Source organism: Hakea prostrata, chromosome 8 (genome assembly GCF_041222555.1).
Source record: "Hakea prostrata isolate BN-2017 chromosome 8, UWA_Hpros_2, whole genome shotgun sequence".
NCBI classification, from domain to species: Eukaryota; Viridiplantae; Streptophyta; class Magnoliopsida; order Proteales; family Proteaceae; genus Hakea; species Hakea prostrata.
Genome location: NC_142607.1, coordinates 8,324,601 through 8,901,316, shown reverse-complemented (window position 1 = coordinate 8,901,316; position 576,716 = coordinate 8,324,601). Strand labels below are relative to the sequence as shown.

The following is a 576,716-nucleotide window of genomic DNA, read 5'->3' as shown; positions in this document are numbered from 1 at the left end:
AATTGTATTCTTTTATTTTTCTTTAATAAAGCTGAGCTGTTACCTTAAAAAAGGGGAAACGGAAAGGGTATTTGTTCATTCTTGTTTCATAAGATTTGTTTTCTCAGCTTAACTCTATTTTCAATAATTAGTTTATACTAATCATCACCTATTAACTTAGGTCTATAGGTGATTAGATGAACTTTGAGCACATAGGGTTTCATAAGCTAGGATTATCTATATGATTACAAAATAGTACCCTTTACCTAGGGATATATTCATTATTCAAGCAAACTAGGAAAATTTCCAGATATCTGAAGTTATAATTTGAACTCAAGTTGTATTCCATCACTCCGGACAAAAATCTCTTGAACACCATGATATCTCTAGTCCTCTTTTTTCTTCTTCTCTTTTTTTTTTTTTTTTTTTTTTTTTTTTTTTTTTTTTTTTTGGGGGGGTGATTGCTGGAAATCTTACATATTTTTTCCAGACTTCCTATGCTGTGAAATCTCCGTTTCTGGGGATAATAAAAAATGAAAATAAAAAGAGAAAGGGTTATCGTGGGCCAAGTTGGGCTATCATGGGCTTGAATCTTAACAGTAAAATATCGATGATCCAAATAAAGGTTGTTGACGATATGTGATCGAATCTACCCAAACACACACAGCACACAAATTGGATCGACATCTAAGCCGGGGAAGCATAGATGCAAAAAAGTTTTAATCTTACGTGTTTACCATCCTATGAAATTTTGGACCGTCAAATCCGAATTTTGGTTGAGATCGAAATCTCAATTCAATAGTCTCCTTTATGTTGCCGGACAGTCCTACGCATTAATGTGATTAACATCTAAGTGGGGGAAGCATAGATGTAAAAAAAATTCAATCTTGTGCATTTACCATCCTGAAATTTTGGACTGTCATATCCGAGATTTTGGTCGAGATTTCAATCTAGACTGTTAATTGTTTAACAGTTGAGATCGAAACAACTGTCGATATCAAAATCTCAATTTGACGGTCTCCTTTATGTCGCTAAACAGTTAATGTGCAGGACTGAAGCCAGGTCTGCAAAGGTGATAATGCACTACTTGATCCGTTTACATTCCTAGGTGCATCATGCATGGGTTGACAAGTATGGGTACAAAAAAAGGATGGGATTATGGGCTTGTGGGCTTCAATATGGAAGTGGGCCTTAAGATTTCTTAGGTATTTGGTATTGGGATCACTGGATACTCTAGTTATGGACTGATTTACGTTCGGCCCACTCTGTCCATGTTGATCCAGGTCAAAGAGAGCAAGGGGTAGACGAATCCATATTAATTCTAATACTAATTCAAGAAAAAATCTAGGGTAAAAAAGGATGACACGTGGATTGGTTTACTTGCAATCGTCAGATGGAAGGGCTGATACAAAATCAGCCCATTTAGAAATGGCTGAAACGTAAATAGTCCATTTTCAAAAATGTGTGAGTCATCTTCATTCGTGGGTCATAATTAAACAAGTCTACACGTCGCCCATATGACAGTTAGATAGACAAGATCAATCAAGGACAATGAAAGATGGAAAGGATACGAATCTAGAGGGAATCAACTTGAATGCTACGCATTCACTACTGCTGATGGTCGAGATCAAATCTAGGCCTAGATTTCGATCTCGACTGTAAGCAGCACAGTATTGCGCATTAAATGTACAGCACTGAAGTTGAACCCAAATCCAGTGTGCCATCTACCTGGTTGCCTTCCACCAAACTAAAAGCTCAGCACCACAAATTCATCATGAACACGTATCGACTAGTTTGTGCCTTTTAAACCAATGAAGTACTGAATAACAAAAAAGTGCTGGAATTCACTCTTGATAAATATACATAGGATTAGGAAACATGTAAAAGCCCTAACATTGCCAAAATGCCTAACCTAGAATAATATGGATTAGGTATTTTCTTTGTTTGCACAAGTACCCCAAATGCCTTCCAAAAAGTGATTTGTCGATTTTGAATAAGTAGAAAATTTTTCACTGTACATTTTTTGTCCACGTAGGCATTTGTTGGGCCCATTACCAAACCAATTGGCTTGTCATAAAAGGAATGTGAGGGAAAAGCACCACAAGCTTCAAAAATATCTTCAAGACTATATAGAATGACTTCTTGTAATCTTGTATATCTTAACTAAACATGAACCAACCAAGAATGTCAACATCTAACCTTGAATAGGTTACCTCTTCATATATCTTAACTAACTTTTATCACTTCGTATCTTAACTAACCTGTGCTGTCTCCTTATCTTACTAAAGCCTAACGATTTTGAGAAAAAGGGAGAGGTGGGACAAAATGGTTGCATAGGGAAAACCATTGCCTAACATGAGCCTAACCCATTTATAATCAAATCCATATTGGCACCAATTAAGGTTTCTCTCATAACGCAATAGCCCATCTAGGATCAAATCCATCTTTGGCATCTGTTTTCATTTTCTTGAGTACGATTTTTATATATTCGAGGTTAGAGGATAATTCTATCTAGACCTCCATCACCATACATTAAGGGGAGCTCACTTTCTTAAGTTCATCCAGATTATTTTATGTCTGCCTAGACTACATCCTTAAGATAGCTTGCTATATATAATTTAGAGAGCAAATTGCATCGGCACCCAAAATGGAAGCCTGAAAGCACGACACAGTGACACCTCACTTTAAGTTTAAATACAGATACCTCAAAATTGAATTTTCATTGACACATTAGTCCAATTTGTCCTTGAAAATTGTTAAATCACTGTTTACAATTCCAAAAATATTCCTATAATTAACAAATACTTAATTGTTTTTAGTGACAAATTGGACTAATGTGTCCAATGAAAATCCAATTTTGGGGTGTATGTGTTTTCAAACATAAAAGTTGCATGTCAGTGCTTTAAAGCTCTATTTTAGGGTGCCAGTGCAATTCGCTCTAATTTAGATATAAGGAGGGTCTTCATCCCTTGGCCTCAAGAAGATTTGAATTCTTGAGGAATTAAATATTGATTAGTTATCAAACATTTCTCGAAAACCATCTAGTGGTAGTATCATAAATCTCCTCTAATTTTTTTTTTATTTATAATTATGATTATCAACTTAAATTGTTATTCAATCATTCTCCTCACATAGTCATATATATGTTCATTTATTCGGACAATATAACCAAGATATTTTCATATAAAAATCCAATCTTATAATGATATTTTTTTTTTGTCTCATATCTAATATTTTTCCCCCAATTTTCCTTGTAACACATGACTACATGAGATAATGACATTTAATTCATCATACATGAAATTTTGTTAATCAACTTATTTTTTATTTAAAATATATTATCTATTTTATATGTCATCTTTTTATATTCATACATTCTTTCTTCTGCGTAGACATATGGAGCATCGATATAATGATCTAATTAACAAATGTCATTACGTAACTAGTATATATATTCTTTGACCAATCAGATGCTCTACAACTAAAATATGAGCCAATCACAAAACCCAATATTCATGGGAATTTAAATAATAAATGGAATTTTGAACAATGGGACACTGTGATGTGTCATTGTGTCTAGACCAAAAAAGAAGGATAACCTTTTTTTCTTGATGAAATAATCTATTCCTTGGTTTTTCAAATATATATAAATATACTTTTACTTCCTTTTTTTTAAGCCAAAGTTGGAAAAGAAATTAAAAAAGCTTCTTCAGTTTTGAAAAGGTGTGAAGGTGAGGACACATGTCTTTGTCTTCACGTACTTATTAAATAAATACAATAAAAAGCTTCCACGCTAGACTTGCAGGAGAAAAACAGCAAAAAGAAAAAAAAAAAGAAAAGAGAACCATAAAGTAATGGGTGAGACGAAAAGATAGTGATGTGTTGGTGGGTTATTACTTGTTAAAACTTAAAAGCTACTTTTTCAACAATTTTTATTTTAAATTTATTATTTTTTAAGTAAGTAAAAGCAACAATTTTTGAGTAAAGAATTAAAGAAAGAAACAATCAAGAGTGGCAGAAACAAAAAAGAAAAAAAAGAAAGTCTTTTTAAGATCTTAGTTGACCACGTGTCACTCTCGACGGAGATCCTTTCACCACGTGTACGTAGAGCTTAGTTCAGCCACTTAGATTTGGATAATCTTCACGTTCAAACCACTCTCTCAGAGATGCGCTTTCGATATCCTGGAAGGGACACGTGGAGTTCGATAACGGTTTTAAGATGGACGGCAATGATTGTTGGACGTACCTTTACGCTTTTTCTTTCTTTCTGACACAGTGGGACCCACTTTGGAATATGGATTATGACGTGTTATCGTCTTTTGTTTTTTTTCCTGGCCAGGCTACAAGGTTTGTCCGTGCGGCCACAACACACCTTCCGCGTGTTATGGTGGGAAGACAAAATAGCCGACGTGGACATTTGATGATTGTTTAGAATTTTCTCCTTAAGATTTTTATTTTTTTGGCTTTGTTTGGGGGAGAGCTTTCCGATTCTCATGTTTATTTTTTTAAGAAAATGAAACAAGTTTAGTACAACTCCATAAGGATATGTTTGGATGATAAGAAAAAGAAAAGCAAAACATGACAAAAAGCATTTAATACCAATGCTGTTTTAGAATTTTTTCTTGATTCTTTGTGATTTAATCGATTTTCATGGTATGCAAGTACAAAGAATATCCGTAATATAACTTGCTTTTGTACTAGAAAGTTACGGTAAGATGTTTGGAATTTTTGTCCAATATTAACTATTAATTGATATATAATCTCATTACATATGTGGAACATCTTCATCATTTAATTTGAACTTTTTATACAAAAAGGTTATATGATGTCAAAAGCCCAGTGGTTTGTTGACTTAGATGCATTGTTATATTTAAATATTAAAAATATAAATTAAAATTTGGAGGGGAAGGTTCCTCATACCATCAATGTGGAATCTACTTATCTTGTAGGCAATTAAAATTTTTTTTTGGGTAAAGGAAGTAGGAACTTGTCAAGAAGTGTGGTCGATGCACACAGCACACTCCTATGTGTCTTTTGTCTTCCTAATTGGATTTTAATCGTAACAATTGGATAATAAAGTACCAGGTGTCACAATCCTATATAGGAAGTCACAAGGAATTGCAGGGGTAGGAGTTGTAGAGGATGTGAACCTGATTTTTATGTGCATTATAATATGCCGTTTTTTTTTTTTTTAACAAACGATTTTTATATATTGGTGATGGAAGTATTACATAATACCATCAAGAATAATCTAACTTATGACCTCCTCATTAAGTGGTGGTGGTCTTACCAATTGAGCGACCCTGTGATGGTATCATACACCATTTTCTCTCCTCCTTAAGCAAGAGTTTATAAGTGTTCTTGTTATCCACAAAAGAGGGGGACTTCATTTTCATATCAGCAAAAATTTTGAGATTGAGACCATCATCTCTAATATCAAACATCTAGTGCCCTATTTTGAGTATTGTAATTTTATTATTGTTTCTAGACAAATCAATTAAGTTGGTGATCACCTAACCTTGATAGCTCAATTAGCTGTAAGTATGACTACTTGGCTGACTTTGTCTCCTTGGCTTGTAGAGTTGTGTTCTTCTTTAGCATCAACTATGTCATTATAATATATTTCTTTTTTATTCAAAAAAAAAAATCTAAATTTTGAGAATACACTTAATGGGTAGTGAGGGACATTTTTAAATTTTTTTGGGAGGGGGTAAAGAAGAACTTTCACGTAATTTCCTGACTATTAGTTCTATTGGAAATGAAATAGATTTTATTTTGCCATGGCATTTATAATCTTCCCCACACTAGCGATAGGGGAACTTTTTTTTTGTTTGTTTTTGGTAGAAGCAGAAGGGTGGACCTGGCACAATGGAGAGACTGCCTAGAAAGTCCCTTTCCTAGACCCTGCACTGGCACTGGTACATCCTTTTTTTTTATCTTTTTTTTTAGAAGCAAATAGGAGAACTTCTCCTAACAAAATTCGTTAAATATTCTTACAATCATCTGCCTAATATTTACCAATAAAAGATGAAGATAAAATTTTGTTACTTTTGAAGTACAAAGGAATTTAATATCCTTAGTAGGTTTTATAAGTGGACCTAAGGCCATAATATTACAATGTTGACTAACGGTTTCGTATTTATGGCAATCTTGCATTGAATATTATGATATTTTGATTGTGAAAATGGATTGCAATGAAGTTAAAGCCATAGAAACAAAAAATTATTGTTTAATTCCAACTTACCTTATTTCGTGTTTCTTACTAATCCTTACAAAAAATAAATAAATAATTTGAAAGTAATTTAATATAATGTTATTCTTAAAAAAGAAAAAAGAAAAAGAAGAAGAAAAAGTAGTATGATATTTTTTCCCACTTATTGAAGCAAGTTCTGATCTTCGCCCAAAAAAAATGCAAATTTCTAATTCCTAAAATGCAACAGGATTAGGCTTAATAAGACTTGAAGATTGGAATAAAGCTACCTTAGCTCGCCATGTGTGGAACTTGGCCTCATCATCTAGTTCTTGTTGGGTCCATTTCTCTCTCAAATCAGCATGGGAACATGTTCGACAGCGGCGTCCGTCGGTTACATGGTATAAGATCATATGGGGTAACATATGCCAAAAACGTTTCTCCTTCATCAGTTGGGTTGCTGCTAAAGAAAGGTTACAAATTAAGGATAAACTCATGAAGTGGGGAGGTGTGATTGATAATACCTATGTTTTATGCACTCACGCTAACGAAGATCATAATCATCTTTGTTTTCAATGTGGATTTTCCAATGAGATTTGGTGTTCGATACTGAAGCTCAACGGATTTAGACACATTACCATTGGATCATGGAAGGAGGTGCTTGCATGGGTGGCAAATCACTTCACTGGTCAGACTCTAATGAATCGAATACGGTGCTTTAGCTTTGTGTGTACGGTGTACAGGATTTGACAGGAAAGAAACTTAAGAATATTTAACTTTCCTAATCGGCGAAGTCCTACAACGGTAATTAGTCAAATTGTTATGGACACACGACGCCGCTTTTCCTCAACATCAGACAAGGTGCCAAATAATGCGAGAACGAGGGAATTTTTTCAACGTTGGCAGATCCAAGCTCGATTCATTTTTGACACAGAGAAAATGTTCCGTTGGATACGGTCTCCAGATGGTTGGATTGCAGTTAATTGCGATGGTTCTCAAATTGGTAGCCGTGGAGGCTATTTGACACTTGGACATGACAATACTGACAAACCAATCTTTGCCATAACTGGTGGTATGCCTAGCCTTAACATCCTTCATGCTCAGCTTAAAGCAATTGTTATTGGCCTGCTGGAAGCTCGCAATTTGGGGCACAACAAATTCCAGATACGATCCGAAACAAAGTCAGCTATTAAGATGATACTGAAGATTTATCGGGTTTCATATTATGTAGTAGATCTTGTGCAACAAATTCTTGAGCTAGCTGGGGACTTTGTTACATGTTCTTTTGAATATATTGTGCGTGAAGTGAACTCTTGTGCGGACTTCCTGGTTGGATTCTTGCAATCCACCCAAGAATTCCACCTTCACCCTCTTTATCTCCCTGAAGCTCTTTCCTGTCTTATTAGGAATGATGCTAATGCGAAAAAAAATTCTATCGTCTGTAAAACATTGATTTTTTTAAATTTTAATATAAAGCTACCTTTCTTTAAAAAAAAAAAAAATGCAAATTTCCACGAGAGCAAAATAAATGGATAAATAAAGTATTTTTAGAACCTAAAAAGTGTTTCTACGAAAAAAGAAAATCTAAAAGTGTCAATAATAAAATTCATATATAATTTTTGAGAATTCCAAAATCAAAACAAAGAGTATCTATTTCTTGAAATATAAACAATAAAGAAAGGATAACTATATTGTGGGCCATACAGTATTTACTTCTGTGGGCTGAAGAAGAACCGGTGTTTGGTTCAGGTGATTAATCGGGACAGAAAAAGAGAGAGAGAGAGAGAGAGAGAGAGGGGGGGAAATGCTGACTAGGATGGAAAGGTGCTTCCGTTCTCCCACTTTCTTTGCAGTGAGAATCAAAAGGACGATTGCAAGACCACAAGAATTTGTGGCTGAAAATTTCCCTCTCGCTTACGTGGCCATCCACAGCTTTTGTTAAAACTGAGACACCGAAACCCAAGTAAGTTCCCAAGTAAGTAACCCAAGTCGACGACGACGACGACGACGACGACGGCACCCAAGTCTCTCGCATCCACACTTCCAAGTTCCAACATCAACACAGAATTCACTCCACTCCAGGGCGGCTCTCTTCGATTTTCTCGCTCTGGGTCTCTCTCTTTCTCTCTTTCTCTCTTTTGGCCTTTTGAATCTGAGTTCTTGTTCAAGTTTTCGTTTTTGATTTCCTCCTCGGTGAAATCAAAATCAAAAGAAATGTCCGAAGCTAGAGATCCGGCGATTAAGCTCTTTGGGAAAACCATCCCTCTCGCAACTAACGAAGAGACTTCTTCAGTCTCCGGCGATTCCGTTTCTGCTACTGTTGCTTCTCTTGTTACTTCTTCCATTTCTCATGAGGACAAGGATTCTGATCTTGATCGTCCTTCAACCACTTCTCCGAACAACAACAAATCCGGCAACGCGGGAGAAGACCCATTGCAACAACAGGAGCAGCAACAAGAGAAGGTATAGATTTGAACTTTTAACATCAATTTTACTTATGCTCTTGCGAATTTAGATTCAGTCCGTTTCTCCCAAGTTTCGGAAAGTAAACTTCTGTTATTTGTAAATTGTGTGGCTTTTGAGCTATTTTGGACTCTATTTAGGGTTTTGGGTACTGGGTTTGGACCTCAAGATTGTGTTTTTGTTTTTGCTTTTTCTTTGTCAAATACTGTGTCTCTTATGTCAGCTGTGGACGCTTTGTTTTTGTTGCCGAGTTTCTTTCTTTCCTAGGTTTGCTTATCTTTTTCACTCTTAAGGAAGAATTCTTTTCATGAAAAAACCCTATAATTTCATCTGATTGGGATTTCAGATATAGCTTTTTAGTTAAAGGAAAGCTCTTCAATTTAAGGCTCTCCAGTTGGACTGATGAGTTATGATACATAACTCATCAGTCCGGTAGCTGGAGAGATTCTTGGGACATATTTAAATCCTCTAGGGTTAATTCCCCTGAAAAACCCAGTTTAGCTGTCCCAAACATGAATTTCGGTTCTGCTTTTGGTACTGAACTCATCTTATTTAGTGTTAAAATGAAGTTGAAAGAGTCGTTTGTGCAATTTAATTCCCAATATCAACATCAAACCATAGGATCTCGAGATCAGATGATATGTGATAATACCTTCTTATTCTTCTAAAATTCGCAGCCATATACCACCACCAAGTTGGAATTCAGCTATCCTCAAATCAGATTTTATTTCTTTTTCTTTTTCAATGATTTCCTGATTTATTAGGCTTGTCTATTTATTTCTCTCTTATAATTTGCCATTTTTATACGCGGGGGAAAAGATGGAGGGTTTTATCTACTTCTAATTTGCTTATTCTGTTTGGAACACAAACTGAAAAATGCTTTCATAGTTAAAGTGTCCCTAGTATCCAGAAAGTGTGATGGTCCCTCTCTTCTTTGTTATCCCTACAGTACCCGAACAAAAGCCTTTTTATGCTGCTTCTTTGACAGAATTAAAATTTCTAGTAATCTAAATTCTTTCATCTATATCCATCTGCACCTATCAAACCAAAATTTAAGTGTAAAATTTAGTTGCATGGTAAATAGTGATTTACATAGAAATGGCAGATACCTTTATTCCTCGTTCTTACTCGAAATATGGTATGGACTATTAGGATTCAGTGGGAGACGAACCCAATGAGACAGAGGAAGAAGATGGTGCATCTCCTCCAAGCTCAGACCAATTGACAAATCCAGCAACATCTTCAGGGAATAATGAGAATTCTAATGCACTCAGAGTTGAAGAAGCTGCAACGCTGAAAGCTTCTGACAATGAAGATGAACAGAATGAGACAAATAACTCCCAGAAAGAGACGCTGAAGAAGCCAGACAAGATCCTTCCATGCCCCCGGTGTAATAGCATGGACACCAAGTTCTGTTACTATAACAATTACAATGTCAACCAGCCCAGGCATTTCTGCAAGAACTGCCAGAGATACTGGACAGCTGGTGGGACTATGAGAAATGTGCCTGTGGGTGCTGGTCGCCGGAAGAACAAGAACTCTGCTTCTCATTACAGGCAAATTACTGTATCTGAACCTCTCCAAACAACTCGATCAGATGCACTTGATGGAATCCACCACCCTTTGAAACCCAATGGCACTGTACTCACCTTTGGTTCAGATGCACCACTTTGTGAATCAATGGCGTCTGTGCTGAACCTTGCAGAAAAAACAATGCGGAATTGTACAAGGAATGGATTTCATAGTCCAGAAGAACGAAAAATTTCAGTTTCCTGCAATGGGGGAGAAAAGGGGGATGACCGGTCCAATGGATCTTCTGTCACAGCTTCCAACTCAACAGAGGAGGGTGCCAACGCCAGTTTGCAGGAGTCAGTGATGCAGAATTACCATGGTTTTCCTCCGCAGATTCCGTGCTTTCCGGGAGCTCCTTGGCCTTATCCATGGAACCTGCCTCAATGGAATCCTTCCATGCCCCCGGCTGCTTTCTGCCCTCCAAGCTTTCCAGTATCATTCTACCCCGCACCTACCTATTGGGGCTGTACTGTCCCTGGCAATTGGAACGTCCCTTGGCTCACTCCACCGTCTTCTTCCCCATCTCCTGGGGCGCCGGTCTTCGGTCCTGGCTCTCCAACATTGGGAAAGCATTCAAGAGATGGTAACATGCTTAAACCAAGTAATTCAGAGAAAGAGGATCCAGTCAAACAGAGCAATTCAGAGAGATGCCTTTGGATCCCAAAGACATTGAGGATTGATGATCCCGGGGAGGCTGCCAGGAGCTCCATATGGGCTACACTGGGAATTAAGAATGATAAGGCAGACTCAATCAGTGGAGGAGGACTCTTCAAGGACTTCCAGTCAAAGGGTGATGAAAAGAATCACATGATGGAAACCTCGCACGTACTGCAAGCCAATCCTGCGGCATTGTCGCGGTCGGTCAACTTTCAAGAGAACTCATAATTGGGTAGATGAAAATTCTGTTGTAGTAAGATGTTTCACTGACATGGTGAGGCAAGAGATGAACAACTCGCTCAGACAATCTCGCACCATTCCATGAGCCTTCTTGGTGCAACGGCTTCATTGCATGATTTGGCGGACCAATCCAATTGTGATGGACAATAGAAGTTCCATCCAGTTTTCAAGAGTAACGGTCCTGAAATAGCTAAACACCAAACAATTTTATCTTTCCTTTCTGTTATCTGTGAAAATATAAGCAGGGCCTTCTGTTTTCGTGTAGATGATTGTTCAGATGTTGTAACTTCTACATGTATATATCTATGTATGATGACCTAAGTGAGATAGGGCAGAACAGAGCAGTGAGTTTACATATCTAATGTAGTTCTTTATTTTGTATGAACAAAGCATAGTTTTCTATAGTATGCTAGTCTCTTTATCTCATAAAAATTGACAGTGAAGATTCAGCAATGTTTTCTGCATACCTTCTTCTCTCAGTGTTACTGATGGATTTCCAAAGTCAAGAAGAGATGAAGTAGCAATAAGCCTTGTCCTGCGGCTACTTGCTCTTAATAAATCACTCAGTAGATAGTAGCTAAATCCGACAGCCACAATCATATCAACTTGGTACCTAAAATCTCAAGGAGATAAGTAGATGCTGCAGATTTTATAAATCAACCATATTGATTGGAGAAGATTGAGTTTTTTTACTGTTGGAAATATCCAATCATGCATTTATACCAGTTTGGATGATGCCAAGGTAGTAGAAATAAAGATTGAGAAGGGAATATCCTAGGAGAACCAAAGAGTCTCTGTAGGACCTTCATCTGAAGATAAACTTGAATCCTATCACAAAATGCCAGGCATCATTCTTTTTCAAGAACTTAGAATCCAACCAATTACTATAAAAAAGAATAAAGCTGATAGTAAAGTCTTCCCTTATTTATATTTTTGTTGTCACCCTTTTTCTCATTAGTTGGGTTGGAATAAACAAACAAGAAACCTTTTATTCTCACTTTTTCTTTCTGGGTAGTAGAGTAAACCACAAAGTTACTGGATCTACATCATCTTCCCTTTTCTTTTCTGTTATTTTTCCCACTTAATGAAGTGGGTTGTGATGGAGTTTATCTATAACCCAAATGGAAAATATTCAAACCCAACTAGTTTTGTTTTATATTGATAAAGGTATGACACAGACAAAACCAATTGGACAGACCATCCACTTTCGTAACAAGCTCAGAAAAAGAACTCCTGGTGGTGCTGTGACTGTTATGGATAAATTGCTTGTGTGGTGAAATCTACTTTGATGTCTCATCTACTTTTTTTCTGGTGAAGGAAACAGGAAATTTCCTGGCAATATATCATGGACAATGTGAGGCCACAATTTATTGAAGGTGGATGATGAGTTGTTAGGAGAACCTAATGCATGAGATGCCATGAATTTTCGCTGTAGTTCTCTTTTATGAGAAAAAATATGCTTTAGGGTTAACTGTAATCTTAATATGCTTCTCCTACAAACTTGGAACTCCTGGTTCTAATTAGATGTTTGGTTCATACTTATTATGCTTCTCCTACAAACTTGGAAGTCCTGGTTTTAATTCAGATGTTTGGCCGCAGTCACCTTATCCTTGAAAGCTCCAAATTTCAATTCCCAATTCCCCAGTAAGATAAGGGATGATTACCATTGTTTCCTTGTACTTTGGTTTTATTAATAATCCATTCTCGGTCTTTACAACATTATGGTTACCCTCCTCCCTTTTAACAATGTTTAGTAACCGTTAAGTTTGGAAATGCAATGTTTCTTTTACCTTTCATTAAAATTAAGAAATCAAAAGACGATACTACCCTCGTATATAGAAACCAAAGTAACTACCGGGTTTACCCTTATTTTCAAACTACCTTTGTTTTGACCAGACAAAAAGGAAGAAGCTCCATTCATACCCCTCTCTCTCTCTCTCTCTGCCAATTGACGACCATGAATTAGGGCCATGAGCCCTACTCCTAGCTAAGCCTCAAATCCTCTCTCAACAGCGATTCCTATCCTTCAATGTGCCTTCTTCTTCTCCTTGTACTTCTTCTTAGCTGCCATGACAGCTCCTATATGTGACTCCAGCATGAGTAAATTTGATAATGATGAATTGCAACCACAAACACTATTACAATGACAGAGACCTCGAATCCTTAATGCAAAGGGTTTTTTTCCCTCCTTTCAACGTTCTTTCGATTTTTTTTCCTAACAACACTTCTGTTATTCGATTTTGTTAACTGATTCCAATGTTTAAGGGCCTGTTTAGTTACATGAATCCAGAGATTTCAAATCTCTGGATTCACAAATCTGAGATTTATACCCGTTTGGTTGTGAAAATCTCTGGATTCATGAAATCTAGAGATTCACCTTTTTACAGAAAAAACGTGAATCTATAGATTTATGGGGTGAAATCCAGAGATTTCATTGCTATTATAAAAACGCTAAATATTTGCATATTCACAAAAAACACAGAATAAATCTACGATTTCATTCCACATGTTCGATTAACCAAACAATTAATTTTATAAATTATGACTCCACAGATTTGAAATTTATAGATTTGAAATCTCTAGAGATTTCTTCTTCTTTGACGTCTTATTTTGCAAATTTTTCTATAAAACCTCCCCGTAAAAGAAAGTAATTAGTTAAAATCAAATTATGCAATTGTCTGTATTAGTATAAGAAAACGGATATATTTCTCCGATCTTTAGTTTCTATTTTAAATTTTATTCAATCACTTCTTTCTTTTATGGTAGTACTGCAACTTGACAAAATGATCAATAAATAAAGAGAAAACTCTAGGATTATTTTGGAGTTTTTGAAAAAAAATATAAAGATGCCACATTATAAGTAAATTAACAAAGCTCAATCGTAGGTGGCATTAGTAATTGTAGATAAAGTTATAGGTTAGACTAGCAATTTAAATACTATAGAAGATACAACAGTAAAAAAACCAAAATAAGCGAGCAATAGTAATTATCCAGTAAGGGCTTGTTTGGTTAAATGAGTCAAGAGATTTCAAAACTGTGGAGTCATATTCATAAAAGTTTAGGTTACCTTGAATCTGTGGAATGAAATTTATGGATTCATTCTGAAAAATTGTTTAGTCGACGTGATTTTTGTGAATGCGTAAATGTTTAACACATATTTAGTGTAAAAAGATGAATCTATAGATTTCATGAATCCAGGAATTTTCACAACCAAACAGGTATAAATCTCGTATTCAAGAATTCAGATATCTGAAATCTCTGAAATCATGTAACTAAACAGGCCCTAAGATAATCACCCAGAAATCTGGCACTGGGCTTTGAAATTTTTATGTTTTTTTTGGCAGATAAAGCACTTTAAAAGTTAAGCCAACCCAAAATTAAGTTCAAATCAATTCCATCTTAGTGGTTGTTAGATGAGTACCATTTGACTTTTTACCAAAATAAATCGAAAAAGAAACTTACCATTTGACTTCTATGCCTTGGTAGGTCTTATCTCGAATTGTTGAAAAAGATATATACAAGAAGACCTTAATAATAATAAATAAATAAATAAAACCTAAAACTATTATAAATCATTGTGAAATAAATGTGCAAAACAATAAAAGCAAAATGGAGAAGGGGAAGTAAGAAAATAAAAAAAAATTGAAAAATATCAACATATGGGCCCAACTTTTATCAATATAATCACAAGTCAATGCCTTTTGCATTAAATGTTATCCACATTTCACAACCGCCCAAAAAGTAAACAAAAATATTTAATATATTATTAAAAATAAAATAGAAGCTGACCCCTTACGTGGCCCAATGTCAAGCTGCCATTACAAGAAAGCATAAAATTACTATTTGATCATATGAAATAAAAAAAATAATAAAATCCCATAGATGTTGATGTCTCTGTAGAAATTTTTTAGTACCCAAGCTTTCAATGGCACTGCATCATAAAAAACACAAGTAGTGAACTATTTTTATTTATTTTGATGGTTTTTAATTTAGTGCCAAAAAAAAAAAATTTCCTTTTCATTGTATCTTATCTTTCTATTAAATTTAATGTCTAAAAAAGTTTTTCTTTTTATTATATCTTATATTTTATTGGACACATACATAATAGAGATGATCTCACACCGGTAACCGTGGATTGTACCATCAATACATATCTATATCGACTACGATTGATATTTATACATACATATTAATACCATCAAAAAATTAAATTTTTTCTTTTTCAACAAAAAAATTTTCGTACTACTTTGAACTGATATGGACACATACCGACATAAGGTGATATAAACACGAAAATCATGAATTAGACCTTGTCCATTATTTGAATTGTGCGTTTGTAGCCGTAGGTTGAGTTTTCTCTTATCCACAAAGAACTACTTTATCCTCTATTTTTTAAAAATTAGATGATAATTTAAATAGTGTCGTGGGTATTATTATTATTATTAATTATTATTTATTTATTTATTTTTTGGATGAGGTTCATCCGGCTAGCTTACGCGCACCACGATTACATCCTCAAGGGGAATTTTATATATATATAATTGATGCTGCCAAACGGGTGTGAACCCAAGACCTCCCCGTAGGTATTATTTTATCATTACACAATTGAGAGTAATTACAAGATCATAGTAGTTGAATGTTGAGAAGAATAATTATTTAATTCTCTTTTGCATGAATACATGAAAATGAGCCAAAATATTTAAGTAAGAGAATTTAGAAGTTTTGATTTATTAATATTTATTTTTCATGCATGCAGGTAATAATATTCATAAATAGAAGTCAAATCATGTACGGATCAAAGAGACAAAGGCTCTTTTTGGTATCAATTATCATTGTCAATTATGAGAAATTTTCATTATTTTAAATTGTTTGGCATCTATTCTGAATTTTATTTTTATTTAAAATAATGGAAAAACCTCCAAAATCCATAATGAACTTTTTGTCCATTATGGATTGTGATGAGAATTTCATTATCTTCATTTGTGTAAGTTTACTTAAAGTTCTATAAGTAAGATGAGGGTAAAATAGTCAATACACATTCTTTTATATCAACAATACTTTTTCTTTCTTTTCTCACTTGTTTACTATCATTTTTAACAATTTTTTATCTTGACACCAAACTTATTTTCCATTTCATAATTTATTTTTTATAAAATTCACCAAACCATTTTTCATTCTTGACCAATAATGAATTCTTGTACTTATTTATTTTAAATAGGCATAATAGAGAATGAGAATTGATACCAAAAAGAGCCAAAATCTATAGTAAGGGATTTCTTTTGGTTTAAAAATGATTATCTTTTTAGGTAGAGTTTTAAAAATGAGATATGATTTTTTTTTTCTTCTTCTCTTTATATAAAAATGATAATGAATATAATTTTAAATAAATAAATATTTGTGTTTGCATATTCAAATGAAAGACTAGGGGCTATGGTCAATGTTAATTCGTGATTTGGAATTAACTTAATTTGGAAAGAATCACGATTCAGGAGAAATCCCTCTGTACCTCTAATCATTTCTCTGGTTTAAGTTTATCGTTTTTGGGTTTGGGTCCTCAAGAACTCGATTGGGAAAGCCGAAAGCCATGGGTCGCTCTTGTTGTCTCACCATGATGCTCTATTGCTTTGCTGGCTCTTTTCTTCTGTCAATGTCATTTAAAACCCTATCGAGTTTGTTGTCTTCCGTTGCCTGCCATAGCAGCATCGACATTTAATTTTATCTACCAAACTGGTGGTGGACGCCACCTCCTTTTCTCAACAGCACCTCTGATCCCTAGTCCGAGAGCATGTGTCCCAAGCCTCCATCATAGATGCCCCATAATCTAAAGCTTACCTTCGCCCATTAACCGGCCTAATAAAGTCATGTTCATGCAAGTCTTTATTCCTTCTAAACCAAAGCAAAGACATTGTGCAAGCAAAAAGACGATCCCAACCATTAAATTGTTGGCAATCATGGCTTACTAGAAATGATTATTATTATCTTTTAAAAGTCGAAATTGGACTCCCATTGGAGTTGCAAATAACGCATGGCAGGCCCAGTTTGAATATTGGCAAGTAGCACAACCTGGGAGCCCACCGCAGAACATTCAAGCCCATCTTCCTACTCATGAAGCTTTAATTGAAGTCAGCATGAAGGCCCAAAGTAGACAAGTCTAACAAGGGGACGGATCAAGGTCACAATTCAGATGCTTCTGTGATAAGTGAGAATAAAGCTAATGGAGGCCTAGGGCTTGGTCATTAGAAACCACCATCAGAGGAAGATAACATCAGCCGTCTCAGAATTAAATGGCCCATTAATCCTCTACTAGACCGGCCCACATTGATGTTAAGCCCATAGTGACAGATAGATATGAGGCATTTTACCAATTTGCCTCGTACTTTTGGTCGAGGAATGTAAATTTGCTTTTGTTCCTAGACAAGTCAACCATGTTTTTGATGCCTTAGCTTGAAGGGCCAGTTAGTACTGAGTTCGATTATTTGGCCCACTTCCACTCCCTGGCTTTTGCTTCGTAATAAATTGTTAATTACACAAAAAAAATATATCAAAAAATAAAGGAGAGACTATATTACAATACAAATTATGTATAACTAAAATACTTGAATAAAAATAAGAGGTATTGACAATAACCATAATAATAATAATAAGAGTTTTTTACACAGCACCCATTATTATTAGGGTGAAACTAGTGACAACCCACTATTAAATTGTAGATAAAATTACCTAAATGCCTTTATTCTCATTTAACTCATTTAAAATTTAAAATACACTCAAATGTCCTATGGACAGTATAATTACTCAAGTACCCTTAGGTGGGTGAAGGTATTCTTTCTTCACCCATCTTCTTTTTCTTATCCCTTGCCAGAAACCATCCATCATCGTTAGAAATTACCAAACCCCCTCCCCCTGCCGGAGGCAACAACCTCCACCGCCAGCTTTCCCCTACCAGAATTCACCTGCCAAAAATGGGGCCAAAATGGCAACCCATAAAACTAAAACTAAAGTAGAGGAAGAATTAGGCTGGGGCACTTGAACTTTTTGAAAGAAACCTGGTAGCAACAGGAGAAGAGAATGGAAGAATTACAAGCAGGTGCCATTGATTTGTAAACCTGAAACCCTAAATCCAACACCATTGACCAGACAAAAGAGGATCTTGGTACTGGAGCTGGTGATGGCAAAATATTATTATGTCATATATGGGCTTAATCATCCAAAGGGTGGGAGAAGGTGCAAAAGTTAGTAACTTGTAACTAATTCACTAATTTTTTTATTTTTATTTTTGGGGTGAGGGTTTGGTTGTGGAAAGTGGGTTTCTATTTATTTAATGAGGGAAGACTTGGAGCAACTTTTACATCTTAGTCTATTATAAAGTAACACTAAATTTAAACAAGATAATGGATTATAGAAGTTAGTTAACATGATTGATTCAAGATGCATCCTTTGCAATATGTCAGTTGCCATATTTGCTTTCCTTAGTGATATTTATAGCAGTGAGTTAGTCGCCGAGCCTGCACCCGGTCTGAACAACTCGCATATCCCTTGACAATCGAGCGAGTACACGAGATTTCACCGGCAGTAAAAAAGGTAACTTGAGCAATTTAAATAGGAAACAATGACCGAGGGTAGGGACATGCTCTTCCTCAATTTTCTCTGACTTAACCATTAAACACGGCTTCTCGGAGATCTAGTCAGCCCGCTGCTAACCTTTCTTTTGCTGGATCAACTAGTTGCTCGGGACGTGAATCTAACTACTAGGTCAGGACGTGGGTCAAACGCAACACTCAGAATATAAACAAATTAAACGTATTTCCTTAAATGCTTCAAAAAGTTTCCAACAGCTTACTTTCCTCTCTGGTGTTGCCGCGCTATTTGTTACACATATGTCATGGGTCAAAATACATTACACGGCAAAATTTTATGATTACAAGACCAAGATTCTCTAGGTTCAAATTGTATAAAAACATGTCCACACTCAACAAAAGAAGACTTCACAAAGAAACTAAATCTCATATGACCAAGATTAAGTTTTCTAAATTTTAATTTTAGTCTAAATTGCTTATTGTAACCTTGACTTTAACTTCAAAACAACAAAATAATACCTTATTCTATATTGGTGTTTACTTTTACAAAATATAAACAAGGTAGTAAAATTAAGTCAGATTGGCCTAAGTTGAACATTTAACTATAATCCGCTGTTGATACCCTTAATACCCTTACCTATGTATCAAAATCATGACATTGCCCACCCTTTGTGACCGGCCTAAGTTGAACATTTAACTCCAATCCAGGGCTCTTTTTTTCCCAGTCATGATAATATATAAGGAAAAAATTATATGATTAATTACTTTTAAGTTTTCCTTTATAAAATTAACCATTTAATGTTTAATTAACAAAACTAGTCAAAACTGAGTTTGAGTTTACAAAATTAATCAAAATAGTAATTTTTCATTTACTTTGAACATTTTTACCCTTAAAACTTGTTGGGTTTAGGTGTCTTGTATTTTGTGGGTCCATGTAATTATGGTTTCGATTGTATTTGTAATTGAAACAGGGTTTGGGTCAATTACTGGTACTGAGTTAAACTTGTAATTATATTAGGATTAGGGTTTTAGATTTTCCTATAAATAATATTTATGGGATAACTTAGTAGACACATAAGTAAAGGATAATACTTTGTGGGTATGAGAGTGGTGTGAGGTTTTAACTCTTTTTCTCTCTGGATGTAGGGTTTTGTCGAATCACATTAAATTCCCCTTGTGTGCTTTACTTGTGTTATTCTCTGTTCGTGGCTGTGCATCCATTATCCCTAACAAATGGCATCAGAGTGAGGTTCGGTGGATTGTCGCAGGAGGTGTGTGAAGATCCAGAAAAGAGAAAATATGTGCAAAGGAAAAACTGTGTGATGTGCTTTTTCTGAGCTTTTATTTTTTTATTTTTTTTAGCTTTGGTTTTAATGTGATGATTACATTGGTTTGAAAAAGAAAAAAAATTGAAAAAGTGAAGTCGGAACGTGGAACGGTGGAAGACCGTGAGGAAGAAAGAAAAAAAAGGTTATGTGGTTAGAGAAAAGACAAAAAAAAAAAAAATATATATATATATAAGATATTGTTTGTTTTTTTTTATTACCAAATCGATATGGTATATATTGTTTCTACAGGATTTTGTGCGAATGTTTTTTGTATGAAGTTAAGTGTACCTAAGGTTTTTGGCGTTCTAGACTCAGTAACAACATCTGATTTGTGCCCTTCATATCCGTCAATAACCCAAAAGACCTGTTCGTTGATATCTGTACGAACTCAAAAAATCAATACCAACGGAGCGAAATCTTGTAATTACTGAGTTAAACTTGTAATTACATTAGGATTAGGGTTTTATGTTTTGCTATAAATAGTCTCTGTGGGATAACGTAGTAGACACGGAAACAAATGGTAATATTTTGTGGGTGTGAGAGTGGTGTGAGATTTTCTAAAATAGTGAAACTTCTTTTCTCTCTGGTGGATGTAGGCAAGGTTTTGACGAACCACGTTAAATTCTTCTTGTGTGCTTTGCTTGTGTTCTTCACTGTTTGTGGTTGTGCATTCATTATCCCTAACAAAACTAACCATACTGACATATTAAACAATCATCATCTTCTTCCTGCAACTCCAACATACCCCAACAATTTTGTTCTTTTTTTCTCTTTACCCCCTCATTGTTTTTATAGTTGCCTAATGTGACCATATGGATAGTTTTGGGGGTAAAAATCTACAGCGAAGATAAAAATTAACTATTTTAGCGAGTTTTGTAAATTCAAAGTTAGTTTTGGTTAGTTGAATAGCTACTTTTGCCAACGGTAGGTTAGTAAAGCAGTTAAAAGCCCAACTTCCCATGGGGAGGTCCTGGGTTCGTACCCATCCGGCGGCACCTATATTAGTAATATTCCCCCACCCTATATATAAACTATTCGGATTCAAAAAAAAAAGAAAAAAAAAAAAAGAGAGCTACTTTTGTAAAAGAATACCTAAAAATAATTAGTCATGTAATTTTTCCAATATATAATGCATAAAAGAGAATACCATTTTTGGATATTAAACGGACCTCCCAATAAGGTAATTTTAATGTGGCCGATTTACTCTCTTTTGAATTAGAGCTTTGAATTTTTGTTCATCTCTCATGGTAAAAATATATCGGGGCTTACAACTATAACTTCTTTTTTTTTTGGTAAACCAACATTCATTTCAAAGAACAGAAAAATGACAAGGTGTTAGAATTAGAAAGATCCAACAACCAATTAATGGAATTTGGCCAGTTAGTCCTCTCTGTTAAGGTAACTGCCTTCCCAACTAGAGAATGAGCAACAGTATTACATCCCCTCGGAACAAACTATAACTTGTTATATCTCCTATACAATCATTAACTCAAATATGTCTATAATTAACTAATTGGCGAGCTCTAGGATTGGTTGAAGACATACCTTATCGAAAAAGAATATTATCCAAACGCATTTCAAGTAAACATGTAGAGAATGGAATATCCAACAGTACTATGACACTCGTGATGATAGGACTTTCCTAGAAATCTACTAATTTATTGGCATCACAAAGGATCTGATAAATTTTTAAGATCAGACAATTTTGATTTCAAACCTAGCAATTGGAGCATCACATCAAGACAGGGGAGTAATTTCGAGAGACCTTCCTCTTGTGCTCAGGAAAGCACTAATTCAATTTCATAAAGACTTTGACTCGTCCAAGGAAACGACACGAGTCCCTCACGTTTGAGCATTTCCTCGAACACACATTGAGAACTCCTTTTTATTAATATATCTCTATCTTTACCAAGAAAATCAGCAACTGGGCTTGACTCTACCTTTTCCTGAATTCTTTTTCACGTTTTGATCTTTTCTGGTCCAAGTTTTCACCTTGATTCCACCATTAAACAAAGACAATCGCATCAGCTAGGCACCTTCCTTTAAAGTTTGAATCACTCTGCTTTGATGCTTTCAACACGCATCCATCCTAAGTATATAATTCCAGCCATCTCCATTCAAAACTCAATCAACAATCAACCTTTGTAATCCTCTTTTCTATGCTTTCTTCCTCCGATAATTTTGTCTCTGCAACTCATTATCTCCTTGAAAATGGAAAACAAAACGATTACAAACCCTCTCTGTCCTTTCTATTTTGTTGCACTTGTTCGGTTCCTCATCTTTTTCCAACTTCTCGATTGGGCAATCAGTATTCACAAGTGGCTTTGTGGTGAAAACACCAACGCTGAGTGTGAGAAGAAAAACCCAAATCCTGAACGTTTGAATTTGAACAAGCAAGAAGAGAAGCTAGATGATGGAAAGCTCCGCAGAGGAGAGGTGGAGATGGTGATGGAGAAGTTGGGCATCTCTTGTGACCCAGATGGTGAGAAGCTTCAGGAGAAACTGGGTTTGGAAGAGGTTATGCACCTGTTTGAGGAGAAGGGACCAACTTCGGAGGAGGTGAAGGAAGCTTTTGAGGTGTTTGATGAGAACAGAGATGGGTTCATAGATGCAGAGGAGTTACAGAGAGTTCTCGACGCCCTGGGCTTATTAGAAGGATCAGAATCGAGGGATTGCAAGAAGATGATTGGGGCATTCGACATCAATGGAGATGGAAGAATCGACTTCCCTGAATTTGTAAAATTCATTGAGATCAGTTTTTCTTGAATTGATTTTTTCATTTGTATAGTTTCAAAACTTTTAGGTCCGAAACAGATATTTGTTGGGTTCCTTCTTTCCTCCATTCCCATTATAGGCAATGAAGCTAATAAGAATGTGAACAAATCAATGAATTCTACATTTATTTATAGTATTGTCATGAAATTATACTTACAGGAACAGGCTTTCCCTTTTGCTCTTTCTTTTTCTTTTGCACCCAAGCCCTGACTAACCCACAATTTCATGGATCAGATGATACTGGGGCTGAATAAAAAACTCCAAAAGCAATGAAGAATAGCGAACATGGTTAAGGTACGAGAAGTTAAACTCAGAACTTTGGACTTTCTCAGGATCCATTGACTGCTCCTTAGTTTACCAAGAGGGCCTCCCTTGTATAGAAGTAGCACGACAAAATTTGATCTCCCTAAAGCCATGATCAGATGTTTGAAGTGTTGTATTGTGACCTGGTTTTTGTATCCCTAACATATTTCTGTGGACAACTCAAATGATCCAATTATAAAAATCTGTGATGGAAGCAGAGATTCCATCCCTAATCTTTGTTTATGCTGAGTATATATATATATATACACACGCTTACTAGGTCAATGAAATATTCTGGGATTTTTGCCTTACGATTTTGGCTAAGAATTTTTACAACATCAATCTAACGATTGTTTGAAAAATCTTTATTATGTTCTTCTTCTATGTAGTGGAAACTTATTCATTATCTTTATTATGTTCTTCTTCTATGTGGTGGAAACTTATTCATTTCCGCTCGTGGATGTAAAACACTTCATTAGTGTATGGACTATGTTAAATTTATGTATTTTTTTTTTTTTATTTCATTTTTAATTTGTGATTTCTTGGTATTTGTTCTAATATAAAGCAATCGGATTCCATTAGCTTTGAAGAACCCTCCGAACTACCTTTGATGATGGTGATCAACATCCCATGAGGCCTTTTGATGTTAAGCTTCAATGAAGGGGTGGATAGCAACCTTGCACAATATTCTGAAATCTGGAACCACTCTATCTCGCATTGCCCTCCGTCCTGTTTATCCGACCATCGGATGGGCAACACATGCACTTTTTTAGGGCCTGTTTGGTTACATGAATCCAGAGATTTCAAATCTCTGGATTCATTAATCTGAGAATTATACCTATTTGGTTGTAAAAATCTCTAGATTCATTAAATCTAAAGATTCACATTTTTACACTAAAAACGTGAATCTGTAGATTTATGGGTAAAGGGTGAAATCCAGAGATTTCAAAAAAACTATACATTTACACATTCACAAAAATCACATCGATCAAATAATTTATTAAGATGAATCTACAGATTTCATTCCACAACCAAACATTTAATTTTATAAATTATAATTCCATAAATTTGAAATCTCCAGACTCATGTAACCAAACAGGCCCTTAAGCAATCTCAAATGGAATGGCTGAAATGAAATTAGTCCATTTCACAAGGTGGGATTTCTCTCCATCCAACTGTTGCAATTAAACCAATTCACGTGTCACCCATTCAACGGTTGGACGGACAAGATTGAGGGCAATGCAAGCCAGATAGGATCTGGATCCATATTCCCAGCCTTTGTGGCCGAGTAGGGCAGTGATTTTGTGATTTTGTCACAGTGGCTGTTGGGCTTGGAGGAGCTCAATATGTGTTGCTCCATCGCTACTTGAACCGATTCCATATAGGTCCAGTTTTTAGTTCCATACACAATTAAAGCATGGACTTTGGAAAGAAGAGCGTGACAAATAGAAGATGAGACATCCAATTTGTTGATCATGAGAAGAAAGGAAAAAATCTACCCAAAAAAAAAAAGAGAGAAGATAGGAAAAAAGAAAACCAGACCAATTGAGCTCACATCTCTGAATAGAACATCTTTATAGTGCCTAACTCTCAAAGCCTGAAATTGCAAAGTACCTCAAGATAAACAAGTTGTACAGAGGATTTTAACCCCCTTTCAACATAACGGTGTGCTTGTACAGTGTTCTACTGGATATCTAACTTCATTATGTGCCATTTCATCCTTGAAGGAAGGGGTTTTATCACATGGGGAGATGACTTCATCAAGATTATTTATGATCATCTGTGCAATGTCCACTAAAACTGTAATAGCATTAGTTCCCTTTTTAACCACTCTGGGTAGTGACAACTCAGTTTCTCTTCATACTGTTCAGTTTGAAACCGGGATTGCTTTTAGCTCCAGAATTCAGAAATCCCAGAAATCACCAATACCGCTTTTTCAAGTGGCTCCAACCCCAAGAAAGTCTATGAAAGCTGGTGGGGGTGGTGCAATGCTGCCCTCAAATTGGCTGGTTGCATTGTTACCAATTCCAGAATCTGATGATGCTTCAGCAACTGAGGCTTGAGATGCTGATGTTGTGGAACCCGAGACAAAACAAGGGTTTTGGTGGCTTGACTGTTGCATTGCCATCATCTCTGAAGGGTTGGTATAGCAGAAACCATGGAAGCTGGATTCGTTACTTGGCATGTCCCATTGCCTGTTCTGGCCTATAGAGCCAGGCATGTTGCAGTTCATTGGACCTGCAGAACACCCAGACAGATGAAGATATCCTTGATGCATAAAAGAAACATGGAATTACCCGTGTCTCCAACAAGTGTTTCAGAGTTGAAGGCATGATAAATTTGATTCTTTTTATAGTAAAGATTTTAGGATTCCAGGCGAGATGCATTCTAGTGCTGTAAAAATGGTATTTCTGATACATGTTAATATAATCATGCTAGTTGAATTTGTGCCAACATTGAAGGAGAGGAGAGCAGGAATTTAGGAGGAAAAGAAGAAAAAAGTTGAGTGACATGAACAATGAGATCAGAACAGCACAGAAAGGCAAATGCACAGAAGCTAACAGACTAAAGTAAACATTGTTACTGCTAAAAATCATACCGGAGAAGAAATCAAAAGGGAGCTGCTCTGCAGAAAACCCACTTTGAAGGAGATTATTGCTGTTGGAGTAACCATCATGAAAGACATTCCTACCCGTTGGAACTGAATAATCTAAACCACTGGTCAGATTGGGTATACCATTTGAGATACCAACACCATCACCGATGAGAACAGAAAATGGGAGAGAAGCTGAGTTGGTGAAGGTTGAAGGATCAGTGCAGTAAAAGCTAGAGCTTTCCTCCAAGCTTCTATTAAAAGTTTGGCTCAACTTCCTCTTATATGCACTGGACTGCTCTCTGTATTTCCTTGCCATTATAACATGCCAATGGTTCTTCACTGCATTATCAGTCCTACCAGGAAACAGTTTAGCAATCATGGCCCATTTATTCCCATAGAATCTATGAGCAGCCATTAGCCTCTCCTCTTCTTCTTCACTGAAAGCTCTTCTGTTGATCCTTGGGTCCAACTGGTTGAACCATCTCAATCTGCAGCTCTTACCTGCAAAGTAAAAGCCCAAACCATAAAAACAAGCATGTGTGTTGGTTCATTTGGGTGAAGAACTTTAGTATTCTATTTTTATTTTTCCTCCCATTTCTTACCTGACCTTCCTTCCAACTTCTCTGCAATCAGGTTCCAGTTCTGAGGGCCATAAAGAGCAACAAGTTCCTTCAGTTTAGTGTCTTCTGCAGGTCTCCAGTGCCCTCTGGCACAAAGTTTTGACTGCCCAGTATCTACTTCTTTCCCATTTGCTGAATTCACATTTGGGTGCCCCTCATTTAAGTAGTTGTGGTTGTTGTAGCTGTCTTCCATGGCAGCATTATTATCTCCAAACCCCTCGTTGGAATCAGAGCCCTTAGAGTGGGAGAGAAAAACTGATATCTGCAAACAAGCTCATTGGAGGAGGAGATGGGAAATGGAGGAGTAATTGTTCAAGCCATTTGATGTGCTTGGGCCTTCTTCACAGGAGGGCAAGACACCTTTCTTTTTCTATGGGTATCAATCTGTTCTTTGCTTTACAATTCCACATCACTCACACGTGTGGTGTCACCATCTTTCACGCGTGTGGTGCTGGAAACTGTCTCTGTGTTGAAGCTGTCTCTCTCCTCCTTGACATAAAAAACACTACTGGACTCTCTGCTAGCTTGGGTCTGTACAGGCCAAAACGCATTTCATTTCTTTTCGAGGCAGGATATTAGTGTTCAGCACATTGACAGAACTACTCCTGCCAGTATAAGTAAATATAGTAACATAAGCTCTTTCCATCCACATCAATCCTCTTACTTGAGATGCTCTAACCTGGACACCAATTAACCACCTGGAGCTTGAAGGAGACCCAGCGACAAAGCCCTTGTTATTAAAGAGTGATATAATCATCATTAATTCTTCGTTATATATGATATCTGCTCACATGAGTATTTAATCCCAGGTCAGTTAGAGAACCCGACAAACCTTTCCCTCCTCTTATTTCTTTCTTTGTCCTTTATTTTGTCTCCAGATGGTGCCAATTTCTTGTTTTCAGTTCATTTTCTTCTTCGTACCAAAAAAAAAAAAAAAAAGTTCATTTTCTTCTGGGTGTCTAAGTTCCAAGTCCATATTTCTTGTTTTCTGGAAGCAGCAAGTCCTTCACCAAAATCCTGCCACCACAGTTCCACTAGTTCTTTTGTTCTCTATCCATTTTGTTCTTTTGCTTCATCCGCCTACAGCATGATCGTCTGTTGGCTGTTGCTGAACGGCCTTCACCAAAATCAACGCTGTAATGATCATCTGTGTCTGGCAGTCCACATTAAATTTCAATAATCAAATTTTTATATTTTCACTTTAGTAGGAGCTCTGTTCTTGAATCCTTACACGAAGAGCTCAAAAATCCAGACGTTCTGTGGGGTCTTAAAGCCTAAAGGAGATTGCTTAATTTCAGGTGAGGATGTTTACCCTGCAGCTACACTCATAACCAAGTCATCCATTAAAAGTTCTTCCAGTTTCTCAGCCAATGGGTTCAATCCATTGCCAACGCCTCATTAATGACATTACAGGCTTACAGCGCAATAGGAATGTACCATATTTACTGAAAAGGGTTGAGCAATACTTCTGGTCAACAACTTTGAAATTTGACTACTTATGGAAATGGCATAATCAAAATTTAGCCAGCAAAATTGATTGAAATGCAAGACAGGAAAGCCCAAAAACAGGGCTGGACCCATTTGAGTTATATCAACTTCTCCGGTGTCATTTGACCAAAAAAACTTATCTGGTGTCTGAACCTTCCTGTAGAACCAAGTAGACCGCTGGCATGCTGTAGCATGGCTATAGTACAGCAAGTCTACAATGGCATCCTTATCCTAACTGTACTAGCTATACCCACTAGAAGGTGCATGCACGCATGTATGTATGCTAAAAGCACATCTGAACTAGACATATTGACTGGAACGTTTGGGCTCTTAAGTGGGTGATTTGATGTGGTTACGAAAAAAAAAAAAAAAAAGTGGGTGATTTGATGTAGTGGGTAATTTCCTTTTTCCTTGAAAAATGTAAAATTGGGATAGTTAAGTTAATTCAGATTGATGCAACAAACCTTTCCATCGCTCTCTTGTTTTCACTTTAATCAAATTGTTCTTAGTCTGTACATGCTGAGTCTCTGAGACAGACATGCTGACGGGAAAGTCATGGTGGCGAAGCCATGGGGCTTTTGAGGGGATGATTTGATATGTGAGGGTCATATGCCTTCCCTTTAATAGGTAAAATTAGGCAAGCTTAAAACTATGTTTTCTTCTCACGTTAAAGTAAATAGTTTGATTTCCAATAATCACGAGAAGTTCAAGAATCGCCAACTTCTTGTCTTACACCTGATGGGTCCAAATCTCCAAGATATTTCGAATCTCTACGATTTCCCAGTTCAGTAGGGGGTCTTCAGAATTGTTTGGTGGTCATTCTACAAATGGGTTCTGTGCAGGTTCCTGAGAGTGGGTCATCGGCTATGTCACTGTCGAAGGAGTTCCCATGAGATGGATAACGAGAGCAAGATAAGAGAGGGTTATCATTGTTACATTGAATCTAAGGATCATGCCAAATAATATATAAAATGAGATAAATTAGTAAGTTATGAAGCTTGTATAATGGGGGAACGACAGTACCTGCTCTGCTTTTCCAGTCACCGAACTCCGTAAAAAAATAGCCCAGATGGTAACATGACAGAACATCATATTGGTACCATCAGAAAATCTTCAACTTCCACAAATCCAGAAATTTTAACTTCTCCAATCTAATGTTGTAATGAGTATTGCTTGCAAGGGCTCTCCATGGACTGAGTGATTGCTTTCAATTCATTTCAATCTTTCCTCTTTCTCCTAATGATGTTCTAGACTTCTAGTTTTGTATGTACCACAGAAGCTCTTTTTTGGCCCTAGATCAGTTGAATAGCATTTTGATTACTATATTAATCTTTGAATCAAAATTTGAATTGAAATTCTAACATCATTGGGTTACATGTGAAAAACAAGTCAAATTGACAGACATGTAGCTACATCATGCATGGGAGATTGTCACATGATGTGAAACTTAGATGTGTCACTGTTAGAAGAAGAGCTAATAGTTGGATCCCATTTGAAACTGTGGAAGGTTTCTTGTAGAAATGGGATAGCTTGCTACAGCATCCCAAGTTCATGTTCTTCTGAGTTCTGAGTCAGTTACATGAATGAAAAGCACATAATGTGATTAGGATCTCAAAGGCAACGAAGTTTTCTACAATCCACATACATGCATGTGAAATAATGGTAACCTTGTGAAGGTAATTAGGTAAGGTAAGAAAATTGATGAAACCAAGCAAGATGGTGATGTTGATGGTCCACCATTTTAAAACAGTAGGACCAGCTGTTCCATAAGATTCTTGAAGGACGAGTTCCCATGGAACCACACGAAAATGAAAGCATCATTGTGCTTTCTGACTTCTACTGTTGCTGCTAGTTACCCCACAGCCACAACCAAACAAGACAAACCCAATTCCTAGATGGAACTGTAGATAGGAAGGCAAGAGTCCAAGTACTTAACAGTGACCAACAATATTACCCAAAAAAAAAAAAGAAAAAAAAGAAAAGAAAAAAAAACAGTGACCAACAATTGCGGCAATGTAAGAGAAAATGAATGGGAAAAGCTCTTAATTCAGCTAAGCATAAACACAAACATGAAAAGATCATTTTTCTTGGTCTTTTCTTCTTTTCTTAAAGTTAGTTAACCCAGTTAGAACCTTAGAGGTACTGGGAAGTGGGAACAACCATGATCCCTTAACTAAATTGTGTTGTTCTTCAGGGGAACAACATACTGTAATTTTTAAAGGCACTGGGAACATTCATGAACAACAGGAAACACTGATCTACTAGACATCTGTCAAAATAAAAGTTTTTAGACAAGAAATAAGTCCATTAAAGTTTTCCTTGGGACAATGATTTGATGTTGTAAAGCGACCATTTACTTCCAATATCAAACGTTCCCAACAAAGGGATATCATTCCAAAGATCATAGTCAACCTCACATGTGCAACAATAATTGAAGAATTTGTACGATTAAATAATGAATTTAAACAGAACTGATCAATACAGTAACTATAATATAATATATACATCAATTTGATGTATTCAAATCAGACTATCACCACTATAATACCTACCTACATTTATATTAGTTCTTGAAAGTTGAAACCATCTAAATGCTCTGTTAAAAAAATAAAAAATAAAAGAAGATTCCAAATTTACTCGATGCTTTGGTTCATATTGCATTTTTCTTTAGCATCCACACGAAAACTTCACCAATTTTTGATTCTGTGACTCTACTGACACAGGGTCATGACCATCATCCAATTCTACCATCAAGAAAACCTGATCTCATAACAGGTTGGGACACTTTAAACCTTCAGTAACACACTTGTATGCATATGATGCATGGGGCACTCCCACTTAATAATGAATCAAACAGGCATCGACATGTGCTTTTGTCATATGATTTCAAAGCACAACTCTGGCACCAGCCTTTCCGACCATTCCCTCATTGTTGAAAGTTGAAACCGATATTGCCACCACCATTGCCAGCCACTGGACACCCAGATGCTGCCTCTGCCTGAGAAGACGTTGCCTTCTGTTATGCCCACCATCCTTACCTCTCCCCATCTCCTTCAACTTCAACGATTCTTGATTGTGACAGGTAGAAATGGTGAGTTCAGCATTCAGCTTCTTGAAGCCATTGCTCTCCCCAGCAAAAATGGAGTCAAAGGTTGCTGGGTCAGGTAATGCTACACATTATCTTTCGGGATGTTTCGGGTTTTTCAGTTGAGCAATTTCGGTTGAAGATTGAAGGGCAGGGCTAAGAGTCCATTTCTTCGAATCTCTTGGATCTCCAAATCGAGCTGTTGGCTTCTTCTCTCTTTATTAACCCTTTATTTTTTTTTTCTTTAAGTTTAATTTTAAATTTTTTTAAATAATTTCTGTTGGTTGGTTTTGAGAATTTCGGACATCTCCCGATTCTCTCGCTCGCTTTAACGACCGATTTTGCAGGTCGGCCGGTCGTGAGTTGTAAGTTATAAATCTCTATAGGTTATCGTTTATTAAATTCTTTTGGTTCCCCTTTCTTGTACTTTTTGCCTGTAAGTTTGCATTTTTTGCTGGCTTCAATGAGTTTGTTTCGTTCTTGCTGACTGGAGGATTTGTGCAGTTTTCACTGTTTATTTATTTATTATTTTTATTTTTTTAGATTATTGTTCTTTCTATTTTAATAAAAGCTTGAATCTGTAGTTGGCTTTTGTTGTTCTAATTTTGGATGCCTTTGATACTGGGCGCTTTCCCTATCTGGGTTTTGTAATTTGCAGTTTGGATTGTCTTGTGCGACCTTATTATTTTCCTAATTTTTTGGAGATTGAAATTTGGTGAACATTTTGTCGCTTTCCAATTGATTTTCTTTCTTTAGCAAAGAGGGTTTTGTTTCTATCTTTAGTCTGATCTTTTTAAGATTGGTTTGGGTTTAAATTGCTTCAAATTTGAATTGTCTTTTTGTTCATTGTCAGTATTGGTTTTGCTTCCTGATTTCGACGAATGTTACAAATGGAAATTTGAGCTGTTGGGATGGAAGCATCAGTGGCATTCTTCAGGGAATTGTGCTGATGCAAATGTAGAAATAGACTAGTGCTGAAAACATGAGGGGGAGGAAACTTTTACCAGGAAGAATTTTCATTTTTTGGATATTATAAGGTCAAAGATATATACTGGAAAGAGAGGAATAAAAAAAAAAATTCAGGAGCTTTGTGTTGAAATTTTAGAATGGGGAGGGTCAAGCTAAAGATAAAGAGATTGGAGAATACCAGTGGCAGGCAAGTGACTTACTCAAAAAGGAGGGCAGGCATCTTGAAGAAAGCTAAGGAATTATCGATATTGTGTGATATAGACATTGCTCTCCTCATGTTTTCACCAACTGGTAAAGCTACATTGTGCCTCGGAGAATGCAGGTACTACAATTTCCCCTCTTTGCTTGATGTATTACAAAAAATATGTTGTCTCTTTCTCTTGAGCTATTAATAGATCACTACAGTTATCCTTCTCCATTAATTACAAGAGGGATTGTAAATGATCACACTTAGTAGTGTTGAGAGCTTAGAGTTCCCTCCTTGGGAGCACTTGTGGTCTGCCTTTCTGGTTTTTAGAAATTTCATTCACTCAAAAGGAAATTATAACACTTAAGCAGTTTGCTTATTAAGTCCTTATCTCATTGTATTCACGTTTTACAGCTATACAGAGCTTCTAATAAATATGCATTAGTATTTAGAACCATCAAGCAGATTTTTATGGTAGTGCATTTACCACACATGGAGATTGTCTGGTGGAAATACAGGTGCAATTGTTGCATGCATTGTGATTTGGAATTGGTAGGATCCTATCTACTGGCTGTTTATGACAGAGTTGAGTGAGTGTCAGCTGGTGATGAAAGAACTGTGCAGTGTGCAAGTGACACTAGATCACCTGATGTATTGCCATTCGAAACATAAACAAAGTATTATAATGGAACTGTGTGTCTGGAGTGACTCAAAGCATGACTGAGACTAAAAATTCTGTTCTGATCTAGTTTGATGTGTACTGAATGTCAATTCCTCCTGTTAGAGTTAACAAGTCTGATCCTATGAGGTTTTATTTTCTGCCGAATGTAGTTTGGCAGTTTTTTACTAAAAAGAAGATATTCAATAATTTCCCTCGGTGCTATTCTTGAAATCATGTTCCTCCTCTTAGAAGGTTTCCTACTGTACAGGAATTTATCCGAGTGAATGAAAGTATAGTCTAATCCTATTTTGCATCAGTTGACTGTTTATATTTCTCCTATTTTCCTTGTAATGTTCTCTGTCTTATAAATTTTACAAAGAACATGATTTGTGTTGTTTACTTGCATTTGTTTCTTTGTGTATGTTGAAAAACACGATATTGGTAGAATGGCTTAATTGATCAATGATCTCAAGCCCTCTATTTATAGTCAAGTGGAAAGTACACTATTACATAGATACCCTTACTTGGGTAACAAGAAATAGAAATTTACATGAATACAAATTCTAATTGAACTCCTAGTAGAATCCAACACTCCCCCTCAAGTTGAGGCATAGATATTAGTCATTCCCAACTTGCCTACAATAGGAATGAAATCTCTTTCTTTTAAACCCTTAGTGAAAATATCTGCTACTTGGTTACCAGACCTCACAAAGGCATGCAGATAAACCCTTGTTCCAGCTTTCCTTTAACAAGAAACCTGTCAATTTCAATGTTTTTAGTTCAATCATGTTGCACTGGATTATTAGCAATACTAATAGTAGCCTTGTCACAATATAACATTATAGGGTTTGGAACTTGGACTCTAATATCTTGCAGCAAGCCTTTCAACCATAATAGCTCACAAACTCCACGAACCATAGTCTATATTCAGCTTCGGTATTAGATAAAGCTACCACATTCTGTTTCTTACTTCTCCAAGTAACTAGATTACCTCCAACAAAGGTACAATAACTTGAAATTGACTTATTATCGGTGGGTGACAAGAAGTATTCATTTTTCGGAGTTCCCTTCAAATATTGTATCAATGTATGCTTCATACTAAATTTAGATCCTATTCCCACGCATAAGCGATGTGGGTGGGACAAGTAAATAAATTTCCCCACCAGCCTTTGGTCTTCTTTTGTCCACCGATTCTCCCTCTTTTCTTTAAGTTTAGCTCCAACTTCTGGGGTATCCGCTTCAACATTCCCACTTTAGATTATCAGTGGGTGACAAAAGTATTCATTTTTCAGTAGTTCCCTTCAAATATTGTAATATTGTGGTAACAGCCTTCATATGAGCTAAATATGGATCATGCATGAATTGACTCACTATTCCCACGACATAAGCGATGTCTGGCTTGGTGTGGGACAAGTAAATAAATTTCCCCACCAGCCTTTGGTATCTTCTTTTGTCCACTGATTCTCCCTCTTTTTCTTTAAGTTTAGCTCCAACTTCAATAGGGGTATCAACTGCTTTACACCTCAACATTCCCACTTCTGATAATAAATCTAGGACATACTTTCTTTGGGATAAGAATATACCCTTCTTTGATCGAGCCACCTCAATCCCTAAGAAATATTGTAACTTCCCTAGATCTTTATCAAACTCTCTGCCAAGAAAATCCTTCAACTTTTGAATTTCTTCACCATCATTTCCTGTGATGACAATATCGTTTACATAGACAATGATGTTGTAATGTGAGGAATTGCTCCTCTAAAAGTTTATAGTTCACAAGACCTCAATAAGGTATTTATAGTTACAACCTAGTTAAGTTCTATACTAAGTAGGAGAATAAAATATAGAAATAAAACTCTAGACTTATGAGGAAACATAATCCTATTATAATTAGGAAACCTCAGTCCATGTTTTCAACACTCCTCAAGTTTGAGCATAGATATTTATCATGCCTAACTTGCTCATAATGTAATTAAATATCTTCGTGCTCAAGCTCTTTGTGAGCACATCAGCCCGTTGCTCGTTTGAAGTAACAAATGTGATATGGATCAGCCCAGCCTCAAGCTTCTCTTTGATGAAATAGCTGTCAATCTCCACATGCTTAGTCCTATCATGCTGTACTGGGTTATGAGCTATGCTGATTGCTGACTTACTATCTGAGTATAACTGTATATGAACTTCCAAATCTGTCCCAACCTCTTGAAGCAGCCCTTTAAGCCATAATACCTCACAAATGCCTTGAGCAATCGCCCTAAACTCGGCCTCGGCACTGGACCGCGCAACTACAGCCTGTTTCTTGCTTCTCCAAGTCACAAGGTTACCTCCCACATATACACAATACCCAGAGGTAGACCTCCTATCATCTGGACATCCTGCCCAATCTGCATTTGTATAGGCCTCAATCTTCAAATGTTTGTGAGCTGAAATTAAAATTCCTTTTCTTGGAGTAGTCTTCAAGTATCTCAAGATCCGATATACTGCATCCAAATGTGAGGAATATGGATCATGCATATATTGGCTAATAAGACTAACTGCAAATGTGATGTCAAGTTTAGTGTGAGATAGATATATCAACTTTCCCACTAATTTTTGATACCTTATCTTGTCAACTGGTTCTCCTTCCTTTGCCTTCAAGTGTAGGTTAGGCTCAATAGGAGTCTCAACAGGCTTACATCCTAGCATTCCAGTTTCCTTAAGAAGATCCAATGTATACTTCCTCTGGGATAGAGATACACCACTAGTATAATATGTCAAATCTAAATCTATGAAATATCTTAGTTTTCCCATATCTTTGATCTCAAATTCAGTTCTCAAAAAAGTCTTTAATGCTGAAATTTTATCATCACTACTGCCTGTGATCACAATATCATCCACATATACTAAAAGTATAGTAGTGTGGCAACCATCTCTTTTAATAAACAAAGTGTGGTCTGCATTTCTCTGCTTATAGCCATTAGATATCATTGCCTTATGGAACCTTCCAAACCACGCTCTTGGAGATTGCTTCAGCCTATATAAAGCCCTCTTTAACTTGCACACTTTCCTATAAGCCTCTGTAGTAGAATACCCGGGTGGTATATCCATATATACCTCTTCTTGGAGTTCTCCATGCAAAAATGCATTCTTCACATCTAATTGTTGTAAACTCCACCCTTTATTAATTGCACATGAAATAATAGTACGAACTGTGTTCATCTTGGCAACAGGGGCAAATGTCTCCTGGTAGTCAACGCCATAAGTCTGAGTGAAACTTTTGGCCACCAATATTGCCTTGTACCTTTCAACAGTCCCATCTACCTTGTACTTGATCACAAACACCCATTTGCACCCAACAATCTGCTTTCCTATGGGCAAAGTCACCAAGTCCCATGTTTTGTTTTTTCCAGAGCTTGCATTTCCTCATCCATAGCTTCTTTCTAGTTTGAGTGAGATAATGCCTCTTGCCAAGTGTTAGAAATAGAAGTAGAGGACAAAGAGGAAATAAAACTTTGAAATTCGGAGATAGAGACCGGGGGGGGGGGTCTTTGCTTTCTTAATACAATTAGTAAGTCTAAAGTAGGATTAAAAGAACGGTCAAAGGCAGACTCACCTGGAGGAACGGATTGTTTAGGGCCAGGAACCAAAGCTTTTGACTCGCTTGGTTCGGAAGGGGTCACTTATTGCTTTTTTTGATAGGTTTTCAAAGGTCTAGTCTCCCCCTGTATATCATCCACCAGCTGTTCTTGTCCGGTCATTCCATTTTCCAAAGGAGGATCATCTGTAGGAATCTCAGGAGAAATATCGAAAGGAGGAATCAACATTGGAACCTCTTCACTAAAATTCTCACCCTGAAGAGGTGTAGGGGAAAAAAAGGGAATTTGTTTCTGGAACACAACATCCATAGAGACGAAAAAACAATGAGAACTAGGATGATAACACTTATACCCCTTCTGTGTAGGAGGATAACCTAAGAAAATGCACTTTAACCCACGAGGATCTAACTTTCCATGAACATGGTGGTTTCGGACAAAGGCAACACATCCAAAAACCTTAGGTGAGACTATAAAGACTGCTGTTGTGAAAAATAACATAGTAAATTAATCATATAAAATAATATGCATGAAATCAACTTATCAACTGCTGTACCTAAAAGAACCTCAAGGGGACAACGTTGGTCTAAGACTCGGGAATGCATTCGGTTAATTAGATATGCCGCAGTAAGAATAGCTTCACCCCAAAACCGAGGAGGCACATGCATAGAAAACATGAGGGAACGTGCTACCTCAAGTAGATGTCTATTCTTGCGTTCGGCAACCTCATTTTGAGGTGGAGTGTTGACGCAACTAGTTTGGTGTATGATGCTATGGTTTGCTAAGTAGGAAGGGAATGAGCCACCCAAGTACTCAGTTCCGTTATCCGTACGAAGGATTTTGATTGTCGCCCCAAACTGAGTCCTAATCATATTATGAAAATTTTGAAAGCACGAGAAAACGTCATTTTTTTGGTGAAGTAAGTAAACCCATGTGGTCCTAGTACAATAGTCGATAAAGGTAACAAACCATCTATGACCAGATACAGACATGGTCCGAGAAGGACCCCACACATCAGATTGAATGGCTGAAAAAGGAATTTTACTACGATTATCTGAAATAGGGTAAACATGCCTGGTCTGTTTAGCCAAAACACATGCTTCACAATAAAAATCATTTAAATTGCACCTTTTAATCAGATCAGGAAATAATTTGGACAAAATAGGTAAAAGAACGTGGCCAAGACGATTATGTCACTGTAATAAGGTAAAAAGTGCAGGGGAGGTGGAACTAGAGACCGTAGAAAGAGCTGATGGGGACCCATCCATTAAGTAGAGGCCCCCTTTCTGTTTACCACTGCCAATCGTAAGCCCTGTTTCTAGGTCCTGAAACACACAATGAGAAGGAAAGAAAGTTATTTTGCAGTTCATATCACGAGTAAGGCTACTAATAGATAAAAGATTAGCCGAAAACTTAGGATCATGCATGACATTAAATAAGGTAAGAGAAGGCGAACAAATAATAGATCTTTTCCCAGAGATAGGGGAGAGAGACTCATCAGCCATTCGAACATCCTGAGCAATAGGGACAGATGAATAAGTATGAAACAAAGTAGATGAGCCTATCATATGGTCGGTTGCCCCAAAGTCGATTACCTAGGAGGGATAAGTCAAATTGACATTGTGACAACCAAAAATACCTATGGGGATTTGTGGATCAACAGAGGGATCAATGACAGAGGCTATACTAGTACTGGAAGTCTGAACTGGAGAAGATGAGTCAAGTCTGGACATCAATTGGCAAAGGTGTTGGAGCTCATCTAAGGAAAGATGTGTTGGAGTACTCAGGGTGTTAGAACTGGCTTAATTTATAGATGTTTGATTGCTGCCCTTGATTCCATTTCTACCTTCTCCACGGGAATTTGTTGGACGTCCATGCAACTTCTAACACTTGTCCTTTGTATGACGCTCTTTTCCACAATACTCGCACTTTACTAGAGGGCGAAAATTACTAGATAAAGGAGATATGGGATCAGCCATAATTGCAAGGAGAAATTAAAAAAGTTTCTGAACTTTTTCAAAATTTACGAAAAAGTCCCCTAATATTTTCAAAATTACTTCCATTAATTCACGTGAAAAGTATCTCCTCAGGTTACCTCCAATTGGTATATTGTTGAATAAAAGTACACCAGGAAATTTTCAGGAAAGACTGGAGGGACACAACCGGTCCGATTAAATACCAGACTCCTTAGACAAAATTTTCTTAGATATGCACTTAATCACCCAATATACAGTTCTAGGATACCCGAAAAGAAAACAAACACGTGACTAGCTACTTCAAATTTTTTTTTACAGCAGCTCTGTAGGATGAAAATAAAACCTTGCTTTAATACCATGTTATAATGTGAGGAATTGCTCCTCTAAAAGTTTATTATTCACAAGACCCTAATAGGGTATTTATTTAAGTCCTATACTAAGTAGGAAAAGGAAATATAGAAATAAAACTCTAGACTTATGAGGAAACATAATCTATTCTAATTAGGAAACTTGAATCCATGTTTTCAACAAATGAGAAGTGTGATGTTAGTACCTGACTTCTTGACAAATAGAGTATGATCAAACATTGCTTTGCTTATACCCAATAGAAGTCATTGCCTCTAGGAGGCGTCCAAACCAGCATCTAGGAGACTATTTTAACCCATAAATTGATCTCTTCAACCGACAAACTTTTCTTGTAGTATTGTCATCGGAGAAACCATGTGGGATTTCCATATAGACTTCTTCCACTAACTCCCCATATAAGAAGGCATTCTTTATGTCTAGTTGGTGCAAGTTCCAGTCTTTGTTCACAGCTACAGACAACAAACTTTGATAGTGTTTAGTTTTACAACAGGGGCAAAAGTCTCATGATAATTAATCTTATAGGTCTGGGTAAACCCCTTTGCAACTAGTCTAGCTTTCAACTTGTTGACTGATCCATCCATATTTTGTTTAACCACAGACACCCATTTGCAGCCCATTGGTTTTTTTTTGCTGGAGGAAGTGTAACCAGCTCTCAAGTGTCATTTTTCTTCATTGCCTGCATTTCCTCTACTATAGCTGTCTTCCATCTCTTATTAGCATGGGCTTCCTACCAACTTTTAGGAACATATATAGATGATAGAGAGGATAATAAAATCACGGTAAGAGTCAGACAAAAAGTTATAAGAGACATATTTAGCTATGGGATGCTGAGTGCAAGATCTGATTCCTTTTCTCACAACAATAGGAAAATCATAAGAAGATACCTTAAGGGGAACAGTAGAATCTGATTCTGGAGCACGAGACTGAGGTGGTAACGTGTCACTTTTCTCCTCCGACTTTAGCCGGTTGTAATTCTTCTTCTGATAAGTTTACATCTCCTTATTCTGGTTTTGAAAGACCTCAATAGTGTGCCTCACAGGAGTGGTCTCCCCCCTAGCTAGGTTATTCACATAGTTCAGAAAATGAAGGGAGAGGATTAGAGTCCTTAGGTTTACTGACCGAAGTCTCCCCCTGGTCAGGAAACTCTTATTGAACTCTTAAGTTGTGTTGGTGTGTGATAGGAAGATCTAAAGTTGGAAATAACACCTCTCCTCTAAGACTCTCCCCCTGGAGAGGTGTATAGTAAGGGCAAGACTCATTAAAAATTACATCCATGGATACAATGGTTTTCCTAAAAAGAGGATGATAACATTTGTACTCTTTTTGAGTAGTAGAATACCCCAAAAGTGTGCAGCGTAGGTTGCAGGGGAGCCAACTTATTCTGGTGGGCTGTGATTCTGACATAACACACACATCCAAAAATCTTTGGGGGAATAATAAAAGAAGAGGCTCCCTAGAGAATCTCATTAGGACATTTAAAATCAAGTATCCTACTGGGCATCCTATTAATAAGGTAAGAAGCAATGAGTATAGCATCACTCCAGTATTGGTTAGGTACATTAATAGCAATCATAATTGAACGAGCTATCTCTAAAAGATGCCGATTCTTCTTTTCGGCAACCCCATTTTGGGTAGTCGTATCAAAGCAACTGGTCTGGTGTATTATGTTAGAGTCAGAGAGATATCTCTGAAATTCACCATTAATATACTCTGTGCCATTGTCACTGCGAAGGATCTTCATAGTGGCATTGAACTGAGTTTGAAGCATATTATGAAAGTCACGAAAACATCGAAAAATCTCATTTTTTTAGTTTTAAAAGATAAATCCATGTAGAACGAGAGTGACAATCAATAAAAGTAACAAAGTACCTATGACCAGTAATAGGCACACATCGGCAGGGACCCCACACATCAGTATGAATGAGCATAAAAGGAATAGATTTTCTATTATGAAGAGAAGGTAAATAAGTGGAATGAGTCTGCTTTGCAAAAATGCAGGCTTCACAAAAAAATTATCCTCATTACAAGAAGAAACCAAATCAGGAAATATTTTCTTAAAAGTTCCTAGAGGCGGGTGACCTAGCCTACGGTGCCACTGATGAAGGTCTAATATTATCGAATGGACCGGATTAGAAGATGTAATCAAAGCAGAAGTAGATCCTCCAATCAGCTCGAGCAAATGAAGTCCATTGTCTAGTTTACCACGTCTAATCTCCTTCCCCGTGACTAGATCCTGGAAGACACAATAAGATGGGAAAAAATTCACTTTACAATTCAAGTCATGTGTAAGACTATTGATAGAGAGCAAGTTAGTAAAAAAAGAGGGAACATGTAAAACTTTAGACAAAGAAAGTGATGGAGAATGCTGAATGGTCCCTTTTTCAGCAATGGAAGAATAGGAGCCATCAGCAATTCGAACTTTATCCTTTCCAGAAAGTTGGAGAATATTGTAAGAAAAAAGAGGATAAACCTGTCATATGATCTGTAGCTCTTGTATCAATGATCCGAGGAGTAGAAACTAAGGAAACTTGAAAGCCTGTAAAAGTTTTACCTGAAGTAGCAAGGTAGGAGTTGGTATGGGTAGTAGAAGAAGTAGTGGTAGAGGCTGTACCGGCAGTAGAAGATTGCAGAATACGTCGCAGAGTAGCTAACTCCTCCTGTGAAAAACCAACGTCTACAGAGCGTGTGGTGGCAACTGTCTCAGAAATATTAGCCTTTGGTTTTTCCTTTCTTTGTGCTCTTTTTTTTGCTCAAAATCAGCAGGCTTCCCATGCAGTTTCCAACAATTGGCCTTGGTATGATATGGTTTGTGACAGTGCTCACACTTGACAATCTCCTTAGCCGGATCAGAGTTAGTGCGAACAGATTGTAAGGCTGATTTCTCCATAATAGGAGTATGAAGCATGGCTAAGCGATGACTTTCCTCACACTAAACAAGAGCATAAGACTGTTCTAGTGTAGGAAAGGGAGAACGACTTAATACTTGCACCCTGATCTGATCGTACTCCACATTCAAACCTGCCAAGAAGTCATATACCTGAATCTTATCAATGTGCTTCCTATAAGTAGTCACATCATCTAGGTTAGTGGGGATGATAATCCCCATAATGATCCAACTCTTGCCAAAGAGATCGTAATTTGGCATAATATTGGGCCACAGTCAGTTTCTTTTGGGTAGTCTCATGAAGCTTCTTTTAGAGCTCATAAACCTGTGCATCATTCCCTAACTGTCCATATGTTTCAGTAGTAACTTTCCAGATTTGGGTTGTAGTATCAAGTAATAGATATCCATGGGCAATATTTAGAATCATGGCATTCAAAAGAAATGACATAATAAGTGAGTCAGTCGAGATCCATTTATCCTGTAAAACACCTATGGTAGTAGGTTTGATAGTGTTGCCCGTAATGTGTCCAACAAGTCCTCTTCTAGCAACAGTCATGTAAGCTGATCGAGACTAGATCAAATTAATTGTTCCATCAAATCTCACTGAAAGAGGATGAAGAGTGGGGTAATGTTTGGAGCTAGTGGGAACAGGAGTTCCATCAATAGTTGTCATGTTGACAAAATTGTCTGCAGTTCTTTAGTCTTCACCCTTTCGAAGTAACAGAAACGTCGCAGAATGCAATAACCGAACAACCCAAACAAAACTAAGTAATGAGCCAATTTTTCTCTCTCCTCTTTTTTTTTTTTTTTTTCTTTAATGGGATTTCAGAAGCATCGTCCCAAATCGAGAATGGAAGAAAACCAGACCAAGCGATGGGCATAATGGGATTTCAAAAGCATCGTCCCAAATCGAGAATGGAAGAAGCAAATCGATTTCAGAAAGTTTACCTGGGTGATTGCGGTGGTTCGATGGAAGAAGCAAATCAATGTCGATGATGATGGCGTAGGCGTAGGCCATGGTTTGATGGAAGAAGCAAATCTGAGTCTCGCTGGAAGAAGCAAGCAGAGTTGATGGACTTTTTTCTTCCCTTTTTGTTTCTTTGGTCGATGGCGGAAGCAAGGTTGAAGTGAAAGCTCAGTTAGGTGCGATGGGATGTTGCAGATGAAGAAGAAGATGTTCGGTTGCAGCGGTGATGGTACAATTGCAGCGACGATAGCTTGTGGAGAGATATCTCGGCAATGGAGGTAGGTTTGGTCTTCTCAGCGGAGATTTTTTCCTCTCTCTTCCCTAATCGAACTTAGGATCTGATACCATGTTAAGAAAACACGATATTGGTAGAATGGCTTAATTGATCAATGATCTCAAGCCCTCTATTTATAACTAAGTGGAAAGTACACTATTACATAGATACCTTTACTTGGGTAACAAGAAATAAAAATTACATGAATACAAACTTTAATTGAACTCCTAGTAGAATCCAACAGTGTATATAGAAATCTGAAATGTTTTAAGTACATTTTTTACAGCTGCATCATCATACTCATGCTTCCCAATCAAAGATTCTTTTTATTTAAGCGTTTATTTTCCCCAAAAAAAGTAATTGCTCCTTTACCTGCAGAATAAATGCTTTTGGGTTTACTTAGGGTTTGGGAATCATTTGGTCAGAAAAGGGCTGATTCAGTTGAGATTCAAGTCATGTAGGTGAATTTTACTGGTGCCATGCGTTTCAAAATAAGTCTTAGTGGGTTGTGTTGTATCTAACAAGCCTTTTTTTCTTTTTGAATGAGTAATCAAAAAAATTAAACTGCAAGAACAAAGTACAAAGAGGGAAAAAGGGGGGGGGGGACTAGCCTTTCAAGAGGGAGGCCGGAGAGTGGAATCAAGAACCCAGGAGACAACAATGAGCTTGTTCCTTAGGGTATCAACAATCGGGTGGTGGGGAATAGACTAAAGCATAGTAGAAACATCAAAGCAGATGGCTTTCCAAATCGAGTCTAAGGATTAAGATTTAAAATCCATCTCCTTAGGTTGCGCTCCCACCACAGGTGGTGGATAGTGGCACTGAAGACCAGCTTAACTGCTCGATCACAAGTAGAAGAGCCCGAAAAGTTTCTCAAAATCTAAGGCCAATCTCGAGAAAAACTAAAAGAGGGTCTTAAATGGGACCAAATGGAGGCTAGGGCTTTTCCCCAAAAGAGACGGGAGAAGGGGGTAGGTGAAGAAGAGGTGCTCAAGGTCCTTTAAACCATTCCAGCAAAGGATGCAATTAGGGTTCACTGGGATGTGACGGCTAGTAAGAAAAGCCTGAGTAGGGAGGCCAAGGTTGAGGGCTCTCTAGAGGGCTAGGAAGTGGTATGGGACGTGCCCTTTAAACCAAACCAGGAGGGTCCAGGGGACCCGGGGGGAGGGGAGCAAGGCGAAGTAAGTTCCAGGCAGAGGAAATGGAGAAGGTTTTGGAGGGGGAAGGGGTCTAGACAGTAAGGTCACGAGGAATATCCAAGAGAGGGAGGGAAGACCAAACCTATGTGAGATAGGGGTGGGGGATGAGGGACCAAGAACAAAGAGAGGGGGGTTGACTTAGGGATGCAAGACTCATAAACAGTGTGAGGGCCCAAGAGGGTGAAAAGGATACCTATTGGATGCCACATGTCAAACCAGAAGGAAATGAGGCTCCAAAGGAGATTTGGGTGGAGATGGCAAAGAGGGCGAGAGGTCTAAAGAGGAGTTTCCTCCAAACCCAAGAGGGGGGGGGGGGGGGGGGGATCAAGACAATCTAGATGGAGTCAGATTTGAGATGATAGTAGTAGACCCAATTAACCCAAATAAGGTCATGCTTGGTAGCAATCTTCCAGATGAGTTTAAGGGGAGAGGCCATATTTACATCCTGGATATTTCGGATACCCAAACCACGCTCATGCTTGGGCCCATAGATAGCCGACCAACTAATGGGGTGAAGGAAGAGATTAGATTCTTGGCCCTTCTAGAGAAAGGCATAGAAGAGGGACTCGATATCACGGATGGTAGCTTTGGGAATGGAGAATATGCCACACCAATACAAGTAGGAGGATTGAGGACCAAACGGATAAGCACCACTCTGCCGGCAAAGGAGAGAAGTTCTCCTTTCCAAAGTTGAGGTTTTTTCCGGATGTGGTCAAGCATGGGAGTGCAATGGTTGTTAGTGAGCCTATCGGGGATAAGGGGAAGGTCTACCACAGGGAAGGAGCCGAGACTAAAGCCAATGAGAAGTTGAAAGGAGGAGCAGACCAGATCAGAGACCCCCCAAAGGAAGAGAGAAGATTTGTTAAGGTTGACGCGAAGGCTGAGAGAATAGAGGAAATAGAGGAGAAGTCTGCTTTGGAGAAGATCATGAGGTCATTTGCAAAGGTGAGGGGTGAGTTTGTGGGATTTGCATTTGGGGATGCGGGAGATGAGGAGCTAGTCAGTTTTAGATTGGAGAGTACGAGAAAGGACCTCAAGAGCCATGGAGAACAAGAAGGGGAGAGGGGGCAACATTGGTGAAGGCCAACACGGGGCAACCTTTTTAAACTATATTAAGCATTTTATTTATTTTTAAAAATTTTACATTGTGTGGTGACACTTAAATTTCAGGATGCTCACTTCTCATTAGTACCATAGATCTCCTAGGACAAAGATAAAATCACCTTACCTTGTAACCAGAGCTATTCTCACTTCAAAATTTCAAGATCCCTTCCATCCCGGCCTTTCTCTTATAAAATTTGATAAAAATATGTGTTCCGAAAGTCCGAATGACTACCTTTCTCTTTGTTTGCTACTTCAAGTTTTATACAGCCAGCCATGAGTTTTATTGTTTTTATTTATCTTATATTTGAAATATTACCTGATTACTCTGGATTCTCCACCTCATTTTCAGTACCATCGAAGACGTAATAGCAAGGTTTTCCCAACTAACTCCACAAGAAAGGGCGAAAAGGTTCACTTAATTTCATTTTGAGTTGGAGCTTAGTTGCTTTTTCTGGATGAATTCTGTATAAGCATAAGTAGTAATCAATAGCTTTTCCTTTCTACAGGAAGTTGGAAAGCCTCGAAGTATGCCTGTCCATCATATCGTTTATTTTTATTAAAGACAAGATTCTCATTGCTTCTTTTCTTCTCCCCCCCCCCCCCCCCTAGAACCATCAGAACTGTATGTTAAATTTCTTGTGCTTTCTTTGAGAATATAGGTACTAAAGAAAACATTCAAGAAGCTGGATCATGATGTAAATGTTATCGACTTTCTTGGTACCAGGTATGTTACAATTTGTCCACTGAATCTCTAGCTTCTTCTTGTGCCAGTAATTAGTTAAACAAAGCTGATATCCTTCTTGTGTTTGTTTTTTTTTATTGCAGCACCCAAATGGTTGAGGTGTGTATCATGAATGAAACACACGATACTTTTGATTGTTTCCAAATAAAGCCTATTCATTTCCATAATATTTTCTATTTTGTCAAAACTTTCTCCTGGACAGGATTTGACTAATCAATCAAGAGTATTGCAAGCTCGACTGTCAGAAATACACAAAAGATTGAGGTTCATATTTGAATTCAATTGTCTTTGAGTTGGTGCTTTTTTGTTTTGTTTTCTTGTACAGTGACATTAGATATGGAGCCTTCCATGAGCTTACTATGTAATTGGAGTTGCCCATTGTATTTTAGTCATTTTTCCTTCTATTTGAGCTTCCAACTGTATTCTAAGTTGATTCGGAAAGCTACCAGCCTACCAAGCATGTTTAGTTTTTGTTGTCCATTCTAGTTTGTAACCTTACTTAAATGGTTGACCTCCTAACTAGTGTTGCGTTGTGAGCAAAAAGTTCATTATGAGGAGTAAGAAAGTATTCTTTTCTTTTCTTTGCCAACTTAGAAGGTTTGACAAAAAAGCTTACCAGGCAGATATCATAATGGATTTAGGTAGAGATTGATCTGGGTAGTTGGGGCTTAGATGATCTTTTGATAATAGGACTGAATTTGAAGAGATATGATTAATCTCAACAAGAGATCTCTGTTAAGACCCTGGATTCTCAGTAGCTAATTCTCGATTAATACCTACAATTCTGTAGCTAACACATGAAAGAAACAATTCACATAGAGTAATAAGGAATAACAGAGGAATATGGAATTAAGACTTGGTTTGCCTCTGGAGTTTTGGAGCAAAGAATGTCTGTGTCTAGTTGGCTCAGTGCTGGGTACCCCTCTTTCGATCTGATGCCTGCACCTTGCATTTGGAGAGGCTCTCTTCCACCAGGATCTGCATCAACTTCTCTGTGGCTTCTCTGCTTCCTACCTCAAGTCTCCATTGAAGCTGAGGGAAGCCATGTGTTTGAGATGTCTCCTGCAACAACTCTGGCCTTGTCTATCCAACCTCAGTCACATGGATCCTGACCTGCTGACTTGTTTAAGGTCTGGCTGCCCCCACTGAAACCATGCCACCTGTCCCTAATCCCCTTTTTGCTGCTTTCCATCCTCCAATGGACCCAGCTGGTAATGATACCCTTTGATCCCCTAACATTTACTGCGGTGTACACTTCAGACTTTAGGGACTCATAAATCTCTTCGATAGCCTGAGCAAGGTCTTATTATTAATTTTAGATCATGATATTGATGTGAAAATTGTTGTAACTGCTTATGTGTTTATGTTTTTTGTGAATTTACACCTTTCTTGTTCAGCTGTAAATAATGGTGTTGACATATCTTTTAGTACAACATTATATTGAATAGTAGAAGCAAGATAACAGAAGTGTGGGGTGGTTGCAGGAAATGATATTGTGCTCAGTAACCATCATATATTAATGTCAAACTTATTTTTTCCCCAGTTATTGGACTGATCCTGATAAAACTGACGACCTAGAGAATCTTAGGACACTGGAAGAATCTCTCATGGAATCGGTTGACCGAGTTCGAGCACATAAGGTATGCCATATATTCTGTTAGATAGGTGCATTCTATCAGAATAGATGGTTTGTGGTATTTCTATGGGAAATGGAATTTTTTCTGTATGTACTTTGAAGACTTCAGGTATTACTTTAACTCTTGATTACTGACACTCATTTTCTTTCTCTGTATGGTTATGAATGACATCAATATTTACTAGTTCTATGGACATTGACATGCCTAATCTCTCTCCTGATCTATCTGTCCCAAAGACATGGTTGGGAACAAGGATTTGCCATTTGAGAAGACCACCTAAAAAGATATCCTGGATGTAGGAGTTGTAAAAGTTTTGTCATTTTGTATTTGATTACAGGAAAACTTCAGAAAGCAGCAACTTATGACATTAGAATGTGCTAGTCAGGTAATTGATCTTTTATCTTCTGATTGTCTTAACAGCACAGCCATGGGAAATTTCTTATGTTAAAAAGTTCTAATGTTTCAGTTTCAGAATGGGATATATTTACCAGTAGAAATGGGAAGCGAGCAGCAAGCTCAACCTATACCATGGCTTCATAATAATGAGAATCAACCTACAATGTTTCTTGAGGACCCAAACTTGATTCCTCAAAGGTAAGTAGGCTATTATGAAGCTTCTTAATTCAATTCTACAAAGTTTTTCATGTAGTCTTGAAAGAAGAATTTGTTGCAACTCAGTTCAAAACTTTCTAAACATTAAGTCACTGATGGGTGCCGAATCCACCAAAGATAATCCTTCTCTCCACTGAATTTGCAATAGCAGTGAATAAGGTCGAATCCGCAGAGATTGGTGAAGATTTATTCCTTGATAAAAAATTGAGGGGTTTTGAATCAAGAAACTATATAATGAATAAAACAAATAAACAAATGCAGTAGTTAATAAGAAAATCAAAATAATAAAAACTTTAAATCAAGATTTAATTTCAGTATTGATTCTCTCAATTAATCATTGACTTAAAAACAAAAACTTTAATTTCGGGTAGATTGGTTATGGTCATTGAGGATCAGTCCTGTAACAACCAATCTTTCCCTACTTTCTTGATAACCTTCGGATCCGTCTTTTGAGTTATTCCCTAATTAATAAACATAACCTTTGGATCTGTCCTTTAAGTTATGTCTATTAATTACATCAAATATGAAAAATCCAATCCCTAGTCAATAAACCCGGAAAAGCCTTGTTTATTTAAACTAGGACATACATTCTCATAGCAAACTCTCTAGGGCATTGATTACCCATTCGAGGATGCTATTTGTCACTTATATGAGAATAATAAATAATTATTCTAATTGACTAAGTATTTAATTAATCATCAAACAATACGCCTCTTGTCTAAGGATTAATCCAATAACATAATAAACATGGAAAATGTATAAATACCTGAGAAATAAAGAAAACTAATTACCTGGAGTCTCAGAATTGTTGAAAATCAAACTTCTATTAATCTTGATCGAAAGATAGAATTAGCTAGACATGGGAAAGAAGATTAAAAAAATGAAAATAGAAAACATCGTGCCCTTTCTTCCTCAGAACTGTGGCTTCCTCTTGTTGTAGCATGTGATGATCAATCTCCGAAAATACCTTCCTTCTTATAGAGGTTTCTTGCCAATTCTGCATCCTTTCCAATTTTTTCATCTCCATTGTTCTCTTTAGCAATGCAATTCTTCCCAATTCAGTTGTTTCCTTTCTTTCTCCTTGCCCATATGATTGTTTCCATTCTTCCTCCTTGCGTATTTGATTGTTTCCATTATCTTTCTTCCCAATGCAGTGGTTTCTAATTTAGTCGCTTTCCAATTCAGCTTCTTCCTTAGATGTCCGATCGCAAGAGAGAACGAAATCTTTGGTTGTTGAATTAAGACATTTTATGAAAATCCTTATGATTTGGAAAAAATCAAATCTCTAGTTTTGGACATAATCAAATCCTCCATCTTAACTTAGGTCTGGTTCTTTGATTTGATTTAAAAATGTGACAGTGTGGTTAAACCACTCTTTTTTTTCTAGACTTAATTTCCAAACGCTCTAATATGCCCATATAATATAAATCCAAATAAACAACCAATTAGCTTCATTAAAATACGGAGGATTTGATATAATATTAATGCAATTAAGCAACCTATCAGTCACCATCTAGTTATTTGGGAAGTAAGAGGTTCTCTTAAAAGGAGAGATCCTAGAAGCATAAGCAAATTACGATGTTTCAAATTGAGGTGGAACCTACTTCTCTGAATATAAGGGTTATGTACATGATTCAAGAACTCGCGCTCACTAGGGATCTCGCCTCTTCAAAAAACTAAGATCTCGACCGAGCTATGATCTTTTTGTTGGGCCAACTCGATGGCCCATCTTGGTGGGTCTTAGGGTCCAAGTTGGGCTCAAGCTTTGTAGTTAGCCTAATTTAGGCATTTTGAATACATTGGTGGCCTTAGATTTTTGAGAAAACAAACCCTAAGTATGAGTTTTAAATCGACCCTAAGTGTGATATCAAAATAATACAGGATTAGGGAATGTAAGGTTATATAACATGTAATATAGAACTTTTAAGACATAAATGAAAATCAAGTGTATCAACAATCTTGACTCTCGAGAATAGAGAACCTTTAAGGCATATACAACATGTAACATAGAACATTCAAGGCATATAAATTAAAACCAAGTGTATCAAATACATCAAATAACTTAAATGTCATCAAAATTCCATTTATATGAGTGTCACAATCTCGACTCTCGAGAATAGAATAATTAGATTATACAACTATTAGAAATTCTACATAAGTTAAAATGATAAGTTCATAAAACAAGCATAGAATGATTGATCTTCCTTTGATGTTATGGATGTGCTAAGAATACTTGCAAGTGAAAATCCAGTTGAAATCCGCTAAAAATCCTACAAAAATTGGAAGTTCCAACGAGATATGGCAAGATAGGCTAGATCTTGAGCGAGTTGTGGACATCTCGCCCTTAATCTCATCTCTCCATTTGAAAAAAGAGAGATATCTCGTGAGATAGCAAACTGTGGTTATGTAGAGAGCTTTAAATCTATAATACTGCACTTATAAACGTGATGTAGATTTCAGAAAATATAATACCCTAATCTAAAGTTTGAAGGGAAAATATTCAACATTTACAAAATAATTCTATTCATTAATCACATTAATCAATTATGTATATATCAACCCCTTGAAAGATGAACCATACACAATATTTCCCTATTATAGCAAACTTTTTTTTTGGGATGAATGAAAAAAATCCATTAACCAAAAGGGAGAAATAGGGGAAGGGAAAGAATACAAAGAGGAGATGGGGCCAAAGCCTTTACAAAGTTGTGGAGACACAAAGCAAAGTGACACAAAATACAAACCAAAGAGAACAAACAACTAAGTAATATAAGAAGATTTCCTATTCTTCTTTTACTTTTCCTTTTCCTTCCTGGAAGATCGGAAATCAACTACAAAATCATCATTGAAGCGATGCCGTCCGCTAGTGGAGCGAATACTACTCCTGTGGCTTCGAGGGGGAGGAGAAAGGGTCTCTGATTTAGATGGCCTCTACACTTGTCTTCGCAAGCAGCGGTTGAAGGAGCCTTACTGCTCATAAAGAGGGCCAAATGCTAAAAAACAGAGGACGGGAAGGCAATTCGGTGGTGGGAAGGGAGTGGGAGAAGGCATAAGCAAAGGGGGTAAGCCAAGGGGGAGTTTAGAAGATGAGATGGGTTGGGGGTATTGTCTTGAATTAAGAACCCCATTGTACAATGGTGTATGCATTCTTTATTTATAGTGAAGGTAAAGCGATTGCAACATATTCTCTAACATGAAAATACCAAAGACTACAAGGAAATACAATATATGTGTTGGTTGAGTTTTACTAAGAGTTCAACTCTATTAGGGTTTTTGTTCATGTAAGTTTCTATTTCTAGTTACCCAAGTAAGGGTATTCATGTAATAGTGTTATTTTCACTTTTTTATAAATAGGGGGTTTGAGATCACATTGATCAATAAACCATTCTACCAAAATCATTGTTTCTCAATATGGTATCAGAGCCGAAGTTCGACTAGGGAAGAACAAGGAACACAAACCCCATCGATTGTGAAAGAAAAAAGAAGGAAAGACTCATCGAGTCTCTCTTGATTCTGCATCACAAACTTGCTGTTGCTAGAGAGGAGAAAAAAAAGAAGAAGAGAAACTCATCAAGTCTCGATTCTGCATCGCAAAACTTGCCGCTGCTGGAGAGAAAAAAAAGGCAGAGAAACTCGTCGAGTCTCTCTCGATTTTGCATCGCAAACTTGCTGCTGCTACTCTACCATTGACAGCCCTGCTGTTACTACTCCACCATCCATCACAGACATGAGATTAACCTGCAGCCACCATCGCCTTGAACTACAACACCCATTGCAGCCTTGAAACCAAACCTCCAACCACCATCACCTTGACCCAATATGGTAGAAGATCTCGCTCTCGAGAGAGATCTCGCCACCTTGAAAAAGAGAGATCTCGACCATCTCGGTGAGATCTCGGTCGAGATATACAATTTTTTGGCGTCAACTCGGTGGCCCATCTCGGTGGGTTTTAGGGTCCCAATTGGGTTGAACCTTGGTATTTAGCTTATTTAAGGCCTTTGAACACGCTGGTGGCCTTGGATTTGTCAAAAACAACCCTATGTATGATTTCTAAGTCTACCCCTAGTGTGAAACCGAAATGTAGTAGGATTAGGGAATGCAATGTTTTACAACATGTAATATAGAACCTTTAAAGCATATAAATGAAACGCAAGAATATCAAATGTATCAACTAACTTAAATGTTATCAAAATTCCATCCATATGAGTATCACAATCTCAATTTTCAAGAATAAAATAATTATACAACCATTAGAAGTTCTATATAAGTCATTAAATCATAAATTCATAAGACAAGTAGAGAATGATTGATCTTCCTTGTTGTAGATGTGCTTAGAGTAGTTGCAAGTTAAAATTCAGCCAAAATCCACAAAAAAAGGCAAAAATTAAGAGTTCCAACGAGATCCAGGGCGAGATATGGCGAGATCTCGAGCGAGATATCCCAACTCGCAAATCTCGACCTCCATCTCGTCTTGCCAATGTGAAAAAACGAGATATCTCGCGAGATCTCGCGAGATCTCCCACCATGGACCCAAACACCTGGAACACCTGCAACTTCCATCAACTTGTTTACAAACCAATGAACAACCCATCGCACCTACAAATTGACTCTGTTTTTCCTTTTTTGAATCAGATTTATCCATTGACCCATCTTCCGCCATGCTTTCTCCTATTTTCTCTCCTATAGCCTTTGTTTTTTCTATCTTTGGGTTCACTTTTGAACCAGCGATATAAAATCTCTTTTGAACCAGTGAAAGAAAAAAATAATTAATGTTCTAGGGGGCTCTTTTGTGAATTGGCATATTTTTAGGGGTTTATTTGTGTTTACCCATATTATAGGGGTCTGTTTGTGATTTCCCATGTATCCAAGGGCTCTTTATGAATTCTCATTTTTCTATGGGCCTATTTGTGAATTTGCATATTTTTAGGGACTTATTTGTAAATTCACATTTTTTTTGGGTTTATTTGTAATTTCCCATTACCCTAGGGGCCTCTTTCGAGAAAAAAGGTGTTCCTTATATATACCTTTAGAATCCTACCATTCCCTAGATTTGTTTGGGTGGTTTGGCTATTGCATTCTACGATATTTCAGTCATTTTGAAAGGGTGAAGACTGAAGAACTATAGATAGTTTTTTAAACATGGCAACTACTAATGGTACTATTGCTCCCACTAGCTTTGAACATTACCCCTCATCCTCTTTCGGTACAATTTGATGGAACAAATTATTTGATCTGGTCTCACTTTGCTTACCTGACTATTGCTGGAAGAGGACTTGTTGGACATATTACGGGCACCACTATTAAACCTACCACCACAAGATTAATGGATCTCGAAGGACTCCTTTATTACGTCATTCCTTTTGAATTCCATGAATCCAAATGTTGCTCGTGGATACCTATTAGTTGATACTGTAGCCCAAATCTTGGAAGGTTACTACTGAAACATATGGACAGTTGGGGAATGATGCACAAGTTTATGAGCTACGGAAGAACCTTCTTGAGGCTACCCAAAAGGAACCGATTATGGCCCTGAGTTGCGATCTTATTGGCAGGAGTTGGATCATTATGGGGATTAGCACGCCACTAATCCAAATGATGTGGTTACTTATAGGAAGCATGTTGATAAGATTCGGGTATATGACTTATTGGCAGGTTTGAATGTGGAGTATGATCAAATTAAAGTGCAAGTATTAAGTCGTTCTCCCCTTTGTACACTAAAACAGTCTTATGTCCTTGTTCAGTGTGAGGAAAGTCGTCGATTAGCCATGCTTTATGCTCTTATTGTGGAGAAATCCGCCTTACTGTCAGTTAGCACTAAATCTGATTTGGCTGAGGAGATTGTCAAGTGTGAGCACCGTCACAAACCATATCATACCAAGGCAAATTGTTGGAAGCTCCATGGGAAACTTGCTGATTTTGAACAAAAAAGGGTATGAAGAAGGGGAAAACCGAAGGCTAATCTTTCTGAGACGGTTTCCACAACACCCTTTGCAGACATTGGTTTTTCATAGGAGTTAGCTACTCTGCAACGTATTTTGCAGTCTTCTAATGCTGGTACAACCTCTACTGCTGCTTCCTCCACTACCCATATCAATTCCTACCTTACTATTTCAAGTAAAACTTTTACAGGCTTCCATGTTTCTTCAGTTTATGCTCCTTGGATCATTGATGTAGGAGCCATTGATCATATGACAGTTCATCCTCCTTTTTCTTACATTATGCTCCAATTTTCGGAAAACATAAAGTTCGAATGGTTGATGGCTCCTATTCTTCCATTACTGGAAAAGGGATTATTCAGCATTCTCCATCACTTTCTTTGTTTAGAGTTTTACACGTTCCCTCTTTCTCTACTAACTTACTCTCAGTAGTCTAACACATGACATTGTAAAGTGATTTCTTTCCCATCTTACTATGTCTTCTAGGATCTGGTAATGGGAAAGGAGATTAGACGTGGCAAATTGGACAATGAACTTTATATGTTGGAGCCAATTGGAGGATCTACTTCTGCTCTGGCTGCATCTTCTAATTAGGTCCATTCGGTAATATCAGACCTTCATCAGTGGCACCGTAGGCTAGGTCTCCCCCCTCTAGGAACTCTTTAAGTATTTCTTGATTTAGTTTCTTCTTGTAAAAAGGATGAATTTTTTTGTGAAGCCTACATTTTTACGAAGCAGACTCGTTCTACTTATTTACCTTCTCTTCATAATAGAAAAATCTATTCATTTTGTACTAATTCATACTAACATGTGGGGCCCTTTCTACCGTGTGTCAATTACTGGCCATAGGTAGTTTGTTACTTTTATTGATTGTCACTCTCATTCTATATGGATTTATCTTTCAAAATAAAAAATGAGGTTTTTCGGTGTTTTTGTGATTTTCATAATATGATTATACTCAATTCAATATCACTGTGAAAACCCTTCGTGGTGACAATGGCACAAAGTATAATGATGATGAATTCCAGAGATATCTCTCTAATTCTGTCATAATACACTAGACCAATTGTGTTGATACTACTACCAAAAATGGGGTTGCCAAAAGAAAGAATCAACATTTTTTAGAGATAGTCCGTTCACTTATGATTATTATGAATGTCCCTGACCAATACTGGGATTGCTCTATACTCACCGCCTCCTACCTTATGAATAGGATGCCCAGTAGGATACTTAGTTTTAAATGTCCTAATGAGCTTCTCCCATGAGCCTCTTCTTTTGTTATTCCCTCTAAGGTTTTTGGACGTGTGTGTTATGGTAGAATCACAGCCCACCAAAGTAAGCTGGCTCCCCGTGGCCTACGTTGCATTTTTCTGGGGTATTCTGCAACTCAGAAAGGGTACAAATGTTATCATCCTCCTTCCCGAAAAACCATTGTCTCCATGGATGTAATTTTAATGAGTCTTGCCTTACTATACACCTCTCCAGGGGGAGTCCTAGAGGACAGGTGTTCTTTCAAACTCTATACCTTTCTATCACACAAGCACAACACAACCTAGGAGTTCAAGAAGTGTTTCCTGACCAAGGTGAGACTTCAACCAATATACCTGAGGACTCTAATTCTCCCCCTCCGTTTTCTGAACCATATAAAGACTCTGGTCAAGGGGAGGCACTCCTGAGGCACACTATTGAGGTCTTTCAAAACAAGATTGACTAGAATAAGGAGGTGCAAACTTATCAGATGAAGAATTAGAGCCGGCTAAAGCAGGTGGAGAAAGGTGACACATTACCACTTCAATCTCCTGCTCCAGAATCAGATTTTACTATTCTCCCTGAGGTATCTTATTCTAATCTTCCTGTTGCTGTTAGAAAAGGAGTCAGATCTTGTACTCAACATCCTATAACTAAATATGTTTCTTATGACTCATTGTCTGACTCTTACCGTGCTTTTATATGCTATCTGTCATCTCTATCAGATCCGAAAAGTTGGCAAGAAGCCTATGTTGATAAGAGATGGAAGGAAGCTATGGTAGAGGAAATGCAGACGACAAAATGATACTTGGGAATTGGTTACACTTCCTCCAGGAAAAAACCCTGGGCTGCAAATGAGTGTTTGTCGTTAAACAATACATGGATGGATTAGTCAACAAGTTGAAGGCTAGACTAGTTACAAAAGGGTTTACACAGACCTGTGGGATTGATTATCTGGAGACTTTTGCCCTTGTTACAAAACTAAACACTGTCAGAGTTCTGTTGTTTGTAGTTGTGAACAAGACTGGAACTTGCACCAACTAAACGTAAAGAATGACTTCTTACATGGAGAGTTAGAGGAAGAAGTCTATATAGAAAATCCACATGGTTTCACCGATGACAATATTGCTGGGGAAGTTTATCGGTTGAAGAGATCAATTTATGGGTTAAAACAGTCTCCTAGATGCTGGTTTGGAGGCCTCCTAAAGGCAATGACTTCTATTGGGTACAAGCAAAGCAATGCTAATCATACACTATTTGTTAAGAAGTCAGGCACTAATATCACACTTCTCATTGTTTATGTGGACAATATTGTCATCATATGGAATGATGGTAAAGAAATTCAAAAGTTGAAGGACTTTCTTGGCAAGGAGTTTGAGATTAAAGATCTAGGGAAGTTACAGTACTTCTTAGGGATTGAGGTGGCTCAATCAAAGAAGGTTATATTCCTATCCCAAAGAAAGTATGTCCTAGATTTATTATCAGAAGTGGGAATATTGGGGTGTAAAGCAGTTGATACCCCTATTGAAGCTGGAGCTAAACTTAGGGAAAAAGAGGGAGAATGATAAGACCCTCTGGAAGTTGGTCTTAGCTCCCCCAAATAAAAAATAAAAACAGCAACTACTCATATCCACGAATGCAAAACAGTAGGACAACAACAAGATAACATTCATTTCATTGCATAACCTTGATAATCAACATGAATAGATACAACTCTAACTATATTCACTGATATTCAGTTCTTGGAATAAGAAATTAAACAAACTAAATCTGTAACTGATAACATCACAGACCCATTACCCTGCCTGAGAAGTTTCCCTCTCCCTGCAAACTCTACTTGCTTCTCTCTATTGACCCCTTTTTTCATTATTCCCCCTCCCTCCTTACATACCCCCTAGCCTTCGTAACAAACTCTTACTCTCCTATCCAGTCTTCTTTTTCCACCTGGATTGTCTTTTCTACTCCTTTGCCCATAGCAAAATGGTGGTTGCTGTCCAATAAGGAGTTGCCATCTGTCCTCTCCCTTGCCCATGATGCAAGTGTTGTTGTGTTCTCCCCTGCACCTGCTGCTAATGATGCTGTCTTCCCTTGTTTATCCTTGCATTTGTACACTCGAGTAATGAGGGGCTTATCAACACTCCCTCCCTTCAGTTTCACCTTGTCCTCAAGGTGAAATTCAGGAAATTGGTTGTGCAGTTCACAAAAGTCTTCCTAGGAGTTCTCACAACTTGGCAAATGCTTCCATTGAATCAGCACCTCCAATGAACCCTGAGATGAGTAACGGATGTCTAGGAGTTCCTGAGGAATAAGTTGGAGTTCCCCATCTTCTGCTAAACATGATGGTAAGGGCTGAGTGATGATGTTGTGACCTACTACCTTCTTTAATTGCGATACATGATAGACTGGATGAACCTTGGAGTCAGGTGGGAGTGTAAGCTTGTAAGCAACCGGGCCAATTTGTGCTGCAATAGGATATGGACCGTAGTATTGGTGGCTAAGCTTCTCATTAGGGCATTTGGCTAGCTTCTTGAATCAGTATGGTTGAAGTTTGAGAAAAACTTCCTCTCCTACTTGGTAAGTGATCTCTCTTTGGTGTTGATTTGAAGAGGATCGCATACGGTCTTGAGCCTACCACAAGTTCTTCTTCAACTCATCTAGGATTTGATCCCATTCACATAAGAAGACATCAACTTCATCCACCCTGGAGTAGTTCCCTTCCCACTTAAGCAATGGTGGAGGCTCATGGCCATAGACAGTTTGGAAAGGTGTCATCTTTGTGGCTGAGTGGTAAGTGGTATTGTACCAATACTCAGCCCAAGGAAGCCACGTGGTCCAGTTTTTCGGCTGTCCCCCACAAAAACAGCAGAGGTATATCTCTAGGCCTCGATTCACCACTTCCGTTTGGCCATCTATCTAGGGGTGATAATCACTGCTGAACTTCAAGTGGGTTCCAACCAATTTAAACAGCTCCTTCCAAAAATTGCTTATGAATACCTTGTCCCTATCTGACACAATCGACCTTGGAAATCCATGGAGTCGTACTATCTCCTTGCTGAAGATTATAGCCACATCTCTTGCTGAATATGGGTGTGTGAGTGCAATAAAGTGTCAGTATTTTGAAAGTCTGTCCACCACCACCAATGAAATCTACCAATGAAATCTAAGCTGATATCCTCCCAAACTTGGTCTAGTATGGGAAGAGGCTGTAGGAGCCCTGCTGGCTTCATGGCTTGATGCTTGCTCCGTTGACATGTGTCACAACTTGCCACGAAGTCCTTTACAGCCCTCTTCATGCCAACTCAATATACAACAGCTGAAAGTCTATTGTAGGTGCGAAAATATCCGAAATGACCCCCAAAAGGAGTGGAGTGGAATTCAACCAGCAATTTAAAAACTAACTTGGAATTTCAGGAATGACCAATCGCCCTTTATAGAAGAGAGTTCCATTTTTCAGTTTGTAATCTGAAAATTCAGTAGAACCACTGACTAGCGATTGCATCACCTTTCTATAACGCTCAAAGGTCTGAAGCTTGGCCTCTAATTCTTCTTCTCCCTCCCATGTTGCTGCCGATAAGCTGGAAAGTCAGATTGTGCCTTCCATATGTCGGGATAAGGCATGTGCAGCCTTGTTTTCACATCCTGGCTTAGAGATGATTTCGAAATCAAACCCCAACAGCTTCATAATCCATTTTTATTGATCCTCAGCACCAATTTTTGGTCCAACAAATACTTTAAGCTCCTTTGGTCTGTGCGAACTTTGAAGTGTCTCCCCAAGAGGTAATGGCTTCATTTCTGAATCGCTAACACTACTGTCATTAAGTCTTTCTCATAAACTGATTTGGCTCGGGCTCGTTGAGACAAGGCCTTACTCCAATAGGCTATGGGATGTCCTTGCATGAGGACAGCTCCTAACCCTACTTCTAAAGCATCCGTTTCCACCACAAACTCCTTTGAAAAGTCAGGCATAGCAAGTACGGGTACTGATGTCATCACTGCTTTCAATGCTTCAAAGGCTTGTAGTGGCTGAATCATCCCATTGAAAAGCATCTGTTTTTTAGCAGCTTTGTGAGAGGTGTGGCAATCTTCCAATAATCTCAAACGAAACGGCGGTAGTACCCCGTGAGGCCAAGGAATCCTCTAAGTGCTCAGACATTCCTCGGAGGGGCCACTCGACCATTCAGCGGATCTGCTAATACACCCTCTGCAGAAATTATATACCCCAAGTAATCCAATGTGGTCACTGCAAACGAGCATTTCTTTCAGTTTACTACCATGTGATTTTGCGATAGGAGGTATAAGACACACTGCAAGTGATCCAAATGGTCTCCCATGGTACTGTTATAAACCAAAATATCGTAAAAAAATACTAGCACAAATTTACGTAGTTGTTCTCGAAATACCTCATTCATTAGTCCTTGAAAGGTTGTTGGTGCATTCAAGAGCCCAAAGGGCATTACAAGGAATTCGCAATGTCCATCGTGTGTTCGGAATGCAGTCTTCTCTTTGTCACCGTCAGCAACCCTGATTTGGTGGTAGCCTGATTTGAGGTCAAGCTTGCTGAACACCTTTGCGCCCCCCAACTCATCAAGCAACTCATCTATCGTTGGTATGGGAAATTTGTTGGGTACCGTTAGTTAAGTGCTCGGTAATCAACACAAAATCTCCAGCCTCCATCTTTTTTTTGCACCAACAACATCGGGCTTGAATATGGGCTCACACTCGAAGAATCAATCCAACAATTAGCATTTCGCTGACAAACCTCTCTACTTCATTCTTCTATGAATGAGGATATCGATAGGGCCTGAGATTTAATGGGTTACTGCCTTTGACCAATTGTATTAAATGGTCATACGGTCTCCTTGGCGGCAGTTCCCTAGGCTCTACAAATAAGGATGGGAACTCCTCAAGTAATCCACATACCTTGCTACTGAGGTTAACAACCTCCTGAGCATCTGCCGGCATAGGCTTCAACTAAACTCCATTTCCTTCCTGCTGTACCATCTTCCAAAATTGTTGCAGGGAAGTCTCTAACCTGAGTAATGCAGGGTCTCCTCTCAGTTTCACCTGCTTATCCTCCCACGTGAATTGTAGAGTTTGAAGTTTCCAATTGCTCTGAATGTCGCCCAAGGATGAAAGCCATTCCACCCCTAATATTACGTCAACACCGCAAGCTCGAACGGTAACAATTCCTGCACAAACTTCACATCGCCGATTACAATGGTGACATCGCGGCATACCCCCTGTCCCTGTGCATTTTTGCCGTCGCCCAACATCACATGGAAATGTCTCTTCCCCTCGACCTTCAATCCTATTCTCTGTACCATCTTCTGCGAGATAAAATTATGTGTTGTGCCGCAATCGATTAGTAACACAACAGGAACCCCTTCAATCATACCTCTCAGCTTCAACGTGCGAGGTGAGTCGAGTCCTGCCAAAGAACTATATGATAACTCGGCTCCCATCAACGAGTTGGGAGGTCCTTCGTTTTCATTCTGATTTATCATTGTCTCCTCTGTTTCTCCCCGTGACTCATTTTTGAGGAAAAGCATGAACCTCAGCTGCTTCATAGGGCATTGGTGACCGCGAGAATAATGGTCGTCGCATCAGAAACATAAACCCTTATCCATCTTGCTCTTCATCTCTTCCGGCATCAACCACTTCGGCCTACCGCTGCTATTGCGACTACTGCTGCCAGAGACAGTCGACATAGCTCCCTTCGAAGACGATGAATTGTTAGGGCTGGTTTGCCCTAAGTTGCACCGGTTGGCTACGGCTGAACCGGTATTTTCTTGATCCATTGTGATGGTCTAAGTGGCCGAGATCTAGTTGGGCTTGCACGATTCAAGGCTAACGTTCGTTTGGCTATGGACTGCCCCCATCCACTAATGGGCTGCACTAGTGGGTACTTCTTAGGCCCACGAAGGATGGTATTCTTGGCTTCAATCGATTGGGCCATATCCATTACTTGGGCCAGGTCTTTAGGTTGAAATAGGCGTATTTCAGCCCTAATTTCGTCTCCCAACCCCAATAGGAAGGATCCCTGCAGCCAACCTTCTTCCTTAGCACCGCCAGCAGCTACAAGGGCTTCGAATTGGTTACGGTACCACTCTGCTAGAGTTCCATGATTGCTCTTGCGGTGACTTTGCCTGCGTCGTGCTGAACCGTTTACACAACTCCTGTTTCAGTTCTACCCACGACAGAAAAGGGTTCTGCAGTTCTCGAAATTGCACCCAACCAAGTACCGGTCCTTCAAAGCATATCAAAGTTGCTTGTAGTTTCTCCTCCTCAGTAAGTCCTTGCAACCCAAAAGTACCTCTCTGCTCTGGCGGACCATCCGTTCAAGTCGTCACCATTGAAGATGGGTAACTCAAGATAAATCGGGAAGAAATCACGGTGCCCTACAGAGGTTGTAGTGCATTGATGTTCTCGTATAATAGTACTATGCGAGTCGTCACCTAAGGTTGCATGACTTGTTTCGCCCTTCCTCCCTGAGTTGATCTTCGATGATAAAGTCTCTGTTTCTACGGCCTTGCCTTTATTTAGGTATGCCTTGAGTTCATTTACGAATGTCGCTTGGCTTTGCTCTACCCTATCAACCTTATAATCGATCAACCCTAGTTGGGTTTGCAAGTCTCTCGCACTGGTTTCTAATACTTCCACTCTAGTCTCCATTCTGCTCCTTACCATTCCCTGGATCAACGTGCTCTGATACCAGATTGATAAGACCCTCTGGAAGTTGGTCTTAGCTCCCCCAAATCAAAAATAAGAACAACAACTACTCATATCCACGAATGCAAAACAGTAGGACATCAACAAGATAACATTCATTTAATTGCATAACTCTAATAATCAACATGAACAGATACAACTCTAAATTTATTCACCGATATTCAGTTCTTGGAATAAGAAATTAAACAAACTAAATCTGTAACTGATAACATCACAAACCCATTACATTGCCTGAGAAGTTTCCTTCTCCCCGCAAGCTCTGTTTGCTTCTCTCTATTCTCCCCTTTTTTCATATTCCCCCTCTCTCCTTACATACCCCCAGCCTTCGTAACAAACTCTTACTCTCCTATCCAGTCTTCTGCCACCTAGACTGTCTTTTTTGCTCCTCTGCCCATGGCAGAATGGTGGTTGTTGTCTAATAAGGAGTTGCCATATGTCCTCTCCCTTTCCCATGATGTGAGTGTTTTTGTGTTCTCCCCTGCACCTGCTGCTAATGATGTTGTCTTCCCCTGTTTATTCTTGCATTTGGACACCCGAGTTATGAGGGGCTTATCAGAGAACCAATGGAGAAAGGAAGATACCAAAGGCTGGTGGGGAAGCTTATTTACTTTTCCCACCCTAGGCCAAACATCGCTTATGCCGCGGGGATAGTGAGCCTTCATGCATGATCCATATTTAGCTCATATGAAGATTGTTACCAAAATACTGCAGTATTTTAAAGGAATTCTTGGAAAAGGAATACTTTTGTTACCCACTGATGATTTAAGAGTAGAAGCATACACCGATGCAGACTGGGTTGGATCTCCAAATAGGAAGTCAATTTCAGGTTATTGTACCTTTGTTGGAGGTAATCTAGTTACTTGGAGAAATAAGAAACAGAATGTTGTAGCTTTATCAGTACTGAAGCTGAATATAAAGTTATGGTTCGTGAAGTTTTTGAGCTACTATGGTTGAAAGGCTTACTAGAAGACATTGGAGTCTAAGTTCCAATGTCTATATTATGACAACAAGGCTGCTATTAGTATTGCCAATAATCCTGTGCAACATGATCGAACTAAGCACATTGAAATTGACAGGTTTTTAGTCAAAGGAAAGCTGAAACAAGGGCTCACTTACATGCCTTTTGTGAGGTCTGGAGACCAAGTGACAGATATTTTCATTAAGGGTTTGAAAGAAAGAGATTTCCTTCCTATTGTAGGCAAGTTGGGTATGACTAACATCTATGCCTCAACTTGAGGGGGAGTGTTGGTTTAGTTCTACTAGGAGTTCAACTCTATTGGGGTTTCCGTTCATGTAAGTTTCTATGTCTTGTTACCCAAGTAAAGGTATTCATGTAATAGTGTTCTTTCCACTTTATTATAAATAGAGGACTTGAGATCACACTGATCAATAAGCCATTCTACCAAAGTCCTTGTTTCTCAACAATATGATATGAATGAAAAGGAAAGACAATATCACAATAGAAGGCAAGTATTCAAATTGTTTCTTGCATCATAATTGGATGCTCTCGGTATAGAAAGGTAGATTGTTGCCCATGATAGAAGGTGCACAAAATGGAAATATGGATTGTCAAAATTGCAAACTGAGGTGGCTGTGATCTTTAGTTAATATGGAAATGCAAATCACCACGATTGCGAGCTAAGGTGATTGTGATTAGTTAATATGGAAATGTAGATCACCACGTTTGCAAGCTAAAGTGGCTAAGATCTTCAGTTGATATACCCACTCAAGTGGAAGATTTGGAACTTCGAATCTTCAACTTGTCTCGAATAAAGCCAAAACACTAAGTGAATAAACTTTTTGGGAAGATATCAGTGCAGAAATAAATTGGAACGTAATCTCCTTTTTGGCAACTTTATCTCGTACAAAATGAAAAAAAATATTTCTATATGCTTGGTCTATGCATGAAATACCAGGTTAACGAATAGATAAGTTACTCCAATGCTATTGCACCATAAAATGGGTGTTGAGAAGAGAGCGTAACCAGGTCAATTTTGAACAAGCATTTGGAATGACCTTGTATTTGGCCTAAGTGGATAAGTGAGCTACTGTGTTGCTTCTTTGAGGTCCAAGAAATGAGGTTTGGGCTGAGATAAAGACAATATATCCTCCAATAGAGTATTTTATCATCACTACTACTAGCCCAATAGCGTCACAGAATGCTTGCAATGTTATATCCATGGATTTTTAAATGAACAAACTATGACCATGAGTGCCTTTTAGATAATGCAATATCCGTTTGACTAAGGGCCAATGTTCATCAGTTGGAGCATGCATAAATTGACAGACCTTATTCACAAAATAAGCAACATCTGGCGAAGTGAGTGTAACATACTGGAGAGCTCCCACAATGGAGCAATACTAGGTCGGGTCAAGTAATGGCACACCCCCTACAGCGGATGATCGGGCAATGATAACAATAGAGGTGCTAACTGGTTTATAGTCAACCATTCATGTATGGTGAAGGAGATCCAATATGTATCGCTCTTGTGACAAAACCAATACTACAATTACATGAGTGGCTTCAATCCCAAGGAAAAAATCTTTAATAGGAATTCAAAGGCTAAGGAATTCAACAAGGTGACAACATGACTAGGTGTAATACTTGTGACCAAAATGTCATCCACGTACACAAGACCATAGGTGGTGATAGGACCACTCTTGTATATAAATAGAGATGGGTCTGTTTGTGAGGCAATAAACCCAGAAGCCTGTGGAAACACATGCTAGGTGCTTACTTCAGCCCATATAGTGACTTTTGTAATTTGCACACATAGTTAGGTTTGGTTTTGTCCTCAAAGCTTGGAGTTTGGGTAAGGTAAACCACTTCATTAAGATTTCCATAGACGAAAGCATTGGTGACATCTAATTGTTTGATGACCAACCATTAGAAACAACAAAAGAGAGGGGTGTGCAAATAGTTGTGGGTTTAACAGACTAAATGTCTCATCATAGTCCAAGCCAGCTGTTGATGAAACTCCTCGGCAACTAAACATGCCTTATATCTCTTTAATGTACCATCAACTTTGTGCCTTATTCTATAAATCCATTTACAACCCACTAAATTTATGTTAGGCTATGGGGGAACAAGAGACCGGGTGTTTTATGCAGTAGTGCATTGAATACTGTAGCCATGGCAGTGCCCCACTCAGGAACCTTATTGGCCTGTGAAAAAAGAAGTAGATTCAGTAGCAAATGATGTGTAAGACAAAGGGAACAATGTTGTGATAAATGTCAGTGAAAGAGCAAGTTTTCAAGGTGATTGAGGATCCAATAGAGGGGGGTGTCTTGTGGGGTTGGGAGATGGGACTGATGAGGTTGGGGAATAGCAAGGGGATGGAGAACTGAGAGTAGGTGAGTGTGCTAGAGATGGAGCGGTTTGGGGTGGTGCGTGTAGACATGGCATTGGGGAGATGCGAGTAGAGATACATATAGGAGCAGTTGCGTACGGAAGAGAAGGGGATGACTTGGATGGTGGTAGCCCTAGTATGGATGGATTACGGCAAGCGAACTGAGTTTCGTCAAATTGAACATGACACGCCATGTAGAGTCATTAAGTTGTCTAGTCCAAGTAACAATAACCCATTTGGGAGGGGCTATAACCAAAGAAAGCACAAGGGGTGGAGAGAAAATTCATTTTATGTGCATTGTAAGGCTGAAGAAAAGGGAAACAGAGACACCCAAACATCCTAAGAAAGGTATAATCTGGATTTTGGTGATTAATTAGTTCAAATGGAGAAACGTTTTGGGTCACTCTAGAAGGCAAATGGTTGATGAGAAAAACAATTGTCAAAGGCACAGTGCCAATACTGAAGGCGAACTTCCCCATGAACAAGTAGGGTGAGGCTAGTTTCAATGATATGTTGATGGTGACACTTAACAGTCCCTTGCTGCTCCTGGGTATAGGGACTTGAGAGGTGGTGTTGAATCCCAAAGGTGCAAAAATTTTGATACTCACCCCCTAATCTATTTGAATACATTTTATTTCTCTAGAGAATTGCCGCCCAACCATTGCTTGAAAACTTATGGAAGCGGCAAAGACATCTGATTTTTGGACTAAGGGGTAAAATCATATGAACTTAGTGCAGTCATCAACAAATATAATAAAAAAGCAGTGTCCATTGGTAGAAGGAATGTGTGAAGGACCTTACATCACTGAAAATTAAGCCCAAGGGATTAGTGCTAAGAGAGGGGGAAGGAGATGATTGAAGTCTATGTGCCTTGTCAAGTTGACATGCGATACATTAATGAGGAGTGTGAGATGAATTATAAGGCAACTTATTTGAATTTGAAACAAAACTAAGAACTTGGGAATGGGTGTGGCCTAAGAGATGATGCCAACCATCATAAAAACTGTGTTAGCAATGTGCATTGTAGGTGCAGCCGTGCAGGAGTGATGGGTAGTGTATAGAACCCATCCCTACTAGGACCACTCAGGAGGGTTGTTTTGGACTGTGGATCCTTGATAGCAAAATGGTCAGCATGAAATTCAAAGGAAACATTATTGTTCGTTGCAAATTTTTGAATGGAAAGCAAAGGCTTTGTTATAATGGAAACATGAAGAACATTTGATAAGAGAAAAGAGTGAGGGAGAAGAGGTAGAAGAATTACCAATATGGGAAATTAGGAGACCCTTACTATTTCCAACTTGCAACTAATTTGAGCCGGTGTATCATACGATGATAGGGTGTGAAGATCAGGTGTCACATGGTGAGATGCGCCAGCGTCTGGTTACCAGAAGTTAGGGTAAGGTGGGGTATGGGTTGGTAGTGGAGGCAGGTGAGGGTAAGATAGGATAAATAGGCAGTTGGTGATGAGTAGAGTGGTGGTTGTGGGGTAATGTCATTACGATAGAAACAGGAAGAGGCAATGTTATTAGTTCCCCCACAAATAGTATAAAAACTATCGTCCTTGATTGGAATAATGACCACCTCGACCATGAACCCCATGGCCATGCCCTCCACGAATAACTTGATGGGATGAATTCGTGGAGGAACTGATGGGTGTCAGCTGCACAATATTTGCAACTGGAGCTGATCCTGAAGTGGTCTCTTGAAGTGAAAGTTTGTGCAAAGATGAGGTGTTCAGGAATTCATGACTCAATGTGGCTATGTAGTTCATCATAAGAGATGGGTTCAGATCGTGCAAGGAGAGTGGGGATTAATGGCTTGTAATCAGATCTGAGTGCCCTAAATATGAGAATATTGAAATCTGTTGGCACCAAAGGTTTACCAGTTGATGCTAAATCATCAAATATTGTCTTCGCCCATTGAAGGAACAAAGTGATGGATTCATCTGCTTTTTTATTAAAATCTTGTAAGGCCATGTGTAGAGAAAAGACCGTGTATTAGTTACACAACCATATGCAAGTTTAAGCGCATTCACAACTCTTGACTCGTTGACTAAAAACAAGTGGTAAAGCATCCTTAGATGATGATGCAATTAACAGACTGAGTATTGATGAATCTTGGTGAAGCCAATCTTGAGCAGTAAGTGGGTTGGATGGGCATGATATACTACCATCCAACTACCCATATAAGTTTTGGCCATGCAAATATGAAACGATTTGACTTTTTTGAAAAACATAGTTCCTTGCTTTAAAGAAAGGAAATGATGGACTGCTGTAAGAGACGGGATTTGGGTGGAAATAGAAGATGAGGGGGACATTACCATGGTGGAAGTATGAAGAGGAAGTGTGGTGATGGGTCTAAAGGTGTTTGAATGGAAGACGTTTTGTCCTCAATTAGAGGTGCTCGGTGGAGCTGGGAAAAAAAGGAATAAAATTAGGGGTGTAAATGAATAACCGAAATCCGCTTCTGAATTCGCATCCGCATCCATTTAGTGATATCCGAATCCGTCCAATTATTAATAGGATGCGGATATGGTATACCCCTTTCTCACCGATTATTATCCGTCCGATAAAATTATCCGATTAAGTTACTTATTTAGATTTATTATTCTTATTTTTATAAAATTTACCTATGATATGTGACTAATTTCAGATTTTTTACTAAAATAGCTTCCAAAGTTGCTAAATTCTTAAATTTCAAACCTAGCCCTCACAAATAAAAAGGTAATGATGTAATCAGGTAGTTGAAAACTTGTATTCAATCTATATTCGTGCCCATTTAGAAGAAAATAATTATCCGATTATCCGATTATCATCCAAATCCGATAGAATCCTTCCGAGAACCAATAGGATATTATCCGAATCCGTCCAAATATAATAGGATGCGGATATAGATATACCACTATCCGATCCGAATCCAGTCCGTTTACATCCCTAAATAAAATTCTCAATGGAGATTTTGGCTCTGATACTATATAGACTTAAATTAAGAATCACATTGCACCTTGGTGTGTGCATTCTTTTTAGTGAAAGTAAAGAGATTACAACATATTTTGTGACATGGAAATATTAGAGACTACAAGGAAATCCAATATATGATATAAGTGATAATGAAGGACATTATCACAATAGAAGGCAAACATTCTAATTGATTCTTGCGCACAATAGAATGTTCTTGGTACGGAACGGTATATTGCTGCCCATGATAGAAGGTGCACAAAATGGAAATATAGATCGCCAAGGTTGCGAGCTGAGGTGGCTATTATCTTCAGTTAATATGGAAATGTGAATTGCCTCGATTGCAAGCTAAGGTGGTTGTGATCTTCAGTTAATATAAAAATGTCGATTGTCGCAATTGCAAGCTGAGTTGACTTAGGTTTTAGTTGATAGGGGGAGATAAAAGTGTGTTGGGCTGGGAGGTGGCAAGTGGGCCGAGAAGAAAAAGAAGGGTGGACTGGGTGTTGATGGACAGAAGCACTAAGGGGGTTGGATATGGGCCCAGGAGGGGGTGGTCCAAAGGCCTAGGAAGTAAAGGAGAGGGAGGGGGGGACCACAAGGGGAGACGAGAGTCCAAGGGCCAAGAAACAAAGGGGAGGGGAAATAGACTAGATGGAAATAGAGGGAGAGAAAAGGGAAGCATGCGCAAATCGTAGAGAGGAAACGAAAAAGGGACTAGAAGGGGGCGGTGAGGTGGGAAGGAGAGACTGCAACTAGGTCTAAGGCTGACACAAGTGGGAAGGCCAGGAGAAGAGAAGGCAAAAGGGTTGACGAGGAGAGAACATTGGGAGCAGCGATCACAACGTATGTAGTGGAAACAAGCTGGGACAAGTCACACGGGGCAATGACAAAGGGGGCAGCAGAAGCAAACAGTAGCTTTGGTAGGGGCCAACAAAGGGGGCATCTATTGCAAGTTGTGTAGGGTTAGGATCAACAGAGGAAGTTTTGCCAAGAGGAAGAAGGGCAAATTGGTTTTGATTTGCTAAAATCGGAAGACTCTCGTCAACGGCAGGCACAAGGGGCTCCAAGGATTCTACCGGAGGGGACCCTAATTTTTCTGGTAGTATTGATGTCATGAGCTGGAAGATGGATCTTCGGAGGGAGCGGAAGGGGCAACAGTAGGATGGGTCTTCACAAGTGGTGTGGCCAAAACAATTGCAGCTTGAGCACATAGGAGGTCTTCGGTCTAGCAAACTTTCTGTATAAAGCAGTACCTGTCTACTTCTCTAATGGAGATTGAAGAGGAAAGAGATGCATATGAGGTGACTGAAAAAACCTGTATTATGACTATATATTGATAGTATTATCCACTATTATCAATATTTGGTATAATAGGATCCGGCTCCTCTCCAGTACATCCCTAGAGCTTGGCACATGGCCAAGATGCTGATCAAACAGCAAGGATGGATGCTACATTTGAGCTGGAAATCCTTCTCTCCCATCACATCTGCGCCAACTGCAAATGTATGCTTCCATCCTTCACGTTTGATCAGCACCTTGGCCACATGTTGAGCTCTGGCAGTGCTGAACAGCTTCCAGCTTGGGGTGTGCTGGAAAGGAGCCGACTCCAGTATAACAACACCCAAAGTTAAGAGAAGGAATGGAAGCTAAACCTTTCATGTGTTTTTTTTTTTTTTTGGGTGGGACTAGTGATAGTGATTTTAGGGTTGTTTTTGAAAAGTTAATATCATTTGAAAGAAGGATGGACATTTCTTCTTTGTGAGTTTGCTTGGGTCTGTTAGATTAGATATAAATCTTCCATTGGTCGGTTTTGTTATTTTCCCTTGATGTTATGTCCTAACTACTATATTTGTACAAATATTGAGTTCATAAAAATTGTAGTTTTTTCATTGGAGGGGATCTGCTTTTAATCTTGGTTCATAATATGATGCCTATTCATATCTACTTTACACACTACATATTTTATTCTTCCTGTTGTGCACATACATTTTTATGTGTAGCATACATTAAATGTTGAAACTCATACTGAAGTTCAAGTTCTCGTAACTAGTAAGCATTCACTTTTTTTGCATTTTATAATCTCTCTACTTAATTACTCCATTTCCTGCCCCTCTTCCTGATCATTGATGTCTTTGCTGTGGTTTCTACCATCTAGAGATCTTGAGTGCTCAGCAGATATCTCCATCCCAAGCTATCCTGGTTACTTTTGTATGGGAAAACAAACAGAGGTTGACAATTCAGGGAAAGAAGATGGTGCCATGAATGAATTAAGCAGAGGTGCATGCTTGAGGCTACAACTAGGTGGGCAATACCCATACCCACCTTACAGTCTCAATCTGCCTGGTGACATGAAATTCAAGCCTGAGGCTGAGATGAATATACACGGAGACCGTGTGGATTATCAACCTAGTGGTGGTTTTGGACCAGGTAGACCTGATTATGAACCCAATCAGCAAAGTTGGCCCACATCTGGTTCTTTTCCTGACGGAATGTTCAATGGCCATTCTTATCCACAGGTAAACATCTTGGTAATTATCTCCATCTTCACATTAAGATTTCAAGCTCATTGGTTTGTGGAAGGGTTCCGTGTTCTTCTGAGCTTGACCAAACTATTTTGTCCATTCAATTGTTGGCGTATCCCTGGTACAGATGACACTTTGAATTGGCTCTCTCAGAAATCATACTGTTAGTATTAGCTTCCTCAATATTCAAGTTGTTTGCATTTAACTTTTAGGTATCCTGGCAACCAGATAAAACAACTTGAGTAGAAAATCTAGGGTGGGAAAGGATTGAATCACATCCTTGGGAGAAAGGAACATGAATTTGTGTCTTCAGTTTGCATGATTGACTTGAGATGTTCATGTCGAGATCTGGTGACGTAGAATAATGATTCATGTGATCTCAGTCATCTGATTGTTTGAAGCCCAAAAGTTTAAGCATAGCAATGGTGTGTATATCAATGGACAGGACAACTCAATTATGCCTTTCTTGACTGATTTCCATGCTGGATCAGCCCCTATAACCTTCCAATTTAAGACAGTGTTACTTCTTGCAGCAACCAATCTGAGTTTACCAGTGATGGCCATTTTGTGGATTTGAGTGAGTTTTGTTCCCAAAGACATGCTTCTCCACCAAAGCTTTTGGTCAGTGAAACCTGAAAAAGAATGATGGATGGAGCCGTTGATGTTGAAACTGTCTTCTTTATCAGATGCAATAAAAATATGGTGGTTTACTGCCACAATTATACATGTACATTTACCTGAGTCTAGCTACTGCACAGACGAAGGATGCTATTTTGGTCGTTTCAAGCTACCAAATCATAAATACTAGTATTCATTTGTATACCATTACTCATAAATCAATCAATTCTTGTCTTGTGATCCACTGGGGAATGTTCTTTGGGGCAGCGGGAGTCGAGAAGAAGAGGGGTCAATGGAGAAAAGAGGTTCATGTCTCCTTTATTCTCAGTTACCTGAGTTGTAAATTGAACTCATATTAATGAAAGTGATTCAGATGCATCTTTTCCATTCTTATTGTGTTTTGATACTTGAAGACTAGTAGCAGATACAGATTGAATTGAAGTAAGAATCCATTCCTATCTAGTTCTCCTGTATATTTATGGATTTATTTTCCTCTTTACATTGAAGCTTATCCCAATAAAAACAAATTTACTCACAAGTACAAAAGATGGAACAGTATAATGAAGAAAGGTAGATGAGGTCGTTGCAGCCCATCATATAAGGGCATAATGGTTTTTACAGTTGTATAGCCAGCCATTCTAATGGAATTAGAACCGTGTGATTGTCAAAGATAAAATGACCTATCAATGTGGCCTGTTTGGTTACATGAGTTTGGAGATTTCAAATATCTAGAAATTTCAAATCTATAGATTTCAAATCTATGGAGTTATAATTTATAAAATTAGATGTTTGGTTGTGGAATGAAATTTGTGAATTCATCCTAAAAAACTATTTGATCGACGTGATTTTTGTGAATGTGCAAATGTATAGCTTTATTGAAATCTATTGATTTCACCCCTTACCCATAAATCTACATATTCACGTTTTTAGTGTAAAAAGGTGAATCTCTAGATTTCATGAATCTATAGATTTTTACAACCAAATGGGTATAATTCTCAGATTCATGAATTCAGAGATTTGAAATCTCTGGATTCAGAGCAATAAACTTTCTTTTAATAGATTTTAGTGAAAATGGTGATTAACGGTGCTTTGTTTTATTTTAGTTAATTTACTAAAAAATAAGATCTAGCATTCTTGCCAGAGTAGATATATATTAAAAATCTGAGGATGTGAGTCTTGAAATTTTAGCCCTTCTTCCTTCCAAGACCAGAGTCCTGATCGTCTCCCAAAGGTTATTGACCACAAATTATAGGGACAAGATAAGGGTGACGGGTGTTTTTAAAAAAAAAATGTATTATTATTTTTTACTTTGGGCCCACATAGTTTGTAATTGTAAAGCCATTGGAAGAGCACTTAGGAGAGATGATCCACACTCCCAAGGCCATCTCTTAGATTTTAACCCTTTAAATGTTTTGTTTTTGGATTTTACTATTGTCCTCATATACTTTGATTTTATTACTAATCAAACTTCATTTTTTATGAAATTACTATTGTCCCTTCATTTCTAACGGTATCAAGTGACTGTTAACATTGAATATATAATGTCTATTTTATCTTTCATTAAAATTAAGAAGTAAAAAAGATGACACCACCCTCATTTATAGAAACCATATTGAATGCCAATTATATCCTTAAAAATCTTATATTTTAGAATCGATTTTAGATTTGAAAGTCGTCTCCATTTTAAATGTGATGAAGGCTTAGATCAAGAAAGTTTTTAAATAAATGACCTCTCGAGATCTTGCTTCTTCATCCCGAACTCCATAAAAAAATGTGCATGGTGGTGAAAACGAACCGTTCGCCCTATAAATTTAAGTTCAAATAGTAGGAGCGGTGATCTGGGAGAAAATAAATGAATCAATGTCTGTGTGTTGTAATTCTTGAAATTTACAGAAAAAACCAAAATGACAATGATCTTTGTTGTAGTGTAATACTTGTTAATGAGGGTCCTACTACTACTGTATTAAAAAATATAAATCACATGAATTTTTAAGTTAGGTTTATTTTCAATAGAAGCATTGTCTTGAAACTTTTTTTTTTCATTTTCTTTTGATAATCTAATTTGGGGATTGATGGGACTACATACTTATGGTTATTGAAACTATCGAGCTCAACTTAATTTTTCACAATCACAATTATAGAAGCTTTACAAACAAATTAGTATATAAGATGTTAATTGGTAGGAAATTTTGGAAAACACACAATGGTTAGCATATATTAGGTGATTTTCAATTTCCATCTTTGAATTAAATTTGGTACTATCCTGGTGCAAAGAACCCTGTAGGTGATTGCAATGGGAAAAAATCTCACTCACTGGCCTAAACGACGAGCTAACACTCGAACAGGAGAGCAAGGGATCACCCAACTAATGGATGAGCTCCGAGGAGGGAGGAGAGAGGAGGCAAGAACCCTGCTTTCAGAGAAGTGGTGGTCCGAATCTTCTCTAAACTATGAGAATAACTGAATAAGTCATGCCATAAGGGGGGCATTCTCCACAAGGGAAGGGGCCAATCCCAAAATGTATGGGTGATGGATCGGCCATAGGAGAACTCCGGGATATACACCAGGGCCACTAATGTCGAGCATACGACAATGCTGCCCGTTTTCATTTCGTGGAAGTCCTCCGCAGAGGAAAGGGCTAATTATATGATTGGGAAGTCGGCATGCAGGGGCGGACCTATAGAGGGGCCCCTGGATTTTTAAGAAAATGTAGACTAATTCTGCTATTTTTTTTCTAGTTTTATACATTAATTCCTTTAATTTTTCCAGTTTTTCTCTTCCCACTTTTGTTTAATGTCACTATTTGCCCCCTCTCTCTCTCTCTCTCCTCTCTCTCTCTCCCCCCCCCCCCATATTGAGAACAACTTTTAAAGATACCAACTCCTCAATCCCTATTTATTCTCTCCTCTCTCCTCTCTTCTCTCTTTTTCCTATTTATTCTCTTCACTTTCTTTCTTTCTATTTATTATCTTCCCTTTCTATAGACGTGGGTTAAGAAAATTTTAAAAAAAAAATCTACTCCACAATTAGGTATTCTATATAATTTTTGTTATAAATAATATTGATTATGGATATCCATCACCCCCCAATAGACAATACTTCCAATTGAAGATCTCAACCATCTCAACATACAATCTTGGTGATTCATATTCCCATCTTAATTGAAGATTACAGTGATCTCAACACACAATGTTGGCAGTTAATATTTCCATTCCATGCACCTTCTATCTTGGGCGGCAATTTATCTTTCCATATCAAGAATATCTTATTGTGTGCAAGAATCATATATTGTATTTCCATATCAGAGTAGATGCTCCTTCTACTATAAATATGTAATGCACTCAACTGAATGAATCACTTCTGATTGATCTTGTTCTATTTTTCTTCTTTGTCTCTGATATATTCTCTTTATTTTATAACAATTCTCAATTTATTTATCGTTTTTTCTTTTTTCTCTTTTTTATTATTCTTTTTATTGATTTTATTATCTATGTTTCTTTATTTCTTCAGCAATTTTTGTTATTTGATTTTGTATTGTAACTAAAATGTGTATAGTTAGTAAGGTAACTACCATTGTGCAAGATATAAGGTATATATAGCTTCAAAATTTCTGCATTTTAGTGCAAGGCACATTTCTAGAAAATCCAATGTAATTGCGGATATCCTATGAAGGAAGGCCTTCAACCTTCAAAGCCGGGTTGAATGGCCTATTTCCAGCCCGTGGTTGTTAGAGCTATGCTCGACCACTCTTCAGGTTTCTGAATAAAGTACAATTTACCAAAAAAAAAAAAACTACCATTGTTTTGCATCTGTTACCTAAAATAAAAATTTGTTTGTATCTCCTACTCATGCAGGTCAGATGGTAGTGAATGTGAGTCCATTACCGAGATGCACACTTCTCAAATCACAACTTCTCAAGTCGTGGTTTGTTCATGCCCAAGCCCACCCATCAAATCCTTTCCAATCCAAACTGAAGAGGGAAATGGGAATCTTACCCCAAAAAACAAGAGAGAGATGGGAATATTTCTACAGGAAATTCCATTCGCCTGTTCAACCAGTGAGAACAGAACTTACTATATTTATATCCAAAATGGCTTCATATCTCTTCAGAGATTCAATCTGTTCATGCTGCCACACGCCACAGAGAAGAGCAATGCTAGTTGTTGGATTCTTAAAACATTGCCCCTCGTATAATCTAACAGGGAGCTTCAAATGTGGATTATGTGTTAGGCTTCTGACCCATAAATCACTATTGAGTTCTCATAGGATTGCGAGAATACCGGTCATTGTGTTCTTTCATGTTTTCCATGCAGACTGCTTGGAACAGACAACTGTGAAGATACAAGCTTGATCCTCCTTGTCCTCTCTCTGCGAGGTCAGAGGAAATTGTGGTGGAGCACCTTTTTCTCGATTGAGGAATGGGTTCCAAGGCTCAGGCTTTTCTTTGAGGAAGGATCATCTAGGCCTAGGGATTTTGGGCAGACAAGAGCTTTTGTTGAGGGTGGTTTGTAGTCACCCTCCCGTAACACCACCTTTTGGTTGTTGAATCGAAGCCACCTCAAGATGCACCACCCCTCGAACAGTAGTTCAACTAAGTAGGTTTTTGTTGTCTGGATTCAAGTTCATGGAAACAAGGTTTAAAGTATTGGTTCAAGTATCATATCAGTCAGGTGATTTAAGAGACATAATCTTGTATCAAGTAGTGTATCACTTTGGTCAATGTTTTAGTGCGATCCAATAGAGAGATGTGTCAATATGTATCATATCGAAAGTGAATTATGAGCAATGTAAAACATTTTGGCTAAATTCACTTGAAATATGGTGAATTTCGCCCGTTTCGTTATATGGCAATATGAAATGTTGGTCGAAAAATGAACTTTACCAAAATTGCTGGAAAATTGCCAATTTTTTGGCTAACCAGCAAATGTTGGTAAAAATTGTCGAAACTTTGTCGAGATATCTTGACTTCCGTTCTTAGGTTGTAGATCATCGATGAGTATGTCGAGTTCTTAGATGGTGCTTCAATGTTTGGTTCTTGCATGGACGCTCACCTCGCTTGCTCTTTGGAGTTCTTCAAGCCTTTTAATGTGAGCTATGATCATAGGGCTCTGTTATGGAAGTTCGGTGACTTCCATCTTCAAGAAGAGATGAAAATTCATCAGAACTCAAAATTGCACTTCTACAATAGGTAGAGAGCTCTTAGACATAGAAGACATGATCCAACCAAGGATTAGACTTTGAAGAACAAGACGAGTGTTGTTCATGAGTCGTCTCGTCATCTTCTCTCTTCTGAAAAATAAAAAGCTCTTCTTGTCTTCCATCATCCAAATGAAGAAAATGAGTTTAAGTTTGGAATTTCTAGCCACACACTTGGTAAAACTGTAAAAAAAATGGTGAATAAATAACTTGAGGGTTAAAAAATGACTTGTCATGTTAAGTCTTTGCTGAAATAATGACTTGACCTATAAGAAATGACTCGACATGTTAAGCCTTCACCTTATTATCGATTTTATCAATTTTTTATACTTTTGGACAAAATTTTGCAGATATGTTGGCAAAATCTTGCACTAATTCCCTGGTTTCGACGACCAACGAAAGGCAAAATCTCGTCAAGACTTCGCACCTTGATTATGAGCTACTTTAAACCTCAAACGAAAAAGCAATGATCTTTGTGACTACATGTTACCATCCACTTCGTTTTGATTCACTCTTTTAGCGCTACACAATCTTTTGCCCTGCACTACCATCTCTACATGGCCACCACAAGTAGAACAAAGAATATAGGTTCGCTGGACGGAATGCAGGCAAAGGCCGGCGTGTTGGCCCAGGTGGGTCTTCCATCGAGCACCTTCTTGGTACTGCAATACCTGAGCAAATATCAAGCCTTGAAATTATTTGGCCACCGTGAGGACCAGGTGAATGGAGTTCAAGCCTCAAGGAGCTGTGGTGGTAATTTGTGAATGTTGTTGGGGTTGCAATTGATTAACTCACAAGTGTATTGGGTTCTCGTTGTCAATAAACTCACCTCTTTCTTATCAACCTAGCAAACCTAGCTAGACTATGATCATGTGTTCATGGCTTTCACAATACATGCTAATACACAAGACTATCAACTAGTACTAGTTAGAAGGAAAGAGATGGAATCTATTCACTCCTCACTTGTAATCTTGCACTTAAAGCAAGATTTGAGTTAATACTGAGCCTTTTATTCTATTGTTCATCCTCTAGCTGGGAAGGTAGGTACCTTGGCAAGAAGGATTAACTGGTCACTTTCCACTTCTTGGTTGTTAAATTTGTATAAATCTAATTCCGTGTTATTTTTCTGTCCTTATTCAGGCCTCATTAAGTTGGTTTAACTATTTGGTCAAAAGATTAGGTTAGACTTACTCTTAAAACAAATGCCAAGAAATCATGAATTGAAATATTAAAAAAATATAAGTAATATAAATTTAATGTGGTTCACACACTAATGTGATGTACTACGTCTATTGTAAGAAAAAGAAAAGAATAGAGCCTCTCAACCAATTGCCAGAAATGCATTATACGAATTTTCACCCAAATCCAAAGGCGAAAAATCTCAAAATCCTTCAATGACTTAATAGGTGAACATTCATACATATTTATGACTTTTAATCGAGTAAATAGGTCAATCCATCAAGTCTCTGGTGTATTATAGGGGTTGTGTCCCCTTGCCCCTGCTTTATTGGTCCAAACCCTCTGCTTTTGTCATAGATCTTCAAAATTGCATCATTCAAGTTGTCCATCATGATACGTTGGTGCAATATGAGTACGAAAATTCAGATCATCTACTGTAAAATTTGATTGAATTGTTGGATGTATTGTGCTGCTTATGTGTCAACATCCGACATTGAAGGTACAATGTGGACTGGACGTCGCATTAAGAGATAAATGAAAGTGTCGTGCATTAGCCTAACTACTAAAAGAACTGAGAAAATTTAGTTTTCGTGGTTTGATTTGATTGGACTTGCAGGTGATCTCACAGCCTTTTAAGTTTTAACTACCCATTTCGATCCAACCCATTGATGTCCCCATCAGAACCAAGATAATTAGACGACGGTTAACGGTAGATGTTAATGGAAAATGGTGTCATCTGCTCTAAATCAAGACTTGCATGGCAACTTTGCTTCAATTCCACATCGTCGTCCCTTGGCATCTTTGGATGTCTTTTTCTCTAATATCTTCACGAATTCTTCGGGGACAAGTAAAAGAAGAATCTTTGACATGAAGTTTGAAAGAGACCCTAGAAGATACAACCAACAAACACCATGTGCAAGCTCTGCAATTAGGTGTTGGTTGATTCTTATCTAACCCAGAAAACACACCTAAATGAGTCATAAGAGAAGGATTCTTACTGCAACACACAACTCATATTTCCCTAGAAACTAAAACTAGCCATTCGTTTCTGGGTTCACTCTCTGTCATTGGTATTAGCTCTGTTCCTGCAAAAGACAGGGCAAGGATCCTTCCTGGAAACCCAATTTGGCATCTATTTCAATTCACCTGCTACTCTCTGAAACTAACTGGGCTGTGTTGGACTGTGACAAGAGTAGGTCCCTCGAGACCCATCTCTTGTTTCTCATAGATTTGCCAGAATTCTGAATGAACTCCACTCTGCCACAACGATGGAGACATTACCATTAAAATTGATTCGGATATTTTTGAGATGTAAACTGATGTGGTTCTTTGGCTCCGATCCTTCAGTACTTCACATCATCATTGACAATGCTTGGTTAGCTACTTAGCCACATGGGTTTCATTTCAAACCGGAAAATTCATGCTTTAAAATAAAGATTTTGATACTTCGCCAAGTGTCCAAAGTCATTTCGAGCTTCCTTGTATCAAAATCAAGCTTTTTTTTTTTGTCAATGGATAGACTAATTTCATCATATCCCAATCTCTAAATAGAAAGACAATGCAGTCAAGAGATGTGCAAATCTTATCACCATCGTTGTATTAGACAATAGATGCCAATTCTGGAAGATCGTGGAGGTAGCCTTCCATGGCGGTCCTAATCACTAAAATCTTGTATTGTCTATGTGTTTTTTTCTTTGGTTCTTTAATGTTTTAGCTTCTTTTTCTCTAATTTGCAGAGATATACTTTGGTCGAGCTCTCTAGCTAGGACCTAGCTTCTAGACAGTCCAGCGAGGCCTTCTCAATCGTTGAATGGCAAAATTGGTCGAGCATTTGTTGTTTTCAAATGGTCGAGATTGAATCTCGACCGAAATTTCCCCAACCAACGATCGAGATGGCCTCGCTGGACCGTCCTAGTTTGTTTCTCTTGCTGAATTTTGGGTGCCCAAGCTTCTCTTTTCTCAAGCCCGGCCTCAAAAATGTGTATTGTCTACGTGTTCCACACTATGATAATGGTGGAACCTTCAATTTCTAAGCCTCTCCCCTGTAGCCATGTGATGAGCTGTGGTGGTGGGGTGCCCAGCCCCACTTTAACATGTTCTACTAACTTTTTTAGTATAAAATAAACATCTTCTAGTAGCATTTCAACATCAAAACCTACGGTGGCTTTGTGGATTTGATTTTTCATTAAACTATGAAGTAGATGATGATCTTTGGACTATGAAGGATCAAGGGCTGTTGGAAATTTGATTAAAAGTAAATTTCTTTTGGTACTAAGGTTTGTCTCAAATCAATTTAATCATATTTTGGGTAAATCTTCAGGAAAGTAACTTTATATATAATTTAAATACCAGATAGCTTCGTGTCTAACTCTGAGAGAATTCGAAAGAAAAAAACCATCCATAGATATTCGCGTCGATATTGAATATTTTTCTTCCCATATGGTTCATAAATACTACTTCAGATTTTACTCTTTTGTATCTTTAATTACACTTTTATTTGAAGTGGGATTCCATTTCAACGGCTACATTTAAGGGTAACAAGAGAATTCCAACTGCCTGATTTGCAGGAAAGTTTTTGCCTCCTTTTAAGACTAATGACACTCTTTCATTATTTGCTCCCCATGTGCATCTTTCATTATTTTTTGTCTCTAAGGTAGTTGTCTCTTTATGACTCATGGACCACTTTGTTATCTACAAGGAATACAAATCACAGAGAGAAGGTTAGGGTGGGTTTTGTGGACAAACACTTTAGCTCCCCCAATGGTGGGCTGAGAAAAAAAAACCCTAGAGCTAGGCATGCTAGTTGCCCTTGGATTGAAATCTTTCCCAGCCCTTTCAAGACCCTAAGGGCATCAGGTTCTACTCAATGGTATCAATGCATCTCTACTTCTAGGGCCTATTCTTTCATTGATTGTAAGAAGATTTTGTAGGTGGGTCTGTTCTTGATTGGTACATAAGGCCATCCCTCACTGTTCTTTTATTTGTTGGGTTGTCAAAGTCCCAGCAATTTGGCCATTCTTCTTCCAGTTCTGAATTCTTCTGATACCACATAATGAAACCTTGTAGCTGGACATAATCATTCTCACAAGTCATCACAATATGTGGAGGAGTAAGTTCTGCATTTGCAAGCAAAAATTGTACTTAATGTACTATCAACTATCTATGGGGTACATTACCTTGTTCACCATTCGATCATGCATGACGTATGGTTGTGAAAATGCCAACAAGAAGCAGCTTGATGACCTCCTGTGGGGAAAATGAAAGATCAGAAGAAATGTGGTAAGTGAACTTACACTTACTAATGTACTGCTCTCTTGAACTGTTGGTGGTGCTTTCAAGGTAAATTTTGTTGCAAGGTTGGGAATTAAAGCTATCCTTCCTTTTGAGGTGGACTTCATGGATTCTTGTCTGGATCTTTTCATGAATAAGTGATAGTTACAGTAATGAAAACAATTGATTGTGGTACAGCTCAATCCTTTCATTAAGAGGAAATTTCTCTTAATATAGATATTGTTTCTATCCCCTCTGCTAGTCCTTGTCAATCAACTCCCCAAATTAAGGCTTATCTTGACATCGATAAATTAACAGATCTTCCATTGACATTGAATGCATTTCATACCATCTTTCATTCTGATAAATGAAAAAGGAGATTGGAGGTCATTCTCAATTTTTTCTTGCTCTGTATGAAGCTCATCACTATTGGTTTGATCACAGTTTTTTTTACAGAATTCCAAAACAAAATGGGGTGTCAAAAGAAGAAATCACCTTAAGAGTTGAACTAGATTAATTGTAGTTTTTGGCAGTAAAGCAAGTGATATAATGGAAGCATCATTCTGGATTAAAGTTCTAAGTCCCCCCGTGGGAGTGTCAGTGTCTGCTTTTGGCAATTTGGAGTTACTTGACCTGTATGATTCTCAACTTTCCAAATTTAAAATTTGAAACAACACAATCCAGAATCTTACTGAACTTTACATGAACCATTTAAAATTTGAAACAGAAAATCATCATAGCATCTCAACTTTACAGCATTGTGGGCAGTGCTAATCTGCTTCTGCTCTCCATAAATCAAAGGGGTTCTTACACAACCCAAATCATATGAGCTTCATTAAACAATCATTCTCCAAAAAATAACCCTGAATTTCCTAAATTAAAACAGACATGTCACTAAATTGATTGGGTAGTTATGGTGCTTTTCAGTATTGTTGATTTGTTAGCATTAAAAGCTCTTTTAACTCCTTCTAAGTTTGTTAGGTTAACCACTTAAGGCATTTAAAATTCAGACCCACACAATCTATTGGAAAGATATAGGTTCTCTCTTTTTAAGGCAAAATTTCCATTAATCACGGGCTACTTTTATCTGTTCTATGATCTAACCTTCTGGCCACGACAGCAACCTTTCTTCTGAGGCAAATCAAAGATCTTATTCTCTGCTGACATAATTCAAAATCACAGCTAATTAGAAGTTGATTCTTTCGCTTCACAGCTAAGACCAATCATTCTTGTCCAACGTAGTTTTGAATATTTTCTCGTGTCTTTAATTTACATGAACTATCTGAAGAGGAGGACAAGAATTAGTCATAGTGATAGTGATTTCTTTTAGAAAAGAAAGGTATGCAAATATTTAATTAATCCTTTAACATAATGCATCATCAGTGTAATCTTTTTTTTCACAAGAATTTTATGGGGTTAGATATGTTTTTCTTTTCCCCTTTTTTTAACCCAAAGGGTTGATATGTTCATTAAAAGGAAGAAAAGATAACAGCAGCAGCAATATAACCCTGCAGCAGTAGTTGGAACTTGGACTTCATGGGAGTATCTAACACTGGTGAGATTGTTACTTGTTAGTCAACATTGGAAATCATTTCTTGTTTTTGACTTGTAGCTGAAGAGAATAAAAATCTCATGGCCCTTCCCCCAATAGCAAAAAAGTGAAATGAGACTCCAAGAGGTAATAATAGTAAGAAATGACCCCAGAATATATATCTTATCTTGCTATCATGTCATAAAAAGGAGATGGAAAAGTTTTCCAACTTCTGGAGGTCAAGTTGGTTAATGGCAGTTAAAAGAATTGATTCATGACATATACCCAAAGGATTGATTCCTTATAGAGAATAAAGTAACTGGGAATACTAACACCAGTTTTACACACTTTTTCGGTGACAGTTAAGGTGGTTGGTGCCTTTAAAGGCTACCTGTGTTTGCTGAAGTCAAATTCTCAGGTTGCAAGCAAGCCCAAACTACAGTTTATAAAACTTTAATCTTCAGAAGTTGGAGTATTTAGCATATAATTAGTTCAAAAGCAGAGCTTAAGCCAAGTGGGCAAGCTTTAATACCCACTAATCCTTTTGACAAAAACAAAGATAGATTCCTTCAAAACAAAAAAAAAACTTTCAACCCAATTTTTTTTTTTTACTTTATAATAAAAAACCCTTTTGTGGATAGAGATCAAACAGTTCTGACTCAGAAATTTTTGAAAATTTTAAACTCAAAAATGATTTTATGAGATTGTGGAAAATGGGACAGGTCCATTCATATACTTAACTGGTCCAGGATAATGTCCAATAGTAGCATGCCCCATTTGCTCCCCACAATTTTATCTTGAAGGCAAAAGCAAAGTGGGGACTTCAAAGCTGCTTTCACCCTTTCGGCTGTTGGTTCTTTTGAATTAAGATGTACTGTAACACTCTCCCCTGTAACTAAAACAAGAACTCTTAAACTTCTCTGGTTCAAAATTAAAGCCCAAATCTTACAAGTCTACAGCAGCCACTATGATGTCACTGTTCACTTTATTCTTGTCATCTCACTTTCAATCTATTACCATTTCAAATCTCTGTTACCATCCTATATCTTTTTTTCCTTTTTTCGAGTAGTGGGAAAATAGCCCAGAAACAATTAATCTTATTGCATTTCTGTTTTCTTCATAGACTTCTGGTTCTTTCAATTAATATAATTTGGAAGGATCTGAAATGGAAACCTTTCTTTCTTTTAATTGCTTTTCTGGGGGTGGCTGTGAAAGACCACAAGAGATTATAGAACTGATAGAAGTGACTGTGGATTAATCAAATGGAAGGGCAAATCTGAGAAAAAACAGAGGATGACAAATGGGTTTTGAATAGAGAAGAAGCAGCCAAAAATGCATGTGCTCTTGCTACGTGCGACTTGCTAAAATACCGGATTTCGCTTTCAAAGAGCTTTCAATGTCTAAATTCATGGCACATACGCTTTCTATTCCACTACTCCGTTACTGGTTCTTAGTATTCTTACTTTTCCACTTATTTGTACTTCGAATTTAGTCTTTGTTTTCTTTCTTCTTTTTTTTATCACAACAAGACCACCAAGCCCTTAAAAAATTGATTTTTCCTTTATTGAGAGTTGAGATGATGAGAATATCATCACTTTGCCTTTTTGCTCTTTCTACCATTTTTTTTAGTAGTCAAAGCAAGAGGCACTCTTCCACCTTTGCCATTACTTCTTTTCTATAATGGTTGGAGAGAGAATTTAGATGTTTCAAGTAGAGACTATTAAGTTATATTAGGAGCAAATAGGAAGGAAACCCTGAAGAGGGTAAAAGCTGATTAGCAACGAGCAAAAAAGTTTCCAGATTTTCTTGGGTTTTGGAAGTGATGAATTGGAGAAATTGCAGGGGAGGAAACACATATTCGGGGAAAATGGAAGATTTCATTTCTTAATTGTGATCTGCTAGTATGAATAATTGGGTTGACTAATACATTGATCAATGGATTCGTGTCCTGGACCTCAAAAGTCATTGCTGAACAAGTCGTTATTAAGAAAAAATATAATGACTTTCTTATATGGATCTTGGAATTCACTCTTCTTTTTGTCAATGGTGGTTGTTATTCCATCATGATTGAAGCATATTTAAAAGGAATATAATCTATTTAGGAAGAAAAAATAGTGCATTAAACTATAAGACAAAAATGCTGGTTAAAGAAGAAGAAAAGGTCAAATGAGCAAGCACAGAAGAAATCAGCAGAGTTTACCAAAAAAAAAAAAAAGAATCTGCAGAAAATCAGCAGGATTAATGGGAATCATAATTAGATTTTAAATCAGAACCAATAGATTATGATGGAACAATTTTATTATTTTCTCAAGTTGCCCTCAAAGTTTTGTTATTCCAAAACTCAAACCAGTCTCCATTGTGTGGCGACTTTCCTGTTATTTGTTTCTTGTGTTGTTTTACATTTTTAGAACAGAAGCAGCCAAAATCATGCATGTGTAATCCTGTTTGTTTCTTATGTTCCTCTTCCCCTATTTTTCAAAACGAAGAGGCATTTTGTCACTGTTTGAACCCACTTTCACACCCTCCAAAAAAAATGCTTCTTTTGAAAAGACAAAACGGCATTCTTCTCTTTCTTATATCAAAACATAACCTCCTATTTTGAAAGCCTAAAAATTCAAAAAATAAATTTCGTATTTCATTGGTTTTTTGGGTTACAAAAACGTTTTTTTGTTTTTGTTTTCATGTGTAACCATGCATGATTTCAACACTAGAAACAATGAAAAACAATAAAAATGTGTACAAAAAGGAAAAACTATTTTTCACCTAAAAACAGGAAATGAAACGGAATCGTGGCCATACAACTCTTTATGTATCTTTTGGAGGGTTCTTGCTGTCATCTCCAAATATAGCCCATGCGTAAAAATTGAATATATGACACCAATAGGATGCAAGATGATGAAGTGTCATACATGAACAGAAAAAGATAGAAATCAAAAGAGTTCTAGTCTACAATATACGCCAACAGTATGGCCAAACCGTCTAGTTTTGTTCAAATGCAGGCAAGGCTGGTCAGTCACAAGTTCATCAGCCCCACGTGGTGTTAAAGGATCTGAATTCTGCAACTAAACAAACAACATTAATTGAAAAGAGAAATCAGAAATGTTTGATTCAATTTCACATTTTATAGTCTCCAAGCTCACCTTTACAGTGGAAAGGAAAGTCATAAGGTGCTGCTCTGCTGTTATCTTGACAGTAGTAGATTGCAAGTTCAGTGCATCTATAAGAGATGGCTAGAGTAGAAAATTTTGAAGGATAAGAGACGGCAGCAAAGGAGAAAGGGTATTTGCGGCAAAAGGTAGTTGCTTTGTGTAGACAGTGTAGTTGCATGTCATGTGGGCATGACACATGAAAAAGAAGACAATTTTAGTCTCAGAGGCAGAGCAGAAGAATAAAACTAAACCATTCACATCTCCCAGTAGCCACTCCTTTTCCCTTGAATACGAACTAGAAACAGCCTTACCCCACCTGGGATTTTGTTGATTTCCTCTGATCAAACTATTGAAACGCTTCAAAACCACGCGGCTTTGGGGGATACTCAACCTCACTTGTCTTCTTTTCACTATTTCAAAAATAATCTACACTTAGCGGTTTATGGTCCCAACACCTCGAAAGTGTCAGTTGCAAATGTTGGTTGAAGGTCACACTCTCCCTTGAACATCTATCTATTTATACCCACTCTCCCCTTCCTTAATTTGCCTCACACACCCAACCCTCATCGAGTTCTTCTCTTGTCTTTCCTCACCTTCCTTGTTTGTGTAATATTCTCTCTTCTCTCTCTCTCTCTCTTATCTTTTCCTTATACTTCTCTTTTCACTTGTTTTGGGTTTCTTAAATTTGATTCTGAAACCTGCTGAAGAAAAAACTGCTCTTAATTTGCAGGAAAATGGCTTCTTTGGGGCTTCTCTTGGTGGGTCTCTTCTCACTACTGTCAACTGCTAATGGGTATGGAGGAGGTTGGACTAATGCTCATGCCACCTTCTATGGAGGGGGTGATGCTTCTGGGACAATGGGTATGTAGCATACTCATCATGCATGAGATAATCTATGAATCCGAGGAGCATATTAGATATTTGACATTGTTATCCCTTTTCTTTGGCTTGTTTTACATAGGTGGGGCTTGTGGCTATGGAAACCTCTACAGCCAGGGGTATGGAACTAACACTGCAGCTTTGAGCACTGCCCTCTTCAACAATGGCTTGAGCTGTGGAGCTTGTTTTGAGGTCAGATGTGTGAATGATGGAAAATGGTGTCTCCCTGGCTCCATTATGGTCACAGCCACTAACTTCTGCCCACCAAACAATGCCCTTCCAAACAATAATGGTGGTTGGTGCAACCCTCCCCTGCAACACTTTGATCTCTCTCAACCTGTCTTCCAACGCATTGCTCAATACAGAGCTGGAATTGTACCAGTGGCATACAGAAGGTATGCTCTTCTTCTTTTGGTCCCTCTGCTATCAGCAGCTTTTTATTGATTTTGCAAATCTCACTGCCATCATTACTTCTTGTAAAAAGAGGAACCAGGGAAGATATAGCCAGAACCCTGCAGTGCTCATCTGGGCTTCAACATAAATTTCATTACTTCCCCTCTTCTAACCTCTGTAACAGAGATTCACCTTCCCCCACCTTTTCTCATGAATTCCAGCTTTGTCATATGTCAATTTCTTTGTTACCTCATTCTTGGGTTGTGAATTTCAGTCGAGGTTCTGATGGTTGCTTTCTTTTTAAATCATCTATGTAGGGTGGCATGCAGAAAGAGGGGAGGTATCAGGTTCACAGTCAATGGCCACTCTTACTTCAACCTGGTTCTAATCACCAACGTTGGAGGTGCTGGTGATGTTCATGCTGTTTCCATCAAAGGATCAAGAACTGGGTGGCAAACAATGTCAAGGAACTGGGGTCAGAACTGGCAGAGCAACAGCTACCTTAATGGGCAGAGCCTTTCCTTCAAGGTCACCACCAGCGATGGAAGAACTGTAGTCTCTTACAATGTTGCCCCTGCTGGTTGGTCCTTTGGCCAGACCTTCAGTGGTAGACAATTCCGCTAGAGGGCCACCCAATCCCCCTTCCAAATCCCAAAATTTAGATTGGTGATAGCTATTAGATAGGGGTATATTTGTAATTCTACAGCATATAGTGATTGATGCTAGCTAGCTAGCCTTGGGTCAGTATGGGTTCAACATGAGAAGGGCTAATTTTAAATAGCCTTGATCATCTGAACCTGATTGATTATTGGGTTTCTATTTTTATATATTCATGGGGTTTTTGAGACCCATGTAACTGATGGTGTGAGAGACAGTGAGAGAGCATTCACAGAAGAGAAAGAGTGCTCTCTACTTACTGTGTCCAGAGCCACAGACATGGCTCAGTGGGCTGAGGTGAATTTTTATCACCCGCCGCTAAGTATTGCATAAGTTGTTCTCTTGTTTTTTCCCCCAGCTTTTGGGATTATCTTCGATCTTTCACAAAGAGAAAGATCACTGTAATGGTGTAAGCAGCTTTTGCTGAACATGTCATTTGGGTTTGTATTGGAGTTGTTATTCTGAAAAGATTGTAAATGTAAATCTCCATTTCTAAGTTTAATTAATGAAATTGGGATTATATCTCATGGTATCCATCAATTTAAAGCCCCTGTTGCTGTTCAAATCCGGTTTAATGTGTCTACCGCCATGAATTAATGGTTCCACCACACCCATCAAATTAGATATATTGACCATTTTCATCTTGTAAAAGGAATAAACTATGGAAAGAGAAAGTAGGAATCACAAGCGTTCCATTTGGGAAATGAAAATATTGGTGATTGATCATATGATAAGGAATCAGTTCTTCACACTAAGCAATGTGGCTATGTATGGAAATTAGGACATCAAAATGGTGTAAGTATCAATTACTTTGTACAATAGAGAATATCAAAATTTTGAATTTTTTTTTTTAAAGGTGAGAAAGAGCTCAAATTTTTTTTTTTTTTTTTTTTTTTTTTTTACAAATGCGCTTTTTATATATAAGGATAGGGATATTACATATGCCACCGGTAGGAGTTGAACCCATGACCTCTCCACTGAGAAGTCAGATTCCTAACCATCCTATTACTGCTCCATTGGCAAGTTCAAGGTTTTTTTCACACGTCAAGATCTGGTGATACGTATCAGTTTTTTACCACGTCATTTATCTTTTTTTATAGTGTGTTTCTGTAAATTTTTTTTTTTTTTTTTAGCCTCTTTGAATGGAGATTTGTTTGCTTATCAAAAATATAAATCAGTTTTGCATCTTGTTGGCATTGATATCCAACCAAGCCATATATGTTGCATGACACAAATTAGGAGAGAAAAAAATCTAAAAATTCTATCTACGGGCCAAGGGAAAGTCTCAGGTAGACAGTTTCTATGGGGCGTAGGCCTCCCAAAAGGTAACGGAGGCATGCAAAGGTTTCCTCAGGCGGGCCAGAGATTGGCCCTTGAGTGCAAAGGCGGCTCAGAATCGAATAGGGTTGAGGCGGGGGCAGATATCGATCTCACTAACCTTGATTGGAATCAACGCCCCTTGCCGGTGGTACTGGTTTCGTGGGACGACCAAGCAACTCAGCAACAAAAGAAAGCACAGCCCTTCTCCCCTAAACCCTCAACTCATTAGGGTGTGAGCGCGATCAACTATCTTTCCACTCGGAGACCCACTTTTGCATTAAATCCTGAGCCAGGGTGGAAGCACCACCAACTATATGAGTTGCCCGAGCACCAGAATCAGTAGTTTGCATGGTTGTCTGTCTTTCATACTCTCCGAAGGGCTCTTTCGCCACCAAGAAGTAGTTGGACACTCCTTGCTCTTTCTCCGGAAGCTAATCCACCCCAATATAACCTGTCTGGCCTTTCACAAATCTTGCCTTTCTACCTTCCCGTTCCTTTCAGCGACAATTTCCTTACTAAGAAGTATGGATTTAATCCCTCTACCAACTCTGCATTGACAATAACATATTATGTCACCTTTGTGGACGGTATATTAATTATATTAAAGCTTCCCTTAAAGGGATAGTCAAAGTGCACTCAAACTGGCCCAAACGAACCTCAAATTTCAAAAAATTTATACATAATATGTTCAGTACTAACATTATGTATGATACATATTTATGTTCGGTGAACTAAAATCATTTTCAAGATTAATCCCAAAGTTTACACAATGGAACTACTAAAAACAATAAAAGTCTAAGAATACAATAAAAGTATATCAATATATAGAATTTTACATGTGAAATTGAAAATAAATGTTATATTTTATTGGTTTCTTTGCATCAATTGAAAGAAATGCTTATTTCAAAAATTAATATAAGAGAAAGTCTTGTACTGTGTCTGGAAATATGATGTACTTAACGCTCAAAATATGAGTTAAATCATAAAAACAATGTGACCCACCGAAATTAACCTCCGTTGAACAGTTGGCTCCTCCTCCTATTGGAAAATTTTGCTTAATAACAATTCTCTTCACTTTGCCAGAGTCCCCTCAAGCTTCAGTCATGCACATTAAATGGAAAGAATTGTCCTGCAAAATTTTGACCGACAAATCCAAAAATTTCGATTAAAATTTGAAATCTCGACCATTAATATAATAACGGATATTAATGGGAGGAAAATAATAGTAGGTAGAACATGGATCAATGGCACCTAAGGATTGAGTACGAGGAGGGTTTAGATGGGAATAATATAGTCATTATACTATAATGAGGGTAATATGGTCATTTGAATCATCATTTAACAAAATCTTGAATGTAACGTTAGAAGTGTACGACTGAGAATGCTATCTGCGAATTAGATTTTTTTTTTTTTTTTTTTTTTGATAGATGCGATTTAGAATACTAAAGAATGTAACTCAGAATTTAAGCCTCCATTAAAAAGTGTAATCAATTAAAAAACTTGAGAATCTAACCAGATTTTTTTTTTTTTTTTTAATTGGTAGGATGAATGGATGATGCTTTAGATAATTAGATATCTATTTTATTATTTTACGTGGAAGTGTGGAAGCACCTCTCATGTCTCCAAAGAATACCACTATTTTGGAATTCTAAGCTGTAGGTGTCAATAAACAGTTGAAGACTCAATTCCATCATCAAGACGATATATGCCACGCAACAGTGATTAGGGTATACATACTGATCTGCCCAGACATGTTCTAAAGAGAAAGAAATGCTTTGATGCAATGACATGACATCCCCATTCCTTTTTGGGCTTTCAAAAAATAATGGTTCTCCCTTGGTTGGATGCTATGTAGTTGCAGAGCTAAACAAGTTCACTCATTCTTGCAACCGTAAGTTGTTAAGAGCTATTAAAAACCAGAACAAGGAAAGTGACAGTGGAGAAGAACAGAGAAACATTGAATTGGAAATTTATGACAAACCCAACAACAACACAAGAGAATCCTGTATCTATAATTTATATCTACTTTGACAAGTGACAAGTTTCAAGCTTAAAAGCTTGACACAGCTGCCACACCCACCTTTACTAAGTATTAAAGATGGAACCAGAGTAAATGACAGTAAAGGAAATATAGGTCTCACGGTTTTTTTTTTTCAGGTCAGTCATTTAATAGGGGGTTGGACGTGGTCGGTTGGACAATTTTACAAACACTTACACTGCAACATCAAAGATGGATCTCTTTCATTGTTTAGTTGCAGCTGTTCTAACTACCAACATGACTCATTGTGGCCCTCTCCAGTCTCCACCCAACAAGGAAATTCATTCTCCTCATGGTTTTCCTTTTTCACACAATGGTGTCGGCAGATCATGGTTAGAACTTAGAACTGGTGGATTGACAAAATTTTGATCTCGTTGGTCCAAAAACAGCTCACCTGAAGCGAAATTGATACACTGGACAATGAAATCTAAGTGGGCTTCCCTGTATGAAACGTCCACAAATCATTGTCAAGTCCAATCTTGAATCCTCCTCTGTGACAGACTCACATGGGTGATGCAATTGGGATTTGACGGCACGCAATGGCCAGCAAGCCATGTGATGCGCAGCGATGACCGCCTGACCCGCAGAGCATTGCAGGAAAAAAAACCACTCTGACTCGATTGGGTCCATGCCATGCCTTGCCATGCCATGCTCAATCTCAATACGGAACGGAACCTACAGCAACTTCACATACCTCTCCAGTTTAGACCTGAAAGCAGCATTGTGGGTAGAAGTGGATACATTAATTTCTGGTGTTCTCACCGACACCCAACACATGCTGAATGCCTTGGATGATCATCATGGTGCAGGTGGACCTGCATTTGTTCCAACTTCCAACCAATGAGAGGAACTATTCACAACACACGTCAATACTATCCAGGTTCCAAGAAACAAGGATTTAAATTTGTAGGGTTTTTTTGGTAAAAAAAAAATTCAAACTAGTAAAAATAGTAAATTCAAAAAAGTCTTGGATTCAAACCTTCGTCCTTCTGCTATTCTTTACGTATGTCCTCACACTTCAATTAACTCTATTTTTATTATCTAAAAAGAATTTAATTCTATTTATCATCATTTTTATGACTGAGGTCTATAAGTTGTCGATGCATACTCCTATTCTTAGTAATTGTAACTCTTTAATTTGAATCAGATAAGTCCTTAGTATTAGTGGCATTCAAAAGCCTTTATTGAATTTAACTATACTCATTGTTTTTTTTTTCTGTTTTGGGTTAGAGAGTAACCATACCACCTTCAACAATTTTGCATTAAAAAAATGACCATATAACCTTCAACAATTTTCTCATAGCCAATCATATACCAAAGTTACACCTGAACAAACACTCTTATACAATCACTATTTACTTTTATCTTCCATAATCTTTTTTAAACTATTTTACACTCTTTCCAAGAAAAACTTTTAAAGAGTAGTTAAACACAAATATGAATTTTTATTCACGACAACGGTTGTAGCCTGCAGCCAATGGTGAAGCTTTCGCCATGCGTCCATAACAAAAAGAGGGGAAAATGCATAACTATGAATGTAAATACAATTTTCTTTTTCAACATTCAAAAGTTTGTTATTTTAGAAATTTACAAAATGAAATCCCTAGAAATTTGTACCCTAGAACCTCTAATCAACAATATTCATCTCATATTCACCTATGATCTCAATGTTGTGAAGCGGTCACTAGTTGCGGCTGTTGGATGCACTTCCTTCCATAATCGACTTGAAGTTTACTTCATCTGCAGTTGTCCAAGCTTTTTCGTGGCTGAAACACTTTCTTGCTTCTTCTCACTAGTGTTTTCTAATTCTTCCTTGTGCTAAGCTAAATAGTTGCGTCTAGACTCTCCCCCTATATCTTTAGAGATGAGCTCCCAGTTTTGAGCAGAAGAAGATAGTGGATAGAGGATCAGAGAAAGACATCCTTGCTTTCGAATTGCCGGCTTAGGCATTGGAACGGAATTTGGAGCCTGGAGAGCTACTTTGGAGTAATCGACATTGATATGAACCACCTTGTTGTTCTTCAGGGAGGGCGTTAAAACAAGGGTTGGAGAGGGAATTAAAAACTGAAGGATTTTCGTTCATTTTTCTTCTTCTTTTCTATTCATCTTCTATTCCACAAAAGCCTTTTCTTCCACGACTATAAAGAGGGATTTATTTAAAAAGCCACCGAAACAAGGAGAAGCCCAATTTTTCCCTTTTAAGTTCACTTCGATCTTCAACATCATCCTTAAGAAGTTCAGATCATCATGGAGGAATATTTCCAGAATGGCATGTAAACGATTTCGGCCTATTAGCTTATTCAATATGACCTATAATATCATTTCAAAAGTATTGGTGAACATATTGAAGCAGATATTGTCCCATTTAATCTCCTTTCAACAAAATGGGTTCATCAAAAGTCGCCACATTGAGGACAACGTCCTAATTGCACATGAATTGATGCACAAAAGTCGTTCACATAAGAAAAGGAAAAAAGGAATAATGGCAATAACATTGGGTATGAATAAAGCTTATGATCAACTGGAATGGAACTTCATTGAAACCACCCTCAAGCATTATGGTTTCCCTACTCAATGGATTGGCTGGGTGATGCATTTCATCACTTCTACCCAACTTGTTGTACTTGTCAATGGGTCACCCGTATAGCCCTTTTTCACCATCTAGAGGCCTCCACCAAGGGGACCCACTCTATTCTTATCTATTTGTGCCCAGTGCCGAGGTTCTCACTCACACATTGAAGTCGCCATGCAAAAGAAAAAAGTCCGAGGAATTCAATTTTCATGTGGAGGTGAACATATCTCACATCTCGCGTTTGCAGATGACTTAATTTTGTTTGGGCAGATAACCAATGCTAAAGCAAGAAGATTCTACCGCATTATCGATGAGTATTGTTCATTTTCAGGACAACAACTAAATCTACAAAAAATTGAAGCACACTATAGCCCAAGTACATCATCCAGCATCAAACGCTCTCTCTCCACACATTTTCACATCACACCCACTATGGATCTAGACATTTACCTCGGGATTCCCCTTTTTCCTAGAAAGCTCAAAAGGAAACATTGTGAATCTCTTCTAAAGTGAGTCAATCACAGACTACAACACTGGCGCACCCGACTCCTCTCATTTGCAAGTAAAAAATTCATAATCCAATCAACTATGTAGACTATGCCATCTCATTTTATGTCTTGTTTCCAACTACCATCATCAATCACCACATCATTGGACAAGCTTACACGAGCTTTCTTCTGATCTAATGGGAACCTCAGTCATGTTCATACCATCTCTTGGGATGACATTTGTCGACCTACTAGAGATGGAGGGCTCAACCTTAGAAAAACAGCAACATTTAACCTCGCTCTTTTGGCTCGGAAGGCATGCGAACTACTCAATCTTCATTACTCTCTTTGGGTCTTCTAATGAAGCATAACTATTTCAAACATTGCACATTTCTTGAGGCTAAGGTGAACAACATAGACTCTTGGGGATGGAAGTCATTGATTCGGGCCCATGAGCTCCTTTAGTAGTTTCTTTCTTCAGATAGGTAATGGACATCAGGCTAGCCCTTGGCATCTTAATTGAGTACCGGACCAACCACTAGATCTTGGTTGCTTTCACGTAGTCTCGTCAGCCTTAAAGGTCTCAGCTTTTATCAATTCACAGTTAACTTCTTGGAACAAGAAAAAAGTGAACGCATGGTGGCTAGCCTAGATTGCAAAGAAAATTCTCAGCATACCTATTCCCATACACCCAATAGCAAATCGTCTCATCTGGAAACACACATCCGCATGTACATTCACTGTTACCTTTGCTTATAGATTGGCAACTAACTCCCCTGGGGTTCCTTCTGGTCTAACCACCTTTAATTGGCTCAAACTTTGGCATCCTCTTCCACCGAGACTCTTAGTATTTTTGTGGAAAGCTATACATGAGAAACTTCCCCTAACAACTTGTTAATTGAGCACGGCTGCAAGGTCCCTTCAGTGTGCATCGCCTATGGTCACCCTATCTCTTCGACACATCATATCTGTACTTTTTCCCTTTCACCCATTTGTTAAACAACCTATACCTTCATCTATGGGATTCTTCACAACCCTTCGCCCCACAACTCAAACTCCTGGTCTCCCAAGTCTCCTTACCCATACCCAACCACCCTCAACTCTTCCATACTCTAATAGTTCTTTGGGCCTTTTGGTGTTCCTACACTTCCACAATTCATTCCTCCCAACAACCTCAAATGTGTGAGGCCCAACAACATTTGCATCGAGCAATCATAGAGTTCTCACCTCCAGCTCGTATCACATCACATGCTAGGCCACCCACGCTTATTTGATGGGAACCCCCTATCACCCTAACATCAAACTCAATGTGGATGCCTCTTTCTCAAATCCACACCTCTCAGGAATTGGTGGAGTTGCTCGAGATCATAATGTTCAAGTGATTTTTGCATTCGGGCAAAGCATAGGATACCAAGAGTCCTTGGTGGCCAAAGCACAAGCCATCCGAAAAGGCCTTTCATTAGCCCTCGATCACCACATTTCTCACATTACAGTGGAAAGTGATAATCAGACTCTTGTGTTCTCTCTCACCCACCCGACAACTCACCCCAACTAGAAGATATCTCATCTTGTCACTAATATTCTCCAATTGGCTCATTCCCTCACTGAAATTTTCTCATGTGCATAGAAAAGCTAATTTTGCAGCAAACATACTTGCCTATAGGATTTTGCGTTTCTAACTCTCTTTGTTGTAAACTTTTGTTTTAGCTCAATAATATATTTATGCTTTTCAACCAAGGTTTAAAGTATCGTATCGGTCAGGTGATTTTAAAAGACTATCATTCTGTATCGAGTATTATATCGCTCTGACTAATGTATTTTAATGTAATTCCATGAAGAGACATATCGAGATATATCATATCGATTGGGTCAAACATAGATACATATCGACTAGTGTCGTATGATATCATGAGATACTTTAAACATTGCTTTCAACCCAAAAAATAAAGGCATTAAAACGAAGGTTCTAAAAGCAAAAAGACAATAAAAGGCCTCCCTTAGACCACCTTTGAGAGAGAGTGAGAGGCTGTGAAGGTTTTGCGTTGGATTACAAGGACAATAATCCCACTGGGAACAGGAAGTACTAGGGTAGAGTCGTCGGCAGACAGAAAGGAATCAGGGGTTCGTGATGCAATGACATCATAATGTAAATACAGCATTTTTTTTCCCATTGCTGACGAAGTTGACACGGCAGATGACAGTAGCATCAAAGGCTGACAAGAAGATTACATCAAAACCAAAGCCTTTTCGAGTCAAAAACAGGTACAAGTCATCACTTCGTTATCACATTCCACCTCAAAAAAGACATAAATCAAAATGAGAACAGCAGAAGTGATGCGGTGATTATTGACCATAATATGGTGACTGCCCTGGGAGTGGCGGACCAGCTGGGCGAGCATTTGGATGAGCACCATATTGAGACAATCTCTGCTGGAGCGGAGAGGACCCAGGAACAGTTCCCATAGGAAGACTTCCTGCAGGAGGATATGGAGGACCAGCAGTGGGTGAATATGTCTGAGCAGCACTGGGTGAGTATGTTTGGCCTGGAAATGAGCTAGGAACTGATACAAAAGATTGTCTCCCCGCTTGCATGTTAGGATCCCATGGTCCTACTTGTCCATCTGGAACTGGTGTCTGTGCACCCGCAGCATACTCATTTCCATGATACATGGCGGCAGCTGGATTCTGCCAACCAACTGTAGCAGTAGGTGCAACAGCCGCAGCTTGTTGCATTGGAAGCAATCCTGTATCAGGGATTGTATAATCCCTGCTTCTGTCATTGTGAGCCTACAAGAAACACAGATCAATCGATCAAATTTAAGAAAAAGCCTTTTCAATGCAAAATAAATATGTGAATAATTATATTTAAAAGGAAGTGTCCAGAAGCATACTTGCTGAATCAAATCTTTGGTTTTTTCCCCCTGATCAATACTTGTTTTCTTCTAAATTCGTTATAAATTATTTCCCCTTCCTTTTTCTTTTTTCTTTTTTTGGGTCATTTACTTAATTCAAAAACTTATTAATACCTTTACATTGAGATCAGTATGACGAGAGTATGACAGATGAAGCTTACAGTAGCCACCGTCATAGATGCTATGTCCTTCCAAAGCTTCTTTAGCAACAGCAGCCGTTGTGACATCTGTATATGAGAAAATAAAATTATCCGCACACAAGTGAGCCAGATAACCAACAGCTTAAATAAATAGCTTTTTTTTTTCTTTTTTAAAAAGCATACTTTCAGATCCCATCCCTCAACAAGTCAGAGATAAGTCAGCTGACTTTGAAGCCACAGAGATACAAAACAAAAAGAAAAGCTTTTAATAAGTAAACAAATTTCTTAACCTGATTAGTAGCAACTCGGCTTAATATCTCGCCAAGTTACCAAGACAACTTAGTTTTCACTAACTAAAACCAGCCAAGATACCACCAAGACCTCGAATCTTCAGGAGGAGGTAAAACCCACTCACCTAAGTAATTTAACACCCATCAAAAAAGCCATTGGTCTCATTGTCTTTTCCTTGTCCCAAAAATTTTACTTCACACCATGCACTACTGAAATTCAACCCATAGCATGCAAGACATTGCCTAAACTTTACAATGGAACAGTCTTATAATTTTAGAGCTAGTCTGGGAGAAGCTTCGATAAGTGATGAACTGCAAGAAAATCATTTGAGGTGACACAGCCACATGCCACATTTAATGAATGCCTGTAGTGATTTAATCCAAATTGAAAGAATGAGAAGAACTAGATACAAACCTAAAATAACCTTAAGAGAAGTGGTGAGAAAAGAATATGCATAGCTTACACTTTGTATCAAGTATGGTCTCAAACAAAGTGGATTAGAAGATAAGCCCATTTAGTTGGGATAAGACTTGTTGTTGTTGTATCAAGCTTCCCTCAAATTTCTTGTTTATTCCAAAACTCGAACTAATCTTCAATTATGTGTTCTTTTTTCAAGGCTTTTTGTGTCATCTCTACATATAGCCAATGTGTAAAAATTCAATATACAACACAAATAGGATGCAAGATGATGAAGTGTTATACAACTATACAAGAAGAGCAAGGGATAGAAATCAAAAGAGACCCAAAAATAAGGGTTATATGGATCTGATAGCTACATTGGGCTGGGAAAAACCTCCTCAAAAAACATGTTAATTTTGTTAGAAAATTAGGAAAGGAAGTGATAAAATCAAATTTAGCACTGTAGTTGCACCCCTTTTTTATGGCAGAAACTTATTTGGTTATGTAACTTGAGTCAAATCTAGATGATGAAGGAAATCTACAACTTGGTTACGGATTTTTATAAATTATAAGAAAAACACTATTACAAGGAACCAATGTGCTCTCTTGCAATCTCTCCTTAATCAAATAAAGAAAGTTTCTTTATGGAACTTCTTCTCTTCTACCCTCTTAAGCCTTTTAGATCTTTTAGGGAACCCAAGCAAGGTAAAAATGTGAGATCAAATGGCCTGCTTTTTCCTTTTTATTTATCTTAATTTCATAGATGAAGGATTTGAGATGGCATGCCTACAGTCGTGCCTCTACCATCTATACATATATAACTACTTAAATTGTCACATGAGTCACATGACAACTTAAAACCAAGACTGAACCAGAATTAAACCACTGGTTAATAACGACTACTACCATATGGCATCTGCTTCTTGCACTACTTGTGAATGTAGGCCTTCAGACCTGCATTACCTAAACATTGGCAAATACCATGTTTGTATGGCTCCCCAGGACCAAAGACAAAATGGTCTACCGAAGAAAGTAAAGGAACAAAAAGGATGAATACATAAAGAAAGGGATACGACTAGACAACTAGCAGCAAAACAGGGTTCCATGTGGAGCAAGGCAAGATCATGCAATGTCAATCTGGCTATATTTCTACAGAATCTAGAAAGAGAAAATGTCCTAAAAAGCATTCTTGCAATTTATGAAGGCTTACTGATTAGGACCCACTAAAAAATATGCTACAAATTTTATCTGTTGGCTATTATTTTCAGGATACATTTATGGTTTTTATAACAGCACATTATAGGTCGGAAATCATTTAAGGAACATATGGCATATAATTGTTCTGTAACATGGTATGCCCTACAGAGTCCCACCTTGTAACCTGAAGAGAAAATTCCCATGATTAAGCCAGTAGCTTTGAAATTCCATTCAGTGGATCCTAAGCCCAATTTCTGGATGCAACTTTAATTGGAAGATTCAACGAATATCCATCTGATGCAAATCTGAAGACCAACACCCTTAGGAAGAAGGCTGATCATGCATAACATGTTGCTGTTTCACTTTTGTTTCTTGCTTCATATTTTGAATTTTCTGTAATTCAATTGTCAGATGAACCACCATCCACTAATTTTATCCCCAAAAAGTGGCAGGGCCAGTGACGAACACCACAAGAAAGCAGGCAACTGATCCTTGTTGGCCATGCTCTGGCATCAAGTAATGCATGTTTTCTTTTTTTAGATGAATGAGTAATGCATGTTCTTACAACTTCCGATCTAGAAAACCATTAGCTTCTACTGAAAAGGATAGCATTTTGTCTCAGCTGGGAGCAAATACTGCTTCTATCCAAACCATAAGAACCATAGATAACAAAACAAGAAAAAAACATAGAAATCTAATTCAGTTCTGGTTAGAGACTCTACCAGGGTATTGAACTAGTGCTTGCATTCCACCATTCTTCTCAAATATAGCTATTTTCTGGACAGTACCAAATGCTGAAAATACCTGAAATACGTGAAAATACCTCACTATTAATCCCCCACTAATACGATGGATTCTGCAAGAACAGATCAGGAACGAAATTCACCGTGTGAAGAACATCAACAGTGACAGCATACTGCATATTCTCAATTGAAGCAAGAAGCACGTTACTTTCAGGTTCTTTTTTCTTCCCATCTGGACCCAACGTAGGCTGCAAGAATGCATTAGTTTGTACACACATATTTAACTGGATTCATACATAAAAATTAATAAGAAATGGAGGAAAACTCACTTGCATGGTTCCTTCAATTGCAGAAGGATTTACGGGGAGGTAAGGATTTGTGTAGTCCCTGAGTGGCAAAGCAAAAATAATTTAGAACCGTACAAAGACATGCATGCATCACACATAATGTCGAGAAAATATTTGGCAGAATAGTTAGTAACAACAACAGATCAGAAGACAGCAAAAATTACAATAAGGAAAAAGTTTCACATCCTGCCAGGCTAAGAATTACAGAACATTTAAACTTCAGTAAGAAATCAGTAAGGATAACCATTGCAATTCTTCATCCCAGTTTCAGATTGCCTAGATCCATGAAGAAATCCTTGATCATGCAACCAGTTTCTCTTTCTATCAGGTACCCATTTGATTTTGAAGGAAAAAGATAACCACACTCTCCTTGATTTAAATTTTCTTTTTTTTATTCACTTACCAAATTTCCCCTCCTTTTCCTTTTATTCAGCCTTATCCTTCAATTAATTTTAATTCAAAGTTTATCCCTACCAATAAATACTAATTCCCTTCACCCATCTAGCAAGTGGCACCCTAACCCATCTGTTGATTACCAGGTTGCCAACTCCCACTATGCTACTTCAGCATGTCACACAACAGCCACTTTTCAAGATTTGATTTATCTAGTGCATGCCAATCCCTGGGGTCGCCATTATACAAAGAATAACTCACCCTCCTCTTCTGGAATTTTTTATGAACTTCCAACCAAGGAATAAAAAAAATTCAAGCTATAAATAAAACTAAAAATAGCAACAATAAGACAGAAATGCAACGGATGCAAATGTAGAAATATTGGTCTAGAGATATATTTGCGATGAAAGTTGATGATCCAGTATATTTATCTTAGGTGGCATCCCAGTATCTACACCCTTGAAGCCTATGAAGTGTTCCTTCTTTTCCTCTCTGCATCTCATGCACACATACTTATTTGGGCACTGGGAACTGCTGTTTCATACACAAATTAACATGGAAATTTGAAAGAGAAAAAATTAATAGTTAGCTAATTAGAAAATTCTATGATTAATGAAATGCACATTTGAAAAGCAATGTGACGGGTTTGGTAGAAGATGGCAGCCGTTTTCACAGCTAAATGGAGAACATCTGCAAGGCTTCAATTTGTCCAGACAGAACACATCCATCAATCCTGAATTTTAAAAGGGATTATGACTTTGCTCAATAATCCAAGTAAATAATCAGTTAAAAAAAAAAGTTGGTGATTCTGAGGAACTTCACAGAGCAATGTGATTCTGGAAGCATAAACAAAGAGTAATCATAGGAAAATTTCTTTTTAAGACCTTTAAAATTTTGAATACAAAATAGTGACCCAAGCCTTCTGGATTATAAGATGCAAACAGTCCAAAACACTTGGGCAGCATCTAAACTCAAGACCACTTGATTCAATGCTTTCATAAGAAAATTATTAGAAATGAAGCTTTGCAAAAGTTCTACCACAGTGTTAGTACAAAGACATAGTCCTTGTATCACACTATGAGATGAAGAAAACTACTACGAAAGCATAATAGACACATCTGAATCATGTCCAGCAGGATTCACTAACCCCTAAATAACAAAGCAGACACATCAATTAGCAGCAGACCAATTTCCAAAATCAACAACTCTGCATCAAGATACAAAGAGGAGATTCAAGAAATGCATATTACAAGTAAAACATGATAATTCTATGGAAAGCCAAAATACCTGCTACGATGAGACTGAAACTTGATATTCAAATCAGTGTGAGCAGAAAACGAGATGCGCAAGTGACATGAACCAACATGCTCTGGAAGCAAGTACCTGAAAGTAAATTGACAGAAAATAGTGAGACAGGGCAGTGAACATTGTTGCTTCAATAACAAAATAGTTTTATCTAAAACTAGCTTGCCTTGGAATACTTCTTCCATCTAGTGCATTACGTGCAGCAGATGCAGTGTCAGCATCACTAAACTGGATTAATGCCTGGCAATAATACACTTTCATGTTGAGGAAAAATTTTATAGCCAAAAAACAAATGCATTTTTAAAAAGAGAAAAAGAAGAAGAAGAAGATTGCAACAAGGCATGACCTGAAATCCTGCGGCCTTTTCGAAGGTTGCAATTTTGTGCACAAACCCAAAAGCAGAAAAGACCTGAAACACAAGTTGATTAAGGCAACTGCTAACAGAAAATCAAAGTAAAAGACAACTCCAAACATTGCACACAGTGACAATATGTTACAATAAAATATCTAAACCAAGTGCAGAGGACACCTGTTGCTAATGCATTTCAATATCTTTATGGAGGAAGGGGAGGCATGACCATATATTGAACAGTCTCCAACAAAATAAATTAAATGAGAAGAAACATCACCGTAAATGACGCAATCAACAATCGACAAATAACTGCACATAATTTATTCATGTAACCATTTGTTAGCCCTTGATAGAATGTAAACTAAAAAACTTTCAACTAAACACAATCAGCCCCAAAACTAAAATAAGAATCAAGTTCTTAGTGGTGTTCCGACTATGAACACAAAGGGGCATTACAGACTTCCATCCATGTTGCACACTAGGAATTGAGCATAACACATCAAGAACAGTTAGAAGAAATACCATCAATATGATACTATGTGCACAATGCTTAGAACAGAACTGTCAAAAGAAAGAGATAAGCAAAACACACGTGATATTTCTCCCAATGCAGTACGCTGACAACGAGGTTTTCTCCGAGTTAACATGGACCTGCTGATCCATGCAGAGTATGTCAACTGAAAGTCAAAAATATTAAGTAATGTCTGAAACCACCACTGCCTTACAAAAAGTAACATAGGTAAGAAAGTTCCCTGATGTATTCCGTCTCTACTATTGGATCAACCAGACAAATGCGCGCTTGCCACAGTTAATGCAACCAGAACAAATCAAGAATGTGTGAAAACTTCAGTTAACAAGAACTTACCAAGTGAATAACATCTATACTGACATCTCCAGCCTCAACACCCTCAATTGTAACCAGCAACACATTCCCAGCAACATCTCCAGAGCTCTTGTTATTGACAATTTCTTGCCTATTGGAGTATTGAATATACACAGTCTTCCCGCGAACCTGAGCTGGTTCAGATGAACTAGCATAATATGAAACCATTGAGATTGCTTGATTCAAATCTGCCTGCAAAGGAGTAAAGTAGTTCTTGTCAGGGCACAGTCTCAATTTAGGAGGCACAGACACTTGAAGAATGCACAATGCGACCAGCACAAAATGTCAAAAGTTATTCAATAAATGAAGCAGGCTAGCAAAAATAGGAATTAACAGCAACAATCTGAGAAAACCCCACACAAATTCTACCACGCTGGCTTGAAGCAGAAGAATAATCACTGAGCAGGTACAAGTTATCAACAGTAGAAGAGGGTAACCTTCCTCATACAAGGTTCTTGGCCATTGGTACTTGGTGCTTTTGAAGGAAAATCTATCTGGAACTCATTAGTTGAGCCACTCACAGTAGTTACTACTTTCACTCAAAGGAACTCATGCTGTCATAGAGCACCTCCCCTCCCTACGGTAACACATGATGCTAAATTCGCAGTTTCAAACAGTTACATTAAAAATTACAATGAATATCTATAGGTATAATAAGTAATTATAGCATTTCTTGTTTGATTTCTGAAACCACTAGGGGGGAAAAGATGGAAATTTCTCAATGCCCAGGGACTCTTCTTTTTCTGCATTTCTTTCCCCATCCTCCTTTCCAAGTTCCTGAAAACCGATAAAAGCATTTACCCCACACCCCAACCAAAAAAAGAAAGATGGTTTCTGAGATTGAAGCAAGATGTCATGGTACCATGAAAATAATCCACATACAATAACATGTCTTCTATTGTCCATAGAATAATATAGCCAGATGACTCAAAAGACAGGAGTGTTAGTATGTGTCTAAATGATCCAGATACTTCAGTATATCCATTTGGTTGCATCAAGACATAGACAGTTGTATAAACAATACCCTTTTCACTTATAACTTAGTTCTCTTAACCACAATTTCGTATTGCAGCTTCATTTGGTTGCATCAAGACAACATTTGAAGGCATGCTTTGGGCCTCAGACAAGTGAATACAGACTACATAGAATCATGATAAATAAACAAAGGTAAGTTTGAAGGCCAGCAATGGGACATATTCAGCATTAGAAACTTCTTGTATTCCTCATGATCGACATAAGTCGGGTCAAAAAAAGTGAGCCCAGAGAGAGGCCTACCATATTCAAAGCTCTATGTGCGCTGTTTACATGTGCGCTGTTTAAAACTTAACAACAATCACAGTATTGAAGCAACAGGTTTCTGTCATGCAAAACACAAACCTAACACATTAAGCCCCATGTCAACCACCAGGCTTGGGTTGAAGCACAAGCCCCAACTTGGGCTGTCTTCATCTACATTCCTATGGACACTTAACTATGGGCAGCAAAAGACTTTTGAGTAAGAAGGTAAGGATTTTGAGAGGTTTGGAGCCTTTTCCTATTTGGTTCTTGATAAAGAAAGAAATAAAGGAGCAAAGGCACTGCTTGTTAATTAGACTATGATCCCAAATAGGCACTTACAGGTCCACCATAGCATTAGATAACTCAACTCAGGACACAAGTGGAAAACCCAAAAATGGTCTAAAATGTTCTGTAAGGGATGGTAAACAAAAACTGGATAAAAGTTATTGAGCTCAAATAGGAAGAATGGAATTAGAACACAAAAGTAGTAATAAAATATATAATTTAAAGAAACAAGGGGCTCCTTTAAATAATTACGGCTTTGATAGTAATAAGGGGAAGAGACCAGGGAAGTAGAACATGAACCACTTCAAACGAAGAAAACTAACTCGCCTTGGCATGAATCAACCAGGAAATTTAGGGAAAAGGTGAATATCAAGGAGACCTATTACCTATTAATTGCAGAAAAACAACAGCTAAAACTGAGATGAAAGAAAGTAGTCTGCACTCTGAAATTTCTCCAATGGGTAATGCTGAAACCAGATCTGAATCCTGCAAAAGCTAAACGAAAGCTACTATTTGAATCACCCAGGGAAACAGTTCCTTCAGTCCTAACCTGAAGAGAAATACACGATCTAACAAACAACTCAATCAATTAATGAGACTGTGCACTGCAGCCCAGAAAACGCAGTGACAGTATAAGGAACAGAAATAAAAGAAGAGAACTGGAGGAAGAGCACAATGGGGAGGAAGACGCAGCCACCATTCTACCTCATCAGTAGCAATAAACAGAACTCTAGATTCTTCTCATCAAATATGTCCCTAGTTACAAACATGCTGGTATTACTAGAAGGAAGGAGAGTAGTACCAAAAAATTATTAAAAAGAAACAACTTTTAAGCGTTCCAATTGAAGTCTAAGACATAAAAAGAACCTCTACTTCTAAAACCCAGTCTAATAATATACAGACTAAAACTCAAATTGCTACCCAAATAAAAGATAACATATATTTCTCAAACAAAAAAACACTAAATATTGAACCTGAAAACCCATGGACCAGTTTATCTTCACATGGATATCTAAGTTTTAGGTCTTTGATTCAGATCCAGCACTGAATTAACCTATTTGCCTTTGAGATCAACCTAGGGTTGATAGATATAGGTGCCATTTGCTTAATAGGTTTATGTGTCATGAACTATTCTATAGGCCCAAAGGCTTATTGCCTAGGCCAAGTATGAAAACAGTAATTATAGTTGATGTAAATTCTGCTTACGTTATAAGGGCAGAAAAGTCTTTTTCATGTTTTACTTCACCTTAAAGCAGCCTAAATTAGTCTAGGCTAGTTACTTTCTATTTTGAGTTAGTTTTTTAATTTTGAGCTAGAGTGAAGCTTGGAGTCCAAATCAAATTAGGACTCCAGAGTACTATGCATAAATAAACCCCTCTACTTGGAGGGGAAAGATCAGATTTGAAATTGAATAAAAACCTTCTCTTTGCACAACTCCTCGCGTGTTAGAAACTCCTGGTTCTGTCAACTGGGAATTGATGATTCAAGGGTAAGAAAGGTTCTAAGGGTGAAACCAAGTCTAGACGCCTGCAACTAATTGATGATCAAAGTTCAACCTTCATTCTCCACCCAAGTATTCCATCCTTAAGGCTCCATTCAGGTGTTACTGGCAGCCTACATCAATCACCTTCTCCTTTCACATTTTAATCTATTTATCCCGAATTTCCAAAGTTCCCAAACCCCAAAATTCAAGGTCAGATCTACGCCAATATAACTGTTAGACTTGTCCCCTACTTTGGGTATACCTAGTGACCTTGGATTCCAATTAGACCCCATTTTGACCACTCAATTTCAAGATATAGACATTTTCCAGAATTTTGTAGTCCCAAAAATCCCAAAATAAGAACGCCTATATCTCCCAATTTTTTCATCCAAACTGAACCAAATTTGGTGGATCATATCCCTATATCATTACCTACATCTCCTCCAAGTTTTACCCTATCCCCATAACTTTTCATCCTATATCTCAAGAAAATGCCCCATTCGACCATTCTAAATCTCTCCAGAATTAGCATCCCATCATCCTTGATACTAATTCATTCCAATTAACTCAAGGGAATTCAAACTCGCTAACCACATCCATCCTTACTAGCAAAATCATCCCATCGCAACCTATCGCAAAGACCCCCTACATCTCCCATAACCAAAATTTCAAGAAACCCTTTCTTGGTTCCATATGAGTGGTACTCTTAAAGAAACTTGGAAGAAGTTGCCCTCACTCAATTGGGGATGCATCACTCCGTCCAAGGCAGTGCACCTACATCAGAGTGTCAAGGAATTAGTTTCTCCTTCCCTAGTTATTTTTAAGTTTTTTGAATTTTCAATGATGATGTAGAGTCTTTTTTTTTTAAATCCTCTAAAACCATAAATGTCTTTTCTCCATCCAAAAGGGGAAAAGAAGCACTTGTTTACGTACTACAGTCCTGATGGGTCAATAAATATATGCTGCTTATCCATCACATAAAAAATTGCATTTAAGCACTGTCAGCTTCCAGTCATTCTGAAACAAACTAGCATCCCATGCTAGTTGAGGAAGATGAAAACCTACTCTTAGTTATACAGGCAAGGATGTAAGCTGGTAAGCATAGATTAAGATTGCGAGATCTCAGTAATAACTCCTTTTTGGGGGGATTCTAAATGAGGGATAGGACACAAGTAATAAATATTTTGGTATCTTGGTGAGAACTCCATAATTTATCATATGCTTTGACAGAATATGTTCTTCAGGTTTCAGTGGGCCCGATGGCCGTTTAGTTGAGAAGAGACTTTAGAGGATTACAACACCTTGCAATCCAAGCTCTTATTAAGGGAACTAAGGTTTTGCATAGAAAATTATTAGTTAAAGACTAGATTTCAATTTTTGGGTATTATGAATTAGTAGTTTCCATTTCCAGAAATCTTTAGTTTTTTTTAATTAAAACAGGACCATATTGCTTTGTAATTTGTTTTTAATTAGGAAAGAACTTAAGAGATTTGACCAAAATCATATAAATAATTGGGATTGGGTTGAAAACTGAAGAACTTATAGAGCTATGGCTTGAAGTTGTGGGAGGCAGTGGCTATGGGATGCAGCAAGAGTTAGAGGCTGCGGGTGACAAACCATGCTGGAGGGAGTCCCTATCCACCCTCCATGACTCCTTGTACTTCCATATATTTTTATCTTCTTCCCTCATAGTAAACAGAAAAGAGAAATGAAATCAATTCAAGCGTGCAATTTCGTTCTTCCTTATTTCTTGATCTCCTGCTGGTTTTTTTCGGGGCTCAAGGTCGAGATTATGTTACAAATAATCAATGATGACTCCAGTACTCCAAAACATAAAGAAAAGCTAGAAGGAAAAAAAAAATCTTCTTCCTCATTTTATTGACCCTGCTGCAACGATCTCCCACTGGTTACTCCCTGGTTCAAGTTCTAGTTTGCATTTCATATAGTGACTCCAACACATGCACCCACCATCGAACTTCCAAGACCAACAGAGTATCCAACTGCCCTTGGCAGAGCCAAGAAACAACCTTACAAATGTGAATGGTAATGAGGCAACCAGTTCTACCACATTAGCAGTAGTAAAAAAATAAATGTAAGAATTTCTCAGTAATGATCATGATCATAAGGTGGGACATATGGGAATATGAAATCAGTTACGGAAAATACCAATCCACGCAAAAATACATATGTTAGATAGCTAATCCTGCGGCCCTCAGCGCAAAGCAGTTTCCTGCACGAGATCAATCCTACGTAACAATCTTGGAGAATTTTAAACCCATAACTGGGATTCTGCAAGGCAATTGACTGTATACCTATTGACTGAAAATGGAGCACGCACTCAGACAAGAAAAGACACAATAATATAAACCTATGACTCGTCAGGAGCCATGGACTCGGACAAAGAAAAAAAAAGAATACAAACCTCGCTATTCTTGCTAAGCCACAATCAACACTGGATAGGATCGTCGCGAGGGGGGAAATCCCAAACAAGGAATCCAATTAATTGTTCATTTAAGTAAAACCCAACATAACAAAGTCGCTGGTAAATTGGCTGTAATCTTCTACGGTTCTAACCCTAAGTGCCCATGGATACCAGATATAATCCCAACAAAGATCAATTTGATTTCAAAGGTCATTGTAAAATTAATGCGATAAAGGTAAAGAAATTGCAGATCTGAGATGCTTACGAATTCAACAAACGCCTGGTTGCGATTGGCACCAACGTTGCATTTGGTATTGACGATCTTGCCGAAAGGCTTGCAGAGCTCGACGAGCTCTTCTTCGGTGCACTCCCATGGAAGATTACGGAGGTGTAGCACCTTCGACGGCGTCTGTGTATACCGAAACTGAGGCTGCCCCGAAGAAGAAGACATCTACGCCGAGGGTTAGGGCTGGTAATTCGAAGAAAACCGTATAGAAAGCAACCGAGAAAGATTAGAGTGAGAATCCTCAGCTGTTCTGAAGGCTTAGGGTTTGGGCAACCTTGTTCTTTATCCGGAGATTTTTATTCAACCACGGCCATAGAGGCTTTGTTAGGGACGAAACCATCGAACACACGCTCGCTGACGCTACACCTCCGCATTATCGCCTTATGTCCTTGCTGGTAAATTTCCTTGGGGTTTTTTTTTTTCCCCTCTTCTTTTTTTTTTTTTTGTTTTTTTTTTTTTTTTTTTTGTTTGTTTGTTTTTAACGTCTGACCTTCTTGCTTTCTATCTTCTTCTTTTTCTGTTCTTTTTTTTTTTTTTCCCTTCCAAACGATATTTACTTGAAATAGAAACCCATTTATCCAATACAATTCAAATCATAGAATAAAATTCCATCGAAACTTGCGAAATTTTTAGAAGTTTTTCATTTTGGAAAATGCTAAACGAAACTCATGAGGACCGAAAAAAAATCCTCAATTTCGATTGAAATTGTCGAAATTTAACTCGGTTCAACCTGGTTGGACCAACTGGTTCATGAGGAAGAAAAAAAAATTCCCAAATTTTGTGGAAACTTGAAAAAATTTCATGGGAATCTATGAAATTTCGTAGAAACTTGGGAAATTTCGTAGAAACTTGGGAAATTTCGTAAAAACCTGTGAAATTTCGTGGAAACTTAGGACTTTTTCCTGTAAATTTTTTAGCTTTCCCAAATTTTCAATTTTTTTGTTTATTTCATGTTTTCCCAAATATCACAACAAATACCCCCTCCATCAGGACTTTCGTATCCATATCCAAAGTACGTATTACCTCAGGTTGGTTATCTTAAGCATATTGATTACCAGACTCATAAAATTACAGTTGTCGATTAATGACAACCATAGGCATAAAATGTCATGGGATGTTTATGTTTGTTGGTTGGAGGAAAAGATGTTACAGGCATAGTACTACTCAGCTCACAAGATGAATCCACTCTTGGCACTCCTCTTAATACTAAGTTGTATTTTCCTTTTATTGTCAATTATTTTGAAGTTATAAATTATATATTGAATGTTATGTGCTTAAGTAGCTAAGTTTATAATGTACTTTTTGGACAACTCTATAGTGATGTTATGTACATTGAATGACATATCTACATTGAATTTTTTAGCAAAATACAATAAATGTATTCTTTATACTCTAATTAGCTTAAATATAGGATCCCACCCAAAAAATACTCTCTACAACATGTTGAAACTTGTACGGAAAAGTCCTCGGTTTCCTCCAATTTCCCAAGTTTCCACCTAAGTTTTCCATTTTCACCCGGTTGAAACTTGAGTTTCCTTCGAATTTTTTACCATGATTCAAACTATTAAATAGTAAAGACCACACTAAAAAAGAGAGAGGAGAGGAATCGCTCCAAAAATTTTGCTAAGTCTCTGCACCTTTAGAAGCCAAGCAGTCTGCTACAAAGTTACCTTCTCTTAGAGTATGCTTGAAATCAATCAAATCAAAGGAAGTTGCTAGGTTTCTGCTTGCAATAATGACCGATCTGATTCTCCATGCAAGATCTCTACTCTATTGCTGAATAAGTTTGATTACTTCCAGGTTGACCCCTCTATGATCAAGTTTGATAGACCAAGATCTCTTGCCCAACATAAGCTTTCCTAAGAGCATCTGTCTCTACTTCAATTGTTGATTTGTTGCCACATCCTTGATAAAAACAAAGAAGCAGTCTACCCTTGCAGTCCCTGATAACTCCACCAAAACCTTCTTGTATAGAGTAATCATGATTCCCTTTGGCTGATCCACCAATATTAATTTTTAGCCATCCTTCTAGAGGAGCTAACCACTTGACTTCTCTTTTGTCTTTAGTATTATCTTCCTCATTTTTCTTCACTTGATAGTCTTGAGAAAGTTGAAAAGCCTATTGAACGATGCCCCAAGGAGTGCTCAACTTTCTTGCATGAATTACATTATTACAATTCAACTAGATCAGCTATAGATAATTCAAATGCATCAAGATGTTTGTGATCAAACTCGGGTTTGACATCGAATTTTGCAAAAGAGTGAATGCTTGCTGTTGTATTCCTTCATTGTTGTTCTAGAGGCTTGAACTAAATAAGAGCCACACCTGTTTGCTGAAAGTACACTTAAGAAATATATGATCCAAGTCAGTCCTTTCTGCTTCACATATTTGACAATGCGTTGGAACATTACAGCCCATTCCTTAGAGCAACACAAGTGTGGAAATTCTTTGGTGGAGAAGCTTCCAAGTAAAGAAGATTACTTTTGGAGCCAAATGGAGATGCCAAAGTTTTAGCCAAATCATAGACGGGATTTGACTCGTGTGAATTAGTTGTCTTCTATGAGTTGAAGCAACAGTGAACTTGCCATTTAAGGTTGGTATCCAGATTAAGCTATCCTTGGTCTTGTGCATGGGCAATTGAATTGCTAATATCTCTTTAGCCAAGCTCTCATACCACCACTATCTAATTCTATCTTTATCCCAAGTTTTGTTATGATCATTAATGAAAAAGGCACTTGTTTTTGGAGCTTGATCCGAAACAAGGATTGCCTCTGAATCAGGATCAAACCCCGGAATCCAAGGGTCTTTCAAAGGATTAATGTCTTCCCTATCACCAACTAATTATCTTAATCCTCCTTTCATAAAATCTCTAGCTTGGATTAGAAATTTCCAACCCCAAGAGGCATTGGGTTTTGTTGTTGCATGAAGAAAACCAACTTCTTTGAAATATTTATGTTTCATGATTATTCCCCAAAGAGAGTTGTTAGGGTCAAGGAGCTCCTATGCCTTCCGAGACATAAGGGCTAAGTTCATTGTTTCCAACTTCTTAATATTAAGACCCCCTTCACACTTAGTCTTGCAAATTGATCCCACTTTATGGTGTGTACTAACTCACTTTCCCCGCTAAACCAAAAGAACTGTCTATTAGCTTTGCCCAACTCTTTGATGGTTGTTTTTGGCAATTTGAAGCATGACATGTAGTGACTAGGCATAGTTAAACTTGTAGCTTAAATGAGGATTGTTCTACCCGTTGCACTTAGGCAATTTGCTTTCCATCCTTGTAGTCTTCTATTTACTCTATGCACCAAAGTTTCACAATGCTTCCTCTTGAACTTACCACTGATCAAAGGTAAACCCAAATAAATGTCAATTTCTGATGAATGTGAGATATGGAAATGATTGGATAAAGGTCTTTTTAATGCACTAATAGTGCAAGGCTTGTAATGAGCTCTAGTCCTATCGATATTCAACTGCTGCCTAGAATATGAACAATATTCTTCAATGATGGTTTTAAAGACTTGAGCCTCCTTTTGTGTTGCTTGTCCATAAAGGATTAGATCATCAGCAAATGCCAAGTGTGTCAGTTTCTCTCATCCTTTACAAATCCTAATACCTTTCAATCTCTTGCTTTCAGCTGCAACTGCAAGATGTGAAGATAAAACTTCTGCACATAGCACAAAGAGGTATGAGGACAAGGAATCTCCTTGCGTCAGGCCTCTAGAAGTTTAAAGGGTTTCAAAGGATTCCCATTTAGAAGGATAGGGAATGTATGCGAAGTTCCACATAATAAGAGCCACTCAATCCATTTTTTCGAAAATCCATAACTGTGTAGAGTAGCTTCAAGGAAAATCCATTATATCCTATCATATGCTTTGCTCATGTCGAGCTTGATTGCCATTAAACCTGTCTTTGCTTAATGATAGACATCATTTCACGATCAATGAGAATGTTGTCTTAAATATGCCTCCCTCTTATGAACCCATTTTGATTGAAGGAGATAATTATGTGTAGGAGGGGCTTCAGTCTATTTACAAGAATCTTTGAAATGATTTTGTAACAGACATTACAAATTCCAACTGGTCTAAAGTTGCCTTCTGTAGTAGGGTGATCAATTTTTGGTGCAAGAGATAAATATGTATGATTTATAATAGTTGCAAAGCTACTAGTATAAAAAAAGGCTTTGACAAACTTGATGATATCTTCTTTGCAAATAATCCAAGTCTTATGATAGAAGACATATACTTGAATATCCATCGGGACCTGGAGCCTTGTATGCTCCTATATCAAGCACTGCTTTTTGAATTTCTGAATCAGTATTTGGAAATAGCAAACTATGAACATCATCCTCTTTCAATCTTCCTTCTATGTGCTTAAAGTAGTCAGAATTTTGCTGTAGATTTGTGCTTTTGTAGATAACTTTGAAATGTGAAAGAAACACCTAAGCTATCTGATATTGATCTGTCAATTGATTAGCATGAGACATGATACTTCTCACCTTATTGAAAACTCTCCTCTTTAGAGTGGAAAGATGAAAGTATGCAGTATTTTTGTCTCCTCCTTTAATCCAATTGCATCTGGATTTTTATGCCAAAGATGCTCTTGTTGGTTAAGATTGAGATGAAGCTTTGCAAGTAATTATCTTTCCCTTGTATACCAGTGATCAATTCTATTTTCCCATGGAATTGTCACGTGGAGATCTAAATTCCTTCTATGCTCCTCCTCTATTCTTTGTAAATTCCCCACCACCTATATGTTCCACTTTTTCAAAGTCACACTTAAAGAATTAAGTTTGGACACTAATGGGAAGGAAGGAGAACCTGTCACTAAGCAACCCTAGTTCAATTTGACTAACTCCAGAAAAGAAGGTTAAAGAGTCCATAATGACTCAAGTTTGAAATTCATTGTGTTTCTTCCCAAGAAGCTGAAGGTATTGAGAATAATGTTGTTATAGTCAGATGCAGTGAAAATAGAGGACAATGCATGTGTTTTGGGGAAAGTATTCATCCATCCCATGTTAACAAGAAATATGTCCAACTTTCCTTCAACTCTTCTTGGTAGTCTTTGCTTGTTGGACCACGTTGAAAGCAAACCTGAAGTGGCAACTTCCACTAGTTTAGCATGATGAATTTTTTTTTGGAATTGCTGTAAATTTCTCCATCTTAGTGGTAAGCCTCCTTTCTTATCATCAAAATTAAGATAGCTTTTCGAATCTCCTCCAACTACCCAGGGTAGGTCAACAAAAGTGGCTAAGTTTAAGAGGGTTATCCATTGTTGATCTCGTATGAAAGAGTATGGGCTCAAGTAGATAAAGGAGATATTGCATTTCACACCAAGATGACACACCAATACATGGAAACACCAACTGGACTGCCATATAACATATACCGAAACAGAAGAATCCCAACATAACAGAAGACCACCAGCATGACCTAATGGTGGAGACACACATAAACTAGAAAACCTAAGCTTAAACACACTAACTGGAAGCAAACAGACGGACTTTTTATTTTCGAAAGGAAAAGCAAACTTGGCCAATTCTTTTGAGTATGTAGTTTCGGCTCCTTCCTTGTAGAGGGTTGGCCCAATCCTCTACAATTTAAACTGATAATCTTCATGGCTGACTTGATGGCTGAAAGCGGTCAGCCATCTGAACCTTAGAGATGTCATCATCCACTTTGTATTTCTTCCAGTCTTGCACAACAATCTCATTGAGTTTACTGTCATCTATTTCTCTAATATGAAATTTTCTTTTGTAAGCAATCAACGAAGGATAAGGAATTGTATCCAACAAAATGCCTTTACCTTTTGAGTCAAAGCGAGGAGTCTCATCAATGTGGATTGAATTAAGTTGTTGTTGTTCTCCACAACTCACATTGCATTCATCATGATTCAAGATAAGAGAATCATTTAGACCGAAGGAGGACTTCTTGTTGTGCTCATTAAGGTTTTGAAACCCTGGGGGAGGAGATGAAAGTCTCATCTCAAAAGAGAAAGATCTGAAACTGGTATGCCAAGTGAGAGTTCTAAATTTTTTGCAGGGAAAAAATTAGAATTCTGCCCAGATTTTGTCTTTCCTAGCTCAGTTGGATGCTCTTGATGGATGTTTTCATTATGGGATTCTTTCCTGGGATTTCGATGGATAGGAATATATTTCTCTACAACTCTTTCTTCAAAATTATAAATCTCCAGATTGTAAGCTTTTGCAAGTGTAATGAAAGTGTAATATCTCCAGCTATCTCTTCCACGTATACGATGCATTTGTAGGCGGCACTGGGATTTCAACTGTATTATGTGGGTTAAAGCTTATTGGGACAGCAAAGAGGTCATCATACACCCGAATGATACCAGTGAGTTGGCCTTGACGCCTAGGGGGTAGCAAGTTTCGGCAGGAGAAAGGAGAGACTCGCAATTTCACATCTTCCTCCAACGTTTCTCATCAAACCATTAGATCTATAAGGACAGTTTGATCCTTTGTGTCCCAAACGAATGCAAGTATCACATATGTTACTTGGGAGGAACTCATAATCAAGGCACGATAACAGCTTTGTTGAAGGAAATTTCAAATCTTACTGAAGTAACAAAGTCTTAAGTAAAAGGAACAAGGATTCTTGCTACTGGGGAAAGAATGGAAGAGACTGAACCAGAAGGACATTCACTTTCTAAAACACTCCCAGCTTTAGCAAAGATAGCATGTAGAATATCTTTTTTGAAGAACACCCATGGAAGGTTGTTCAAGTGAACCCAGAAAATTCCAGTAGGAAACGGGGTAAGGTGAGGGGGAATAATATGGTTCCAGGGCTGCAATAGGACAAGATGATTCTTATATGTCTAGGGGTTGTGCACACAAAATTACATTCATATTTCTCTCATTCTCGAATTTGACAATAAACCTGTCTTTTGCTCCCTCAACTTGATGAAGTTTAGACTTCACCGACTTGTTTAGCCAGTTGCGAGTAAGGGATTGCTGCACCTCAAAATTGATTCACATCAATACTATCAAGGACCCATCCAATAATTGTGAACTTCAAGCTATCACAAACATCTTCAAGTCTTTTAGCATAAATAGCAACTTTCTCAATGGGCATAATAGGGATATCAAGCTTGACAGCAAACTTAGAAGCAAGGAATTCCTCATGGTTGTGAAGACTTTCAAGGGATAAATATTCAGCAAAAGGGAAGAGAAGTGGGTTTAAAGGAGCCATAATGTCATTATCCACAAAGATCAGAGCCACTAAACTATGAACACTCCACTGGGAGATTATTGAGGGATGAGGGACTAATCCTTGAAACCCCAGGGTATAAATAGAACAGAAAGAAGACCCCCATGCATGTAGAGAAACCCTAAGAATGAAGCACAGAGTCGTTGCCAAAGCAAACCAAAAGAGAGAGATGAAAACCTCCGCGTGGCTAGAAAAAGCTGTGTAAGAGCGCAAAAGATCAACAGACTTGGTAGCAGAGAAGATCGAAAGATTCTGCAACTGATAGTCATAAATACAAAGGAAATCAAATATACTCAGGGAATACAAAGTGTTCTCGAGCACCGAAGATCGCAGGGCAAAAAGAGAGAGAGAAAGATAATGAGTATTAGAACAACCAATGCCAAGGTTTAGGAAAAAGAAAGAGGAATGATTGGAGTACACATGGCATAAACGTCCCTGGTGAATAATGATAATTTCTTGTTCCATGCAGAGAAAACAAAAGGTCACCATATCTTTTGAATACGATTCAGGTCATGAAGAGTATTCGAACCTTCAGATATGAAGGATATATGCAGTTTCATCGATAAAAACGGAGAAAGCATCAAAACAAAATTCCACATAAAAAGGGAAGAGAAAGTAGTAGAAAGAAACCACTTCCTTTCAGAGAAATGATCAACATGAAAGGAACACCTCGAAGGAAACGAATATCATAACAAATAAAAAACAAGATGAAAATTAAAAATAACACTACGAGAAGATCAGGACGAGCACACATACATGAACACGTCTAACCCACTTAAAATGGCCAAAACTCTAGTTCACTCTCTTATATACGATAAATTACAAATCACTCACAACTTAATGGTTAGGATTTTGAATTTAAAAATATTTTTTTCAAGTGATTCCCTTAGAATTCAATTTAGAGATTGTAGAAGGCAAGGCTTTATCTTTCCTTTAATTGGGATGCATACCATTCTCCCTAGAAAATTATCACTTTTTATCTTGCGTTTGTCTTTATTTTATTGCATATCGAGATATCTCATAAAATAATTTCAAAGATCTCTCTCTTAATCCTTCATATATGGTCACGTGCATTTGCACGTGTGTATATATATATATATATATATATATATATATATATATATATTGGTTCCTTACTGTTAATAGTTAAAGGGCATTTCTATCATAATACAATGTATTGAACAACCTGATAAGTATTTTGATCCTTCCAAATTTGAATTTAAATATACTTAACGATGGCTAAACAACGTTAGTGTGGTTGAGACCCACACATAATATTTTGCACTAAGAGAACCTAACATTAGTTTATGGTCCACCAAGGGGACCCACACGTAAAAAACTCTTCAAAAACAATAAAAGAATTAGTGCCTAGTTAACTCTCAATATTAAATTACCAAGATACCCTCCCATGAGATTTAAATAAAGAAAAATACTAAGGCTCTTTTTGGTATCAATTATCATTCTCTATTATGCATATTTAAAAGAAATAAGTACGAAAATTCATTATTGGTCAAAAATGAAAAATGATTTGATGAATTTTGTCCAAAATAAATTATCAAATGAAAAATAAGTTTGGTGTCAAAATAAAAAAACAAATTGTTAAAAAATGATAGTGAGCAAGTGAGAAAAGAGGTCAAATATGGTTTTTATAAAAGAATATGTATTGACTATTTTACCCTCGTCGTAACTATAAAATTTTAAGTAAATCTACACATGAATGGAGATAATGAAATTCTCATTTTGTCTATTTTGGATTTTAGAGGTTTTTCTATTATTAAAATAAAAATGATAATCGATGCCAAACAATTTAAAATAATAAATTATTTTTCATAATTGAAAATGATAATTGATACCAAAAAGATCCTAAGTTACTCTTGTTTCTCATACCATACTCAACCCTTAGGTATGTGAAGTGGATGAAGGGATTCTTCCTTCACTCATCTTCTTCCTACACCTTTGTGAAACTTCCCCACAACTACCTATGTTGATAATTTTGCCACGCCTCCTCATCACAACTTGCTAGTGAGGATAAACCTCTGGTAATTTTAAGGGTTTAGGGTGAAGGCGACGATGGGTGGTTTTCAGTAAGATGTAGGAAGAAGATGAGTGAAAGGGGAATTGGTTCACCCACTTTAAGGGTTGGGTATAGTATGAAAAACGAAGGTACTTTTCTACCAAAACTAAAAAAGAAACAAAGGTACTTCACTAATTTCCTCCTTTTAAAATTGATGAGATGGTATTTTGACCATTTAACATTGGGAGTTAACTAGACCCTAATCCCAACCTTAAGTTGTAGGTGATTTGTAATTTATCCCACATAAGGGACTCAAGCAGAGTTTTGGCTTAGTTTCCACTTTAAAATGGTCAAACGTTTAAAAAAGAAGAAGAAGCAACTTAGCAATCCAAACACGCGACATCATTTTTAGGTTCCCATGGTATAAGTTAGTAAAAAAATGCTGCTCCTATCCAACTATTACACCAATAACTAAACATAGAGTAGCATTTGGTGGCAATGTCAACAAAGCATGATGTTAGATTATACAGGCAAATGGAAACCTCCTATATGGTGTCAACTTAACTCAACCAAATTTCTATCCAAAATAAAATTCTTAATCAAATTAATAAGAAGAAGATAGTCCGAACACACCACAATGGATAGACTTTCGGGCCCGACCAAGATTGACCGAGACAGGGTCAAACAAGAAGTACGCAAGAATGACGTGCGCAAAAAATAAACCAATTCCACATGAAAAAGGCAAGTATCCAAGTCACCGACAGACTCAAGAGACAAAAAAGGAAAGGAGTCAACATAAAGGGGAATCTCTTGCAGATCCCGAATCCTACAAAGTTAAGCATCCACATCAAGCAAACCACACAAAAAGCCCTTCAAACATATCCAATGATCCACATCCTAGGGTAAAAACTATATAAACCCTACATCCAAGTAGGGCAAAAGTAAAGCTACCAGACTCAACTCTATGAGATTTCTTGTTTTCCCTTTGCAACTTAGCAAAAGCTCTATAAAGGGTGCATATACTAACTTGATCATCGGAGGTGAGTTCCCAACACTGATGGTCGGCCCACATCCAACTTTCTTTTGTAGGCCTTTGCCGATCGAGCATATTTCAAACGCATCACTTTGTTGTTGTCTGTGGAACAATAAAAAAGCCAATGGTCGATCTATCCACTTCACGAGTAAGGCTAGGAGTTGAAACTAGATCAATGACTCAAAGGAATGCCAACATTTCAACACACGAGGAGGACTTACCACCACATCCTCCTCTTGATAATCAACAAATCCTAGGTGTCAAAGAAGAAGGCAAAGAAGTCAATGGCGGAGAAATTCTGGCCGGCTAGAGTAATAAGGAAGTGTTTGCTCCAACCTCACGATAGCAAGTCAGCTAGATTCGACAACAGGTTCTTGGACTAGAAGCCCTGGTAAGGAATTTGGTCCACCGAGTAAAGTCCCAAGAGGCCCAATTGTCATACACAGGAAGAGATGAGGATGATGATTTGAAAAGTGCGTCAACACCCATTTCCAAGGTGTCATCAATCTCCAAGACGCCCCTAATCACCTAAAAATTGAAAAGGTCAAGAAAGGCCAAAACCTCCAACAATCAAGGAACAACAATCTCGAGCGAAGGACCGAACATCCTATTGATCCGGTGGAAGATCAACAATTTGGATCAAGACAAACTGCCACATTTACAAGAAGAAGCAATAATGAAGGAATAAGAGATATTGAAAGCAATCGAACTGGAACTCGAACGTGTTTGCAATGAGGGGTTTGGATCCATAGCCTGAGTTAGCCATTGGTCAAAGAAAGCGTCTACATGCCTTCGGTGAGTAGCCCAAATCAACTGGGAGTTGGAAAACATCAATGCACAACTGGGCCAACTTGACCAAAAGGGAGTTGACGATATCTATTCGGTTCTTGAGAAGACCCCATTATCATGAGTGATTGCACGGTTCAAGATTCTGCATAGCTTTCAACTCCCAACCTTCTCTTTATTTGAAAGAAGCAAGGATTCGATAGCTCAGATAAGTTACTACAAGCATATCATGGCACTAGAAAACGCTGAAATCAAAAGATCTTGATCATCCCAGATGATAGTGTCAATCCCTCTTTTTTTTCAGATTTAGCTTCGTAAGCACTATCACACTTTTTTTTTTTCTTCTTTTATTTATTTATTTATTTTTAAAAGAACATCGTTGTCTTCTTTTTCTTTCTTTTGGTTGCACTCTTAGGGCTTCTTTTGAATTAATTTACTTTATTATTTTATTTATTATTTATTTTTTTATTTTTTTTTTAAGTACAAGGGTCAACCTTGGTATAATGGTTGGTGTAACACAATTGTAGCCTTGACCAAAGGTCAAGGCATCAAAACAACCCTTTTGTTAGGTGGTGCATGCCTTTTGCTTCTGGCACTAGGTTCACCCTTTTTCCTTTTGTAGATGGATCAGCGAGGGCAAAAGCTATCAAACCAACTAATGCTGATCATGCTCACTGCCTTAGGCAAAAGCTTTCAAACCAACTGATGCTGATTATGCTCATTGGCTTTGCTGTTGTTGCTTTCATTACTAGCCATACCTGGGTTGTCCCAGGTGATGCTGATCATCTATGCTGCTGGTGTTGTTGTAACTACATTGATAGCTGTTCCCAATTTTAAGTGGTTGGATCCTATTAAAGCCGACTGCCATCCTAAGTCACAGCATGCGACTTCAAAGAAGCCCACCAAACAACACCAAAAACCAGTCCTTTTGCATAGTATACTGACACTAATTAAATATTTAATTTTGTATTTTTCTTTTCCATGGAACCTCATTTTGCTGGTGCTTAACCGTGGAATGCTGGCCCTTCTTTCAGGGAGAGTCCCTAATTATCCCAAACAATCAACCAACTTGTCTCTTTCCCCAATCAGAAAATGCAGATCAAAATCAATGAGGTCCAGTGGAATGCATAACAAAATAATATATCAACATTTATTGCAGTATCTGTATGTCATTTACATGCTATCCCATATATGTGGGGGCTTAGAAGGGACACACTAGAGATAATGGCCATGTTGATATCAACACCTGAAAACCCAGCTGCCACAATATTCCTTCCTGTTTCCCTAGTGAGATGACATCCATCAGAAACTATTTGCTGCAAAGGATCAAGAATGGCCTGGAGAAATCTGAGAGCTGTTCTGTCTGCACAAAACAGCGGATTTAGTATTGTCAAAATGAACCAAAACATAACTTTTTATTTATTGATCCCTCATCAATAAATTATAGAATACCATAATACCTTCTGCAGCTACATGTTCCATGAAAATGTAAAGGCCACCTGGTTTCAGCACCCTCTTCACCTCTGATAGTAAATTGCAGATGGACGTTAATAAAGTGAAATTTTGAATTCTTTATATTCTTTTAACAGATTATGCATTTTAGAAGCTTTCAAGTCCAAATATTCTCAAGAAAATTAAGAAAGGAATGGCCTAGACTTGCTTATTAAAGCACTATACCAGTTCCAGAACAATATGGGTAGTGATGGGGCTTCTTATGATTCATTAGGCTAAGAGTGTTACACAATTACTTTTCTGGCTATTTTTCAGGTAAGGTTGACTTTCACATTCTACAAAACTCAATAGACAAAATTATTCTTCAATCAAGGTTCAGGTTAAACTAAAAATCCCACGGTTTCTTTCAAGACAAATAAAAAGTTAAACTTATAACTCTCTTTTCCTGGGGGAGAAGAAAAATCAGTTGCTTGGCAGTGATGGAGAAACATTAAGCATAGGCTTTTCAACTTCAGAAACTACTTGGTTCTTTATCAAATAAGTTTCTATTTGACTCAAAATAAGCAATTGCTGCATGCATGACTCCAGAATAAGATTTAGTTGGCAGACTGGAAAAAAAAATGTTACAATCTATTACTCATTACTAATTTGAATAAAACAATGAAAATGGCTCTAAGAAACAAATACCTTCAAGTGCCAAATTAACATCTACAACAGAGCATAATACAAGAGTGCCAATGACCACATCCACAGATGCATCTGTTAGCGGCAATGCCTCACCAACCTGCATAAGAGAATGCAGACCCAGATACCGGTAAATCGAAGTTCCAAATCAACGGATGTAGCTTTCTAGAGGGAAAAGAAAGATTGAGATAAACAATTCAAACACTGGAATTTATGAATCCAATAGGAAGGGGAAAGAAACAAGAAAAACAAAGATAAAATGCAGGCTGGATTCCTCCAAGAGGTATTGAATGTCAAGTCGTACATGTACAAGTATGAAGTATCATTGTCAGCTCCAAAGAAGGCAAAGCTATCTGAAAATGCATTGCCATCCCAGTAGATGTTATGTCAATACCATCACTATGCGTCATACTCAACTATTGTATAAAATAGAACATTTATATCCTCTCACAGCAACCAGGGTCTAATGAATCTCACTGTTCAATCGATAATGCAGCAAACAGCCACAAGAGTTTAAGACTTCAATTCAATCAAGTGGTCATATAAAGAGCCTTTAACCAATAAAAATTACGAATTTCTATTTTCGTTAGTTAAGAGGACGAGAGAATACTCATCCCTCACTCTTTCACGACCTTGAAAAGGGAAGTGCGTTCTTGCCAGTTTCTCGTTCTTTCTATTCCGTCCTTCTCTTGGTTGCATTGCGGTCCTTCTTGTCGGCCCCGCTGCCAATTATGCCAAGCGGCTTATGTGGGGGGGTGGTGTTCAAATCATTATTACAAGCACTTTTAGCTATCACTGAAGTTGGCAAATGAATGAATTTTCCCCCAAGTTGTTCTTTACTAGCTGGGAGACCTAGCCAAGCTCAAGGATTTACTTTCTACCCAATAACTACTGTTCATTAAATACTTTAGAAGTTATTCTAAATCTTTTGTTTGCAGCACTTTAGTGCTTATAACCCGTTAAGACAATTCAACCCAGAAAACAATGTCATCAGTGTTGTGGATGGTAACAAGTTGAGAGCCCATAATAAACTAAAAGTAGAATGCTTTCAAAACAACATGCTTTCACAGTTTCACTAATGTTTTTGCATCCTAGTTGTGGTTTTCCCCTTCTCAAGTTTGTTTTGAACAGAAAACCAACCGTATGATAACATAGATGAGATTAAAACCCATAAAAAGAAGAATTCCAAGTACAGTTTACAGGGAAGAAACTGCACCGTATGTATAAAATTGAAATTTGATGGCGGTAGACCTGCAGCTACTGCTGCCTCTCGAGCATATCTTTCCATCTTTTTGTTTGGATCTACACCATAAACATGGACATTACCATCCCTAGCATAATACTTGAGATTGGGACCAGTCCCAATGCCAAGCTCCAGCACCTTCTCACCCTTCCCTTTCAATTTAGAGAACAGTTCTGATTTATACCCTTCAACCTGTATCATAAATAATGGAGCTTACATAATCAGATGTGTGCAAAATGCTGAAACTTGAATTAGAATGACACTGGTGCATTCATATCACTTACATCTGCCTCATAAGCTTTCATGCCCTTTGCCAAAACCAGAGCATAGAATTCCTCATACCAATCTGGTCTTGGAGGATGAAACCTCTTGAGCATAGCCTGTGTATATGACTAACTGTCACTTTCTACCGGCCATTGATAAAGAAAAGGTAATTTCTCTGGCGATCATAAGAAAAGGCAAACAACATATATACTTGTTTTCTGAACCAATACAGGACTTGGAAATTGGAACCCACTTTACCGTTAATTCCAATCCTCCATCCGGAGAGATGAACATTAAGTTTGCAAATGGAAATTCAGAAATGCATCCACACGTTCGTATTCACATTCAGGATGAACAGAAGCATACCGCTTGGTCGGGCTGCAACTCAGATGCAATCGAAGGAAAGATTGGGAGCAAAGCTGCTCCCGAGGCTCCTATGAAACGTCTTCTCCGGCATAAACACAAACCCCTGGAGCAGGAAGAACCCAATTCAAGGTTCTCGTTGTTAAGGGCCGACTCACCAGCATTGATCTTGGTTGATTTTGCAATGATTTTGAATAATGAAATGGGTTTGATATGTATCGAACCTGCTATAGTCATTCTTTGGTAATTCGTGGTTGAAGTTGACTTGAATATGGATAGAGTGAGGGCTATGATCGGTGAAGGGTTTGGGTTCCAAACCCAGTATTATCTTGGAGGAGTTAAAACAACAAGGAATTCGTTCTGCGAAGACATCGTCATTGTTTCTCCACCCATGTCAACAAGTATACACTCAGATTGGCCGTGGTATAGATATTTTGTGGCTCAAAAAAGAAAAGAAAAGAAAATCTCTTTTTTTTTTTTACTCCTTTTCCTACCCAAAAAAAAAAAAAAAAACATTGTTTTTCTTTCTTTCTGAAAAAAATTTGGATACGTGAATGGGTCCGAGCCAGTAAAAAAATTGTGGGTAATTGATGGGATCCGAAACATTTTTGTTTTTCTACCACTTTCAGTCCGACTTGCATGTGTTAAGCATTGTCGTCACATTCATCTTGAGCCAAGATCAAACTCTCCATGAGATTTATAGTTGCATGAATTATAGTTTCCTTGTTCATAAACAAAATGGATTCGAAATTGTCTTTCATTCCAAATCATATCTTGTATTCATGCACTTCATATTTGCCTAGAATTCATTCCTAGAAGTATAGCCATCTCTACCCCCACAAGCTTTTTATCTATTCTCATTTGATCATGAAAGGGGAGCAAGTTAAATAGGGAATAAAAAAAAAACTTACATTAAATTTAGGGATTTTTCTTTCTTGGTCAACAATTTAGGGATAATTAGAGTTGATTTTAAGATTTTCACCACATCAAGGTAGGGGTGTCAACGGTGCGGTTTGGAGTGATTTCGGGCCGGACCTAACGGTTTCGGGCTGAAAAACCCCCAGCCCAAACCAGCCCATTTAAAAGATAACAGTTTTGGTGCGGTTTCGGTTTGGTGCGGTTTGGGTTCTGGTTGACTAACGGTTTGGCCTAATAGTTTGGATTTGATTTGGCTAATGGGTTGAATTAAATTAAAAATCAATATTGAAATTTATTTTTATTTTTTCCTCAACTCCAAATCCTAGTTTTTCACACACAAAACTACAAAAGATAGAGGATGAAGACTCCAAGTAGATCCAACGATAAGTGATGGCATTAGCTTGATCCAAACCACTTAAGAGTTTTTTTTTTTGTAAACAGTTAAGAGTTATCAATTAAGACTTTTAAATTTTAAAATAATAAAACTAAATGAAATTTGAAAATTAAAAAGTTAACGATTAAGATCAAGAATTAAGAATTAAGAGTTATCAATTAAGACTTTTAAATTTTAAAATAATAAAACTAAATGAAATTTGAAAATTAAAAAGTTAACGATTAAGATTAAGACTTAAGAGTCAAGAGTTATCAATTAAGACTTTTAAATTTTAAAATAATAAAACTAAATGAAATTTGAAAATTAAAAAGTTAAAACTTAAAACTTAAACCATTAAACGTGTTAACACTCAACTCTCAACTATTCAAACTCGAGTCTCAACGTCTCAAACACCGAAATTCATGGATCATTAATTACATTTAAACAATACAAAAAAAAAATTAATTACATTTAATATTTTATTTTTATTTATGTAAAAGACTAACGGGCTGACCCCCACACGGGCTGGGTCGGGCCAGCCCGAAACCATTCGGGCTGAGGACCCTCGGCCCATTAAGAATCGATTCGGGCCGTTCGGGCTATAACAGGCGAGTTCGGTCCGGTTTTAACGGTTTTGGTTGAAAATTGACACCCCTACATCAAGGTGACACTCTACCGCTAAGTTATACCCTTTTCCTGCCTCCATTGAAAAATATAACTAACCATAAGCCCAAGACAGATGCATTAAGCCTTGCGTAGAATCAGCCTAATGTTTGAAGGGGGCGGGAAATCAGTTTGATGAGAATCTCCACAATATCATTGAAATTTAAATATTGCTTCCAAGAGTTCCACTACTATTAGAAGTTCCACAACTTATCAAACACCACTTATTACATTCAAGGCTTCCAAGAGTTTCATTGTTATTAAAAGTTCTACAGCTGATCAAACACCGGTTACTATATTCAAGAAGAATTCTATAATTGATACTCACAAAGACTCTAGTCAACTCAAACAATAGTTTGACGCTAATTGTTACAAAACACTGGTCAATATTTTATGTAAACTCATATTGTAACTCTAGAGTCCTAGAACATTGAGAATGAGTCCTATAACACTGAGAATAAGAACTCGCTTTCCATATAAAGCTTTGTACTAAATTCTTGTAAATTAATGTGAATAATTATTGTGCTCTCACACGCACACACACTCTCTCTCTCTATTCTATTTAAAATTTTTGAGATTTAATTTGAATGCTCAAGCTCTTACGTTGCTCGAGTATTGTATTTATATATAATCAATTACATGAATAAGAAGTGGAGAGATATAGGGAAAACAAACTTAAACACAATTACAACTCTTAAGTAACAAAGTAGAATATAATTAGAACTCTAAACTCAAGAGTTTGCCTCTCATTACCAAGCCACAAAAAAAAAAAAAAAAAGAAAAAGAAAGAAAGAAAGAAGAAGAAGCATTTGTGTTAAACAAGCTTTTCAATTGAAATCTTAAATTTTACATTTTAAATATTAACTATTGGACAAGCCTCCATTTTTCTACTAGTTTTATAGAAACTCATTAGGCTATCTCGTTTTCCTCCATGTAGGTATTTGACCCCATTTATGTACCTAGAAAAATAAATAATATCTCTCTATACAGTCACACTCCGAAATTGAAAGAATTAATGGTAAAGGCGATGCGTGATGGCATTCTCTTAGGGTCTGTTTGGTTACATGAGTCTGAAATTTTCAAATTTCTAGAGATTTCAAATCTATAAATTTCAAATCTATGGAGTGATAATTTATAAAATTAAATGTTTGGTTGTGGAATAAATTTGTGGATTCATCCTAAAAAAGTCTGAAAATTTCAAATATCTAGAGATTTCAAATCTATAAATTTCAAATCTATGGAGTGATAATTTATAAAATTAAATGTTTGGTTGTGGAATAAATTTGTGGATTCATCCTAAAAAACTATTTGATTGACGTGATTTTTGTGAATGTGCAAATGTATAGATTTTTTGAAATATCTGGATTTCACCCTTTACCCCATAAATCTATAGATTCACGTTTTTAGTGTAAAAAGATGAATCTCTAGATTTCATGAATCTAGAGATTTTTACAACCAAATAGGTGTAATTCTCAGATTCATGAATCCAGAGATTTCAAATCTGGATTCATGTAACCAAACAGGCCCTTATGTAGTTTCGACTAGTAGGTTTTGTCTTTTTTATTAATTAATTAATTTATTTTAGAGGATTGCCCAATATGATATGATACTGAGTATGAGATAATATGTGTATTTCCAAATCACCCGATACGATAATTGATTCTAATATTTTAAACTTTTATGATGAACCCCACTCTAAATCTAACAAGAAAAATAGAAGAAAATCAAAGAAGGATGTTGCCCTTAACTAATTTATCTCAGTAAAATTTGTTGGTGTTGTTGCATAATCCTGTTCGTTCAAGTTAGACGAGTTCTCTTAAATAAGAATTTACAGGAATCCGCAACAAGTAATAAAAAAATAAAAGTAATAGCTCTACTCAACCTATCTACTCGTTTATCTTTTTTCTTTGAGTGTTTGAGTTCGTCTCAAACTCAAACCTTAATACCTTATGTAGCTAGATTCCCACTTGGATTCCTCTAATTGAGTTTACCTTGAATTCGACAATGTTAATCCAAGTTTCTCCTAAATTGGAAATCTTTATCGTGAAAATAAGGTTTATCGTATAAAAACGTGCTCTCTTAGTATCCGGTCCGACCACAATGTATTCGGTGTTTCCACCAGGTTGGGCCGTAGGGGTTCGGTTAACTTATAATTTCATTCAGTTAGTAAAAAATTCCAATAAAAAAATCAACCACAAGGGTAGTATTCGCTTCGGATTGTGGCCTAACCCGGTCGAGTCAGACTTATGATGGGTTAAGCGTATCGAAATTAATTATAGACCGGAATATTTGCAAACCGGTCCAGTAATTCGTTGGTAGAATAAACCGGTCCAGGGTTCACACTGGTCAAAACCCTAGAATATAAGGGGCTAGCATCTCATGCGCATCTAAGATTTTTCTCATTCTCGTTCGAAAGAGGCGGTTATTTATTCTCTATTTCTATCGCATCGGTAGTGAAGAACTATCCGTCTGCGGGCAGCGCTATCGTTTTCGAGGACTTGTGTTGGAGCATTCAAGCCTTCGAGGTACAATTTTTATTTCATATGGTGGAGTAATTTTGTTTTTCGTGATCAGCCCTTCTAATCAATACGATTCTTTTCCCGGCTAGTTTGCGGTTTTCTCTTAACAGAATCGAGATTCTTTTTGTTGAAAGGTCGTATAACTGTCAGATCCCTAGTATTCAAGACCTTGTTGTTTTATATCTGTTTGATTTTGTTGGCTTGAAATCGATTAGTCTGCTTGGTTATAATGGTAGATCGGATCTTTTTTCATGTTATGGAACTTCCGGCTTTGGTTTTGAAGACGACTTCTAATGCAATCTTTATGGATTTTACATTGTGGGTTTTGTTTTGAAGAACTAGTTGTATTATTATTGCGTTAAGCGTAGATGATCTTCTCTTTACGTGCATATCTGTACATCATATAATGTAATTTGTATGCGTACTTTTTTATTAAAATTTTGGATTTAAGCTCGTTGAATAATGATTTGCACGACTATGCTCTTGAGCTGTGCTTATCGTAGTGTTCATCAATTTTTACTGGGAAAAAAAGAAACAAAAGATAAATAGAAAAGACGTATTTGGATAGTTGATTGTTGTCAAGTCCTGAATCTGAGTAGTATGCCGAACATGACTTTTATTGTGCCATTCTGTTATTTGAGTTACAAGTCGCTATTAACCTGTGTTTGTGTTGCACTTTTTTTTGGCGTGATTTATAAAAAACTGTTTATCAAAGTAATGCTTAGATCTGGTGACTAGAGCATTAGGCATTAATACCAGTATGAGGCCTATATCCAAACTTGGTAGATACTTATGGTGCTGGTGGCACAGTCCAATGGATGTAATTGGCTTTTGGCCAAGGGAATTTTTTTTATTCATTATAATAATAGGAAATATCTTAAATCATGGATAATGTCAGTAGGTGGTATTAGTAATGGTCTTCTGAATTTGAGTTATAACAAAATATTTAATAGGTTGACCTAGCTTTTATTTTGAGTTTAATATACTTCATGGAGTGTTTAAGAGTGTTTGGAAGTCATTAGACGAATGAGTCAGGAATTATAGAATCCCTTTGTTTGTGAATTACTTCTGCAATAATTGGAGAAAGTCGCTGTTGAGCTTTGAGTAGTCCATATAGGATAGCATCACATACTTGAATTTTTTTTTCTATTCTTTTATCCAAGAATGGACTGATTTCATATCTTTTAGCTTCCCTTTCATTGGCCTTTCTTCTTATTTTTGGCATGGTACTTTACCCAGTAGGATTATGTATTACTTTTGAGTATCTGATGACTTTGCATAATCACAATGTGGTTTAATCTTTTTACCTTTCTAGGAGTACCTTGAAGCATTTTCTGTCATACTATTTGCGGTTACTGTTCCAAGTAAAGTAATTACTTTTTGACAGCTTTAAAAGGAAAACCATCAGGTATTAGTGAACTTTGTCAGAAAACTGATGTTTCTTTTATCAGAATATGATAGTTTTTAACACGATTTTTTACATATAGAACCCAATTTATGACCTTACAATTCTTCAGATGATTAGTATGCATTTTATAAATGTTCTATTCTAATTATCTTTGTACACCTTGTTGTTCTTCCTCAAGTACTCTGGATGTCCTATTGACTTTTCTTACATTTTAAGGTTCCATTTTTACTTTTTGGCTCCTTATCTGTTGCTTTTTACATGGCAGACATTTGGCTGGGAATAGATATTTAGCCTATTTTCCCTGAAATGGCTGGTCAGAGGAATAACTATGGGAAACGATCCCATTCAGACTATTCGGATAATGGAGGAACTAAGAGACGCAATCCTGGTGATGAGAGAGAGCAGTATGCTCCTGGACCAGATGATACTGTATACCGTTTTCTCTGCCCTGGAAGAAAGATAGGAAGTATCATAGGAAGGGGAGGTGAAATCGTGAAGCAATTGAGGGCGGATAGTCAATCTAAGATAAGGATTGGTGAAACCATGCAGGGGTGTGAGGAGCGTGTCATAACTATATTTAGTTCAAGCCGGGAAACCAACACATTTGAAGACACTGGAGATCTTGTTTGCCCATCACAGGATGCTCTCTTTAGAGTGCATGATAGGCTTGTTGCCGACGAGGCACCTACGGATGATGATGATGAAGGGTCTAAGCAAGTTACAGTTCGGCTGCTTGTACCTTCGGACCAGATTGGGTGTGTCATTGGTAAGGGTGGGCAGATAATCCAAAATATACGCAGCGAAACTGGTGCTCAGATTCGCATACTAAAGAATGAACATTTGCCTCCTTGTGCAATGAGTACTGATGAACTGCTCCAGGTAATGTGTTTTATATACTTTAGAGCTCCTATAATTTTTTAGATACGATTCTGTGCATTGTGTTGTTTAAAATAATGTGTTCTCTATATGTTTGCCTATTTATTTATTTTTGATATACATATGTATGAAGAGATCGGGGTAAGTTAAATATTACATTTTTGCTTCTACTGATACTGCTCACTAGCTAATGAATAGGGTCATTGACCATTGTACTACTGGTTGACATTTATATTTAGCTTTTTACCAGTTTTGTAATATTTGAGCGAGGTAGTACCCTTGGATTGTGTGGCTACGTTGCCACGTTGTGGACTGAGGAATGGTTTAACCTAAAATGTCTTATTGAAGATCATTTTACACTGGTGCATGTGGTCAATTAGTCCCGTGGTACTTGTGTGCTTAAGGCGATGAGAAAGTGAGAGTAACTAGCATTCATTTTATAACTGACTCAATCAATGCAATGAACTACAGCTATTTGATTATATCCCTGCTATGTTAATTCATATTGCTGTTGTAATTCAAGTCTGACATGACCTGTCAAATTTTATCTTGCTAGTTATATGACTCCCTTAAAATTATTGTGTCAGATATCCGGGGAAGCTGCTATTGTCAGGAAGGCTCTCTATAAATTATCGTCTCGCCTTCATGATAACCCCTCTCGATCCCAGCATTTGCTTGCGTCTGCCATGTCCAACCCGTATCAGTCAAGCGGCACATTTATGGGTTCAAATGCAGGTCCTATTGTTGGTTTAACTCCACTGGTGGGTCCTTATGGTGGATACAAGGCTGACACAGGAAGTGAATGGTCCCATGCTTTTTATCCTGCTCCAAGAGATGAAGCGTCAGCTAAGGAATTTACTCTTCGTTTGTTATGTCCAACTGGTAATATTGGAGGAGTTATTGGCAAGGGTGGCTCTATTATCAAGCAAATCAGGCAGGAATCTGGGGCATTTATCAAAGTTGATAGTTCAGCCTCTGAGGAAGATGATTGTATAATAACCATCTCATCAAAGGAGGTGAGCATCTTTATTGCTTTGTTTGTGGATTTTGCATGGGTAATAACCAAGAGTCAAATGCAGGGTTATAATAATGATTTACTTTCTGGTTTTCCAGTATTTTGAAGATCCGGTCTCTCCAGCAATTGATGCTGCAGTGCGCTTGCAGCCAAAATGCAGTGAAAAATCTGAGAAAGACGATTCCATTATCACTACCCGTCTACTTGTTCCTACCTCACGTATTGGTTGTCTGATTGGTAAAGGTGGGTCTATCATAACTGAGATGAGGAAACTTACAAAAGCAAACATCCGAATACTTTCAAAGGAAAATCTTCCAAAAGTTGCAGCTGAAGATGATGAGATGGTGCAGGTAGAGGAATAATAATTTTTGTCAATTTTTTGATCAAATATTTCTTTCTTTTGGGTTATTGTTGTCAGGCCATGTTTATCTTTTTATTATTTCTCATGCCTTTTTTTTGTTTTTTAATTTCTTTATTCAGATCACTGCTGACCTTGATGTTGCAAGGAACACTTTAATTCAAGTGGCAACACGGTTAAAGGCCAATTTTTTTGAGAAAGAAGGTGCATTATCTGCATTTCCACCAGCCCTTCCCTATGTCCCACTGTCAGCAGATATATCAGATGGTTCAAAATATGGCAGTAGGGATGCTAAATCACATGGGCATGGGTTGTCCTATTCTTCTTACGGGGGTTCGAGCGACATCCTTGGTAGTGATGCATATGGAGGCTATGGTGGATCACAGGTATTTTTTCTACCTTGATGCTTTTTGCATGGTATATGTTGCATTTCTTCTCTCCTCTTGTGTCGTCGGTCATCAGTGGGTATATCGCTGTATTGACATGATGTTGATTATTACGGATTATATTGGTGTTGCTGTTTGCTTTTGAAATAGCTGCTAATTATTGGAAAACCAAGTGATAAAAATATTAGATATCTTTCCTTTTCAGCTATTCATGCGTGTTATGTTTTTCTCTCTTTTGCAGAGTGGAGCTGGGGCTTATGGGGCTTACGGTGCTTACTCTTCAGGCCGTTCTGGTAGTGCTGGGTAAGAATTCTTTCTTTGATAGCTTTACTAAGGTCTTTTGCTTTAATCTGTACCTTTGGAGAAGTTAATTTTTGCATTTTTCATCTTTCTGCTATCATATTGGTAATATATTTCAGTGATACCCATTAAAAATGTCTAGCAAGTCAACATTTGTATCTGTTTTGTGGTTGAGATTGTTCATCTGCATGTATCCTGATTTTAAGCTTTTGTTACCAGGTTATCTGGTTCGAACCCTGTTTCCCATGGAAAACATCGTTATTAGGTGTCCCTGATGATTAGGGCCTGCAGGTAGATCATTGTCTCCCTTAATGTTTCTACCGTTTGGATTAACTGACAGGTTGCTTTCTTATATGCTGATGACAATACTTTACAGGATTTCTCTTTTAACCTAGCCAACCGTCCAATATTTAGATTTCTAATGCTCCTGTTTACCTTGTTGCCTTCCCATCCCATCAAAACAGCTTGAGATATATGAAGCCTGAAGCCAGCCTACTGCCTCTTTGATGAAGCCTCGAGCCTAAACCAGAAGACCAGATGAACAGGATTTGAGAAACTAATGGCCCACCTATGAAGCTTTGTTTAGGAGGACCAACATTATCCGGCGATGTTAGTCATTATTCAGTCCTTTTGCAGCCTTGACACCAAATTTTACTGAGCTATAATTGTGTGCTCTCCCAAGAGCCTTTGCAACCAGCAAGCCTAACAAGTTGTGTCAACTACTTTATTTAGTCTGTAAAACTATACTTTCTCCTTGGCAGTTCTGTTAGGGTATTGGCTTAAATTTTATAGTTGATCTCATCTGTTTCAGTCTTCTCTTCCTGTCAAGTAATGGACGATGAGTGCACTGCTTTGGTGTGGGTTTTAGGTGTTAGAGCCTTGGAACATGGAGTGGTAGGTCTGATTAATTTGTGATGCAACCGTCGTTTGTGTTTTATGAGATGCGGCAGCACCTTGTGATGAATTATTATATATTTCCCCTCTTTTTTTTTAACTTTACATTTTCTTTAATTTTTTTACTTTGAAGATGTATATTCCAGTTTATACATTGGTTAGTGCATTGGGGGCAGATGGATAGGGTATCACAGTTTAGCCTTGATGTCAAGGTATTGAAACACCATCTTAGCAAAAATTGCTGGGGTATGACTTAGTTGGAAAATTATCCCCCCTCAGCACCGGGTTTGCCTCTTCTTACATTTGTGTGGATGCTGGGATATCCAATATGTGATTGCCGGATGTTCCTCAATTTCCTCTAAATTTTATCATTATTTACTGTTACCTCCACAAAGAAAGGGATAAACAATCACTTGTGTGTGTTCGTGTGGTGGTAAAGTTATTGGATTGCCATTTCTCAGTATTTTGAGGATGTTTGTCATAAGTTAATGATGCAAGAAACAAGTTATAAAGCTATGAATTAGTTGTAAGGTGAGGTGTTAGCATCATCTGGGTGCATGTTCAGGTCATTGTACGGAGACGATGGTCTGACATCACAATGACATTATTTGTAGAGCTACGGGTCAAAGTGAACGTTGGTTCTATCTGTTATTTTCTCTGACTTCAGATCTGGGTGCACCTGGTAGGGTTGTCAAAAGGTTCGAAGCGTTTGATTGGGTAGGTTTGTTCTTTGCCATGCACTGTGTGTCAGTGTCAATCTATCTCCTTGATCAAATGTGATTCAAGACTTCGATGCAATTAATTTGACAGGTTTAGGGGTATTTCTTCTGCATACGGCAGGTAAGTGATCCTATGGCTAGGCTTATTTCATCAGGTATTATATTTGTTGTCTGTTACATAGGGTTAGCACAAGTTTCACTTTAATGTCAAAAGAAATTTTCAAATGTTTATGCTTGTGGTTGATCTGTTGGCCTTGTTTCGTTCAGTTTTAGCCTGTGCCTACTATGTATGTTCTGTTGTGTCCTTTCCCTCTCTTTTGCTCTCTTATCTAGGAAATTTTGTTCTCTTGAAACACCCCCACATCCACCGTGTAGCTTAATGCATGCCCTGGTTTATGGAACTCCGCCACTGAGAATTCTCCTCCTGTAATGTGTTCTCAGTTTTGTTATCCTGTAGGCCACCTTAGTTCCATTGATTTTCTTAACCTAGCTATGTTTATAGGGGTTGCCGTAGGCTTTTTTCGCATTGCTAGAGTTTTGGGGTAGACTTCCATTTGATAATATGACTGATGTACCAACGATTGGCAGATGTAAATTTTCATCCACTCGAACCTGTGACTGAAAGGTCACAGTAGAGCAGCCTTGTCTATTTAGTTTACTAAATTGTTTCACATAATAGAATGTAAATTTTGGTTTCACTAATTGTTTGGTTATTGCAATGGTTCTCTGAACTTTGGGAAGGATAGAGAAGAATGCCGATTTCTGTTTCTTATATCATCGAGGGTGATGTTTCTTATATCATAATAGGATGATGTGAATATTATTTTTTTTGGGGGGGGGGGGGTTGTGTTTGGGTGTAAAATTTGTTTCATATGTAGAAAAGACTCCTTCCTCTCCGTAGCATGAGTTTGTTAGGGAAGCATGCTAGTACAAGTGGAAGCACACAGCCTTATCGGTAGTGTTTCGCATTTCGGTGTCTATGCTGTGAATGTTTAGTTGGTGATCATGTTGGAAGATCAAGGCAGCGCCTGTGTGAATGATCTCATGTTTATCAATGCAACGTTGAATTCTGAAGATAATGCAGAGATACTTGGATCCTTGGGGGCGAGGATAGGCAGGCAAGAATCAAGGGCGGTTACTTGTTGCTTATGGGTTGAATTTTGATGGTATATGTTTGCCCTATATATGAATTTATATGCATGTACTCAATAATCTTGTAACAAAATTAATAAATATAGTTGGATGTTTATCGTGATTTGTCTGCTGGTTTGGGCCATAATTGTGATGCCTGTAACTGTCGATTGTTATCATTAACCTGAACTGCTTCAGGTGGAAATTGAAGTATGCGGGTGATTGTTTATTGGGTTAGAATATGGGTTTTCAATCTGCTTCCTTAATTAATTGTGTAAAATTGCTTGATCTGCCCATTGATGAAATCCTTGGTCACAAGAAAGGTAGTGGATATCCAGTCCTGGAAGTGAGATATTCCGAATGAAATCTCGTTCGATTTTGCCGATATACCTGGGCTGTGCTAATTCATATATCAGATATGAAAAGTCACATCAGATACATACATTACACTTTTGTTTTTTGGTAATCCTCACATACGTTTTTTTTTTTTTTTTTTTTAATACCTGCAAAGTAAAATTTAAAAAAATTAATAAAATTAATAAAGTAAGATGAAATCCTGCAATTCAACGTCTCAATCAATGCTCATGTTTAGTTTAATATGTTTTTATCCTTTTACTTTTACAGTCCGTGGTTCTCCATAGGCCACGTGTGATGTTCAAAGTAAAAACTAACACTAATCTGAACTTCAGAGTTCAGACTTCAGGTTCATCTATTCATCTTCTTCACGGAAGTTCTCCGTTCGGTCGTCCGTTCGGTCGTCAGTGAAATGATTGGAATTCCAACCGATTAAATCTCAGACGTTGGGCCTGAAGCATCGTACAAGTGGATATTGTTAGATCGAATATCAGCATTGCTGATTTTCATACGCTGCAATTCGTCTTCTGGTAATGTTGTGTGCCACCTAGGTTGCTGCATAAGCAAAATATGCAAGTTCGCAACTTAAGATGAGTAAATTCGAATTTTTGAGGTCCCCAGACTCTCCACTTGTCGTTATTCGCTGCCGCTCACATCTTCAGAATCGGTCGTCTTACCTGAAACCTCCGCACCCTTCGCTTATGGCAGCTTGCCCACAAAATTTTCTTTCTGAACCCAATCTTGCTTTTTTAATGCAGAACGGACGAATATTGCCAAATTTCGCCGAAATTCTGGCGATATAATGAAAATTCGATTTCGATGGTGGGTCTTGTTCGCGCACCACCAAGATGGGCGAATTCGCCGAATTGTTGTTCCATGCTTGTAGGTTTTGCAATGTCGCGGACGTATCTGCTGGCTTTTATTTTGACTGGTATATAGATGGTAAAGCCCATATGCGCAACTACGAAAGGATAGCTTCTTCAAACGTCTCATTTAGTTTTTAGAAGAGCACGGGTTTTCTGTTGCAAACATCAGACTGAACTTTCCTGGGAGGGTGGAAGTGGAACTAACAGAAATGGAAATAAACTGTCAGGAATCGTTGAAATTGAGAGGCTTTTTTCTAAGTGTGATATGGTATTAGCTCATTGAATGGGAAGGGGTACGGTTATGCTTGGCTTCTTGAAACATCTCACCTAGTCTCTAGAAGACCACCTATTGCATTTGTGGTTACTGAGGATGGTTAATTGTGGTAGTCACGCTTATCATGCCATAGGGGTTTTATTTTAATTTTTTGGGGTAGGTGGGGATCATCTCCTCTCATGGGTAGCATGGATATTTTTTGGGGGAGTGGGGATGTAGTGGGGATCATCTCCTCTCATGGGTAACATGTATATTTTTTAGGGGAGGGGGGATGGAGTGTGGATCATTTCTTTTGATGGGGGAGCACTTTTTGCTTTCTTGACGGTCTTGTAACCATAAATTATGTAGTGCTCACAAGTATAGAATAATAAATATAAAAATCCTCTAATCTAACTTTGTGGGGTCCCCTTGCAAGTCGTAGTCAACAGTCATCTAGGGAGCACAGAGTAGGGGGAGAGAATCCAGATTTGAGGGGGCGTTAAAAGGTGTTTGTCTAACTAATCAAACAATTTTTTTGTTTTTTTTGAAAGAAACTTAATCCTGATAGCAAATACAGAGTGCATAGACCTAAAGTTTAGTACACCAAAAACGTGATGAATGAAAACTATCTTATGGATTTTCATGTCTTTGATCCATGCAATTTGTTTGACGCATGTAAAACATGTGACTTGTGGACTTCCAAGGGTGTTCACCACAATCGGGCTCAGCTGACTATTTATCTAATCGTGCCTAGCTAGTTGGCATGATCTTTTTAGGTGCATTACAGTAGTAACAAACACTTTAATCTTCAATGCCTCTTTCTTAGGTTTTTTTTGGTATCAATTATCATCCTCAATGATGAGGGTTTTTCATTATTTTAAGTTGTTTAGCATTTATTATCAGTTTTATTTTTATTTAAAATAATTGTGGTAGTCATGCTTATCATGCCATTGGGGTTTTATTTTAATCTTTTTGGGGGTAGGTGGGGATCATATCCTCTGATGGGTATCATGGATATTTTTTTGGGGAGGGGGGATGGAGTGTGGATCATTTCTTTTGATGGGGTGCACTTTTTGCTTTCTTGACGGTCTTGTAACCGTAAATTATGTAATGTCACAAGTATAGAATAATAAAATATAAAAAATCTTGTCATCCTAACTTTGTGGGGTCCTTTGCAAGTTGTAGTCAACAGTCATCTAAGGAGCAAGGAGCACAAAGTAGGGAGAGAGAATCCGGAATTTGGGGGGGGGTGTTAAAAGGTGTTGGTCTAGCTAATCAAACAAATTTTTTTGTTTTTTTCGAAAGAAACTTAATTCCGATAGCAAATACAGAGTGCATAGGCTTGAAGTTTTGTACACAAAAAATGTGATGAATGAAAACTATCTTACGGATTTTATGTCTTTGATCCATGCAATTTCTTTGACGCATGTGAAACATGTGACTTGTGGACTTCCGAGGGTGTTCACCAAAATCGGGCTCTTATCTAATCGTGCCTAGCTAGTTGGCGTGATTTTTTAGGTGCATTACAGTAGTCACAAACGCTTTAATCTTCAATGCCTCTTTCTTAATCTTTGCATTACCAAAGAAAAAAAAAATTACACCAACACCTCAAAATGGAGGTCTTAACGTATTGGTACGCCATTTTATATCATAAAAGCACAAAAGTCCAGATTTCTTTGAATGGTTAGCAGTACAACCGTTGCACTCTTGTGTATAATGGAATGAAAACAGCAATCAAGTTGAGGAGTGATGAAAGTAATGAAATTGAATATGAGAAGTTCTAAAAACCAGCGTTTCAATCATGAATAGATACACTTTTACCAGAAGAATTAGGATTGTTTTGTTTTCTGTGTCCAGGATTAGGTCTCGATTGTGTTTCTTACAGTGATGATTCTTTGTTCTCCTCCGCACCCTGTAAATTTTCTTCAAATTCCATACACCTTTCTTTTTTGCCCATTTGCAGAAGATGAACCTTGGGATTTAGGCAATCAACCACTAGGTCCTGAATAAGTTAGCTTGTGAAGCAATAGAGAAAGAGCGGTGATGCAATGTATACCCTAGTCTAATCAGGCCATGGTGCACGATAATATTATATAAATAATATTAAGTGTCTATGATGGGACTTGAGTTTTGCAGTAGGGAGGTGACTGATCATACAGTCACAACTCTCTGAAGGTGACCTTACGTACATATGTAGCTCTCTGAAGGTGTCCATACGAGCCTATAAATAGAGGTGAAGCTCTAAACAAAGGACTTACTCTGATTTTGGTGAAAAAATAGAAATTCGTATTCTAAAGTTAGAAAATTTCTTGCGTTTTTGTTTTGTTCATTACTATGCTGTGTACTACTTTTGTATCTCCTTAGCAAATAGTATTTGTTGGAGTGCTAGCCTTCAGATCTAGGAGTTGTTGTATCTTAGAGGTGAGAACGTCAAGGTCAAATCCAGTCTGCACTGAAGGGGCGTTCAAATACCTTAAGGAAAAGTACTGTTCGTACACCTCAACTCACCGTGTTCGGGTTCGTGCTGGTTTTTCTTTTCACCTCTTCTACTACATTCAGGTAATTGATTCTGACATAAAGTACACTTTATATATTTGTTTCTTTTTTATTCTGTTATTGATCTGTCTATACTATGCCTTTGGTATTCTGGTTCTAACAAGTTACACAAAAAAAATAAAATAAAATAAAATAAAGTAAAAAATAAAAACTAAAAGAGCATTACCATTAAATGTGATAGTCGAGAAGTATCTATCGTGGAATTGACTCATATTGGCCATTGGGACTGTTTAGTGAACCGTTGGATTGGAATTTGTTCGATATTTTGACTGAAATTTCTATCTCAACCTTTGATTTTCAATGGTTGAGCTTGAGATTTTTATCGAAATCTCGATCCGATGACCAACGAAAGGTCCACGCTTGACATGGAGAAGGCAACTCGATGAGTGTGTCGGCGGATACGGATCGTCACAGGTTAACGTATCCTTGCGAGAATGAATTTTGTAGGCCCATTGGGTTGTAAATCACAAACATTAGCATAAATAAGTACTGGGCCGAAATGGGCCTTGGATCATAGGGCGTTATCATCACCGTCGTCGAACCGAAAACAAGAATGGTTGCTTTGCTTTGCTTTGCTTTGCTTTCTGGAAGGATCTCAATATAAGAAGTCGTATGCCATAATTCCAACTCAAACTCGAAAACCCTAATCTTGACCTAATACGAAAGCCTGCTGTTCGTCACTTGTTTATGCGGTTCTGCTCCAAAATTTGTTTCCTTTTCTCTGCAAGAGCTGTAAAATCACCGCGAACTGCAGGTCCAATTGTAGGATATTCTCTTGTTCTTTTCTTTTATAATTTAATCTGTGGTTTTATTTATTTTCCGCAGTTTATAAGATAGCTACGAACTCTGTTAGATGCGCATTTTGATTCTATAGATAGAGAAGTAGCAATGCTAGAACTGGCAATTGTTTGTTCGATGTCCCCCTTTTTTTTGGATGTTACTCTTAGTTTGATTCAGAGCCGATGATGGTTTAAAAGTAGTTTGAGGATTCAGTGAAAAATGAGATTAATCTGAGGCATTTAGTCCATTAAATTTCATATTTTTGGCTTATATTTCCTTCCTTCTCTCCGTTGAAAATAAAAATCTTGTTTTTATTTGATTTCTTTTTTTCCTCTACTTGCTTGATTTCGAATTGAGCAAGCTAAATCTGCTTTGAAAAATGAATAGTTTTACAATGTGGAAATCTTTTCAAAAGGAAGAAGATAGTGCAGCTGATGATAAAACAGACAGGGACATCAGCACTCTTTTGGAGGATGTTGACTTTTGTCTTGGGAATCTCTCTGATGCATGGTTTTTTTTTTCTTCCTATTTTTCTGTAGGCGAAATGCCCTGTTTATTGTCTTAGCATTTGCGTCAAGTTGTTTTTAGCCACTCTTTTCTTAGGCTGTCTTGAGTTCTTCGTGTTGCTGTTTTATGTTCTTTGCTTTTAGATGCATTTGAAATCTGTTATTTGGTTTTTGTTTTTGTTTTTGTAACTTCATTGTATCATACATATTCCTTGAGTGCCTATGATGGTTTTAAATATACTTTGAGTTAATGCTATGAAAATATTTTAATCTGAGGCACTTAATTTGATAGATCTTCCCTTCCAAGTAGATTTTTAATGTATTTTGTATGTTCTGAATGATAGGATAAACGGGGTTGTTAGGCTCCACTGAAATTGATGCCTTGTCATTGTGGCTATTGAGTCCAACTTCACCCATATTATTTTTAGTTGTTATTGCATTCCATTCAGCTGGACATGGATCTGTTTTTGAATTAGAATGTTCTGTCTAGAATGAATTTGTTTTCACCCATTGTAGTTTTTGCTGACTCCTTCAACATTTTTTTTTCTTGATTGTTTCTTATTTGACATTTTGAATAACCTGCTTCTGAATATTCTACTAAGCCAGTGATGCATTATATGCACGTATTATCAGAATAGAATTCTGATGATGATAACATTATTTTCTCTACTGCTGAGGGCCTTCTTGTACCATGGATCTCATAAACTGTATCTATCTTGGTTATTTAAAGTGTGTTTTCTTTGTTTGAGTTCAGAATTTGTATGTTTAGCTACTAATGCTAGATGTGTTTTGTGCTTCTAATTTCCTGCACTGATGGAGCTTTTTAGATTTGTGCGAGTGACTTATTTTTCTGACTTACGATATGATATGATATGATATGATATGATGTGTATGCCTGCATATGTATTTTGTGGTGGATGCACATCTATATCACAATCTGGGAGGTAATACCATGCCAATTTCATCAACCTCCATACTTTCTTGTGGTCAAGTTCTGTAATGAAGCCCTTTCTAGAGATTCTAGCGTATTGGATTATACCATTATGTTATGGAAATGTTCTTCTCTTTTGTCAAATCTACAGGGTTTTTTCTTGAATCCCAGGGAAAGTAAAACCTTTTGAAATGTGTTAGTATCTGTGATTCCAAAATTCCCTTATCTCTGCATTTTTAGTGGTTATTTATCTGGTTGAAATTGACATTGCTTCATAATTATAGTTTTAAACATTTCATAGTAATAGTTTTGCAGATGCTTAGACTCCATGAGAATTTTTTTAATATAGAAGTAACTTTAGTTTTGATGTATCATTACTGAGTTTGAATTACCCCATTGTATGTGTTGAATTTATAGCCTGATGATTGCTTTTCAAGAACGGAGATTTGAAGGGGTGTGCTCTTGTTGTAGTCTGGCTGGTATCATGCTGGGCTCCAAAGTATAAACCCGCATGTAAAAACTGTTCTGCGTTAATGATGAAGGCTAACTGGGTCTGATATTTTGGTTTTGTTGTGCATTATTGATAAATTCTTCTTTCTCGGTTAGCTTGAAATGAAAAAAAAGGAGAAAACTGCCCAGCCTTATTTTGAAACAGATTTATCTGGTAAAAATGTTTTTGAAAAAGGTGTACATTAAAAAATTTTATTTTTGAGTAGTGCTTATTTTTCCTATTCAACCAATACTTTACCAGTAACATGTTTGTAATTCCTAGAAGTTGGTTAAACTTATTTTGTTGCTATTATTTTGTTACATTACACTCAGATAAGATTTGCAGTTTTAGTTTTGCATTAGGGAATATCGTGGAAGCTTTCCCAAGCTCGAATGATCCCAGACACAGAGAAGTCTGTTACCCTGATGTAACAGAAATTTGAAACCATTTACAATCCAAGTTTTACTTCCACATTCCTGCTTCGTGCTTCAGTATATATTTAATCCTGACATATGCATGTAAATTTGTTTAAAACGGAGAACAAGTCAATCCAAGTTGAAAGGAATCAAAACCATGAAGGTGATGTCGGCCTAAGCTGTCAAGCTCTCTAAGAATTATTTTCATCTAGAATCCAACATTTAAGATCTCTTAGTTGGGTCAACCTGTCAATGCAACCTTTAAAAGCAAAAAAATTAAAGAAAAAGAAAATTTGAATTAAAAAAAATGGTTAAATGTGCCCCTAAATTAAGGAGACAAATAGGTTGAATCATCATCGAAAAGAAAAGATCTATTTTCGTTTTCAAAATTAAGATCTGAAAAGATCGACCAACGGAAGGAAAGTTTTACAAAATTAAACTAAGTCTAATCATTCTTAAAATCAGACCTAAATCTATTCAGATTGTTGTGACGATTAGATACAAGATTTTGCTGTTTATTCAGTCTTCAAAATGATTTCAAATTAACTTTTAATCCGAATTATTTGAATTCGATTTACATTGATGTTCTTTTGCGGAAGATTTGGATTAGCCTCGATCGGCCTCAAATTTGATTTCCTGAAACAGCCAGGGGTCTCATAACTAGGCTAACTAGAATTTTAATTGGGTTTGTTGTCTTCCTGCCACGATTTGCTTTACAGAAGCAATTCGCGGTGCTTCGAAATTAGGGCTACAATAGGTATGGGCTAAGGTCAATTTCCTTAAAATTCTAACCTAAATCTTCGTTATCCTAGCCAAATACCCTACTCAATAGCATTGTCCTCAGCACAAAATAATTGTTAAGTACTAGTTTGAATAACTTGTGGAAAAACAGTTTCTGTGTTTCTTGCTTTGATAAATTTTAAAATCAGTGAATTAATAGTTTGTTGTTTTGTTTCACAATTGAAATTTTTGAATGTTTTTTTGGTTGGAGGGATAAATTTGGGGCGAGGTTTGGGTTTAAGTGAAAAAGTTTTAGAATGGGTGTTTATAGAATTTGAAACTCAAAACATAAGAATGGTGCATGTCATTAATTTTATTACAATTTTTAAATTTATTTTCAAGATTTTTTTTTATTAAATGCCTATAGTTTTTGTTTCTACTTCTAGAAGCAATGTTTAAATTAAAGTATCCCACGATATGATACTCGATCCGTTACTATAAACCTTGTTAAAAAGCAAGTTTTATAAAAAATGTAAAAAAGTCTTTTAGATTCTAAAAACATTAGAACTATTTTTCGTGTTTCTTGAAACAGGAACATTTGGTGAGTTATCAACCGGGTCCTAAATCTATGGGGCTGTTTTTAATTTATCAAAAATATCCATAGTAGACCCAGGTTAAGTTGGATGGATTTGAATGCCAAACCTCAACATTAATCTAGATCGTGTTGGTTCATGATAGGTTTAAAATTTAAACATAGTTTAATTTTTTTTTGGTAAATAACACTTAATTCATGAACTCAAAAAAGTATAGACCCACAAAAGAAATGAAAAATACAACAGATAGATGCATGAAAACACAAGGTTCGGTCTGAACCAAGGAGCGAAAATTGACCAAACTGTCGCACATGCAATAGACTGTGTCATCCAGGCTAAGGGATGGGTCAAGTCCAAGAAACCCTTAGAACAAAAGCTGTAACAAATACAGCAACAGTTAAGCACCAATACCCACATAAAGGGGTAACACACCACAAATGCGGAGATTTACATGCCACAAGGGACACAAAGACACACAAGGGCAGAATCGTGGTTGTCGCGTAGGAAGCATCAACATTGCGGAGAAGGTCTTGCCTACCATCCATCATTGCCGTAGAGGTGTACCTGTATAGCCCGCCGCAGAAAAACTTGGACTCCAGATCTTTGGGTTGTTCTGCGATATGCATCTAATCTTGATGCAACCAGAAATTTTTTGAACAAAAAAAAAAAAAAAGAAGAAGAAGGAGAAGAGAGAAGTTGGAGCAAACAAACAGATCTAAGGGGGAAAAAAAACCCTAAGGACGGAGACGGGAAAGACGGAGATGGGAGACTGGAGAAAGAGACAGATACGGAAAGACAGATACGGAGAAAGAGACAGATGGAGACGGGAGACGGAGACGAGCAGAGGAGGCGGAGAGACTATAGAGGCGCGTCTCTCCGCCTCAAACGGCCTCAAGTGGGGTTGCGTTCAGTGTGGAGAGGAAGAGAGAGCTTAGCGTGAAGAGGAAAAGAGAGTTCTACTCCCCTGTATCTCGGTCCACAGATACAAACAGATGATTTCAGCTAACCTAATCCTACGAGTTGATGGCAAAGAAAGGCAAAACAACCTGTAGATGTACTAAAGTCTCATTAAGATCATGGTCCAAATGGGTAGTGGATTGTAGTTTCCTCACATTCTTCCACAGTTCCACCACACATTTAATAGGGTGATTGATAGTTTATCTTTGAGCATTAACAAGGTGGATTAGAGGTAAGTCTCCTTCATAAATATGGGGTGGAGGGGGTGTAAGAGGAGCACAGTCTTCTACCTTAAGAATGAAAGATTTCAACTCTTAGGTTTGAGGTTAACCAAGACTGCACAATCATGGTCAAACTTGCAATCTGACTTCTAGCCTTATCAGGTGCACAGTGCACTTAGTGAGAATCAACTTTTTTTTTTTTTTTTTTTTTTAATAAAAAAGATAAAATTTATTACCTATCAAGGGTAATTACATACTTTAGTAATTACATTCTAGTCCTTAAGTTCTACAAAAGATTTTCTACCCAAGATAAAAAAAAGTTCTACAAAGGGTTTATATTCTTAAAAGTTAAAACTACTACTGTCTATGTTCTTAGTGCAAGTAATTAATTCAGCCAAAAATAGGATATGAGCTATTGGCCATTATTTGTGTGTTTTTTTTTTTTTTAATCGGATATTTAATTAGAAGAAGTGCAAGAAAAAAAATCAAGACATTCTGATTACAAGCTTCAAGAATCCAAAGAGTGAAATTAGGCCATCGTAGTCCAACTTGCCACGGACTATGCTTTCCTAGCTAGGGTATCAGCTACAGATTAGCCCAGTTAGAAACATAACGAATCAACCAAGATGGTTTGAGAGCAAGAAACTAACAAATATCCTCCACCACTCAAAAGGCATCCAACTCAACTAGAAGGAAAAGATCTTCAAAGCAGTGGATAACGATAAAATAACCTTTGTGTTTTGGAGGTTGAATTAGATCAAACACGTCTTTGCATGTTGCACCACATATTAGTGAGTTTGACATTCAAAAGTCAGGTTTGATCTATTCTAGCACGAAACCCAGTAATTAAAGCCTCAATGATGATATCTCCTTTCTCTATTAATCCTCCTGTGCTAATGTGATGTAAGCAGAACAGTTCCACAATCTATTCCAATTTTTATCAGATCCATTTCCCTCTTAATGAAGGACACATGTTCATCAATAAAAGTTCATGTTGAATTAGTTTGGTGAGAATCAACTACCCCCACACCCAAATTAAAAAAAAGAAAAGAAAAGAAAAAAGGGTGGCTATCCGTGTAATCTGATCCACACCAAGGTTAAGGGAGTTTAAGAGGTGGGACTTTGTTTGGGTCTTGTGCATTTATTAATGCGTAGGACTGTCAAGCCAACCGCAAGATTGAAATTTCGAGCTCGATCATTAAAATTCAAGAGTCGAGACTCAATTTCACTGAGATTTCGGATTTGATAGTTCAAAATCTCGACTTGACGGTACTCAAGCAAAATTACTGGATTTGAGCCCCACTAGTCAGAGAAAGTATTTACACACCGTCGATGGTCGAGAAGTCTAGAACAGAGGTGGGTTCCAGGCGATTCACCTACTTTGTGGAATCTGAATTGTGAATCTGTGATACATTACTCCTATAAGCCTATAACCAATTACTTTTTCTTCACGGCATTCCTAGAGAGGGAGGGAAGGTAGAGTTGCCATTAATGTGGACTTCTTCGCTACTCTCTTTGTACTATACTCCTGCATATAACCACCGCCCAGATTGATCGCATAGCTGTATGACACAGTTGTTCCCCACACAGCAAACCGACGGTGGTTTTCTACATTGCAATTCCTCCATGATCTACTCCTTGTCACTTAATTCTTTTATTTTCTTCACTACTTTTTGAATTCTTAGTCAAAGTTTTCCTCCTGGGATACTTTGATTCTGGAGACAGGGAAGTCACATCTACCTTAAATTGTACAATTAAAGATTTGCTTTGTGCTTTTAGTTTTGCATTAGACAGGAACAAGTGCAATTAAAACATGTTGATCAACTGCTGCTGATGGGTTGCCTATGTCGAGGTGGTCTTATTGGTTGAAGCTGGGTGGATGGGTTGGTGGTTTATAGACATCATTGTGTACTGTGCAGGGAGGTAAAAGGACAGGAGCAGAGATTGGGTTTTCACTTTTCACTTTGGTTGTTGTCATAATTTAATATATGGAGGTGTCAACAAGCAATATAGCCTAAGACATGGATTTGCCGTTTGCCCACAATATGGAACTTTGAAAGGAAAATGGCCGAAAGCCTCAGAGACAGTGAAGCAAAATATGGAGGAATAGCGCAATTTCACTTAATTTTGACATTGTCAAGGAGACACGATGGACACTGAAGGGACTTTTGGGTCGAGCCTTATATCATGTGATCTTCATGTGTAATCTCCTGGGACCAGCTTTCCATGTCGGCATTTCTTCAAACAGTTGGTGGATCCTTTACAGATCCATGATTGGACAAGTGGTTTACTTTTTGAAAGAGATTAGCAACAATGCTAGTGTTTATACAGAGACTAATAATATATGCTCTTGAAATCTAGTTTGGCACATGAATAAACACCATAAAGAGAGGCCTCTCTGAGACATTTATGTCAAATGGGTACAGTTGCATTAGTATCCAAGAGCAAAGAGAAAGGACAAGTATAAACACTGAATAAGTATTTCCATTATTATCCAAGTTTCAGGAACTTGCCAAGTTCATAAGCTGCCCTGTTTAGAAGTTTGTTAGCTACCTTTAGTTTTGTTCTAGGATTCTTCCCATTTCTGGGTCTTAAGAGACATGTGGGAAGTTTCTACAGGGAGGAATTGAATGTAATTTTGAATCCATCATCATCCTCCATCCTCCATAAACAAGTAAACAACATCTCTAAAAGGCAATAACACAATAAATTAATTACCTTAGGAAATGTAAATGTTTCTTCGTAGCAAGTGGGCTATTGATGATTCAACTGTTTGAAAAATTCAAGAACCATTGACCCTTGAACATGGTGGAAAATTTGATTATCTTATTTAACAACAGAGGTAAATTGAAATTCACTAGCACCAAACATTAATCAAATACAGATTGAAGAGACTAACTCACGGTTTTTTGATCTTCACTTACCTGAGGAATCTCTGAGAAGGTTGAGCAGTCACTAGTCACTACACAGTACCCACTAGCCGAAAGAAGAGTGTCATAGCCCAAAAAGTAGCCAGAAAAAAGGGAGACTTGAGTTCAAAAGTTACCTGACTTACCAAGTTTAGTCTAAAGGCAACAAACTACCCAAATCCCAATACACACCCCTCAGCTTTCACTATCTCACTCGCTCCCCCAGAAACCCATTTAATATTTGCACAAGCTCTCTTGCACTATCCAGTGATCCAGTCTGTATTCTCCAGAAGTCCATTTAATATCCAGAACCCCACATCTATTTCACTCTCTCACTACTCAAACCTTTAATTCTGCTGTAGGGGTTGGTCACTTGGTTTGCCACAGAGAAGTTTGATATGTTCTGAACCGCTGTGGATTTCACATATGCTAACTTTAATATGAAAATAAAACAAGCAAGCTGTTGTTTATAATTAATTTCCAGTTTATCAGAAATGGGCCAGTCAATAAAGAGCTTGGGTTTTGTTTTCCAAGAAGAATAAAGCAATTTTTGTTCTCCAAGAAGAATAAAGCAATGGAGATAATCAAGGGGAGCTACCTGCTTATCCTGTAATTTAATTTTGCATAAAATTGAGGGATGGGTTGCAAGAAATCATCTGCGAAGGCAGCATATGTAGACAACTCTCATAATAACTGGCTTTTGTTTAAAATCTGTTAGGAATAAATAAAGATACACAAGTTACATCTGAGCTCTAGCCAATCTCAGAACAGAGGAAAACATTAACTTACTGCTACAACTTTTAAGGGCACCCATAACTACAAAAGAGGAGAAGGTCAAGAGTGTCATAAAATTTAGGGGACCCATACCCTCAAGAGACTTTTTTATCTTGTGATAGGAACATAACTTGGGACTTTTAACTAGCTCTTGGTCACAGTGCCCATGCAGTGTCAAATCCATGTCCAGAAAAGACTTCAAATCACTTCCATTTCTCTCTCTTAATGCCTATGGTTAAAAGTAGATCTTAAACAATTCCTCTCTACACAAATATAGCATTAATCATCCATAGGCTGCCCATGTCAGACAAGAAGGCATTCTTTGTTTCTTTATATAACCAGAGCTCTAACACGGTTTCGACTTCAGTGCTGCTGAGCTTTAACACCATGTCCCTTCAGCACCCATTCGTCCATGGCCTGTCAACTGGGTTTCCAGGCCAATAGTCTTCTTCTTCATCATCTGTTTCTAGTTACTACTTTCTACATCAGGGAGATGCTTGTTCCAATATACTATTGGAGCATATACTCTTTCTCATTTCGGAAAAACAACCCTTTTTCCCTGGATTTGAGTTCAGTGATTCATGGCTTGCATGGGATTGGGTGGGTTGTTTGGAATGTCTGCTTTGCTTCAGACATTGGTGAAGAAACCCAGTTGGGTTTAGTCAGTTCCTGCATGGAAATGATATGTAAGGATCAACCTTTCCTTTATTTTGTTCATCATAGGTCTTACATGTGTGAACGAGGTTTAGTAGTGCAGCCAAGGATGACTTGCCGGCAATCTTGCATTATACATTTTGTCATGATAAACTTTGTTTTGTAGCCTATAAGGAAGGCACTCGGCAAGTTGTCACTGGCTATATTTCTACCTCATTCTCTCATGCTGGATCTATGATGATGCTGCTACAGAGAACCTGATCAATAACAGTACTAATTGGTGGTTAAGGGTTGGTAAATATTTTCTTTGCTTCACCTCAGCTTCTCTCAACTTCATTCCATGGTATCTCTCTGTATTTGCCCATTTGCTTATTGCAGGAACGGGAAAGTTGTTGAGCCTTTGTTCATGTCTCAGTTGTAGTAAGTCCTCAGAAGATTCTTCTCCTCCCTATGATGATTTGATAGGAAGATGAAGTCACTGTAATTTTCCCTCCCCTCTCTCTAGGCATTTTATTTTATTTGGTTTCTCAAGTTCAGTTCTTTCTTGATGATACAGGCTTAACTAGATCTGAAACAGGAGAAAACACGAAGCAGCAGCATTATGTTGTGTTTCTGGCAAATTGAATATCTGGTGAAGAACTGTTCTAACTGTCTTTCTGCTAAAGTTAAATTTGTTTGCAACAAGTAGCCAACTACTTTTTTCCTACCAATTCTGTTTCAAGAGAAGAGGTCTGGTTGAATCCCAGAAAAGAACCGTCTGTGTATGATCTTACCCATTTATAGGGGAGAAATTATTCTTCCTTTCCCCTATGGAATCTTTTTGCTTACCTCATTGATCTCGCATTGTTAATCTTCGTCCCTATGTCCTTCCATTCCAGATTAAGATTCCATTTAACCATAAAGCATGGTGGATGAAGAGATTCTCTCTGTTTGCCCAAGGTAAGGAACTGATATCAAATTGGCCAGAGCTATGCGGACTCTTGTCTAATTTTTTTTTTTTTTGGTAGGAATCTCTTGTCTGATTCTAAATCTTTGATTAATAGATCAATTTAAGATAGATTGATGTCAACCGAATCAGATATGATTATTATGGGCTTGGTCTGCATATGTCTTCAAGCATAGGCCCAGTCTTAATCATACTGGGCTTCATTGTGTAAGAACAAAGATTCATTTTTCTTTCTTTCCCATTGGTTGGGTTTTTTTTTTTTTTTTTTAATTTTTTTTAATTTTTTAACTTAATTGCAGTCATTTCTTTCATTTGAATGTAAAACCAGATGTAAAAAGAGTTCTCCAAGTTTTAAATGTGTTCTATCTATAGTTGTGTATTAAAGTAGAAGAGTTTTACTTTGTATTATGTGTGAACTCTCTTAGGTGCAAGGTCTTGATATGTTATTATTAGCTGCAAAGTAGGAGTTCGGAACAATTTGACCAGGTAAACAAATTTTAAATTTGAAAAGTTATTATCGATTTTGAATTTGAAACTTTGAAAATCAAGAGATAAGATTTGTGTTGGAGACCTCACCTGTCTGTGCTTAGATTGCCCTAAGTTTGTCTCTGATGCAAATTTAAAATTCCAAAACTATGGATAAGAGATAAGATTTGTTATTGATTTTAAATTCAAAAAAACCAAATTTGATCATATAGGCTTTGGCATTACTTTATCTTGTCGAGAAGGAATATAAATTGGATGGTGAACAACAGCTTTCTCATGAGAATTACAAGCTGACCCTTAGTAGAGAAGAATTTACTGCAAGTAATTCTTGTTTACCTCAATGAGTTCTGTCGATATATTGAGAAAAAAAGATGAGCAATTAAGTATGTTGCTCAAAGCTTGTCGTACCATAAAATCTGTTGTTGAGATGGAGTTTGCACCTAATTCTTGTAGCAAAGAAAAGATCAACATCACCTAATCCAGAGCATACTTTTTTTGACTGTGAAGAGAATGTCTCATCTTGTTAAGGTCAAATATTCTTCTGGTAAGACAATCCATCTTAGATCTTCAAGAACCTCAATATTCAAGAAATATTGCAACTTGCCCAGATCATATATAGGGCTAATTCTTTGCTCAGTGAAGCTATAATCTGTTGTAAGAAAGTTAATTTGGGTGCTGTGATGTTCTTTTCTACAGTGCCTGTTCAAAGAACCTTCTTGCTTTCTTGATATAGAGTATTTTTCTTCCTTTTAACTTACCTAATTGAGCTAGTGCAATAATAGACATGTGGCTAGCTAGCCTGGAAGATTCCATTTTAGATTAAAGTTAAAACATTATTAGTGTCCAATTGATATAAAGCAGCATGCTTCATGTCTTGGGCTTAAACTTTTGTCTTCAACTTCAAGCATAAAATCCTTCAATTTTGTAAGTTTCAAGGTGAGCTTTAATAGAATAATATAAGGATGGATGAGACTAGTGAGGAAATTAACAAATTCGTTTGAGGTGTTCATTAATATTAAATGTACATCATTAAACAAAATAAACTCATACATCAAATGATATGAAATCCTCAGTCTTAACTGAGAAATTACCTAATAATAATGATAATAAATCAAAAGTAGAAAGCATAATCATGTTGCCTATCGATTCAAAGCCACATCAACAGATCCACAATCCCAATAACATCCACCAGATGAAGACCAAGACAGGGAAAACAAAAGAAGAAAAATATGAAGACAGCAAGTTTGAGGAAGAAATGCTCATGAAATACAATTCAAAACCTTGCATCGAGATAGATTAGAGGAAGATTTTCTGATATCATCAGCTCATTGTCCTACCAAAATAGTAATGAAGGTATAACAACCATTACCTGCCTAATTACTCAAAGAAAGAGAGAGAGAGAGAGAGAGACAAGAGAATAGATCTGCTGCTTTATCCTCTTTAATCAGATCGGATAAGCAACTACAATTGATCGGGTGGGACTTCATCCAAAAATCTAAAGCCCACTAATCGAAACCCAAGAAAATTTCTATACATTTCCAACAAAAACCCAGGAAGTGAAAGGGCAATTCAAAGTGGAGGATCTGCTTAAACTCCTTTAATCAAAGCTGATTCATAGTAGCTTCAGGCCACCATTAATGCTGCATCTTCTTCTTTAATCATTTGCCCCTTATTAACTAAAGTGCTCTTCTTTAGCACCAAACCATCCATAAGTTCCTTGTCTGAGGATCTCAAAGGCAAATCAATCGGAATCAGGCCATTTGAAGCTAACTTCAACAGCTCTGACTCATCTAGACCTTTAGCTGGGCCAAGACTATACTTATCAGTTCCGTGCTTTGCCAATGCATTCTTGAATTTCTTGATCTGAGAAGGCAAAGACAGAGAAAAGAGTTAGATCTTCAATTGCAGGATCTTTTAAAACCCCATCAACCAAAACAACTTTAATTAACAGGAGATGTTGTCTTACAGTTGCGTTGGTGCAGCTGAAGCTACAGAGACGACCCTCTGATCCTTTGTAAAATCGAAAGAAGGGGAGTACATGGACATTAAGACTGTAACTCATCGGTTTAAGCTCTTCATGATTGACTTTAAGAAACAGAGCATTTGGGTTCGACTCAGCAAGCTGGCAAAGCTGAAGCAAATGAAACAATAGAAATGAATCTCTTTAGCAATCAATTATAGTTTCAGAGAAAGATCAAAGCTTTATCATGGTTTTTCTATCGATGTCAGAGGAAGTTTGGGTTCAGTATAAGCAATTACCTTAGGATGTAAAGCTCTGCAAGCTCCACAACCAGGGGAGTAAAAATCGAGTATAACAAGCCTATCTCCAGCATTTGACAGTGTATCAACGAGTTCTTGGGCCGATTCAATCTCTAACATGTTGGGTTTGGGGGTTTTTTCCCACCATCTCATAGCTCGGCTCACGCATATTGATGCCTGTGCCTGAAATTAGAAAAAAAAAGGTCAAAGAATGAAATCATAAGCTTTGAAATTGGTTCCCGGAATCCCTAAACAAGATATTTCTGAGAACTAAATGGTGAGAGAAAAGTAGAGAAGAAGAAGAAGAAGAAATAGCACATACATTGACAGAGAACCTTGAAGAGCTTCTTAGACTATAATCTTCCACAACTCTGTAATCTGAAACTACCACTTGGGCTCCTTTAAAATCGCTCTTCAAAATGGGGAGATCTGCAGGTTTGGACTCTGGGAACTTCGAAGAGATCGTAATGGGACAAAATCCTACAACCCCATTCCCTTTTAATTCAAATTGATTTGACCCAGCAACGGAGAAACCATTCCTCACAGAATAAGCCATAGAAACTCAGAGAAAACCCACTTCTTCCTAACGATCGAAACAAGTAGCAAAGCTTCTATATTGAAAATCAAAGCCCAAAAAACAAAACCCACTTCTCTTGTTCGATCAAAAGACAAGATAGAAGATAATAAGGTGGGGAAAATGGTTGCTTTTTCAGCTTCTGGTGCAAAAGAAGTAGAGATCCTCAGAAGGACAAGAGGCAGAGATGAATGTGAACGCAGAAAAAAAAGGCAAAAAGGTAGGGTTTTTATTGTGATTCAAGGTTTCAACTTTATCCAAATTTTATCCAAATTGACAACCAAGTGGTGATAGTGATCTGATTGAACTTAGATTAAATACCTGTATCTGAGCTGGTCCACGAAACGGCTAAGCCGCGTCGCTGATTCTTCGCCAGATCAGATTTTTGGATTATCCAAAAGATTCGAACTGGATAATGAGAAATAAGAATCTAGATAAGTTTTGACACCTGACGGTTACTAACTAACAAATTGATGCCAATCCAAGGATGGAAAAAGAGGGATCATAGATAGCAATTAAAATCATGGATAAGAATTACTATTTATAATTATATATGACCGTTGGTGTTCTCCAATCAATCAGGAATCAAGATCGATATCAAGATCAGCAGCCCTGTCAACCCTGAGTGTGGATCATTTATCCTGACGGATAAGAGTTTGTGATTTTCGTATATTTCTTCACCAAACATTAAGAGGAGGATTCATTAGGAAGCACATCTCTGAATTTTCTTATCAAAGTTTAGAGGTGAGCTCTCTCCTAATATGTAGTAGAATCTTATAAAGATGTAAGGAAATGTGCTGTAGAGGATCCTAACTTACCAACCCTAATACCAAGAGAGTGTTTGCTTATTTATCCATAGCATCTAGATATTTCAAGAACTCCCCAAGATAATAGCAAAAGGTATATAGGTACTTCAAAATCATGCTAAACTGGCAGTTGCCATCTTTCTCGTTAGAATTGCTACATTGCAGATGAAAATAACAAATATACAGATAGATGTATTATTCTATATCTTATAATATAAGATGACAAACAAAAGGAGAAAGAATTCATGGAGGAACAAAGAATAAGAATCTAGGATGAATAGCAATGTAAATATGAATTTTTTTACAAAATATGACTCCAGCAACCCCGACAAGGAGCACAGAGTGCTCCCCCCAACGCTTCCAGACCAAAACAAAGCAGTGTGGCCAACGGTGAAAAACACTTTTTGAAAGAAAGAAAATTTTCACCTATGAGCCCCACTGTGTTTTTGTGGTTGGGAAGCCGTCGGATGTGCTCCCCTGACGAGGAGATGATCCTGATTCATGATGCAATGGGTAGATCTCCATTTAGGATGGCTCTTTACTCATTATGAGTGATACTGTTGTTTGTTGTGTGGTCTCTTCTTGATTGATAGCATTGTCGAAGGTAGAGAGCGGAAGTTATAATTATCTTGTTTTGCTGTACGCTATAATCTTTTCTTTTGCTTAATGTAAATGACCTTTACGAAGAAAAGGAAATTATGTAACAATGACTTTACATAATTTGCAAATGGAGAATACTATTGTGCAAATTCAATTGATGTTTTGAAGGTGATTGTCAATATGAAATAGTTTAAGGATGTATGTGCTTCTCCCTAATTATCTTAGGGTATTTTTAAAATTTTCAGTCCTGATAGCCATGAGCAAGATAGTGGCAGATTTTTCTACACGTATGCAAATATAAATTTTGAGTTTGGTAGAGTTAGATTTAGAGAAAAAGAATTGATTAAGAAAAAAGAACTCTTAATGTTGTGAATTTTTTTACTAGTTCCATTGAAAAAGTAAATAATAAAAATACCATATTCATGGAAACTGTGTAGTCAAGATTAAACAACATTACTAAAATTGGAAAAGAAAAACTATTATCTTTTTGACTGTTGACTGTTGAAAGCATGGCTATCATTTTAAATATTAGGGCTGCTCAAAATCGTTCATGAAAATATATATATATATATGTGCTCTTTTAACTCCCAGCACCCAGAAATTAAAACATGTTACAGCACCGTTCTATATAATCCAATTTGATTATTGATATGATCTCGATTCCCAACATGAAAATTAATTGTACATGACTCAGCTGTGACAAATAACAAATACATGTATATTAGACAATCATTTTTCTAATGCTTTTGATGTCTCTTGTGCACAAGAATCAAGTAATCTTATCTCTCAAACAGTAAATGTGTTGACCATCGAAGATAAGATAAAAACACAATATATAATTATTCTAAAGGCAACTAGCTGTTTAGTGTTTTGTGCTATCCTTCATGCATTAAATGGTCATGACTCCTACCAAAAAAAAAAAAAATTTTTTATTCTAACTGATGTTTAGCCGGATCCACTTGTATACATGCTGATTACATCCTCAATAAATAATGGAGTTTGCCTTAATAATGTAGCTTACCTTCTTATATACAATAATTATCTTAATTAGCACTTGCAATTCTTTTTATGAACATATATGTTAGACATATATTAGTGTATTGATTTAAAGAACATTTGGGTTCAAGGGTTTAAAAAATTTGATACTCTGAAAGATGTATTTTTATTATTCTTTTTGACACAATATTAATCAGGATCAATTAAGATTGATAGGGTTGATTAGAGTCAATTAGAGCCAACTCGACTCGGCCCAAGCGAATCAGAGTCAATATGAGCATGCTTGGGTTGGGTTAAACTCAATAGAGTAAGATCCCGATTGAGATTTTTTAACCCAAATCAACACTAAGAGGCTCTAAACTATGCCAAAGGGTTTTAAGCTTAGCCTTTGGTTTGGACAAATTTGAGTTAAAAGTATCCTTCTTCACTTCTATATATTAGTCTGGATCATTTACCAACATCGAGATGAAATTTTTTATTCCAAATAACTTGATTTTTTTATGCATGTTTAATCTCAAAGCAAGATTTATTTATTTATTGATGAAGTAGGTAAAATAAAATTTAACACATTGATCACCTTTTTTAACCAAACTTACTAAAAAAAGTGTTGATTATTTTTTTGTGGTTAGACATTTGTCAATGTTGTTGTAAAAATCCATTCGGCAATGCAAGCTTTCAACCTGCAAAAAACTTAATCGACTGAGTTGGTCGAGGAACGTCTTCACGGTCGAGTCAGTGGAAGCTCATAGCTTTAGAAGAAGAAAAAAAACTTACAAAACTCTCAATGTTAGAGAGAAAACCTAAGAGTACATACCTATTTAATGAAAAAAGTATGGGTATTTATAAAATCTTAGGAGAAATTACTTTAACGATGAAGTAACGGAGTTTGAATGGAACTTTATAATTGTTGCTAACTTCCTAGGGAGAGTAATTTTATCCACCAAGAGAGTATTACATGGAATTGGAGTCCGTTCAGGACTCTAAGAACAATTCGAACTACACGACTTGATTGGAATTCTTACCCCTATTTCTAAGGAGATTGGATACGTTTCAAATTGTACACATTGCTTAATACTTTTGTTTCGTGTATATATATATATTTTGTTACAAAACAGGATCAAAAGACCCAAAAAAAAACAAAACAAATCAAACTAGAGCACAACTCTTGAGACAATCCTCTCTAAGGATGTCTGCCATTTCTTGCGGGAAATCATTGAAAAAGACCAGATCATCTCTTCCAATTAGCCGCCTCTTAGACAACCAATCAACAGCCTTGTTATTTTGACGTCTCACATGACTAAATCTAACATGGCCTCGAGAAGCATATAGGCTTCGAATTTCAGCAACTAATCTTCCCATTGGTCATTGCTCGTTAACTTCTGGGTCCAATAACCTTATGGCCTTCAACGAGTTTGATTCTATTTGGAGTGGCCATGCGCCCATATCCAATGCTACCTTTACCCCTTCTTTGATTGTGCGCATTTCCGCCTCTACTACATGGCATAGAAGAATCTTGATAGTAAATCCTCCTCCGAACAGACCTTCTTGATCCCGAACACCCGAGCTAATTGAGCATAGCATTCCTTCACTTTCACAGCAGCATTCGTGTTGTACTTAAACCATCCTCTTCTAGGGCATGTCCACCCTAAAACTTCCAACTCTTTACTTGGATCAAGAACAGGCTTCGGCATGTTGTCCAAGCTTCCTTATTGGCTCGATAAAATTTGTCGATAATGAGCACACCATTCCCTGGTCTGAAAAAATCTACCTCATGGATATCTCAATTTCGCCATCTCCAAAGAAATTATAGGGTACACACAAATCGTTTAGGCCAATCGTTGCAATATTTGATAGCAAACCCACAGATATTGGCATAGATTCATTCCTACTTTTCGCACCTAAAAAATCATATTTGATATCATATATTTATTTGTGGTCCAACTAAGGTTTATCAATTCAGCTATTCTTTGGTCGACTTTGATAGATCGATTATAAATTGACTTTAACAGTGAAAAAAGAGTATCACAACGTCGGCTGAAAATTACAAAATTTTGTAATTGATGTCGGTTTTTTCTTTTTTGGCCAAATCTTCCACACATCGATTGAGGATTGTGTTCTGTATTGATTGGTGGTTGGTTTCTTTGTCAGCACTCTGTCATAGATGCTCTGAGGCTTTTGTCAGATTGTTCCAGATCCTTCATTTTCTTCCAAAATATACATAAATGGCCCATTGGTTTTGAATGTACCAATGGGTGCCAACGGAAATATGGCCCACTGTTTTGGTATTTTTGTTTTTTGTATCATGGTATAGGAATCTTTCTAATCAAAGCTAATTTGACTCCCATTTGGAATTTCATCATCTTTCCACACTTTGTTGGGAAAGATTTGACACAGACATACACTTTGATTTGTTTTACATAGAAATGTAGAATAGAAGTAACACAAAAATTAAAACTTGATCCTTTTTGTAACTTTCGGTAATGCTACACCATCCACTTGTTGGATAGTTTTACTTGGGGGTTGTGTATTTATATCGAAAATTGTTGTTAATACAAAATCTCAACCACTCATTTTGCAATTAAAATTTATCTAAAAAAAGATCACTCAAGAGAAACAAGCGGTTGAGATTTTGTCTCAATCACAAGTTTCAATTAGAAATGTAAATTGCTGTGCATTTATTGTGCACCGTTATAACAATTTTGAACACGTTTCACTCTTAAAAGCGCTCACGGCCATCGGAAGTATTTAATCATTTAATGTATGAGAAGCAAGAGCAGAAGAGACTAAAGCAAGAGCTAGAGAGAGAGAGAGATTTCGGACACTTGTTTTTAAACTTCAATCTATCAGATTTTTTGTTCGTACAAGTAGATAGTGGGCTTTTGGGCCAGGCCCACCTAAGCCTAGTCCAATCTTGCGGTTGCATACAATATTATAGTAGGCCCATGGGCTGTGTAAATCCTAAAGCCCAAAGGGAAAACGTGGGCAGGTTCAAAGGAAGGTCTAGCCTCTAGGAACCACCTTTACGCTTAACCGGAACTTGCTAATTTGTGGGTTTATAAAATTTTCAAATTTCAACACATTAAGTTTCTAAATAAAATTTTACTAAACTATGTATGAACGATGATTACTGACGTCCCCCTTCTGCTGTAGCTTAATTGTTACTTTAATGTCTTGTACTTTTTGAAATTACTAAATTAATCTTAGACATTAATTGTAATTATTATTGTCCCATGCCGTTAAGTTTTTGCTAGTTAACTAACGACATGGCATCTTTGTAATTTTCAAAAACTCCCAAATAATCTTGAGTTTTTTTTTTTATTTTTTATTATTTAAAGATAATTATTGATGCCTCCTTGTACTATTGCTTAATTAATAATCAAACCCTGGACGAACATGGCGGTTTGGTTAAGAGATCTAAGAGGAAAAGATAGTATGCGCATCGCTTGGCACTCAGTTCGTGAACCTTCTCCTTAGGTTCCGTGGTCTTCACTCGTTTGGTTCCCAACTTGCCAAATTAGATTTTCATTTCATACCTGGTTGGCGATAGCGAGATGTCTTCCCATTTTGCAACAATTCTCTTCTTTCAATGCAAATTTTCTGCTGAGATTCGGGCTGCAATATTAAGAATCAATGGTTTCCATAGAGAACCATTTGCAACTATTCAAGAAGAACTCGGGTGGCTTCAAACTCACTTTACAGGCGACTATCTGATTTCCTAGGTACGTCGTTTAGTCTGATTGCCACTATTTATCACAATATGGGAAGCTCGGAATCGTGTCATATTCAATAATGATGTGGTTGTGCCCACCTTACTTTGTGACTTATCATAGTCGATGCTCGTAATTGTTACTATTGAGAAACTCGTCAAGTAATGGATACCGCAGAGCATCGTCACTTCTTTGATTCTTGGGACATTAATATGGCTTACTTTCACTCGTGTGAGCTTTCGCTTGTGTTGGCAAGGCCTCAAGAAGGTTGGATTGCCCTCAACTGTCATGGCTTAGTTCGTATTAGTCATGGTGGTTATGGTGCGATTGCCCTCTATTCGGATGGGAAAGTACTTTTTGCAGTAGCAAGAGGCTGCCATGACACTAACATGCTTAGGAAGAAAATTCAAGCTATTATTTGTGGTTTGCAAATTGCAATCTATAAAGGTTCCATTATCGAGGCGAAGTGATCTTCACTAACCCCCCTTCTGGGGCCCTCGGTGTATGCTTGTGATTGCTAAAACCATGGGCTTCAAGAGGGATTTGCAAGCTTTGCCCACATCTAATTTGTGGTTTGCAAATGTCCAAGGGCGCGAGATATCTTTAAATGTAACTCATTTTATTATCTAATATAGGTGTGGCCATACTATTACCGCGGTCTCATTTTATTACTAAATAAACCCTATTCCAAAAAAAAAAAAAAAAAAAACCCTGTTCTTTACAAAATTACTATTGCCCCCCTCACTTCCGGTATTTAAAGATTGTTGAGGTTGTGTGTGAAATGTCCATTTTACCCTTCTTTAAAATTAAGAAGCCAAGACGAGTCCGCATTCACTTAGGAAAACCACATGAGACAACTTTGCCTTTAGATTCTAATCATTTTGGAATTTCAAAGAGTTGGATCGATCTGATGAATGATGTAAAAGGTAAATAAATAGTAACAAACTTTAAGGTTCTATATTTTGGAATTTTTTAGAATTACAATGATGTTACATCATCGGTTACTAATGAAATCTAATGGCTAGGGCATCAACAATTTGAGACAAAATTTAAGGTCAAGTTAATAATTTATAAAAGAACAAGAGATCAAGATAGTAATTAAACTATAATGGACCGTCAATAATTCTAGTGACGTGCAAAACCAACAACATTACACACCTAACCTTAACACCATTATAAGGAGGATGTATTAGGAAATTCATAAGGAGAAAAGTCTAGTTATAATTAATACTCCTTGAGGACAATAGTAATTATCCGACTTCCTGATCCACCATTATGGAGCACGGTTTTGTTTTTTTGGGGTGAGGCGATGGGTTTAGTACAGGAAAGATTTACTGATAAAAAATATATATATACATTATATGGTGTGTTAGGTTGGAGGAGCCACATAATTGGTTTTTTTTTTTTGGTTAGAAATTGTTTTTAAATGCAGTTGGATATATTTTAGTGAAGTTACCTTAGCTGCATCAAAGGATCTCAGAATATCTTTTATCTGGTGAGATACAAATACGAGGTTAAGCAATGGCGATATATAATTGACAAAGGTTCATCACAACTTAAAAGAAATCAGAATTCAAATCCAGATGTGCTGGTGAGACCGTGAGAGTGGAAATACCTGAACCATGTGGTCCTAAAAAATGGCGGAAACCTGAGTGGAGTAGGATTTCTATACAAAATTACTCACCTACTCAACTATCAGCTGTTCATAGGAATGAGAAGTCAACTATACCCAGATCAGAAACATTTGCAGTAGTCAATTATAGAAGCTTTAATGGAGTTGGGAATGGCTCAAGCCCTATAAAGCTATACTGTGTATTCTAATTGGGGGATATGCTCTTGTTGATTTCAAAATATTACAAGATAAAAGAGCAAGTAAGGGTTGGTGCAATATGGGTTCTCGAACCTAATCTGCACTTTTTGATTTCTCTCCATGGTGGTGGTGGATGGTTTGATCATGAAGGCCCAGGAGATCAAATGGCTATAAATACTTACCTTCACATCACCTCCTCTTCAAGCAGTTCTGATCAGCTCTAGCAGACACTTGAGAAACCCACCAAGCACTTCAAGACAAAGTTCCTAAGCAGCAACATGAAGACCGTGCAAGGAGAAGAACGCGGAGAAACTTCCACACGTTTCAACCCAGGAGTGAACAAAGGGGTTTCTATATTGGATTTCATTCTAAGGATAGTTGCAATTATAGGTACATTAGCAAGTGCAATTGCAATGGGTACTACTAATGAAACACTGCCTTTCTTCACACAGTTCATCCAATTCAGGGCTCAATACAGTGATCTCCCCACCTTCACGTAATAAGCTTCCAAGCAATTTCTTCTCAACTTGTAAATGGGGATTAGATCAATCTTTTGGTTAACTTTAGTAATACTGGGTTGCTTGTTCTTGATCTTACCAGATTTTTCGTGGTAGCAAATGCAACAGTGAGTGCCTACCTCATTCTTTCACTGGTGCTATCCATCTTCCACATTGTCAGGAGCGGATCAAGAGGCAGTCGACTTCTCTTGGTTTTCTTGGATTCGGTAATCAATTAAATCTGTTCTGATTTGTTTTTGTTACTTGGGTACGTATGCTCTTCTATCTTAATGGTATTAGTTCTTCTAAGTATGTTATCTACTAATATGTTATGAAGGCATCACTGGCTCTGCTTACGGCCGGAGCTTCTGCAGCAGCTGCTATTGTGTACTTAGCACACAAAGGCAATGTTAGAGCCAATTGGTTTGCGATTTGCCAGCAGTTCAACTCCTTCTGTGAACGGATCTCCGGTGCTCTGATCGGCTCTTTCGTCGGCATAGTTGTGTTTGTACTACTGATCACCTTATCAGCAGTTGCTCTTTCAAGGCATTAAGTACCTGAGAATCCACGATAAGCCATTGTTTTCCTGTGTTCAATGTGTGCTAGAGTGATATATATAGTGTTTCCATGTTTGTACTCGTATCTGCAAGTGTTAATTACAGTGTATGTCAAGTGCTTGTTATTCTCCTTTCATCCATGTTTGTAAATTGTAATCCACTTCACATATTAAAGGAAATACAGATCGAACATGCTTTTTTCTCCAATGTTTCCCTACATGGAACAAAATTGGGTACGTTCTGAAGAAAACTATAATCTTCCTAATACATTCTGATTTCACTTACATGGGAAGAAGAAAGAAAAAAATGAGAAAAGCCATCGAGCTTGTGTCACAATCTACGCGAATAAAGCCACAAGATCATCAATGGATTTCAATGTCTTCTCGTAGAATACATATGACTCGTATACTTTGGGCGTTCGAACATAATAATCAAGCTGGAACAGAAATATACATTAGAGATCAAAATAGATAGATTTAAAGAATTCCATTAAGAAAATCAACTGGCCTATTAGCTCAGTTGGTTAGAGCGTCGTGCTAATAACGCGAAGGTCACAGGTTCGAGACCTGTATAGGCCAAGTTAAATGTTTTTTATTCTTTTCCTCTCCGTCCGTTGGATGGGAATAAGAATCTGTAATAACGATACGATCATTCCCATCTAACGTGTCTAAATAAACCGATACGAACTAATAAATAAAATAAAAATTCCAGAAAAATACCTCGGCCATGTTATCGACGAGCTCGTTTGCAGTTGTGATGTATGATTTTTTGCGGTAATCAGGCAAAGTGGAGAGTGCGTTCTTGAGGTCTTTGGAGAGATAAGCAGATTTGAGTCGAATGTAGAAGATGACATACCTCCATGATTGTCTTTCCAGCATCTCCCTCAAGGTATGGAGACCCTCTCTGGTCTGCTGGATTCTGGCCACGGAGTCTTCCGGCGAGAGATCAGGTTCGAAAAACCTTTCCTTGAGGAAAGATCTGGTACCCCAGTTCTGGGCTACTGCAATTGGTGTCGATTGAACTACCTGTGCCGCTGTAGCAGCTAAGAAAGCCGACAGCATCTGTCGTCTAGGGTTACTTCCTCCGCCGGATGCGGTGGTGGTGGTGGTGGAGGATGCTCGGATTGCCGGAATTGATTGGTTCCGGTAACCCTTTTGGGTTGTGGGTATGTGGTGGTGATGGCATAGAGTGGCGGAATTGGGCTTAGCCAAGCTAGCCATGGCTTCAGAATTTCAGTCTTCTTGAGTTGTTGCAGTGGCAAGAGTGATACTTACAGCAAGTAGTGAGGTCTTAGGTGTAGCAACATGGACTCTAGCTAGCTTATTTCTCTGCCTGACGTTTCTTATCAACTTAGAACACAGAAAAAGGAAAATTATGAGTAAGTTTTTTTTTTTTTTTTTTTTTTTTTCTTTTGCTGTAAACAAATTAGAAGTAACTCAATGGATTTGCTCTGCGAAGGTTTTCTTTGATAGGCAAGTAACAAACGATGGATGGATAATGAAGGATTTTTGTTTGTTGTAGCTGCTGCAACCACTTAATGGCCTAATGTATGTAAAATAAAATCTAACGGTGCAAATAATCAAGGAGTAAGGCTTAGCTGGAAATATAAATTTTTATTTTTACATTATAAGGGTTTAAATATTTTACTAATTTACAAAATCAAACCCCTCCATTCACTCGACTCTTAAGTCTTTCTCTTTTTTCCTAAAACTTTAGCATTTATAGAGTTTCATTTTTTCAGAAACGGATGGAGGCGGTGAGGAAGGGGGCGAATAATCATGGAAAATCTTGAATTTTTCATAGGACGAACAATTGAGAAATCCTCCTTCAAAGTCGAAATCAAATGAAATTGAAATAAAAAACAAGTGCCCATAAAGAAGATGAAAATTCAAACCACAATAGTAATTTTTTTTTGCTAGACAACAAGGATATTCTCAACAATATATCAAATCAACTATTTAAGATTCAGCAACAAAGATTTCATTGGTGGTTTTCTAATGATCCCTGGTAACTGGTAAACATCCCAGAAGCATGAATAGCAGAGAAACGTGACAAACCAAAGAGTGGAGGATAGATGAAGAAAAAGAAGAATTCTTAGCTGAAATTGAAGAGATTGGTGGATTTCTATGGGTTGAAATTGAGGATCACTTTTCCTCCTTTTCAAGATGGTTATGGTGTAGAACAATCCACTCAAGTGGCCTCTTTCCCCGTTTTTCTTTGGGCCACCTCCAAGCAAAGCCAGCAACCCGCTAATCTACGACGTTTGTTTTGGGACAAGAAACTAATAGTTTTGGGCACTGGTCACCATGCCATCTCAACTTTCACCGTCGCCATCCTCTGTTGCAAGGAAAGGCCTAAATTGAGTGCACCTTTGTCTGGTGAACACAAAGGAGTTGTTTCTGTAAATTTCAAAAATCAGTTGAAATTTTGTAAAATAAAAAATTTATATTTACATTTACATCCCTGCACTTTCATTCACAGCTGTTGGATTAATATCCGCCGCAAATAAAAAATACGAATAACGATTAAAGTGTTTTTTTACACATCCACCCAAAAAAAAAAGCAAATTACACTGACACCCCAAAATGGAGGCTTTAAAGCACTGACACCCCATTTTATGTTTAAAAAACACAAACACCTCATTCATTAAACACACTAGTCCATTCTATAAGTAAAACCATTAACTCATAGTTTTTTTTTACTCTAAACTCCAATTTGTTCTCTCACCTCACTTGGCTCTCCTCTGCTTCACCGTCTCCACCTTCAAATTACAACAATTACCAGAATGGATATCACCTTCTTTAACAGAAGGTTTTGAATCATTTATGTTCCCAGGTTTTATAATTGCACGTCTACAACGTAACGGATTAGAGGTGAACAAGGGTTCCCTTACAACCTAAACAAATCAACAAAACCATTCAAAATATAAGGTTCGATCAGAAAAAACAGAGGAACGAATCAGAAAGGAAAAAACAAAGGGTTCTGTTTAAACTTTAACAGCAGCAGGGGATGATTACCTTTTTATTTGGTGGTCGATCATTGCTTGAACAAATTGGATGGCTTGGAGAAGCATTGTATTTCATCATCCCCGTTGTTGTATCTGAAGGATCAAAAACAACCTGGCAACGATTAAAGGGTTGTTGGATTTGGAAGATCAATTTTGCAATCAAAATTCGAGCTTGTTTCTTGGGTCACTATTGTGGTGTTGTGGATGCATCAAAATGATGTTGCCGGAGGAAAGTGGAGACGATGAAGCAGAGGAGAGCCGAGTGAGGAGAGAGAACAAATTGGGGTTTAGGGTTTTAGTGTTGGTAAGGGCATTTTTGAAATTTAAAAATAAAAATGTGGGTTAATAGTTTTACTAAAATAGAATGGATTAGTGTGTTTAATAAATGGGATGTTTGTGTTTTTTGCTTTAAAACCTTCATTTAGGGTGTCAGTGCAATTTACTCAAAAAAAATGATTAAGGTGGTTGATTCCAAAAATACCCCCGGATGATTAATCCTAAGGGTTTTAATTTTTTGATTGAACCGTTCAGAGCGAATCAAACTACTTGTTATGGTCCACATTGCATCAAATCGAGGATTGGTACGGGTTAAGCAGTTAAAAATCGAACGCTTTTAAGCTTCTTTAGATCAATTTGTTAGTGGTCCGTTAGAATGAATCATTATAATTAAATGCCCAAATCATTATAACCTAGTATAATCATGTTGGCTTATTAAATATATTAAAATAATATTTTTTTTAATGTTTTTACATTCATATATCATGTATTTTTTTTATAATTAAAATTAGTAAAAATATCATGCACAAATGCACGAGGTATTTATCAATTATCATGTATTGATCATGAAAGTTGAATGACCTATGCATAAGTGAATCTGTTAACAAAAATTAATGTTAGAATTTGGAATAAATTTATCTTTTAAATATGTAATTTTGATTAAATGTTTTTAATGCAGTTTTTTCTTCTTCAATTAATATTTCTTGGTGTTTGGAAAAACTCTTTATTTCTTTGGTTGATAATGGATTTTTTGAAAAATGAAAAAAGGGAGTCAAATAATTGAGAATTAAATTGATTCAAATAATTTCAAAACTTTTAATTGACCATTATAGACATCATGTATTACTAATACAAAGGTCTAATTGATTGAATATAAAAGATATTGGAAGGAAACAAAATGTAGCCGCGTCCCTTGAGTTCATACTTTTATAATAGTAATGATAGTGAGATGAGATAGTAAGATAGTAAGATGGTATGATTTGAGTTTATTTTATTCTTTAAAAATATTAAAGAAGTTAAATATATTGGTTTGTTTAGACTTTTAAGCTCAAAATTAAGATTCAAGACATAAATTATAGCAATTTGATAAAGTTTTTAAAACCCATTCAAACTTGAATCCAAATCATTAGTGGACTAAAGTCTAAAATTCTACACCACAACTAAACCGAAATTGAACCACTATTCATTTGAGCTTTTTAGCCTGGAAGAAACATCATCTGCTGTGCACACTAGTGCACATAGATACTAAATAATAGGCTGAAAAAGCAAAGAAATTACAAGCCTATTTTAGATTTTTAAATTTAAAATTATGCTTTAAATTTCGACCTACTGTTTGGTATCTATATGGACGGTTGTGCACAATTATTTTTTATTTTAGCCCAAAACTATTATATCCAAATCTGTTGTAAGTATGTTTAAAACTTATTTTATATAAATATTTGTTTTAATTGTCTTTTATCCATGGTTTTATTTAGTCCCACATCGGGTTGAGAGGATTAGATGGTTTATATATAGTAAGGGCCCGTGTTGGGTGATTACGTGGAGATGTCATTAGAGAAGGCACTCTCCAGTAGGGAGGTCAGCTGGACAAGTACCTTCTTGAAGGGAGTTGAGTTGAAAGGTACCTTCAACAAAGAGAGGTGACCTTATCATTTCATCAACAACTTTTGGAGCTCTATATAAAGCCATTTCCGAGTTCATTCTAAGTATTTCCTCCTCCTCTTTCTGTTTCCTCTCTCCTTGTTGTTCCGTCAGCTTATCTCACCGAGTAACCTTTCGGTGCCGGTTCGCTCACAAGACATTGTGACCCGTTTCCTCGGGTTGTCTAAATAGTGAACATTATCTAATACACCTGAAGTAACATTTTTGGGGTGCACCCTTAAAGGTTGGGTTGACTGATCTTGGGGTGAAGACATTGTAGAACCCACAAATCGGGGTGTCTAAATACCTTAAAGAAAGGTACGTTTCAGCTCATTTGACAGGTATTGTGTGAATAAGCGTTCAAGTATATTTGCAGCTTCCTCAACAAACTTTCAACAAAATCGAAAACTTAACACCTCAATTCTCTCTCTCTTTTTTTTTTTTTTATTTGAGGTTCCGCGCGCACCTCGATTACATTTTCAGGAGGGTTTTTCTCAACAAACTTCCTCCCTTCCCTGACCTCTCCATTGAGAATATGATTTTTTTTTTTTTTTGGTCGGTGCTTTTTAATATGGAACCCATGACCTCTCCATTGAGAAATACGAACCTTTTTTTTTGGTACCGGTGCTTTTTTACTACTGGAACCCATGACCTCTCCATTGAGAAATACGAACCCAAAGACCGACCTCTCCATTGAGAAATATGATTTTTTTGTTTTTTTTTGGTACTAGTGCTTTTTAATCTGAGTTTTAAACCGCTTTACAAAAAACCATTGACAAAATATAATTTGGCCTATACAGGTCTCGAACCTGTGACCTTCGCGTTATTAGCACGACGCTCTAACCAACTGAGCTAATAGGCCAGATTTGTTTTGTTTTTTCGATAGTCACATCAATTCATTTTCAATGGGTATCGCTGAAAAAGAATCGATAGTTTTTGTATTTTTTTTGGTACAAAGACGCTTTTTATATATAAAGATGGAGATATTACATATTTTTGGTATTGTTCGTCCATATATCTAGAAGATAGAAGGGGTTGCCTTGGTCCATGGCGAAGAAAACTATAAAGGAAAGGCGTTAGCGCACGCTAACAACTTGATGTAGCATGCGTATTATAGAAGTGCAGTAGTGCCATGAGCTATGCCGCGCCTCTGGTTTTTTCAGCGTTTCCGTATGCTTTTGCTGACTCCCTCCTTGAGTCATTTGATTTCTGAAATCCAAAACTTATCCTATTTGAGATTTGTTTTCAAATTACTCCTTATAAACCCGCCGAGTCTACAGAGATTTCTGATCAGTGTTTGGATTTTTGAAAATTTCAAGGTTCCTGAAATTTACTTCAATGGGGAAGGGTGGATTGTTCGATCTTGAGAAGCATTTTGCCTTCTATGGTGCCTATCACAGCAACCCAGTTAATGTGTTTATACATATGTTATTCGTTTGGCCTATAGTGTTTTCAACTCTTATTCTTCTGTACTTCACACCTCCCCTCTTCAATCTGCCTAGTCTAGGAGTCTCTCCATTTGGATACAACGTTGACTTGGTTCTGAATATTGGTTTCTTCCTTGGTTTGGTTTCTGCCTCGTTTTATATCGCTTTCGATAAGAAATCTGGGTTCTTGGCTGCCCTTCTTTGTTTCTTCTGTTGGGTCTCTAGCAGTTATGTTGCGGGTCGTCTTGGCTTTTCTCTGGCATGGAAGGTAAGGGGTTTTCCTTACCCTGAATTTTAAATTTTGAAACTAGGTATTGAAGCCTTGCATGCCTAGAAAAATAGCTGTTGTTTTGTTGTTTAATCCGTGAACTGAGTGTTTCTTGTAGTCTGTTATTGTTTACTGGGCAAATTGTTTATCTGTATTTAGAACATGTAGTTTATCGATTTCGATGTTTCTGAGATTGCTAACTATCAATTCCTTAACAACCTAGCCTGGATTGTTAGGCACTGACATTTAGTTATTAATAGCAGGTAATCCAGTGTTAGGTAGTTTAATTAGATACTTCTTTCGGAAACAATTTGATCATCTTTGTCCTCTGAATTGGAAGAAATTTGTGTTTTCCCTGGTTCATTAATTTGTTCTCTAACTTGACCCTTGATTGTATTCTGAAACTTGGATTATATCTTGGTCTGATGGCAATGTATCTAATTAATATTTTATAAGAAGATTACTCTAGTTATTGATGCAGAATTATAGATTGCTAAACAATAATAACAAAGCCCTTCCATATTTATTTCTGGACCTGAAAGGAAGTTCTTTTCTCACCTTCATCTTTCCGTTCATCATTGATCCCTACTTCTGTTTTCTAGTTTTTTTTTGGGGGGATGAATAAATAATTATATTAAACAACAACAAGAAATGCGGGGGGGGGCCAGCCATCAAGAGAGAGGCCGAAAAGAAGAATCAAGACCCTAGGCAACAACAATGAGCCCGTTCCTTGGAGTGTCCACAACCGAGGGATGGGGGTTAGACTGGAGTCTAGAGGAAACATCAAAACAGATGGCTTTTCAAATCAAGTCAATGGGGATTTGGCCATCTCCTGGTGCGCCCCCGGTGGTGTGGGGTTACTACCGCTGCCAACACGATCACAAATGGCCCATGTAGATGCTCGCCTTTGAAATCAAATCAAGTCAATGGAGTGAGATTTGAAAGTCCATCTCCTAAGGTTGTGCTCCCACCACAGGTGGTGGATGGTAGCACTAAAACCAGCTTGCCAATGCGATCACAAATGGGTGACCCATAGTAGATTCTCAGAATCCAATGCCAATCATGAGTGAAACCAAAAGAGCGTCTCAAATGGGGCCAAATGGAGGCTAAGACTTTTCCCCAAAAGAGGTGGGAAAAGGGGCAGGTGAAGAAGAGATGCTCAAGGTCCTCTGAACCATTTCAACAAAGGATACAATTAAGATTAATAGGGATACAATGGCTAGTAAGAAAACCTTGGGTAGGGAGGCCAAGATTGAGGGCCCTCTAGAGGGTTAGAGAATGGCGAGGGATGTGGCCTTTAAACCAAACCAGGGGGGTCCAGGAGGCAAGGGGAGAGAAGGGGGGGGGGGTGGAGAAGGTTTCAAGTTGAGGAAATGGTGAAGGTTTTAGATGGGGAGGGGGTCTAGACAGTAAGGTCATAAGGGGTGTTTGAGAGTGGAGGGAGGGAAGACCAAACCTGAGCGAGACAAGGGTGGGGGATGGGAGACCAAGAACCACTGACCAATGAACGAGGAGAGGGGGGTTGACCTAGGGATGCGTGACACAAACTATGTGAGGACCTAGGGGGTTGAAAAATATACCCATTGGATGCCAAGGGTTATGCCGGAAGGAAGTGGAGATGCCAAAAGAGATTTGGATGGAGATGGAGGAAAGGGCAAGAGGTCTGAGGGTGAGGAGCTTCCTCCAAACCCAAGAAGGGTTGGGGGGAGCTCGGGATGGTCTAGATGGAGTCAGATTTGAGGAGGTAGGAATAGACCCAATTGATCCAAATAGAATCGTGCTTTGAGGCTATCTTCCTGATTTGCTTGAGGAGGGAGGCCATGTTGACATCCTGGATTTGACGTATTCCTAGACCACCCTCGGATTTGGGCCGGCAGATAGCCGACCAACTAATGGGGTGGAGGAAGCGAGAAGATTCTTGGCCAACCTCTAGGTTTCTTCTTGCTAAGTGTCATATTCGTTTTCTTGATATGGGTTCTTTGATCAAGGAACCCAGGAAGAAGAAGTTGGTTCTGTCCTTATTGTGTCTTTCACTTTATTCTTAACAATTTGTTGAGTCAAAGTGTTCCTTTGTGCACATTTCATCATTTTTCTCACATTTCTGTATATTTGTTTGTTTTTTAAGGAAGGACTTTCTGACACATAATTGCTTCTGTTGGGCTGAAATAATACAATATTCCATGCATGTAAGTTCAGATGAACTCTTGACTTCTAACATGAAGCTTATGTTTTGAAAACTTTGGACTATCTATGACTTGGTGTTGGTATTCTGACTTCTGAGTTTTCAGATAGACAAACAGCCAAATTAGAATTTGAGAGTTGATGGAATGCTTACCTTATAGTCTCGTAGGGTTGGTTGTTTATAAATTGTGTTACAAGAATTTGAATAGAGTCCAGCTTTGATAGGATACATTGTAGATAGAGTTTAGGCTATGGTGTTTGAGGCTTATTGCATGCAACTGACAAATTTGAGTTTGAATGATGGTTATCCTTATCCTCTATAAGCCAAAAGCTTCTGTAACCAAGTCATATCATCCAAACCTCATTTGCTCTTACTATGTGTTATGTATTCTAAATCTTCCAATTGGATGTGCTGTAGAAACCATTTTTATCCTTTATATGAGGTTGAACAGCATAGGATTATGCTAGCTTGATTGGCTACTGTACATACATAGGAAGGTTGGTGGTTCTAGAGCTGGATTAAAGTTAGGGTTTATACCTTATCTTGCTTAACCTCCATGTTGGAAATGTTTGATCAATTAGTAATCCCTTTTCACTCCACATGGTTTTCTGTTTAAGACCTTCAAAAGCAGCCAGATTTTAATTGAAAGCAAAAGGTAGAAAGCTGAGTCCAATGATGGGTGATCCATGGAAAGTTAGAGCTTGAGGGAACATGGTACAAAGAGAAAACGGGAATCCTAATTCCCAAGAGAAGGAACATCAATACTTAACTTTTGGGAAAAAAAAATTAAGGGATGATATGTTGCTGATTCGGATCAGTAATGGCCATAAATATTAAAAGGACATTAGGAAAGCTACTTGTGTGTAGGCCTTATTATGATCGGGATAGCCAAGTTACAATAATGTTGTTTTTGAGTTAATGTCATAGTCTGTTAAACTGCCACATATACAAACAACATAGTACAAAATTTTATAGGTTACACTTGCAGGTTTTCTTATAAATTAATTAGAATCATGGTGTGAGATCTTGCGAGATATCTCGCTTTTTCAAAGAAGCTAGACGAGATGGAGATCGAGAGCATATCTCCCAATATCTTGCCTAGATCTCACCATATCTAGCTGGAACTCTCAATTTTTGCCCCTTTTTTTGTGTGGATTTCAGCTGGATTTTCATTTGCAATTACTCTTAGCACATCTACAACATCAAAGGAAGGTCAATCATTCCTTGCTTGTCTTATGAACTTATGATTTAATGACTTGTATAGAACTTCTAATGGTTGTATAATTTTATTATTATATTCTTGAAAATTGATAATGTGACACTCATATGGATGGAATTTTAATGACAATTAGGTTATTTGATGCATTTGATACACTTGTTTTTCATTTATATGCTTTAAATGTTCTATATTATATGTTATATAACCTAGCATTCACTTATCCTACAATATTTCAGTTTCACACTATGGGTAGACTAAGAAATCATACTTAGGGTTGTTTTCTGACAAATCTAAGGTCACCAATGTGTTCAAAAGGCCTCAAATATGCTAAATACCAAGTTTCAGCCCAATTGGGACCCTAAAGCCCACTGAGATGGGTCCACTGAGTTGATGCCAAAAAATTGCATATCTCGATCGAGGTGGTTGAGATCTCGGTTTTTCAAGGTGTTGAGATTTCCCTCGAGAGCGAGATCTTCTACCATGATTACAATAGATGAAGTGAGGATGATAAAATAGAAGGCAAAATGCAAGGATTTCTTATGGACCAATCAAATAGAATTTTAGTTTTGACAAGTAGGTGAGTAATAGTTCCAAGTTCGTGACTAGGTGTGAAGTAAGGAGGGTCCTTTGTAAAGTTTCAAGATTTATCAAGAGTATGTCTGACAAAATGTAGAGAAAAAAATTCACCAGGAGATAAGTAGATGTGGGAAAGAAAGAAGAATAGGAAGGAACTGTTATTCTAGTCATGTTCCTCCATTTGCATTTGGAAAGAAAAAGGAAAAAATGACAAGTAAGGCACACAGAGGTAACTAGGGGATCCAGTGATATATCTCATGAGTTATGCTGCTTATGGACACCAAGAGAAACCAGTTTCTTGCTTCCAAAAGCAAGAGGATGTTGGAACAATAATTGAGGTTGGTTGTTTGATCCCTATGGATGTAAAACAAGTTCAAGATGGATGGACTAGCATCTGAATTTAAATTTGGTAATATCAAATTAATAAAAATTACCACATTTGTTGTCTGTATCTAACATGAATATGTTTAGAAATTAACGTGTTAGTATTAATTTCTGAAGACATATTCTGAAGTTCTATCTGATTATTATTCAGATATCAATTAGTATCCAGATTCATACTGTTATATCCTATTATGTGGATGAAATTCAAAAAATAGATGTGGATGAGATCCATTTCAAATATTCATTTACATCCCTAAGATGAATATAGAGGAGTTTCCCAAAGAAAACTTGATTTAGAAAGTTTAATTCTTTTCAAGGTGGAGATGTTATTTGGGGATGTTTTTGGAGTATGTTGCTCATGCTTCTCAGTACCTGAAGCAGGTAGGCATGAGACTTGTGTTCACTCAATAATTGGTAATAGAAAGAATACTGAACTAAAAAATATGACCAACTGCATGAAACATCACTAAATGTGGATCCCTCTCTTCTCTTGATTGAAGTAAAAGTATGAATGAAATGTTATAATTCACTTGAAAAGAAGACAAGATTCCCAAGAATATATCATGACAATGGCTACTGTGATTTTACTCCTGGATTTGCCCATAAGCTTGACCTCCTCACAAAGACACAAGATTCTGTTTTTTTACCCCCCCAGCTGCACTTGTTATGCTCCCTTGGTCCAAACAAAAGTTTGAAGGTTTAGCCTGCATCGTTTAGTTTCTCTTTCATTTGTCCTGTAACAGGATTATATTGACTCTATATTATACTTCAGGTATCTGTGGCAGCTCAATTGATTTGTTGGACTGGACAGTTTATAGGGCATGGAGTCTTTGAGGTAACTGCCAAGTATTAACTACTTGTCTGGGAGATAATTCATCATTGCCCATCTGATCTATATAATTTATTCAACTATTTTGCAGAAACGAGCACCAGCTCTTTTGGACAACCTCTTTCAGGCTTTTCTAATGGCACCGTTCTTTGTTCTACTGGAGGTAATCTGTCTAGTCCTGAATTTTGCAAGGCTGCTTCTTTGATTTTGAGGTTGAGATATGTATACCAGTTTTTTTGGATTTTTACAGGCCCTTCAGATGTTCTGTGGTTATGAACCATATCCTGGTTTTCATGCAAATGTGCAAGCAAAGGTGGATTCTGAAATCAAAGAATGGAAAACAAAGAGTGAGAAGAAAAGTTCGTAGTTTGTAAATGGGATTCCTCGCAGTTAATACAAGCCATATCAGTTGTTGAAGGATCTTCATGGTCCATTCCATGGCAAACTATAGTTGTGTATGTAACAAGTGTACCTTAAGCAATATACAGACATAAAATTTGAGTGAATGGTTGCAACTGCCAGAAGTGGTTCCTAGTTAGTCTGGGGATAAATAAAAAAAATGGAAGAGAGGAGCATCAGCTTAAGTTGAATAAATGTGGGTTGTGAAATGCAGATTCTAACGAAGCTAGAACTTACTCCACAAGGGTATCCGAATGAAAAGCTCTTCTTTACATATGTAGGCTTCTTAATCTCATTGTCATCTCAGGAAACGAGTCTACAACAATATTTTGTTATGTTCTTTGATGTGCCAGTAAGTTTATTTACAATTCATGGTCTGCCTACTGGTGTGAATAGAAAACAGGAGTTGTTTTCAGAATGGAATTTACTTAACAAGCTCCTCTTCCTTCTTCTTTCCAGCTTCTTCCAACTCCCGGAGTCCTCCTACCTTCTGTTCAATCTCTTCAATCAACTCTTCACGCCACAACTCTGCTCTGTTAGACTCTTCAATATCTTCTTGCTGCATCACCACAAAGCATATCAAAATTAACCAACTTCGCAAGGCACAATATACTCATCAAGAACTGCTGTAACAGAGGGTCCTGTGGCAGAAGGAAGCATACCTTTTCATAAACCCAATGTCCTGTACCATCTCCTCCATCTTTCCTATAGTACTCTGAGTCATAGTAGGGATCCTACATCATCATGCTCCCAATTAAATGGGATGAATTAGAAAGTAAGTGAAATCTGCAGTCTGCAGGTACAGAGGAGACAGAAGAGAAATAAATCAAGGAATGGTACGCTTACTTTGGTGGATCCGAACACACAACAACCCCAAACAGTGAACATGATGTAAAATGCATCTACAAACACAGGATTGCAGAAATCAGAGGGGAAAAAAGAAGAAATTCAAAACTTAATTCTGCCAATAAAGATCGACCTAGAATGGAAGACAACAGGTGAGCACTTACAGACGTTCTTTATTTGTTCATCATTGAGATGCCAAACTGATTTGTGGGTTATTATGTCTCTTTGACCTTCAACATGGTCAACTAAAACCGCCATTAGAGGAAAGATATCTGGGAAAGCATTCACCTTGCACAAAGTGCCTCTCTTGCTCTTGCTGCCTTCAATCTAAAATCAGTTTCCAGTGATCATTAGAAGAAAATGGCTGCCCGCTAGTTCTAGAACATTAAAAGGAATTCAACTGAAGCATAAATGAAATGGTTTGACATGAATTCATGGGGTTACTAACCTGACCCCAGCCATTGCTAGACCAGGAGTTTGATTGCTGCTTGAGCTGCAAAATGAACATATTGATCCAACCTTGGCATTGAGAAATCTAATGGAGTCATCTAATATTGAAGTAATCGCACAGAAGGAAGGGCGAAACTCACACTTTTGGGAACTGGGTAGAGTCCAAGTTTGGTTGTATGGAAAGTAGAGTTGTGTGTAGGTGGCCGCGGCATCGTGACTCCTATCATGGCCTCTGCCATTTTCTCCGAGGATGATGGAAAAATTGTTCTGTTCTTAAATTTCAGATGGTTTACGTTCTGCAAATTAAATTGTTGGCTCTGGTTCTGTTGCTCCGCTGGGGTGTTCGACCCCTGTGCAGTGGATAAGGAAAACGTTGATCTCCACTGCTTCACTTTGCCGTGTGTGTCCTTTTGTGAAAACCATAAAAATGACCAATCATGTCCTTTATCTCCTTTGTGTGATAACAAAGGTTTGGTGATATGCACAAAAAAGAACATGCACATTTTTGGCAAGTAAATTACATTTGCTGATTCTACCAAAAAGAATTATAATTTTAAAGAGTCCGGACCCTGTACATGATCTAGTGTTTCTGATTTCTGCATTTATTTACATGGATGAACAACCAGAAACTCCTTTAACCAAGTCATACAATCCAAATTTCAGGTGTTCTGTGTATTATGTTCTCATTCTTCCAATTGGCTGCTGTGTGGAAACCACATATAACATTTTATCTCTCAATATGAGATTGAATTTTTTAGAACTACATAGGGCGGTTTTTTTTTTTTTTTGGGGGGGGGGGGGGTTCTGGAGTTGGATGGAACTCAGGGATCATAACTGATCTTGCTTGATCACCAGTCCGAAGTGCTTTTACTCTGATTCAACCTGAATATGGATTTCTGTTTAATGTCCTTCAAAAGCAGTCAGTGTTCAATCTTTCTTTCAAATGGAGTAAGAAACTGAGAGTCCAACGAGGGATATCCAAGGAAGATTATAGGAAGATGGTACCGAGTGCAAAATGGATGTCATTTATCTGAATTTCTATCTAATAATCATTCAATACCAGTAAGTATCCAAATTCACATTGGTATATTCCACTGTCTGGATAAATATCCAAAAATAATAGATTGAGCACTGAGATCAAATAACCATTTAACGTTCATTTACATCCCAAAGAAAAATGCTTCAAGAACTAATCTTTTCAGATTATAGACTTTTGAAGTCTCTTATAAGAGGGAGCTTCAGTATGGATTGTGCTTGAAATGGAATTAGCAATAATACAAAAATTATAAGTGTATTTAATTAATGGAAACAACCAGGAAGTTTGGTATCTACACCCATCTCAGCAGTACTAGTTGTTTTACATGATGCAGCTGATCCAATCTCTGACCAGTGAACTCAGTAAAGAGGCTGAACATCGATAGAACTGTTACCGGGTTTTGGCTTCTGAACTGCTCTATTTTTCATAGCTGTTCTAACATTGAAGGCATCGTTCCACTGACCAACACTTGCATACATATTTGCAAGAAGAACATAATCTCCACTGTGATCCGGCTCTATCTCCAAAAGATGCTTCCTCACCCTCTCCCCCAGTTGAATGTGACCGTGAACCTGACAAGCGCCCAGCAATGCCCTCCAGACAATAGCATTCCACCCCATTGGCATGCTTCTTATTAGTTGGTATGCTTCCATCACAAAACCTGCTCGCCCAAGAAGATCTATCATGCATCCATAATGCTTTATTGTTGGTTGAAGATGGTATTCCCTCTTCATGATGTCAAAATAATATTTCCCTTCATCTACCATCCCTCTGTGACTACAAGCACACAAGACACCTAAGAAAGTAATGTCATTTGGTGTCTCAAGCTTACCTTCCATCATTTTAGAGAACAGTTCCAATGCATCATCTGCATGTCCATGCATTGCAAGTCCCAGTATCATTGAGTTCCATGACACTATATTCCATTTATTCATCTTGTCGAATACTTGACGAGCATCGTCAATAGCACCGCACTTTGCATACATGTCGATCAGAGAATTGCATACTGAGATTATATCACTGAAGCTGCAAGTATCGATTTGAGAATGAATCCACCTTCCAAAATCTAATTCACCCAATTCAGCACAAGCTGAGAGGACAACAACCAAGGTTGCTTCGTCAGGTTCAATAAAACTTCGTTGCATTCTTAAGAATAACTCGAGAGCTTCCTTGTAATAGCCACAGTGGACGTAGCAATCAATGATAATGTTCCAAGCTACCAATTCTGTACTGGGTATTTCTTCGAACAGCTGCCAGGCAGTTTTGATATCCGCAAACAGACCATACATGTGGATGAGAGTGTTCCTGACAAATTCATGAGAGTCCAGGCCATGCTTCATTGAAGAACAGTGAATTTGCTTGCCCAGCTCAACCAGTTTCAACTGTCCACATATTTTGAGCAAAAAAGAGTAGGTGAAGTTGTCTGCTATCTCTCCATTGCGTAGCATTCTCTTGTAGAAAACGAAAGCGTTATCTGGTTTGCTGGTCTTTCCAAATCCCCGTATCATGGTGTTCCAGAGAAACCCATCTGGCTTTCGAATTTGTTGAAAGACTGAAACTGCGTAATCCATTGGAACATGTTCGGAATCTGCACAAAATGTAATGATCCTGGCCACCATAAACAAATTTTGTTCAAAGCCAGCTCGTATGACTTGTGCATGGATTTGATTGACATTCTTCAAAGTAGAACATTTCTTAAAGAGACAGTGGAGATTATACTCTCTTGAGTTGCTGCTCGCAATTAGGTCAGAAGCTATTAATGGCCGTGGTGTTAGGCTGGAGAAGCGACATGGATGGAGCTTTGACGGTGGCAACAGCGCAAGCAACGCTTGTCTTCTAAAAGTTGAACGAAGCGACCCATGAAAGCAGCAGTTTTTTCTCATATGATCGATGGATACTCAATTGTGAATTGTCAACAAAGGCTTCATCTGCTACTGCTAGAAATTCTTACACAATATTCAGAACTGATTTAGTATGATCCCTACTTAAACTAATGAGATTTTTGCACTTTATTCACTTGTTTCCACTCTCAACTCCACTCCATTTTTGACTACTTCTTGAAATCAATCTGAGGTTAGAATGTGAAATTGAACATGCCAATGGCCTTGATATTCTCAAGCACCCCAGGCCCCAGGGTGAAACACCCTACATGTAAAATATAGAATCTAAAGAAGCCAAAGCAGGACTTCCTTCAAGAGGATACGCATGGAAAGCTATTTTTAGCTCTCTAGCCTTCTTAATTCCGTTTTCATCTTAACAGGCAGGTCTACAACACAATTCTCTTATGCTTTAATCTCTAAGAATCAGTCTTTCCAGAATTATCAAGAAACACAATAAAATCTTTTTCTTTTTCTTTTCATTACTTCCATCATAAGAACACCAAGATTTTGATTTACATAAAGGTAATGTAGTGGGTAATCTACAGCCACACAAATCCCTATTCTGATTGCTGAATTCTTTTAACATTTTTCATCCCAGCCTAGTTGGTGTGGCTGCATTGTTTTCATCTCATCCTCGTGGAATCTCTTAGTATATGGTCATTCAACCTCAATTTGGGTTTGGATTCGAATAAGAAATTCATGAGCTCTTTGTCATCAGCCTCAATTGAGCTACAACCAGCTTCCTTTTTCACTCCACTGTCATCCATTAATTTCCTCACCTTCTCCACACCATCCCACTCGCCCATTGAGGCATATATGTTTGATAGCAACACATAGTCTCCGCTATGATCCCGTCTTAGTGAAAGTAGTCGCTCATTGGCCTGCTTCCCCAGTTCGACATTCCCATGGGTCTTACAGGCCCCAAGCAGAGTCCTCCAAATGATGGCATTGGGTTCAATCTCCATTGCCTCTACAAATCTGAAAGCTTCCTTCAAAAACCCAGCACGGCCTAGAAGGTCCACCATACAACCATAGTGCTTAATGTTGGGCTCAATTCCATACTCATTTCTCATAAGATTGAAATACTGACGGCCTTCTTCAACCATACCACCATGACTACAGGCAACAATCACAGCAACAAATGTGATCTCATTTGGTTTGATTTTGTGTCTCCGCATTTCAGTGAATAGTTCGATTGTTTCCTCGGTATGCCCATGAAAGGCTAAACCTCCAATCATCGAATTCCATGAAGACACATCCCTGTCCCTCATTCCTCTGAACACCTCCAATGCCTTCTCAATGCTCCCGCACTTGGCATACATGTCTATAAGTGCATTCCCAAGAACTATTCTGGAAGACTCCAAACCCATCTCTGAAAGCGAGGAATGAACCTTCCGGCCAACATCTAGAGCACCAGCATCCGCACAGGCAGATAAGAGACTCAACATGGTCACTTCATCTGGCCGTTCACCCGCACATCTCATCTCTTCAAACATCTCAAATGCCTTGTCACAAGAGCCACAAAGCACATAACCTGCAATCATCGCATTCCATGTCACCACATCTCTCTCCGGAACTTCATCAAACAACATCCTCGCGTTTTCCATGTCCCCGCATTTTACATAGCCAGTGATCATTACATTCCACGACACCAAATCTTTCACAGGCATTTCATCGAACAGCCGCCGGCCCATTCCTAAGTGGCCTCGTCTTGCATAACCGGCCGTCAAAGCAGACCAAGCAACCACGTCTCGTTTCTCCGATCCGTCAAATATAGCTCTAGCAACCGTCAAATCCCCACAGTTGGCGTGAAAGTTAATGAGACTGTTTCTGACAAAGGTATTCGCTTCAAACCCAAATTTTACAATCTTCCCATGAACCTCATGTCCCATCTTAACCCAAGAAAGCCTAGTGCAGGCCTTGAGAATAAACGGAAAGGTGAAGTTATCCGGTCGTACATGCTTTTCTTCCATCTGGGTATAGATGGAAATGGCATTGGAAGGATTAGAGCTTTGAGCTGAGCCCCTAAGCATTGTATTCCAGATGAACATATCTGGTTTTGTAATGTGTCTGAAAAGTTGGTTTGCATAATCCATAGCGTCTGATATACCTATTGCACAGGTAAAGATAAGCTCTCTTAGTGCAGAAGGATTGGAGTTGAAGCCGCTGACAACCATGAATCCATGGATTTGCTTGAGCGTCCGAATGTTGGAGCATCTTACCCATATGTTTAACTGTTGTTGAAGGTTGGAACCCTTTTCCTTTTTCTTCCTGATCATCACAACTATATTCAAAACTTCCCATGATCATCCCTTTCTTTCCAAGAACATTGAACACGGCCGAAAATCTTTTATCGAGAGAGAGCCTATGAAGTTTGAATATGCTGCCAGCCTGATACAGGTCCTTCCTTTCAAGGGCAAAGTTCGTAATTCAAGAATCGGTCAAGCCGACACGATTCGGATCGATCAAAATCGGTCTGGAATCTGGATCATAACCAAAAATGTCAAAATTAAGTTCAGCTAAAGCAGAATAAGTATCTTTTCATGGATTTCCTCTCTTTATCTTTTATTTATATGATTCTTTCTCAATCTTTAAGACATTGACTAATTTTTTTTTCTTATTTGGAAATTATGCTCCTGTGAGGTAAAGAAAGTTCTGATTGGGTGGATTCTCACTTTATTTTTGAGCAAATTAATTACACGCCACCCCATGGTTACATTTGGAGCAAAACTCTTGGCCACCCGTTATTGCTTCATAAATTGCATGACAACCCACATGTAAATTACAAATTACCCACGGTTAATCTTGTTATTAAAATAGATTATGAAACTATCCAAATGCCCTTACTTTGATAAGAAAATAGGGAACATTGAGCTAATTCATCACACCGATCATTAACGAATAACGAATAATATACGCAAAGATGAATTAGGGCTATAGCTTGAGCATGATGTTCTAGACAAGAATTCATTAGTTGTTCAAGAGTTTCGAAAGAGACAAACCGTGGAAACTTACCGATTAGAATAGGGAGATCAAAAAATCATGAAGCCATGCTCTCTATTTTCACTTCTTTCTACTCTTCTTTTACTCTAATGCGGTTGAAGTAGCAAGACGGTTCACGGTTGTGTTGCAAACAGATTTGGGACTGAAAGGGTAAATAATGAATGCAACGCGAGTCTTGCCTCTTACTATGTATGGGCATTTCGGTGCCAGCTTTCGTTGATTAGATTGATATGGATTTTCCGGTCAGGACAATGAGGGCAATGGTCACCAACAGGGGAGGGTTGGGGTGGTTTCTGGCAGTGGTGGTCCGGTGAGGTGTATTAGAATATAGGTGAAAGGAGAATCCCTTCATTCACCTAAGGATTGGTCGTGAGAGAATTATAATAGGGGTAGATTGGTCATTATACAATAATTACAAATTTTACATGCTTTAAATAAGAATAAGGGCATTTGGACAATTTCATAATCTATTTTAACAACAAAGTTAACTATGGATAATTTGTAATTTATATGTGAATGCCATGTAATTTATGAGGCAATAATGGGTGGTCAAGAGTTTTGTCCCAAATATAACAAGTATCGTGTAATTTTTTCTTTACTTTTTATTGTCTTTTTACATATCAGTGGAGTACCCCCAACCGCTTGGTTTTATTGAATTAAATGTGGATGACTTATTTTTTAGGATTCAAAACTCAAAAGGCCTTCCTGTTACTGTATGTTCTTCAGGTATTAATTACGTTTCCACAATTAGGTGTGAAACATTTGCTACAAGAGATGGATTAGTACTTCTAAGTGTTAAAGAATGGTTTTCCAAAGCTGCCTCTTGAATCTGATTGTTTTGAGCGTATTAATCATCTTCAAAAGGAACCTGATATAATGATGGAAATTGCAGCAATATGTCATGATATTTCAGAACTTCAAAAAATCGTTTTGACTTTTCTAATTTTGCATACATTTAAAAGTCTTTCAAATATAATAGCAGATTTCTTAGCCCAGTTAGCCAGCCTTGTCAGTAGAGCTTGTGACTTACTGATCAGTGTCCAATCCTTTTTGTAATTTTGCAGTTCGACTTCAATGCTTATGAACGGTCGAGATTGAAACCGTTCGCTGCAGATGTTGCGCATTATTATACAATACCCAAACAATTTTAGTAATTCTGAAGTTCAATTTGTACTAGCTCTGTGATTCAATTGATTGTCATTTTCAAAGAAAAAAAAGGACTGCTTCTTTTAAATTTCCGATTTTGCATATCCCAGAGTTCCTCTGGATCAGAACGAGAAATATATCAAAACTACACAACAGAACCATGGGGACAGAAAGAGAAAGAGTCAACTTTGTGTTTCATCAATGTTTATAAGAGTGCTAAGAGAACAGGATTAGTAGAAACGTACCATTTGAACCCTAAAGCAGATCTTAAGAGCTTTACTTATGCTCACATGTGCCCTTGTGGGTCTTTGTGTTGGACGTACCATTAATGTTTATAGGTGATAAACCCTGAGGAACAGCAACTGTACGACGGAAGTGTCACAATCTTCAGTGAAAAACAACTCAGAAGCCCACCCACCCAGCAAAGGGTGTTGAGTCTTTTCTTTGAATGATTCTAAGTCATCTGAATTATATATTATAGTATTGGGACATGCTTCTTCCTTCTACTGGTCACTTTCCAAAGCTTTCAGATTTCATGAGTAGAATTTATCAGCTACATGAAGATGACTCATGCTCATGTAGATTGATAAACCATGACAGACTAGTATCTGCTGTAGCTTTTCTGGCCATCAAAAAGCTTAGGACCACATCTCTTACAATGTTTTCAACTTAAGTTGCTTTATCTTTTTATCTGTAATCCATTCTCATCAACCATGATTTTGAGTTTAGATCTTAGCTTTTGGGGTTCCTAGATAGGCCCAAAAGTGTTGAGATGGAGAAGATGATGACCGATACGATATATAAATATTGGTTTCAGGAGTTTAAGATCATAGATGGAAGACTCAGGTTTGGTGTGCATTCTCATAATAGAATCTAAGTCTTTGAAAGCATTTTGAAACCATATATTCCTTTTATACTTTCTTTCTTCAGATTGTATAAAACATATTCCATAAATACATACCAAATATGGCCCAAGCCTGGGATGGCAAAATTGCTTCAGTTCAGCGTCATAAATGTGCTGAACTGTTCGGCGAGAATGAGTGGACCGTTGGATTGAGATGTTGATCAAAATTCAATCTTAACTGTTGATAAACAAATGGTCATGACTGAGATGCACGATCCTATCAGTAGTAAATCTCGCTGAACTGAAGTAAGATCGCTAGTGTCGTGTTTAAAATCATTATTGACCCAAAATCCATTCTAAGAATGTATATCAAGCACAATCTTTCTTAATGCATTCTTTTCAAGAAATGATCTGGCCTATAATAATATTTAGATTAGATTACATGTTGCACGCTTTAGTGAGACTAAACTCAAACTATTTGATTTTATTGACGTCCTTTTGAAAGGAACATGAAGGAAGAAGTAAAATTATTATTAGTATTACTATAATCATTATTCTTAATGGCTTCAGAATTATATTCCTACAACTGTACAAAATTACATATAAATTATGGGATTGACTTTTTTTTATTTTTTATAAATATGATTAAATTTGAAGAAATATAGTAGCTACTTTGGTCATCCATAACATGACATACACAAAAAATTAGTTGGGTAAAAGTTGACTTTTAAACATAAAAGAGAGAAAATTATGGGACTTGCTCCCTTCCCCACATTGAAATGGTTTTCAAATAAATCTTGATATCTACTTCTTTGTCATGAACAGGTGCTTGGCACAAAATACTTGAGCTTCTTGAATCTTAATCAATTAATGGCATATTCTCTATGGAAAAACTATAAAGACTTGTATATATATGTTGGAAGCCAGATAGATTGCCATTTTATATCAAAGATGATTTCATCTCTTAGTGCTTTTGACCTACCATGATACATATGTGTATGAATGCTTATTTTCGAGCTTGTCAGATAGTATTCAAGATTTCTAGTCGAATAGCTTCATTTTTTCTAAGAAAATAATTATAACTATCAATCAGAAAGGATCCGAATCAAAAGTCAACCTTATAGATCCAGCGTTGCCAAGTGAAAGGACGGGCGCTCAACTTCAATCTCTCATAAGATTTCACATCAATACGAAAATTTGGTACCTCAATGTCAGCCCTAAGAGAAATCGAGTTCAAAAGTTATAAGTTATCCTTGTGTGAAAGATAGATGCTTTTCAAGATTCAAAGAGCAGCTAGGTTTAGCTAATCCAGGCAATGTGGTGATTGTTTTGGACTTAAAAAGTCATTCTATTTCAACAATTTCATGCTCTCCATGAGAGAAGCAGATGAGAGAGTGAGAATGAGATTGCTATAATAAAAACCATATTCTCTCATAGAAAAATAATGTTATGGAATAATTTCTCACTTAGATCCAAACTACTGCACCTAACCAACTCTCTTCCCCATAAAAAGTTGAAGCTTTCCAGCTAACCAACCATTGACACTCTCTGGGTTTGATCATGAAGATTTCAAAGGCATCACACGTGTTTGTTTGACAATCCAGAAAGAAGAAAAAAAACCCAGTCAATCATATTCTCAGATTAAACAAATTTTGAAGATTAATTAGGTTCTGTTTGGCAGTTATCAAATGGATCAACTAGGATCTAACACCTCATTCAAGCTCTCTTACATTCTATCTCTTCACATCAGTTAGTTGTAACCCCCCAACTTAAGATATAAATTAATGGGAAAAAAAAATTATAAAATTCAGGGCTATATAGAGGTGATGACATATAAGGAATAAGAATAAGATTTAAAAGTAAGATTAGTATAATAAGCATACTTAACAGTAATTATAAATATTATCTTCTTTTGAGATATTATACCTTAAAGAACACAAGAGACAAAACCCAATTCTTCTTCTTCTGCTTGGAGTTAGCTATCATTTGAATCATACATAAGAACCCAATCTACCAAATCAAATTATGAATTGATGTAATAGCAATGACTTAAGATTGGTTATTCAGCCTTTTTACCAAAAAATATAATGAAATTGGTTATTCAGTGACTAAGTCATCAATATTGATAGTGACATTGAAAGGAACATGACTTTTAAGGCAAGATTGTAGAAACATGAAAATTTTACAAATTTTCATTATTATGAAAATATTATATTCATATTCTAGTTGAGCTCTTGCATTATGGGTCTTGTTCCTTTCCAACTCTTTGATCATTTTAATTTCTTCTAACCTCACATAAGTAGGAGTGTATCCTACCTTAGATTTTTCAAAAAGAGTGTCATGACAAGACGAGTAATACTAGTGCCAAATTAGATGGAAATACAAGAATAATGAAGAATACACAAGAATTGATGCAATTTGGCCAAAACTTGGCCTACATGATCTCCGGAGCTCAGCATACCGTAATAGAAAAGTCTAAACATTACAAAATATTTGTCCAAGCCTTGATTGAATATAGACATCTCAACCGAGATCTCAAATCAATAAAACACGATAAATACAAACCAAGAGGAAAAAAGAAAAAAGAACCCTAGAATTTCAAGTTCTAAACCTCAAATTCCGTCAAACTATGAATGAATTGAAAAATAAGATATATAATTTAGTCCAACCTGAAATAAATTAGTGCCGAATCAAATTAGAATGAATTAGAGAACCAATGGTTCCAGTAAAGAAGGACACTATAGATTAGCCCTAACGAATCGTAAAATGGATATTTTACACCTACCCTCTCTTTTTTTTGGTCGATTTTACCCCTACCCTCTATGAGACTAAAAGGATGAATTAGTGTGTACTAATCAAGTTAGGTAGGGAGGCTTGTGCATGAAATGATATATTAAATCAATTCTGAGAAAGCGTTTGGAAGATTTGCCTAAATCATAAACAAATCTCCACATGCTTAGCTCTCTCCACTCTTTAAAAAGACTTCTTCGCCGTGGACAAAAAACCTCACAGATCTCTCTCTCTCATTCCGTTTTTGTTTTTGTAAACGCGTTGCCAAACTCTACCTTAGTCTTTGGCTTTCCGACCAACAAAATATCTACACGTGGCCGTTTCATGCCGTCATTTATCTGTCGGTACAGCAGAGGCATGACTCCCGTTTAGCCAGCTCAGCCGTCATCTCGGGGAGGGGTTAGCTTTTGAACTGGGCCCACTCGATATGTAGACGTGGAATGTTTTTGTTAGCTTAAATCCAAAGCTTACGTGGCAGATGGAGACGTTGATGATTTGGAACGATCTTAGCCTTCCGATCGTTCTGAGTTGCCGACACGATTGAAATTCCTACAGACGCGACCGAGACGACACGTGTTGTCTCATAATTTGATTATTTCTACATGGGGAAAGATTTGCTTTTGGCGTTATGAGAGCTTAATCAGTTAAAAGAGAAAATGAGGGCCCCTTAATTATGGATCAGAGAATGTCAAATTACCAGTATCTCCCTGTATTTGTACAAAATGACAAACACCTCTGCCGTCAATTTTCTTCCTTTATCATTTTGTAGAATTATAATTACCCAATAGGGTTATCCTAGAATGACTTCGTGGCTTTAATTAATTCGACTATGGAATGATATGAACGGAGGAGGGTATCTTGGTCTTTTACCACATTGACATGAACAAGAGGTTGGGACTCATTGTCTAGATTGTTAGGTAGTGAGGGTTGCTCACTAAAAAAGATAGAAGAAATCCTTTCAAAGAGATTTGATTTGAGAGGCTTATTTGTGGTGCATTAATGCAATGAGTTATTGTTAAATATTATTAATTATTAATTAATTTATTATCTTAATATTCTTGTTTATTATATAGTTTTTATTATATTAAATAAATATAAAACCTTATAGTCTTATTAAAGAAAAAAAGGTGTATACATCATTAGACTATTGCAACATGGGTCTCTTTTGTGCCTCACTACGATATATAGTGTTGCAAGGTCTTATAGTGACATATTAAAAGAAATATATATAAAGAAGAAAATTTATAAGGAATTTGGTATGTTTATATTAAAGAGCAAAATTACCATTTTATCCCGTGGTGTCAATATATGTGTTTTCATTGACCACTATACACTTACAAGGTCCACGCTCTTTCACATTGAACACTCTATATATAATTAGGAAAACCAAATGGTCCTACATATTTTATGAGGAGAGAAATGAAAACAATAATAATGTATTTAATATTGAAAGAGCTTAATAGACTACAGCTTGAAGGGTAAGTACTACTCTGCCAAGGCAAGCTTAGCAACCAAGTTCACACAAAGAAAGGGCTGTGCATGTTTCTTTCTTTTCTTTGGCTGCTGTTGTTGCCCAGAATGAAATCTTTAACAGTCACCCACCAATGAAGAACGTGAGTTGGGTTTATCCTATTGATAGACAGTGTTACGATAGTAATTCAATCTAATACAAAAGTATTTGTCGATTCACAGAATTACTCATTGTGCTTGGTTGAAAAGCCAGAGACATGAAGCTACCGTGTGCAGAATCATGAATAAACGCTTTTAAGTCAAATCTAAGCTAAAAAATCGATGCATGTATCTGTCGCTTATTTTACCGACCCGCAGTAGGGGCCCTCCTGACCTAGAGTCTTGTGTCGTTGGCCATATTGGCTCAATAAATCAGATTTTCTCACTTTGGCTTTTTTGAACCCCCAAGGACCAGCCGGGTCTCTCGCAAGACTGATCTCAAAATCCTGACCTTTCATACTACTTAGTGCATGTGCATGCCTAAATTTTGCCTACCATAAAAATGAGAACTTGAAATCTCTAAATGTTTGGCCCATTTAGGTTAGACTTAGTAGTCATGACATGAGTTTGTTTCTCATGACTCTTAGTAGATTGCTATATGATGTATGCCACGAACCTAGGTGGTATAATATATGGTTCAAAATAGGAAATACTATAACATATCAGCATTGCCCATGCACAACTTGTAGGTACATGTCTTATCAATATTCCAGAGTTTAGATAACCTAACTCTCTCAGATAGTTACCATGGCCAAACACAAATCCTCTTCAAATCTGATCAACCAAAGGCTCTATATGTAACAGTTTGGTGAATATTTACTCTTATTTTTTCATTTTTTATTATTTTCTTATAATTATATCTAATGAAGTAAAAATATTTGCAAATACCATCTCTCACAGTAGTGAAGACATAAATGGAAAAATATTGCTACTTGGGCCTCTAGAGCATATTTTTGGTGTCTGAGGTTCATACGGGTCAGCTTGTGTGCACTTTGATTACATCCTCAGAGGGAGTTTTGTCGTCCGCAAGGGTCAAACCCATGACCTCCCCACTGAGAAGTATGGATCTTACCACTCTACCAACCCTGCATTGACAGGACTCTAGAGCATATACATGCACAATGGTTAATGGGATCCACACACATAATATTGTGGCCATCATCTTTTATGGGATTTCTATCGTTACATGAAATTGATGCAACACTAGAGCTTTTATGCCTACATGGGAGCCACATGGGCCGCATGACTAGTCGTTCTCTTTACTATGTAATCATATTTTTTGTCCAGCTCAAAAACCGTTTGCTATCATGTGTAATGATCATAGAAAGCTTGCAACATTTACATAAAGCTTTTACGTAGGTGGTGGTGATTTCACATCCCCCCCCTTTATGTTTAAGCTTAGTATTCACACTCTTGAAAATGCTCTTTCTCTAATTAACGTGAAGAGATCTTCCTGGAAATTTTTGGATCGGGTATTTTCTAGAGCTTTTTTGCCGGCATGGGAGGCACACGGGCCACATGAATGGTCATATTCTTTTTTATGTGAACATATTTTTTGTCCAGCTCGAAATTAACCTTGTGTTATCATGTATAATGATCACAGAACGCTTGCAACATTTCCGGCTTTCATGCAAGAGGGCGGTGATTTCAATCCTTATGTTTAAGCATAGCATTCGCACTCCTGAAATACTTTTTTCTCTATTCCATGTGTAGAAGATCTTCAACGGAATTTCTAGATCAGGTGTTTTCTAGAACTTTTCTCTTGACATGAGAGCCACATTGGCCACATGAAGTCACATTTTTTTTATGTGAACATATTTTTTGTCCGGCTCGAAATCCTTGCACTATTATGTAATGATCGCAAAAAGCTTGCAATATTTCCGACTTTCATGCAAGTGAAAGATGATTTCACCCCCCCCCCTTTAGTTTAAGTGTAGCATTCACACTCCTGAAAACACTCTTTCTCTAATTAATGTGGAGAATCTCTTCTACAAAATTTCTAGATCAGCTCATGTGGTTGAAATCTGACTTGATTCGTCTGAACATATTAATTTAATACCGAAAATTCCGAGTGTCGTTAACTTTTGACTCCGATAGAATTGCATGAGCCATGATATTCATTCGCAACCGCTAGCCAAAGCTCTACAAGCACATACATGCACATTGGTAAATGGAAGCACACACTAGTATCGTGACCATCGTCTTTTGCAGGATTTCTATTTTTATACGGGAAAAACGCAATACTTTCTAGAGCTTTTCTGCCTGCATGGGAGCCACATGGCCCACAAGAACAATCACATTCTTTTTAATGTGAACATATTATTTTTCCAGGTCGAAAACCCTGTGCTCTCACGTGTAATGATCACATAAAGCTTGCAACATTTTCGGCTTTCATCCAAATGGGCTATGATTTCACCCCTTGCGTTTAACCATAGCATTCACACTCCTGAAAATGCTCTTTCTCTAATTAATGTGGAGAATCTCTTCTAAGAAATTCCTAGATCAGCTCATGTGGTTGAAATCTGACTCGATTCGTTTGAACATATTAATTTAATACCGAAACTTCCGAGAGTCGTTAACTTTTGACTCCGGTAGAATTGCATGAGCCATGATATTCATTCGCAACCACTAGCCAACGCTCTACAAGCACATACATGCACATTGGTAAATGGAAGCACACACTATTATCGTGATCATCATCTTTTGCAGGATTTCTATCTTTACATGGAAAAACGAGGTACTTTCTAGATTTTTTTCCTGCCTGCATGAGAGCCACAAGAACAGTCGCATTCTTTTTAATGTGAACATATTTTTTGTTCAGCTCAGAAACCGTGCATTATCATGTGCAATGATCACAGAAAATCTGCAATATTTCCGGCTTTCATTCGGGCGGACGGTGATTTCACCCCCTTGTGTTTAAGCGTAGCATTCACACTCCTGAAAACACTCTTTCTCTAAGTAATGCATAGAAGATCTACGGAACTTTTGGATCGACTCGTTTGATTGAAATGTAACTCGATTCGTCTAAACATATTAATTTGATACCGGAACTTCTGGGATATTTTAGAAATTTTTATTTTTCACCTTTTTTTACTCTACATTTAACTCTCTCTTTTTTTCAATGTTTTAATTCACTTTCCTTTTCCCTTAATAAGCAGATTTCCTTCTATAAGGATCTTTTTGGATTGTTGAAGTATAACAATAATTTAGTAGGGGTAACACAGTCATTTCAAGGTATCCCAGGACAATTCTATGTATATACTCGGCAGTAGAGCAAGGGGGTCAGGCTGGCCACTCGACTGATTTAAAGAATTTAAAGTGAAATCTCAACTTTAACCTTTTTTGGCAAAAGGATGCCATTTTGGCTTTTGTAGTCTTCTTTGAATTCAGACCATTGCGGTTAAGATAAGAGGGTTTGTTGTGAAATGTCTTATGGGGGAGGAGAATATGATAAGCTCCATCTTTCACATACGATTATAATATAGATTACATCCGTAGATGACTTTGGTTGGATTGTTAACCACTAATCAAGCGACTTAAACGATTTATTAATCAGCTCTTTGGCTGATAATTGTGATTACGAAGGTGAAAAAATCAATTATTGTTAAGTATATTATAATAATAATGTATCTGGTTTCTGGTTTCACATTTAGAAAGAAAATGGGTTTTTTTCCCTGGTCAAATTGTAGAAGAAGAAAGAAAAACTATTACAGAGACGTTAAAAAAAGGAGCTGAAACTACCTACCAAAGTTGCCTTACAAACCACGTTTCTTTCTCTCCAAAAACAAGTATTTAGAGACTTCCTTCCCTCAGATCACTTTTTTCTTAAACACCCATCTCTGAGCGCTCTATCTTTCTCTCAGGTTAGCAATTTCTGAGTTCTCTGTTCCTTTCCTTTCCTTTCACATCTCTACCCATTTCCCTTCTCTTCTTCTGCTGATTCTATTTCAGTTTCAGATTATCTCTTTTTGGTATTTGAATGAATTCCTGTGGATCCTTTCTGGTCTGGTTTATAGTTTTCTTGTGGTTGAATTCTTGAAATTTTAGCTTATTGATCATAACCCAATTTGAATTGCATGCAGGTTTGTGCAGAGGAACAGAAATTTTTGTTTGAAGGAATGGAGAATATTGTTGGGCTCTGTAGGGGAGAAGATCAGATGGACTTGCCTCCTGGGTTTCGGTTTCATCCGACTGATGAAGAGCTTATAACTCACTATCTGTCCAAAAAGGTTGTCGATAGCAACTTCACTGCAAGAGCAATTGGAGATGTGGATTTGAATAAGTGTGAGCCCTGGGATTTGCCAAGTAAGTTTTTTTTTTTCTGGATTTGGATTCTATTTCTACTTCGTCCTTGTCATCTTCAGTTTGAATCGTGTTCTAACTTTTGAAAATTTGTGTTTTTGTGAATGAAGGGAAAGCGAAAATGGGAGAGAAGGAGTGGTACTTTTTCTGTGTTAGGGACAGAAAGTACCCAACTGGCTTGAGGACGAACAGAGCAACAGAAGCTGGTTACTGGAAAGCCACTGGTAAAGACAAGGAGATCTTCAGAAAGAAAATACTTGTTGGAATGAAGAAGACTCTGGTGTTCTACCGTGGTAGAGCTCCAAAGGGAGAAAAGACCAACTGGGTCATGCATGAGTACAGGTTGGAGGGGAAATATTCTCTCTGTAATCTCCCCAAAACAGCCAAGGTTAGAGTTTAATCGCCATCTCGTTCTGTTTATTTATGTGCTTTTCTTGCCTGTTTTCTTGTTTGAATCGTTTTTGATGAAATTTTCTACTTTTTCTTCATCTTTTCGTTCGTTTACAGAACGAGTGGGTGATTTGCAGGATTTTTCAGAAGAGTTCTGGTGGGAAGAAAACAGTTGTTTCAGGGCTGGTGAGACTGAGCTCCTTTGGGGATGAATTGAGTCCTTCTCTTTTGCCTCCATTAATGGATTCTTCTCCCTTCAATGGCAAAATCAAAACTACTCCAGCTGAGGCAACTCACGTGACCTGCTTCTCCAACCCAATGGAGGTCCAGAAAACCCCAGAAGAGATGGTTGATTGTTTCAATTCTTCTCTTTTCCCTGCTTCTGCAAATCCTTCTGATATGTCCCCTGCTTCATTTATTTTCTCAAAATATGCTCTTCCAAACCCATTTAACTCAACTCAAGGCCCTCCAAACCTTGGCAATCTGCAGTACCCAAATTCCGTTTACATGCAAGACCAGGCTATCTTGAGGGCTCTGCTTGTTAATCATGAAGCAAACATGAAACAAAACTGCAAATCAGAAAGGGAGATGGTCAGCATCTCGCAGGAAACAGGGCTGAGCACTGATATGAACACTGAAATCTCTTCTGTTGTCTCCAATCATGATATGGGTAAGAGGTCCTTTGAAGATCCAGAAGACCCATCAGCTTCAGGTGGCCCAGTGGACCTTGATTGCCTTTGGAATTATTGAAATTATAGAAGCAGAGGTGAGAAGAAAAGCTAAAATAGATACAATCAAGAAGAAGAAGAATTGTAGTCAGTATTAATTGTCTTTTGTCTAAAATTGATAGTGTGAATAGACTTCCAAATCTAAATTACATGTAGAAAGGAAGGAGAAATGAGTGTTCTGGGCATTGTATAATATGAAATCTAACTCATTTCTCCCCTTGTATTAACTCTCTTTCTTTACCATGTTTTCATTATTTCCTGTTTTTTCACTTGGGTTCTTGAAATCTTCATTAATGTTCTTGGTGAGGTTGTATCTGGGTTAGGAACTTTTGATTTTGGATCGAAGAGTCTCAGCAGCAGAGCTACAGCTATGGAATATAACATTAAATCAACTACAGTGTAAAGATTTGATTTATGAGTCATCTTTTGGATTCCCTTCCATTAATTTCTCCACCTTTGAAGCTCAGTTTTGTCACTCAGAATATATGTACTGATGATGCGTGCTTGTTATTTCCACAGCCCAGCCCTGTCCAAACGTGTGTTTCTGAGCGTCTGAGCATATGACACTGATAGGTTTTGCGTGTTGGCCACCCACTCCAAATTCATTGCTGACCCAAAATCTTTGACAACTATTCTTGACTGTAACATGAAATGATCTCTAATTAAAAACCAGTTTTTTCAATTAAAAAATTGCTCTCATCTATTATTTTTGCATGGTTCCTAACATCTACCTATAACTTTTATGATTCTTTTAGCTTTGAAACAATGACAAACCCTGTTAGATTCTAAATCAAAAGGTCTATGCTCTTTATTTGTTTTTCAAAAGAAATTTTGTGATTCTTTCAGCTTTGGAAAATTTGCAAAAAAAGCAGTCATTTTCCTTCATTAGTTCGGGGCATAAGGATTCCTTCATCACTAGTGATGTGACCATATGATAGGACTTACTCGTTAAGGGATTCTTCTTCCACCAAAGGTGTCGGGAAAAACTCTTATAAAAAAATTCGATTATAGCAATATCTTAGATTCTATTCGAAAAATATGAACATAAGCTAAACATTTGATGTGAAATTATAACCCTATATACTCCCATTATAATCAAATTCAAATCCAAATAAGGAACTTACTGGGAAGAAAGATCGGAGAGCTTAATCTCGAGTCGTCTTACAACATCCATTAAGATAAAATCCTACTCTAGGCTTTCCTTTTATAAGTTAGATAAAAGAGATGGCTCTTATTCGATGCTTGCATCTCCCACATTTCTACGGAGTATAATCTTTTGGAAATGAACTCTCAAATCTAGATTCCGAGATCAAATAATTGGAAGACCATTTGAATGGATGTCACCTCCAAATTCTCTATGTTGCCTTTCTAGTCTCTTGTGAATATCCTGAAGGAATAAGCATATTATTGTTACCCAAGATTTAGGTAGTTCTCTTCTGTATTCTCATAGGTTTGCTTAGACCGATCCCCCCCCCCCTCTCTCCCACACAAACACACAAAAAACCCGTCTCCCTCTCTTTATCAGGCAGAGCTTCCCTAGGGCCAATGGATCGTAACCCCCTCGATTTTTTCGAAAATTTTGAAATTTTCTTAAATAGACTCTTCTGATACTACCCACATGGGTAGGTTTTGATTTTTGATTTTTTTTTTCTTCTAATATATTCTAATGAGTTTATTCCTTTGGCTCCTTCTACTACAAATCTACAACCACATGATAAAAATTTGTAAATTAATTAATGGAAGCTTACACGGAAATGACATTTCCACTAAAAGAAGTGAAGGAATTTTAAATATTCTTTTTTTCTGGTTTCAAAGTTAATCTTCCCCTCTCTTATGTTTCTACTTCAAAGGTACGATGACCAAACCCAAAGAAAAAGTCTGAAACATAAACATGTGAAACATGGAAAGCCAGGTTTCTCTCCAGATTTCAGTCCTGAAGCCAGCGAAGAAGGAGATGAAGTCGCCTGATTTATGATATATAATCCACCGCCCATGAATTGAATTAAGATAGATATGATGTGGTAACTAACCTATTTGACCGACTCAATCACAAATCAATGCGTTTCCTACTTGCTCTTAAAGTGGGTATTTATTGTCTTTCAATTCTATAATACAACTCATAAGTAAATTAACCTCTAACATTCAATTCAACTTCTTCATGTCCTTATGTCATATTCATCTGGGTGTGGAAGTGGAAAAAAGGAAAATTCTCTGTTATTAAATGAAGGCCCCTTCAATCAACTGTTGAACCAGAATTTATACATCGAAAGAGGGTCAAGTGCTAGCTGGTACACACATAGAAAGAGGGCCAGAGGGTTTCTCGAAGAAGACTTCAAAAAATCAGGAATAAAAAGAAAGTCAAGTGCTAGGGGTATCAGAGGGAAAGGAGAGGGGGGTAAAGTCCCCTGGCCCTGGGGTAGCTCCTCTGATGTTCGCACGAAGAAATGCACTGTAAGAAAAATGGTTCTTAATTTACTAACGTAACATCGCATGGCTTGAGCCTCGTGTGTTGAATATATTTGCTTTTTGGAAAAATTAGTAGTTGCACCTTTTTTTTTTTTTTTCCATTAGAACCATTAGTTGGTTTGACAAAATGACAACTGTACAATTATTATATTATTCATAACTAATATTCATGATATAGAATGATGAATAAAGGGAAGGAAGAGGAATTCGTAAAGAAGAAAAGAAAAAGAAGAAAAAAAAATCTTTAGGTATCTATTTTACTAAGGCAACACTGTTACACTATAACATGACTCCGTAAGAAGGCAACAATTTTCCTCTGCCTCGTCTTGTCTATTTCTCATACGGTCCACCGGGACGGTCGGTGCGTAATTTAAGGGTATCTCGGAGGGCTTTGACGTCATTGTGCAAGAGAAGAAAAGTTAAAGTACCTGCGGAATCCGAAAACGATATTCGTGTGGTTAGTAGTACTAGTTACTACGATCAGATCAGACGATCAGGGCCTCAGGGGGAGTGTGCTCGACTGCTCGTTGGGTACCTTATACGTTATAACTGACTCACTGACTCACTGACTCACTGACTCACTGAGGGTGTTTGTGTACAAAGGAAGGTGGGGTCCACAAGTGCTCTTTCCGGCGCTAACCGACACGGGACTTCCGGTTCAGCTGAGCTGAGCTGAGCTGAGCTGAGCTGAGCTGAGGCCAACAATGCGACGCCAACTAGAACTCCACGTCATAGGTAAAATCTGTAATCATCAATTCTTTTCTTCCTTCCTTCCTTGTTGGCCTAACCTACCCCACCACCGCACGCGTAGGTGACGCCGCGTGTTCAGTTCTTGGGTCCCACACTCCCACGCTGCCAACTCATTCTTACGTCGACTTGTGCATCCACACCACCGCCTACGCTCCAACCTCAGACGCTCGCACCTCACTCTTGGGAGATCACGTCTCACTCCTGGTGTCTTTCTTTGAAAGATTTTTTGTTTTTTTCAATAAACGATTTTGTATATCTTAGGAATTGAACTATTACATATATGATATATCACTAAAGAACGTTGACTTTTCACTAAAAGGTGTTGGTCATTACTACTTGGCCAACTCTTTAATTAGTCTTATTGTTTGAAATAAGTTTTCTGATGAATTCTAACAAATACCTTGTATCCAACCAAAAGAGTTGATTCAATTGGCAAAAACTAACACCTCATGGTATGAAATAAAAAATAAATATATTTTGAGCTAAGAACAAAGTTCCGTGTATATAAAATAGGTATCGCTTTTTCAACATTAAAGTAATATTCCAAGTTGCAATAATTCTATATAAAACAGTGAGAAAAAAAATGATATCTAGGTCTCAATGTAAGATTTCACGAAATCACCTGTACATGGTCTTATTCTTACTAAAATGTACAGAATATTTTTTTCTTCAAAAAAAAAAAGAGGGGATAGTTAGTGTTGTCCGGCAATACTTTGATTTTATTACTAATCTAATCTCATTCTTTATGAAACTACTATTTTTCCCTCCCCTTACTCCCACTTCTAATGGTGTTAAGTGGATGTTAAGATTGAATATGCAATATCTATTTTGCCCTTCATTAAAATTAAGGAATAAAAAAGATTGCATTATCTTCACTTATAGAAACCATATTGAATGCCAATTATATCCTTGAAGTCTTATTTTTTGAATCAATTTTAAATTTCAAAGAGTACTTGTCGTCTCCATTTCAAATGTGATGAAGATCAAGAAAGTTTGTGAATGAATGACCTCTTGAGATTTTGCTTCTTTGTCCCTAACTCTATCAAAATTTGCATCGTATTGAAGACGAACTGTTTTACAATGTAAATTTAAATTCAAAGAGCAAGAGCAATGATCTGGGAGAAAAGAAATGAATCAGTGTGTATTGTAATTCTTGAAATTTACAAAAAAAAATAAAATAATAATGATCTTTGCTATATTGTGATACTTGTTAATGAGAGTTTTACTATGGTACTAAAAAATATAAACCACATGGATTTTCAGGTAAGGTTCATCTTTAATAAAAATATTGTCTTGATTTTTTTTCCCCTTTGAGAATTTAATTTGGAGATGGTGGGACCTCATGCTTATAGTTGTTGAAACTCTCAAGCTCGACTAAAATTTTTCACAACCACAATGATGAAAATTTTACAAACAAATTAGCATATAAGATGTTAATTGATAGAAAATTTGATAACATACACAATGGTTAGCATATATTAGGTAATTTTTAGATTTCAACTTTAAATTAAATTTGATCTTTCTCATCTTTAGTTTCTATTTTGAGTTTTCTTCAGCCACGTATTTCCTTCATTCAGTAGTTTCTTTTAGAAAAGAAAATGAATCTAAGGTTTAATTTTTTTTCATAGTTAATTAAATGTAGTATTATAACTTGACAAAATGATAAATAAATAAAGAGATAACTCTAGCATTATTTTATGAGCTTTTGAGAAAATATATAAATGTCACATCATCAGTAAACTAACGAAGTTTAATGGTAAGGAGAATTAATAGTTGTAGATAAGTTAAATGTTGGATTAATAGTTTTAAAAAATACATGAAATAAAGTAGTAATAAAATCAAAGTACGGGAGCAACAATAATTATTCTTAAAAAAGAAAACCCATTAAAATAAAATGTAAAAATATTCAAAACAAATAATGAAGCTCTGGGATTGCTAAGAGTTATTTGAGTATTTCCATAATACCAATATGAATTGTCAAAAAATATTAACTTTTGCCCAAATTGTACGATTTTTCTACCAATATATAGAAGATGCCCAACTTATGTCATTACATGTATTTTTATTGGCTCCTCCATATGCAATAAGAATATTTTTCAAAACATAGAGAAAATTTCTTAAAATTTATATACTATAATAAATAGAAGAATAAAAAATATTTTTCTAAGAAATGTAGTTTTATTTTATCTTGTATCCTATCATATCTCTCTCCATTTTTTTTTCCCTGTTTCAAACAATGCTATCTCCATCATGCCAACTAAATCCAACTAAAATTTGACCATCTTCCTCACCACCCAAATGAATAAAAAATCAATCATTATATATTTATTTTTTTTTAAAAAAAAGAAGAAGCCTATAGTCTTCTATTTTTTTTCTTTCTAATATTTAAAGGAATGAATATTTTCCCATAATCTGCCAAGAAACCCTAGACATTTGATTAATAGTCATCTCATATCTCTACTTTCTATTTCTTTACTGTCATGGTGTTAGTACTTCCATTGCAAATAACCATGCAAAAATGTTTAGAAAAACAACACTATTCAGCCAAAAAAAAAGATAGTTTACTTCAAACATCACATCATATACATACCATGTTGATCTCAGGTTTAGGTCAATACTAGAAATGGTGGGTAGATGTAGAATTGATTTATAATTTCAATTAATAAATCAATTAAGAAATATAAGCTCAACCTTAACCTGACTTAAATATAAACTCTTGAGTGTCACTAGTTTTCATAATCAATGTCACAATCCAATGTATCATCTTAATCTATGGGCACCTTATACATACATTATACTTAAATCCCAGTTTTGCTTTGGTCTTGATCTGTTAAGACAAGTAGCTAGAATCTTGTTTCAACTTGTTCTTTATAAGTTAAATATAAGAATTATAATCGAAACAAGGCGACATATATATTATATTTTGATCAAGGTAATTTGGAGTCCATTCCAAATGATAATTAAGTTAAATCTAATATTTGAAGCTTTACCCTACATTCTCTAATTTGCACTCTCTATAATTTGAAGATGATATGCCACCTTTACTAACTTTTATTTTATAAAAAGCACAACCAGTTTTTGGTTCATTGGATAATAACCTAAAAATCATTAATTAACAAAAAGTAAACATTAATGGAAACTTAACCTAATAGCTAGCAGCCTAACAAAAAAGGATGCTAAGTTGATTACCACATCTCCATTATTCAACCTAAGGAGTAATATTCCTTGTAGTTATACCTATTCTAATAATTAAGAATCTTGTTTTGTTAAACTCTAGAAATATTAAAGATAAAGTGGGTTAATCTTATCTTCGATTAGTTACCATATATGTATAACATTCTTTGTTTTTCAACAAGGTTTTGGAAAAGTTCTCCTCTTTCAAGCAACTTTGAATAAAAAACAATTTGAAATGTAGCATTATGGTTTGTAGCTAAGTGCCCTAGTTCTTGAATTACAAATCTCACCCAAATCTTGAGATTTATTCTTCAAAAACCTTATATATGGCATTACATAGAATATGAAATCATCAAAACACTCCTTATGTGGCAGGAGATTCATCTCTTATTTGCCATTTCCACATTACACCAACATTCTTTTTTGGGGGATAAAAATTTTGATAAGGTCATGAAGAAGGTCAGAGTCAAATACCTGATCTTCCTTCTTCTCAAACTAATAAAAGAAAAGAGAAGCAATAGTAACTTACTATATATAAGAAGGAAATGTGGTTGCACGGGCACCCTATAACTTGAATTTGGGGCCATATACACTAGTGGTCTTCTCTATAGACTAATTTAACCAAACATGGATAATCAGTTTATTGCAATTTCAGGTAGAAACCATTTTTATTTGGGAGTATCTCATTGCTTTCTTATCTCTTCTCCAACTTTTTGTTTTTCTCTTTCTGCTTTCTGGAAAGAATGAGAGAGGTGAACAGTTGAATTGTGCACACCAAACGCCTTTATTTGATACGAATAATTTAATTAGTTTCTATTACATCCTCATATCATATGCTTACAACTCTCTAATTCTTTCTAGTTTGGCTCTTAAATTAAATCTATAATTATGAGCTAACTCATCCTATTTAAAACATACTTCCATCACAAATTATGGCTTTAATTTTCAATGAAATATAAACAATTCAAGTTTCATGTCACTATAATGTATTAACTAGCCAACCACTTTTGTAATTACAACTTTACGAGTAATTTGGTTTCGTATATGAAATATGGTATAGTATTCGTAGAATAGTTGACCATCTATAGTATTTCAAAAGTGACGAATACATACAATCTAAGTATATACAACTCTATCATTTTCAAGTTTGAATCCTTTCTTTGAAGGGGTATTTTCAATGAGTGCTGAATGAGTTATGGAATTCAGTCGCATGGCATATCCTAATCCAATGGCTAAGATAAATCTAATGAATGGCTTCAGATTAGAATATTACACATGACTAAACCTTATAACTCATTAGGCCTTCATTGAAAGATTTTCTCCACCAAGAGAAGCCAGATACATCTTCTCCACTGATATAACCGTTGTGTGATTACAAAGTCAAATATAGGTAACTCATCTCATGAAACATGATACATCTTCGTTTCTAATTATTTGAAGTTAACAATGATGATGATGACTTCATACAGATCCATCTGAAGCATTAATTAAGTTGATAAGATCAATATTCAAATCATATGGGAAACCAAGATTTGTGGGGCTAGTGTTTTCATTCTTGCCAAAAATGAAACTTAGCTTTACAACCCAAGATTCAAGATGAATTCTCATACAATCTTTGGGTTTCCATTGCTGAAGTTTAGCTAAAGAAAACCACCAGACATCTCTGAACAGTTGCTGATGTTTGCTTTAGCGGCGAGATTTCTATGTCATTTTCGTTTCTCTGCAACAAAATAGAGGTCATCTAACGTGTGTAACAAGCAATACTAGTACCTTTTTAAATTCGAAGTTCCTTAAAACCAGCTTCCATCATGAAAGTTACGAGTTTGGCAGGAAACTACCACCATGATCATTCTATGATGATGTCATAGATGGGCTACATCAGCCAAGGTTTTTGCTTTTGGCCCATTTTGCCTCATGCCAAGAACGTCTTTGAAATACTTCTGTTAGGGATAGATCTTACCATCTTGGCATCTTGTCATCTTTGTTCAGAAATTAAAATCTCTCAAGCAAGTTTTGAGATCTTGGTAAACTAGTACTTAGTAATAAAATTTCTCAGGAGGTGAAAACTGACTTGTGAAATCCCATGTTTCTATTATCCAACTTCAGCTTCAAGTAAAGCCAGTTCTTAGCAAAGGAGAAGAAGGATGAATACGTCTTCTAAGCTAGGTTAGGTGATCTTTGTCAACCCTAAGGTTTCAATCAAAGGGGTTTGGATCACCTCCCTGTCAGGGGAAAGTATATGTTCTCATGATGGTTCTCCACCACATAATTGAAGTAGGTTTCACTTTTAAACACTAATAAAATAAATCAGAGGTGAAATTCCCATTGAGTCTGATGTGAGCTCCGTCTCTATTGTATAATAAAGAAGTGTCAAAAGACACATTCCTCTCTCCAAGTGGGAAGATGATCAAAACTCGATTCAGGGTTGAGAAATAACAAAAGCAGAATAGAAATTTTAAGCTTCCACAGGAAAAAAAAAAAAGTCAAAAGGAAACTCAATTATCAAAAGCTGCTAAAAAAAATAATGCTCAAATGAACTTAAATTTCACCAATAAAGATAGTTGAATACTCACAGGTAGTTAGCAGTTCCTTTCTCTTCTCCTTTGCAATTGAAAAGGCATTAACTGCAGCTGCCTAGGTAATAAATGAGAATCCATTAGAAGTTTATTTTCGAAAAACCTTTTAGGGTTTATAAGTCCTAGGACAGTGAATGTGTTTAATGTACTTAATCCTACTTTTCAACCTGATACTTTCAAGCCAGGTCTTGTCATTTGTGCAAGTAAATGTGTTTAATGGGCCGGTTAAGCCCCCTTGAGCCCAAGTTAGAGGTTCTCAATCTGCATCTACCAATTGGAGATCATTAGAAGATTTAACTGATCAGGTAGAGACAATATTGCTGAAGGAAAGAAAAAATCTCTAATTATTTTATGTGGCATGGATGTGTTGGCTTTGAGCTGTGATATATAAGAGTCCCAAGTCCTCACTCTTCTGCAAATATCATACACACACGAGTGTCAACATTAGGTAATTCTTTTTGTTGAAATAGTTATCAGGTTCAAGATGTGTTCTTCTTCCATTGGTCCCCAACACCATGCAAGTCTGTGTTATAATGCCATGGTCATCCTCTGAAATCTTTGTCAAAACTACCCTACCAACCTTCAGGACAACAGTTACTTTGACTTGGTTTTTATGTAGATAATTAATAATCTATGTGCCCTTTTCAAGTCTCTACGTCATGATGATGATTAAGTGATGGATGTGGGTTGTGAGGGTAGACTACTATATTCAAACTCTTCCTTTTAGTACCTATTGATGAACTGCAGTACTGAAACCATATATATATAAAACTTGTTTTCACAATTATCATCAACTTAACTGGTTCTTCTTTACAAATCTTTCAATGAAACAAACTGATCACCATCACCTATCTAACCAATTAAATGAGACTAAAAATCCAATCTTGACTCTTTGTCTCAGTACTGAAATTCAAAAACTGGGTTCACATGAATAGGTTGGTTGATGAAGAGAGTATTGTTTTGGTTTCCATGGATTAATCTTGTCGTGTTTCCATAATGGTATCCCATGTCATAAGGCTGATGAGCAAGTTTCTCAGATGCATTGCCATTGTTGTTTCCTGTAGTAGTTTGGAACTCTCCAGTTGAACCCAGTGGGTTATTCTCGCCGAATAGCTGAGTCAGTGAAAGATAATCCACATCCATCAAATGAGCAAGAGAGAAAGTCCTTGGTAGAACTACTGATGATGAGGCTTCTTCTCCATTCACACCTGATGAAATATTCATCTCATGTGGAGTTGAGTTCTCTGTCTCACTTGGCTGTTCTTGATCTTCTTTCTGCTCCTCAACTCTGCCCAGATGCCTCTTCTTATAGATCCTGCAGAGGACCCAATCATCCAACTGGGTACATCAACAAAGATTTACAAGTTAAATCACCAAAAACCAAACCAACCCGGTTCAACCAGTTGAGACTTTTGAACCAGCCCACCCAGTACTCAAAAGTCAAAAACACATTACAATGAATGAATGAATATGAAAGTTATAAGTGGAGCTTACCCTCATGGACCCAACCAGCTTCTTAGGCCGGCGGTTCGAGTCAGCCAACCTGTATTCATGCATGATCCAATCAGTCTTGATACCTTTTGGTGGACGACCTTTATAGAACACAAGAGCTTTCTTCACACCAACGTTCTGAGATCCACTGTGGATAATCTTATCAGTGCCAGTGGCCTTCCAATAACCAGAACCCGTCGCCCGATTCGGGCGAATTCCGTTCGGATACTTCCGATCTCTTGGGGTGAAGAAATACCATTCTTTCTCACCAAATTCTGCTTTCTCTACAACCCATAAATACATATTTAACCAAATCAATAAACCCAAACAGAATCTCATATTAATTAAGAATTAATCAATTAATGATAAACTCAGAACTAACCAGGCAACTCCCAAGGATCAAATTTATAAATATCGATTTCCGGGATAATCGATACAGGACATGGCTTTGACATGGCTTGATTTTTCAGGTAAAACATGATCAGTTCCTCATCTGTAGGATGGAACCTAAACCCAGGAGGAAGACGATCTGTGTTCTGACCTCTATCCATGGAAACCCACAGAGTCAGTTAACAGTTGCAGCAAAGGAGCTTGCTTGTGTATATACGTGACATGAAACAGTACAAAGAAGCAGCAAAAGAGAAAGGATGAGAAGGGCTAATTATCAATAAGAGCTGAAGATTGAAGAAAGAGTAGGGCTGAGAGAAGTGGAGGTGTTTGAAATGTTGGAAAGGAGAGAAGAAGCCATTTTATCTTTGCTGGTTTTTTGTCTTTTAGTTTACGATAGAGATTCAAACTTCAAAGGTCGATTGGAGCAAGTCATGAAGAGAGCTTCTGTATGGTGACCCACTTTGGCCAGCTGAAACGTGTGCTTACCTAATGGGAAGAGAAAGGATAAGCATCAGAAAAGGGAAACTGTACTAGGGTTTATGGTCCTTATCATGCCACCTCACTTCCTTGGATTCTTATTGGTGGAGATGGTGCAGATCAGCTTCTCTGAATTTATACCATTTTCTGGCATTATCTTATTAGGGCTCGTGGAGGTTTAGATTAAGACTACTAGGGCCTGACACGTGGCTCACAAAGAGTATTAAACTAATGACCTATCTTGCTGATGTTAGGTCATAAACAAATACCATATGGATATATTCCAAAGAATCTTTAAAGAAGCTGTCTTCATTCAGCTCCTTTGCTAGTTTTCTTAGTCATTCATTCACACCAATTATTGTTTCTCTAACTTTTCTTTTTCTTAGGTTTCCATCAACCATTCACACTCAATATTTACAAGATAGACCTTGGTGCAACGATAAGGTCAATCGAATACGTATTTACTTGCGTAATTAATACAATACAATATTTATTAAGACAATTCCGTTACGTTAAATATGTATATTCAAAATGTTTAAACCATCAGACGATATGACCGATGCTTCTATGAAGCCATTCAACATTCTAAAGTCTGTGGGATTATTCCAAACAACGTCAAACCTAGCTAAACTCACCTTAAAACATATAAAATAATGAAGATGAGAGATGGGTTTTTGTTAAAATACTTAGATACTAATGTCATGTAGTATTGAAGGCAAATTCATAATGACGAAAGGTTATTTTATGGGTTCAAGTTAAGAAATAGCCTCTCTATAAGTGAAAGTCAAATTCTATAGATTTACAATGACAAATATCTCGTGCACTAAACTCGCCTGTCTAAGTCTAGTCTTACGTAAGCAATAATATTAATTTAATTTAAGTAGAAGCAGAAATGGATGGTTCGAGGAAGATGATGACGATGATGATAATGATCTGGAATCTTTTTAAAATACTCAATATATATAGTTCACGTGGAGTAGTACAAGGGCCCAACCCTGCGTAATCTCCAACAATTTAATATGTATATATTAAGAGAACATTAGATTTGTTCCTAAATCCTTATCTAATGTGATTAGTGGGGGGTTATTGGGTTTGGATTTAGGGGCTAATCACAGTTGACACGTCAAAATCATTAAATTAATTGAGTTCATGATGCCTAATGAGATGAAATGATAATATGAGTGAGACGTACACCAAACACAGGAGCTTTAGAAATGGTCAATAGCCATTGGAGAACGTGATGCCAACCAATGTCTCTGACTTGACTTGGTTTCTGCTAGCTCTACTTCACATCTACCACCACTATGAAAAATTCCCAACCATAAGTCATGCATGCATAGATTCAGAAATCCAAATTTGAACCTCCTAACATTCTTCTTCAACACTGGAAAGAAAAAAATTATCAAGAATAAAGTTTACGCGGCGTATCATTCTACAAAAATTCTTTGGAATCTATTAACTTCATAGATGATTGTTGTGGTATGTGGTGGTCATTTTGATGAAGATGATTGTTGATGAGTAGTACTTACTACTTGGTTTTCCTTGAAAGGCATTGAAAGGCGTCGGTGGACTGGACATCTAGGTGTAGGGCACTGTTTCGGTACGAGTCGTGAGAGTGACACCAAAGTCAAGGCAAACTCTATATATCTATTGTAGTTGTTATGAGAAATAAAGACTCGAAACAGCATTAGTTGTTCTTCAAGTTTCATTATGTGCAAGCAAACTTGAACTACAAAGTACTTATGAAACAAGAAGTATCGTACGCCCAGAGAGACCTAGTTGTTCTACACATGTAAGTACCTTTCTACATAAACACATCTATATATGATTAGGTCTTAGCTGTTGGATTGCTCGGTCGTGCAATTTGACGGTCCAAATTGAATAATTGTATAGATGAAGTTCTATCATTGTAACGGTCTTTTCGGAATCTAATGATTCTACCTCCATCACCCTTGATTGATCGTTAACAGAAACTGATGTAGATTAGATCTTATTCGAAACCATCGTCGGTTTTTAATGTGGGACTTAATAAGAACACCAAGAAATTAGAAAATAAAAAACCTTTGTATGTTTTCTCTTTAAATACTGAGTTAGCTAAGTTTTGGCTATCAGGTTAGCATCTGATAATAGTGAGACATTTTCCACTCTATTGCGTTTAAATATTGCTGTGAAGCCCACCGTTGATACAACACAAACCATGAAACTTGCTTTTTGTCTTAATAAACAAAACACTACAGTCAAATTAGATTCAACACATTGCTGACTAATATTCCTCTCTAAGCTAGTTTTAGACATTCAAGCAAAGCATCAAATTCGACCTCAAGACTAGTATGGCGGACGCTGGGTTGGAGGACCTCTGGTCAGGTTGTAGATTTACATGGGTTAATAATTCTCTTGGTGATGCACGAATTGTTAAGAAATTGGACAGGTGCTCATTAACAGCTGATGGTTGGATTTTTTTTTTTTTTTTTTTCCCTTTAGCCCATGCCCAATTTCTCAGCCCTGGAGTTTTTGATCATAGTTCAATGGTGGTGCATCTTGGAAGTTAGGGTGGTTCTAAGGGCCATCAGTTTTTTTTTTTTTCTTAACCATTGGACAAAGCACCCAAATTTTATGCCTTTGGTTTGGAATGTTTGGAGCACGCCCATCATGGGCAATCCCATGTTCATTCTTACTTCTAAGTTGAAATTGTTGAAGGTTGAAAAAAAAAAAAGGGAGCAGACGTAGTTCCATAGCATGGATGCTAGAATTGCTTGCTTCAAGGTGAATTGGATCAGTTGCAGCTTTATTTGGATCAGGGGCAATTTAATGATCACCTCAAGATGAGGGAAATAAGTGTTTTTCATGAACTCCATTCTTTTTTTTTTTTTTTTGATCCAAGGTTCATCCGGGTCAGCTGGCGCACACCACGACTATATCCTCAGGGGATCAAAGAACTCCATTCTTTGATGCATGCTCGTGAATCAGAGCTGAACAAAGAGCCAAGATGCGGTGGATTGCTCATGATGATGCCAACACAGACTTTTTTCATAATCCTATAAAAGGTAGGTGGAATGGCAATCCAATAGGGGCGATTGATTAAAGATAAGAATGGTAATTGGATCACAAACAAGGAGGAGATTCAGTGTGAAGCTACCAATTACTTTGAGAATCTTTTTGCTGGATCCCCCAGATTTTGTGTGGTAATTTGGTTCTTCCCATAAATAGGGGGTTATCTTTGGTAGAAAGGGAATATATGGCTTGATCTTTTAGGTCGAGAAAATTAAAACTATAGTTTTTAATGTCAAGGATGATAGCTCACCGAGTGCTGAAGGTTTTGGTGCACATTTTTATAAGAAATGTTGGGATATTGTGGGGGCATGATCTTTGTGCTACCATTTTAAATTTTTTTCACAATCTTTACTTGCCCGATCAGATAAAGATGGCGAGGATCACATTGGTGCCTAAAGGGGAAGTGCAAAATTCTCTCAATGACTACCGACCTAATTCTGTTAGTTCCATGATTTACAGATTTATTGCCAAACTTATGTCAAACCGTTTGAAGGAAATGGTTGGTTCCTTGATTAATTACAATCAGATGACGTTTATTGAAGGAAGGTACATTACTAATAATATTCTTATTTGCCAGGAGCTAATGAAAGAGGTTACCATTTTGAGACAGGCATGGCCAAGTTTGTAGTGAAGATTGATCTCAGGAAAGCCTATGATTCGGTTCAATGGAGTTTTTTATACCTTGCTACTTCGCCTTAATTTTCATCACATTTTTATCAAGTGGGTGGTGGCTTGTGTTACTCATCCTTCCTTTGTGGTGGCCATTGATGGTGTGCACTCCCCAAGATTCTTTAGTACAAGGGGACTCCGTCAAGGATGCCCGATGTCGTTGATACTCTTTAATTTAGTGCTTCAGGTTTTTACTAATTCTCTTGCTGTAGTAGCAATTCAAGGTGGGGGGATTCTCGTATCACCCTCTGTGTAGAGAGCATGGGATCACATCGGTCTGCTTTACCGATGATCTTTTTATTTTTGGGAAGGCCTCAAGTAATAATGCCATTGTGATACATGACTTATTGAGGCAATTCATGGACCAACCCGGGCTTAGGGTGAATGTAGAAAAGTCTAATATTTTTTTTCTCCAACACTCCAGCCAAGGTGGAGAATGTATTCATTAACAATTTAGGGTTTTCTATTGGTGCTTTCCTCGTGAGATATCTTGGAGTTCCATTAACTTCCAAAAGGTCGGCGGCATCAAATTTTGCTAATTTGGTTACGAGGGAGGAAAGTAAGCTTTCATCTTAGAAAGCTAAATCTTTATCATTCGTTGGGAGGTTGACTCTTCTCAATTCTGTCATAAACGGAATTTTGGGCTATTGGCTAAGTGTGTTCAGGTTGCCTTGCCATATCATTACACACTTAGACAAAATTGTAAAAAATTTATTTTGGTGTGGAGTGGATGAAAGGGGTTCCTACAAGGTGGCTTGACATATTGTGGTGTGCAAGCCCAAGGAAGAAGGGGCTATAGAGCTTTTCTCATGAGGCACATATAGAGCTTGATAGCTGATTGGAAGTCTTGTTGGGTAGATTTTGTCAACAAGAGATGGCTCAAGAATCATTCAGTGACAGGTGGCAGTAAATTGTATTAGGTACCTAATACGTGATGGTTCATCTACTCTTTTATGGCACGATCCGTGGTTGCCAGGGGGCATACTTAAGTGTGATACAGTGTGATTACACCAGCAATGGGTAGAGACCCTTTTATGAGGGTTAGAGACATCTTAAGGGAAGGTGGTTGTTGGGAAAACCCATTGGGTGACGATTTGCTTCATTATAGGTGGGAGGAGATTTCTCAGGTTCGTTGTTTGCGTAATGGTGACCGTGTCGTTTGGATTGCTACCCTAAATGGTCAGCTTTCACTAAAGACGGCTATGCAAGCCATTCATGGTTCTAGCTCTAAAGTGGTGTGGGCTTGAGTGGTTTAGCCAACAAAGAGACAAACTCGTTTCTCAATGATTGCTTGGTTGGCAATTCGTAGAAGGTTGACAACGAAGGATGGCTTATTAGCGTGGGGAGTGCCTATTGATCTTGGATGTCTATTGTGTGGAGTTTGGTAATAAAAGTTTTGAGCATTTTTTTATTGTGACTTCTACAGAAGGGTGTGGTCAAACATTCTTTTGTTGAATGGTCATCCCAACCACTCAATTGGTTGTTGGAGTGATGAGATTAAATGGGTTACAACTCATTTTTCAAGAGGAAAAGGTATACAGACGGTCAAATGTTTAAGCTTTAATGCCACGGTGTATTATTTATGAAGGGAAAGGAATAATTGTCTTCATAACAGGGTGTGTATATATTGGAGCAATTGACTCATAGAATCATTAGACTAGTTCAACTTCGGTTTTTGGAGGATCCCTTAGTGGTGAAAGACTCGGCGGGTAATAGAGCTTTCTTTGATCGTTGGAACATTACTTGTTCCTTTGTGAATTACTCAGCTTCAGTCTATCATTGGCTGCGACCTCCTGAGGGTTGGTTGGCTATGAATAGTGATGGATCGGTGTCTAACAACAAGGGAGGGTATGGGGCAATTGGAAGGGATCACGTAGAGAATGTCATCTTTGCAATTGCAGATGGTTCATTGGGAGACAACATTCTTATATGTGAGCTGCAAGGGATGAGAGCAAGCTTGTTAGAGACCGTGAGGTGTGGCTTTAGCATGGTGGAGCTTTGATATGATTTTCTTAATGTTGTTCAAGTTGTGAATGGAGAGACCAACCTTCCCTGCTATCATGGGAATTGTAGAGGATATTTGGAGATTGAGAGATGAGTTGGCCCATCTTCGGGTGGTTCATCGGGTTTGTGAGACCAATCATTGTGTTGATTATTTAGCGAGCCTAATTTTGATTCCAGTGGAGATTCAGTTGGACACGAATGGTTTGCCTGACAAACTTCACAGAATGGTTTATGAAGAAATGGAAAAAAAAAGAAAAAAGAAATTGAAAACCATATGCACACCAAAAAGAAAAAAGAAATTGAAAACTCTCATGATCTAACTATTGTTAAAATTTGAATAAAATGTTATATAAAAATAAAATAATATAAAGAAGTAAAAAATAACTTTTAAGTTGTCTAAACAAACTAAAAGAAAATGCATAAAATTATAAAATAATTCAAACCCATGTTGAATACTTGTCCATGAAACAACAAGCACAATTTATAATCCACATTGTTTCCTGGACCACAAATACAGGGCCAAAATCATTAACAAAATCAAGGTTAGGATCAGGTATTAGGGTGAATAGTAAAAAATGTCAATCCAATTCAACTTAATTGCAGTCGTATTTGTATCCTCTCTAGCTATGTAGAAGTTCCCCTCACAAATTTAACTTTCCATCCATTTTCCTTTGATTTTAACAAATAAAAATATATATAAAAGATAGAGATAATTATTATTTTATTATAACTTAGATACTAATTGAATCCTGTCATTTATGAAATTACTATTACTTTTCTAACTTTTAACCATGTTAAGAGGCCGTTAAAATTTAATATAAAATGTCTGCTTTTACCTTTGTAAAAATAAAAAGTTAAAAGATGATATTACTTTCATTTAGAAAAATCATATGAAATAACTAACTTTTTGCATAGAACCTATTCTCTTAACTAACAAGTTTTTTGGGGTTAACTTTGTGAATTGGGTGGTAATTGGGGTGTGTTTGTAAATTTAAATTTTTTTTTTGAACTGGTTCGATTTAATTACCATGCTACTCTTATTATCTTTGATTGGGTTGATATTTTGGAGTTCAAAAAAAGCTGCAGTGTGCACGGCGCGAACAAAAATCCTTTCTGGTTGTGTAATCTTTATCGGTTCTAAAAGACTGAAAAAAGATATGATATTAAGGGACCTTATGTTAGATATTCTTAGAATGGTGATGATAGGACCAGCTTAATTGTGTGAGAGTTTAAGCCTAATATGAACCAAATTCAAGTATTCATACCTGAACCTCACTCAAACCCAGTTGGACTCAACACTTCAATTATGACAAGATTGGGCACTGGTTTGATGTTTAATACAGATGTTAACCCTAGAGGAGTTGGGCTGAGAATATGGATTGATTGTGGAGCTAACCAACTGATCTAATGATGCTAGGATATGTATGTATAGAGTAGGTTTTCTCAGTTAATGTTACTTGAAAAAAATAATGTTTCTTTTGATTAATGGTCTTAATAGTTGTCATTTTTTATCATCTTCTTCTCTATTCATTCTTTTGTTTAATAAGGATTCAATGGGTAAGTAATTCCTATTCTTAGCCATGGTTGATTGTCTAAAGATAAGATGGATATAAATGAAGGAAAAAGAAGAAAAAAAAGTATCTAGACTGAAAATGAAAAGAATAAAATTTCTATTGTGTTGGTTAACATTGGATGGAAATAAAATATTTTCCAAGATAAAGGAAAGATTTTAAAGAGGGAGAGAGTGAGCCAGAGATATAACGAGCCCCAAGGCAGCCCAGAAAGAAGGCCCAAGCCCACTACCAATTGTGCGGAGGAAAAACTCTTATAAGGGTATTTTGGTCAATATCCAATGCTAGTTTGAGCCCAATGTATATCTACTTTCTTTTTTTTTTTGTCATTTTTAGATAATTGTTATTTTATTTGTAAAGTTTTTTTTTTTTTTTTTTTATTGTCTAGTCCTTATTAACTCCCTTTTAAGGGATTGGTTGACTTTCCAATTTGAGTCTAAGTTTGTAAACTAGTAGCTTGAGTCCAATTGTCTTTCTTCCTTTGTAAACGGCTATAAATGAGAGTCATCCCTGCATGTAAAAAGATTAGATTGAATTATTAAACCGAAGAGCAATGAGCAATGAGCAATGAAGGAATTGGAGTTGTGGGTTCCAACAGGGATCCGCACGGCTAAGTGTGAATTGATTTCAGCCATTGTCATCTTCTTTAAGCTTTAAAAGCCTTCTACAGCAACGTAAGAGTGTGCCAATCCTCTTCAACAGCAAGTGAACCCCACCCCCCTTTCCCTGCCTTCATTCCCTCCCTAACCCATCAACAACCATCGCTACCCTTCACCTCTCTTGCGGCAGAAGCAAAATCCTCCCTAAACTCTACAGTAGCAACCTTCCTCCCCCTCTCTTGAACCTTGCATCAGCCAGTCCCCAACACTCCCCCCCCCCCCCCCCCCAAAAAAAAAAAAGTGTTGTGGCTGACCCGAAAAGAACCACCAAACCAGAATGGTTCAATTAACCCAACCTAACGGTTTGATGGTTCAGGTGAATGTTGCACGCCAGTTGGGACAAGAGGCTTCTCGGCTGACGAAAGGCGAGATTGGAGCGACTCGTTGACAAGTCCAAACGACCAGTGTCTTTTCAACAAGGCCAGCGGCCTTTGGGGGATCCTTGATATCTCCTCGTTTGCGGTACCTCATAGCATTAATTTCAGCAATAAATGTCTCGAGGGTCGTGCAGTGATAAAAGACAACTTGGATGCCCAATATTCGTTCTACGACTGCTACAAGGACAGCGACACCATTTTTTGTCTCCTCAACCAAAGAACAATGTCACATCCAACCGATACTTGAGTTGACTCCTTGATTACAAAAGGTGTTCACAGCAGCCTATACCATCATCCATTAGGGTTTGTCAAATACCTCAATGTATTCCATTCCATTTAAACACTTAATTTCTTCACCCCATCCTACTCAGGGCAATCACAATCCACCATTTCACTTAGACTTTGTTAAAACCCTAACCTTCCCTATCTAAGAGATAACTCTCCCATCCAAACCAACCCTCTCACGGATCTTTGTTATCCTAAAACTCTCCATTTTCTTCACCAAAACTATCCAATCAAGGATATAGATAAAAACCCTAACCTCACAGATAAACCAATTATTAGCTGGCTTCTAAGTAAAGAAGGGTCCTGTAGATTATTAATCCCAACCTGGGTTACATCAAATGTGCAATTTTTTTCAACATTAGAGATCACCAATTTGTCAAGAATTTTTTTTTTTTTTCAAGACCTTTTTTGTACATAAGATAGAAAAAGTTACAAACCTCAATGCAATTTCAAAGTTCTGAATGTGGAATTTTCTTCATCTATAGCCAATTAAATGGGCAGAAAATTTCACAGCCTGACCAAATGTGGATTCAAGTTTTCAATAAGATGGATTGTGTTGGGAACATTGAAGAAGAAACTGCACAACTGAGAAGAAGACGAAGAAAGTTGAAATCATTAACACAGATTGGTTGGTTATTTTTTATAGGAAAAAAATAATAAAGACGCCTGGGAGTAGAGTCTCCTAATAAATTGACTCAAATGACTGAAAAATACATCTCCCCATTTCATTAAAAATTATTAAAATTGGATCAAATGCAATTGATTGCTTGAAGGAACTCTGTGAATGGTACAATCGATCAAGGTACGAAATTCCACCAGAATTTCCACCGAAACCCCAAAACTTTGCTGAAAGTTTGCAAAATCTTGACCATTGACTGCAGCCTTCAGCCATTAATTACTTCCTTCCAAGTCGTATTTTTCAGAATTACATTCTTGCCATTGTATTATAGATAGTTTTAACTTAGTTGCAGTTCTGCCATCTCCTTCTAAGGTTTCCATTAATTACAAGTTTGCAATTACTCTCCTAAAGTTCAGTTTATTTACTGTTTTGCGATTCCTTCCTTTGCCTGTGAGCAATTCCACTGTTCTCCCTTAGCCACCACACCACCATGGTTGTCGATAATGAAGTCCTCTAACAATTAAGTTCCTGTAAGGCTGAAACAGAGGCAAATTTGACACTCTCACTACAACTCTCGCTTTCCTAAAGATTCTAAGCATTCTGACTGATAACCAATATACTGGATATTTGTTGGCTTTCTACCCTTGAAATGTCTTTTAGTATCACCTTTCATTGTACTCTTTGATTTGCAATGTATTTTGCTTCATGCTTCTTCTACTGTTAAAGATTTGGTGAAGATGGAAAATGTTGAAGATGTGGTGGGATCTCAAGTTTTCTAGCTTGATTCTTGATTGCAGACATTGCATTAATTGGCACAAAGAGAATTGGAATTACACCACAAGGGGAGCTGGTCCAAGCATTCCTTTTGTTTGCTACTGACCCTGAGATATACTGTGGGTGTAGGTTCAGAGGAAGGTAACTCATGATATCCTGAAAGATTAGAATAGAATCATACCACAATCACAAGAAGCATTTTCCTAATGATACCAAGATCTACAATGGTCTATATTATTCCTATAATAATTAAAGCATATATTATAAATATGATCTGCCTTCTTTACTCTCCTTGAATCTTCTGAAGCATTACACTAATCCTGCGTTTGAGAGTTTGTAGAAACAACCTCAAAATTACACTAATCCTTCGTTTGAGAGTTTGTGAAAACAACCTCAAACTCAAATATTAAGTGTGACGGCTACGAATCCAAGTGAATATGGACTCAAACAAAAGACCAGTGTTAGTTGAGCCCACAACCCAACAACTTGACCATGTCTGCTCTTCTCAGCAAACTGACACAGGGGAAGGAAATACAAGGACAGTAAGGAGCATAGTCTCGTTACTTGAGAGTTTATTCCAACCAGTTTCGATAGAAATAGTGTTCGATAGAAATAGTGGAGTGAATTCCTGGACATGGTCAAAGAGAGCTATCGATGTGCTATAGCAATGCCCTAATCGAAAGGGCAGGCAAGGTCCTAGTGACTCAACTTAGCAGAACTCTCCCAAAAAAAAGAAACCCATTTCTGGACTTTCTGGGTCAAGCAGAGGCAGACGATTGAAAGAAGGTTTATCAGTAACCACTAGTCAAGACACCACAAAACCTTCTGCTGTAATCTAGTTTTTGAGGTTATCACACTAAGCTTTAATTAAAAAAAGTTATCACGCTGGGGCCTAATTCTCTTAAATTTGCGACAGGAGAAAGCCCTATTCTACTTAGAGTAGTTATATAGAATTTAAATAGAGGACACCTGGGAAATTCTTTGATTGCCTTCAATGGTGAAATGATTCAGTCAACAAAGATGGGGTGTGCAAAGGTTGATGGTTTAAAAAAATTGATCTGAAATTGGCCAAATGTTAGGCACTGGACACATAAACTTGTTGCAAAACTAAAATAAGAAACGTGAAGCTCAAGCAGAGCCCCCAATGCTTGCAAGTTAGTACTTAGTAAGCCACAGACGCTAAAGCTCCAGGAGAGCTCTCAATGCTTGTTTCTTCACCACCTTCCCGTAAACGCATCTCCCCAACTTCAGTGCCCTTTCCATCTCAAACACACCAGCCCCACGTTTCCTCAGCCCCTCAACTGCCACCCTCAACACCCTCTCATCACCACCTACAGCCTTCGTGACACACTCTGCCACCACTTCCTCTGCCGGGATCCGCCTGCCCCACCTCCTGATTGACTTCTCCGATCCAAAAGCAGCCGGAAAGGCAGCCCAATACGAAGCTCTGAAGTATCCTTTCTCTTTCCCCTTCATCACCCATTTCCTTGTACCTTCCTCCAATTTGACCACGACAGTGCCCATGTCTAATCCTCTCTCAAACGCCAATTCTATCTCTTTGATCTCTCCCTTGCTACTAATAATCATTTCCTCAAATCTGCATCTCTTGCAATTACAATGAAATCCCCAAGTCTTGGATAACTCTTTGCGCTTGTTCAATGGCAAGAGCACATCAAAATAGGCAAATGTGATCTCATCCCCTGCTTTAATGTCTCTTGAAGCATTGATTACCAAATGATCCCCAATGTGCAAGCGTCTTGCATTCGGATCACAGGAATGGTTAATAAACGAGGCCAAGATCCATAAGCCAACACCATAGTAATCACAGTTCTTACCAAGAACTTTAGCCGAAATTGCGTCCTCAGTTAAACAGTTCACATCCAATACGTTTAAGAGCCTACCCATATCATCGATTTTCTCTTCAGAAAAGAAGAGCTCCTCTGTCTCAGGCTTGAAGAGACTTATATCAGGAATATTGAGGCACTCCTCATCTTCTCCACCCGATAAGGTAGAAATGAAACCACGAGTTTTCTTGCATCTCTTGGCAGCAGCAGAGACTCTATCTATGAAGTCCTTCCACAAGACCAGTCGAGCGCTCTCGTTTGAATCTGAATTTTCACCAGGTTCCGGCAATATTCCCCTGACCGTAGCGACAGCTTTGGTGATCAGTAACAAATTCCCAGCTTCGATGTCTTTTGTGGCGAATAATCCTCGACCACTCCTCTCTGATCTTTTAATCTGAACTGCGCCAATGTATTCTGCAAGTTCTGGAGATTTTCCTTGAAACCCACTTAAGACCCAATCTGATAGGTCCAAATTCCCAGTTCTAGACTGAAATTCAAGTCTCTTGCTTCGCTCCAAATACCCATGAAGGGTCTCGGAATTCTCATTGGCCGGAAGATGGAGAAGAGCCGTTTTGAAGCAATCTGAAGCTCTTGCATATAGATTTATGTTGAGCAAGATCTTACCTTTACATAGATGAGTTTTGAAATGATTATTCTCTATATCAAGTGCTCGATCGCAATCCTCCAAAGCTTCACAGAAATACCCCAACCGAAACCGGGCTTCCGCTCTATTGGAGAGGGCTAAGCGAAGTGTCTTCCGTAGCTTTGATGCTCCATCTGAATCAGGCTTTTCTTGTTCAGCTAGGATTTTTTCTCTACAAAGACATACGAGCTGAGAGTAGATTTTGATAGATTCCATCCATTCCTCTCTTAGGAGAAGCTCTGTAGCCTTGGATCTGAGTGATTGCATGATTTCTTCTTCCATCTCTGGTCTCTCTTCTTTCATCCTCAACAGAAGATGAGCCAGACGTTGCTTATTTAATTTTCGTTTTAAAAGTTACTGGAATGTAACGGTCGGATTTTCCTGCCGTTTCGCATTAAGTTTAGTATTATAACGGAAGCGGGATAACGGCTAGATTTGCTTATTTCTTTAACACCCACACCAGAACCAAAAGGAAAAGTATCGGCCCAAGATTCTCGACTTGTTTATTTCTTTTTCTTGTGATATTTATCTTAAAATCGATGGATTTTATCTAATTTAAAAAATAATTGAAAGTGGAAGTCATTAAAATTCCCTTCCAAAAAAAATGTCAGGAATAATTAATGTTGTATTATTTTTAATATAATAAAATAATAAATGTTACATTTCACTGGATTAATAGGTGTTGTCTATTAACTATAATTTATAATAATAAAATACGCTTATGCGTATGCAGTATACAAGCGAGGATGGTGTACCATTCGAGCGCAAACGCTCACTCACAGCGTGGGCAGTGGGCGCTTTTGGCACACGCACTTAGCACTTAGCACTTAGCACTTAGCAAAGCGAGCTCATATCTAAATGTAGGCATTTGTACCCCTATAGAGAGGTGCACCCATACGAACAAAGTCATGAATTGTTCAGTAAATGCACCTCAAAGCTTATAAATACCCTCTAACTTCTCAACAACAAGTAAGAAGAAGATTCCGAAATTTTCTTTATTCTTGAGTTTTGTTGCAGAACTTGGGGATAAACAACTTTGAGTTTGGCTTTTTTGTATCTTGGGAGGCAGTTCGCTGGTACCTCATAGCACCTTCCGTGGGAAGCGAACAATGACTATAGTAACGCGCTTAGAAACTCCTGCTTTTACACTGTGATCTCCTAATAAAATCTCTACAATTAGTGTTGCCCTTAGATTATAATTAAATATAATCTTATTCATTTTATTTATTTATTCTATTTTTAGGTTAAAATGGTTTATCAATATGCCAATACAACCTCCATAGAGAAGCAACAATAGGACTTGGAGAATTTACCCCCTCTATCTATATATATACGTGAAAGTGTTGGGTCTTTTGCCAATTGACACCCTTGGAGTTCTTTTATATATCTTAATGAAGGGTAAAATGGATATTTTACATTAACACTTTAATTTAAAGAAACGTAAAATGATATTTATACACTAACATTTAGTAGTCAAAAATCAAAGCTTACAAGGTATCCGTATCAGCTACCACCCATACCAACTGAATGGAATCTGATCCTAAGTGATGTTGCTTTCAGACCCAGCTCAAATCAAATGGGCCTGGGCTTTGTGATCTATAAGGCTGATGGGGTCGTGCTTCAAGCGGTTTCAAAAAATGATCGATTTGGCTCAGCTATCATTATTGGTGAAGCATTGGCTCTAAGACTAGCAATGCTTGATGCATTGGGAAAATCCCTTGATAAATGTTTCTTCATGTCTGACTGTGAGGAATTGATTAAGCTTCTTCATCACCCACCATTACATGTTTATTTGGAACTCGACCCTATCATTGATGATATTAACAACCTAAAGTCCTATTTTGTGGAGTACAGGTTTGATGTAATTCCTAGGTCCAACACAGTTGCTCATGATCTAGCCCGGGCTATGTCGATTGTGAGCTCGACATCTTGGCTTATTTCCTCTCCTTGGTTGAAATTTTCAACCTTGGCTTTTGCTCCCATTGAATGAAATTGAGAACTTTCTACCCAAAAAAAATGTGTGTGACCTGTGTGAATTTGGTCTCAGATTTTAGTAATCCAAGGTATGGCTGTGTAAGTACAAAATAATTGCAAATAATGTAAATCAAGCATGGCAAATGAAGTATTTGAGGGATAAAGACTTTAGGTGATAGGATGAAATCAGGATTAAGCTTCATCATTTCGACATTGATTGAATTAGGGCCTGTTTGGTTACATGAATCCAGAGATTTCAAATCTCTGAATTTATAAATCCGAGAATTATACCCGTTTGGTTGTAAAAATCTCTAAATTTATGAAATCTAAAGATTCACCTTTTTACACTAAAAACGTGAATCTGTAGATTTATGGGTAGGGTGAAATTCCAAAGATTTCAAAAAGACTATACATTTGCACATTCGCAAAAATCACGTCGATCAAAAAAAAATTTAGGATGAATCCATAGATTTCATTCCACAACCAAACATTTAATTTTATAATTTATGACTCAATAGATTTGAAATCTATAGATTTGAAATATCTAGATATTTGAAATCTCCAGACTCATGTAACCAAACAGGCCCTTAGTCAATTAGGTGATTCACCAAATTTCATTCCTACCTCAAATAATGGACTGGATTTGTCAAGAAACGAAGTATGAGGACCTTGTAGTATACAGTACATGAACGGTAAGGGAGTAAATGGATCCAGTTTTGACACCTTGACTTAATTCTTAGTGTAATTTTTATATGTAATTTCAATATACCACCAATAGAGAACTAAATCCATGATTTTTTAAATAATTGATGTTGGTCATTTGTCAACTGGACAATTCTTTTGATGGTATTGTTTTTTTTTTTTTTTTTTAAAGTTAGAATGTATAGGTCTCATATCTCCATTCTCCTTTGATTATTTGTCATATTGCTGGTTATAAATGCTTCAGAGTTCGAATCCACCCTGGGAGGGAGGGAAAAGATCATCATCATACACAGAATCCCAAATCTCCTATACAGTGTATGATATTGAACAATTTCCTTTTCTTTCCTTGGGATAATAGATCAAGACCCAATTGCGAAGGTATCAAATTTTGCCGACACAAGGGGTCGGTGGCTAGGCAAACCAACAAAATATCAGTGAAATTTTACCGACATCTAAATAGGGTTTGCTAGACTGCTAAAGTCGCTTTTGCAAGTGTGACACACAAAGAACAAGAGAGAGAAGACAGAGAGCCAGAGATAGAAAAACACAAATAGTGAAAATAAGCGAGAGATGAGAGGATATAACCGTGTAAGACAGTAAGAATTTTCTCTTCTCTTCGATAATTCAACAATCTAAAGATCCAACCTGCCAGATCTTAAGATTCTTAGCAATTCATCTTTGCAAAACTATCTCCCTAAAAACCCTCTTTCGTGATCTTCTCTCTATTTAATGATACAACTCACCTAAAGACAAAACGAAGAAGCAATTCGTAACTTTAAAACACTCGATATTTTTCAGATTTTTTTCCCTATATTTTGAATTTATCACCGATATATTGACTTTTCTGCAATATATCTTAATATTTGGCAATTTATCACCGATTTTTGAATTTCATATGTTGGGTTGGCTTTTTCGTAGCGATACCAATCAACACAGCAAAATATCCCCAAGCTTCGCCAACTTTTTCTGCCTTAATTGCAACTACCACTGCTTCATGCAATCAAAAGGATACAAAAATTTCAACATCTCAATGAAATCCTTCACTTTAAAAACGTTAGGGTTCAAAGGGTGGCGTAAAAAAACATAGGGTTCTGATTCTCAACAATGAAGCACACACCAATGAGCATCTAACAATCATTGGAGAGATTTTACCCCCAAAAACAATCATTGGAGAGCATCTTTTTCTTTTTTCCTCCAAATTAGAGATTCTCAAACCCAGAAAGAGCACTTACCAAGCCAGCAATGCGCTAGGCTTAAAAGGTGTGGACACCTCTTGATAAAACTAGTCAAAAAGAGAGGAGAGCAAAAGCGTAAATGAAAAGAAAGGAGATGAGAATGATATAATATTTTACATATTTGTACATGAAAAGAAGAAATGGAAATAGTTGCAGACACTAAGCAAAAGAAGAGGCATCACAAGACAAATCTGTGTTGACACGCATTGCATTCTGGGTGACTTCTAGCAGCTTCACCCTTAACTTCAGAAAATCTATTTCTGTCTCCATGTACACCATCCTTTCCTTCATCATCAAGCTCTCCTCTTTCAGGTGTGCGATTTTATCATCTTGATTGTTCATCCTTAGAGCGAGTAACTTCAATCTAATTCCGTCTTCCATCAAGTGATCACTCTATGAATTGAACTTAGACTCAAATTCAGACTCAAGACTCTGATCCAGAGCTAAACTCACCTACCCATTTCTTTCCTCTTTGTACATAAACCTGCAAGCTATCTTCTCATAATCTAAGATGGAATGAGTGGAGAACTTGGGCCATGGAAGATATATACAATATTGATGATGGTTTTCCTTGTCGTGTAAGATTGAGGCTTCCTTTGTGGAGAAGTTAACCATCTCCTCTGTTAGACCTACATCTGTCTTTGTTCTCTGAGGAAAAAAATTCAAAATAAAATTTAAAATAATCATAAAATCAATTCCCTTATAAAATACTAGAAACAACAGGGATTGAGTATGGGAATGATATAATTCTACTCATTGCAGATTTGACACGAAAAAAAACCCCTTTGAATCTGCCCCAGAATATTAAATTGTAGATTAAGAGCAAGGAGAAGTTGAAACGTTCAGAACCAGAGAGTTTTTGGTTATGTTTATCCTTCATTACATATTTGAAGCTAGAATTGTAATCTTCACCTGATACCAAGATAAGGGTTTGAATTGCACCCTCCATCGGAAAGAAAAGCTAAAGGAGAAGGTACTTCCGATGATTCCAAGATAAGATTTTGGAAGAAATGAAATTCCAAAGCATAATTTTTTCACAAGTACCCTGTTTTTCTCCCCTAACTTTCTCCTCTTCTTTCCCCAATCCTTCTTCACCCCCGAAGTCTTCTATGATTATACACCAAAAATTTGTTTTTTTCATCTTATTTATTGTGGCCCAAAATAACAGAGGAGATTAAGCAGATATTAAAGGGGTTTTATTAAGGAAAAAGCAAAACCACAGATTCTTAAAGAAGCTCAAAGGGAATTGTGACAAGAAACAGTAATGGAATCTCACCTGAGTGATTTTATTTGTAGCAGAAGCGTTCAAGCGATATTTGCCACCGGATTTGAGTCCACTGATGATAAACACAATTCATTCATTCCGAAGAGAAATTAAACAGAGAGATAAGAAGTTTGAAGTTAATTTAAAGCCCTCCGAGTGAAGAAATCTGCTATGGCTTCCGCTATGCAAAATAGCACTCCACAGAGCAGTTTTAAAAGCCACGCAAAATAGGTGAATTGCGGCATCGGATGAAAAACACTTTTCTTCTCTGCCGGTTGTTTCTATCTTCTCTTCCAAACACACCCTTCTCCTCACCTTTCTCAGAGATTTTGTCGGCAATTGTTCTCTGGTTTTCATCCTTTATATATTGAGAGAAATGAAAGAAAGGCAAAAGATAAAACTTCCAAATGTCAAAATGTTCAGAATGGTTGAAGTATCTATTTAAAATAGAGTTGTAAATATCTTATCATCATCACCAACAAAAATAGATTTTCTTTTTCATTTTTTTTTTTATATATAAGGGAGCTTTTATATATACCACGTCGAGAAATTATATATACCAGTTGAACCCACAACAGTGGAGTCTCATTCAGTCATTCGCAATTTTTTTTTAAACCACCTCAAAGTATAGAGGAGTTCCTTCAGCAGATCTTCAATCAGTTCTCCTTGATTTTATTTTGGATTTTTAACCTCGTCTATGTATAAAAATAAAAAATTGAACTCAAGATATCTTCACTAAGAGATATTGTTTTTTTTTTTTTTTTTTTGGTTGCCAACCCCGGTTCCAAGGCTTTGCCCTGACTAATCCGGTTTTTCGACCCGGGTCGCACACCTGGCTGTGGTGGGTGAGTCTCCCAGCGAAGATTTTTTGCATCCACAAGGTTTTAATACAAGAGATATTGTTTTTATTAACGAGCAATCTTACTTTATCTAAAAAGATAAATCTATGCTGTAATGCACAGAGACAAACATGGACATTCTCAAAATAGACAAAAGCGAGGAGAATACTCTTCTCTATCCCCAGTGAATAAAGCATGGAACTATTTTTCGGCGAATTTCGCCGAGATTTTGGCGAAATTCTCTGGTTTCGCTACTGAGCGAACCGAAAGGTTGCTCCGAAACGAGATGAGTTAGATTCCGTCGATTATCGCCGCCGGCTGTCTCCGACTGTGCGTCGCCGTGAGAAAGAAAGAGAAAAGGAAAGTGACAAATGGGTAAAGTGAGACAGACATTAGTGTGTGTTAGCAAATGGGTAAATAGTGAATGAAACCCTAGTGTCTCCCACCACTCCACTCTACACCGTCTTCCTCATGAAAAAAATGGATGGATTCTTACAGAACCTGACAACACATTATTGTTACGTGTCTAATGGGATTTAATTTGGTGTAAGAACACTAGATTAGATCAGCTTAGTATGGGATTATTTAAAAGGACTTGACTTAACTCGTTCCATTAACTTTAAAGCTTTTGACACACTGGTCAATTACCTGACACATATCAGATGAAGGACTTGAGAGGAGCGACCGACAGAGAGAGATATAATGAGAGAAACTCCTATCTCATTCTTTCATTTTCCTTTCTTTTTGTCACAAGATTCAGAATAAAACTGGACCACTGCTCCTTGCCAAGCTTGAACAGTCCTTGGTCATGGACCACCTCCTCTGAGACAAATCCTTCAACATTGATGTTGAAGATGTAGAATACCTGCTCCTCGATCCTTTTGATATCCATTCAGTTCAAATTTGATCCCCAATATTCTGGTATCTGTTTCTTAATATTTCTGATCATATAAACCTGTTCTTGACCTCTTTCACCATCTCAAAACTACCCTGTTCTCTTGGTCCCCATTAGATTCTCCTTCAATAAAACCCACTTTACCCAAAGTATCAGACCCATTACTTTCTGATTACAGAATATCTATTTTCCTACTTTACTTGGCTTCCCATCTGAGAATGATGACACAGAAGTCCTCCGTTGGATTGACTGTTGATTTGAGATTCTATTTTGTTATGGAAAATAAAGAAGATGGATGAAGAGGTTAACTACTTAGCAGCTTCAGCGAATGATATCAGAAGTCTGAATGGTATGTATCTACTGACCACATGAGATTTATAAAACCAGGACCCCAGTTAAACCTGTAGATCTCCTTGATCCAGCAGTTCATAGTATAGCTATGCAGTTGGAAACAGAACTGAAATTTTGATTGCCTGTCATGGAGAAGTAGAATAATGAGTAAATCAACCGATCATTGGTCTTCTTGAATGTTCACTTCTGGTAGAATATGCCCCAAAATCAAACCTTCTAATTTTTTTGGTGAACAACAAAAATTCACTAAATACATCACTTAAATTCTTCTTATACAAAAGTACATCAAAGGGAATGTTTTACTCCACTTTTCACTAATATGTTATTTACATTACTATGACTATTTCTGCCATCCTAATGGCTTTTCCCCCATATAATATTTAATCACAACACTTGACATCAAACCAGACGGAGGAGCGCTAAGGATTTATGGAAAGAATTACAAATGGTATGTAGCAGCTAAGACTTAAGTAGCTTCTTTCCAAATCATTGATCATCGAATCCAAAATCCATAGCAGCATAACTCAACCTGCACAGCCAGTCCAACAGGTAATGCACCAGTCCAGTGAAAATAAAAGGCGAAGGATTGGGGATCTGATCTTTCATGGATTACTATCCCAACCAGAATTTAGGGATAAATGTCAGAGATAATCAAATTCAAGGGACCCAGCACTTATTCCAAACCCTGAAGAGAAGGTTCAGTTAAGCTAGAAAAAGTAATGTAAAACATATAAAATTTTCAAATCAGAAACCAAGTCTAGTATCAATGGACCTGAAATCCCAGCTTGTGGATTTTCTTACATCTCCATCATTCAGTGTAGCCTGGCTGAACAAATCAGACAGGAAAACTCTTTGTGAGTAATCTTATGTAGAAGAAATTCTAAACGGTATGTTACAATGCACTGGGAAACAAAATTGCGTCATCTTGAATCCGCAACTTACATTACTCCAACCTTTTCTCTGTCACTGCTTCTTCAGAAAGTACATGTCATCTCTTAGTTCAAGTTTCTCCTCAGAAACGAGCCCGGATAAGAAGTTTTGCAGCTGTTGGAGTGACTTGTCATATGAAGGATCAGCAACACAGAACATCTGAAAAATTTTCTCCATTAATATGAATTTCTCAGTTACTTCTGTCCCAAAGGATATCAAGGAGTTTGAGACTTTGAGGTTCTGTTACCTTCAAAGAATTATGGATCTTTTCCAATCCCATGCTGCCAAAATTAGTAAGCATCCCCAAAATAAATTTCTGCATGCAGAAACAATCAGTTAAAACACACTCACATTGCGACTCAAAACTTTGTCGCTTGCCTAAGGTAGGTGCTACTGCATTTTTCAACAATAAGATTGATTTTAATTTTTTGAGAAGAACCTGTCTTAAATAACCTGACACCTAGCATCTAACAACCAGGTCTCAGATAGAGCTTTGTGCTGACACAATATTGCCATAACAACAAAGCATCCAAATGGATACATATACTCAAATATTAGTATTGATGCACAATGGCCAATGATACTGCAATGGACCCAACTTATCAACGGCTTCCACTTCCATGTAATAGCACAAGTAACAAAACTAAAAAAATTACATGAGCCAGTACTGACAAACAGTAACTGATTCTCTTTTAAGAACTATTCAAATGGATGTCTCTACACCTATCAACTCTAAATTCCTATTAAGACTTCAAATCAGACTCCCCTTAAAATTCAAAATAGGGAGTCATCCAGGTACTCGCAGAGTCACAGGATGTAGGTAAGGCTTTGTGGAGCAGAGACCAACCAAAATTGTTCCCCTTCACATTAACATTGTCCATTTAGGATGTCAGAAAAAATAAACCATATATGATTCTGCTGCTACCTTATCGTCAATTTCTTTTCAAAGACATAAGACATGAAAGGTATGATGTTCAACACAAACCTCATATACAGTCATCTCTTTAAGTAGTTGCTCCTCAACAGATGCTATAGATCTTTCTCCCTCCTCATCACCCATTTGAAGCTCGTCACAGGCCCCACTCCTAGTGCCATTTTTATTTGAATCAACCACCCCATCCACTAGAGTAAATATGTGGTCATCAGAATCTGAAACCCCTGATTCTACAAGGATTCCCTGGAAACAAAACCAAAAAGCAGGATTTACCAATCTGTACCATAATGTCAGAAGTGCTTAAAATATAAATATTTTACTTGGAATGTGAGAAAACTTTACAGTTCAAGCCATTGCAGTGGAAGAATAGTAAAAGTGAAAAAAGAAGATGAAGAGGAAAGTAAGAAACAGAATCTGAATCATCCAAACAAAGAAGATACATACATGCATAAGAGCAATTACCACAAGGGATAACACAGTGTGATGCTACAGCTTAAACCATAAATTTGAGACATGAAGCTAAAGATCAGAATGTTATAAGTTTCTCACATTGAAATAAAACTTTGTGCATTGCCTGTCAATATACATAGATTATCCCCTTAATTGAACAGGGTTCTTCATTGCCATTTGACCTTTTTGGATCTATTTTGCCAGCTAAGAGACCTTATGTTTTTGTTCTAGAGGAGCCCATCAGCCCTTATTTTCTGTTTAAGGATATGTTTTTCTTATAAAGAAGTCAGGACACATACACTTCTCGCAGAAAAGAACTGTTTGGGTTATGGACACAGAATTTTCAAACTTAAGAATCTGTTTCAGACAGGAGTCTCTAAAATACAGAGTGTACTGAGCAAAATGACAGCAATTACATGGACTTGCCAAGAATAAATAGCAAACAAAATATCCTTGTAAGAAACAGCTAAAACATACTTTGCTTATCCAGAAATTTATCCTCCGATTAAGCATGTCCACAGGTACCCCAATAACAGCTGCAAGGCTCTTGGAGGTCCAGCTGAAGATAGATAATACAGTGTTATAACATGATTGCAGCATTAAAAACCAATAAGATATCCACCACAATTTACCTAGTTTGTTCTTGAAATTGCATGATGATCGCTGCCTGAACTGGAGTCACACTGAATTGAACTGCCCGATCATCAAATTGCAACTCCAGCTGAAACAAAAGAAACACTAGAGTTTAAATACGAGGATGAAGAGGGAGTGAGGGGGTAGCCACTTAAACAACTTTTTAAAAAAATTAAAATTAAAATTTTAACCCTATACAATGAGAATGAAGAAAGAAGAGAGAAGGAGAAGACCCTCGTCACCCTATACAACATGGAATTACATGTTATTTTAACTAAATTAGTATCATATTTTTGGTCTACCTGAAACAGGAAACAATAAAATATCAGTGAACCAAACTCTGGAATACTATTCATTCAATGAGATTACCCTCGTAATCCTTTGTTCATCCCTGATTAAATCACCTAAAATCAATATGGTAATGCATAACAAATTAACAATTGGCACTAATGATATCTTACAAGATGCGCAACCATCTAACCTTAACGGTACCAAGATTTTTCTTCCACAGCAGCTTGCGCGGTGTCTTGATTTCATTAAACCTTCTTGCATAATCAGAGAGAAGTTGGTCCAAAGGCCGAGGTATGTTAACCGATTCTTCCTGCCATTTCTCTCAAGGTCATTTGTACAGAAAAATAGACAGTCTTGGCCAATCAACAATCAAATGTTATAAAAACAACTATACTTAATGAAGATCAAATGGAAATGCAATGATAAAAGAAATAGGTAGATCTTGACACTGTCTGCAATTCTAAAGTTCAATTGACAATCACACACTTTGCATAGAGACTCCAAATACAGAGAGTTATAAACACACTTCCGAACAAACTTAAAGACTCCAACAACTCACTAGTATTCTACTATATATTTCAACAGCAAGATGAATAGGTAAACATGAAACCGTGGATGATATCATTTGTATTTCAAACTTAAAATTTCGTCAGTTAACAGTTGCTGGAAAATTGTGACATTGGCTAGTGAAGGTTTTTTCTTCCAAACTCATCACAACTAGAATACTTTAGTTTGTCTCCAAATAAAATTTTGAGTTTTCAAGTAGGAGATAATATATCCTAATTTTATTTATGTTCTAAAACTTTGTCAAAAAGATATTTGAAGTAGAGGTTTCCCATGTTTCAATTCCTACCAATAGAAGTTCTGGTCAATTTTTTGAAATAGAATGTTAATTTTGTTCAAGTAAAAGAAGGGAGGATTAATTTCTTTGCAATACTTCTCAAGATTGATAGTTGCTGAATTAAGTCATAGTGAATGAGCAATTGATCATAAGTTTTCATTTTTTTCGTCATGATATGCATTGGTACATAAAAATTAATTAAGAGAGGAAATTATTGATCTTTCCAAGCACAACTTCAGCCACGTTTTGTTTCCACAAAAAAGATGCAAGGAGAATTTTCCCGTGAAATAGTCTATAAATCCTCTGCTGGTCCAGATACCTATTTCCGATATGGAAGAGATTTTCATTGATGTGGAGCAAAACAGGTCACCAAAAGTTATTAGTGATGATGCAAAATGCCCATAAATCTATCATATTTTTTTGTAATTTTTGGCAGATATATCTGCCATCATTTTTCTTATCCATGCATACAACCCCATATTGTTGCAACAAGGCTATGTACTTATTGCTGTATATGTGCCATCATCTTAGATATATTTAAAAAGCAAATCTCAACATTTGAAGTATATCTTGAAGAACTAATATTTCAAGATTAATAAATAATTCTTGAAACTAATGATTCTAAATCATGTGGTCAATACCTGAATTGGTGGCCAAAAGTTTGAGGATATGATTGTAGCATCAAGAAGATCAAGAGATACTCCACTCTCTACTTGGTCAGCATCTGACAACATATAGATTTATTCAATGAGATTATACCGGCCAATGGAAGAGATATATGGTAAAGATTCCTTCTTCTAAATCCATGAATTCTGAACAAACTCCCCACAACTGGATTCAGAAACTAAGCAGTCAAAGACATGGCCATACAAAAGGAGGATCTGGGGAGGAATAAAGAAATGATAAATGTTTACCACTCTGTGATGCCAGTTTTGTAGTTGCTTTTATATTGGTGTTTGTCCTTTTTGAGTCAATTAAATCATTTAGCATAATTTCACATCGTTGCATGCTGCTCTCCCCAAAGTGTATCTGAAAAATAATATGAGAGATACAAGTGTCAAACTATATAAGTCCAAAAATCAACGTACCAACTAAAAATTAAAATAAAGCAAAGTTAACTGAAGGTCATTCTGATAAAGTCAACAAAGATCCTGCTATAATCAAATAGAAAGGGAACACACCTTTAGTAGTTCCAAAGTACGAATTTCTGAGTCAATATCATAATCAGTTTTGTTAAGAAGCTTTTCAGCCAGCATAACACGATACTCATTAACTAACTGGTCCTTTGAGCCAATAATGCCAACAATCATCCCAAGCATGTCAATCTTCCTTCTATTTCTACTGCCCTTTAATGGATCTGCCTCTACTGGATCAGGTTCCCAGCTGAAAACAACAAAAGGACTAGTGTAAGAAAAAATCTACCTTCAAATACCATAAGCTGCAGCATTCCTTACTCATTCACAAAAAAGAAGGGTACAGGGGAAAAACGCCATGTCATGTGATCAGTTGAGGAATAGCCTCATAACCAGGATCAAGTAAAATATGTCGATAACAGCGATTTAAACATACCGTTCAGAGTTGATCCAGGCTTGCTTGTCATCAGTGTTGAAATCATCATCACAACCAGCATTCTCTTGATTGTCTTCATCTCTATTCAACTCTTCAAGGAGGCTATCCCCAGTATTTCCACTCCCATTTGGGTTTCCTCCAGTGCCATCCGTAAGCATAGTCACAATGCATTTGATGGTATCTTTTCTTCCCTGTAAATACTCTCTTACTGGTTCACCTACTGCTTCAAGGAAAACACCAGTTGGATCTATTGTCCGGAGTGCTTTGATAGTTGAAACATATTGATGCAATATGTCATTAGTTGAAGCACCAGCAGTAAGCAATCGATATCGTAGAGCAGAGATAAAAGAATCAACAAGCTTTGAGTGTTGCCCAGTGTACTCTAGGCACTGCTTTAAGTCTTCAATTGCAGGAGAGCTGCAAAAGAAATAGTAATTTTTGTAATTAAAAAAAATAAAAAATAAATTAAAACAACAACAACCAACTACTAAATTTACAAAGCGAACATGAAAGTAATTTACACATCATGTTTGTTAAATACACTAATTTTTTCCATATAGAAGGTTAACAGCCTAAGAAAGATTCAACGTTAAACTATCTTACAATTTGAGCAGAAAACCATCTGAAGAGACGAGAGAGAGAGAGAGAGAGAGAGAGAGAGAGAGGTCGTGGAAGAAAAAGAATTAGTTCAGACTCCAAGGCTTTCCTGACTACTGATTAGTGACTAAAACATTGAATCCAAGTTCTGTAAAGCATTGGAAAATCTCTCATTTCAGAAGAAGAAATTTTGTTTTCAAACTTAGAATTGGCTAACTACAAGAGGAATTTTATTACACAGTTTATGATATCATACTGAGAACCACAATATTTCTGTTACGGCATGATTTTGAAGCATTCCAAATGAACCATCGAAGTGTCACTGTCAGAAAGGAAACCGAAGCTAGAACCCAGTTCCTCGAAGCAAATTATCCAGTATATATCTTAGTGAAAGTAGATACTTTGAACTCTTCATGGAAGTGTTTGCACTATTGATGAACATATCAACTTATAAATATCATTATTAAAACAGAAGTACAAGGGCACCCGAGCCATTGAAACTATGATCGACAGAAAAAAGAAATCTGCAAAATCAATGTTAAGAAAGTTACCTATCAGGATAATCCACAATTATCTCGAAAAGCTTAGCTATTCTCAGATCTTGCAACGTTTCGTACGCAAAATACTCAAGGCGCAACTGCCATCTGATGAGTCCTTCAGAGGGAGCATTAATACCAGAGAAGCACGAAGACGGCTGTGAAGCCAGCGGTGATTTGAGACCCGATGAGGGGCAATCATAAGTAACTGCATCACCAAGATAAGAGAGAAGAGCACACAAGAACTGGAGCGGAACAGCCTGCATAGAAGTAGAAAAGGATACTAAAAGCATGCAGCAGTAACACATGAATGAATTGATACCCATAAGGAAGAGGAGAAAATCAGAAAAATGGACCAAACAATACAAAATACAAGTGTAACAAACATGCACACACTGCAGCTTAACAGTAAACTACCATGCATGAATTCAAAAACTGGGGAAGATGATAATGTCATAGTTATGTATATTGTAGACCTATGTCACAACTGACCTAACACAAAGTAGAATCTCTGATACAAACTGTAATGATATCAAAACTTATAAACCAGACAAGTTGTAGAAGAGAAGTCAGTGGAAGCAAAGACTATATTCTGATGTTCAAACAAAATCCAAGTCAGATAACTTCGTCCGGCTCCTTCACTCTACAAGGGAAAATAAAAAATATCATTTGGAGTTGGGAGTCTTAGCAGAATCACAGAACCAACCATATCTATGACTCATATAACAAACACCTAACTAAAGAAGCCATGGAACATTATAGAAATTGTGCATCACACATATGTAGGTAATATGCACCTTTACAATAAGAGGTCTACGTTTGTTTTCCTTTTCCTTTTCACAATCCCAATATTCCTATCCCTTTTATCAAAGAGAGAGATTGTAAACGTGATACTAGACACACACACATGTTATGAGGCTCTTCTTCCCAAAAATTCCTGTTGCAGGTACCCTCACTTTTTTCTCTGCAAGACCATAGTTTCAAACCTGAAAAAAGGCTTTTTTCTGAATATTTGATTTGGAATCACCCCACTTCCTACATGTGTTCCAATATTATGTTAACAGTCAAAAGAAGAGACCAAGGGGCAACCCAAGTGAATGACAGGGATGGAATCAGCTGTGATCACCGTGGGCAGTCTTGGAACACTAGAAAGAGAAGTTGAATACTTTATGGCTGCTGCCCTAGTATGCATCACAACAGGAGACCAGAAGCCAAAGCATACACTATAACAAATGAGGTTGGGGTATCCATCTGGACTAACAGACAGACAACAGTCCTCTCACTCAGGATGATATTGCATGCACAGGGCACTCCACAGGGTTCTGTCAATCTGAATAGCTATTCTTTTACACCTACAGTGCAAGACTCAGCATCTTTCAAGTTACAGACCTAACCACCCACGCGTTCCATTGCCTCTTCATGGATTATTGACTCTGTAGCCACTGCCAATATGACAGACACATCCCAGTGCTAGGACACCTACTCTACTTGTTTTGTGAACCGTAACCAAATTCTTGAATTGTTGTCTCTATTTCTCCATCTCACTATGTTTTTTAGGATTGGGAGCTCATTAGAAGTAAACGAGAGGAAAAGGGACTCAAACTCTTACCCAAGAACATTCTGTTTGCCTGCTAATTAGTCTTAAATGTTTTAGCATAATAACAATAGTACTCACTGACTCTGTGGTGTTGTGTTTCAATGTTTAGGCCACCTTTTTCCAATGTTATGACTTATGAGGCAAAATTTGTGGCATTGGTTCCATTCCGTTCCTTCTTCCCATGAATTTAAGTGGTGAAACATATTTGTTTTGTAAACATTGTCGTTCTTCTTAACCCTATCACAGTAATAGATTCTGATGTTTGGGGGCCTAGTACCGCTACTTCTTTTTTAGGCTATCATTATTTTGTTTCCTTTACTGATGACCATACTAGGCCAACTTGGAGCTTTTTCAGGGGGGGGGGGGATATATATATATATATATGGTGCCTTTAAAAAATTTCATCAGCTCATTTGTAACCAATTCCGTGCTTGCATTCAAATTGTTCATTTGATAAAGGGGCAAGTATGTGTATGGGGCTCCACCGATTTCTACTAATCAAAGCATTATCCTTTAGGTGTTAAGTCTGCTGATGTGCCTCAACAAAAGAGGGTGAATGAGAGGAAAAATCGCCATCTAGTAAAAGTCACTAGGAGTCTCCTATTTGGCACCCAGTACTTTGTCACCTGAAAACCTTCTTATCATTGTTTTTCTAATCAATGCATGACCACTGGACTTCTTGCCTCAAGTCTTGGCTCCAAATCTCCTTTGGACTTCCTCAGTCCTCAGCATTCTCTCTTCCTCCCCAAGCTGTTTGGGCATGTCTACTATGTCCATGTCAATAAATCTGTCAGCTTGAAGCTTGACACCAAGGCACTCAAATGCCTAATTGTTGGATATTCCTCCTCTTCTGAGGGATATGGATGTAAGTGTTATCATCCCTCTTTCCAAAGGCAACTTGATGAGCACATTTATGCGTGAATCTATACCTTCTTCACTAGTTAGCAGCTTCCTCCTCAAGGAGAGAATATTGGGAATGAAGACGCTGACTGATATCCTGTTCCTCCCACCTTTGTCTAGTTTTCCATGCAAGTTTTGTACTGGGAAACACAAAGAAGGGCCTTTTGATGATATTGATGATAATTCAATTGGTGGTTCTAGTAATAAGAAGGATTTCCCCCTTCCACATACAAGAGAAAGGACGACAAGCAAAAGAAGATTTGCCAAGAGTCCTACTTGGATCCCCATACTGAGATGCATCCTCCTCTGTGAGGTGACATTAATCCTCTTCCTAATGATTTAAGCCTTCCAATTGCTGTTAGAGAAGGAAATAGAGCTTTCACTGATCCAACAGCCTAGTTTGTTTCCCATCATGCTTTGTCTCCTACAAGTGTTGCCCTGTGTTCTATTTCCATTTCCAAGAGTCACTGAGGCTATGCGTAACACAAAGCAAAATAAAGCCATCTATAAGGAAATGATGGAACTTGAGAAGAACCATACTAGGAAACTAGTTGATCTTCCTAGGGGAAATTTCCAATTGGATGTCTATGGGTCTACACATTCAAGTACCAATTAGATGGTACAATCGAGAGATACAATGTTGCCTCTAAAAGGATAGAGTCATTTTACCCACAAAAAAATAAAAAATAAAAATAAAAAGCATGTGTATGGGATTGATTACCAGGAGATTTCGCTTGTGGCTAACCACAACTTGATCAGAGTGGTCTCTATTTTTGGTGGCTAATAAAGATAGGCCATTTATATTAGTCGGATGCAAACAATGCTTGCTTCCATTGTAATCCAGAAGGAAGTGTATATGCAAAATCCACCCAGCTTCAAGTTTCCTACAACTGAATGGAAAGTGTGCCTACTCAAGAAGCCATTATATCAACTCAAACAGTCCTTGGGGGCTAGGTTTGAGAGGTCCAGAAAAGCCACTTCAAAGAATTGGTACCCCAGAGCCAAGCTGGCCAACACTTAACTTACCCTGCAAGGTAATGGTACCATCACAGCCCTTACTATCAAGCATTCTATTGACTGGAGATGACAAGGCTGAGATGCCTGGCTGAAGACCTATTTGGGTCGACAGTTTGAGATTAAAGATTTGGGTCCCTCAACAAGAAGGAAATAAATATATGTCAAAGAAAGTTTATCCCAGACTTCTTGAAGAAGACAGAGGTATTGGATTGAACCAACACAGACTTCCCTTTTGATCAAAATCATAGACTAAGAGAAGATTGGGACCTTCCCTTGATAATACAGGGAAGTATTAGAGGTTTGTAAGGAAGCTGATTTTATCTGTCTTTTTGACTTCCCCCAAACATCACATATGCACTTAGGGTGGTGAATCAGTCTATGCATGTTCCCAAAAGTAGGCACTTGGATGGGATGGCAGATCCATGAGTTGGTATTTGATATTGAGGCACCTATGACACTTAATTGCGATAGCACTGGCAATTACCCAATAAGTATAGTATACAAACCAATGCATCACGATGGGACAGAACATACTGAGGTGGATTGACATCTTATCAAGGAAAACATTAATCCTAGCTATATTACTAGTCCTTTTTTAAAGATGGCGATCAATAAGTCGGCATCTTTTCCAAGGAGCTCACCCCTCTTTAACTAAGTACCCTGTTATGCAAGCTAGAATGTATTAAATCTATTCCCCATCTTGAGTGGAAATGTTAGAGCTTAGGTATAAGGGTAGTTTGGGCACTAGATTAGTATCTTATTGTCCTATATTGTAATTCGTATGTGCTACCTTTTACTTCCCTATGGAGGTTGATTTAATTAGCATTTTCATGTTAGTAAATCAAATAGTCGAGAAGAAAATATTCTCCTCCATTATTCAGTTGCCAATTCTTTTCTCTTCTGTTCTCACTTGCTCCTCCCTTCCTTTCTTTCTTGAATAGATTCTCACACCATTTCAGCTGCTCATGGATTATTACCTCCATAACTTCTGTCTAGGTGGACTTCTCCGTAAACTCAGGAACAATCTCGGTTCCATACGGAAAGCATCAATGGTTCTATGGACCTTCATTTTGTCTTCTGTGGTTATATAATGTTCTTCCTTACATACCCCCAGGAATCAAAGTCTGGCCTCTATGATGGAGCTCCTTATCAGAAGTAACACAGCTTGGGGAACATACAAGTCTCAAAACTGCCCGAGAAAATCGGAATGTTCTGATACCAAGTTCAGTTTCGTTGAGCAGAACAGAACAGAGCTTTATAAAGGTGAAGCATAGCAGTTGTAGCAGTCTGGAAAAACAGGAGAGATGGCAAAAAGAGAAGAGGTGAGTCACGATGTCTTCTCCCCTTGCATATTACTTTCATAAAAAGACTGGAAAGTACAGCAATACCCACATATGTAATACTAATTCTCATTCTGTACACAGTACATAACCATTTCTTGAATACCTTTGCATGTTATTCTTACAAACTCATCAGATTTATAGTTGTAGAGGTGCCTTGGATAGTACACTTCTAGGCGCCCCTCCAATGCCTTGGGTCACCTAGACGCCATGAAAATTATGCTAATCAATTTGATATAAACTTTGCAAGTTTCTCCAAGTTTGGGTATGTGTTCATATGTATACATACACCCAACATGATCAATAATGAAGATGGACTCTACAGACATTGTTGGGGGTTGGGGGGGGGGAACTGGGGTTGAATATTTTGCAATTATATTAGTAGCAAACGTGACAACCCTTCCTCTACTCCCCCTCCCCCTAAATATTTATTGAAGAGAATCCTAATGAATTTCTTGACTCTGATATATGAGAAGACAGCAAAATAGTGAAAAAGATGACTAAGTTGGATGATAGCCAAGTATTGTCAACACAAACATGGCATTAAAATTTTCATTTTCTCAATGAACTAAATACAGGATAGTTGCAATTGAGAGAAGCTAAACTTTACCTGAATCCACTCTTTAATGGACGGCAAAACAGAATTCCTATAATCATCGCCAGCCAAATTATGAACTTTCGTCTGTTATGCAAACAATGTTATAAATGAAATAGTTTGAGAAGAAAACAAAATACACTAGAAAGCACAGGAACAGGAACTAAATTCAGATTCATCATAACAAACAAACTTAAAATTGCCAAATTGAGAAAGAAAACAAGTGAAAAATTATAATACATCCAAAAAAAGGTGAAATATTATAAAATAAAGCCAGGTAGAAAAAAATACTAAACGCGTAGGGAGGGAACACTTACCTTCAAAAGTAGAAATATGGCAGAAGCATAAGCATCTTCAGTCATAGATGTAAACCCAAGAGTTCTTAGATCACGAACAACCTTTCCAATGTTTTTCACCAATTTGTGGTTCTCAGTGAGAATTTTCCCCTATGATCACCTTCATCAATATCCATTTCAGTGACCCTTGAGGAGTTCTTGCTTGTTCCATCTAAATCCATGGCATCCATCACATCAGTATCAGCATCGTTCTCATAGTCCCCAGCCATTATTGTACTTAATTCTTCTAATCTTTCCTTGAAATAGATACGAAGTACCCCTAAAGAATGAATAAGGCCACTATTAAGAGTAGATCAAAATTTATCACGCGATGGTTACAAAGGTAAATGCATCGGTATGATTGCACTATTATTATAACAATGAAAAAGATAAAGGCAGGTAAAGAGTAGGATAACAATCTTATGATACAAAGAATTGATTGAACTTTCCAACTCCCAAAAGGAAATAGCTTCCTAAATATGAGTAGCTTTTTCTTAATTCACAAGCACATGGAACACATTCAAAAGAAACTCCAATGAAATTTGCAGGTAAATCTTCAAAGGGTTCAACATAGGTCCCCAAATCCGCCCATTTATCGGATTTCATCTCTAATGGTTCCTGGGTCCCTCTCCCCCACCCTAGTCTCACACAAGTTTGGAACTCTCCCCCCCCCCCCCCAATCATACTCTCCCCCCATGATACATTAGTTTGGCTCCCTTCCACCACCAAATCCTTCACCACGTCTTCTGCTTGGAACTTGGTTCACTCCCCCTCCCCCTCCCCCTTCCCCTCCTGGCCCCCCTAGTTTGGTTCAAAGGTCACATTCCCTGTCATTCTCTTACCCTTTGGAGAGCCCTAAACTTAGCCCTCCCAACCCAGGCTTTCCTTATCACCCGCCACATCCCTATGAACCCCAATTGTATCCTTTGCTAGAATGGTACTGAGGATTATCGAGCATTTGTTCTTTTCTTGCCCTTTCTCTAGTTCTCTCTGGAGGAAAGCCCTAGCCTACATTTGGCCCACTCCCGTCGCTCATTTGGGTTTGATCATGACTGGTCTTGGATATTGAGTAACTTTTCAGGTACCTCTATTTGTGATCGGATTGGTAAGCTTGTCTTTGGTGCCATGGTCCACCATCTGTGGTGGGAACATAATCTCAAGCTTTGGACTTCCAAATCCCGCTCTCTCAACTCAATTTGGAATGCTATTTACTTTGATGTATCATCTAGGCATATTTGTATTCCTCATCCCCTGGTTGTTGATTCCCCAAGGAATAGGCTCATTGTTGTTTCCTAGGGACTCAACTCCCAATTCCATCTTGGGGATAGTGCCAGTCACTAATCCTGAGAGGGCTATAGTGAGGTTAACACTGTATCTTTGCTGGGTTTTCTTGCTTTTCACCCTACTGCTTGCTATATATTAAAGATTCAGGATGCTTTCACATTAATGTGAAGCATCCACTGGATTCACTACTCTCTTCTCTCATTCTCCTCCCCTTTTTTCAATTTTTTCTCTCTAGATACACAGTATCAGAGCCAGATTTCTGCTCTCTTCTCTCATTCTCCTTCCCTTTTTTCTATTTTTTCTCTCTAGATACACAGTAGCAGAGCTAGATCTCTATGATTGCAACAAACTACCACATCTTTTTCATTATCTCTAAGTTTCAATTCTCTATTTGTTGAAGCTTGCTGGAATTGTTTAGAGGTTCTTTTCATCTTCCGGTTGAGGGGAAGGAGCCCCCTATGCTATACAATAAAGTGTTGCTAGCTCATGATTTGAAGAAACGAACTAGGGCACTCTATTTTTATGGGTGTTGGAAGGTTGATATCAGCTCTTGCTGTCCTCTTTTCTGCTCAAGTTATCGCATGGAAGCTGTGTTGCCTTTTGGAAGTTCTGTACCCTCTTTGGCTTGAGTATTGTTATGTGTTGGCTCTTTTTAGACGCCTGCTAGAAGCAACAAAGAAACAAAATGTTTTGAAGTATAGTGGCAAAGAACAGATGGCTTAGGCCCTAAGACTGGACCATGAGTAACAGTTAGAAACAGAGTAATAATTAGGAACAGTCTGCTTTTATAAATGTGCTCCACTTCTCAACGAAGGAGATAGGAAGGAAGATCCGTCTAACATAACCACAAAAATCATCACATTGAGATCATTTTATATCTTTTCATCAGAGGGTAAGAGTGAAAAAACCACCATTATGAAATTAACCTGCACAAATTTAACCAACCCTCAGCTATATATAACAAGTCCATGATAACGCACCAGGAAAACAGCGAGGAAGGGATGTCATAAGTACCGAAGATACCATCAACTGGAATCTAGAAAGAAGATGGCGTCTTTCTACATCTTCATTAGGTCTTTCCCCTGATGTGCTTTCCTTGTATGACTGTAAAGCATTAACTAATATTAACAAGCACTTTTCGAGATATTCTTTTTCTAAGCATATCTCTTCCAATGACTTCAATAATATTTTCTGGGTCCAATCTGCTTGAATCTGTGACATTTCAAAATAAATATAACTTTGTATGAGTAGAACTATGAATTACCCCAATATAGCAAGCATTACAGATTAGTGGCAGTAAGCAGGAACATGTTTCCAGAAGAACCGCAATAGTGATTGCCTCGAAGAAAACTTCACATTACTGATCCAACAATAGAAAAATAAATTTCTAAGCAAAACATCAAACGTTTAGTAAGAAGAAATAAAGGTGTCACATAGTAGCTCATGAGATACTTGCATATCCATTAACCCTCCATAATTGAATATATCAGAAAGTGGCTAAATTTTCACCATATATTACAAGAAGACAAATTTATGACCATGAGAATTCATCCGACAAAAAATATATGAACACAAGACTAGTAACTCAACGTTATAGTTATCATGTCTACCAAGTGTTTACAGAATTGCTTGGAAACATACTGGCTATGTATCAGAATTGAAACATATACTCAATAAGTATGCTAAATCACTGCTTTTCCTACATGGATTTTGTTGATCTCTAGCATGGCGATGTCTCCATAATCTTCAAAATGCCGCCAAAACTTTGATGCACCATTCTTCTCAAACGTTTCCTGCAACCGAAATAAAAAAAATCAAATTTCAACAGATAATGAAGATGCCCATATGGATTTCTTTTTATTTTTTACTTATATTCCAATATTATAAAAAAAAAAATAAAAAGGTATCTCACTAGATATCAATTGGCACCTGTAGTGAGCGAAGAAAATAATCATGGAGAAGCGAGTAGAGGCCATGTCTGCAGAGCAAATGTACATGGGAAACGAACTCCGATCCGGCCGAGAGTTCTCCATTGTCCTTGAGAAGAATTTCTGTGCTCATACAAAAACTGTTCCAGCTCCCCAAGATCTCATCAATGGAGTTGTCGCTAAGGGAATCCAAAATCTGCAGATTATAAGGTGGATATCCCGCTTCCTTGTTCATGGCTTGTCGCAGTGAACTCAAATGTAAAACGAGCAATGATATCACTGAATTACTTAAAAACCCTAGGTCTAAAGCGAATCGTCGGGCTTACTGGAAAGCTCAGAGCTGTGATTAGTGCGAAGCTTCAGAATCCGGCTCCCCGACGATAGGTGCCTTCCGACTGCGCAGTATATAGCATTGGGCTCGAACCACTCACTACTCCGCCGCCGCGCGCTAGCATAATCTCTCACACTCAACAACTAAACGGCCGAATTTTTGCCGCCATTTTTTTATTTAACCAAACGATGAAGTATGGGTACAACCGTACAATGGTGGTTTTGTGTTTCCCCAAAGTCACCCCTAAAATGGTTTATTACCAAAAAGGAAAATTCAATTTATTATACCCCGTTAATCTCAATTACTTTTTACATATTATCTATTTTTCAATATTGTCCTAAGTTTAAAAAGGCTATCTATATTGCATATCTCCTAAATTTTGTGAGGATTTATGAATAGGGAAGAAAGAAGTCGCAGAGGATAGAAGAGACGAGAAAATGCGATAGTGCAAGTTTTTCACTCAGGGTTATTATTGTCTTTTTTAAATATTTTAACTTGCTAATAGCACTTAATTGTGAATTCTTAATAACATGGATGTCTTTTAATATATTTTTACCTTATAATAGATTTGATTGATAAATTGAATAATTCGAAGGGTGGCATTAGTTTTAGGGGATGACTAAAGGGTGGCATTAGTCTTAGGGGGTAAACTTAAGGGTGGCATTAGTTTTAGGGGATAACTTATGAAGTGGCACAAAAAACTTCATTTGTCTATATAAGGGGACTGTTACATATACCACTACAGAGAATCAAACCCATTATTTATTTACCATAGGTGTTTGGTCATTACTAACTGAACCAATTTTGATGATAAATGACAAAGTTGACTGGAGTGTTTTTCGAGGTTCTTTTACTATATAACTCCATGGTTAAAAGAAGACATGGTTGTGCAGCTCCTACACCATTGAATGTGCAAAAATATACCACCTTGCCCCCATCATTTGGAAATGGTTTTATTTAAATTAACATCAGTGAAAAATAGCTTTAATCAGGCATGCACCTTATGTGGCTCTAAGCATAAACGCTAAATCCTTTGATGCCTTAAAATGAATGGATCGTGTCATGATAAATTTGACCTTTCATGGGGGGCACCAAGTTGATTCTTATGTTGAAGCACAAGAGCCATTGTATAGATTAGTGGGTGTGTGATCGAGTGGTAGTTCAACACTTTGCTTGTATTCTTTTCTCCTCAATACACTAGAACAAAAATGAATTTTCATATGGAAAGGAAAGAGATGGACTTGTGGGATTATTTGTGCAAGTGAAACTCCCATACATAGTTCTTCTCCCTTAATAGTAATGCAAGACAATAACCTTCTCTTGTCCATGCTTAATAAGAGCCTCTCTAGCATAATTCATACTTAAAAGAGTTTTTTACATGTAAATTATCTACTTTGCCACAAAACTCATTATCCCCCTGGTCTACTAGTAACGGGTCCACTTATTAATGACCGTCATTAAAATTCAAATAATATCTCAAATATGACCAAGATACCCTTTAGTGCATAAATTGTCCAAAGTGTTTTCATATTCTTGTTTTTCAACCAACCACCCTAATACCCAATCAACACAACAAACCCATGAGCTTTAAGTCCCTCGTCTCATGCACCTAACCGTCACTCTACGTCTCTACCTATGCAACTCTCATTCTACCCTTGCAACAAGAAGTTGCGCACTATGCTCATTGGCAGTAGCGCGGCTAGTGCCCTAAATAGCTGGAAACAACAATTGCACCACCTGTGTTGGTCTTCATCGAAGCATATCAAATAATTTTATGGCATATTGCACACACACACGCTCATTTGGCCATTTGTGGCCTACAGTTGCACTCACTAACCCATTTACACACACACACACATAGAGTGCCCTATAGTCACGCAAGGAGCATCCCACACATGGTACTTAGCAAAATGTCTATGGGAGCACCATGCACTTCACACACACACACATGACATAGACCCCCACCCCTCAACACAAACACATCTAATCCCCACCCATGCACACCCAACCCACAACCCTGCGTTGCCCCCAGCCCTAACCCCCACCACCACCCGCACCCCACTAACCTACACAGCCTAGTAAACCACTACCCCTACCCTATTGAACCAAATCCCCCCCCCAACCCGTACCCTACTGACCCACTTCTACCTTGTTGAACCCCCCCTTACTAAACCACCTTTGGCCCTACACCCACCCACATTGCCCCCACCACTCCCTTATGCACACCCACCTGCACCCTACCCTTATGTAGAGTAGCACATTCTTTTTTCATTTTGATATGCTAAAATGTAATATGTTGGTCTAAATTAATATTGTATTTGATACAATAGGAAAACATATATCAACTACCTTGTTAAGTTTGAATGGAATGGGAGGTTTTTCAAGAAATGGGTTGATATAACACTTAATGTTACATTGACTTGGTTGATGACATGTACAACATTGGCGTTAACCATGTCTCAACTACAAACAATGTTAACTTTAAAGTGATTAGTCAGCTTCTATCCATGCAATACATGAGGCAATACATGAGGTGACCAGTGATCGGACCTTACCAACATGTTTAGCAAGCCTTGGATGTGGGTAATTAGATTGCAATTATCTGATTCGGAGCACAACCCTTCACCAACTTAGACTTACACTATAAACTATTTATCCAACACTATTGTATTTCGGAGTAGAAGATTGGCATGCTCTAATGATGTTGGAATCTTAAGAACATTCCCACAAGACGAACACTATACTTTTGGGATGGCTATGACAATGACAAATGCCACTTACAACTCATCTAGATTTAGAGGAAATATGAAGGCTGTGGCTATCCATGGTAGAGGGGGTCATGCAACATCAACATGTGTGGTAGTTGCGGTGAGTGGAAGAAGTATCTCACTTGCGTTAGATGTACCCTATAACCTTGGACAGATGTACTACTCTCTCTCATCTTCTCGTGTAAATGAGCCCCTTGTCTCATTTTGTGTGTGTGTGTGAGAGAGAGAGAATTTATGGAGTAAAATTGTTTAACTTTTTTCCTTCTGTTTTCATTAGGCTAGTCACAAAAACTGTAGGTCTATAGACCCAAGGGAAGGGGGAAGGGGGACAGGGAGGTGGTGAGGGACAAAGGTTCATTCCCAAGACTTCTTGGTCTCACTGTCCTTGCATAAGAAGCTTCCGCCATTGTTGCTAGAAGTACATCCACTATTAAAAACTTATATGAATCAAATGATTTCCCATCTTAATTGTGCTGGTCTTTTTACATACCTAATTTAGACTCAATTTGGTCAAAACTTGATTTTCCAACTATGATTCAAATAGGAATTACTTAAAGTATCCTCTTCACCCGTTGCTCTGATTCCCACGACTCCCACGAGTTGTGATAGGTTGTGCTCCCTTCATGTCCTGTACAAGTGGGGTCTCACATTTGGTCCAGCTTGTTGGTGCTCAAAAGTAAATTTTCTTCATGAACATGTGATGAAGATCCCACAAAAAAAAAAAAAAAAGCGATGAAGGGATTAAGGAAAACACAATCAAGGCTACCAGATCCAGAATTGCCATTTGGTTTTCAACCCGACAGAAAACCGGCCCGACCGATTCACTGGTGCAACATTTTTACAACCCTAACACGGAAGGCTTATATGGTATTTAAATGGTGGCCGGAGAGAGCCCTACAGTGACTGTGGAGGGTGTAGAATCACTATTGGTGTCTGGCATCCTTGGGCTTGTGCTTCGTGCAGAAACAGCGGGTGTGAGGGAGAGATCTACTTGCAGCCATGGTGAGTTTCTTATCGTTAACGTCTTTATCTTATTTTTATTGTTCTATCGAAGTTATTTTGTTGTAATTTTTAGTGCAAACAATCCCACTTACTGAGGGGAAGGGGGGTATTGTTGTTTCGAAATTTCGACGGTTGCTTTAGGTTTAATCTGGATTGGAATCCATGGAGACTTTGTTTTTTGTTGGGGGCATTTTTCAGTATACGGCTTTATTGAACCGCGATAATGTATTTTTTTTTAGCTGCTTGAAAACTTCGTCATTACAATGACATGCTATTAATTCGTTAATCGTAGTACGGACCGCTTTCAAGAAATATATATTCTCAAATCGTGGCAAGATTAGTAGCTAAATCTGAAGTTTTTGTTATTATACTTACCTTATTACGTGTAGTGACTTCAGTGCTGCAAATGTACTCCGTGATAGTTGAATTGGTTATGGGTTTAAATCCTGAATACCCTCAATTTATAGCTGGAGATCGGAAGGCTCACTAGTCTTTGGATAGGCAACACATCTAATTGCTATATTTTTATTTTGACACACCATAGAGAGCAGATACGTGATAATGTTGTTTTGGGTTTTTTTTTTTTTTGGGGGGGGGGGGGGGGATTTTGTGAAAGAAATGGGATATCAACCTCTGTGTTCGCCAGTTGAACATCTATGAACTGCTAATTGGTCCAGTTCAGTGAAGTCTAACCATCGTGACCTAGAATATGGATGCATGCTTGTTATTTATTTGTTTACTACATCTACTTAAAGGACTGTCCATGGGAAGCTTCTAGTAATTTTTCTTAGCATCTGATTTTTTTTCAAGTGATTGCACGTTAAATACTGGATGTACCACTAGGATAGACTTGGAAAAATCAGTGGGTTATCCGGTGGTAAAACTCTTGATAATCCTCCAAAATAAAATTGTTTGCATTACTGATGCAACCCCCGGTAGTGAACAAGGTTAATTGAATATATTGCATTTTTTATGTGATTCCATAGATTTGAAATCTGTTGAATCTTGAATTTGGTTTTCAACTACTGTTTAGTTACTTCTGTGAAACTAATCACATCATAATTAAGAATCACATTGAGTTATGATTTTTTGTGGAATCATTTGGATTTCATGTTTGGGGTTTAAATTATGGATTCCTCTAAATTGACTTAAGAGTAAAAAGCCCTTGACTTACATAATCATGGTAATATCTGTTAGGGCCCTAGGATTAGGCCATGTGGAGGAGAGAGAGAGAGGGTTATTGTGGATTGGGGGTTATAAATAGAGGGAAGATGTGAGGAGAGGCCAAGAGGGTATCAGTTATTTTTTATAAGGTTTTGGGCAGCCTTTGGCTGAGGGCACTGTGTGGTGTAGGGGGTGACTGGCACCATCATAACTAGTGTATCTCTCAGTTTCTTGCTTTAATTCATATCTTCTAGTGTTGGATTAGCAGGTTCTTAACAATCTCCAAGGGGAATCAGTTCATAAGATCAATGTAACCAAACAGTTAACTTTGATGGACTACAATCTTATGGATCCTGATTCCATGGATTTGAAATTGTAGTCAATCAAACAGACTATTAGGATTATGTGTGTTCTTATTCTTTCAAATAAGATGTCTTCTTCTGTCATAACTGGTTTATCTTGTTATTGAAATTTATAAACAGTTGGCAGAATGTTCTTCAGGCTGTTATTGGTCATTATTGGTTGAATGACTTGAATCACATCATAGCTTCTTGTTAACTTTTCATATTCTTTGAATTAACTCTTAAAATTGTTGTTCTATTGTTAAGCCAGTGTTTAGGCAATGTATGTTTGTCCATTTTTAGATTAGCAAACTCAGTCAGTAGAAAAAGTTAAAACATCCTGCTTCATTTATATTTCAGAATTCTTGTTTTTCTTATTGTTTGAAATTTTTGTAACATCTCTGTTGATGTTAAGTATTTAGCTGCTTTGAGGTGAGCATACCTAATAGCTGAGAAGTGGCCTTCTGAATATTAATGAGTGTTACCCATTATATAAATTTCATTATTGTTAAATGGTTGAATTGGTGGATTACTAATTGACAGTCAAGTCTTGTTCAATCATAAATTGTCAAGGGATCTCCCAGAAAATGTTTCAGAGAGAGAGAGAGAGAGAGATTATCAACATGTAGAGTTGACTTATATCTAGTTTTGGGCTAGTAATTTTTTGCCACTAACTCTTATATCTTGGTTTATGATTTGAACATTGCCTATTAATGGCATTGTTCCATTGTGGGTAGGCAGTTGTTTTTTTACACGTTCTATTTTACTATAAGAGTCTATTTTTTAGTATCTTATATAAGGCTGTAATTGGGGCAAGTATTGAAAACAAATTGATGTGTATAATTTCGAGTGTTGTGGATTGCTACTGAGGTACAATTTAGCATGGTTGTGTTCCCATCTTCCTCTTTTCCACCTCTTCTCCTGCAAGTTGTTTAAATCTATTCCAATTTCAGGAGCATTTTCCATTAAACAAGCTGGTATCTAGGTATTTCTGCAATGACTATAAGTTTAAAGCATCCCCAGCTCTGTAATTCCTTTTCTAATCCTTTAATTTGCCAAAGGGTAGCTCCTTTTTTTATTCATTTTCTAAATATCCTAGCCACTAAAATTATGCACAACTTTATTTCACCATCAGAAACCATTAAATTCAGCCCACAGCCTCCCCAAATCAACCCCTGCACTTCATCCATGTGGTCGTCCATTCCTTCCATTGAAACCCTAGATTCCATCAATCATAACCTCAGTGAAAACAGTAATTTTTTTTGCCTAGATTTAACCAGCCATCATATTTCTCTTTTCAAATTTGATGAATCGTCTCTTTCTTTTCCATTATTCAAGTTCAGCCCACAGCCCTAGTTTTACTTTTACCCGAGGATTTGTTTTTCAAAATCCGAGACACTAAACTTAATCTATTGAAAAACTTGAAATTCAGCATTTAGAACACTTATGCAGAAAACCCCAGACCTTCACTAATAGAGTTCCCATCACTCAGAGGTCATAGCTGTACCATCAATCCCTAACTTTGACTTAAGCCTACTACTTGAACTTGATGGTTCATACAAGATCCAAGCTTATTATCTTCTAGTTGATATACTAACATCATTCTCTCCCCCTACCCACCTATCTACCAGCCTTTTAGGTTGCTCTTCTTGCCCCCACTTGCTTGTGACTGCCTCTCCTCTTGGTAAACCCCCTTCCCCCCCCCCCCCCCCAAAAAAAAAAAAAAAAAAAAAAAAAAAAAAAAAAACCTTTGAACTTATCTAATCTTTTCCGTCTTCCATATCCCACTGAAATCCTATTGTGTGGTACCTATCGTATCCTTTAATTCCCACAGTAGCCCTCCCATCAAAACTCCCTTCCATGATTAAGAGAAACTAGAGGCCCACACATGGTTTCAAAAGATGTTACTGATGGTGGATTAGATATATTGACCTGAGTTGAATTGGAGTTCTTGTCGGTTCACTAGTTTGCTATTGATTCCATTCCTTGTCTGTGGCTAAGGTTGATTGAGATTTTCTAGGGGAATGACTATCTTCCGCATCAAACCTACTGGTTTTTGTCCTAATTGAAGTTCACATCTTCAACATTTTTCTCTGCAGAAGTCATGTGAAGAACACCTCTTTGAACCAAATTTTCCTTCTCGTGAGGAAGAGCTCCTTTTTGAGGAAGATCAACCTCTTTGAACCAGCTCTATTTGAGGTCATACCAGATACTAGGCCTAGAATTTGATACTCTTGTTATCATTGTCAATTGAACTCAGCCGATGTAGAATCTGTGCAAGCATATATTGACTGGCTGGTAGTTTGAAGAGAAGGAAAGAGTCCATGCTATCTGGGGATTGTTTGCACTTTGACTCACAAGACTTGCTACATATCACCATCTGTCACTCATAGCCAATCCACCCCATTACTATATGGGATTGGATTGTATGAAGATGGATTGGACAAATTAGTGAGGTTGGATGTCCTTGATTTTATGGAGACCACAGATCGGAGTAGTACACTAGTAGCTGATGGGGTTCATAATTTGTAAAATTTTATGTAGATTGGTTATCCTAACGGAGGCTATGAAATTGATCTTTGTGGTAGTTTGAAAGGCACTGCTCCAGTCTAGTGGAGTTAATACTAGCAATAGTATTTGGGCTCAATGTCTTGGGCTATGTATGGGTTGAGATGAGAACATGATGGACCAGAGATTCCAATTGGTGGATTAGAAGCGGCCTATACACCTCAAACTTGTTTAGCTATGATGGCAAGGTTATTAAAGCGGCAGAGCGACCAAAGCGATTGGGGTTCCGCCTTGGCGATTAGGCGACTAAGCGGTGCTTAGGCGGCAATAAAGCAACCAAAGCGGTTTACTCAATATTTTTAATATAACTACTTTGAAACTAATTTTTAATACAAATACTTCTAATAATAAACTAAAGTACTAAACAAACATTCAACAATCACATTCATAAAAATAAAATTAAAAAAAATTCAAGAATCTCAATTATGAAAAATTATCCAAAAAAAGATTAAAAACATAACTTCATCTCATCAAGCATCATAAGATTCATAATAATAATTATGTAGTATGTACTATATCAGTAATCAATGTGAAAAATGAGAATGAAAGTAGTAATTTTACATTCTTACTTACCTCTATGATAGTGTGACGCCAAATAAGTGTCTTGTACTCTTGTGCATAGATCAAAAATCATTATTGATGTATCCATTTTTCCCTTTTTTTTTAACCAAACAGTGCCGACATGATAAATTAATAGATCTCATGATTCTGATTTCCAAGTCATTGTTTATTTAATGATTCATTGATTATCAATGTTGAATATGGCTTCATGCTTCACATTCTGTTGCCAACAGGCACTTTGGGCCTCGGAGTTCATTTGCAAATTGGGCCTCGATTCCGAAATGGTTCACATATATAAATTTATATACGGTGTAGAATAAATTATCGCAAAAGGCGGCAAAGCAGTAGTGCCTAAGCAAAAAAGTGGCAAGAAATCAGCCCGTTAGTTAAGCGGCAACAATTTAAGCGGTTTAAAAACCGCTTTGCCGCCTAGGCGGACGCTTTGATAACCATGTATGATGGTATAGAATGTTAGTTGAGGAGTGTCTAGGCAACTAGGCATTTGAGGGGCAAGGAAATCAAGGTGACACCAAACAAGGTGCATAGGTGTTGCCCAAGCGACGGGGTGATATTAGGGCGCCTGGAACCACCACAGCACCTGGACACCTACAACTATCGTATGCCGTCATTACCTAACCATTTTCCCCCAAGTTTGAGTAGGATGAGCGGGTCTTGGTGGTGCAGTTCTAGGGTTTCCATCCATAGATTAGTACCGCACTTGCAGACAGTACACTGCTTACTGTGGAGAAAGTAGTTCGGGTTGCATTTCAGTTGAGGAAAGTTTGAGGAAATCTTACACTTGAAGGACTTATATTTAGGTGATAGCTCCTGCCAACAATCCTTTTTATCTAGAGAAGTTGGTTTCCATTGTAAATCACAGACTAGTGGTTCATCTGGGTACCTACAAGTTTGCTTGTCCTTACTCCTCACGCCTTGACAAGTTTTAGAGTCTTTAGACTGACCATGGTAACCAAGGTCTTCTTCCTGTGATACCATCTACCCCCAAGACTTTGCTGGAACACAACTCATCCCATTTTCTCTCATAATATACCTCGCTGTTATATTTGTGTGAGCAAGACTGTTCTCAGAGCATCATACAGTGGTGTGCGAATCAGCAATGTGCAGGGCTGCAATGAAGGCAGAACAGATACCTGCCTAGTTGGTCTCCTATCAATGGCTACCATTATCTGCATCTCTTAGGGAGAACGATTCCTGAATGGGAGAGAATTGACCTTAATTTGCCTCTACTTCTTTGTTTTTTCTTGGTTTCTTCAGAAACCCCTTTTGGTTGTAAGATCTTTTTGCAGTAAAGGACTACTGGGCCTCCTCAAATGGTGAGTTCACATTTGGGATCTTCAACAGCTCTGATCAGCCTAATCCTTTTCAATTCAGACTCTTTTCCAGTAAGCAAACAATCCTTTTACAGGTAGCAAGGTTGATGCTGACTTTGGTTGCAGTCCTCTTCTTGAGCTTACCCTGCTTGAGATCTGCTTCTGTTTGATTATTTGATGGGTGTCACCATCAACAAACCATTGCTCTATTGCTTCAGCTGCTCTACTTGACAATGAGTATCTTATCCTTAAAAACAGAGACAAACTTGTTGTTTGGCAAAGCTTTGAAACTCATATAAGATGCCCTCTGAGAAACTCAGTCATCTCAAGTTAATTTCCAAGTTCCTACTGTCTCTCCCTGGATTCCTCAGGTCAACTGATGCTCAGGTGGGAAAGCGCTGTCATTTTCTGGACTAGTGGAGGTGGAGCTTCTCCTACCGTGGGCACTAGAGCTTCCCTCACCCCTAATGGTGCCATGCAACTTCTTGACCAAAGGTAAACAGTTTCTCAAGTTTGATGTAGATGGAAATCTAAATTGTGAATGGTGGACCAGTTGATGGTTATCTCTGAGGAAGAAGAAGAGGAACAATGATGGGGTGGTTGTGTTCCAGCAAGGAGTGGGGGTAGATGGTGTTGCAGGAAGAAAAAGGAGGGTTAAATTAATAATTTGCTTTTTTCGTTAACAGTGTTATTCAAATGGAGTTTGACTGCATAGTTTGGAAATGCAGTGAAGGTTGTGTATTCAAGGTATAACTTAGGAGTGGTCTATGTAATTTACCCTATTTTATTTGAGTGGGTAGACTACATTGGGCTTACTTCAGCAGATTCCCTTCTTAGATGTGCCTTAGTTTTTAGTTTCTTCTTTGTGTTATCTCAAAATTTGATTACTCTCTATTTCTGTCCAAGGGGATCCATTCTAGTAATGTAATTTCTGATTTGAATATTGAAATTCTTGGTTTGCTCAAGAGAGAGTGGTTGTGCAAGTGATCCTCCCCTGCATCTCTGAGATTCCACTCTCAGAATTTTCCTTTTCTTTAATTAGTTCTTGGGATTTCAGGTTCAATTGAAGGTACATTAGGTCTGTTGTTTTCTCAGTTATAGTTGACTACCAATTAGTAGGACCTTGTTAAGTTTGACTAGGATTATCAAGAAACAGGGTTCCAATGGTTGGACACTGCTCTAGTTTAAAAGCACCTTACATGTTGCAGTTTTCACTGTCAGCAGCTTGTATGAGCAGATCTGGGGTGGAATCCTTGTTGGAGAAAATGGATCTTCAGTGATGTTTAAGAAGAGCTTTAGTGGAACGTCTCGGGCTTCTCACTGACAAGGAGTTGACTTGTCCATCGAATCCCAATGGCAACTTGAACTTTAGCCTTTAAGTAACAAGGAGATTATTCTACCATCCATGCCATGGAGGCTTTATTCTGTGCCTTCCCTTGAAATGGCAGGAAGCCTTGCGTTTCATCCACCCGGTCAATTGGTCTTCCATCTGCTGCCCTACCTCTGAAGGTGACCTGGGAATCTGCCAGATCACTGATGTTAATATAGCTTGCCTCCTCAAACTTATTTGGAAATTTGTTACAAAGCATGATTCTATTTGGGTTAGGTGGGTCTATTCTTTCCATCTCCGGTCTGATTCCCTCTGGACTGTCCTTATGCCTCCAACCCTTCTTGGGTTTGGAGGAAAATTCTCTTGCTGCGCCCCCGCGCCATCTCTACTATCTCTACTTCCATTTCCGCTGGCTTGATCTGTGGCATCCGATGGGCATTCTCTATAAACTCTTTGGTCCTCGTACTGTCTATGGCACCCGTTTCCCTAAAACCACCCCCTTGGCTAACTTCATCTCAAATGGGTCCTGGATCCCTACCCCCTCCCCATCCTCACACAGGTTTGGGAATCCCGGCCCCCCCCTAACTCCCCATCCTCACACAGGTTTGGGAATCCCGGCCCCCCCTAACTCCTCTAGAGACCTTATTGTTTGGCTCCCTTCCCCCTCCAAAACTTTCTCCATCTCATCTACCTAGAAGGCTGGATCCTCATCAGATCCCATAACCCTAAGACCCCCTAGCCCCCATTGATTTGGTTTAAAGGCTACATTCCCTGCCACTCCCTTACCTTTGGAGAGCCCTTAACCTCGCCCTCCCCACCCAATCCTTCCTTATTGACCGCCACATCCCTGCTAACCCCAATTGCACCCTTTGTTGGAACAGTTTGGAGAACCTTTAGCACCTTTTCTTTTCATGCGCCTTCTCCAGATCTATCTGGGGAAAAGGCCTAGCTTCCATTTGGCCCCGTTCGAGGCGATCCTATGGGTTTTTTCGAGATTGGTTTTGGATTTTGAGAAACTTCTCAGGCTCTTCCATTTGGATCGGATTGGTAAGCTAGTGTACTGTTGCCTTAATCCATCACCTATGGTGGGAGCGCAATCTTAGGAGATGGACTTCCACCTGTTTTATAGATAGGATTTGGAATGCCATCTATTTTTATGTTTCTTCTAGGTTGTTAGCTATTCCCCATCCCCCCGTTGATGATACCCCAACGAACAAACTTATTGTTGTCTCTTGGGGTCTTAATTCTCCTTTTTGGCCTTTTGCTTAAAGGCCTTGTTCTCTTGTTTCCTTTCGTTTAATATAGTTTTTATTCATCCAAAAAAAAAAAACAAGGAGGTAACTGCCCTTGCAGCAGTAAGCAAAGAATCAGTTTCACACTGGAGAAGTCAGCAGCAGCTACTTGGGGAGCAATAATTGTTGCAAGTCCAAAGTTGTGCTTTATTTGTTTTCACTCTATTATTTTTTTTAGGGGAGGAGGTGATGTGAACCAGGATCTAGGGTTTGACTGATTAAGGAAATGCCCTAGATTTAGGCTCACTCCAGGATCCTCTTCTATAGAATCAGCAGTCAATTAGGGTGTAGAATACCCTACAGTTGTAGGGTATGGGTTGGTTATGGGTAAATTTTTTTCACTTGTGGTTTTGAAATTTTAGGGTTACAGAGGAATTAGGGTTTCTAGGGTTTTGGGAGTTTAGGAGACCTGGGGTTCCTTTGTGATATGGTTTGTGAAGGGATGATTTCCTGGGGGGAAACGTTAGGTTAATGTTTGTGGTTAAATATGTTCTAAGATGATAATTAGTTTCCTATGGGTACGTAACCCATCCTATGGGATATGGGATAAATTCCTTGAGATGGAAGAGTGAGTCTACAGTGTTGGATTGGGTTGAAACTTGGAGGGAATGTAGGTAATAATATGGGGATATGATCCCTTAAGCTTGGTGGGGTTTGGATGGTAAAATTAAAAGCTATGAAGGTTCTTGTTTATAGGGTCTTGGGAAGTATGAAAGTTCAAGAAAAGAATTATATCTTGAAATTGGATGGTCAGGATGGGTCAAATTGGGATCTAAGGTCACTAGGATTGGGGGGGGGGTTTGAGGTTTCTGAAGTTTGAGATAGATCTAACGGTTAGATTGGTGTAGATCTGACCTTGAACTTTGGGTCTTCTAGAAAAGGTGCAATGGATGAGGGAAGAAGAGGGACGGCTAGGGATGGGGTTGGGGATGCAGTAGTGGCAGGGGAAGAGAGGTAGAAGATCTTTAGCAAATCCAGTGTCACAAACCTGCTGTAGGCTACACACCAAGGGAGCCCATGACTCAACTGCTGTTCCTTTGATTTTTAGCTTTATTCTATAATTCAAATCTGATTTGTTACAACTCAGAGTGGCTGGTTTATAGCCAATAGAAGGAGTCATAAAAGGATTCAACTTCTAAAAAGAAAACAAACTTTGACTTTAACTTTAACTTGGAAAGCAATCCTATTTAAGACTCTTACTTGACTGAAGACTTTAACTCAAACAAGGATTTTATCATGTGTCACTCTAGAAGGATCCAATTGGGATTCTAAGAGTAGATTTGGAATCCTAACAAGACACAAACTGAAACCAGGGGATTGTTTCACAACTTAGGAATCATACCTAGACAAGCATTCTTCAGTAACTTACAAAGTAATGACTCAAATAAAATACAAAAGTAGATCTAGGGTCCTAATAACAAGCTGGATCCAATGGCACCGTAAACTTGGACTCCACAAAAATTGTCAAAATGACCAAAATACTGTTGGTATGACTGGTGGCCTTAGGGCTTGGGGAATTACCCCCAGGCCCTATGCTGCTTCTGGAAATAATTTACATGCAGGGGGTGGGGGGTGATTGTTATTTATGGGCCTGAAAACCCTAGTCCTGATAAAAATAAAAAAGGCACCATATTTTTCTACCTTAGTTTTGGGGGAATGAGGTTTCCAATTGCATTCTAACTAGCATGTCATGTGACAGAGGACCTCTAATTAAAGAAAAACATATCTAAATATGTGCTCAGACTTAATAATGCCCCTATTAGGCCCATTATGAATCAAACCCATACGGTAAAGTCCCAACAATATGAACAAACCCTAGGCTTATTCTATGGAAAATAAGCCCATTTTGGTGGTGGATCTGCGTCAGTAGTGCTTCAAGGTTGCCTTGAAACTGAGACAGTCAGAATTGGTTACTTTATGTTTATTGCATTCCCCTTGAGCATTGGAGGTTTAATTGTGATCTAAGACTTATTTACCTTACTGGATCACCAATATGTAAGTATTTGAGATTGCATTAAAATGGTAACTTTTCATGCTTTAAATATTAGTTGGTGTAGAAGTTGGTTTCTTACAAGTGTCAACGTATTGAAATTTCTGGCAGCTTGTTTCCACGGCATGCCGTTCAATATAGTTGGTGTATTACCACGTTTGTTTCTTGTAAGCTCTTTGTTACCAAGATCATCTCTACACCTGCTTCTGTCAGCATAGGGCCCATTATTTTCTTTGAACTTATTCCCTCATTGCAGCCAAGTCATCTTTTCAAACTCACCATGGCTTCTTTTGCAGGATTCTGAAAATCCCGGATATGATTTCATTTTTTTTTACATTTGAACCGTCTTAGTTTCTCTTTTCAGTTTGAAAAACCAATGAGGTGCACGAGATCTTTCATTGTTGTCTAGGAATTAAGTTTTACCCATAGATCATCCTAATTTATGATACTTTAACACATTGTATGCATATTCTTGTTTGTATGGAATGAATTTGGTTTCCTATCTCATACGAGCTGATTAACTAAACAAAAATATCATCTTTTGTCGCAGGTGAACGTTCCAAAGACGAAGAAAACCTACTGCAAGAGCAAGGAGTGCAAGAAGCATACTTTGCACAAGGTCACCCAGTACAAGAAAGGTAAGGATAGCCTCGCTGCCCAAGGAAAGCGTCGTTATGATCGTAAGCAATCTGGGTATGGAGGACAGACCAAGCCTGTCTTTCACAAAAAGGTGAATACTTACCTTTGCTAGTACATACTTGTTCCGTGCTTCATTTGTATGTGTGCTTCATCGCATGGAAAAAAAACTTGGTCTCACTTGCATTGTGGTGTTCGCAATGCTCGAGGATTGTTTGGTGTATTAGTTTCTATGGTTATTGTTTGATGACTGTTTTAACCTGGCAGGCGAAAACGACCAAGAAAATTGTACTCAGGTTGCAATGCCAAGGGTGCAAACATGTATCCCAGCACCCCATCAAGGTTTGTGTATTTACTTACTATTATATTGCTTGTTATCTTCTCCAGCTGTTCCTTTATTTTTCAGTATTTAATTGGTTGTATGTGTCTTTGCAGAGGTGCAAGCATTTTGAGATTGGTGGGGACAAGAAGGGAAAGGGAACTTCTCTCTTCTAGATGATACCTGGGAAACTTTGTTAGGTCGTTTCAGGATAAATTTTGTGTCTGGTTTTCGTTACTGTTTTGAGTGTGAAGACAGTTTACAGTCAATTTGGGTACTTGCATTGCATGGTTTTAGCAGTAATTTTATATGTTAAGAGTACTTAAGACATTGAATGAGAAGAGGGTGCCCCATGGAGTATGTGGTCAGAAATCTATAATACAGACCGACCACAACACTATCTAATTGATTATCTTCAATAGTAGAGTGTCTGGTAGATAAGATTTCTAAATCATCACGAACCTCTCTGTTCTTTTATATTGCAATTTCTTGATTTCAGACTAATTTTATTATAGATAATGTCGCTTCTACTTCAAGAACTTTGGGTACATCAGGAACAAGAGGTTTGTTGCTTCATTTATGTCTACATTGATGCGTTGTTGATACCCTAGTAGACTTTGAAGGTATATAGAAGAGCTTTTTTGTAGTCACTAACCCCAATCTGGGTAAAATTTTCTTAGTAAATTTGAACGATCAAATTGAACGGCTATTTTGTTTCTCTGCAACTAGAGTTTGTTGAGGTAGATTGTGCTGATAAATAAATAAATGAAATAAAGGTCTGCTGATGTGCATTTGCTATGTATTTGTAAATAGTCTACATTTTCTGTACATCATTCTAGAAACAGATTATCAAGTTCTCGTGACATTGTTCACACCAGAGATGCATCCGAATAGTCTCCACCTTGCCGTTACTTTCACATAATGTCAGTTTTATGACTTTATCATATCTTCTGCGGGACTAATTTTACTGTGAATATTTTTCCAAAATTGCCATTAAATCACAGGACTGTTTCTTTGATCGTAATTCCCCTCTCAAGTTCTTATATTGAGTTTTCCCCTCTCAAGTTCTTATATTGAGTTTTACTTAAGGGAAAATTATGTGATTAGCTGCTTTTAGGTTTTTCCTTACAAAAATAGTCGCTTAATGTTTCACTTTACAAAATTAGTTAGAACTGAGTTTGTATTTACAAAATGAGCCAAAATATTGATTTTTTTTATTTTTTTGGACATTTTTATCCCTAAAACTGATCACATTGAGTGGGAAAATTACTATTTTGTCCAAAAGGTTTACACTCATTATTTTTTCATACCCTTTGGATATTTTCACCCTATGCTGGTATGGTTAGTTTTAGGGGTAAAAATGTCCAAAGAGGTGAAAAAACACAATTTTGGCTAGTTTTATAAATACAAATTCAGTTTTGACTAATTTTGTAAAATAAAATATTGAGTGGTTATTTTTGTAAGGAAACCTAAAAGCAGCTAATGACGTCATTTTCCTTTACTTTATGATAACCTTAGATGTAAATTCAAGGGCTTTATGGGCTCAGCCTGACTCCATGTGGGCAAAATTTATAAAAGCTGTGTACTATCCCCAGTGTGACTTTATGGAGGCTCGGAAAGGATCTTGTTCTTCGTGGGCATGGCAGAGTATAATTAAAGGGAGAGAAATACTCCGTTTGGGTCTCATAAATCTGATTGGTAATGGTGAAAAAACTCAAATTTGGGACTCTAATTGGATTCCAGGATTAAGTAATTTCAAGGTGGTCTCTGCGAAGCCTAGAGGATGTTCACTTCAGTGGGTCTCTGAACTTATCAAGCCCACTACTAGATCTTGGAATAGAGGTTTGCTACAACACTTATTTACAGATCTGGAAGTGAATGCTATTCTAAAAATTCATCTCAAGCAATTTACCATCCGATGATTCGATAACTGGGGAGGTGCTTCAAACGGTGTTTTCTCCAGTAAAGTCCGCTTACCATGTGCAATGCAATCACGAGATGCGCAAGCTATGAGAGCTCCTTCATCCTCTCACCGCCACGATGGGAAGAGGTTTCAATTGAGTCTTGGAAGAGAATTTGGAAAGCTCAATGTTATCCTAAAGTCCGAGTCTTTTTGTGTGGAAGGCCATGAATCAAGCCACGGCTACAGGAGAAAATCTCCAAATCGACAGATCGAGGTGACTTTACCTGTAGAAGATGTGGCATCGAGTCAGAGTCCATTGATCATCTCCTGTTTGATTGCGATTTCTCTCGTGCTATATGGTTTGGTATGGGGCTGTCGGGCCTGATAGAGTCGCAGACTCAGAAATCACTGATAAACGTCATCAACAATTGGGGCAACTGGCAGTTTCCAAATTCATTAGTGAGCAGAGAGACATTAAGCATATTCTTCTTTACCTCGTTGGTTCATATGGTTAGCAAGAAATGATCCGACTTTTAATGGGAAATTACGGACCCCCGAACAAATTGTGAAGAAATCCAAGAAAGCTTGCAACGAATTCGGAATGCACGATCGCCATTAAGCGATGAGGTTCCGGTTGTGGCTAGGAGTTGGATCCCTCCTCCGGTTGCTTGCAATCAAAATCAATACCGATTTCTCTGCTTCTGTCTCTGAAAATCTAGCAGGTTTGGGCTTCATCGCAAGAGATAACGTTGGTGCTTGTGTGTATGCGGCCTCTATTCCTTGCTCGGTCTCTTCTATTCTTGCAGGTGAAGCTCTTGCACTACGGGAAGCTCTTTGCTGGTCCTCTCAGGAAGGTCTCAAGAACATCGTGTTTGAATGCGATTCTTTTACCCTTTGCAGAGTCGTGGTAGACCCGTTTCTTCCCCTTGAGTTGGATGCTATTCGTGTGGTAGAGGATGTGAGAAGGTTGCTTTCTCTTGAACCAACTTGGTCGGTTCAATATGTCTCTAGGTGGGCTAACTCTGTAGCCGATTCCCTAGCTAGGAAGGCCCGGTCCATGGCAAGTAGGACTGTCTGGTCTAATTCCGTTCCTTGGCTTCTTGAAGCTTGTAATCAGGATGTCTTGGGTTTTTCTTGCCCTTTTGCTAATTAAAAGTATGTTTACCAAAAAAAAAAAAAAAAAAAAAAATTCAAGGGCTTTGATATTAATATATAAATAAGTCTTATTTCCGACCCCAAAAAACAAAAACCCGTTTTCTTGGGTTCGGCTTCTACACTCGTATTCTTACCAAAAAAAAAAAAAACTTTAACACTCGTATTCTGTTTACCCTTCCCCTCCATCAGATTTACATATTTCCCCATCCTTGGAGTTGCTAGAACATTTGAAGTTCAACATCTTCGTGCATTCAACTTGGGAAAAAATGTAAATTGGATGCAAGGGAAAAAAGTCCAAGAAAACGGGTCTAGTTTGGTGAAATGGTGTTAAAAAAATATTAACCATTGGATTGTAATTTTCCACTAGTCAATTTAATGGTTGAGAATAAAATGGACCCCATAAGGTTGAAGACTTTAAAGTTAACCCATGTAACATGTACCCAACCCATAGAGTTAAATCCATCTAAGATATACCCGATCACTTGAGATTACTCTATCTTCCTTTCTTCCCTTTTACCTCCTCATCTCTCGCATCTCTCTCTTACTTGTTCAAGGTTCTGCAACTCCTTAGGCGAAGGAACCGCATCCACCACTGATCTCTTTACATGGCAAGAGGTCGGAGATCTTCCTCCAAGTTTTGGTCTTACTGAAGAGGTCATAGATTCGACTCTCTATGGCGATATATGTAATAGTGTCCAACCTCATAATAAAAAGTTTTGCCTTCCTTCTTTCCTTTTAAGTATTAAAAATGGGATATTCATGGAAATTGCTGATGAGTAAAAAGATTAAAATTGTAGTACAATGGATTCAATATGGTTTCTGCTGGAGTGTAATGACTTCCTCGTTTTTGCATGTTTCATGGACTGCATTGAGCCATTAAGCTCTTTTATTGTTTTGGGCTCGATTGAGCCATAAAGTTCTTCTTTAATTCAGAAAACAAGAAGTCTTTCCATTTTCATCAGATTTCTCCAGAATGAAATGATGGAAAATGATAAATCATTGCACGATTTTCAGAACTACAGCTAGAAAAAGAGAGACATCATCAATTCAGAGACCAAACTACATAAATTTTGATATTAATAACGACACAAATGCAAACAATAACATTTGAAAACACGCTAAGCATTCATCAGCTGCAGAAAACCAAACCAAGAATAGATTTAAATTTGAGAAATAATTATTCAACAACCACCATTAAAGTAAGAATCACAGGTCTCTCTGTATCTGCGTGGGTGTCACCCTCGAGGACACACACGAAACAAACAAACAAACAAATGCTGATAGCCTGACATTATTCTTGAGCTCTCCCTTTCTCTCTCTTCTTCTTCTTCTTCTTCTTCTTCTTCTTCTGTGTGTGTGGTGTTTGTTCTTAATAACTTCTGGGCTTTCCAGTCATGGCTGAAAAACAAAAACGTACAAGGTAGCTAGGGTTTCGTTCAGTCTCTAGCTTACGTTTCTAGCTGAGCTTGCTAGGGTTTCTGTTATCTTCTCCATTATTCATGGCTAGATTTTTGTATGTATCTGAATCAACACGTGCGCTTTATGGATTCTCAGTTCTCACATAATGATATCTGAGCACGTTCTCGTATTGTCACTGTAACTCTGTAAGTGTCACAGCTAGATAGAGAATTCTTCGACCAAAAAGCTAAAAATCAAATAGAGAATTCAATTAATCTTGCATATCTATGTTTGGTCGGAAATATTTTACGGTTGATAAGTATTAATTATTAGCAGTAAATTTTCTTCCCAACAAAATAATATTTAGCAGTTGTTGGTGCAAAAAATATGATCTTAGCTCTATGGTTCGCTCTTGATCCAGCCCTTGCCCCTGAGATTAAAACAAAGTGAAAGTAGGCCGCCTCTGAGGACGGGAAGCCACCTCCAACGATCGAGTTAGTCCAGGCCAGCAAATCATAGACTCCATTGAGGAGTGAAGACCTCAAAAGATGATGAAGATCATGCTCTTGAAGGGTTAGAAATCTAAAGAGAGTGGTGACTGGAGTGTTCAGAGCTTACCCGTCCAAGTTTGGTGAAGGGTTATATAATTGATTTATACCTCCAGAGATGGTAGGCTTTTTAGCCTTTGGATGCTCATGTCCTGAGATGGAGGGTAGAGATGGCTTTTGCAGTTTGAGGACTCGAGGCTCAAATAAAGGAGTCCCCTTAGCCGTCAGAGGGTTCCATCAAAGGGGAACGCACTTGCCTCTCTGCCAAAGTGACCAAGGCCCATGAAGTGGTGTTGAGCAAGACGCTGCCCCAGGGATCAAGAAGATCCTTGAGTGTACACAGATTCTGACATCTGTAGCGGGGGCACTGAGCCAGCAGACGAGGCGAGCTCTTTTAATACTTTGTCTTGCCACATGGATCGATCCCTCTTGTCAAATCAAGGATTGGTGACCGATATGGGCCTTTAAATTACTTCTCGGCTGGGGGGTCTTAGATGAGATGTTAATCGAGGAAGAACTTAAGCCCAGGACCCTGCCAAGGGTTGGCCTTAGAAACTAGTTCTTTGGACCATACGAGAATGTCGATAACAATAGTAAATGTTGTAATCATGACTGACTCACCGACTATACCTATTCAAACGAATTGTAAAAAGATAAAAAGCGACTTCTGCCCACTATATGATTCAGCTACTGCAAAGAATGTTAGTAAAGAATCTAAACTACAAGGTTAATGAAAAAAAAAAAGGTTTAAAATATCTTAACTTAAGTGGAAAAAAAACCCTTAACACACATGAAAGATTATCATTATTATTGTTGTTATTTGATTTCTTGTAGTGATCCAAGAATCCCTCTAGATTAAATAATAGTAGTACATTGCTTATTGAAATCTTGATGATGAGAAAAAATTATTATCTATTTAAATGGATTTAGATCTTGGTGAGATATTAATTCTAATGGTCAAATGTCATTTAAGATCATTACTCGAGAAAAAGAAAAAACAATTCATTGAAGAAGATCTAAGCTGAATGAATGTAAATAATTTAACAATAGCTTTTCCAAATAAGATTGTAAACAATTGAAAATTCAAACTCAAATTGCCCAGAGTCATTATAACTCTATAACACAAGATGATGATTGTAAATGAATCAAACACATAAAATACAAAATCTTTCATTCCGTTAAGATAGGTTAATCAAACCATGTAAATTTCTAGAGTCGTCTCTATTGAATCGTTGTTGAGGAATCTGCAAATATACTTGAACGCTTGTTCTCACAATATTGTCAAATGAACTGAAACGTACCAAAGGTACTTTCTTTAAGGTATTTAGACACCCCGATTCGTGCAATACGGGTTCTACAGTGTCTTCACCCCAAAATCAGTCAGCCCAACCTTTAAGGTTTCACCCCAGAAAGGTTACTTCAGGTGTATCAGGTAATATTCACTGCTTGATAGAACAACAACAGGGAGAGAGAGACAAAAAGAGGAGGAGGAAATTCAGTACTTAGAATGAACTCGGAAATGGCTTTATATAGAGCTCCAAAGGCTGTGGGTGAAAGGGTAAGGTCACTTCTCTTTGTTGAGGGTACCTTTCAGCTTAATTCCCTTTAAGAAGGTACCTGTCCAGTTGACCTCCCTACTGGAGAGTGCCTCTCTAATGGCATCTCCACGTAATCACCTAGCAGCGGGCTTTCTAAAATAGGACCCATGACAAAATGGGCCTTCCGGATCAAAGTCCCAAGTCCCAAGTCATTTATATATATATATATATATATATATATATATATATATATATATATATATATATATATATATATATATATATATATATATATATATATATATATATATATATATATATATATATATATATATATATATATAATCATGGCAGGGTCACAACAGGATTTAGGCAAATTAATAATTCATGGGCCCTTACTATATATAAACCATATTATCAGATCCTCTCAACTCGATGTGGGACTAAATAAAACCATGGATAAAAGACACAATTATAACAAATATTTATATAAAGTTTTAAACATATTTACAACAATCCCCCACAATGGTTAAAACTTCAAATACAAAGGCTGAAGACTCAAGCAGCAGTGAACACATTAGACACAATAGGACACTTCGTTGTAGATGTCTTTCGGACTTGAATCTACACTAGATTTGATAAAGTACGCTACAGAGTACCGGTGAAGTCTGACTTCTTGAACCTGTCCTCTTCAGTGTAGCTGGCTACTCCACCATTCATAACCAATTGGTCGACCTTCCTACAACCCCTTTATAAAGAGAAATATACATTTTATCGGCCTTGTCTCGAATCTTGGTCTCACAGATATTTAAGGAAGTTTGCCTGTGTAACATTTCCAACTGAAGGCGGACTCACCCTCTATATCTGTTTAGGTCAGCATTAGGTGTGCACCACATCTTACACACCCCCACATTTAGTGAGCTACGCTTGATTAAGAGTCAGTCACTCATCCTATCAATGATATGGTGGTACTACTTTACTATATTTATTAAGAATGGGTATAGTAGTACAAACAGGTCATCTAGTGACTTTGTTGCTTACCCTTTGAACCTAATTCAGGATTTAACCTCTTCACATAGGTTGGGTGTCCGTCACATGACCTATGTCACAGGTCTTGATCCCATTCCCATAAGTGCTTCATTAAAAGCTCTTGTAGGCATAGCTTTAGTGAACATATCAGCTAAATTCTCCTCTGATTTCACGTAATCAATTGCAATTGTTCCTTCATCAATATATTTCCTTACAAGATTATGTCGAAGACGTATGTGTCTTCTTTTGCCATTATATACCCGATTCTTGGCTCTTCCTATAGCTGCTTTACTGTCATAGTACAGCGATATAGGTGGCATTGGTTTGGGCCATAGAGGTATATCTGCAATCATGTTTCTAAGCCATTCAGCTTCACTTTCAGCCTTTTCCAAAGCTACGAATTCTGCTTCCATTGTAGAAGATGTTCCACATGATTGCTTAACTGACTTCCATGAGATTGCTCCTCCACCTAGCATAAACGCATATCCACTTGTAGCTAGTGTTTCTCTTGAATCTGAGATCCAATTAGCATCATAGTGTTCATCCAAGGCAAAGGGATTTCCACTATAGTGAAGTCCATAATACATAGTACCCTTAAGATACCGAAGTAATCGTTCAATTCCAAGCCAGTGCTCTTTACTAAGATTATGAGTATGCCGGCTCAATTCTCCAACTGTTAGAGCAATATCTGGCCTAGTACAGTTCATCAGATAAGTTACAGATCTAATAATCTGTGAGTATCTCTTCTGATTTACTGTTTCTCCAATATTTTTCTGAAAATTACTTTCCATAGTTAAAGGAGTTTTGAACGAACCAGAATCATAAAAACCAAACTTCTTAAGCATATTTTCCACATAATGAGCTTGAGAGAGAAAATAATTTTTTTTTTTTTAAAAAAATAAAAAACCCAAAAAAAACACCAAAGAACCCCCACCATTTTTTGCAAAAAAAAAAAAAAACAGTTTTAGAAACCCCCGCATTTCTACCCCTTTAACCCGTGGTTTTAAGACTGAGAACCTGGGACTTGATTCGGCGATAATTGTGGACCATTCAATTCGAGCCCGAAGGATTGGAAATTAAACAAATGTTGGTAAATGACCCTTATAATGACTCAAAACTCTCCTAAAGTTTAAGTGAAGAGAGAAGATTAGTCTCGATAGTATAAAAAGGGTAATTTTGGAATATCTGTAGATCAGTGATGGAGAATCCGATTGACGTAAATAAGATATCAAATAGAAGATCGTCGAAAGACCTTTCCAACGAGCCAAAGATCATCAAAATCGGAGTTCGTTTGGGGGTCCAACCATGAGCCAGAAGTTTGAGCCGTTTAGGTGAACCAACCCCCACCCTATTTTCTATTTAGGGGCAAAATTGGAAATTCGGATTTTAAAACCCTATTTATGTTTTATCTCATCCGTAAACGCATTTTTGGAGGCTAGAAAGAGGCGGAGGCTTTGGAGAAAAGGAGAAACGAAAGAGAGGAGCGATTTCCATTCTTCCGAAGGTGTCTGTGATCTGAATCTTTGCAAAATTGTTACGAAATGTTAGTTTTCTTTAATGCTTCTCTTACTCACAATTTTGTGAGTATTTTCTCTCCTTTCCTTTTGAGGAATCTTAAAAGGGAAGGTTGTTAGGCATCTTGGTTGCTTTCTTTTATTGTATTATTGTCCCTTCCTAGTTTGTGGGAGTGATATCTTTTCTCTTCTATTGAGGGATCTGTGAAAGGGAATAATGTTAGGTACCCTAGATGCTTATATTTTCTTATATTAATGTTTCCCTTGAGTTTGGGAGTATTGGTTATCTCCTTGCAAGATTTTAGAATTTGACTCTCTAAGTTACCCACGGGTGAATTATGAGAGCCAAATTTGGAGCATTTTGATTTTGGTCAAATTTAATAAAATTGAAGGTACCCGTAGGATCCTTTTGTTTCCAATTAGATTTTCCCAAAGTTTTGTTTCATTATAAACTTCGAGTTGGTGGCAAATTAGTGACCATTCACTAGTGAGGTTGAGAACTACCCTTTTTAACCTAGTTTTCAGATTTGGGTTTTTGTGGGAAGATTTTAAGATATCATTTGAAACCCAAATTGGCTTTAATTTGTGATAATTATTTATTTTGCATAAATAGGTTAATATATCTTTAATCACTAATTTGTGGGAGTGGATTCTTGGATTTGGAGGAAGAACAAAGTAAAAGGTGAGGAATATACTTAACTTTATATTACATGTGTAATGATGTCAGTTACTTTTCATTATTGATATCTTGTATTGCTTTAGTATTATCTTGTGGTTATTTTATGTCTTTTGTTAAATATGAATTGCTATGATTTATGTTTATTATTACTTCTGATGTTGCTCCTTGCTTTGAAATCAATTATTGTTGTTATGAAATGAAATGTGATTGTATGAGAGGAGAAATATTATTATTCCTTCTACCTTGTATTTTCTACTAGGGTTGTGGGTTCACCCATTGCCCTAGTGATATTATATGATTGCTTACATTGTAGTTGGGAATGGGGAATGCCCTTTGGGCATTTCTGCCATAGGATACCAAAGGAGGCGGTATGGGACGCATTCCTATGGTGCCCTTGGCTCTTTCCCGATTACTAATTTACATATTTAGGGCATGTCTAGAAGTGTTTGGTTAGGTGACCTCATGAGTACTACTACCCTTTCGGCAGGGGTATTGAAGCCGGTTAACCCGTGATGTTAGTGGCTGGGTCCCGTATGTCAAGCGTGCCCACTATCATCATAGAGAGGTAGGGTTGCATATAATAGATAAGGGCTCATGGACACTCAAGACCGGTGAAATGACCCGTGAGAGGACATGGAGATCATCCTGTCCATTATATGTGGATGACCACTGGGTTAATGAATGGGGCCCAACAGATGCCTCCATTGAGGATTCCATTCATAGGTGGGAAGGTATTGAACCAACATAGCACTAGGCGTGAGGGGAAATATCCGGACCATATGTAGTACGAGACTATATGACTTTGCATTGGGCCTAAGATTATCCTTGACACGCGCCGCATCTTATACCAATGGTGATGTGAGAGAGTGGTGACCTAATCCCCAACCATGGCTTGACAAGACTTTACACAACAACCGCGGAGAACCCAACGGACGTGCTTGAGTGCCGTGAGGGAAGAGTGATGAGACCGCCCAAAGAAGACTGGTGTATGACTTAATGCGTGTCTACCATAGAGACTTCATGATAGAGTTAGGAGCATAATCATTCACATATCATATAATTGTCATTAATTACATTATTGATATTCATGTTATATGTGTGGTGTGGAATCTTGAGAATGAATGTGTGATATGATGTTGAGTTGACCTCACTGGGTTCTGTTGAACTCATTCCTTTTATATGTCTTTTTTTCTATTAGATTATCTCGCGAGGTTATGAGGACTTCTTCCAAATGGAGGATGCGTTACCGGTATGTCTTCTTGAAGGAGTGATCGAAGAAGAAGTGGACGCACATGGAGCTTCATGCCAGTATCAAGACTATTCTTTTGGGTGGGATTCCATTAGAGAACTAGTCTAGTTTAGTTTTCCGCTGCGTTGAAAATTACTCTATTTTCTTTTCAAAACTCTGATATTATATTTTTATTTTGAAGTAATGGAGGATTGTAACCATTATTTCGGTTTTGATAACTTAGTATGATAAACTTGATTTATTCTTGTCCATTTAATTACGCTATATCATGTTTTATATGGATTTGTCACTGAACCTAGATCTTGCGGTGTATCACCCCCACGGGCATTCGGGTATGACCGGATCCGGCTGGGTGGGGTGTGACAAGTTTCTTAGTTTGATTAACTATTTCTAGGCTTGTTTCCATGATCAACATGTCATCTACATAAAGTAGAATAAAACATCATTCCCTTGATGAAACTTACTATATAAGCACCTTTCAGAATCATTGACACTAAAACCCTTCGAAATGAGAGCAGTATCAAATTTCTCATGCCACTGCTTGGGTGCTTGCTTCAACCCATACAATGACTTGACTAATTTACAAACCTTATTAGGTTGACCAATAGAATTTTATTAGCTAAAGAAAAAAACCCCTATTACAACCTAGAGCTAACTGATCAAACAAAAGGACCAAATGTATATTAGGGGGAGGGATTGAAATATTAAGAAAGGCATCTTGAGTAAGGGCACTTTCCTTTGCTAGGACATCAGCTATCATGTTTGCTTCCTGATAAATTGGTCTAAAGTTAACCTCTTTGAAGGACTGTTTGATCTTCATGATGTCGCCTATGATTGGAAAAAGTTTCCATGGTGCATCCTTTGGTGCCCGTCTTAAGATATGGATCAGGGCTTGATTGTCAGTCTCTACCTCTAAGTTGGCCAAATTAAAATCCCGAGCCCATATCAGACCCTGTTGTACAGCTAGAGCTTCCATAGTGAGGATTTCTTGAGCAATCGTGCCTTTACCAAAGCAGAATGCCATCTGTCCTTTGTGATCTCTCGCTATGCCTCCTATACCTCCAAGCTTTTGGTTTGCAAGAAAGGAACCGTCGACATTCAATTTGATGAAGTTGGGTTGGGGAGGCTCCCACTTGATGATGGATGGCACTATTGTCTTATGTTCCTGTCATATGACTCCCTGGTGATAGAATTGCAAGGTCTTCCAGATACGGAAGGTAACATTAGCAGGGGATGGTGAATCCTGCAGCTCAAAGAGACTAGTATATGCCTTCCACATAAGCCAAAGGGCTGTGAGGATTATCAAAGGCTGTTCTGAGTTTTGATCATTCTTCCAAAGATAGATTAGACTAATGACTTTATCGACTAGGTTGCTCGGCAAAGTTAAGATAGTATAGTGTAGCTTCACCCATACTTCGTGAGCCATATGACAATTTAGAAATATGTGATCCGGAGTTGTCTGTGGTTCTCCACAATGAAGACAAAATGACGAGCACTGAAAGCTTCTTTGTTGCAATAAAGATGCTGTGGGCAATTTTCCATGTAGAACTTTCCATAAGAAATGTTGGACTCTTGGTAACAGTGGAACTTTCCAAAAGATTTTCCAATTGATATGCCCTGATTGCACGCATGAAAAATTAGTAAATGCCATCAAGTAGGTAGATCTTATCGAGAAATTGCCATTAGTTGTCCACTGCCATACTTGTCTATCATCAAGCTGATGGACAGAGAGAGGAATCTCCATCACTTTGCTTACAACTTCCGGAGGCCACCATCTTAATAATAGGTCTTTCTTCCAAGAGTGTGTGCACTTATCTATGAAGTGCGCTAGCTTTGTTGGGGCCAAGGTGGCATGAGGAAAGCATCCTATATCCATAGGAATCTGAGGGATCCAGTTATCAAGCCATGGGTTAATAGTCTCACCATCTCCAACTTGCCAAAATAGGCCTTGTTTCAGTAGATCTCTTTCTGTTAGAATGTAACACCAGCCCCATGAATCCGTTGCCAATGGAGACACATGAAGAAAAAATTTGTGTCTGCAGTACTTTCTTAACAGTAAACGCCCCTAGAGAAAATTTGGATTTTGTAATAAATCCCATGCCTTTCGAGATAGAAGAGCGAGGTTAAACTGAAGGAGATTCCGGAAATTCAAACCTCCTTTTGATTTTGGGGAGCATAACGTTTGCCAGTTGATGCTATGTACTTGCTGCTTCTCACCTGTTGACCAAAAAAATGTTCTCATTTTTTTCTCCATAGATTGGATGGAAGCTTGAGGTAGGCGAAAACACGACATATAATGTGAAGGAAGGGCCACCGGGTAGATTGAATAAGAACTGCCTTAGCAGGAGATGCTAAGTATTTAGATTTCCAGCCTTGCAACCTAGCATTAACCCTATTAATATTGTTAGAGATTCAAATCACAAAGTTTTAGCTGTCATTAAAGTCCCATAGCGTCACAATTTTACATTCTGGAAGGATCTCTCTGCTCCGATTCAATGCGAGCTCTAAAACTGAATCTATGATTGACTCTAATAAGGACTCTACATATGATCATAACACACTCAAAAATAAAACCTCTTCAGCATTGACAGAGTTTATTTGAGCAAGGACTCTAGGAAAAGTCCAAATAAGATTGTAAACAATTGAAAATTCAAACTCAACTCCCGAAGAGTCATTATAACTCTATAACACAAGACGATGATTGTAAATGAATCAAACACATAATAAAACCACATCTTTTATTCCGTAAACATAAGTTAACCAAACCATGTAAATTGCTAAAGTCGTCTCCCTCTTCTTCTTCTTTTTCTTTTTCTTCTCTCAAGTGCACTCCCTTTGATAAAGAATTCTCTACCAATGTTCCTAGTTGGTTTGTTTTTCAACCAAAAATGTAGTGTTTCTTTTTTTTCTCACCTGTAGTGTTATGAAAGCAAGTGCTGTTGAATTGTAGCTCAGATTTACATAGTGGTTTGCATTAGTGTTAAAGCAGTTTAGGGGCTGGGAGCCAAATTATTTGGACAAACCTAGTTTGATTCTTTTGTTTTTTTTGCCGGAAAAAAGAAAGAAAGAAAAAGAAAACAAGTATTTACTTGTAACAGGAAAATAGAGAAACTATACTGCTCAGGGTGGTAGAACTTTTGATTTCTAACACATAAGTGTGTGTCAAAAAACACCACATTGGTAGAATCCCCGTTTGACGTTTCAACATTTTCCATTGAATGTCACACTGGGACAAAAGACAGTGTCAGCACGCATGCATATATCCGTGGCTAGCTCTTTATGGTTTTCATGCAAGGATCTCTCTCTAGATCTCTATCCATGTTTCCACAATGCACGGCAAAATAAAAACGTTTTCTGGGGAATAAAAGCTACCTGACCATGCATAGAGCTTTCCGATGACTTATAACTCAAAACATTTATTCATCTTTGCATGTATAATGAAGGTCATATTTAATATCCTATCGGTGACCTGAAACAACTTTGAATCTTACTCTGTTGTCGCTGTTCCGGTAGCCAAAGCTTGTGTAAGTACCCGTACCGTATGTGAAGAAAGTAGGTAGGAACAATACCAATATCATCTCCTCATGAATCACCAAAACAATAAATATTTATTTAGTTTGAGAAGTACGGTATCTTTTGTTTAGTTGAAAACGTCAGCGACCCCATTTACAAGCTCCAAATTAATGTTTGTTTTAGATGAACTTCATCCAGATTCCGATTTCTAAAACCTAGTTATTACCTCTACAACGACCTTTCTTGTCTGACATTATTGTTGATGCTTCATATAGATTACGTATATGCATGGCAGAGTACGTCCTCATTCTTGTCCAACCATTTTGATTCTTTATTAACTGATGAACGTACATGAATACCCAGTGACGGCTTTCAGCTTCACTTGTTTTTCTTCCTACGTACTGTGTTCAATTGGAAATCATAGCTAGGTTGCCGCTGACAGATGAAAATAGGGAAACCCATGTCTGTCCTCTGGTATGGAAAACTCTGCAAATGAACAAACCTTTTTAAGATTATTAGGGTGACAGTAGTATTCAGTTTTCACCTGCATTTATAGCCTAAATATTACATAGCACCATTTTCAAAATGACTAATTAGGCACACTGAGGATTTTGGATTTTTGTTGAGTGATGGATAAAATGACCTAAATGTTCTTATTCCCATTTAATTCATTTAAAATTTAATTATATAAATACCCTTAAGTGGGTGAAGGGATTTCATCTTCTTCTCATCCCTCACCAGAAACCGCTCACCAAGGCCGGAAACCACCACACCCCTTCCTCATGCTTGAGACGCCGCTGCAACCGCCAGCTTTCCCCGTGCCGGAATTCCATTGCTGTTCAACAAACAAATAAACAATGTTCCAACTTGGCAGCCTTAATCAATCTAACATATGTTGATGAAATAAAGATAAAGTTCTACCTGCCAAAAAGAAGCAGTGATGTCCTACTCATATTATAAAAACAGCCAACAGCCAAAAATTAAATATCAGGAGAACTGACATTTAGGGTTTGTAGTTTTCTCTCTTGGAGGTAGAGGAAAGGTTGGAGGGGAAGATCTTTCAAAGCTACAGTACTCACCTCACCTAAGTTGCTGAACCGAGAACCCTAGCAGGTAATTTTGATAATCTTGTACCTAATATATGGACATTTTATCAAGATAAAGACCAACTTAGATAACGTTGCAAACCCCAAAAAACAAAATGCAGAAATTATATCGCACTACGAAGGATCAGTCAGAATAGACAAGAACCAGAAGAAGAAGAAAAAGAAAGAAAAAAAAACACAAAAAAAGAAGTCAAATGCAAGTAAAGGCCATTTAGTTTATTTTATTCATCACTTAACTGAAAATCTTAATTATGGATAATTTATAATTTTGAAAGTGGATGTCATGTAATTTAGGTCATAATAGTGAATGAACACTAATTTCTTTTTTTTCTTTTAATTTTTTTTTTTGGTAATGAATAGATACTATTTTCATCCTAATAATAGTTAGTGCCGAGTAAAAAACTCTTCTATTAGCGAAAAATACTGTTTGGTGTATAATGACAAACCCCAACTTAAAGATGATTAATGCTCCATCTTTAGCTAACTTCCGTAGTCTCTAGGACATGGAGACTAAACATGAAATCATCATGAATCCTAGAAATCCGTAGGTCATGTACCCATGTTCTGTCAATTTTTCTGAGTTGAAATCATTCTTCATTATGAATAAATTTATTTTACACAGCTCGATAGAGAATTCAATTAATCTTGTACTACGTTTGGCGGGATTTTTTTTTTGGTTCAGAGTATCTTGCTCCAAGTAAAAAACTAACACATATGAAGTATTATTATTATTCAATTTTATGTACTGATCCGAGAATCATTAGACTAAATTATTGAAGCACATTGACCATTGAAATCTTGACGATGATAAAATATCATCATCTATTTAAATGGATTTAGATCTTGATGTGATATCAACTCTAATGATTAAATGTCATCGAAGATGATTCAAGCTGGATATAAATAATTTAACAATAACTTTCACATGGACATATTGTTATAGTAAGTTACAATAATACAAATACATTCAATGATACAGAAAGTTATTATGGATCATGTCAACACATATATGCAAGAATGCATCATTACCTGTAGAAGCGTAAAAATTACTGTAATCGTGAATCGAACCTCACAATTAGAAAGTCCGAGAGAACTTCAGGAGACTACCTAGAATAGGGTTATAAAAATACATTAAAGACATGAGTCAAAATAGAGCAACAACCAACATGACTGGGCTACTGTGACTTAGCCGGTCGCTTTTGGCAGTTGGTTGGGCAATCGACCGCCTTAAACGATCACCCCTATTCCAGACAGTATCTCAAGTCTAAAATTCCAACATTTGATCTCTCGATTTTAATTTGATTTTGGGATGATTTACATCCCAATTTTGTCCTTAAGGAGCCTATATCACAAACACAAACCAAAACCCTAGAATTTTAAATGCTTCACTAACCCCTTCATCTCCTTCAATTAGATCAATTCTTTATTCGGATGCAATGATCCATTTTCGGACATGATCCAATCGAGATCACTGATGGGAGAATAGAACCATCACAAATAACTTACCACATAATTAAGGACGATGATTCACACTTTTTAAGAAAAAAGGAAAGGGTATGGAGAGTGTGACATCAACTCACCTCCGACAGATTCGCTAAACTGACGTGGGATTGGATCTTCCTTGCAAATCACGCTTCCTTTACCTTCCAACACTTGCTCTCTGAATCCTAACTGTTCACAGCAGCCTCCACAAATATAATATTAAGAAGACGTGGTTGGCTATATAAGAGGTCTGGAGCAAAATAGGGTTTAGTTCCTGCAAACATCTATGATCAGTCGCTTGGGGTGGTTGGTTGATCGATCAACCGCCTTAAGCAACAGCTCCCTAGTATTCTTCAGTACTTGGGTGTTTTGCTCAAGCTGGTTGATCCTCAACATTAACCTAACCCTAAACAACATATGGGGTGTCCTTACCTTGATCCCGGACATCTTTAATCTCAACTTGACTCCGACTGATGATCCACTTTCCCAGTCCATCAGGGTTTTCAAAGGATCTCCTTCAAGTTCCCAAAATGACAGGTTCTTCATCGCCAGAATCCAGATCCATGGACTCAGGGTATGGGTCATGGACTTCAATCCGAATTGTCCACAACTTATTCTGGCTGGTCCTTCAAATACTCGGACCTACAATACGGATCCCGAGTTAGAAGTACGGGGGTTGTTTCAGCAACATCCCTGATTTATTCTTAGTAGTAGCACATACTGTGAACACCCACTCCTCTACTAATCCTGGTGGTCGTTATTGAAAAACCCTAACTTCGGTAGAGGACAACGTACTACTATGGCCGGTTCTCTTCCCAATGCCACACTAGATCCTATCAACTTGCTGCCCAAGCTCCTGATAATACCCCTTTTACAATAACTCATTGATTGGCAAACTATTAAATGAAATAGAACTTTGATGTTATCACTTTTTTAGTCATTGGAAGCGGAGGCAATTATGGCTTTATCTGTCCTTTCATCTACTTCTAATGACTGTTGGGTTTGGTGTAAATAAAAACATGAAAAACTCACAATTAGATCGGCATACTATCAATCTCTATCCATAGAAAGACTCTCAAGGTAATATATCATCCTCCTCTACACCTTCTTTTAATCGGAGGAAAATTTGGAATATCCCCACCCTACCAAAAATGAAGCACTTTCTATGGAAAACATCATATGAAGCTTTAGCTATTGGTACATCTTTATTTCATCTTAGAGGCACTCAATCTCCACTTTCCCTTATATGTGATAATCGAATGAAAATGTTAGACATGCTTATGCTAAGGAATGCTGGAGAATGTCTTCTCTTTGTATTGATACATCTGAGTTCCATGTGTTAGAATATTAATTTAAACATTCCACATAAGATGGGCTTCATTGATTGTGTTACACTTTGATTTGGTTTATTTATTGCTCTGATATGGGTAATATATGGCTACTAAAACTCTTATATGGATTGGCTAGTGTGGGCTAATAGAGACCGTTAGATCTTGATGGACGATTCAACGGGTTTGCCTATATAAAGGATGCTAGGTACCTCCTCTAAACCCTAATCATTATCACATTATTATGTACGTTAGTCAGAGAGGTTATTCCATCAAGCCAGGGAATAGGGAGGAGTCTAGAGGAGAAGATCTAGTGTCAAATTGATCATAGAATCAACTTCAACCTCAAGTTCGTTCTTGTGGGAGATTGAAGAAGAGATTCCACTGCGCTTCGTCTCCAATGGATTCTAAAGAACATATGTTCATCATCATCTTTTATTATTATCTCGTGTTTTTAATCGATTTATGCGATGTTGGATAGAAATAATCTTACACCATGGTGAGCCCTTACATGATTGGATGAGTTTCTTATTGGCTAGGTTGAAGGGATGTGATAGTATAGATCATGTAGATCAAATGTGGAGCACAATAATTTGGTGTATTTGGAAAACTAGAAATGCAACAATTTATAGAGGTATTCATCCATCCATTACTTACACTCTAAATGCCTTTCTATGCATTATGTGCAAAAACCCAGTAGCATTATGTGGATGTTTCCATAGCCAAGCACCTTCGATTCACATTACTGATGGCCGGACAAAAACTATTTGAATATATTTGTGGACAGTTCTTGGGATAAAACAATCTCATTCGAGTGGCCGTGGATGCATCTTATGGGACTCCAATGAAAGATTTGTGGCAGCACATTGTATGAGGTGTGAGGGATCCTTAGCAGCTATAATGGAGATTGAAGCCATTTGAGATGGTTTGCTATTAGTACGATTTTTAGGTGTCTAAAAACTGCGAATCAATTCAGATTTCATGGCAGCGGCTCATTCCCTCGAGGGTCTTAGTTGTGTCGAGGATTTCAAATCTCTGAATTCACAAATGGGAGATTTTTACCTGTTTGGTTGTGTGAATCTCTAGATTCATGAAATCTAGAGATTCACATTTTTACATCTAAAAAAAAAAAAAAAAATTTTATTTAAAGAGAAAAAAAAAAAAAATACCACCCAAACAAACAAAGCGCTAAAGATTTGAACCATAATTCAATAAATATTTTTTTGGGATAAATCTAGAAATTTCATTCCAAAAATTCAAACTAACCAAACAGTTAATTTGACGAACCATGACTTATAGATTTTAAATGTGAGATATTTAAATTTTTATATTTTTAAAAATCAAAGCACACAAAACCCAAACGGGCCCTTAATACATCTTTGGATTGAGGATGGGCAGGTGTTTAGCTTATGATATTTTTAAATTTGTTTTTGAATTCAGTTATTGTGTTGTCTTTAATTACGTTCAGGTCACAAAACCAGTTTGCAAACTTCCTAGCTCGGGGTGCTAGGAGTTTAAATCTCACTCAAAATTGGCCTGGGGGTATCCCACCAGTGCTTGTTGTAAACCCATCTTTGTTATCTTCCAGGTCTGCTGACTTGCATGTATTACTTTATCTGAATGAATGAAGGAATGTATTCTTAACCAAGAAAAGAAATATCATTACATCGATCTGTAATGAGAGAGGACATAAGGCACTTAGTTATCGTTAACACTTCAATCACCAACACTTCATCTTCTTCTTCTGTCTATATTTCAAAATATGCAGCACCTTCTAGTTCATACCAAAGTAGTGGAGCTGGATTGTCAATTCTAAACATCGGTAATATTTCTTTAACTCAGGATTTTGTCCGCTATTTCTTCGCAATGTTTCACAATTTACTCATGACAATAGTGTAGTTTTTGAGTTTCATTTGCTTATTTTTCTGTTAAGGATCATTCAAGAGGTGTTTCGCTTCTACAGGGCCATAATAAGAATGAATTTATACCAGCTACATTTGGAAAATGGTAAACCTGTAGTGTCCACTGGAGAACGTAGGTTAAAAGGCTGCATAGTGATCGGGTTGGTGAATGTAGAAGTACTGTTTTTAACTTTCTTGCAAATGTAGGAATTGATCATCTATCTTGTCCGCATGCCCATGAGCAAAATGGCGCTATAGAACACCATCACAGGTAAATTGTTGAGACAAGGTTATCGCATTTGGCTCATGCATTTTGTCCTAAAAGGTTCTGGCTTCTTGCATTTGGGGCTGCCGTTTTTCGTGATGAATAGACAACCTATGCAAATTTTGGGTAGTCTATCTCCTCTCTTTAAGTTGTTTCGCACTCAATCAAATTATGAAACCCTTGTGTTACCCTTTGATGTGATCATGCAATAAACATAAGCTTGATTTTCAGTTTGGATTACATGTATATTGGTTACACCTCTAGGCATATGGGTTATAAATGTTTTGACCCCAACACTGGCAAATTGATAATTTTGGTCCATATTGTTTTTGATGAAGCAGGTTATCCATTTTTGGAGAGACCTAAACCTACCAACGCTCCCACACAAACCTTGCCAACCCTAATAAGGCCACCTCCCATTGTCGTATTCTAGAAAGATCTCTCCACCTCCCTTGAGTTTGAGGGGGGGGGCGGGGTGTTAGAGATTCAAATTGTGAAGCCCTAGCCATCACTTAAGTCCCATGCACAAAGGACTCTACATCTCAATTCAATGAAACAACAGTTGCCACTATGTTGCATTCTACAAGGATCTCCCCGCTCCAACTCAATACAAGCTCAACAACCCTAGCAATGATTGACTCTAGCAAGGGCTCTACGTACTGTAGTCGTCACTAATTAACAGAGTAAGGACTTTGTGAGAAGTCCAGATAAGAGTGCAAATTCAAAATTCAAAGTTCAAATGGTAAAAGAGTACTAGTAACTCCATAATATAGGAATTAAACATTCAGTGAAAAAAATCATTCATCTCGCATACGTAAGTTTGCATGCTTCAACCGAAACATGCAATTGCTCTTTTTTTGTCTCCTCCTCTCAAATGCACTCCCTTCCTAGCCGATATTTTTCAATTTAAAAAGACTGTTTTTCTCCCTACCCTTTTAGAATAACTTCTGCAAACAAGATCTAAAATTCAGCAGCCCATATTCTTCAGCTAGAAAGAATGTTTTTCTCCTAATCCTATAAGGGTTGAGCTTCAGTACTATGCAATTAATGCACAGTACTGACCTGCCTATGGTCCAAAGCAATTCTGGTGGTCAAATCAATCTCGACCACCCATTTTTCTTTTCTTTTGTTTTTTTTTTACTACACACCACTGAAACCAAAAAAAAAGAAAAGAAAAAGACAGGTGGTCGAGATTCACCACTTTACATCTGGGAAAGTAGGTAGCTCAATGCTGTGCATTTAATGCGTAGTACTAGTACAGAAACCAAACACCATCCTAGAGTGCCAATACTTCCATGCTTGTATTAGATGGGTTGCAACAAAAACTTATCTTATTATAAGTAGACACGAAAGAAGAGATTCAATGTAGCAGCATATAAAAATGCAGATTTTAGATTAATTTGAAGTCTTCTTTACCATTCCCAAATCACCACCTTCCCCTCCCTCCGGGGACAACAAATCACCATCCCTTTTTAAATCCCTCTCTCCCTCTTAACTTTGAACATTTATTCATCGTTGCATGTATAATGAATCTAATGTTTAATATCCCTATCAGGGTTCTGAAACAACTTTGAATCTCACCCTTTTCTGAGGTTCTCTGTAATTTGCAGCATCTGAAGTCAGAAACGTTCCCCAGTGTCCCTTCTCAGCTAACCAAAGCTTTTATATGTATCGTATGTGAAGTAAGTAGGAACAGTACCAATATCATCTCCTCATGAATTACCAACACAATAAATATCTATTTAGTTTGAGAAGTACAGCATATTGTGTTTTAGTTGAGAACGTCAGCGACCCCATTTACAAGCTCAACTGTTTGTTTTAGATGAACTTCAATACGATTTCTAAAACCTAGTTATTACCTCTACAACTACCTTTCTTGTCTGATTTTATTGTTGATGCTTCATTTGCATATTATTTTGATTCTTTATTAACTCATGAACGTTCATGAATATCAGTTGAAGGCTTTCAGTCCCACTTGTTTCTCGAGAAAATTTTGAAATGGTTAAATTTTAAAAAAGATTTACCCAATAAGATATTTTTGAAAAAGTGTCAATCAAATGGATTCTATTTTTTAACGTAATTATCAATTACCAAATTTTATGATAATTTTTCCTGTCAACACCTATGAACTACCAAAATTACCCTCAATTTTATTAAATATTTTTAATTACTTTTTTAAATAACTTTGAAATTGTCAAGAGTACATTATTAAAATAAAATAATAATTTTGAATGCAATAAATTATTCTAATCTAAAATATCTTAAACGACTGTCTACCTATTTTTTAGGAATTGATTTAGATAAAAAAGATTAAAAAGGTAAAAGATAGTAACTAAATTCATAGGAGAATATTAGTTGAGCTAATTTTTTTATCATAAAATATAAGATTTGATAATTATTTTCAAAAATATAATTTATTGGAGCAAAATATTTTTAAATTATCTTACTGAGTAAAAAAAAAAATCTAAATCTGACCATTTGGAAAATTTTCCCCTTGTTTTTTTTTCTTTCTTTGTTCAAAAATAAGAAAACCCATGGAATTGAATGGGCTTGTCTGTCCTTGGTATGGAAAACTATGCAAATGAAGATATCTTTGAGGAATCATTTATGAAATGGTCCTCAGTTCTTAAGAAACTAAGTTTCAATTAGAAAATATTCTCCAAATCATTTTTTTTTTTTTTTTGAATAAAGGGAAATGTTCTCTTTGTTACCAAAAAAAAGGAAATATTCTCTTTGCAGTTATAGGGAAAGATGAATAGAACAAGGGAAAGCATGAAAGAAGAAAAAGATAATATTTTAAGAAGATCTATACTTAGAGAGATGAAGTCAGAAGAGGGATGAGAGTGAGAGCAATTAATATGGGAGAAGACTCTGGTTTCTGAGACATTAAAACTATTCTTATTAGGGTTTAAAGAGATAAATTTTTTGAGGTGGCTACAACCATGACCACACACTCTAGCAAACAGTTTTTTCTCCTCTCCTCCTCCCAAAAATAACGGCTACTTATTCAAATAATTAACTAAAAAAGCTGCCGTGGTGCAGCTAAATTAGCTGAGACGCAAACTTTCATGTTTGTCAGCCTTTTTATTTATGAAGAACAGTTAAGAATCTCTCTGAAGTTAAGATTTTTAAACTGGTGGGATTGTTTGGGTGTATGATGGCAAACCCTGACTTAAAAATGATAAGCGTTCCATCTTTAGCAAACTACCATAGGAGACCTAGCAAGCTTGAAATCGTCATGAATTAACAGAAATCCGTAGTTCATGTACTGGTTTTCTGTCAAATTTTTCTGAATTGAAATCATTCTTCATTATGAATAAATTTATATCCACCCAAATAACCTATCAAGAATCAAAATCTATTTACAAAAATAAAATGGTGGAATAACTCTTTGTACTGCGGATGGTAAAAACTATAAATCTTCGGCAGGTAAAGTTAATGTACTCTTAAATGACTTTTAAGATATTAGCAGACCATAGTTAATAATTTCTGCAGAAACCTTTCAATCCATAATTCTCACTCACTCCAAAAACAAAGAGACGACGTTAAGTTTCAGTGCTGAGGAACACGAGATCCGTAAAATGCTGATTAACAGAGTAATTCTTACTATAGGCGCTGGGATTCTAGGGATTCAAACCCATTTTAACCTAGGATAGGAAAGCCGGCAGTGTTTCGTAAATCATTAAATCCACCATATTTGAAAGCTTTGCATCTCAAAAATCAAGAACAGCTATCGAAAAAGTCTGTACTGATTCATTGAATTTGTGATCTACATGAGCTTCTTATTATCTCTTATTCAATATTATTGATTAACAATGAAGACTTTTGTTGAGAGTTTCTTCATTGTTGAGAGTTTTAGTCCCGGTTTGATTAGATGTGGGAGAAGATGGGATAGGGAAAGGCTATAAAAGATGCATCCCCTCCACATGTAATTCATCCCAAAATATCTACTATTGAATATTTTTTTATCTATAGTGGAGTTTTTTCTCTTTTCCATGGTTTTTTCATCTTTAAGGGTTTTTACATAAATTTTCTCCCCCTCTTATTTACTAATTGCTCTATTCGGTGGGTTTTTATAACTCGACAGTGGTATGAAAACGAGATTTTGTTTTCATCTTACGGAGGTGCTGCAGAAATTTTTTGAAATCGTTATTCACGTGTTTATTTTATTTTCAGGTATATTACTATATTGAGTAATTAAGTGCATAACTAGAAAATTTTTGTCCAATGAGTCTGGTATTTAAGCGGATCGGTTGTGTCCCTCCAGTTTTTCCTGTAATTTTCCTGGTGTACTTTGATTCAACAATGATCAGTTAGATGTAACTTGAGGAGATACTTTTCACGTGAAATAGTGAGACTTATTCTGTAGTCAATAATAGTTCAAGATAAAAGCAATGACAGCAAGGATCGACATCGACAAGTTTGACGGCACAAAATTCTCATTATGGAAAATGAAGATGAAGGCATTATTAACAAAAAATAATTGCTTGGAAGCCATCAATAATCGGCTAGCGGAGATCACAGATAACGAAAAGTGGAACAGAATATATGCAATGACCCTTTCCAATTTGCATCTAGCATTATCTGATGATATTTTAACAGGCATAGAAAAGAAGAAAATTGTTAAGGAGGTTTGGAATCATCTCATCAAATTGTATGAAGCCAAGTCATTTCACAACAAAAAAAATTTTGAAGAAAAAGTTGTATACCTCACAGAATGTCAGAATCTAAATCAATTACAGAGCACATACGTACTTTGACTTCATTATGTTCTCAACTTTTAACGTTGGGACATAATGTTACGACACAGGAACGTACTGAAATTTTACTCCAAAGTCTTTCAGATTCATATGACCAAGTCATCATCAATTTAACCAGTGATATCCTCTCTGATTATCTGATATTTGATGATGTCGCTGCTGCAATTCTTGAAGAAGAAAATAGACGAAAAAGCTTTGTCTGTGACACGAGGAAGGTCGATGGAACATGATTGCGGTGGGAGTTACAAATAAGGGAAGTCAAGATCCAAAGGTAAAAACAATATCAAGTGCTATAATTGTGGCAGAAGGGGATACTTAAAAAATGAGTGTCGATTCAAAAAAGGTGTAGATAAGGCATAAACATATCAAGGGTGCGTTGCTGAAGGAGGTATTCTTTACAGCGAAGCAGCAACGGTATCCAAGGATAGATTGGAGCTCACTGATGCTTGAATCTTGGATTCAGGAGCAACATGGCACATGACCTCTCGCAGAGATTGGTTTCACACTTATGAACCTATCTCTACAGAGTCTGTATACATGAAAATGATCATGCCTTGGAGATTGCTAGAATTGACACTATCAAATTGAAGATGTACAATGGTATAATACGCACTATTCAAAATGTGAAATCCAGCCCAAACCTAGCTAGGACACCCTATTTGTTTTGGGTGAAGAAAGACTTGTTTAATGTTAGACCTTGGTGTTGGACCTTGTTTTCAATGATACTACCTTTGAAAACCTTAGGAAGTCATGTCAGACATTTCCCTTAGGGAAGGTCCATGTCCTGAAGTGAAGGAAGAGGTCTCTATGTGCCCTCTCTATAGAAGACCCGAAACCCATAGATATGGTTGATGGTGCTCCATACTTGGATGCATTGTCAGTGTTAGTTAAGAATTTGCAGCCTGAAGAAGATGAGCTTAGTTGGTCGACCATATGAGCTCCTGAGCTTGATCTGAAGGTAGTTTTTGAAACTAGACTTGTTGATTGACTTGTAGGAGAAAACCCCACTCAATTTGACCCCGTATAGCCCTCCGAATCCCTGTCTGAAGTTGTTGTTCTTGTCTAGTCGACTGGCCAGTCAACCAGTCAGTCGACCAGAGGATTATAAGCTTGAGAAAATCTGATTTTTGGGTCTTTTTGAGCTCTATTTAAGTGGTCTTCATGGCTTAAGCCCTATGCTATTGCTGGGACTCTCTTGGGACATGGGAAGGCTCCTCTTAGGCTCCTCCTTGGCTTGGGTGGTGATCTTCTACAAGAATCATAGTCTCTCTTCTCAAATCTCTTCCCCAAGGTATGTTTCCTCTCCCTCATTCACTATTCTACTCATTCCTCTACTCTTTCTTGCTATTGAGACCATGGCTAAAGTGCTGCAACCTTGCAAACACTTGGTCATGTGTTTCTCCTTTCACTTCCATTGTTTTTCTTTCATTCTTGCTATGTTATGCTTCCAATACAATCAATAGCATTGCATTTCCATGATTCTTATCATTCCAACTTGTCTTATTGATCTAAACTGATGTGTAGATGTATGTTAGGTCTGATTTACTATTGGTTTATGATTCTCATTTAGTTCTTATCACTTCCTTAGCTGATTCCCCATCATTCCTTGCCATTGCAACAAATTCCATTTCAATTCTTGATGTTTAGCATATAGAACATAGGGTTTCAATTTGGGTATTCCTAATTGAACCGTTGGATCTTGATAATATTTGTTGTGTAGTTCTTATACTACTATAATCAATCCCTCCAAGTTTCGGATCGATCCGAGCCCTGGAAGATCGGTTTCGGGCCAAATTCACTATTCAGCCTGTTACTGTTCATCTTGGTCGACTGCTTGGTCAACTGACTAGTTGACTAGTTAGTCGACTAGATGAAGTTAGCAACTCTATACTTGCTCAATTTGCTCCGTTTGATCTCCGATTTGATTGTTTTATTCTCTAATGTTGCACATATGTTGTCAGGGTTCAAGTACTAAGTTGGGGACTATTCTAAGTGATCTTTGGGATTAGTTTCGACTCAATTAAGGTAAGGACGGTTATGACCATAATTACATGGATTATGTAAATTATGCCTCTATGTCGGAAATTTGGTAGATTCACCTTAATTGTTGTATTTCTAATATCATAGGAGTGTTGTATGTACTTTAAGACAGTAGTAACATGCTTATATATATTCTTTGATTATCATGACTATTCGTTCTTATTAATTACATATATGATTGATCACGTTATATTATATATCCTTTTATATGAAGAACTATCATTGGTGTATGAGATGATGGAATTGAGAATGTGGTTGCATAGGTATGATTTGGGATTGGAGAATATCCTACTGACATTTATATCTTTGGACATCAAAGGGAATAGTATGGGATGTTCTCCGAAGATGTCCATCGACGCTTTCCCGAATTATTGGATGACATACATATGACTTGTCTAGATGTATGGCTAAGATGTCCTTGTTGTATCGACCCAAAATCTGAAGGGTATTGAGACTGAACGACACGTGGTAGTAGTGTGGATTTATGGGCGCTCAAGATTGGTAACAATCCCGTGAGAGGACATAAATTGCATTGCGGATACCCGAAAGGGGTCATTCATTGGTAGGGTTGCAAATAGCTAGACTTAGGTTCATGGGCGCTCGAAAATTGGTGAGTCATATCCGTGGAGGATGTGAGAGCCTCCCGTCTACTATTTGTGGATGACCAATAGGGTTGATGAGTCCGGTGGGTAATATCCGTGACTCTAGTGTGAAGGATACCGGAAAGGATCGCCTGGGGCGAGGAATGGACGTATATGGATCTGACATGATATGACTGAGTAGATGACTTGCATTGGGCTAGGCTTTACCGTGACATGCGCCAATACTTATACCAATGGTGATGTGAGAGAGTGATGACCTAAACCCCAGCCGAGGTTGTCCGGAAGGTTTCAGGACCCAATTCTCACCGGAGAACCCAAGATACCGAGATGGTTGAGGGAAGAGTGATTTGAGACTTACCCAAAGAAGTGTGGTGCTATGACTTAAAGCATGTCTACCATAGAGACTAGCATATATAGAGTTAGTTTCATACTTGCATCATTTGTTTCATATCATCTCGCATCATGCTATGCTTTATATCAATGTAACTGTGTTATTATTGAATAACTGCCTTGCTGAGTTCTTTTGAACTCACTCCTTTTTTGCAACATCTTCTGTTAGACTTTTCTGCAGGTACTACTACTGTTGACTATGATGGTCAACAATTTGGTGACCAAGTTGGAGACTCGTACAATATTGGTTATGGTGACTACGTCGATGAAGACTATCAATACGAGACTGATACTTGCCAGGAGTAGTTCGGCTTTTGCACATGTGTGCCAGCGATGGGATATCATCCCATTCTCTCTTGACCTAATATTTGATTCATTGAGACCGTAGTTTAGTTTGTTCCCCTTTCACTTTGGGAACCGATTATAACCTTTACTTTTATTCGTTCTACCTCCCACTAATGTTGTGGAGTGGGTTTTCCCCCTTCATTCTACACTTTGATTATTTATTTTATTGGTATCATTTCCCGCACTTTGATGTTCTCTGTGATCCTTCTGAGATCCTTTCCTTGACTTTTATTATTAAATTATTTGAAAATTTTGATTTGTTCTTGCTTTTGATTAAATTATTGTGTTAAGTGGATATGATCGTTCCTAAACTTGATCTTTTGGGCTGTGGATCACTCCACCGGGTAATCCAGATAGGGTACCCCCTATGTGGGTGTGACAACTGGCTATGTGTTTACTATTGCAGGAGGAGATGTGAGCTGGGTATTTAAACTACAGACAGTTGTAGCACTGTCTGCAGTAGAAGCTGAGTATATGGCAGCTACACAAGGTTATAAAGAAGTAATCTAGATAAGAAGATTCATTGAAGAACTTGGGCACAAACAAGAGAAGATTCTCTTGTATTGTGACAGTCAGAGTGCCTTGCATATTGCAAGGAATCCAGCTTTTTGTTCTAGGACAAAACACATAGAAGTACAATATCATTTTATTCGTGAAGTGGTGGAAGACAAAAGGTGGATATACATAAAATCCACACGAAAAAGAACCTAGCAGATGCATTGACAAAGGCAATCAACACTAATAAGTTTATTTGGTGCAGATCCTTGTATGGCTTGATAGAGACGTAGACAGCATGGTGGTGGCAAGATAGAGAATGTGTGGAGATTAATTGGTTCTCAATCTAATCTCCAAGTGAAAGATTGTTGAAAGTCTTAGTCCCACATCTAATAGAAGCGGGAATTATTATTCCACATCGAAAAGAAGTGGGAGTTTGTTGAGAGTTTTAATCCCATTTCGAGTAGATGTGGGAGAAGGTGGTATGGGGGGAGGCTATAAAAGATGCCTCCCCCCTCCACATTTAATTCATCCTAAAATTTTCTTCTTGTATATTTCTTTATCTATGATGGAGTTTTTTCTCTTGTCCGTAGTTTTTTCCCTTTAAGGATTTATCACATAAATTCTTGTGTTCTTCTTTTCTTTTATTTGTTGATTGCTTTATTCGATGGGTTTTTCATAACCGACAACATTGAAACCAGAAATTTCAATTGCTAATTACTAAACCACTATTTCTTGGCCTGGTCATTATCGCATAGTAATTAGCGTTCATCTACCATTCAAGCTTCTTGCCCTGGGACCATTATCATGGATCGAGCGTCCACAAGTAGAAGATAGTCGAAGACGTTTTACATGTGAACCAGTACTCTTATGAGTCGAGAAACAGTTCAAAACTAGATGGACCGTTAATACAGTACGGTTTGAACCGATAGCGGAATAAAAAGTGAACCTTCGAAGAAAGGTGAATCTTCGACTAGCTTATGGCTACGTAAACAGGTCAACGAATTGACATTGGTTCGACCAACCATCCATTGGTAAACCACCGTAAACCTTTTTTTTTTTCTTTTCTTTTTCTCTTTCCAAAAAACCAGCTTGAACGGTTGAATCTATAAGTCAACTACCACATTTTCTCATGCAACACCTATTCATGGGGGTGGAAGAGTCTTTCGACCACGTTACCATACAAAATGTCTAATTTATCCTTCATTCTATGTTGCTCGAAAAAACATTCCATCCTTAATAAAAACGATTGCAGACGTGGATTCCATCTTTCCATTGGTTTCGAGATATATGTATCTATTATTGGGAATTTGTTTAATTAGTAATGATCAACGCATCTAATTAGTAAAAGAATCACAAATTTGACGTCCAATTAGGATCTCTTAGTGAAGAAGTCACGGTTTTTTAGAATTTAGGAATCCCATATACTAAATCCTATAAGTATATGTATCCATACCTTCTAATATAAAATTATTTATTCTAAAACAAAAATTTTAATTTAAGTTCCCCAATAATTGAAGAAATTGACAACAAAGGACTTTATCTGGAAAAAGACAAGAAAGGGACCCACGAGGAAAATGCTTGCGTTCTTCTTCCTTCGACTTCCCCCTATGTGGCTGGACCTTCGCGGACCGAGAAACTATCGGGATCGTGTTGTTTATTATTTATTTAATTGTTAGTTATTATTCTGTTGTTTTTTTTATTAATTAAAATTTTGTTTTTATTTTTTTTTTTCGCCCCCCGGGGGGCGGGGGGCACAAAAAAAAACAAAAACGGACCAAAAAGACCCCGACCGCCCCCGGGGGCCGGGGCCGAAAATACCCCACCCTTTTTTTTAACTTCCCCCCCCATTAAAGGGGAGAAACACCACGGACGTTTTTCAGGAGGAAAAACACCAACGGGCCCCCCGGGGGAAATGTTTCGGTTTTTCTTCCTCCTTCTCCCCCTTCTTCAAATTTCCGTTTTGTTACATTTTTAGCCCAAAAAAAACATAAAAACCGTTGCTTTTTTTTTATTTTATTATTATAAAAATCGTTGCTTTTTTCACCCATGACAAAACTCAAATAAAAAACGAAGGCCTGAATGACTGAACTACCCCTGTAGTAACACACTGGGAGTGAAAAATAACCACTGCATGTCTTGCACGTGTTTTCCTTAAGTTCTATTTCTTTTTTTTATTTTTCCTGAAAATATTTCCCCATAAGTTTCAAGCCCAGTTGTCATGTAAATATCAAAAGACAAACTGATGGGACCATCTTACCCTTGGTCGTCGACCTCGCATGCTAAACTCATTTAATACTTTCCGATTGGGCAGGGCCCACGCTTACGGATCCATATTAATGAACAAGGCTTCTATTAAATGAGCCAGATCGAAGGGTAAGTTCGTCTTTTAAATACATCAATCACCCCATCATCGTTCCTCTCCCTTAATGATTGGAACGAGATGAGTTCAACCAAAAAAGAAGGGAATAAGGTGAGTCACTGAGTCCCCGTCTTTGCATAGCGGTGGAGTTACCAATTAGGGCAAATTGGGCAATAAGCAATAAATAACTGAACTTGAGCAAAATCGGTGCTTGGCTTGAATTTTTAATTTATTATTATTATTATTTTAATACAAACGCGCTTCTCCTTCCAACTTGAACCAAGCGGGCTTCGGTCAAGGACTCATGGGTCCAATCCGGTTGAACCACACTTTCACACAATTATGTCAGAATCTTTTTCGAATCACTCTTATCTTATAAAAAAGACAATTCCGAGTGGTTAATCGATGAATCAACAGATAGGTCTCGCTTAACGGTATTTTTCAAATGGACGGCCCAGATTAAAAGTTAGAGTGGCTATTCCCATGTGGAGATGGGATAAACCGCTAGTGTCGGAACTCGAACTGGTGGAGCCCAGTTCATAACTTTATTTCCACTTGGTAAATTTACAGTGGAGATAAAGAGTTTCTTTCTCATCATTCAATTTGTAATAACTCCAGAAGGGGTATTTCTGTCATATGACTTGGTTGTACTCTGTCAAGAATTTATTTCTTTTATGCCATAGATAGATGTCGCTAGCAAGATCCACAGTCAGATCCCTTCCCCACGCCCCATGACCTTATTTATCAGTTATCCCCTTCACCACCACCACCACCGCACCACCACTACCATCACCTTGAGCTCTCTCTTTCCTTCCCTTTCTTCTGTTTACTACCTTGGTGACTAGTTCTCAGTTGAATCTTGTTGACCTTGCTTAGCATTAGCTCTGGAAGATGGGTCGAACTCCTTGCTGTGAGAAAGTGGGTTTGAAGAAAGGGCCATGGACACCTGAAGAAGACCAGAAACTCTTGGCTTACATTGAAGAACATGGCCATGGAAGCTGGCGTGCATTGCCTGCTAAAGCTGGTGCTCTTTAGTCTTTACTTTCTTTATAAAGGATTACAAAGCCAACCCAAAACTTGTATTGGTGTTGATAATGATTATGGAAGCTTATCTCATTCTTTTTCTTTGTTGACAGGTCTGCAAAGGTGTGGCAAGAGCTGTAGATTGAGATGGACTAACTACCTCAGACCTGATATCAAGAGAGGCAAATTTAGTTTGCAGGAAGAACAAACCATTATTCAACTCCATGCACTTCTGGGAAACAGGTGATTATTCAAGATCTATATAGATTTTATTTTTTATACTGTGATGAGGTTGGTTTCTGATCTATCTCCAGTGTCATAAATATTGAATAGTGCAATCAAGCTTATTATTGGAAACATTTCACGGTGAACTTGTAGTTGGCTTGCCATGGCCCATGGCAGCTGGCTCTACAAGTCTGCAACTCAAGTTTTGCCAACTTAAGTAAGCTCTTTTGGTACCTTTCTACAAGAACTTTATTGCCTTACCCTCAAGGTCTTACTTGGCTTTCTGAATACCCAGACGGCAAATACCATAATTAATTAGCATTTTCTCATTTCCTCTTAATTACTCCAAAATATACTAACCATACGCTTTTATAATCTTTCTTCTTCTTTTCCTGCAAAAATCTAAATTTGGGTGTACTCTTGTTGCTCATTCTGCATTGAAGATTCCTCTCCAAAATGGAAACTTTCCAGTTTTGCTTCTCACAGATGTCAGTCTTTCAGATTATTGCAAGTAGAAGAAGAAACTAGTAAATTATGTTTTGATTCGTTAGTGTTACATGTTGTTGGTCTCAGGTGGTCAGCCATAGCAACCCACTTGCCAAAGAGGACAGATAACGAGATCAAGAACTATTGGAACACCCATCTGAAGAAACGCTTGGCGAAGATGGGAATTGATCCTGTGACACATAAACCCAAGAGTGATACACTAAGCCCTGTCGACGGCCAATCTAAAACTGCTGCAAATCTCAGCCACATGGCGCAGTGGGAAAGTGCTCGTCTTGAAGCTGAAGCAAGATTGGTCAGAGAATCAAGACTGAAATCCACTTCTTTCCAACAAGTCCAAGTTCAGCCCCAACTGGGCTCTTCTGAAACTAACAAAACAGCAACAACAGCAGTGGCCGGTGGCGCTTCACCGGCGGCAGGGCCGCCGCCGTGTCTGGACGTGTTCAAGGCTTGGCAAGGAGCATGGTCAAAATCAACAAAAGGTGGGTTTGTCCCCGGTGTCGGCAACGGCCCTGATCTTGAATCTCCTACTTCTACATTGAGTTTCTCTGAGAACCCACTTCCAATTCAAAACATTCCAAGTGAGACTGTGAAAGATGAAAGCGAAGAAGAGTGGAAAGGATTCAAAGATTTCAAAGACAGACTTGAGAGCTCGATGACATTCGCCACTAGCGCCACCACGGGTCTTCAAGATGTATTGTTCGCCGTGGAGACACCTTGGTCGCCTGAATCAAGGAAATTGGAAAATGCCAACGTGGGAGCTTCGAATTTCATGGATGGGTTTGCGGATCTTCTTCTCAATAACACCGGCGATGAGCATAATGAATCAGACAGAAGTAGAGAGTCTGATAATGGCGATGGAAATGGTGGCAGGGAAAGCTTCAGCTTTGAAGAGAACAAGAACTACTGGAACAACATACTCAACTTGGTAAACTCTTCACCATCGCATTCACCGGTTTTCTAGAACTGAAAGTAATATTATAGAAGACCTGACCAGAATGCAAGAATCAACCATTGGTGCCTAGTTTTTTTTCAACTTTCAGGTGAAATCGTTCTTAGCTTGTCAAGCTATTTGAGTCAACTCAAGTGTGATTGTGCTCTCTGTGTGACTTCTAGAAACGGGTTTTCTGAAACTGAGCAAACCCAGAACCTAATTTGATCATTTTTAAGTTTGTAATGTAATATTCAATATTAAATTTGGGATATAAGAGAAGCTTTGTGTAGTAACAGTAAGGGTAGCAGTTTGTTTGTATTATTAACAGATCAAAATGATCCAAAGTAGTCTTGTGTCTGGATGTAATATTTGCTGTTGAATTTAAAAATTGTTGACCAATTTGTACGAATTAGCAACTTAAATCCATTGAAATTAAGGGTCATTAGGGGTAATTAAATCTTGTCTACAGTCAACTCAAGGAGTAGAAAAATTAGTTCTTATTCAATGCTGATGCAGATCAACTTATAAGGCTCCATAAATGGGATTTGCTCCTATTCTCTTGGTTATTATGGTTTTGTTAACAAACTTGATTTAGGCCTATTTTTATCAACCATATCAATTAATTGCTGTGGTTTTTAATTGGTATTGTCATAGGTTTTGCTTCTCTAGCCCTACTAGAATTAATTTGATGTTTTTCTTTTTTTGGTAAAAATTAATTTTATGTTGACCTCCAGCAAGTAATGACCCACATTAATGTTTGGAACCCCCCTTTCTAGGTTCATTTTAATCAGTTTTTTCTAGGTGTTAGTAAAATAATTCCCCTCTCAAGACCACCCACTTCAACTAACAAACATATTTAACTTGTTCTCCTATCCCATGCTTTTACGAGTGTGGATCATCTTCATGACGGAGAGCACTCTATACTCCCCTGACAGCGTTACAATTACAAATTATGTAAGGCACATAAGTAAAAAAGAATAAAACATTTTAAAAAAATAAATCTATCACCCTAATCCTGTGAGCCCCTTTTAATTTGTGGTCATGCTCCCTCGTTGGGGGGGATGATCTGGACTCCGTTTTTACTTGAAAAAATATATTTATTATAATGCTCCAATTGAAAATATTTTCAACACACATCTATCAAACATCATTTTCAAATATTTAAGAATGATCTCTTAGAAACAAAACATATAAAAAATGATTTTATTTTTCGAATATTTAAGCTCTGCCTTTTTAATTTTATCATGTAAGTCAACGGATTCTTTGTAAAAATACTAAAAATTTCATCCCATCCCAATATATAAAATGCTTGTTAAAAAAAATTCATCTGAAAACACATTCAAATGATTATTTTTTTCAAATCAAATTACTTGAAATTTAATATCAACTTTTAAGTAGAAAACATTATTTAAAATGGTCCACACTCACCACATAAATGGTAAGAAACATATTATTAGTTTAGTCAACATAATCAAGCTAGACAATTAAACTTATACGTTCCCAACAACTATTTAATACCATATTTATTAAATAGGACAATCATTAGGATATGTCACATCCCACACTCAAATTTCATCAAAATTTTATTAAACAAAAATCATGTATAGATTAAGAATTTAAAAACTGTTTTGTTCAAAAACTCAATTTATCACAAGCAGGACCCATAGAGAATAAAAGATTTTGAGATAACCAATATGGATTACCATATAAAGAGATCTCTCAAGCAAAACTCACATTAGGGTTTCTTTTAAAGTGGGATGTACTCTATCTATATATTCTTTTTTTCTCATAATTCTTCATTTTATACGATTTAGAACCGTTTATTGTAATTAAAGTCACAAAATAAGTTAGACAACCTTGTCAAGTTTCCAATTCCAATATTTAAAACTGATTCATTTTGATTGATTGCAAGTGGGGTTGAGGTTGCAACTCAAAAACAATTATTATTTATTTTGATAGAAACAAGCCATTCATTGGTTATTGACATTTTATTCGATTTTAGCTATGTAACATGGACCATCATTCATCAACCAACATTTTTTGGTAACATTCTTCAATCAACTATCGCATTAGTTTTCATTTTATAGAAGGATCTCGAATGCATATGTTATTATATTTGCATCTTGCATGGATTAATAAGCAAAATCAGTTTTTTTTTTTTTTTTTTTTTTCAATCCCGATTTTCAAGGCTTTGCCCTGACTAATCTGGTGTTCGACCTGGATAGCACATCTGGCTGTGGTCGGTGAGTCTTCCAGCGAGGATTTTTTGCATCCACAAGGTTTCGATACTAGAATCTTGCTTAAGCGGACTAGCTGTTTACCATTTGGACCAACTCCGTTGGTTACCAGTCTTTTTTTTTTTACTTAAACAAAAAAGAATATTGTAATATATATACAAAACATATATCTAGGGTTTGTCTAAGGTTCTCAAGTTAATCGAATACGATAAAGACAAACTCTATATCAGATTCCCAAAAGTGTATAAAATTTAGACATTAAATGCAGAAGCTTTTCGGTGGTCAACTTACAAGTCACCAAGCAAATTAGTGGTAAAGATTGAATTCCAATATCTTTCCTTCCCCACCTTTCTATCTATTTTCCTTTCTTCTCTGGGTCCAAATGCCTGAGAAAAGAAGGCTTCTCACGTGGCTCTTTTATAAGTTTGTCTTCCTTCTCCCCAACTAAACGTATTAAATGATTCTACAGATCAGCTGCCTTGACCTTTGTTTGGGAAATTGAAAAATTGATCTAAACTAACATTTCTTTAACAAAAAGTCAGATTTACAATGAAAGAGATGCAGCGTTGTAGATGTATATAGTGCATCAGGCTTTCGTCACTATGGGATGTAGAAAAAATTTCTATTTTTCATTTTGTGGATATTTTTCATTACTATTCGAGAGTGCAATATATGATGCTTTTGTGATCTTCCGTCGAGAGATACAAAAGATAACAGAGAAATTGATCAAAAAGAAGATTCACAAAAGATTGTCATGAGAACAACCATGCAACCATGGATTATTAACTCTTAGGTAGAGTATTCTTACCCTAACAGTTAGTCAGGATTCTTTTCCTACCTTTTTTTTTATAATCTAATAAAAGAGAGGTCCAGTATCATCAATGAAATTTCATTACAGCCATCTTTACATCTTCTTCATTTCATTACAGTCATCTTTACATGCTTCTCTCCGCGGACCAGGGGGGGGGGGCCAACTTTAAAATTTATCCATATCCCAGTCCTTTATTTTCGGTTTTCTCTTCCCCGGAGTCCTTTGCCCCCCCATAGTTTGTATGTGGATAAATGTCTTCCTAAAACTATCCTCTCCCTTTTTTCCTTCCTTCTCTCCTCTTTTTCCTTTTTCTCTTGTTTTATGCCCGGGTTTTTTGAAAAATCTTTTGGTTTTAAGATCAATGTTATTTCTTAAACTAACTCTTCTCCCTTTTTTTCTTTCTCCTCTCCTCTTCCTCTCTTTTCCTTTTTTCTCTTCCCCTCTTGCGTGCTTAGAATTTGAAATTCTCTCTCTTGTTTCTTTCTTTTCTCTTTTTCTTGTTTTTTCTTTTGCTCTTTTCTTTGTTTTCCTTTTTTTGTTTTATTTCTTGTTTCTTTTTTCTTCGCTTTTGTTTTGTTTTGTTTGTGTTGTCTTTTGTGGTCTCTCCTTGTTTGCTCTCTTCCTTTTTGGTTTACTCTCCTCCATGAATTTTGGTTTGCTTTCTTTTGGGTTGGTCTGTGTTTTTTTTTTTGTTGCTTTTTTTCCTTTTTGTCGTTCCTTTCTTTTTCTTTTTTTCAATTGTGTGGGTCCCCTTTGTGGGTTTATTTTTATTTAATAAATAATTTAGCGGTGGGCCCCTGGAGGTTTTGGCTTTCTTCTTGGCCCCCCTTTGCTCCTGGTTCTCTCTCTCTCTCCATTCCTTTCTTGGGTCTCTTTAATTCGTTCTCTCAGTTTCAATGGTGGGGAAAGTTTGTTTGAAATCTAAAGCATAACAGCAATATTGGCCTGGTTGGTTTCCTCCAAGCGGAAGCAGGGGTCCCCCAGTCAACCTCAAAAAAGATACTGTGCTCTTGTAATTCAACCATCCTTTGTATGGAAATTCCCAAAATACAAAAACCTATGGCCAAGGTATTAATTTGCTCTTACTTTCCTCCTTTTACATTCTCATAAGGTCAACAGTGTTGAATTTGCATATACAACAAGCACAAGGTCACAGCAGGAAACTCCTACTTTAACTTGTTCCACTTGATTGCATTTTGCTAAAGTAGTACTATCCTGCCAAGAAAAAAAATACCGTTGGATCAAGATTTGGTCGAAATCTTGACTGAGATCTCGATCCGACAGTCGTGTTTGTCCCTGAACGTGTCCTATGCATTTATGGTGCAAGACTAAAGCAAAGTCCCAATTGATTAGGGCTTGACTGTACATATTTCTCCTCACAATTTTATTGGGCTGGGGTGAGGTTTATTCTTGGGGGTGGTTGGAGTGGGATTTTTCCATGTAAGGTTCACACCCTTAGTAGAGTTAAGGAGGGTTGAATATAGGCAGCCTTGACCTTATTTGAAAGAATGGATAATGTTCAATGGATAAGATGATCTAGAGTGTTGTTAATGGCTTGAAGTAGGGCTGTTAGAATAGAGATGGTTTCATGAAGTATCCTTAGGAGCTAATCACATTGAATCTATCGTAGACCATAAAAATAGTTTCCTCTGCCCTAAAAGTGTCTTGGATTTCATGTTATAAGGACATGATCGATCAAGGTCTTTGGAAAAAGCTTGGAGCATCCATCAGGAACTTGAGGTTGTTCAAGTGGGCTGGAACCTATTTCTATTACAATTGGCCAACGTTGAAGATATCATCACATCCATCAACCAGGGACCATGGCTTTTTAAAAAACACCTAATGATTCTTAAGCAATGGAATCCACACACTCAAGTTGATCAGGTCCTATTTGACTTATATGACATTTGGGTTCAGTCCTTTAATCTACTACCGAACCTACAAAATGCAGAGATGGCTTCTCTAATAGGAAATAAACTGGGTACTTTCAAGACTTTCCAGCCTCACAACAATTTGAGCGATGTAGGGAAACCCTTGGCAATCCATGTGAATCGATCAATTCGGGTGCCAATCAAGCCAGGCCTTGGGGTGTTTCATCCTAGGAATGAAGAAATCTGGGTGGATCTTCAATATAAAAATTGTTGTTAATCTGTTATTTTTGTGGATACTTTGCACATGAAGGTCACATCTGTATGATTCACACGAGCTTGGATAATGGAAGCATTCCAAATTTTTATTATATCTCAGATGTTAACTATGGAGAGATTTGTGTTACACATTTCGGTGATTGGAATAAGACAGGGAGCGCTGCAAGCAAACCACACTGAAGGGAGGTTCTTGAACTATTAGCCAAAGTAACTCTAAATGAACAAAGACTCATGATGCCTCCTACTAATAGACAAAGTTCTAAACTCTTCAACCACAACTTCTCAAGTTTATTAAGGAGCTTCTTATAGTTCTAGAAGCTCCATCGGAAATCTCACTACATCTTCCTGAGTTGTTAGTTAGCACCGATGGAGGGAGGAGAAACAACAGGGGTCACCCTAGCCTATCACTCGTGACCAACACATCTGACCCAGACGCATTAGGTCAAACCGATTGGCTCCAACTCGATTCCAAGAACCTGGCTCAAACACTAGCGCATCTTGTCCAACTCAAAGCCTAGTTCGAGTTAGGCCCAAGCCCACTACAGCTGGTCAATCAAATTCAACTAGGCCCACCATTGTATTAGAAAAGAAGCTGCTTTGAACCCCAATGCTAATGGGCTGACTTTAGATGACTTTAATCAACTTGGGCTGGTAGATACACCATCAAAGGAAATGGTAAATCAAAAGATTTGGTCCACCCCTGACACAACAATACCTACAAAAGATTTGTAGGAAGAGTGGGCCTAGTATGGTGATGTTACTAGAAACAAAACAACAAGATGTTGAAATTCACATAATTTCAAGGAAGTTGAGGTTTGACAATTATTTTAGTGTGGATGCTATTGGTCTCTCGGGTGGTAAAGGAATGATGCGAAATGGTACCATATCTGTTACTTTTCTCTCTTCATCAGCTCATATTGTTGACTTGCTAGTGCATTCTTTTTGTGCAAAGTTCAGACTGACTTTCGTGTATGGACATCCTCAGGTGGAACAACGAACAAGAATCTGGGATGAGCTATCCCATTTGGGTACATCTATAAGTTCTCCTCAGTTGGTTCTTGGTGATTTTAATGAAATTATGAGTAATGATGAATTTGGAGGGAGACCAAAACCCCAAGCCCAAATGGATAAATTTCGGACCACAATAGAAAATTGTGATCCTTTGAAATTAAATGCACAAGCTCAAGATTCTCTCGGTCCAACAAAAGAAAGGGGGCGAGGTTGGTTGAAGAATGCCTAGACAAGGCTTTATTAATATGGATTTTCTGAATCTGTTTGGGAGTATTCAGGGTCATAGGCTTGCCATGGTGGGCTCAGATCATACCCCTCTCGAGGTATCCTTATACCCAGCTAAACGCAAGCCCATGAGATTTCACTATGAGACTGAATGGGGGGGGGGGGGTCATCAAGACCTCTCAAAACCAAGTCTCTAATGGTTGGGTGGCCCCTATACTAGGATCACCTTCTTACAAACTTCACCAGAAAATCAAGAATTGCACTAGATCCCTTAGGCTTTGGGGTAAGGCTACGTTTAAGGATGCGTCCAAAGAAATTACCAAGCTTACCCACCTTTTGAAAGTGTGCCAACAAACCCCCCACCCCCTCTGACTCCTCAGCTCAGGAGGAATTTAAGCTTAAGAGGCAACTAGCATAACAACTATTGGTTGAGGAGAAATATTGGCACCAAAGATCCACGGTTCTTTGGTTATTAGAAGGGGATGGGAACAACCAATTTTTTCATGCCCCCACCGGTTAGAGAAGGCAGAAAAACACAATCCACAGATTGAAAGATAATTTGGGCCATTGGCTAAAAGAAGAGAACCAAATCAAATGGGACCAAATTGGGTTGACTAGCTCTTGTTGACTCGGTGCATGTAGCCATCCTTATCCAGGATGTTTTCATTGGATATAGCAAAATCCAAGATCCAACCTGGCTTGTGTCCTACATAGGATTTTTTTTTTGGGAAACAGATTTTTAATTAGAAGCTGGGCAAGAAAAACCCAAGACGTCTTGATTACAAGCTTCAAGAAGCCAAGGAACGGAAATAGACCAGATAGTCCTACTTGCCACCAACCGGGCCTTCCTAGCTAGTGACATTGGTGATTAAAATTCAAACTTGATCACTATATACAAAGAGTTTATTTTGGTCATACTATTTGAACATTTTTCAAAACTTTTCAAACTTGAGATCATTAGTTGAGATTAGATTATGCCAATAGATACAACTTGGCCTCGACCTATCCCAAATGGTAGTGATTAAATTCACATGTATATGAATGATAATCTCTCGTACAAGTATACATCAAGAGAGATAATTTCATTAAGCTACCAAGATCGTTAGTAATATATAATTTACTCAAAGGATAATTATTGTTGTCCCTTGTATTATAGCTTTATTACTAAAAGAACCCTGCTCTTTATAAAATTACTGTTACCTCCCTCGATTCTAACAGTGTTAAGCGACCATTAAGGTTGAATGTTTCATGTATATTTTGCCTTTTTATAATTAAGAATGTCAAAAAAAATATTATCCTCATTTAAAAAAAAATCATATAAAATAATTTTACACATGTATTTTTATCATTTTGGATCAGAAAAAAAAAATCCTTATTGGTAGTACGAACTTCTTAAAATTATTAACGTCAAATTAGACAATAAATAAATAACAATCATTTGGAAGTAGAAACTCATTAAAATTGATAACATTAACTTGGAAAGTAAATAACACAAAAAGTTAAGAATTACTATTGTTTTTATTACCAAGTTGGAAAGTACATATATAAATTTTAAAAGGAGTTTCTTTTTCTTTTGACTAGAAAATAAATTTATTTAATTAGGTTTAAGTTTTCCTTAATTACTGATGATAGTAATGTAATTTAATATAAAGTGTAAATAATTAATATAAAACCATTGGATTAATTTGGGATTTTTAAATAAATAAAATATACAATGTCATCATTCAACTAGCGGAATTTAATGTAGGGGTAATAGTAACTACAGACAAAATTGAAAGTTGAATTAATAATTTCATAAAGCATATAGGAAAAAGTAATAATTAAGCTATAGTGCTATAGTACTGGGGGACAATAATAATTATTCCTTTACTCAAAATATAACTATAGTTAGTATTCCTATAAGACCAACAAGTAATAATGAAGCTTACTAGATTTGAACTCATAATGGGATTATGGATAAGTTAAAACCATAACTTACACAAAAGTGAACTAAAAAAAGTTTGTAAACATTACAAGTATGTTGACATTTGAACTTGAGGACTTTCTTGATGACTAATTCCTTCTAAATATGGAAGTAAGCTATTGTATTGAAAAGAAGGGATTTACATTCTTTACAATTTTCATCTTTGCAATGATTTTAGGAATGGGATCATTTCCTTAGAAAAATTCTCTACTGAGTATTCAATGAGTTATAGAATTTTGCCACGTATAATATTATTTAAGGGTTAGAATAGATCAAATAAATGCCCTTGAATTAAAATATTACACGTGCTTGAATGCTATAATTTATTTGACACTCAGAAGATTTCACCTATGAAGATGAGTTTAAAACATAATTTTGCAGTCTCAATTTCAAAGTAATTAAGTATTGTAATCTTCTATTAATATATCAAATTTCTATAAACAAATTTGGTTAAAGACCAATTTTGCGCTTGAGACTTTATACTATATTTATAGACCTGTTAACATATGCAAATAGGAAGAAATTAAACTCTCCAATTTAATAAATTGTCTCTATTGAAAATATTAATAACGGGTTATTTTATATCATACATTATTTATTCATTGGTTAAGAGTCTGTTTGGTTATATGAATCTAGAGATTTGAAATTTTCTAGATTCATGAAATGCGAGATATATACCTATTTGGTTTTGAAAATTTATAAATTCATGAAATCTAGAGATTCATATTTTTACACTAAAAATGTGAATCTGTAAATTTATGAGTATGTGGTGAAATCTAGAGATTTTATCCCTACTATAAAAACACTAAACATTTGCACATTCACAAAAATCACTAATGAATCCATAGATTTCATTCCACATATTTGATTAACCAAATAGTTAATTTTATAAATTATGACTCCATAGATTTGAAATCTCTAGACATTTGAAATTTCTAGACTCATGTAATCAAACGGATCCTAAAATTATCATTCAATTAACATATTAAATATTTATTTAACGAAATACTTATTAAATGAAGATTGTTCAAATGATTTTTTATTATGTTTCATAATAAAAAAGACTAAAAATAATAAAATACAAGAACATTGTGCTCGAAACTTTTAGAAGCCTAACTTTTTATCCCTCCCAAATTTTCTTAATATTCATTTTTTTAAATAATAACTCTTTTTCTCTAATAATTTTTCTCATCAATTCACTTTTAAAATTGAGAAGTGTTAGTGGTTTTAAATCAAAACTCTACTAGTTTTGATGTCAATTGTTGAATTTCAACTGCTGTTATTTATTTTTGGTTACATTTTCAAAACTAATATATCTAAATTGAATTGAGAATGGGGCTTTGTGTAGCAAGTTGGAGTATAATCATATAGTCTTCTCTTTTCTTATTTATTTCTTTTAGTAAATCTTCTCTTCTTCTCTTATTTTTTCTTGAAAATTATCTTCTTCCTCTTGCTGCAAAGAAAATAAGCAACTAAAACAAAAGCCATTCTCCAAAGTTTCCATTGTCATAGATTTTTTTAGTGGATGAAATGCCTTTTATATCTTTGATCAGAAAAAATGAATGCCTTTTATATGTGAAGGATATTTTCTCTCCTAAGTTCTATTCTTTTTTTTTTTTTGGGTAACACTCCTAAGTTCTATTCACAAACTCATAAATTGCTCACCTTGAAAATACACTCTAAGTGCATTGGTTAGTATGGGAGAAATCCACATGTCCATTAGCCCATCACATTTTAAATATGAAATTAGTAACTAACATTGCTTAGGTTAATCTGGATATTATCTCTATAATTTTTTATTTAATGGAAATGTTGGATATTCTACTCTCTAAAGGCTGCGTTTGTTTGCAAAGGTAAATTGAAATAAAGGGGGAAAAAAAAAACATGTGGTCCTACATGTGTGGGGTCAGGAGAAGAAAAGGAAAGGAATTTTGTGAAAAATGATAGCCAAACATTTCTCAACTTTCCCACAAAATCCCACCAAATATGTGAGGTTTTAAAATAGCATGAGGTGGGAAAGTTGAACTGCCATATCAGTAGACAAGGTTCCTTGATTCAAGGAACCTTGTCTCCCACTTTCCCACCCCAAGAAACCAAACACTCTACCATTTTAGGATTTAAAGGAAAAGTAAGAAATTTACACATTTTTCAAGAATTTTCCCACCCCTTTTTTCCCACCCCACCTTTATTCCAGGAAACAAACGCAACCAAGGTTTTGGCTCACAACAAAGCCGTATTGCTTTCGTCCCCTCTTCTTCCAGTCGAGCTACTTCCCTTTCGTTGCGGAGGTCACTAGGTCCTTCCACCCACAAGTTGCGGATTCTCTCTGCGTTTATTCTAGTATTTTACCAATACAAACACCAAATGGAGAAGGTCTTTACTCCATCGAGGAGGCAAGGTGTTGGTTCAAAGTCCCCCTAAAAGAATAAGGTTTTTTATTTCCTTGTCCGAAATAGAACATATGATTGAATGAAGTGGCTGGTGTGGCGACACACAGCCTATTCAACCGAGCCTAAGGGTGCATTGAGATCAAGTTAACGATTTGATTCAGAAATGGCACGAAATCCAAACATGCGTAGGCCAAACCCAGTCTTTGACAACCACTTCCTCAGCGCCAAAAGGCGCCCTCCTTTAACTATGATTGATCCGACCATTTTCTTTAGGCATTGCCTAAAAGAGATTTGAACAATGATCTGGAAAAACTAATGCTCCTCGCAGTTCTCCCTTTAACACCAACAAGTTCTCAAACCCAACCCACTCACGGACCTTTCCGTTCCTTCTCTTTCGGAGTGGAGCACTCCTTTTTGGTAGTGTTCTGAGCGAGCCTTCATGTGACGTGAACGCTGCCTATGAAGTTAAGGGTAATTTTCATATGGACCCCCTGATGTTTGCTCTATGACATTTTTAGTCCATAAAAATTGAAACTTTGCATATGCCTCCCCTGTGCTGTAGAAAAAATCAATTTAAGGATAAATTATTGTTTATATGACCAATTTGCCTTTATTTATTTTTTTTTGGGCAAATTTCATTTGAACCCCTTGAGGTTTGGTTAATATTATTTTTAGTCCAAAAAATATGAGACTTTGTATTTGCCTTTCTTGTACTATAGAAAATGTCAATTTAAGGACAAACTATCACTTTTATGACCAATTTGCCCTTTTTTTTTAATTTAAATTTTTTACATATACATCCTACCTGCCATGAAACTCGTGACTCCCTTTTAGTACAACAATAGGATTTAAACTAAGGGGTACTTGAGTGATTTTAACACATAAAGGTATTTTGGTCATATTTTAAAATTTATTTAAATTTTAAAAATTTTCTATAATTTTTGGACTAAGAGGGAATCATGAGTTTCATGGCAAGTAGGATGTATATGTAAAAATTTTAAATTAAAAAAAAAGAAATAAAGACAAATTGGTCATAAAGGTGATAATTTGTCTTTAAATTGACATTTTCTATAGTACAAGGGAAGTAAAATTTACTTAGTAAATACAAAATCTTAGCTTTTTTGGACTAAAAATGACATAAACCAAACCTTAGCGGGTCCAAATGAAAGTTGTTAAAAAAAAAAAAAAAAGGCAAATTGGTCATAGAAACGATAATTTACCCTTAAATTGATTTTTTCTATAGCATAGGAGAGACATATGCAAAGTTTTAATTTTTTTGGACTAAAAATAACATAGAGAAAACCTCAGAGTCCATATGAAAATTATCTTAACTTTAATATAATTTATTTATTAAAAAATTATTTTCCCTCCTATTAATTTGAAGATACTAAACAAAACAAGGTAGGTTGGGAATAACTTGTGAACAATGAAAAAGGAGTTCCGATCACTTTCTACACAGGGGAGAACAATGCTCTTTTCAGACGAGTTTTGAATACATGAATAAAAGTGGGGTCTACTAATTTTTTTATTTTTAATTATTTTTTAATGTTTATCCAAGGATCTCAACTTAGAATCAAAATTAAAATTTTACCGAATAGCAAAGACTAGATTGGTTTGGTTTTGACATTGTGACCAGATTGGTAACAGAACCGTTCTAATTAGAAACCGAATAACCGGATTTTGGAATTAGAATCGAGCAAGATTCGGGCGAAAGGAAACGGTCTGGTTCGTTATCTGACATTCCCTGCTTGGCTGGAGCCTGCGGGCGAAAGGAAACGGTCGCTCTGTATACGAATTTTCCGACCTCCTGTTTGCGATCGATTGTGGGAAACAAAATCGCAATTTCCAGCGCTGAAGCTTTTGAAGCATATTTCTGATCGAGCGAATGATATCTGTGAGAGTGATCGAGTAAGCCAGAAGGCCTAGGCGACCATCAAACCCTCTCTTGAAACTATGGCGACGCCTTCAATAGTTTCGCAGCTCAAGTCCTACTCTGTTCCTCTTCTTCTCCTTGCCATTGCCATCTACTTTCAGCTCGTCGTTTTACCTTCTTCATTTCCTCTTTCTCATTACGACGGTTTGTTACCTCTTGTGCATTCATATGTTTTGGGGTTTTCTGAGTTGATCCTTTTTTTTCTTTTTCTTTCTTCTGCTTGGGAAGGAAAAGTAAACAAATCTTCTGATTCATATCTTTGGCAGTTCTCGAGATAAAGAGGGATAGCTCCATTGAAGAAGTAAAGGAGGCATACGAGAAGCTATCCGCCAGATGGTAATTTGTTCTGAAAACTGTGTTTTTTTTGTGCGCTTACATTGTGTTGGGTTGGGGGTGTTTTCCGATGATTTCTTATCGTTTAGGTGGTGATACGATTACGACCTGGAACTATTAGCCCAAAAGTGTTTTTAGTAATTGCAGTTTTGCCCTAATCAAGTTTGATTAAATCTTCGTGGTTGAATCATAAAGGACCACCTTAATTCTCTGCCTGTAGGCCTTTTCCTGCAATTTAACTAGGTACTATTATTCAAGTTGGTTAGTAAATTAGTTTCTGTAGTTGTATATTAACAGGTTACTATATCATGGGTTCATTAGTAAACTAGTTATCTTTGTTGCTATAAAATTACAGGAAGTCAGGTGTGGAGATCCCTGTCACAGATGATATCATCAAGGTTTGTAGTTTCTTGCACCTTCACCTGTTTTTAGGACTGGATGTTAATGACAGCTATCATATGATCAAATATCACGGGGCATGGTTGTAAAACTTCCTGAATATATGAGGCAAAATGTATGTGTTACCTGAAGAAAATGGTGTATGCATATTAATTTGAATAGTCAGATGCTACTACTCCTTGCATATCTAGAAAGGTTTACATAGAAACTGTTCATCCATTCATTGTCCTTCCCATACCTTGGAGAGAGAATGGAGATGGAATTTCGGCTAGTGATCTTACAGCCAAAATGTTCAACAAAAAACATTGAGCATTATCCCAACTAAATGGGGTTAGCTACATGGATCTTAGAAATTCAAAACGATAAGAATAATAGAAAGAAGAAAAAGAGAAGAGCACAACATTGACAACAACTCATTTATAGCTCACCTAAGTGATGTTGGCTATGTGGATCTTAGCCTTTAAAAACCTTCTATTTGAAATTACAATTGGGACAAGGCCTAAATTATGCTATCTTTCCTTACTACTTTACCTCAGGCCACTTTAAGTTAGCTTCTAACCACTTTTAGCTTTGTCAACGAGAACCATTCTTTTGTACCAGAGCATCCCAAGGCCTTCTTTGAACGTGGACATGCCATCTCAAGCTGACTTTCGTGTAGCTTATCTTGAATCATTGAGCTTCTTCCAAACCTTCATGATTGACTCATACATTTTACGGCTTTATAGTTATTATGGATTTAAGCACCCACTTAATTTTGTGAATCAGGACTACGCTACTCGTCCTTCATTCACCTGGCATTTTTCTATGCTCAATATCTTGTTAAACAGCTTGATTAGCCAGCTCAAACCACATAACCCTACTACTGGGATTCCATCTCTGTTTGGTTCCTTGCCTACTGTCTTATTTCCTAAAGCTTCTGTTACTTAGACAGCCTAATTTTGTGTATGCAACTGCGGCATCTGGTGTCTTGGTGAGTGGTGCAGCTTTCAAGGAGGCTATTATTAGTGATACTCCTAGTTCTCATCTGTCATTAATGTCCTGATCCCTTATGCGTACCTTAACATCTTCATATTTAATATATCTAACAAGGCTGAAATCTCTGTTCTTACTTTAGCTATCTTAAAGATAGCTTTTTCACCTTTCACTTGTGTTCTGATTGTTGTGAAGATCCTCATATTTCCTCTCCCTTGTTTTCCCCAGTCTTCACAGCATCATTTCCAGCTGAAATATACCTACGTAGATCCTTGCTGTCTTTAGTCCTTTTCCATGTCTTGAGATAAGTTTTTGTAGCCTTTATGGCTGTTTGGACCTCTTCATCCCACCACCAGATTTCCCTAGGGGCATGCTGTGTACCTTTGGGTTCCCTGAGTACCTTTTAGCAACCTTTTTAATAAAAGAAATCATTTCCTTCCACATTGTATTAGAGTCGTTTTAGATGTCCAATTTCCTTTGTTAGCTCGCTTCATTGGTAAATGAATTCAAGAAGTGATGTAGAAGCTGGGCAGAATCAAAACCAGCCTCACTTGGACGAACTGGACCAAGTCAAACCAGACCACTAGGTCTCCTTAAAGGATGAAAAGGAGGCTAAACACTATTGACATGAAGAGTGTCATGGTCCTTATTTTGCATTAGTAGATCTTGTTGGCTCAAGGGCAGATTGTGAGAAGATGTTTTTGATTACTGAAGAAATTTTTTTTGTTTGTCATTCCTTGTTTCTAAAACTTTGTTTATATTTTTTTATTTATGCATGTGGCCAAATTATGAAGCCTAGGAGTTACTAAAAGTAAAAGTTAGTTTCTAGTTTTAGGATTAGTAGTTTCCATATTCTATGAACTTGGGAGAGCAAGTTGCAAAGTTCTATGTAAAGCTGTAGCAGCCCTAACCGATTAATTATTGATTAATGAAGCTATGCTTTAAGTTTATTCTCTTGTCCTGCATGAGTGATACATGGGGCTAGGGTGCTACTGTGAGCTAAACACCAAGGGTTAAGGAAACCTTGTTGTCTACTGCTAAATCCTCAGGTTGAAGGAGCCTAGTTGTTGAGAGCTAAATCCATCTATACTTTATTGTTTCTCTTGTTTTAAGTCTGCTATTACCACTCTTGAAGTGCTGTTGCTGTTGAGATCATCAACTGAGAAAATATTCTATTCAAGCTGATGTGTCACAATTACAGCTAGACCTCTCGTTTGAACCAGGTGAGTGATTCAACCTCCTTTTGAAGTAGTCTTAAGTGAATGAAGGCCAGTTCTTCCAAGTTTTTTAGATGATTGGCAATGAATAAACTAGGGACTTAGAATTTTTTTTTTGGGGTAAGATAGGGACTTAGAAATCGAACTCTTAAACTAAACTAAGGGGATAGGATAAGAGATTGAAGATCTTGGGCAACTTTTCTTCTTTCCTTTTCCCTTTCTTTTTTCTTTTTTCTCTCTCTCTCCTCTTTTTCCTTCTAGAGAGGGGAGGGAAAGAGGACTGGAGAGAGGGGAGGCTGTGGGGGTTGATGCAAGGGTTGGTGGGAGGCATGGGAAAGGGCTGGAGAGGGTTGCAGGGGTTAGGAGAAGGGGTAGGGGAGTCACAGGGGGTGGGGAATGCTGCTGCTGTGATGTGGCAGCAAGGGGGAGGGGCCTATGGTGGTGCACAGAACAGGGGCGGGGAAGGGGATAGCTTGCGGGGGTCTAGGGGAGGTGGGGGAGGGGCAGGGGGTTGCTGTAACTGCAGGGTAATTGGAGGGGGAGGGCTACAATGGTGGGGAAGGGTCTCCTAGGGCTTGCGATGAGATTGGGAGGTGAGGGTAGGAGGTCGGGCTGCTGTAGTTACTTGTTTGAGGTGGCTGTTGCCATCAATGGCTGCTAGAAATTGCTTAAGAGTGCTACACAGAGTTGCTGATCATTGAAGAAGAAATCTTTTTTTTCAAAAATCCACTGTGGCCCCCTCAAATAGGAAACATGGTCCTCTAAACTCAATTTTCTTATTCACATAATGCAACTTAACTTACTAAAGGGAACTTAACACTAAGTGGGATTCCTTTATAGATTAGGATCCCACCACATAATCTCAACCATTGAAGTAAGAATTAAAACATCTAAGGTAGACACATGCTGAAATAAAAGTCTAATAAGCACATGCTAAATTCTATTTAATTAAAACTCTAATTGTCACATCTGCTAGAGTTTAAAAGAACTAAGGACTCAACTACTAACTCAATCACTAACTCAAATAAAGATTTCTTAACCAAACTGGACTCTAGATTTAAACTGGAATTAAATTCAAGCAACTAAATAGGGCTGAAAATGCCCATAACATCTCTCCTAGAGGGTTCGACCAGCCTAAGGAGGCTTCTTAGGTGCATCTTGTGGGCCCCACTTAGGTTTTTGGCTGGGGGCAAAATCGTGTTTACATTAGGGACACTAATACGAGATGGAATGAAATGATTATGTGTTTTAGGAAGGTGGCTTAAGATGTCATAGGTGAATCAAAGGAAGACAACATTTTTATAGAGAGATTTGGTGGTGGGATGATGAGGTTCACAGAAGCCATCAAGAATAAGAAAGCTAGCTTTAAGACATGGCAAAGGACAAATGATGTAGATGATCTATAAAGGTATAAGCTGGCTAAAAATGAAGGTAGAAAATTGTGGGGAAAAAAGCAAGGGAGAAGAAGTATAAAGATTTATACAATAAGCTAGGCACGGAGGAAGCGAAAAAAACTATTTATAAAATTGCTAAAATAAGGGACATGAAGAATAGAGATCTTAATCATCTTTAGATGTCTTAAAAGTGAAGATGATAAAATACTAGTATGTGATGAGGACATTAAGAAGATATGAAAGTTTATTTTTGTAGCGTACTAAATGAACATACTACAGGTATTTGTAACTGGGATGATACACCATTCGCCATGACACCAATTTTCGAACATATATAAGGAAATTACGAGTTCCAAAGTAAAAGAAGTAATAAGCAAGATGAAAGTAGGCAAGGCACAAGGTATTGATGAAATCCTAATAGAAATATGGAAGAGCTTAGGAACCTATGGGCTAGCTTGGCTAAACATGTTGTTAATAAAATTATGAGCACAAGGAAAATGCCAGATGAATGTAGGGTAAGTATTGTGGCTTGAGTTTACAAAACTAAAGGAGATACTCAAAGCTGTAATAACTATAAAAGCATAAAACTGATGAGTCATACTATGAAATTATGAGAGAGTAATTGAAACCTGTTTAAGACAACAAACCACTATTGTGGGGAAACATTTTGGTTTTATGTTGAGAAGATCTACAATGAAAGCTATTTACTGCATTAGTAGCTTATGGAAATGTATAGAGATTGTAAGGAAGATCCTCATATGGTCTTTATAGACCTAGAAAAAGCTTAAGATAGAGTCTCTAGAGTGTTAATTTGCTAAGTACTGGAGAAAAGAAATGTTGCAAGTAAATATGTGGACATAATTAAAGATATGTATGATGGTTCAGTGACAAGTGTAAGAATATTGGGGGGACAAGGTAGTGAATTTTCAATTATAGTTGGGCTACATCAATGATCAACTTTAAGACCATATTTACTTGCACATATAATGGATGATTTAACCAAAGACATTCAAGATGAGGTTCCTTGGTATATGCTTTTTGTTGATGATGTAGTTTTGGTAGATGAGACATAAGTAGGGATTAAACGGCTTTAAACTTAGAAGAACAAAGATAGGATATCTATTTTGTTACTTTGGTCGTTATCAGATGGATGATGAGGAGATTCCACAAGGCAATTGTTTTAGGTACTTTGGTTCAAATCTTAGGTAGTAAACACTCTCTTTATTCATCGTATTATGAATTCTGAGTTTTGTTACATGCACATGCCTTCTATTTAGAGCCTTAGTGCTGACTTTCCTTGTTATACTCAATGTACATTCTAACTCGAATTCAAAATAGGGTCTTTATGACTAACCTAAAAGGACTCCTTATCAGGTTTTAATTAATTACATTATCCCTAAAAAACTTGACATAACCTTGGCTGGCTTAGACTCCTAAAACTAAAATTAAACATGAAGAAGATTATTCAGTCCTTATAACTTCAATTGGGTAAAATTTACATAATTAAACCAATTAAACCATCTCTTAAAGCTCGCCAAAGCTTCAACTCCCTTCCTTGCCTGCTTACTATAGTGGGGTTTAGATCCACGACCCACCTAGTATCAAGGCCGAAGTTGTCTCCTTCTTTTCTAATCTCCTTTCTCCCTCTTCTCTTCCCTCCCGCCCTTCCCTTAACCCCTCCTCTCTCAATAAACTCCTCGATCCCTCTCTCTTCCCCTCCCTTTGCTCTATTCCCTCTCATGAGGAAATCCGCTTAGCCATCCGCTCCCATAAAGCCAATAGGGCCCCCGGCCCTGACGGCTTCAGTATAGGATTTTTCCTTGCCACTGGGATTTCATTGAGCAGGGATCTCATTCTCGCTGTTTGCAGCTTCTTCCTCAATCCTTCCCAACTCTCCTTCATCAACAATACTTTTCTTTGCCTCATCCCCAAGAAGCCTCCCAAGAAGCTTGGGGCTTCCTCTCTCTCGGATTTTCGCCCCATATCTCTTTGTAACCTCCTTTATAAATTCATTTCTAAGGTTCTGGCCAATCGCCTCAAATTGGTCATCCCCTCCCTGGTGAGCCCCAACCAGTCTGCCTTCATTTCTGGCTGTAGTATCTTTGACAATATCCTCCTTTGTGCGGAAATTGTGCGGGGATTTGATCGATCTTCTCATTCTCCTGCTGCTCTTATGAAGGTAGATCTCCATAAAGCCTTTGACTCTATCCGGTGGGACTTCATTAGTGAAGTCCTCTCAGCTATGGGTTTCCCCCCTCCTTTGTTCACCTGGGTCGAGTCTTGCATCTCCACTCCTCACTTCTCTGTCATCACTAATGGCTCCCCTGCCGGCTTCTTCCCTTCTCGAGTTGGAGTTCGCCAAGGTTGTCCCCTTTCCCCCTATCCCTTCACCTTAGCTCTTGAAGTCCTCTCCTGGCTCCTCCAATCCAAAATTGACCAATTGCTCATTTCTCCCATCCCTAAGTGTAAATCCCTTAAGCTCACCCACCTTGCTTTTGCGGATGACCTTATGATTTTTTCTAAAGCTGACCATTCCTCTATCTCCTCCATCCTTTCCACCCTCTCCTTCTTTGAATCCCTTTCTGGTCTTAGGGTCAATTTTGAGAATCCACCATCTTTCTCTCAGGTATCTCTGATGCTACTAGAGCTACCCTCCTTCAACTTTCAGGGTTTAGCCTTGGCTCATTCCCAGTGACCTGTCTTGGCCTCCCTCTTATCCCTGGGAGACTTACTCGCCACCATTGCTCCCCCATGCTCGATCATATTCAGAAGAAGCTCCAACTTTGAAAGGGTAAGTTACTCTCTTTCGTTAGTAGAGTGGTGCTTATCCATTCTGTCCTCCAATCCTCCTACCTTTACTGGTGTGGTATCTTTTCCCTTTCGAAATCCACCATCCACTCTTTGGAATCCATCTTTTGTTCCTTCCTCTGGAAGGGCCAAGAAGCTTCCCGCTTTCTCCACCCTATTAGTTGGATTTCCATTTGCCGTCCCAAATCTGAAGGGGGCCTGCGGTTTCGCTATATTTAGGACATGAACCTAGCCTGCCTCATGAAGCTTATTTGGAGGACTCACCTCCAAGCATGACTCCATTTGGGTTTCCTGGGTTTATTCCTATCTTCTGAAATCTGCCTCCTTTTGGACTGCTCCCCTCCCCTCTAACCCCTCTTGGGTTCGGAGAAAGCTCATGCTTCTCCGTGGCCGCGCCATTACCGCCATCTCTGTCCAGGTCTCTACAGGCACCTCCACCTCCTTTTGGCTTGACCCTTGGCATTCGATGGGTATCTTGTTCACTCTCTTAGGCCCTAGAACTATCTATGACTCACGCATCCCTAAGACCACCCCCTCTCCTCCTTTATGTCCAACGGCTCCTGGTCTCCCTTGCTTCACCCTTGTCTCACACAGGTTTGGACTGCCCTCCCCCCTCTCTCTCCCCATGCCACTGACCTCATTACTTGGCTTCACCCGCCTTCCCTTTCCTTTACCATTTCCTCGGCTTGGAACCTCCTGAGAACTCCCTCCCCCCTGTCCCCTGGTCCCCCCTTGTTTGGTTCAAAGGCAATATCCCCTGCCACTCCCTTACCCTTTGGAGAGCCCTTAACCTTGCCCTCCCAACCCAAGCTTTCCTTATTAGCCGCCACATCCCTGCCAATCCCAATTGTACCCTTTGTTGGAATAATACTGAAGACCTTGACCATCTTTTTTCCTGTTGCCCTCTATCCTGCTCCGTTTGGACCCTTGCACTTGCTTCCATTTGGCCCTGATCACGGAGGTCCTTTGGTTTTGCCCAAGATTGGAACTGGATCCTAAGAAGCTATGCCGGTGCTACTATTTGCGATCAAGGGGTAAGCTTGTCTTTGCCACCACGATCCATCATCTTTGGTGGGAGAGTAATATGCGAAGATGGACTTCCAAATCTCGTTCTCGAGATATGATTTGGAATGCCATCTTCCATGATGTCTCTTCTAGACTCTTCTCTCTCCCCCATCCCCCTGTTACTAACACTCCAAGAAATAGGCTGATTGTTAGTTCTTGGAATCTCTCTTCCACTCTCCATTCCCTTCTTTGACTCTTCTCCCCCCCCTCTCTCTCCCATTGTATGAGCTACTGTATGTGCTATTGTTTGTATGTGCTTATTTGTCTTTCAGTTAATTAAATTATTTATTCATCCAAAAAAAAAAAAAACAAAAACTAAAATAAGAACCTATTTTAGGACTTAGCCTGAAGGCCCTGAACTCTAAACTTATGGGCCCATAGAGTAGGTCCATGATCATATAAACCCACTGAACAAAGGCCCCAACACCCATATCTATCAAACCTAAGTTGATTTCAAAGGAAAATAGACCAAGTTGGTGCCAGACCTGCATCACCTTTTCCTCCTCCATCTCTCAAACTCTGCTGGGTTTATAGGCCTGACATTTGATGTTCTGATTCATTAAATCCACCACCAGTTCACCTGTCCATCACTTCATTCTACCATTCAACCCAAACTTTCTATTTTCAGTCCACCCCATATTTGAGAATCCAACCATCACATTCACTTCAACTTTGCATCCCAGCATCCTCTCGTTTAGGAGTTCAGACTTTATCTAATCTAAGTTTGGGAGCCATCTGCTGGTCAGTTTGTGCTACGGCTCAAATTCTTATTTCTGAACTAAGTTTATATTGAGCAATTAAGGCTATTACTCTAAATCCAACCATTGGAATCAATTGAAACTAGCCGCAATTGTTCGTCACTGTAAATCTTCATTCTAACCATGGCCGATCATAATTTTGGTGGGTGGTTTATTTCAGACCCTAAGTTACTAATCTCTGTCCCTATTTCTAATTGTCTGATTTGTGGGTTAAATCAAGCTAAGGCGTCCTTGATTTTCACTTTGCATTTAGAATTCTATTTAAAGGTCCACCACCTTTTCTTTGGACAGATAGGTTCACCTCTTTTGCAATTCTACGTAATGAGGGACATACTTGAACTGCTAGTATGTTGGGTGCTTCGGCTCTCTCCAGCAATATTCTTCCGATCCTTACAAGACAACTTGTGGACTTTTTGGTTAAGAATGGCTTCTATGGTGCGTAGTTTTGTAGGTAAGTAAATGTTTTTTTATCTTTTTGGAGGAAGTTGTTCAAAGTTGATAATTAAAAATCTTCAAATAGGTCCAAAACCAAGATTCCCTCCTTACTCCTCTCTGCAACTTATAAGGTTTAAGCATGCTTTCTGCTGAGAAAATCAATTGTGGTAGAATTACTTGGGTGACAAGAAACAAAAAAATACATGAACCAAAACTTTTAATAGAGCTGAACCAACCAACACTGCCCCTCAAGTTGAGGCATAGATGTTTGTTATGCCCAACTTGCCTACAATAGGAAGGAAATCTCCTTCCTTCAAACCCTTAGTGAAAATCTCAGCTATTTGGTCTCCAGACCCCACAAAAGGCATGCAGATCAGCCCTTGTTTTAGCTTTTCTTTGACAAAAAATCTATCAATTTCCATGTGCTTAGTTCGATCATATTGCATAGGATTATTTGACAATACTAATGGCAGCATTGTTATTACAATACAACATCATAGGGTTTGGGACTTGAACTCAAATATCTTTTAGTAGACTTTTCAACCATAGTAGCTCACAAACTCTATGAACCATAGCTCTCTATTCAGCTTTTGTATTGGATAAAGCTACCACATTCTATTTCTTACTCCTATAAGTAACTAAATTACCCCCAACAAAGGTACAACAACTTGAAATTGACTTCTTGTTAGGAGACCTAGCCCAGTCTGCATCAGTGTATGCTTCTCCCCTTAGATTATCAATGGGTGACAAGTATTCCTTTTCCAGGAGTTCCCTTCAAATATTGTAATATTTTGGTAACAACCTTTATATAAGCTGAATATGGATTATGTATGAACTGACTTATTATCCTTACGGCATAATCAATGTCTAGCCTTTTATGGGACAAGTCTACCAGCCTTTGATATCTTTCTTTGTCCACTATTTCTCCCTCCTCCTCTCTAAGTTTAGCTTTAGCCTCAATAGGGGTATCAATCGCTTTACACCCCAACATTCCCACTTTTGATAATAAATCTATAACATACTTCCTTTGGGATAAGTATATACCCTTCTTTGATCTAGCCACCTCAATTCCTAGGAAGTGCTGCAACTTCCCTAGATCTTTAATCAAACTTTTTGCCAAGAAAGTCCTTCATTCCTTGTATTTTCTCACCATCATTCCTTGTGATAACAATATCGTCCACATAGACAATTAGAAGTGTGATATTGGTACATGACTTCTTGATAAACAATTTATGATCAACATTGCTTTGCTTGTACCCAATAGAGATCACTGCCTTCTAGAGGTGTCCAAACCAGCATCTAGAAGACTATTTCAACCCCATAAATTGACCTCTTCAATCAACAAACTTTTTCAACAGTATTGTCAGCAGAGAAACCATGTGGGATCTCTATATGGACTTCCTCCTCTAACTCCCCATATAAGAAAGCATTATTTACATCTAATTAGTGTAAGTTCTTGTCTTTGTTTATAGCTATAGATAATAGAACTCTGACAATGTTAAGTTTTACAATAGGAGCAAAAGTCTCCTGATAATCAATCCCATAGGTCTGGGTAAACCCCTTTGCAACTAATCTAACCTTCAACTTGTTGACTGATCCATCCATATCCTTTTTAACCATAAACACCCACTTACAGCCTGCTGATTTTTTTTTTCTTGGAGGAAGTGTAACCAGCTCCCAAGTATCATTTTTCTTCCTTGCCTGCATTTTCTTACCATAGCTACCTTCCATCTCTTATTAGCATAGGCTTTCTGCCAACTCTTAGGAACATAAATATATGATCGAGAAGATACAAAAGCACAGTAAGAGTCACACAAAGAGTCATAAGAAACATATTTAGCTATGGGATGCTGAGTACAAGATCTAACTCCTTTTCTAACAGGCAATAGGAAGATCGAAGAAAATACCTTGGGGGGGGGGGAATAGTAGAATCTAATTCTAGATCAGGGGACTGAAGTGGTAACATGTCACCTTTCTCCACTTGCTTTAGTCAATTGTAATTCTTCTTCTGATAAGTCTGCATCTCCTTATTCTGGTTAATCTTGTTTTAAAAGACCTTAATAGTGTGCCTCACATGAGTGGTCTCTCCCTGACCAGGTTTTTCACAATGTTTAAAAAACTGGGGGGAAAATTAGAGTTCTCAGGTATACTGGCCAAAGTCTCCCTTGGTTAGGAAACTCTTCTTGAACTCTTAAGTTGTGTTGTGGTGGTGTGTGGGACTTTGTGTTTTGTTGGAAGGTCCAAAGTTGGAAAGAACACCTCTCCTCTAGGATTCTCCCCTTTGAGAAGTGTGTAGTAAGGGCAAGACGCATTAAAAATTACATCCATGGACACAATGGTTTTCCTGGAAGGAGGATGATAACATTTGTAACCCTTTTGAGTAATAGAATACTTCAGAAATATGCAACACAGGCTATGAGAGCCAGCTTACTTTGGTGTGTTGTGATTCTGGTATAATGCACACATCCAAAAGCCTTTAGAGGAATAACAAAGAAAGAGTTTCCTTGGAGAATATAATTAGGACATTTAAACCAAGTATCCTACTAGGCATCCTATTCATGAGGTAAGAGGTAATGAGTATAGCATCACTCCAGTATTGGTCAGGAATATTCATAGTAATCATAATAAAACAGGTAGGCCAACCCATTTTGGACAGCTGTACCAACACAACTGGTCTGATGTATTATGCTAGAGTTAGAGAAATATCTCTGAAATTCGCCATCAATATACTCTGTGCCATTATCACTGTGAAGGACCTTCATAGTGGCATTTAACTGAGTTTTAATCATATTATGAAAATCATGAATGCATTGAGAAACCTCTTTTGTTTTAATAGATAAATCCACGTAGAACGAGAGTGACAATCAATAAAAGCAACAAAGTATGTATGATCAGTAATAGGCACACGTTGGCAGGGGCCCTACACATCAGTATGAATTAACACAAAATGAATAGATTTTCTATTATGAAGAGAAGGTAAATAAGTAGAACAAGTGCTTTCGCAAATATGTAGGCTTCACAAAAAATTTGAATTAGGAAATACTTTTATAAGAGTTCTTAGAGGGGGGTGACTTAGCCTAAGATGCCACTGATGAAGGTTTGACATTACTGAATGGACTTGAAGAGAAGATGTAGCCAGAGAAGAAGTAAATCCTTTAATAAGTTCGAGCAGATAAAGTCCATTGTCTAGTTTACCAAGTCTAATTTCCTTCTCCGTTATCAGATCTTGGAAGACACAGTAAGATGGAAAAAAAAGTTCACTTTACAGAATGTTGAATGGTCCCTTTTCTAGCAAGGGAAGCCTACATATTTGTGAAGCCTCTGGAAAGGGCGTGAAGCCTTTTGCTTTATCCACCCTGTCTGTTGGTCGACCATCTGTTGCCCAACTTTTGAAGGTGGCCTAGGCATTCGCCGGATCTCTGATGTTAACTTGGCTTGCCTTCTCAAGCTTATTTGGAAAATTGCCTCTAAGCATGACTCCATTTGGGTTTCCTGGATCTACTCCTTCCTTCTCCGTTCAGACTCCCTCTGGATGGTCCCCATGCCCTCCAACCCTTCTTGGATCTGGAGGAAAATTCTCTTGCTCCGTCCTTGTGCTCTCTGCTATCTCTACTTCTGTTTCCTCTAGCTCCTCTACTTCCTTTTGGCTTGACCCGTGGCATCTGTTGGACATTCTCTTTTCCCTTTTTGGCCCCCCGAGCAGTCTATGATTCTTGTATCTCCAAAACTACCCTTTTGTCCGCCTTCATTTCCAATGGCTCCTGGTTCCCTGCTCCCCTCCCCATTCTTACACAGGTTTGGGACTCCCTTCCCACCATCTCGGGCTCCCACAATCACACTACCATTTGGCTTCCCTCCACTACCAAAACTTTTTCCACCTCTTCAACTTGGAACCTCCTCCATGCTTATAACCCTAAACCCCCTAGCCTCCCCTGGTTTGGTTTAAAAAATACATTCCTTGTCACTCCCTTACCCTTTGGAGGGCCCTCAACCATGCCCTTCCCACCCAAACATTCCTTATTGGCCGCCACATCCTTGTTAGCCCCAACTGCATCCTTTGTTGAAATACTTCGGAGGACCTTGACCATCTTTTATTTTCTTGCAATTTTTCTAGATCTATCTAGGAAAAAGCACTATCCTTCATTTGATCCTGTTCGAGGTGATCTTTTGGCTTTGCTAGTGAGTGGTCTTGGATTCTGAGGAACTTCCCAAGCTCTACTATTTGTGATCAGGTTGGTAAGCTCGTGTTCTGTGCCTCTGTCCATCATCTTGGTGGGAGTAGAACCTTCGGAGATGGACTTCCAAATCCTACTTGAAAGATATGATTTGGAATGCCATCTATTTTGATGTTTCTTTTAGGCTTGTTGCCTCTCCCCATCCCTTGATAGATGATACCACAAGGAACAGGCTCATTGTTGTATACTAGGGTCTTAACCTTTCTTTTCGGTCTTCCTCCTAAAGACCGTTGTATTTTGTTCCTTTCTCTTTAATTTATTATTTATTCATCCAAAAAAAAAAATTCAAACTTTGTCTTTCCCGAAAGTTGGATAATAATGAAAGAAAAAAGAGGATGAACTTGTCATATGATCTGTGGCTCCTGTATCAATGATCTAACGAGCAGAAGCCGAAGAAATATGGAAGCCTGTAAAAGTTTTACCTAATGTAACAAGGTAGGAGTTGGTGTCAATAGTGGAGGAAGCTGTGGTAAAGGTTGCACCGGCAGTAGAAGACTACATAATACATCGCAGAGTAACTAATTCCTCTTGTAAAAAACCAATGTTTGCAGAGGGTGTTGTGGGCACAGTTTCATAAAGATTAGCCTTCGGTTTTTCCCTTCTTTGTGCCTTTTTTGCTTAAAATTAGTGGGTTTCCCACGGAGCTTCGAATAGTGCTCACACTTGATAATCTCCTCCGTCGAATCATATTTGGTGCTAGTAGGCTGTAGGGCTGATTTTTCCACAAAAGGAGCATGTAGTATGGCTAATCGATGGCTTTCCTCATAGTGAACAAGGGCATAAGATTGTTCTAGTATAGGAAAGGGAGAATGACTTAATACTTGTACCTTGATCTGATCGTACTCCACATTCAAACTAGCCAAGAAGTTAGATACTCTAATCTTATCAACATGCTTCCTATAAGTAACCACATCATCCGGATTAGTAGGGTGATACTCTTCATAATGATCCAACTCCTACCAAAGAGATTGCAACTCAGCATAATACTGGGCAACAATCAGTTCCTTTTGGGTATAGTCTCATGAAGCTTCTTTTGTAGCTCATAAACTTGTGCATCATTCCCTAACTGTCTAATGTTTCTGTAGTAGCCCTCTAGATCTTGGCTATAGTATCAAGTAATAGGTATCCATGGGCAATATTTGGATTCATGGACTTCAAAAGGAACGACATGATAAGAGAGTCATTCGAGATTCATTTATCCTGAGAAACACCTATGGTGGTAGGTTTGATGGCGGTGCCTGTAATGTGTCCAACAGTACTTCTTCCGACAATAGTCAAGTATGTAGATCGAGACCAGATTAAATAATTTGTTCCATCAAATCTTATTGAAAGAGGAGGAAGATTGGGGTAATGTTCGGAGTCAGTGGGAGCAGTAGTACCATCGGTGGTTGCCATGTCATCAAACTGTCTGCAGTTCTTCAGTCTTCACCCCTTTTGAAACAATTGAAACATTGCAGAATGGAATAGCTAGACCACCCAAACAAATTTAGGGAGTTGTAGGATTCAAAGGGTTCATAGGGTGAGTAATACCATCAGCTTCCTCTCCTTTTTTTTTTTTGGGGGGGGGGGTATCATGGGTTTAAAAGGGAGTTAGTGTCGCTGGTTCAATAGGAACCAGAAGTCGACAGGGACAAAGGGGAAGAGCATGGCAGAAGAAGAATTTTTTTTTCAGGTCTGAGTGATATGTTTTCAGGTTAAGATGATGGAGGAAACACTGATTGCAGGGTAGGCGATGGGTTTGGACTAGTTTGCAGGTCTGGGCGATAGGTGTGGGAGCAGTTGTAGGTCTGGCTGATATGTTTTCCTGTCAAGATGATGGAGGAAAGGGTGATTGCAGGGCGGGCAATGGGTTGGAGCAGTTTACAGGTCTAGGTGATAGGTGTGGGAGCAGTTGCAAGTCTGGCATATATGTTTTGGAGCAGTTGCAGGTTTGGGCAATGGGTTCTGTAGCAGTTGCAGGTCTGTTAGGTGTGATGGGTGTTGTGAAGAAGAAGGTGTTGGATTGCAGAGGCAGTGGTGCAATTGCAGCAGCGGTGGAGGTAGGTCTTCGTTATTTTCCCCTTTTTTCCTTTTTCTTCTCTTGCCTCTTCCCTTATTGATTTTTGGCTTTGTTGCCATGTTGAGAAAAATGAATTGTAGTAGAATGGCTTGACTTGATCAGTGTGATCCCAAGCCCTTTATTTATAATGAAGTGAAAAAGCATTATTACATAAATACCCTTAGGCAACAAGAAATAGAAAATTACATGAACCAAAACTCTTAATAGAACTAAACTTCTAAGAGAACTGAACCAACCAACACTTTCATAGCCTCTACATCTCCATTCCAGTCATCCATTATAATGCTATTTTATCCTTGGGTAAAACCTTGTGCTATTCCATCCATTTGTCCCAATAATATAATCTTGATGGATGTCATCCTATTCCCAAATCTTTTAACTTACACCATGTCATTTTTAGGGTCCTTTCTCTAATGGTTGCTGAAATTTCGTAAAATCTTGGCCATCTCAACCTTGGTGAGACGGAACATAGTCCAAAACAAGACCGAATCTTGACGAAATTCTGCTGAAATGTCACTGAAATCTCGGAGAAATTTCGCCAAAATCTTGGAAACTTTGGTGAAATTTTGAAAATTTCAAGGGGTTTCATAATATAAATTGTAATTTGTAATTTTTAAATTATAGTTAATATTTGACTACTACTCAGTATCTGTTCTTGCATTTTAATGGAAGTGTCAATGTTTTCTTGTATATCCATGTTTAGATTTTTGAAAATGCATGATCTAGTTTTATCCTCATACAGCTTGGGATGTGTGAATCTAGAAGACCAATTTGTGTTAGGTTTTAGTCAAAATAGCATTGCCATTCTTTTTTTGGCCTGAAATTCGGTCGTACAAAAAAATCACCTTAAAACCCACCAAAACACAAACAAAACACAACCAAAACACTGTACGTCATTGAAGCATTTTCAGCCAAGATTTTGGTGAAATCTCGGTTGTCTTGAGACACTGAGACAAGACGAGATCTTGAATATTCGTTATTTTCTATAATGCTCAATCCACTCCTGTTATTTTGATTTGCTGTATTCCAAAGATTAAGGTTTTCCAACACCTTAGCTGTTTTACCCTTCCATCTAGTTTTTGGACTACAGGTAATATTTATCCTGCATATCCTCATATCTTATATTGACTCTGGACTCTTACTCGTTAAGGAATTAATATTCCAAGATGCTAATTTAATCCTACATGTTTCTTTACTGACATGTGTTCATTTTACAAGAAGCCTTGCCTAACTTGTTACCACATTTGGGTGTTAACATGGCACATTACTTACAAGGGACTACCTAATAGATGATTGATAAGACATGAAACTTGAGAGATGAATTAAAGTACTCCTGATTGGCTGAGTATATCATATTTTGTGGGATAGGAGGATCACATGTTGATGTTGCTGAACTACTTCTTCTCTGTCTTTCAATCAGATCTGGAGCTCCTTTAGTTTTGATACTACAACATTGATTAATAGTCTCCTGATCGCAGAAACTGAGAATGCCTGGAATCAGTCATGTAGTCTCTCCTGGTGGTTTGCATAGGGCTTATTTAAGTTCTGCTTGTTTGATGTTTTGATTCTGCTTCTTCTGCCTTCGGTCATTGTATTATTTCCTTTTGCCTTCTTTAATAATGTTTATTCAAACCTCAAAAAAAGTCATAGCATTAATAGATGTTCTAAGTAGGGGTGTAAATGGATAACCGAAATCCGCTCCCGAATTCGCATCCGCATCCGTTTAGAGGTATCTGAATCCGTCCGATTACTAATAGGATGCGGATATGGTATACCCCTTTCTATCCGGTTATTATCCGTCCGATAAAATTATCCGATTAAGTTACTTATTTGGATTTGTTTTTCTTATTTTATATATTTTTTACTTGAAATATGTGAGTATTTTTCTAGATTTTTTGCTAAATAACTACTAAAGTTGTTAAATTCTTAAATTTGAAACCTAACCCTCACAAATAAAGTGGTAAAGATATTACTAGGTAGACGAAAACTTGTATTCAATCTATATTCATTGCCATTTAGAATAATTTATTCAAGAAAATAACTATCCGATTATCATCCGAATCCGGCTGAATCCGTCCGAAATCAGATAGGATATTATCCGAATCCGTCCGAATATAATAGGATGTGGATATGGTATTATCACTATCCGATCCGAATCCGATCCGTTTACACCCCTAGTTCTAAGCCATGATTCTGCTGATACCATAGAAGGGATGTGGGTATGTGCTCTAGAGAATATTAAGGTTTCAATATGATGACCCTAGATCATTTGTTTATCCAAAAATGTTGATTGCACAGGAAAAACCTTGCTGCTTATTTTCAGTTACTAATTTTCTTTTCTGTTCTTTGAGGTAAAAGAATGAAGAAAGTTCACCTCTGCATCTCAAATAAAAACATGTTTCTTTTTTGTCTACAAAGGATGACTGTTGGATTAAAATCCAAAATTTATCACATTATGGTTAGTGAAGATCATAATTGTAGAAGTAACAAGAAGGGGTTGAGAAATTCCAGTAAGAAATGTAAGATACAGGACCTGAGTATTTTGAAATACTGAAATACTTGATTTTCATGGGTTTATCTTTCTAGAGGTGTGTAGAAGAGAAGGGAATCTGAAAGAACTTTTTTTTCTCAAAAGGAAACCTTCCAAGATATGAACACAAATTTCTTTAAAAATTCATTCAGAAAAAAGTTCGCATCTTGAGCCTGCTTCTTCGTGTAAGTGTGGCATGGAAGGTAACGACTAACAAGTTCTTAAGACTTTTATTTAATCTTTGGGAAGCTACAGGTTGATTTCTATGTAGTTACAGATGCAATGTGGTTCTTCTAGATATGTTGCATCCAGTGTGAGATGATGGATATTGCTATATATGATTTCCTGATGTTATTGTTGAGCCTGTGGAATTTTCTTCAAATTGGTTTTGCTTTTTCAAATTATGTGTGGATCTTTGCAGATCCGGTATGCATTTGAGCTGTTAAGCAATCCATTATGGAAGAATGACTATGACAAATTTGGCATTGATGAGCACCTAGTGAGTTTCTGGCAGCCATTAAGGAGATAATTTTTTCATTTTTTGTTATTTTAGTTTCGTATTTATTTTTATCTTTGCCACTGTTCATATTGTTGCTGGATGCACATTTCATTTGCTTGGTTGTAGGATGTTATTGAAAAGGTCAAAGGAAAATCTCTTGGGAAAAGTTTTTCAGAACTAGATCTTCCACTTTTAGATACTTCTAATTCTGGTTAGATAGGATCTTGACCTTGCTCCTTTTACAATTTACATCTTGAAGATGATTTAAATGTCTCACTTTTATGAGCTACGATAACCTTTTTTTTATATAGGTACTTTGGTGGATACTTTTAATGTGATCAAAACTCAGGATTTCCAGACTTCTATTGGGGGCGACAAGGCATGGCTGATTCAGGTATATTCAGACTAATGAGACAGTGTGTATTGGTTTAATTTGGATTTACATCTATTAAATTAGTTCTCCATGGTTCTTAATATTTTATTATTCCGTTGAATAGTTCTTCAAGTAATGAATCTTTTATGCTGTGCACTATTGAACTCTTGGTCAAAATTGGTACTTAGGTTTATTCATCTGGGAGCTCTCGCTGTGCACAATTCTCAAATGACTGGAAAAGAATTGGTATGTGTTTTATTCTTTCTTATGTGGTTGTTCCTTCATGGTTATTAATATTATGGTGTTGTAGCTGAATTCTTACTTCATGTTTCTAGTTATTTAGTAGCACTTTTATTTGGTTTCCTACTAAAACACACAATTTATGAGCTGTTTTGATGAAGGTGGACTTCAAGTAGCTTACCACTCGTCAACCATATATAGAGACAAGAATTGCTATTTCTTTTTTCCGGTTTAACTTATTCCTATCAAAATTTTGAATGAACTAAATCACTTGAAGGTCAACGTCTAGTGGAACTTCATTTGAAATCACTGTTTTTGTGTTGGCTTGGTCTGACTTGGCTGATGTGGATGAGTGTTCCAAATGTTAGGTCAATCCTTCGTTCAGTTGATTTCTAAGTCTCAAATTAATGAACCTTATCTTAAAGGTCGATTGCCAAAGTTGATACATGAATTGATATCAACCTTTCTGTTAAATATAGGAACATGATTGACCAATTCCATAATGGTTCAACTCTTAGCTGTTGTACATCAGTAGATGTTCTTGGTTAGTGAATGTTATAGCTATACTTCCTTATCCTTGGATTGCAGCCACCTACTTTCACATGCCCCCCTTTTTTCCGGCTGCTGTTAGTGACTTTGTTAAAGGAAAATAGACAAAAAAGTGAGATAACATATCCTCTCACTGGCTCACTAGAGGTTGGAAGGAGCTGAAAAAAACCCCCTCCTCCAAGGCTTTCAGCATACAAAATCATCCTGGTAAACACTAATAATTACCAGAAAAAGGAAAACAAGAAGCTCTTAGTCACACATTCCATGGAATATCTCAAGAGCCTTGAAGAAAATTTTACTACAACCCTTGATCCCACTCTTCTTCTTTTGTTCTCATTTCTGAGTGATAAAGCCATGGATTGGGATATTTAGTTTCTGAACTTTCAACAAGCTATTTTTTGTGTTGCCCATTGTGAACCAACTCCCCAACCCCCTCGCTTCCCCCCCCCCCCCCCTCAAGGGAAAAAAAAAAAAAAAAAGAGGAGAAAACAAAGGGGGAAAAAGAAGTATGAGTATTGATATATTTTTGCTTGACCTTGGTCAGTTTTATGAGTAATGGATTTCTAGTGTAAGAAATTGACAGTTTTTTGGTAGGTTTTCTCTGCCATATTAGCTTTAAAATTTTTTCCCTCAACTTTCGTAGATAATAAAAAAATAATAGGAAAGGAGAAGTCGATAAAATCATGGAAACCAAAAAGCAAACTGAAAGTGTTTACGCCAAAAATTATAAGAGTCCATAGGAACAGAAAAGCATCATCACCTGATATTTCTTGGCTGTTCTAATTGCTCATTTATGTGATTTTGTTCTTTGATTCTGCTTGTCAGCAAGATTACTAATGCTGGAACACAACTGGAGGAAAGATGTGCCAAACAGCAGGGTTTTTTTTTTGGGGGGGGGGGGGGTGTTGGGGGGACTGTAGGGAGTGACAGTGAAGCTTAGGGTCTGGGACAGTAAAGGCATGAAGTTTTTGGTTTCTTTTTGATTTGTACATTGAATGACTTCATTAAATACCCAAATTCTAGTGGTTTGGTCATGCAGATCCAGCATTGTATTTGGCCAATTTCCATTGGGATCAACCTAGGGTTGATAGATATGGGTGCTGGGTCTTTTGTCCCAAGGTTTTTAATTGGTAATGGGCCTAAAAGTTTAATATATAGGCTAAATATGATGATTGCTTAATTTTTTGTTGCTTTTGTGTTAAATTGAACTGTGTTCAATGTGGTTTAATTTAATTTAGAGTTAGTTGGGTCAATTTAAGTTGGGGTAATTAAGTCTATTCCTAGTCTTTTAATTAGGTTTGACACCTTTCATGCATAAGCTGGAAGTGTAGTATTATGTTTACTTAAAATTCCTATTTCTAGTTCCAGTAGGACTTCTAGTTTGCTGTTTAAGCCCCTCTATTTAATAACCCATCTTGGACGGATATAGGCAGAGTAGAAAAAATAATTTTATTAGCAAACTCTTGCTGTTTCCTTTTCTGTGTGAGTTATTATGTCTAGTGTTTAAATCATGGTAGAAGATCTCGCTCTTGAGTGAGATCTCGCCACCTTGAAAAACTGAGATCTTGACCATCTCGGCAAGATCTTGGTCAAGATATGTGATTTTTTGGCGTCAACTCGGTGGGTTTTGGGGTCCCAATTGGGCTAAAATTTGGTATTTGACCTATTTAAGGCCTTTTGAGTACATTGGTGGCCTTAAATTTGTCAGAAAACAACCCTAAGTATGATTTCTAAGTCTACCCATAGTGTGAAACCGAAATGTTGTAGGATTAGGGACTGCAAGGTTATACAACATGTAATATAGAACCTTTAAGGCATATAAATGAAAAAAAAAGTGTATCAATGCATCAAATAACCTAAATGTCATCAAAATTCCATCCATACGAGTATCACAATCTCAATTTTCAAAAATAGAATAATAAAATTGTACAAGCATTAGAAGTTCTATTTAAGTCATTAAATCATAAGTTCATAAGACAAGCAGAGAATGATTGATCTTCTTTTGATGTTGTAGATTTGCTAAGAGTAGTTGCAAGTGAAAATCCAGCTGAAATCCGCAAAAAAAGGGCAAAAATTGAGAGTTTCAGCGAGATATAGTGAGATATGGCGAGATATTGTGTGATATCGAGTGAGATATCCCAACTCTCTGCTCTCGATCTCCATCTCATCTCACTTCTTTGAAAAAGCGAGATATCTCGCGAGATCTCCCACCATGGTTTAAGATAGAGTATTGTCTGGTTGGTGTTTCAAGACCAAGTAGGCTGATTGGATCCTCGTTGTTTCTAGTCCAAGCAGCTGGAGGTTCGCTGGCGCTTAGAGTGCAAGATGCCTGTTAGAGTTTTGGTATTTGAAGTCCAATTCTTTGAATTGATTGTGGATTCAGTCTTCCATTCCATTTGGCAGGCTCATCCATCGTACAAAATTTGGTCGAAATTGTCCAAATTTTGCACTTTTGGAACTTTGAAACAAAACTATGCGGGTCCGAAAAAAAGTCCCAAGTTTCGATCGAAATTGTCGAATTTTCGTCAAAACCTGTTGAAACCTTGAAATTTTGAGGTTGGGTCAAAACTGGGTCAAAACTTGAGCCAAATCGGCTGGACCAGCCAGTTTATGAGAAAAAAAATTTGAGGGAAACCAAGGAATCTCGTGGAAACTTGGGACGTTTCTTGCAAGTTTCATGGTTTCTCCAAATTTTTGATTTATTTGTTTCTTTCTTATTTCCTCAAATACCACAACTAATACCCCCTCCTTCAGAAATTTTCTATCCAAATTTTGTATCCCTCAGACTGGTTTTTTAGGCATGTTGATGACCAGACTCATAGAGCTGCAGTTGTCGATTACCTCAACAACCATAGGCGTAACATGTCCTGGAATGTCTATGTTCGTTGGTCGGAGGAGAGGAAGTTAAAAACAAATAGTATTACTCAGCTCACGGGATGGATCCATCGAGGCATTCCTCTTGGCACTAAGTTGTACTTCCCTTTTATCGTCAGTTACTTTGTATTGGATGTTTTGAACTTAAAAGTTATATATTGAATGTTATGTGAATAGTATTATTCAGCTCACGGGATGGATCCATCGAGGCATTCCTCTTGGCACTAAGTTGTACTTCCCTTTTATCGTCAATTACTTTGCATTTGATGTTTTGAACTTAGAAGTTATATATTGAATGTTATGTGCTTGAGTAGTCAAGTTTATAGTGTACTTCTCGGACAACTCTATATTGATGTTATGTATATTGAATGACATATGTACATTGATTGTTTTAGCAAAATGCAAGTGCCAATGTGTTCTTTATACTCTAATTAGCTTAAATGCTGAGTCCTGCCCCAAAATACTCTTTAAAACCTGTCGAAACTTGATGTCAAAACTTGCATGAAAAAGTCTCAAGTTTTCTCCAAATTTCCCAGGTTTTCACCTAAGTTTCCCATTTTCACATGGTCGAAATTTCCCTTGAATTTTTTTCTATGGGCTCATCCCTATCCATTTCTGTCCCCTTTTCTATTTTTATTTTTGAAGGTGCCATCTTCCAAAAACCTAGTTGTGGTCCAAATTCACCATTAGAATACCTAGCAGATTCAACCCGCCCCCCCAAATGTGTTATCCCTCACACATGATCCAAGTTGCAACCACATTGGTCCATTGAAAACCTAAAATTGACAAACTTTGTTCAGTTTCGAATAAACCAAGAACCCAAATCCTAGGACCTGGATCTACATTAATCTATCCATTGGATTCCTCCCAAACTTGAAGGATCTTTTCTAATCATCCCCATCTAGTAGGTTTGATCATAGTTTCATTTGCTTCCAACCTCTGGATCTGCAGATCCATCAAGCTAGAAATCCACCCCATTAAAAATTTTCCCCAAGAACCATCCTTACCTGTCCACTCTGTTTCAAACTTTCTACACCATCTCTTTTAACCATTCTAAACACCTTTTCTCGGATCTTCCCCACCCCACCCCCACCCCCACCCCCACCCCCACCCCCTTCAATAAAAGAAAAGACCTTTTGAGATTTCCCCTTCATCAGATCCACACACCATTTTTTTGGGGGTACCCATTTGGGTTGATTGTGTTGAAGAGTTATTGGTTATTGGTCCTCACCTTTGGTGAGTCTTGATCATGCAGGTTGTAACTATATGGGCTACTCTCGTAAAAATACATTTTCTGTTTCGTTTGATTGATGGTATCCATGTTGAGGCACCTCAAATATGAGGTGATCCTTGGGATCATAGTTGTCAAGGCTATTATGGAACCCAAGGCATTGGAGAGGTGCCTAAGTGACAAGGTGTTTGCCTAGGTGCCCTAAGCATTCAGTATAAGACTATATCATATGATCATATAATTATATAAACATATGTACTTTGTTTGTGGCAAAGACAAAATTGTCCTATTTCTCACATGTGAAGACAAACTATAAAATTGCCATAGACTTTCTTTTGACGCTCGTCCAGAGTCCAGCAGCTATTAATCTCTGTTCTAGTCGTAGGTTAAATCTTTCTCAAATTGTCCTTAAATTAGCTCTATTGGCATGTACCAATGAGAGCTCTCATAGTGTGTATTTTTTGCTTTCATTTATTTTCTTCATTAAAAAAAGAAAAAGAAAGAAAGAAATCCTTTACATACTTATTGTTATTAATTATCTTCTATATAGACTACCTACAAAAGTCCTACAAACAAAGAATTAAGATTTGAATTTTGATCTTCTTTTGGAGTAATTTTGTCTATTTGTATTAATAAATCTTTTGCTTTGTGGCAAATCTTTAATTGGACAAATTTATCCTAATTATTGTCTATAAAGACTACCTACGATAGTCCTATAAAGAAAGAAATAAGATTAGAATTTTGATTTCCTAAAGGAGTAAATTTGTTCATTTACATATTTATTGTTATTAATGTGTTAATTAATCCTTGCTTTGTGCAAATTCTTTGATTGGACAAAGTTATCCAGTTATCATCTATAAAGACTACTTAAAACGTCCTATAAACAAAGAATTATGATTTCTTTGCGGGGGCGAGTTTATCTAATTAATTTTTTCAAGCCCAAAGTTTTTTTGGATCAAATAACCAATCAATGGTTATTGTTTCCATCAACTGCCTTGATCTTCCATATAAATTGTTGAGAAGAAAAATGATGACATTAGAAAAATCTTGGCAAAAATCTCACTTTCATAAGGACGGAAGGACCTCAATTAATTAGTTTAATTTCTCAATAAATGTTATTAATATTAAATCTAATTAAGGTAAATATTCTCCATTTTATTAGTTTGATCCCCTTTTAAGTGTCCGTTATTGAGAGTGCAATTGAATATCGGGATTTTGTGAATTCGTCTCTTCAAATTCTTTTACTGTTATTGAAAAATGATTGCAAAATTTTTCAGTATCTAAAAGGCCCTAAAGTAGTTAGTTTAATTTCCTAATAAACATTATTGGTATTAAATCTAAATTAAGGCAACTATTCTCTATCCTATTAATTTGATCCCCTTTTTTAAGCATCCATTACTAAGAAACCCATAGTGTTGGTATGCTTAGCATTTCACTCATAATAATGACACTTACTTTTGTTTTCTCTTTTAGCCCAATTGACTCAACCATTCTTTGGTTGGATTGATCCCCTTTGCCCCCACCGCTTCTCTCTCTCTTCCCTCTTATTCTCCTCTTCTTCCTTTTCATCAACCTCAATTCTCAGAGGCAAGGTAGAGATCATATACCTAACTTATAAGGCAGAAAAATAATTCCAAATGAATAGAGACTGAATGCACTTCCACCCAGGGGTGAAGCTAGGATTCAACATGGGGGTGGTTGGGGGGGGGGGGCAACTGCTGAAATTTCACACTGGAAAGAGGGCCAGCTGACCAAAAATTAATAAGGGCCAAAAGGGCTTCTGTTAAGAAATTAAAAAAAATTTGCCCGGGGGAGGGGGTGGGGGAGCTCCGCTGCTGTTTCCACCGATTGAAACAGCATACCCAGAATTTGTTGAAGTTGATCCTACTGGAAGATATGGGAGGTATACCCACCCAAACAGTGAAATGTTAAGTATAAAGAGTTGTAAATCTCAATGTTTACTTCTTGTTTGCTTTTCCTTTCCTTACTCTTCAGAAATTCTTTTCCGGTCCACAACAAATGGCCACACGTGCAACTTTACTAGTGTAACATAAAAGGCAATGCCTACCCCCATGCTTGGCCGGTTCTGTGGAGGGTTTACTTGTCAAATATTCACCCTGTTGCTAGGACTTCAACACTTGATGAAGTATTCAAGAAGTGAGCACTTGCACCATCATGTGCGGCACGTCACAGTTTTATAGCTTATATGCAACATAGAACCCATATTAGTATTAACACAATATGATGGAAATATTGTCAATAATGGGCTGAAATGAGAATGCATGTAATAAATGAAGCGTAGGATAGCCAACAATGAGTATATATTGTTAGCATATTATTTGGAAAAAAAAAATAAAACAAAGATTCATATAAATGAATGTAAACTGGTATAGTGTCAACATGATATGCTGTCTACTTGGACCCGATAAAGAGCCTGGATTTCTTGGCAGTGCCTTGAAAATTCAGCTTGGTGTTTATACCTCAAACATTTAGAATATTATGTATGAGGATGTTATCCTAGATTGTAAGAACATCAGCTAGGAGGCAGTTAACCAGGATTTTTAATGAACAGGAAGGTTTGAATGTGTCAAAATTAGGTTTCTGTGATTATTGAGAAATTAGGGTTGAGATGATTGGATATATCAGTGAAGGTTTTGAGAATTCCTACTTGTTGATTTGGGTTAACCTGGCCGTTGGGTGGAGATGGATGGGTATTGATCTTGAGATAATGCCAGGAGCTAGTTGGTATTTTGTCAACAAATTTGTGAGATGGGATGATTTCAAGAGATTGGTGGAATATTAAATGTGGGTGGCTTGGATGATCAGGAGAAGAATGAGTATCAAGCTTGCAGTAGCGTAGGGTTTCTTGGGCTGCAGCTTAATTGGTCAGAGGATCATTAATATCTATTGAATCTTGAACTCGAAAGAACTTGAAAAATAAATCTCCAACCTAGTTGAGTGGGGACTTTGATTCGAACCTTCTAGGTTTCCCTGTTTCCATTGTCAAGGAGTTGATTGATATACACAACAATCTCACTAGGGTTAATGCAGCCGCAGCAGCTTGCTGAGGAATCATTGATCAAATCTGTGTTCAATATATACCCTTATTGCTTATTAGGACCTTATATAGAAGACTGAAAAATACTCTTATACAAAAAAGAATGGCATAGTCCGATTCTTTACTCTATTGGGTAACTTGAAGTGACTAGGAAACTGAAATAGACTCCAAAAGGTCATAATCCAGCCCACTAAAACACTCACTCACAATTACTTGCAACTTAAACTTAACCGCATAGAACCACTTCAACTGGACTAACCTCAAATAATTTAAAAAAAAACAAAAAAGTAAAGCAGAAACAACTAATCTCATATGGAACCTAATTGCCCATAATTTAGGCCTATAAAAGTAATATATAGAAAAGCAATGGGTTCAAAGGCCCAACATGTATTAAATGCAACCTTAGTCTCATTTTTAAGAAAAGAAGCTCAATTTTGGTGATGGATATGCATCAGGTCCCCTCCTCTCCCACCGGACCTGCCACTCATTTTATTTATTTATATTCTCTCACTACATTATGTTTTACTGAGCTTCTGAATAATACTTCAAATATGTTTGTTGGTTTTTGGTACATTCAGCTGGCTTGTTAGATGGAGTTGCTGGCACTGGTATGGTGGAACTTGAGGAAGTTGAGCTTGCTGCACACCTTGCTGAGAGGAGTACCACAGGACAACCATTCTTTAGAAATGGTAGTTGTTTCACTTTTTGCTGTTTTTTTTATATGTGTTGATGAGCAATCTTAACATTTGGATGAAGATGGAAAATGTAAATGAAAATACAGCTTCCTTGAAGTTTCTTGATTAAATGGTTCAGTTTGACCTCGGTCTCCGAGAAAAAAAGTCTCTCTTTTGCAAGCTTATGGTAGGAAGAAATAAGTTTTTACATTGTGGCTTGAGCTTCTGCTTTAAAAAGAAGTAAAAAGGGGTTTGCATGGTGTGCCAATAGCAGCAATTTAGAGAACCAGAACATGCAGAAAAGATAAGTGAAGAACAAGAGAGAAGAAGAAGAATGAAGAGAAGGAGAGAGAGAGGTTTCATGAGAAATTCTCCCCCCTCACCCATGGTATTCTTAATAATCAAGGCAGTCCTGTTCAAGAAGAAATGTCTCAATTGGGGTTACATGAAAATAGAAACTAAATATCTCAAAGGAAAACAAAAATTAAGCCTATAATGTGAACCAAGCTACAAGGGCAAGGGCAATAAAGTAGATAAAAACAAAAAACATCCATTATGTATATACATGACTCAGGTGTACCCCCATAGTACACTTGGGTCATGTACCCTTAATGTAGCACAATTGTCAATAGCATGGTACAAATTTCGGTCAAAACATGCGAAAATTTCGCATTTTTGAAAAGTCGAAACGAAACTCATGAGAACCGAAAAAAAGTCCTCAGTTTTGATCGTAACTGTCGAAACTTGAAACCTCAAAACTTGTCGAAACTTGGTTCAACCCAGCTGGACCAGCTGGTTCACGAAAGAAGAAAAAAATTCCCAAATTTCTTGGGAAACATGGGAAATTTCGTGGAAACCTAAGACTTTTTCTTGTAAATTTTGCAGCTTTCCCAAATTTTCAATTTTTTTTGTTTATTTCATGTTTCCCCAAATACCACGACAAATACCCTCCCATCAGGACTTCCTTATCCAAATTGCGTATTCCCTCAGACTGGTTATTTTAAGCATGTTGATGACTATACCTTGACAACCATAGGCATAAAATGTCATGGGATGTCTATGTTCGTTGGTTGGAGAAGAGGATGTTACAGGCATAGTACTACTCAGCTCACAGGATGGATCCACTCTTGGCACTCCTTTTGGCATTAAGTTGTACTTTCCTTTTATTGTTAGCTATTTTGAAGTTAGAAATTATATATTGAATGTTATGTGCTTAAGTAGTTAGGTTTTTAGTGTACTTTTCGGACAACTCTACATTGATGTTATGTATATTGAATGACATATCTACATTGATTTTCTTAGCAAAATATAGCCAATGTTGTTCTTTATACTCTAATTAGCTTAAATGCAAAGTCCCACCCTAAAATACTCCTTAAAACCTGTCGAAACTTGCATGAAAAAGTCCTAAGTTTCCTTGAAATTTCCCAGTTTCCAACCTAAGTTTCCCATTTTCACCTGGTCGAAACTTGAGTTTCCCTTGAATTTTTTTCTATGGTCAATAGTCACCCTCAAGCTGCAGTATACATAGCAAAGGCTCCAACTTGGAAACAAGAACATTTATTAATTCCAGCATGGGATAACAAGAACATATATTAAAGACCACATCAATCCTGATCATAAGCTCCAGTAGCAGAATCCAGTAAAGACTAAGAGAACTCCATTTCAGCGATAATCATCAACAATTTCAGTAAATAATCTTCATGCTGAATGAACCATCTAACAATGAAAAAAATATGTGGTGTTGAATAGGAGCTGCATCCATAAGCATAGTAGCAACTAGCAACAACCATATCAAAGGTAGTGCCCAAATAATACCAGTAGTAGTAATTAGTCATTGTCTTTGAAGTGTAGCGTCTCCAATAGCTATATCGTAAGAGACGTGTAGTAGTGGGAATCTCCATAAGAGAAGATAAAAGTGTGGTTCCAATGTCTACACAAATAGATAAAAGTGCAGCTCCAGTGTATGCACGTAATCTCTTCCCAAGGAAGGCAAGTAGTAGGTAGTACTTTTGCTCAACCAAAGTCAGATATAGTGCCTCAAAGTAAGGTCCCCAATGATAAATTAGCAGTATAGGGTGCTGTGAACCAGATAAGTAGTATGGGATACTAAAGGCCAAATAGGTAGTGGTTGCCATAGCTAAATAGGCAATATAGGTTACCGAGGACCATGTAGGTAGGTAGATATTACTGTAGAATACCACCAAATAAAAGTCTTAGAGTTGATAGAGAATAATATTTCAATCTTCCCCTCATCTGTAGCATTACATGTAGACTAAATAAAAAAATGGCCAAAAGCAGCATTTGCATTCAGAATCTCAGATTGCAATAATTTCCAATGCATCTTTTCTCGATTGAAATAGTGGCTGTGCAAGTGCCCACTAAGTAAGATGGTGAAATATAATCCCAGCAGCAATTCTGTAAATTCTAGCTACAAAGAGGGATCCATCCATGATAAGGAAAATTAGTAATTAATCAATCAATCCCAACTCACTCTTGGGTTTAGTCCAAGCAAACATATCAAGTAACAAATTTTTTTTGGGTTCCAAACCCATGTTGACAACTCACAGGCTTAAGAAATCAGCAAATCGGCACAAATTGGAAATAATAAACCAGATTTTTAAGGGGCCATTGGTAGATAAAGGAAAAGAATGCCATGTCTATAGATATAGCAAACTAGAATGAATTAAACTTATAGATGGAGGACAGACTTGGAAGTAAAAACACTCTTCATGGTAAGTTGGTAATATGTGAATAACTTGTGAGGTAGGGGTCAGAATTAAAGATGGGATTCCCGCACATTAAGAAGGGCAAACCTGGTGCCAAAGGCTTCCGCACAAGCAGAGTCCTGGGGGGTGGGACAGTTTTCCTGCACATTAATTCCAAGTTAATTTGCAAAGCAAAAGCCAAGCAATGTGCACGACTACATTTAGAGTGTTATTTTGCTAACCAAATTGAAAAGGAATAGGAAAACTAAGTGCCAAATACATTAAATTAAAATTAAGAAGGAAAAGGAGAAGTAGCGTGGCCGTGTCGCTGCCGTCTTCTGCTTGACAGTCAAGCAACTAATAAAGACCACACTGTGAAAGCAGCTATATTAAAGGGTTTCAATAACAGGTAGAAGACATTGCATCCAAAATATGTTACGGCCATGAGGGGAAAGCCCAATGGCACATAGCAGTAGCAAGAAGTATATTTGAACCCAACAGATCTGAAGAATTTCTTAGTTGCAGGGTTCCAGGTCAAGTCTCAGAACAGTGGCTTTTGCATATGAAGATTTCAAGGAAGAATATAAGTGAATCAACTTCAAAATAAACTCAAACTGAAAAAGCAAAAACACTGAAGACGGAAATCAAGATCAACCAGAGGGAGAAAGCATGGAACCATCAACCAATCAATAACTAGGGATCAATTCAAATATGCAGTAAGCCACAAACCTAAGCACAGACAACTACAATAGCAGGGAATCATTGAGAGAAATCAGGGAACTAGACAAAACTAGCATTGCCTCTCCTTCTCCCACCTTTGACATTAGACTGAACTTCTGAGGCAAGCTTGATTCCGAAATAAAACCCCAAATGGTAATTCACAAATCCTAGTACCAGCAGGTGTTTTATATGCTCCTCAAATAAAATCAGCAGCAGTCAGTATCAATTTCATAATTCAATCAATACCATCAACCAATGAAATATCAGAGATCAGCTGCAAAATTGAACTTAAAAATTCAATATTCAGCCAGTGAAAGCTTAGTTCTTCTTCTATGAACTAAGGTTTCCTTCTTTAAATCAAAGGCGAAGGCTCTGATACTGTGTGATAGTAGCAGCAATGTAGAGAACCATAAAACACATTGAAGAGAGGAGAAGAAGAAGAGAGGAGAAGAAGAAGAGAGAAGAAGAAGAAGAATAGAAAAATTGCACGAGAAACTCTCCCCTTACCAAGAGTATTGTTAATAACCAAGGCAATCCCATTTGAAGAAGAGTTTCCTAAACTGAATTGCATGAAAATAGAAACTAAATGTCTCAAAGGACAATAGAAACTAAGCCTATGATGGGTTGCTTGTGAACCAAGCTACAATGGCAGGGTAATAAGGTAAGTAGACAAAAAACATCTAATATGTAAGTGCACGACTCAGGTGTACCAAACGGTGCACTTTTGGTCATTTACTATCACATAGCACAATTGTCAACACATAGTATATCCCCCCTCCCCTCCCCAATTTAAAAATGAAAAAAGAAAAGAAATGACAGGGCACCCCAGAAGATGTTGCTTTTATTCAGGGACACCCCACAAGAATTTAAAAATACAGCCCATAAATGTATTATGAAACCACACCTTTGTCCATTCCACTAGTATTTTCTGTTGATTCATTGTATTTTATTTTCTAATTCCAAAGCACCATTGGACTAGTTTAACATTCCTCCTTACTCTTCAGCATCCAAATTACATGACAATAAAAATGATAGAAATGAAAGGGAAGGGAAATATTCAAGATTTTGGGTAGTTGTTGAATTGATTACTTCTTTTCAAGATTTTCAAAACCGCTACACCTTCAATATTTGGGTAGTTGTAAATCCATTACTTCTTTTCAACATTTGTGAAACATTTAGACCCTAACAAAACCTCTAAACCTTTTTTATGATCAGAGAAGAGAAGAAGCAGAAATGTCAATTTTATATTTTTCCACTGAAAATGCTTTGGATAGAAACTGTAAATTATTCTCTTTTTCATCTATGGTTTGAGGCTTTGAGCTTCTTTTTCCCACTGGAGCAAGTATGGGGGCAGCTATTCTTATTGCACCAGCATTCTATTAACAAGCCTGAACATGGAGTGGATTGCCTAATGCCCTGAGAACTAGAAGTACTGAAAAAATAGAGAAAAATTGGCTAGTTCATCAGCTAAACAAATTATCATCTCTGCAGGGGATGCATTTCAAATTTTCAAAACAAGATGGCAGGCTTTTAGCTTCAAAATTAAAAGCATTTAATGTCTGAGGAGGTTGTTTTATCAAATTCTCTGATGCTTTTCATGTCCAGCTTTGAGCAGTAAAAGTACGAAGATTCATCAGTTGAGCCACCAATTACTCATAATCTTGATAAAGTGCATTGACTTCTTCCTTGCTTCCTGCCCTAACAAAGGTATAGTTAGGGTTGTCGAGAATACAATAGAGAGGATAGGGGATGTTATTGCAATGAAGGATTGGAAGTTGAGGCATCTCTGATCAACAGTGAGTTCCAGAATTGCTGCTGGATTAGTAATGCTCGAAGATGGAGATGGAATTTAGGAGTATTCTTGGAGTTGCAGCTACTGCAAGAAGAAAGGAAAGAGAAGGAAAAATAGGGCTTTAATTGACTTTGGAAAGGGAAGAGGGAAAATGTGAAGGAGGGTAAACTGGTCTTTCCAGACCTAACAGTTTTGACGGGTTTGGAGTCATCTGACATATTTGGATTCGCATGGGTTGTAATGAGCTAGAACAATTGTTTTGGTGGTGTTTGTTACTAATGTTAATTAATTTTTTGGTGGTGTTTGTTACTAATGTTAATTAATTTTATGAAGAAAAGCACTGGGCATTATTTTTCCAGAAGAAAGTATTCTTGCATCCCTTATTGCTTTTTATCTTGAAAACATGTTGAATTATTTGTCTAGGGTTTCATAAATTCATCTTTCTTCGAAAGCATCATCAGATTGTTAATCTTGCATTAAAGTTAGGTTTTCACCTTACTTTTTCCCTTAACACTCCCCTCACCTTTCATGTCTTTCCTTGTGTTTCCTTTTTTCTGGTAATTGTACAGGTCTGCCTTCACTAATTGCGTTTTCTCCTGGATGTAGAAGTTCATCTTGTCTTCTTAGGTACATTTCAAAAGATTATTATTTTTATTTATTTATTACTATTTTTTTCTTCCTTTTGAAAATGTATACTGCATAATAGTTTAAATCAAATATCACTTAGGTAACTCATGAGAAAGCTTGCATGATAAATTTTTCCTTTACTGAACTTCAGATTAAGTCATGGGATTTTGATAATAGGTACCAAGGAGATCTCTTAGTAGATTCAGTTGTTGACTGGTTTGCAACGACTATACTTGGATTACCTCGCATTTTATACTATTCGAAAGAGTCACTGGTAATCTGTTGTACTGCTTTATGCTTTATAAATTGATTTTCAATGGAAATTCACCTTCGATTTCATTATCTTATAATTCCTTTCTGTTATCTGCATTAATTGTTGATTCTTAGGCACTTTTTTATTTTAAAATACTGTGGCATGCGTGCGTAATTTTTTTTCTTTGTTGGTATTTGTTTGCTTGCTTATGTGTGCTTTGTTAGCTACAATCTATATCTTCCCTGTATTTATAATCTTGTATATGTATCTGTGTGTGTGTGGGGGGGGGGGGGGAGTGTTCTTGCAATAAAACTTGTTTGCTCGAGGCAATAGAGTTATCGTGCTCATCTGTCAGCAAGAAATATTAGCTTAAGGTGTTGAAATTCATCTTTCTAGTATCACATTCCCTTAGATACTTCAAGCAGTTTATCTTATATTGCTTGGGTGTTTTGACTTAGACATAGAGGTCATGCAACTATGGTTACCTTCTGTAACCTTCTCTACAAATTCATCTCTAAGGTCCTAGCGAATAGGCTAAAAAAGGCTTTACCTTCTCTTGTGAGCGAAAATCAATCTGCTTTTATCTCGGGCCATAAAATCTCGGATAACATTCTTCTTTGTGAGGAAATTGTCCATGGTTTTGATAGATCCGCTCACTCCCCGGCCGTGTTCCTTAAGGTAGATCTCTACAAAGCCTTTGACTCCATTTGTTGGGACTTCATTAGCGACATTCTCTCCATCACGGGTTTCCCTCCCCCTTTCATCCACTGGATTGAGACCTATATTTCCACCCCTCGTTTCTCCATTCTTACCAACGGCTCCCCGGCGGGATTCTTCCATTCCAAGGTGGGAATCCGCCAAGGTTGCCCCCTCTCCCCCTATCTTTTCTCCCTTTCCCTAAAGGTTCTCTCCCACATCCTCCAATCCAAAACTGACCAACTTCTCATATCTCCCATCCCCAAATGTAAGTCCCTAAATCTTTCTCACCTTGCTTTTGCGGATGATCTCATGATCTTCTCTAAAGCGGACCACCTCTCCATATCTTCCATCCTCTCGGCTCTCTCCCTTTTTCAATCCCTCTCGGGCCTCCACTTCAATCTTGACAAATCCACTATCTTTCTCTCTGGGGTCCCCGACCAGGTTCATGCTTCCCTTCTTCAGCTCTCGAGCTTCAACCCCGGTTCCTTCCTTGTGGTCTACCTCGGTCTTCCTCTCGATCCCTGGTAAGCTCACTCGTCACCATTGCCTCCCTATGCTCGATCATATTTGCAAGAAGCTTCAGCTTTGGAAAGGCAAGTTCCTATCCTTTGCTGGCAGGGTGATCCTCATCCGCTCAGTCCTTCAATCTTCCCACCTCTATTGGTGCGGAATATTCTCCATCCCCAAATCAACAATCCAGGCTATGGAATCCTTGTTTTGTGCCTTTTTGTGGAAAGTGTAGGAATCCTCTTGATTCATCCATCTAGTTAGTTGGTCGTCCTTATGCTGTCCTATTTTTGAAGGAGGCCTAGGTATTCGCCGGGTCTCTGAGGTTAACATGTCTTGCCTTCTCAAGCTTATATGGAGAATTGCCTCAAAACACAATTCCATTTGGGTTAAGTGGGTCTATTCCTACCTCCTCCTGTCCGATTCCTTCTGGACTGCTTCTTTGCCTTCCAATCCCTCATGGGTCTGGAGGAAAATTATTTTGCTGCGTCCTTGTGCCATTTATGCTATTTCTACTTCTATTGCTTCCAATTTGTCCACCTCCTTTTGGCTTGACCGGTGGCATCTGATGGGAATTCTCTTCAATAATTTTTGTCCCCGCACTGTCTATGACACTTGTATCCCCAAATTCAAGCCCCTGTCCACTTTCATCTTGAATGGCTCTTGGTCCCCGGCACCCCTCCCCATTCTCACACAGGTTTGGGAGTCTCTTCCCTTTATATCTAGTTCCTCTTGTGACCTAATAGTTTGGTTGCTTTCCCCCACCAAAACCTTCTCCACTTCCTCAGCTTGGAACCTCCTCTGTGCGATAGCCCCAAGCTCCCCTGGCCCCCTCTGGTCTGGTTCAAAAACTTCATCCCCCGTGACTCCCTAACCCTTTGGAGAGCTCTTAACCTTGCTCTCCCCACCCAATCCTTCCTTTCCAGCTGCCATATCCCAGTCAACCCTAGTTGCATCATTTGTTGGAACAGTTTGGAAGACCTAGATCACCTCTTTTTTTCTTGCCCTTTCTCCGGATTGCTCTGGGGAAAAGCCCTAGCTTCCATTTGGCCCTGTTTGAGGCATTCCTTTGGGTTTTCCCGTGATTGGCCTTGGATTTTGAGAAACTTTGCAGGTACCTCCATTTGCGATCGGATTGGTGAGCTAGTGTACTGTGCCTCTATCCATCGCCTTTGGTGGGAGCACAATCTTAGAAGATGGACTTCCAAATCCCGCTCTATAGATTGGATTTGGATTGCCATATATTTTGATGTTTCTTCTAGACTGTTAGCCATTCCCCATCCCCCTCTTGATGATACCCCTAGGAACAGGCTCATTGTTGATTCCGGGGCTTTTCTGTCTTCTTCTTAAAGACCTTGTATTCTTGTTTCCTTGTCTTTAATATATTATTTATTCATCCAAAAAAAACTATGGTTATATAAGAGGCCTTGAGAATAGTTCTGAGGTCTTTTGACAGTAGATGAACTTGTATCTCTTCTTGCAGTACAAATGGAAGCTGACTTGTTTAAATAAGGAAGGTTCTACAAGGCACCACATGGTTTTCCTTCTTTTTTTTTTTTTTTTTTTTTGGGGGGGGGGGGGGGGCAAGGTTGTGGGGGAGGAAAAGTGAAATATTTGATAAACAGAGAAAATGGGGAGAATGAAGAAGAAAAAGAAGAGAATATGAGGGACCTCATCATGTAACCCAGGGTTTGGGCCAGTCTTCAGGATCCTCTCAATTAGAACCAGCAGCACTAATAGGATTAAAACCTTGCTGTTTAGGCCAACATCTAACAGGGCAGCAGCAAATAAGACTCCAAACACCTCATGGGTAAAGCTAATTTGAAGCCTAAGTCTTAGGTTAGGTTTAGGGTAGTCTAGGGTTAATTGGGAAGGGGTTTGGGGTTCAGCCAGATTAGGTCTAGGCTGGAATTTGATGAAAAGAATTCTGTTTAAACAGAGAGGTAATGCAGAATTATACAAGCTAGGATTTGTATGTTTTAGGTTTAGAATTAACTCTAATTTTATTATATGATAATTTCAGAACTAATCCCTTAAGGCTAGGGTTCAAAACTGGTATCCTACTTGGCTTCTGACTCTTAGTTAGGGTTCGGGTTATGGTTTCAGGGGAGGTAGAGAAGATGTAAGAGAAGGTAATCCTAAAAGGGTTTAGCGTTTGGTTGAGGGGTTTGGGAGCTGTGAGAGTTTCAGTGGAACTAGGTTTAGGGTTACACCAAGGTTTGGCCGTTTGGGTTGGTCCAATTGGATTGAAACCAGGAGGGATTGTCGCTAGAGTTAGAGGAATGATGTTCCTAAAGTTTGGGACAGATCTAACGGTTAGATTGCCATAGGTCTGACCTTGAATTTTAGCATTTTAGGTCTAAGAAATTTGCAGAAAAATAGAAAAAGGGTGGTAGGAGCATTAGGGTTTGGGAGGGTGGCTAAAGGTAGGGAAGGATGAAAGGCATGCTTGTCTAGGCAACAAGACGGCCGCCTGTTGCGCCTAGGCGGATGCTTTGACAACCTTGATGGGTAGGGGTTGGGGAATGTCTGTACTTGTAGAGGATGTTCCTTGAAGAAGTTGCAGAAAGTCAGAAGCTTCAATGGCTCCTGCAAGCTTTGGAGAAGATGAAGATAATCTGAATTTGCAGAACAATAAGAAAACTTCAAACCCAGGTCGTGGGGCTCTCTCCCTTGACTCCAAGTCTTCCTTTGCTGATTTTTGTTTATTTATCAAATCTGCTTTTTACAGAAAAAGGGGGGGGGGGGGTGCCTCTCTTTGATAGCCTTAAGTGCCCATGGCTCTTTCTTCCTCATCCTAGTTTAATTTTCCTTCAAAGTAAGGATATAGTACCCCTTCATAAGCTTTAATACTTGATCCTCATTTTGTGCTTCCTAGTTTTGCTGCACAGCCATCTTAACATCATCATTTCTGGAACATAGATTTGCTATATGTCACTATTTAACTGCCCAGCATTTCAATCATACAACATAGCAGCTCAGACAACAACCTTAGAGCTTTAAAGAAATGTGTTGGTCATCCAGTACTCTGGTCACCTCTCCCCATTTCATCCATCTAACTTTAATTCTTTGTGAAAGATCATCATCAATGACACGTTTGTGTATGATAGACTCCAAATATCTGTACGGTCACTTGACAGTGTCTTTTGATCCTCAATTTTCTCTATGTCTTCCATCTTAGTGTGACTAAAGTTGCTTCTGTACTCTTGTCTTTGATCTACTGATCTAAATGCCCTTGGTTCTATGGTCGATCCCTGCATCTCTAACTTGACAATAATCCTTGCTTTTGTCTCATCCACCAAAACTATGTTTTCACTGGAGAGCATACACCACTCTATCTGAAATCTTGGTTATTGGTTAACTCATCCATGATAAGCATAAACATGTAAGGTTATCAGAGCTGAACCTTGATATAACCAACTGTGATTGGGAATTCCTTGCCCTGGCCTCACATGGATCTCATGCTAGTCACCACATCTTCATACATATCATTAATTACTCTATATGGTTAGTTGATACCGTTCTCTTTGCAAGATCATGCTGGACGAAATCCCTAAGAATTCAGTCATAGGTTTTCTCCAGGTTGATGAAGAAAACCATATGGATTTTCTTCTTGCTGGCTCTACGTCTTTCCCTGAGCCTCTTGAGGACGTAGTTAGGTTTTGTTGTTGATCTGCATGGCATAAAACCAAATTTATTCTTCGTGGAATGAGTTGCTCTTAATGGATGGACTTTTTCAATCATCTTCTCCCAGAATTCCATAAGATGACTTATTTTTTTGCTTTTATAGCAATTGACGCTTTGAACGTCCCTCTTATTTTGTAAACTGGAGCAGCAATGCTTCTGCTTAATCATCTGACATTTTCTTGTGAGCATAATCTTGTGAAATAACTTTTATCAAAAAAATGTTGTAAAATAACTTGGTTAACAGATAGACCACATACTCCTAAGACCTTCCATCCTTTGGATGTCGTGCATACTCCCATCTTTCTTAATGCTTCTTTAACTACTGCCACACCATCCTTTTCTATATGTTGTTGAAGTGTGGTATCTTGATGAATAATACAGTTGAACAGTTCGGTCATATTCAAACTATCTCCATTTAGAAATTCACAAATATACTTGTCGCATCTCTTCACAATACCATCATACCTTACCAAATATCTTCCATCCCATTTTACACGTCTTACCTGGCCGAAATCTCTACTCATACCTTTTTCTCATTTCAGCTATTTTATAAATAGCTTTTCCTCTTCCTTTGTGTTTAGTTTAATGTAAAGCTTTTTATATTTCCTATCCTTAGCCATCCCCACCATCTTCTTATCTAGTTTATGGCCTCATCATATCTACTACAATCTTCTGTTTCTTTAGTCTGTTGCAATGTTCTAAACCTCTTTCTTGGTCTTAATCGCTACTTGGATCTCCTCATCCCACCAACGTTAAAATTGTCGTCTCAATTGAGATGTCGAGATGTCAATTGAAATTTCGGTGAAACATGGTACACCATTTTGTCATGTTTTAGTGATGGGTTTGATTTTTGGTGTACAACCTAATTTGAGGACAATAAACACAATGGTAATTTTATTTTTGACTAAAACCTGACACAAACTGGTCTTCTTGATCCGTACATGCTTGGCTGTATGTGGATAATACTAGATCATGTAATTCACCAATTTAAACATGGATATAAAGAAAACATTGAAACTTCCATCAAAATACAAGAACAAATATTGAGAGGTAGTCAAATCTCAATTACACTTTACAATTATGACCCCTTGAAATTCTTGAAATCCCATAAAAATTTTCCAAATTTGACTGAAATCTCATCGAAATATCACAATTTCGTCGAATGAATTTCGTCTTGGACCATGTTTCTTTGTAAGCTTGAGATGTGATGCCTACCCTTTGCTTCCCCTAAAACTTCTTTAGTTCTTTGGCAATCCTTCAATGCCCATCATCGTCCCATTCCATTTTAAGTTGGCGTCCTTTAACATTCATAATTTTCTTTTTTTTTAATCACATTTCAGTGTATGTGCCAAGGCACTCTCTTTTAGTCTCCACCATCTTATCTTAGGGAACATGGCTTCTCTCCTACATTTTTGTACATTTGAGGCACATGTCCAAGACCACAATCTATGCTGGGTAGTAACACACTCCTTTGGAGTACCTTATAGTCTTCACATCTTGTTTCCAAGTTTTTCTGAGTTTAATACCTTGGGACAACATAGTTGCTTTTGCTAAGGTGTCACCTAGCGATGCCTTAGCATTGTGGCAAAAATTTTTGGCACCTATTTGGTATTTCCTTAGTTTTTGAAACCCTCTCCCCCTTCCCCTATGGTTGTTCTGACCTCCTTCGTTTGCCTAGGCACCACGACAATGATGCATGGCACCCAGCCCCCATATACTGGTAAAATAGACATATTATAATAACTTCAGACCATAGAAAAAAATTTGAGGGAAACTCAAGTTTCGACCAGGTGAAAATGGGAAACCTAGGTGGAAAACTAGGAAATTTTGAGGATACTTAGGATTTTTTTTGTGTAAGTTTCGACAACTTTTAAGGAGTATTTAGGGTGGGACTCTGCATTTAAGCTAATTCGAGGATAAAGAACACATTGGCTGTATTTTGCTAAAAAAGTCAATGTAGATATGTCATTCAATGTACATAACATCAATGTAGAGTTGTCCGAGAAGTACACTATAAACTTAACTACTTGAGTACCTAACATTCAATATATAATTTCTAACTTCAAAACATCAAATACAAAGTAACTGACAATAAAAGGAAAGTACAACTTAGTGCTAAGAGGAGTGCCCTGGTGGATTCATCCAATGAGCTGAGTAGTACTATGCTTGTAACATCCTCTCCTCCAACCAACAAACATAAACATCCCATGACATTTTATGCCTATGGTTGTCAAGGTAATCAACAACTGTAACTTTTTAATTCTAATCATCAACATGCCTAAGATAACCAGTCTGAGGGAATACGCAATTTTGATAGGGAAGTCCTGATGGAGAGGGTATTTGGGAAAACATGTTTTTTTTAACAAAAAATTGAAAATCTGGGAAAGCTACGAAACTTGTAGGAAAAAGTCCCAGGTTTCCAAGAAATTTCCTAGTCCTAGGTTTCCATGAAATTTCCCATGTTTCCCACGAAATTTGGGAATTTGTTTTTCTCATAAACCAACTGGTCCAGCTAGGTTGAACCAGGTTCGAGGTTTCGACAAGTTTCGACGAAATTTCGATGGTTTCAATCGAAACTTGGGATTTTTTTTGGTCCCCTAGTTTTTTGTTTCAAGGTTCCCAAAATGGATTGAAATTTCCCAAGTTTCGACCAAATTTTGTTCTATGCTTCAGACTCCTTTGTGGTGAATGCAACACCAACTTTATTAGTGGATAATGGCTTGTACAAAAGCATATAAGTTATGAAATGTGCCTAGTTGCAAATTGTTGGTGTCAAATGTGAAGGAGTTGGATTTGGTAATTAAAGAATATAATTTCATTTCATTACAAGCACTTAGCTGAATTTCAAAATGTTTTGACCAGAAAAAAATTCCAGATAATGGTTGTTTTTGTTTGTTTATGTAGACATTTTGATCAGTGTCTGGGAGATTGGAGAAGGAACTAAAACTTTAATTTATTTTCTGCAAATATTGTTGAAGGCACCGGATATCTATGCACTGTGACTGTCGTTATTAGGCCATAAAAATTTGGATTGCAATATCACTCTTAATACATGATTTTTAACATCTTAATGATAGTCTATTTTCTCTCCTTTTATTTGTTAGATTTCAGCTATCCATGCAAAATCCATGATATTCTATCATATGAAACAGAAGAGTTAAAGTTTGGATGCATGCTTTTGTTCAAATGGGTGTCGATGTAATTCTTCCCAGTTCTCTTGGCATACTAGGAGATGCTAAAATTTACCTAGCTATTGTTTACAAATTTTTGGCTTAATGGTTACATTTCAGTTCATGACCCGCAATGGGTATTAATATGGGGCTTTATTTCAAATCCAGGGACAAAATTTCCTTGCAAAGAGTGCTCATCACAAGGTAACAAGTCATTGACTCTGCCCCAAATTCTTCACTTCTCATGCATCGGATTATTGTCTTCTGCAATTTTTTGATACTTGGAATTCCTTAATGTTATTAGTTGTAGACCTTTTTCACAAATTAATTCTAAAACAGCCAGTCCTCATTGATTGCTCATTTTGCAGTGTTAAAAAGGTTCTAGTTCTTTGTAATGTTTGAACATTATGGGATTCATTTTTGAAAATTTTCTTGACAATAGGTTCTTTCTGCCATGTGGAGGTATGACAGGGTTAAATTTACTGACTCAGGGGTCATTTCTCTGCAGTGGCCAAATGCCAGATTTAGTTGCCCATCTGCAGGCAGGTATAAAAAAATTCCAAATTAGCCTGCAGGTAATGGGCCAAATGAAGGGAGCTGGGCCACCTATTAGTTTGGCAGTGGAAATCAACACGATGTTTTAGAAAGTAGAAACTGCAGAAATCAGGTGCTGGGTTCTAAATAAATTATCCGACCTTGCAAACATGAATCAGATTAGGCTAAATTCTGGCTAGAGGAATACAAGTATAACTTAATAGTGCAGTCCTAGTTAATGTGGTCAGTTTGGTAGGTGCACCTGGCTGTTGCAGCTTAAGTTTTGCTCAAGCTTTCCAGAAGAGTTGCTCCTCATCTAGTAAACCTTACATCTTTTCTTAATTTCCAGTACTAGCAATTACTACATCTAAACTGTAGTGATTCTGAGTTTAGATTGAAATATTGAATAAACACCTATTTTCTTGTATCAGACTGTAATTTCAACTAGCTGGAAAATGGAGATCCGCGAGGTCCACGAGATCTTGATCTAGGTTTGAAACAGTTGGAGTAGAATTCAACTTCTTCATATCAGAATCCTAGACAAAGTAACAATCAACTTCAGTGAGTTGTCATTTTGTGATTGCTTGCCATATTATTAGTGGCTTAATTATCACAAAAATCTTTTTTTTTTGGATGAATAAAGAAATATATTAAAATACAACACCACGCCAAGAATACAAGGGGAGAATAAAGGGGGATGGGGAAACATGCCTCCCACGTGAGAGGCATGTTTCCCCTTCCATCTTTTATTAATATAGAATTCCTGCTAATTCTTTGGGATAGATACAAATGATAAAGAGGATATAAAAGCACGGTAGGAGTTAGACAAAGAATCATATGAGAAATACTTAGCTATGGGATGCTGAGTACAAGATCTAACTTCTTTTCTAATAGAAATAGGAAGATCATAAGAAGATACCTTAGGGGAAACATTCGAATATGATTCTGGAGTAGGAGGTTGAAGTTTTAACATGTCAACTTTCCCCACTTGCTTTTGTCAATTGTGATTCTTCCTTTGATAAGTCTGCACCTCCTTATTTTGGTCAATTTTGTTTTGGAAGACCTTAGTTGTGTGCCTCACAGGATTAATCTCCCCTTGAACAGGATCCTCACAAGGTTTAGAAAAGGAAGGGGGATAATTAGAGTCCTCAGGTATGCTGGCAGAAGTCTCCCCTAGTTAGGAATCTCTTGCTTAACTTTTAAGTGTTGTTGTAGTGGTGTGTGTGAGTCTATATATGTGTAGGAACGTCTAGATTTGGAAAGAACACCTCTCCAGACACCTCTCCTCTGGAGAGGTGTATAGTAAGGACTAGACTCATAAAAAATGGACATCTATAGGCACTATTGTCCTTCTAGAAGGAGGATGATTACATTTGCAGCCCTTTCAATAGTAGAGTACCCCCAAAAAGGTGCAGCGTAGGCCACAGGGTGCCAACTCACTCTTGTGGGCTGAATTTCTGGCATAACACACACAAACATAGACCTTGGGGGGAACAGTGAAAGAAGAGGCTCCCTGGAGAACATCATTAGCACACTAAAAGTCAAGTATCCGACTGGGCATCCTATTCATAAGGTAAAAATCTGTGAGTATGGGCTGCATAGTATCATTCCAGTATTGGTTTGTGACATTCATGGCAACTATAAAAGAACGAGCTATCTCTAAGAGCTGCATGTTCTATCTTTTGGCCACCCCATTTTGGGTAGCCATATCAACACAACTGGTCTAGTGTATCATGCAATAGTTAGAGATGTAGCTCTGAAATTCTTTATTAATCTACTTGGTTCCATTGTCACTGCGAAGGATTTTCATAGTGGCATTGAATTGAGTCTTAATCATGTTGTGAAAATCTCAAAAACATTTGAAAACTTTATTTTTTTGTTTTAAAAAGATAAACCCATATGGAACGAGAGAGGCAGTTTATAGAAGTTTTAAAGTATCTATGGCCATTGCCAGACACGTCTGCAAGGTCGCCACACCAGTATGAGTCAATACAAATGAAATGGAGTTTCTAGTATTAATGGAAGGTAAATAACTAAAATGAGTTCACTTAGCAAAAATGCAAGCTTCATAAAAAATCTACTTGGTTCCATTGTCACTGCGAAGGATTTTCATAGTGGCATTGAATTGAGTCTTAATCATGTTGTGAAAATCTCAAAAACATTTGAAAACTTTATTTTTTGTTTTAAAAGATAAACCCATGTGGAACAAGAGAGGCAGTTTATAGAAGTTTTAAAGTATCTATGGCGAGTAGCAGACACGTCTGCAAGGTCCCCACACCTGTATGAGTCAATACAAATGAAATGGAGTTTCTAGTATTAATGGAAGGTAAATAACTAAAATGAGTTCACTTAGCAAAAATGCAAGCTTCATAAAAAACTTTTCCTTATTCAAAGATGAAACTAACTTTAGAAAAAACTTTCTTTAGAGTTCCTATAGGGGGTGACCTAATCTGTGATAGCACTGATGAAGATCTAACAAAGCCAAATTAACTTGATGAGGAGATGCAATCGTAGTAGATGTAGATCTTCCAATCGGTTCCAGTGAGATGCAGTCATAGTAGAGTTTCTCAGGATTCGTGGGGTGATAATCCCTATAGTGGTCTAACTTTTTCCATTGAGATCTCCATTCAGCATAACACTGAGCTACAGTCAATTCCTTATGGTTAGTCTCATGAAGTTTTTTCCATAGCTTATAAATCCTTGCATTGTGCCCAACTGTCCAATGTCTCTATAGTAGCCTTCCAAATTTGGGCAATATCCATGGGCAATATTTGGATGCATGGAATTTAGAAGAAACAATATAATGAAAGAGTTGTTTGAAGTCCACTTATCTTGAGAAGTGCTTGCGGCTGTCCGCTTGACCCTAGTCCCCGTGATGGGGTCAATAAATCCTCTTCCAGCAATAGTCAAATACATTGAATGAGACCAAATCAAATAATTCGTCCCATCAAATCTTATTGAAAGAGGGTAAGAGTAGGGTAATGTTCGGAACCAGTCGGAAAAGTAGTATTGTGGGTTGTTTTTGCCATGTTTTCACCCAAAAAAAAAAAAACAAAAGGCCTGTTGTTCTTCAGTCTTCAACCCTTCAAAATAAAGGAAACGTTGTAGGAATCTCTTAAGAAATAATAATAATAAGTAAAAAAAAAATACCTTCAATAATCAACTATATTTAGGTTTTCATAGAGGTAGGATAAGCGACAACATTGATTTGTATAAAATCACCTCAAAGATGCTGTCCTAAAAAAAACTGGGCAAAAAAGTTTTACCGCCAGCGGTAAAAGAGAGGGAGGGGATTGCAGCGGTGGCGGTAGAGAAGGAGAGAGGAGGTTGGCGGCGGTGGTAGAAGAAGAAGAAAAGAAAGAGAGGTGGCGGTGGCGGTAAGTGGGTAAAATGAGAGTCCACAAGGTTTTCTTAATTGATTTTTGGTTCTGATACCATCTAGAGAAAATTGACTTAGGTTGATTGGCATTAATTATTGATCTCAAGCCCTTTATTTATAATGATGTGAAAAATACAATATTACATAATTACCTTCAGAGGGAATAAGAAATAACGAACTGAAATAAAGACAGTAAATTATGACTAAATTATAGCAATATCTGAACCAACCAACAGATAAATTGGTATCAGGTACTCTTATGACATGGATCCGCCCATGTCTATTATGTTCAAGAGGGAGCCTGATCACAGTACTGACTGTTTCATTTATAAATGTCAATTACTTCTCTTATTTTATTATTGTATGAAGTGATTGTCTTAATTTTTAACTATTATAATTTTTCCAGTGGTTCAATAATATTTGTTTTATTTATTCTTTTGGTCCTAGGTAAAAGTTATTTTCTTTTCAAGAACCGGGGAGCGTGCTGCTCCATTCTTGCGTCAAGCCGCCAAGGATTATTGGACTTATGCTTCATTTGCATTTGTGCTATGGCGGGAAGATGAGTCTTCTACTTGGTGGAATATGTATGTCATGTGCTTTTGTGCTCTTATTTTGGTGAAATTCATTTGGTTCAGTACCGTTTTACTAAATAGCATAAGTTCTTTAGTGGAGTAGACCTTTAAATGCTTAAATCAATATCAACCACCCCAAAAGTTTAAATGCATTATTGTGTTTTTGTAACTTAAAAAAGGGCTTTTGCTTTCTTTGTCACAAATTCAATTTGTACATTTTTTTTCTCTTGAACAACTTAACTTGCTCTCTACCCATACTTTTTTCTCAATAACTTGATGCTATGTTTGATGTGTATGAAACCGTATAGTCAATATAAAATTGGACATCTTTTTTTTACATTGTCATGCTTAATTGTTAGTGTTCTGACTCAACTATCAAACTTTTCATTTTACATGAATTCTGTGGTCATAATTTAAAAAAAAAAAATCCTAGAAGATTTCTCTTGCCAGCAGCCAATGAAATTCTTGCTAAGTATCTTGGTTTTGACCTTTTGGTTGAAAAGAAACTGCATGCGACTCTACAGGCTGCAATTTTCTGATTGAGTTTCAAGTTCTGGTCTAAATTGGTACTGTTTCAACATTTTGGTTTTGTATCACCAAAACAGTACATTCATTTTATTTAGAGACCAAATCTTGGTTTAAATGTGTCGCTTTTTGAACAATTTTTTGATATATGTCAACCTAACTGCAAACTCCAACCTTGTGCTTTTGAATGTTTGACTATTCCACTAGCAAACTTTGGTGGGTTCTTGGAGGGTTCTTCAACACATATACAACGAAGATTTTGATATATTTGAGCTAGATTTCTTGAATTCACAGTTAGGGCTGTCTCTCTTTTCACCTAATGTTAATTTTTGCAAAAAATAGGGTAAATATGTGGTGGTTAGGTTTTATGATCTTAGCTCATCTGCTCCTATGGACGAAATTGACATAAATGCCCTTATGAATGAAATTGGACTAATGCAAATGGTTGTGAGCACCCATGGGTTGAGGAATTGGAATAAGATCAGTGAAGTGCATGATTCACTGTAGTAACTGATAGAATATGGAAAGTATTTCCCCCCTTTTTCAAACAAAAAAAGGGAACTCGGAGGCAGTGAAAGCATTATAATATGCAGTCTGATGAAATAAGATGCACAAGTTAGAACCGGACAGACAAGGATGTGAGTAGTAAGATACCCCTGCAAAATGCTAAGGGATCAAGGCCAGAGTAACGGAAACTAGAGAAACAGGGGCTGAACTATAAATACCTGCAGTTCATGCGATGTGCACCAAATTCGAGGGTTTAGTTGTTGGAATATTTCCCTACACTCAAGCTCGCTCTAGGATCCTCCTTCCTGAGAATCAGCAGACTTCTAAGGCTGTAAGTGCCTTTGGGGGAGGGGTTTTGGTGGATTTAGGGTTTGTATGGGTTAGGTTAGGGTTATAGAGGATTCAACGAGGCTTAAGACCTTTAGGGTTTTATGTTAAGGCTTGATACCTTGCTGTAATTATGGTTTCAGATCTGAGATTTTAATTAGTATTAGGTTTTAAAGGAGTCTAGGGTTAATTAGGGGAATTCTAGGATTTGACTAGGTGGGGAATAATGCTGCAGTTAATCTGTAATTTCAGAATTATATTTAAAGAATTTGGGTTTTTAACTTTTAAGAATGGGTCTCCTAGTTAGATTGGAATCTAGAGGTGTCGGCTAGGGTTAGGGTTTGGAGGGGAGGTGGAGAAGGTAATCCTAAACGGGTTTAGAGTTCGGTTGAGTGGTTTGGGAGTTATGAGAGTTTTAATGAAACTAGGGTTTAGGGTTTCTAGAGGTTGAAGATGAATTGCAGATTATTGCAAAACCCAAGGGACTAAGGTGTAATGGAGAAACTGAAAGTATGAATAGGGTTTAGGGGAGGGTGCAATCCTATAGGGGAAAGAAGGGGTTGAATGGGGTAGTGGATCTAGGGTTTTAGGGGAGGGAGGCTGCTGCTACAGTAGGGAAGAAGGGGGAAGGGGCTGAACTATAAATACCGGAGTTGAAGAAGCTTGTGGAAATTGAAGAAAACTGCAGAAAACTCTCTCTTGGAGTTGCCGCAAGATCACTTCTTCTCTAACTTGCCTCCAAACTCAAATCTATTAATTCAAATCAACTTCCTGATTATAGAGAACAAAGGCTTATTTATAGCCTTTTAAAGGAAACACACTAAGACTCAGCTTAGGAAACCAACTTGGATTCAAAGTTGCAATCCGATTCTAACTAAGACTATTACTTGACTAAAGACTTCAACTTATACACGCATTGTATCATATCTCACTCTAGAAGTATCCAATTTGGAAACTAATAGTAAATATGAAATCCCTACAAGCAGTAGACTGAAATTAGGGGACTCCCTTTCAACTTGGGAAACCTACCCTAACAAGAATTCCTTGATACTTAAGTACTTAACAAATAATGACCTAAATTCAAAAACAAAAGTAGATCTGGGGTCCTACCTAACCCTAACTGTAACCTTTGTTGGAACTGTATTGAGGATATTGAACACCTTTTCTTCTTATGCCCCTTCTCCCACTCTCTTTGGGAGAAAACCCTTGCTTCCATTTGGCCTAGGTCGAGGCGCTCTTAATAGTTTTGCTCGAGATTGGTCTGGTGCTTGACAATCTTCTTTGGCTCCTCCCTTTGTGGCCAAGTTGGAAAGCTTGTGTTTGGTGCGCTTGTCCACCACTTGTGGTGGGAGTGAAGTCTTAGGCGATGGACCTCCAAATCTCGATCCCTTGACATGATTTGGAAAGCCATTTGTTTTGAGGTCTCATCTAGACTTCTCTCTTTTCCCCATCCCCGGGTGACTAACTCCCCAAGGAATAGGCTGATTGTTAGTTCCTGGAGTCTCACATCCCCCTTTGGGCCTCCCTCGTGATAGGCTTTGCTTCTCCCCCTCCCCTCTCTCCCCTCTCTCCCCCCTTGTATTCTTGGCGTTGTTGTCTTTAATCTAATTATTTATTCATCCAAAAAAAAAAAAAAAAACATGCTGGACCCAATGACACCCTAACCTTGGACTAGGCAAAATTTACCAAAATACTGCTGGTACGATTAGGGGCTAGGGTTTGGAGAAGTTACCCTAGGCCCTATGCCACCCCTGAAAATGATTTACGTTATCATTTCTCTCACAGAAAAATAGAGGAAATACAACAGAAGTAGATGAACCAAAAAATTGGTAGCCCGAAAAATAAAAGTAACAAGTGAAATGAGACTGAATACTATGATTTTAGCTCATCAATTAACAAAATTATTCGTGAAAAGTAAATGAGTCAGCTTTTGCAAGGCAATATCAGCTTGGCTTGAGTTTCGGATTAGGATACACAGAACGTATATTTACAGGAACAGTCGAACCTGGAACTCTGGGAAATCTCTTAATCCCAGAACAAAGAAACATTCTCGAAGGATCCTTCTTGATGAACTTCTGGGGAAACACCAATCATTCAATATTCATACTAAAAACCAAGCACTCCATAAGCAGGCATTCATATCTGAGAAGCAAATAGATCTCCTTCACTGCTATAACTTACGACAGATCAAATAGTCAATTTGTACATGCAGATCTGGAAACTTATCATCTTAGCATATTAGATCTATACTATAATTCTTTTTCTGCCATGTTCTTTTTCATACGGTTATTTTGTGATTCCAACTTTTAGTCAGTTATTGCTTACACACAGCACCAGTGATGATTAATAGAATCTTCAAACAATGGGTATATCTTGCGACCATCTTTGATTCAGTCTTAATATGGATGAATTATGATTTATCAACTTTGCAATGAAAAATGACAGGTTTGAGGTGGAGTCTGCCCCCGCTGTTGTGTTTCTGAAGGATCCTGGTGTCAAACCTGCTGTGCATCATGGCAAGCTTACCTATTTTTTGAAACCTCCCCCCCCCCCCCCCCCGGCCAAAAAAAAGGAAGGAATTTGATAAATCTTTTTTTGTTTCCCTTGTTCTCCAAGATCTCTGAAATCTTGGAGCTATCTTCCTCCAGTCTGACAAATATATATACATATTTTTCCCCCTTGTATGACAGGAGCCATCAACAGTTCTGAGTTTCTAAAAATCATGGAGCAAAATAAATATCAAGGTTGACATGTTGCTCTTTGAAGTTCCTTTATTTTAACTAATGTGATAGCGTGGCAACTGATTTTGTTGCCTTATCTTGCAATGTAGTTATTTAATCCTTTTTATAGAGGAAGTGTTTTCTACAAATACTGTTTGCTATTGATTGTGAAAATTATTTAAATTATTATTCTCTGATCATAGCTGTGTGTAGTAACAATTCCTATTCACGCTTTACAGGGGATGTATATGGATTAAACTTTTGAGGTTTGTTTGGATATTAGATATTTAAGGTTGGGTATGGTTTGTTGGATGCATCAAGCTCAAATTACAAATATATGCTCATGTAAAGCAGTAAGCAACTAGATATTCCAAAATCAGTCCGGGGTGACAGGTGATTTGCATAGTTTACACATATACCTTTGAACAAATCATTTGCTTAATGATGCCTTTGTAAAATTAGGTTATGTAGCTCAAATAAGGTCTAATTGCACTCCTTTTGGGATCTAGCAAGGAACTAGTTTTTAATGGGATATTGGAACAGGGGAACAAACCAGAAAATTGCATTGAAAAAAAAAATTCTACAAGGTGAAGAATAAAGAGAGGAGTCACTCTTCCATCAAGGAATCCACCTTAGGCTTAACACATAGAGTCCTTTAAGCATCCTGCTGAATTCACCAAACAGTAAAACTCGACATATTATTTCAAATGGTCCTTAAAGCTGTATGTCCTTAGCCTCTGTTTATAGATGTCAGCTTATAATGACTTGTGGCTCAAGAGGGGACAGCCACAGTGTATTTATAATAAGAGTAGGAGGGTAATTACAAGTAGAGACACAGAACAATATAATAAGAGAAAGAGATAAATTGCAAATAGGTCCCAGAACAATATGGGATTATTAATATGCTTCACATTACAACAATTATCTTATCCAGAAGAAAATGATTAAAAAGGGAAACTAGCTTTAAATGAATGACTGATTATAGATACATAGATAAGATAGAAGCTGGATTGTTAAGCCTATTCCAGCTTTACGATAAGATGAAATAATAAATAAGAAGTGAAAAAAAATGCAACTGCTATGAGCCCAACTTAACTAATAAATCTTCTATTGCTATGCATATTTATATATACACATTTTTTTTTTTTTGGGGGGGGGGGGGTTGCAAAGAGATTTGACTTCATGTACTCTTAATTATAAAGTATTGGTCCTTGCCAACTAGACAACTCCTTGGACTTACTCATCCCAGGTTTATTGCAATCAAAATAAACTTGCTACTGTGATTTATCTGCATCTAGGGAATCACATGGTGGAACACCCTCCCCCCACCCCCCACCCCCACCAAAAAAAGAAGAAGGTATTATGTGGATTTATGGGTCTGAAGAAACTACCTTGTGGGATGCTCAGAAAGTTTCTGTTTTTCAGATCTTCCTCAGTTAAGGAGTATAACTTCGATGGAGCTTGGCTGTGATGCAAGAGGATATTCTCGCGCTGGAAATGATACCACTACTTGGTACTGCCTGATTCTTGCTGGAAGACCTAGCCCGGAGCTCAACAAAATGCGTGAAGTAAGTGGCACTTAATTTTAATGGATTTACTAACCTATGAGTTACCCTTAAACTTTTCGCAATTATGTGCCTGCACTGTTTGATTTAATGAGTTCTTTTTGAGTTTGTGTATGTTGCAATTGCCTTTACTTCCTGATGAGAACTTGCCACATATAGATTTCTTAAATTCTCATAGACTATGCGCAGGGTCCAAGACATGTTAAGAAATGATGTCAAGTCTAATGTGCTCAACGGTGATCTCTTAACATATTCAGTACCAGCTGCTGAAGCATTAGAACAGAAACGATTGACATTTACATGGCTTAATGGTGAAGAGCAAAAGGTGAGTTTTTAATCCACTGAACATAATAAATCCTTTTTCCTTTCGGGCTCTGGTCTAATTTACAAAGCTGGAAATGGTCAATATCGCATAGGAGTACAATGCATATGATTACTAAATGTGTGGGGCTTAAGCACCAATAAATTAATAATTGGGCATTCTGGTTCAAAGTCGGGCCTGATGGTCCCCTAACTGAGACTGACTGTTTATATTCTGATTACTTTAGGGACCTTCTATAGACTGATTGATTAATTACCCATTTGTGGCCTGATTACTTCGACACTTGTTATGGACTGTGGATTCCTGATGATTTTATGTTTGGTGGAGAGGTAGACTTTCATCAAGAGGACCATGATAAGAAACCTTTGTTGAAATTTCTGTACTGGTATCATACAAACTGTAAGGAATGATGATGCGACTGTTGAAGAACTTTCCAACCTCCTCTTGTTGAAGTACTTAGGAAGACCAGGGATGTGAACTTGGAAGAGTTTCAGACTTATGTTCTCCTTTGAAAGAGATATATATTTTTAAAGGGGTTAAAACCCCCCCCCCCCCGGGCCCCCCCGGGCCCCCCCCCGAATAGGGGGGGGCGTGCCTTAAATTGGTGAGACTGAGTAGGCCAGAGTGAAACCAACGGGGCTCTACTGGTGGATACTTGATTATCTATTGGAAGAAAGTTGTAGTTGGCAGACACATTGTACACTAAATGTCTCTATGCCAGTGTTTCCACGAACAGTTTCAAGCTATGACTGGGCCATTTAGAATGAGAGGCAAGAGTCTGTATCACCTAGAGGACTAAAGGAATCTAAGAGTTAAGTCACCTCACCTATTGACTAATTCAAACAATTTAATTTTTTCAAAAAATTCTGAGCCAGATCTGAGCCCTCATGTTGGTTGCCTACTTGCCCATTTATGTTTCTTAAAAGTTCTATTCGGCCTCATTTGTACTCAGAAATGAATGAATGGAAGGATTTTCAGGCAATCAAAACTCATGATCATATGTTAGTACCTCAGACACTAGCCCAGCTTTATGTTGGAATACAATTTTTATATTGGATCTATTAAATCATATATTAATTCATCATTATCAAACTGTCATTATTCCAACTGGGAGGTTGATCTGTCAACTATATTGCGAACTAGAGCATAAGGTTGAGTTCATTTTTAAGATATTAGCTACCTTGTGGCGAAGTAGCATAGGTAGCAGTGGCAGAGCCAGGATATTTGCTCCCTTAGCCCTGCCAGAACACCAATAGTTGAGGACCTGAGGCTATCCTAAATTCCCTTGGAATGCATGTGCACCAAAGAGCCATCATAAAATTTGACTATGAGAAGAAGTTGCCTTTCAAGTTGCTCAAACATAAACAGTAGTGTTATAAATACAGGCAAAAATATGAAAGGGAATAGGTTGATGTATTCATTGTGGTTAAACAAATCAACTTATAGCTCTGTTTGAAGTCTAAATCTTTTTCTCTGTTTGTCAGAAGCTATTTTGGGATTTATGGCAGATGTGTGTATACATTTTAAAATTTTTTGAAGCAGTACAATTCCTTTTTGATCTGCTTGTACTGTTGCATAAACTGATTTCTCAATTCATCCAGAAATACTGTTTCTTCTACGTCCATTCAGAAACCAGCTATGAAACTTGTGGACCAAGAAGGGGTCTTGATGATGTACCCCAATTATTTATTGTGCGTTATAAGAGGAATTTTACAGAAGATGAAACAAAGGTTGAGACGAAGCCTAAAACAATGTGGGACATGCTTCAAAATGATGTGGATCCTGCATCACAGCTTGTGGCGAGGTATAATCATTCAAATGACATTCCACAGGTATTCTTAGCTTTACTGGAAGGATGTGTCATTTCACTGTATTAATTGCAAGCTTATAAATGCATCTAGTACAAACCTTTATCCATTCACTGGTTATATTTTCCTTGAAGTTCATATTTTTGTTGAAGTTTTGTTTGTTTTCTTACCATGTTTTACTTGAGCTACTGAAGGGCTCATATACATGCTTCTAGATCATTGTGTACAATTTCATGTTTAATAATTGAATAATTGATGTCAAAATTGAAGTCCTACTGGGGCCAAGAATTTGAGATCAAAGATTTAGGTTATGGTACTTGCTTGGAATCGAAGAGAATGTTACTTTCTCAAAAGAAGCAAAGATCTACTATCAAAGACTAGGATGCTTGGACGTCACCTTGTTGATACTCCCCTTGAAGGCAAATATACACCTTAAGAACAAAGATGGAGAACCAATAGATAAAGGAGCCTATTAGTGCCTTGCAGGGAATTGATATATCTTTCCCATTCTAGACCTGACATTGGTCTTGCTGTGAGCCTGTATGGAGTATGATTCATACTCCACCCAAATACGTTTGGTGTACCAGGTTTTGAGATACTTGGATGCCAACCCTAAGAAAATATTTCCCTCGTCACAATATGACTGCATATAGACTATAAAGCATGGTACAAATTTTGACTAAAGTATCTGCATTTTTCAAAATTGAAACGAAACTTGTGAGATTTTTTTTTTTTTTTTTTTTTAAACAGTGTTTCAGTCAAAATAGACCGAAATTTCAACCAAAACTCGTTGAAACTAGGTTTTGACCAGTTTCGATCCATATCTTTTATAAAACTCATTGCTTTCAGTTGAAAGTTGAAACCTGCGAAATATCTTGCCAGGTACCATTTCCCAACTAGGTTTTGATACTCCAATTTGTTTTTCCTTGGTTTTTGTTGATTTCTATCCCATTTTCACCTATTTCCACAACTTCTTTGCCTTCAAACTCCTATTTTGCCTTGAACACCTTTTAAGCCACAATAGCTATTCATGGGCCCAAGCCCAAACTATAAAGAAAACTCTGAGGCCCAAAGTGATATAAAGCCTCTACAAGCACGGGGTGCTGCCTCCACACCCCTGTTGGGGCAGGCCGCGGACCCCCGTGTCTATCAGTAGAATGTGAAGCAAGACCAATATCCAATAGTTCTAAACTTCCCATTTTTCTATTTTTGTTTTGTTCATGCCTTAAATGATCTTGTATTGCTTTGAAAATAATATATGTTTAGTCTTGGACTATGATCTATGATTGTGTATTGTTAAACTTATTTTTTTGATTATTGCTATTTTTTTAAATTTTTTATTTTAAAAATTATTTTCTAAATTATGTATTTTTATGTATATATGATGTATGGGCTTGAACTTAATATATGTGAAACACCATCTATCAAACAATTTATGTATGCTAATGATTCTCTGCCTATATGGCCATACAATTTGTACTTGTCAAAACCAGTATACTTGAATTATCTTTTTTGTGGGGTTTTTTTTTTATTTTATATATATATATATATGGCAAACTACGAGTTCCATTGTGTTTATTATGCTTTAAATAGGTAGGAGACAAGAAATCAAATGAAGGAGGCCGTTAGTATGCTTGAACTGTAACTTTTCTCTTCTTTTTTTTTTTTTTTTTTGGGGGGGGGGGGGGGGGGGGGCTTACTAGTTCAATTGTGTTTATTATGCTTTAAATAGGTAGGAGGCAAGAAATCAGATGAAATGGAGGCCATTAAAACCTCGAAATCTTGCTCAAAAAGTACCAGGTTTTGACCAGAATTTCAGTTGAAACTTCGAGATTTCGGTTTTTGGCCAGGTTGAAACTGGCTTCGAAACCAAAACCTTGATACTTGCTACAAAGGTACTCATAGATGTTGATTAGGTCGGATCTCCAAATGATCGCAGGTCTAAATCTAGTTATTGTTCCGTCGGTAGAGGAATTTTTTTTTTAATGGCATTGTAAGAAACAAGCCATGGTTCCTCGTTAAGGTTTTGTGCTACGGCACATGGTTAATGTGAGTTGTTATGGCTCAAAGATCATCATCTCTATGTTAGAGTGTTAGCTCTAATTCTCCCATTATGTTGTACACTTGTACCATGATAGCAAATCAACTAATAATATTGCTGACAACCTAGTTCAGCATGTGGAAAATGGATCATCTTTTCATCAACAAGTTATCTGTGTCCCAGTTATCTTAGTCTGGTGATTAGCTCACTGATGATTTCACCAAAACACTTAGTAATGAGGTTACTCATTGAATTTCTGCAAGTTGGGCATGTGTGACATCTATGCACCAACTCAAGCAGGAGACAATTTTAGTGGGAGCTGCGTTAGTGTGTTTTGGGTATATATTTAATTATGTTTAGTTCTAGGGTTCTACTTGTAATTATTCTATCTCTTTACCAGAGCATGGCTTTGCTTTTTAGAGTAACAAGCACTGTTCAAATTTCAGTCTAAACGAGATCTTGCTTCTGATAAAAACCGAGATGGGCCATCTCGATTGGATCAAACCAAAATTGACCATTGCGGCCATTTTACTCATTAAAATGCTACGGTTTCAACGAGGTTTCTGCATTTCAATGATTTCATCTCCTATGTCTCCTTCCTCTCAAGCTCTTTTCCAGGGCCCTAGGCAAACTTTTCTGGGTGATTTCGGTGATTTCATCTCCTTCCGTCATCTTCGTCAGAGTTCTGAGGAGGATTTGCAGAGGATTGCAGTGAAGGATCAAGTTTTACCAAATAACATGGCCTCATGATGTTTTTCCAGCATACTCTGAGTTCAATTATTGAACCCTTGCCGAGGAGGATCGAGTCCACAAGGCTCACAATCTTCTTGTTGCTCATTACCAGCAGAGGAGTATCGAGTTGCACCCCTGCATATCAGTTTTCTGTCCTGTTCCTCCAGCAACATTAGCCAACTTTTTTTTTTTAGCCTGGAGCCTTTTGCAACAGGGCTTTTGAGTATTTGAAGCCTGAACAGGTTCTGCTTGCCAACTCCAGGAACTGCTTGTGATTCCCTTGTGAACTGTGGCAACATCTCTGAAATTAATTTTCAAAAAATGGATCTTACTGATAGAATCTCTCCCAACTTCTCTTGTTGCAAAATGATATTCTGATGAGTACCCATGAATCAAATGCTAAAATTAATAGAAGAACAAAGGAATTAATATTCGGTTTTTTCCTCTTCCTCTATCCCTATCCCATAGGTACAGCGTTTGAATCAATAGAGAACCCTTTCTTCTGTATGAATCGATATTATTACATTCCAATTCTTTCCTGATACCTCCCATAATAAGATAAACTGGTTTTAATGGTGCCTGTCCCCCCACAGGATATCATGCTGCCCTTCAGCCATGGGCTGCCCAAACACTCACATAAAATATTCTATACTCTCTCCTCACGCCTTTCACCCTATTTATACCCCCCCCCCCCAAAAAAAAAAAAAAAAAAAAAGAAAAAAAAAAAAGACCCTCTCTCTCCTCCACATGGGGTAATCCCAGGGCCCTAACACTACCGGCCCCTCAAGGTGAAGGAAAAGTAGAAGCTTGGCCTTGACATGCTTGCTGGACAACCATGCCAGTTCCTTGACTGATCTGCAGGCAACCATCTTGAAAAAATGTAGGCATAGCGAAGACCAACTTGTGATTCGAACCAGGTACTGAATGATCTTCACTGTTGCATACTTTCTGTTTAAGGATTTCTTCCCATACTCCTTAAGTGTCTTTTGGTGTCTTATCAGCCAATCCCTTAACAGAAAACTTTATTGATAATACAGTCAATAGAAGGCCTCTTGATTTATCCTCTCCACCAAATGGCAAAGTCACTCCAGTGTTAGGCAGTGCTGCTCCGACGATTATTGTCATCCGAGCACCAATGTTCAAAACACATGCTGTAGAAAGGCCATTTTCAAAAGCAGCAGGAAGACCTTCTGTAAAGTCCAAGTTTTTTGAGTACAGTCCCGGTTCGAACAGTTTGAAAAAACAGTTCGTCCTAACCATGACCTTGGGCCAAATCGTAAGAGCCCTCGTCTTCTCAAATGTTGGGAACTGCGTTATATGAGCAGAGATACTGTCAATCGTTGGCCTTCTCCGGTATTTTTTCCCTTCATTCATCATTGCTGCATGGCCTCGAACAGAACTGATTGGAAGGCAAGGATCCATGTAGCCGACCCCATTTAGTTGGGACAAGGCTTTTTGTTGTTGTTGTTGTTGTTGTATTCATCATTGCTGCATATAGTGACTTTGCTGAAGTCACCGATGCTATGAGGACCTGCCTGATGGGGATCTGAATTTTGTAGGATCCCTGTTTAGGAAACGAGCCCCTTGCCACTAGTGCCGAGCCACTGCTCCACTTCTTCATCAGCTGCATTCTCTAGTGTGCACTTCAAGTCAATAGGTTGGGGATAGGGGGTAAATGAACAGTGACTCTCCCCAAATGCCCCTGCTCATATTACATTTAATCCGAGATTGAATAGGAAACTGTAACCCCTCAGGCAAGAGTTGATCTTTATGCAGGATTATTAAATCATTCAGGACAGAGTATAATACAGTGATAGATTCAATTTTACAGTTTGATACTTTTTTTTTCCTCCGGGGGGGGGGTTGCTCAAAAATTGGAGAAAATATTATGTTCTGGAGTTAGTTGGAGTTCTGATCATAGGGTTGGGAAGAAAATAAAGATAAAGAAGGCAGAAGGGGATATGTCCCAGAGTGAAATCGCCACCAGTCAACCTATAAGTCACCACAAGGAATCACCAAGTTGAATATCCAATGAGTTTAATACTTGAAATTATCAGACTCAAATGTTCAAATATCCAATTAATTTAATACTTTGAAATTATCACTGACTCAAATGTTCAAATATTAAATGAGTTAGATACCTAGAAGTCAGCATAAGCTTTGCTGTTTGATATCAAATGAAATAGATTTTGCCTGTACTAGTTTTCCTTGTGACATGACAGGTATTTCCACATATCCCTTTTCAATGTTTTTTATCTGGCAGATTATTCAGTGGGTCTCACAAATAATCAAGGACGGTGATTCCAGAGATCTTCCAATGTTTGTAAGTTACCATGTGCAGTCTTATAGTATACTTCCTACAAAACCTTTATTTGTAAGTCACTGGATGCCATCATATGGATACATCTGATATCATGCACCTAGAAATATTTTCCCTTAATATTTGTTAGCTGCTTATGACCTCATTCCAGAATTTCTTGAGCAACTAATTTGGTTCAACAGAAGTTGTGGATTGTTGGTCTGAAAGATCATTACTGTTAATTGTTCTCTAGCCCTCCTCAACTTTCATGATTCTAGGGTTCCAATACCCTAGATGTCTGTCTACATGTAAGGCTTTGTTGGGGAGGTATAATTGGAAGTACCATTCGTGAGAAGTGCTTAGTACATTTGATAGCTTGTGGTGCCTAAATGGGCCATTGCTACCCAGGGGTCTTGAACCACATCTTCACACGGAACCAAACAATCCCCCTCCCCAAACGAAAAAAAAAAAAAAAAAAAAAAAAGCCTCCTCTTTCTCTTCTCTTACCTATCCCCCAAAATATATATATATATTGCCACTTATTTTTGTCTATCTTGGATGTTGGTGTTTGTGGAGTTTACGTGGTACCTGAGACTGGCATTTACTTTCATTTCAATTTATTATTCACAGAGGACAAAAACTCCTGAGCTTATTCCTGAGGAAACAGATCCAATCTGGTCAAAAGGGGTCCAGAGTATTAGATCTAATACTCAAGGAATGAAGCGGAGGATTCAGAGCATCATGAACAGTATCCATGATCTCTTGGCAGATCCAAGACTTGGCCCAATCTTTCTGTTAGGAGCGTTGATGTCTTTTGGTAGCATTTGGTGGCGAAGAAGTAACTCAACTCAGCCAAGTTCATCAAATCAACAGAGTACAAAGGTAAGCGGTGTCTTACAGTTTATTTGACTGGTTTAAACAAGAATATATCTGCTTACTCTAGGAACTAATTTTCTCAATACACATTGATTCAAATTTGTTAAATGTTGATTCAATGCTGTATCAATTTGAATGCTAGTAATTGCTGTTCCATCCTGGAGTAACTAGAATTTGATAACAAAGATTAAATTGAAGACACTGACAATATATATATTGTTGGTGCAATTCTAGTGTTACTGAAACCTAAAAAAAACTGAGTTATTTTCCATTGACGCTTGAACCAAATGACTCAAATCTTGTACTAGTTAAGCATTTATCCCAATAACTGGTCCATGATGAATTAGGCAAGCATGTGAACCTTATGCCCTCGCACTTACTCCTAAATTATGTTAAATGAAAAGACCTTATGGGGTAGCCTTGGAAACTGAAATGCACATGGACCATAGACTGGATATATAAATTAGTGGATGTCCTACTTTGGTATGTTTTATTGCAAACCGGGTCAAGTTTAGGCTTTAGATCATGAACAGATAAAGAAAGAGGCAACTAAAGGATGTCAAATGTATGATATTTTCATATTCCAATGTTAATTTGTGGAGGAATACCCTAAACTGAAAACAGCATGTTGCATGTACAGTCTTTTGCTGGATGGGATTTTTTTTATTCTCAGAGCCACAGGAATTGTGGAGACTCTGGATCTGCTGGGACCCCATCTTCAAGTCTTTCTATGGAATAAATAGATCAAGCCTATCGCCTAAAGCTGACTACCAGATAAACCTTGTTCAGCAATAGCGATGTCCTGGATCTGCTTCCACTGGTTTCTGGGGGAGTTTGGCCTTTTAAGGTGTTTTTGCAGATTCTGCAGTGACTTGGTAGTAGTTGTGTTTTAAAACCAATATGTGATTCTCAACTTTCTGGTTTTCTAAATGCTATGGCTAACCACTTTTTGATACAGGTCGTAATCGTACCTTTGGATGTAATATTGCAAATCTCCTTGGCTAATATATGTATTTCTCTTCATAAAAAAAATTAAAATGTTTTATAGTAGGTTTCTTAGATGAACCACATGGCATTCTATACAGTCGAAAGCTGGATTCGGATGTGGTTTTTCACCCTATGTCTGAGAATATCCATACTGCCTGTCCTATTGTACATGCCCCAATCGGTAATGAAATGTTCATGCTTCTTTGCAGGAAAGATTCAGATCCATGCGAGCAAATAACTCTAGACCATTAAATCAAGACCTGCCACCATCCGTCACTGATGTGGAACCAAAAGATGCATACCAGTGTCTATCATCAGGCTCTGACTCTGAATAGGTCATGCTGTTCTCAAGGAAGAAAGAATATTTGTTCTACAGGGTGTGAATATCTATAGTTCTACAGGATGTAGAGATTAAGTTTAATGGTCACTAAATAGTTTCTATGATATTTCTGCAAAGTCACGAGACTAGTAACTGCAAAGTCACTCTCTCTCTCTCTCTCTCTCTCTCTCCTCTCATGGGATCCATAAAAAAGAGCAGAAAACTTGTATTTTTGTAATTGAATAGAGAGATTATACCAATTAAAGAAGAAAAAGAATTGAGGTGTTTCGATTTCCAATTTGTATTGATCTGAATTACCATGTTGGGTTTAGACAATCCTCTCTAGAAATCTTAGACATGAAAACTGTTCATCTTCTGGATGGGACATGCTGTTCAGAAGGAAGAAAGAATATTCATAGTTTTCCCACAGGGTGTAGGAATCATCAATATGGAAGTCTCTTGTCTGGGGTTGCCTATTGATTTAGATAAGCTTAAGGTTACTGGGTAGTACAGCATTACTATAATATTTTTGCAGAATCATAAGATTCATGACAATTATTCTTTCTACCACAAGAAAAAAATGACAATTATTGTATGCTTTTTTCTGGAGCCATAAAAATGAGTGCAAGATTGATATTTTTGTAATGGAACAGAGACACTATTTCACTATACCAATTTAAGATGCAAAACAATAAAGGTGTTTCTGTTTCCAATTTGTGTTGATCTGAACGACAATGTTGGGTTTCAACAATCCTCAGACATAAAAACTCGTCCATCTTCTGAAACTTCTTAAGCCACTGCCTTCAGAAACTGCAAGCCCTATTCCACTCCTTCCTGCCTTTCCTATACCACTATAGTACAGCCTCAAGTCATCAGTATCACCATCCATCTGCACCAGACATGGAGACCCTACTCCTTGATTATCCCATCCATCTTCTTCCAGAGATGGCTCCAGAACTGCTCTCTCGCTGTACCTTGTCCAGTCTTTCAATCCATCAGGAGAAACTGCTAGTCCAACACTCCTCTGCCCATTTGCTGCAAGACCTTCGTATGCCATTACATAGCCTTCGTCCTTCCTCTTTCTAACCACGTGTGCGTTCATCACACCTAACTCATCAAATGAGCCCTTGGTTCCTCCCCCAAGTATCTTCCCAAGCTTTACCCATCTAATCCCATCTCTTGACCTGGCAATTCCTATAGCAAAATGCCCACATTTCGCATCAAATGAATGGTAGTACATCCTTATATCTCCATTAGCGTGGAAAACTACTCTGGGTGTTGCAACAAACAGTGAATCCCATTCAGTATTTGTGCCCACATCAAACAGTGCACCTGTGTGATGCTCCCCTTCAAGTCGAGCCCAGTATCGCCCATCTTGACTGATTGCTAGACCCGGCAATGATCTTGACACATAGGTTGTGCCACTTATTTCATCTACATCAGTCCCTCTTTGGTTTTCTTTCAGGAGTTGCTGCAACCCTGGAATCTCCACCTTCTCAGAACTAAACCCAGTGTAGTAAAGCCAGTAAACAGAAGTGGAAGCTCTGACCTTCGAACTCGACATGATCACCACATCAGAAGGCCTGACACTCTGGGTATCAAAAGCCCACCAATCTTTGCTGCAATTCATTACAATGCCTGTGTCTTTGCTTGATCGAACAGGTCCTGCACCTCTCTCCCAGTGAATTCCATTGATTGAAACAGCTAATCCTATCGAATTAGAGGAGGAACCTGGATCCGAGCTTCCATGGTACCACATAAACCACCTCTCATCATCGTCACCAAGATATCTCTTCACAACCGGAAATCCAACCTCCTGGCTGTCCCAGGAATTCCCTGTACGCGGTCCAAACACCAAGCCTCTAGAGGATGAAAAGGAAACTTTTTGATTTGGAGAGAAAGCTGATGGTTGCACTGGAGGATTGCTTGCATTAGGGACGGTATCAACAGTTGGGTCCTCGTTGGTTGTGTTGTCGCTCTCAATATCTGGTTTCGTGGAGCAGCGAGTGACGAAGGAAAAGTTGTCTTTAGGGTTTGGGTTCAGGCAAGTTGTATTGGTTACAGAAGCAGCAGAGAGTCCAAGCATGACTGCCCTGGAAGAGGTTCCAGGAGGGATCGAGGTAATTGTGTATGTTGCTCTGGGAGAAACGAAGGCAGCACAGAGGTTAACGGTTCTGAACGTTGTTGCCTGTGTTGCTTCCATTGAAGGAGTTAAAGAGACAACAATGGAAACTATCGAAAGACAGTTTCGGATTAGTTGATAACGAATGGCCTGCTGCAAGCCTTCCAAGAGTGTGAAGTGGATGTTTGTTCTTATCTACTTTTATAATCCCACACTACCTTTCACTGTTTGCTTTGCTCAGGTTATTCTTGGCTTCTCAGGAAGGATAAGTTAAGACAGAAAAATAACAAAATTTGGAAAGAGCAGGAAATTTTGTAAAGGAGAAAGAGAGAGAGAGAGAGAGAGAGAGAGAGAGAGAGAGAGAGAGAGAGGGGAAAGTAAGAGGCATTAGGATTCTTGCACCTCAAGTGAAGGAAAGAAGCATTCTAACCACACTTTCAGTCATTTGAGTTGTTCTAACTTGGAAAATTTATCCGGTTTATTTTCTTTTATAAATGTGGACCATATGTTTCAACATCAAATCAAATAGTTAAAAATCATTTATAAATCACATCAAATGAGTGATTGATGAAACTTATAAATAAATTTTAACCATTTGAAGTGATATTAAGACACATGTCACACATCTACAAAGAAATAGATGGTCCATTTCTAACATAGAAATGAACCTGATATGAGTCCGTTTAACTTGTATGGAGTGTGGACTTGTGGTGAAATGGAAATTTCTCACCCAAATCTCATATCCTGTTACGTAGTATTCATCTTAAATCCAACTATTGTTATTTCTATTTTTTTTAACTAGAAGTTTACAATCATTATTAGATTTATAAAAAAAATGTATATATAGGATTGTTCAATTGATAATGATCAACACATTTTATGGTAAAAGAGTCGTATGTTCAAATTCTCTTTTATGGTATATGTAATAGTTCCTCATCTTTGAATATAAAGTAATGAAATTAAAAAATAACAAATAATAATAATAATAATAATAATTTGATATAAAGAGTTAACTCATTAACGAAGATCAATGCCTCTTAATAAGAAATTAAGAGTGTTCAAATCCATCCCTTTGAAACTAGGGTTCATCAAAGTTATCCTTCCTTCCCCCTTCTGTTTAAAAGTTATCCAAGAGATTTAGCTTTTTTTTTTTGGTAATATTATGAGATTTAGTTAAAATGCACATAAGTTTAGGTTGGATAAACTTCATGTCACAAAAATGAAAGAGAAAAAATTAAATAAATAAATAAGTAATAAAGAATGGTTTGAAGTGGTCCCTTGGTTGCAAGGATCATTACTTTTGCTTTCTCCTTTGTATCCTTGCCATGATATCTTTTGACCACGTGATGCTGAAAATTCCAATCCTCCGGTCCCACATAATTTTAAAAATAAAAATAGGTATAAGATGAGACAAGCTGAAAAGAGAAAGGGTTGAAATCTTGCAATTAGATTTTCTTTCGGTAGAATGCTAGAATGGTTACAATTAGACTCTTTCCAAAAATATATATATAACGGTGTCATACAGTCATAAGACCTTTTTTCTTCTTTTTTTTTCAATTTTTTTAAAGCCATATGAAGTTTTGAGTCTATTTGGGTGGTTTCTTCTTCTTTAGTGTTCAAAGGGATTACGACCGACCTCTCAATTTGATTGATTTATTAACTGTTTTTAGCTGTAAAATTAAATATGTATAAATTCTAACAAAATGTGGGTGAAAATTCCTACCTAAATTGGCGAGTCTGATTTAAAAGTGGGCCCTTCTATCATTTTTTTTGGGGAGGGGAGAATAGCCCTCCTATCATTCATATAAGGGTTTACCTTGTCAATATTGAAAGTGGGTCTCCTCACGAAGGTATCAGGGTGGCTCACAAATGTCTTCAGCCTTGAATGCAACATTTGTCTACCGGCATTCAGTTTTTGAATGCCACGTGTCCCTTTCTTTTAATCGTTCGATGTATCTTCACGTTCACAGGATTGATGGTTAGAGATGATGATGAAAACGCGATGCTGAGAAAAAAGAGTATAGATGAGCAAAGCTTAAACTCATGTCTTAGGGTCAAGGCGAGTGAAAAAGTCATTTAGGGTTTGGTTTGATCTTGAATCAAAAGTGGTTAGTTTGGTTTAAGTTCTAACTAGATGTTTTAATGAGTAGATTTTATATCTACTAATTAATTAGTTTTATTTCTATAATTTTGGTGATTTTAAATGTTTCCTAGCACTTTTAATTAAGATTTATTATTTGTATTTGCAGGAAATCAACCAATATGTAGGGGTATTATTGAAAAATTCTGCAAAAAGATCTTAAAGAACCAAGCTCAAATTTATTCCAATAAAAAAAAGAATTTTTCATCTAGCTAGACTAGACTTTAGAAGCTTCTTCAAGTCAAAAACGTGGAGAGAAATATTCTTTGTATACTTCAATGCTTTATTTCCTTTTCTCTTGTTGGCCAAAAAAAAATGTTTTATTTCCTATTGGGGACTAGATCAAAGAAGGAAGATGAAAAAAATTCATTATTTGAGTGTTTATGTCTAGTTTTGATCAAGTTCTTCATCGGATGGTCATTTGGTGTCCGATCAAACTGTTTTTTTGACAAAATCTTAATAACTTCTTATTCTTCAAATCCAATGGTGGGATTGTGTATTTTATCTCCCAAAGTCAGTCCGATTTATATGCCAAAACCTTCAATTGATTGAATTTTTACTTGTGTTCTTAATACTTTTGATTAATTGGCCACTAATCAATTGATTTGTTAATCATAATGAAGATAGGAAATTTATGTATTTTGTTCGTTGGAGTAAATATCATGAATTACATTTATGATAGAAATATATTTACATAGTTTGTGTAGTTGTTACATGAGAATCTATAGAATTTAATGATCTCTTAGTTGTTTTAATTTGCATAGAAATATAATGAATTATCAAGCAGCATGGAACTAGGCATTTTAGGTCATTATGAAGGTCATGCTTGGGTCAAAAATAAGGCAGCCCAACCATTAACTCACACCACATTGCCATTCTACAAGGAGTAAGAACTAACTATGTCAGCAACGATGATGAGATGCAAGTTAGGCCTTCCAGCTATTCTTGGCGTTCTAAAAGGTGACGAAAAGAATAACATAGCTTAAACTGAAATAACAATGAGCTTGACCAGAAGAATAACATAACTTAAATTGAAATAACAATGAGCTTGACGGTTAATTACTCTATTAAAGTCATTAACACTTCTCTGAGGAAATGGCTTTCCTAGGTGACTAATTTCATGGAATAAACTTTTCATTAAAGTATCAAATAATGTGAGAAGAGCAAAAACTGAACAGTTAAATATGTTGTGTGGAAGGAGCACCTACTGATTATCCATTTTCTCACAAGATATTCTGAAAGACAAATGTTCCATTTCCCTACTTTCCCCAACTGACGTCTGCGTTATCTAGCATTAATTGTAGGTTATGCTAGAAACTTACCAACCTGCAGCAGATATGAACAAATAAGAGAGAAAATTTGTGATCTAATATAGTTTCACAAGCCAATAGTTGATCTTGTATTGAACGTTGATGCCTTTTTATCTAAAAAGTAAGACAAAACACAGAAACAATTGATGTTGATCAATTTTTTCAATGTATAGATGTAAAACGAAATTTTTTTATCAATCATTTTACTTGGGCAATCAGATTAGAGAAGAACAAAATAAAAGTACACCCAAAAAAAAAGACGTTCACGAAAATCTAGTTCTGTATACATTAATCAGGGAAAAAGGAAAGTCAGTTATACCATGCCATTCATGGCTTGCAATGCAAACCAGCGCAAAAACAAGTAGAACAGGTTTTTCAAGAAAAATAAAAAACAGGTCTCAATCTATTTCAATTTTTGTATTTTTTTCAACCTTTTTAAATAAAAATAAGTAGTATAAATTACACCAAACGCTGTCATTTTTATTTATCTGGGTAAAAATTACAAATAAAAATCATGTCAAAGACTTCCTTAGTGCAACTTCAGGCCACAGTTCTGCATCAGATTAGATGATTTGATTTGGTTTTGTATTTCGCCAACCCAATTCATGCTATTGTCTGGTAAGCATTGGGTTCAGACTCCACATTAAAGAGCATAATCCCATTTATTGTAGTTGGGATTAAATTTAAAGTTTAAACCGGCCATTCTAGGGTAGCGAAATAGTCTTGTCACACTTACAATCTCAAAGATAAAAACAAAATTCATGGCAATAGAAAATGTTGGAAATTACAAGAGAAACTAATCACTTCCATAATTTCCAAGGGAAAATCTCGGTAACTTACACTTTTTCTTATCGCAAAACTAAAAGGATTTGACCAAGTTAAATTCAGTTAATCAAACATAATCTAATCTCAGGAGAGAAGAGGGAGAGAGTCTTTGAAATACAAAATACAGTTAGGGTTTTCCAGTTCTCAAAGAAAAAGACATAAATTTTGACCGGTGGACGAAGCCCATCGCTTTATATAAATACCCCTCATGTCTGTAAGTTTGTTTTCACCTCAGACACTCAATAGTAAAATCCTCTTGTATTTCCTGATTGTTTCAAAGATGACTACTTACACTGTAGATGTTGAAGGTGGTGTCAAGCTCCAAACAACAGTCGTGAAGAATGCTTCAATGTTGGACACCTATGTGATGGAACTGAAGAATCTCTGTGCAGGCAATGCAAAACCCATCATTGGACTTGACGTGGAGTGGAACCCTAATTCACCAGACCAAAAGGTTGCACTTCTGCAGCTTTGCTTAGGCACTCGGTGCCTTATTATACAGCTGCGTTACCTTGACGTGGTTCCTGCGTCTCTGAAGAGCTTCATAGCTAACCGTGATGTCTCCTTTGTTGGTGTTGGAATCACTGAAGACAGTGCAAAGCTACTCAATTATGGCATTGCATGTAGCAATGCTATTGAGTTGGGCCCTCATGCTGCTAGAGTTCATGGGAAACCTGAGAATGCTGGGTTAGCTGACTTGGCACGTGAAGTTGTGGGTTTTCATCTTGATAAGAACCCAAGTGTGAAATTCTCTAAGTGGGACGATGAGATTCTCACCCATGAACAGATCCAGTATGCAGCTACTGATGCATATGCTTCTTACCTCATTGGGAAGAAGCTATTGGGATGAAGATGCTTGAGTCTTTCCTTATCTGAGAATAAGTAGTTTTTAATATTCTACCATGTTTTGTCTTCCTATTCTGTGTTCAATGAAGAAGGATTTCTGTTCTCTAGCCTTTGCTTCATGGCTCTATTATTGTGGTATGAGTTTTAAAAACGAATTTAACATTATGGCTACTAAAAGTTCATGTTGTTCAATCTTTTGGACCTATAACTTCCTTTTCTTATACAATCTTCTCAGGTGAAGAAACTGAATTTTTTTTCTCAGCAAACACGAAATCCAATTTGCTGCCCATCATTTTTTCACGCTTTTGATCTATTTCCTGATAATGACAAATAACATTGAAGTAGATGGGACTCACTTAGAGCCATCCAAATAGACTTTCAATTTTTAATACCACTAACCAGTCATTAAACTACCACAATCCATTTTTAATAGCAGAACAAAAGCAATCATTTATACTTCACTAAAAAAAACTTTTTAGTGATTGATAGAAGAGAGATTCCTAATGTTATTATTATTATTATTATTTTATTATTTTAAATTTAATTAAGGTAAGAAATGAAGAGTTTGTTACTAAAATTTATTAAATTGTCTGACTTGATTTTGCAAATTTAAGAAAAAGAAAAATATAAAGGGTATTAATAATTTAGATAAAAAATGACAACAACAACAAAATATGATATTTGAATAAAGGTCAAGAAAAAGATGTGCTACGAAAAAAGAGTACATGCACTTATATACTAGTATAATATAAAATAATACAATATGATAATATCATATATTAATATACATTAATATAAATATAATATAATATAATAGTATGATGTGATGTGATAGTATGATACATATAGAAAAACTTTGGAAGTCCATTTAGAATTAGGGTGTCTACAAATACTCTCAAGGATAGGTATTTTGAGAAATACAATGGAGGAACCCTATACAAAATCATCTAAAATGCCGTTACACGTACTTTTGTATATGAAGTTCTGTACTAAATTTTTGTTTGAATCTGAACCTATTGTTTGGCCTAACCAATGGCTTGACTTCAACTTCAATGTTTCCCCATTGAGAACCAGGATCTCAATTGACCTTGACGATCAGATTCAACCTGCTGCAGCTTTCAAATAAACCAAACCAGATATAATGGTTTCTCACAAACCCATTATTGAAGGCTGAAGCCAAGTTCAAAGTTTAATTGTTGGTTAGTGGAATAGTCTTGTCAACAGTTCATGGCAACAAGAAAAAATTCTGGGAATTGAAAGGGAAATAACAGATTTCATAATTTCCAAGGGCAAGTCAAAGTAACAACCATCTTTTCTTATCTCGAAGCTTAGAAAATTTGACCTTCAGAGAGGAAGAGCCTTGGAAATGTGAAATATAATGGGAGTTATCCAGTTCTCAAAGAAAGAGTGAAAACTTTCACCAGCACTAGAGGAAGCCAATCTGTATATATAAGAGCCTCTTCTCAGCTTAAACATCCAAGAGTAATATTCTAATTTTCTTCCACTGCTCCAAAGATGTCTTCTTACAATGTAGATGTTGGAGGTGGTGTTAGGGTTCAAGCAACAGTCATCAAGAATGCTTCAATGTTGGATACTCATGTGATGGAACTAAGGAATCTCTGTGCAGGCAATGCAAAACCCATCATTGGACTGGACCTGGAGTGGAACCCTAACTCTGCAGACAAGAGGGTTGCACTGCTCCAGCTTTGCTTAGGCACTCGTTGCCTTATTATACAAATGCGTTACCTTAATGTGGTTCCTGATTCTCTCAAGAACTTGATAGCTGATGGTGATGTTTCCTTTGTTGGTGTTGGAATAACTGGAGACATCGCTAAGCTCCACGATTATGGTATTGCATGTAAGAATGCTATTGAGTTGGGTCCAATTGCTTCTAGCAGGGGTCATGGGAATCCTGGGAATGCTGGATTAGCCGAGTTGGCACATCAAGTTGTGGGATTTCATGTTGAGAAGAATGCAAGTGTTCGTTGCTCCAAGTGGGACAATGGGATTCTCACTGATGAACAGATCAAATATGCTACCATTGATGCCTATGCTTGCTACCTGATTGGAAAGAAGCTCTTTGAATGAAGATGCTTTCTTCTCCTTTGCTGTTCTGCTAATAATTTGGTTATAAAATATTAATAAATATGCAATTTAGCTATTAACCCATCTGTGTGAAGCAACAGTAATTTGACGTTTTGGGTATATCACTTCTTCTTCTTCTTCTTTTGAAGTAGGCTTCCAGGTTCAAAGGTCGAGTTTTTTACCTAAGCCAAAACACAAATGCTGTTCTCTATACCTTCGTTCCCTAAATTGAGATAACAATCCAATATACCCAAGGCAGAATCGAAACCGGTGGTTCTGTTTGGTTCTATATTGAGTATTGAATGATTTTCAGTCAGAAGCATATGGTGACGATAATCTATATAAGGGTTAGCTAGCTGCAGAACCAACCGTTGAAGATAAAATAAACCCAAAAAGAAGGATTACAGTTGTACTGCGTTGATTCATCCTCTGGTTTAGCTGGGATTTTCTCAGTCTTTACTCGTTGATTCACAAAGAAAAGAGGCAAGGTTTGATAATGGAGTCCAGTTTAAATGAACTTACGTCTCCGGAGCGCAATGAGAGTTCGACACACTATAATGAAATTTTTTAAAATTACAAAATCTGTACAAGCATCACAATCGAGTCATGACGTCACAACCAAGATCTCAAATCACCATAAACAACTCGATCCCAGCCTTCCTACACCAAAAGAAACAAGAAACCACAGAGGAGAAAAGAGAGAACCAGAGAGCTTATTGTCGCACGAGTGAGGAGGAAGAAAACCTCCAAAACCCTAATACAAATTTTGACCCCAAAATGAATGAACCAACACTTATACAACACTGTCTAGATTAAATCTCTAAGGTTATATGAGCCTCTGTGTATGAATTGAACCAGCATATTTACGTATTTTTTAATTATTTTATATTTATCTTTTTTAAATATTTTATTAAAAAAATATGCCCATTTTGGCACAAAAGTCGTACATACCATACAAGATTCTGTGCCAAGATGGGCAGGAGAAATGTGTCCATCTGTGTCCAGTCATACAAGATTATGGCAACAATTCTATGCCAAATTTGTCCATTTCAGCTCAGAAGTATAAAAAATGGATTCTGTGCTGAATTGGGAATTTTGGCACAGATTCGTTGCCATACAACCCCTCTTAAGTGAACATGAATAATCCAAATTTAAGACAGAGCAATTACCGATTAACCCCTCTTATCTTTCTCTGGATTCCTATTAGAGTATTTGGAATGCCAAATCATGGAATTTTATTCTCTTCATTTCTAACGAAGACACGGATTATCTATTTCTTTGTGGATGAGTGATACATATCCGTAAATCACATCAAAGGATTAACATTAAATTAAAATTTAAAAAAAAAACTTTATAAATCTAACCTTAATCTTTTGATAATGAACCTTTGGACACATGTCACTCATCCATAAGGACATGGATGCATCGTCCACTTGCTTGTTAGAAATAAACGTGATGAAAACCCGTCAAACCATTGATAGTCTTTAGCAATTCAGATTAGACCCCATCATATATCTAGAATGCCAAACCCTCATCACTCCAAAAAAATGCGTGGTCCGTGGACAGAAGGATTGAATGCAAAATGAAATAAATCATCTCATACCAATTAAGTTCTATTTATTGATTCTCTTCTATAGTTATTCTCTAATATATTTTTCATGTAGATTTCTTTTTGAATATTTGAAATCTCATTGCCGTAGAGAAATACAATCAATATGCTCCACAAACCTCCAAAGGTTTTCTAGTCTGAAAGCCCAAAATTTCCATCACACATAACTGCTGGTGGCCCAGAAAGTTTGGAAATGGCTTTCTTCTTTAGACTCTACATCAACTTACCCACAAACGTCATCCAACCACTTCTGTATCAGCTTGGATGATTTGATTTTTTTTCTTTTCTTTTTCTCAAACAATTGATGTTATAGATTGGGTAAGGATTGGGTCTAGAGTTTTCGGACTTCATATGGAAAAGTATAGAGTTCTGATCCTCTATCTTGAACTCCATCCCCAATACTTTATAGGTCAAATTTTTTTTCTTATAGTTAACCTGATATAAAAAAGCCCGGATGCTCTATGTGGTGGATTGCGAGAGAAAATTTTTGATGTACAAAAAATATAATCTTAACTTCAAGAAATGGAGTTATATTTTTCAATTCAGATCCTCTACCTCCATTATTTTTTGTACATCAAAAATTTTCTCAAAGATTATATTTTAAGTGCAAAACCGGCCATTCTTGGTTAGGGAATTGAAACAGTCTTGTCCTAGGTACTCGGAGAAAAGGGATTGACACGGTTATGATCTCAGAGATAAAAAGAATTTCATGGCAATGGAAAAGGTTGGAAACTGCAAGAAGGTAATAACTTCCATAATTTCCGATGAAAAATCTTGGTAATACACACTTTTTTCTTATTTCAAAGCTTGGGGAATGAGTTGGGTCCACTTGCTGCTAGGGTTTATGGGAGTCCTGTAAATGCTGGATTAGCCGAGTTGGCACAAAAAGTTTTGGGTTTTCATGTTGGGAAGAATCCAAGTGTTAGTTGCTCCAAGTGGGAGAATGAGATTCTCTTGTTTTTGGTAAAAAATAAAGAATTTTATTGAAATCTAACAAATCAAACCAGTAAAAGCCAGAGAATGAGATTCTCACTTAGTGATGAACAGATCAAATATACTACCATTAATGCCTACGCTTGCTACCTGATTGGAAAGAACCTCTTGGGATGAAGATGCTTTTTTCTCCTTTGCTCTTCTGCTAATCATGAATTTAGCTATTAACCCCTTTGTGTGGAACATTGGGTTTGTCTCTTGGGGATGTAACTTTTTTTCCGTATAAGCTTCTCTGTCCTTTTTTCGTATAAGCTTCTATGTTCATGAGCCAAAATGTAAATGTTATTCCTAATTATGAACCTTCATGCCCTGGTCAATTGAGATAACAATCGAATATATCCAAGGCAGAACCGAAACCGGTGTTTCTGTTTACAATTTGTTTTTCAATTTTTAATTTGAGGTTAAATTATAGAAAAAAAATTTCATACAGGCAGATTTTTAAAGTTTCAGTTGGAACAAAAATTGACATTTGGCTGTGAATAATTTATTAGAATTTGACAAATTTGACTGATTTAGGGGAATGAATACTCAAGCATATTCGGAATTCTCTTCAGAATGTACAATTGTATATTGAGCATTGAATAAAATTTGTAGTCAGAAGGTATGGCTGAGGATAATCTAAAGAAGGTTAGCTGGAGAACCAACCGTTGAAGATAAAGAACCCGACAAGAAAGATTACAGGTGTCCTGCGCTGATTCATCCTCTTGTTTAGTTGGGATTCTCTGAGTCTTTTGACTCGTGACTTGCGGGAGACACAAACCTAGGCTTTGAGCGACTGGTGTGAGACGAAGAGAAGTGAAGATACCATTTATTTTGACCGATTAAATTTCGAGATCGAGAAGAACAGGAAAAGGGAGAAATGGCTATAGCAGCTTCGTTGTGTTCGACTTCCATTCAATCCCAAATCAGTGGATTTGGTGGGGGCATTAAACTTCGGAAGTCATCTCTCCCTAATCCTAATTCATTCACCTCAACAAGGTATCTTCCTGATGATAATCTCAATCCCCTCTATTTTGGGTTGAGCCACTGTATAGCCATTTACTTTGCTTGATGTCTATAAAACCCAATGGTGGAATTTCCTTGTGGCTTAGCTTTTTGGTTGTTTGATTTAGAATGTAACTATGTTTTGTGAGAAAAGAAGCAAAACTATCAACTATGTTCTACTCCAGATCAGACAGATTTGAAGTTAAATTTCATGTAAGCTGTTGTTTGAGTATGGGTGAATGGCATGGAGACATGCAAAGTAGGATTTGGGATTTAAGATAGGAATATTGGGTTATCTGAATTGCTTTTGGGTCTTTGTGATTATGTCGAGCTGAACTTGGAACAATGCATTTAATTTTTATGTGGTCTATTTAAGATGTTTTGTATTCTTTAATATGGTTTAGTGGTTCACGTCCCAGTTTTGATATCTTCAAGTTGATTTTCTTTGTTCACATTTCAGGCGAAAGTACCAGGTGACCGTGAAGGCATCATCCCGTGTTGATAAATACTCCAAAACCGACATCATTGTTTCTCCATCTATCCTCTCAGCCAACTTTGCCAAATTGGGCGAACAGGTATTCTTTTTGAACTGTAATTTTTCAATTTCTAGTTTGAGATTCTTTGTGATATAATTGAGGGAAAAAGTATGACTCACTGGGTTCCCTATGATGATTAATTCGTTACCTATTTTATTTAGTTTGTTATTTTCAGTTGATCTATAAACATTTATCATAGTAGGTAAAATTTAGAGGTATCTGCTTTCATCTTTTTTAGTGCAGTTGTAGTAAAAGATGTCTCTCATCAGTGTTGCACTTTGGTCTTCTAAGTAAATGAATGTTATTGTCTTATGAATAGGATTTTGTTTTTGTGATAGATTGATTTGATCCACAACCTGCTTTCCATTGGTCATTCTATAATCTAGTATTAGTTATACTTGCATAGTTAGGTATTCTTTAAAACTTTAACTCTTCAATAAATGGACTATTCTTCTGGCAGTTCTTTTTCCTTGATTGTATTGGACTTCCTCTGGATCAAAAGAGGTGTCTGCATTTTCTACACTGAATAATTTTACATCATGCTCTGGAGTTCACTAATGCTGGGTTTGTTACTTTGCTTAGGTTTTTATTAAATGTTTCTGTTTTATAGCCTGTCTTGGGAAGCAAACTATGCAAATTTAAAAACAAGTGCTGATTTTCTTGTATACCTCCTTTTTTTGTCTGGCACCTATTATAATTTAATATTGAAAGTGACATTTTCCTCCCTTCTATGCCTATATATTTAAATTTGTCAAAAGAATGATAAGTTGAGAAAAGAATAGGAAATCAATTTACATATTTCCCATGGGTGATTTAGCTTCATTCTCATTTTAACTAGGTAAAAGCAGTGGAGGTGGCAGGATGTGATTGGATTCATGTTGATGTGATGGATGGATGCTTCGTGCCAAATATTACAATTGGGCCGCTTGTGGTTGACGCCTTGCGCCCAGTGACTGATCTTCCATTGGACGTACATCTGGTAATCTTGTTCATCTCTTCCTCCTTTTCTTGAATAGCATGGTGCATTGATCCATGATCTGATTCCTGGAAGGAACATGACTGTTAAATGAATCCTTACATTAAATGAGATTAGCTCTAATGTGAAAACCCTTTTAGATGATTGTGGAGCCTGAGCAGCGGGTACCTGACTTTATCAAGGCTGGAGCAGACATTGTCAGTGTTCACTGTGAGCAATCTGCCACCATACATTTGCATCGAACAGTTAATCAAGTAAGATCTTCATCTCTGCATTTCAGGACTATTTGTTTGTTTGAAAGGGCAGGGGGCTGACGGTGAGTATGAGTGAAGGATATTTATTTATCTGTAAATGGCAGAGGTTTCCCTCTACTTTGATGGGTTATAATCACAAAAACAATGCGTATATCAGAATTCTAAGAATTGTGATGGTCTGAAAAGCCCCTTTTGTCTCTGCACATTCATACATAGGATCAATGTCCCATGGATATAACTTTAGTACTCTAATCCATTTGAACTGGGTGATGATGAGGATGTTATGAACAGCTCCACTCCCAAGTTGGTCAACCAAGACCTCAGGATTCTGTCTATACATTTGGTAGGTAACTCCACTTACTTGTTTAAGCTTTTAACTTGGGAGCTTCAATATTGTATCAGAACACTGTCACTTGTTCCTCCCTGATGGTGGCTGCCAATTGAATCCCAAAAATAGGGGCTACCCTGATGGTAATTGCCATTTGAATCCCAAAATAGCAAATCTGGATAGCCTTACATTGGTTAACTGGGACCTCAGAGTGGGGGCTACATGCTTAAGAGCTGTCTTCACTTACGAGCTTAAGATTAATCCCTATGCAGCTTGCTTGTGTATAGTCTTCTGAATTGTCTTTAGTTTGTTCTGTGTTGCCCCCACCATCTCCCCCCCCCCTCCCAAAAAAAAAAAAAAAAAAAAAAAGGAAAGTCTTTAAGCATGTATTTTGACACATTTACCTGCCTTTTATGATTCAGATCAAAAGCCTGGGAGCCAAAGCAGGAGTCGTCTTAAACCCTGCTACCCCTCTAACTGCCATTGAATATGTTCTTGATGGTAATATCTATATACATTATCAGTTAGAGGTGCCTTTGATGATTTGTAACTTAAGGGACTATTACTTATTAATGTAGCTTTTCCTGAAAACCTTGATTTATTTTTCTGGATCAGATTCAGTCAAGAATTTAGCTCTGTATTTTTGTTGTTGGGTCTGTGATCATTGACTTTAACTTCAATAGAGAACAAAATGTCCTGCTAAGCTGACATGCTTCCTACAAGTCTACTAATTTGACATTCTGCTTTCTCCTACTTTTCTGAAGTGAGAGAAAGTACGATAGTCAGATATGCCTGAGGAAAACTGACAAGATATGAAAGAGAATTTAGTTAAGGACTTCCTGCCAATAACAAGAACTCAGAAGGGCATTGAGAAATAAGGATGTGGAAACAATTGTTCTAGTGTTAGATTTACAAGGGTGAATCTATCATTAAGTACGGTTAGATTTTGAAGGGAGAATGTGGAACTGGTGGAGCAAGTGAAGTTTCTCCTAGTTTCTAAAAAATGTGTCAGTAACATCTTTGCCCTTCCAACCATTTACCACCTAATAAAGCCAAGATTCTTGAATATTGGGTTAGCAATCCTACTCTCAATCAGGCTATGCTTAAATATAAATGATAATAATAAAAAATTCTCTCAATAGAGAAAAGATGTTTTAACAATTTTATTACAAATATTTATGGAGTGGAGAAGTGAGGGTCAGCGCCTTATCAAGTGCTCGCATGCTGAAGGCTTGGTCGTGCGTTCACCTGGCAATAGGGGTAATTTTTTCCCTAGACCTTGCTAAATGCAAGAGCCTTATGCAGTGGGTATGACCTATTTAGAAAGTCAAAGACAAATATGAACCTTTTGAAGACAACGCCTAGAAATTGAGAAATAAGCTGCTGCTTCGTTGCAGCTTCGCTGCAACTCTTATGTACATTCAAGAGTTCCTTTATAAATGTCATTTCTATTATTTTTTCCACTATGATGTTTTAAGACCTAATCACATTTGAGAGTTAGGACCCATTCAGCCTTCGGGTATGGAGTTGACCACTTTGTCTTTTTATACATGTGCAGTGGTTGACCTGGTGTTAATTATGTCGGTCAACCCTGGATTTGGTGGACAGAGCTTTATTGAGAGTCAAGTAAAGAAAATCTCAGACTTGAGAAGGATGTGTGTTGCAAAGGTGATGAAGTTTTTATTTTTTCCTCAAGTCATCATTTTTCCACCATTTAATTTGGAGCTCCAGTCTGTGTGAACCAAAATAGAGTAGAAAAGCTTCCTAAAGCTTCCTTAATATTTGGTTACTTGCTTATTCAGGGTGTGAACCCATGGATTGAAGTTGATGGTGGAGTTGGTCCAGCAAATGCATATAAGGTATGTCTTTCATTCTATCCTTGTTCTTTTGTTCCTTGGTGGTAAAGAGCGAGTGAGACAAAACAGTGTGGAGTTATCCAATACTGAAGACTTAGAGCTGGCTTAGCCTTATCCCAACAGTATATATTCCCATTATATTGGCATATACATACTGATTTGAGAAATTATAAAAAGAAAGGAAGCTTGTATATTATATCTCCCATCTGTTTTGACCTTTTTTGAAAAAAAAAACTCAGGGTACTATGATGCTGAACAGCTATCCTGTGTTTGTTCACTCATTTTTCTTCCATCACTAGAAAGATATGATTCTCTCGCAGAAATGCACATATGTTCATGCACAGGGGTGAAAAACATATGTATTATAAATTCATTTGGATTTTTAATTGGTGGGTTGAAAGCACCCTCTGGCTGGTTCAACCTTTGTTCAATCCGGAGAATTCTTCCTATTTGACTGAGCGGATTCCACTTCTTAATTACTCTATAATATAATGGAAAGCTTTTCTTTAGAAAGTTATCCTTAATGAATGGATAGTCCAGATTATGAGGCCTTTTAAAGTGATGGGGGGGGGGGCGGAGACACTTCTTTATGTAGGCGGATCATACTTCTGTCTTCTCTGAGTTAAACATTTTATTTTTTTTAATCTTAGCTTTACAACTTGTATTCTTTGGATTATGATCTACTATTGTTTGCCTAGAATTAATTCTTTCTTGGTAAGGGTTTGCCTAAAATTACAATCATTTCTGGCAGGTTATTGAAGCAGGAGCCAATGCTTTAGTTGCTGGTTCTGCTGTCTTTGGAGCTAAAAATTATGCTGAAGGTTTGGATTCGTTCTCTTTATCAGAATGAATTTTTTTTCCCAGATTATTTTTGTTAAATTCAACGTGATTGAATACATGGAAATGTATGCATGCAATTAAATTGCATCTAAAGCAACTATATTGCAGCTATTAAAGGAATAAAGACCAGCAAAAAGCCTGTAGCAGTTGCAGTATAAAGTTTGGACATCTCATCAAGAGTCTTATCTTATCATTACAAAATGCAGTGTTCTTCACTTCCTCGTAAGTATCCTTGTTGACATATAGCATAATTTCAATGAATTTGCGAGGTGTGCCTTCAGCAATAAAATGAATTATCTTGTTACTCACTTGGCTGTGTATTGTAAAATAGTAGAAGTGAAAATATTTAGTCTGTCAAATTATGCATGAGTTACATTGCAAATTAGTTATTGACTTATGTAAGACACCAGGGCGTTTATTTGTTTCATAGAAATGAACAGGAAATAACAATCTTATTTTGTACAATTGCTGCATTAGACGGTTATCTTGCTTCTTAAAGAAATTTTGTGTGGTGTGTGTGCGTGCGTGTGTGTCGAAAGACAAATTCATGCTTGTATCATTGGGCTTGATTATATGTAAATTGTTTGTACCCATCTAAATTTCGGTCACAGAATGCATTAAAGCCAATGGACTTGCTTTTGAGAGGGGTTCTTGAACCCTCTTGGAAAATAATCATAGTATGACATAATTTTTATGATATGAAAGTACGATATATTGACAAATATCATGTCTTGTAGGTAACTATGTTGCCCAAGTGTTATTTTTCCCCCTCATTTCTTACTTTGTTTAGTATGCTACAATATATGCTTTACATTATCAAGTATTCAAAATTAACATTATGCCTCACCAAGTCATCCAAATTCAATATTAAGTCACATAAGTCATAAAGTCATAAGAAAATCAACTTAGAACTAGGAGTGAACAAAAATGAACAAGCAAGCCATTGGAAGTTCGAAATATTAAACATGACATTTGGATTACATTGTTCTTGGAAGTGATCATGGTCCTGATATAACTATTACCATATTTGGTTTATACTATTCTCGAAAGAAAAAAAGGGGTCATTCAAGTGCTCCTGATTTAGAGAAATGCTTTTGTTCTCAACGAAAATTAATTGCTAAAATGATTTTATTTTTATTACACTAATATTTATAAAATTTTTAGATTTGAGGAAGGACCTAGAAATAGAAAGTTAAGAATTTCAACAATAGTTAAAAATCTATTTTATTTTATTTTTTTATTTTTTTTTTAGATGAATATATAATATAATATAAACGTCCCAAAGGGAAGAAAAACACAAGGGGGAAAGAAGGGGGGCAATGAGGCTAAGAGGGCCTAGAAGGCACTAACAAAGAGCCATCAAGACCTCAAGTAACAACAATGAACCCCATCCTTGTTGAATAGTTGAAGATTCTATATTGTTGTACAACCAACTATGATGTATGACATAGATTGTTAGGCTGTTAAGAAGCATCATGAAGATAAACTCAATGTAGCATAAATGCGGACGTTTAAATGGATGATGATAAAACTAGGAAGAAATGATCATATTAGAGCCGGTTTGGGAGTAGCTTTGATAAATATTAAGTTACCAAAAAATCGATTAATGTGGTGAGGCCACATTCACCGGAACCCTTTATATGCCCTCTACGGAGACGCAATTTAATTCAGAAAGAAGTAGAAGAACTAGGTGCAGACTAAGATAACCTTAAGAGAAGTGCTAAAAATGGACATGCATGGCTTAGGCCTTGCATCTATAGCATGGCTTCAAAAAGAACTGATTGGAAGGCAAGAATCATGTAGCCAACCCCATTTAGCTGAAAGAAAGGCTTATTGGTTGTTGTTGTTGTATTGGATTCAAATAGGGGGCAGTTTGCTTGTCTATGAAGAATATCTTAGGTAAACGAAATTCCAAATTTCGAATATTTACTTAACTGATATTACACATAAATAGAGTTTAGGGTCCAACACCAATAAGGAAGTCATTGCCTAGACTAGAGAAAATCCACCTGGGTGCTAAGGCCATGCCTTGACAACTATTCACTTGGTAGAGCTCTCGTAGCATCTCTCAGATTTATGATTTTAGATATACATTCAAGATCGACATTCTGAAGTTTAGGGAAGTGGTATTCGGCGAATCAAAGTTAGGTTCAGCGGATTGTCTGTCTGTGCTAGGCAATTCTTATAGCTACAGTTTCCACCAAACTTTCTCATTTAAAGAGACTGAAATCAGTAATGAATTGCAAAGGTCAGTTTTTCCTTTTAGGTGTTGATTACATGCAAAGTGAATGCAAGCAATAGCATTTTGCCAACTTCTGCAAGTAATCTGAGTTACAGACATTCATGGCACAAATTAGTCATTCCTCCTTTCTGAGTTATGTATTTTTTTTAAATTCATTACAGGCTTATATTTCATTATATATTCTTTTTTCTTCTGTTCCTGGGCATTCCTTTTCATAATTTCTGGTAGTAGAAAGTCCAGATTATTTTTCATATGGTTTGATTGTGGTTCATATACATAATTTCTGTACTCTTTTGGCTGCAAGATAATTGCGGTTCCATCTTTTATAGTATCTAATGCGACATAGTTTCTTTTCATGATCGCAGATAAAAAAATTGCACAAGACAAAATAAAAGTGGCACACTTATAGCTAATTTGCCTCACTTGTACAGGTACTGGTAAAAATCTGTGGTTGCCTGTAAAATAAAATGTCAAAGAAGTCTCTTGTAACCAAAATTCATATCGGTGTGGAGCTAGTGTAGCTAGTGTAGCGTATATTGTATAGGGATCTCATAATTTTAAAGAACTTTTTACCAGTTCCTTAGCTAAGTTTACTCCAATTTCTGTCTTGACCAGTTCCTAAACCCACATCTTTGTATCATATACTGTCAAGATAGTTGGATTGATTGAGTTGCTACAAAATTTTTGTTTGTCATTATATTTACTAAATTGAATGCATTTGATTTGTACAAGGAGAAGTTGTGAGGTCTACCAATGTGATGCAGTTTTATGGTAATCCTTGAAACAGGCTTAACTTTTAATCTAGGAAGAGTTATAGGGCATAAACGGTTTTTCGAGCACTACAACATCTATATTTAGGTTTACCCTTTGACTAGGAAACTAAAAGTAGCCTGAAAGCCCACTAAACGATGGAATCCGACAGTCAAAATGATGCTTAAAAACATAAATATTTGACTCTTAATTTTAAAACATTTTAGTTTTGTTTTATTTTCTTAATATTTTTAGGATTTCTTGGCTATAAATAGGAGTCATTGTTATCTCGTAAGGGAATTTCCACAATTGAATAACAATTTTCAGTTATCAGAGTTATTTGTTCTACGCTATATGTTGCGTCATAATGTTCCAGAAATTTTAATTTCAGTTTTAAGATGGCTTAGAAATTAATCAAGATCACTTGGGTTAGTGTTAAAATTTTCCTAACCAAAATATCTCGCAAACTCAAGGCTTTGCCATCTACCTATGGACTTTCAAGTAGTGCTTATATTTGCAAAGTTAGTTGTTGCATGGTTGATAGAAAATGTATAAAGATGTCTACAGTGATAGAAAATGTATAAAGATATCTAGTTTTTAGAGCAAATTACACTAGCATCTAAAATGGAGGCCTTAAAGCATTGACACCCCACTTTATGTTTGAAAAACACATAGACCTCAAAATTGGATTTTCATTAAATATATTTGTCCAATTTGTCATTGAAAACCTTTTAGACACGGTTTATTATTGGGATATTTTTTAAAATAAACAGTTATTTAAATATTTTTAGTGATAAATTTGACAAGTATATCCAATAAAAATTCAATTTTGGGATCTCTGTGTTTTTTAAATATAAAGTGGAGTGTCAATGCTTTATAGCCTCAATTTTGGGGTATCAACACAATTTGCTCTAGTACCAATCGTTTTTAATAATAGAAAGATTTGGCAGAATAGATACATAGATATATAGTCGGATGCTTTCAAAGCTTTGAATACCAAACCGAATGCATGGTCAATTCATCAAACAAGCTTAGTGGCCATTTCACACTAATGAATCAAGTAGCATGATCGGAGGATTGTTTGAATGGTATGGATTTTGCTTTGCTTTAGTTACCTTTGGACTACCAAGACCACTCATTTTTCAATTCATTTTGGGTGTAGAAGTAACAAAATTTTCCTATCTAGGGTTTGCAAAGTTTAGTTGGTTAATCCTTCTTGTTTCATAAATTATTAAGGGTTTAATTTTGATAACCTTATCGATTGAAAAACTACTACTAGTAGGTCTAGGGAGAGTTATACCATTAACCTATTGTATAAGAAGAGCAATAACAAGTCACAATTGCCATCACTAGCGGTGTGTATGGCAACTATCAAGGGACAGGCCTTAGTGCAATTGTCGATGCACTACAGTTATAGTAGAAGGTCGAGGCATCAAGACAGCCTCTTAGCAAAAACTACTTGGGTAAGGCTACATAGAAAAATTACCCCTACTTCTGTTACAGTTAGTCCCACATTTGGAGCCTTGACAAGCTTCCCAATTGTAGGCTGATAATACCTCTGGATCAAACCCCCACTTGGTAAGTCAGTTTTCCAGGTGGTGTGGAACCAAGGTCGTATCATTGGTCCGACCTGCTGGATGGCTTACTCTGGAGGGGTGACCTAGGAGAAGGGCTGCCCGGAGTGGGGAAAAACACCACCGCCGGAGCGGAGTTGCCTAGAGTGGGCCGAGTCCGAGTCGTGGCATCTTGTAACAGTGGGTGTAATGTTCCCTTTAGTCCCACATTTTGGAGCTTTACAAGTTGAAATGTTGGCTGTTATACGCTTGGCAAAAACCCCCACTTGATAAGCCGGTTTGGATCTAGGTGGTGTGGAACCGTCCTCGTCTTGTATGAGTAGGGTAATGTTACAGTTAGTCCCACATTTGGAGCTTTACAAGCTAAAATGTGGGCTGATATACCTTGGCAAAAATCCCCACTTGATAAGCCGATTTTCTAGGTGGTGTGGAACCGTCCTCGTCTTGTAAGAGTAGGGTAATGTTACAGTTAGTCCCACATTTGGAGCTTTACAAGCTGAAATGTGGGCTGATATACCTTGGCAAACCCCCACTTGATAAGCCGGTTTTCTAGGTGGGGTGGAACCGTCATCGTCTTGTAAGAGTAAGGTAATGTTACAATTAGTCCCACATTTGGAGCTTTACAATCTGAAATGTGGGCTGATATACCTTGGCAAACCCCCACGTGAAAAGCCGGTTTTCCAGGTGCTGTGGAACCGAGGTCGTATCTTCCCTCCTAAAACAACCCCACACCTGCTATTCTCCTTGGGACTTTGCATGCACGGAAGCCTTTGGCATTGGATTTACCCTTTTTTCAGGAATAGAATGTGTGTAACATCTACTTTGTTTTTTCTACCATATCTACATGCATTGAGAAATAAATTAAAAATGTTTTTTTTTTTTTTTTTTTTCTTGTGTAAAAAATGAAGGTAACAGAACAGAATATTAAGCTTCGAGATTACTTACTCCATAGGGGAAGAGAGACAAAAAAGATTTATGAATAAATCACTAGATTTATATAACTAAACAGGCCCTTCAATATTGTAGAGATTATGATAAAAAGATGTAGTGGAGGTTTGGATTGCAAACTAGTCCTTCATTGAAGAATCTCAACAAGGCCACTGAGGGCCTCCTCTACTTTTTCTTGCTTTACATCACATATCAGACAAGTGGAAAGGATTGCCAACCTCATTCCAGTGTCCATCGTTCCTGCAGGAGACAAAATTGAAGCCAGAAATAGACTAGAGAAAAGACTCGAGTAAACGGCCAAATTAACATTTAGTTTTACTCTTTTAATTGAAGACTAACGTAATTTTTTCCCCTCTTATTTGTTTTTTCCCTTTTTTTTTTTTTTTTTTTCTCTCTTTCATAAGAATTCATTTACGTATAGTAATGGAATAGGGTCGAGCTAGGCTGGGAATTAGACCCAATTCTATCCTCATGCCGTAGCTAAGTTTATTTCAACCCTAATCTTAACTCAAGACCTAATATTTTTGTCCTTTACCTTAATCATTGACGGCAAAATCAGTCCTTTTTCCACTGTGAGAATCCTTGATCGAGCCGATAGGAGATGGATTGGCTTTGTCCCTGTCCCAAATTGGCCCCATCTCAACTTAATTGGCTCTGTCCCTAACCTTACAACTCTAAATGAAACATTATTAAAGAAGTGGAGAACCCTTAAAAGACTTTTCCATGCTCAAGAGCCACTTACATGAGTTTGGAAATTTCAAATCTATTGATGTCAAATCTATGGAGTTCTAATTCATAAAATTAACCGTTTGGTTAACTGAACATGTGGAATGAAATCTGTCGATTTATCTGTAATTTTTATGAATACAAATATTTAGCGTTTTAATAGTAGAGATGAAATCTCTGGATTTCACATCATACCCATAAATCTATAGATTCACGTTTTTAATGTAAAAAGATGAATCTTTAGATTTCATGAATCCAGAGATTTTCATAATCAAACGGGTATAAATCTCACATTCATAAATCTAGAGATTTGAAATCTCTAGATTCATGTAACCAGACAGGCCCTAAAATAATGACATGTACTGTTTCGCATGAAGCAATAAGTATGATTATTTTTTTTTGGGTACAAAAGCGCTTTTTATATATAGGGATAGAGATAGGGATATTACATATGCCGTCGGTGGGTTGAACCCTGCCTTTCCCTGGGTCGGGTTTCTAACCATCCTGCTACTCCTTCATTGGTAATAAGTAGGATTTTTTTTTTTAGGTACAAAGACGCTTTTTATATATAGGGATAGGAATATTACATATGCCGCCGGTAGGAGTTGAACGCATGACCTCTCCGCTGAGAAGCAGGTTTCTAACCATCCTACTACTCCTTCATTGGTAATAAGTAGGATTTTTTTTTTTTAGGTACAAAGACGCTTTTTATATATAGGGATAGGAATATTACATATGCCGCCTGTAGGAGTTGAACGCATGACCTCTCCACTGAGAAGCAGGTTTCTAACCATCCTACTACTCCTCTATTGGCAAATAAGTAGGATTTTTGTTCACGGCATCGTCGGCGCACTGCCTCGAACGTAACAAGTGGTAGAAATCAAGTAATGGGGACGTGAACGTAAATATAATTTTTGTTTTACATGTAAAGTTTTAAAGTTTTTAAATTTACAATCAAACCCTCAAAATCGATGAAAACATTTTCTCTGTCAGATTTTTCGTCTCTTTGGTAAACATTCTGTCAGATTTAAGAACCTTATTTCATTGAATAAAGGAATGCTGTGATAAACCCTCATTCTCAGGCGACGGCAACGGGCGACCAAATACCTGAATGGGGTGTTAATCAATACCATCGCAACTAATTTCGTCAGCGATTCCCTCTAAGTTCCAGGGCGAATCCATCTTTGATTCTTCTCCAAACTCTACTCGATTCAGGTATGCTTCTTCTCCGTTTTATACTTTCCTAATAAAAAATTGATGAAGTGAGTTGTGGGATGTAGTTTTTGGTGGGAGTTGTTTGTCTATTTGGTTTTACAAAAGATGATTTAAGCTGATAAGTGAGGCTATCAACTTCCTGCGCTTAGAGTCTCTTAAATAAATTTTCTTTAACTTTTGGTAACGAGAAGATTAGTTAGCGTATGCTGTAAATTAAGCGACTAACTCCACATTTGTCTTTCCACATTTCATGTCAATTCAATAAATGACACCCAAAACCCATAGTCGATTTTCAGATCAAACAACCTGGGAGTTGTGAGAGAGTATCTTCCACTTCTTAAGCTTTTCTTTATAGAACTTGGTCTTATACAGTAGAAGATAAACCTGAGCAAAACTATGGCTCTCTCTTTAGCTTTCTCACATTTCTTTCACTTTTTGCCTGCGCACCTCTATGCTTTTCCCAGAAGAGCAGTAGTGGTTACCTCTATCCATAGTTCTATGACTTCTCATGCCCTCTAAAATCCATATTTTTTCAATCTCTTCAGTCCCCCATTTTTCTCTGACATATTCAGAAACTCACTTTCCACATCCATTTGTTTCAATTCTTTTACACTCGGTTTTCTTTGGTACTTGGCATCAACTGTTTCTAGTGCAACCATTGTTAAACTCAGGCTTTAGGTTGGAAAAGTAAACAAAGATAATGTTTGCCCTTCTAAACTGGTCATTCATGGTTATGTTTTCTACAAAGTGGGTCTTTGGGGATGCATTTACTTTATGATGGGATTTTGTTCTGTTCATGTGGTGGGTCTGCCTTAATTACATATAAATGAATCATGCACTTGAGTTTCTTTATTTTTTTATGGCTGTTGAAGTTGAAATGCAGGAGGGCAAAAAGGTTGAATAGGGGTTAAAGGCCACAAATTTTTTACTATTAGTTATTGTCAAAGTAGGCCACTAATTATTATTTTGGGAGGCATGTGATTATCATTGGTTGACCAAAATCCCACATCTTAAATGGTGACCCTTTATAAGGAAGAAGGAAAAAGAAAAAAAAAAACTTACGAAGCATAAAATAAGGTTGAAATTATTATTATTAGTTTTTTTGGGGGGGTGGGGGGTGGGGAGGCTTTACAACCCTTATAGGGGTTAACTCACTTCCATACTGACACCAATGCGGACCTTCCTAGGAGGGGAAACGAACAGGGCAACAAGTTGGCGCCCAAGTCCAAAGAAACAGCTATAAAGCCAGATAGCAAAACTCAGGATTTCTTTTTTTCTTGCCTTTTCTTGGAAAATAACACTACCAAGTACATAATTTTCATTTAGCACATAAGAGAAAAAACTCAGACAATTAAAAAGAGGAAGCCAAGGTTACCAATAAGAAAGCAGCAACCACTTAGCAATTAAAACTGTTATTTGCTCAGCAGAAAAGTTTCCTGTCTTATCAGAAATGGGTGCTGGTTAAGCTAATGTTGATGTAATTATATACTGAAGCAAGGGCTCACACTAGAAACAGCTGCCTGGACAATAAACTAGATAGGGGCTTCATATGTATTTACAAGAAAACACAAGAAAAGAAATGTTGTTCTTTCGAGCTACCACTTCCTAGCAAAGCAGAGACAAAATTCCTTCTGTTAAACTTTTTTGCTTCTTTTATATCCTCCAAGTAACCAAATCAAGGGTACCACTTCCACTCTTGTAACTGGTGTGGACCAGTCAATTTAAACAAATATGATTGTCAATTTATGGAAATTATAGTGTCAAACTTGTTTGCTGCTGGGTTTCATTTGCTCCACATTCAATGATAAGGAGCTTATTAGTGAATACACGTTTCAATGAGGGTTAATTTCTTCCACTGTCAACAAGTGAGAGATTTTTGGAGAGAAAATTGTAGTATCAGTTTTCCGGGTAAGTTCTGAAGACAATAATGTATTATTCTACAAATTTAAAGGAAGATGGCCAACAATGATGCATTTTCTTGAAGTCAGATTTTAGTTTGTTTCTCTCCAACCTACATACCAAATCTACATGAGTCCTTGATGTAGATTGGACTTGGTTCCCCCTGTTGGAACCTTATGATGCAACTGACCGTTGCATTGGACTTTTACCACTCACTCAAACCAAAACTCTGGGGTTTACTCAACCCATCCATAAGTGTAAGGCTAAGAGATCTTCCCACGTTTTATGATGAGATTTTGTTCATAATGATGCTGTAAGAAACAGAGCTACTGTGGGAAAAAAAAACTTGATTCAGGTGATTGTTGAAGTGCCTGTTATTGGTTTTTCCAATTAGGATAGTGCATCCTTTTGGTGTTATATAATTTACTTTTTGTTTTTGTTGTATAGACTACAGATGTTGATAGCTCATCAAACAGAATATTGTGCTTTGCTAACAGTTGATATTGTATACCCTCTGAATGCTGCTTTGGGTATCTAAGCCTGCCAAATTGGCAGGTTAAGCTATTGTAACTTGTCCTTAGATGCAAGTCAATCTTGCCAAATTGATTAGTTAATTTTTTTTTTTGGGGTCGGGGGGGGGGGGGGAGTGTGATCTGTAAGGATAAGATTTCACCATTCTGTTTTGTGCTTGGCTACATTTATATTCTACAACTAATAATGCATGAGATTGTTGTTTGGCTCCATTCTAAAACTAGTGGTGCGCTTTTTTCCCCCCCGCATGTTAGTCTTTGTTGCTCTTGATTACTCACTTATGAGAACAAATTATCACTCGCAATTTAAACAGAGAGAATATGTTCAACTGGGGGAGAAAGCCATACTAGCAAGGTAGTGGTAATTTTGTGTGGTAGAGGTCGGAGATAATCTGGGTGTGTGAGGTAATCTTTGGGTGCTTCTCCAGATGAGAGATGTGGTACTAACTTATGAGTTATGTATAATATTTTCTATTATATGTCAAAATGTTGTGTAAATTCCCAATTGAGTTGTCTTTCTTTCCTCAGATGTTAGTTGCCATTGCTTGTCTCTCCTTCATGGGTACTTTAGCTGATCTGTTGGATACTTCAATATATATATATATATATATATATCACCTGACCGATATATTACTGGTACGTGATGCTTTGAACCTTGGCCTTAGCAATGATGCCCAACTGAAAAGAATTTGGAAAGTATACAGCCTTGAAGAACCTGCTCATAGAGAAGATGGTTTGTTCCTTTGTTCCAGAGACTAGCTTCCATTTTTGTGAGTACAAGAAGGTGTTGAAATGCTGAATTCTTATAGCCTAGTTCTCCTTTGAATTTAGGCCTACAAATCCTCACCCATGAGCCCCAATGGTTATTTTATTTTTCACCCATGCTCCCCAAAAGAAGTTGGCTGAAGCTCTCCTTATATCTTCATGTATTGACTTAGGCAATTTGAAGTGAAAGCCTGCGTATTGGGAAAATGCAAAAGCCATTTGATTTGAGTGAAGTATCTTTCCCTGCATGAGATGGAATTTTAAGCTTCCAACTCTCCATTTTCTGTGTCACTCTATCATATAACTCAGGAAAGGTTTGCTTCTTGGAGATGCCAATTTCGGATGGGAGGCATAGATATTTTGTAACTCTAGAGAACCATCGTCTGAACTTGATGCGAGTGTTGGGACTGAAGAATAAATTTGATTTTTTAAGGTTGATGGCATGTCCTCTTGCTCCTTGGTAGAGGTCTAAGCATGCCTTAAGATTGCAAACTGCATTAAGCTTCAATTTAGAAAATAACAAACAATCATTAGCAAAGGGGAGATGGGTGAGGATGGAGCTCTACTCTTAACCCTAATCCCTGTGATGAGGACCTGAAATCGCAGCCTGCTTTATGAGTGAACTTAAACCTTGTGAGCATAATATGAAAATTGTAGGGGATAATGGGTCACCTTGCCTGATGCCTCAGGTGGAGCTGATAGGGGAGCTAATGGTACTATTAATCAGGAGATTGTAAGAGATGGATGTGATACAACTCATCACCAATGATACCCATCTTTCACAGAAACCCAACTTCAACAAGATACCTTATATGCCATTCCCAGCCTGTTGTGGGCTTTTTCGATGCCTAGTCTTAGGGCCAACTTAAGTGAAAAAACAAAAAAAAAAGAAGATAACATTATTCCTAAAACAACCTGACATTATAGCAAGGTTTCCTTTCTCGATCTCTTTGCATGTTGATATTGTGACCATTGGGGACCAGGGTCAAAATCAAGGAAGGGTCAAAACAGTTTGGGTGGAACAAACACTAATCCCAGGCTCACCCTTGGCTCTAATTTGCCCTTAGGGCCTAAATCTTGAGTTCGGGTTGGGGTCAGGTCCACCAGGAACAAACTTGCACCCTTATCTTTCATGGTTTCATCCTCCGATACTTGAGATTGAGAGCTTTTTTTCACCATTCACTGCTGCTTCTTTGACTTTTTCTAGCTAATGCGATAACAGGTGCTCTGCTGTATCCTCTTTTCTTTCTCTATCCATCCCTCTCTGTTTTCTCTAATTCTCTTCCTTGTTTCTTTCTCCATGAAGATCAATAACAATTTATCTAGGCCTCTGCCTAAGGTTCGTTCCAAAGTTGAAGGTCATTGACAGTGCTTGGCTGATGTGTCAACCCCACTCAACTGTTTCAATACCGTGTAGGTTTACTCCTGCTCGATCTTCTGTTCCTTCGGCTCTCTTTCAACAGGTAAACCTAAGCCACCATGGTTTCAGTTGACTGCTACACAGGAAGTGAGCTTGTACTCCTTTTTGCAAACTTTCTTCTCTTTATAAGTTTTCCATTCTATTCCTCCATGCTATTTGATTTCCCTGTGTTCTATGTATCCAATTTGTGTGATTTCTTCTTCTTCTTTTTTTGGCTTTCGACTGTTTCTTCATCTTTGTTTTATTTGTTTCTCTTTTAAATTGCAATTGGCATTATTTTTTCCTGTTTTTGGAACAAAGATGAGACTTTTGTATTGAGTCAATGATACATTGTCTTTGTACTCCAGCTTTGCTGGTTTTCCATAAAACAGTCACAACTTCTAGTGGAACTCTTTGAGAAGCTAACATGAGGGATGCCTGATCAAGAGAGTGAAAGAGACCTACACACCCTGCAATTCTGAAAGGATGGTTTTTTTTGCTCTTTTGTCAAACCATCTCATGCTCACTGATCTGCAGGAAGAAATCCATGTAAAGATTTTTCTTCTCTCCATTCTTTCCTTCCTGTTAAATTTACTGATAGATAGAAGATTATAGGTCCACTTTCTGATACTCTTTTCTTGTGATTTTCCATTTTGAGACAATTCTCATTCATTTGAAGCCAAACCTGGCTGAGTTTTCAGGTGATAAATTTGATTTCTTTTGGGGATGAAGGGGACCAAATTGAGGAGGTGTTTACTCTTCTTGTAGTCTCTTTCTTTTCCCTAATCCCTTTTTATAGATTAGGCATATGGTTTTTATATCCTAAACAACCATGCTAGTTGGGAATTCCCTCGGACACTGATTGGAATGCCAAAAACCAAGCTTATCAGCCAAAATATTTCGTAGCAGTCTCGTATGTCCCAGAATCTATTAATACCATGGTACGCTCATTTCCCATTATTCGATAATGGAAGCAAAAAAGCTAAAAAGACCCCCAACCATTAAATGGCTATACAAAAGACAAGAGGGGTGCTATGGAAGAAAATGAGGCTTGAAAGTAGTGTAAAAGAGAGCTATCAAGAACTGAAAAAAAATATAGAAGTCCAAAAACCAATGATTTTTTCAGCACCTACATGCTTACAGAAACAGACCTCATGTTACTACCAGGTAGCTTAAATTACAGTGCGGCATTAGCAATCAAGTTTGATTCATGAACTGATATAGTTCTAGAATCTGTTAATGTTCCTTTACATTCATATACCACAACAGAACTCCTTTCTTACGTTTCAAATATTTCAGATGTGAAGTCCTAGTTGAAAGCTGAATAAGTTCTCAGGCCAAGTGCCTCCTTGTCATTGAGTGGGTTGGTGTCAATTGTGTTGTTAGTCTCTTTCTCCTCCCCAAACCCTCTTTTACTGTTTTCTGCTCTATACCAATCTGCAATTGCAGACGTTGAAGTTTGAGTTATAACATTTTGATGGACAATGCCGTTTGTTGCATCATTCCTTTCTTATCTGAACACTGGAAGTCTGGGGACCTAATGGAAATCAATTTGCCTGATGTATCTTATTACCATATCCAGAAGCTTGGCCTATGCTTCTAGCGGAAAAGTTGCATTCCAATAAGGAAGAGAGTTGTGCCCATACAAGCAAATTCCTTGACTCTGCAGTAGCATCCTCTATTTTCACATTAGGGTATATTCAGAGGATCTGGGCTTAAGTAGTTGATAGTCCCTTGCCAAAGTTGAGTCCTAGTTTTATTGGAAAATCTATGAGCTTTCTGATTGATAAGAGCCAAGTAGAACATACTTCTTCTAAATTATTTTCTTCACAATTCTTTGTGAATTTTGTTAAGTTATTACTGTTTGGCAAGTATAGAAGCATGCATCAGTGTCCAACGTGGGTTTAAGGTGTCTGATATTGTAAGCTGAAATTCTCTTATGACTATTCATCCTTGTGTATATCTTTTTCTCTTTTTTTCCTGGTTTGGGGGGGGGGGGGGGGGGGATCCTAAGGGTGGAACTATATATATATATATATTTTTTTCTTCTTCTTCTTTCTCTCTGTTGGAAATCCTTTTGTAATTCTCAAAATCTAATAGACATATATAACATGATAAAAATTGATTTAAAGACTACAATAACAGTTTTCGTAAATGTGATTACAATTTACTAATGTAGTTTTATCAAATGCCTGCTGATGCTGAAAACACTTCCAGAAGAAAGTTTTATCAAACACCTATAGAATTGTTTCTGTTTCCAAAACACTCCAAACTGTTGCTAGTGTTGGTTATCAAATGGAATTTAGCATTTTTAACCCTGAGACTTCTTCTATTTCTTTTTGACCCGTGAAGCCATAAAGGTCGCACACTAAATTCTTTCTTTCTTACTGAGTTTGTCTTACTGAATTTCAGCTGCAGCAGGGTAGAGGCTACAGGCTCAATCGACCAAGCTGTAAGCCTCCCTTTTTCTCCCTCACTGCAATACAGGGTCCTGTACAGACCAATTGATCAAGCTGGGAAGTGGGAACTCCCTTTCTCCATCTTCTGTAGATAACTGCAGTGGCAGAGGAAAAATGGCCGCCATTAATTTAGGAAAAGATGGAGGAAGACCCTTTCTTTAATAGGTTCCCCTTGTAAAACATTAGGTTTTAGTTCCATTGTCCTTCCCTCTCCTTTTGGGAACTGTAGCTGATTCTGAGGGCATGGTAATCTTTCTTTAGGACAACCAGCTATGTCTTTGAATGCTCCCCCCCTCCTTTTGAAGTTTTATATACATGTGTAATTCATGAAACATTATTCATCATATTTTTAATTCTGTATTTTAGAAAACTAGTTCTATTGTTATAACTTATTTTGTATTTGTTTCTTGCTTTGTCTGCTCTTTGAGGAAATTCCTTACATTGAACATGGTTTGGTTTGTCATATTGCCTGAAATACAAATAACTAGAGTTGATCTGGACTGGCTAGGAATTGTATACACTGATAAGTATCAATTTGGCATCAACCTACTCATTTTGCCACCTTACTAATTACAATTGATTCATCTCTGTGATTTTCTCATTATGATTCAGTTCTCAAGTTAGTTACATCCCGTTTACCACACTAGTAGCTAAAACCACTTGTTTTGATTTTGCATCAATGGTTTTCTTTTCTCGTTAAACACATTCTTACACAAAATGGGAAGGGTAGCGGAGGATATATTTTCAGAAATTAATTTTTGTTAGTTCTTAGGAAACTAATAGGGCCCACCTCTATGGTGATTTTAGTCTCTGTGGCTGTATTCATCAGCTACTTTGTATCTGCTTCTTTATGGAGCTCAATTGGGACACCAGTTGTTATGAAGAAATTCACAAGATGCGGATTTTTTTTTATTGTGTCCTTTTCCTCTGTTTTGCAGATACATCAAATCAGAAGTAAAAGAAAGAAGAAAATTTTGCTCAGAAAATGGTTGTTAGGCTTCGTTTGTCAAGGTTTGGGTGCAAAAACAAGCCATTTTATCGAGTCATGGCTGCTGACAGCAGATCTCCAAGAGATGGGAAGCATTTGGAAGTCTTGGGTTATTACAATCCATTGCCAGGTAGTTCTGGTTGCCCCGAAAGAAGTTTGTATTTGCTCATTCCTTAAATATGAATTTCACAACATGCTTTTTTCAAATTCAAGTCTAGCTCTAATATTTTCCCATAGTATGCCTATCCATTTTACTTGCCCTGGGTAGTTTTATTATGAATGACTATGTATCTTACTGGTTTTTATTTTTTTCTTCCCCCTTGAGGGATATAGGTCAGGATGGTGGTAAGCGAATGGGCCTGAATTTTGACAGAATTAAGTAAGTAATTTCTTTTTCCCTCATACGCTGCCTCTTTAAACATAATATCCCCCTTTTCATTTCAGTCAATTACACTGTATTTAAATCATAGAACCAAAATGTTAAAGCAATAACTGGATTTTAGAAAATATCAGCCAGTAGTTATAGGCTGCAGTTAAGTGAATTTTTGTAGTTTGAAGCATTAATCAAGTGGACAATTGAATCTAGCTTTCCAATTCATATTAACTGTTTCAAGAACCTGTCTTAAACTGAGCCATTTTGATGAAGTAGTTCAAACCTGTTAAAAAAGAAAGCTTCTTGTCTAATTCAAAATGGTAATTTATTTACTTAGTTTTTATATGGAACTTTCAAACTTCGCATACAGTTTGTTGGGCTAATGTTCAGGACTTGGTGAAGGGACACCAGAGGTTTCCTGATCAGCTCAAATCCCGTAACTTCCATGCCTGATGAATTCTGACATGAGCGTCTTGTGCCTTCATCTACTGTAGTAAATTTGGCATATGTTATACATACCAAATCCTTGAAAGAAATAGGATTCACATGGTACATTCATAGACTAGTAAAAGTATCCCACTTTGTTGCTAACAGTTGCTTTGTTTTTCATATTATTTTTTATTTTTCCCAATATTTATGATGTTTTATATTTTCGTTGTGAAAGATATTATTCTACAGTAAGTTATTAACCATAGTTAAATAATTTGTTAATATTTTACAACTGAGATGTTCAGCTTATTTTCAATGACAGTAGCACTGAGATTAACCTTAATGTATCCCACATTTGTCTTTTTCCCACCCATAAATTTACCATGCTTCTCATTCTAGTGCTACATGTCAGAGATTGCCTACTGCATGTATTAATGCTAATTTTCATTTCTCCTATGGTTAATTATTTATGTCTAACAAAATATGCTTGACATTGATCACATATAGAGGCCTAACATAATTCTAAAATGCCCATAGTGGATCAATAGTGTAATGGGCCAAAATATGCTTGAAGTAGTTAGTTTGTAGGCTGGGCCATTTATTTTCTTTAGTTTCACTGCAACTGGCCTAATTATAAGCAATTTTGTTTTATTTATTTATTATTTTTGTGTGTGTGTGTGTGTGTTTTTTTTTTTTTGGGGTGGGGGGGGGGGGTGGGGCAAGGGTGGAGCTAAGATTCTGAATCACCTCCCCATTGAGGGAATACTGACATTTTTTTCACCACATGTATTCTGTGGGTCCATGCAGGACCCACGGAGGGTCTCACCTCTTACTTATTTTATCATGTTCGGATGTGGGCCCACACATTAAAGATATTAAAGATATGGGTAAATTATTTATAATGATATTTTAACCCTTACAAAAATATAAGTAAATTATTTACCCAAAAAAGGTAGATTAAAGGATGAGGATTGTTAACAAAGCAATATCTTACAAAATATTTTTTAGTTTTAATTAATGTTTTTTTCATTAAAAAAATATCTTACAAAATCAACATTAATTTTTTTTTTTGGGGGGGGGTGGGGGTGGGGGTGGAACACTTGATTTCAACAGTAAAATACTAGATGCAAGTCAAACGAATCATGGTAGTTAGTTATTTACAATTACAAATATTCCATTCACAATATAAAAATAAAATGAAAAGAAAAAAAAAAAAAAAAAGAGAGACCATATAAATTTAAATGAAAAGGAAAACAAAAAGGATTCGAGAAAGAGTGAGAGAATACTTGATTGTGGAGAAGAATTAGGAATAAACTCCCAACCTTTAGCTTTTCCAAGTTTTCCCTAAGCCACATGTGAGGAAAGAGGAAGGAGGAGAGAATAAATAGGAATGGAAAGGGAGAATAAATAGGGAGAGGGTTTAGGAATTATGAGTTAGTTTCTAATTGGATTTAATTTTTCTTCCTTGAAAATAGGGGTTCAATTGTAACCGTTGGATAATTATTGACAATGACGTTTATATCCGTCATCTTTACCTTCAAAGGGGAATAGTGATATTTCACATGTGGAAAGAGAAAAATTAGGAAAATAAGGAAAGTAACCAAAATTTTTAAAAAAGTTGGCGGGGGGGTGGGGTGGGTGCTGTGTGTTGTGTGGAGTTAGGATACGGGATTAGTAGTTAAATTGAGATAGCTTAGGATGCTTAATTAGTTTGATACAATTTCGTTTTGAATATAGTAGTATACTAAGTCACATAAGTGCGAGAGAATGATAAGGAGTTTGTTTATGGATCTTGATAGGGAAATTAAAATGCTATTTTTATTTGTGCACTATCTAATTAATTAAGCATGATTTAAATATTAGAAATTGAATTTTGTATGAGTCTTGGATTTGTTGAGCTGTTGTTAGGACACCAATATAGATGGGTGTACACCGTAGAGGTAGGGTTTCAAGGGCGTTGTAAGGGATCGATTTTGAACATGGGAAAGGATCTCATCCTCGCCTACATGGAAAGTAGTTAGGATTTTGCTAGGGTTATCTTAAGGGGAAGAGAGGGATGGTAAAAGGAGGGAATCGACTGTTTGCTTTGTTTGGGCAAGCTTGCTTGTGGAAAGGGGAAGACCCTTGGGGCATTTTGAAGAGTGTATTCAGGTATGTGGAGTTCTGTTATGGAGTTAAGTTACTGAGTTTAATGGATTTGTTACTTACACTTCATCTTCAGATTATTCAATTTGAATGTTTTGTGTGTGTTTGTGTGTTTGAATGAATCCATTTAGGGCTCGATTCAGGGGTTTTGTCAACTGGTATCAAAGTCTATGATCTGCTGGAAGAGATATGGTAGTGCATTATCCATGTTAACTGGTATCAAAGCGCGTCTATGATCTGCGGGAAAAGATATGGTACTGCATTATCCATGTTTTCCGGCTCTTCTATTGTGCACACCAGATCGAGTATGATGATTGATTGGGTGAGGCTCTCCAACACCTGTGGGGAGACACATTGGATTGGGTATACCGCAAGTGCTGGCCATAGCTTACCTGGACAAACTTCAAAGAAGCCTTGAAAACTGATTTCAGTAATGGGAAGCAGACTGATAAGATCCCTTCTTCCTCAATGGAACTTACACTTTCCAAATGATCAAACACCAAAACCAGCTCTATTCTGCGCCCTGACTTAGCTCAATAAACTGATACACACAACACTTGAAAGGTAAAAGCTGATCTGTAAAAGAAAATATAAATGGCTAATTTCACTTTAACAAACCCCATTACAGATCTGAACTCATTCTTCACTGTGCCCACCCGAGGGTCTTCCCCTTCCTGCAAGTAACCTTTACCAACAAAACAGAATTATTCCCCCCTACACAGACACGCTCTTCCCCTTTATAGACTGATGTGAACTCTCTGCGACCTGTCTGAAGGCTCAAGTGGGCCCCTAGGATGGCTCTAAGAAGCCACCCTAAGCTGGATAGACCCCTTAATTGGGGGTGTTTTGAGCATTTTGCCCCTTATTTTTATTCTGGAATTATCTCTAGAATATTTCAGAATTTTAGTTGAGTCCAAATTAGTAAGTTGAGTCAAGTTTGGTTTGGTTTGGTTTGAAGAGTTTTATTTTGATTTAAAGTTGTTTTGGATGAGTCCTAAGTTATCTAACTAGCATGTGTGCTTTTAGATTCCAAATCTAGGGCTGCGGTTTAAGTAATTAGATTCCAATTTGAGTGTTTTGATCAAGAGGTGTGGGATCCTTGTCAACTAACGATTTTCACCCGAAGTTAAAGTATTTTTTATGCAGAATTGAAGACATATTTAAGAAAGAAGAAGCCCATTGGGTCAGGCCCATCAAAGGTCTAAAGCTATCACCCAAATCAGCCCATGACTTTCATGGGCTAAGGCTGTTTTAGTGGGTTAAAGTTAGCCCACATATTCATGGTCTAGACCTAAGCCCAAGTCTAGTTCTTGAAAAGTCAATAAAAGGGGTCGTGCTTTGAAAATAAAAGAATTCATTGTCAAGAGTTAGGTAATAGTTGAATTATTAATAGGTAGGTGGTGTTAGCTAGTGGTTGGATGTTACCATTAATGTGTATGTCTCTTTAGGATGCTATATAAAGAGACTTATGTAAGAGGTGAAGACACAATTCATTAATTGAAATCAAATTGCTTTGTTAGCATTCCTTCTCTATGGAGACTCCTTGTGTTTGATCAAGGTAGGTTGGTGTTTGATCCAATCGCTCCATCTTGTGGTGTGAAGCTTGAGTGTTACATTGTTATTCTCAATTCCCTCGTATTGTCCCTTCAATTTTTTCATTATAGTTCTGCCCCTGTTTTGAAGCTCTATTCAGCTTGTATTGTTATGCTATTATCCTTATAATATCACTCTAGTTTCAACCCTCTTTCACATCTAAATTCTGTTTCATCTTAAGTCTATCAAATTTGAACTTGATTCCTTGTGAAATGTCCTATTTGAATATTGTTTTGATCAATCAAATACAGTACTACATTACTTTTGTTATAAATAGTTAGTCAGACTATGTGATTTTCAGATTTGATTGAATAAAGAATTGAGTGTTTTTGCCTAGAGGTGGAGGGGGTTCCTTCGAGGGGGACCCTGTGTTTGTTTATTGAGCATCCTAATATTCAAGCATTGCAGCATTCAAGTCTTCAAGCATCGCAGCAGTCAAATCACAATCAGCCAAGTAAGTACAGCAGTTTCTCACCCTTCCCCCTTTCTTGCGCAACCCTAGAACACCCTCCCCCTTTCCACCAAAGGCTTTCCTGCCCCTTCCTCTCTCACATAGACCTAGAAACCTATCCCAATCCCATTGCAAATACCCTCTCCCCATTCCCCTTCAATTTCAGCCAGGTCCTACCTCTCCCCTTAGCAACTGTAGCCCCCCTCTTCCCTTCTTTTTTCTGCGATAGCAGGAGCACCCCTCCCTGTTTAGGCCCACTTCCCAGCCTCTTTTACTCCTTTTCTCCTCCCGTAGGATCGCACTAAGCCTTAGAACATAATCCTAAGTTTATTTTCCCCATTCAGCCTATTTTTTTCCTAACCTAGAAAATTTCTGCACTTCATCTTCTTCCTTGGAAGAATTCTGCAGAATTTTAGAAGCCTCTGAAACCCTAAGTCTAGATTAGTCAGACTTCCCAAAACCTTTGAACCATTGAACCCTAGTTCTGAAATCACAGCACCAGCAAAGATAGGCCCAATCCACCCCAGCCAAACCTTCTAAAAACCCTGATTTTTGATTCCTTAAAAAATCCAGAACCCTGTTCACACTATAACAGATTGTGAGAGTGTGAAAACACCCTCTTAACCCTAGAATTCTCATCCTCCTTTGCTGGAATTTCCTGGGAAACCTTAAATATAGGAAAAATTATATCATTACCCTTAGCCCTAGATCCTGGTTTACATCATATACCCCCAACACAATCCTAACAAATCCTAACCAACTAACTCCCTTATTTGGAGTTGATCCCCTCCAACTCCCTAGTACTCTACGTCTACAATACGTGTCCCTCAAAGTTGGTGTCCTAACAACTTCCCCCCCCCCCCCGGGCCAATTTTACCTTGCCCTCAAGGTGACAAAGAAGATTGTCTGTATGGTGAGGTCCCATTAGAAGCTTGATCTTCACATGCTTGTGGCACAACCATGCTAAATCAGCCACGTTCTCGGAAGCCCAATACCAGGCCCAATTCCAAAGACACCCCTGGTGTCCCCCTGCCACCCGTGCAATAGTGATTTCCATCATTGCCACCTGATGGATTGGGTCTATCCACCTCAAGCTAGCGTTCCCCATGTGATTGCAAAATCAAAATTTGCCCCAAATCCAAAAACATCATCAGAATGAATCTAATTCAGAATGTCAAATTCTGAGAGCAATTGAACCATTGAATGGTTGTTTTTCCCAAAATGATTCTTCTTTTCAAGCAATACTGTGATGGCACTCATGCAATCTGCTGCTAGAAGCATTCTGTTTGTCCAACCAAAATATAGTGATGTGATACAGTGGGGAGTATCTTAAGTATAATGCTGCAGAGCTAGATCTATTTGCAGGTTTGCAGTGCCTGGATTCATCATTGTTAGATTGGTTCCCTGATTGCCTTTCTCTGTTAGGGATATGAAAACAAGGGTTGAAGATGGCAGTGAGAGAGCAACACTGAACACTATAGCTTCTCCAACACTCCAAAGCTAACCAGGTTGAACCGTGCATGGACAAAAACTCCAAGGTCTGCCTTCCAATAGCCCCTTTTGTGAGGAACTCGAAAAAAAAATAAAAGAAAGAATAGATAAGGCACCCTGAGTCACAACCATTGAAAGGACTTTAAGTCATGCTGGTGAAAGTTCTAAACCCTCTTTGAGTAGCTTTGAAAAGTCACATCCCCAACAGACTCACCAAGGTTGTCTTTGTCAGCATGATAGGTCATTGTCACCGTCGCAACAAGAGAAACCACCTTCGCCACTACCTTTGGCGTCTGCTGGCGTTATTTCATAGACCGGGAAAGCCCCTATGTCGCGCTTGGGAATCTTGCGTGAGGGCTGAAGGTAGAAGACAACAGTCCGTTCTGGATTTGGCTTCAGTTGGAACATGGTCTGGGGGGGCTCTTTATTAGAACTTGTTCTAGGGTTGGACCTTGTCCAGCTATATGGGTTGGCCCCAACTTAAAGTGACTACGGGTTGGGCCTTGAATTAAGGTAATGGGCATCTTGTGGTCCTTCTGGATGGGTTTGATCCGAGTTCGGGCTTGAATCAAATGGCCAAGTTGTTTCATTAGAAATGGGCTTGTGGCATAAGTAGGTTTAGGCCTTAGAAATAGCCCACCAACTTTGATCCTTTGGTCCATGTTTGAACTTGGGCTTGAAGTTTGAGACCAAATGGACCTGATTTGGGCCTTCAAAAAATGGCTTTGGTATTTAGGACTTGACCTGAACCAACGAACCAGTTGAGGATGATTTGAACTAAAACACCTTCCCTACTCTTTCTTCTCCAAGCTCAATGAAGGGAAACCCTAGCCGCTGACTTTCCACCTGCTGCTCCAAATATCATTTCTCTCCATTTTTCAGTGCAGATATTGATTCAATTATTTGGGCTACATTCTTTTTTGGCCCTAGGGTAGACGAATCCTCTACTTGGTTCTCCACTTCCTCTTCTTCTCCAAGTGCGGCAGGGTTCGACTCTCACAGCCAAGCAATCCTTTCTTGCCACCAGTTGATGCCTTCTCCGTGCGATTCCAGTGCACGGCTCTGTGATTCCATCTTGCTATCAATTACCACAGTTTCCATGCAGCTGGTATCCAAATCCAGCCTCTAATTTGTCTCTTTCCCATTTCTGAGTTCAACATTCAAAGCCTCCTTGAAGCTCGCCCAGTCAAGCACCAACCATTTCTTTCTGTAGAGCCACTGCAGGGCTTCTCCTTGCAGATGTTGGAGAGCCACTCCCAACCTCTGCTTCTCCTCAATATGATTTTCCCAACAAAGCAACAGGACCTCTATTAAGCATCCTGCACTTCTTCACCAGAAAACAAAGATAGTGCTCTATCACCTCCTTGGGATCGTGATTACTCTAATACCAGTTGATAAGATCCCTTCCTCTCCCTCAATTGAACCTACTATTTCTAATTGATCAAACACTAGAACCAGCTCTATTCTACCCCTTGAATTAGGTCAACATGCTCACACACATAGCACTTGCAAGCTAAAAGCCGATCTGTAAAAGAAAATATAAATGGCTAATTACACTCTCTAGCGAAACTCCATTCACGGTGCCCACCCAAGGGTCTTCCCCTTCCCACAAGTAACCTTGCCCAACAAAACTGAATTCATCCCCCCCCCCCCCACACGCACTCTTCCCCTTTAGATTCCCCCAACACAATCCTAACAAATCCTAACCAACTATTTCCCATATTTGGAGGTGACCCCCTCCAACTCCTGAGTACTCTATGGCTACAATATGTGGCCCTCAAAATTGGTGTCCTAACAGAGAGACATCTGAATTTGGATTTGGATAACCACTGTATTGACATTGACATTAGTGCTAATGAGAAAGTAGTTGTAGGATCAGGTTATAAAATTGAGGTGAAGAAGGCTCGTTTTAGTGGATAGGAGGGCTTGATTGGCTAGCCTCTCATCAGACTTGGAGGAGAAAGCGAAGAAGCTCAATTGTTCAAACTGCCCTGCCTAACTTTGTTCAATGGATGGTTCAAGTCCTAGAGGTCAGATGCTTGATGCAGAAGAAGAAGAGGAAGTCGGTGGGAAAAGAAAGATGGAGAGACATTGTCGGTCTAGAGAGAATAATGGCTTGGCGGCATGATCGTTGGCGAAACCCCTTGGAAGAGGGTGATAGCGATGGATAAAGACTCGTTGGCTACGTGGGGGGAGCCACAGCATGATTTCCGCTGTTGATTTGCCCATGATCAAGAAGAAATGGGTGTTGTGGTGTTGGCAGTGAAGATTGGGGAGGCGAATAGGATTTAGACCGCAAAGATGAATCTCATGGGAGATGATCAGGAAAAGGCATGGTCAGATTGGGTAGCAGTTGAACCATTTAACCCTGGTCTGGTTGAGGCACTTGGTCCAGCAAATAATGGGGATGAACTGGGCAGCTGGGTTCTTAAGTAAGTGGGCCTTAAAAGGCCCAACTACAACTATGGCCCAAGGATGCTGCATCGGGCCAATTTCATTGAATCCTATAACCTGGCTTTAAAGAGAGATGTTAGGCCCAGCTCAGTGTGCAGACGGCGTGAGCCAGGGCCTAGGAACTGATTGGCAAATCTTTTAAACCTACTGACAGGGGCAACTTTGGAAGCCCGCCCGCTGTTTCATCTTCTTCCTTCAACGCTATGAGCAGCTCCATGAACCAGAGTCCACCGGAGTTTGAGGGTGGTTGCTTCAAGGCCACTGGTGGTGGCATTGTTTTTCGTGATCTTTTGGGAACCTTCTCTGAGTTATTGGTTCTACATTGTTTGTGGTTAGGGAAAAACAGGGAGGAAAAGCTTCGAAGGTTTTGATACAAGGGTTATTCATTGCTTTTTGATATTAGCATGGAATTAAAAACTCAAGCACGGCCTTGCCTACACCAGGAAGAGAGTCTGAGTCAGATATGTGGTAATGGTAGAGCAGGATCTGAAATTGTTGTGCTGCCCTGTGGTGTTAGAAAACCTCTCGTTGGTATTTTGGCTGCCTGTTAAGTTTGCTTTTGCTTCGCAATGAATACTGTTTTTCATAGATCAGTGGGTCTTCAAATTCAAGCTTTGGTCCATAATACAGCATGACCAGATCTGCTGTTTCACTGCTTAGATCAAGGAAATATTCCGTGCTGACGTTTGTGTGGTGGTGAATATTTCTAATCTGGTTATTTTTGGTAAAAGATCTACAAGAGTTTAGGAAAATTAATGGGGAATTAAGGAACGGAGAATGGGGATTGCTTCTTATGGATTAGGCACATGTAGTCCCTGCCCACATGTATCACAAGGTCATCAGCATCACTAAATCCCATTGCAAACTTGGTTTTATTGCTATGATCATGAGAGAGGACGAATGCATCACAGACCTGAACCTCCTTGGTGTTCCTAGAATGTATGAAGCAAATTGGTAAGATGTGGTCCAGGTCCAGGGAGGATTCATTGCAAACTTACTGGGGGAGAAGAGCAGTCTATTCCTGGTTCTAGCGCAAGTTGGTCTCTGCTTTGCATAAATCTTTTCCAGATAGATGTGTGCAGATTGGGTGGTGAAGCAAGCATGTTGATATCAAGTTTTTCATCTCACCTCACCTTGAAGACAATGTTCCATGTCACTATGAGGGCAAGGTGAAATTGAAGGAGGGAAGAGTTGTTAGGACACCGATATGAGGGAGTTTTGCATTTGATCCCCCCCCCCCCCCTTTTTTTTTTGGGGGGGGGGGGGGGGTTATATGTCATATTAGATTCATTTCGGTCTCATGTGTCGTCTTCGGTGTTTGTGTGGGGGGTCTGGGGTTGGGTGTGCGGGATCATGTCAAAATTTCTAAAATAGAAGTATTGGCTCACTGATTTAAACTCTTCAGGAAGGGGAGAATGATTTATTTTCTCAAGGCTGTGTATTATGCATAACTAGTACGATAAATGTGTAGCTCTCTTTCTTCTGGTGAGGAAATTTAGTTGGTCAGGCTTTACTATTCAAAGCTTTATCAATCATTTATGTAGGCCAGAAAAGTTGTTATTGCCTTACTGGGAAATCCATTTAAAAAAAATTACTTTAACTGGCTAAAATCAACACAGTGCTAGTTTCTTCCGGGATTCCGCTATCTGCTTGCTCAAATGATCCTATGTTTCTTGTGACTGATGATGTCCTCTAATACGTGTACTAGAAATTCTTCCAAAACTAGATGTGATGATCAATAAACCACTTCACTATTTTAAGAGGAATATTGATTAAAACTTAAGATGCTTGATGTTTAAATGTTGGTGCTGATGGTCTGTTTCCATCTATGATGTTAATCCATTGAATTGTGGCTCAATAACTTATGCTTCGGGAATAAGGAAAATTTCCAATACTTAACAGGAAACAGTTTCCTTCTGAAAATAGTTTCTGTTTCTTATCTGCCACAATCGTATGCCATGCTGCAATTGTTATTATACTGAAAAAAAATTCCTAAGTTTTTCCTGATGCATCCCACTTTGAGTTCGGCATTTTAATAGAATCCAAAGGGACACTAGCCTCGTTTTATGCTTTATGATGGATGAGAAGAATCACCTTTCATAATTCTTTTGTTTGGTTTGAACCTCAAAGTTCATTCCTAACTTCATGAGTAATTTGGAACTTGGGACTCATGTATGTTCCATAAGGAGACACAATGCTTCTTAACATTTTTTATTAGTAGTTATATTTTTGGCTGCTTTTAATTCTTCAGTCTTTTGTTTGGTATGAAGCTCTAAGTTCACATTCCTAACTTCATGCATGATTCGGAACTTGGGACTCAATTGTTTCATAAGAGGATACATTGCTTCTTTTCTTTTCTTTTTTTGTACTGAGCAGTTATATTTTTTGCTGGTTTTAACTCTTTAGTCTTTTACAGATACTGGTTATCTGTTGGTGCCCAGCCTTCAGAACCGGTTGAGCGCCTTCTCTTCAGAACAGGGCTTCTTCCTCCACCACCAATGCTTGCAATGGGACAGAAGGGTGGACCACGAGACACTCGTCCTATCAATCCTTTAACTGGCCGTGTCATTGCCCCCAAGAGTGTTCCCACTGCTGATGAATCAGGAGGCGAGGAAGGTGTAGAAAAGGTTGCAGAAGATGCCACGTCAAACCCATGAAGTTTCTGATCCTTTTTGTTTTTTTATGTGTTGCTGGGGCTCTGACAGCCTTGGTTACTGCTCAGATTGCAGACAAAGGAAATCGGATTTAGTCTTTTTTAAGAACTATGGAGAGTTGAAAGGAAATCTTAGATCCTTAAAAAGATGAAACTTTCATGAGGACATGTAATGCTCTAGCCGCTTTTGCAATTTAGCTAGAGAATTTGGTACTTTGCTCTAGAAGTGGGGAAAAGTTGTGTTGGTTCATATATCTGTGAATGTAAATTTTCCTTGGCCTGAAAAGAACATTTTTTAATCCCTTGATTCTGTTCTTTGTAAAAAGATGATATAATGGCACCATTTCGTATGAGACAACTTTTTGTATAAAACTTTGATCCCATTGGATGTGTTGTTTTGGGGGCCTCCCACTTGTCACATCTAATGGTCACAGATTGGTCCCAAATTGTTAGGCCCCATGGAACTATGGCTTTTGTATAGGAACCTAGTATCATATCAATCAGGGTTTCTCCAATGTTGGTCCTCATACTCATAGGATGGTTCTTCTGATCCTATTAAGGAATCATACAACGTGGAGATCTCTCATCAGAGCTCAACCTGTTACCAGCGAAATAAACAAAAGAAAGGTATCGCTTCTCAGTGAGGGCACCCAAATTAGAAACAATTCTAAACCCCAAAAGCTTCCATTCTCTGCACACAATGCCTTATGCCTCATGTGAATTTTCCATTCCCTTGGCAGTATTTAGCAATGGTTCCTATCTGTGGATCTTTCCTCCAATTCCCCCAAACCAAACTCCGGAATACGACGAGAGACCACGGGGATCCCTGTAGCATTGACAATGTCATCAACCCTGAAGGGCCTGCATACCATTGAGCTCATTTTCATTTGCTTATCTTTCATCCATGGCTCATTTTCTGGCTCATTCACCATATCTAATAACTGTCCACATACAATCTGGCCAGGTACACTAGCTGGTGCTGGGACTCCACAGCTTCCAATGACCGGATTCGAATTAGAGTCTGGCAAGAGTGTGGAGATTCCGGCATATCCTGGTTGGTCTGGTCGCATCTGGGCAAGAACTGGTTGCAGTTTTGATGACTCGGGGAATGGGACATGCCGGACAGGGGATTGTGGGGGAAGGCTTGAGTGTGATGGTAATGGTGCTGAACCACCTGCCTCACTCTTTGAGATCACTCTTGGGAATGGCAATGACAAAGATTTCTATGATGTTAGCATGGTCGATGGTTACAATCTCCCACTTTTCGTCATTCCAAATAGTGTCTACGGCGAATGTAATGCAACCGGTTGTGCTACAGATCTCAATCTGGGTAATGGTTGATGTTGCTTCTACCCTTACTATAAGTTTTAACATGGAGGAGTTCAAATGGTGGTGCATTGTAGATATTCCAGTAGGAATACCTTTGATGCAGTTTCACATTTTACAGAGCTGCATATGAGAACTAATCAGTGAAAATCTCAAAACCAGGTTGCCCGAAAGAGCTGCAGGTTGTAGATGGTAATGAGACAGCAGGTGTGGTTGGATGTAAGAGTGCTTGTGAGGCATTTGGGCTTGATCAGTACTGCTGCAGTGGAGAGTATGCCAATCCAACTACATGTAAGCCATCCTCCTACTCGACGATCTTCAAGCAAGCTTGCCCGAGGGCCTATAGCTATGCATTCGATGATGGCACAAGCACTTTCACATGCAAGGCCTTCCAGTATACTATCACTTTCTGCCCTGATCTCAATGGGTAAGATCACTGTTTTCTCTGTTGCTAGTTCTATAATTCTGATATAAACATTTGCCTATAAGTCCCATCCATGTTCATCTAATCTTCATTTCCTTTGCTGTTCACATGCAGGGTAATAAGGTCTAATGGTATATCTACAACCCCACCTGTATTTCAAGAGAAAACAACACCTTCCTATCAAAGTGGTACGGCGAAAATTGCAGGATTGGCACCATCTTCAAATGTAATCTCTGTTCCAATGTCGATCCTTTTCCTTCTCGTCCTTCACTACTTTTAAGCCACCCTGAACTAAGCTCCTTACTGCTGAAGATTGTTGAAACAGATGTTCATGAGAACTTTGATAGCACACTGATCAAAAGGAAGTGCATCGAAGATCCGAAGCTCTAGGATTGCTTCTTAATTATGTATTTACATGATTCATTATAGACTTATATTTCATTATATACTATTTTTTTCTATTCCTGGGCATTCCTTAAAAGAAATTTTGTTTCAGAATTCCTGCCAATGGAAACTCCAGATTTATTTTCATATGTTTCATGCTGGTGCATATACATAATTTCTGCACTCTTTTGGCTGCAACATCATTGTGGTTCCATCTTTTATGGTACCTAATGCGACATGGTTTCTCTTCATGTTTGCAGAAGAAAAAATTGCACCAGGACCAAATAAAAGTATCACACTTATAGCTAATTTGCGTCACTTGTACAGGTACTGTTAAAAATCTGTGGTTACTTGTAAAATAAAAAGTCGAATCAGTCTCTCGTAACCAAAATTCACATTGCTGTGGAGCTACTGTAGTGTATCTTGTATAGGGATCTCAAAATTTTGGAGAATTTTCTACCAGTTTCCTTTGCTAGTTTTACTCCAATTACTGTCTTGACCAGTTCCTAAATCCACATATTTGTATCATTTACTGTCACCGTGTGTTTTTAAGAATGTTGGAATAATACTGAGTTCCTACAGAAATTATGTTTGAAAGGCATTTGGTTTGTACAAGGAGAAGTTGTAGGTATACCAATGTTCCGAAATTTTAATTTGAGTCTTCAGGTGGCTCAGCAATTAATCAGGCTCACTTGGGTTAGCCTTAACTCAAGGCTTTGCCATCTGCTTGTGGACTTTCAAGTAGTCCTTAGATTTACAGTGTTTTGTGTTACATAGTTGACAGAAAATGTAGAAAGATGATCTGTGGGTTTTAAAACTGGGTTGGACAGATTATCAAAACTATGTTAGTCAAGGACCACCCATTTCCGGTTCATTTAAATGTAGAAGTTACAAAATTATACTGTCTAGTTTAGTTGGATAATCCTTCTTTTTTCTTTTAGAAAACTGAGGGTTTAATTTTGATAGCCTTCCTTGATTGGGGAAACTAATACTTACATGTCTATGGAGAATTAGACCATTAACCCAATGCATAAGCAAAGAAATAGTAACAAGTAACCATTGCCCTAACTAACGTGTATGACTATGGGGCAAGTCTTGGCACAATGATCAGTGTGGACCATAGTTGTAGCCTGAGGTCAAGGCTTAGAAACAATCTCTCAGCAAAACTGCTGTGGTAAGATAAGGTTGCATAGACAAATTGCTCCCCTGAACTCTACTTGTACAGAAGCCTTCAGACTTTGGTTCACCCTTTATAGAAACAGATCATATTTGTAACATCCACTTTGCTTTTTCTGCTTCGTTGGAATGGATCAGATTAAAGAAAAATCGAGAGAGAGAGAGAGAGAGAGAGTAAACTCTTGAGATTTCTGCCACCACCACCACAGCGGCCATTACCACTACCATCACATCATATGGTTGCTCAACAGTGACTTTAGATTTTTATTTTTCCAGAGGTGATTTTACACTAGTGGCGCAGAACTGTTCCCACCTCTCAACCTACACATTTGAGAGTTTTGAAGCCCAGTGGCCCTGATTTAGAGGACCACAGCTGAAGGATGTAGCACCAATATGGTGAGACAATAATCTGTTAACTTACTCTTCTTTCCTTTAAATATCATATTGGTTCTGAGGTAAGGCTGAGAGATACATGTGACTGTAACCTTCAACAGTGATAGGATAAGAGGACTGAGTGGAGGTTTGGATTGCAAAGGTCTCAATCCAAAACTAGTCCTTCATTCAAGAATCTCAACTAGGCCACTGAGGCCCTCCTTTCCTTTTCTTTCTTTATATCACATATCAGACAAGTGGAAAGGATTGCCAGCCTCATTCCAGTGTCCATTGTTCCTGGAGGAGGCAAAATTGAAGCCAGAAATACACTAAAGAAAATAAAAGGCAAGTTTGCCACTGCTGTTTATAGCAGCAAGTGCCCATATCTGAACTAACCTGTGTATGGCTTTTGGTGTACCTCAAGGAATATCAAAGAACAAGAAGAAATAATTTTGAGAAGAATTATGTATCGAGCTCAATCTTCTTACTAATCCAATGATTTCATTTGTGTCATCTAGAGGCAATGAGTTGATATTACTTAATCTTTGATGTTTATATGCAATTTTTCTCACTAATTTTTGCTGGGAGGTTGTTTCGATGTCTTGACCACAGACTATAAATGTGGTCGATCAATCATTGCTAAAGATTCATCCCTTCCAACTGTATCCCAGATGTATTTTAAAGAAGCATTTGCAAATGACATCAAAAAGAAGAAGAAACAAAACTGTTTGTCATTATTTTTGGATGAATTTACACATCCAAACAGATCTTAAAGTCTTCTCTTCAAGACTACGACTCTACCTCATAATTTGGTCCTACATTTTGGCCAATGAAGATTGTGACTCGCTGTCACCATTCTTTTCTTAGTATTAACTGTGTTTTGATGTTCTTCCTTACCAACAGGAATGTTCTTGCTCAACAAAAACACTGAAAGTTAGTGGCGGTGTTAAGCCCACCTTTCGGCTATATAGACCTATAAATGGATAGTTGAAATTCACCTTTGAAGTCGCATTCATATTCTTTTAAGAATGTTCAAATCCTATAAGTAACCCAGATTTAGATAATTGCTTATTGGATTAGATAGTATTTGAATCAAAATTTACCCATTAAGAGTAAAGTATATAATATTTTGTTCTCTAAAAAGGATGATAATCCGATTCAAAAACCAATAATCGGTAACAAAAAAATCAAAAATTGGATATTATCCGGTTGGAGTAAAGTATTAATCATTTTTTCTTTAAAAAGGGCTGGTTATAGGATTTAGAAACCAGAAAATAAAAAATCATAAAAAAAATGACAATCACTAATCCAATAGTTTATTGGATCAGATTATTATCAGATATCGAATAAAATTTTAGATCTGAATTTGGATACTTCTGTTAACCAAATATTAGATTCAGATACGGATCTTGCTTGTCAGAATGGCATAATGGTATATCCGAGCTAAATTCGATCTCTCTACAGGTCTAATTGTGGATCCCATGGATGGTGTGAGATTCTCTAGTGGCTCAAGTTTCTTTCTTTCTTGACTTTTTTTTTTCTTTTCTTACTTTTTTTTCAAAAGCTCAACTCAAGTGGCTCAAGTTGGAATGATGACATTAGTGACGACATGATTTAACATTTGCTCTTACCATTCAAAAATTAGAAACTATATGGATCATCTCCGTTGTCTATGTATTAGATTCATCTCTAAGGATCTCACCATCCAAGTTGTTCGATCCACTGCCCATCTTATTCGTACGATTGACTTTCTTAAAAATAAGATCCTGCTAATGGTGTGTAAGACTGTTTGGTCAAAATTCCTTTCTATGTTCTACAAAACATGTGTAGACAAAGCCATGACTTGTATACACAATTTTTTTTCACCTGGGAGAAAAGGTATATAGCTTGTCCCTTTTTTGTTTTAACCATTAATTGGTGAGAAGAAATGATAAATATACAATTAATTGTATTACTCTAATTTTATTTTAAAATATAAATGACAAATAGAGGCATAAGAAACACATAAAGATAAAATTTATGATGCTAAGAACAACTCTATAAAAAATCACGAGAGATTAAGGGATATTCAAAAATTATAAAATTATGTAACCATAACTTAACAAAATTTGCGAATGAGATATACTATTGTATAAAATTGATAGACATATTGAGGGGTCATTGCCGATATTCAAATGTATGTACTTTTCGCCATTTATCTTAGGGAGACCCTAGAAATTTTCTTTATTTTTATAATGAGACTTGGTTCCTTGGAATTAACTTGACTTACTAAAACTATTCCAAAATTTTTTTTGGATAAATGAGAATTATTGTGTACAACCAAGAACATTTAATATTACAAGATGTCATTTATATGATTCCAAATCCTCTCCACTTAGGCGGGCTATCTTTCCATCCCCACCTTCTGGGTTGGGCAGACACATGATTTGTCAGAGACGGATGACGTTCTCATGGAATGTACTTTGACTAATTTATTATACACAAATCAATCTGTGTAAAGGCTCCTAGCCTCTAGATGGATAACACGTGGCTTGTGTAGATGCCAAGTAACCATGTGTGGTTGGTGGATTGATGGACAATGTCATCAAGCAGAAAGCATATTTATAGACGAAAAGAAAATGCTTCAAGGTTCAAGCTCAATGTCTCCGAAATACAATTTTTTTGTTGAATGATAATGTAAATTGTATAACTGAATCATTCTACAAATCCTACCATTAAATTTGATCAGATTAATCTGGATCGTCCATCATAAGCGGTTGCAATTTAATTCAATAAAATTTTTTTTTTTCTAAGTGAGAAATATTAACCGAACTATCGATCCCGCGCACCTCTCGGGCTTCTCAGTGTGCTGTAAACCAGGCCTTCAAAATCTTCAGTTCAGGTATTGATTTCTGTGAGAGGTTGGATTCGTTGGGCAGAAGAAGAAAGAGGCAGGAAATCAGAACAACAAAGTGACCAAATCATAAAAATAAAAAAAAACTCTGCTCATTTCTTGCTCTGTTTGATATTTTTTTAGGGACTAAAAAATATCTTCATGGCAGTTCCTAGCTGTGCCAGAGTTCTTCCTTCTTCTTTCAACTGCCGCCCGGATACCCATTACTCTGCTAATCCTGGCCTTCAAATTCCCTCGACCCGCTTACTTCCCATCAATGGAAGATCTTCGTCGGGTCTGTCTTCTCTGATCCTCAAGTTCCCTCCCAATTTCGTTCGTCAGCTCAGCAACAAAGCCCGGAGGAATTGCAGCAACATCGGTGTTGCTCAAATCGCTGCGGCTTCGTGGTCCAAAAACTCTTCTTCTGTTCCTGCTTCTGCTACCGATGTTAACCCATCCACCATAGCTCCCAACGAAAGCACTCAACACATCGTTGATGGTGTCCAGACGGTGGTCGATGGTTATTCTTCCAACACTGGTAGTCTTGTACAGTTTAAGGGTTCGGCCGCTCTGCATGCCTCATTTTTGCGCTCCGATGGAAGCCTAGCTGTTCATGCTGGTAAGTGATAACCACTCTTTCTCAAACGTACTCTTACACACATCCAGAAACTATATGCTCATTATTTCACTTTCTTCTATCTAGAGCTCTAGTTTAGTTTTTGGTCTTTAATTTCGATGCATATTATTAGTCGGAAAATTTTCCATTTGAAGCAGGTGCTCAGACTTCATCCCCAGACCACAGCTTTCCGTTACTATGAATGCTTGGTTATCAAGTCTCGATGTGCACCCATAACCTATGCTGCATATTGGCTTATTTATTGACATGCTCTGGCTTCCAAACATTTAGAATATTAATTTCTTGAGGTGGAGAGTTTAAAAAATAAAAGTGAGCTTCTGGGGGTTGGAAAGAAGATGCTCACGATGGGCCTTCTAACTTGAACAGAGCTGATGGATTGGGTAAACCACTTCTAATCTCTGTGCCCAAATTCTAGTATTCCATCACCCCATTCATGTTTGGAGGACCCATCACTCGTCCGCTTGACCTTCCACTTGCTCTTTGCTGGTCTTCCAATCTCAACCACTGAAATTCGGATTATATGACATTCCGTGTCATTGTGACCCTTAAACCCGTTATTATTGATTTGCTCTTTTTGGTAAGTTTCCATTTCATTGATATGAAGAAGGAAATGTTTGTAAGCAGAAGGGAACAAAGGAACCTGTGAGGGAACCTATATCATGGGATTTGTTGACAATAAACTTTACTGGGAGCTAAGTATGCTGTAACTGTATGATTAATTGATTTGGAAAGGAGATCTGACTGCATGTAAGAAATCAGAGCAAAATAATAACTTTTTATTGGGCTTGCTCTAGAAGCCAAGGCAGAAGGAAAGCCGTAGATCTAGTTATTGTTTTGAATGCATATGAGGTACGTGTACCTCAAGTCATTTCTGGTATAACTCTCATATAGTTTTCACCTTTATGGATTGTTCAGGTGAAAGATTAGGTCGCGGTATAGTTACTGATGCAATTACCACGCCAATTGTCAATACTTCTGCTTACTGCTTTCAGAGTACCGATCAGCTCATCGATTTCAAGGTAAGTATAATGCCTGATATTTAGCAAACTAGCTGCAATTCTAGTTTCATCGATGTTCTTGTTCATAATTTTTCATTATTGCAAGAGTTTCAGCACTTCGAAATAATCAGCTACTCAATAACAGAAACTGATTGACTAGTGAAGCACGTGGAATTGATTGTTGTAACATTGTGCCCATACTTCTGATTCCCTATGCTTAGTATATCAGTTGAATCAAACTAGACTGTGTTATGGGTTGTCAGTACAATGTCAGATGTTTTACCTTATATGTACTCCGATCATCTGACAGGAGGGACGCTATGATAGTTTTGAGTATGGGCGTTATGGAAATCCAACTACGGTGGTGGCCGAGGAAAAGCTAAGGTCTGTCTTGTCTCTCAATGTATACGTCCGCTGGCAATTGTAACCATAGAATAATATTGTTTCATAATTAATGTGATCTACCTGTTTCCTAAATTGAGCAGTGCACTTGAGGGGGCTGAATCAACACAGTTGATGGCATCAGGAATGTACGCTAGTATAGTTATGCTGTTTGCACTTGTTCCAGCTGGTGGTAGTATCATAACAACAACAGATTGCTACAGGAAGACCAGAATATTTATTGAAACTATGCTCCCCAAAATGGGAATCAGGGTAATGTGCAATTGTACATTCATGACTTTCGTGTGCTTAGTTTTTGAATTTGTAAGTAATACAATTGAGTAAAAGCATTTTGGAACATTCTTCCCATCAATCCATTTGGTTACTTTTACTATGAGATTCTGTTATAATGGTCATGATAGTTCCAAATAATTTGCAAGTTTCAGCTGGGATCTTTCTATGATTTATCATATTGTTAGTATAGCTGTTTTTTTCTTCTTCTTTTAACTCATTTTTCACATTTTGAATTTGCAGGTTACTGTTATTGACCCTGCTGATATGGATTCCCTGAAAAGTACACTGGAGAAGCATAATGTTAGTAATGAATAACACATGGTTTTGGCTTGTTTTATCGGAGGATGAGAGACACACGTGACTTCTTGATGAAATTGTTTTCTCTTGTAGGTAACTCTTTTCTTTACAGAATCTCCAACCAATCCATTCCTCCGATGCGTCGACATTGAGTTTGTTTCAAAGCTTTGCCATAGTCATGGTGCACTGGTCTGTGTTGATGGAACTTTTGCAACACCTTTGAATCAGAAGGCCCTTGCCTTTGGCGCAGACATTGTTCTGCACTCTGCTACAAAGTTCATTGGAGGTCACAATGATGTGAGTTATGCTGGTAAATTTTGCCATATATGTAATTAAAAGAGTAATTGGGGCTGAGTTGCTGTAGAAAAGAATCTCCACCTGACAACTTGTGAGTGATGTCTCTGATGCCCTGGGAAGAGCACTGTTGAGAGACTAGTAGTGAGTGGGATGCACAAATTGATCAACACCCTCACATGTTCTTATGCAGGTTCTTGCAGGTTATATTAGTGGTTCTGAAAAGGTAGTTTCTGAAGTCCGTAAGATCCATCATATTTTTGGTGGTGCCCTCAACCCAGTAAGTTATCCGAATCATGATTGCAATCTTTTGAATTTCACTCAGTTAATGTCTTTAAAAAGCAGTTGAAATATTCTGGAACTATTTTTGGATGTCATACAAATTGATAAGTGTGGTTTTATTCTCCGTAATTTTAAGTTTGCATCATTGCTGTGGTCTCATTTTGCCTTAGAATGCTGCATATCTACTCATTCGAGGCATGAAAACATTGCATCTTCGTGTACAACAACAAAATGCAACAGCATTGAGGATGGCTGGGATATTAGAGGCACATCCTAAGGTACTTGTTCTTTATCCTTTCTTCTTGATGTTTTCCCTTCAGATCAATAGCAGCCATATTTGTCAGTCCAAATAAGTTTATGCTGACCATCACCAATGATAATAATAAGAGTAAACTACTCAGACCTCCCTTGACCTTTCTGACAATTCTGCAATCCTCCCCTATGTGTTTGACAAACACTCCTGTATTTCCTGATGCTGTCAGTGTTAGCAAAAAAAAGGTTGAGCTGATAAATTTACCCTCAATTAAACTCATTATCAACCCCTCTTTCTTCTTTTTTTTTTTAAGTTTAAAAGTTGGGACCTACCATTTCTTCATTCCTCCAAGCACCACCACCACTTCTACCTCCTCTAACCACCAAAATTTACAACAGCATTGATCTTCTTCAACAATAATCTGCAGAGATATGCACCCAAGGCAAAATCATCAAAGGTGAAACTGTGAAAGAGCAGTCAGTGCCTATGGAGAAGGAAATAAAGGAAGATTGACAGAGAAGAGCGCTAAAGTGCCAACATTAACACCTCTTTATGTCAAGAATGAAACTGGGGAAGAAGAAAAAATTTACTCAAAAGATAGGAACTTTGGAAGAGTCTCCTTCACTGGTTTAATGATGGCTGAGGTAGTGAAGTATGCAACTGCATAAAAGGTCACTAATTCTGTAAATTACAAACTAACCTCATTCACGATTCACTCATGAAAGCTGGATTACATGTCTGTTCACGAAATTAAGAAGTCCCAATATGAAATTCAAGAGAGATTGCAACCCTTGTAGCAAGGGAATTTCACCATCAATGCAATAAAAATGGGTTGTTTGGTTGTTCCCGGGGGGAGGGGGGAACAGCAAGCAATAGTGATTAATCAGAGGAGACTACCTTCAGATTATGACCTATCAAATTTCAATCATACAGAGCATTGAAGCCCTCCAACCGATCAAGTTTTCAAGTTGGAAAATGGAATTGCGGGGCTTGACGATACCCTCTAAAGTGGCAAGTCCCACTTCCACTGTTGTTTTTCCTGCCCTCATCCATGTAGACCCCTTCTTTGATAATTCCTTTGTCTCTAAACATTTGGATTTGAAACAGCTTTGCTTTCTTTTTTTTCAGTTGGATAGAAGTGATCCCTTTGTAAGTTGTTTGAGACAATGCAGACTTACAAGGGCTGTGGTCCCTTGTTCTCATTTCTTCATCACTATTATCCTTTCCTACTCCCAACCGATACCCTAGTTTCCCTCCCTCCACTGCTTTTCCAGGTATATATATACAGTATGAATCACAGCAGCTTCTCTGCTCTGTTATGGATCTGCGATATATAACCTGATCTGCTTTCTGTTAGTTCTTTAATATCTGCTCCTCTTTTTCTAAAGGAACAATCTATGTTATATTCTTAAAATATAAAGGCCTTATCCAATGCTCAAGTTGTTGGTAACTAACTTCTTTTCTTACAGTCTGCTGCTCTACATTAGTAATTTTTTTGTACTCAAGCTTTTTCAGGTACTCATACATTGTTTACAACAAATTGAGTAGAAACTCATCTCTCCTAAATTAATGAATACCTGTTGCTAGCATTAACAGTTCTCTTCCCCTTTTTCTTTTTAATAATCAATTGGCCAATCTAATAGCATGTTTGGATACATTTCTAGTCTCCTTTAACCTCAGTAGCAGCATGCTATTTCCCCCCTGACCCTTCTTTGCAACAGGATGAAATCATGCAAGTTTCTGTTGAACTTATTAATTGTATAGAGTTTTTTTCCCCTTGAAATAACTGAAAAGTTGAAGACAGAGGGAATATCTTAAACATGAGGTTGAAGCCTTGTAGTGTTCAATGTCTCAGTTTTCATTGTTAGGACTAGATCCTGGATTCAAAATACAATAACAACTATAACAATAACAAGCCTTGTCCCAACCAAATGGGGTCAGCTACATGGATTCTACCTTCCAATCAGCTCTATTAGAGGCCATGCTAGATACAAGGCTTAAGCTATGCATATCCTTTCTCAGCACTTCTTTTAAGGTTATATTGGGTTTGCCATAGCTCTTCTAATTCGTTCAATCTAGATTATATCACTTCTCCGTACAAGGGCATGGTCATGCCACCTCAAATGACTTTCTTGTAGCTTATCACTTTTCAGAGCTACTCTAGAGCAACTCTAATATGAGCACTCCTTATCTTATCCTTCCTAGTCTTGTCACTCATCCATCTTAGCATCGTCATTTCTGCAACACTAAGTTTATCTATATGATGTTTTTTAACATCCCAACACCTCTGATCCATATATCATAGCTGGTCAAACAATGTTCCTATAGAAAACATTTAGAATACATCCTTGAAAATCTGCGCTTCAGCCATGTGCCAAATTTGTGGTAGTACACTAATTAATTACCTGGTGTAATTGCAGGTAGCATGTGTCCATTATCCAGGCTTGCCAAGTCACCGAGAACATCACATAGCCAAGAAACAGATGAGTGGTTTTGGTGGTGTTGTCAGTTTTGAGGTGATCATTTTAGTTGTTTGTGTCAAATCTGGGTTTAATATTCTTTTCCTTTATAATACTTTAGTTGGGGTTGATGCATTCCTGATTGGGCTTTCTTTTGGTGGTGGCTGTGGGAAACACTTATTGTTCTTTGTTCATGCAGGTTGAAGGAGACTTGATGACCACCAAGAAATTCATTGACAACTTAAAAATCCCATATAATGCACCATCTTTTGGTGGCTGTGAGAGCATTGTAGATCAACCTGCAATCATGTCCTACTGGTAAATATCTTGAGACATTCCTTTTTAATTTTATTTTTTGATCAGTTGATTCTTATATCCCTTTGTGAGATATTTACCCTACTGGCATTGCACTCTATGCACATAGAATTTCAGTTAGATTATAGATTCATTATAATTTTCTCAACAATTCATACAATGTCAATGCACTTTGTATCAGGGATCTGAAAGAAACAGGAAGAGCTAAGTTTGGGATCAAGGATAACTTAGTGAGGTTCAGCTTTGGAGTTGAGGATTTTGAAGACTTGAAGGCTGATATACTCAACTCTCTAGAGGCCATATAGCAGTGTTCTGGTGAACTACACATAAATTCCTTGGTGCTTCTTTGCCATGGTTCTATGGAATAGCCGACCTGAATAATGATGTGAACGTTGAACAATTAGAAAATGTAAATAGGTTTGAGCATGCACGTTTAAGATTTGGGATAATTACTGTTGTCCCCTTGTATTGTATAAATAAATAGAATAAAACTTTTATGATTATTTTGGAATTTTTAAATAAATAAAAATTGTTACGTCATCACTTAACTAACAGAATTTAAGGGTATAAGGTAACAATAATTATAAGTAAAATTTAATGTTAAATTAGTAATTTCAAAAAATATAAGAAATAAAGTAATAATTAACCTATAATAGAAGAAGGCTACAGTAATTATCCCTTAAGATTTTGGTTTCACTCGATTGGTTTACAGGCTATATTAACATCTTTGATTGTTCTACCAAAAAAAAAAAATCTTTAATTGAACCGATCCACTGTCACATTAATACGTTTCTTCCTGCTTTTGGTTTTTACATGAGGTAGTGGCTTTATAATTTGATGAGAAGGAGAGGGGAAATCTGCTAGACAAGTTTTCAACCGATTTATTTTTCCAAACACCCCTAGTTCTAAATAGCTCAATTTTAATCAGTGCAGGCCAAATCCATCAGATTTGGATCTGGGATCAAAACTATAGTTCATCGGTTCATGCATTTATCATCCAAGACCAAGAATTTATGGACTCAATTTATGTCTGTCCCCCCTTTGTGGGTGCTGGTGGTTTTCTAGTGTCTTTGTTCTAAGGGTTTTGTGGACGTGATCCATATTGGGCTTGACCCAACCCTTACCCTGGCTGGCCCTGTCTATTGCATGTACGACAGTTTGGTCATCTGTCGCTCCTTGGTTCTTTTCGATCCTTGTGTACTCATGCAGTCGTGTCTGTACTTTTTTTAGTTATCTAAATGAATTGCTGTTTACCAAAAAAAAGAAAAGAAAATTGCAGTTTTACTTAATATTTTAAGAGAAGAAAGACAATTCTCACAATAGAAGTTTGGCATGACAGGATCTGGTTTATTACTAACCTTACATTCTTATCCATATCTGATGCAATACTATTTTTAGCTTTCTGTGAAGAACTTTGATGTTGATGACATTTCTAAGGATTTCGATATATACACACGCACAATTGAGTGCAACTAAACTCATTTCTTTTGGCTAATGGAACTCAATTTGATTAAGATTAGGTTAAGATGGCACCTGAAGAGACTAATCCATAATGACTGCTCCTTTATAGCTTATAGAAAGGGAATGTGAAATTGACAGTTTAAACACGATATCTACATACACAACTGATCTCTCAATTTTTGCCTGGTCTCTTATAATCACAACCCACCAAACAATCCAAAAGAGAAACAGAGAAATAGAGAATAATCATGAAGAACACATTCTTATTATAGAAGTATGAATACAACACACTTACACTGAAGAACAAAATAAGAATATATTCCTCTGCACTTCCAACCACCCCCACCAACATTGTCAAAGAACAAAAGAAAAAATAACCTTCTCCTGACATTTATATTTAGCAGAATTTGCTGCTCATGACCCATGGAGTTACACAAGTTAGTGACATAAATCTGCTACCTTCTCTCTGTAACCAGTAGGATGGATGCCTACACTTGTTCTTCATCATTGTTGAACGGAAGTGGCACCGACTTGAAGGCACGATACTTACCAACATTGTTCAAGTGCTCATTCTCCAACCTGATCAATTGATCATCCAATTTTCCCATCACAGAAAGTTCTAAGTATTAAGGTACAATTATACTATAGGTGCCTGAGTTTATTACAGTATATGTATCCAGATTTCATCTATTTGCCTTCTGGCTTGGTAAACATATTGAGTAATTGTTGAGACTGCTTTCCAGGTCGTAAGAGAGGTTCTTGGTAAATAACATACAGAATTACCTGAAGAAAGTCCACATGCCCCGCCGAATTATCTCCAAGCAAGCCATGATGGCTGATAAGGCTTTTTTGTGCAGGAAAGGTGCTTCATGAAAATCCAACACTGACTGCATCCAAGATAATCTCAGCAGGACATTTATAATCTGTATCATGGAAAGAAAAGCAACGTCAAAATTTTAAGTGATCTTGCAACTCCTAAGATTCTTCCTCAGACACTTTTTGCTCCTATACTAACCATGGCCACAAAGTAGACTCTGTGATCCGACACAAGGAGCTTGTCTCTCAACCACCGGTTTCTAGATGTCCTTTGCAAAAGACCCCAGTCCATAACAAGGTCCCAGTATGTACCGAATACTGTTGCAAAGACTGAAGTAAGTCCAGCCATGACTTTCAGGGTTGTACCCTTTTTTAGATCATACAATGTTCGCATGACAACTGCAATAATTGTTGACAAGTATTTCATTCCATTGTATGCATGATTTGCACCTTTCTCTTCGAACAAACGGCGGAGGCACTACAACACTATACTGTCATGAGTAGTCTTCTTAAGATAAATAGATAACCATAAAGTAAAGGTGCAATTGAGCTACCTGAAGGAAGCGGATCCAATATGGAATTACTGCAACAATGATATAAAAGGCTTTATAAGCTTCACTCTGCAGACAATTGTGGCTTCTCCTTTTGAAGTCCCCCCAGCCATAATAGCAAACGTAGAACTCCAGACTTCTGAAGGCCTGCACCTGGAGTTGAATGGAGGTAGATGTGGCAAACACGTCACAGTGAATCCAGTGTCAGTTGCATAATGGCCCAACATATTGAATGTCAGTATATTCATATCTTATTGTGGAAAATCTATATAAAGACATTTTTTACCACAAAAAACACACACATAAAGATATGGTATTGTATAATGTAATTCAAACAGTTTCCTACTAAAAATAGAAGAGTTTTTTACTTGTGACTCCCTTTAGTGGGGTGAATTGAAGGTGCCTTTCTTAAGTGCCAAAAATTACTTGTGGCTCACCTAGATATTATGAGTTATTCACACGTAACAGATTCAGTTAGTCTCAGTTGAGTCCCAAAATAAAATGGCCAAAATACCTTCTAATATCAATTTATTAAACTACCCTCCCACACCCAATCCTTAGGTGGGTGAAGGGATTCTCCTTCCATCCCTCCACCCATCTTCTTCCCAGACCTTTACAGAAACCACCACACCCCTTCCCCCTGCCGGCGACTGCCGCCCCCACCTAACCCCCTCCCCTTGCCAGAAACCAACAAAAACCAAAGAACACACAGACCCTAGATTCTTAACAGAAAATCATGGAGATTTAAGCTTTCAAAAGCCCTAAACCCTAAGTCGCCGCCATATCTTCAGTTCCCAAAACAGCATTTCTACTTCATACATATTCCTCCTAATGAATCTTTTCACAGAGAAGAAACCAAAGCCTGCCTCTTTGCAATCTGCCCTCTAATCTATCACCATTCTTGGTGTAAGTGCAACCACAGAAGGCGGCGTCCATTGCCCTCGGCGTTAGTTATGATAGTTGGCATTCCTTCTTCCATCGCTGCTACCACTGAATTCATAGTTCCTAAATCAATTCCAACCACCTTCTTGCTGACCACACAAACAAGGCCGATTGCAGAATCTCTCCTCACTTCTCTTTGACTTTAAGAACACCTACCATGGCAATCCAAAAGAAGCTCCTCCATCACTCAATCTTTGACCAAAGAAGATAGTTCTCGAAGAGCTTCCAGTTTTTCACATGTTTTCTTCACAGGAGGGAAAGAAGTACAGCTGACTAGCTGAGGGCATGAATCTGAGACGCAGACGCCATTAAGGATCACAAATTTCTGAACAAAAATTGCAAAGCAGCAGAAATCCTATTGCAAATCAGAGCCTACTGCTGCTCATAAAATGATAATAATAGTTAAAATTGACAAGCAAAAGTGCCCTGCTTCGAATGCCAAAACCCTCTTCTACTGGTCAAATTTTTTCGGGTCGTTCCCTCATCGTCACCTTATTTTCAGTCGTAATTACTCCAGAGCGACGAAACCTCCCAATCTACAAAGCCTCAGAAACAAAACGTTGAAATTGAGAATGGGAGAAGTAAGAAACACTGAGAATCAGGTGGTGGGTGATTTCCAGATACAATTTTTTGGGTCTTCTGGCAGGTGGGTGATTTGCGGCACGGGACGGTGGTGGGGTGATTTCCGGCAGGGGGAAGGGCAGTGGTGGATTCCAGTAATGTCAAAGAAGAAGATGGGTAAAGGGGGAATCCCTTCACCCCCCCCCCCCCCCAACGAGTTGGGTATGAGAGGACAGTTTAGTAAATTGATTTTAGGAGGGTATTTTAGTCATTTCATTTTGGGACTTAAATGATACTGACTATATCTCTCATGTGTGAGCAACTAGTAACATCTAGGCGATTCACAAGTAATTTTTGGCACTCTAGGGAGGCACCTTTAGTTTCAACCCCACTAAAGGGGAGTCACAAGTAAAAAAAAAAACTCAAAATAGAAAATGGGGGAAATTAGGAAATTTAAAGGAAGATTGTTGGATATAGACCTTGAGATGCGAGATGGGGGAATTAATGTAATAGCATTTTATACAGGATAGGCAAATACGGCACTTAACAATGCGGATGATGCGGTGGAGAGCTTCATGAAGATATCAGACATGGAGCCAAATGATGGTGGCCTAAGAAAGAAGTCCTGCTGAAAATATTGCTGATAAACGTGACCAGCAAAGAAATGCCTTTTCCAAAATGTTCCAATAGAGTTCTGGCAATTTTATGGCTCAAGACAGGGTGAAGGAAAACTTACGGAGATAATGCACAGCCACTTTTTTTTCAATGTTTGACGTTAAAGTAACAAGCTTATTTAGCCTCAAAAGCACGGTTCTTTAATCCCTCTAAAAACAGAGAATACTATAAAATGCATTGCTAAGTAAAACAGAAAGTCATTTGGATACTGAGGGAATTGGTAAAATGAGGCCTCAAATAGGATGATTAGTTTTCAAACCTACAGAGAGAGACCATTTTCTTTGGTCTTTTTCATAACTGGTACATTAACCAATTGGGTGTGAAAATTTCTAATTTAATCTAGAACTCCAAAGGATTATGGATTCCAAATGCAAACAGGCCCAGTGATAGGCTTTTTAAACCTTAGCAGGGCCCTTCTCAGCTCCTACAATTGGGTGGTAGGCCTTGCTGTAAGCATCAGGAAATATCATCCAAGAACAAAGATCTTCTGTTGTTTCTGCAGAATATCATCTTGCTAAAGCAAAGAGTATCAAAAAACTGAAAATATACAATTGAGCATGAAAAGAGGAACAGAAAATTGAAAAAAAGAAAACAGGCCATGGCAGGAAGACAGAAAGGATGAACAGTATTGTTAGGTGGGAGAAAAGGGAGAGAGATATAACTCAGTTTTCAAATGAAAAAAAAAAAATCCAGATCTCATCCACTAATTGATTAGGACTTTAGATGACCTGGAAGAAAACAGAAATAAAATTCTGATCTCGAGGTCGTCCTTAGGTTGTAATAAAGCTTCCTAAATAATATAACTAACTTCAGTAACTCTTCCAAACAGATCCCACAACTAAGATATGCCTGTAAGATAACTAGCTAGTAAAATTTTGAAAAGAATATCCTGAACAATAGCTTAAGGACCCCACTGCTAATGCCATCAACAGATAAACCAAAGACTCAAAGAACTTCAAAAAAACATTCACATATCGACATTACATTAGAAACCAAGGAACTGACCATTTGTAAATTCAAGAGTTTAGTTAGTAAGAATTAATTGCAATCGAACTCTGAGATAAGTTTCAAGAATTAAGCATGATAACAAACCTGGCTAGTAAACTGATCTGCTAAGAAGAAATCTGCCAGTGTAACCTGTGTAGAGAAGAAATACAAATTAAACTAAAATTAACAAGATCAATAATAAATAAATAATATATATAAGCTAGCTTCTCTGCTTTGGGCTGTTCATTCATTACCTTGTAAAGCGGAGCAAAAACACAGCGCATTACACACTGGAGAAAGAAGTAGCGAGTTGATCGATATACTATGTTAAAAGGGCAGACTGTTATAAGAAGTAGAACCTGCCAGTAAAATTTTAGTTACCTTTTCACCCAAGTGTTTGATCTTATCAACTAAACAGGAGTGAGATCAAAAATGTGTGGTAGACTGAGTCTAATGTATCTAACATTGAAGGGTGCATCTTTCTCCTTAACATTAGTTTGTGAAAGAATTGTGACCAAGATAAATGTAATTCATAAAAGTAAAGACCCTCATATAATCGATTCTACTGGCCAACCTTTTTTGTCTCCACTGGAGAGTGGACCTTAGAGTAATGGTGAAGGTTACTACCTTGAGAGTAAGTGGTCAAGCCTTGAGCCTATAAACAAACAGCCTTCACAAAGTAGGGATAAGGCTGCTGCATATATTATGACCCTTCCAGACTCCACAGTGGAGTAGCCATATGCTCTGGGTAAGACTTTTAGTTGAAAAAATTCACCAAACATACTTTAATAAAATTAAGAATGGATCAACAAAGATTCAAACAACGACCAATTATGTGATATAACAGTAGACAGTTGTGTGTAGAATATTACAATAAGTAGGCTCAAAGGGACCAATTCCTTCAATGCTTCAAAGCTTGTCATATTTTCTTCCATGTCCATCTCCAGGTTTGACAAGACACCAGCCAGTGACAGTACTGCTAGTCCAGTGCTAAGAAGAAAGACTTCTCCATAACTTATATCTGTGCCTTGATTGAAGTCAAAAATAAAAGGATAATTCACATGGTAATGTCTCCAAAAATATACATTTGCACCATACATAAGAAAATGCAGGACAATGAATCCGAACAAGCTGCCAAAAAATAAAGCAAAAGTCAATAAACAATTAAAATAGCTCAATCTACAAATGAAGTTCCACATTCTAAGGAAATGAAAATATCGAGAGTAATTAAACGTACATAGAAGTGTTAGCACTTAGTGGTTGTGATATGTAACGGTACATGACTAGAGATATGGATACACAACCAAGTGTACCGTGGGGGTACACTTGTGCCATGTACACATTAGTTATAGACATAGTTCAAGATCTGTCTTGTCTCGGTATCTCAACCCTACCGAGATGACCAAGATATCGTGCCAAAATCTTGTACAAGGTCTGCCAGATTTCACTGGGTTTTAGTCATTTTTTGGGACTGATTCTTCTTGGGCAGCCTATTTTAGGGCCTACAAACACATATAAATGGTTAGTTTGGTTAAAGGAACAAACCACACTCGTCTTTTGGATTCACACTTGTTTGCTTCTTTGCGATCAAATCTAAATATATACAAACACATCTAAACATTCTTGAAGTATAAATTCACATTCATGGATACCCTAATATAGGCTATATTAACACATTTAAATTATCATACTGCAAAAATGGTTACCAACACAGGTATTTTGTATTCACCTTTTATTGGTAGTATACTGTTGAATCCTCATGTATAATTACGAACTTATGCTTGGTTAAGTACTCAAGAGCACAAAGAATAACCAATTAAGAGTTTTAAACAAGTAATGAAGTGACTCATCATTACTTATTGTCAAAGATTCATAAGGCAATCCTCTTGCAGAGCCCCCACGCCATCTCTGCTATATCCACCTGCATTTCTTCCGGCTCCTCCACTTCCTTTTGGCTAGACCCGTGGCATCCGATGGGAATTCTTTTTAACAATTTTGGTCCCCACACTGTTTATTGATACGTTGTATCCCCAAATCCAGTCCCCTATCTGCTTTCATCTCGAATGGCACTTGGTCCCCTGCGCCTCTTCCCATTCTCACACAGGTTTGAGAGTCTCTCCCCCCTCTCTCTAGTTCCTCTTGTGACCTTACTATTTGGCTGCCTTCCCCCAACAAAACCTTCTCCACATCCTCAACCTGGAACCTTCTTTGCTCCCATAGCCCTAAGCCCCCTGACCCCCTTTGGTCTGGTTCAAAGGCTACATCCCCCGGCATTCCCTAACCCTTTGGAGGGCCCTTAACCTTGCCCTCCCCACCTAGTCCTTCCTTATTGGCCAACATATCCTCGTTAGCCCCAGTTGCATCCTTTGCTAGAACGGTTTGGAAGACCTTGATCACCTCTTCTTTTCTTGCCCCTTCTCCAAATTGATCTGGGGGAAAGCTCTAGCTTCCATTTGGCCCTGCTCGAGGCGATCCTTCAAGTTTACCCGGGATTGGCCTTGGATTTTGAGAAATTTTGTTGTACCTCCATGTGCGATCAAATTGGTAAGCTAATGTATTGTGTCTCTATCCATCACCTTTGGTGGGAGCGCAATCTTAAAAGATGGACTTCCAAATCCCCGCTCTATAGATAGATTTGGAACACCATCTATTTTGATGTTTCTTCTGGACTGTTAGCTATCCCCCACCCCCTGTTGAAGATGCCCCAAGGAACAGGCTTATTGTTGTCTCCTGGGACTTGAGCTCTTCTTTTCGGTCTTTTGCTTAAAGACCTTGTATTCTTGCTTTCTTGTTGTTTAATATAAATATTTATTCATCCCAAAGAAAAAAGATTCATAATAATTATTAAGTACATAATTTTCAAGGACATCATCACATCATACTCTCCTAAAGTCTTAACAAAATTGTTTAGGACTTCAAGAAAGTTTGATGGGATTAATGTGCATTGTTCTTTTGAGTACCTATCGTAGGATATGGATCACCAAATTGGGAAGAAAACCCTTGATTCATTGTGATAAGTCATACACTAACATTGGTATCATGAACTGTTGGTGCATTGTTTAAGAGAAAATGTCATCCATAAAAATCAATTCAATACATCCCTTTGAGTGGGAGTCACACTTATTTCCAAAATTCTTGAGATTTCAACCAAAATTTCCAATAACGTGAGATTTCAAACCGAAGTAACAAAATTTTAGTGAGATCTCAGTCAAAAATTCAGCAAATTAAATTTGGACCCCACATCTAGTCTCATTGGGGTTAAAATTTTCACAATTCATGTGGGGTCCAAATTTTCACAATTCACCAAAATTTCACAAAAAATTTTCCATCTTATAGAGTTATAGGTTATAACATTTTACCCCTTTTTCCTTGTAGTTTCATCGACAAGCAAACCCAACCTAGCCTTAGTTTCTATTTTCTGTTAATATCTAGTAACTTATTTTTATTTAACCCAGTTTAGGAAATTAATCATAGACTAGGGATTGAATCCTTTATTGAGGGGGGAGAGCTTCATCAGAAACCTCTCTCCCCTCCTTTTCATCCTTCCTTTTCTTAGTCTTCCCTTCTCTTCTTCCTGCAATCCTAGTCCTCTAAAACTGCAGCCACTCTGAGAAATAGCAGATATTTTTAATATCACAACAGAATTAATCAATTTATTACACTAATCTCTAGGAATCTTAAATCCATTCAGTCCTCCTTAATGCACAGGTTTTAAATTAAAACTTTAGAACGTCTAGATTGAAGGGAAAATATAAACATGGACCAAATCGTAGATGAGTGAATTGTACTCACCTGTACAGTGGAAAAATATTATCCATATACTGAAAACGTCCTTCACTCTTCAGGATATCTCTTACATGTACAAGCAAAACTATAGCCACTATGAGAGCAATGGAGCAACCAGAAAGAAATCCTGTGAATGTTAATAAACAAGTGGAAAGAGCTTATTTTAGATTGAAGTCCTTAGTGCAATATTATACATTGGACTTGATAGAAAATAAAAAGAAAATGCTTGTCTAGACACTGCATTCTTATAGAATTCTCTAGAGAGAAGTAGTAAGATCTGCTGTTAATCTTACCCAAGAAAAATGTTACTCTATGCCTTCTTTTCACTGCTTTTGGCCTTAAGATTTCCATTCCTTTACTGCGGTTTCCATTTGAAAAGTGCTGAATGAAGGTAGCCTCTACCCTTTCCAAAAGCCTACGGACCTGCAAACGTAAGTGGTTCACCATGATAAGACAACACAACCATTAGTAGTTCAGGATTTCCTAAATAGTCACAAATATGACACTTCAATCACAAAGCATAACTTCAGATTCAAGCATTCCAGATCCAACAAAGCATACAACAGTACATCCAAATGTATCAATTACAATGGAACATAAAATTATAATGCAATTGCTCATGTAGGGTAATAGAAATATACTATAGTTCATTAATGCCTAGAAACGGGAAAGGGATGTAAATTAAAAGATTTTCTGAATATGGAAGTAAGTATGCTAATAATTTATTTTAAAGACAGAAAATTTATCTTCTATTAACGTTACCAGTTTGTGCTCTATCTAGTAGCCTAATAATTTATCTGAAAGAAAATTTATCTTCTGTTAATGTTACCATTTTGTGCTCTATATATGGTTCACAGATGAAAGATAAAAACATTAACTAACCTCATCAGAGCTTCCGAGGTAAGAATTGTCAATCATATTAAGGTAAGACTTTGAAGCACCCCTTAAAGTTATCTGCAATATTAAAACATATAGACTATTAATTAAATGGTGGTGCAAATTTAACTCAAATTCTCCTGATGGCTATCTACCGAAGGAAATTTGAGTTTTTATGTGCATATGCAACATCTTAGTCATAAGACTAATCCAAGTCTCATAAGCTATAAGGGAAAGACAAGATCCATTCCATTGGAAGAAATGTTAATGGCCTTTGAACCACCCATACTAGTCTCCACAAAGGTTAAAGGAGCAAGAAAGATATTACCTTGTCATATTTCTTCATGATCTTGGAAAATGCCAAGATGTTTACAAAGCTGTAACATCCAGTAAAAGAAAAAGGTCAAGAGACTCTCAAAAAAGTGAAAGTAAGTTGTCCCAGTTCAAAAAAAAATCCAAACCGGTAAGCTGGGATCAAACTCGTAATGGTCATTAACTAGAAACCAAGATAATGTTGACCACAAGATCTGAGCCCTAGCCTCCCTTTCTTCTTTTGTTCTAATAGAAGAGACCTTGCATAACCTACACAAAAAAGCCCTTACCTGTAGTTTTTTATTGTTCGAAGCTTTTGGTGGAATTCGGTAAAAGCTCTCTTCAGTTGTTCTTCGATTTTCCTCAGTTCTTCTCTGCTGAAGGTCAGTTCATTGTCCGAACTCACTAGCATGCTCTTAAATATTGACCATGGACTTTCATCTGTGACATTGACTTTCAAATTCTCCAAGACTTGTGCTGGAGTTGGCCTGCATCTAGTGCTATTACTCTTTTCTCTAACATTCTTCTGATTGCTAGTTTTGGCTTCATTAGATCCTTTGCCCTTGCCTTCTGGATATCCTTCACTGCTCATCTCAGTTTCACTTATTACGTCTATATGTGCCCTTCCTTCACAACAATATTGCAGAGTAAGACTATAAGGAGGCATGGCCTCATGGACCTAACAAGAGAAAGGTGCTCATGCTTCCTAATTGGGCTGTTAAGTCCTCATGTTTGCTGAAATTTCACCCCTTAACATAGTTCCTGGTCTTCCAAAAGGAAAGATGAGTGGAGCCCATCCATAGAGCCATGTTTCCCTCTCCCAACCCATCTTATTCCACCATGGCACTCCGCAAGAATGAAACTTAAAGAATTCCCAATCAAACCCTGCTCTAACATCCCTCCCATCCCCCAAGTCAGTCAAAAAGGAAATATTTAGTAGGTATTCTAATAAAGTCTTCTGGAAAATGACTCCATTAGACACCATAAAGATGTCAGCTGGCTTGATTGATGAAGTCTGGCTTCTTGTATGACACTTGGACTATAGTCACCCTTACCCACCATTTTTCCTAGTATCAGCCAACTATTCTTCAAGGAACTTGAGAACAAAATTAAATTCATATGGCCCAAAAAACAATGTGCTGCAATTAAACACTTTTATCTATCCTGACAGAATCACTGTAGAAAATTCAATCGAAACATTTCAAAATTTCACATTTTTGGAACCTCAAAACTAAACTTTGGGTGTTTGAAAAAAAAAATCCCAAGTTTTGATCGAAACCGTCGAAATTTCGTCGAAACCTGGTTCAACCCAACTGGACCAGCTAGTTAATGAGAGAGAGAAATTTCCAAATTTCGTGGGAAAAATGGAAAATTTCATGGAAACCTGGGACTTTTTCCTATAAGTTTTGTAGTTCTCCCATTCATGTTTCTCCAAATACCGCGACAAATATCCCCTCCATCAGGATTTCCCTATCCAAATTGCGTGTTCCCTCAAACTGATTGTCTTAGGCATGTTGATGACCAGACTTATAAAGCTGCAGTTGTCAATTACCTTGACAACCATAGGCATAAAACCTCATGGGATGTCTATGTTTGTTAGTTGGAGGAGAGGATGTTACAGGCACAATACTATTCAGCTCACGGGATGGATCCACTAAGGTACTCCTCTTGGCATTGAGTTGTACTTTCCTTTTACTGTCAATTGCTTTGTATTTGATGTTTTGAACTTAGAAGTTATACATTGAATGTTATGTACTTAAGTAGTTAAGTTTATAGTGTACTTCTCGAACAACTCTACATTGATGTTATGCAGATTGAATGACATATCTACATTGAGTTTTTTAGCAAAATCCATGTGTCAATGTGTTCTTTATACTCTAATTAGCTTAAATGCAGAACTACTCCCAAAAACTTGTTGAAACTTGCCTGAAAAAGTCCCAAGTTTTCTTGAAATTTTCCAGTTTCCCACATAGGTTTCCCATTTTCACCTGGTCGAAACTTGAGTTTCCCTCGATTTTTTTTCTATGGACAAAATATAAGTCAAAGAGTGGAATATTGGTCTAAGGAGTGAGCCCTGTTTCTCATTCCTTTTAGATGACCTAGAGTGAGCTTGCACTATAAATGTGATATGGAGAGCAAAAACTCGGCAAACATCAAGACCTACAACAAAAATCTATCCAAAGGGTGGGGGAAGATAACTGGACTGGTGTTCCTTCTTTCTTCTTCTTCTTCTCTCTTCTGTCTTTCTTTCTTTCTTTCTTTCTCTTTTTTTTTTTTTTTTATTCTTTTTTTTTTTTTGTTGGAAGAAGAAGAAGAAGAAGAAGCAAAGTTCTAGCTAACTGCAAGATAGAGAAATTAAGGGACAAAAATACACAAACAAGAAATATCTCAAACATCTGCAAAATTGGCTAAAAATACAGAATAATAGATCAAAGCAGGGATAATATGCAAACCAAATACACTGATTTGTATTGCTAAGATAAATGTTATGATCTTTTTACAAACAAAAAGAACTCAGCCTTATCCCAACTTAACTGAGTCAGCCATATTGGCTCCAAACAAAACAAGGTACATAAACTGGGGAACAAAGAGATAGGTAAAGTAGGTTGAGAAATGAGATGAAAAATGACACGTAAGATGTTATGGGAAGGAAAATGAAAGACAAAGGTAAGAGGAAAGGGGAACCAACCCAGCAAGCCAGGAGGCTTGCAGCTAAATGAGGCTCTATTTCCTGGACAAGACCTAGACTGTGCGTGTTCTTCTCTAAAACTTCTCTTATCACCATTTAATGTCTGACACTAACTCTTTTAACTCCTTCAATTGAGATCACCTCACTCATACTTTACTAGGGCATTCCTAGGCTCTATAACACCTCATACAACTCTCTCAGAGCTTGTCATTGATCAAGCCAACTCACAATATGACATTGCCTGACATTCTGCCCCATGCACCATGACCAACTGTAAAATAGTCAAGCACAAACTTCAAGTCTTTAAGGAATTCACTGGTCACAAGACATTTTGGATGCACCTCTCGACTTCCAGTTTGTAGAGTGAATGACAAATTCCATTAAGGGTTAAAGTGAAGTCCTTATGGACTTAGAGCATGATACTGTAAAATATTTGGAAGCCTATCCAAAAAATAAGTCAAGGAAGACTCTTCTTTCAGACTGAACAAAATTTGAATTGTGGAGAAACTATATCAACTCTGTTTGTTTACGCATGAAGCTACAAATTATGATTTAAGCAATGGGCATATGCTGCCACAGGCGGAATTTTTTTCATTTTTGGTTCCAATAATTACAGCATTTAAGCATAACTGGCTTCATGAGTGGCTTTTAAATTCCTTGTCAATTATCAACAAAGACGCCTATAGGAAATCCAACACAATTTCCTTCTCTACACAGATTTCAATAACAATTGAAAAGAACAAAAGATGACTTCTTATTATCACAAAGGTATGTTATTTTACAAATATTGCAAGGCATCTACTCTGCTACATGGACAAACGATATGTCCAACAATTAGACAGAGAGATCAAGATCCAGATTACCCAGATGCCAAATTTAAGTGTCCCCACTCAATTAAATATCCCCCTTTTGTAGTGTCAGACATCCTGTGTATATTCATGCACAATTTACCTCATTCTGACTTTACCATGCACTCCCCTAACTCTGAGTGGGAACAAAATGTCTAATTAAAAAACAAAAATAAATTGATAATCTTAATGGTTCAGATTTATCTTGTGGTTTCTCAAAAATTCACCTTCCAGCAATGCTTCAAATCATGGTAAATTGTTCTAGGCCCAAACATGAAGTCCCTTGACAATTAGGGACCAGTTTCTGGGTCTTCAGCTAGACCATCCAACTCATTTGTATGCTAGTAAACTTTTACGATATTGCAATTGAGATTTGGATCCAATGTGTTGAATCGTAACTAATGGTAGAAAAGGTTATAATTTATGATGATACGTACCAGATGTAGATGTTCTACTGTGATTGACCTTGAAGGAGGGAGTAAGAGTTTCTGCCTCATCTTCTTCTTCAGCTGCAAACCCAAGCATCAGATTGTGATGTTGAACCTGGTGACGGAAGGCAACGAGAGCTTCAACCTGCTTGTTGAGCTCCTTGGCCTCCTCCTTGATTTCTTCAACCTTGGACTTGTAGAATTTAAGCACCTTATTGAATTCCTCGTCGAGTGCGTGGAAGAATTGAAGCTCATACTCTCCTCCTTCCTCCGATGACATGAGGAACTTCGTCTCGTATTTGCTAGTCTCAGAATCCTGACCCTCTCCTGTAGGCACAATGTTCACCAAAATCACTTGCTCCTCCTCAGGAACAGAGGATGACCCCTTGGAGCTGTATCGACGGATTAGCCCACTGAAGTCCCTGTACCTCATCCTCTTCGTTGTCAACCTGGATGGCGTTCTTGGACTGGAGGACCTGTTTGAATTCCTGTCTCTCTGTGGGTTGGATTCGATAACTTTCAATATGGACTTGAGGTGGTGGTAGTCCATGTAGGCGTTCTGCCATTCCGGCACCATCTGTGACAACAATTCTTTTCCAAACTTCATGATTATTAGATTTAATATGCTCTCAGGAAAATCCCTGTTGATCAGCATAAACCACTATAGCGTTTTCTCAAAATGTAAAATTGCCGCTTCTCGTAGGGGTTTATATTATCAAAAATCTATCTTTCGAGATCATATCAGCCTGACATGAACCAGCAGGTAACCATTTAGGTGAAAAAAGGTGGCTTCTTAAATCTGAAATTTGAGCATCTTCATTGTGATGCAGAAGACGATTGGATATTAGTTTACCCAGTCCATTGCTTGAAAAAGTTGAGTTTTGGAAACTGGGTGGGCTCGCAATTGCAAATGCCAAATTGCTTTAGCTGTTGGAAAGCGGGAAAAAAAGAATCTCTGGATTGACCAGCAGAGAAAGGAGGAGAAGCAGTTGGTGATTGACGGTTGCCCTCTTTCATGCCGTAGCCTACGGCTGAGGAATATTTTTTGTCCAAACAGAGTAAAGAACCCAGACGACAATCCAATTTGATAAGAAGTTATTTTCATTTATCTGAATGAAATCACAGAGAAATTTGAGGTCTCGTTGTTCGTGTCTGTGGTGGACGCCATTCCATCTGTGCCAGTTCAGTTTTTCTTATTAAGGTAGAATTATGTCAATCGCTTCTGTTCTTGGCTAAGTTCCCAAACTCGCAGGCTTCTGTCGCCACAAAATTACATGCCAATGGGGGACCTTCAGAGCCTCCATGGTGATAAACTCTCCTAAGCCAGGGCCAGCAAAGCAATTGGAAAACACAAAATCTGACAACAATATGACAAAACATTATCCTGATATTAAGTATTGGATAATTTACCCTCCTCTGCCACCAGTCTCCGCTAGTTCATGAATTATGGAGTTGCAATCTTTGGGTCCAGTAAATCTATGGTGATCATAATTGTCAATCTTGCATCATAAATTGAACTGGTTATCTCAGCTAACATTCGTCCAGGGACAATCTCTGAATATCCCTCCATGTAAATTCAGTTGCCCGTCAAGAGTTTAACCAAAGCTAATCCCACAGGAGTTTTGGGTTCCTTGCTTAAATTCCTTCCATCAAAAAGTAGATCTCTGCCGCAATTTTCCCAGTGGTTAAGGATCAGCAATTGCCAAATCTGACCAAGTTAACCATGCTATCAAGGCAAATGTTCTTGAAGGACAAAATCATAAACCTACACTTTTCTTGCAAAACAGCAATGTTTTGCAAGAAAATAAAGGGGGTGAGTATGCCGCCTCAGATTCTGGAACATGGGGCAAACTAGGATTTGAAGGTGACTCCTTGTTCTGCAACTTGCTGTAGCCCATAAGTGATATATCCTCAAGACTATCCACCCACAGCTACTCTGTTTCTAAAATCACTTTATCCCCTCAGCGGATTTAGAAGGATGTAACCATTGGCCTCATTACTTATGTTTGTGGGTATGCCCATTCATTATGACGTGATAAAAATTGCTGACACCCCATTGTAGAAGCCAAAGCTAAAACAGAAATCAACATAATTAGCCAGCAAACTAAATAGAATCAAACTTATGGATTTACGAAGAATTCAAGATAGTGACAGAAAGTACGAAGAAAAAGACAGTAATAACTTGGAAGATAAATTACAAACATAGAAGACATTCATGTGATGTTGGTAGAGGAGATAGAATTATGAATTATCCAGCTTACCAGATGTGAAGTGAAAGAAATCAGGCCCCTGGAATCTTGCAAAAGAGAGGTACACAGAAAGAATCCCTGAGATCATAGTTTCCTCCATAAAAAGGGAGAAGAATAAGATGGAAGTTAATGCCATGTGCCTGTGAAAACTACAAGTTCCAGTATACACTCCCACAGTAGGATTTATCATAATCATACCTACTAAAAAGTATTCCCCCAGGAGTAATTAAACTCAAGAATATGCAGGGCTAGCACTCCCTTTCCCTGGAACGAAAGCAGGACAACTGATGATGGTTATATGATCTGATAAGGCATTTCTGGTGGAGCCTTACTATCAAAAAGCAGGAAACATGTCCAAGGCGATTCATGCAAATACAAGGTCAGATTGGAATATGGAAGGCACAAAGTTGATTCAAACCAGAGGATAAATGTTCTACACTTCCACAGATACTATTTTTGCAATTTAGCAAAGACGTGCATAAATGATGGTCTGAACTATCCAGACAGAATGATTGAATGGTCTCAAGTTCATAAACATATCTTGAAACATTGTTGCTGCAATACCTTGGGTCCATAAGCCTTTAAAGTAACTCATAAACCACACAAGAGACGAGTTGTGATTCTTTTTGGCATCCATTGATCCAAAAATGCTTTTTCACCATGTCCTTTTAATATTCATCCACCACAGAGGACAATCACACGAAGAAAAAAAAACATACTGTAATAATTTTATTTGTTTTTCAACTTCAACCACTTCCTGTAAAAGAAACATAACAGCACCTTAACAACAATTTTAATCCTCTTAGACAACCCCATCATCTCAACCCCTCTAACTAACAAGAATCACATGGAAGGTGGAATTATATTCTGCACTAATAGATGAAACAAGAGCCATGGATCCATAATGTACTATGATGGGTAAAGGATTGCAGAAGCAGATTTATCTGTATTCCGGGAACCCCATATTAGCTTAATTTATATAAGTTGCCGGGAAAGGTTGTGTTACACAGGAATTGGTAATATCTATGTGTTCCACTTGATAGATCTGATTCGAAGGCAAGGATCCATGTAGCCGACCCCATTTATTTGGGATAAGGCCTGTGTTGTTGTTGTTCGTTTTCCTTTTTTTCGGTTGGATGTTTTTCTTCTTCTTACTCCAACATGCACCACAGATTAATCCTTTGCCCAGCTCCAAGTTGATAGCTGCTTATGCTCTTTAATGCAACTAAACCATGATGCAAGCAAATCCTACTAATCAAAGCCAAAACCATTTCGTGTTAAATTCACTGCTGATCTGACATGTTTGTTACCATGAAAATAAGACAATAATGTGAAAATTCACTGCTGATCTGACATGTTTGTTACAGCAAAAATAAGACAATAATGTCCACTCTGTGGACACAGCAAACCTGTTGGTCTTTATATGATGTTCATACAAACAATGATTTGCATTGCTCAATGCTTTTCCAGTTGTAAGCGAGTATTTTTCTGTTCTGTGGACGATTTCTACTGTAATGCTCATATGAACAATGACTGGCTCACTGCTATTATGCTTTTCCTGGAAGGATGTAAGAGCAACATGATCACATTCGCATTTCATAAGAAAATACAATTTTGGTGTCCCGAAGGCATACCTTCATCCTCCTTATGCTTATTAAGTACAAGTGAGTAATCTGCTGTCTTGGGCAGGGATGTAATCACTCATGTCGATGCTGTCCTTTGGAGATCAGACTACTGCATTTAATTCAGGATATTCTTGATGAGTCCCACTTCTTTCCTTCCTAAACTCTTGGTATGCTCCGAGCAGATCCAAACCATCTATATCCTTGAACTTGAGGACATAACTTTTCACGAATTTTTCCTCACTAACGCAAAATGCGGTTGCATAATCAATCTTTTTGGAAACCAAACCCTTAGAACGCAGATTCTGGATCCATCTATAACGGGGAATCAACCTCTTTTCCAGGCTAAGACCCAAAATCAGAGGACATTTCAGCAACAGCTCACGAGGAAAATCCATCTTAGAGAGAAAGAAATCCAATTTCCTCTTCAAATTCTCTTCATTTAATCTAAAAATTGCAGGAGACAACCTGAATAGTACATATTTATCAGACTCCCCAAACCCAAAATCACTCAAAATGTTCAATTTCCTGGTTAGTTTCTCTTTGGACACGGAAGTCACCACATGCAAGGCATTCGCATAAGCCGGTGAAGAACTACAAGCTAGCCCGAATTCCTCCACAATGTTACAAGCCATATCTAGCTGCTCCAATTTCATAATCAAAACATTAGGAGACCTAAAAATAAGCGTCGATAGAGAAGGCCCCTCAAGGCCCTTCTGAATCAAGAACTCTATGTTTCTCCGCAAAACCTTATCTGGGTTACTGGTGAGGATCCAAGGACATCGCTTGAGAGCGAGACGTACCTTCTTGTCGTCTCGAAGGACGTCGCGTAGGAAATCAAGGCAGGGCGTAATACGACGATCGACACTATTACCCAAGCAGTTTGCAGATGCGGCGATAAGGTCCGCGAGTTCTTTGCCGGAAGCACCGAGAGACTCAAAAAGCTTGACCTTGGGTAACAGAGAAGATTCGACGCCGGCGGTGAGGATGCTCGGGCGGCGACTGACGACAACTGAGAGTTGAGATTCAGAGAGACCGATGCTGCGAAGGTAAGCAAGGACTGCATCTGGTTTCTTGGGTGATTTTATGTGGAGGAGTCGCTTCGAAGCGTGAATTGCTTTCTCTCTTGACCAACCAAAGGAACGGATAAAGTAATTCACCATGAAAGGGGAAGATTCTGAAACCTGAACCGATGATTCTGTTGGAGAAGTTGTAGAGCAGAAAGGAGAAGGTAGGAAGGAAATGCGACAAATCGGAGACGCAAGAGTTCTAAAGATAGGAAGCTTTAGAGCTGTCAGTTTCAGCTCCATCTTCACTGCAAAAGAACAAGGAACCTGTTCTAGCGAGTAGTGAAGCTGGTCTTGTTTAAGGTCCTAAGGATAGCAGATTAGCAGAGGGACTTCAGAGGTCTTTTAACTTGAGAAGAAGGGTAAATTCGTTATATCCGATGTTTCAAAAGGGAAAAGGCTACCCACAGGAGAATCACAATTATAAATAATATCAACGGCTACATTTCCTGTAGGAATTCGGTAGAGTTGCGTGAACCTTAGAATTCTTGTGGGAGGAAATCGCTGGAACGATATTGACTCGAATCGGCTTGGATACAGAACGGGAGATCAACGATTCAATTTAAATCTTTGAAGTCTAACCCTTGCAAGGGTTTGGCTAGATGATAATGATTAACATCTCATAGCATTAAGTCAAAAATTCAAATATCCTTGAAGTCAGACGTGAAATTTCATCATATATTTAACTAGATATAAAACTAACCCTAATGATATAGTTGAGGGGTGCATAAGCTGGTCCGGACAAACTCTCTCTTCACTACACCTTGACCTAAGGGTGTCAATGGATCGGTTAGAACCGATTTTGCTTTTGACTTTTTGGTTTCGAGCTGGAAGCACCTAACCTAAACATGGACAATGACCAAAATTTCGAGTTTGGTTTAGTGGATTGCTTTGATTTTGGAGCCATTACCAACCCGTTAACAAACTGTTTCAACTCATTCCAAATTAAAAACATGCTTTAGGTCTTTCGGCTTAAGGCATGATACATAAAGATAGTCACCAGTAATCAAATCTCACGGGCCAAACCAACATGGTAGAAGCAGAACATCTTACTGAATAACAAGACACAATCTTTTTAGTAAGTTAACAACAAAGCTTGAAAGCCAAGAGCCTATAATCGTGGGTTCTTTCCCATCAATTCTTAGTAGCCCTTGCCAATGGGATTCCCTAACGCCAGAAAAGGATGATACCATAACATCTGGAATGTGTTTCTCCAATTTTCATTCAGATTAATTAAATCAGAATAAATACAATCGAGGATTGAACCGTGTAAGTAAACGAGAAAAAGTAACAATTGACCTATTAACAAAAGAATGAATGAAGAGACCAAGGCTTGTGCAACCTAAAACAAACATTAACCATTCTTTTCCTCTGTAACTTACATGGAAGGTGATGGCAGTCCACTGTTGTCAATGGTGGCATTTCATAAACAGTGGGGATCTCCGGGCTCCCATCTTGCACTTTGCTGGATAGAAATCAGAGAATTTACAAACCCCGAATGCGCCGGGCCACAGATTTACTTGAATCTTCATTGGATAACACTTGAGTTACTATGCATTAGCATGTCATCACAATCTGTCCTCTCGCATAGACACTCCTGTGGGTTAGCATAGAAATAATCTTCCTCCTTGGGCTTGTCAAAAATAACCCTCCGGTGAGCTGGTTGTCCTAACCTTTTCTCATGTGCTAACTTAACAGCAATTGCAAACTCATCCCATGAAATTGTCCCATTCTGGTGCAAATCAAGCAGCCCAACAAGATTTTTTCTATCCAGCAGGATGCTCTTCTTAAACCCAAGATGCCTGCAAAAGAGAGCATTCCACAAAAGCATGCATTATAACAACTCGTATAAGCTTAAATATGAACATAATATACGAACAAAACCAAGTATGCAGATCGTTAACCTGCGATGACCTTCAACAAGTTTCGCCATGTTACCATCATAAGTAGGTATGAATATGTCACTAGCAACTGAAACCATAAAATCCAGGGCTGCCATTTGAGATGAGTGGTTCTGGAATTGTTGCAGATCCTTTGGATCTAGCAGCATCTCCTTCTTCACCTGAGAGCACCATTGAACCAAATCAAATTTCTTCAGTTGCACTTAATATATGCTGGCGATTTTCATTATACCCTAAATTTCAGTAGGGCATGAGCAAAAACTCTATTTATGCATCAGGTAGAATCAGGACCAACCATTTAAAATTTTTATCACTAAGGACTGATAAGCTAATCCATCTACTTTAGAAAAGGTATTCCTCTCGTTGTCCTACTAATAACTTCCCCGTTCCAATTCTCATGAAAAATATAAGATGAAATGTAGCAGTACATTTTATGAGTACGATCCTCAGAAGTTGACATAATGCATCCCTGAGAGAGGAAAGGTAGAGGAAAACCGCTATCAAATGGTGGCTCAGACATGCATGTGTGCCTCAATCAACCCAAAGGTGGTGAGGATAAACCTCATGAACTAGCTAAGCATCACCCTCACTAGTCAGCAAAATCTGCCTAGTGCATGAGTTGGTGCAGATCACACTTAAAAAAGAAAAATGCCCAAAAATATCAAGGTGGTGAAAAACTCACAATCCGTGGGAAAGCAGCTCTAAGTGCAGCAAGTCGCCGTCTGCTACCATATATCTCTCCAGAAGCAATATAAATCTGAGTGTCCTTCTGGATGTCTAGTGCTTGCAAAACTAAAGCAGCCTCCTCAGGTGTAAGAGGGCACAAACCTTGGGATCTCCTTTCTACAGATACAATCTCTTTCTCTCTCCACCAAGGATATGCATATCTGTGAATGATTTGCAACACCAAAAAAAAAAACAAAAGAATAAAGAAAAAGGGTATTAAACCATGTTTAATCTTTTGAATTAGTAATTCTAGTAAGAATGAAAGTGTATTTTATCCACATTTCTAGAAAGATAAACTTCCAATGCTGGGACACTGTACACATGAGAATAATTTTTCAAGCCTGATTACATGAATTGAAATAGCTTGTTAGAAACCATGGAACCACAATCCTTCAGAAAATGCCTTCTATTTCAAAACTAAATGATTGTGCTAACAAGGGAAAATGCCAACACTGGCAGACCTTAGATATCCCAAAGAAAGCTTTCTAAAGGCATTCTTCAGAATGGATGTAGAAAAAAAAAAGACCTGCACACTGAAGACTCTGTCCCTACTGCGATATGGTATGACTGAACCATCATTTGATGGGCGCCACATAAAACTCTCCTTTATGGTACATGTAATACCATGCAATCCAGAGTTAAGAATTCCAAACAACAAAAATAAGCCAGCGACGAACCTCATACTTTTCAGCTCCTCTGCTTCTTCATCAGTGCAGCCTTGAGTACAACCTGAGAACGCCAACATGTCCATCTCATACCTCAGATGCAATGCCACAAAGGTTCCCCTCTCTCCAAGAATCTCAATCAACTTGTGCCCCAATGCTTCAATCTGAGGAGTGAATTTTAGTGCCTGGAAATTGACACGGCACCTGAGCTTCTGAAAGTTGAGAGGAAGTCCATTATTTGCCACACGTGCATCTGTTTTATTAAAGTGAATCACTTTATACTTTCTGAATAGCGGTCGAATCTGTACGAGGAATGAGAAATCGTCAATTAAAACGCAGCACCATGCCAAGTCTATATCCATCCTTTTGTGTGCATCAAATACACAAGGCATAATCTAAAACTCAAACAAGACAATTCAGAATTCAGCCAATTCAACTCAACTAAATATCAGCTGACTCCATAGGTGGGCCATCCCCCCCCCCCCCAACTCTTTTTGGCCCTTGTTTTCCCCTTTTCTCCCACGGCCTCTGCCTCCCCCCCCCACCCCAAAGAAAAAGAAAATATTGGAAAAAGTTTTTGAAGGTATGGATGATGGATATAAACGTCATCCTCAATAATTATCCAAAGGGATACGATTGAACCCCAATTTTCAAGGAAGAAAAAGTTAAATCCAATGAGAAACTGAATCATAATCCCTAAAATCTTTCCCTATTTATTCTCTCTTTCCATTCCTATTTATTATCTCCTCTCTCCTCTTCCCTCACACGTGGCTTATGGAAGACTTGGAAAAGCAAAAGGTAAGGAGTTTATTCCTAAATCTTCTCCATAATCAAGTATTCTCTCTATCTTTCTCCATTTTTATTCTCTCTTTCTCGATTTTTTTATTTTCTTTTTTATTTGTATTTACATGGTCTCTCTTTCTCAGTCTTTTTTTTATGAATAGATATTTGTAATTTGAAAAGTAACTAACTACCATGATTCGTTTGGTTTGCATCTACCCTTCCACTGTTGAAATCATGTGTTTTCTTCCCCCCTTTAGTATTCATTTGTAAGATTTTTTTTATGAAAAGAACATTAATTGAAACTAGAAAGTATTTTGTAAGATATTCCTTCATTAGCTATCCTTATGCTTTAATTTACCTTTTCTAGGGGTAAATGATTTACTAATATTTTTATAAGGGTAAAAGTATTATTATCAATGACTTAACTATATTTTTAATGTGTGGGACCATGTCTGAACATGATAATATAATTTAGACATGGGCCCATACAATGTGTGGTGAAAAAATATTAGTGCTCCCCCAACAGGGAGGTGATCCGGACTCATTATTTGCCCCCCCCCCCAATGTTGAATCCTAGCTCCACCCTTGGCTAACTCATTACTCAACCTTGACAAGTCAAAACTCAAGTCAACTAACTCAAATCAAAGGAACCAGGTGGCACAGCCAATACAGGCATTGATTTGTTGCCATTTCTTGGGATCAAATCTTCCATCACCTAGGGTAATAGTTGTGAGCATCCCCAGAAAGAACAACAAAAAAGAAAGTAAAAGACAGTTGACCCAATCGTCGCTTATAGCTCGTAATTTTCAGTTTATGTTTCTTACGTTTTTTACTAGTTTATCAGATTGAAAAGGGGAACCAGCTATAACAGAGCTGGAAGCCTTTCTAGCTCTGACACCTATTTGCACCATCCGCAACAAAAAAAAAGTTTTTTTTTTTGGATGAATAAATAAATGCATTAAAAAACCACATATAAAGAGAGATACAAAGAGAAAATTAAGGGGACTGAGAGGGGGGGGGAATAGCCAGTCAAGGAGATGGCTGGATAGAAGAATCGAGACTCTAGGAACTAGCAATTAGCCTATTCCTCGGAGAATCAAAAAACACATGGATGGGGGCATAGAGATAAGCATAGAAGAAACATCAAAATAGATGGCTTTCCAAATTGAGCTACGGTAACGGGATTTGGAAGTCCATCTTTTCATGTTGCACTCCTACCATAAGTGGTGGACAGTTGCAGCAAAGACAAGCTTACCTACTAGATCGCAAATCGTGGAGCCAGAGAACATTCTTAGGATCCACTTCCAATCTCAAGCAAAACCAAAAGACCATCTCGATCTGGGCCAAATGGAAGCAAGGGCTAAAGTCCAGATGGAACTGGAGAAGGGACTGGTGAAGAAAAGGTCGTCAAGGTCCTCAATACCGTTCCAACAAAGGGAACAATTGGGATTGGCGGGGATGAGCTGACTAATAAGAAAAGCTTGTGTGGGAAGGGCTAAGTTGAGGGATCTCCAGAGGGTGAGGGAGTGGCGAGGGATGTGGCCTTTGAACTGGACTAGGGGGGCCCAAGGGACAAGGGAGGGGCAAGGGGATCTAAGGAGATTCCAAGCAGAGGCGATAGTGAAGGTTTAGCTATGGGACGGGGTCCACAAGGTCCAAAAGTTATCAATGCATGACAACATAAATTTACTCAACAGACATTATTTAAAAGAAGTGCAACACAAGATCAGAGAATGTGGATCAGTAAACAGAACCCAATCTGGGTCCATCAGGATCAGCCAGACCAACCTTGAGATTCTTAACCAAAATTAGCTACAATTGGCTTAACCTAGCTGAAACTAACTCTGAAAATGACTGGTCCTGTCAATCCTTAAATCCCTCTGATACACATGAAACCCTCTTGAGTAAAGTTGTACAGCCTCTCATCCTCTATAATTATATGGATGGTTATTTATGCATTTCTAGCTACATGCCATTGAACATAGTGAGAACTTGTGAACATCTTACCCAATTAATATCTCACCATTCCTCAATTTCCAATCTAATCCAATAACGTCATGTAACTCATCAAAAATTTTACACGGAAACCCAGCGCAGACAGTATAAGTTATTGGAGAAAAGATCCAACAAACGCAGTTTGACAAATGACGTTGAATAAATTGTTGGAATAATCAAATATGCATGAAGACAAGGACAAAGCCCAAACATAGTGGCTTATACGGTTGAAAGAGAAAGATTTAACATGTGTACTTATCAAGGAAGTTTCCCATTCAACCTGATTTGTGTAGGTAACAGAACAGCCAGCAATATTCATGCCAAGAAAGAGAAAGATTTAACATGTGTACTTATCAAGGAAGTTTCCCATTCAACCTGATTTGTGTAGGTAACAGAACAGCCAGCAATACTCATGCCAGTAACAATTCTCTAAACCTAATAGTCATGGTGGATTCACAAATTTTGAGTTACAGCTGTCACTGGCATAAGTTCAAAACCTCGCTGAAAATTTGGACATCTTGGGCAGGTTGAAGCAACATGCTATGTTAACATTTTTTGTTTTGGAGGGGTTGGGTTGGGTTGGTCATCTTGTGTAGAAATTTCAGTCTAGAAAAGCACTATTCATTAAAATTTCAGTTATTTCAGTCGTAATGGGCCTAATGGCATTTTACAACCCGATCATGGTCAACCTAAACTCATGTCAAAAAAAATCAATGCTTCAGTGAAAATTTTCCATCTGGTTGAAATAGCCTTCAAAAAGAGTTTTAATACCATCATCACTGGGGAATCCCATTCCTTTTCAAATGTTCATAGTGAATTTTCCATCAATACATAGAATTCTTTCTCCTTTTTTCTTTATGTACATTTGCTGCTTGTGATTTAAATGTCTTCTAGACCCACCAAATTTATCAGACAACCTTTCCAATAAACCTCACCTAAAATTCCTAGTTATAAGAAAATAAGGGTCTACCAGTGCACGAGGCTCCTAGCACTGCCATGTCTCAGAGGGTCATAATGTACACAACCTTACCCTATTTTTGTAGAGCAACTATTTCAAAACTCAAAACTTGTGACTACATGGTCACAATGGTGCAACCTTACCATTGCACCAAGGCCCACCGTCTAAAATTCCTAGCTCCAAAAAACCTTCTAAATTATACAAAATTTTAGCTTAAAGTTATGATTGGTTACCCAAGCTTGCCTATGTCAAATTGATAAACCTAGCAGATTTTGGATGAGGACAAGAAGAACCCTTTCCATCCCCTAAACAATTTAATTAATAGAAGGCAGTATAGAAAAGAAGAAACCAAAATATAAGTTTGAGTGGCACAATGACAGATCTGTGGAATCATCTCCCGTGGATAAATTAGAAAGTGCAGAAGTTATTCAAACCACCAACCCCCCTCCCCCCACCCCACACGTGCAAAAGAAAAAACATAAAGAAAGTCACAAACCTGCTCCAAGTAATATTTTTCACTTGACCAGCTTACTGGTGGCATCTCTAAAATTTTATGTGCAGCATTCCTAGCAAGCCTCTTTGGCAGCCTTCTGATGATTCTGACTTCGTCTCTCAAGGAATTAATGAAGTGTGAGACACTAAATATGTCACCGAAATTGCTGCCAATAAAAACTAAATATGTTAACTCCTCATTTTTCCAACCAAAAGCCACAATACAAACATATTTAACTATAGATGTTGAAGGCAAATTGAAAACCTGGGATCTGCCCAAAAAGAAGTCTTGTCCAGCTCTGGAACAACCAATGTCAGGTTCAAGAGCCTAGCAACTGTTACCATGTCACAGATCTGAAATGACAAATAAAAATCAATACCAGAGGATATAGGTGGAAGGCCAAAAGCTCAAGAACCAAATTGAAGAATACAAACCGCAGCACGCATTTGATTCAAGCCCCCATTGCAAGACACCTTAAGATAACCATTGCTTCTATAGTTTCCTGCAATATACATTGTTAAGGAATTAACTATTGTCCAAATAGAAAAGTGGCTTCATTCTAATTTTTTTATACGGAAAAAAGAAAAGAGCTTTAAAATAGCCTATGATGAACATCTATCACCAAATTGTGCTTCATTGTTAGGATTAAGTCATATGCCTGTTGCACCTTAAAAGTTGCATATCAACATTTAAGCTATGAAAACTGAAGAAAAAGTTCACAAAATATCCTTCTACAAAACCTGTTATCAAGATACGAGCTATGTCTGTAAGATTAAAAGATCCATCCTTGCAAACTCCAGCAACACAATTATCTCAATTTGTTCGCATGCAAAACAAGGTCGAATGAATTTCCAAATTTTAGTACATGATGAATGAGTTGTGAGTTGAGATATGAACTATCAGAACTTTCAGCCTTGATTCGGGCCCCAGCTCACTCAGATCCCATAAAACTCTTCGGTACTAACTCAAAACTATAAGAAAACTCAAAAACATTTACGATCCATTTGGAATTTTAATTTTGTACGTTCTTATTAGGTAGTAATTTCTGGCTTACATTTTTATGCTTCTTCAATCCAGTGGAATGAAACCTCCCCCAGTGTAAGCATTTATCCTAATTAGCATATATGACTGAGCCAAACCATTTTTAGGGCTACATGGTAACTGAATGAAAAGATGAGTTGAAGACTTGGGCACAACTGGTAGGGAAGGTGGTATGGAACTAGTTATAATAATTCCCGACCAGGATGGTGCATTCCCATAGAGATACTCTTACTAAGCATACAAGTAACCTGACTTAATATAGAAACATCTCCTTTCACCAGAGAGTAACACATCAAGCAAGTGTTAACAGCTGATCACTGGAACCTGCCATTGATGGCATGATACCAGGGAACATTTTCTTAATAGGCCGCACCCAAAAATGTAGTATCTACCTAAAACGCTTGTATAATCATATGTATTGGCATATCCAATAATGCAGTAACTAGTATCTTAACAATCACTCATATCATCAGCACAATAAATGCACACTTTCTTATTGAAATAAATTTATTCAAATATCCAAGTGTCAAGTTGAATAAATGAATGCAGCCTCAACCAGAGAGATCAACCTGTGCCTTTGATTTTAGGCTGCCAACGGCACGGAGCAAACTAATCCACAACCGGAAAGTTTTTCAAAACCAAACTGAATTGAATCGTTACTTATAAAAAAAATGCTTGCCAAAGAAAGAAGGTCCATTTTCCCACGTAATTCATTGGTCAAACCACAGATTCTATTCTCAAAGCAACTAATAGAGAGAGTCTTTCTCTTTATAGTTACACTTCTATCAGTGCAACCCAAAAAGATGGCTTATTAATAAACCACCGAGGCTGAAAGGTCAACATTTTGGCAAAGGCTGATTACACCCCTAAAACCTGCATATCACTGGGACATTAATAAGCTAACTGGTTAGAAATATGGCAAGTAGTATTGAAGGCTACACTTACGAAGAATAAACTATACGACTTTCCACACGGTCTCCAGTTTTGGCAACAGGGGGAGAGAGAGAGGAGTGTTTTCATAGACATCAGGGTGGCAAGTCATAAGAATGCAAGAGTTCTGGACTCAATCAACCATCAAACCCACCTAAAAGCACTACTCAGGGTATTAATAGCTCGACCATGAAGACAAGAAACCCAGGTTTATGTTCTGCTGTAGTAGATTGTTATCCTACTGCATCGCTCAGGAATTCAACTATTGCGCAAAAGTGGTGCAGTAGATTAGTCGTGGGTTTAAAGAAATATACATTTCAGAAATAAAATCACCCAAGGGTAATAATGATACCCTAGATTTCCAACATTTGGAAATGCCAATTAAGTACTCAATGCATAAAATTGAAACCCAACATTTAGGGGGGAAATCCATCCATTCTTTACAAGGATTACCAGCATTTGCAGAAACTAAATTCTACGGATTTCAAAAAAAAAATTATGACATAAAAACAAATAAAAAGCTTCCCTAAAGAGTAAAGATACAGAGAAAGAAAGAACTGACTTGCAGGTGGATAATGTCGGGGCAAAGCAGCGGACTCTGTGGGAGCACGACGCCGAGGGGAAATTGAAGCACTTTCACCTGGACGCTGAAGCTGCTGGTGAATTATTGGAGCGGAAACTGAAGGAAGCTCTTCTCTACGGTCTGAGTTGGTGAACCTGGATAGGTGGTTTGACAAGCCAGTTAACAACTTTGGATGCCAGAGTTCTCCAACGGCAACCAACTGAACAAGACATGTCCACAGCAAAATGCTGGAACAAATTCGAATAAACCATACTTGCAGACGAGTCTTGGGAATAACTGGGGTTGGAAGCTTATCGCATCTTGAAGGCAAACCCTCCGATCTAACATCCATATTTCTTGCACAACCCACCCAGCCACTTCATCCGACCATTACTCTCAAGAATCATAACACCAATTACACTGATCCGATCCAAACCAAACATAACGAAATGATCTCCACAAAATCAAAAACATCGAGTTACACCAATGTGGTCACCTCCCACACCCCAACGCCAATGGCAAATTAATCTCCACAGCAAAACCCTAGAAACACCTGCAACTCCGAATTGTTCGTTGCCCTCCTGCAAATGAAGAAACAAACCCAGTTTATAGAAAGAGAAATTAATCCGGAAAGACACAAGATACCTAATAATTAAGCAAGAGAGGTGGTGTGTGCCAACCAATAATTCTGATTCACCGACACAAAAAAGAAGATGATATTAAATGAACTCACCGGAGAAAAACAGAGAAACCTGTAAATCACTACGAATCGTTTGTTTGATTTGTTTTTTTTTTCGTTAGTTGGTTACTCGATCACACTCGATATCGATAAGGAAAGCTTTGTGATCGTTATAAATGAGATTTATTTCATTGAAAGTGAAACGATGCCAGAATGGTCTAATAATAAGTGTCTACCTCAAACTCACAGAAGATTAAAAAAGTGATTACCCTTCAAAGTTCAAGAATCACGGAAATGTGAGAGAAAACAGAGATTTGAGGGGATCGTTACGGGTCATATGGTATTAACAAAACCTAGCAATCATGTTTAACGTGTGAACGAGTATTCCAAATGAAGTATTTAATATCTTCCAATTCAATTTCGTCGCTTTCTTAGTTTTGTAGTCAGTCATGCAACCCACCAAAACATTTCTATCTGGAGCATAATTATTAGAAAAAATGAAGGAAAAAAAAATCAGCCACACTAACAACCAACATAATTTGACTCTTTCTCATCCGAAAAAATAATAGTAATAATAATTGACGAAGAACACATATATCTAAAAGTAAAACTCTCTCAAATTAGCAATGATTCTCTTAAAATGTCCCTTAAATTTGTACATTGTTATACTGTATTAAAAAATTCCGTTAAATCGTAATTAAATAATTTCATAGTTTTGAGATTTTCCTTTTCTGACTTTTTTTTAGTAAATATAGTTTTCAATTTTATCTTTTTCATCTTACATGAGATTTTTTTATCAAAAAAATGAGATATTTCTATTTTTTGTTCTTCTATTTTTTATTTTATATCATATAAAATATAGAATAATACAACTAACATTATTTATTTCTCTAACCAATCAATTGTTCTAACAGAAATGGAGAATTAAGGGATATATAACTTTTTATATAGGTGAGATTTTTCTGTTATTGTGATGGGAATCATTTATTATACAAACATTTGTTTGGTAATCATCAAATCATTAATGTATGGAAGGACAAATTTAAAGTCCATGGCTTCCCTTAACTTATTGCCTCTACATAAAAAGCTATCAGCACTCTACTAAAAGTTTTCGCCAAAAGAAAAATCCAACCCCATGGTGAACCATAGTTCAAAACATGATCTAATATATTTTTTTTTCTTTTGGGATAAAAAAAAAACTTGATTTCATTCTAACAATGTTTTGTCAACCCTAATTTATTTATTTGGTTTGATTCTAGTTTTCTTGTCTTGATTGATTCGGTTGATTAGATAATGGTATGTCATTTACCCAAAAAAAATAATGGATATGTCAAATTGTAGCTGTTCTAGAATAATTTTGACTTCTGTTTCTTTTTTTTTTGTTTAGTTAAAGACTTTGATCTTGCTTGCGAGTAGCACTGTTTCAAACAGTCCACTTTTAGGCCGTTGAATATTCATTGCTTAATCTAGACCATTAACATTAATGGTCCAGATTAAGTGAAAATTCAACTTTGCATCCGTGTTGTGGATTGCTCGGAGCAACGCAGCTCGCAAGCATTTTCCAAAGACTTGGCTTCTATTAATAGCATGTAAATAAAGAGCGTAATTTTTAATTGTTAATGAATGAATATGAAAAAATAATAATAAATTGACCCACCATGCATTGCAAAATTTCTAGATTTTATTTTAATTTTTTTTTTTGTAGTTTTATAATTGAGGGAGTGAGACTATATGTATACCAAAGAGAGATTCAAACCCGAAACCTCTTTAATAAGAGTTGTTAGCATTACCAACTAAGCTACCCTTCGATAGTAAAGTGGGAACTATTACATATATCATTTGAATTATCGAATCTATGACTTCTTCAAAAAGAAATGCGGGTCATTATGGACTAATTGCAATTAAGTAGTGCCAAATTTATTTTAATTTTTATTTGACCATGTTTTCTACAATATTTGGTCAAAACTTTTCTATTCGTTAGATTTAGGAATCTTAAACTAAGGAATAAAAGAAATTGTAGAAGAAACGGAACGTGTTTAGTAGTAGTTTTTTTTTTTTTTTTTTTTAAAGGAACTTTTATAGAAATATTATTTTGATTGCTGAATCGTAAAAATGAGCAATCGTGGTTTTTTTCAATTAATTTCTTCTTTTTCGTTTTTTGAGAAAAAATATATTTATATTAAATTAGAAAAAGAGGGAATAATTACAACTCGTGGAACCGACGGGTTCCTCCCAATGAAGTAGTAAGTCGATTTGGCAAACCATGCAGATCCGTTGAAATTTTCTTTTTTTTTTTTTTTTTAATCAAAAGGGATGCAGTAGTGGCACCTTTGTGCCCCCACTAGATAATATTCAAATTCTCAAGTTCAACCTATGCAAGTGTTGACTTTGTGAACTAACAATTACGGGCTCAGTTAGCGTAGCCTACTAGAGGCCTAGTATAATCTATGGAAACCAGTAAGGAACACACGCCCAGGTCGAAAAACATACAATTGTCAAATCATGAGAAACAACAGAGCAGAGAGGATTTGAACTTGAGACTAAATGTTACCAAATCACTTGCAGGTGAGATTAGGACGAGTAGATCACCACCTCCACTAATAAATAAAAATTTATACCCGAAAATAAGAAAGCCAGTTAAGAAATATTTGTCTCTCTAACCTCATGGAAAAAATAACACGTCGTAAAACAATCTCTCAACTCATGGGGTATCTCCTACAAGACCGAGAATGCAATGCCCCAATAAAGGGTATATGACCCCAGGATCGTGTAGATAGCCACATCAAAACTAGAGAACACTGGGACCTGTTGATACCAGCTCTCTATCTTTTTAGGAACCTTAGGAACCACATTTGATCTCATGCATCTCTCCTTGTATGGTATTTAAGTGATTTCTTCCATTTTTTTTTTTTTTTGGTAATAGTGATTTCTTCCATTTAAGACAAGTAAAAACGACCTCTCCCAGGTGTTTCTTTAATTAACCTTGGTATAAAATATAATTTTCAAATTCATAGATAATGAGCAGGGAGGTAAGAAATTAATGTTGGACTGTTACTTCTTTGATTATGGCAATGAGATTCTTGACCCCCCTCCCTCGGGAAAATGGCGGTGGAAGAAGACCACCAGCAAAATGGAGGTAAAATTTTGAAAAATTTCCATGATCATCTCCTGGGTACTAATTTATCAATCAAATCTCCTATTATTAACACATTTAGTCTTAGTCAATTTTAATTTATTCAATTTCAATATTATTCCACATCTTAAAGAAAGAAAATGGAAAAGGAGAGGAAAACAAAAAAAATATTTATGTAATATCAGAAATCATGAGAATGTTAAAATGAATAAAGAAGAGTGGCTGTAAAAGGTGGAAGAAGGCAAAGATGAATCGATCACAAATGCGAGTTGCCAAAAGTTTCGGTTTGCCTCAACTCCATTACCACTGCTGTAGCCTCACATGACAATCCATCATGAGACTCAATGAGTCATTACAACTGAAATAAATTTGTCAGGTGAAATAGGAATTTCAGCAAGTACCTACCTTTGTCCCTTCTAGAAGTTTTTCGTTCTCTTTTCTAAATTTGAGTTGCAAATAGATGGATATGAATCAAATTTCAAATGTAATGATTCATAAAATTAATTATTTTGTTACCTTAATTTTTGGAATGAAATCTCTAGATTCACCTTGAAAAAATATCTATGAATCATGATTCTAATGTTTAACACTTTTATAATAAACGGCAAATTTATGAATTTCACCTAATACCCATATCTACAGATTTACGATTTTAGTATAAAAATATAACTCCCTAAATTTCATGAATCCATGATTCACATAACAAAACAGGTATAGATCTCCCATTTCTGAATCAAAGATTTCAAAATTTTGGATTCACATAACCAAACAGAGACGAGTAAAACTAGAATTTCTTTTGCTGCACTTGATGGTTTGCTTCTTGTAGTCCTAAAACAAAATGTAAGCATCTCCCACGAAGCATTGGAAAATTCATGAGAAAGCTAAGGGGATAAAAAAATATATAATAACAATAATAATTAACTAATTAATCGGGAGATGCTAACATTCAAGAAATGTAATAGATCAATCGCTTTCTTGCATTAAAGAAAATGGAGAAGTGTCTTAGTAGCTTAAAAGAGGCAATACATTACAGTGGAGGTACAAACCTTGTTGATGGGAGGCCAAACAGCTATGGATCTGCTCTATGTTACAGGACACCAATACAAACAAGGGTCGTCGCCATGATGCTAGAGTGCCAATTCCCTCTTACATGGGATTCTTTATTGCTATCTTCCTCCTGCTTCGATCGTCTGGGTGATACCGTTGTTCATGCCACCATTGATTTGAGAAGCTCATCTCCCCTCCATAATGGCATTACAAGGACTCTTTCCTATAAATACTATACAAACATATACTAGACCAGTATACAGCAAAAGATGAAACGTATATACTAGAACAGCAATGCATGACTGGTATGAGGACCAACACTAATGACCCTAGCTATACATACAATTAGAGATTACAATACATCCTGTCTGCAAATTGGGCATGAACCATGTCCAAGAAGCCACTTGTCTACACATGACAAGTGAAACGTGTGGTGGCACTGTGGCAAGCTCCTAACAGATTCCCCTACTTCAATATCCTGCCAATAAGCCAGTAAAGTAGCAAAAAATGTAACAAAGCAGAAATTCAAATATATCCTTAAGATGTAATTCAATTCTGTTGTCTATTTTGAAATATATGTACCTGCAAACATATTGTACAGCTGCAGGTGTCACCATACTTGGCCTTCTCTTCATCTGTGATTATATGCCATGGCAGTTTCTCTATTGATTCCCCTGACAACCCTATGGAGGGCACTTCGCCATATATATCATATATCTCATCATAACTGATGTTAGCAACTCTCACCTGCTCAGATTAACGATCCATTCAGATGTCACGACTAACCATCTAGTTGCTAATACACAAGCATCAAACAACTGCAACCACCATTACACCCCCTATTCTTTTTCTTTTTTTCTGCTTCTCACAAAAATCTCAAGAACAGAAACAAAAAGAATGATAAAAGTACAGTAAAACAAAACAGACCCACAACAAGAATGAAGCCTTTTATGCATGCCATAATGGATTGTTCAGGGACACAAAATGAGGACAATAATTCTGTAACAAGCACAGCAATTTACACCAGGAGATGCTCTGCATTACAATGTTCCTGTTTCTACATTTAACAAGTCGATAAAATAGAGCAAAGCCCCTCTTAAAATTCTGCAAGACAGTTTGTCAAAGACTTTGAAGGTCATGGATTCCTAATGCAGAGCTGTGTTAATGAGAACTAGAACATATTCTGGGCTAAAAGTCTGCTAAGCTACACACGAGTACACTTTTTATTTTGGGTCAAAGAGGGAGGGGGGGGGGCTAGCGGGGAGTTGTCAGGCACTGGCATCTATACATCAATTGTAGCCTACCATCTGGCCTACCTCATACATAGCTCACTCCACACTCATTCATGTGGAAATATTAACCAAATCATCATTATTTTTCAGCCTAACTTGCTTCACGAGTCAATAGAATGTTTTGAGAGTAACTATGACTTCATCAGGTATGAAGAATAGGGGCCAATGGACACAGAAGGGGAAGACCCAACACATGTTGAGCCATTTGGTTTAAGTACTAAGATAGGCCAGTAAATTTGACAATGCAAGTGAAATATTCAGTTCAGTTTCTGAGATAGGCCACTAAATGTGACAGGTGCCCTATCAAAGGAAATCTCCATATATACAATGGTCGGTATGATCAAATTATTGGTCCATGTGCCAAAAGCATGAGACGCTATCAGAAACCTTTGAAATCAGTTTTTTTAACCTTTTCAAAATGCTATACACATTACCTAATATAGCTTCTTCATGTAGATAAAACATAGAAGTGGTAGTTTTTTACAACTAAAAACCCTGGAAATGGTTAACACTATTTGCTCTGGCAACAGAGCAAAACACAAAACTATGTTTGTTTTTATCCATCTCATTAATGAAATTCATAAACTTATACAAGGCTATAACCTATTACAAACTTGTACAAAAGATTCAAAAACAGACCTGAACGCAAAATAGGAATCCCCTGATTCAATCCTTGACTAACAATCTAAAATAAAACCGACTCAAAACTAAATCTCTTACTAAACTAATGAAGTAAATCCCTATTTCTTACTTTCTACCCATATTTTATGCAAAGTGGACCATTACAAAAGAACACCCAATGGGATCAAAGTCCCAACACCTACAGAATGTTTTATTTCCAATTAAATAAGCCTTATAGGTGACTTATCTGCATCAAGTGAGATTTGAGATTCAAATCATTTTTTCTACTTCTCTTCTTCCTCATTAAATTAGGTCAGCTACAAATCTTTCCTTTTTTAGTTTTTTCCCGTGTGAATTCTAGCTTTACAAGTCCAAGTCAAACTTTTCCGAAACCCTGTTTTTTTTGTTCTGATTCCTAAATCCAAGTTTAGAACACTGTTCTGGTTCTGTACTTCTGTTAATGAATAGATCTTGTTAGTCGTTCTCACAGTTCTAACCCATTAACTTTCTGACATTGATTTCCAATAGCCCCACATCTAATCTGTTATTCACATTAGATAACTGATTATTCCTAGAATCTGATTTATGATTAAAGGCCTTAATTTTCTGTTATCGAGTTCAGTTTTCAATTTTTTTTCAGTTCCTTGAAAGATCAACAAAATAATATTTTATTTTTGGGCACTATGTGAAAAGTTAGCACGTGTGTTATTTTCACACGTCTTCACGCAGTAGAACACAATTTTTTCTCTATGAAAAAGAAGTCCAACAGCAATCATACAAATCAACTAGGTCATACATTCACACATATTTATCCTTTTAACTTGATGTATGTTGCGCAGGAATATAAGCATAACCCCAACTGAAGTGAGAAACAAAACCTGCCAACGGTAGGCTGTGTACATTGCGGGAGCAAATTGTTCCTGTACAAATCTCCCATGGAGAAGTTCCTCAACAAAATCTGCCTGTAGGGTAAATGAATCAAATGTGAGAATTAAGCCAATGATAAAAAATTAGGTTTTCATGAGCATTTACAAAAGCATGAAGCAGATGTATTCAATGGTTTTAAAACTGTAGTAAGTCACACACAGTCATGAGAGTAGGATAAGGCCAGGAAGAGAACATATTTACTGACCATAGATGATGAGCTCCGAGAGACAGACTGCTCAGAACACCAGTAAGCACGGGAAGCTTCCAAAACCTCCACTGAGAGGATGGCCCCAGCAACAGCTCCTAGTCCAGCTCCACGTAGGACACCACCATCTGATGCTCGACCTGCTAATGCACCGGTGACAGCTCCTGTGAAAGCTCCAGCTGTATGAAAAGTTGAGGACGATTAAGATTACTAAATTGTCGTAATGAAAAGAAGAAAAAAAAAGTGATTTTAATTATTAGAAATTTTTGTTAATCTTCCAAAAGTAACAAGATAATATATCAATTCTGACTGTCAGCTGGAGACGACATGGTCAAGATCATATTTCAGTCGATTTCAATCAAATAAATATCCCATGTATGTCCATGCATTTGTACTGCTACTCTTGACATTACTGTATGCTCTCCCAACTTTTAAGTGTAACAAGACAGTTATGATTAACAAAAAGTAGGATGGCTGACGCAGGCAGAATATAGGGCTACAATGGTGGACTGTAATGGAGGAAGACTTAGAGGGATAGGGAGGGGAAGAAAGGGGAAGTAGAATAGGGGGAAGGGATCTCTCAATAACCCACAAAACTCTTTATTCTGTTCAACCTGAAAACTATCCTAATAAAATCTATTTAAAGGAATAAAATGCAAACACTAGTTAACATCAAAATCCCAAAAAAATAAAAAATAAAATAAAATAAATCCTAACCAAAGTCCCACTCTTACATAGGAAAAAAATTTTTAAATAAATAAGAAGAAAGAAAGCAAACAAGAGACTAAAATTAGAACTGAAATAAATTACTTTTTATGTCTAACTCTTGTTAGACTGAACCTCACTGGACTGGTTCTTTTGGCGTTAGAACAGAACAGATTGAACTGATCTGAAACTGCATCAACCCTCTCAGTGTTGAGAAAAACTCGTCCCCCAAGTTTCATAAAATGAAAGAATCAGCAACATGAGATCGACATCCACAAATATTGGCATTGATTCTTTTCTGTTCAAGTTCAGAGTTCAATTGCCATATGGAAAGCTTGCTATTATATTTATTGATCAAGGGCAAGGCAACAATTCTGTCTTCATGGTCTCTGATAGAAATGCCATTAAAGAAGAATTAGTCACTCTGAAGATTTTGAATTCACTGAATCATTTGAAGGACTTGAAGAACAAAAAAGCATCATTAATCGTGATGGAGACTTGTGTACCCTATGTCACGGCCTTAGTTCTTGACTAAGTCAACCGCGCCGGCACTTAGTGTCACGACCCCAGTTTTCACAGGCTTGGTGGGGCCCACATTATGGACATTCAACTAGGGCACGTGACAGTTCCTCTCTTTAACAACATGTTTATAACTACTAAGACAAAATGCTAAACTAAATATTCTCAAGGGCAAAGTAGATAACCTGTTTGATAGTTTGACTCATAAACATATGTACACAGTCTAAAGCCCTATTATGTTTACGTTTGACCTTTCAACAGTGTCTAGTAAAGTACATACGATCTCAAAGAAATATATACATTCACAGTTCAGTTAAACCAACATCAGTTGTAACAAAAAGAAAAAAGTTTCCATCTTCAACTTTAAAGGTACTGTCAGGTGGCAGCACCCTTGCCCTTATCACGTATCTGAGGACCTGTCAGCATTTTCAATAGTGAACTTTGCGGCCCAGTAAGCAATATAGACAACCATGTAAGTAAGTCAGGCAATTCATCATGCATCAATTATCACATCAAAGTCATATAACATTATGCATTTCAATTTTCCTTTCATTTATTTTCATTTCTATTATCTGACATTATAGTCTTGAGCCTAGGCAAATCCAGAGGATATACATTTCTCTTCACCACCGAAGTGGCTTCTATCCCTTCACCACCGAAGTGGCTTCTAGGCACAAGGCCTTGTATACCTCGTGGGTTGCCATCAGCACAGACTCAATCTTTTCACTTTTCAATCTTGCTTCATGCCCTCCCATTTGGGTACATTAAGCACCAAGACTTACAGAAGCCATTACACTTCATTTCTTTTTCTTTTACTCTTTTCATATTCAATTCAGCATTGCGTTACCATGATCTATCTATCTCAATGTATCTTTTTCATTTCAATCATCATTCAGTCTCATCTGAACACAATTCATGCAATTCAATCATTTAAATATGAGAGCATGATAATTCTACATTTAACAAGCATGAGCATCATTTCAAATTCATGATTAACAATTCAAGAATACTATCAGCATTCTAATTCAAGCAGTTCAATCAAGTCATTAAGCTATCATCCAATCCCATGCGTTTTTGTTTAATACTCAAAGACATATATCATGCACTTTCCATAATTTGCATCAACGAATAAATAAAATAGATTTCATGTCATCATGTGAATGTTACATGTCTACTAAAGCCTAAAGGGAATCACCCACTTAACATACATAGGCTAGTCAATATCACTTACCTGTCCCTGTTCCATACGTGTGTTTTGACCCTGGTTCCGTTAAAATCCGCTCTCCCTCCTGTACCTCGAATAATTACTAGCTATTTCGAATATGTGGGAACCAACGGGAGATTTTCCCCCTTTTTCTCTCTCCTCTTTTCTTTCTCTCTTCTCTTTCTCTCTCCTATCTCCTCTCTTGCCTTTCTCTTCTCTCTTTCCACTTCTTCCTCTCTCTCCTCTATTGCCCACTCCTTCTCTCTCCTCTAAGGCCTTTAATGGCTTCTCTTTTAATTCCTCTTCTTCTGTTTCTATCTTCTTCTGTCTCCACTCCTCTCTCCACTCGTTCTCTCTCTTCTCTTCTTAATCTTCTCTTTTAATGGCTTCTTCTTCTGTTTCTCTTCTCTTTCTCACGTTCTCTTTCTCTTTCTTTTTCTATGCTCTCTCTCTTCCTTAACTATGCTGCAGCATATGCACTTATATTTCTGAAATCTGAAATTCTTTCTCTTACCTTTTAACTCCTCAACTCCACTACACGCATGCTCTGCTTTCTCTCTCTCTCTTTTCATCTCCTTCTCTCACTTCCCTTATGTCCCACGCACATAGGTAATAAGAAAAGTATGTTTTTCATCTTAAATCTCACTTTGAACACCTCCTCCTTCTCATTTCCTAAAAATCTACCACGTCAGGTGAGAGAGACTGGGAGGTGTCATTCCCTCCTTCTCTCTCTCCTTTTTATCCCTTACGGTTGATTTAGCATATGCAATATGTACGATATATAATTTAATATATATATATATATAACATACATATTGTATAAAATATATTATGTATATGCATATATATATTTAGTGGGCTTCTATGGGTTCATGGGCCCGCTCTATTATCTTACGCAAGGCCCGCTCTGAGGTGCTAATATTAGTACCTCTGAGTTCAGAAAATCATGTTGATCATTTCCTCGTTTCAATTCAATCTAGTTCTACTGTTGTGGGACCCACAAGTGATGTTTGACCTCGACCAAATGTCAATTGGCATCTAGCCTTATTTAAGTTGTTCTTTAACTACACTCGAATCATTTGATTAAACCATCAAACCAACCATCAGGATCCTTTAATAATCTTAAAGACGACACCAGTCACACACAATAATAAAATAACAATATAAAAAGATGCGGGGCATCACGCTTAACGCATACTTGCACTAAGTCAACCTAAAACCCAACTAGAGAGAGTAGAAGAAAGCTTGGAACTTCAAAGAGAACCTTGAGAGAACTTGTATTGCTTACTTACTTGGTGCCTTGTACAAATAAATCCCTCTCCTATTTATAGGTGAGGTAAGATACAATGAATGGTTAGATTATGTACAAGTGTCTACAATCTAACGGTTAGAAGTATTCTAGTAGCTTTAGACATTTCTAGTGGCATAGTTGGTGGGATTCTTCTAGAATCTCCCTCCTTTCTAGAATGTGGGTTAAGTGTAGGGCATAGTTGGTGGGATTCTTCTAGAATCTCCCTCCTTTCTAGAATGTGGGCTAAGTGTACCCCATTAGTATCCTTTCTTGATTAGGCTAGGTCATATGTAGCCCATCCACATAGCACCATTGGGCTTATGATAAGTTGGGTCGTGTCATTCTCCCCCACTATTTCGTCAACGTCCTCGTCGTGTTTTCACCATGGAACCTCCTTATATGTTCTTGGAACTGCCACAATGCATTTTCCGCTTCCCAACTTGCTTCGCTCTTGGGCAATCCCTTCCATTTCACCAAATACTCTAGACTTGGAGGCACCCCGCGTTTGCGTATTACTCGGTCCGCCATTATATACTCTGCCTCCTTGTCATAGGATGTTGTTATGCTTGTAGGTGCCCTTGTAGAAGTCCCACAACTAGGATCCTCCGCATCTCCTTGGTAAGACTTCAACATACTTGCATGGAAGACATGATGGATCTTGAGCTTTGGTGGGAGGTCTAGTTGGTAGGAAACCTTACCCACCTTCTTCACGATTTTGAACGGGCCTTCGTACCGATGGACCAATCCTTTGTGCACCTTTTGCAAGGACTTGAATTGTTGGGGTAGTAACTTCACCATGACCATGTCCCCTGTTTCGAAGTTTGCGGGTCATCTATCTTTGTCGGCCCACTTCTTCATCTTCTTTGTCTAAGTATGACTTAGCCACATCCAACCTTTCTCGCCACTCCTTGGCGAACTTGTAAGCTGAGGGGCTCTTTCCCGTATAACCCATCACTATAGTGTGTGGCGTTAACGGTTGTTGCCCCGTGGCAATCTCAAATGGGCTTTGGTTGGTGTCATCGCTTCTTTGGAGATTGTATGAAAACTGAGCCACATCAAGCAACTTGGCCCAATCTTGCTGGTTGGCACTCACCAAGTGCCTCAAGTATAGCTCAAGTAAATTGTTGACACGTTCAGTATGTCCATCCGTTTAGGAATGGAAGCTTGTTGAGTACTGCAATGATGTGCCCATCAACTTGAACAATTCCACCCAAAACCTCCCCGTGAAGCAAGGGTCACGATCGCTGATGATTGATTATGGCACCCCCAATACTTGACCACTTTCTTTAGGAATAGCCTAGCTGCTTCTTCCGCTGTGCAATCCCTTGGCGTTGCCACAAACATGCCACATTTGGATAGCCGATCTACCACCACCATGATTGACCCACATCCTTCGGACTTAGGAAGAGCACTGATGAAGTCCATAGAGACACTCTCCCAAGCACGACTTGGTGTAGGCAATGGTTCCAACAAACCCCGTGGTGGATGTTGTTACAACTTGTCTTCTTGGCACACAAGACAAGTCCTTACATAAGCCTCAACATCATCCCTCATCTGAGTGCGTCTTTGCCCTAGATGACCAGCCCACTTGGTGTCGTGGCATTCACGGATAAGGTTCTTCCTTAGGTTGTTCCACTTAGGAACAAAGATCCTCTTCTTCTTGGCATAGAGAACACCATCCTCTTCCCAAAACCGCCTTGTTTTGCCTTCCTTGGCTAGGGTGAGCAAGCCCTTAGCCATTGGGTCATGCTCATACCCTCCCTTGATAAGGCTCAACAATTCTCCTTCCGGTTGGCTAAGAGATGCCAACTCCGCCTTTCGACTTAGCGCGTCGGCCACCTCGTTTGCTTTCTCGGGTTTATACTCAAAGGTGAAGTCAAATTCCGCTAGGAAATCTTGCCACCTAGCTTGCTTATGCTCAACTTCTTTTGGGTTTGGAAGTAACTCGTAGCCACATTATCCGTCTTTACCACGAACCTCGATCCCAACATGTAGTGTTGCCATGTCCTTAGGCAATGCACCACAATGGTCATCTCCTTCTCGTGCACCGTATAGCGCCACTCCATCTCGTTGAGCTTGCGACTCTCATATGCAATAGGGTGTCTTTCTTGCATTAACACCCTTCCAATTGCAAAGTCAGACGCATCTATATGTACCTCGAACAGTTTGCCATAGTCCGGCAAGGCAAGCATCGGTTCTTCCATCATCGCCTTCTTTAAACCATCAAAGTCGTCTTGACAAGCATCGGACCACTCCCACGCCTTGTTCTTCTTTAGTAGATCTGTGAGTGGAGTTGCCCTCTTGGAGTATCCCGTAATGAACCTCCGCTAGTAGTTTATAAGGCCTAGAAAAGACCTCAACTCGCCAACCTTAGTAGGTGCCTCCCATTCCCAAATTGCTTTCACCTTGCTCCCGTCCATTCTCAACGTTCCGTCCCCTACCTTATGACCTAGGAACATGCACAACATCTAAGGTTGGTTCTTCAAACCCTAAAGGAGAACCAACTATATAGGAGATTCTAGAATAATCCCACCAACTATGCCCTACACTTAACCCACACTCTAGAAAGGAGGGAGATTCTAGAAGAATCCCACCAACTATGCCCTACACTTAACCCACACTCTAGAAAGGAGGGAGATTCTAGAAGAATCCCACCAACTATGCCACTAGAAATGTCTAGAGCTACTAGAATACTCCTAACCGTTAGATTGTAGACACTTGTACATAATCTAACCGTTCATTGTATCTTACCTCACCTATAAATAGGAGAGGGATTCATTTGTACAAGGCATCAAGTAAGTAAGCAATACAAGTTCTCTCAAGGTACTCTTTGAAGCTCCAAGGTTTATTCTACTCTCACTAATTGGGTTTTAGGCTGACTTAGTGCAAGTAAGTGTTAAGTGCCGGCACAGTTGACTTAATCAAGAACTAAGGCCGTGACACCTAGCTCCTTTCCACATGCCCAAACATTCATTCCTCATGGGTTAGTTTATGATGTTTTTTACAAGCCAAAAGAGGCAACACCCATGGTGCAGCAACAACCAAAACCAATAACCCAAATGGAAAACCAGAAGATCATGGATTAAGTAACCATGGAATCTAGTGTCGTGAATGCTATTCCATATCATGAATTCTTTCTTCCTCATGATTTTGCAGCCATGGGTGAACTTTCAAAGCCTCATATGATGGGTTTTCTTCAATTTTTATGCATTGAACCTAAACCCCCCATTCCCAAGCTTTTATTTGTCACATTCTTCAGAACTTGTGGACAAGTTTCAACACGGGAATTGATGAAGGTATACTGCCTTGGAGCAACCCAAACCCCAATGGGTATCTGGATGAGAATAAATTGGTTTAGTTTGAGTCTTGAGTCCAATAGGATGTTTACGAATTTATTTTGTTTAGATAATAATGTACTATTTACCCTTTCTTTCTTTCTTCTCATGTGCTCTTCACCTACCTACAACTCTGTTACTCCTGGCCTCCTCCTCCTCCCAAGAGGCCTTGCACCATAGGGCCGCCTAGAAACGGCTATATAGAGCCCATGTTGGAGAACTATGGAAGCATAGTGGTCTTTTATGTGTCTAACCAAGTTTTATCCAGTGTATGGTTACTAGATTTGGCCAACTGGCATAGGTTAAGAGGCTTGATTCAGCGTTCCATCAATTCTAGAGATTTCGACATATCAATGAAATATCAAACATGGGTGCATGCACCATTGTCCTTGTCTACCTAATGAAGATAGAGGTAAGAAACAACTTGACCAGAAATGCGTAACTAGGAGGCCTCAACCGTCATCTCTTGAAAGAGAACCTAGGCAGTATCATTCATGCCTCTTATCTTTGAGGTAAACCATATAAGTCAGTGATACAGCAATGGATAAATCTAAGTGCCACCCATGATTAAAAAACCACCACTACTTTACTACAATAATTTTACTACAATGTAGTTATTGTAACTCCCAATAACTAGATAACTGCCAGCAGAGACATACATAACTTCTGCAACGCAGATCCAGCACCCAATTTAACCATTTCCCTTTAAAATCAAGCTAGGGTTGAAAGATACGGGCGATGGACCCTTTTTTCAGTATACATGTGGTCCAAAAGTCCAGTGTCTAGGTTAGGTACAAAAGTAGGTGAGTAAGTAGTTTTTTTTTTTTTTTTTTTTTTTTTTTTTTTTTGCCACCAAAACCACAGGGGAAGAGAGAATATACTCAGAGAGGAGAAAAACAAAAAGGGGTGGGGGTGGGAGACTACAAACGACTAGCTGGCAATGAAGTAGAACCACGACCCTGGGTAACAATAATGAATCAATTAGTTTAATTGAACCAATAAATTCTGCCCAGCAGGCAGAATAATCTTTTCTTATATTTCTATTTCAGGTTTAGATGTCCTGGAATAAGCCAATTAGTTTATATTCTCCGTTAGGACTCACTTTGGAGTTCAAATCATATTAGAATTGCCGCTTATCATATAATAAGCTCCTCCACTTGATGGGAAAGGCACCTATGCAGATTATCAATAGAGTTATTCTCATTCCAGTAATGTTGTTGCGTCAACAGTGTTTTGTTCGATTTGGTAGGTCCACTAAGAAACACTGGTTTATATCAACTTTGGTTAAAGAAGGTCCAGGAGTTGAGCATTCCATTAAAGTTCTTGGTGAACTCATGCCAAATCCTTGCTACGGCCGTTCCATTCAATCCAAGCATCTACAAGGCCCCCCAGACACCCTCTCCTATCACCCTTTCTCCTATCTTTCTTGAATTTTCTTCAATTTAGGATTTCCCATTACACCCAAAAAAGAATCCTAATATTTTCCAATTTAGCCATCCAAAACCCTTCCAAACTTGGACGATCACATCCTTATATAATTACCTACACTCCCTCCAAGTTTCATCTCATTCTAACACTTATAGACCCTATTTCCCCATCCCCAGGAATTTGTCCCATAACTCCAATGGGCCAAGTAATCCTTGATACCCTTTGAAACCTAACCATCTCGTTACTAAGCCATTTCATATTAAGCATATCCATCTTCACCAACAAAAGCATCCCATCACCACTCATATCATAGACTCCTATAGCCCCATAAACAAGATTTCAGAACCCCTTTCTTCGTCTCATTTGAGTTGGTTCTCTTTAAAGATCTTGGAAGAATTGGCCCTCGTTCAATTGAGGCTACATCATTTTGTTTGCCATCCTTAAGCCACCAGTGTACATAAGGCTTGCGTGGCTCATACACAAGCTGTACCTGTAGTTGTACCTGTAGTTGTATAAGCATATCAACCCCTAGTAACATCACCTGTCTTCTTATTCATACGAAACAATAATCTCACACATTAATCCCTTGGAACCTGGACCTAAGGCCACAAGCAATTATCATTTGATGTTTCTGCTGGGTTTCAGTCTGTTCCTCACCCCCTGTTGTTGATACCCCAACAAAAAGACTCATTGTTGTTACCTAGGGTCTTGGCTCTTCTCTCTAGCCCCCCTCTTGAGGACACGTTGACCCCCGCCCCTTTTTCTTGTTGTACATTGTCTTCCCTTTGCAGCTCTTTAATATTAGTTTTTATTCATTAAAAAAAATTTTAAATGAGGATAAGATTGAAACCAATAGCAAAATCACTACTTAGAAACTTGCTAAGATTCATTGATTTATTGCGGTTGAAAAAATGAAATAGCAGGCAAGGTTTAAAGTATCCCACGATACCATACGATACTAGCCGATACGTATTCATATATGACCCAACCGATACGATACATCTCGATACGTCTCTCCATTGAATTACACTAAAATACATTAGCCAGAGCGATACAATACTCGATACAGGACGATACGTCTCTTAAAATCACCTAACCGATACGATACTTGATCCCAATACTTTAAACCTTGATAGCAGGTACACATTGAAAAGAAGACAGTTATCTAAAATCAAATTAAATAATATTGAAAGGAAAAAGTTCTCATTCATTGCAAAAAAATGAAGATAAAAAGATAAATAAATCTTAAGCAGACACCGATGTTTGCAGTTTAACAAGATGCCTGGCATTTGATTTTAAGATGAGCACGTGGAAATTTCAGGAGAAAATGACAATAGCAAAACAAGATAAACACTACAAAGCTTGAAACAACCCCTTCCATCTCCTGCTGCCACACTAGTACTTACAAAACAATATTGAATAAAATTGAAAAACAATACAACAAATTCAATACCAGACTAGAAACAGCATACAATCCAATATCTAATAATAGGAATACCAAACTGCATAAATTGCTCAACCAATCTAAAATTCAAAACATATATTGCAACTCAATTTAAGATTATAAGAAAATGAAACCCAGAAACAACTTACCTAGGGCAAAAAGTCCCGTAAGAGCTCCAGAGAGAGCCGAAACGAAAAATTTTGGAATATAATAAGACATCCCATTCACCCTCTCTTCGAATCCCCCTTCATCACCACTGGACATCGCTGGAACATCAGAATAAGGGGATGCCACTCCGCTCGAAGCCGGGCCAGAGCTGCCACAAAATCTACAAACCCCGGTGCCGTTACGTAATCCGTCACAGCTGCAGTAACGGACCACCTCCATTAATGTCGAAATCAAAACCTAATATCTTCGACGGATGCTATGAACCCTAACAATTCCTTCACGTCAACGGCGAATATCCTTCTAGCAATAACCCGTGTAACCTACACTTCTGTCCGATGTGTTCAGCAAAAATTACAAATTGACAATCGACAATCGACAATCCAATCATGCAACAGAAAAGTTGGGTCTTTTACGAAGGAACGTACGAGGAAATCACATAGAGAAAGGTGAGGTTCACGCTGTGACTCGTACACGCGGCCCTGCTTAGAGCTAACTGCTAAGATCTTTTCTCACACGCCAACCCAACCATGGTAACTTCCTCTTCTTCTTCTATTTTTTTTTTTTTTTCGATGTCATTGTCATTGTGATGGCGACTGGTGCCCACAAACCCCTTGGAGATAAGGTGTGCCATAAAGGGAAGTTCGAATTCACGACCCCTTTGACTTACTTCCTTGTATTGGAGGATTGACTCCTATTAAGGGGAGAAGGAGAACAATGTGCTTTTCTTGTGCTTTTGAACCACAATAAGAGTAGGACCCAACCCCATTGAAAATTTTCTTTTTACTTTTTTCAATATTTACCAGTGGGTCTTAGCACTATTTTTTTTTTTTTAATGAAACTAATCTTTATTCATCAGCTAGAGACAAACACGTGGCATCTTTCATATATAGATTGACTAACCATGGAGTAAAAAGCAGCCATCTTGTCAACAATTGGCATGAGAAGGCCATCTGAGCCAATGTACCAACAAAAGTGTTGAGGACTTGGGTAAAAACTGAAAAGTACAGGAATCAAAAAAACCTACAAAGCTAATAATATCCTGCACAATAGGTAAAACCTCCAACAGTGGCTGTACTTCACGGTGGAGAATGCGAAATAAGTCCTTTGAGTCAAACTCAACGATGACTTTGGGGACATTTTCTTCCCCATTGCAAATAACAAACCTTTACGAAATGCAAGTGCTTCAGCTTGTAATAGGGAGGTTGTAAGGATTGGATCTGGAATGGAGAATAGTATCTCTCCTTCTGAGTCACGAGCTACTAAACCAATTCCCCCTTTCCCTGTTGTTGCTACATAGGCAGCATCTGAGTTAATCTTAACATAGCCTTCAGATGGTTTTTGACATTGTCTCATTTGGGTTGCTAGATTAGGTCCTTGTTCTTGATTTCGATATCTTATTGGGCTTTCATTGGCCAACCAAAACTCTTGAAAAGCAACTTGCACTACATGGCAGATTTTTTCCAGTGGCCATCATTCATCACCCGAAACTACTGCATTTATGGCACGCCAGATATACCAGCTCAAAAAAGAGCAAAAACTAATCACATAATGGCAATTTTGTTTATCAACATGCAGCAATCTAACCCATTATTCAAATCATTCTGCCATGGACTGAGGAGCGACAGAATTAAAGTTGACACCCACAGTAGAACTCAGCCATACAGCTTGTGCATGAGAACAATGAATTAGGATATGCTCAATAGATTCATCCCCCTTGCAACATAATAGACAAATAGTATCCAAATTCATGCTACATCTCTTGAGATTCACTATTGTTGGGAGGCATGAAGAACAACATTTTCAAAGGAAAGTTTTGATTTTGGGCAGTGACTTCATAGTCCAGATCAATTTCCAAATTTCCTTCAGTATCATTTCTCTAGTTGAAATATGGGAACTTGAAGGCTGATTTATTCTTACCAAATTTTCTTATTTGTTAACACATGGTAGGCTATTTTGACTGAGAACTATCCATTCTTGCTTCCACCCCAAAGTAAGAGATTGGGTCGGTCAAACTTTGGAAGAGGAATTTTCAAAACATGTTCGATCCAATGGGTGAAAGTATGTTTGCAAAACATCTATACGCCAAACAGGCCATGATATCTACATCAATTAGTTTCGATACTTTAAGCAAAATGTAGGGGATGATTAGTGATTTTTGAATCTTTCCCTCAACTGCTTGTGGAAGCCAGCATTGTGTAAAGATATTGATAGATTCCCCATTTCCTACTGTCCAATGCAATCCCTTCAATAAAGCATTCTTTCTTGCAATTAAACTTCACCACCCACATGACAAGTTTGCTCCAAGTTTGGCTTCCAGGAATTCAAAATTTGGAAAATAAATTTGTTTCATAAATTGTCCCTAATATGCATCACTACTTTTCCAAAGCTACGACAATGCTCTTGCCAACAAAGCCAAGTTTTGGAGCTCCGGGTCTCGTAAACCTAGACCACCATTTTCCTTTGATAAACACAGTTTGTTCCCAGGTAATCCACTTCATATTCTTCTTTTCACCATTTGTTCCCCATAAAAAATCCAATGCCAAGAACCGTGTGGTTTTATGAGTGTCTTTTGGTAGTTTAATGTGTGAGGCACTATAGTTACTCATAGGCAAAATCACTGACTTGAGAAGTGTTTCCTTATTGCATTGTGAGAGACACAATTGTTTCCAACCATTTAATGTTTGGCTCACCTTATCATTTACATCCCGAAAGGTGCATAACTTGGAAGCTCCTAATTATGGAGGTAAACTCAGATATTTCTTAAATCCATCTTTATATTTCATCTTAAGAATTATAGAGATCCATCTTTTGAGTCTCGATGGTGTATTGAGGTTGAACATGATACAGGATTTTTTAAAAGTTAATGGCTTTTCTACTGATATCACAAACAAATTGCATGGCATCCTTCAACTCTTGCAATTCATTGATGTCCACCTTTGAGAATAAGAGACAGCCGTCAACGAAGAGTAGGTGCTAAACTTGATGGGTTCTCCCCCTAACTCGAATTCCAGACAATCTCCCAACTTGTTTAGCATTCTCCAAATCCCACTTAGAACCTCCGTGCACATAATGAATATAGATGGCGAAAGGGGATTGCCCTGACATATTCCCCTTGAAGGTATAATGTTGCCTCGAACTGTGCCATTCACCAACACTTGATATGTAACAGTGCGAATACATTTCATCACCTATTAATCTAGATATGAGAAAAGCCCAAAGCCACAAATAGGTGTTAAAGGAATATCCAATTCACCCTATCATATGCCTTTTGCAAGTCCAATTTAATTCCCAAGAATTTTGCTTTGCCCTTTTTCCTCCTTTTAATATAATGAAAAAGCTCATGGGCTGTGAAATATTATCTAAGATGCTCCTGGGAGGGGTAAAAGCTGTTTGTGAGGGGGATACAATTTGTCCAACAAAGGCTGCAAACGACATACTAGAATCCTTGATATTACTTGCATGGTGACATTACTAAGACTGATTGGGCAAAGTTGTTGGATAGTTATAGGATTTTCACGTTTTGGGATCAAACATGCCAAAGTATCATTGATACCTACAAGAAGGTTACCACTTACAAAAAGTCATGAATAAAGACAACCAATGTCCTAGAAGTGTTGATAAAGGAGCGGGGGGGGGGGGGGGGGTACACCATCCGGCCCTGGTGATTTGAGGGGTCCCATTGCCATGACTACTGTTTTAACTTCCTCTATTGTGGGTGGTGCACATAGTTGAGCATTCATCTCATCAGTAATACAAGGTTGTAGGAACTATAAACCTTGATGGAGACGGGACATGTTGATAGGTTCCTCTTTAAATGTGTGATCATAATGGTAGATAATTTCAACAAATAATTCATATCCATGTACCTGATGGTAGTAGCATTTTAAGGATCTTATTTGTGTGTCTATGTTGGACAGTACATGCATGAAAGTAAGTTGAGTTATGATCTCCACACTTCAACCATAGAGCTCAAGATCTCAGCTGCCACATCTCCTCTTGATGGTTGAGTTGTTCTTCCATTTCTTCATAGACTTGTTTAACTTTGATCAGTAAGGGGCTACTCAAGTTGTTCTTCTAAACGTTTGGATAGAAAACGTAAGTGATGTTGAACTCTACCAAATACGAAGTCATTGTAGACTTGGAAAGTTGGCTTACAATTTTGAGTCTTACACAACAACCTGTCACCTACATTACCATGAGTTTGGATATTCCACACCTCACCTACCACCGCACAACATTGCTCGTGTCTAAGCCACATGGCTTCAAATCTCTATGGATGGGGACTGCTAAAGCACCACCTCCACTATCTAAGATAATAGGGCTTTGATTCGAGCCGATAGGGGATTTAACTGTTAACATTGATTCCTCATAGGAGTCGAACCAAGCCACGTTTCAAAAGCTCTATCCAATTTACTTCTAATAGCTGCGCCCCCTTGTCGATGGTTACTTCATGTGAACTTAGGATTATGAATCTAACTTCAAAAAGATTACAAGAAGAGACTATATCTTGGAAACCACTAATATCTTTGCTAACAATGCATCTTCCCCCTTGCTTTTCCTTCCAAGATAGGAAGGAATTGAAGTCTCCAAACATACACCGTTCCTGGTCACGGTTTGTTCCTATAGTTTTGAGTGTATCCCAAACCAACTGTCTATTCCTTTTCATAGAGTCACCATATACGAGTCCGGATTAGCACCCCGTCAAAGGAGCACTCTATGCTCCCCGATGGCTTTTCCACCACAAAGCATGTGGGGCCCACAGGGTAAAAACAACAAAACATAAAAAAAAAGTCATTTAACCCCTGTAGGCCCCACATGTTTTGTGGTGGAAAAGCCGTCGGGAAGCACAGAGTGCTCCCCTGACGGGGTGTTGATCCGGATTCACCATATACAGCTGTTAAGAAGAACTTCTTCCCATCTAACTGAATAACTTCCACATCAATAATCTGACTATTGCTATGTAGAGTAGTGATCTGCATATGAGAATTCCAAAAGAAAAGCAAACCTCCAGCACAATCCACCGGCAGAACAAAGTGATATTTATCCAGTTTAAAGATACAACTAATCTGGTGTAACCTTCGAATCCCGCCTTTCGTTTTCATAAGAAATACAAAATCAAACTGATTCTCCGAGGGAGATTTTTAAGGCTTCGAACATAAGGGTTCTCCCTAAACCTTGCACGTTCAAGCTCAACATGATCATGATGCCTCTGGGGCTGATATCCCTTAGCCTCCAAGGGATTTAATGTTAAAAAAGAGCCTTCATCCTCTACTACAATAGTTTTGGCCAATTGTGCTTGTCGCCACTTTTTTTGTTTAGGTTTAGCAATGACATGTGTCATCTGCTTACGATAGCTAGGTTTCTTAGAGAGAAGAACAAATGGCAGGTCCTTTAATATTGGGCCTTTAGGAATGGGTAGAGCATCGGTATCCATAGGTGTTTGTGAGACAACTATGGCAAACTGGTCTACTGGTGATGAGTGGGAGAGTTGTGTTGCAGTTGCAGTCAGGACAAGAATATGAGCGGTAGTAAAAGGGTGGTGTGGGTATTGGTTAGAGTGCACATGGTAATGTAGTTGCAAATGACTTGTGGTCCAAAGTTCGTTAGGGGTGGAAGGGGGACAGTGTGGAAGATAGGAAGGTTCCCCAATAGCTTGAGTGGGGACAGGGAGGGTAGGACCATCTGATTGGTTGGTTGGTTTGGAGGTTGGATAATAGAGACAAAATGGTGGAATGAGCCATTGGGCATTGTAGAAGGTTATGCAAAATTTGTTACGTTAGGGCCTCAAGGTGAGGGTTTTGAGGTGATTCTCCTTGATTTGGCTATGTAATGGGATCAGGAAAAGTAGAATTGACATAGACAGGAGTAACGGTTTGATCATCAGGGATTGGTTGATGTGAGGGGGACCACTGATGTGACGACGAGCGGTTGTGCTCAAGCTAGCTGGGTGGGGTTGGTATAGGAGACATGTGTGTTGTACATGCAGAAGAATGTCATGTGTCATCCTTTTCCCTGTGATTAGGGTTGAAGGTGGTTGTAAGGGGAATAGGAGGCTGAGAGGTTGAATCAGCGGGATTAGGGTAGATGAGGTATAAAGCCAAATCCACAAGACGTGCAATAGGAGGATTTGCACACAAAGCAGGACCAAAATGTAAAAACAAGATCTTCAAAGCACTAAATTACTGACCTGCAACCATGTTGTTGTTTATGGAGATGGCGATGCTAGAAAAGATCATCACACCAGCGGTCGTCATGACCAATTAAACCACAATAATAGCAATATTGTGGAAGCTTCTCATATTTTATGGAGATTAAACCTAGTATGCCTTCACTACCTCGTAATGGTACTCTGAGTTTAAGCGGTTAGGAGATATCCACTACAACCCGGCATCTAGCGTACTCCACCATTTTCCCAACTTGCATACCTTTAATCAATAGTATTTTCTAAGGCTGGCCAAGCTTTGCCGCAATCAGACTTGGAAACTCCAAGTTGAAAAGTTTCGTTGGTAGACCATGGCTTTGATCCAAAACATTGTAAGGGAAGGAAAACTGTTGTCCCTAGTCCATATGCGTAGTAGTAGAAGCTTGCTAGCCATTAGCCACGGTCATTCGTCGAGCACATTTTGTAGGTCCGTCTCATGTCGGAACTGGAATAGGTACCGATGGTCAGAAAGAGGGGTAATAGAAACACCATGGTGAGTATTCCATGTTTGCAGAAGTGCTTCTTAAATAATCTGTCTACAATAGGGCCTTCTAGCTATGACATATCCAAGAAGAACAGGATTTGAGATTCTTGATAGTCGAACTTTGATATTATGGGCGACTAAAACATCATCTTCACTTCAAGGCGGGTGAGGAGGTACCGGAGGCAGCATACTAGAAGAGCTTAGGTGAAGATTGCTACAAGTTCAAAGGAGAAAAGACAAACGAAACACGCACAAAGCCGGAAGAAAAACAATTGTGGGTCTTAGCACTATTGTATGATGAAAGAGCATTAGAGGAGCACATTGTTTTCCCCTGATGGAGAGATGATCTAGGTATATAAAAGATTGCCACCACCGTTTTAGAACCACATCCATAATGAAGTCCCAATCACCTCCCATGTCGAGGAACACAATGTGCTCCCCTGCCGGGTTTTGACAACAGAAATGGGGGTGGGCCCAATGGGTTTTAATTTGTCATATGCCACCAGTTCAGTCCAAATTGAACCAATGCTTATTACGGTTTGGATTTCAAACCGGTACAAGTGAACCAATCGGCTCAACCAAATGACACAACGTTCTGTGACTCCCACGTAATGGACGGATCACGGTTGACGTACCAAACAGGGCACATGTAAGCGAGCAACAGACAAAGGTGTTCTTTCATTTTCGGACCATCGAGCGTTTCTGTTCCTGTCTCAAAAGTATTATCGAAGCTTAACAAATCCCTATTCGGACACCATGAGCGGATTTGGAATTCTAATTTTAACAGTAGGGCTTTTATCATCTGTAGCTCAATCTCTTCGTTTCGATCTCCAATCTGGTCATACCAAATGCATTGCGGAAGACATCAAGAACAATGCCATGACAGTAGGGAAGTACAGAATCGTTAATTCGAATGAGGGGTACCCGTTGCCTGATTCACATAAGATTATTGCGAGGGTAAGAGTTTATTCTTGTAATTTGGCTTCAATTGTGGAACTTTCTCTCCTTGGTGCTTGTTAAGAGTGATTGTGGTGATGGAGTTATCAGGTTACTTCCTCTTACGGCAACAATTATCACTACGGGGATCATGTGGAGTCTGGACAATTTGCATTCACTGCCGCTGAGTCTGGTGATTACATGACTTGTTTCTCGGTTCCTGACCACAAGATACCTATCACAGTGACTATCGATTTCGATTGGAGGAGTGGTGTTGCTGCGAAGGATTGGTCTAACGTCGCTAAGAAAGGTCATATCGATGTAAGTAACTGCATCTTCATAGCTGCTTTTTCATGGATTTGAATTCCTTAATATTCGATCTGATGTCTTGATAATTAATTTATTGAGTTCATCCCCTAGGGCGTGGGAAATAGAAAATTTTAATTTAGCAGGAACCAATTATTTGTACGAGAAAAACTTATTGCGCATCTCGTAATTAGCTTCAGCATAAAAATTTAAAAAATATATATCGATTCTGACGTCAAGAATAAATCTATTCAATTGCAGCTGGTCCCCTCTTTTTACCTTTTTAGTGATGATCTCATAGGTCTCTCAGAGGGCGTTTAACCTTGTCTAAAATATCGCTGTTAATTTAATATGGCTGTCTGATAAATTAACAGTGGAGCTCTAACTCTATGTCAAATCAAACTGAGAGAGAGAATTTTGGGCAGGAATTTATAAATAGAACTGGGTTCACTACCTTCTCCCTAATCCCATGTGAAAGCACGTTTTTGACCAAGTGTCTTCTACCTGTTTGTTATTTGCTAAAATATTATTTCCTCACATCATCTTATTTTTTTCGTTATATAGCTCATCTATGTAGAAAAGAGGGAAGAGACAGAAAACATCAAGGCTAAAAAAGATGGAAGAAGGGGAGAGGAAAGAGAAAGGGATGATTCAAAAGTGACTGCCATTATGCTAGAGGGTACAGACTAGGTAGAGATTCCTCCATCCTCACATTTGGCATAGCTTATCGGATGGAGTTAGTTGGCAGTGGCTTCCACTAGAATGAGTAGAATCAACGTTCCTAGGGATAAGACATCTGATTATCAATATGATGAAGTGGGAAATCGTCATTTATGACTAAATTGTTGAATGCCCTTCTTAGTTGCATTGACCTTGCCATGCGGTTGCCAAATGATGCGCCAACTAGTTGGAACTAGGATTAGTGGAGTTATAAATGGTTATAAAGAGTTAGGTTCTTACATTAACAATTGGGTTGGCTACCCCGCAAAATCCCAAAGACAAAAGGTTCAAAACACTTAATATTTTATCTGTACTACCATCTTGTGCCTGAATTTCAATAAAATGTCTCATGTGACATTTTCTCAATCAGCTTTGCATCCCTTATTGTTTTTCAGGAGATGGATATGTTGATTTTCTTTAATGATCCTTCAACCATTATATTTGCGGGAAGTCTCTGACGTTTTATCAAACTCTTTTCTTCGAGGTTTACAGTACTTGAACTGTTAATGGTTCCCAATTTTCACTTTCATTTTTGTTTTTATGAAGGTAAAGATATCATGAAGATTTGTATTACATGAACTTCTAGACCCAAGAATAATTTGTTTGCTGAAGTCTTGGAATTAACTTTTTCCTAGAACTATTTCTTGTCATTTTATTGGCATTTTGAATCTGTCTACTGTAGAGAAGGAGATCGGATGAGGGAGTGCACTGACAGGAGTAAGTATGGACTTCATGCTTTTCCTTTTCTGTTTTACCAGTAGTTAGTGTAAATATGATAAGGTTCAGAATGAGTAAGGAGAAGGAGAAACTGATTGGAGTAGACTACGGGCTTCATGCTTTCCTTTTCCATTTTACCTGTAGTTACTGTAAATATGATAAGGTTCAGAATGAGTAAGGAGAAGAAGGAAAAAATGGGGCTTCCGACTTTATAGTGTGGATGCTGAGGAAAGCCCAAAATGATCTTCCTTGAGAGAGAGAGAGAGAGAGAGAGAGAGAGAGAGAGAGGGGAAAAAATAATAATAAGAAGCATTGGAAGCGGAGGGAATAATCTTTTGTGCCCATTGTGCTCATCCCTTTACAATCTTCACTTTTAATGCGTCAACCATGGTTGAGATCTCTAGCAAATTCCTCATTTTAGCTATCTTATAGATAGTTTTCCCCCTTTGCTTGTACTTAGATTGTTAAGGATCTTCAGATTACTTCACCCTTAATTTTCTCACGATCTTCTCAACTTCTTTCTGAAAAATTTATACTTATCTATTTCCTCTACATTCTAAGTCATTCGCCTTAAAACTACTTTTCTTACTGTTAATGGATGGTTGAACCTCATTATCCCACCACCAAGTTTATTTTAGAGGCATGACATTTTATGTTCACTTTGCCTAGGATGTCTTTAGCGATATTTTTAATGTAGTAGCGATCTCACTTCGCATCATATCAGTGTCTCCCTTAAAGTCCCACTGTCCTTGTTTGATGACTTCATTAGATTAGGATTTTAAAGTATCTCCTTTTAAGCTCCACCACCTTATCCTGTGATAAATAACTGACCATTCTTACGAGTATGTGTAGTTAAGCACATGTCCATGACAATTTTCTCTGTCCTGTGGTTAAAAGTGGTATCACTTAATAGTTCTTGTATAATAATTTATTTGGAGCTTTCAGTTAGGACTTAGGAGGAAATCTGTTTGGGTATGAATATGTCCACTTTTGATGGAAAATAAATGCTTCTCACTCTTTTAAGAGTGAGTGTTTACAAACGATAAATTAAGCCATAGCAAAATCTAAAATTGAGATCCACTCATCATTCCTTTATGCAAAACCATATCCTTCATGTACACCTTCACAGCCTCTCCATTCTTTTCCAATATGTCCACTTAGATCACTACCAATAGTGATGTTCTCTGCTTGATGAAAATCTTGCACTAATCTATCGATGTATTACCAAAATTATGACTTAGTACTTGCATAAATCCTAATTTAGGTGTGTTTAGTGTTGACTATTTTTACAACCTCTTTCTCCCACAAAAACTTGGTGGATACAATTTTATCTCTAAATCTTTCTAACATCCGCCACATTGTTCTTAAATCTTCATCCACCACTATGCCTACTCCACTTCTATAATTTCTATGCCCATGTTCCAAAGTTTTAAATTATCTAACTCCTTAGCTTATGTAAACCTTATAATTCGTCTCTTGAATACAGACTGTGTTAATCATTCACCTCTGGACATCAATCTGTTCTATTCTAGGATCTTGTCTGTTAATGATCCAATTTACGCTAATCTAATCCTACGCACTTGGACTAGTTTCTTTACCCACACTCATTCAGAGCGTAGGATTAGATCAGTATAATGGAATATTGGAATGGAATGAAAAGGAGCATTAAGTTTGTATTGAGAGATTCATCCAAAAAAGAGTTGGAATTGAGATTCAGGGAGGCATCTTAGACATTGTGGCATTCATATTGAAGAATATCCAGAGATGCTGCTGAGCCTTGAAGTGTTTTTTTGGAGATTATAAGTACATGAGGAGAACAGAAGATTAAGAATAGAAGCAGTTTTTAGTACTCTTTGAGGATTTCACCATTTCAGAAATGGGAAAAGAAAGTCTTTCACTGTCCATTGCCAGCTGAACTATGCTTAGAGTATCTATTGTTTTGTCTTGGAGCTAGTCAAGTGTAAATGGAGTAAACTGTGGATCCTGTTTTTAGTAATCTTTGGGGATTTTGCCATGTTGGAGAGAGGAGAAGGATAAAGAATTTCACTGTCTGGTGCAAGGCGTAGTCTGCTTTAGAGAATATTAAGGTAAATGAATCTCAAACAACTTCTTAATGATTCTTTGGTACTGGAGGCAGGCAAGTGTAAACAGAGCAAACTGTTAAATTGGACCCCTAGCTGCTTGGCATTGAAAGTTGACTGAAATTCAAATCTCATATTGTTATTTTTCATTGATGAGGGGCTTGTTTACACTTGTTTGATCCAATCAGCTGGGCTGATCAACAACAATTCAGTGTCTCAGTAGGCTTGAATTAAAAAGGCACATGATTTCACAATTAAACTATTATAGTAAAATATGATCACTTTAAGTTCCATTGCTTTTGAGATTTCTTATTTACATGGAAAGGTGTAAATATTCCATTAACTTACTCTTATTGTTGAATGTCATTTGTTTGCATAAAATGACTGAATATGAGGTAAAGAGGGAAGATATAGATTTTCCTTAATCCTTGTTGCTCGTAGGAACTCATAGTAAAGTTAATATGATGACATTTTTGTCACTGATTTTTATTTATTTATTTTATTTGGATACTTGGTGACTGACATGTTACTGCTGATTCTTAATGCATTTCAAATGTTGGAGACACTTGCTCTAATTACATCGTCTTTATGGACATTTCCTTTTCTAATAATTTACACTATGTACTGTGGAAGAGAGTTTCTTAATTGTAGGGTACATGTGGTCACTGGGAGAGAGCCACAGAAATTTAAATTTGAGCTTGCCTTCTTCCCCCCCCCCCCCCTCTTCTCTTCTCTCTCTCTAATCTGTGGATTCTGTAATTTCAGGGAATGGAAATAGAGCTGAAGAAGTTGTTTGACACTGTAACATCCATTCATGAAGAGATGTTTTATCTTCGAGAGAGGTAAATGACTAGGACAAGTTCCTTTTTCATGCATAAAGCCAATATCTCTCTTGTGGCTGTTTTGTTTTTTGGTCAATCTTATGGCTGTTTAGACATCCAAGGAAATTGCTGATGGTAAACAACTGTTCTGTGACCACTGGATTTTGTGAGATGCCCCACCTATATAGCAGGACATTTTCAGATTTGATCCTCACTATTCTTCCCAGAATGCATACGTGGTATTAGAACGTCCTCTGATATTTCTGGGTTGCTGTGCCATTTAATTGCTTGTTTCTTCTTTTTGGGTGTTTCAGGGAGGAAGAAATGCAGGACCTGAATAGAGTAACCAATTCCAGAATGGCCTGGTTGAGCTTTCTTTCTCTCTTAGTATGCTTGTCAGTGGCAGGCTTGCAGCTCTGGCATTTGAAGACCTTTTTTGAGAGGAAAAAACTTCTGTAGATCTTTCTTAGACATTTTCTTTTTTGTCACTGTAATTTTTTTCCTCAGCAATAATGTACTCGGAAAGTATTAATTATTTAATGAAACGGGCTAGAGAACAGAATGTAACTTATTAAGGTAGTTTATCAAGTATATTCTGAGTACTGACAGTCTTTCCTATTGAAATTCAATTTTTCGGGAATTTGGGAGGGTTGGGTTGAAAACCTGCCATGAGATATCCATTATGTTGTGCTGCCAGAAGTCTTAAATGTTTAATTGAACCCTCAAAAACTTCAAAGATCTCCTTCTCAGGCTTTTATGGGTATCATTTCGACAAAAGCACTTATTGTCACATGTTCTGGCAATTGCATAGGATGTATGTGGCACTACTATCACCCGTTTTGCACCCTTAACTCTGGCAGCAGTGATGGATAGCTGCAGCAATCTCAATGTTGATTTTGGCTATACAAGCACCGAACAACCTTTGCCATAATTGTATGCTCTGGCCCGTTGGTTGCATTGGCATGTCCAAGATAAAGACCTCCAGGCGGCTAGGCCATGCTGCCATGGTGGGAATGCTGGATTCTTCTCATGCCTCTCAAATATTGCACCTCTTTTCTCACTGGTGCTGCATGTCTGTAAGTGCTATTAGAACTCCAATGAATGTGTCCTGGGGGGGGGAAACTGGGTCAATGTTTTGAGCGACATGACCCAGGTGTTTTTTTTATTCGGGTGTGGAAACTCCAGCACTAGAAGTGGTAGGGTTGATTCTCATAATAATAAAGTGAAATATGTTGGAACTTTTTGTGAAAATTGACTAATCGAAAAAAGTTAAATCTCCGATTGCAAGTTGATCCGTTAATTCAATCAAAATTTCACTGTCTTTTGCAACAATTTGCAAAGCGACTTTTAAGGTTGTATGCTGCTATTGTTGCACTATTTGTACACAAAACACCTTCATTTTTTTTATCAACCGCCCCTTACCTAAAAACAGAAGCAGAGCAAATATCTGGGCTGATTTTCATACAAGCTGATGACCCCATATCGTGCTTACATGTTATTGAAGTCATTAAGGCATTGATCTAGTTATAATTAAGACAAACATAGGGTTCACTCTCCATATGTCCGGCGCCCCAAGATCTTCACATGTAGGGGGGGGGGGTGTGCAACTATGACAGTCCCCTCATCCAGCTTCACATTATCTCTATCTTGAATCCTCTGAAAAGCTTGAGAGTCTTCTTAGGCTTATCTTCATTAATACAAGGTGAGATTCATTCCAGCAGACAATCTTACGGAGGGAATTTCATTATACAGGCAGTGTGCATCATCAAGATTTTTGATGCCAAATACATACAAGTAGGCTTGTTTAAACCAAAAGAACTGATTCAACAGGTTTAAGATGGTAGCACAAATCTGTTTTCCATTTATTGACACAGGCTAAGTACATGCCTAGTAGAGAAGCTATCGGTTGAAGAAGAGTAAGTAATCCATATAGGGTGGGTGGAACTGGTCTTTATCTCATCTGCAACCCACCCGTTAGATGGCTCCATCCCACATTCTGTCACCCTTGATAGCAAAATGAACTGTTGATCTAGAAAACCACCCAAAAATGATAAATGTGGCAGTAGTCCCAACAACTCCTTTTCCAACCCAAAGAAACCTGAGCACTAGGAAACTAGGTGTAGTGGCTTCTCAGTTAAAAAGTCATGAGAAGGAAATTGGTAATGCTATGTAGAATCTGCATCTAGTTCCAATCTTCCACAGGGTTACCTGCAAGGGAGAGAAATAGAAGCTCCAAAGTCTATATCAAAGCAGTCTGCTTCTTCTAGAACTGCAACCGCAGATTTATGATCTCCATTATCCTCATAACCATTAGCCAAAACATCATACGTAAAAGCATCAGGCCTGATACCCATCTTCAGCATATCAGCATGCACCATCATAGCACGAAGTATATGCTTGGCTCGGAAAAGCCCATTCATAATGATTGTGTAACTCAGACTATTAAGCATCATACTGCAAGTTCTCATGTCTCTGAAAAACTTGCTAGCCTTCAAAATCTGCCCATCCCTACACAGTCCCTGTATTAAAGCTGTATACGTCACACAATTTGGAGAACATTCACTCTTCATCTGGTTTCTTTCACTTTGACCAGAATCAGGTTTTATATTATCCAAGAAAAGTTTGATAGCATCACGAGACCTCCCATCCTTGCACAATCCATCGATCAGACAAGTCAGTGTGAACACATTCGGGTTAAGGCCAGCTTCTATCATAGCTTTGTGCAGCTGGAATGCCTCTTTCAAGTGACCATTTTTCGAATGCCCATCAATCAAGACGGTGAAAGCAACCACATCAGGTGATAAACCTTTTATCAGCATTTCTGAGTATAGCCCCATAGCAGCCTCCAAGTTCCCCTCCTTGCAATACCCATTTATCAAGGAAGAAAAGGTGACTAAATTCAGCTCTATACCCATTTCTGTCATTTGTGTACAGACATCTAATGCCTTTTTCATATCTCCCTCTTTACAGTATCCATCAATCAATGTATTAAATGCAACAGAATTTGCTGGAACCCCTTCTTGCAACATTTTCTTGAACAGGTCAGCTCCTTCATTCAACCTTTTAGCACCAACTAACCCCTTTATAAGAACACTGTAAGTGAAGACATCAGGGACAATCCTTGTCCTTGTCATTTCAGCATAAAGATCCATGGCTTCAGGCAATTTTCCAGCCTTACAGCAGCTGTCGAGAAAAGAATTATAGATGAATAGGTTTGGAGAAATACCATACTTGGCTAAGAAGGCAAAAATTATTCTTGCCTTATTGGATCCGTGAACTTTGCAAAGCCCGTCAATCAAGATACCAAATGTTACAACATTTGGCCGCAAGCCAACTCCTTGCATTTCCCTGTAAATATCAAGTGCTTGTCCTATCTCAGCTAATTTGCAGCAGCCATCTATCAGTATGTTGTAGGTGTAGAGATTTGGGAACACATTAGACTGCTGCATCATCCTAAATATATCAATGGCTTCTGAGACCAAGCCCTCCTTGCACAAACCGCTGATAAGGGTGGTGTAGGTGACAACTGTTGGAGTGATCCTCTTCCTCATCATTTCAGAAATTAGTTGACGTGCTCGTACTATGTCACCTTGGTTGCAGTAAGCATTGATGAAAATGCTATAGGTGACAACGTTAGGGGCAAATCCACGTGATGCCATGTCCTTGCAAAGTTCCCACATTGAATCAAATCTCCCCACCTTATGCAGTCCATCCAACAGAGAGTTACAAGCCTGGGTAGCTGGCAAGACACCAATCCTTCTGTAGACCCATTGTGCTTCATCAACAAGACCCATTTGAGAGAAGGCCATAATTAGTACACAAAATACAGCAGGAGTGAATTTGGAACTTTCAAATCGGTTTAGAACGTTAAAAACCAAGGAGCTAAGAAGGCGGGATTTTCTTGACCGTTGGACAGTTTGGATGAGGTCTTTCGTCAAGCACCTGGCCTGCTTATAAAATCCACCGCCCGTTGCAACATGGATAATGGCTGAATAGAGTTGAGGGTTTCTGGATAAATCCACTCTTTCGGACACACATTCAAAGAACTCCAAAGCCTGAGAAACCCTTTCACAATTGACTAATGTGTTTATGAGCTCCAAAGGTGACGAGTCCAACGACGAGGAGGAAGAGGAGTTTCTCAGTGAGACATTGAACAATCTTTTGGTGCTGAGGAGCGCGTTATTGGATGATAAAAGTTTCAACATCGCCTGATGGAATCACTCCTGTCCAATCTGTAAAATTTCATGCATTAACAGATTTTCAAATAACTGCTTTCAGGTCTAATCACCTTCTTACCCCAAAAAAAAGAAGAAAAAAAAAAAAAAAGTCTAATCACCTTCATTTTCCTCCTGGGATACCACGAAGGGTAGAAATATTAACTCTAGACGGAAGACACCAACCGTGGGATTGAAATCTTCTCACTTGCATCAATAGGACCAACACTGTCAGATTGGGATATCTCAGGTCCATTTAAGTGGGTTCCCCTGATGCAACAGTGGACCAAATTGCTGTCGTATTGGAGCATCGAACCACAGAGAGTTTCATGGCTTAAAAGTGATCGAAAACACGCGGCGATCACCCGGAAATGGAGAACAAATTGCTGCCTGGGCCTATTGTAACGGCTCTGATTTCTATGGCCGAGAGCTGCAACACCATTCGAGACCTCAAGCGAATCCACGCCCGCGTAATACGAACAGGTCTTCACCTCCACTCTGTACTACTTGCTAAGATGCTGAGGTTTGCAGCCGTCTCGCCTTCGGGCGACTTACACTATGCTCATCGCCTCTTCTCTCACATACACCAACCAAACACCTTCTTTTATAACACTCTCATTCGAGGTTACTGTAAGAGTCCTTACCCGTCTCAATCCATTTCTCTTTTTATCCAGATGAGACGTAATTCCATCGACCCAGATGGGTTTACCTTTACTTTCCTACTCAAGGCGCAATCAAGGTTGAATTCGTCTTTGATCAAGGCATCGAATGAGCTCCATGGGCTGGTAGTGAAGTTTGGATTTTCTTCGCATTTGTTTGTCCAAAATGCATTGATTCATCTTTACGCTGCGAGGGGGATTCCTGATGCAGCTTGTCGTGTGTTTGACGAGACTTTGGATCCAGATGTTGTTTCGTGGTCGGGCTTGGTGGTTGCCTATCTGAAAGTCCGTGATCTGGATGCTGCACGCCTAGTTTTCGATCAAATGCCGATCCGAGATGTTGTTTCCTGGACTTCTATGATCTCTGGTTATACCCAATCGAAGCGTTCGATGGAGGCTTTAGAGTTGTTTGAACAAATGAAGGATGCTGGAGTGAAACCAGACGAGGTCACCATGGTGAGCGTGATCTCATCCTGCACTGATTTGGGAGACTTGGAGACAGGGATGGGCATTCACCATTACATCGACAAGGACAGTTTGGGATGGATGGTTTCACTCTGCAATGCGCTGATTGACATGTATGCCAAATGTGGGTGCATGGAAGGTGCCCGTCAGGTTTTTAACAAGATGGAGAGGAAGAGCTTGATCACTTGGAACTCAATGATCTCTGCTTGTGCAAATCATGGGAATGCTGAAGAAGCAGTTGGGCTGTTCCACGTGATGCTCAATTCCAGTGTATGGCCTGATGGTGTTACTTTCCTTGCACTCTTGATTGCCTACACCCACAAGGGCTGGGTTGATGAGGGATATAAATTGTTCCATAGTATGTGTAATGACTATGGGATCCAAGCTGGTATAGAGCATTATGGATGCATGGTCGATATGTTAGGCCGAGCTGGGAGACTGGAAGAGGCATACAACCTGATCATAAACATGCCAATACCGAGCAATGATGTTGTATGGGGTGCACTGCTTGGTGCTTGTAGGATCTATGGTGATGTAAGCATAGCAGAACGAGTTTTGAAGAAGTTATTGGAACTGAAACCTGATGAAGGAGGATACTATATTCTCCTCTGTGATATCTATGTAGCCATGGGTCGTCGTGCTGAAGCTATTGAGCTGAGGCGCAATATGAAGGCCAGAGGAGCAAAGAAGACTCCGGGCTGTAGTTGGGTTGGATTTGGAACATAACTCTTCATTGCTCACGGTACCATCATTTTTACTTATGAAGTAACATCCTATCTGTTAGTTCTGCTTTCATTGCAGCAATCACTGGATGGCTGAACTAAGCCCTTTCCAAAGACAGACCTTTGTGACTTAGATTGTTGCTGCTTTGCTACTCACAGTTTTGGCTGCAGTGACTTTGATCGGTCAGAATTCTACAGAGAAGCAACTGTACCTGTTATGTTTGTTGCATTGCTGGAAAAGCAGCAAGGAGCTAACCCAGATTCATGCCCATATATTGGTAAATGGATTCTCTCAGAAAAATTACATTTTTTGCCAAGCTTTTATCTTTCTGCTGACATCTGTGAACCTTGTATATGTGCAACAGGCTTTCGACCATGTCATGAATTGTGCACAATTGTCTGGAACAAGATTATCAGACTGTCAAGTGTAACTCCACAGAATTCATTCCTGCTTTACATCAAACAGGTGCTTAAAAAGCCAAATCTAGTGGTTTCAACTTCTTGTTCCTTCGTAGTGCCTGTCCAAGACCATCCCATTTGAAAGAAGGGGAGAAGCTACATTGAAGTTTTCTGTCTACTGGACATGGTTCAACATCTCGATCTTAAGGCCCGCCTCACCAACTCAAAAAAGATAATTAGCTTGCTGAGTTGGTGAATATTTCCCCCCAACTCGAGGCTCCAACTTGAGGGGTATTAGGCATAATTTGGGCCTGAAACTTGCTTTTCAGCCTATTTCAGCCTTTTGAACATATTGGTGACCTCAAATTTATGAAAATATATTGTGAATGTGAGTTCCACTTTGGACCTCAAGTCCGAAACTGATATGCTGAGTGAAAGCTTAAAATGGCCCATTGTACACATTATATACTCATATTTTAATGATTCAAACGAGTCTAGTACATTCCACACGTTCATAGTTCAAATTGCAAAGTTCAAGTGATGATCAAATCATCTACGTTTCAACTTGAGAGTCGAGTCTTGACACCCTATGCTATAAAAGCTTTATGCATTCAAAGATCAGATTGTGTAACCAAGTTATAGAGCTATTAAAGAAGTTCACTGCGTATTTGAAGAATTCCTGATAAAAATACCATCTCTTGTATAATCTTGAACTCTGGTTTCACAACAGGGCTTAGGGATATTCCAGTGGATGTAGAGTATGGAAATATAAGGAATAAGACCTGATGCTATCCCTTATTTGTTGGCCCTATGCCTGCAGCCATAGAGGGTGGGTTGATAAGGGTCAGCAATTTTCTCTTACAACATTGAACCTTGGATTGGGGTCTTTGACTGCATCATTGATCTGTTGGACCATGCAGGGCAATTTGATTAAACACACGTACTTATCAAGATCTTCCCAATGAAATTAAGTACTGCTATATGGGGGTGCTCTCCTTGGTGTTTGCAGGATCTAAAGGATGTGGAGCTTGCAGCTCAAATTAGGGAAGTCTGCAAAACTTGGACCAGATCAAGCTGCAGGCAATCCTATGCCCTTGTCAAATGCATACTCAGCAGCCAAAAGACGTGATGTTTCTAAGGTGAGACAAGATGTTCTAATAGAACCTTCAGGTTACTGTTGGATCCAAGTGCACGGAGTCATCCATGAATTTGTTGCAGGTGGCTGGAACCACAAGCACAAAGTTTTAATCTTTAGGATGGTTGAGGAGACCAGAGGGGTGGCTGGCTAAATTGGAATGCTATGAGCTGGACATATTAGAGGTGCTGACGAAGAAGAAGAGGGGGGGGGGGGGGGGGAAGATTCTCTTTGGCACTAAGAAATTGGCAATGGCTTTTCAGTTTCGTTGGCATCCAGATACATGGATAGTTATTCGGATTGTGGAAAACCTCAGCACATGGTAAATTTGCTGTTAAATTTTCCTAATTCTTTTGAAGCTTGAGTTGTAGGGATCAGATTGTTTTCCACCATATCTATGAAGGAGTTCCTCCTACAAGAATTTGTAGCAAGTACCATTTACCATTCTGTGCATGTATGTAATAACAAGCTAAATATCCATATTTCCTTCATAGGAAATTCTGAGACCATTTTATCCAACCAATGTTTTAATAGTAGATATTTTTTAATGCCAGATGTATACTGGGGGGGGGGGGGGTTCCAATTGATAACGTTACTAGAAGAGTTTTTAGTGTTTTCCTCTCTGAAAAACAAAAATAAACAGACAAACGAACAAAAGGGGGAAAGACATTTGATAAACAAGTTTCATTTGTGATGTTTTTTGAAGTAAAATTTATGGTCAGTCATGCTAAGGCAGAGTGAATTTCCAATTACTATTGGATTACACCAGGGATCAGCTTTAATCATTTATTTATTTGCATTTGTTTTGATAGATTAGACAGTGGAAGGAATCAATGGGAAGCTGGAGTTATAGATCAAGTTTGGAATCCAAATGTCTGAAGATAAGTAGTTCATTTATCTTGTAAGAAATGAAGCATATGCTTGAACCTTAGGTTAAGGGTTCCATAGAAAACTTAGATGATTTTCTAAGAAAAAACATTCTTTATTTATTTTTATTATTTTTTTGGGTGTCTGTGTGTGTGTGTGTGATTTGTAGGATCTGTGATACAGGAAAACAGAGCATTGATGAACAAAGGAACTAGATGTTTCTTCACATGATTCTCTCGAGTCTGCTCTTGATTGGAGTTTAAGAACTTGACACCTCACAATGAGATAGAAAGAAGAATAGAAAGAAAAAGAAACATTTAATTCCTTTTTCAGCAATGCTCTGTTCTTCAGTTTCAATCTGCTGAAGGTGTTCTGGAAGTCCAATTGAAGAAGTTAGCTTTACCTTCATGCCCAGCTTAACTTGGACTGCATTGATGTTTGGCCATGGCCCCCGCAATTGATAGTTGGGTTCTATTCCTTTGGAAGAGCCATTGCATCTGCAGGTTGAGTTACACAATAATTTTAAAGCTCCATAAAGCCATGTGGATGATGTGCTTTGCCTGAAACTACCATATGTAAAATGACAGACTCTTACCAGCATGTCCACAAATCTTGAAATTAGCTTGACTATGCCAAGCATGTTTATTTCTTTCTCATTCTCGTATAGAACTGCAAAATCATGCTTCATTTATGTTATTCTTGTAAGAAAAGAAAACAGAAATTAACTGAAACCATAAGATTGAACCTTAGTTTAAGGGTTCCATAGAAAACCTAGATGATTTTCAAAGAAAAAGAGTTCTTTATTTATTTATTTATTTTATTTTTTTTGGGGGGGGGGGGGGGGGGGGGGGTTGATTTGTAGGATCTGTGATACAGGAAACAGAGCAATATTGATGAACAAAGGAACTAAATGTTTCTCTACATGTTTCTCTCTTGAGTCTGCTCTTGATTGGAGTTTAAGAACACGACACCCCCAATGAGATAGTAAGAAGAATAGAAAGAAGAAGATATTTGAGAGAAACATTTAATTCCTTTGTTCAGCAATCAGCAATGCTCTGTTCTCCAGTATCAATCTGCTGGGGCAAAATCTTTAACCTTCCTTTTGAATTCTTCCTTTACTGAAGAGTATCTCAGAGCTTGGATTTAAAGCCAATTATTTGGAAAACAAGGATGGTAACATATAATTCTTAAGAGTTTGAGAGATGAAATTGAATTTAAAACATACCTCATGGGAGGTATTTTAAATTTCCCTTTTTAATTCTTCGTTTATTGAAGAGTATTTCAGAGCTTGGATTCAAATACCAATTTTTTGAAAAACAAGGATGCTATAGCCTATAAATAATTCTTAAGAGTCTGAGAGATGAAATTGAAATTACACCATACCTCATGGGAGGTATTTTAAATTTCCCTTTCTAATTAGTAGCGATCCTTGTATCAAACAGTGCTTTTTAGTGATTAATTGCTAGTTTTGCTCTTCTATATTATTTCCGAAAGACAACTGAAATCAGCAGGTTTTAGTCTATGAATTTTGTGGGTTGTTTTACAGTTCCTGAAACAGTTGTATTCAAATTCATTCAAATTGATGTTTTCTTTAGCATCATAATTTCCATAACTTCACACAATAAACGGTATCCCCGTGGTAATTAATGTAGGGGACGTGATAAACGAAATTTGTTTCAAAGATGAAATTGATTTTTAATCTATCAGAAATAAGCTGAAAAGTATTCTTAAAAACACCATAATAGCATAATCTCAATTAATAATTTTCAAAAACTGAAATAGAAATCACACTAAATCAGCCCTAATTTGAAATTTAAAGCATATGAATTTCTACCTGGAAACCGACCCAAACAATAATGAAAACGATTCATCGTTTTAAACATGGGGAACTGGATTGTTGAATCGCTGGTAGTAGATCCTGATATCGAATGATTCAAACATGAGCGATTCACACTTAAAGCACAAGTAATTGAACTGGTCCAGATCGGAATCGTCACCATATGTTATCTGCCATTTCTTGGTTTAAACTCTTTTGGTATTATTGGAACGTATGGGTGAAGTGAAATAGGGATCGGTGAATCGGACAAATGAATCGGCGATGCAGTGAACCTTTTCGGCCTTTTCTGTGGCAATTTAAACGGGCTTCCACCGAAAGGAGAGAGAAGAGGAGATAAAAATAACTGGGAGATTCCGATTCCCAATAAGCTTCTCATTCACGCAATTGCAGCAAATGGCGAGTCGAGTGGTGAAGGTGGCGCAGGATGGAAGTGGAGACTACCGAACGGTTCAGGAAGCGATAGACACGGTTCCACTAGGGAACAAATGCCGGACGGTGATAAGGGTGTCGCCGGGCGTTTACAAGCAACCTATCTATGTACCCAAGACCAAGAATTTCATCACCCTTGCTGGGTTTTGCCCTGAAGACACTATCCTCACCTGGAACAACACCGCTACCAAGATCGATCATCACCAGGTCTTGACCTTCCCCCCCTTAGAACCCTTCTATCTTGATGATCATCATTGAATTGATTATGTCATTTTCAGGTTTCTCGAGTCATTGGAACTGGGACTTTTGGATGTGGTAGTACCATTGTTGAAGGAGAGGATTTCATTGCTGAAAATATTACCTTTGAGAATAATGCTCCTGAGGTAATTCTTTCTCTGTTCCCAATTCCTTTTCGTCTCCATAGTTCATAACCACTACCTCATGATGGATGGCTTCGTAGATCTGCCTTAAAAAGTGTGGTTTTTCTGGGTTGTGGGTATTTTCTATTTTCAAATTCTGGGTATTTTACTGAAACATTATCCGTTATTCCTCCTACAGGGATCAGGGCAAGCTGTGGCACTTAGAGTAACAGCTGATCGATGTGCATTCTATAATTGCAGGTTTCTTGGGTGGCAGGTAAGCCTACCCTTTTTAGTTTTGTCTGGAGCTCATTGAGGATTTGTTCTTCTAGAGTAAGGATGACTTTTAACATTTATTAATCCGTCGCTAACATCTTCTCTTGGATCATATTTTTTCAGGATACCCTGTATCTACATCATGGAAAACAGTATTTGAAGGATTGCTACATTGAAGGAAGTGTGGATTTCATCTTTGGGAATAGCACTGCTCTGTTGGAACATTGCCATATCCACTGCAAGGCAGCAGGATTTATAACTGCTCAAAGTAGGAAATCTTCCCAGGAGTCGACTGGCTACGTGTTCCTGAGGTTTGTCCTTCCAGTTTTGCTCTATTTTTTAGGTTCAATGACCTAAATGTATGAAGATAACTCCAATTGCTCTTCTATGAAGTCAAATTTCAATTCTTGCTGATGCAATTGATCTCTCTTTCATCTAACCCTCAAAACAGCACAAGCATGATGTATTCACTACATCGATCAAGTAAAATACAATGGCTTAAAGTGCATCCTTTAGCCAGTTGTCAAGGAACTCATAAAATGTTTTACCAAAAAAGAAGGAAGGAAATCATAAAGTGCAACTCATAAAATGTTATTCCAAAAAAGAAGGCAGGAAATCATAAAAGTGCAATACAATGGAATTTTCTCATCATTCTATCTTCTGTTCATCTTTTTCCTGCAATCTAGAAAGGGATGATACATGCATATATTTTTTAATGCTTAAAAAACTTGTATGGGAAAAACTGTGGAATGGCCCTTCACCTAGGAGTGTGGTTATAAGGCCTAGAGTGCAATTGGAATTGGACCAATTAACCAGCTGATTCGAATCAGGATCAGCCAGTGATTGATCCTGATTGTCTAATTCTTGGTCCAAAAGCCTAAAATCGCTGAGCTTCCAGGACAGAGGGAAGTTTTGTTGGCCGATTCTTCTTTGTTTTGCTCTCTCTTTTTGCTTGTCCTGTACCATCTCAAATGTGGGAATAATTGGTTCTGTTTCCACTGGGACACTTATATAAGGTATGTAAACTAATCAATGCAGGTGTGTGATCACTGGCAATGGTGGCACTGCATATTCACATCTTGGAAGGCCATGGGGTCCATTTGGAAGGGTGATCTTTGCGTACACTTGGATTGATGCTTGTATTAAACCAGCTGGATGGCACAACTGGGACAAATCAGAAAACGAGAGAAGTGCTTGCTTTTATGAATACAGGTATATACATGTTTTCTTAGTTATCCACATAGATTTTTTTGGAAAGCCATCTGTTATGATGTGTCTGCTAGACTTCACCATATCCCCCACCCCTTGTTATAGATACCCCACACAGAATAGACTCGTTGTTGTTACTTGGGTTTTAGATTCTCCCTCCAGCCTCTCTCTTGATGACTCGCCCCCCCCCTTTCTTCCCCTTCTTGGGGTTTGCAATTTAATCTTTTATTTTTCACCAAAAAAAAAAAACTTCCATCTTAATCGTGGTATCCATCTGTAAGTATCAAGATCTAGAAACATGCCAATGTGGTCAATCTTATACTTATCCATTCGTCTAACAAAACCATGCCAACATGCCAATTTTTTAATAATTTTGTTTTTGGGTTGCAGGTGTTTTGGGCAAGGTTGTTGCCCCTCAGAAAGAGTGACATGGTGTAGGGAACTTGTGGATGAGGAAGCTGATCAATTCCTTCAGCACAATTTCATTGACCCAGATTCTGAAAGGCCTTGGTTAGTCCAGAGAATGTCCCTGAAGATGCCATGCTCTGCATAGAGTTAGTTGGAGGTAGGTTGGTCTGCAGATGCCCAAGCCAATAGTAATCTGAGATTTGCCTCAGATAGATGCTCATGTGGCCAACAAATAAGTCAAAATGGCTTGACCTAGAATGGTGCCGGAGATGCAAATGACCTTTCCAGTAGATGAATCAGGGTAGTAGGCAATAGTTGATAGGATTCTTCTCAATATGATCTTCGACAGACATTTCTTCGATTATGTACCTCAGCTGTGGTGAACTATTTGAAACAGCTTATATCCGTAACACAATTATGTTGGGCTAGATACTTCAATGTGGTTGTTGTGATTTCATGTGTCCAATTCACACAACTACTGCATTACAAGCTTTTAGTTAGTGATTTTTGAACACGTACTACATTACAGTAACCATGTAGTATTCTCTCAGATTTGTTTCATTTCTGGTAGATTTCCTTTTCTCATGGTCAGGTCGCTGACCCATTAGAATATCTATGTAGTATTTTCTCAGATTTTGCATTTCAGGAAGATTTCTATTTTCATAGCCAAGTGCTTATTGCTCACCCTTTGATTAGCCACATAGCAAAACTTGTAACCCAGATTTATCATTTCTTACGACTGCATTGAACTAGTAAAAGAAAGAAGAAAAAAAATGTTTGTCGTCTGAAATAGTCTATTCTAACATTTTCAACATGTGGTATTATTGTCAGAATGCATACAGACTTAAAACTTCATTACAGGTATCATATATGCTCTGCATAGAGATAATTGCAAGTAGCTGCACTGCAGATGCCTAAGCCGGTAATCTGAGATTTGTCCCCACATAGATGCTCATATGGAAGATTAATAAGTCAAGATGGCTTGACCTAAACTAATGTCAGGAGATCATATAAGTGACCCTTCCAGTAGATGAATCTGGATAGAGTAGGCAATCAATGAGGGAACTCTCTACAATTAGATCTTGGGAACTTAAGTACTGTAATTTAGTGGTTTTTGAATTCCTACTACATTGCATTACCATTTTAAATTTTAACCATTTCATCAAGTATATAGTGATCAATTAATCATGTATCAAGCGCACCCAAGAATTGATCATTGGCAACAGCTGCATAGATAATCAACTCTATCGAAAGAAGTATTAAAGGTAATTGACCAATTGGCATTATTCATGAATCTGTCCAAGAATGTTTATTTTGTCTAAGAATTAGCTAATAAGTCTGTTCTAGATATTAGTTCATTAAATAACTGTTCGGAACTGGACTGAGGCTCCAGAAAAAATGCATCTGATTCAAATCAATCCAACTGATAAAAGAAAAAATTATTCAATTAGTAATCATGATGTTTTCTAGGATCTTGAGTGAATCATATCATGGGTGTGGAAGGCCTGGGTTACACAATTCAGCAATATAGAGAGAGAATCGAAAATTTGAATTTTGTTCAGATCTGTATCCATTGGAGGATATCTGTATTTGATGTTTTGATCCATTCCAATCTGATCACATCTGAGCTGTATTTTGTCTGTTTTCTTCTCTTAAGTGGACTCCAATCAGATTGGTGGCCGGCGTTGGTGGTTTGAGTGCCTGACCACAAAATCTCGTCCAACTCTGAAGGTCAGAAATGGAGATCTGACATGGTCTTGAAACAGAAGGTAGTGCTGTAGGACAATCCAGTCAGCACGAGTGGTAGAAACTGAGAGCAGTTGAAGGCCCAGGGAGCAGTCAAGAACCCTCTAAATCTTAGTTGGAGTCAACTCTTACCAAGGGTTGCAGAGATATAGAACAAAATCAACAATTGAAAAGTCTGGAGATCTTCGCAAACCAGGGGGAGTTTTGGACTCCAAGTCATGATTGAGTGCAGCCGAGGGTTTTGAGGTTCAGTCCTCTAAACCTCTGCTGGAACAGAATACAAATTGCAGAGAAATCAGGCCTCAAAGTTTGCAGGATAAAAATGGCTAAAAACCTGAAGCTGTAGATCCATAAGTGTTCTAGAGCCTCTTCAGGTTGTCTAACAGCAGCAACTAATAATAACTGACAGAGGCTTGGTTTTGGTCTTCAAAGTATACTCTCACAGTGATTAATCACAGTCACAGAGACATCACAGCAGTCTTGATCTTGTAGGGAAGGGAGGAATAGAAAGATAGGAGAAGAAGAAATTATTTTATTTAATTTTGTGGTGGAATTGGGGGAAGGAAATGGTCTTTCTCAGTTCTGGGTATCTCACCCAGCTATCTCAGGCGTTCAAACAATGTTTTATTTTAGGGGTGTAAATGGACCGGATTTGGATCAGATAGTCGTAATACCATATCCGCATCCTATTATATTCAGACGGATTCGGATAATATCGATTTTCGGACGGATTCAGTCGGATTCGGATGATAATCGGATTCTTATTTTCTTAAGTGATTCTTCTAAATGGGCATGAATACATATTAAATACAAGTTTTGGATTATTTGCTTACATCTTTACCATTTTATTAGTGAGGAATAAGTTTGAAATTTAAAAATTTACCCACTTTAGTTGCTATTTTAGTAGAAAACTAGAAAGATTGTCACATATCACAAGTAAAAAAAATTATAAAAATAAGAATAATAAATCTAAGTTAGTAACTTAATCGGATAATTTTATCGGATGGATAACAATCGGTAAGAAATGGGTATTACCATATCCGCATCCTATTAGTAATTGGACGGATTCGAATATTAGTAATTGGACGGTAAGAAATGGGTATTACCATAAATCTAAGTAAATAACTTAATCGGATAATTTTATCAATGACAGTAGTAGTGGTGGCATTGGCAGGGCTGTGGTGGCACTAGGTGTAGGACCCATTAGGAGAAGAAGAAGGGCGTTGTTTTATCTCTTACATGCAATTGCTACTTTTTCCATCAAATTAACCCAGCAAGAGCGGAATAAATTAGGAATTATCATAAAAACCAGAAAATTACGAAATTTATAACAAATTTTAAAAAATTGTTAAGCTTAAGCTTCAAAATTGTTTGCATTGGTGTGTGGCTGCTGACATCCTTGACACTTTAGGGGTTCGATGTCTTAATAGTTAAGCAGTCAAGGGCTAAGATCCTAAACATGAGAGTTCGTACTAAATCCAATCATTCTATTTAATATTGTTCAATTTGTACCCTTTCTGGGGCATTTATAACTCTCTTTGTTGGGGTTAATTATTACTTGTAGAATTTTCAGGAGCTTAGATGATGTTCGAATGAATCTTGAAGTTCTCAAGTATTGTGCAACAGTTCTGTTCTTGGTAACCCCGCAACTCTGAATCTGTAACAACTATACTTTTTGGTAATGGTAGCTCACTATGTTACTTATCGAGATCTTGCCAATGAAATTAAGTAGTGCTCTGCCTCTATGAGATGCTTATCTCCTTGGTGTTTGCAGGATCTAAAGGATCGATGTGGAGCTTGCAGCTCAGATTAGGGAAGTCTGTAAAACTTGGACCAGATCGATCAAGCTGCAGGCAATCCTATGACCTTGTATCAAATAGTGATTTTTAGTGATTAATTGAGCGATTCATACTTAAAACAGAAGTAATTGAACTGATCCAGATCGGAATCGTCACCATATGTAATCCACAAATAAGTCAAAATGGCTTCTTGACCTAGAATGATGCAGGAGTTGCAAATGAGCTTTTCCAGTAGATGAATCAGGGGACTCTTCTTCATGATATTATGATCTTCAACAAACACATAATTTCCTCCTCTCGTGGTGACTATCTCCATGACTTCACCATCACCCCGTGCGTCCTGGTGAACTATTTGAAACAGCTTTTGTAGTTTTTTTTTTTGGGCTTTTTTTTTTGGGCCCGGCTGATTCCAGACCCTCTCCTCTCCAATGACCCAAAGCATTATACAATTGTTTGGATCATTCACTGTTGTGTTGGACGTACAATATTATAGCAAAATGTATTAAAAAAGACTTTTCTTGTGGGAAATGGCTTCAACCTCAATCAAATGGATCACAACATTAAGAAGCAAAACAGATCTTAAGACCAGTGGCTGCATGGAGTCACTGCCAAATGAATATAAAACTTCGAATCACACGCACTAATTAACTATGAGGTGTTTATTATTGTAGAGTACCAAACATCAAACAGCCAACCTCTCTATTATAAAAGAAAAACATGTCCATCATAAACACCAAGACGCTATCATTTCCAACATTATTGATCATCTTCTCTACAAACCTGCACTTCTTTTCCCGCAAACATAGACCTAGCATATCAAACAAAATTAAAATAGATCATTTGGTAATACCAAGACTATTGAAAACAGAGCCCGGAGATAATATTTGCTACCCTACCAAGGAGACATCTTATCTTGTTACTTTATGCATGACATTAAAGGACTTCAATGGTTGTATGCAAATTTATAAACTTATATTGGGGTGTGCAAATGCGTAAAGAAAGCTTCAACTAATATCAACAAGGAAAGAGACTTTTCTAATAAATATTGTAAATACATGAAAAGATTCATTCTTATTCTCCATCATCTCCATTCGGCATTAAAAATCTCTCACCATATATGAAAATGGATGGAACAAAAAGGAATATTAGTATCAAAGAATAAAATAAATTATTTGGGAGGATATGAAAAGTGATACCTAGTCCATACACTCAAGATTATCGTCTTCTTCCAGTTCTTCCTCTTCCCTTTTTCTCTCTTCTTCTCTTTCCTGCATGTATTGAGTTCTACAATTATAGCATAGCAACTTGGTATACAGAAAAATAATAAAGATTCTGAAAAATAATTGGGTAATGGCATGAGTCACTGTTGAAAGAGTCTTTCGAAGCAAAGAATGGGTTAATGTTATAAATAACTATAAATAAATAAATAAGAATGATCCTGTTGTTAGGCTTTTTTGGTGGTAAATTAAGAATACAATTTCTTACAACCATATGTAAACCTTTCTTCTAATTTAGAAAATAATATGTAATATTGACCCTTCAAGTGGAATAATGTACTAATTAAAAGATGTGTATATTTTAAGAACATTATCAATCACTAGTTCTTATAGTAATGTCTGAAAGGACATAAAATTAAAACAATTGCTAAGACAAAATCAGGAGCAAATTAATTGGAAGCCTGATAAAAATAAAAATTTTAAATAGCATTCTAAATAACCTATGATGAAATTAAATACAATGAGTTTAAATGGTTGAATAACTTACAAAGATTAGATATGAATATATGTGTATTTAGAAGAGTAAAAAAAGAAAAAGAAAAGAAAGACAGTGTATGAATTTATACTAATAAAGAATATCAGATTTTCAATAGTAATATTTTACAATAATTACTAAAAAGCAAAAGAAACTATATTAATGTAAAACAGAACTAACGACACATTCTAAAGCGTACCAAAATAAAATTTATTGAATAAAGTCGAAATTAATTTTCTTTTTCTTACTATTGAGTATTGAGTCACACTGGGCTTAATAGAGATTTTAGATCAAGCAGTGGAATCAAAGTATGGTATTATTAAGGATAAAGACCAGAGGGGGAGTATGGTGCATGGTAATAAATAATGCAAAAAGTTGTTTTCTGGGTTGAAAAATGAATCTTATGATCAAAGTGAGTGAAATATTTTGTCTTATAATATTTCCAAATAATGAATAACTATCCTATCCATACCAAAACAAGAAATAAAGCACTGAGGTATTTGGCCTTTTTATTCTTACCTTTATAAAACTCATCATCTCGGCACCGTCTTCAATTACTTGTGCTTCTCCAAATTGGGGTCTCCTCAACTTCAACTTTGGACAATCATAAACATATGCTCTGCATAGAGATGGCCACTTCATCAAATCCATTGGATGTTGATTGTTGGTGTTGTTGCTGGTGCATATAGCTGTCAATTCTGGTAGTTTAAATAACCATATTTCATTCAAATTTGGAAATGCATTGATGATGGATTCCATGTCATCATTGTCATTATCTTCCATCAAGAGGTATTCCAATTGAGAACAATCAAACACCATTAAATATCTCAAATTTAGTAGCAGTGGTGTTACACCACTAGTGAAAAGCACCTTCAACTTGTGGCATCTCTCTATTCTGATATGGAGCAAACTAGAAAATAAACATGATGACCCAGGGCCAAGTGGCTGCTGTGGAGGAACCCTTCCGCTACAGATTGTCTCCAATCCATCTAACTCAACGAGTTCTAGAGATGATAAGTTTTGAAAAGCAATTATATTATTATTCATTTCATCCACTTTCTCCTCCTCTACCACCACTAATGTCTTCAGATCTTGACAACATTTCACTTCCAGTGCATTAATATGTTCATGAGTCGGGACACGTGTCAGACCTTTGCATGAATAGAATTTCAACCAATCCAACGACAGTAGAGGGAATTGTCGAAAGTCCAAGAGAGCTGAAGCATCAATATCACAATTCCAAAATTCTAAATAATCACATGACCATTTAGCTAATTGATTCACCAAACGTGAATCCACCTTCACTTTCCATAAACGGATCTGATTGATAAGAGTCAAGTGAGGCAACTGATCCAATTCCAATATATTGTCATTGTCCAATTTTAGTGCACTTCTTCGAGCCTCAATCTCCTCTAGCTTGCGCAATCCAAATAAAAGTCCGCACGTTATTCTCTTAAGACTACGAGTATAGTTGATATTAAGATGCCTTAATTTTTTCAACTCCTTCATCTCCACTGGTAGCCTTCTTAAGCTTGTACAAGAATTCAAGTCTAATGATATGAGCTGAACTAACATTCCGATTTCAGGTGGTAATTCTTTCAAGGAGTGACACCCTCGTAAGCTCAACGAACGGAGGTTGACAAGGTGGGATACTGAAGGGGGAAGGTTTTCTATTCCATTAAAATTACCCAAATCAAGTATCTTAAGTGCAGGCATGTGCTTCAGGAAGTGCGCTTGGGGTATGCTCATATTGCTAGACTCTTCTGCGGCGGAGAGCATTAACGTGTGCAGGTGTGGACAATCATTTGACAATTGATGAGACATGGACTCTACAGAATATAATGAAACCATACTTGCTTTCGACCATTCAGAGGTAAGGACTTTACCTGCCTCCTTTGCGATGATTTTGGGAGATTCAACCCACAAACCAAATTCCCTCAGCACGTCGTGCATTCTAACCCATCCAGAATCATCGTAGTCAGCACCCTCAAGCATGGATGAATTCGTAAGATTTCCAATTAAAACATCAACTTTACATCTCATAGCCTCAAGCGTCAGCATTTCATCATCGCATAGGGCTTCTTCACCATTGCCAAATTTGTACAGACCAATGCCAAATGTGTACAGTTGATATTTCTGAATATATGCATCCTCAGGAAATATGCAACAATACAGGAAGAGGGACTTTTCTTCTGGTGAATTCAACTTATCAAAACTAAACTTAAGAAGTTCGAACACCTTGTCTTGGATATCTTCGAGATTTGCTTTTGACAGTTGTTCCATTTCCCGTAAAGCATCTTTCCATTCTCTTTTCGTTTTCCTCGTCGACATCGTGCTACCAACAACCGTGATAACCAATGGCAGTCCGTCGCATTTTCTAACAATGTCTTCGGCAATGAGTTTTATTTCTGAACAAGATGTAATGAGAGACTCCCCGACTTTGTTCACGAAAAGATTCCATGCTTCATCTGGTGGTAGCGTGCCCACTCGAATTGCACGAAGAGAATCATTCACTCCTGCAAATTGGTTCACGAACTTGTTGATGACTTTTGAAGATCGAGATGCCATCAATATCTTACAGCCATTCTCTTTAGTTGGTGCAGGAATGCAAATTTCGTTAATATCAACTGGCGGCTCCCACATGTCGTCCAGTACTAACAGATACCTTCCTGTTTGTCGGGAAAGTTTTTTCTTCACATCGTCGTCACCGGTGCAGTCCTTTAGATCCAACCCAAAGTCTCTTGCAATTTGTTTTTGTACTTTTACGAAATCGGGTGTAGCCGATAGCGTGGTGAAACTGATGGAATCGAATATCCGTTTGTGAAGTGGTTGTAGGGGGTGCCGACCCCCGCGTGGTGCAAACACTGATGCTCTTTCCGAATCTCTTGAAGTGACCCTCTAACCGTGTTCACTGTTTCCTCGATGAAGTGGTTGTCCACGTGTTGTAGGCTCAGCCGGTCCGACCTGCTGTTCTTCCCGATTCCCCCATCGGTTCACATCGTGCCTAACCAGCTTCATCTCGACGCCCTCTCCTATATCGTTGTGTTTCTCAACCAGCGTCTCTTTTGCCTTCTCTAATCCTTCATAGTTTCTCCCAAGGTTTCGTATGATCCGAAACCTTGTTCTGATAGGTTCGATCACATATTGGGGAAAAATCAACCCTGATGACACTCTCTTGATGTTTGACCCTGGGGGGGGGGGTGTGTGTGTTTCGCGGGGGGCGGGGGGGGGGGGGGGGGGGAGATTGCCGGAATTGCAACAAGCAAGAAGAGCAACTCAAAGAGTACAATCCGTTGTCACCAGTGGATTAACCTTTAGTCCTTTTACTGACTGAGTGAGTATAATCTTTTGAACAAGGATTCCGTTCTCACCAGTCACCACTCACAAATTAAAATGATTGATTTGCTCGCTTATCATCTCATCACATCACATCACATCAACCCACGTTGGGCGGTTATGCAATATAATTTCAGCTACTTTCGATCACAGTAACCTTAGATCAACGGTCAGAATATGACCGACAAATCCTGCGGTCAAAATTATAGATGTTTTGGCCACAGTAACCCAACAACTTTCACTATTCATCCATGGAATACTGGATTTTTATTTGCGGCAGCGACTCCGCAAGCTGCCAAAGGTGGGATTTTTGCCACGTCACCAGCGTTCTGCATCTTCAACGGTTGGGATTCAAAAGTGGTGGGTTTAAATGTAAATATAAAAAATTTATTTTACTAAATGTATTTTTAAGTTTTCAAATTTACAAAGTATACCCTTCTGAATCGAAGGAACTCATTCCGTCAAACAGTCTTCTTCCTTGGAACCGACCCTGTGTATGAGAGGAGTGAAGATTTGATGTTCTGTATTTCTCTGGAATGGAGTTGAATCTTCTTGGGATAATAGCAGTGTTGGGCTCGATCATCATCATCAGCGGATGGAGAACGATTCGAAGACGGGTTGGACTTGGAACTGCCGACTGCGTGAAAGATACGCTTAGAACCCTGGACTGGGATCTATCGAATTCTTCCATGAAATGATACGCTGTGATGTATTTGTGAGTTTGTTGGACCCAATCTTTGCACCAGGCATCCAAGTGTCGGTTGGGTGATCAAAGCTCTCCCAGATCAGATCAGAGGAATTTGAGATATTTCTTAAAACAAGATTTACAGAAAAGTGCTACTTCAGTAGAATTGGAGGAGGTTGCGGGGACCAAATTCGTTGACCAGATAACGATGTTCATTGAGTCGAGGATCACCAGATTCCCATCCTCCAACAGCTTCAGCTTTGAAGAATAGTAGTTATCAACGAGGGGTTTTTCTCTGTTTGCCACCCAAGTGACATCGTTCCTCGAATAGAAGTACCAAATACCAATGTAGTAGTTGCCAGAGTTATTAACCGGCGTAAAGAAACCCAGTTCAAAGGACCAACCATTTTCAGAGACTATGGTCTGATCTCCAGAAATATATTCGCCGATGGAGAGGGCACCATCTCCGATAGAAATACGGGTAATGAGAGAGAGGTAGAGAAACAGAACACAAGGGGAGAAACAAGCACTGTTTCTTGCATCCATCGATGCACACTGCACCTGTGTTCAACGTGTTGGTTCCAAGGAAGAAGATTGTTTGACGGAATGAGTTCTTCGATTCAGAAGGGTATACTTTGTAAATTTGAAAACTTAAAAATACATTTAGTAAAATAAATTTTTTATATTTACATTTAAACCCACCACTTTTGAATCTCAACCGTTGATTCCAAAACTGATGACGTGGCAAAAATCTCACCTTTGGCAGCTTGCGGCAGTCGCTGCCGCAAATAAAAATACTAGTGTTGTCATCTGTCGCACAAGTGCTGCTGCTGCTGCTTTCGGCGCACTATTCCCACGTGCATGGGACCCACCCCAAAATGAAAAATGAGAACGAGACCTTTAACTTTAAGAAGCCACGTGCAGAGCTCGCGCAAACGACAAGCATATTAAAATAATCAATTCAAAAACCCCATGCCAACATTAATACACTTAGGAATTCAATTTGGACATTATTATATAAACAATTAAAGAATTTTAAATATAAAACAATTATTATTGTACCCGTTCATAGTAATATAATCTGAATTTGGTAAATGTTTGAATATCTCTCCTACCTGGGCCACATTTGTCATTTTCTTTAAGATGATTTATTTGTATTTTTGTTGTCTGTTTAAAAAAAGGCATTTCTGTCATTTTTAGTGCTCTATATATAAACCCCATTTTATGTTTTTGTTGTTGTCTTTAAATGATTTTAACCTAGATATTACAACTGTTTTTTTATTTATATATTACTGCATACCAATTTCTCTCTACATGCTTTGGTATAATTTTATATGTTCATTTCAATTTTGGTATGTAATTATAATTCTAAATTGACATCCATATTAGAATCCTCGTGCTTCTCAAAATCCTTAGAGTGTTTCAAAATAATATTAATAACTTTTTCTGTTTAGTGGTACCATATCTTTTATCTCAAGACTAAAACTATTTAATTTTTTTTTCTTAAATTAATTGAGCATAACTTTAAAGTATAATTCCGTAATCTAACATTCCTTAAGCATGCAATCACCCAGTTTACTCATGATCCAGAAACCCACAAAAACTAAAGAAAATTAAACAACCTTTCATATTTGAGCTTAATATTTTATTGAAAACCAAAATGAAGATTGAAGCAATATGGAAAAGATATGCGTTTGTTGATATATAAGAACAAAACAATGAACACGTTTAATTCATTTTGTCTTAAGATTAGATATATTGTTTATGTTTACCAATGTTCATAGTGTAAAGAATTCAAATTTCCTTAAGGTCGAATGAAAACCAAAGTGGGTAAGATGAAGTCCCGTATATCCTCCTGTAAGTGAACGCCAGCTATAGCCAAAAGTCAAGGTATTGAAATATCCTCCCAAATTTTTTGTTGTCAGGTAAGACTGCTTAAGATAAATGTCCCCCAAATTCTCCTAGTGCTGAAGACTTCGCACCAGGTTCACCCTCATAATTTTTTTGCCTTGAAGACCCAGAAATATGGGTCAATGACAGACTTGACATTTTAGAAAGGTGGGGTGATTGTATGGAAAAACAAATACTTAACAATATTTTGGGGATAAATCATCAAATCCAACGGTATATCGCCAATATATCATATCTCCTTAGGAAATATATATGAATAAGTGGTAGAAGGTGATTGGATTATCTAATTATGTCTCTTTCAACTGTCTTATTTTGAAAAGCTCCTTCATCTTATTTCATACAAATTCTTGATCAATTTATATCTTTTTCCCTCTTTTATTTTTTTATTATTTAATTTTATGTTGTCTCTCTTTCTATATTTTTTCTGTTATTTTTCAATTTAATTTCATATATTGAATGGAATATCCATAATACATAGGGTAAGTAAGTAATTACCATGAGTCAGTTTAGTTTGCATTTACTCTTTTACTATTGAAATCATGTTTTTTATTTTTTTTATCAGGTTAATTTTGTAAGATTGTTTTAATAACATCCATTAAAGTTTAAAAGAATTATTTTGTAAGATTTCTTCTCTTCTTTTTCTTTTTGTTAGGGATCATCATCCTTAATTTGCTATATATTTTATAAGGATAAAAATGTTCATTATCAATAACTTATGTACATTTTTAATTTGTGCACAGTTGTAAATTTTCATTTAAATATAATAAAATAATTTAGAAGGACCCCAATAAGCCTACATGGGCCCATACAACTCGTATAATAAAAAAAAAACACCAGTACTCTCCTGATGGAAAGGTGATTTAGACACTCTTTATCCTCTATAAAAAACCTTTAAATCTTCTTGACTTGGTAATGCATGCCGGCCATATATATCCAAATGAGAGTTACACATCCGACCCAGGACATTTGTGTCATAGACTCATGGTAAAACCTTCTTATTCGCCGCCCTGATCACTAATTGATGGTTGCGAGATTTGTTAGATTCTTTCAACATATCTTCTTTAACTCATGTCCCACAAAGATTTCCATGCATGCATTCAGGCATTCAGCTGTGAGTCCGGATCATCTCCCGGTCGAGGGAGCACAGGTCCTCCCCCATGGCTTCCTGACCACAAAAACTAGTGGAGCCCAGGGTAAAAAATACTTTAAAAAAAAAACTTTTTTCTTTTTCACCAGTGGTCCCCACTGATTTTTGTGGTCAGAAAGCCATGGACCCGACGGGGAGATGATCCGAATTCTTCAGCTATGGGATAAGAGAAAATGATCTATTATTATTATTTTCTTTTTTCTAGACGTAGGCGAGACAAAATTACTTTATGCCAAGTCAAAAATAAATAGTGAATTCCCACTATCTAATCTAATCAAATCTAATGGGTGATATGACAAAAGCAAAGAAAAACAGAGGAACAATAATGATTCCAAAGCGGAGGGAGTCAAGTCATTTGTATATATGGCCGGCATGCATTATCTAACCCTCTTGTCATCTTATGTGGAAGCCACTGAACAAAAAACAAATGAGAAAAACCTAATTAGTATGGAAACCAGTGTGAATCGAAAGAAGAAGAAGAAGAAGAAGAGGAGACATTAATATTAATAATTTTCATCTACTGCGAATCGATGTATGTATATAAAATATACTAGAAAAAGAAATCATCTTTCCAAGCAAGTTGTCCGTTAATTAAGGTTTTGATGATGAAAATAGTGGGTTAAATGAGACAATAAAGTGATGGAAAATACCTTTGGAGGGACCCATGCATGGGAGCTCGCTTAGGAAGCTTGCAGATATGGACAAAAACTCAAAGAGTCAAGATCGACGAGGTTCACAGATGATGCATGGGATGTGAAGCACAAGAAAAGTAATGCTTCTTCTCCGACTCCGACTCCGACTCCGACGATTGAGATTTGAAGACCTGAGTGCAGCAAGCATTCATCAGACAGTAGATGGATGATCTTTTTAAATATCTTTCAACTATATATGTTGATTAATTTCTCCGGCCATATATATAACCCTAAAGAATTCCACAGGGAGGTTTGGGTTTCAGACACTTTAAGGAAATTTTTGTTTAGACCATTGGCCGGGGTTTGGTCTTAATAATTTTTAGGTTAAAGAAAACGATCGATACTTTACATTTAAGTCCCCTGTTGCATTTAGAAAGATATATAAATTAATTCAAGGATATAATATAACATCATTTTTCTGATCAAAATATTCTTATATTTTTCCGATAATCTTTCTTCAACTAGTAATATATTCAGTTTATAACCTTACTCTAAATGAGAGGATTGTAAGAACTTTAATAGTAGTAACTAGTCGGAGTAATTTATAGATAAATATAAATTTACAATAATATTGTTTATAATAGTGAAGGATTAATTCTCGATTCATTAAAAGCTTTATGTTAATTAGTGGGTTTTAAATACCTACTACATCGATCTCAATACGTACCATTTCAATCTTCAATAGGGCATGGTACTCCTAAAGGATATAAGTTGCCTCAACTCAAGATTTTGGCCTTGAGGACGGGTTAAATCCAAAATATTCTAGCCTTAACTAGGGTCAAGGGCGGGCTTAGGATTACTCTTTGACCTGCTAGGACTGTTTCTACTCATTCTTGATTTTTTGCCCTAACCTTGGCCCTAATTTTCTCCTTGATGCTTGATCTCAATGAATTAGGAACAAGGAAATGATAGGACCAATTAGGGCCAAGGTCAGGATTAGGTACATGACCAATCAGGACTAGAAACAAGGCCAATTAAGGCTAGAGACAAAGCCAATCAGGGCTAGAGACATAGTCAATTAAGGCCAAAGACAGGGCCAATTAGGACTAGGGACATGACCAATTAGAGAGGGAATGGACTTGACTTGGCCCTATAGTGTTTAGGTTCAGGGATAATAATCATTAGCCTGAATTAAGGTCAGGATGAGAATATGTTTAAATTATAATATATAGGACTGGACTTAGGATTGCAAAAGCCCGGCCCAGCCCGACTTTGTTGTAACCCTAAAATCACAGCATTAAGCAACTAAAAAAATAGATCTTTAAGAGTGGCTGCATCCAGCTACTACCGAATGAAATTTAAAATTAACTCCAAAAAATGTCTTGCACTAATTAATTTCTAATTGCTTATTAATAATGTTGAATACCCAATACCTAACAGCTAACTTCTTGAGAGCTGCACATCAACTATCGTAAAAAACTAAGACACCATGCACGTACTCTGGCATTGATGTGTTGACCACCTCCTTTGGAAACCTGTGCTTCTTGAGCAATAATATACCATCTGAGAAAACAAATTCCTGGGTTTACCAAAAAAAAAGAGAAAACAAATTCCTGACTTTATCAACTAATCAAAATAAAAAATTTCACTACATGAAAAATGACTAAAACAAAAATAAACATTATTTTCAAAAGGTAAAATAGCTCGGAGGACATAGGGAGTTGACAATCATTCTTCATCATCTTCTTCCACGTAATCTACTTCTTCCAATATTTTAATTTGCTAGACGTTCATACTGCATAATTGAATTCTACGATTACAGCATAGCAAGTACACATACATTGTTATGGGCATAAGATTTTAATCCGACGAACATAGCCATAGAGAGTGATAACCAAGCATTAATTATTATCATTCAAAAGTTCCCCCAGGAGATGCCCTGGAAACTATATCCACTCATATCATACATTAGTAATCTGGCGGCAACTTATGATTCTATTTCCTTCCACCATGTTCCGAGGGAAGCAAATTTCGTTTCAGATGCCTTGGCAAAGGAGGGAGCGCTCACTCAGGGTGTTTTTTTATATGTACACCCACCCCCTCCCTCTATTAGGCTTTTTATTTTATTTGACGCTCTATCTTTAGGCTGTAATCGTGGTTTCTCCTTCTAATAAAGTATTTCTTTAAAAACGAAAAAGAAAAAAAAGGTACACATATATTGTGGGAAAAATAGGAGAGAGTTTTCAAAATGTAGTTGAGGAATGACACGAGTCATTCTTGGAGGAATCCTTCGGAGGAAAGAAAGGTTCAAGCTTAGAAATAAGTGCAGATAAACAAATAGATTAATAAAGAAGGTCCCATTGTTAGGGAAATAATTAAGAATAGAGTCTCTTACAACCTTAGACAAAGCTCTTATTTTCATTTGGTAAGTATTGTATATATAGACCCTTCAAGTCGGTTTATGTATTAATCTAAACTATATGTATATTTCAAAAACATTAGCAAATGTCTCAGCTACATAAAGTTAGACTATTACAAAGACAAATCAGGAGAGAGTTAAGAAACCTACTAATGGAAAAGATTTTAAATAGCATTCTAAATAACAAATAACGAAATTAAATGCAACGAGCTGAAATCGTAAAATAATTTAAGAAGAGAATATATATACAAAGAAAGACATTGTATGAATTTATATTTCAATAGGTTATATTTCACAAGAATTACTAAAATACAAAGAGAACTATATTAATCTAAGCAAACTATGACATTTTCTAGGGCTTGTTTGGTTTATTGAATCCAAAGATTTCGAATATTTGGATCATGAATGCAAGATTTATACTTGTTTGGTTTGTGAAAATTCTTGGATTCATGAAATCTAGAGATTCATTCTTTTACACTAAAAACATGAATTTGTATATTTATAGGTATAGGATGAAATCCCTATTATAAAGCACTAAACATTTACACATTCTACAGAGAAGCAACTGTACCTGTTATGTTTGTTGCATTGCTGGAAAAGCAGCAAAGAGCTAACCCAGATTCATGCCCATATATTGGTAAATGGATTCTCTCAGAAAAATTACATTTTTTGCCAAGCTTTTATCTTTCTGCTGACATCTGTGAACCTTGTATATGTGCAACAGGCTTTTGACCATGTCATGAATTGAGCACAATTGTCTGGAACAAGATTATCAGACTGTCAAGTGTAACTCCACAGAATCTGCTTTACATCAAACAGGTGCTTAAGAAACCAAATCTAGTGGTTTCAACTTCTTGTTCCTTCCTAGTGCCTGTCCAAGACCATCCCATTTGAAAGAATGGGAGAGGCTGCATTGAAGTTTTCTGTCTAATGGACATGGTTCAACATCTCGATCTTGAGGCCTGCCTCACCAACTCAAAAAAGATAATTGGCTTGCTGAGTTGGTGAATTTTTTCCCCCCAACTCAAGGCTCCAACTTGAGGGGTATTAGGCATAATTTGGGCCTGAAACTTGCTTTTCAGCCTATTTCAGCCTCTTGAACATATTGGTGACCTCAAATTTATAAAAATATATTGTGAATGTGAGTTCCACTTCGGACCTCTAAGTGTGAAACCGAGATGCTGAGTGAAACCTTAAAATGGCCCATTGTACACATTATATACTCATATTTTAATGATTCAAACGAGTCTAGTACATTCCACATGTTCATAGTTCAAATTGCAAAGTTCAAGTGATGATCAAATCTCAAAGTTACAACTTGAGAGTTGAGCCTTGAGACCCTATGCTATAAAAGCTTTATGCATTGAAAGATCAGATTTTGTGTATGAAAGATATAGAGCTATTAAAGAAGTTCACTGGGTATTTGAAGAATTCCTGATAAAATTACCGTCTCTTGTATAATTTTGAACTCTGGTTTCACCACAGGGCTTAGGGTATTCCAGTGGATGTAGAGTATGGAAATATAAGGAATAAGACCAGACGATATCTTTATTTGTTGGCCCTATGCCTGCAGCCATGTGAGTGTGGTGATAAAGCTTAGAGTGCAATTGGAATTGAACCAATTAATTAAATCAGATGATTCGAATCAGGATCAGCCAATGATTGATCTTGATTGTCTAATTCTTGGTCCAAAAGCCTAGAATTGCTGAGCTTCCAGGTCTGAGTGAAGTTTTGTTGGCCAATTCTACAACAATTGGCAAGGACTACTGATTTGATACCCAATGCTATATCCTGAATTCTTTTATTCAATTACTTGTCCTATTCTATAAGTTGAACCTCAAGGAGCATTCCCAGGTCTAATAGTCTCTTATTTGTTTTGCTCTCTCTTTTTGCTTGTCATGTACCATCTCAAATCTGGGAATAATTGGTTCTGTTTCCATTGGGACTTACATAAGGTATGTAAACTAATCAATGCAGGTGTGTGATCACTGGCAATGGTGGCACTGCATATTCACATCTTGGAAGGCCATGGGGTCCATCTGGAAGGGTGATCTTTGCGTACACTTGGATTGATGCTTGTATTAAACCAGCTGGATGGCACAACTGGGACAAATCAGAAAATGAGAAAAGTGCTTGCTTTTATGAATACAGGTATATACATGTTTTCTTAGTTATCCACATAGATTTTTTTGGAAAGCCATCTGTTTTGATGTGTCTTTTGATGTGCCTGCTAGACTTCACCATATCCCCCACCCCTTGTTATAGATACCCCCACAGAATAGACTCGTTGTTGTTACTTGGGTTTTAGATTCTCCCTCCAGCCTCTCTCTTGATGACTCGCCCCCCCCCCCTTTCTTCCCCTTCTTGGGGTTTGCAATTTAATCTTTTATTATTCACCAAAAAAAAAAACTTCCATCTTAATCGTGGTAACCATCTTGTAAGTATCAAGATCTAGAAACAAGCCAATGTGGTCAATCTTATACTTATCCATTCGTCTAACAAAACCATACCAACATGCCAATTTTTTAATAATTTTGTTTTTGGGTTGCAGGTGTTTTGGGCAAGGTTGTTGCCCCTCAGAAAGAGTGACATGGTGTAGGGAACTTGTGGATGAGGAAGCTGATCAATTCCTTCAGCACAATTTCATCGACCCAGATTCTGAAAGGCCTTGGTTAGTCCAGAGAATGTCCCTGAAGATGCCATGCTCTGCATAGAGTTAGTTGGAGGTAGGTTGGTCTGCAGATGCCCAAGCCAATAATAATCTGAGATTTGCCTCAGATAGATGCTCATGTGGCCAACAAATAAGTCAAAATGGCTTGACCTAGAATGATGCCGGAGATGCAAATGACCTTTCCAGTAGATGAATCAGGGTAGTAGGCAATAGTTGATAGGATTCTTCTCGATATGATCTTCGACAGACATTTCTTCGATTATGTACCTCAGCTGTGGTGAACTATTTGAAACAGCTTATATCCGTAACACAATTATGTTGGGCTAGATACTTCAATGTGGTTGTTGTGATTTCATGTGTCCAATTCACACAACTACTGCATTACAAGCTTTTAGTTAGTGATTTTTGAACACGTACTACATTACAGTAACCATGTAGTATTCTCTCAGATTTGTTTCATTTCTGGTAGATTTCCTTTTCTCATGGTCAGGTCGCTGACCCATTAGAATATCTATGTAGTATTTTCTCAGATTTTGCATTTCAGGAAGATTTTTATTTTCATAGCCAAGTGCTTATTGCTCACCCTTTGATTAGCCACATAGCAAAACTTGTAACCCAGATTTATCATTTCTTACGACTGCATTGAACTAGAAAAAGAAAGAAGAAGAAAAAATGTTTGTCGTCTGAAATAGTCTATTCTAGTCTATTCTAACATTTTCAACATGTGGTATTATTGTCAGAATGCATACAGACTTAAAACTTCATTACAGGTATCATATATGCACTGCATAGAGATAATTGCAAGTAGCTGAGATTTGTCCCCACATAGATGCTCATATGGAAGATTAATAAGTCAAGATGGCTTGACCTAAGCTAATGTCAGGAGATATAAGTGACCCTTCAGTAGATGAATCTGGATAGAGTAGGCAATCAATGAGGGAACTCTCTACAATTAGATCTTGGGAACCTAAGTACTGTAATTTAGTGGTTTTTGAATTCCTAGTACATTGCATTACCATTTTAATTTTTAACCATTTCATCAAGTATATAGTGATCAATTGATCATGTATCAAGCGCACCCAAAAAGACCCAGAAAGCTGAATCATTAAAAAGAATTCTCTTGAGAAATGGCTTCAAACCACAATCAAATGAATCACAACATCTAAGTAGCAAAACACATCTTAAGAGTGGCTGCCTGGAGTCACTGCCAAATGAATTTAAAACTTCAAATCATATGCACTAATTAACTATGAGGTGCTTATTATTGTAGAGTATCAAATATCAAATATCAAATAGGCAACCTCTATATCATAAAAGAAAAACATGTCCATCATCATAAACACCAGGACGCTATCCTCTTCAATATTATTGATCATCTTTTTTGCAAACCTGCACTTCTTATCCCTGCAAACATAAACTAGCATATCAAACAAAATTAAAATTGAGAACAGAGCCTGGAGACATAATATTTGCTACCCTACCAAGATCGAAGAGATCTTGTTACTTTATCCGTGAAGTTAAAAGACTTCAATGGTTGTATGCAAATTTATAAACTTATATTGGGGTGTGTAAATGTGTGAAGAAGGCTTCGGCTAAAATTGACAAGGAAAGAGAATTTCTAATATTGTAAATACACTAAAAGATTAATTCTTATTCTCCATCATCTCCATGGCACTAAAAGTAGTCATTCACTGTATATGAAAAATGGATGCAACAAAAAGGAATATTAGTATCAAAGAATAAAATAAATTATTTGGAAGGATATGAAACCTGATACCTAGTCTATACACACAAGAACAAAAAGGAATATTAGTAGCATAGATAAAATAAATTATGTGAGAGGATATGAAAAGTGATACCTAGTCTATACACTCAAGATTATCATCATCTTCCCGTTCTTCCTCTTCCATTTTTTCACCATCTTTCAGTTCTTCCTCGTCCTTTATTCTCTGTTCTTCCATTTTCTGCATGTATTGAGTTCTACAATTATAGCATTGCAAGTTGGTAATACAAAAAAATAAGAAAGGTTCTGAAAAATAATTAGAGAATGGCATGAGTCACTATTGAAAGAGTCTGTCGAAGCAAAGAATGGGTCAATGTTATAAATAAATATGAATAAATAAATATAAAAAAATGATCATGTTGTTAGGCATTTTTTGTGGTAAATTAAGAATACAATTTCTTACAACCAAATGTAAACCCTTCTTTTAATTTGAAAAATAATATGTAATATTGACCTTTCAAGTGGAATAATGTACTAAATAAAAGATGTGTAAGGGGTTGGCAACAAAAAAAAAAAAATGTATATTTTAAGAACATCATCACTAGTTCTTATAGTAATGTCTGAAAGGACATAAATTTAAACAATTACTAAGACAAATTCAAGAGCAAATTAATTAGAAGCCTGATAACAAAAAAAAATAAAAAAAAAAATAAAAAATTTAAGTAGCATTCTAAATAACCTATGATGAAACTAAATACAATGAGTTTAAATGGTAGAATAACTTACAAAGACTAATATGAATATATGTGTATTTAGAAGAGTGAAAAAAGAAAAAGAAAAGAAAGACAAGTGTATGAATTTATACTAATAAAAGAATATCAGATTTTCAATAGTAATATTTTACAACAATTACTAAAAAGTAAAAGAAACTATATTAATGTAAAACAGACACATTCTAAAGCGTACCAAAATAAAATTTATTAAATAAAGTCGAAATTAATTTTCTTTTTCTTACTATTGAGTATTGAGCCACACTGGGCTTAATAGAGATTTTAGATCAAGCAATGGAATCAAAGTATGGTATTATTAAGGATAAAGACCAGAGGGGGGGAGTATGGTGCGTAATAAATGCTAAAAGTTGTTTTCTGGGTTGAAAAATGAATCTTATGATCAAAGTGAGTGAAATATTTTGTCTTATAATATTTCCAAATAATGAATTACTATCCATACCAAAACAATAAATAAAGCACACAGGTATTTGGCCTTTTTATTCTTACCTCTAGAAAACTCATCATCTCGGCAACGTCTTCAGTTGCTTGTAATTCTTCAAATCGGGCACTCCTCAACTTCAACTTTGGACAATTATAAACATATGCACTATGTAGATATGGCCACTTTATCAAATCCATTGGATGTTGATTGTTGGTGTTGTTGCTGGTGCATATAGCTGTCAATTCTGGTAGTTTAACTAACCGTATTTCAAACAATTTTGGAAATGCATTGATGATGGATTCCATGTCATAATTGTCATTATCTTCCATCAAGAGGTATTCCAATTGAGAACATTCACGCACCTCTAAAAGTGTCAACATTAGTAGCAATGGTGTTACACCACTAGTGAAAAGCACCTTCAACTTGTGGCATCTCTTTATTTTGATAATTTTCAAATTAGAAAATAAGCATGATGATTCAAGGCCAAGTGGCTGTTGCGGAGGAACCCTTCTGCTACAAATTGTCTCCAATCCATCTAACTCATCGAGTACCAACTCACATAACTTTTGAAAAGCAATTATATTATTATTCCTTTCATCCACTTTCTCCTCCTCTACCACCACTAATGTCTTCAGATCTCGACAACAATCCACTATCAGTGAAGTAATAAGATCATGAGTTGGGACACGTGTTAGACCTTTGCATGAATAGAATCCCAAAAAATGCAACGACAGTGAAGGAAATTGTCGAAAGTCCAAGAGAGCTGAAGATTCAATATCACAATTCCAAAATTCTAAATAAACACATGACCATTTAACTAATTGATTCACCAAACGTGAATCCACCTTCACTTTCCATAAACGGATCTCATTGATAAGAGTCAAGTGAGGCAACTGATCCAATTCCAATATATTGTCGTCGTCCAATTTTAGTGCACTTCCTCGAGCCTCAATCTCCTCTAGCTTGCGCAATCCAGATAAAAGTCCACACGTTATCCTCTTAAGAGTACATGTAGAGTCAATATCAAGGCGCCTTAAATTTTTCAACTCCTTCATCTCCACTGGTAGCCTTCTTAAGTTATTACAATGATTCAAGTCTAATGATATGAGTTGAACTAGCATTCTAATTTCAGGTGGTAATTCTTTCAGGGAGTGACACCCTCGTAAGCTCAAAGAACGGAGGTTGACAAGGTGGGATACTAAAGGGGGACGGCTTTCTATTCCAATAAAACCATCCAAAGCAAGTATCTTAAGTGCAGGCATGTGCGCTTGGGGTTTGTTCATATTGGTAGACTTTTTTGCGGCAGAGAGTGTTAACGTGTGCATGTGTGGACAATCATTTGACAATTGATGAGACATAGACTTTACAGAATATAATGAAACCATAGTTGCTTTCGACCATTCAGAGGTTAAGACTTTACTTGCCTCCTTTGCGATGATTTTGGGAGATGGGATCCACAAACCAAATTCCCTCAGCACGTCATGCACTTTAACATGTCCAAATTCAGCATCCTCAAGCATGGATGAATTCTTAAGATTTCCAACTAAAACATCAACTTTACCTCTCATAGCCTCAAGCGTTGGCAATTCATCATTGCATAGGACTTCTTCACCATTGCCAAATTTGTACAGACCAATGCCAAATCTGTACAGTTGATATTCCTCAATATATGCATCCTCAAGAAATAGACAACAATACAGGAAGAAAGACTTTTCAAGTGAACTCAACTTATCAAAACTAAACTTAAGAAGTTCGAACACCTTGTCTTGGATATCTTCAAGATTTGCTTTTGACAGTTGTTCCATTTCCCGTAAAGCATCTTTCCATTCTCCTACCGTTTGCCTCGTTGACATCGTGTTGCCAACAACCGTGATAACCAACGGCAGTCCGTCGCATTTTCTAACAATTTTTTCTGCAATGGGTTTTATTTCTGGACGAGATGTATTCAGAGACTCCCCAACTTTCTCCACGAAAAGATTCCATGCCTTGAGGTGCAGTGCTTCCTTACAAGTATAATTGTACCTGTTCACACAGTAATGTCTCTCTTACCAGGGCCACATTTGTCATTTTCTTTAACATGGTTTACTTGTATTTTTGTTGTCTTTTAAAAAGGCATTTCTGTCATTTTTAGTGCTTCATATATAAACCCCATTTTATATTTTTGTTGTCTTTAAATGATTTTAACCTTAGATATTACAACTGCTTTTTAATTTATAATACTGCATATCAATTTCTCTCTACATGCTTTGGTATAATTTTATATGTTCATTTCAATTTTGGTATGTAATTATAGTTCTAAATTGGCATCCATATTAGAATCCTCGTGCTTGTCAAAATCCTTGGAGTGTTTCAAAATAATGTTAATAACTTTTTCTCTTTAGTGGTACCATACCTTCTTAAGTCTTATCTCAAGACTAAAACTATTTAATTTTTTTAATTAATTGAACATATCTTTAAAGTACAATGCCATACCTCTTATCTCAAGAATAAATAGGGCTTTGGACATATCCGATTGAAACGGACAGACTGACCCGGGGAATCTGACAGAAACAGAACACTACACGTAACGGATGGGAAGGGAACCGATCAAAACTAACTTTGCCTCCAAACCGTCGATCAAGTTTTTGAGGTGACCTTGTTTCATTCCCCCAACTCATTTATATAACTCCTAGAACTGATTGATGTTGACCGCGCCGCCACTATTTAAGTTTTTCAGGTAAGGATCATTTTCAATTAAAGTGTTGTCCTTAAATTATTTTTCTTTTTGTTTTCATCTAAAAATTAATTTGGGAATTGGTGGGACCACACGCTTATGGTTGTTGAAGCTCTCATGCTCCACTTAAATTTTTTGCAATTACATTGATGTAAGCTTTACAAACAAATTAGCATATAAGATGCTAATTGATAGGAAATTTTATAACATGCACAATGGCTAACATATATTAGGTGATTTTCAATTTTCAACTTTGAATTAAATTTGATATTTTTTCATATTTAGTTTCTATTTTGAGTTTTATTTGATCACATCTTAGTAGATGGACTTCCACATCTAAATCTTTGGACATGATTTGGAAAGCCATCAGTTTTGATGTATCTGCTAGACTCCAGCATATCCCCTACTCCCTGTTATAGATACCCTAAGGAAGAGACTCATTGTTGTTACTTGGTTAAGATTCCTCCCTCCAGCCTCCCTCTTGATGGCTCCCCCCCCCCCCCCCCAAAAAAAAAAAAATATACTTTCATCTTAATCGTCGTATCCATCTGTTAGTATCAAGATCTAGAAACAAGCCAATATGGTAAATCTTATACTTATCCATTCATCTAACAAAACCATACCAACATGCCAATTTTTTAATAATTTTGTTTCTGGGTTGCAGGTGTTTTGGGCCAGGTTGTTGCCCCTCAGAAAGAGTGACATGGTGTAGGGAACTTGTGGATGAGGAAGCTGACCAGTTCCTTCAGCACAATTTCATTTACTCGGATTCTGAAAGGCCTTGGTTAGTCCAGAGAATGTCCCCCCTGAAGATGCCATGCTCTGCATAGAGTTAGTTGGAGGTAGGTTGGTCTGCAGATGCCCAAGCCGATAATAATTTGAGATTTGCCTCAGATAGATGCTCATGTGGCCGACAAATAAGTCAAAATGGCTTCTTGACCTAGAATGATGCAGGAGTTGCAAATGACCTTTCCAGTAGATAAAGCAGAGTAGTAGGCAATATATAGTTGAGGGAACTCCTCATGATATGATCTTCAACAGGCACATTTCCTCTCTTATGTACCTCAGCCGTAGTGAACTATTTGAAACAGCTTGTATTTGTAACACAATTATGTTGGGTTGGATATTTCAACAACACATACTACATTACAGTAACTATGTAGTATTTTCTCAGATTTTTTCGTTTCTGGTAGATTTCCTTTTCTCATGGTCAAGTTGTTGACCCATTACAACAACCATGTAGTATTTTCTCTGATTTTGCATTTTTGGAAGATTTCTATTTTCATAGCCAAGTGCTCATTGCTTACCCTTTGATTAGCCACATAGCAAAACTTGTAACCCACATTTATCATTTCTTACGACTGCATTGAACTAGTAAAAAATAAAATAAAAAAATGATGTCTTTTGAAATAGTCTATTCTAACATTTTCAAACATTGAGACTTAAACTTCATTACATTTTCTTCATATTTTCCTGAAGGTATCATATGTACTCTGCAGAGAGATAATTGCAGGTAGCTGCACTGCAGATGCCTAAGCCGGTAATCTGAGATTTGCCCCCGCAGATGCTCATATGGAAGATTAATAAGTCAAGAGAGCTTGACCCAAAATGATGTCAGGAGATGTAAGTGACCCTTCCAGTAGATGAATTTGGATAGAGTAGGCAATCAAAGAGGGGACAGTCCTTGATTAGATCTTGGGAACTTAAGTAATGTAATGTAGTGGTTTTTGAATGCCTACTACATTGCAATACCATTTTAATTTTTAACCATTTCATCGAGTATATACTGATCATATATCAAGTGCACCCAAAATGACCCAGAAAGCTGAATCATTAAAAAGAGCTCTCTTGGGAAATGGCTTCGACCACAATCAAATGAATCACAGCAAAAGGTAGCAAAACAGATCTTACGAGTGGCTGCATGGAGTCACTGCCAAATGAATTTAAAACTTCAAGTCAGATGCACTAATTAAGTATGAGGTGCTTATTATTGTAGAGTACCAAACATCCACTACAAGAAAACTGACCTACAGCGGTGTTTTGGAAACGCCGTCATAGGTCTAAAAGTGCCGCTGCAAACATTTCCCAGACACTTCAAAAACGCCGGAAAAAATGCCGGCAAATGCACTGCCGTATTACAACAGCGGCACTAAAGGCAAACGCCGGTAATGGTGACTTACCACGGCACTTTTCCCGGCGTTTGAGAAACGCCGCCATAGTGTTCTAAATTGCCGGCATTTATTAAAACGCCGTTATTAGGGCTTTTTTACGGCATTTTGGAAACGCCACGCCATAGTAGTTACTTATGACGGCGTTTAAAAAAAAAAAAGTTGGTTCCTAGAAAGCCATATTCTACTGCTAGATCAAGAACCATACTTCCATTGGATTATCTAATAAAAGAAAGCTCATTATAATCAATCCCTTCCTTCCATTCAATCAAAGAAATACAGGTGGTAGTTATAGGACTTATCAAAATGTGGGGATGGGGATAAAGAAAAAGTATCAAATAGAAACCCAAGAAACTCAAGACATACAGCCATAGAGTTTAGTATCTCAGCATCAATGGGTTGATCTCCCAAGTCAATAACGTCCATCTTTTCTCTGATACACTGTAGGGCAGCTTCATTACATAGAGCAGCAAGATTAGCACCAACATACCAATGAGTGTCCTTTCCTACTCTTTCCGGGTCAACCTGCATAAATGGACCATAGGATTTGTTAGATTGAAAACAGAAACAAGTAGAGATCGTTACAAGACAAAAACATTAAGAATCTAGCTTACATCCTCAGCTAACTTCATATTTTTTGCATGGATACGAAGAACCTCAAGACGTCCAACTTCATCCAGAACACCAATGCCAATTTCCCTACCGAACCTTCCAAACCTGTGAAAAGGGTCAAGGTTTAAGTTAGTGTGAAGGTTATTTCATTTAGAATAACAGAAATTCCAGATCAATTCTTGTATCTCCTAGGAAGGTTGAATAAGAATCTACAAATTTGACAGATCTCTTAATCTCCCTCTCTCCCTTCGTCATACCTGAACTTGGTGAATAAATGATGGATTAAAATAAGCATCTCCAGCTTGGCAAGTTCATTCCCAGTTGGCATAAATGTATTGGGTTTTGGTACAACCTGTATGAACCATAGAAGATTAGGTAAAAAGAAAGGAAAAAAGTAGAATACACTCCCTCTGAGGTATTATTCTTTACTTATAATTTAATGAGTAACAGAAAGGAATATAGTGCTCTCACACTCTTACCTTGAATCTTGAAGGATCAAACTTCTGTGTATCAGGAAAAAGACATGGATCATGGTGAATGTTTCTGAACAAAGGCATCACCTTCCACCCTTTTGGAATAAGATACCCTGTTAGAATTCCCAATTACCCTGTCAACTTTCTGAAAGGTTCAACAATATGGTCAGAAAATCACAAAAGAAAGTAAAACTCAGATGGTTTTCTAAATCGTACCCCTGTATTCCACATCAACTAAGCCCTGTTGTTTTCCTCATCGTTTGATTCGAATATCACTTTCTATTTAGCCTGCAACAGTAAGTAGTTTGTTAACTATGGTCATTTGAAGTTTCTGCGTGAGACACATGAATGGAATTAAAAATAAATGCAGAATAACTCAGTTAATTTCCTAACTTGACAGATTCTAGAAGTTGTGGGTCATCATGGAAGTATTCTAGAATCCAAGTGAGAACACTAGCTGTTGTATCTTTAGCTACAAAGAGCCTCCAATGATGTTATCTGCAATTTGATCTTCTAATAAAACATTTCCCTCTTCATCTTTGGGTTCATAAGACAACCGAGGATATCCTTCTCCACCACTCTCTTCTCCTTCCTCTCAGAAATAATCTCAGCTAGAATCTAATTGAGTCTCTTCCTTGCCTGTTGAGAATTTAATGAGAAAACAACATAATTAGAACAAGGAAGAATTTCCCTAGCTATGTAAGTTGAATCTCACCTTTCTAATCCTAGGATTAACTTCAACCTCCCCTTTCTTGGTTAGCATGTAGAGTCTTCTGCATGATGCATTCACAATGATCTTGCCTTTGGCCTTAAATATTGCATTGGAAGAACCCAAAAAAAAAAAGAACTCACCCAATTTGAAGACCTCAAGATTCGCTGAATAACCTATCAAAAGATCAACAGCATAAACAGCCATAGATTCCATTATTAGTGGCAAGACTACTAAGTTCAATTAAACTTCCTTCTAATACACCATAACCATGAAGGGAATATATAGAACATGCATGGAAAACCAACTTTACGCCCTATTTTTCAATCTTAAAAGTAACAATGTCATGTTAATACTGACTTTGGCAACTTGTCTACCTTATGCATATGGAACAACGAAGCACCCACCCTAGACTGTTGCAGAGGGAGTAGTAGCACAAATGCCAGTGGTAATAAATGTATTTTTAGGCTGTGTTTGATATGCATTCCTTGAGTAAATTCCAAGAACCACTATAAAATGCAGAACAAGAACTATCATTGGTTGGTTCACAACAGGGCTAATGATAAGATCCTGATTCTGGATGTTACAGAGCAGCCTCCCTGGCAGAGCTGGGAGAACTTATAGCTATAGGCATTTGCTTCTCTCTTGCAAAGTAGGAGGGTTTCAAGTCGCACTGCCTAATTCTAAGGTTTTCAGGACTGATTTCAGAATAAGTACTCTTAACTGAAGTTGATATCAAAGTGACCTCCCCAAGGCAAGATCCTTAATGCATGTAAGAAACTTTTTGGACTTTAGTTTGTAAGAAGCTTACCTCTGAAGCTTTGATGTGAAATTGACAGCCAACCACCTTGTTGCATATGAACAGAAAACGATTAAATCAATTTACTGAAACATAACAACATCATTATATTAGAGAAAGAGGGAGAGAGAGGGAAAAGATGATTATGTACGGAATCCAAGATAAGTAGATTAAAATATATATATATATATATATATATATATATATATATATATATATATATATATATATATATATTTTTATATATATATATATATATATATATATATATATATATATAATATATATATATATATATATATATATATATATATATATAAAATCCAAGATACATAGGTCATAATGTATAGAATCCAAGATGAATTGATCAAAAAATGTACAGAATCTACAAGGTACAATCTTAGAGATAAATAGATGATAATGTAAATATCAGGTTTTCAGCCCATTGGCTGGGTTTGGTTGGGATTTTCAACTGCAGATTTGAAGTTTTGAAGACCTAGTAGATTTTAGTTAGTTTCTAGTTTTGGCAACATGATGACTATATTGTTGTTTCTATTTTCGTGTTGAAGAAAATTAACTTTATGATGAATATCCATTGGAATGTCTCGAGTAAATCAGCATCATGTGCAAAACAGTTGAATTTTCTTTCTTCATCATTTAGTATGCTTATAATTACATAGTCCATACAACCTATAAACTAATGCTTCTGAAGAATATCAGCACTAAAATCAACATCATCCAACTAATAAAAGCATCCCCTAAAATCCTCTCATATGTGGAAAACATTTGCAAATGAAGAAACAAGGACGAACAGGGTAAAAAACTAAAGCATAGAACATAAAATATTTCCTATCAGTCAAAATTTGTTAGCCTGGACAAACAGTGAAACAATGTCTTGATGAATAAGTATTCCAACCAACCAAGAAGTAGATTTAAAGGATTTAATAGTGCCAATAAACAAAGAAACTCACCAGGAAAAATGCTCAATGATAATATCGTTAGTTCTGAGAGCACAGACCTCACCTGTAGAAGCCTTTGCAAGTAGAAAGCAATAAGATGCAAGCACTTACAAATTTCTGTAATTTGCTACTGCTAGTAGGAATTGGTAATAACATGATATACTAGGAACTAATCTAGTTCAGAGAGAGAAAATCGTGAAATAGCATGTATTTATAAATGCAATTCATACGAAGGACATGAGTAGAATATGCAGTAACCTCAGCTTCAAAAGCATATATGAGATGATTTTCTCAGACTAAAAATTCCTACAAAACACATAACCAAAGTAGAAGAGCCAAAAAAAGTGGGGCTTCAATTAATCAACAACCAAATTAATGAACCAAGTGCAATAGGAACTAAATAAAAACTATCAAATACAGAAACAACTTATTCGCAAGGAGATAATAAGAGTCAGAACTTACAAAGAGAGCAATCTTTTCTCGGAAAAAAAAGATGGAAATTCAGATTCTTGCGTTCGCCATGGCTGTTCAATCAATTGGAAATACAAGCTGTAGGGACAATAGGAAGACCGATTCTTGAGAAAGTGTAAGCCATGTCTAGGATTTTGCAGGGAGAGAATAGAAGATATGTGATTGAAGAGATGTTAAGACTTAAGAGTAGGGAATCGGCCATACCTGAAACTAAAAGAGAAAAGAAAATGGAGGTCCAAGAGATAGATAGTAACAGAGTGGATCCGGAGTATAGCAAACAATCTCTCCACTTACTTTTCCTTCCCTCGTTTGTCGCCTTTTGAAATTACAGATAGTGAATGATGGAGATGAAGTGAGGAGAGTTCATCGCCTTTGATCAGTTGCAGACAGATCTGAAGGAGACAAAGTGAGGACAGAGAGAGCAAGATGCGAGTGTAGTCGATTTTGGGATTTTTGTGAGGAAACAAGCATTTTGGGAAAGAAGTATTTTGGCAGGGCTTTTTGAGACAATTGGGGGAATTTGGCTGAATGGAAATCGTGTGAAAACTCCAGCATATAACAATATGTAGCGTCGTTTTCCCAGAACGCCGGAATGCATACCATAGACCTATAGAGGGCTTTCAAAAATGCCGGAATAATAAACCTGTAGCAGGGTTTTTCAAAAACGCCGAAATATGTAGAGCATTCCCTTTGCTGGCGTTTAGAAAACGCCGAGATATATAGACATCTAGCAGCGTTTTCCCAACCCGCCCTGGTATGTTCAGCGCTTGTGTTTAGCGAACACTATATCATATGTACAGCAGCCCTTTGCTTCCCTTGCTGGCGGTTTGGAAGCTCCAGGATATATGCACATGTAGCGGCGCTTCTGAAAAACGCCGGGATATGTACAACAGCCTGTCCTTCCCTTTGCTGGCGATTAGGAAGCGCCAGGATATATACACATGTAACGGCGCTTCTGAAAAACGCCGGGAAAACTCTACATACACTGGCACGTTTGCAAAACGCCAAGATACATACGCATTCAGTGGCGTTTAGTGGTAAACGCCGGCATTTCAAACCCTTCACCGGCGTTTTGGCGATATCCCTACCTTAAGTGCCGCTATTGAACCATTTTCTTGTAGTGATCAAACAGCCAACCTCTCTGTCATAAAAGAAAAAACATGTCCATCATAAACACCAAGACGCTACCCTCTCCAACATTATTGATCATCTTCTTTGTAAACCTGCACTTCTTATCCCCGCAAATATAAGTCTAGCATATCAAACAAAATTTAAATAGATCATTCAATTACGAAGACTACTAAGAACAGAGCCTATTTTCTACCCTACCAAGAAGAGATCTGGTTTCTTTATGCATGAAATTAAAGGACTTCAATGGTTATATGCAAATTTATAAACTTATATTGGGGTGTGCAAAGGTGTAAAGAAAGATTCAACTAAAGTTGACAAGGAAAGAGATTTTCTAATATTGTAAATACATGAAAACATTCATTCTTATTCTCCATCATCTCTGTGGCACTAAAAATCTTTCACTATATATGAAAAATGGGGGAAAAATCCTCTGTTGTGCACAAGTCTCTGCTGTGCACAGTAGTGCACATATATACCAAATGATTGGCTGAAAAAACAAAGTAAATACATGACTATTAAGGATTTTAAAAATATAAAATTAAACTTTTGATCTCAGCCAATCATTTGGTACAAAAATGCTGCTATGCACAGCAGAGAGACGTGCATAGTAGAGGATCTTTTTTTTTTTTTTTTTAAAATGGATAGAACAAAAAAGAATATTAGTATCAAAGAATAAAATAAATTATTTGGGAGGATATGAAAGGTGATACCTAGTCTATACACTCAAGAGTATCATCATCTTCCAGTTCTTCCTCTTCCCTTTTTCTCAATTCATCACTTTCCTGCATGCATTGAGTTCTACAATTATAGCATAGCAAGTTGGTATACAGAAAAATAAGAAAGATTCTAAAAAATAATTGGGGAATAACATGAGTCAGAGTCTTTCGAAGCAAAGAATGGGTTAATGTTATAAATAACCATAAATAAACACATAGATAAAAATGGTCTTGTTGTTAGGCTTTTTTGGTGGTAAATTATGAATAGCATTTCTTACAATCATATGTAAACCCTTCTTTTAATTTGGAAAATAATATTTAATATTGACAGAATAATGTACTAATTAAAAGATATGTATTATTTAAGAACATTATCAATTACTAGTTCTAGTCATGGAACTTAGTTTCGTCGAAATTCGCCCATTTCGCCAGAGGGCGAAATAAAAAATGGACCGAAACCAAGATTTCAACATTTCGCCGGAAAATCAACGATTTTCCGGCGAAACCACAATTTTCTGAAACCACGACTTTCTGACGAGTCTTCGATTTTCCGGCAAAACTATATCTTCATCCTTCCAGATCGTTGAAGGAGAAGAAGAAGGAGAATGAAAGAGAAAAAGAAAAAGAAACAGCAGCGGCAACATCGCCGGAGAAGAAGAAGAAGAATGAAAGAGAGAAAGAAAAAGAAACAGCAGCGGCAACATTGCCGGAGAAGAAGAAGAAAGAAAGAGAGAAAGAAAATGAAACAGCAGCGGCAACATCGCCGGAAAAGAAGAAGAAGAAAGAAAGAAATAGAAGTACTTATTGTCTGATTCTACAGTTCTACTGAGTACTGAAGTAGTAGCGAATCCAGCGATATCAACGGCCATGGTGTCAGCGAGATTTCGCCGTTTCGCCTAGTTCGCCGCCCGGCGAACCTGACGAAACGAACGAGAAATCGTTCCATGGTTCTAGTAATGTCTGAAAGGACATAAAGTTAAAACAATTGTTAAGACAAATCAGGAACAAATTAATTAGAAGCCTAATAACAAAAATAAAAATAAATATTTTAAATAGCATTCTAAATAACCAATGATGAAATTGAATACAATGAGTTTAAATGGTAGAATAATTTAGAAAGACAAGGTATGATTATATGTTTATTTAGAAGAGTGAAGAAAAAAAAAGAAAAAGAAAAAGAAAAAGAATGACAGTGTATGAACTTATACTAATAAAAGAATATTAGAATTCATTAGATAATATTTTACAACAATTACTAAAAAAGCAAAAGTAACTATATTAATGTAAACAAAACTAACGACACGTTCTAAAGAATGCCAAAATAAAATCTATTAAAGAGAGTCGAAATTAATTTTCTTCTTCTTACTATTGAGCCAAAATATGATATTGATGATAAAGACGAAGGGGAAAAAAATTGGGTGGTAATAAATGCAAAAAGTTGTTATCTAGGTTGAAAAATTAATCTTATCAAAGTAAGTGAAATATTTTCTCTTATAATATTTACAAATAATGAATAACTATCCATACTAAAATAAGAAATAAACCATAGAGGTATTCGGCCTTATTCTTACCTTTATAGAATTCATAATGTATGCCCCTTCTTCAATTAAACGTGCTGTTCCAAGTGGGGCTCTCCTCAACTTCAACTTTGGACAATCATAAACATATGCACGGCGTAGAAATGGGCACTTTATCAAATCCATTGGATGTTGATTGCTGGTGTTGTCGCTGGTGCATATAGCTGTCAATTCTGGAAGTTTAATTAACGATATTTCAGACAATTTTGGAAATGCATTGATGATGGATTCCATGTCATCATTGCCATTATCTTCCACCAAGAGGTATTCCAATTGAGAACAATCAAGCACCATTAAATCTATCAATTTTAGTAGCAGCGGTGTTACACCACTAGTGAAAAGCACCTTCAACTTGTGGCATCTCTCTATTCTGATCCTTCTCAAATTAGAAAATAAGCATGATGATCCAAGGCCAAGTGGCTGTTGTCGAGGAACCCTTCCGCTACAGATTGTCTCCAATCCATCTAACTCAACGAGTTCTAGATAAAATAAATTTTGAAAAGCAATTATATTATTCATTTCATCCACTTTCTCCTTCTCTGGCACCACTAATGTCTTCAGGTCTCGACAACGATCCACTACCAATGTGGTAATATGATCATGAGTTGGGACACGTGTAAGACCTTTGCATGACCGGAATCTCAACATACCATATGACAGTTGAAGGAATTGTAGTAAGTCCAAGGGAGCTGAAGAATCAATATCACAATCCCAAAATTCTAAACGACGACATGACCATTTAGTTAATTGCTTCAGAAAATGTGAAACCACATTCACTTTCCATACACTGATCTCACTGATAAGAGTCAAGTGAGGCAATTGATACAATTCCAATATATTGTCATTGTCCAATTTCAGTCCACTTTCTAGAGCCTCAATCTCTTCTAGCTTGTGCAATCCAGATAAAAGTCCACACGTTATCTTCTTAAGACGAAAAGTGAAGCCGATATCAAGATGTCTTAAATTTTTCAACTCCTTCATCTCCACTGGGAGCCTTCTTAAGCTTTCACACGTTTCCAAGTCTAATGATACAAGCTGAACTAGCATTCCAATTTCAGGTGGTAATTCTTTCAGGGAGTGACACCCTCGTAAGCACAACGAACGCAGGTTGACAAGGTGGGATATTGAACGGGGAAGTTTTTTTATTCCACTAGAACCATCCAAATCAAGAATCTTAAGTGCAGGCATATGCTCCAGGAAGTGCTCTTGGGGTAAGCTCATAATAGCAGACTCTTTTGGAGAAAGTATTAATGTGTGCAGATGTGGACAATCATCTGACAATTGAAGAGGCATGGACTCTACAGAATATAATGAAATCAAACCTGCTTTCGACCATTCAGAGGTAAAGACTTTACCTGCCTCATTTGCGATGATTTTGGGAGATGCAATCCACAAACCAAATTCCCTCAGCACGTCGTGCATTTTAACACCTTCAAAACGACCATCCTCAAGCATTGATGAATTCTTAAGGTTTCCAACTAAAACATCAAGTTTACCTCTCATATCCTCAAGCGTCGGCATTTCATCGCATAAGGCTTCTTCACCAATGCCAAATTGGTAGAATTCATATTTCATAACGCATGCATCCTCAGGAAATATGCAACAATACAAGAAGAGGGACTTTTCTAGTGAATTCAACTTCTCAAAACTAAACTTAAGAAGTTTGAAGACCTTGTCTTTAATATCTTCGAGATTTGCTTTTGACATTTGTCCCATTTCCCGTAAAGCATCTTTCCATTCTCCTATCGTCTGCCTTGTCGACATCGTGCTGGCAACAACCATGATAACCAATGGCAGTCCGTCGCATCTTCTTACAATTTCTTCGGCAATGGGTTTTATTTCTGGACGAGATGTATTCAAAGACTCCCCAACTTTCTCCACGAAAAGATTCCATGCCTCATGTTGTGGTAGCGTGTCCACTCGAATTGCACGAAGAGAATCCACTCCTGCAAATTGGTTCACGAACTTGTTGATGACTATTAATGATCGAGATGCCATCAATATCTTACAACCATTCTCATTGGTTGGTGAAGGAATGCAAATTTCATTAAGATCAACCGGCGGCTCCCACATGTCATCCAGTATTAATAGATATCTTTCTGTTTGTCGGGAAAGTTTTTTCTTTACGTCGTTGTCACCGGTGCAATCCTTTAGATCCAACCCAAAGCCTTCTGCAATTTCTTCTCGTAATTTTTCGAAATCAGGTGTAGCCGACAGCGTGGTGAAAATGATGGAATTGAAGTGCTCTGTGTTTATGAAGTGGTTGTTGATGTGTTGTAGGAGGGTCGTCTTCCCGATTCCCCCCATGCCATGCAACCCAACGATGAAATACCTACTGTCCAGCACTCTTTCAATGATCTCATCCTTCAACGACTCTCTTGATGTTTGACCATCCAGAGAAATGGTGTTTAGCTTCTTCCCTTTCTGCGAGGTAGAAGCTGCAGTCCAACCGGCTTTTGGGTCTTCTTCATTCAATTTGTCTACACGTCCCTTGAGGTCCAATGCTTCTTTGCTCAGCCGATAGCGTGACAAGAAGCAGAACCAGTTCGAACATGCTCCTCTTGTGTTTCGCCAATCCAGGTACTTTGTTCTCAAGTTGTTGGCGTCGGATACAGCTTCATGAGCTTGCCTGAACCAGCGTTCTGCATCTTTTGATGGGTCCACACCTTTTTGCTTCTTAATATCTTTCAGTTTTTCTCGTTCATCTTTGCTCCTGCCATCCAGCCTCTCTTTTGCGCTCTCTAATCCTTCAAAGCGTCTCCCAAGGTTTCGGGTCATCCGAAACTTTGTTCTGATAGGTCCGATCACATATTGGGGAATCAATCCTATTACTCCGCTGCTGACACTATCCATCCTTCCTTCACCGGTAGAGAGCTTGTGTGTTTTACAGGAAGAGAGAGAGAGAGAGAGAGAGAGAGAGAGAGAGAGAGAGAGAGAGAGAGAGGGAGATTGCGGGAATTGCAACAAGCAAGAAGAGCTTTTCAAGAGTACAGTCCGTTCTCACCAATGGATTGATTAACTTAACCTTTTTAGTGAGTATTCTTTTGAACAAATCCGTTCTTTGACAAATTATTGATTTGCTGAGCTTATCCTCACATCACATCAACCCACGATGGGCTGTCATGCAATATAATTTCAGACACTTTCAGCTACAGTACATAACCTTAGATCAACGGTGATAAATCCGGAGGTCAAGATTGAAAAACATTCAACGGTGGTGATCGTATCACATAATCAAAATAGGATTAAATTGTTGAGAATCAAATGACAGAGTTTTTTTATTTTTACATTTTAAAGATATAAAATTTAATAATTTACAAAATTAGACCCTCATTTACCATCGGCCTTCGATTTCTAGGTGCTTGAAATTAGGATTCTGACTTGGGTACTCGATTCTCTTCGAGTTCACATCATCCGACGAGATAGAGAAAACTCTGAGCCCAAGATTTCAAAGGGGACATGAGTGGCGTTGAAAGCACCTTTGAGGACGATTTAGAAGATATAATTGGCGGACATGTAAAAGTTAGGTTCTATTTGTGTACGTGGTGGAATCTGGCATTTTCCTAACCAAACCCTTTGCATATGTTTCATATAATTTGTCGCAGTGGCTGCAGCCTGCAGCAAGCCGCTGTGATCATGCCACATTAACAAAAGAGAATCCAACGGTTGGAAAAGAATGAAAGAGGAGTTAAGTGTAAATACTATTTTTTTTTATTTTAATAGACTCCACTCAATCTTTTGAAATTTACAAAAATACTCCATGATTTCGCTTGATTTGGTTGAATTCAATTTATGTTTTCCCCTTGGTGATTTCTCCCCTCTCTGCGTCTTGTCTTTCTTATTTCTAATTCGTGCACTCGTCCCTTCATATATTTCTTATTATTTATAAGAAGGAAACTTGATCAAAACCCCTGCAAATGTTGCAGAAATTTTGGCAACATTTCGAGGTTTCGATGGTGTCGACAGCCACCAACACCCCTTGTGTTGTGTCGGTCGATATCTTTTACCTTGATTTTAGGTAGGGTGAATAAAGTTACTTGATTTGGATTCACATTTTTTACATATTCATCTGGACTCTCCATCTGCGTCTCAGTTGTATCCATCCATTAACAATAGTTTGGGGACGCCGATACTCTTCAAGTGGGGTATATTTCCGATTCCTCCTCTCTACATGAACTAGAACATTCCTTGACCTCTTCTTGTTTGGCACTACAGCTCGTCCAGACTCCCTCCCATACACGTTGTCTCTTCCAGACTTTGCTGAATGATCAACTTCTTCAACAGAGTTCTGCCCCGGTGAGCGCTTTCTAGACTCCATCTTTTATGGTCAATGCATGTAAATTTTACCATATAATTAATTTCTTATGAAACATCAGATCATGTCAAAAATAAAACTTTCAACTGAATTAACTCAGGTTGACATAGAACAACATCTCAAATTTTCTTTTCCCTTTTATTTCCAAAAATTCAAGGGTTCAATTTATCAGGTAACATGTATGTAATATTAAAACATCCTTACATATTTCACCATTAACAAATTGTAAATATTTTTTAGATTATCTATTAGCTTAAACAAAAAGTAAAAGAAAATATAAAGATAATGATTTTAATGGAAGCACTTAGGTTTTTTATATGTTGCATTATCTAACCTTACCCAGTCGCGGTCCCACATAGTAACATTCAATATTTGACCTTCGCATATATATATATATATATATATATATATATATATATATAGACATGGTTTTCATGATCGTCAGCGAAGGAATACCCCACTATTGGAGGGTTATATCTTACTCAGGAGCACTGCTTGAAAGCACCTCATAAGCCATGATTACTGTAAATAAACAGCAGTGATGGAAACAGCCCTTCGGAAGATATAACTGATTGGTGACTTATCCATTATCTAATTCCCATTGATAATAGTTAAAACAGATAATGGATTGTAAAACACACACACAAAAAAACAAAAAACAAAATCCTACCACGAATTTGGTGGTTGGCAATAGGTCAATTGATGTACATGGACTTTTGGAAGTCAATGTTCAAGTCTCTTTAAAATATTTGTGCCATAGATTAATACACTTTTGCTAACCCAATTGGGCTGAAAAAACTAAAAATAATAAAGAAATCAATAAATAAATAAAAAAAACCAATCACTGACAAAGTTAAACAAGAGCCGACGTCAGAATCTAATGAGGATAGAGATTGTGGACAAACAAAACATTATATTAAACTCTCCAGAGTAATTCTGGAAGTTAGACAACTAAGAGCAACAAGAAAGGAGGGGGTGGGGGGGGGGTGGGGGTGGCTAAAACCACCACCAAAATCTTAAAATGTTAGGATAGAGATTGTCTTCAACTATTTGTGGATGGATCTTGGGATGTCTACTTTTAAAATGGAGGCGGAAGTTACATTTTATAGGAGCACAATCAAAAGAGTGTAAATGCATATCAACTTCAGCAACTAAACTAGAAGCTATTTGTGACAGCCTAGCTTTGGCTATGTCAATTGACATTTCTCACTTGATTAATTGCGATTGACTAGTAAGCAGTACACGCCCTTCAGGGTTTTAGTTCTTCTTTAGATTGGACAAGTAAAAGCTTAGCTTTTGAGGTTTTGAAGTTGGTTGCCAATTTCAGTTATGTCTCTTTTAATTTTGCATCCAAATCAAACAATCTATGTGCAAACTTTCTCTTTACAGGTGTTAGACACTTTCAGCTTTCTAAGTCTTGGTGGAGAGGTTCTCCTTTGTTTATTATACATTCTTCCTTGTTGTCCTCTAGGTCCCCTAAAGTGCTTTTTCTAATTTAAAGGCTTTACTTGTGAGAGAGAAAAAAAAAATTTTAATTTATATGTTTTACATTTCTTGTGTGGAAACTATCAAGAAAAGGACATGATGGTTAATGGGGAGTATTAGAGTAAACAACAAGTAATGATAGGATAGGGATAGGGAAGCAATTTCTCAGACTCATGCGAGAGTGATTTCCACTTTCCAGACCCACGCATGTGCTTCAGTTTTTTATTTCTTTTCCTAATAATGTAAGGACAAAACCTACTTGTCCGACTCCTACCATATAAAATAATGGTATTATATAATTAATAAAAATAATTATTTTTGTTATAAATAATATTAATTATGGATGTTCATCATCCCCAAAGAGATCATACTAAATGATGTTTTCAAATAAAGATCTTAGCCATCTTAACGTGCAATTTTGAAGATTCACGTTTTCATATAAACTAAAAATTACAGCAATGCATCATTTTATATCAAGATCATTTAATTTTGTGCAAGAATCATATATTATATTTTCTTATAGACTGATATTTCCATATCAGAGAAAATGTTACTTTTACTATACATATGTAATGCGCATAACTTAATAGAAGAATTTGATTCGTCTTGTCTTCATTTTCTTCCTTGTTTTTAATATATCTTCTCCATTTTATAACACATTATCAGCATGACTTCGTTCACAATAATTGCGCTTTGAAAAGAAATATGAAAGATTGTATACCATTGTGTTTTCTATTACAAAGTGAAAAGGATGATTGACATTCTCATGCGTTTCTGTAAACATTAGAGTTTGTCTTGTCCATCTTGTAATGTAAGTACATCATGATTAAGGTATGTGATTTATTGAATCTTAAAATAAAGATAATATTTGTCATCGATGTGGTATGAAATGTCATTGGGCACGTATTTGTCGTACTCGACAATATTTTTGTTAAGCTTTGTCAAACTTCAATTTCAAAAACTGAAAATAATGTAGAGATAAATTTGACTTTCCAAAATAATAATATTGAAGCAAATTTTGCCTATAAAAAGGAAGATTTTGATGGCCTCACAAATACTACAAATTTAAATGCTGCAAACTCTTTTAAAGATAGAAGGGTGGGTCTGGCGCAATGGTGGAGTCTCTCCATTGTGCGCTGGAGGTCGCGGGTTCGAATCAGCCTCTTTGCAAAAAGCAGGGGTAAGGCTGCCTAGAAAGTCCTAGCCTAGAAAGTCCCTTCCCCAGACCCCACAGTGTGGGAGCTTCAGCACTGGGTACGCCATTTTAAACTCTTTTAAAGATAATAATTAAACTTTTTTTTTTACTAGAGTTCAAACAAAAATAAAATTGATATTATGTTAGTTTGTAATTCTTTTACCCTCAAATCTCATTTTATATGTTAGTTTATTATAAGTTTAATCTTCTTCTTTTTTATATTGACTTTCTACATATCATTTTATGTATTTCGTTTTATTCTGATGAAGAATATGGATATTCCTAATGTACTACGACATATATTATATTAAGAGATAAAAATTATATCTCTTAGTTGATAGGGAAACTAATATTCAAACAATAATTGGTAGTACAAAATTTGATTTAAGACTTCGGAAAAACTAATCTATTATTACCTAAGAGACCAAATTGGCTATAAATAATGCATCATTTTGTCGTAAGTTTCAAGAAGTTATTAAGTTTCGAAGATATTTACCAAAATGATTATCATATTGATACTACAAATGATGGTAAAAGTGAATATGTATGCATTATTACAAAAATGTTAGATATTTTCTCCCAAATTGTACTATACAAATATTTTTATGGTTGAAACACATGTTTTAGTGAATCAAAAGAATATTGATTCCGATAACTTTATTATTTGGCAAGACCAATTGGACCATTCCGGATCAAGTATAAAGCGAAAAATTATTGAAAATTCATTTGTCATTTATTGAAAAACTAGAAGATTCTTCAATTCATAAAATTTTCTTGTGCTGTTTGTTCTCAAGGAAAATCTATTATTAGATGATTATCAACTAAAGTTGAGATTGAACATTCTGTGTTTTAAAACATATATAAGGTAAAATATATGAGGTTCATTCACCCATTATGTGGACTATTTAAATGATATATGATTTTAGTAGATACATCTATAAAATAATCACATGTATGTTCATTATGAACTCGCAATTTGATATTTGCGAGATTATTTTCTCAAATAATTAAATTAAAAGCATAATTTCTAGATTGTAAGATAAAGATCATTTGTCTTGATAATGCTGATGAATTTACATTTCAAGCTTTATGATTTATGTATAACAACTAAAATTATAGTTGAATAGTCTATTGTTCATGTTTATATCCAAAATGATTTAGCAAAATCATTTATTGAATATCTCAAATTAATAGCTAAATCATTGCTTATGAGAACAAAATTCATGTGTCGGCATGTATATATGCTATTTTATATGCATCATTACTTGTACATATCAAGTCAATAAATTGTTATAAATTCTCTCCATTATAATTGGCTTATGGTCATAAGCCAAATATTTCTCATCTTATAATTTTTGGATGTGTGATTTATGTTCCAATTGCTCCATCATAATGCACAAAGATAAGCCCCCAAAGAAAGTTGGGAATATATGTTGAATATGAATTTTTTTTATATATAATTCAATATATTACCAATGATTGAAAATTTATTTAAAGCAAAACTTGTTGATTATCATTTTGATGAATTAGTTTTTCCAACATAAGGAGGAGATAATAAACAGTTGGGAAAAAAATTGATTATAATGCATTATCATTATCTCATTTAGAACCTCGCACTGAGCAATGTGAAGTTCAAAAGATAATACATTTATAAAATATTACGAATCAACTACCAGATATACTGACTTGTCAAAAATTACTAAATCTCATATTCCAGCTGCAGATGCTCCAATTAGGATTTATGTCCCAGTAGGACAATCTATAAGTGTAAATGAAACTAAACCACATTTAAAAAGTAGAAGACCAAGGATAAAATCCTTGAAAAGAAAAAGGAAGAAAATGATCATAATAGTCATAATATAGAGATAATTGATCATAAAAATCCTAAAGACACAACTTTTTATAAAATCCCAGAAGAGGTTTAGATACATGAAAATAATGAAGAGATATCAATTAGTTATGTCACCATAGGAAAGAAATGGAACCGAAAATATATAAATGTCGATAACATTTTTGCATATAATGTTATTATTGAAATAATGAAACAAGATTGGGGTCTCGAACCAAAAGCTATTAATGAATATAAATGAAGAAATAATTGGTCATGATGGAAAGAAGCAATTCAAGTATAATTGAATTCGCTTGAAAAATTAAGTTTTTGGATCTATAGTCCAAATGTCTGAAGGTATAAAGCTAATGCAGATACAAATGAGTTTTCATGCGAAAATAAAATGAGAAAAAGAATGAAATCGTGATATATAAAGCATAAATTATGGCACAAGAATTTTCGCGAAGGTCTAATATTGAATATATGGAAACATATTTTCTTGTGGTGGATGCAATCACCTTCAAATATCTGATTGTTTTTAACAGTAAATAAAAAACTTGACATGCATCTAATGGATATTATTATAGCCTATTTATATGGCTCATTCGAATGTGACATTTATATGAAAATTTCTAAAGAATTCAAAATGCTTGAAGAGTATAAAATTTTCAAGAAATTTGTTCAATAAGGCTTAAAAATCATTATACTGATTAAAACAATCAGAGCATATGTGGTTTAACTGCCTTAGTGAGTATTTATTACATGAATAGTATAAAAATGATCCACTTTATTATTGTACCTTTATTAAAGAATATTGATTTAACTTTTTTTATAATAAGTGCATATGTTAATATCATCGAAACTCTTGAAGAGCTTCTAAAAGCAATAGATTATTTGAATAAAGTTGAAATGAAAAATGTTGGAAAGACAAAGTTTTGTCTAAACTTGCAAATTGACCATTTGATGAATAAAATATTCGTTCATCAATAAACTTCTATAGAGAAAGTTTTTAAACGATTTTACATGAATAAAGCATATCCATTGAATACCCCGATGGTTGTGAAATTGCTCAACATAAAGAAAGATTCATTTCGACCCCCATGAAAATAATGAAGAACTTCTTAGTCTTGAAATACCATATTTAAATGCCATTGGGATATTAATGTATCTTACTAATGGTATACAATTGGATGTATCATTTTCTGTAAGTCTATTAACAATATTTAGTTATTTTTCAACACAAAAAACTAAAATGATATTAAACATATATTTCGATACCTTCGAGGTACTATTAACATGAGTCATTTTATTCCAATGAATGTAGAATCAACTCATTTGTTATGCAAATGTATGATATTTATTAGATCGATAGAAAGTCAAATATCATAAAATTTATTTATTCACAAGTAGAAATACAACTACTTTATGGCATTCAACAAAACAAACTATAACTGTTACTTCTTCAAATCATGCAGAAATAATGATGATTCATGAAGCAAGTCAAGAACGTATTTGGTTAAGATCAATGACCCAACACATTCAAGAAACATGCGGCCTTATATTAGAAAAAAAAAAGTTTCAACAATATTATATGAAGATAATATTGCATGCACAGCTCAATTGAAGGGAGGATACATCAATAAAGATATAACAAAATATATTTCACCAAAATTCTTCTTCACTCATGATCTTCAACAAAATGGTGAAATCAATATTTATTGAATTCGTTCAAGTGATAATTTTGTAGATTTATTTACTGAGACATACTTACTTCAAATTTTTAGAAGCTAATATATGAGATTGTGATGTGCATACTCAAAGATATTTAATGATATTATCATTAGAGGGAGTAAAATACGTGATGCATTCTTTTTCTTCACCAATGTTTTGTCTCATTGGGTTTCTTGGTAAGGTTTTTAATGAAGCAGTTAGTAAGACGTATTATTTAGATATGTATAATATTTTTCCTTCACAAAGATTTTTTTTCAAAGGATTTTTTCTTAGTAAGGTTTTAACGAGATAAATTATCTATTGATGGACATCCAAGGGAGAGTGTTATAAATAAGATTAATTACAGATGTTCATCACCCCAAAAAGATCATACCAAAATATGTTTCTAAATGAAAATCTCAGCCACCTCAACCAACAATATTGGAGTTCACGTTCTCATATTAATTAAGATCACAAGGAATGCATCATTTTATTGTGTGCAAGAATCATATATTATATTTTCTTGTAGACTATTATATTTCCATGTAGACTATTATATTTCCATATCAGAGAAGATGATACTTTTACCATAAATATGTAATGCACATAACTTAATAGAAGAGTTTGATTCATCTTGTCTTCATTTCCTTCATTGTTTTTAATATATCTTCTCCATTTTATAATATATATATATATATATATATATATATATATATATATATATATATATATATATATATATATATATATATATATATATATATATATATATATATATATATATATTTGTTAAATATTACTTAGGTTTTGCTCATATCATTAAAACATTTACAAGTGCAAAGCAAGTATGAAGTTTGTTGTTAGGAAATGTTGTTCTTTTATGTTTTGACACATTCATCCTTGTTTTCCATTGAGATAACTTTAATTTTTTTTATTCATCTAAAGATAAAGATGTTATTTAGAACTTTTGTTGGGTTAGATATCCTATTATTGAAAGCCTTATTGTTTTTGGACCAAGGCGAGGATATTATATTAAAAAAAAACATTAAGCTAATACAAAGCTAATAACGGAAGAACCGTCTACCCTCCATTTCTTCACAACCCATTCTGTGAAGTTTGTCGGGCAAACTATTTGTATCCAACTGAATCTCCACCGGAACCGAAATCAAGCTTGCCAAATAATCAGCACACCGATTGGTCTCACGAACCGGATGAACCACCCGAAGATGGGTCAACTCATCTCTCAACCTCCAAATATCCTTCACAATTCCCATTATATACCAGGGAAGGTCGGTCTCTCCATTCACAACTTGAACAGCATTGAGAGAATCACATTGAAGCTCCACCATGCTAAAGCCACACCTCACAGTCTTTAACAAGCTTGCTCTCATCCTTTGCAGCTCACATATAAGAATGTTGTATTCCATTGAACCAGCTGCAAGTTCAAAGATGACCTTCCCTATGTGATCCCTTCCAATCGCCCCATACCCTCCCTTGTTGTTGGACACTGACCCATCACTATTCACAACCAACCAACCCTCAGGAGGTCGCAGCCAATGATGGACTGAAGCTGAATAATTCAAAAAGGAACAACGAATGTTCCAACAATCAAAGAAGGCTCTACTACCCGTTGAGTCTTTCACCACTAAGGGATCCTCCAAAAATCGAAGTTGAACTAGTCTAATGATTCTACGAGTCACTTGCTCCATCGTCTGCACACCACTGTTATGAAGACGATTATTCCTTTCTCTCCATAAACAATAGATTGTGGCATTAAAGTTTAAACATTTGACCGCCTGTATACCTTTTCCTCTTGAAAAATGAGTTGCAACCAATTTAATCTCATCACTCCAACAACCAATTGGGTGGTTGGGATGACCATTCAACAAAAAGAATGTTAGACCACACCCTTCTGTAGAAAGCCTTATTATTTCGTTGGATTCAAACAAAGTAGCATGTGATTATGAAAATTGAAAAATGCCATCATCTTGTGCCTTATCCAGTTTGAATACATTTGTGTAGTAAGAATCTTTGATTGAGATGTTCAATTCTCAATTCCAATGGTCCCGTTGCTAAATCTTCTTCGTCCATTTGTAGGAAAGGAATATGTGCCAAGTTTCATCTACATTTGTGTAGTAAGAATCTCTGATTGAGATGTTCAACTCTCAATTTCAATGGTCCCGTTGCCAAATCTTCTTCGTCCATTTGTAGGAATGGAATATGTGCCAAGTTGCCTCTACATTATCACCACACAGCATGCAAGAAGGTTGTACATTTGTCCATGAGATAAGGTGGCTCTAACCAGAATCCCAGCATTCAAGACATGCCAAACAAGTTAAATTGGGTGAAGTTGACGGGTCTAGGTAGGATTTTATCATCGAAAATTGGTGAGATTTTGCCGTTTCAGAAGGAGGCAACACGAATCGTTCTTTCGATAAGATATATGCCATATATCGGCAAGCAATCGCGGAAATCGCCAATTCCTTGATTTCTTGCAAATTTTTCGGCTTTTCTTTTCTTTTTCTTTTTTTTTTGTCAAACAATTTTTTCAGTGATTTTTTGTCATTTATATATGAATTTAGGGCGAAAGGTAAGGTTGATTGATCAAAACATATAAAGTAATGTAATGTTGATTGAAAATTTGAAATGCATAATTAGAAACGGATAATATTGATTAAAATTATAATTAGAAACCAATTTGTAAAGGTGAGGTTGATTGAAATTATAATTGGAAACAAAGATGTAATTAGAATTATGTAAGGTTGATTGAAATTATAATTGGAAACAAAGATGCAATTGAAATTATAAAGTAATTAAGGTTGACAAAATATATAAATTTATAATTAGAAATCAAATCATAAGGTAATATTTGTATCTCTTTCTAATATAATTACTATTTATTAAATAAAAAAATTGATCGAAACCCTTATAAATGTCACCGAAATTAATTGGAAACAAATTTGTAATTGAAATTATGTAAGCTTGTTATAATTGGAAACAAATAAATAATTGAAATTATAATTGGAAATGAAGATGTAGTTAAAATTATAAAGTAACGTTGACTAAATCTATAATTATAATTAGAAATCAAATCAAAAGGTAATATTTTTATTTTCTTCTAATATAATATTTGTTTGCATCCATTATTTAATTCTCATTGACAATAATTAAAACATTTGATGGATTGTAAAACACACTCACGAAAAAAAGCCCTACCACGAATTTGGTGGTTGGTAATATGTCAATTGATGTATATGGACTTTCGGAAGTCAAGGTTCAAGTCTCTTTAAAATATTTGTGCCATAGATTAAGACACTTTTGCTAATCCAAATGGGCTGCAAAACACAAAAAATATTAAAGAAATAAAAAAATTAAAAAAAGCCAATCACCGACAAAGTTAAACAAGAGCCGACGTTAGAATCTAATGAAGATAGAGATTGGGGACAAACAAAACATTATATTAAACTGGAGGAGGTTAGACAACTGAACCAACAAGAAGGGGGAGGGGGAGGGGGAGGGGGGGGGGGGGGGGGGGGGCTGAGACCACCACCAAAATCTTAAAATGTTAGGATAGAGATTGTCTTTAACTATTTGTGGATGGATCTTGGGATGTCCACTTTTAAAATGGAGGTAGAAGTTACATTTTATAGGAGCACAATCAAAAGGGTGTAAATGCATATCAGCTTCAGCAACTAAACTAAAGGCTATTTGTGACAGTCTGGCTTTGGCTACGTCAATTGACATATCTCACTTGATTAACTGTGATTGACTACTAGCTATACACGCCCTTTAGGGTTTTAGTTCTTCTTTAGATTGGACAAGTAGAAGCTTAGAGGTTTTGAAGTTGGTCGCCAATTTCGTTTTCGTCTCTTTTAATTTTGTATCCAAATCAGACGATCTGTGCAAACTTTCTCTCTATAGATACTAGACGCTTCTAGCTTTCTAAGTCTTGGTGGAGAGGTCCCCCTTTGTTTATGGTACATTCTTCCTTGTTGTCCTCTAGGTCCCTAGAGTGCTAGTTCTAATTTAAAGGCTTTAGCTATGAGAGGGGGGGGGGAACAAAGTCAATTTTACTTAAATGTTTTACATTTCTTGTGTGGAAACTATAGAGAAAAGGACATGATGGTTGATGGGGAATATTAGAGTGAACAACAAGTAATAATAGAATAGGGAAGCAATTTCTCGGACTCATGTGAGAGTGGTTTCCACTTTCCAGAACCACACATGTGCAAATTTCTTTGCCTAAGACTGTAAGGACAAAACCTACTTGTCCTACCATATGAAATAATGGTGTTAGATAATTAATAAAAGTATATATTTTTTGAAATAAAATAGTTATTTGTTAAATGTTACTTAGGTATTGCTTTTTTTTTTTTTGGTTACACTAAGCGGAGTTGATGACCCAAGAAGAGCACTAAGAACGACAAAATATACGATTCGCCATGAGAATCTCCTCCAAATATGAGGGAGCATTCTGAATGAACATTGAGAATACTCAAGACTAAGTGTCACTTTAGATATCCAATCTGCAACCTTATTATCGTCACGTCCCATGTGACAACACCTAATGTAATCCACACCATCAAGCACCAGGCCAATCTCATCTATTAGCCTGTCGAATCTACCCGGATCCATGCATCTAGGGTCCAAAAGATTCACAACCTTTAAGGAGTCTGAGTCCAAATGAAGAGGCATGAAACTCATTTCCTTAGCCACACATAGGCCAACCCAAATAGCTCTCAACTCCAACCCAAGAACACTTCTAGAGGGTACCCGTCTAGCAAATCCTCCCATGAATTGACCTTGAGAATTACGGAAAACACCTCCTAACCATTACTTTGCCTGCCCTCTTACTCACAGCAGCATCAACATTTAATTTTATCCACCCAGCTAATGGTGGACGCCACCTCCCTTTCACAACAACACCTTTGATCCCTATAGTCCGAGAGCATGTGTCCCAAGCCTCCATCATAGATGTCCCATAATCTAAAGCCAACCTTCGCCCATTAACCGGCCTAATAAAGTCATGCTCATGCAAGTCTTTATTCCTCCAAAACTAGTGCAAGGACATTGTGCAAGCAAAAAGATGATCCCAACCATTTTTAGCTCGTGCCATCGCACCAACAAGATTGAGAGTAAACCATTCCTCAAAATTAAAGCTGAAAAACCCTCCCTTTGCGCCTCCGATAACATCTCCCACCACACAGCTTTAGCAAATCCACAATCTCTTAAGACATGCATGTAGAGTATCTTCAACACCAACCATGCAAAAACTACATCTGTCATGTGAAGAAAGATGCAAGTATTTTAACCAAGCTTTAGTAAGTAGCCTACCATGAATCGCTAACCAGAGGAAATAGGAAATCCTCATAGGCACTTGAAGTATCCAAACCACTTCCCATAGTCGATCATCTCCCACACTTCTCACCACTTGGCCATCTCCCACTAGGATATCATAAGCTGAACGAAGAGTAAAAATGCCATCCTCCGTTGGTTTCCAAGCAACCACATCACAACCTCCAATCATCGAAGGAGGAGCAGTAGCAAAAATCCTCTCCATCATTTGAGCATCAAGATAATTATCAAGAACCTCCCTCCTCCATTCACCCTCCGAATTGACAAACTTCGCCACTACCTCCCATTTCAAATTCTTAGGGATCTGTTGAACTATAGCCTCCCCAAGATTGAATCCCATCGCCATCCAATCATCAAGCCAAAAATAAATAGAGGTGCCATCACCCAAAATATAACTGCAGTTTGAAACAACCAACGGAGCCACCTTACAAACCGCTCTTCACAAAGAGGTATCCAGGCCCGAAACTGTAAAAACTCCCTTCCTTCTGAGGATCCATACTTAGCTTTAAGAGCAGACGCCCAAAGCGAGTTTTGTTTTAAAAAACCCCAAGCCACCTTCATCATGAAAGCATAATTTACTAGAGCCAGCTTTCTAAATCCTAGTCCACCCTTCAACTTGGGTTGACTAACCACATCCCAACTAACCAAGTGAGCCTTTTTAACAGATCCATACTCTCCCCAAATAAAATCACGAGTGACTTCATGTAAAATACCTCGAGGGATCAAATAGGACTGCATGGTGTAAAGAGGGATAGTCATCAAGACTGACCTGGCTAATGTCACACACCCCACTAGAGAAAAGCAGCTAGACTTCGAACTTGTCAATCTCGCTTTCAACTTTGATACAATTGAAGCATAATCCCTCCTCTTAATTCTTCCACTCCATATAGGAACACCTAGATATTTTCCAATCTCCTTAGTCTCCGTAAATCCACTAGCAAGGGTGACTTCCTTAGCAAGCACAGAGCCCACGCTTTTAGAGAAAAAAAATCCTCATCTTTTCAACACTCACTTTGCTGCCTGAAGAAACACAAAATTTCTCAAGACACCCTTTAATCACCTCCACTTGATCCTTAGAAGCCTCAGCAAAGAGGAGAACATTATCAGCAAACATAAGTTGCGAAATTGTAGGACCCCTTCTCCCAAATCTCAATGGTTTCCAACCACCTTCCACCACTGACTCCTGAATGCAATGAGTGAGCCTCCCCATACACAGCACAAATAAATAAGGTGAAAGTGGGCCACCTTGACGGATACCTCTTGAAGGTCTAAATTTTTATAGTGCCTCCCCATTCCACAAAACACTCAATCTAGAAGAAGTAACACACATCATGATGACTTGCACAAGCTCATTAGGAACCCCTACACCTCTTAAAGAATTAGCTATGAAACTCCACCTGAGCCGGTCAGATACCTTTTCAAGATCTATCTTAATCACCATAAGCTTCTTTCCACCCTTCCGCCTCATACTATGGAAGCATTCTTGAGCAACAACTGTGTTCTCCTGAATGACCCACCTTGGGACAAAGCCAGCCTAGGTTGGTGCCACCCATCTAGGCATGAAATACTTCAATCTATTAGTAACCACCTTGGTAATAATTTTATAGCTTACATTACAAAGAGAGATAGGTCTAAACTAACTAATGTTTTCAAGCTTATCCACTTTAGAGATAAGAGCAAGCAAATTATCATTGGTATTAGGCTCCATCTCGCCCCCAAAAGTTCTCCGCAACATCTACACCACTGAATCCTTGGTAATTTCCCAAGTTTGTTGATAGAAAGCCGCCAAGAATCCATTTGGTCCTGGTGTGAAATCCTGCAAAACCCTAATTCGAAAATCCATAGTATAGATCCCAAGACCCTGTTTGTTTTGGAAGAAGAAGTGACTTGACTTGGAAGTTAGACCTTGAGTTCAGTGTTGACATCTTTGGAAGGTCCTAGGAAGTCAGGGAAGACCCTTCCTTAAATTGGTTGAGGACCCAAGTGTTGTTTTTGACCTTTGAGATACAAAATTCAGCAACTTTCAAAGGGAGAACCCTTTGTCGACCATCCTTGGTCGATACCATCGACCAAGGCAGCCTCTGGACATAATTGTTCTAATTTTGGAAGTTTTAGGTTTTGAATCTCTATATATATGTAATCTCGGTCTAAACTTAAACACTTTGCCTCTTAACTATTGGAGAACATGAGAAGAATCATAAAGCCTCCTCTTCAAGCCCAAGGTTGATCCCAAGCAATGTTCCTCCATTGATCTTCTTCTACAAGGTTAGTAATTAATCTTATACTTCATTGATCTATTCTCTCTTCTATACCTATTGTTGGTTTTGATTGTGATGAAGGTATTATACTACTGTAATGGCCTAGTCTCTGATCCTCATAGTCTTAGAGTGAATCCCCATTCACTCTACTCTTTCCTTATACCATATGGTGTGTTTTCTATGTTTTGATCTAGCATGATGCCATGATTTGCTCTATGTAGTTTTTTATTCTAATCTTTGTTAGATCTGTAAAGTTGTTTTCTATGCATGATCTTCTGTTTCCTTATCCTTAGAATGAATGGGGATTCATTCTAGCCTTTCCATGAGAATCCGCGGTTTAAGCCTAATAGATGATTTCTTGGAATTCTATTCCAATGGCCTTAGTAGATGTTTAGATCTTCATAAATAGTCTTAATATGTTGTTTTAAAATTTTTCCTATTAATTTCGGAGTGTTCCGATGTGTTTCAAAGAATTTCCGACCAAAGTCGGGAGTTCTGTCCGTACACAGAATGCTTGGTCGATCCTCCTTGGTTGATACCATCGACTAAGAAACCATCGACCAAGGGTGTGGCTGACAACAACTTACCTCTGTTTTGCCTCTGTTTCGTCTCCGATCATTAGAACTTGTTCCTTATGTTCTATACATGTTTGTTTAAGTTTGTTTTGGTGATTTTGGACTTGCTCTCTGATCTCTTACTTGAAGGTTATGGAGTTGGATATAAGGTGAGTACGTTCACTCAAAATTTACATACTTGCTTCTATACTTACTTAGATTGTGTTTGCATATATTAGCTACTATTTAGAACTCCTTTCTATACTATCTCACTTCTATAATTACAGTAGGTTATTCATGATTTACATATTGTTATTGATTATGAATGATGTGAATGTGAATTGGACTATATTGTGATATATATATATGGAATCATGATGTGATTTGATAGTCTAGGTTGTGGTTGTGGAATGGGGAATGCCCTTTTGGCATTTCTATCATTGGACACTAGTGGAGGTAGTATGGGACGCTTTCCTATGGTGCCCCTTGGCGCTTTCCCTAACTATTGGTTAACATACCTAGGTTTTGTCTATAAGTGTTTGGCTAGGGAAAACCCTATCATATCTAACCCTATCGGAAGAGAAATCTAGACCGAGTGACCCATGGCAACAATAGGGATTTGTGGGCGCTCAAGAACAGTAACCAACCCGTGAGTGGACTCAAATTACATTTTGGGGTCATTCATTGGTAGGGTTGCATGTAGTAGACTTGGGCTCGTGGGTGCTCAAGAGCACGGGCAGCATGAGAGGACACGAGAGCTTCCCGTTTACTATGTGTGGATGACCAATAGGGTTAAGAGTCTACATAGCCGGGAAGGAGATGGTGACTCTAGGGCTAAAGATACCGGAAAGGATTGCGGGAAGCGAGGAATGGACGTATCTAACCCTAAGGTAGATGTGACACAGTAGATGACTTGCATTGGGCTAAGATTAACCTTGATATGTGCAAATACTCATACCAATGGTGGTGAGCGATAATGTTGACTTAAACCCTAGCCATGAAATTTCCGGGAGGGATGCCTTGACCCAATTACCGCGAAGAACCCAAAAGATTGGCAAGATTGAGGGAAGAGTGATTTGAGGCCTACCCAGAGGAGTATGGTGATTTATCTTAATGCGTGTCTACCAATAGAGACCAACATATATAGAGTTAGAAGCATACTTGCATTCATTGTCTCATATCATTGCATTTATGTTTGCTTTGAACTGCTTGTAGTTGTTTATTGTGATTGAACTACTTGCTGAGTTCTTTTGAGCTCACCCTTAGGGGGATATGTTTTTAGATGACCTTGCAAGTACGGAAGTGATCCCGTGCGCCAGTACGGAGGACCCTTCCCCATATGGTACAGCTACGGATGTCATTGGAGAAGGTTATGACCAGTGGTGCTACAAGTACACAGGTGTGGACCACACTAATGGCTCCTATTGAAAGTAGCAGGCATCGTTTCATTCGCTGGTGGGATCATGAGTTAGAAGCTAATCCAAAGTTGCAAGAGCACAACTTAAGGCAAAGAAGATGAAGACTGAAGAAGAAGAAGAGCCCATGGAAGAATTTGATTAGTTTACTCTTTATTCTTCTAGACTTTTACCTTTAATTGTAATAGTTTTAGAATATGCTTTAGAGATTCGATCTACCTTCCGTATTGTTTGTAGGGTATATTTCTACTATACTTTATAGTTATCTCTTTTTATTGGTATCTTGTTATTCCGCACTCTAATATACTTTTGTGATCCTTCTGAGATCCTTTCTAAATTGTTACTTTAACACAAGGGTGTGTTCTTGCTTTCAATTACGTTATTGTGTTATGTGGATATGATTGCCATAAACTTGATCTTCGGGGCTATGGATCACACACTTGGGTATGCCCGTTAGGGTACCGGCTGGGTGGATGTGACACCTGGAGCTTTCCAAGGCCCCATTTGTGCCGTCTCCCATAACATTTCTCAAGTTCGATGGTGATTATCACTTATATTTTGCCGGTTCGGCCATTCTTCGGCGATCTTCTGGAGATTTTTCCAGTGAGATTGAGTAATTTCACTTTTCGGTGAGTGTTTCGGTTCGCTACTCACCAAACCAAGCGAATTTTCCCAAAATGTTTTACCTTGTTTCCAGCACCCTGCAGTAACAACAAAAAACCTTCATTAAGAGAGAGAGAGAGAGAGAGAGAGAGAGAGAGAGAGAGAGAGAGAGAGAGAGAGAGAGAGAGAGAGAGAGAGAGAGAGAGAGAGAGAGAGAGAGAGAGAGAGAGAGAAGTTAGGACTCCATATTTACCCCTCCATATATAACATAGCACATCTTGTTATTGCTCATTCGCCCGCATAATTAGGCATACCCATCAAGATGCCTTAATTAGGAAGATCATCTCGGGTCATAGGATAGGTTTGCATGCCATTGTGATTAAAAGCCGTAGGCCTTCCACCTAAACCCGAATCCAAATTGCGCTTCACATCTATCCAATGTCCCTGATCTGTAAGGGTGGGACCTTCTATGTGTGTCATGCTTACATCACCTCTCATATCTTCCCTAATTTGCTGCAAATCTTCAAGCAACTCATGTGTAATTCCAATATTGACTTCCACATTTTGCACCCTTTCCGTCTCATTATTGTCAACAAAGTTTTGCTCATAATCAATTAGCTCCTTATTAAGATCCATACGTGAGTTGACTCTCCTATTATGGCCCCCATTTAAAAATTCAATTGCATTTGTTTCCATATTCTCTTCAGATTGAAAACCAGATTTTGCACTACTATATTTAAATCCTCACCATTAGGATCTACACTTCTTAAGGCAGTAAATCTAGATCCCATATTGAGTTGGTCACCTTCTTGGTCAGCATCCAATCTGCGATTTCCAAAGTTAGCACCATCTTTTCTACCACCGGCAGCCCCACCACCACCAGGGTTCCCAAGATGTAGGTTATCCTTCCTATACTTTGGTTTTTGGGCTATCATCCAAGGTACGTACACTGTCAGCACTACAGTCCGATTGGATTCCAAAATCACATGATCTTTAGCGTTAGCATCTGAGACTCCCTCTTCAACACCTGTAACTTCACTTCTTGCCGTCGGACATTGCTCTCTATGATGCCCAAACCTTCCATAGTCATAACACAAGAGGCTAAGGGACTCATAATGAATTTGATACACCTTATTTTGCAGTCGGAATTGGGATAAGAGAGGTTTCAACAGATCAATCTCAATACAAACCCTCGCGAACTTCCCCCATAGCGCCCGCTCCATATTGTAGTCCACCTTTAATACCCTTCCAACTCTACTTCCTAACTTCATCAAGAAGCGAGTGTCAAAATACTCAATGGAGATCCCTGGGAAACGAACCCATACCACAAGCTTGCTCAGATCAGACGTCTCAGGGTCAAAGTTTGGCTCCCACCTTCTTAACGAAAGGTAGTGATCAGCTATGATCCAAGGTCCTTCTGTCAACACTTGCTCAAATCTTCGTGAACTCCAAAGTGAGCAATGTAGAAACCGTATCCGATATCTATAAGATCCATGGCCCCTCTTGGCCTCCAAAGAGAGTTTAGCCGTTTGGACAAAAGGGTGTAACTCATAGTCTTCCCCACGATCTTGATAATCAAGGTACTGCCTCCAGGGTCTTCTCAACCTCTCCATTTCTTCCTTAGACAAAGGACCAGAGGGGCAAAAACTGGTTCTCCTCCTGCCTTTCCTCCCCTCCATTCTCATTTTCTTCATCAAAATCCTCTTTCGAAGTATTTTCTTTTGTAGAAGCACCTTCATACAGCATACCATCACTTCCCACCTCCCCATCTTCCTTCGACAGTCTATTGAGAAAATCCCTCTCTGTACCATGCATAAGCATATCTGCATATGACTGATTCGAAGGAGAACCTTCTTCCACCTCACGTCCTCTTGTACCACCGCGCTTCACTTTCTTGGTGCTTTGTTGTCGCTGGTCATCCTCCTCTATAGAGATTTCAGGGTGTGCATCTTCTCCCCTACCGACGTTTGCCATTTTTTTCTAATAAGTTTCTCAATAATCATGGGTAGTTCTACTCTTTTTGAAATGTAATCTTCTAATCATAACACGTGAAAATTGTTAGACATTACTTAGGTATTGCTTAGATCATTAAAACATTTACAAATGCAAAGCAAGTATGAAGTTCGTTGTTGGGCAATGTTATTCATTTTTGTTTTGATAGATTCATCTTTACTTGTTTCCCATTGAGATAACTTCGAATTTTATATTATTGTAAAGAAAAAGATGTTATTTAGAAATGTTGTTGGGTTAGGTGGCCTTATTGTTACGTTAGATCCAAACAAAGTAGCATGTGATTATGAAAATTGAAAAATACCACCAACTTGTCTTCTTATCCAATCTGAACACAAAAGAGAAAGATTTGCATGTGTAGTAAGAATCCCTGATTGAGATGTTCAATTCTCAATCCCAATGGTCGCGTCGCCAAATTTACTTCGTCCATTTGCGGGAAAGGAATATGTGCCAAGTTGCCTCTGTGTTATCGCCAAACAATGCAAGAAAGTTGTACATTTGTCCACCGAGAAAAGGTGGCTCTAACAGGAAACCCTGCATTCAAAACACGCCAAACAAGTTATATTTTGGATGGAGTGGTATTCTCCAAAAACAGTCCACCACTTTGAAAAGGAATTCTTTTGAGAGGGAAAATTTTCTTCATCAAGGCACGCCTCGCCAATTTGGTAGAGAACTTGTCATTAGTCAAAATCAGAGAAGACCCCGAGTTAGTAGCAAGAGTGAGTGTAATGGGTAGATTGATGGGTCTAGGTTGAGGTTGAGATTGTAGAGATAACTCCCAGTTGAGCTGTTCAGAGTCCTATATCACTTAGGCCACCGTGGTCTTCCTCGCCCACAACATAAAATCTTGATGTTTGATGATATTGTTCATGGATGTTGGGACCCATGGGTCGAACCAAAAGCAAGTTTCCCTTTATTTTCCCACATTTCTAATTACCATCTTCTTGAGTATCAGTAAGATGCTACAAATGCTGCTACAAATCCGGGTTTCAATCCTCTGCGGCCATCAATGGAGCGGCCTCCCAGCGGCCGCTCCAGATGGCCGCCACGTGTCATACAGTTTAATCAGAGTCGTTGAAAGTTTATGGAGTTTTTCCATTAAACCGGCTACAAAGAACCGCTACAAAGAATTCGGATCAGATAAAATGAATCGACAAGTTAAACCAAACCGGGTTACTAATTAAGAAAAAAAAACTCAAAACCAACCCTGCATCGTCTTAATTCTGCATCCTTCCAATCTTCACCTCACCTGCATCAGACCAATTTGTAGAAATTTAAAGGAACTGTTATATTCCAATTACAGAAAGAGAGAGAGAGGGTGAAGAGGAGGTGTGTTACTACTCTGCAGACAAGAGAATCGTTGGAATCGCGTACTGAGGGACGAGAGGGTTTTGGTTCCTCTGATGAAGCCAATGTGAATTGGGTTCTCCCTCCCTTGTTGTTGGGCCTCTGACTACCCTCATCTCCCCTGCTTCTGTCTTTAGATTTTTAGGCGATGCAACAAGAATTTCCTCTACTTCCTGTCCTCACTCTTCTCTTCTTCTCCTGCTCCCTCTTGTTTTGCTTCTCTCTCTTCTCTACTTCCCTTATCTCCCCTGTCCCATTCTTCATCACAAACAACAACAGTAATAGAATGTCAGTGCCTTTGATCCTACCCATTATTTTCTCTCTCTCTCTCTCTCGTCTCTGTCTGTCTGCTGTTGGTTCTATCGGCAAAACCGAACGCTTAAAGGGTGTTGTGTGTTTCAGTGGAAAACAAAATGTCAGAGTGGAATTTAAATGATGAGGTGCTGGAGAAGTAGAGGGCAAGCTGACACGTAACGTTCATGCATGGTGATGAGGGTCTGCTGTTGATTTTCCGATCATGTCTCAGAAGATAGAAGACGGTGGATTCGTGTTGAGAGAGGGAAAGGAATGAAAACATGGATTTCACGGGATTTAGGGTTGGTTTTGAGTTTTATTTTTTAATTATTAATCCGGTTTGGTTGAACTTGTTGGTTCATTTATCCGAACCGAATTCTTTGTAGCAGTTTTTTGTAGCCGATTTAATGGAAAAACTCCATAAACCTTCAACGACTGTGATTAAACTGAATGACACCTGGCGGCCATCTAGAGCGGCCGCTGGATGGCCGCTCCTTTGATGGCCGCAGACGATTGAAACCCCTACAAATCCATGAATCATTTTTTGTGATTACCTTTGGGGCAAAGGTTGTTTTAGAGAAATACTTTTTCTTAAGCACTTTGACCCACAGTGCATCCAAATTATTTAGCAATCTCCACCCTGTTTGAGTAGAAGGCCTCCATAGCCCATCTCAAACCTTTTAAAATGTCGTCCACGGTAATGGGCTTTGACTGGGCTGCAATTAGCGGTTTATTAACTCTGCAACTATGGTTCAAGGTAGAGTTATCCCGTACCCACGGGCCACGGTTCCCGATTAATTCCTTGCTTGGGCACCCGCAAGAACCAATGGATTATACCTGGTGTATCCGGGTCAGCTAACCTTTATATATAAAAACCCTCTTAAGGATGATGGGCCCAGATATAATGTTGAGGAGTTGAGCTTTTCGCCACAAAGGTCCATACCTCATTATTAATTTCCTTCTTGCTCAGACGTGATTTTGCTTCGGAGCAGGCCTACGTGGCAAATGAAGTAAATCATTGACACCATCATATGAATCTCTGGTTTTCCTCTTTTCAAAAAATTAAAAACTGAAAACCCACAAGTAGCAGAGGTTAATCGTCAGCAGACACTAGCAATAACCTACAATCTTATACAATGTGTTGAATTGAGCGTCTATAAAATCTAAATAAATTGTTTACTTCGATTAATCGAATTTATTCATATAGACGACCGTGTTTCCAGAGATTTGACCTCAAAATGTGCGACTGCAGAATTGGGTTTTCTATTTACATGACTACAACATCGTCTTTTTGGCCAATGGAGGAGTAGTAGGATGATTAGAAACCTGCTTCTCAGTGGAGAGGTCATAGGTTCAACTCTTACCGGCGGCATATGTAATATCCCTATCCCTATATCTAAAAAGCGCCTTTGTACAAAAAAAAAATGTCTTTCTTAAAATGAAAATTCCAGATAGGTATGGTTACACTTCGGGAATTCGAGAATCCATTATGTTTTACCATCGGATGTTTTAGTGCAAATGGAAGGTGTTAGCAGTCATACCCAATTGGCAAGACCTCCAATTCCTGTTGCTTTGAACAAGGCATTCCTACAGGCACACACACAAAAGCATGGGTTGGTTCCAAGGCGTTGAATTTGATTTCAACCTTTAAGAATTAAAAAGAAAGGGCAAAATAGAAAACAAAGCATTCTTGCAGCTGCTTGACGTTCTCGTCTTCTTCGTCTGCGTCCATCTGATGAAGGGGAGGTGGTGAAGAGTTAGTCAGAGGAAATGGTTGCGACGACGGGTTAGGTGGAGGCGCTGACCTGAGGTGCTCTAAAAAATGGGATAACTGGATCCCCTTATCTATCGATTTTGCATAGTTGAGATAATTCTAGTGGATCCTGTAAGCTACCAGATATTTGATCACCAAGTCTATTTTACTTGCCATTTAAGTTCTGCTGGAGCTTATTTTCTTGCTTCCAATCTCTTCTAATTCTGACGTTCTTTAAATATCATATATGGAGTTCAATCACTTATGTTTGTTTCTTACTCTCTCAAAATGAATTGGTAACCGCTTGTAGCCTGAACCGCTTGGATTAGGTGGAAAAACCGAAACTGTTCACTTAAGTTGTTTTAAATTGCACATGCTGATATTGTGTGGTCAAGATTTAAGATTTCAGGACTCCTATCAATCTACCCGTTCACTGCTTGGAGCAGTGCCACGTAGACACTGCTCCTAAGCAAAACGTGGCCACGTGACACAATCGCCGTGTCGTCGTCAAGGCAAAGAGGTTTAACAAGGTAGGACTTCTGGACCGACTTCCATTTATGAGGTTCTTTACTCGGAGTCTTCGAGTTGCAGAGGAATTAGTGTAAGTAATTACGATAACAACAGATGGGTTCAAGAGAAGACCGCTCAGAGAGCGGTCTTCTTCGATGTGGAAACCACAATTCCTTCCGAAAGGGTCAACCTTTCGCCATTTTAGAGTTCGGTGCCATTCTTGTGTGCTCTCGAAAGTTGGTGGAGCTGGAGAGTTATTCAACTCTGGTAAAGCCTGCCGACCTCTCCTGGGTGTCAACTGCATCCACTCGTTGTAATGGCATCACCCGTGATGCCGTTGCCTGTGCTCCTACTTTCGGAGAAGTTGCCGATAAGATCTTTGATCTCCTACATGGTTCCTATTCTCTCTTTTTCTTGGCTCCTTTTGTTAGCAATTAGGTTTTCTCAGTCTTTGATTCTGCTTCTTCTTTTTCTACTCTTCTTTTGGGTTTAAAGGTCGTATTTGGGCAAGTCACAATATCGTCAAATTCGACTGTGCTCGAACTCGGGAGGCATTTGCGGAGATAAATAGCCCAGCCCCGGAATGTAAGGGAAATATAGATTCATTAACGTTGTTGACGTAGAAATTTGGAAGGAGAGCTGGAGACATGAAGGTCGTCAAATATCTAACGTTTGGCATCCAAATGTTTGACGATAAGTAGTTCAAAGACAGAATATGTGATGTGTAACTTCAATCATCCAATGGAGGTGATGAAGTGGCGAGACACAAGATTGTAGAACTACCACAAAATGGATGTTTTAGTCGCTTCAGCTTTGAGAGTTTGAGTTCGACCAAAGAGACTTATTCTATGAGATCATCTCACACTGTTAGTTGGTTTTTGGGTTGCTGAATGTGTCTGTGGTTTGGTTTTTGGAGATATGTTTCTGAGCATGGGAAGCATTGCTCTGATGCTACTTGGTTATGTTTTGTTATATTTTTTGTGTAAATTTCATTGGCACCTCAAAATGGAGGCCTTAAAACACTGACACTCCATTTTATCTTTGAAAAACACAGAAACCTTAAAATGGATTTTCATTTGACATATTAGTCCAACTTGTCACTAAAAACCATTAAATCATTGTTTTTTTCCTACATATTTTGATAGGAATATTTTTAAAATTGAAAGAAAATAAACAGTGGTTTAATGGTTTTCAATGATAAATTGGATTAATGTGTCCAATGAACATTCAATTTTGAGGTATTTGTGTTTTTCAAATATAAAGTGGGGATGTTAGTGCTTTAAGACCTCTATTTTGAGGTGTCGATGCAATTTGCTTTATTTTTTTTTATTTAGGTTATTAAGAATGTTCATGGTATGAATAAATTTATATGTGACCCACAAGAAAGAAGGAGAAAGGTAAGAAAATTTTAGAATATACTAAGAGTGGAGAGATTATGCCGCCTATCGCTTAATTGGAGCCTTTCACTGTGGTTTCTGATTTAGATGCTATTTTCTACTTGTTTTTTCTTTCTTGGCCTCAAAACTATGACTTTCATTAAAAAAATGACCCTTTTCTAAATTTCTCTTGGATAATCTTGTTTATTACTGATGAGTTCACTGTTAAAGTGTATTGAATCAGAAGCTTGAACTTTATTTCAAGTTGAAGCGCAATGTTTACTCTATGTGATTCACTTTCTGGAATACTTAAAAATGAGTAAATTGCTGCATTACCCCCAACAATGGGTTTGAGGTGAGAGAGAAATTGTGAAGAGTTGCTAGAGAACAAGTATACTGGAAAAAGGTAGATGAAGTCTTTTTACCCAGTATACAAAAAAGTATAATGATCTTTACAGTTGTACCATTAACCATATTAACTGCAGAATTGAAGCCGTGTGTTTCAAAGAAAAGTGGGTTGTCAATGCTTAAAGCTTCTATATATCTTTGGGTGTCGCAGTAATTTACTCAAAAAAATTATTCACGAATGACTTTTTCAGTAGTTCTATGGTAAACAATCATGTTTATGGGCAGAAGGTGTTCTGGAAGGCCAATTGAAGAAGCTATATTTTCATGTCCAGCTTAACTTGGACTGCATATTGATGGTTGGCCATGGCCCCCGTAATTGGATAGTTGGGTTCTGTTCCTTTGGAAGAGCCATAATTGCATCTGAAGGTTGAGTTACAATAAATTTAAAGCACCATAAAGCCATGTGGATGATGTGCTTTGCCTGAAACTACCATATGTAAGATGACAGACTCTTACCTGCATGTCCACAAATCTTGAACATTAGCTTTGACTATGCCAAGCATGTTTATTTCTTCCTCATTCTCGTATAGCACTGCAAAATCATGCTTCACTTATGTTATTCTTGTAAGAAAAGAAAACAGAAATTAACTGAAACCATAGGCTTGAACCTTAGTTTAATGGAAAACAAGGAGGGTAACATATAATTCTTAAGTGTTTGAGAGATGAAATTGAAATTAAACCATACCCTATGGAAGCTATTTTAAATTTCCCTTTTTAATCTCAGAGCTTGGATTCAAATACCAATTTTTTGGAAAACAAGGATGCTATATATAATTCTTGAGAGTCTGAGTGATGAAATTGAAATTACACCATACCTCATCATGGGAGGTATTTTAAATTTCCCTTTCTAAATAGCAGCTATCCTTGTATCAAACAGTGCTTTTTACTGATTAATTGCTAGTTTTGCTCTTCTATATTGTTTCCGAAAGACAGCTGAAATCAGCAGGTTTAAGTCTATGAATTTATGGGTTTTTCTGTTGTTTTACAGTTCCAGTTGTATTCAAAGTAATTCAAATTGATATTTTCTTTACCATCAAGATTTCCATAATTTCACACAATAAACAGTATCCCGATTATTAACACGTGCTAATCAATGTTGAGGACATGATAAACTTGAAATTGGTTTGAAAGATGAAATTGATTTTTAATCTATCAGAAAGAAATAAGGTGAAAAGTATTCTTAAAAACACCACAATAGCATAATATCAATTAATAATTTACAAAACTGAAATAGAAATCATACTAAAACAGCCCTAATTTGAAATTTAAAGCATATGTTCCTGAGGTTTGGCCTTCCAGCTTTGCTCTTTTTATTTTTTAGGTTCAATGACCTAAATGTATGAAGGATATCTCCAATTGTTCTTCTATGAAGTCAAATTCCAATTCATGCTGATGCTATTGATATCTCTTTCATCTAGCCCTCAAAACTCCACAAGCATGATGTGTTCACCCCATGGATCAATTAAAATACAATGGCTTAAAGTGCATCCTTTAGCCAGTTGTGACAGAACTCACAAATTGTCTTACCAAAAAAGAAGGAAGGAAATCATAAAGTGCTATACAATGGGAGTTTCTCATTATTCTATCTTCCGTTCATCTTTTTTCCTGCAATCTAGAAAGGGATGATACATTCATATATTTTTATGCTTAAAAGGTTGTACTGGAGAAACTGTGGAATGGTTCTTCACCTAGGAGTGTGGTGATAAAGCTTAGAGTGCAATTGGAATTGGACCAATTAAATCAGATGATTCGAATCGATCAGCCAATGATTGATCTTGATTGTCTAATTCTTGGTTCAAAAGCCTAGAATTGCTGAGCTTCCAGGTCTGAGTGAAGTTTTGTTGGCCAATTCTACAACAATTGGCAAGGACTGATTTGATACCCAATGCTATATCCTGAATTCTTTTATTCAATTACTTGACCTATTCTACAAGTTGAACCTCAAGGAGCATGCCCAGGCCTTATAGTCTCTTATTTGTTTTGCTCTCTCTTTTTGCTTGTCCTGTACCATCTCAAATGTGGGAATAATTGGTTCTTTTTCTATTGGGACTTACATAAGGTATGTAAACTAATCAATGCAGGTGTGTGATCACTGGCAATGGTGGCACTGCATATTCACATCTTGGAAGGCCATGGGGTCCATTTGGAAGGGTGATCTTTGCTTACACTTGGATTGATGCTTGTATTAAACCAGTTGGATGGCACAACTGGGACAAATCAGAAAATGAGAAAAGTGCTTGCTTTTATGAATACATGCAGGTATCCATGTTTTCTTAGTTATCCACATAGATTTTTCTGAAAACTAGATAATTTTTAATGGGTGCACAATTCTTATTCAAAAGCTCATCCATTCTACAAGTTGAAATTTGGTGATGTAGTCTACTCTCCCATTAAGTCCATTGTTGGGATGGTTCAAGTCAATGACCTTAATTCTATTATTCTGATGAATGAGTTGCTAGTTTTCATTGTTGTGGGCTTGTTGTTAGCTTAAACTCTGTTGAGAGTCTTTTGAAGATTGGTTTAAATGTTTTGAGTTTCAATTGGTTTGAGGTACGTTTATGAGCTTGACTTTTGCTTAGATGGGAACGCTATTTTCAAATCTTAGGCACGTAGAGGTAAGACCTAGGGTGATTCTCTTTTTGCTGGTGGAATGGAAGACTAATTTTCCCTCTTGGGAATCTTGAGCCAGAATTGATCCCATCATATGATCATAACCAATTTTAAGTGTCACATTCATTTGGATCATGATGATGGATTGTTTTATCTAATTTATTTTTGTTTTACACCTTATATATTTAACGTCCATCTTCCCCTTACTTCTCCATCAATACCAATGGCCCGAGGGCTTCTTCTCTTCCCATGTTGGTATTTGCTAAGGTTGCCCCCTATCCCCCTTTCTTTTCTCACTTGCCTTGGAGGTTTCTCTCCCACATCCTACAATCCAAAATTGACCAACTCTGCATCTCACCCATCCCCAAGTGTAAGACCTTCAATCCCATCCATCTAACTTTTGCACAGGATCTCATGATCTTCTCCAAAGCCACCCAGTACTCTTTATCTTCCATCCTCTCTACTACTATTCACCACTTGTGGTGGGAGCATAATCTTAGGAGATGGACTTCCATATCTAAATCCTTGGACATGATTTGGAAAGCCATTTGTTTTGATGTATCTGCTAGACTCCAGCATATCCCCCCCCCTCTTGTTATAGATACCCCAAGGAGCAGGCTCATTGTTGTTACTTGGTGTTTAGATTCCTCCCTCCAGCCTCCTTCTTGATGGCTCACCCCCCCCTATCTTCTCTTCTTCTCTTTCTTGGGGTTCACAATTTAATCTTTTATTATTCACCAAAAAACAAAATACTTCCATCTTAATCCTGGTATCCATCTTAAGTGTCAAGATCTAGAAACAAGCCAATACGGTCAATCTTATACTTGTCCATTCATCTAACAAAACCATACCAACATGCCAATTTTTTTAGAATTTTGTTTCTGGGTTGCAGGTGTTTTGGGCCAGGTTGTTGCCCCTCAAAAAGAGTGACATGGTGTAGGGAACTTGTGGATGAGGAAGCTGACCAGTTCCTCCAGCACAATTTCATTGACCCAGATTCTGAAAGGCCTTGGTTAGTCCAGAGAATGTCCCTGAAGATGCCATGCTCTGCATAGAGTTAGTTGGAGGTAGGTTGGTCTGCAGATGCCCAAGCCGATAATAATCTGAGAGTTGCCTCAGATAGATGCTCATGTTGCCGACAAATAAGTCAAAATGGCTTGACCTAGAATGATGCAAGAGATGCAAATGACCTTTCCAGTAGATGAATCAGGGTAGTAGGTAATAGTTGAGGGACTCTTCATGATATGGTCTTCGACAGACACATTTCTCTCTTATGTACCTAAGCCGTGGTGAATTATTTGAAACATTTTATATCTGTAAGGGCTGGATACTTCAACGTGGTTGTTGTGACTTCATGTGTCCAATTCACACAACTACTGCATTACAAGCTTTATGTAAGTGATTTTTGAATACATACTACATTACAGTAACCATGTAGTATTTTCTCAGATTTTGCATTTCTGGAAGATTTCCATTTTCAAAGCCAAGTGCTCAATGCTCACTCTTTGATTAGCCACATAGTAAAACTTGTAACCCAGATTTATCATTTCTTACAACTGCATTGAACTAGTAAAAAAATGATGTCTTCTGAAATAGTCCATTCTAACATTTTCAACATGTGGAATTGTCAGTAAAATACAGGCTTAAACTTCATTACATTTCCCATGTTGTTGGATGAGAGCAAAGACCCAAAAGCTAGAACAGCTCTCTTCTCTTCTACCTGTAATGAATGGATCCATATAAGTGGGCTTGCAGCAACACAATACAGCGACCCAGTTTTAGCTATTTCTATGGGGACTCAAAAGAAACAACAGATTTTCCATTGACCCTCTCAGAACTCATTCAATGGACAAATCAAAGCATTATACTTGGATCATTCACTGTTGTATCATATTATAGCAAAAGGTATTAAAAAAGAGTTTTCTTGGGAAATGACTTCAACCTCAGTCAAATGAATCACAACATTAAGAAGCAAAACAGTTCTTAAGAGTGGCTGCATGGAGTCACTGCCAAATGAATTTAAAACTTCGAATCAGATGCACTAATTAACTATGAGGTGCTTATTATTGTAGAGTACCAAACATCAAACAGCCAACCTCTCTATCATAAAAGAAAAACATGTCAATCATAAACAGGAAGACGCTATCCTCTCCAACATTATTGATCATCTTCTCTGCGAACCAGCACTTCTTTTTCCGCAAACATAGACCTAGCATATCAAACAAAATTAAAATAGATCATTTGCATGGTAATACCAAGACTATTGAAAACAGAGCTCGGAGATAATATTTGCTACCCTACTAAGGAGAGATCTTGTTACTTTATGCATGAAATTAAAGGACTTCAATGGTTGTATGCAAATTTATAAACTTACATTGGGGTGTGCAAATGCTTAAAGAAAGCTGCAACTAAAATTTACAAGGAAAGAGATTTTCTAATATTGTAAATACATGAAAATATTAATTCTTATTCTCCATCATCTCCATGGCATTAAAAATCTTTCACAGTATATGAAAATGGATGGAACAAAAAGGAATATTAGTATCAAAGAATAAAATAAATTATTTGGGAGGATATGAAAAGTGATACCTAGTCCATACACTCAAGATTATCATCATCTTCCAGCTCTTCCTCTTCCCTTTTTTTCCGTTCTTCTCTTTTCTGCATGTATTGAGTTCTACAATTATAGCATAGCAAGTTGGTATACAAAAAAATAAGAAAGGTTCTGAAAAATAATTGGGGAATGACATGAGTCACTATTGAAAGAGTATGTCGAGGCAAAGAGTGGGTCAATGTTATAAATAACTATGAATAAATAAATATACAAAATGATCATGTTGTTAGGCATTTTTTGTGGTAAATTAAGAAACAATTTCTTACAACCATATGTAAACCCTTCTTTTAATTTGAAAAATAATATGTAATATTGACCCTTCAAGTGGAATAATGTACTAATTAAAAGATGTGTATATTTTAAGAACATTATCAATCACTAGTTCTTATAGTAATGTCTGAAAGGACATAAAATTAAAACAATTGCTAAGACAAAATCAGGAGCAAATTAATTAGAAGCCTGATAAAAATAAAAATTTTAAATAGCATTCTAAATAACCTATGATGAAATTAAATACAATGAGTTTAAATGGTAGAATAACTTACAAAGACTAGATATGAATATATGTGTATTTAGAAGAGTGAAAAAAGAAAAAAGAGAAGAAAGACATATACAGTGTATGAATTTATACTAATAAAAGAATATCAGATTTTCAATAGATAATATTATACAATAATTACTAAAAAGCAAAAGAAACTATATTAATGTAAAACAGAACTAACGACACATTCTAAAGCGTACCAAAATAAAATTTATTAAATAAAGTCAAAATAAATTTTCTTTTTCTTACTATTAAGTCACACTGGGCTTAATAGAGATTTTAGATCAAGCAGTGGAATCAAAGTATGGTATTAATTAAGGATAAAGACCAGAGGGGCAGGGAGTATGGTGCATGGTAATAAATTAATGCAAAAAGTTGTTTTCTGGGTTGAAAAATGAATCTTATGATGAAAGTGAGTGAAATATTTTGTCTTATAATGTTTCCAAATAATGAATAACTATCCTATCCATACCAAAACAAGAAATAAAGCAAAGCACAGAGGTATTTCATATTTGGCCTTTTTATTCTTACCTTTAGAAAACGCATAATTCCGGCACCGTCTTCCATTACACGTGCTTCTCCAAATGGGGGACTCTTCAACTCCAACTTTGGACAATCATAAAAATATGCAATAAGTAGAGATGGCCACTTCATCAAATCCATTGGATCTTGATTGTTGGCATTGTTGCTAGTGCATATAGCTAGCTGTCAACTCTGGTAGTTTAAGTAACCATATTTCAGACAAATTTGGAAATGCATTGATGATGGATTCCATGTCATCATTGTCATTATCTTCTATCAAGAGGTATTCCAATTGAGAACAATCAAGCACCATTAAATCTCTCAATTTTAGTAGCAGTGGTGTTACACCACTAGTGAAAAGCACCTTCAACTTGTGGCATCTCTCTATTCTGATACTCCTCAAATTAGAAAATAAGCATGATGATCCAGGGCCAAGTGGCTGTTGTGGAGGAACCCTTCCGCTACAGATTGTCTCCAATCCATTTAACTCAATGAGTTCCAGATACGATCAAACTTTTGAAAAGCAATTATATTATTATTCATTTCATCCACTTTCTCCTCCTCTACCACCACTAATGTCTTCAGATCTTGACAAAGATCCACTACCAGTGCAGTAATATGACCATGAGTTGGGACACGTGTCAGACCTTTGCATGAGCGGAATTTTAACATATCCAATGACAATTGAGGGAATTGTTGAAAGTCCAAGAGAGCTGAAGAATCAATATCACAATCCAAAAATTCTAAATGACGACATGACCATTTAGCTAATTGATTCAGCAAACGTGAATCCACCTTCACTTTCCATAAACGGATCTCATTGATAAGAGTCAAGTGAGGCAACCTATCCAATTCCAATATATTGTCATTGTCCAATTTTAGTCCACTTTCGAAGAGCCTCAATCTCCTCTAGCTTGCGCAATCCAGATAAAAGTCCGCACATTATTCTCTTAAGACTACGAGTATAGTTGATATTAAGATGCCTTAAATTTTTCAACTCCTTCATCTCCACTGGTAGCCTTCTTAAGTGTACACAATATTCCAAGTCTAATGATATGAGCTGAACTAGCATTCCAATTCCAGGTGGTAATTCTTTCAAGGAGTGACAGCTTCGTAAGCTCAACGAACGGAGGTTGACAAGGTGGGATACTGAAGGGGGAAAGTTTTCTTATTCCAATAAAACAATCCAAATCAAGTATCTTAAGTGCAGGCATGTGCTTCAAGAAGTGCGCTTTGGGGTATGTTCATATTAGCAGACTTTTTGCGGCGGAGAGCATTAACGTGTGCAGGTGTGGACAATCATTTGACAATTGATGAGGCATGGACTCTACAGAATATAATGAAACCATACTTGCTTTCAACCATTCAGAGGTAAAGACTCTTTTACCTGCCTCCTTTGCAATGATTTTGGGAGATTGGATCCACAAACCAAATTCCCTCAGCACGTCATGCACTTTAACACTTCCAAATTCAGCATCCTCAAGCATGGATGAATTCTTAAGATTTCCAACTAAAACATCAACTTTACCTCTCATAGCCTCAAGCGTCGGCATTTCATCATCGCATAGGGCTTCTTCACCATTGCCAAATTTGTACAGACCAATGCCAAATCTGTACAGTTGATATTTCAAAATAAGTGCATCCTCGGAAAATAGGCAACAATACAGGAAGAGGGACTTTTCTTCTAATGAATTCAACTTTTCATAACTAAACATCAGAAGCTTGAACACCTTGTCTTCGATATCTTCGAGATTTGCTTTTGACAATTGTCCCATTTCCCATAAAGCATCTTTCCATTCTCCTTTCGTTTGCCTCGTCGACATCGTGCTACCAACAACCGTGATAACCAATGGCAATCCATCGCATTTTTTCAACAATTTCTTCGGCAATGAGTTTTATTTCTGGACGAGATGTAATTAGAGACTCCCCGACTTTCTTCACGAAAAGATTCCATGCTTCATGTGGTGGTAGCTTGTCCACTCGAATTGCACAAAGAGAATCCACTCCTGCAAATTGGTTCACGAACTTGTTGATGACTATTGACGATCGAGATGCCATCAATATCTTACAGCCATTCTCTTTGGTTGGTGCAGGAATGCAAATTTCGTTAAGATCAACCGCCGGCTCCCACATGTCGTCCAGTACTAACAGATACCTTTCTGTTTGTCGGGAAAGTTTTTCCTTCACATCCTCGTCATCGGTGCAATCCTTTAGATCCAATCCAAAGCCTTCTGCAATTTGTTCTCGTAATTTTACGAAATCGGGCGTAGCCGACAGCGTGGTGAAACTGATGGAATCGAAGTGATCCGTGTTTGTGAAGTGGTTGTGAACGTGTTGTAGGAGGGTCGTCTTCCCGATTCCCCCCATGCCGTGCAACCCAACGACGACGTAGCTATCATCGAGCACTCCTTCGATGATCTGATGCATCAACGAGTCTCTTGATGTTTGACCCTCCAGAGAAACGGTGTTCAGCTGCTTCCCTTTCTGCGAGGTAGAAGCTGTAGTCCAACCGGCTTTTAGGTCTTCGCCATGCAACTCGTCCACGCGTCCCTTGAGGTGCAGTGCTTCTTTGCTCAGCCGATACCGAGACAAGAAGCAGAACCAGTCGGAACATGCTCCTCTTGTGTTTTGCCGGTGCAAGTCGTACTTGGTTCTTAAGTTGTTGGCGTCGGTTACAGCATCATCGGCTTGCCTGAACCAGCGTTCTGCATCTTCTGATGGGTCCGCACCTGTCTGCTTCTTAATATCTTCCAGTTTTTCTCGTTCGGCTTTCCTCCTGGCATCCAGCCTCTCTTTTGCGTTCTCTAATCCTTCAAAGTTTCTCCCAAGGTTTCGTATGACCCGAAACTTTGCTATGAGAGGTTCGATCACATATTTTGGAATCCATCCTATTAGTGGGCTTATGAAATCAACCATACTTCACCGGTAGAGTTTGTGTGTGTGTTTTACAGGAAGCGAGAGAGAGAGAGATTCCGGGAATTGCAACAAGCAAGAAGAGCTTTTCTAGAATACAGTCCGTTGACTCCGTTCTCAGTTCTCACCAATGGATTAACTTAACCTTTTGTGAGTAATCTTTTCAACAAATCCGTTCTTTGACAAATTATTGATTTGCTGTCTTATCCTCACATTGCATCAATCCACGATGGGCTGTCATGCAATATAATTTCAGATACTTTTGCTACAGTACATAACCTTAGATCAACCGTCAGAATATGACCAATAAATCCTACGGTAAAGATTAAAAACGCTTTTCGACCACACTAATCCCCAACAACTTTCTCTTTTCCCATTCCACATCTCCATTTGGTTCATATAATTATATAACTTAACTTTAATTGGTTGATGATTTGTCAATGGAAGGACATCTTTTATCAAAACTTCTTCCGCAAGAGCACGCTGGGAAGAGGTGAAATTGCTAATGTGAAACGAGGGTTGTGATCAATCTCCATCACACGCAGCACCAAGTTTAGCATTTAATGGAATTATGTCGAGAAATAATTGAAATTATGTAATTTTGATTGAAATTATAATTGGGAACAAAATGTAGTATAAATTATAAAGTAACATTGACTAAATTTATTAATTATAATTCTAAATCAAATCATAAGGTAATATTTGCATTTCCTTCTAACATAACTATTATTATAAAAAATAAAATAAAATAAATAAATAAAAACCTTGACCAAAACCCCCTACAAAGTCGTGAAATTTTGGCAACATTTCTTCTTGCCATTTCGAGGCTTAAATGGTGTCGATAGCCATCAACAACCCTTGTGTCGGTGACATTTTGTACCTTAGTTCTAAGTAGGGCGAATAAAGTTATTTACTTGATTTGGATTTGCATTTTACATATTCATCTAGATCTTCCGTCTGCATTTCAGTTGTACATACATCCGTCCTTGTCACAATAGTTTGGAGACGCATGTACTCTTCAAGTGGGGTATATTGCCGATTGCTCCGCTCTACATGAACTAGAACATTCCATGAACTCTTCTTGTTTGGCACGACAGCTCTTCCAAACTCCCTCCCATACACGTTGTCTCTTCCAGATTTTGTTGAATGATCAACTTCGTCAACAGAGTTCTGCCCTAGTGAGCGCTCTCCAGACTCCATCTTTTATGGTTAATGCATGTAAATTTTACCATATTATTAATTAATTATGAAACATTAGATCATGTCAAAAATAAAACTTTCAACTAAATTATCTCAGTTGACATAGAACATCTCAAAAAAAATTTGCCCTTTTATTTTAAAATTTTTGCCAGGCAGTCGTTACGCCATTAATTCATGTAGGTCGCTTTTATGCGACAAGGAATTTCGCTATAAGGCCTCTAAACTCCTCCATCAGGACACTGTTGCATTGCCATGGGACGGGTAGCCCTGAAGGAAAAAATAAGCCTATGGTTCAGAAGTAGGAAGTCAAGCCAGTCAGTAGGCATATTAAAACATTCTTACATTTTTCACCATTAACAAATTGTATATTTTTTAGATTATCTATTAGCTTAAACAAAAGTAAAAGTAAATATCAAGATAATGATTTTAATGGAAGCACTTAGGTTTTTTATATGTTGCATTATCTAACCTTATCCAATCAGTGTCCCATGGATAGAACATTCAATATGTGACCTTCGTATATATACACTAAGAAATTAAGTTGGTTTTCCATTATTGTCAAGTGAAGGAATACCCCCCACCATATTTAAGGTTTTGATAATACTATTGGAGGGTTATATCTTCTTCAGGAGCACAACTTGAAAGCACCTCATAAGCGATGATTACCATAAATAAACCCGTTTTTGGGTTTTGCTATAGGGAGGTGACTGATCATACAGTCATAACTCTTCCCTGTCTACAGATGTGACCTTACGTACAAATATAACTCTCTGATAGGTGTCCATACGAGTTTATAAATAGAGAAGTCAAGAACAAGGGACTTACTCTGGTTTTTTGGAAAAACAGAAATTTCGTATTCTAAAAAGTTTAGAAAAATTCCGTTTTTCCTTTCTTCCTTCTTGTGCTGTATACTACCTTCGTATCTCCTTAGCAAGTAATATCTGTTGGAATGCTAGCCTTCAGATCTAAGGAGTTGTTGTATCTTGGAGGTGAGAACGTCAAGGTCAAACCTAGTCTGCACTAAAGAGAACGTTCAAATACCTTAAGGAAAAGTATTGTACGTAGACCTCAGCTCACCCTGTTCGAGTTTGTACTGGTTTTGTTTTGCTTCTTCTACTTCATTCGGATAAGTGGTTTCGACATAAGGTATACTACTTTATATTTTGTTTCTCTTTGGTCGATATTGGTCTATCTATATTAGGCCTCTGATCTTCTGATTCTAACAATTTCACCAAAATTGATATTCATTGAATTCGTTCAAGTGATAAATTGGCAAATTTATTTATTGAGTAATGCTTACTTCAATTTTTGAGAAGCTAGTATATGAGATTAGGATGTGTGTATTCAAAGATATTTAATGATATTATCATCAGGGGGAGTAAAATACATGATGCACTCTTTTTTCTTCACAAAGGTTTTGTCCCACTGGGTTTTTCTGATACGGTTTTCAACGAGGCAGCTAGTAAGACGTATTATTTAGATATATATACTCTTTTTCTTCAACTAAGATTTTTTCTCACATGGATTTTTTTAGTAAGGTTTTAACGAGGTACATAATCTATTGATAGATATCCAAGGGAGAGTGTTATAAATAATATTAATTATGGATGTCCATCACCCCGAAAGAGATTATATCAAAAGATGTTTCCAAATAAAGATCACAGTCACCTCAGCCTACAATCTTAAAGATTCACATTCTCCTATTAATTGAGGATTACAGCAATGCATATTTCTATATTATGATCATTTTATTGTGTGCAAGAATCGTATATTATATTTTCTTGTAGACTCTGATATTTACATATTAGAGAAGATGTTACTTTTACCATAAATATGTAATGCATATAACTTAATAGAAGAGTTTGATTCGTCTTGACTTCATTTTCTTCCTTGTTTTTAATATATAATCTTCATTTTATAATAACCTTTTTTTTTTTTAACAAAATAGTTTTTTTTTCCTTTTTTCGGTACAAAGACGGGGTTAAACAACCCAAAGGAACAAACAGAAAACTTAACTTAAACAAGACTCTCTATCCACCATGAGAATTCCTTCTAACCCAGCTGGAGGATCTGGGAAGAAAAGCCCATGGGTCTAAGGGACAAAGTTGCACCCTAGACATCCAATCAGCAGCTTTGTTTGCTTCTCTACCAAGATGAACAAACATCACCCTTCCATTAAGGCCTGAAAGGGTTTTTATTTCCTCAATGAGGCGAACAATACTCCCTTGTGCATGCCTACAAGGGTCGAGGAGAGCAACAACCTCCTTAGAATCAGATTCGACCTGAATCTGACAAAACCCCAAACTCCAAGCCAACCTAAGGCCTTCGATGATCGCCATTAATTTTGCTTCAAGGACTGAACACAAAGGGAACTTTCTTGCAAAACCTCCCTTGAACAGCCCCTCTTGATCCTGCAAAACACCCCCCACTTGCATATAGTTCTTCTTTCTATTAAGAGAAGCATCCACATTGCACTTTATTCGGTCACCTATAGGGGCTTTACTTAGGTATTGCTTGGATCAATATTAAAACATTTACAAATGCAAAGCAAGTATGAAGTTAGCTGTTAGGCAATGTTTATTTTTGTTTTGACACATTCATCCATACTTGTTTCCCATTGAGATAACTTTCATTTTTTTTATTCATCTAAGATAAAGATATTTTTTAGAACTTTTGTTGGGTTAGGTAGCCTATTATTGATAGCCTTATTGTTTCGTTGAATTCAAATAAAGCAGCATGTGATTATGAAAATTTGAAAAATGCCATCAACTTGTGCCTTATCGAATTTGATTGCATATGTGTAGTAAGAATATCTGATTGAGATGTTCAATTCTCAATCCCAATGGTCCCATTGCTAAATTTTCTTCGTTCATTCGCAGGAAAGGAATATATGTCAAGTTGCCTCTATATTATCATCACACAACATGCAAGAAAACTGTACATTCGTCCACCAAGATAAGGTGGCTCTAACTGGAATCCTTGCATTCAAGACACACCAAACAAGTTAAATTGGGTGAAGTTGATGGGTATAGGGTAGGATTTTACGGCGAGATTTCGTTGTTTCTGAAGGAGGCGACACGAATTGTTCTTTCGAGAAGATATATGCCATATATCGGCAAGAAACAGCCAAATCCTTGATTTCTTGCCAATTTTCGTGGTTTTTTTTTTTTTTGTCAAACAAATTTTTCAGCAATTGTTTGTCATTTTTATACGAAATTGGGGCGAAAAGTAAGATTGATTGATTGAAACATATAAAGTAAGGTAATATTGATTGAAAATTTGAAATGCACAATTATAAACCGATAAGATTGAATGAAATTATAATTAGAAATCAATTTGTAAAGGTATGGTTGATTGAAATTATAATTGGAAACACATATGCAATTGAAATTATAAAAGTAATTAAGGTTGACTAAATCTATAAATTTATAATTAGAAATCAAATCATAAGGTAATATTTGTATCTCTTTCTTATATAATTACTATTTATATAATATATAAAATAAAAATAATAAAAAACAACTTTACCGAAACCCCTACAAATGTTGCTGAAATTAATTGGAAACAATAATGTAATTGAAATTATGTAAGGTTGTCATAATTGGAAACAAAGAAATAATTGAAATTATAATTGGAAACGAAGATGTAGTTGAAATTTTAAAGTAACGTTGAATAAATCTATGAATTATAATTAGAATCAAATCATAAGGTAGCATTTGTATTTCCTTCTAATATAATTATTATTTATAAAAGGAAACTTGATTGAACCCCTGTGTCAATGACCACCAACACCCTTTGTGTCAATGACATTTCGTACCTTATTTCTAGGTATGATGAATATAGTTACTTACATGATTTGGATTCACATTTTCTACATATTCATTTGAACCCTCCATCTGCATCTCAGTTCTACATACATCCATCATTGTCACAATATACATTCTCTTCTAGACTTCGTTGAATTTGATCAACTTCTTCAACAGAGTTCTCCCCCGGTGAGTACTCTCCAGACAACATCTTTTATGGTTTTTTTTTTTATTATTATTTATTATTTTTTTATCTTTTGTGGTTAATGCATGTAAATTTTACCATAATATTAATTTCTTATGAAACATCAGATATGTCAAAAATAAAACTTTTAACTGAATTAACTCGGTTGACACAGAACAGCATCTCAAATTTTCATTTCTCTTTTATTTCCAAAAATTCAAGGGTTCAATTTATCAGGTAACATGTATGTAATATTAAAACATCCTTACATTTTTCACCATTAACAAATTGTATATTTTTTAGATTATCTATTAGCATAAACAGAAGTAAAAGAAAACATAAAGATAATGATTTTAATGGAAGCACTTAGGTTTTTATATGTTGCATTATCTAACCTTATCCAGTCGGTGTCCCACCGGTAGTAACATTCAATATGTGACATCCGTATGTATACATAAACAAAGTTGGTTTTCCATGATCACCAGTGAAGGAATACCCCCACCAAATTTAAGATTTTGATAATACTAGTGGAGGGTTATATCTTATTCAGGAGCATAGCTTGAAAGCACCTCATAAGCTATGATTACCGTAAGAAAACCAGCAATGATGGAAACAGCCCTTTAGATTGGTGACTTATCCATTACCTAATTCTCATTTGCCATTGACAATAATTACCAAAACACACACACAAAAACAAAAACAAAAACCAAAAAAACCCTACCATGAATTTGGTGGTTGGTAATATGTCAATTGATGTACACAGACTTTTGGAGGTCAAGGTTCAAGTCTCTTTAAAATATTTGTGCCATAGATTAAGATACTTTGCTAACCCAGATGGGCTACAAAACACAAAAAATAATAAATAAATAAATAAAAGCCAACCACCGACAAAGTTAAACAAGAGCCGACGTAAAAATCTAATGAGGATAGAAATTGTGGACAAACAAACATTATATTAAAGAATTTGGTGGTTGGTAATATGTCAATTGATGTACATGAACTTTCGAAAGTCAAGGTTCAAGTCTCTTTAAAATATTTGTGCCATAGTAAGACAAATTGGCTACAAAACACAAAAAATAATAAATAAATAAATAACCAACCATCAACAAAGTTAAACAAGAGCCGATGTGAGAATCTAATGAGGATAGAACTTGTGGACAAACAAAACATTGTATTAAATTCTCCAGAGTAATTCCGGAGGTTAGACAATTAAAACCAACAAGAAAAGGGGGGGGGGCTGAGACCAATACCAAAATTTTAAAATGTTAGGATAGAGATTGTCTTCAACTATTTGTGGACGGATCTTGGGATGCCTACTTTTAGAATGGAGGCAAATGTTACATTTTACAGGACCAAAATCAAAATGGTGTAAATGCATATCAACTTCAGCAATTGAACTAGAGGCTATTTGTGACGATCTAGCCTTGGCCTACGTCAATTGGCATTATTCACTTGGTTAATTGTGATTGACTAGTAGCAGTACACGCCCTTTAGTGTTTTAGTTCTTCTTTAGATTGGACAAGTAGAAGCTTATAAGTGCTTACTGAGGTTTTGAAGCTGATCGCCAATTTCGTTACGTCTCTTTTAATTTTGTATCTAGATCAGATAATCTATGTGCAAACTTTCTCTCTAGAGATGCTAGATGCTTCCAACTTTCTAAGTCTTGGTGGAGAGCTCCCCCTTTATTTATTGAACATTCTTCCTTGTTGTCCACTAAGTCCCTAGAGCGCTTTTTCTAATTTAATTAAAGGCTTTGGCTACGAGAGGGAAAAAAGAAGAAGTTAATTTTACTTAAATGTTTACATTTTTTGTGTGGAAACTATAGAGAGAAAAGGACATGATGGTTAATGGGGGAGTATTAGAGTAAACAACAAGTAATAATAGATAGGGAAGCAATTTCTTGTTCTTGGAGTCATGCGAGAGTGCTTTCCTTCCTAAACCCACGTGTGCTTCAAATTTCTTTGCCTAAGACTTAAGGACAAAACCTACTTTGTCCTACCGTATGAAATAATGGAATTAGATAATTAATAATAAAAAAATTTGGTAAACAAAATATTTTTTTGTTAAATGTTACTTAGGTATTGCTTAGATCATTAAAACATTTACAAATGCAAAGCAAGTTTGAAATCGGTTGTTGGCCAATGTTATTCTTTTTTGTTTTGAAAGATTCATCTTTACTTGTTTTCCATTAAGATAATTTTAAATTTTTTATTCATATAGAGATAAAGATATTATTTAAAAACTTTGTTGGGTTAGGTAGCCTTGTTGTTTTGTTGGATCCAAACAAAGTAGCTGGTGATTATGAAAATTGAAAAATACCATCAACTTGTATTCTTATCCGGTCTGAACACAAAAGAGAAAGATTTGCATACGTAGGAAGAATCCTTGATTGAGATGTTCAATTCTCAATTCCAATGGTCCCGTCGCTAAATCTTCTTCGTCCATTCGCAAGAAAGGAATATGTGCCAAGTTGCCTTTGTATTATCGCCACACAACATGCAAGAATGTTGTACATTTGTCCACTGAGATAAGGTGGCTCTAACCGGAAACCTTGCATTCAAAACATGCCAAACAAGTTAAGTTTTGGATGGAATGGAATTCTCCAAAAAAATTCTATCACTTTGAAAAGGAATTTTGTTGAGAGGGAAAATTTTCTTTCATCGAGGCATGCCCCCGCCAATTTGGTAGAATACTTGCCATTAGTCGAAGTCGAGATGACCAAGAGTCAGTAGCAATGGAGAGTGTAATGGGTAGATTGATGGGTCTAGGTTGAGATTGTAGAGATAACTCCCAGTTGAGCTGTTCATAGTCCTGTATCACCTGGGCCATCATGGTCTTCCTCACCTACAACGTGAAATCTTAATATTTGATGGTATTGTTCATGGATGTTGGGACCCATGGGTCGAACCATAAGCAAGTTGCCCTTCCTTTTCCCACATTTCAAATTACCATCTTCTTGAGTATCAGTAGGATGCTACAAATGCTGCTCCAAATCCATGAACCTTTTTTGTAATTACCTTTGGGGACAAAGGGTGTTGTATTTGAGAAATACTTTTCTTTAAGCACTTTGGCCCACAGTGCATCCGAATTATTTAGCATTCTCCACCCTGTTTGGGTAGAAAGCCTCCATAGCCTTTCTTAAACCTTTCAAAATGTCGTCCATGGTAATGGGCTTTGACTGGGCTGCAATCAGCGGTTCATTAACTCTGCAACTATGGATTAGAAATTCCATTTAGATAAAATGGGAAGAAGAGAAAAAAAAAAAACCTCAATAGTCTGATTTTCTCCAATCGATTTATATATTTAGATCCCATCTTGGTTGTGGTGGCCCATTTGTATGTATAAAGATTTTTCTTTTTCTGCTCCCCCCCCCCCCCCCGCCCCCTTTATTTCCTCCCCGGCCCCCCGGAGAGCACGGATATCCTTGTGTATCCGGGCCTACCTTTGATGGGCCCTGATATAAGGTTGAGCAGTTGAGGTTTTCCCCCACAAAGGCCCATAACTCATTATTAATTTCCTTCTTGCTTAGACATGGCCACGTGGCACAATTGCCGTGTCGTCGAGGCAAAGAGGTATAACATACCAATGGAAGGATAGTGCAGTGGTTGAGAACTCACCTCCGGTGGAGGGGGTTTTTTGTTTCATCCTGCCGCCGGCAATTGTAATATCCCCCCCCCCTTCCTCCTTTAAAAAAACCCCCCCGTTACAAAAATAACAAGGTAGGACTTCTGGGGTCCTCGGGCCCTTGCTGTAATTTCATTTTCGGATATGGATCGCTTCCGTTTATGAGGTTCTGTACTCGGAGTCTTTGAGTTGCAGAGGGATTAGTGTAAGTACTTACGATAACAGCAGATGGGTTCAAGTGAAGACAACTCAGAGATCGTCTTCTTCGATGTGGAAACCACAATTCCGTTCCGAAAGGGTCAACCTTTCGCCATTTTAGAGTTGGGTGCCATTTCGGTACGCTCTCGAAAGCTGGTGGAGCTGGAGAGTGTTGTAAATAAATTACCCCAACTCCGGTTCACACTGGTTCGACTGGATTCAATCGGAGTTACAAGTCATATTATGGGTCCGCCCGAAAATTAGACAGGGATCAAATCATGACCATCCAATCCGAACTTATCATCTGACGGTTATCAACAATGGAGAGTTACGTGGGAAATTTATAAATAGGAACAAAGTGCACATAGAAGGTAACACATTCAAATTCTCAAATACACCCACACTCTTTAGACAGGGATCAAATCATGACCATCAAATCCGAGCTTATCATCCGACGGTCATCAGCAATGAAGAGTCACATGGGAAATCTATAAATAGGGACGAAGCGTACGCCAAAGGTAACACATTCAAATTCTCAAAAACGAAATCTATAAATAGGGACGAAGCGCACGCCAAAAGTAACACATTCAAATCCTCAAAAACACTCACTCTCTCCCACTATTTTATGGTCATTTATGCTAAGGCAGAGTGAATTTCCAATTACTATTGGATTATATCAGGGATTAGCTTTAAGTCTTTATTTATTTGCATTTATCATGAATTGTTTAACTTTGACAAATCCAAAATGAAGTTCCTTGAAGTATGTTTTTGCAAATGATATTGTTTTGATAGACTAGACAGTGGAAGGAATCAATGGGAAGCTGAAGAGATCAAGTTTGGAATCCAAGTAGTTCATTTATCTTGTAAGAAAAGAAGCAGACGCTTGAGTTTAGAGTTTCATAGAAAACTTAGATAATTTTCTAAAAAAAAGCGTTCATTACTTATTTATTATTTTTTTTTTTGGGGGTGATTTGTAGGATCTGTGAAACAGGAGTACTGAGTATTGAAGAACAAAGGAAGTAGATGTTTCTCCACATCATTCTCTCTTGAGTCTGCTCTTAGACTGGAATTTAAGAACATGACACCCCATGTACAATGAGATAGAAAGAGAAGATATTTGAGAGAAACATTTAATTCCTTTGTTTAGCAATGCTCTGTTCTCTAGTATGAATCTGCTGGGGCAAAACAGTATCTCTGAACTTGAATTTAAATACCAATTATTTGGAAAACAAGGATGGTAACATATAATTCTTAAGAGTTTGAGAGATGAAATTGAAATTAAACCATACCTTAGGGGAGGTATTTTAAATTTCCCTTTCTAATTAGTAGCTATCCTTGTATCAAACACTGCTTTTTAGTGATTAATTGCTAGTTTTTCTCTTCTATATTGATTTTCGAAAG

The 576,716-nt window shown here is 37.5% G+C and overlaps 37 protein-coding genes, 1 long non-coding RNA gene, 4 other non-coding genes and 4 pseudogenes across 68 annotated transcripts; 23 read left to right on the top strand and 23 right to left on the bottom strand.

Moving 5' to 3' along the window:
• The first annotated feature begins 8,075 nt into the window (after positions 1–8,075).
• LOC149006694 (cyclic dof factor 1-like) lies at positions 8,076–11,649 on the top strand. The gene is made up of 2 exons (XM_089166785.1): positions 8,076–8,632; positions 9,785–11,649. The coding sequence occupies exons 1-2, from the start codon at positions 8,384–8,386 to the stop codon at positions 11,087–11,089; spliced, it is 1,554 nt and encodes a 517-aa protein (XP_089022911.1). The 5' UTR covers positions 8,076–8,383; the 3' UTR covers positions 11,090–11,649.
• A 10,394-nt stretch (positions 11,650–22,043) lies between these two features.
• LOC149006693 (putative calcium-binding protein CML46 pseudogene) lies at positions 22,044–23,230 on the top strand (annotated as a pseudogene).
• A 2,289-nt stretch (positions 23,231–25,519) lies between these two features.
• LOC149006692 (uncharacterized) lies at positions 25,520–26,618 on the bottom strand. Its single transcript, XM_089165512.1, has 2 exons — positions 26,283–26,618; positions 25,520–26,181 (listed from the first exon to the last, which is right to left on the bottom strand). Exons 1-2 carry the CDS (start codon positions 26,491–26,493, stop codon positions 25,520–25,522), a joined length of 873 nt encoding a protein of 290 aa, XP_089021638.1. The 5' UTR covers positions 26,494–26,618.
• Positions 26,619–30,477: 3,859 nt separating this feature from the next.
• Positions 30,478–71,918, top strand: LOC149006691 (agamous-like MADS-box protein AGL30). Of its 4 annotated transcripts, none has more exons than XM_089167569.1 (11): positions 30,478–30,952; positions 31,727–32,164; positions 45,376–45,435; positions 45,533–45,551; positions 45,686–45,750; positions 45,852–45,867; positions 45,971–46,032; positions 47,312–47,408; positions 47,743–47,790; positions 47,872–47,999; positions 70,393–71,918. In XM_089167569.1, the coding sequence occupies exons 2-11, from the start codon at positions 31,980–31,982 to the stop codon at positions 70,925–70,927; spliced, it is 1,215 nt and encodes a 404-aa protein (XP_089023695.1). In that variant the 5' UTR covers positions 30,478–30,952; positions 31,727–31,979; the 3' UTR covers positions 70,928–71,918. The 4 variants fall into 4 exon arrangements, with proteins under 4 accessions (XP_089023695.1, XP_089023696.1, XP_089023697.1 ...); XM_089167570.1 differs by having other exon boundaries at positions 30,478–31,588; XM_089167571.1 differs by having other exon boundaries at positions 30,478–32,164; positions 70,393–70,753; positions 71,293–71,918.
• Positions 71,919–86,215: 14,297 nt separating this feature from the next.
• LOC149006690 (expansin-A10) lies at positions 86,216–88,156 on the top strand. Its single transcript, XM_089165398.1, has 4 exons — positions 86,216–86,308; positions 86,433–86,563; positions 86,664–86,976; positions 87,292–88,156. The coding sequence occupies exons 2-4, from the start codon at positions 86,437–86,439 to the stop codon at positions 87,596–87,598; spliced, it is 747 nt and encodes a 248-aa protein (XP_089021524.1). The 5' UTR covers positions 86,216–86,308; positions 86,433–86,436; the 3' UTR covers positions 87,599–88,156.
• Positions 88,157–95,907: 7,751 nt separating this feature from the next.
• Positions 95,908–109,116, bottom strand: LOC149006689 (polypyrimidine tract-binding protein homolog 1-like). 2 transcript variants are annotated; one of them, XM_089164688.1, is made up of 10 exons: positions 102,721–103,086; positions 102,406–102,437; positions 102,123–102,185; positions 101,943–102,016; positions 101,759–101,854; positions 100,061–100,118; positions 99,875–99,979; positions 99,711–99,792; positions 97,076–97,188; positions 95,908–96,836 (listed from the first exon to the last, which is right to left on the bottom strand). In XM_089164688.1, the coding sequence occupies exons 1-10, from the start codon at positions 102,863–102,865 to the stop codon at positions 96,393–96,395; spliced, it is 1,212 nt and encodes a 403-aa protein (XP_089020814.1). In that variant the 5' UTR covers positions 102,866–103,086; the 3' UTR covers positions 95,908–96,392. The 2 variants fall into 2 exon arrangements, with proteins under 2 accessions (XP_089020814.1, XP_089020813.1); XM_089164687.1 differs by lacking the exon at positions 102,406–102,437 and adding an exon at positions 108,745–109,116 and having other exon boundaries at positions 95,931–96,836; positions 102,994–103,203.
• An 11,405-nt stretch (positions 109,117–120,521) lies between these two features.
• Positions 120,522–124,653, bottom strand: LOC149006688 (uncharacterized). Its single transcript, XM_089165511.1, has 8 exons — positions 124,625–124,653; positions 124,050–124,208; positions 123,829–123,931; positions 123,483–123,578; positions 123,172–123,390; positions 121,959–122,055; positions 121,280–121,342; positions 120,522–121,182 (listed from the first exon to the last, which is right to left on the bottom strand). Exons 1-8 carry the CDS (start codon positions 124,651–124,653, stop codon positions 120,989–120,991), a joined length of 960 nt encoding a protein of 319 aa, XP_089021637.1. The 3' UTR covers positions 120,522–120,988.
• A 3,524-nt stretch (positions 124,654–128,177) lies between these two features.
• Positions 128,178–133,613, top strand: LOC149006687 (RNA-binding KH domain-containing protein RCF3-like). Its single transcript, XM_089165352.1, has 8 exons — positions 128,178–128,304; positions 129,972–130,585; positions 131,170–131,598; positions 131,696–131,947; positions 132,078–132,341; positions 132,583–132,644; positions 132,861–132,932; positions 133,106–133,613. Exons 2-7 carry the CDS (start codon positions 130,013–130,015, stop codon positions 132,904–132,906), a joined length of 1,626 nt encoding a protein of 541 aa, XP_089021478.1. The 5' UTR covers positions 128,178–128,304; positions 129,972–130,012; the 3' UTR covers positions 132,907–132,932; positions 133,106–133,613.
• A 7,005-nt stretch (positions 133,614–140,618) lies between these two features.
• Positions 140,619–140,704, top strand: LOC149006686 (small nucleolar RNA R44/J54/Z268 family). Its single transcript, XR_016175398.1, has one exon. It is a non-coding gene; the product is annotated as a small nucleolar RNA R44/J54/Z268 family (small nucleolar RNA).
• Positions 140,705–140,913: 209 nt separating this feature from the next.
• Positions 140,914–140,983, top strand: LOC149006685 (small nucleolar RNA Z267). Its single transcript, XR_016175393.1, has one exon. It is a non-coding gene; the product is annotated as a small nucleolar RNA Z267 (small nucleolar RNA).
• Positions 140,984–151,050: 10,067 nt separating this feature from the next.
• LOC149006684 (thioredoxin-like 1-2, chloroplastic) lies at positions 151,051–153,922 on the bottom strand. Its single transcript, XM_089166822.1, has 4 exons — positions 153,379–153,922; positions 153,057–153,239; positions 152,764–152,928; positions 151,051–152,660 (listed from the first exon to the last, which is right to left on the bottom strand). Exons 1-4 carry the CDS (start codon positions 153,610–153,612, stop codon positions 152,421–152,423), a joined length of 822 nt encoding a protein of 273 aa, XP_089022948.1. The 5' UTR covers positions 153,613–153,922; the 3' UTR covers positions 151,051–152,420.
• Positions 153,923–161,691: 7,769 nt separating this feature from the next.
• Positions 161,692–162,599, top strand: LOC149006683 (casparian strip membrane protein 1-like). The gene is made up of 3 exons (XM_089167305.1): positions 161,692–162,045; positions 162,150–162,273; positions 162,384–162,599. Exons 1-3 carry the CDS (start codon positions 161,828–161,830, stop codon positions 162,597–162,599), a joined length of 558 nt encoding a protein of 185 aa, XP_089023431.1. The 5' UTR covers positions 161,692–161,827.
• PNSL2 (PsbQ-like 2) lies at positions 162,397–163,984 on the bottom strand. The gene is made up of 2 exons (XM_089167304.1): positions 163,323–163,984; positions 162,397–163,039 (listed from the first exon to the last, which is right to left on the bottom strand). Exons 1-2 carry the CDS (start codon positions 163,821–163,823, stop codon positions 162,941–162,943), a joined length of 600 nt encoding a protein of 199 aa, XP_089023430.1. The 5' UTR covers positions 163,824–163,984; the 3' UTR covers positions 162,397–162,940.
• Positions 163,108–163,181, top strand: TRNAI-AAU (transfer RNA isoleucine (anticodon AAU)). Its single transcript has one exon. It is a non-coding gene; the product is annotated as a tRNA-Ile (tRNA).
• Positions 163,985–168,315: 4,331 nt separating the features above from the next.
• On the bottom strand, positions 168,316–168,389 carry TRNAI-AAU (transfer RNA isoleucine (anticodon AAU)). The gene has a single exon. It is a non-coding gene; the product is annotated as a tRNA-Ile (tRNA).
• Positions 168,390–168,553: 164 nt separating this feature from the next.
• Positions 168,554–174,811, top strand: LOC149006679 (2-hydroxy-palmitic acid dioxygenase mpo1-like). The gene is made up of 4 exons (XM_089165970.1): positions 168,554–169,222; positions 174,356–174,418; positions 174,504–174,575; positions 174,663–174,811. The coding sequence occupies exons 1-4, from the start codon at positions 168,866–168,868 to the stop codon at positions 174,777–174,779; spliced, it is 609 nt and encodes a 202-aa protein (XP_089022096.1). The 5' UTR covers positions 168,554–168,865; the 3' UTR covers positions 174,780–174,811.
• Positions 174,701–176,520, bottom strand: PNSB4 (NDH dependent flow 6). The gene is made up of 6 exons (XM_089165971.1): positions 176,248–176,520; positions 176,106–176,150; positions 175,822–175,984; positions 175,658–175,713; positions 175,474–175,545; positions 174,701–175,370 (listed from the first exon to the last, which is right to left on the bottom strand). The coding sequence occupies exons 1-6, from the start codon at positions 176,344–176,346 to the stop codon at positions 175,236–175,238; spliced, it is 570 nt and encodes a 189-aa protein (XP_089022097.1). The 5' UTR covers positions 176,347–176,520; the 3' UTR covers positions 174,701–175,235.
• A 728-nt stretch (positions 176,521–177,248) lies between these two features.
• On the bottom strand, positions 177,249–179,287 carry LOC149006677 (pentatricopeptide repeat-containing protein At1g59720, chloroplastic/mitochondrial pseudogene; annotated as a pseudogene).
• Positions 179,288–179,384: 97 nt separating this feature from the next.
• Positions 179,385–181,401, bottom strand: LOC149006676 (pentatricopeptide repeat-containing protein At5g15300-like). The gene has a single exon (XM_089167394.1). It carries the CDS (start codon positions 181,300–181,302, stop codon positions 179,647–179,649), a length of 1,656 nt encoding a protein of 551 aa, XP_089023520.1. The 5' UTR covers positions 181,303–181,401; the 3' UTR covers positions 179,385–179,646.
• A 10,675-nt stretch (positions 181,402–192,076) lies between these two features.
• LOC149006675 (NAC domain-containing protein 100-like) lies at positions 192,077–194,544 on the top strand. Of its 2 annotated transcripts, none has more exons than XM_089165510.1 (4): positions 192,077–192,178; positions 192,398–192,620; positions 192,728–193,005; positions 193,125–194,543. In XM_089165510.1, the coding sequence occupies exons 2-4, from the start codon at positions 192,434–192,436 to the stop codon at positions 193,755–193,757; spliced, it is 1,098 nt and encodes a 365-aa protein (XP_089021636.1). In that variant the 5' UTR covers positions 192,077–192,178; positions 192,398–192,433; the 3' UTR covers positions 193,758–194,543. The 2 variants fall into 2 exon arrangements, with proteins under 2 accessions (XP_089021636.1, XP_089021635.1); XM_089165509.1 differs by lacking the exon at positions 192,077–192,178 and adding an exon at positions 192,189–192,318 and having other exon boundaries at positions 193,125–194,544.
• An 8,500-nt stretch (positions 194,545–203,044) lies between these two features.
• Positions 203,045–204,983, bottom strand: LOC149006674 (NAC domain-containing protein 2-like). The gene is made up of 3 exons (XM_089165591.1): positions 204,575–204,983; positions 204,196–204,476; positions 203,045–204,039 (listed from the first exon to the last, which is right to left on the bottom strand). The coding sequence occupies exons 1-3, from the start codon at positions 204,741–204,743 to the stop codon at positions 203,599–203,601; spliced, it is 891 nt and encodes a 296-aa protein (XP_089021717.1). The 5' UTR covers positions 204,744–204,983; the 3' UTR covers positions 203,045–203,598.
• Positions 204,984–216,020: 11,037 nt separating this feature from the next.
• On the bottom strand, positions 216,021–217,913 carry SDG35 (SET domain protein 35). The gene has a single exon (XM_089166316.1). The coding sequence runs from the start codon at positions 217,856–217,858 to the stop codon at positions 216,248–216,250; it is 1,611 nt and encodes a 536-aa protein (XP_089022442.1). The 5' UTR covers positions 217,859–217,913; the 3' UTR covers positions 216,021–216,247.
• Positions 217,914–225,758: 7,845 nt separating this feature from the next.
• APC2 (anaphase-promoting complex/cyclosome 2) lies at positions 225,759–241,078 on the bottom strand. The gene is given in 17 exon segments (XM_089166190.1): positions 225,759–225,904; positions 225,993–226,061; positions 226,731–226,922; positions 227,607–227,688; positions 227,762–227,850; positions 228,244–228,363; positions 229,536–229,618; positions 229,809–229,923; positions 230,076–230,277; positions 230,464–230,880; positions 231,612–231,856; positions 237,061–237,132; positions 237,363–237,476; positions 237,479–237,660; positions 239,645–239,876; positions 240,368–240,457; positions 240,594–241,078. Coding segments are annotated over 17 exon segments (2,664 nt in total). The 5' UTR covers positions 240,828–241,078; the 3' UTR covers positions 225,759–225,778.
• A 3,501-nt stretch (positions 241,079–244,579) lies between these two features.
• Positions 244,580–256,764, top strand: LOC149006671 (large ribosomal subunit protein eL42-like). The gene is made up of 4 exons (XM_089166313.1): positions 244,580–244,693; positions 255,821–256,000; positions 256,174–256,248; positions 256,342–256,764. The coding sequence occupies exons 1-4, from the start codon at positions 244,691–244,693 to the stop codon at positions 256,399–256,401; spliced, it is 318 nt and encodes a 105-aa protein (XP_089022439.1). The 5' UTR covers positions 244,580–244,690; the 3' UTR covers positions 256,402–256,764.
• A 3,637-nt stretch (positions 256,765–260,401) lies between these two features.
• On the bottom strand, positions 260,402–264,587 carry LOC149006670 (secreted RxLR effector protein 161 pseudogene; annotated as a pseudogene).
• Positions 264,588–288,562: 23,975 nt separating this feature from the next.
• Positions 288,563–290,958, top strand: MYB47 (myb domain protein 47). The gene is made up of 3 exons (XM_089166849.1): positions 288,563–288,851; positions 288,964–289,093; positions 289,649–290,958. The coding sequence occupies exons 1-3, from the start codon at positions 288,719–288,721 to the stop codon at positions 290,541–290,543; spliced, it is 1,158 nt and encodes a 385-aa protein (XP_089022975.1). The 5' UTR covers positions 288,563–288,718; the 3' UTR covers positions 290,544–290,958.
• Positions 290,959–303,228: 12,270 nt separating this feature from the next.
• Positions 303,229–364,922, top strand: LOC149006668 (DNAJ heat shock N-terminal domain-containing protein). The gene is made up of 20 exons (XM_089165006.1): positions 303,229–303,374; positions 303,497–303,566; positions 303,919–303,961; positions 321,857–321,934; positions 322,061–322,145; positions 322,246–322,328; positions 322,496–322,553; positions 330,838–330,948; positions 336,720–336,777; positions 336,955–337,051; positions 345,262–345,297; positions 349,454–349,590; positions 353,383–353,453; positions 353,628–353,681; positions 355,083–355,225; positions 355,401–355,547; positions 357,146–357,376; positions 362,389–362,448; positions 363,055–363,306; positions 364,497–364,922. The coding sequence occupies exons 1-20, from the start codon at positions 303,251–303,253 to the stop codon at positions 364,620–364,622; spliced, it is 2,064 nt and encodes a 687-aa protein (XP_089021132.1). The 5' UTR covers positions 303,229–303,250; the 3' UTR covers positions 364,623–364,922.
• A 274-nt stretch (positions 364,923–365,196) lies between these two features.
• On the bottom strand, positions 365,197–366,911 carry LOC149006667 (Arabinanase/levansucrase/invertase). The gene has a single exon (XM_089165007.1). The coding sequence runs from the start codon at positions 366,807–366,809 to the stop codon at positions 365,361–365,363; it is 1,449 nt and encodes a 482-aa protein (XP_089021133.1). The 5' UTR covers positions 366,810–366,911; the 3' UTR covers positions 365,197–365,360.
• A 4,372-nt stretch (positions 366,912–371,283) lies between these two features.
• On the top strand, positions 371,284–371,853 carry LOC149006666 (3'-5' exonuclease-like). Its single transcript, XM_089165508.1, has one exon. The coding sequence runs from the start codon at positions 371,284–371,286 to the stop codon at positions 371,851–371,853; it is 570 nt and encodes a 189-aa protein (XP_089021634.1).
• Positions 371,854–373,364: 1,511 nt separating this feature from the next.
• On the top strand, positions 373,365–373,937 carry LOC149006665 (3'-5' exonuclease-like). Its single transcript, XM_089165505.1, has one exon. The coding sequence runs from the start codon at positions 373,365–373,367 to the stop codon at positions 373,935–373,937; it is 573 nt and encodes a 190-aa protein (XP_089021631.1).
• Positions 373,938–377,270: 3,333 nt separating this feature from the next.
• LOC149006664 (ribulose-phosphate 3-epimerase, chloroplastic-like) lies at positions 377,271–382,536 on the top strand. The gene is made up of 9 exons (XM_089165447.1): positions 377,271–377,514; positions 377,981–378,095; positions 378,895–379,035; positions 379,173–379,286; positions 380,037–380,115; positions 381,173–381,282; positions 381,417–381,473; positions 382,222–382,291; positions 382,419–382,536. The coding sequence occupies exons 1-9, from the start codon at positions 377,396–377,398 to the stop codon at positions 382,466–382,468; spliced, it is 855 nt and encodes a 284-aa protein (XP_089021573.1). The 5' UTR covers positions 377,271–377,395; the 3' UTR covers positions 382,469–382,536.
• A 7,013-nt stretch (positions 382,537–389,549) lies between these two features.
• On the top strand, positions 389,550–409,731 carry LOC149006663 (Ribosomal protein S16 family protein). 3 transcript variants are annotated; one of them, XM_089165019.1, is made up of 5 exons: positions 389,550–389,765; positions 396,771–396,810; positions 397,756–397,935; positions 398,139–398,184; positions 409,158–409,731. In XM_089165019.1, the coding sequence occupies exons 3-5, from the start codon at positions 397,803–397,805 to the stop codon at positions 409,396–409,398; spliced, it is 420 nt and encodes a 139-aa protein (XP_089021145.1). In that variant the 5' UTR covers positions 389,550–389,765; positions 396,771–396,810; positions 397,756–397,802; the 3' UTR covers positions 409,399–409,731. The 3 variants fall into 3 exon arrangements, with proteins under 3 accessions (XP_089021145.1, XP_089021144.1, XP_089021143.1); XM_089165018.1 differs by lacking the exon at positions 396,771–396,810 and adding an exon at positions 394,266–394,422; XM_089165017.1 differs by lacking the exon at positions 396,771–396,810 and having other exon boundaries at positions 389,551–389,765; positions 409,158–409,730.
• A 167-nt stretch (positions 409,732–409,898) lies between these two features.
• LOC149006662 (pathogenesis-related protein 5-like) lies at positions 409,899–411,606 on the top strand. The gene is made up of 3 exons (XM_089165016.1): positions 409,899–410,724; positions 410,883–411,147; positions 411,259–411,606. The coding sequence occupies exons 1-3, from the start codon at positions 410,235–410,237 to the stop codon at positions 411,422–411,424; spliced, it is 921 nt and encodes a 306-aa protein (XP_089021142.1). The 5' UTR covers positions 409,899–410,234; the 3' UTR covers positions 411,425–411,606.
• A 4,269-nt stretch (positions 411,607–415,875) lies between these two features.
• LOC149006661 (cystathionine gamma-synthase 1, chloroplastic-like) lies at positions 415,876–422,707 on the top strand. The gene is made up of 11 exons (XM_089166185.1): positions 415,876–416,567; positions 417,501–417,604; positions 417,894–417,967; positions 418,069–418,237; positions 418,499–418,558; positions 418,649–418,852; positions 419,043–419,129; positions 419,302–419,409; positions 421,805–421,900; positions 422,043–422,161; positions 422,340–422,707. The coding sequence occupies exons 1-11, from the start codon at positions 416,111–416,113 to the stop codon at positions 422,461–422,463; spliced, it is 1,602 nt and encodes a 533-aa protein (XP_089022311.1). The 5' UTR covers positions 415,876–416,110; the 3' UTR covers positions 422,464–422,707.
• Positions 422,708–423,834: 1,127 nt separating this feature from the next.
• On the bottom strand, positions 423,835–439,975 carry LOC149006660 (phosphate transporter PHO1 homolog 8-like). The gene is made up of 14 exons (XM_089164867.1): positions 439,352–439,975; positions 437,100–439,161; positions 433,416–433,752; positions 433,142–433,190; positions 432,820–432,891; positions 432,231–432,360; positions 431,944–432,064; positions 429,024–429,282; positions 428,406–428,510; positions 428,257–428,301; positions 424,990–425,139; positions 424,635–424,913; positions 424,403–424,542; positions 423,835–424,198 (listed from the first exon to the last, which is right to left on the bottom strand). The coding sequence occupies exons 2-14, from the start codon at positions 437,743–437,745 to the stop codon at positions 424,108–424,110; spliced, it is 2,424 nt and encodes an 807-aa protein (XP_089020993.1). The 5' UTR covers positions 437,746–439,161; positions 439,352–439,975; the 3' UTR covers positions 423,835–424,107.
• Positions 439,976–441,065: 1,090 nt separating this feature from the next.
• Positions 441,066–442,271, bottom strand: LOC149006659 (transcription termination factor MTERF8, chloroplastic-like). Its single transcript, XM_089165504.1, has one exon. It carries the CDS (start codon positions 442,269–442,271, stop codon positions 441,066–441,068), a length of 1,206 nt encoding a protein of 401 aa, XP_089021630.1.
• A 468-nt stretch (positions 442,272–442,739) lies between these two features.
• On the bottom strand, positions 442,740–453,315 carry LOC149006658 (rhamnogalacturonan I rhamnosyltransferase 1-like). 4 transcript variants are annotated; one of them, XM_089166127.1, is made up of 10 exons: positions 452,816–453,315; positions 452,357–452,663; positions 452,083–452,237; positions 449,984–450,051; positions 449,814–449,902; positions 449,553–449,715; positions 445,333–445,622; positions 444,612–444,816; positions 443,933–444,090; positions 442,740–443,830 (listed from the first exon to the last, which is right to left on the bottom strand). In XM_089166127.1, the coding sequence occupies exons 2-10, from the start codon at positions 452,428–452,430 to the stop codon at positions 443,557–443,559; spliced, it is 1,476 nt and encodes a 491-aa protein (XP_089022253.1). In that variant the 5' UTR covers positions 452,431–452,663; positions 452,816–453,315; the 3' UTR covers positions 442,740–443,556. The 4 variants fall into 4 exon arrangements, with proteins under 4 accessions (XP_089022253.1, XP_089022250.1, XP_089022251.1 ...); XM_089166124.1 differs by having other exon boundaries at positions 452,083–452,663; positions 452,816–453,312; XM_089166125.1 differs by having other exon boundaries at positions 452,083–452,663; positions 452,998–453,312.
• Positions 453,316–456,149: 2,834 nt separating this feature from the next.
• LOC149006657 (NEP1-interacting protein-like 2) lies at positions 456,150–470,752 on the bottom strand. The gene is made up of 5 exons (XM_089165029.1): positions 470,062–470,752; positions 459,987–460,165; positions 459,733–459,816; positions 457,524–457,688; positions 456,150–457,419 (listed from the first exon to the last, which is right to left on the bottom strand). Exons 1-5 carry the CDS (start codon positions 470,297–470,299, stop codon positions 457,294–457,296), a joined length of 792 nt encoding a protein of 263 aa, XP_089021155.1. The 5' UTR covers positions 470,300–470,752; the 3' UTR covers positions 456,150–457,293.
• Positions 470,753–477,418: 6,666 nt separating this feature from the next.
• Positions 477,419–482,988, top strand: LOC149006656 (emp24/gp25L/p24 family/GOLD family protein). The gene is made up of 4 exons (XM_089166760.1): positions 477,419–477,723; positions 477,814–478,023; positions 482,292–482,368; positions 482,662–482,988. Exons 1-4 carry the CDS (start codon positions 477,523–477,525, stop codon positions 482,804–482,806), a joined length of 633 nt encoding a protein of 210 aa, XP_089022886.1. The 5' UTR covers positions 477,419–477,522; the 3' UTR covers positions 482,807–482,988.
• A 972-nt stretch (positions 482,989–483,960) lies between these two features.
• Positions 483,961–486,868, bottom strand: LOC149006655 (Pentatricopeptide repeat (PPR) superfamily protein). The gene is made up of 2 exons (XM_089166427.1): positions 486,684–486,868; positions 483,961–486,579 (listed from the first exon to the last, which is right to left on the bottom strand). Exon 2 carries the CDS (start codon positions 486,550–486,552, stop codon positions 484,552–484,554), a length of 2,001 nt encoding a protein of 666 aa, XP_089022553.1. The 5' UTR covers positions 486,553–486,579; positions 486,684–486,868; the 3' UTR covers positions 483,961–484,551.
• On the top strand, positions 486,858–490,145 carry LOC149006654 (pentatricopeptide repeat-containing protein At2g42920, chloroplastic pseudogene; annotated as a pseudogene). Of its 4 annotated transcripts, XR_016175166.1 has the most exons (4): positions 486,858–488,685; positions 488,773–488,873; positions 489,816–489,945; positions 490,025–490,145. The product of XR_016175166.1 is annotated as a pentatricopeptide repeat-containing protein At2g42920, chloroplastic pseudogene, transcript variant X2 (transcript). The 4 variants fall into 4 exon arrangements; XR_016175167.1 differs by having other exon boundaries at positions 489,816–490,145; XR_016175168.1 differs by lacking the exons at positions 489,816–489,945; positions 490,025–490,145 and having other exon boundaries at positions 486,858–488,427; positions 488,567–488,685; positions 488,773–489,807.
• A 2,738-nt stretch (positions 490,146–492,883) lies between these two features.
• Positions 492,884–496,418, top strand: LOC149006653 (pectinesterase 31-like). The gene is made up of 6 exons (XM_089166946.1): positions 492,884–493,281; positions 493,353–493,457; positions 493,633–493,710; positions 493,833–494,020; positions 494,748–494,921; positions 495,309–496,418. The coding sequence occupies exons 1-6, from the start codon at positions 493,039–493,041 to the stop codon at positions 495,469–495,471; spliced, it is 951 nt and encodes a 316-aa protein (XP_089023072.1). The 5' UTR covers positions 492,884–493,038; the 3' UTR covers positions 495,472–496,418.
• Positions 496,419–499,450: 3,032 nt separating this feature from the next.
• Positions 499,451–563,568, bottom strand: LOC149006650 (uncharacterized). The gene is made up of 3 exons (XR_016175083.1): positions 563,400–563,568; positions 500,068–500,139; positions 499,451–499,679 (listed from the first exon to the last, which is right to left on the bottom strand). It is a non-coding gene; the product is annotated as an uncharacterized LOC149006650 (long non-coding RNA).
• On the bottom strand, positions 521,443–526,767 carry LOC149006652 (cell division control protein 48 homolog D-like). Of its 13 annotated transcripts, XM_089166837.1 has the most exons (12): positions 525,468–526,767; positions 525,255–525,341; positions 524,805–524,866; positions 523,846–523,919; positions 523,178–523,210; positions 523,041–523,098; positions 522,719–522,964; positions 522,542–522,613; positions 522,332–522,470; positions 522,110–522,204; positions 521,855–521,957; positions 521,443–521,765 (listed from the first exon to the last, which is right to left on the bottom strand). In XM_089166837.1, the coding sequence occupies exons 9-12, from the start codon at positions 522,407–522,409 to the stop codon at positions 521,505–521,507; spliced, it is 537 nt and encodes a 178-aa protein (XP_089022963.1). In that variant the 5' UTR covers positions 522,410–522,470; positions 522,542–522,613; positions 522,719–522,964; positions 523,041–523,098; positions 523,178–523,210; positions 523,846–523,919; positions 524,805–524,866; positions 525,255–525,341; positions 525,468–526,767; the 3' UTR covers positions 521,443–521,504. The 13 variants fall into 13 exon arrangements, with proteins under 13 accessions (XP_089022963.1, XP_089022961.1, XP_089022962.1 ...); XM_089166835.1 differs by having other exon boundaries at positions 523,041–523,210; XM_089166836.1 differs by having other exon boundaries at positions 522,719–523,098.
• On the bottom strand, positions 523,618–531,540 carry LOC149006651 (putative disease resistance protein At1g63350). Its single transcript, XM_089165331.1, has 5 exons — positions 528,682–531,540; positions 527,116–527,176; positions 524,805–524,856; positions 523,846–523,881; positions 523,618–523,732 (listed from the first exon to the last, which is right to left on the bottom strand). The coding sequence occupies exons 1-5, from the start codon at positions 531,538–531,540 to the stop codon at positions 523,618–523,620; spliced, it is 3,123 nt and encodes a 1,040-aa protein (XP_089021457.1).
• A 305-nt stretch (positions 563,569–563,873) lies between the features above and the next one.
• On the bottom strand, positions 563,874–565,213 carry LOC149006649 (putative disease resistance protein At1g63360). Its single transcript, XM_089165503.1, has 2 exons — positions 564,778–565,213; positions 563,874–564,133 (listed from the first exon to the last, which is right to left on the bottom strand). Exons 1-2 carry the CDS (start codon positions 565,211–565,213, stop codon positions 563,874–563,876), a joined length of 696 nt encoding a protein of 231 aa, XP_089021629.1.
• Between the last annotated feature and the right edge of the window lie 11,503 nt (positions 565,214–576,716).

Bases quoted from the DNA above. Each gene is read 5' to 3' on its own strand.
- LOC149006659 (XM_089165504.1), bottom strand. From the start codon at position 442,271: ATGGAGCTGAAACTGACAGCTCTAAAGCTTCCTATCTTTAGAACTCTT.
- LOC149006656 (XM_089166760.1), top strand. From the start codon at position 477,523: ATGAGCGGATTTGGAATTCTAATTTTAACAGTAGGGCTTTTATCATCT. The intron at 477,724-477,813 runs GTAAGAGTTTAT...TGGAGTTATCAG, and splicing joins CACATAAGATTATTGCGAGG to GTTACTTCCTCTTACGGCAA. The intron at 478,024-482,291 runs GTAAGTAACTGC...CTGTAATTTCAG, and splicing joins CTAAGAAAGGTCATATCGAT to GGAATGGAAATAGAGCTGAA.
- LOC149006687 (XM_089165352.1), top strand. From the start codon at position 130,013: ATGGCTGGTCAGAGGAATAACTATGGGAAACGATCCCATTCAGACTAT. The intron at 131,599-131,695 runs GTGAGCATCTTT...CTGGTTTTCCAG, and splicing joins TAACCATCTCATCAAAGGAG to TATTTTGAAGATCCGGTCTC. The intron at 132,342-132,582 runs GTATTTTTTCTA...TCTCTTTTGCAG, and splicing joins GAGGCTATGGTGGATCACAG to AGTGGAGCTGGGGCTTATGG.
- LOC149006653 (XM_089166946.1), top strand. From the start codon at position 493,039: ATGGCGAGTCGAGTGGTGAAGGTGGCGCAGGATGGAAGTGGAGACTAC. The intron at 493,282-493,352 runs GTCTTGACCTTC...TGTCATTTTCAG, and splicing joins CCAAGATCGATCATCACCAG to GTTTCTCGAGTCATTGGAAC. The intron at 493,458-493,632 runs GTAATTCTTTCT...TTCCTCCTACAG, and splicing joins TTGAGAATAATGCTCCTGAG to GGATCAGGGCAAGCTGTGGC.
- LOC149006658 (XM_089166124.1), bottom strand. From the start codon at position 452,434: ATGGATGTTAGATCGGAGGGTTTGCCTTCAAGATGCGATAAGCTTCCA. The intron at 449,716-449,813 runs GTTTTCAATTTG...TTTTATTGGCAG, and splicing joins TCTTTTTGGGCAGATCCCAG to CAATTTCGGTGACATATTTA. The intron at 444,817-445,332 runs GTTCGTCGCTGG...AATCATTCACAG, and splicing joins GAGGAGCTGAAAAGTATGAG to ATATGCATATCCTTGGTGGA.
- LOC149006664 (XM_089165447.1), top strand. From the start codon at position 377,396: ATGGCTATAGCAGCTTCGTTGTGTTCGACTTCCATTCAATCCCAAATC. The intron at 377,515-377,980 runs GTATCTTCCTGA...TTCACATTTCAG, and splicing joins AATTCATTCACCTCAACAAG to GCGAAAGTACCAGGTGACCG. The intron at 381,283-381,416 runs GTGATGAAGTTT...TTGCTTATTCAG, and splicing joins GAAGGATGTGTGTTGCAAAG to GGTGTGAACCCATGGATTGA.
- LOC149006649 (XM_089165503.1), bottom strand. From the start codon at position 565,213: ATGTCGACGAGGCAAACGAAAGGAGAATGGAAAGATGCTTTATGGGAA. The intron at 564,134-564,777 runs GTAAAAGAGTCT...GTCGTCATTTAG, and splicing joins AATCATTGCAAAGGAGGCAG to AATTTTTGGATTGTGATATT.
- LOC149006651 (XM_089165331.1), bottom strand. From the start codon at position 531,540: ATGGATAGTGTCAGCAGCGGAGTAATAGGATTGATTCCCCAATATGTG. The intron at 524,857-527,115 runs GTATAGACTAGG...AGGCTTCTACAG, and splicing joins AGATGATGATACTCTTGAGT to GTGAGGTCTGTGCTCTCAGA. The intron at 523,733-523,845 runs GTAAGCTTCTTA...TTCTGAAATCAG, and splicing joins TTCACATCAAAGCTTCAGAG to TCCTGAAAACCTTAGAATTA.
- LOC149006679 (XM_089165970.1), top strand. From the start codon at position 168,866: ATGGGGAAGGGTGGATTGTTCGATCTTGAGAAGCATTTTGCCTTCTAT. The intron at 174,419-174,503 runs GTAACTGCCAAG...ACTATTTTGCAG, and splicing joins TAGGGCATGGAGTCTTTGAG to AAACGAGCACCAGCTCTTTT. The intron at 174,576-174,662 runs GTAATCTGTCTA...GGATTTTTACAG, and splicing joins CGTTCTTTGTTCTACTGGAG to GCCCTTCAGATGTTCTGTGG.
- LOC149006692 (XM_089165512.1), bottom strand. From the start codon at position 26,493: ATGGAAGACAGCTACAACAACCACAACTACTTAAATGAGGGGCACCCA. The intron at 26,182-26,282 runs GTAAGAAATGGG...TTTACTTTGCAG, and splicing joins GAAGTTGGAAGGAAGGTCAG to GTAAGAGCTGCAGATTGAGA.
- LOC149006671 (XM_089166313.1), top strand. The intron at 256,001-256,173 runs GTGAATACTTAC...TTAACCTGGCAG, and splicing joins AGCCTGTCTTTCACAAAAAG to GCGAAAACGACCAAGAAAAT. The intron at 256,249-256,341 runs GTTTGTGTATTT...GTGTCTTTGCAG, and splicing joins TATCCCAGCACCCCATCAAG to AGGTGCAAGCATTTTGAGAT.
- LOC149006691 (XM_089167569.1), top strand. From the start codon at position 31,980: ATGGGGAGGGTCAAGCTAAAGATAAAGAGATTGGAGAATACCAGTGGC. The intron at 32,165-45,375 runs GTACTACAATTT...CCTCATTTTCAG, and splicing joins TTGTGCCTCGGAGAATGCAG to TACCATCGAAGACGTAATAG. The intron at 46,033-47,311 runs GTTCATATTTGA...TTTTTTCCCCAG, and splicing joins GAAATACACAAAAGATTGAG to TTATTGGACTGATCCTGATA.
- SDG35 (XM_089166316.1), bottom strand. From the start codon at position 217,858: ATGAAAGAAGAGAGACCAGAGATGGAAGAAGAAATCATGCAATCACTC.
- LOC149006674 (XM_089165591.1), bottom strand. From the start codon at position 204,743: ATGGATAGAGGTCAGAACACAGATCGTCTTCCTCCTGGGTTTAGGTTC. The intron at 204,477-204,574 runs GTTAGTTCTGAG...TATGGGTTGTAG, and splicing joins TGATCCTTGGGAGTTGCCTG to AGAAAGCAGAATTTGGTGAG. The intron at 204,040-204,195 runs GTAAGCTCCACT...TGATGTACCCAG, and splicing joins AGCTGGTTGGGTCCATGAGG to TTGGATGATTGGGTCCTCTG.
- LOC149006655 (XM_089166427.1), bottom strand. From the start codon at position 486,552: ATGTTGAAACTTTTATCATCCAATAACGCGCTCCTCAGCACCAAAAGA.
- LOC149006663 (XM_089165019.1), top strand. From the start codon at position 397,803: ATGGTTGTTAGGCTTCGTTTGTCAAGGTTTGGGTGCAAAAACAAGCCA. The intron at 397,936-398,138 runs GTAGTTCTGGTT...TGAGGGATATAG, and splicing joins TTATTACAATCCATTGCCAG to GTCAGGATGGTGGTAAGCGA. The intron at 398,185-409,157 runs GTAAGTAATTTC...AGTCTTTTACAG, and splicing joins CTGAATTTTGACAGAATTAA to ATACTGGTTATCTGTTGGTG.
- PNSL2 (XM_089167304.1), bottom strand. From the start codon at position 163,823: ATGGCTAGCTTGGCTAAGCCCAATTCCGCCACTCTATGCCATCACCAC. The intron at 163,040-163,322 runs GTATTTTTCTGG...TTTCTGTTCCAG, and splicing joins TCGTCGATAACATGGCCGAG to CTTGATTATTATGTTCGAAC.
- LOC149006665 (XM_089165505.1), top strand. From the start codon at position 373,365: ATGTCTTCTTACAATGTAGATGTTGGAGGTGGTGTTAGGGTTCAAGCA.
- LOC149006668 (XM_089165006.1), top strand. From the start codon at position 303,251: ATGGCGACGCCTTCAATAGTTTCGCAGCTCAAGTCCTACTCTGTTCCT. The intron at 355,548-357,145 runs GTGAGTTTTTAA...CAATTCATCCAG, and splicing joins TTAATGGTGAAGAGCAAAAG to AAATACTGTTTCTTCTACGT. The intron at 357,377-362,388 runs GTATTCTTAGCT...TTTATCTGGCAG, and splicing joins ATTCAAATGACATTCCACAG to ATTATTCAGTGGGTCTCACA.
- LOC149006689 (XM_089164687.1), bottom strand. From the start codon at position 108,930: ATGTCTTCTTCTTCGGGGCAGCCTCAGTTTCGGTATACACAGACGCCG. The intron at 102,186-102,993 runs GTAAGTTCTTGT...CTTGTGTTTCAG, and splicing joins GTATAGATGTTATTCACTTG to GTCTTTTCTGCTTTTGGGTT. The intron at 99,980-100,060 runs GTGAGTTTTCCT...GCATTCTTGCAG, and splicing joins CAATTGAAGGAACCATGCAA to CCTACGTTGGGTCCAGATGG.
- MYB47 (XM_089166849.1), top strand. From the start codon at position 288,719: ATGGGTCGAACTCCTTGCTGTGAGAAAGTGGGTTTGAAGAAAGGGCCA. The intron at 288,852-288,963 runs GTGCTCTTTAGT...CTTTGTTGACAG, and splicing joins TGCATTGCCTGCTAAAGCTG to GTCTGCAAAGGTGTGGCAAG. The intron at 289,094-289,648 runs GTGATTATTCAA...TGTTGGTCTCAG, and splicing joins CATGCACTTCTGGGAAACAG to GTGGTCAGCCATAGCAACCC.
- LOC149006662 (XM_089165016.1), top strand. From the start codon at position 410,235: ATGTCATCAACCCTGAAGGGCCTGCATACCATTGAGCTCATTTTCATT. The intron at 410,725-410,882 runs GTAATGGTTGAT...TCTCAAAACCAG, and splicing joins TGCTACAGATCTCAATCTGG to GTTGCCCGAAAGAGCTGCAG. The intron at 411,148-411,258 runs GTAAGATCACTG...GTTCACATGCAG, and splicing joins TTCTGCCCTGATCTCAATGG to GGTAATAAGGTCTAATGGTA.
- LOC149006688 (XM_089165511.1), bottom strand. From the start codon at position 124,653: ATGGCTATACTTCTAGGAATGAATTCTAG. The intron at 122,056-123,171 runs GTGCAGTTTCTT...TCTCTTATGCAG, and splicing joins ATTTCAATTTTATACATACG to GTTGGTGAGGCATTGCCGCT. The intron at 121,183-121,279 runs GTATTATGGTAT...TGTTTTGTGCAG, and splicing joins GGAACATGTAGCTGCAGAAG to ACAGAACAGCTCTCAGATTT.
- LOC149006684 (XM_089166822.1), bottom strand. From the start codon at position 153,612: ATGGCTTATTCTGTGAGGAATGGTTTCTCCGTTGCTGGGTCAAATCAA. The intron at 153,240-153,378 runs GTATGTGCTATT...TTCTAATTTCAG, and splicing joins CTTCAAGGTTCTCTGTCAAT to GCACAGGCATCAATATGCGT. The intron at 152,661-152,763 runs GTAAGACAACAT...TTGCCTTCTCAG, and splicing joins TCAGCTGCACCAACGCAACT to ATCAAGAAATTCAAGAATGC.
- LOC149006660 (XM_089164867.1), bottom strand. From the start codon at position 437,745: ATGCTGATCAACAGGGATTTTCCTGAGAGCATATTAAATCTAATAATC. The intron at 428,511-429,023 runs GTAATATTCTAC...TTTTACTGGCAG, and splicing joins TCCCTTTGAGCCTACTTATT to GTTCTACTTCTTATAACAGT. The intron at 424,914-424,989 runs GTAGCTCAATTG...ATAGTGTTGTAG, and splicing joins ATTGGATCCGCTTCCTTCAG to TGCCTCCGCCGTTTGTTCGA.
- LOC149006666 (XM_089165508.1), top strand. From the start codon at position 371,284: ATGACTACTTACACTGTAGATGTTGAAGGTGGTGTCAAGCTCCAAACA.
- LOC149006657 (XM_089165029.1), bottom strand. From the start codon at position 470,299: ATGGAGGTGGTCCGTTACTGCAGCTGTGACGGATTACGTAACGGCACC. The intron at 457,689-459,732 runs GTTTTGTTTCTC...TAATCTGAGCAG, and splicing joins ACACAGCCTACCGTTGGCAG to GTGAGAGTTGCTAACATCAG. The intron at 457,420-457,523 runs GTACATATATTT...GCTTATTGGCAG, and splicing joins GCTGTACAATATGTTTGCAG to GATATTGAAGTAGGGGAATC.
- LOC149006694 (XM_089166785.1), top strand. From the start codon at position 8,384: ATGTCCGAAGCTAGAGATCCGGCGATTAAGCTCTTTGGGAAAACCATC. The intron at 8,633-9,784 runs GTATAGATTTGA...ATGGACTATTAG, and splicing joins AGGAGCAGCAACAAGAGAAG to GATTCAGTGGGAGACGAACC.
- LOC149006690 (XM_089165398.1), top strand. From the start codon at position 86,437: ATGGCTTCTTTGGGGCTTCTCTTGGTGGGTCTCTTCTCACTACTGTCA. The intron at 86,564-86,663 runs GTATGTAGCATA...TGTTTTACATAG, and splicing joins TGATGCTTCTGGGACAATGG to GTGGGGCTTGTGGCTATGGA. The intron at 86,977-87,291 runs GTATGCTCTTCT...TCATCTATGTAG, and splicing joins GTACCAGTGGCATACAGAAG to GGTGGCATGCAGAAAGAGGG.
- LOC149006661 (XM_089166185.1), top strand. From the start codon at position 416,111: ATGGCAGTTCCTAGCTGTGCCAGAGTTCTTCCTTCTTCTTTCAACTGC. The intron at 419,130-419,301 runs GTAAGTTATCCG...ATTTTGCCTTAG, and splicing joins TTGGTGGTGCCCTCAACCCA to AATGCTGCATATCTACTCAT. The intron at 421,901-422,042 runs GTGATCATTTTA...TTGTTCATGCAG, and splicing joins GTGGTGTTGTCAGTTTTGAG to GTTGAAGGAGACTTGATGAC.
- LOC149006683 (XM_089167305.1), top strand. From the start codon at position 161,828: ATGAAGACCGTGCAAGGAGAAGAACGCGGAGAAACTTCCACACGTTTC. The intron at 162,046-162,149 runs GTAATAAGCTTC...TGATCTTACCAG, and splicing joins AGTGATCTCCCCACCTTCAC to ATTTTTCGTGGTAGCAAATG. The intron at 162,274-162,383 runs GTAATCAATTAA...TATGTTATGAAG, and splicing joins TCTTGGTTTTCTTGGATTCG to GCATCACTGGCTCTGCTTAC.
- LOC149006676 (XM_089167394.1), bottom strand. From the start codon at position 181,302: ATGATCAGGAAGAAAAAGGAAAAGGGTTCCAACCTTCAACAACAGTTA.
- LOC149006652 (XM_089166834.1), bottom strand. From the start codon at position 522,409: ATGCCTTTGTTCAGAAACATTCACCATGATCCATGTCTTTTTCCTGAT. The intron at 522,205-522,331 runs GTAAGAGTGTGA...TGGTTCATACAG, and splicing joins TTGATCCTTCAAGATTCAAG to GTTGTACCAAAACCCAATAC. The intron at 521,766-521,854 runs GTAAGCTAGATT...CCATTTATGCAG, and splicing joins ATATGAAGTTAGCTGAGGAT to GTTGACCCGGAAAGAGTAGG.
- LOC149006675 (XM_089165509.1), top strand. From the start codon at position 192,295: ATGAATTCCTGTGGATCCTTTCTG. The intron at 192,319-192,397 runs GTCTGGTTTATA...AATTGCATGCAG, and splicing joins ATTCCTGTGGATCCTTTCTG to GTTTGTGCAGAGGAACAGAA. The intron at 193,006-193,124 runs GTTAGAGTTTAA...GTTCGTTTACAG, and splicing joins ATCTCCCCAAAACAGCCAAG to AACGAGTGGGTGATTTGCAG.
- LOC149006667 (XM_089165007.1), bottom strand. From the start codon at position 366,809: ATGGAAGCAACACAGGCAACAACGTTCAGAACCGTTAACCTCTGTGCT.
- PNSB4 (XM_089165971.1), bottom strand. From the start codon at position 176,346: ATGGCAGAGGCCATGATAGGAGTCACGATGCCGCGGCCACCTACACAC. The intron at 175,985-176,105 runs GTTAGTAACCCC...AACTGATTTTAG, and splicing joins CTAGCAATGGCTGGGGTCAG to ATTGAAGGCAGCAAGAGCAA. The intron at 175,714-175,821 runs GTAAGTGCTCAC...CTGTGTTTGTAG, and splicing joins TGAACAAATAAAGAACGTCT to ATGCATTTTACATCATGTTC.